The sequence below is a fragment of the Lissotriton vulgaris genome, chromosome 1_1 (assembly GCF_964263255.1).
Source record: "Lissotriton vulgaris chromosome 1_1, aLisVul1.2, whole genome shotgun sequence".
NCBI lineage: Eukaryota > Metazoa > Chordata > Amphibia > Caudata > Salamandridae > Lissotriton > Lissotriton vulgaris.
Genome location: NC_141685.1, coordinates 447894531 through 448471246, shown reverse-complemented (window position 1 = coordinate 448471246; position 576716 = coordinate 447894531). Strand labels below are relative to the sequence as shown.

Below are 576716 nucleotides of genomic sequence, written 5' to 3'. Positions count from 1 at the left end.
GCTTCTGTAAAGTTTAAATATGTTTTACATATTGAAGAATGAGTGGATGTATAAGTGTCTGGATGAAGGATTTAGTAGGTGCGTGACTGACTGTATGAGTGAGTGATTAAATGTGTCTTACTAAATGTATGGGTTAGTGAATAAACTGTCTGAATGTGTCCATCAGTATGTCTGTTGTTGTGTAAGCTGCTGCATGTGTTGATCAGTAGCTATATGAGTGGCTATATGGGTTATTGATTGGTTGCCCAAGTATTTGAATGGGAGATTGAGTGTGTTTGTCGGTGGCTGGGAGGTGTGTGACTCTGTGCATAGATGTGTGAGCAGTTGGTTCACTAGGTGTATGAGTTCAAGAGTGCATGTGGAAACAGCTATATGGGTGGTTGACTGTGTGCATGGGTGTGTTGGTGAGTGAATGGATATCTCAGTGCTACATGTCCAAGTAAGTACATATGTAAAACACAGTGCACGTGAGAGTTGGCATATATAAATGACTATACATGAGAGCCAGTGAATGTGCGAGTGGCTGTTTGGATCATTGTGTACTTGTATCAGTGATTGTATAAGAGAGTAAGTATGTGTTAGTATATGTTTGAATAAGTAAGGTGTTGTGTGTATAACTGTATAGTTGAGGAAATGGAAGTGTGATTGATTCTTTGCATAACTGACTAGGTGTGTGAGTAACTCCATGGTTGAGTGGCAGTGTGTGAGTGTCTGTATAGGTGTATGAGTGCATACGATAGTGTTGTATTGATGAGTGACTGTATGTATGAGTGATTCTATGGGTAAATGAGTGAATGTGTGTGTAGACCTAGGAATCAGTGAGTGCATATGTAGTAACTGGTATTGGTGTGTCAATGGTTTCAAGAATGGTAGTCTGTATTTAACACTGGGTGTATCAAAGGTTATATTAGAGTGTGAGGAGGTGCATCGTATTATCACATGAATGATATCATCAGTGATGGGATCAGTGATGTCAAATGAAATGTCATCAGTGATGTCATCAGTGATGTCATCATTGATGTCATTTGAGATGTCATCAGTGATGTCACTGACCATGTCATGAATGATGTAATATGTGACATCATCAGCAGTGGATTGCGGGTGCGCGAAATATAGTTAGTACAACTAACTATATAGGAGCAATTTCAATGGTTTTTTAAATGCTAATTCCTAACTATATAAGGCCTGAAACCTATGTTTTCTTCAGTGAATTTATATATATTTATATTATATATATATATATATATATATATATATATATATATATATATATATATATATATATATATATATATATATATATATATATTTATATATATATATATATATATATATATATATATATATATATATATATATATATATATATATATATATATGTATATATATATATATTTGTCAAACAAAAGAGACGGCACAACCAGGATACTTTTAAGTCTGTTTATTAGACTTCACCCCACCAACGCGTTTCAGCCACAACTGGCCTTGCTCACGGTCGGTTAGTCCCTCCACAGTGTTGCTTTTTATACTCCCACAGATTACCAATTATGAGGCATTGTGGGATTTGTAGTTTGAACGTGATAAATTAAACATTAAAAACAAAAGAAAGACTTAGTGTGCTTTTTCAATTGTTACACTATAGTGACAAATAGTCCGCTGTGGCTATATAAGACATGTTGTTGGGTATAGTACCCTCGTTCTCTTTTCTCAGTCTTTTTGAGAGTATTGGGTATAGTACCCATATGGGTGAACACATTAATCCAGATGAACATGCAGGTCCTCTCCGAAATTCATCCCTCTTGGATGCTTCGTTCTGAGTCTGACGATCATTTTTGATTCCATTTGGCGGAGTTTCCGGACTGTGTCCCCGCCTCTCTCCGATTTTTCCAGCATTTTTACTCCATAGAACTGCATCTGTCTCCAGTCACCATTTTGACATAGACTCAGGTGTTTAGCCGTGGCATATTGCATGTTTGAATTTTTCACCGCTCGGATATGCTCCAATATCCGTTTTTTTAACATACAGGTTGTGCACCCAACATATTTCATGCCGCATTTGCACTCCACAATGTATATCACATTTTTTGATGAACATGTGATTTGTTGGTCAATTCTCATTGTTTTTCCATCAGGTTCTTGTATTTCTTTCATGCTCTTTCCAATTATATATATATATATATATATTACCTACTGGCGGTCGGCAGTAGGTATATATAGTTAGGATTTTTTCCCTATGGGATTTCTGAAAATTCTATGTCTAATAACTTTGGCGTTTGTGGACGGAATCGGCTGAAATTTTCAGGAAAATGGCACATTTTGTTTCTGAGCAGCTCCTGGAAATTTGGGGGGGGGGTTCGTCAAGGGGGGGCCGAGAAAAAAGGGGGGTCCCAAAACGCGTTTTTCCCATGTTAATTTCCATAGGGCGGTTGGACTCACTTTTAGCCCGAACGGCTGAATGGATTTCCACGAAACTTGGCAAAATTGTAGGGACTGTTAGCCCGATGTGCCTTTGCTAGGTCTCAATATATGTGCTTCAGTGGATTTTGAGAAATTAACGTTTAAATCAAGATATATATCTGTAACAGCGCTCCGGGCAGCGATCCGGTTAGCGAACTTTTCGCGTATCGGAACTTTGCGATGCGAAGCTGATTGGCCCTCCGGTGTCTGTCAACATTCTAAACAGTCCGGAGCGGCCGCCATCTTGTCTCTCGGTAGGATCGAGAGACAAGAGGAGGCCAAAACAAAGGGGGAAATGAAGGAAAGGGGGCAAGGTAGACCCCTTCTGACCCCCTAGGATTGATGAGGGGGATATTATAGAGCCACGCGGGGCCCCAAAAAAAAATCCGATTTTTTCGCCGTAGAGACGCGTCTTGGTAAGCGAACCGGGCAGCTAACCGGGCAGCTAACCGGGAAGCTAACCGGCAGTGTAACGGGAGTCTGAGGAGTAGCTGATTGGCTGTCAACATTGTAAACAGTCCGGAGCGGCCGCCATCTTGTCTCTCGGTAGGATCGAGAGACAAGAGGAGACCAAAACAAAGGGGGAAATGAAGGAAAGAGGGCAAGGTAGACCCCTTCTGACCCCATAGGATTGATAAGGGGGATATTATAAAGCCACGCGGGGCCAAAAAAAAAATCCGATTTTTTCGTCGTAGAGACGCGTCTTGGTACGCGAACCGGGCAGCTAACCGGACAGCTAACCGGGAAGCTAACCGGCAGTGTAACCGGAGTCTGAGGAGTAGCTGATTGGCTGTCAACATTGTAAACAGTCCGGAGCGGCCGCCATCTTGTCTCTCGGTAGGATCGAGAGACAAGAGGTGGAAAAAATAAAAGGTGTAAATGAATGAAAGGGCTAAGGCAGACCCCTCCTGAACCCCTAGGATTGATGAGGGGGCTATTAAAGTTCCCTGCGGGGCAAAAGAAAAAAAAAGATTGCGATTTTTCGTGGTAAAGGTGCTTCCTGGTACGTTAACCGGGCAGCTAACCGGCAGCGTAACGGGAGTCCGACATATTGTGTTTTTTGAACGTTTGTGATATGTGCACGTGTGGATTTTGTCTAATTAAGGTTAAAAAAATATATATATATCTTTAAGCGTGTTCTGGCGCGCTTACGTTTTGGGTTTGGTTTGCGCTGCAGAGACGATACGTCACGGTTATGCGATGCATCATGAGGCGTCTCACGGGCTACGTGATACGTCACTTAATAAAGAATATATTTTACAGCTATAGATATTAGCTTTTAAAAAACCAATGAAATTCACAGAAAAAACCATAGGTTATAGACCATATATAGCTAGGAATTTGCATTTACAAAACCTTGAAAATTCACTGAAAAAACCATAGGTTATAGACCATATATAGTTAGGGATTAGCATTTAAAAAACCTTATTTTATTTGCACAAAACCATTGAAATTCCATATATAGTTAGTTGCACTAACTATATATCGCGGACCCGCAATCCACTGCTAATGATGTCACATATTACATCATTCATGACATGGTCAGTGACATCACTGATGACATCACTGATGACATCTCAAATGACATCACTGATGACATCACTGATGACATCTCAAATGACATCACTGATGACATCACTGACATCTCATTTGACATTACTGATTACACCACTGATGATATCATTTATGTGATAATACATCTTCAGACTCTAATATAACCTTAGATACACTCAGTGTAAACAGGCACTCACAGACTGTCACACATCCATGGAGTTACTCACACACCTAGTCAGTCATGCAAAGAATCAATCACATCTCCATTTCCTCAACTATACAGTTATACACACCTTACTTATTCAAACATATAGTAACACATATTTACTCTCTTATACAATCCTTGATACAAGTTCACAATGATTCATACAGCCACTCACACATTCACTGGCTCTTATGTTCAGTTATATATATATGTCAACTCTCACATGGAGTGTGTTTTACATATGTACTTACTTTGACATGTAGCACTGAGATATCCATTCACTCACCAATATACTCATGCACACAGTCAACTGTCCATACAGCTGTTTCTACATGCACTTTTGAACCCATACACCTAGGGAAGCAACTGCTCACACATCTATGCACAGAGTTATACACCTCCCAGCCACCCACACACATACTCAGTCTCCCATACAAATACTTGGGCAACCATTCAATAACCCATATAGTTACTGATATAGCTACTGATTTAAACATGCAGCAGTTTACAGAACAACATAAATAATGATTGCCAAATTAAGACACTTTAATCACTAACCCATACACTCAGTGAGACACATTTAATCATTCTCTCATACAGTCAGTCATGCACCTACTAAATCCTTCATCCAGACACTTATACATCCACTCATTCTTCAATATGTAAGACATATTTTAACTTTACAGAAACATACAGTCACTGGGTGTTGTCATCAGTGATGTCATCAGTGATGTCATCAGTGATGTCATTTGAGATGTCATCAGTGATGTCATCAGTGATGTCACTGACCATGTCATGAATGATGTAATATGTGACATCATTAGCAGTGGATTGCGGGTCCGCGATATATAGTTAGTGCAACTAACTATATATGGAATTTCAATGGTTTTGTGCAAATAAAATAAGGTTTTTTAAATGCTAATCCCTAAATATATATGGTCTATAACCTATGGTTTTTTCAGTGAATTTTCAAGGTTTTGTAAATGCAAATTCCTAACTATATATGGTCTATAACCTATGGTTTTTTCTGTGAATATATATATATATATATGAAAAGCCACAATACTGAAATGAATCCCACTTCATGGAAAATCAGGTACGGACCACAGCGTATTTTCAAATTCTTCAGTGCTTTATTCCAAAATCCACAGCATGATGCGTTTCGACCAGGTCTCCCCGGTCTTGATGACATGACGTGCCAGGACCTGTGACATGATTTTATAGTAACACCCCGAGACAACACTCCCTCCCTCTCGCACAATAGAGCTCAACAACAGACTGCTTATAAAGCCATCTCATCAAAACATTGTGAAAATAAATTGATTTTCATGATAAAACAGTAAAAATATAAATCTAAATATTCAGCAGCTATTACCATGCAAATTGTAAATACACGATAGTACATGTTGTATATAGGGCAAGTGTCCAAACAATAATAATAACATTTACCGCTATTGGAGCTTAGCACATAGGGAAAAATTGCGATTCTCCTATTAACATGACCAGAGAATCTGGATTTCATTAAAGACACGGAGGCTAACATTATGCATTAATCCTTTAATGCAACTCACAACAGCTGCTTACATCATAAAGGAACAATAATAAGAATTAGATGACATCACAGCATCAATTTAAGCCATGAGCAGGAGAAGAGCTGCCTCTTTTAAATGCGGCTCACAACAGATAAGTTGTCTCTCTACTTTTGTTATTGATATTATTGTATTTTCATGACCTTTTCTATACTATTTAACCGGATTGTTTAGTGACTTAGCCGGATTGTTTAGTGACTTAACCGGATTGTTTATATGCTCTTAATGTGACAGTCTACACGCTGTCTTTCAAACCCTTCTATCAACCCTTCAAAACCCCCCTCGACTTCCAATATATGGTTGTCTCCTTTCCCCACCCTCCGTCCCCCTTCCCTCACCGTTAGGAGTTCCTGGTGGGATTTTCTTATGACGCGACCTTGGTGCCTTCCCGATTCTCTCCTTTCCCGATCTACGCTGTTTTTCAGCTCCCATTAAGATTTATGCCCCTTGAATTCATTTGAGCCTCAAGATTAAAACGTAAAGTCTCTTTCTCTCTCCTTTTGGCATTTTTTCTTCGTTGGGCTCCGATGATTATCATCAGCGCGAGCACGTCTCTTCAGATGGGAGGAATGAACCTCGGCAACGGCGGCACTATGCCCCATGCCCGCTAAGGTCCATTCCTCCCCGTTCATGGATCAGCTGCCTCGAGCGCGTCGGTTGCACTTCGAGGCTTTTACCGCCTGCTCTTCTTTCCTCGATCAGCTGTTCCGGCCTCGTCCGCGCAATTATTAGTCTTTTAAGGCTTTCCTTTCCATAAGACCCTCAAAATGTATAATAAAGAGACAGAAGGTCTGACTATACCTTATTACTTTTAAAAAAATATTTTTAAAAAGATCCTTTATCATAATATTAATATTAAGGGACCTAGTATAATTATCCAATCATAATAATAGTCATAGACTTATTTAATGTTTCCCTATTTTCCTCTATGGACTTTACAACTAATATTTAGAAAAATAAGCCTCTCTATATCTAAACACCTTAATTTAATCAACCTACTTACCTGCTATGTCCAACATGGAATCAGACGACGCAGTCGCTAGCTCGCCTAATCATAATAGCGATGCATTTAAATCCTTCCTACAAAAGGAAATGAGCTCTTGTATGCTGGATACTCTTAGGGAAGTCATGTCCCATAAAAGACCCATATTAAATGATGGGACACTCCTCGAGATCCCGAATGTGCATACAGTAAGCCAAATAAGAAAGCAAAACACTGCAAAAGCACTGCTGGAGGTCGCGATACCTCACATGAGCTGGGAGGTCCAAGCACCTCCCAATCTATGGGAGGCCCTAGCGCCTCAAAAGGAAATGGTGCCCCTCGTGGCACGTTCAGGATGGGTGACCCTTGCGGCACAAATTTGGTGGGTGCCCTCAGCGGCACAATTGGGATTTCAAGAGTCCGTTCAAAGACGCTCTCCCGTCTAGCCAAGATGGTGCATTCTGGGAGCGGCGGCCTTCCGATGCAGGCTGTCACGACGTCTCGCAACAGAACTCAGTTGGGCCTCGTCCAATGGGAGGTGGACTTCCTGTATGAATAGCGGACCGATGCAGACACCTGGCTCCAAGCATATGATTAAGGCTATTATGCTGAAATGCGTCATGCTGATGCTGTCTGTCTTGCAATAAAGCTTTGGTTCTATGGAATCCCCAGCTGTGTCCCCTCCGGTTCTTCGTCTGAAGTAATCCTTTTCTTGCATATTGTGCGTGCTAGCCCCTGGCGTGCAAGGGGGGACCCATCTGTAAATCTGGCCAGAGCATCATGGGCATGAGCTTTCAGCTCTCTCTTTGGTCGGCAAGGCATTGACTTCGCCCCGGCCCCTGCTTTCAAGACCTGCGTGGCTCTGCTTGTGAAAACAGCCCGTGACTACACCGGGAGAGCAGCCAACTGTGGCGGAGGCTCCAGAACCGCAGGACCTCATTAAGCGGTAAGGTGTCTGGGGACCCGAGGAGATAAGGTTTTTAGCAGGCACAGTACCCGGAAAACTTCAATCTGCACACATTCACGCTACTCATCGCCACCAGCACTCACTAAGGGATTTCAAGAGTTTGTTCAAAGACGCTCTCCCGTCTAGCCAAGATGGTGCCCTCTGGGAGTGGCGGTCTTCCGATGCAGGCTATCACGACGTCTCGTAACAGGACTCAGTTGGGCCTCCTCCAATGGGAGGTGGACTTCATGAATGAATAGCGGACCGATGCAGACACCTGGCTCCAAGCATATGATTAAGGCTATTTCGCCGAAACGCGTCATGCTGATGCTGTCTGTCCCCTCCGGTTCTTCGTCTGAAGTAATCCTTTTCTTGTATATATATTTATATATGTTATGTTATGTTATGTTATAGAGCTTTTATATAGCGTGCAGCTACTCACAGGGAGTGTCCCGACGCTTTCCACCCTCAACTCATATTGAAATAACACAACACAGCTATAAACAGGCAACAGAACGGAACAGAAAAGACGATGGGCAGTAAAAACAGACTAAGAGTTAAAAAGCCAGGTCTTCAGGCCCCTCCTAAACTGGAGTAAATTAACAGTACTCCGCAGAGAAAATGGAAGCTGATTCCAAAGCTGGGGGGCTCTGCAGCCAAAAGACCGCCCTCCCGCACGGGCCTTCCTCACCCGTGGAACCACTGCTCTGCAAAGAGCTTCCGAACGGAGGGAACGAGCTGGACGATAAAAAGTCAGTCTCCTCTGCAGATATCCCGCTCCTGAACCATGCAGAGCTTTGTGCATCAGGGTCAAGGATTTAAACTGGATCCTCTTCCTAATGGGGAGCCAATGGAGCGACTGGAGCAACCCAGACGCTCGAGCTCGTCTCCCTAGACCAAAGATCGCCCGGGCAGCAGAGTTCTGCACCACCTGAAGGCGCTGGACCAGATAATCGGGAAGGCCAAGAAAAAGAGCATTGGCATAATCTAGCCTCGAACCGACTAGAGCCTGCACTGTAATCCTCCTATGCTCCTCAGATAACAAAGGCAAAAATTTGCGGAGCATTTTCAATAATCCGTAGCAGGTGCCGGCCAGGCCAAGGATGTGAGTGCGGAGCGACAGCTGATTGTCTAGCTTGACGCCCAGGTTTTTGGCCACCACTGAGGACTGTACAGGAGGACTCATGTCGGACGGCCACCAATGCTGCCACTCAGGATCGGCAACGCAACCAAAAAATAGAATCTCAGACTTTCCCGAGCTGGCCCTCAGACCGTTCCGCTGGAACCAGTCGAAGACCAGCGCAAGGCAGTCCCGGATTCTCTCTCCCACAAACTCTTGATCTTTCCCGCATGTGAAGAGGAGTTGCGTGTCGTCGGCATAAGAGACGATCTGGGCCCCATACGCCTCTACCAAGGCCGCCAGAGGGGACATAAAGATGTTAAATAATGTGGGGCTCAACACAGAACCCTGTGGAACCCCAACTCCCAATGGCGGCATCTCGGCGGAGCTCTGGGAAACCCAGACCGTCTGGCGGCGGCCTTCCAGGAAAGAAGTAAACCACCTCAGCACCGTCCCCCTCAGGCCGATGTCATAAAGCCTGGTTAGAAGCGTCTTGTGGGGGACGGTGTCGAAAGCCGCCGAGAGATCTAACATGACCAACATGGCCCTGCCGCCGGCATCAAGAGTCTCCCTGATGATCTCGGTCACCTCAATCAGAGCTGTTTCCGTACTAAAATTAGGTCGGAAGCCCGATTGAGATGGATGGAGCAGATTATTGGCTTCCAAAAAACTAGAAAGAGCGCCATGAGCATGTTTTTCCATAAGCTTCGCTAGTGCTGGTAACAACGAGATAGGCCTGTAGTTCGCCAGGACTTCGGTGTCAAGGCCCGGTTTTTTTAGGAGGGGGATCACCATCGCTCTTTTCCAAGAGCTAGGGACCCGCCCCTCCCTCAGGGAGGCATTGAGGATAGGGTTGACTAAAGGGTTCACCACTGCCGCCATCCCGGCTAAAAATTTGGCGGGGCAGGGGTCGAGTGGCGAGCCAGATTTGAGGTTGGCCAACAGCATAAGAGAGGCCTCGCTGGTAACAGTGGGGAAGTCGGACAGCACTGCCACCGAAGTCTGCGGCAGTCCAGAGTCCAGCTTCACTCCACTCCCTCCATCCGGTTCCTCCACGAAGGTGGCCTGAATGGCCTTGATCTTATTTGTGAAGAAACCAGCGAGATCGCAGGCCCAAGCATCCGCCAAAGCTGGGGGGGGCGGATGGGAGCTGGGGATCGTAAACTCCTTCACAATATTAAAGATCTCCTTGCAGGAGTTCGCAGATGCCTCTATCCTCCTAGCCAGATAAACCCTCTTGGCACCGAGAATGTCCCGATGGTAAGCCTTCAACACCGCCTTGTAGGCAAGTTTAGCCTCCCCATCGTACGCAAGGCGCCAGGCCCTCTCGGCCACCTTGCACTGCCTACGAGCCACACGGAGCGCCTCCGTAAACCACGGGGCAGAATGCCGGGCCACCGTGGACCGAGGGACAACCTTGGGAGCGAGATCTTCCAGCCGATCGGTCAGCCAACACTGCAAGGTCTCTATGTCACTATCCAGGTCACCCGAGAGAGGACAGGGGTGTTTCAGCAGTGCCTGCTCGAGCAAGTCAGGAGTTACTCTATGAAGCGCTCTCGAGGCCGGTTTAAGCAAGGTAGGCGCTCTGTAATTCGGACGCGCGCATTCCAGCACCACAAAGCTGATCAACCAGTGGTCGGTCCAGAGCATCTGCAGGGTAGCAACCTCCACGAGTGGAACAGATGAAAACACCTGATCCAGGGTATGCCCCTTCTCATGTGTTGGCCCTGATACGTAGGGAATGAGACCAAGCAGAGAAGTAACATCCATCAATTTGGCCGCATCGGGGTCATCGGCCACATCCAGATGGAAATTGAAGTCGCCGGCCACAATGCAGTGCTGAGTGGATAACGCCAACTCGGAAACAACTGTCTGTAGATCCTCAACGAAAGAACCCACAGGGCCTGGAGGTCTATAGATCAACAGCCCCTTCAGGGCCTGACCCGGGGACAATCTGATCATGAAGGCAAGCGACTCGGCATTCCCAATAGGGTTCGAGGGAAGCACTGAGCAGGAGACGCACTTTTTCACCACCACGGCTACTCCCCCTCCCCTCCCCTTCGCTATGTATATATATATATATATATATATATATATATATATATATATATATATATATATATATACACTGAAAAAACCATAGGTTTCACACCAGTTATAGTTAGGAATTAGCATATAAAAAACCTATTAAATTCACTGAAAAAACCATAGGTTTCACACCAGTTATAGTTAGCTGGAAATTTTACTGACATAAAACCACTGAAATCCCACGTTATAGTTAGTTGGACTCACTATAACTTGCGCGCCTGCAATGCACTGCTGATGACGTCACTCATGACATGGTCAGTGACATCACTCATGACATCTGCACTAGCCACACTAGCCAGTCTGACCAACAGCGATTGGTCAGACTGCCTAGTGTGGAACCTTCTCAGGGGTCCCACTGTTACTTGGTCCTTTTAAACAACAAAGAAGACATTGGCACAGAAGCAGAAATATAAAAAGAATGCATGTATTCACCTCAGATGAGGGAGACTACGTCACACAGAAGCCAACAGGGGCCTTATATATGCTTAGGGTTACATAGTCATCATAAGACCAAGGGGCAGTCCTGGCTCATGTAAGCATGCAAAATGCCTAAGATGGGCATGCAAGATCTGCTTGCTCAACAAAGTGGGAGGAGAGTTACTTCTCCATACAGCAACAAAAATAGCCTGACAGTTATTCTAGAGAAGCAGGTGCATTCTACTAGCTAGGCCCTTCTGAGCATGTGAGAAGGTGGAAGATGCTAAATATAGTTTCTTTCTAGGCAGATTACAAGAGCAGTCAACACTGAGGGAGGACAGAGCACATGGTGAGCATGTGGCAGCACATGGCAAACAAAATGACTGCCAGAAATACAAAATGGCTTTCAGCTCATGCTAACAAATCCCTGCAATATTTAACAGATAGTCTTTTTAGCATGAGCTAAAGACATTCCTATGATCCAGTAGGAACACAGAAAATATTTGTACATTAATTTTCATAAATTTATCAATATCCTAGTTCATTGCTAGGTGGGCATTTTCCATTCTAAACATTTCATTAAGCGGGTATATATAAAGTATAAGCAGGAATTCAAAGGGAACGAAGCATTAGGTCATAATTAACATACAGACAGTAGGAGAGAGTAATGACCACTATTACAAACAGAATTATAATTTTTTTAGTCCTAAGCAAAAGCAAATCCTAAAACCATCTAGTAAACATTTTCAGGGCTACTTGTCCATTTTCCTTTTATGAGACCTAGAGCATCAATCATATCTTGGACCAGGAGGACCACACAGGGCCATAAGAATTAGAACGAAGAGCTGCAAAAGGCTGCTCCTCCTCAAAAATGGGACGCATAAAGGGGTACCTTATTAACAAGTAAAAGAAGAAGTCCTTGGGGAAATATAAGCCGCTGTACAACCAAACCAGAAGGGAGTCTTCTCCCTGTGTCCGTTTGAGCCTCACAGGCAGGCTCTTGTTGTTTCCATGGTGGAGCTGCACAACTCGTAACTCAAGAATCCCAGCCCAGTTTCAAGGAAAAAGAGTCTCTTCTTTTAGGATAGGGCAGTCACCCACCAGGCAAATGCTATGAGCGATCCTGTCCAGTGTCTCAGGCAGTGCACCAGTTTTCTTCACTTCAATCTAACAGGCACCAAAGACACAGCACCTGTACCCTGAACTCAAGTCCTTCCCTAACTCCTGCATTGCTCTGCTGGCGCACTGCTCATTTGTTGGGCCCACACGTTGCATCCAGTGTGCTCAGGTATCTCTTGACCAACAAACAAAGGAGCAAACTTGCATTCACTTTAGGACCAGGATTCAGAGGCCTGATGCTAGAATCTATGAAGCAACCCTTGGTTCAAAAGGGGTCACCTCAAGCAAAGCCTCCTCGCCATTCTGGTTGGTCTCTGACTCTCAGCTGGGCATGATCCATGATTTCTTCTTTCTGATTTGTGACCCCCTCTTTTGCCCAAGACAGTAGCAGGGGTAAACAATTCATTTCAGGGCTTCCGCCTTCACTGAGGTCCTAGTTGCCAGCAATGCCTGTGCTGGTTACCTTCACTTTGGCTTCAAGCTGGACTGGTGCTGACGCTGACTCCCCATGCTGAATCTGATGTTCGGGCCCCTCTGGCAATGGTTGTAAAGCGAGCAAATATCTATTGGTGGACAGAACAAAAGGTCTTTAGACAAGGCACAGAAACAGTCTATCAACAGAGAGGATAGTGTCAGAATACTTCCTAGTAGAAGGACTGTCGCTCTGGCCGATCGGCGGTGGGAGCCGACTTGGCCACGCCCACGAGGAACATGGCGGCGGGCTGAGAGCCGGTCGCGGACGCACCTAGGGATCCCTGAAGACTAAATGGAGAGAGAACGAGTTCTGCGCGAGAAGAGATTTTGAAGCCGTATGTCCCCTGCATTGAGGTGAGATGTGATCACTGCAGCGCGAGAGGGCCTCGCATTTTTTCTAAATCGGTCTCGCTTTGCTTTCTCTTTTTCGAGGCGATGGCTGGCTCAGACACGCAAAGAAGAGGTCGGCGCTAGGACCTGCGCCCACCTACGTTATCACTCACGCTGGAAGAACGCCGGCGGTGTCTGTGGAGCAGATTCCGCTCCGTTCTATTTCACATCAAACTAAGAGGTCCGGTGTTTAATGTCTGTAAACAACCTTGCAAGACGGAGACTGGGAAGAAGCTCTACTCACTTGCGGTAAGGTGTGGTGAGAAGGGGGATCAAGCAGCAAATTGCGTGTTTTCTTCTGGGAGGCAGGGTTGTATGGATCAAACGCAGACTGAGGCTCCAGTTGTGAAAAATAACCTTGCACATCTGAACATACTATCAGTGCAGGAGCCGGCTTTATTGAAACCTGTTGAGTCAGCAAAAAAGCCAATAGGAACTGTTTTAAACGCTGCAGTCGAGCCTGCCATTGTAGATATAACCCCGAGTACAGTGAGAAGAAGGAACACCCCTCCAATAAGAAGGAACAGGTATCAGCTGAGATCCAGGGTAGAGCTAAAGAGAGGGGCGCCTTGGAATTTGAAGAGAGGGAAAGACCTATGCCATTAACCCCATGTAAAATAAAAAACAAAAAAACTACCTTAGTAAAAAAATCTAAGGGAGTAACCCTTGAAAACCAGGTGGTGAAGAGCACCCCTTCACTCAAATCCTACTTTAAAGTTTTAGATCAGGCTAGGAGTTCCTCCACGCGAATGGAGGATAGTACTAGCACTATATCTCTAAAAATTAGTTTTGGGCCCTTGGAGAACTTGGGCAACATGGAAAATGCTGGGTCATTGGCCCCCTTGAATGGGGGTGTGATGGGCAACATGGAAAATGCTGGGTCATTGGCCCCCTTGAATGGGGGAGTGATATGCGAGGAGGAGGAGGGTGCTGAGACCTTGAAACCGGCTGGGTTAGAGCAGCAACAGGCTCAGTCGAATCCTCCTGAGTTTAAAAATCCAGGTATACCCCCTGCACCGTCTACTCCTGCTAATTTAAATAAAGCACCTTCTGGTGACAAAACACAAGGAAAGCAGGACACCAGACCTAAGAGTCAGCCGGTAACAGCTAAACCTGTACAAAGTAGCTCTAAGGGGGCTGGTGAGGGCACCAGGAGGGAGGATCTTAATAAGGACAATCAATTAGACTCAGCCCCAGCTCTTACCAGAACGAGGAGAGGCGCCGAAAAATCGTGTGAGCAAGAGAATGATCGCTTGGGGGATCTCTTTCGATCATTGAGAAGTGATATGATGTCAAAATTTGAGATATCAGAGACTAATCAAAAAACAATACATGACAGATTCGACCTTTTGGAATCTAAGTTAGATGATGTTACTCTTCGCACAGGAAATCTGGAAACAGAAGTAGCTGGACTAAACAAAACCGTACATGGAAACTTAAAAGATATAGATACTTTGAAGGCCCAAAATAGAACACTGGCTATGGACGTTGAGAGATTGGAGACCCAGGCACGAAGGAACAACTTAAGGATTCTGAAAATACCAGAGGGGGAAGAGTTGGAGGACATAAAGGGATTTGTTTGTAAACTCCTGAGAGAAGGCGTATTAAAAGATCGGCCAGACATAGACCTGGAAGCTGAAATTCAAAGAGTGCATAGAGACCCTTATAAGAGACGCACAGACAGGAAAGCACCTAGGAAAATATTAGTACATTTTCAAACATTTAGCGTCAAGGAGCTCATTCTGGGGAGATGCCTGTCGAAAATAGATCTTCGTTATCGGTCCAGTCCTTATCTTATCAGGTCTGACATAGGTGCAAGAACTGCACAGAGACAATGGGAGCTGGGCACCAGAATGCCAGACCTGAGGTCATTGGGTGCGCACCTGCAGATGAGGTTTCCTGCCTTGCTCAGGATTATGTGGAAGAATAAGACCTATAGTTTTTCACAGCCAGAAGAGGTCGATAATCTTTTAGGCCGAATGAGAAATGATCAGGAAGATCAATAAAGTGCAGATTTTGTTATTACTCCTAAAAATAATTTAAAAAAAATATATATATATATATATATCTCAGGGATCAAATAAAAGAGTAAATTGAAGCACGGGAACACTAAATAACAGTATAGGGAACACGACTTATTTAATGATTTACTTTTCACTCGCTATAATATACTTGATATAGTCAGGGGATTCACCCAGGTGCCCCGAAAGGCGAAGCCATCGTCTGGTATGTTGGGGGGTTCCTCAGGGGGGAGGGTGTTCACCGGGTGGAGGAAGCAAAGGGAAAATGATAAAAAATAAAAAATCCTCATATATAGATGAACATATCTTGTACATAGCTATGGATGGATACGAGAGGATAGTAGGCTTATGAGTAATCCATATAGGCTTAAAGTCCTGTCATGAAATATTAATGGCCTGGGGGGAAAAAAGAAACAGAATAGGATTTGTGAATTCCTAAAAAACTCAGATGCACATCTTATAATGTTACAAGAAACCCATTTAGAGGCAGATATCTGTAGTTCTCTCTTTAAGAATTTAAGGTGGGTCCAGGATATAATTTGTTCCAGGCAATCTGGCACTACAAGGGGAGTCTCCATCATAATTCGAGCAAATAGAGGGATAAGTCTGAAAAAATACGAGACAGACCAATCAGGAAGATGGTTAGTAGCAGTAGTACATATTCAAAACATCCCGTACACACTGGCTGCATACTATGGTCCGAATGATGATAACCCGGGCCCACTATCTAAGCTAGAGATAGCATTATTTGGGTCAACCGGCCCAGTAATCTTGGGAGGCGACTTCAATCTGGTCTTTGACCAAAAGCTAGATAGAACCTCTAAAGCTAAATATCACGCTCCCTCAAAATCACTCGCTATCCTAGATGCTATAATGAAGGACTTCAGTCTTTTAGATGTATGGAGAAAAAAATACAGAACCTCACTAGGGTTTACTTTCTACAGCAAGAAATATAAGAATTATTCTAGGATTGACCACTTTTTAGTTGATCAGAATTTCCTCACAGACATCAATTACCTTTCCTTTACACCGACAGGGATGTCAGATCATGCAGTACTGGAAATGGTAATTGTATTGAACTTAACTCCTTTAAAAACAAGATGGACCCTGGGGAGATCACTTTTATTAGACAATCAAGTAAAAATAGAAGTTAAAGATAAAACTGCAGAATTTTTCACAATAAACTCAGGTACCTCTACCCCCCAGGTAGCATGGGAGGCATATAAAGTCTTTCTGAGAGGAGTCTTAGGCTCTTTAATGATTTATAAGAGAAAGAGTATGAAAGCAAAAAGAAGGGTAGACCTGGCGGCAATAACAAGAAAGGATCTTGAGTTACAAAACGCAATCTTAACTAACTCCAGGAGAGTTCGCTTGATAGAGAAGGAACTCACTGAATTACAACTTCAGCTTAAAGTCTCGGATGGGAAAATTCTTAAAGAAAAGTGGGAGACCAGTAAATTAAAGAATTTCGAATACGGAGAAAAATGTGGAGCCCTTTTAGCTTGGAAATCTAGAGAAGAGAGAACGAGGAACAGTATTAAAGCCCTATTACGAAGACAGACAGGAGACTTGATAGAGGCAGATGCTGAGATTAGAGAGGAAGCGAGGTCCTTTATGAGAAGCCTCTACACGGAAGATAAAGACCCTAATGGGGATGATATAGAAACTTGGTTGCTATCAAAAAATGTACCTCAAATGTCCGAACTGGATAAGACATACCTGGAAAGTGAGATAACAGAAGGGGAAACACTAAACCAATTGAAGAGAATGAAACGGGGAAAAGCTGCAGGTTCAGATGGGCTGCCCATAGAGATCTATATGGACAATAAAGATCAGTTATTATCTACACTCAGGGCACTTTTTAACCTCTTATTAATTCAAGGCTACTCTGTTCCCCCTTCTTGGGCTGAAGCCACTATAACGCTCATAGTAAAACCTAATAAAGATCCAAAGAGAATAGAGTCGTACAGACCAATTTCACTGTTAAATACAGATATGAAGATCTATTCCGGAATCCTAGCTACCAGATTATCGAAGATTATAAAATCTATAATCCATCCTGATCAAAGAGGTTTTATTCCAGGGAGACAGCTAAATGAATTAACATTCCAAGTGATAGGGTCCATAGATTATGCCAACGATAAAAACCTCCCGTTGGCCTTGGTTGCGATAGATGCGGCTAAGGCCTTTGATCAGGTCAACTGGAAGTATTTATGGGCTACAATGTCGGCATTTGGGTTCCCCTTAATTTTCATTAAGGCGGTCAAATCATTATATCATAACCCAAAGGCAAAAGTTTTAGTTAACGGAATACTATCTGATTGGTTTGACGTATCCCGAGGTACTAGACAGGGTTGCCCTTTATCCCCTCTTTTGTTTGATGTTTACATGGAGCCTTTTGTTTGCGGAATCAGAGACAACAATATAATTCAACCTTTTAAGCTTCGTAATATGTCATTAAAAACTGCTCTGTATGCAGATGACCTCCTCTTGTATACCTCTAATCACTCAGTGGCAATACCCAGGCTATTTTCTCTATCGGAAGAAATCGGAAAATTGTCAGGCTATCAGATTAATAAGGAGAAAACGGAGATAATGGGCTGGAATAACAACATACACATACAGGGCGTAAAACACAAAATGCGATACTTAGGAATTCATTTAACTCAAGCGTTAAAGAACATACCATCATTTAGTTGGCAGACTGTGGTCAAAGACATTAATAAAACTCTAACAAGACGGGTGAACTTGCCTCTAAATATCTATGGCCGTGTTAACCTTATTAAAATGACTATTCTCCCCAAATTGACTTTTCTATATAATTGCATCCCTTTATCATTTTCTTCAAAAGATATCAATATTCTCCAGGGTAAGATTGGATCATTCATATGGGCTTGTAAGTCATCTAGAATAGCATGGAAAAAATTGAGAAGGGGTTTAAAAATTGGAGGTTTAGCCCTTCCAGACCTACTATCATACTGTCATGCGTTTCACTTTAAAAACTTTAGGCTACTTGCGAACACGTTAGACGCATCATCACAGGGCCGCTTGTTTCAGGCATTATTAAACGATTTACCTTATGGCCACGATTACTTTTTATTCAAGTTCGGAGACCAGAATTTTTTTTTTTTAATTCGCCTTAAGATACTTCAGACTGCACTTAAAAACTGGGGGTTTATTCAGAAGGTTTTTAATATTCCTTACTATCATACACACACTCCAATCTGGGATTCCCCGGGTATGCCCTTATGTCTTCAAGATCAGCTTTCACAACCCTTGAAAATTGCTGGACTACTAAAGTGGGGAGATCTATGGGCAGATTCAGGTTTTATGGATTGGAACTCTTTAACACAACTCACAAATGGACACCTGACTAGGTTTAAATATTACCAATTATCTGCTTGGTGGTCAAGTCAGAATCTGCAGCGGGAAAAAGACCCAGCTATTCTTGATGCAGTTTGTAGGGGGGGGGGAATGGATAAAAGAAGTATCGTTTTGGTATAAGTCGATAATCAAGGATGAGGAGAACAAACTATACTCGGAGGTGACAAAATTATGGGAAAATAGTATAGCTGAACTTCCTGAAGAACTTAGCAAAATATGGTCAGATTCCTTTTCCCTTTCCCAGAGGTTAATTAAACCAGCCAATTTAAGACGTAATCATCTATTTACAGTTTACAGAGTATATTGAACCCCGGCCAAATTGCATAAGATAACGCAAAACAACTATTACTGTCCCCGATGTAATCACAATGCAGCTGACGATATCCATATTTTTTGGGACTGTCCAGCAATTCAGGACTATTGGAGAGCGATAGGTGATTTCTTAGGTGAGGTATTGTCAACAACCATTATATGTTCACCTAGACTTGTTTTTTTCGGTTTACTGAAAGACTATAATATTAATAGTTTTGATACTCAGTTTATTTTCTATGTAGTAGTCATTGCTAGGAGACAAATTTGCATGGAGTGGAAGTCAACAGTTCCCCCCAGATTTGCAGTATGTTTAAAATACATAATGGAAGTATGCAAGATGGATATGGTTGGACGTAACGAGAATATTGAGAATGTCTGGTCTAAACTGGTGGTCTGGTTAAACAAGTAAACGGTCCGATGATTATGCCAGAGGTTGTGTCGGCCCTGTCCTCCCCCTGGCTTAAGGCTTTCCAACATTGGCTAGGGTGAGTAGGATAGAGAAAACAACCTACCTCTGGGACATCCCTGTCTGCTATGATACTGTCTCCAGGGCAGACTCGAAAATGTCAGTATAAGAGGCAACAGCGAGACCCACCTAGAGCATACGAATTCTGGTGGCATATATGAGGACAAAAAAAAAAAAAAAAGAATACTTCCTAGTCTTGGGACGCCCCATATATTAGCAAGGCACCCAAGAACCACTTCCATCTATCTATGTGAGAGTAAAAAAAAACAACAGCCTGGACCTATTGGCAAGTATAAAAGGAACTCTTTGTGAACTGACAAAAGTAATACATCACCCAATCCCAAGCAGCCAAGGAACTCTGTATTAATTTACTAAATTGTGTGGAAAAGAGAAAAACAACACAGACATACTCTAAATCTTTACATTGATGTACTCCTGTGTACTAATCTGAAAACCCTCAACAAAAGGAAATGTTCTACACTTTTTCTCATAAACTTTATATTGCTTGTACAGGAATGCAGACACTTCTAAAATGATTCTTCTTAATAAAAGCACCTACATTGTACGCATAGGACCATGCTCTCATGTTATAGGAGCAGCATGAAAATCTAAAACTGCTAATTTAACAGGAGTTTCTTATCTATAAAACAACATTTCCTTCAAAACATTTTTTTGCTAAGGATCACATGGGCATCTTCCCTGTGTTTTACTTTTCATGATCCAAACTATGCAACACAAGCTCTAATAAGGACTGTCAGTTTATTTACATGGACTAGCTAATAAAAAAAACTAGCAATGCCCTTGCAAAACTATGTAGCATGGAATAACATACAATAATGGTGTTATCACCTAAGACTTTTAGAACAAAAACTACCCACATCTAGTTCCCCTTAAAGATCAAAATAAGGGAACAACGATCTAGACTACTGATCCAGTCATAATTTTATCAAACAGGATGGGCAGTAAAATAACATATATTTTTATTCATTTTATTAATGCTAACAATGTTTAAAACAGTATACTGAATAGCCAATTAAGTGCCTCATTGCTATTTCACAGACAATTTAGATAGGTAAAAAATAAAATTGAGAAAAGGAGAGAGCAACATACATTTTACCTAGCCTTAATTTGTAGAGGAGCTAACCTCCTTCCCCCATTTTAACAGTAGGAAACCTGAAACAGGTTTCACTTCTGTCAACACTATCAACCCCTATTTGTAGCAACTAGGCATAAACAAAGTTATAGGAGGTAAATAGTACTTTTGAGGAGGTAAAGAATATGAATACCCAAACCCCAATCATTTTGGCAAATGTACAAGTGAAACATGAGGGCGAATGAATTCAAACTAAATTCTGAGCCCTAGTAAGCACCAAACTAAAAGCATTAGTGCTGTATATATGGCCAAGCTCACATATACAATTGTATTGTGGTATATTCATATGAGTGCATAAAAACTTGCTTTTGCCAACAAAAAATAAGCACAACTCCTCCTTCTTTCCCTGCGCTGCCATCATGTCTTTCAAAAAGTTTCAGAAGTCAAAATGTCAAAGAAGACCTTGCTCTGGTAGCCCTGCCAGGCTTTTAAATATAGAACTGACTTTTAACTCTTCCCAGCTGTCCTATTCTGTGTGCAGATTTTCCATGCAGCTTTCCCTATTCAAAGTCACCCTGAAAACAGAAAGCTGACCCATTCCCCTGTTTGTTAGTTTAATAACTTCTGCTGGTTTTTTATACATATTTTCAATTGTAAGCAGTGTGCAATATACTTGTCTAACAATATAGAAGTCAGCTATTTGTATTATACCTAAAGGTATGCATGTACTGAAGCCTAAGGCACTTTAAAAGCTGCTCAGAATGCAGAATTTTGTTTTCAAATTTGTGAATTTTGCCCAATTTCGACTTTGATATTTGGGGCACTTAAAAATGAATATCCTACCATTTCTTTGCATAATAGTCATCCTCAGAATGTTCTCTACATATCCCAGAGATTTGGGCATCCGAAATATCATTTATACCCTTATAAAAATTAGTTTTTTATGCCAGCGCAGAATGAAATTTCATATGCAAATATCCTCATTATGCGGTATAACACAACTTTAATTTAATTTTAATGCTAGGAGGTCACAGTATGAGTATTAAGCTTTATAAATATTAAAAAATGAATTTAAAAGCACATATTTTTTTAAATAATTTATGACAATTCCACATATGTAAAGCAAGCTGTATTTCTTGCCTATCATATTTAGACACATTCATTCATAAGCCTAAGCACAGAAGCCTAACTTGAAACATGAAACATTGTGCGCCACTTTTTAAAATCAGAACCACGGATATGCTTATGTGAAAAGGTTTTAGAAAATATAATCCTTACATTAAATGTTTTCCTGTTATCCAAAATAATGAACCTGATTTTTGTAACTTTTTAAACCAGCAGTCTGAAATGCAAGGTTTTACACCATTTTCTGTAGTGACAAAATCCTGGCTGAGTCAACATTCCTGTCTCTCCGTGGTCTACAATCAAAACAACAGCTGCTCCTCAGCAGTTAATACACAGCTGTTGTGACAGTCTATTTAAAACTGAGGCATTTTTAGTTCTAAAATGTGTGTAGTTTAGCAACATCTAATTTACTCAGATGATGTGTTTGCCTGTTTATATCTAATACAATGTGTCTAAGGAAAATATATATAATTGTTTATTTATTGCAAAACACACAATTTTGTTTTTTTAGGGCCTATTTTATTCCTATTCAATGTGAATTCTAATTTTATTTTTTGAAGCATTAGCAGTTTGCACATGTGCATAGTTGCTTACTCTTATCGATTTAATAGTAACATGCAGTTATTTAGCATATCATATGGTTCATTTCTAGATTTTTATTTAATTTTTATTTAATATTAATTAAATGACATTTTGCATAACAGACTGATGACAGCAAGAAAACACAAACACACACATTGAGCTCATTCCAGACATATACAGAAGGGGGTAAAACACTCAGGATCACATAATACAGCGTGCTTAAGGCTAGCAATCCTTACACAAAGAGCGCAGTCGCTATTTACGCACAGAAGTTTCACTAATGTGAAACCACAAACCAAATAGACATTTAAACACACATTTTAACCCACAGATCAACACTTAAGACAGAAACAGAGAATAGCCCACAGACTGTACTTAAACCAAACCATTTGTAAATACTAGTTGTAAGTCATATTTACAAGAAGAGCAACAGCTCAACAGACTGTTTTATTTCCAAGAAGCCAAAATACACTCAATTCGCTAGCTTTGTCTGGCAGAACACCAAAGAAATCGCTCTGCATATCTCCATTTATAAACGTGCGCAGAAAAGGATCCTTGTTTGTATTATGTCCATATTTGAATTCCATGGGGATACAGAATCACCAAGGAAGAAATATGTTTTTATACCTAAACCTATTTAAGTATTCCCTCAAGGGAGCCGGCTAATTGACTTCACATCTCACTATGGTACCTCCAAAAAGCAACACATTCTTCGATGTGTGCTTGAAACAGGCATGGCAAACATATTGCAAAATATGCAAATATCATAACAAAAGTAGTGCTTAAGGTACTCTTCGTACGTTGTGCCGTTCAAACAAATTCAAACAGAGAAAAATATCCTCATTTCCTGCCTACATAAATTGCAATTTACATATTACATACATACTAATCAAAAGTTGTCCAATGCAAATCTAAGCCACAGTAAGTGTTACTAAACTACCTTACCAATCCAAACCATCAAAACCAACAGCAAGTGCTGCAGAACGACTCTTACCAATCAAATGGTTGTCCAAATTCTAACTGCCAAGTTCTGAATGACCTAACGGTCATTTTGTAGAATACTCACGCCAGAAAGGTTCTCAGTCAGGAGTGACATCATGTGGAGGATCAAAATCAGGAAGACCAGAAATATACTGGGCTGCAGAGACAGAGAATCCCCAGAATCTCCGTGCACAGATTACCTCCTTAGTAGAGTCCTGTCCTGTCCTCCTCAGTAGATTTCTGTCTCCTGACAAGATCACTCCCTTAGATAGCCACTTCTCTGATGAGGTCCACGTTGGAGCGCCATTTGTAGAAAATAGAAACCTTCTCAGGGGTCCCACTGATACTTGGTCCTTTCAAACCAACAAAGAAGAATTTGGCACACAAGCTGAAATATAAAAAGAATGCATTTATTCACCTCAGATGAGGGAGACTATGTCACAACTGAATGAGGCAGTCTGAGGAGTACAGAAAACAGGGGCCTTATATATCCTTAGGGTTACATAGTCAGCATAAGACCAAGGGGCAGTCCTGGATCATGTAAGCATGCAAAATGCCTAAGATGGGCATGCAAGATCTGCTTGCTCAACAAAGTGGGAGGAGAGTTACTTCTCCATACAGCAGCAAAAATAGCCTGACAGTTATACTAGAGAAGCAGGTGCATTCTACTAGCTAGGCCCTTGTAGCATGTGCGAAGGTGGAAGATGCTAAATACAGTTGGTTTCTAGGCATATTACAAGAGCAGTCAACACTGTGGGAGGACAGAGCACATGGCGAGCATGTGGCAGCGCATGGCAAACAAGATGGCTGCCAGATATAAAAAATGGCTTGCAGCCCATGCTAACAAATCCCTGCAATATTTAACAGTGACTTTATCTATAACTATAGCTATGTAAATATCTGGATGTAATGTGATTTACTTGGTTGTTATATGAGCCCCTTCCTGAGAAATACCTAAGTTTGTGAATTGTACAGGGTTCCATTCACTACCTTATCCTCACTTCATCCAATACACCCTCACCCTTTACCCCCCTGGGGCACTGCTTTGAATATTGTGTTAACAGATGTTACAAAATACAGGTTGCACAGTGTGATTAAATAACACTGTTCATTAAGAACACTACTATTCTGTGTATAACTGTGTATGATTTTCTTGGTTCTTTAAAACACAGTAATTCGTACACTGGAACCATTCTCCGTAAGTACTGTTAAATATTTCAGAGCTTTGAGGTCATGTAAGTACTCAGATCAGATCAAAAATCACTTTATTCGATCTGTTTCATATCAATCATAAAAGTTGAGACATACACAATTAGTTTCATAAAAGAAAAATATTAAATTAAATAACAATCGTTAAAATCTTTAAAATACGTAATAATTGCTTACAAGGGGATGTACATTTTCCTTGTCATAAAAGAAAACATAAAAAGGACGTAACACAATAACATAGTAAATGATCTGTCAACATTCATAAAAAGAACAGCCCCGGGCGGCTTTGTTAAATTTGTATTTACGCATGTTTGTGAGTAGAAATTTTTTACGATGATCAGTATAAAACGTACAAAAGAAGAAAATGTGCAAATCAGATTGGGAAGAGACACCATCACACGGACAACACGGTAAGGCTTGAATGGAGAAGGTATCTGATGGAAAACCCAACATTCAGGGAATAAGGTTTGGATGGTACCTAGTTAAAATAAATCTATAGCTTGGATTTGTCACCATCAACAGGTATGTAGGTTGTCCCTCAAAAGAGACTTAGGCCCATGTATTTACTACTATTATTTTTAAGGCTAATTTCAGCCATGAGGGATAGGAAATGGGTTTTTATTATTTTTTATATACTCATCATTTGCTAGGAGTTACAAAGATAGTTTCCAATCCCAAGGCAATTAGAGTTTTCTTTATGTACATGATACACAGGATCCTCTGTATGTGTTCTAATGTGAGGCAATCCAAAATGAACTGTTGGGTCAAGTTAACAAATTCTCTTCTCCATAAGGAGTGCCATAAAAGAATTGGTGCCAAGTTTATCTGATCCAATATGTAGGGGACATCCAGCTCAAAATGCCAATTACAATTAGAGCAGCTGTTAGGGAGAACCACCAATTGTTTAAAAAAAATGTCTTCTATCGATTGGATTGCCACCAGGTTAATGTGACCCCATACTCCAGCTCCTTAAGAAGCTATTGAAGAGAATTCTGCCAGATATACTTTTTTAACAACATCTAGCTGTTTTTACCCCAGTTTTTTAATAAAAGAGTATATAGCGTTAATGTTTTTTTTCCAGCAATGCTGTTAAATGTCCCCCCAAGTAGGAAAAATTCCTCAGTCTAAGCCATTTTCCAGCCTGCGATATAAAAGGTTGGGGCTTTCTTAGCTTTGTACCCTTTCACTAAGATAAAAGACTTAGCCTCGTTTGTTTGGAGGTCCAGTTTCTTCATAAAATTCACATATGTTTCTAGTAACTTTTGCACAGCCCTTCCCATGCATGCAAGTAAAACTGCATCGTCAGCATAGAGTAATATTGAAATGCAAACATTATTCGAAGAAGGGACATCTAGGGTCGATGCAAGGAGGGGGGCCTCTACTCCATTGGTATATAGTGAGGATATAAAAGGGGCGAGAACACACCCCTGCCGAACCCCCTAGTTGATGGAGAACCATCTGGTGCACTCTCCCTGCTTCCCACAAAGCCTCAGCCCTCGTATATAGCTATCTAATGATGGAGACAATCGCTTCATTGACACGCATCTCCATCATGATCCCCCATAGATGGCAATGGGCAACGCCATCAAAGGCTGTGGATAAATCCATGAAAGCAAGGTACAACTTGCCTTGTTTGGCTTGTGTGTATTTAGCAATGAGCAACCTCAAATTTAGGCACTGGTCCTGGGTGCCTTTGCCCTTCTTGAAACCATTTTGGGTTGGGATCAAGACCCTGTTAGTGGATACCCAATCCTCTAATCTATTCAATAAAACTCTGCCCATAAGTTTCACAGTACTGTCCAAAAACAAAATGGGCCTAGAGTTTTTTTTGGTCCAATTTATCGGCCTGTTTAAAAATAGATATTAGAATAGAGTTCTGCTATGACTCTGGTGGGCCCACAATGGCTCTCACATTAAAAATATTGGTGAGGACAGGGCCCCACAGATCAGGTTGTTCGGAAAATATATTTTTCGGGGTCCCATCCGGGCCCGGTGCCTTGTTGCTAGTGCACTGGGAAAGGGCTTCTCTAATCTCAGAAAGGCTAAAGGTAAGAGCAGAAATGGAGGTTAACATAATGTCTTTCGGGGGAAAAAGAGTTCCTTCACTATTACCTTCAAAGATTTTTGTAAAGTGAGCCACCCATGATTCTTCGTCCACATGATTGTCTAAATTAGGGTCTAGAGATTACTTTAGAAAGGGGGAGTTAATTACTGCCCAAAAGTCCCTAGAAATATTAGAGGTGGAGGTTCAATATAGTTGTTCCCAGGCTTCCTCCTTTAGTATATTTAATCTAGCCTTCATTGCAACTTTATATTATTGACGGGCAAGATTGACCTGGGCCACATCTCTTGGATCCCTCATAAGGTCTAGGAGAAGGTTAGATGACGTTTTGGTACAATAATGATCAAACCATCCCTGGCCCTTTTCATTTTGAGGTGTGCCATTTTTTATTAGATTGTTTTTTACATCCTGCAGAATTAGCACTCAAAGCTTTACAAAGAATGAGAATTTATTTTTAAACTGGTTCATTCACCTTCCATTGGGTATTCCAATTAACCTCTTTCTTTATGGGCTGGGATTGCCTGTTTTTACATACCAGACTAGATGTGGTCCATTTTTCCTTTGGTTTTGAACGTGGGACTTTGACAACATAAAGTTGCACATACTTGCTCCTAGTGCGGTGCTTCAAGAATCGGGAGGCAATAGCTTTACTAGGTTTAAGCAAACCAAAAAAAATCTGACATCAACTACCCATGATAATCTTTGGTCAAAAACCAAACAGATCATGAGCATGTTCACCATGTATGTATTGTTGAGGATAGAAACAAATACCTGTCCTGGTATCGAGCAGTGCATTTATATACCATAGATTCTGGTAATTTACCAAACAACTATACTTAAATAAAGAAGCTTTGAAATTTAAATTTAACCTAGATCAGATCACAACCCTATATTTTGGACAGCTTCACGTCCTTCACTCTGGAGGTAGTCTGTAACCCCTTGAAGACAGCTAAATCCGGCTCCCCTCCGCACATCTGTCCACCCAAAATAATGGCTCTATTGGCCAGCTATCTCGCCCCAACGGTCCTAGAGATTTGTAACTGTTCGATGAAATCCGGCTCCATTCCATCCGAGTGGAAGACAGCATGTGTTCGTCCTATCCTAAAAAAACTCCATGGACCAAAATTCTTTGGCCAATTACCGGCCCATATCCCTGCTACCTCTTCTGGGCAACCTGCTTGCAAACCTAATTAACAAACAACTATTTACCTACCTTGAGACTAATCACATTCTTGAGTCCTCCCAATCTGGTTTTTGACCTATCAATAGCAAGGAAGGAAATGGCGCCCCTGGCTGTGAACGACTCTGCGCCGTGGGCTGGACGCAGGTAACTCAGTTATGCTTGTACTGTTAGATCTCTCAGCAGCCTTTGGCACAGTCTCTCACAAGAAGCTGTTGGATAGGCTGCAAGAGATCGGCTTACAGGGTCTTGTATTAAAATGGCTCCAGCATTTCTTGGAAGAAAGACATCAAACAGTCATCTTGGGCCCATACTCTTCTCATATGACTATCCTGGACAAGGATGTCCCCTAGGGTTCCTGCCTGAGTCCTACTTTGTTTAATATCTGCATAGCTCCCTTGGCCAAGATTGCCGAGTGTTTCAGCTTTGAAATAATCTCATATGCAGATGACACCCAGCTGATGTTCACTTTCGACCAGGACTTGATAGCGGCCAAAATCAGTTTCACCCTAGGCATGTTAGCCATCTCTGATTGGATGAACAGAAATTATCTCCAATTAAACACCGCCAAGACGGAGATTATGCTGTTTGGGAAAACAGCCTCTATTTTGGACAAACGACTGGTGGCCCCACCAACTGGGTATCCCCCCTGTGCCTAAACAAACCGTACAAAATCTGGGCTTGAAATTTGACCAAGCTCTCACAATGAAAGAGCACATCTTGACCACATCTGGAGTATGCCACTACAGCATGCACCTTCTGCGCAGAATATTCCCCTACCTTCCAACCTCCGCCCGCAAGACTCTAGTTCAAGCCTTGGTAATAAGTGGATTGGGTTACGGCGATGGCCTTTTTGTGGATATCAATGAGACCCTAGTGGCCAAACTCCAGGTAGTTCAAAATACCGCGCCCAGGCTTGTTCTTAGCCGCCCGTCAGATACGCCCTCAGCCTCACTGAGAACTTCACCGGCTCCCATTGAAGAAAAGGTCTTGTTTTAAGATCTGTTGCCCGACCTAAAATGCTATAAAAGGGACAGGTCTGCTATATGGTCAACAAAAAATCAAAGCTTACACCCCAGGACGCTGCCTAAGATCCTGCGTCAAAGCCCTATTTTGTGTACCTCGCATACGTCTAACACGTAGTGGAAGAAAGGCTTTCTCCTATCTTGCTCCCCAATACTGGTACAAGCTGCCACTCCAAGTTTGTACATGTTAGAACTACAGCTAGGCATGGGCGGAAAATCCGTTCCGCTCGCGGATTTTGCGGATTTTTGGGAAATCCGCAATCCGCGAGATTTGCGAATTTCCTGCAAAATCCGCAAATCCGCGAGCAGCGGATTTTGCTCGCACTGCTCGCACTGTTCGCGTGAGTTCGCGCCCCGCGAATAAGTGCGAAATTGCAGAAATACGATCTAAGCAAAACTGAAAGTAACTACTTACCAGGTTCAAAAGTTCAGGCACATCATTAGTAGCCATTTCCTGTAGTGCTTCCTGAGGGGCCCCTCCAGAGTTCAGTTGCCAGTTGAAACTATTATGTGACCCTGCTCTGAACCTCAGAATAGTTACACATATGCCACAAAGGTCATGAATTACAGCTAAGGGAGACAAGCAGGAGCCAGGCTGGAAGTTAAAATCCATTAATCAGCCCCTAATTCATTATTGTCAGTTGGGGCAGGGCAGGTGTTGTAACTAATTTTGCAACAATGAAAGCACTTAGCAAGTGCAAAAGATCACTAATCAGGGCGCACTAAGGAAGCAGGTGCCAGCGAAAAAAATATTCTGTGACACATTAATCAGCCCCAAATTAATTCAGGTCACTTGAGGCAGGGAAGGTGTGCTTTGCTTTGCCGAAAATAATGTACACTGGACAACCAGAGGGTGTGGTGATGAAACAGAGGGTGGCATGGGTGGGCCAGAGGGTGGCATGAGTAGTCAGAGAGTGGCAGTGGTGACAGAGAGTGGCAGTGATGAAGAAGAGTGTCCCAAACAGGTTGGACACGTAGAAACAACAAGTTCGCAAAACTTGCGACCCGACAGGTAAGTTCGCAAATTGCGAAATTGTAAAAACCCTCGCGAACTGGCAGAAACACGGGCGAACACAAAAAAAAAAAAAATCCGCAAATTCGCGGGAATTCGCGGATTTTGCGGATTGCGAGTTCGCAAATCCGCAAATTCGTGGATTGCCAATCCGCAAAATCCGCTCATGCCTAACTACAGCACATTCAGGAAACTTCTCCAATCCCACCTATTCAAACTGCTTCCCTTTCACTCCAATCCCTGCTTCCGCACATTATATTAAATATATGTAACATAACATCTTGTTTGGCTAAGACGTAGGGCCTGATTCACATAGATTTTATTCTGAGTAGATGTAACTTACTGTTATAGTACTCCTGACATACTACTGTAAGTAACTCAGGAGTAATTCTAGCTTACTTATGAAATTCTGTGCTAAGACAAGTACTAACAAAATGTGTCACAGCAAAATCTAAGTGCATTGGTTCCATTGTTTTCAAGATTTCATTTTGGCATTCCTACTGTGGTCTCTTTTATTGTAAAATGAAATAACAGCTAGTCTACTTCTATTAGTTGTCCATTTAGTGAGGGATTAACTGAGTGGGAAAATGTCCTACTGATACTATTTTTGGAATTACTACTGCAAATGTTAGTGGTTACTGCCTGATCTTCAATCATGTTCATGCTTCGTGATGCATGCGCATGTGTGTGATTGACAGCATTGACCAAAACAATGGTTTGGTGTTTTAGAGGCAAGACCGTGACCTTAGTTAATGTTTGTTACATTTTACATGCAGACTTACTACATTATTACATGAATTTTGTTTTACGAATTGTAATTGCATTGCGATTTCAAAGGGCATTTCACTCGAAATACAGGTAACGTAATGTTGGACAACTTGAATTTGATACAATGTTAATTGACAAACACATCCCTTAATTTACTAATTCATACTTGTTCAGAAACAATGGCTTCAAAATAACTGAAAACAAAAATGAATTTTATGGGGATTCTTGTGGATGACAAGCTTACCATGGCGGACCATGTTAAATCTATTTGTAGTTTCTACTTTGGCATTTTTCGATTGCTTAGCAAACCTTAATGTGGCTTCCCCTTAACTCAAGGAAATCTTTAGTCCAAGGTCTCATAACCAATTGTTTAGATTACGGCAATGCGCTCCTGGTGGCTTGTAAATGGGGCACTTCTGTCAAGATTACAGGTGGTGCAGAATACAGCAGCACACATGGTATATTATCTACCTTCTGGCTCCGCCTCAGAACACATTTTAAGATCTTTACATTGGCTTCCTATTACAAAATGAGGCCTATTCAAATGTCTTTGCCATGCGTACAGCGCCTTGTATGGAGGTGGCCTGGCCTTTCTCTGCTGAAGATTATCACTTTACCACCCGGGCAGGAGTTTGTGATTATCTAATAAGGCACTAGCAGTATCCTGTTGTAGTCACACGACTGAGAATTGGGGCAGCTCTTTCTCTTATTTGTCCCTATACCATTGGAACAGGCTGCCATTTCAAACCTGTTCCTGCCAAAGTCTTAAAATGTTTAAGAAAATGCTGAAAACCTGATCATTTTAAGGCTTTGTAATCTCCAGCTTTTGCGATTGTCGCATTAGCACTGGGATACTCCTTTCGGAGAGAGTTGCTGCCAATAATGTAACATAGCATAAGAATTACAAATGAGGACCTGTTCTTATAGGCTTAGCTAGGAGGATCTGACCATCCTGATATTTAAAAAACAAAAAACAAAACTGAGAAAATCATTAATGCCCGAGTGGAACAGTTATATATCTTTGAATGTCTTAATTTCAGTAGAAATTCAAAACTTTACAGCTTTGTAGAAAACTGGACCTTGACCTCGGTGATTTTACTAATAGCAAAAACAATTGATGTTAATATATGCTTGATCGGGTATGGCTAAAAATATATGTACTCATTGTTTATGCGAGAGGATCTTTAGATACACTCTTGAGGTACTCCACATCTAAGAGGGCCAAAATAATGATGAGGGTGATTTGTTTGTGAGTCAGAAGTAGGGGTGGGGTCTCACGAAGGCAAAGAAGGTGGAAAATCACAATCTTAGTCAAGTTAATTTGTGCCTTGAAAGATAACTCTCAATGAAAGATAACCCAGCGATTTCTGACCAAACCTGGAGGTCAATGGAGAGTACCCATCGCCTGGTCACAGTTAAAAGGGAGCACCCAAAGATCTCCACATCCGAGGAGGAAGATTTCAGTTGTGTCCTATACAGAACAAAGCCAATTGTGAGCAGTGTGTTGCTGCATGTGGAAGAGGCATTCTAGCAGACGCTTTCCAGATGTGTCAGATTCCTAATGTGGATCTGGGTGTCATCGCCATACATGTGCTGGATCGCTATTGAGGATGGTTGTAGGGGGAGTCGATGGGCGTTCATGAGGACAGGTGAGAGGGAAGAAGTTGTGTTATTTGCTGTGTATAATTTTAGGGAAATGATCTAGAACACCAAAGAGTAATAGCAATCTCACTTCAGTGCTGGAAGTACAGCACCACATCTGAGATGATGAACAAACGCTATGGGTCTCATTATGGCCCGTTAAATAGAGATGCCGGCTCAATGATTGCAGTTTCAAGTGGTGTAATGATTATTGCACCCAACAATTACCAGTGCAATAAATATTGCACCATTTGACCTTTTCTGCAAATTTAACAAGCAGAAAAGTATTTACCAAGACAAGCTGATTTTGGTGCAGTAGGCACCAAAATACCCATGTTATTCCCCCAAACCTTGGCATATGCGATAATTATCTCATCCAATATATTCCGATACCTCACAGTTTGCTTGTTATCTAATGCCATAAATATTGCATCCGACAGGGCCTACTTATAGTCAGAAAAATGTAGCATTTTATTAGGTTGGGGGAGTGAATTTGACAATCAGGCAATGTTTTTGGAAATTTCTCAGCTACAGCAACACAGCACTTTGGATAGGAAGCAACACCTTTTTGCAAAGTTGGTACTTGGAAGCTTTTCACTGATGCCACAATTTGCTTTCAGCTTCTGTTTTAATGTTTTTACTGCTGAAGTGGAAGTCTCCGGGTGGAGTAGTTCAAAGTGAAAGGAAATCCACAATTTAATTTAAAGGGCCCATTTGGTGAACTATTTCTCTCTATGGCTCAAAACCTAAAATGAGATCATCAAACAAAGTAACATTCTAGAATATTTATTGTTGGTGATGCAGAAAGGAGTAAGGAAAGCTGTTCTTTTCTCTTCACTGGCTAGCCCTGTTAAATGAAGGTTATTAAGAATACAAAAGCGGTTTCCTCGATATAAAATCAAAATGTAGAGTATTTTAATACGATTATTGGAAGCACGGAATTAATTTACTTTGGTGCTCGAAGGAGGATGAGTTCACTAATAAAGGATGTAAAGTGTGAAAATAAAAAAGATATAAAACTAAATAGACAGTAAACAAAATAGTGCGTTCAAGTTTATGTCAACGGTTAGGTAAAACACTTTTTTCTTGTTTGTGTGTAGCTTGACATTCAAGCACTTATCTAATGATCTTGTAAGATTGTATCGCCTCTTAACTGGGTGGGATAGATGAGGTTGTAATCCAGAGTACCTGGTTTCTATTCTTTCATATTTTAATAATTTCCACGTCCAAATGGCTCGGTGCCCACGCGCATTTCCATAGGCACGGTGCTCGTGTTCTTTCAATTTATGTGATTGTTTTACATATAATTAAGCCACCCATCTGATGTATAATGACAGCCCTGCTGACACGGGCTGACCCAGTCTGACAGTCTGGACGGGTTTCGCAGGGCAGCCTGCTCACTCTCTGTGACTTTAACAGCATTGCTGAGGGCCTGGAATCAATTCTCTCTGTTTACAGACCATTTCACAGCCCTTTACCTGCAACATCACTTGTGTCAGTCCCATAAATACCTTGGTGTATATAATGCTTGAATTAGCATAATGGTTTCGGCGCTGAGCTCTAAGCACAAAGAAGGAAATGTCAACATGTTCCTTCCACTTAAGCAATTAGGAGCTATTATGCTGCCTCAGTGAAAACACCATCAAGGTTAAAGACAGCCCCAAACACCCCTCTAACCTTTTTTTATTCAAAGCCTAACAAATGAGGCATATAAATTGAAATGTTTGTACACAGTACTACTTGCAGGTTCTCTCTGTATCGAGTTTAATCAAACATTTCTCTCGCCACCCACAATATGTAAACAGGGCCGCTGTGTTTTGGGAACAGGGGGGCATATTATCAAGGGGGTTTATCTCCGCTTTTTTGGCTTTAAAAGCCAAGAAAACGGAGATACAATTATCTCCCTATTACCTAGCTGTCGCTAACACCGGTTAGCGACAGCTAGTAGGAGATAACGACCATCTTGGGCCCCGCTTTACATGTCAGTGAAATTTATCACTAATGACATGCAAAGTGGGCGTGCCAAGATGTTAGCGACTGGAAACAGTCGCTAACATCGCTATCTCCTATTACCAACTTTTGGAGATATTTGCGCTAAGCGCGAATATCTCCAAAAGCTAACAACTGGCCCTGAGCAGTTCTTAGCCATGTTATCCAATGGTAGGTGGATAACATGGCTAAGAGCATTAGCTCGGTAATGCATGAATATCGCTGACTTTCAGCGATATTCATGCATTTCGGCCGATTTTTATCGCTTAGGAGATAAACCTTGATAATAGCAAGATTCCTAAGCGATAAAAATCGCCGCAGCTCGGCGATAAAAATATTGCCGCTAAGCCAACATAGCGATAATTATCGCTAGTTGTTGATAATATGCCCCATGTTCTTTTTGAGGAAGATGGCGTTTCCACCGGTGAACTGTTCCTTGGTGCACGTAGTAACAGGAATGTTCAAGATAGGCACATTTTGAACAAAGATGATGTTCAGACATCATAATAATAGGAAGTGTCTTTCTTGCAGCGGGTTGGCTTCTATTGAAAAGATTCCGATTTTGGGGTGGGGTAGAAAACATTGTTTCAATCATTTTCTAACTCTAGGAAGGCGGTAAGTAAAATCCTTAAACGCATGCGGTGGAAGGGGGTCGCCTCTTTGCTCAAAGGATTTTTAATATTGGGAGGTGGGCACAGCAAATAAAATATTAAAAGCCTTACACCATATTTTGCATGGCTACCCAAATGAATCTTCCCCTACGCCACTATTTATTTATTTATTTATTTATTATGCAACTTATAACGCGCAGACTAAACCCGAAGGTATCAAGGCGCCTATCAAAATCAATAAACAATAAACAGAATATACAAAGCACCACTACGGGTATGCACGTGTAAAAAGGTGAGTCTTAAGCGCGGATCTAAAAGTTTGCAGAGAGGGACTGGATCTTACTTCCAAAGGGAGGGCATTCCACCACTTAGGTGCCAGGAAGGAAAAGGCCTTACCTCCCCATCTTGCTTTTCTGACACGGGGTACAGAGAGGAGAAGTTTGTGACTGGAGCGAAGATTTCTACTGGGGTTATGCCGAGAAAGAATGGATCCCATGCTTGTAGGGCTGGGTTTAGCTAAGGCTTTATACACCAGGCACATGGATTTGAAAAGGATCCGGTATTCAACGGGGAGCCAGTGCAGTTGTTTTCGGGCTTCGGTGGCAGAGGCACGTTTTGGTAGGTCAAGAGCAAATCTCGCTGCCGCGTTCTGGACCACCTGCAAGCGCTGTAGAAGACTCTTGTTCAGCCCTGCATACAGCGCATTGCAGTAATCCAGTCGCGAACCCAAAAGAGCGACAGCAAGTTGCTTTCTTGCCTGGGGTGACAAAAAGTGCCTGATTTTCCTCAGAATGTGGATAATCCCCCAGCAGGTCGAAACAGTCCTGTTGACCTGTTGGCACATACTAAGGTTGGGGTCGATCATAACTCCCAGGTTTTTTGCTGACAAGGTGGGCTCGGGACATACGCCCAGCGAGTTCGGCCACCACTCCGCCGACCAGATCGGTTCCTTTCCTCCAAAGACCATCACCTCCGTCTTCTCCCCATTCAGTTTTAGTGAATTGTGGATCATCCACTGGCCAACTGCCTCCATGCAAGATCTAAAATTGGCGGCAGTTGACGTAGCTGGCTGGGAGAGAGAGACTAAGATCTGGGTGTCGTCCGCGTAGGAAACTACCTCCATCCCAAAAGATCTAATGAGTCTGGCAAGGGGGGTCACATAGATATTAAAAAGGGTAGGACTGAGCGCTGACCCTTGAGGGACCCCACATTGCACAGACAGGGATGGAGATAGAAACGATCCCAGCATTATCCTTTGTTCTCTATGGTCGAGAAAAGAGGAAAGGAGTCCCAGAGCAGGCCCGCGGACCCCAATCTCCCTCAGGCGAGATGTTAACACCACAGGAGACAGGGTATCGAAGGCCGCTGTGAGGTCTAGAAGGATCAGGAGGGAGGTCTGACCCTCATCAACTCTAGTGCGGATGGTATCCAGCACTATGGTGAGGGCAGACTCGGTGCTGTGTTCCCTCCTGAAACCATGCTGGGAGAGATCCAAACAGCCCGAGCTCTCCACAAATGCAGCCAGATGTTTATTTAGATGGGCTTCGAGCATCTTTGCGGGAGCCGGGAGCAGTGAAATGGGGCGAAAGTTCTTTAACACCCCGGGGTCCAGAGAAGGCTTTTTAAGCAAAGGTTTTACTACAGCATTCTTCCACTGCTGGGGAAAAATGCCTTCCTTCATCGCTCTGTTCATGATGTCAACCAGAGGAGGAAGGAGAGATTCTCTGCACTGCTTGAGGATCTTTAGCGGGCAGACATCCAACGGAGAGCCAGATTTGGTTTTATCAAGCAGGATTTCAAGATCCTGACAGGAAAGGGGAGGAAAGGAAATCAAATCCTGATGTTGAGAGGATTCAGCAACACTGGGCTCAGGGAGAGCAGGCAGCAAAGGAACGGCGGTCAGGGATTTTTGGACCTCCAGAGCAGCATAGATGTCGGCGATTTTTGACTGAAAAAAGGCAGCTATCTTGTTGCACAGGTCCTGAGAGGCAACCACAGGATCCGGTGTCTGAAGGGTCGTAAGGGAATCGACAATCCTAAAGAGTTCTCTAGGAGATGACAATGAGGAGGTGAGTGCCGTGAAATATTCCTGCTTGGTCTTAATAACTTCCAGTTTGTAATTTTTAAGCAGGACCCTATGGGCTTCTCTATCCTTAGGGGCCCAACTAGAGTGCCATAAGCGTTCCTGCCTTCTTACTTCCTGTCTCCGAAGCCGGAGCTGTTCGGAGAACCAGGGAGCTGAAGGTCTTTTCCTAGCAGAATAGCAAGACCTTGCAGGAGCAAGCTCCTCTAAGGCCTCAGCAATGGTATTTTCAAATATAGAGACCGCAGTGGAGGTATCTGCCTCCCGAGGAATGGACAGACTGGTTGTCCATGGATGGAAGGAATCTTCCCTGATCTTTTTGAGGTTCCTTCGCACTTCCATGGTGCTCGAGGCCCTTCTAATATAGCCCCGTGAGGGATACATCATATTGAAGGGAACGGCCAGATGGTCCGACCAGGAGAGATGGAAGGGGCTGGCAACTGTCAGCCTAGGGTCGTTAGAGAAGATGCCATCGAGCGTGTGCCCCGCTCGGTGGGTGGGACCGTTCACCAGCTGGGTGAGTCCGCAGGCTGACATTATTTCTACCAGGGAAATAGTGTCGTGAGCCTCCAATAGCTCAAGGTGGAAATTGAAATCACCTAGAATGGTCAGATTTTGTCGGCCAAAATAGGGTTCCAGAACCTGCATCAATTTCAGCCCAAATCCTGCTCTTGGGCCAGGGGGGCGGTAGACCAAGATTCCATTAAATGCTGGATTAGCAGAATCGGAGAGGGAAAAATATAGGACCTGGAATGTGTCCTTGGGGTCAGAAAGGGGTATAGTGTGGCAGTGAAATTTGTCCTGATATAAAATAGCCAGACCACCGCCAACACGGCCTAATCTGTCAAATCGAGTTAGGCAGTAACCCTCAGGGACCGCTTCAACCAGATCAGGACCCGAGGAGTCTTTGGCCCAGGTCTCCGTAATAAAAACCCAAGAAGGTGTTTTATCTAAGACCAGTTCCTTGAATACAATGTTATTTTTAATGAGCGAGCGAGCATTGAGAAGAAGACAGGACTCGCTGGGATTTTTAGGTGTTGATAAAGAGCAAGGCTCCGGAGGAGCAGAGGAAAGAGAGAGCAGAGGCTCATCTGCATCAATCGGAAAGCACGCACAGCTAGGACATGTCAAATAATCCTCAGGTCTGTAGCGATGTGAGCAAGGGGCAGGGGCGGGCTTAAGCCGCAGCATCTCCCTTAAAGAGTATTTCAGGACAGGGGCGCCTGCCTTGTAATGGCCAGTGGTCCAGCCGTCCAGCCCGTCCTCAGCGCGGACGGGCGCAGACGGGCAGGACTCTGGCACGACTCCGGCGCAAGTTCGGCGCGTCCGCTGAACGCGTCCGCTGCGCGGAGGCATTGCCTTCCGTTTATATAGTGGCCAATAGAGAGCGTGGAAACGCTGCCCCAAACCAAGATGGCCGCCAAAGTCGATTCTACCTGGCCGAGGCTCGGCTATCTCAGCATCCAAATCGGCTGAGGGTGATCCGAGTATCAGGGTGAGTGCTAAGTTAAACAAGCGGGGGGCAGGGGGATAATTTCTGCCACTTTTACATCAAGCAGAGTAAATCAGTCACAATTAATAAACAGTGCAGCTAAGCTTCGTTTTTCAAACCAAGTGCAGTGGAGTTAAAAGCTAGAAATACGGCGAGGTTTTAAAAGGTGCAAAACGAAATTATAATCACACAAATAATGCAGCTACCTCCCGGCTTCCGCCTCAGGAGGGGATTAAATGCACAGCGAATAGGAGTGCTTGATAGGGGATGTCCTTTTATAGTGGCCAATAGAGAGTGTGGAAACGCTGCCCCAAACCAAGATGGCCGCCAAAGTCGATTCTACCTGGCCGAGGCTCGGCTATCTCAGCATCCAAATCGGCTGAGGGTGATCCGAGTATCAGGGTGAGTGCTAAGTTAAACAAGCGGGGGGCAGGGGGATAACTTCTGCCACTTTTACATCAAGCAGAGTAAATCAGTCACAATTAATAAACAGTGCAGCTAAGCTTCGTTTTTCAAACCAAGTGCAGTGGAGTTAAAAGCTAGAAATACGGCGAGGTTTTAAAAGGTGCAAAACGAAATTATAATCACACAAATAATGCAGCTACCTCCCGGCTCCCGCCTCAGGAGGGGATTAAATGCACAGCGAAATTCGATAGAAAACGACTTCCTAGGTGAGAAGCAACATAGGGAGGCAAGCGCCGGTAATTTCGTTTTCCCATACAATACAATGAATATATTCCCACTGTTTTAGGTGTGCGTAAATTAAGTGTATACAGGAATGTGAGGAAGGGCTGAATGAATACAGGTAATGAATGCACGCAGGTGACCCAGCCAATGGTTAAGGGCGAGGCTTTCAGTGCATTGTCCGATTTTTAAACAATCGAAGGACAACATTTCTTATGTGTCACAGTGGTCAAAACAGGATAGGTGTATTTTTCTGCATGAGTAAGTGGATTTTATGGCAAGACTGGCGGCTCACAATATTCCTTCACTTTCTTGCTTTGTTCAGTATCAGCCAAGAGAACAAATACAAATGACAGTTCCCATGGTTCCTTGTGACAAGTGCCGGTATGAGCCAAGCTATAGTGACCAATCAGAGGATAATCAATCCAATAAATACTATTGGCTGCGAGCAGCAAGACCTCTTTTCCTACTGCTTACAGTCAAAATTGGTTTATTGCTGTCATTAATTAATAATCAATACTTTCTGCTGATCATGGTACTTGATATTGAGTTTTCAACCTATAATTTTTGCAGGGCACTTGAAGGCAGATTTATCAATCTTTAACGCAGCCCAACTCAGAAGGCCACCTTGCTGTGCTGCACTGTGTGAGAGGGAAGGAATGCACTGTATTTAACATTATACAACACATGCCTGTCCTTCCATAGCGCTGGTACAGTTTTGGCTACCTAGCGCCAACTCAGGCACTCTTGTGTCATGTTGCAACGGTGTCTGCGTTGTAGGCAGGGTTGTTTTTCTGCAGAAAGGGATACCTTCCTGCATAAAAATAAACCGCAGAGGCATTTTCTGTATCTACGTGCGCTGCAAAATGCAGGGAAATGGAGAGGTGTAGCATTTTGACACATTCACAGGTCTATCACTAATGGTAAATCTGGGTATTGCCAAAATCAATGGGTGGATGCGTGGGAATAACCATGCTACAGCCATGCAACGCCTCCCTGGGTCAGAGAAACGCAAGGCTGTGATTTACACTGCCTGGCGTTACATCTAGATGTATCAAGCCATGCTGGGCCCCGCAAGTTGGCTTTGAATGGCTTGATACATCTCACTTCAGTTTTGCGTTGCTGTTGTGCTGCTTTGCATGGCGCAAGGGTGATGCAAAACCTTCATAAATATGGGCTTTATTCTCTTACTCACTCACGCACTTCCTTGAGCACAACCTCATTGCTATGCTCCAGTTCACTGGCCCCGTGTTTAATGAGACGCCATTTCCCATCTCATTGCAGTGGTGATGCCAGTGGCATACCGAAACTTGAGAGGGGTCCCCTGCAAAGTGCATGGAGGGGTCCCCTTAAGCTCTGGACCCAGTCAAGAGCTCTCAGGGCCACCGGTGCACAGTGCTGAAGGGGGCCCTCTGGAGCTCAGGCCCCCCGCACCTCAGGGGCTCAGGGGGCTATTGTAATGCCACTGAGTGGTGCAGAGCAGATTGGTTAGGTTTAACCATTATTTCCCCTTGCAGTTTCTCCCTGTTCTTCCATCTTTGATGTCCAAGGGAAGTTTCCCTTGCCAGCTCAAGAGGTGGCAGTGTGGGCTTTACCCATCCTCGCTGGGCTGTATACTCCTTTGAGGGGTGCTTCTTATCTTTAGAGCCTCTTCCTCTGCCAAATGAACCAGTTTTCATTTTTCTTTTTATCTATTTTGTACTTCTTCTTATACTGTCCAATAGCACAGTCCTTTTTCATGTAATAATATTTGCAATACAAAGTACATGTTTATTAGATAGCAGAGATTGTACGGTTTGAGATTCTCCACAGTCCTTTTCGCAGCTTTATATTTTTCTGTTATCCTTATTTTACAAATATTCAAAATGTCACTTAATGAACCATAGAATGTCTGAGCAGATAAGAGAAACAAAACGATAATGTTATGTCATTCAGTAGTAGAAGAGAAAGATAGGACAGCCCTGTAGTTGGCAATGTTGAATGAAACAAGTGTTGCAAACCATTTTTCCATCTATAACCATTTCATTTGTTTGTATTAATACATGGTTCAGTTATTGTGTCTTACTGTGTTTAACTTGTGCACACTGTGTAGTGATTCCAAACAATACAGTGATAAAAACGGCCACACAGTCGCGGATATCCTGTACGGCTGATGTAGCACTTCTGTAAAGTGCTGAACAAACGAGTATGCATTTATTTACATCTTTCTTTATTGTTCTCAAATTCCACTGTATGTTTTATTAGTAGTGCGATGAGTGATTCGTTTAGCGTGGGCAGCAATAACTACCTGGTAAAATGCACTCATTCTCGAGACTGCAGCTTTCCATTTTTTCTCCATGGGAGTATACGGTGAATATGATAAAGCAATTGTTAAAGTCTTTCAAATATGATATTTTGGGTAATTTGTGCACATTCATGATTTTTATGATGAATATAGTCATAACTGATTAATTAATGGTGTTGCACTTAAAACCAATTTTCCTTAGAGAGCATGTATTGTGGATTAAACTTTCCTTTGTGTTCCTGAAGTATCTTAAGGGCACTTCCACTTGAAGTTATGATGCAGGCTTGATAGCACGTTATTGTATAAGTCTTTTTTTATTTTTATTTTATTTTATTTTCAGTGTTTTATAGAGCGCAAACTTGACCCATTAGGATATCAGAGCGCTTTACAGAGATACATAGGCATGTACAGAATAGGCATAGAATCATCCAGTTACAGATCGAATGAAAGTGGGAGATAGGGCACGTATTTACAGAATAAATATCCAAGTACTCAAGATGAGATAACATATTGATAGATTGCGTTAATCAATGTTTGTGACAAGGCCCCAAGTTTCTGAAGGAGTGAGGGAGATAATCCAAAAGGAGGCAATAGATGGCCGTAGATCAGGGCTGTAGTGGTGGTGGAGGCAAAGTTTAAACGAGAAATTTGCCCATGAGGAATGTTTTGGCAACCATTTTGAAGCGAGATAGAGAGGGGATTCTTCTGATGTCATATTCTTGGAGTAGCCCCAGAGAAAGCTCAGTTGTAAGTTTTTTTTCTTCCAAAAGCGTGTAGGTTGGAGCAGGAGGTCTCTGGCAGATCGAGAGTTTCTGATTCCTCCGGAGAGCACAAGTCTCTGCCTCAGATATGCAGGGGAGTTAGAATACAAGGCTTTGTACATGATGCATGCTACTTTGAGCTCTATTCTTGCCTCCAGGGGAAACCAGTTGAGAGCTTTCAAGTGCGGGGAAATATGGTTGTATTTCCTCGCGCTGGTGAGTAGTCTGGCGGCCGCATTGAGGCAGGCTTTTAGAGGTGCAAAGGAGATCTTGGGTAGACCCGAGAGGGTCTTTGTTCGAAAATGTTTCACATTGCAATGTACATTTCCATAATGCTAAAAGCTTGGAAGATTCTTGCCCACATTTGAAATGGGTTAGTGCTATAAACTTTTAAATGCCAATCTTGCTTCTGATTTGTCCAACATGTACTATCGCTAGTCATGCTATGCCGAATCTGCAGATTTGCTCATTGTTTATGTGTAAAATGTATTTAGACACTCCTGGTTTTGGGTGTGAAGAGAGATTTTTTCATTTTTCTCACATATCTCTGACGGATTGAGCTAAGGCTTTCATTTTCTTCACAAGACTCTGTCTGATTATTTAGAGATTTCCTTTCCCTACTAGAGATGCTGTCAGTGTTCTTTAGGAGCCTGATAGCTGGGACATAGAGACCATTTAAGTGATTTCCGATTTCCGATTTCTGATTTTGTACTTTGTGTCTGAGCCTTGAAGCCATACATTTACTGCATTATTCTGTATTGCCTATTCTAAGATTTTTGTAATAAAACTCTTTAAACTTCTAATTGATCTAGAATTCAGTTATTGAGTGGTCCCAGTCACTATTTGATTTGCTCTGCTAATTTTGTTGGACTTGATGTCATAGAAGGTGGTGTCTCTTGTTGCTATATCAAGAGTGGTGGAGCCAAGCTTCCAGAGATATATTTAGGAAGATTAAAATAATTGGGTTCAGTAAATTATTGAGGTACAGAGGTCCACAAATTTGGTAGCAGAGGAGGGTTGCAGAACAGTACCTCCTTATTAGTACTAACTAATGCCTACTACCCCTCCTGGGGTATAGGCTGTCAACCAGCATTCTCCATCCACCTCTGTCTTTGGCTTTTCCTTCAATCTAACTCAAAGTGTAGCTCATCTCCTTGCAGTCAGCCTTAAGGCCTAGGTGCCAGATGTTTCCCGGCCTTCCTCTTTTCCTTTTCCCTTGAGGGTTCCAGGCCAGGACTTGCCTGGTGGTGTTTGATGTGGGCTTGCAGAGGGTGTGACCAATCCAGCCCCAGCCGCAGCTTTTCATGAATCCTTCATGGTCAAGGAGTTGGGAAGTCTGCTGCCATAGGTTGCAGTTGCTGATTGTGTTTGGCCATGTGTATTTGGAGGATTTTCCTCAGACATGTGTTGATGAGGATTTGGACACTGTTGCCTTCCACCTTTATGTTCCATACAGAAGGACCAATTTTACGTTGGTTTTAAAAAAAACCCTGATCTTGGTTTCTCGCATTACGTCCTTGGTGCTCCAGATCTTCTCTAATTGAATGAAGGTATCCCTTGCTTTGCCGATTCTTGACTTGATGTCATAATCTGTACTGCCCTGCTTGTCTAAGTCACTGCCTAGGTCGGCGAAGGACTCAACCTCTTCTATTGCATCACCTGCAAGAGTGACTGCAATTGTGGTTGCCGTGTTACCCTTCAAGATTTTGGTTTTTCTCCTGTGGATGTTGAGGGCAAGTTGTGCTAATGTGGCTGCCATATTGTCGCTATTCTCTTGCATCTGCTGATGGGTATGTGAGAGTTGGGCCAGGTCATCTGCAAAGTCCAGATCATCAGGCTGCGTCCAAGGTGTCAACTGGATCCCTTATGAGTCGAGGTCCCCAAAAGATATTCCTGTGATTTTTGAGTCGTTAATGACTGGTCTGAGGATTCAAGGAGTTTTTGGAACTCTACCAAAATTTATGGCACTGGACCTTCCCAAGAAGTGACTGAACAATTTGGAGTGTAAGTAGGAATAGGAAAAATTGAATTTGTGGGTGCATATTCAAGAATGAATTTGTGAGATGGCTTTCTGTTTCTGTTGTGAGTTTGAGTATGCAATGGTGATTGAGGGTTCTTTGTTGGATTGATCACAATTGCTCTGATGTATTATTCCTATTTGTAAACACATTTGGGGTTCTTCTAGTTTATTGGTTGGATTGATCAGCGGATATGTCAAAATCCATGATCTCAAGATATATTGATAGTACTTGTCTGTAATTGTGGTGTATACAGCAAGGCGCCACCGACATATTGATAGGAGTTCTGAATTAACTAATTTCATTTTCTAGGTTGTGAGACTATCTTGGGTTATTGACTCTTGCTCCTGTGCACACAACAAGCACACTGAATAGATAGCCCTGGACAGGAGTCTGCTCAGTGTGGATGGAAGTACTTTGTAGATCGGTACTTGATTTGGTTCTTTGTAAGTGATTCTGAATGTATTTTTCGTATCTGTAGTTTCATGGTTTGCGATTGAATAACTTAATTGATTTACTGATTTTTATTTTCTTTCTAGGGTACACAGACAAGGATTTATTTAGTTATTTAAATGTCAAGCGGTTTTGTATTTGTTTTCCTACTCAAGCATAAGTTGCTCAGCCAGGGATCTGCCCTGGGATTGTTGAGACGTTATCACAAAGTAGTGCTCTGATTGCTTGGTTGCTGATGAAACCATTGTGTGATAGGGTGACCTTTGACAGAGCTGAGCTGCAATTTGTGTTGTTCTCTAGCTTGTTTGTTGTGATGTTGAGTTGATTTTTTAGTAGAGTAATGGAAAGTTTGTTGAAAAAACCTAAGGTTACTGCTGTACCTAGGGAGGATCGGAAATTATCAGTGGAAGTAACGCTAGCCTATGAGATAATGAAAGGTATTGGGTACTATACTTGTACCTGGATTTCAAAATGGGATAAAATCTACTGCACATGTTGGAGTTTTACAATATCCTTTAGAGGGTACATTTAATATTAAGAAACTAGATTTCTTGAGGCAAACTATGTATGACATGAAGCCGATGGCAAGACCTACGCAACTTGAGGCGCTCAATAAATGGGATCGTTCGGCTACAGAAAAAGAGAGAAGGTAAGCAGGTGAAGAGTTCATGGATACATGGGATTGAAAGAAAAATGGATCTGCAGGAGAAATGTTGGAGCAGGGACATGATTGAATACATAAAAACATTCCCTGGTATAGTTACTGAGAAGGAGGAACACCATAAAAAGAAAACAAAAAAGAAAAATGCACAGACAAATTAATCTGATGATGATGACAAGTTTATAAGTGAGCCTTTGAATTTGAGACCGCCTCCATATACAGACAGAGTGGCAGATGCTGCTCCTGCTACGGGATACCGCCGATACTATATAAGCAAGACCCTGCCTTCTGGTGTAACATCCTGACACCAGTATTCCACGCAATAAGAGAATTAGCAAACACACCAACATCCTGGAGAGGCTCGATAATAAGCCAGATTTACAAAAAGGGAGCCAGGAACGACCCAAGTAGCTACCACCTTATAGCCTTAATCGACACAGAGGCAAAATACTACGCGGGCCTCATTTTGAAGGAATTAACATCTTGGGCAACAGCAAATAACATCATCCCAGCAACCCAAACCGGATTCCGCAGCGGCCAGGGCACCTCGACAAACATCATGGCGCTAACTCTTTTGTCCGACGCAGCAAAAGCTTCCAAGAGCTCTCTCTGCACGTGCTTCATTGACTACAGCGCTGCGTTCGATCACGTAGATCGGCACAAACTCTGCCAGAAGTTGGACAGATGGGGAATTCCAGGCCCACTTTTACAGCAGCTGGTAATGCTACACACCGACACCTGGGTCAGGATCATACTGGGTTCTGGCTCGCACCTCTCGAGACAAATGAAGGCCAGTAAAGGTCTGAAACAGGGCTGCGTCCTAGCCCCCATGATGTTCAACCTCTTTCTCGCAGACCTCCCCGGCAAACTGGAGACAGCAAAGTCTCATGCCCCAAGACTAGGTAACACTACACTCTCAAACCTCCTCTATGCAGACGACCTAGTCCTCATCAGTCGGTCCTCTGTCGGTCTCCAACATCTCCTTGACAAAACCAACGCATTTTCAAAAAACAATTCATTAGCAATTAACTTAAACAAAACAAAAGTAATGACAATAAACTATCACAAAAAACGGAAACCAGCATGGTTCCTGGACGGACAGAGGCTAGACCAGATAGCCTCTTATAAATACCTAGGCGTCACAATAGACGGCAATGGCTCCTTCAAACAACAACTAGAGGCCATTCGTCGAAAGGGCACGGCATTCTATCTATCGATAAAGCCTCTACAGAAAGCACTCCCTGACCGGTCACTGGGCCCTCTCCTACAGGTACTAAGAGCTCGCTTACAGCCCATGCTTACCTATGGCAGCGAGTCCATGCGAGGCAAAGATGCAACAACCCTAGACAAAACCATTAGTCGAGCATACAGGGCAATTTTCATCTCCCCACCAACTCATCACCCGCACAAATTCGCCTCGAATTCGGCCTGCAGAAACAAACGGTGGAGAGAAGAGGCCATATTTAAAAAGCTGGCCGAAAATCAGAGATGCCGACTACGGATCCTTAAACGCCCACCTCTGGACCGAACTAACCATCAGAGACAACTCACCTGCAAGGACCTACTTAATGGAATCACTGAAGGTCTTAGGATTCGCAGACCTATGGGAGTCGGCAACTGACCCTGGCACCTTCAAAAAAGTGGTGTCGAAAGTCACCAAGATGGTATCATCAATTGAGGACAAAGCCATCCTACCTAAGAGAGCTCACGGTTGGGTCGCGCTGAATGGTTACAGTGCTCTAAAACCACAAGAGTACCTAACGACGGGTCTCACACAGAAGACTAAAAATAAGTTCCTTAATATGCGCATGGGCAGAATTCCCATAGCCCCGCACCTAGCACCATGGCCAAGGGAAAACCCTGCAAATCAATGCCGCCTCTGTCTCTCTGGGAAAGAGGATCTTATACACATTATCTGCATCTGCACAAATCTCCGGGACATAAGGCGCTCTTTGTTTCGGGCTTCATGGATCCAGAAGGGCATAATGAGCTGCAGGCAGGCCGTGATGCTTTGTTTTAACCCCGATGAAACTCAGCTAAACTGCAGAACAACAAAATACTTTGACATAGTGGCCACAAGACTAAATGAAAAATGCAGAGGGATTCCTCAAGCAATAGATAAACAATAACAAAGTAAACACCCCTGGCTACCATGGTTTTCGAAATTTGGAAGCATCAAGGCCACGAAAACCCCACTGATTCTTATGCAACCTAAGCTGAAACTTTTACACTCTTAAACATTTGAGCTATTGCACCTTACTTGTTTTAAAGAAGATACTGACTTTTTAAAAATTTGTACATTTTAAAATTGTGAGTTTTTATTAACTGTACAATAAATAAACCCTTAAACCCTACTCCTGCTACTGCAGGAGTGGACACATGTGCGGGGAGATGTAATGTGGGGGTACAAACTCCTACCGGGGTGGTATCAAGTGCGTCAACGGAATTAATGATGATACCAGTGCCTAGTACAAGTAGGGGTATACTGAAAGTCAGACACACGTTGTTGTACCAGTGGGAACAGTGGTAGTTGAGGAGCCTCCTAAAGAAATGAGCATAGGCATTTAAAAAAATTAGTTTGGTGAGATACTACAAGGCAATGTGGATTTGAATAGGTTGTTGACTTTCAATGCTGACGTAATTAGATATTTGATTAATGAAGCAGCCCAATGAGCAAAAGAGGCACACAATAAGTTGGAGGAGCTAGCTGACAAATTAGAGGTTGATATCAGTAAAAGGAAAAATATGGATGAAATTAAGGAAATTGGCTTAATTACCCTAAAATCTCATATTATACATTTACATGAGAAAACTCGAGATTAGAAAAATATCAGGTGATATGGACAAGAGGGATAGCAAATAAAAAGAGCATGAAAGGGGCTGAAGGCAGAAAGAGAAAAGTTGCAAGTGATTCAGAAGTTGGAGCAGGAACAGTTTTGGAATTTCTTTTGAGAGAGGTTCATGAAGGGAATCTTGTACCTGTACTATGGTCATGAGTTGATTTGTATGCATTTACGCATAATGTTTCAAAGTTGTGAGAGGATCCAGAAAAGAGGAACGATGAAGTACACAAGTTGACACACATTTCTCAGATGTTGTTGATAGATTGAAATTCATTATTTAAGATTGGAGTTCCGGGAGATTTTTGGTTGGAATGTAAGGTTGTGGTTGAATGGGTGACACAAGAAACACCTAGAATTTCTTCTGATAATGCACCGGCTGCAGTGATAGCATACAAATATAAGGCTGTGATTGAGTATTTGGAAAAATAAGTTATTGAGAATTATATAAATTGCCAAAGATGTTGAGAATCTCACAAGACTGAAGAGATTCAGTACAATCTTTTTATAAGAGGCAAATGCATATCTATAAGAAACACAGAGGAGTCAAAAATCTTGGGGTTAGTGGTTTTGTGAAAGGATTAAGGTCAGAAATTAATAACAACTTTCAACAGAGTGAGTTGTGCTGGCAGACAAAGGCCATACATGAGATCTTGATGCTGGTAACAGATAGTAGTGACTATTATGAGCCAAAGTAGATGAAGCTCAAGGAAGCTGATGACTGCATAGATAAAGCAGTTTGAGAAATGGTAGCAACATCAAATGGGTTCAAATATGAATTTTGTGCAATCTGGAATGAATCAGGTGTGGATGCAAAATAGTGAAAGAGGTGATGTATTGAGTGTGAGCATTACATGATAAAAAGAATATGGCTTGCAACATCTGCTGGAAGATTAGCATTGGAAGAGGGGGTGGTGTCAGAATCTTAACAGGAATCAGGGGAATGCAGAACAAGTTTCACAGATGCAGCAAAATAATAGGGTGGTTCCAAATATGCAGAATACTGAGCAGATGTGCAGAGCAAAAAATAATTTTAAATACCAATGCCAACCGCTCCTGTGATACAGCAGAACATGAGGAATTGGATGGCCCATAGTGCACAGTACCATCAGAATCCATTGATTCTATGGGGCCGATTACGATGTAGACCATAAAGGCTCTGACCTGTGATCAGAGCCTTCTGGGCTGCATCGTAATGGGCTATGCAGTTTCCTTTCTGACCACCTCTTTATGATGGAGGCGGTCGGAAAGGAAACCTGCCGGTCATTCTAGCTGGCTTCTGACGTTCTCTGAGAGCTCGTGTGCCAGTTGGAAGCCGGCTAGTAATTGCGATTCTCCTATTACCATGCCTAGAGAATCTGGATTTCATTAAAGACACGGAGGCTGACATTATGCAATGACTTTTAATGCAGTCTCCAAGCAGCTGCATGTGTCATAATACAAGGGTTTCAAAAGAACATTGAAAGAAGCTAAGAGATATGACATGACAACCATCTGCCTCTTTTGAATCAGACAAAGAGAAAATAAGGAAGTTCAAAGGCATTAGCACAAATGAAGAATGTGAAGGCTTCCATCCAAAGGAGATGTGAAGAAGGTAACCAAACAAGGAGATATCCATAAACGTAGGTTAAGAAGAAAGGAGATATCCATAAACAGGGGTTATGAAGAAGGATTATCTGAAAAGAAAGAAAGCAATGAAAAACTTTTGACCAAAAAGGTTCACAATCAGTACAAGATAAATACAAAATTGAATCAAGTATAACATGTCAATGAGAAACAATTGAAGCAACATGTCAATGAGAAACAGAAGAAACAATCAAACTATAAGTGTGAATAAACAAGGAATCACCAATCACCAAAAAAGGGAATGGGATGGGTGGGATAATGTCAGCCTCCGTGTATTTAATGAAATCCAGATTCTCTAGGCATGGTAATAGGAGAATCGCAATTTCATTACAAGAACGGAGGCTACATTATGCATGTTGGTAGCCTTGTAAAACGACATTAGACATTGGTTTACAATAGTGTCTAGTAAAAGTACTAGCGTTAGACCAGTCTGCAGCTTTAAGAATATCATCCAACTTACCTTCAGACCATAGTGATTTACTAGCTATAGCACCCCTAAGTGAATGAGCTTGAAACTTAGCCACATTATTACCTGCTAAATTCATAGCACACTTAACCCATCGAGCAATGGAAGTAGAGGAAATGGCTTTATGAGGTTTAACAAAGGAGATAAGGAGTTGTTTCTCATTAATAGGGCGCAGGCTAGACATTTTTTGATCATACATCTTCATACATTCAACTACACAAAGTTTCGGGCAAGGGTCGAAACGAGGATAAAAGATTGAGTCAGACATGGTTTTGGTTCTTCTGTAAACCTCAAATTTAACTCCAAATAAATTATAGGATCTGTTAGAGATCTCCAGAGCGTTAACGTCAGAAACCCTTCGACAAGAGATAAGGCAAAGAAGAGTAGCGAGTTTAATGGAGAGAAGTTTTCTATTCAAAAGAGAATTGTCGGGCCATGAGATGAAAAGATCTAGATGCAAGTTCACATCCCAGAGGGTATCATATTTTGGTTTCGGGGGTCTTTTCAGACGAATGCTTTTCTTTTTTTTTTTTATAACTCTTTTTATTAACAATAAAAAAAACATGAACATACAAGGCAATAAAAGGCAATACTGCTGGACACATGCTCTAAGGGGGGGAAAAAGCATGTTACAATTCAATACAAATCGTCAATGACAAAAGAGAAAAGGGGGGAGCAGGGGGAAACAGGATCACATTTCCTTAGGACTATACAACACTTGGAATGTCAGGTTAGGGGGAAGGAGTCATATTCGGAGTGTCAATGAGGGGAGGAGTGCACACGTCACCCCGGTACGAGTTCCATTGGCTCCAAATTTTACCCCACTTCCTCGGTCTACCGCGAGCCACATACACCGTTTTCTCCCGAAACATGCACCAATCCATATTCTCCTTCCATGCAGAGATAGTGGGTGTTTTCTAGGACCCCCAAAAGTGTGCTATATCTCTCTTGGCTTCATATTCCCAAGGGTCGCCCACCGAGTCTGCGCAACATCATAATCAGTCGGTTCCCAAACATTCAGCAAACAGCGCCTGGCTTCGGGCAACAGCGGAACTCCTGTAACTTCCTCCATTACTGCATGTACATGACTCCAAAACCCTACCACCTCCGGACATTCCCAAATTATGTGAAGGAAAGTGACCGTTAAGCCGCATCCACGCTTACATAACCCATCCACAGAGAAACCCATACGAATCAGGCGGAGGCCAGTTATGTAAATCCGATGCAGGATCTTGAGTTGAACTAGCCGGAGAAGGGCTGGAATCGCGACCTCCTTGGGAGAGGATATGGCAGCTTGCCAGTCCTCATCATCCAGCTCCAGCCCATCACTGGTCCATGCCTCACGGAAGTGCACCAGCAAATCTGTACGGTCGTTGATCAATTTCTTATATATCAAAGAAATAGTGCTGTCTGGAACATATCCGTCTAGCACCCGATCTTCGAGAGGGAATGATTCCGGGATTACGACACTGGCTGGAAAAACTGAGCTCAGTGCGTGGCGGATCTGCATATAGCGGAAGAACTCCTTGTCACTAAGTTCATATACTAACTTCAACTCCTCAAAGGTCTTAATCCTATCTTTGTTCCAGAGATCTCCAACCTTACAAATACCAATCATATCCCACTTCTCAAAGCCTTTCGTCTTCCACAAGCTACCCAATCTTTCAGTCACATAGAGCGGAGTCGCCCGAGTCAATCGGTCCGACCACCCCATTGCCGCATTCGCACTCTGAAACACTCGCACTGCAATTTTAGTGGGTGCTGTGAGTTTCCCTTTAACAGGCTTGGAGTATAGCGCCCTAGTATAATCTCCACCCCGCAACTGCCACTTATCCATCTCAAACGCATGGTTTGACGTGGGGCCATACATTGCATGATTAATCGCTCCCAGCTGGGAGGCCCAATAGTAGCGCTTGATATCCGGAAGTGCAATACCGCCGTCATACCAGGGAAGTGTCAGTCTGGCAAGGGCGATACGCGGACGTCCGCCCCATATCAACCGCCTCTGCAAACTCTCCACCTCCCGGAAGTAACCCGCCGGAATGATATCAAACGTATTTTGAAGCGCGGATAAAAACCGTGGTAAAGACATCATTTTGAAAAGGGGTGCCCGTCCGAGGGGGGACAACGGCAGACCACACCAGGCCGCAACATCAGACTTCAACCACTGGAGCGGGGGAAGCAAATTACGCTCGTAACGGACCGCGGGGTCCAGTGAAATAAAAAACCCAAATATTTAAAACCTGTCTGTGTTACCTGTATGGGGCAGAGGTGTGGTAAAGGGGGAGTGTCCCCAGAGATTACATAAACACAGGACTTAGCCCAGTTAATCACGAGGCCGGAGTTCTTCCCGAACGAGTTCAGCACATCGAACGGTACTGTCAACGACGTCCGAGGCGACGTGAGATACAGCAGAATATCGTCTGCGTAAAGTGAAATTCGATCCTCAAAATCCGGGGTCCACCGAATACACTTGAGCGATGGTTCCCACCACAGCCAAGCGGCCAGAGGTTCCAATGCGAGGGCGAAAAGCAGTGGGGACAATGGGCACCCCTGTTGCGTGCCCCTCCCCAGAATAAAGGACTTAGAGACCCGACACTTTACAACAATCTGAGCCAGTGGTCCCTCATACAGGAGTTTTACCCAGCCGATGAAACCAGGGCCGAAACCAAACTTTGCGAGAGCAGCCCAAAGATACGGCCACTCCACTGTATCAAAGGCCATTGTGGCGTCCAAGGAAACCAAGATGGCCGGGTCACGCAGCGACGCCGCTTTCGCCAGGACGCCATGTAGACGCCGCAGGTTTAATGCGGTATTACGATGCGGGATAAAACCAGACTGATCCGGATGAATCAGATCACTGATCACCTTTATCAATCGGTTTGCCAACAATTTTGCAAGGATCTTGGGTTCTGCATTCAGGAGCGATATAGGCCTGTAGGATGTGCAACGATCCCGCAGTTTCCCCTCCTTGTGAATCACCACAATGGTCGCAAGTCACTGATCATAGGGAAGGGAACCGATGTCTCGCGCTTCCATGAACATTTGACGAAGATACGGCACCATTTTGTCAGGACGCAGCTTGTAAAGCTCAACAGGGAGACCATTTGGGCCCATAGCTTTTCCCGAGCGGACGGAGCGAATAGCAGTTGCCACCTCATCATCAGAAAACGCTGCGTCCATCAGATCCCTATCAGGATCCGAAAGGCGAGGCAATGCGATGTCTCTTAACAGCAGATGCGAGTCTTCCTCTGGTCAATCAGAGACTGGGGAATATACATTTCGAAAATGGTCAGCGAAAAACTCCACAATCTCAGCCGGGTCGGTAACACGCACACCATTAGCACCCTCAATCACAGTAACCACACAACTCGCCCTCTCCTTTCTATCTAACCAAGCAATCAATTTCCCAGCTTTGTCACCAACATCGTACAGTCGCCCCTGTTGCTATCTACACATGGTTCTAGCAGCGTCCGTTACCAGGGCCCTATAGTCAAGTTGTTTGAGACTGAGGACATGCACTTTATCATGAGTGATACCCAACTCCAATTCCCCTTCCAGCTCAGCTATTTCGGCTTCCAGACTGACCACGGCCTCATTTTTCCTTTTCTTTGCGCCAGCAATTAACGACAGTGCCTGACCACGGATAACCGTCTTGAAAGCCTCCCACAGCGAAACAGAAGAGGACACTGACCCCACATTTTCGGCAAAATAATGATCTAAAGACTTAACTAACTTGGCCCGGGTCTTGGGGTCAGGGAGATGCCAAGCATTGATCGGAGCCACTCGACCCTCAGAACCCATCTTCATGTCCATCAGAAGCCACAGTGGGGAGTGGTCCGATATACCCCTGGCCAAGTGTCTGACTTCCCTTACCGAAGAGGCCTGTGCAGCCGGCATCAAGACATAGTCAAGCCTAGCGAGACTACCGTGAGCACCAGAGTGAAAGGTGTATTGTGATTGTCCCGGATGCAGCAGCCTCCCACAATCCACCAGACCCAGCGTCTCCAAGAAGCCACTCAACCAAGACTGTGATCTTGTGAGGCCCCTGGGGGGGCTGCGTTCCTTCCTACCGGAGACGACAGAATTGAAATCTCCGCCCATGACCAGAATGCCCTCGGAGAGCCCCAACACTACTCTCCCCAAATCAGCAAAGGTCATAGTCTGCAAACCAGGTGGGACATACACAGAAAGCAATGAGATAGTCTTCCCCTCCCACCTACCAGTGATAGCGGCATAGCGTCCCCTGTCGTCAAGAATTGTATCATCTAACTCCAGGAGGAGGGAACTCCTAACTAGGATACCCGCCCCCCTAGATCCAGTGGTAAATCCAGAGTGTGCAATTAGACGATAGCCTCGCCGATGCATGGCATGGCAGGTGTTGCCGATCAAATGCGGTGCACAGACATATCAACTCCAAAATATCTATTGGACGTAATATCTAGTTTTAAATATAGACTGGACAAAATATCGACAGGACAGAATATAGATAACCAAAATATCGTTTTTAAGGTAAGTGATGTAATATCGACTGTAAAAAATATAGAAAGTTAAAATATCGAAGTATATAATATAGATAGTAAAAAATATCGATTTTTTAATAATATCTAATTTTTTATAGTGGATTTTTATGTTGTAATATGTGTGAAAAGTGTGTATTTATGTTACAATTAATTTTAATTAATGAATTTTGTTTTTATAATTATTGCGTAATTTAATTCTGTAGCGGGTTGTGGGTTTATAGGGGAAGAGGATGGGAAGTAATTTAATTATAATTAATTAAATATGTAAATTTATTTATTGATAATAAATTTTAATTAATTGTTAATTAATTTATATTTGTTAATTAATTAAATGTGAATTGGTAATTAATTTAAATTAATTGATTAATTGGTAATTATGTAAATTTTACTAATTTATTTTCTGTAGCGGGTTGTGGGTTTATAGGGGAATTGGGTGGGAAGTAATTCAATTATAATTAATTAAATAAGTAAAATTATTTTTGGTATTTATTTATAATTAATTATTAATTAAGTATTTATGGGTAATTATAAAAAATGTATTAGACACTTAATTAAATGTAATTGATTAATTGTTAATTATGTTAATTTTAATAATTTGTTTTCTGTAGCGGGTTGTGAGTTTATAGGGGAATAGGGTGGGAAGTAATTTAATAATAATTAATTAAATAATTAAATGTATTACAATTTATTTAATTGGAAATAATTGTTAAATATTTTTAATTATTAAATAATTAATTGTTATTTTTTTATTAATTAGTATTTATAGGTGATCAATTGAAATAATTATTGTTAATTAGTAAATTTAATATATTAATTATTATATTATATAAAACATGTTATTATTTATAATTAATTATTAATAGATATTCATTTTAAAATTTTTAAATAATATATGAAGTATTTACTTTCCCTAATGTTGTATTCTCTGGAGTGGGAATAGTAATTTTAACCCTTACGCTATCCAAAGCTTTCCCTACTGTTGCACTCTTTGGAGTGGGAATAGTAATTTTAACCCCTACGCTATCCAACGCTTTCCCTACTGTAGCACCCACTGGAGTGGGAATAGTAATTTTAACCCCTACTCTATCCAACGCTTTCCCTACTGTTGCACCCACTGGAGTGGGAATAGTAATTTTAACCCCTGCGCTATCCAACGCTTTCCCTACTGTTGCACTCTTTGGAGTGGGAATAGTAATTTTTACCCTTACGCTATCCAACGCTTTCCCTACTGTTGCACCCACTGGAGTGGGAATAGTAATTTTTACCCCTACGCTATCCAACGCTTGCCCTACTGTTGCACCGACTGGAGTGGGAATAGTCAATTTTACCTCTACGCTATCCAACGTTTTCCCTACTGTTGCACCCACTGGAGTGGGAATAGTAATTTTAACCCCTACGCTATCCAACGCTTTCCCTACTGTTGCACTCACTGGAGTGGGAATAGTAATTTTAACCCTTACGCTATCCAACGCTTTCCCTACTGTTGCACCCACTGGAGTGGGAATAGTAAATGTAACCTCTACGCTATCCAACATTTTCCCTCTTGCTGCACCCACTGGAGTGGGAATAGTAATTAAAACCCCTACGCTATCCAACCCTTTCCCTACTGTTGCACTCACTGGAGTGGGAATAGTAATTTTAACCCCTACGCTATCCAACGCTTCACCTACTGTTGCACTCTTTGGAGTGGGAATAGTAATTTTTACCCTTTCGCTATCCAATGCTTTCCCTACTGTTGCACTCTTTGGAGTGGGAATAGTAATTTTTACCCTTACACTATCCATTGCTTTCCCTACTGTTGCACCCACTGGAGTGGGAATAGTAATTTTTACCCCTACGCTATCCAACGCTTTACCTACTCTTGCACCCACTGGAGTGGGAATAGTAATTTTAACCCCTTGGCTATCCAACACTTTCCCTACTGTTGCACCCACTGGAGTGGGAATAGTAATTTTTACCCCTACGCTATCCAACGCTTTCCCTACTGTTGCACTCTTTGGAGTGGGAATAGTAATTTTTACCCTTACGCTATCCAACGCTTTCCCTACTGTTGCACCCACTGGAGTGGGAATAGTAATTTTTACCCCTACGCTATCCAACGCTTGCCCTACTGTTGCACCGACTGGAGTGGGAATAGTCAATTTTACCTCTACGCTATCCAACGTTTTCCCTACTGTTGCACCCACTGGAGTGGGAATAGTAATTTTAACCCCTACGCTATCCAACGCTTTCCCTACTGTTGCACTCACTGGAGTGGGAATAGTAATTTTAACCCTTACGCTATCCAACGCTTTCCCTACTGTTGCACCCACTGGAGTGGGAATAGTAAATGTAACCTCTACGCTATCCAACATTTTCCCTCTTGCTGCACCCACTGGAGTGGGAATAGTAATTAAAACCCCTACGCTATCCAACCCTTTCCCTACTGTTGCACTCACTGGAGTGGGAATAGTAATTTTAACCCCTACGCTATCCAACGCTTCACCTACTGTTGCACTCTTTGGAGTGGGAATAGTAATTTTTACCCTTTCGCTATCCAATGCTTTCCCTACTGTTGCACTCTTTGGAGTGGGAATAGTAATTTTTACCCTTACACTATCCATTGCTTTCCCTACTGTTGCACCCACTGGAGTGGGAATAGTAATTTTTACCCCTACGCTATCCAACGCTTTACCTACTCTTGCACCCACTGGAGTGGGAATAGTAATTTTAACCCCTACGCTATCCAACGCTTTCCCTTTGCTTGTACTCTTTGGATTGGGAATAGTATTTTTTACACTTCTGCTATCGTACAGTAATAATATTGGATATTATTTAATTATATAATGTTACTATATATATATATGTTTTTACAAATATGATTGTAAACATTTTGTTTTATTAATTTCATTAATTATTTAATTATGATAAGTTAATTTAAGTATTTTTAAGTATATTTTAGTATATACATTTTACTATTAATTTAATTTAACACTGTTTTTAATAAAGTCGATATTTTTACAAACTATATTTTTGTAAAAGATATTTTATACTCGATATTTTTGTACTTAACTGTTTGTAGATACAAACTCGATATTCTGTCTGTAGATATTTTGTCAACAAAATTTTTGCAATTCGATATTCTGTCCCTCGATATTATTTCAGTGATCCATCAAATGCGTCTCCTGCAGTAAAACTACATCAGGGGAAAGGTGTCTCAGTAGCTGTAATACTACTCCTCGTTTTATCCTATCTCCCAGCCCGTTAACATTCCAACACAATATCTTCAACCCCCTACCCCATCCCAAAAGTAAGGGCAGAATCCACCCCACAGCAAACACAACACCCAGATCAAGATGCAGAATAATGCGTTGCCTTGAGACAAAATGAAACACACCCAAACCGCCCCTCCCACCCCCCAACAAATTCCCGAAACACATCCCCCCACCCTGCACCCCTGCGTTAGACTCAAAAGCCACCCCATCTTGCAGTGTGCCTGTCGCCCTAACATTAAACTAATCTACAAGAAGAGAACACGGAGGAAGGAGAGTCCCATCCCCCTCGCCACCTCTGGGTACTACACCATAAGTATTGCAAGTACAAGAGTCACCAAACCACAGCTGCCAGTTCTGTGCACTGCCCGGGAAACGGTAACCACTCCTCATTCTTGTTCCAACGGGCCACCCTCAGCACCTCCAGAATGTTCCGAGCAATCTCGCTGTGTAGGCAGTGTATCAAGTCAGTCATTCACACTCTCAGTGCGGTCGAAGAGGAACGTCCGATCGTTGTGTTTAACACGTAGCCGAGATGGAAAAAGCATTGCGTATTTCATACCCATGTCTCTCAGTCTCCGCTTCACCCCCTGGAACCCCATCCTTTGTTTCTGAACGGACTGGGTGAAATCAGGGTAGAAGCTCACCGAACCGTTTTCAAACTTAGTAGGGCCACCCACCCGCGATGCCTGCAGGATAGCGTCTCTGTCTCTACAATTAAAAATTCTGGCGATTATAGGCCGTGGAGGGGTACCCGGCTTCGGCTTCCCACCCGGCACTCTGTGCGCACGTTCCACTGCGAAAACGTTGCTCAGGCCTTTGGGGGCGAGGTGATTCAATATGTGTTCTTCCACGAGGAGATCTGTGGTTAACTCGACCGACTCTTTAGGGACCCCAATAATACGCATGTTGTTGCGTCTTGCCCGACTTTCAAAATCCTCCAGCCGGCGAGCAAAGAGATCGTTGGAGGACCGTAAATTGCGAACCTCCGTTTGCAAATCGGAGGCTGGAGGTCTTCAAATCTAGGGATTTGACCTTTTTGTTGGTCTTTGATAAGTCTGCCCTGATCAAGTTGACGTCGATCGCCACCGTGTCGAGCTTTAGGGCCAATGCCTCATACTGTTGGCCAATGGAGGTCTTCATGCTAGCAATGGCCCATGACATCACGCAGGGTCAACTCATCCACTGCAGCAGGCCATCACCCGCCTCTTCCAGAGACCTACTCGCACCACCGGGGGACCCTTTAGGATGGGTGTAGCGATCCATAATGTTCGATTGGATGGTACCCCCTCGGAGAGTGGTTTTGGTCTTCCGCTTCTCGCCGTCGGGTTTGCCCGCCATGTTAGATGTTGCGCCCCGAAGGGACCTTTGAGACCTGGTAAAAATGACTCCTCACGATTCAGCCGCAGGGGAGTCTGCGTATGAGTCTTGGCAGGAGATCATACGACCAGGAACTCTCGGCCGCTGGCACCAGGTGAAGTTGCGGGGTCTGGATCGTGGACAGCCAGAGTTGAGCAGAGATAGGCTGAGGTGGAAAAATCAGGAACGAAACCGAAAGTTGACTCAGGGAGGTTGAGCTGGGACCCGCAGGCCGTTGTTGTTCAACTACCACCTGGGCACCACAATGACTCGAGTCCCAGGCAGTTCCATGGAGCTGGCCACAAAAGTTCAAAGTCTCGTAATTTCGGTTTCTGAAAACTGCTATTATATCAGCTGGGTTGCGTCTTCAATAACCCATCGTCGTAATCAGGATAGGATGCAGGATATATGCCGGAGGTGGCGAGGGTCTCGGGAGCCCTGTGCTCACGTATCCATCTGGGTTGCGCGCGAAGCTCCTCCCCCACAAATGCTTTTATTAACTCTACAAACAATTACGTTTTTACCGACTGTTTTCCTGTTAACAAGAACATGGCCCGTGGAGATAGCAGATCTATAGCAATTAGTAGACCTATAACTTAAACCTTTGTCAAAAAGTTCAGCCAGAAAGTTCACCACATCAAAGATAGGTGCCTGTATGGAATCCAAATCCCTTTCCAGGTACCAATGAAACCATGATTTCCAGATGTTATTGTATATGTAGTGAGTTCCTGGCGCCCATGACTCTCTGAGAGAGTAGCAGCTGATGTCGAAAGTCCTGAGACTTCGTTGGCTCTCCTGACACTGTCCAAGCAAGAAGGTTCAAACTCCCTGACTGGGTTAGGAGGTGAGAATCTCTGTTTACATCTGTAAGGAGATTCTCTAGAGAAGGTATCAGAAAGGGAAGTTTGTATGTTAGCTCTAGAGTTGTGGGGAACCAAGCCTGGGACGGCCAGAAGAGAGTTATTAGGACTAGAGAGCATTGGTCTTGTCTCACTTTCTGTAAAACTCTCTGGATCATTGCAAATGGGGGAAAAGCATATGCATTGATCCCTGACCAGGGTTGAAGGAATGCGTTCACTGCTAGAGCACCGGGATCTGGCATCCAGCTGTAGTAATGCTCCAGTTGAGAAGTGAGACGGCTAGCATAAAGGTCTATCTCGAAAGGACCCCAAATCGAATTCAGGGAGTCGAAAAAACAGCAACGTTGAGCTTCCAGTCGCTGAAGTACGAAAGGAATCTGGAATTCCAATCGGCAGAGACGTTCGATTTCCCTGGGAAGTACTCCTCTTTGAGGGCAATTTTGTGTTCTAATTTTATAAGCTCAGGATCCAGGTTAGGGGTATGGCAAGCTTTTTCGTCAATAGCAGGCCTTCAGCACTCTGCTCTGAGTATATTTCTAGTCTCCCTTTCAAGGGGAAAACGTATCCATTTTTTAATAAACTTTGAAAAATGATCCTGAGGGGACCATTGAGAAGATCGAGGATGTTTTAAGTTTAGGGGAGAAAACATCTCTTCCCCTAATGAGTCTAGACTATTATCTTTTGAGGACGTAGGGAGTTCATCCTCTGTGTCGAAAAGGCCAACATCCTCATTGTCTAGGTCTAGAATGTACTCATCAGGTACGCACGAATTATCATCGTAGAAGTCTCCCATGATATGCTGAGCACTATGAGACAACGTGCCGCTAAGGGCATCCAAATTAGTTGGGCCACGATGGGCACCCATAGATGTTGTGTCGCTAAGGACAACTTTCTGATTCGAGGTGCGAGGACCTCCAATTTGCTTTGAGGTGTCAAGACCTCCCATACCTGAAGAGGTGCCAGGACCTCCAGTGCTCGCAGGGACAGTAAATTCGATATTATAAGATGTTTTACTTTGTTTGCCCCTTAGAGGTAGACTATCATAGGGAGGGATTTCATTAATCTCATCCTCTTAAGAAGGGAGGGGTCTTTTGTAGGGTATGACCTGACCAAGGGTCTCTAACATGCATGACCTCATTTCCCTTTGGAGTAATAGTCTAAAACCCTCCTTATCAAAATTAGGAAGAGTGGTGCTAGCCTGCTCTGAGTCAGAGTCAGACAATTGATCCATCTCTCCTTCCCCTTTTTTTTTTAATGTATAAAACAGATTCAAAGGTAGATAATCTCTACCTTATTCCTTTCTTCTTTCCCCTCTTTTTTTATATATATAAATAAAACGAGCGAATGATAATGGGTAGGCTTGATATAACTGTTTCCCTAACCGAGGCACGACGAAGGAGAAGAAACAGCTGATTGTCAACTGACGATCGCGAGGGGGGTGAGGAAAGGCCCTTAGCAAGCTATGCACAAAACGTGTCTTGCGCTAAGGTCAATTCCTCCAATGTGTCTGAACTAGCATCTAAATCGGTCTCCTCTAAAACAGAGCCGATCCGGCAAGTGAGGGGGGTCTACCGCAATATTCACCTCGCGGTAGACCCGATGTTGTGGGCGCAGGTAGCGCCCATAAGGAGCTCGTACAAGCGAGGGGCGAGAGAAAGACTCCCACCTCGCTCGCGCCTAAGCGAAGGCGAAACTGGCAGCGTGAGCGGGGAAGTGACCCGTCTACCGGCAGCGCGTGGGATATGCCCGCCAGTGCGTAAGGTGTTCCCGGATAGCGGTAGGAAATGAGTACATCGTTTTCTTAGAGATAGGAATTAAATACATCGTAAGAGCTGAAATAAAAATTATTAGTCACTGAGAAATACGTAACAAAACACACAAGGTGAATAAAAAGGGGGATCTCCATAAATTGCAGATCGTGAGGGAGGGGGGAGGGAGGTGAGGGGGAGGGTTAGGCCACCGACAACCATAAACAGTAAAACAACTAAATTTCGAGAGAGAGAGGTTACTTATCTGCTCGGAGCCGCATTTAAAAGAGGCAGATGGTCGTCAGGTCATATCTCTTAGCTTGTTTCAATGTTTTTTTGGAACCCTTGTATTATGAGTAAGGCTCCCGGTTTTCTATTTTTACGGATTTTTACAGATGAATACAGACCGAAAACAATGTGCTTTCTGTCTGCATTTATCTTTAAAAGTGGATAAATGCAGAAAATGGTGCTTCTTTTAAGTGACTCTCCGTGCTTTCTTTTATGAATTATAGGGCATCTGCTGAAAAGATGGAGAGCATGGGAAATTAAAAAACAGGATGAAATGTCTTTAAATAACGAACTATGTTAACATATATTAATGGTATAGTGCTAATATCTACCAGTGAATGTATGTGTAATATTTGGCAGCTTAAATAGCTAAAACATGAAAGACATCAAAGTATGAGAGTGTGTCTGTCAGTTAAATAGATATGGAAATGCACAGTTTTACAACTTCATTTATACGCAAATACAAAATAAATATGGATAAGTACAGATAAAATGGGCAAAAAATAAATATGGATAAATACAGACGGAAATGGCCCAAAAATGTATACCATAAAACTGGGATCCCTAATTATCACTCATGCCGCTGCTTGGAGACTGCATTAAAAGTCATTGCATAATGTCAGCCTCCGTTCTTGTAATGAAATATTAAGGGCAGGCCTTTCTGTCCTTGAGATTATGATGCACGGTTTCCGACATGGTTTCCATGCCAGCCTGTCCAACATGGAAACCCTGGGAGAAACCTTGTTTGGGGGCCCGCAGCAGGGTGGCCTCTGTTGAACAGCCTCTGGTGGGAGGCCGAGCGCCCCCCTGTTGATCCCTTGCGGTGCCTGCCAAGAGTTGCAGGGATCAACTGCAACTCCCTTTCCTCAATGGGAGCTTGTGTTATGGCCGGTTTACAGCCATAACATGAGCTCCCATTGAAGAAAGGGAGCATGCATGCAACCAAACAGTGTTCAGTCACATTGGAATGAGTCGTCAGGACCGCCGACCGGGTGTTGGTCGGTCCCAGAACTAAGTTGGTGTCGGGATGAAGCAATTTCATCTGACATCAAAATAAGCCCTTAAGTGATGTATTGGAAGGAAGTAGAACACAATGAGGGGGACTGAGAGAGGAGGAAGATTGCATGCTTGGAGCAGTCCTAGAGCCAGACCAAAGTGGCTTATATATTGACGATTAGTCAATGGTCATGCCGTTTCATTTTAGATCAATACGGGGGCTACCCATTCTACAGCTGACCCTCATCAAACTACTGTACTCTGAAACCTGGGTCAGGGTGCGGCTCGGTGACGGCCGATCATTATCGAAAAAAATACCGGTGACACGTGGTCTCAAGCAGGGTTGTGTCCTTGCACCATTACTTTTTAACTTATTCATAGCCGACCTCTCTGAATCATTGAATGAAGTTAACTCACATCCACCGAGGCTAGCGGGAAAACAAATGTCGAATTTGCTATATGCAGACGACGTGGTGTTGATGAGCCACACAAAAGTAGGACTGCAAAGACTGATTGATCGATCACTCAAGTATGCAAAGGATAACCAAATGGTAATAAATGAGTCAAAAACAAAAATAATGGTAGTCACAAGAAGCAGAAGACAAAAAAATAAATGGATGCTGGGACAAACCCAATTAGAACAAGTTGATAGCTATCGGTATCTTGGTGTCCTATTTAACGAGAGCGGAAGTTTTCTCCCCCAAAAGAAGGATATCTCTAGGAAAGCAAATAGCTTGGTTGCCGCATTTAGAACCATACAAAAGAAAGTAACAGCCTTGACATATGGTCCTTTATTAAAAATCATATCTGCCAAACTACTACCAACTCTAACATATGGTGCCGAAGTCCTAAATGGGAAGGATGCGGAGCTAATTAACAATGCAGTGGCAAAAACATATAAAATTCTTTTCAACCTACCATGTAACGCTTCACAGGCACAAATAAGGCTGGAGTTTGGGATAAATAATCAGCTTTATGCCCGGCAAGGCCAAATTTTAAAAGTATGGAACCGGGTAAAAAATGACCAGGTTAATCAATTGTCACAAACATTATGGAAAGAAGTAAGAGACAATAGGAAACTTCAAGCCTGGGTATACTTAAACAAAGCAAAAGAAGATTTTGGATTAACATCAATTTGGGAAAATACTATCACCCAGGAAAGTTTTAAAAAAACAATTAATAAGCTGGTCATTCATTTATCACTGCTAAAAGACAAAGAACTACTTGTAAAAAGAAAACACTCCTGGCCAATTGTAAACGATTATAAGAAAAAACAAGTCCAGAAATATCTAGAAACTCCTTGGTCTGTCCAAAGTAAGCGAACATTTATTAGTGTGCGCTTTGGTCTATGGCCAGGTTTGTGTCATCTTCCACCGTGGAAGTTAAATGAAGGAAATATGATCTGTAGGTTGTGTAAAGGAGGACAAGAAGATATGTTGCATCTTTTATGTTTGTGTCCTGCTATAGAAGTAGAAAGGAAAGTAATCCTCAGGCGGTTATTCAATGCTAGAGGTGTAAGAACTTGTAGACAAGCTCTAATGGCGTGCTTAAGCACGAACGATCTACTAATGAACTCCGCTTTTGTAAAATTTTTATCTGTGATTACAAAAGGCCTTAAGGCAAATCTTATTTAGAGTTCAGCTTTTTAGAAGATTAGTAAAATTATCTGTTTATGCTCTTAAACTTTTTATTGTTGAAGCTATTTTTTTTTATTTTTTTTAAAGTGTACTTTTTTGTAAGATTTTAATTAATCAAACAAATAAACTTAAACTTGAAACTCAAACTACAGCTCATTATGTGGAAGTCCCAAACCTATCCATATCAGGAAGAAAAGTCCAAGTTGTAAGGATCAGTAATAACTACATTGTTAGTCAAGATTCAACAGATGATCCTGTTGAAATAGGCCAGAAAGAAAATAAGAACTAGTTTATTTCAAAGATCCAAGTCCTGTGAATTTACTGGGAAGAGATTTATTCCGTAAAATTATTTGTGAGATCTATTGTACACTGGATGGTGTTGCAATAGAGGCCCAAGATGAGGACCCTATGTTCAAAATGAGATCCTCAGAATCATGAGTTCCCAGTGTTAACCAAAGACGACCTACCCTTGAATTTAAAAAATACTATTAAAGATGAGGTGTGGGATTTTTCTGGTAACAAGATTGGATTGATTAAAAGAGCAAAGCCAATCAAAATAAAGGTTAAACTGAATGTGATATTCCCTAGAATTAAATAATACATACTAACTAAAGAGGCAGAGAAAGGAATGAAGCCAGTGACTGAAAAACAGAGTGAGTAGGGAATCCTCCGGGAGGTACTTGATAGATAGTCCTTTTTACTCTGGTTAACTGACAGAGAATATCGACCACCAAAATATGACCATACAAACATATTGTGGTGAAAATATCGATGTAAAAAATATTGTCATCATATATTTATAAAAAATTGATTTAATATATATTTTAACAAGTATAACAAATAAACGTAATCAAGAAAAGTTAAACACACATATATAATCGATATATACTATTATTCAACTAATCATTTTAATTTATATTATATTTTCATAATGTTTAAATAATATAAAAATATAACAACTATATATATATATTACCTACTGGCGGTCGCCAGTAGGTAGTTATAGTTAGGATCTACTTTCCATAGGAAATCCACAACATTCTATTGGGAATAACTTTGGCGCTGGTGGACGAATATTCACGAATTTCTCAAAGTAGGTGGGCCGCTCCTTCCCTGAAAATGTGAGGGGGATTCGTCAAGCGGGGGCCGATATAAAAGGGGGGTCCCAAAACGTGTTTTCTCCATGTTCATTTCCACAGGGCGGTCAAACTCACTTTTAGCCCGAACGGCTGAATGGATTTCCACCAAACTTGGCAAAATTGTAGGGACTGGTAGCCCTATGTGCCTTTGCTATGTCTCAAGATATATGCTCCAGTGGTTTTTACGAAAATTAACTTTGAAAAAATATATATTGGGCTACATTGGGCTATATACATGTTAGTGCCCAAATGTAGCCCAATGTAGCCCAATGTAGCCCAAAGATGGCCACCAGAGACAAAAAAAACAAATGTAGCCCAAATATCATCCAGATGTAGCCCAACTATAGCCCAATGACAGAATGTCCCAGAGTGTTCTAAAGAACAACTAGAGCGCTAACAGTCTTACTTATAAAGTGAGACTTATAGTTAGGAATTAGCATTTAAAAAACCTTTGAAATTCACTGAAAAAAACATAGGTTTCACACCAGTTATAGTTAGGAATTAGCATTTAAAAAACCTAAGAAATTCACTGAAAAAAACATAGGTTTCACACCAGTTATAGTTAGGAATTGGCATTTAAAAAACCTATTAAATTCACTGAAAAAACCATAGGTTTCACACCAGTTATAGTTACCTGGAAATTTTACTGACATAAAACCGTTGAAATTCCCACGCTATAGTTAGTTGGACTCACTATAACTTGCGCGCCTGCAATGCACTGCTGATGACGTCACATATTACATAACTCATGACATGGTCAGTGACTTCACTCATGACATCACTAATGACACCATCCTTGTGAGAAAGTGACAGATATCCTTTCAGTGTAATGTAACCCTTGAAACACATATTCAAAAATAGAAACTAACATTTTCAAAAAATGGAGATACCCATACCAGTTACAACAACCAATTCAGTAATTCCACCATCTATATACACATCCACTCATTCACCAACAGTTCTATATAGTCACTCATACATATACCCACTCATCATATGTAGTGATACACCTATACATCCTGTTACACACCGACAGTCATCCAAAAGTTACTCACACATGCAAATAAACTATTGAACATCCATTTATTTGCATATACAACTATACACACACTACCACCTTACTTCTAAGGAAACGTACACATACTTACTCACTTAAACAATCACTTATAGAAACACATACATATTTAAACAGGAACTCTTACAATCTCTCACTCTCTTATATACTCACTTATATACATCAATACTCACATATACTAGATTAAAACATATCTTGTGATTGATAAAGACACTAGTGAGACAGTCATTCACTCACTAACACACACATATACACACTCATCCACCCATACAGTCCTGCACATATGCTGTCTTCAAAACACATACAAACAGTGAGTCAGTCACCAACCCATGCAGCCACTTATACACAAAGTGAAACACTGATACATATATTACAATATTTAAAAGTTACTCGCTAATATATGTATTCACTAAGATACACTTAATAAGGCAGTTAACCAATCAATTCTTTTTTTAAAAAAATCCATTTACACACTTATTTAGCCATTTATTCTTCCATTGCCCTTTACAAATACATATATAAAACATATTTATTTTTCAGAAAGACACACATTAACTGGATGGTGTCATCGGTGATGTCATGAGTGATGTCACTGACCATGTCATGAGTGATGTAATATGTGACGTCATCAGCAGTGCATTGCAGGCGCGCAAGTTATAGTGAGTCCAACTAACTATAACGTGGGAATTTCAATGGTTTTATGTCAGTAAAATTTCCAGCTAACTATAACTGGTGTGAAACCTATGGTTTTTTCAGTGAATATATATATGTATGATGTCACTGACCATGTCATGAATGATGTAATATGTGACATCATCAGCAGTGGATTGTGGGTGCGCGAAATATAGTTAGTACAACTAACTATATATGAGCAATTTCAATGGTTTTGTATGAGTGAAATGTCCAGCTAACTATAATACCCCTAAAACTTATAGTTTTTTGAGTGAATTTCAAAGTTTTTTTAAAGCTAATTCCTAACTATATAAGGCCCGAAACCTATGGTTTTTTCAGTGAATTTGCAAGGTTTTTTAAATGCAAATTCCTAACTATATAAGGCCTGAAACCTATGTTTTTTTTCAGTGAATATATATATATATATATATATATATATATATATATATATATATATATATATATATATATATATATATATATATATATATACATATATATATATATATATATATATATTGCAAAAAACCCTTCCAGAGGAAAGAATCAGCCACACATCACCAGCGAAGCTTGCATCCCTCATTTATTCAGCAAAACGGCAATCCTTACATGTTTCGTTCTTTACTCGAACTTCCTCAGAGGTGCGCCGTGACTGCTTCCATAATTGTAAGTGAAACCACATGTTTGTTTCCGTAATTGTTAATTTTGTCCTCGGTGGACCGCCCCTAATGGCTCGTAGTGCTTTCTGGTACCTGTGGTTCTTTGATTTAACATTGTTTAAAACCCTCCAATGGGTGTTTGTTGCAAGTCAGTTTTTAATGCTGCAGGATGCAAAGTTCGCTGTGCCCCGAGAAATCCATTTTTAGGGTTTCCTAAGTATATATATACTAGCAGCCCTTCCAGTCGTTGTCCGGGTATGAATTGCTACTGGCCAGTAGTATATTTTTTTGTAGGATTTCGTTTTGATAGCATTTCTTATCTGTGACAGGCCTGTGAAACGCTCCGATTCACAGTGCACTGCTGATGCACTTAAGAGTGCACGTTCAGTAGTGTGTGAACTCGAGTTTCCCTACTTTATTTTTCCTTGTAATATTATATAGCGCGAACTCGACAACATGGCATGAGCACAATTTACATTACAGAAGAACACATTCATTTGTGTTAGGCACGGGGAGACAAAGCGATTTGCTTGGAATCACAGGATGTTGAGCTGATGCCGAGATTCGAACGTAGCTCCACAGCTCTAAAGTTTGCAATTCTAGAACTTGTGGCGGGAGGTGTGTCTAAATGTGTATGTTGGTGCTGGCCATCAATGAGAGAGACCTGTGCATTTTTAAAATTGGTGGTGAAAAAATATGAGTATGTTGCTGGAGATGTGGGCCGCCGTGCCACCAATGTACTTACCGGGGGAGGGTAAACACCCATTATTCCGCAATTTTCTTTCCGCATACGATCACTCCGCATACTTTCATTACGAAAGTACCATGACTCCGCAATGCCATTATAACGCATGGCATTACATTTTATATGCTTTTAGCACGCATATATTTACAACGAAATTCGTTGTAAATACATGAATGGTAAAAGCATGTTTTTTTTTAAATGTTTGGATTAGGTAAGTATGGGTATAGGAGTATATGTTTTGGGGTACTGAGGTATATGTTTCGGGGTGTTTGGGTATTTTAAGGGTTCAGATATAGTTTTGGGTTATGGGGTACAGGGGTAGTTTTAGGGTTTAGGGATAGGTATGGGTTTGGGGTACAGGAGTATTTTTAGGGTTCAGGGCTAGGTTTGGGTTTTGGGGTATAGGGGTATTTTTAGGGTTCAGGGGTAGGTTTGGTTTTGGGGTACAGGGGTATTTTAAGGGTTCAGGGCTACGTTTGGGGTTTGGGTACAGGGGTATTTTAGGGTTCAGGGGTAGGTTTGGGTTTTGGGGTACAGGGTTCCTTTTATGGTTCAGGACTAGGTTTGGGTTTTGGGGTACAGGGGTATTTTTAGGGTTCAGGGGTAGGTTTGGGTTTTGGGGTACAGGGGTATTTTAAGGGTTCAGGGCTAGGTTTGGGTTTTGGAGTACAGGGGTATTTTAGGGTTCAGGGGTAGGTTTGGGTTTTGGGGGACAGGGGTATTTTTAGGGTTCAGGGCTAGGTTTGGGTTTTGGAGTACAGGGGTATTTTTAGGGTTCAGGGGTAGGTTTGGGTTTTGAGGTACAGGGGTATTTATAGGGTTCAGGGCTAGGTTTGGGTTTTGGGGTACAGGGTATATTTATAGGGTTAAGATGGGTTATTGTTTAAGGGTGTTGGGGTATTTTAAGGAGTACGGGTGGGTTATGATTATGGGGTGCAGGGGTATTTAAAGGGAGCAGGGTGGACACCCGGAGCTGGAATGTACAGAACCTGGGAAGAAAAAACAATGAAATATTGGGCACTGCGGTCGCTTTTTTTTCCGTAATCCCACGCCCTGCACACGCCCACGCCCACAGCACACGCCCACAGCACACGATATTAGACATGGCATGAAGGCTGGAACGTACCACACGCCCCCAGCTTGTGGTACGCCCCTAGCACACGCCCACAGCACAACGCAGACTCGCCCACATGGGACTACTTTGCTGGCACAGTTCTTTTACCTTTTAAATGTATATGGTGGGCGTCTGCATAGCCGATGTCCTTCTGCTGCAACTACCCTTTCCAATGTTGTATTGGGTGTTGTGATTGGTGCTGTGGTTCCTGAGATTACCCACCTCAAAGGTTTGGGCTCTCTCTTTATTATATTAGTATGGATATATATCCCACTCCCAGCGTTTCCACATCACCTCCAGTCACGGCAAAATGAGGAAGGCGGACCACAAGGAACTTGGCAGAAAGGTATTTTATTTCAGTATTTCTGCTCTGCTGTGATGCGTTTCGAGCACAGCCGTGCTCTTGATCATATATATATATATATATATATACATATATATATAGATATATATATATATACCAATAAAATGAAACCTTTAAAAATAACCCATTCTAATTAAATTAAAAAAGTAAACAAATTAAAATTCTTAAAATTTAGAAAAAATATTTTGCGCAATCAAAACATCAATAATTCAAAATATTAGAATTTTAAATAAACAAAAACATAATATAAATTATAACAATATAGAAGAAAATATAAAATATAATACATATACTATTTCCTCTACAATTTATACAAAACTACACATACTATTATAGTAAATATATTTGTAAAAAATGTACAACTCCGACTTACGCAATGCAAAAATAATAAAACGTGGTAAAATTTACAAATCTCCCTCCAGTAAATGCAAAAGTAGTAAAAGTGTTTGATTACGGATAAGTAATATTTACTATAACCATTCCAGCCCATACAAAAGTAGGGAAACTGTTGAATTACAGAGGGGTAAAATTTACTACTCCCACTCTAATCTGAACAAGAGTAGGGAAAGTGTTGGATTGCAAAGGAATAAAATGCACTATTCCCACTCCAATCAGTACAACAGTATGGAAAGTGTTGGAAAGCAGAGAGGTAAAATCTACTATTCCTACTCCAGTCAATACAACAGCTGGGAAAGTGTTGGATTGCGGAGGGGCAAAATGTACTATTCCCACTTCAATAAGTGGACAGTCGGGAAAGTGTTTGGTAGCCGAGGGATAAAAGATACTAATCCCGCTCCAATAAGTGCAACAGTAGGGAAAGTGTTGGATAGCAGAGGGGTAACATTTACTATTCCCACTCCAGTCAGTACAACAGTAGGGAAATCCTTCTCCAGTCAATACAACAGTAAGGAAAGGTTTGGATTGAGGTGGGGTAACATTGAATATTCCCACTTCAATCAGTGCAACAATATAAACAATCAATATATATTGAACTAAATAAAATTAACAAAGTAAATAAAATATATATAAATGTGTTTTAAAAAATACAAATATATACGTAATATTAAAAAAAAAACATGTTTACAATGTTAAATACCTATCTCAAATACCTACAAATGCGAATAAACCTATTTAGAATTTTATTTTAACAAACAACTTATTTATAACAAACATTTAATTTAGTTACTTCCCCCCTATAACCCTACAGAACTCTCAACCAGCACGTAAAAGGAGATGGGTTTTGGGACTCCCCCTCGACCGCCACCTACCCAGCCGGACTTTGGGCAGACCTTCCTTTGTCTTTCTGCTGTATCTCCCACCACCCCTTTACCCTTACCCCCTTCCCCTCTACACTCCACTTATCTCGTTCTCTATGCTCTTGTAATTGTTTTTCTAGCAACTGGGTTAAATTGAAACTGATGTAATCTTGTAATTTTGTTTAACCTCGTGTAAAGCGCTCTGATACCTCCGGTTCTAGCCAGCGCAATATAAAACTCTTTAAATAAATTAATAAATAAAAAATAATAAATAAACATTCATTATTAATACATTTTAATTAATGTACTTCCTCACATCCTCAGAATGCGGAGGAAAGTCCTCCCCTACAGCCCATGGTGGCAAAGAGAGTCGTGGTCCAGGCCCTGACTCTTTTGCGCCTGGACTATTGTAACTCATTGTATCTGGGAGCTCCAAAATCTACTATAAGGAAGCTTCAGGTGGCACAGAATTGTGCTGCTCGACTTCTGACTGGCTCTTGTAGAATGCAGTTGGCCAGGCCCAGTGTGAAAAACCTACACAGGTTACCCATTGAGGAGAGGATTTCCTTCAAGGCCTTATGTACTGCTCACAAGACTCTTATGGGCACAGGCCCTCGCATCAACCAGTCTCTGATCACCGCGTACCTTCCTAAGAAGTCACTCTGTTGAGCAAATTTAAATCTAGCCAGGATACCAAAAATTAATAGGAGGCGTAGGGGAAGGCGCTCCTTTTCCTACAACATAGCCAGATTGTGGAATACCCTCCCTCTCAGTCTACATTTTGAAACTTCCCGCCTTACCTTCCGGAAGTGTCTTAAAACCTGGCTATTCCAGAAGAGTAATTGCTAGCCGTCTACTTTCACCTGTTCTGCTGTTAGCGCTGTGATGCCTTAGGGCAGCAATGCACTCAATAAGCGCTAATTAATAATAATAACAATATAAACCCACAAAACACACACCACAATCAAAAAAATTAACAGAAAATGATTTATACAATTAACATAATTAATTAAAAAATAAATTAATATAAGTTACAAAAATAATTATGAACTGCTCACAATTAATTTACGTTCCAGCCCTAAGCCCCTACAAAACACACAACCCACATTGCACAAATAACATAAATAATTATCAGTTACATCGATATTATTTGTTAAAAACTAAATATTAATTCACTAAAATAAATTAACATCCCACCCTTCAAACCTGTAAACCCACAGCCCACAGCTAAAATCAAACATTAAAAGAAATGTATTACACAATCAAAATATTTGTCACTTGAATAATTAATACTATTTAACAAGTAATAATTAATTAGTTTAAAATAATTTACTCCCCACCCTTTACCCCTATAAACCACACAACCCACACCTAAAATAAATGTAAATAAACAATTAGCATAGTGAATTAATGAATTAATATTCATTAGCAACCATTAATTAATTAATTAAAAATGAATACATTCCCACCCTTTACCCCTATAAAACTTACAACTCACACCTAAAAAAATGGAATACACGATTATCATGATCAATTATCAATTAATTAATTAATTAGGATGAATACATAATGAATTATTAATTATTTAAAAATAAATTACTTTGCACCCTTTACCACTATAACCCCACTTTAACCCCACAACCCGCACCTAAAATCAAACATTAAAAATAAATGTATTACACAATCAAAATATTTGTCTATTAGATAATTAATAGTATTTTAACAACCAATTATTAATTTGTTTAAATTAATTTACTCCCCAGCCTTTACCCCTATAAACCCCACAACCCACACCTAAAATAATGTAATTAAACAATTAGCACAATTAGCATAATGAATTATCAATGTAATTAATCAATTTTCATTAGCAACCATTAATTAATTAAAAATAAATACATTCCCACCCTTTACCCCTATAAACCCCACAACCCACACCTAAAAAAATCAATTACAAAATTAACATGATCAATTATCAATTAATTAATTAATTACAATTAATTATTAACTAATTAAATAATTATTTAAAAATAAATTACTTCACACCCTTTACCACTATAACCCCACAACCTACACCTAAAAACAAGTTTACACAATTAACATAGTTAATTGTGAATTAAATAATTCATTGTAATCAACTAATTAATAATTAATTAAAAATAAATGTCTTCCCACCCTTGACCCTTATAAATCCCACAACATGCACATAAAATTGACATGGAAAATTAATAGCACAATAAACATAATTAAATATCAATTAAATAAAGAATATTAAATAACAAATAATCATTAATTTATTATAATTAAATTACTTTCCATCCACTACCCCTATAAACCCACAACACCCACAACCCTCAGCAGCCAATCAATCAAAGGATGTTTTGCAGCTAGTGGCCCACATATCACCATTTTTAGAAATGTCTATGAGATACCATGCTTGGAATCCCAAGTGCCACGAGCCTGAGGTGCATCCTTTACCAGAGTGGGGTTTTTAGCAGTCAATCTGCCTTCCCAGCTGATGTGCTTGCCTGCTGATTTTTAATAATTTTGTGGGGTTCTAGTAATCATGGGCAGTACACATGGAGTTCAGGCACCATATAATATGGAGAAAAGTTTATGGGTTGTAGTATTAGTAGTCTCAGATGAACCACCGCACCCCCTCTTTTGCAAAAGAGCCCGCCGTTCAGCATAATAAGTTGTGATGCCTAATAGTACAGTTGTAGGTTGGGGATCCCCAAACAGCCATTGTCCAAACCAGTGTTGTATGTGGCCTGTGTACACAGGGCAAAGGAAACCTGTTGGCTCCTACCAGCCCATAAGATACATGTGAGAGAGTGCTGAAAGGAGTGGAAGAAGGTTTAAGGAAGCAGATATAGGTAATTATGAATCCTGTGAAGGGTTCACAGAAGGGACACCATTTTAAAAAGTGCACCCTGACCCATAACAGTGAGCAGCAACTTAAAACAGCTGTCAAGGTCTCTCTGGATCCATGCCACCAATGGGCTGATGTTATGGTTCCAGCTCAGGTGTGAATCATTTGTGATCATCATGCTCAAATATTTGAGTAGAGGCCACCAATAGTTTTTATAAGTAAGCATTCTGTGATGGACTGCTCACTAACACAAAATATATTGACGTCCCTCAATTCACCCAGATTCCTGAGGCATCGCCAAAGACTCATTACATGTGGAAAACTCTCAGGATAGTGGTTTATCATCATTGGATATAGAGGACAAGGTCTTCCACGTAAAGGGAGATTCTGTATATCTGAGTCCTTAAGCCATCAAAATCCCTAGAAAATCACATCATTCCTGATCCACTCTTCCAAGGGCTCAATGACCAAGGTGAAAAGAAGAGGGAAGTGGAAACACCCCTGGCATATGCCATGGCAAATCACAAAGGGGGTGACAGAGCATCACTCTCATGAAATGTAGACAACAGAGAGAATTTGAGGCCCCCAACAAATCCAAGGAAACGCCTGCCAAAACCGATCTTTTCTAAAACTGCTAACATAAAAGGCTTGTGTAGTGTATCAAATGCTCTCCAGAAATCAACTGAAAGCAAGGCAGCGTCACCTTGAAATCTGTGAGTCTCCGCTAGAGCCACCTGTAACTTATGATAGAAGTCCCTGGTACTTTGTCCTGGCATGGAGCTGCATTGGTCAGTGCTAACAACAGTGCTGATCTTCTGGATCAGTCGCATAGCAAGGACTTTCACAAGTATTTTGTATCAGTATCAATGAGGGCGCTTGGTCTGTAAGACATACAGAGGTGGGATAGAGCTCCAGGCTCTTGAATAACCATGACAGTTGCCACAATCAGGTTGTATTGTAACTTGCTAGTGCCCCATATCTCTTGATAGCCAACAGTGAGGAGTATTATTTTTTTTAATCAAAGGGGAATACCATTGGGATTTTGGCAGCTCGCTGAACTGGCTGTCCATTGGTATCCAAGGTCATTGCTATGATTCTGCCATCAGTGACTTTTTTTGCCAACCAAAAGAGAGGTTTGCCCACTTCATCTCCCCATTTATATATCCTATGTTGTGAAAGAAGCCAAGAGAATCTGGCCATGTCTAATAGTTGAGAAATAAGGGCCTCCTTAGCTGTAAATATCGACTCCGTTGTAGCTTCTTTGGAGTCCTCGACCCACTGGACCTCTAAACTTCAAAGTTGGTTGTCAAGGTCTGCTGTCTCTTGTCCCCTCTCCTGCTCCTTTAATTCGACAGTGGGACAAGTCTTTGCTCCATTTGACTGTCTCATTCTGAGTCTATGTGAAGCCTTCTTGTTTTGCAAGAAAATCTTGAATTTAGGAGAGGTTATTACTTCACATGTGATACTCAAACCTGTTGTGTATTATGCCTCTAGCGACCAAGAATCTAGTTTCACTAAGAGGAGTAATTTTTAAGCTATGTCCAACGAATCTCTTCTTGAAACCATTGAAAGCAACCATCTATTTTGCTCTCCTCTTGTTCCAGGCACAGCAGCAAAAAGGCTGCATTCTGTAAGTATCATGGAAGCCAATGATTTGGTGACAATTTTCAATAAATAATTAATGTCTTTATGCTTTCCATAAAGTTTGAAAAATTAATTTTTGTGAAACCAGTGTTAATTAAAGCCGGCTTTTGATCCTGCGGTTCTCAGTGACTTAAGACAAATTTTGTTTCCCCCCCCTTATCTTGACTAAACTCCTAGGGAAAATGTATCTTCTCCAATTCAAAAACATGTGAAAGAAAATGGCATTTTAGATCTCTTCCAGACTCTTTCAGACATGCTAGAAGTACAGAAATAGTGGTAGTTTCAGTTTTGGATGATCGCCATAGATTGGTGGACAATGGCCCTGGTTATTTTAGACCTTTCCGTGGTCTTTGACACGATCAACCACAACATATTATTTTCCATACTTGAGCCGGTAGGTATTTCAGATACAATACTACATTGGTTAATTTTCTATCTGACAGGATGCCAGGAAGTAGTCCCATCACCTCCTTAAAAGTCCAAACCCAAAGGTCTAAATTGTGGTGTCTGATCAATATTGTCACTTCTTCTGTTCAAGATTTATTTGCATCCCCTAGAGGATGCCTCACTTAGCCTTAAAGGGGTGGGCAATGTATGTTATGGTGGGTGTTCTGCCGAAACACCCATTGATTTTTATGCTGCCCCCTATTTACAAGGGTGTCGTAAATAGGAGGCACTGCCAAAACGAAGACCAGGGAAAACTTGTTTCTGACCAACTCATTCCCAGTTCCGAACTACCTAGTATGAAGCCTGGAAACCATTAGGGCTGACCGAATTGATTCCGGAATGCATTTGGATGGGACGAGCCTTTCGGATCCGATTTGTGCAGCTCTATGGACTTCGTTTCCGAACGAGTGAGTACGATGAACGATTTGGACAGCCTTTTCGATTCGGTTTGACCGGAACAAATCGGCTGCCCGAATCGGTCTTTAGGGGTCCGTAGCAGGCCTCCATTCACCTGGGGACCTCCGAATCGAGCACCATGGATCCCCTCTTTCAAGCCATGCACAGTGTTGAAGGCTCCATGAGGTGCCTGCCACAGGGTGCACATTTTTCCCCAAATACCCCTTTTTTTAATGGGATCCTGTGTTCGTGTTTGGAACACAGGCTCCATTGAAGTCAATGGGAGCCCGACCGAATAGTATCCAGAAACATCTGGATGCATCATACTTGCTCGGTTGGACTCCTCTGATCCGAGTCATCTGGAAAACATTGCAAAACCCATTCGGTCGCAAAGCTTTCCAAAAGAGATCGGAATCGGGCCCATAGTCTTAACATGGCGAAACAAGGAGAAATGCCTTACTTCTCCTTGTTTTGCTGTTTCTGCATTGCAGCACACATAGGAATTGCAAATCGCCATTCTGGATTATTTATGTGCAGTAGGGGAAACCTTCCTGCCCATAAACAATTATTCCCTCAACGCAGGCACCCTTACACTACGATGCAAGGGTGTCTGTGTTGGCACTAGGCAGCTGAATTGAGCACCAACGCAGAGAGAAAAGCAGAGGTGAGTCTTATTATTGTAAATATGGTGCATCCCTGCGTTTCTAAAGTGATGCAGTGTGGCATTAGCAGTTTTGGAGCTAACCCGCACTCCGTCACGTTCTTGTGAATAAGCCCCAGAATTTGCTTCCCCCTGGGCAGCCGCAAATTGGTCCTGCCCACATGGCAGCGCATTCAGGTGAAAAACAGAGCGGCTTTGAAGCAGACGCTCTGTGTTTCATTGTGCATGTGGCAACCCGCCTGCACTCTTATGTCTCAGGGATCCATAGGACCCCTTCGACCCCTCCAGGGGGCTACGATCAGGGGGTGAACCGACTGTGCGCCACCTTTTAGGTGGCACACTGTCAGTGCATCCCCTGACACCTTCTTTGCCTCTGTGTCTATAATACAGCGCAGGTGCAGAGGCAAAGGGAGTTCCTCATTTGCATGGGGCCACACTCCCATGCAAATGAGGGAACGCCCTCTTGAGAAAGCGCTGGCATTGCTGGCACTTTCAGTATTACAGAAGTGGTCGCACAACTGTCTGCGTCTCCTTCTGTAATACCAAAGTACCTGTGATTATTACCTGCCCAGAGCTACTCCAAAGTCGAAAGTTACGGGCAGGTAATAATCTGCTTTACAGGGAGAGGGCAAATATCCTTTCGCCACTTTTTGCTATCCACACCGATGAAGCCAGCCTTTATGATTGGTGGGGTTGGACAGAGGAACTCCGATTAGGCTGTTCCCACTGGTGCCTTGGCACTTGCATCAACACCTTATTACAGGGAATGTAGGGAGACTGAGTGTCGTTGTCTCAGCCCCTTATTTTTTATCTTTTATTTTCACTCACCTTTTTCACAGTCCTGAAGAAACGCCAAGGGATTCATTCGGGACCAAACAGGTGTGAAACATGTCGACCTAGACCTTAAAAAACAATTTTCACTATCACTATCACTCACTCACTGGCTGACAACAGAAACGGAAGGAAAATAGCCACCTCTCTGGTACAATTTCCCCTAAGCTCCTAGTTGTCTCCATCAACTACCATTTTTATCTAGGCCACTTGGGCTCCTTAATAAAGGTACTACGAAGTACCAACATGGTTATTTTTATCAACACACTTTCCAGCCCACACATCGTACTCACAACTGCGGCGTTACTCCATAATAAGTTCTCCGATAAAGTGCCCACTCACTGGCCCCGTGGGGGACAGCAGCGCCACCCCCACGAGGAGCAACACCCGATGATGAAGCATGACACCTGCGAGGGTGCGTGAGGGCACTTCTAAAAAGAGGAATTCCCCCCCCCCCCCCTGATTTTTCTGTATCTTTTCAAAAAAATTCCTATCTATTCAGAGAGATTTTTTCGGAAAGACATTGTTGAAGGCTCCATGAGGTGCCTGCCACAGGGTGCACATTTTTCCCCAAATACCCCTTTTTTTAATGGGATCCCATGTTCGTGGTTGGAACACAGGCTCCATTGAAGTCAATGGGAGCCCGACCGAATAGTATCCAGAAACATCTGGATGCATCATACTTGCTCAGTTGGACTCCTCTGATCCGAGTCGTCTGGAAAACATTGCAAAACCCATTCGGTCGCAATGCTTTCCGAATGAGATCAGAATCGGGCCCATAATCTTAACATGGCGAAACAAGGAGAAATGCCTTACTTCTCCTTGTTTTGCTGTTTCTGCATTGCAGCACACATAGGAATTGCAAATCGCCATTCTGGATTATTTATGTGCAGTAGGGGAAACCTTCCTGCCCATAAACAATTATTCCCTCAACGCAGGCACCCTTGCACTACGGTGCAAGGGTGTCTGTGTTGGCACTAGGCAGCTGAATTGAGCACCAGCGCAGAGAGAAAAGCAGAGGTGAGTCTTATTATTGTAAATATGGTGCATCCCTGCGTTTCTAAAGTGATGCAGTGTGGCATTAGCAGTTTTGGAGCTAACCCGCACTCCGTCACGTTCTTGTGAATATGCCCCAGAATTTGCTTCCCCCTGGGCAGCCGCAAATTGGTCCTGCCCACATGGCAGCGCATTCAGGTGAAAAACAGAGCGGCTTTGAAGCAGACGCTCTGTGTTTCATTGTGCATGTGGCACCCCGCCTGCACTCTTATGTCTCAGGGGTCCATAGGACCCCTTCGCCCCTCCAGGGGGCTACGATCAGGGGGTGAACCGACTGTGCGCCACCTTTTAGGTGGCACACTGTCAGTGAATCCCCTGACAGCTTCTTTGCCTCTGTGTCTATAATACAGCGCAGGTGCAGAGGCAAAGGGAGTTCCTCATTTGCATGGGGCCACACTCCCATGCAAATGAGGGAACGCCCTCTTGAGAAAGCGCTGGCATTGCATGTGCGCCAGCACTTTCAGTATTACAGAAGTGGTCGCACAACCGTCTGCGTCTCCTTCTGTAATACCAAAGTACCTGTGATTATTACCTGCCCAGAGCTACTCCAAAGTCGGAAGTTACGGGCAGGTAATAATCTGCTTTACAGGGAGAGGACAAATATCCTTTCGCCACTTTTTGTTACCCACACCGATGAAGCCAGCCTTTATGATTGGTGGGGTTCGACAGAGGAACTCCGATTAGGCTGTTCCCACTGGTGCCTTGGCACTTGCATCAACACCTTATTACAGGGAATGTAGGGAGACTGAGTGTCGTTGTCTCAGCCCCTTATTTTTTTATCTTTTATTTTCACTCACCTTTTTCACAGTCCTGAAGAAACGCCAAGGGATTCATTCGGGACCAAACAGGTGTGAAACATGTCGACCTAGACCTTAAAAAACAATTTTCACTATCACTATCACTCACTCACTGGCTGACAACAGAAACGGAAGGAAAATAGCCACCTCTCTGGTACTATTTCCCCTAAGCTCCTAGTTGTCTCCGTCAACTACCATTTTTATCTAGGCCACTTGGGCTCCTTAATAAATGTACTACGAAGTACCAACATGGTTATTTTTATCAACACACTTTCCAGCCCACACATCGTACTCACAACTGCGGCGTTACTCCATATTAAGTTCTCCGATAAAGTGCCCACTCGGTGGCCCCGTGGGGGACAGCAGCGCCACCCCCACGAGGAGCAACACCCGATGATGAAGCATGACACCTGCGAGGGTGCGTGAGGGCACTTCTAAAAAGAGGAATTCCCAACCCCCCTGATTTTTCTGTATCTTTTCAAAAAAATTCCTATCTATTCATAGAGATTTTTTCGGAAAGACCCAGAGAAGCGACTTATTCTAGTCGTAGGAACTGTTACCCCCTAGTGTTTACTGTATTAACTTTGGGAGCACAGTAACTGGACCTCTCTTTTCTTCAAGCTCCCGGTCCCGCCCCTTTTGTGATTTGTGACTGATGTGACATGCTCTTGTTTCTTTCAACTAAAAACACAGCATAACATCCTGCCATTTACTGAAAACAAGATTGAATGTCTCTCATACAAACTTGCTTGCCTGGACGCCGACAATTCCATGTATCTGTCAGCCCTGGGTAAACTGGGTCACCGCTTCAGCTGATCCAAAATGCAGCTACCAGTCTTATTTGTGATGGTCCCAGACACAAGCATGTTTTTACTTTCTTAAAACAACTACACTGGCTACTGGTTTGAAATAGAACAGTGCTTATGTTCGTGCTAATTGTTCAGCGAACTGTTTATAAAACTTTATTGGACTTTATGATTTTCAAGTTCCATTTGCACAAGTTCAAATATGATTTAAGATGAAATGATAATATGTCCTAGAACGCCCTGACCAACAGCAGGGGTATTGGGGGAAGGTCAAAGGAATAGTGCAGACTGACCAGCAGGCAAAGTCCTGTGGTGCTTCTGGCACATCCTCAATCATTGTTTGATGCAGATGCTTCAGATGTGGTATAAGTTTAGTCTGGTTCAGCTGGGGTGCAGAGCCTAGTGGCAGCTGGATGGTTCTCTCTTTAAGTGATCCACCATGCAGGTCTCAGTCAACTACGCTTTGGCTTTATTCACCCTTGAAGGATGGCAGATCATTTCCAAACAGAGCAGCCCAGTCTCTTATCTTTTAAGCAGAAGCAGTAATTTCAACCTTCTCCACTGATCCTTAGTCCTAGTGCTGGCTTTCTTTACTGTAGGCAGGGGGTGGAGCTGGGCCGAGAAAAAGGGTAAAGGGTATATAGGTTAGAAAAGTCTGCTGTTCCTTAGCATATTAGGGATCTCAGCCTGGCTTGCTCTAAAGCAGGTTTCTGAGCAGTTGGGGAGTGTATTAATGAAAATTATATGTTGGAAAAACACCATGGTGTTACTTAGGCATAATCTACTGGACCTGCTCTAGGACATGTAATCTAGATTGCCATTAAAGTTGATGCTAGGACCCTTCAGCTTTCTCTGATTTGTCCCAGAAAAGAGTAGAGACAACTAGGAGCTATCACAGACCTAAATTCGGAACTGAGAGATAAAAGGGAGATACCTATGCCCATCACACACAGGGGTAAAACCAAGTTTTCTCATCATGCCATTACATCAGGGCTTTCTTGGAAGGTGGGTGCAGACACCAATTCACCAAAATGCCAGGGGCACATCATGTGCTCCTTGATTCCCAAATACATCATATGGTTGCCACCGTGGGTACCTTCCAGTAAAAAACTAAAAAATTGTTTCACACTTTGTATGTGTGATTTACAATGGAGCACACATGTAAAGTGGGAAAAATGAGGAGAAATGAAAACATTTCTCATTTCTCCTTGTTGCACCTGTCTCGAGGAGGCACATGATATGATTTTGGCACACATCCCTGTCTACAACTCTATGTTGATAGGAATTTGCAGCCAACCCCATGGGTGGTGTTGTTAGTGGTTGCATGGAAATGCCTATGCACCACCCATGGAATGACAAGCAGTAAACCAGTGCATTGGTCAAGTTTGTGTTACTTTGGGTTACAATCCAACACAAATTGCATTTTTCGTTGGATTGTTAATCTCACACGAACACTTTGGGAGGGGTTTGTGTTAGAAACATTACACAAACCAAACGCAAAGTGTTTGTAAATCTGGGCCATAAAGTTTTGTCTCATGCCTTGGTCTATCTTTTTTACATTGGATTATTATAGGTTTAGTATTTAAACACTCTTTACGTGAATAAAGCATGCATCAGTGAACCACTCAGGTGTGCGTACGCCCAACCTGTGTTAGGAATGTTATATAAATTTGCAACTACATAACCCCAGGCAAACAAATGTTTAATCACCCCTGCTGAAGGAGGCAAGACAAATGACTGCAAAAATTATCCAATTTCAGTAGCTGATTCTGTTGATGTAATTTATTGTATTATGCAGGATGCTGACGCCAGCAAATATATATAGCACAAGGAAGATCGTCCTGGCTGAGTGGTCCAAAAACTTCACTCTGCATAAATCAGCAAACATTGTTTTCTGTTGGAGTCTCTTCTCTGACTTTATTATCTCAGACACAAAAGCCATCAACAATCCTACTAATTTTTGTCTGACATTGGATTTGAAAACTTCACTCCAAATTCGTCGCCAGTTGCTGTTGTCTTATCAATGTTAAAAGATCAGAAGTTAGAATGGGAAGAAGGCCACCACCACATCTTTCTGTGCCAGAAGGAAATGAGAGGAAACAATCAGCTTTCCTCATGGTCAATTCGTGGAGTTGGAGAGCAGAGTTTTATAAGTTCTCATACAATGCCAAGGTGGCGAGCTCGACCTTTAAATTTCCACAGGCATTTCAAACATCCCTTTTTGCCTTTTAAGCACTTAGTTCTCGATTTATGACTCTTGGCTGGAAAATCCAGCACACTGTCTCTTAATGAGCCTTAGGACAAACAAAGTTGTGCCTAAGTTAATGTGTGATCTTCGACCTTTATTTAAGAGCAGCGGAAAGGATCCCTGTGGTGTCAACAATATTTGTAAGGATGTTTGCTCGAAACATTCCTTCAAAGCTCAATTAGGAGAGAATGATTTGGAGCACAGTGGGGCAAGACAACTTTCATTTAAACTATTTGCTATCAGTGGCAACAGATTGATAGAATTTATTAAAAGGAGAAAATGAACACAAAACAAGTTGAGAAGTGAAAAACAATATTCACATCCTCAGAACAAAATCTTATTATTATATAACAAATAAAGAGGTTACAGTAGAAGAATCCTAATTAACTAATTATAGTACTATATAAGCTTATTTTTAGGGTTATATGGATTTTCTAGGGAAGGCAAGGCTGGGAGGGATATAGGAAAGAAAGAAATAGGTAAAATGTGAACAACGATCAAAAAAAGAAAGATCATTATGACTAACGTAAGTATAAACAATTGTTATGAAATAAACATAGAGTAAAAGCAAATATCAGATAAAATGCAATATAAGGGTTGAGAAACAGAGAATCCAATATTGTTCAAGGGGGTTTGAAAGTAAGGAATGATGATGGTTGTTTGGTATTAGTGCAGGCACTAATGATGTCCAGGAGGTAGTAAGGGGTATTTATATTAAATATGTGGTATGTGACAAAAAATAGATTCAGCATACCGTCCATATAACCTGTGATGATGACAAGCTGAATAGCACTAGGCTTTATAAATGAGGAGGGTGAGAGGATTGTGTAAGATATGAACAAAAAGAGGAAGGAGAAATAAGTGATCTCTCTACAGATAACTATAATGGTGAGAAAGCCTTGTGATATTGTTGGAAATCAGGAAAGTTTTCCCTACCATTACATTTGCTTTTTCTTATTTTAAATAAAAATACACAAGATTTATTTTCATTCCATATGAACTTGGATAAAAGTGAGTCATATTTTTGAAAAACTTAGGGCCCCATTACGATGGCAAGCGGACAAAGTATGCCCGCCACCGTAACGGTAAACGGGACCGACCGCCAGAGGTGCGGCGGTCCCGCCAGGCCCATTAGGATGAGACCGCAACCCTGGCGGTTGCATCCCGCATATTTTACATTGCAGCGGGCGGTGCTGTAAGCAGCACCCACCGCAATGTAAAACATGCATGTTGTGCATTGGCATGCACAACGTGACAAGCACCGCGTGGTGTCTGCCAGCTTGTGTATGCCAATGAAGGGGGGTACCAAAGGTACCCCACAAGTGCAGCCCCCATGCTACCACCCTCCTGGGGGCCTGTGATGGGCCCCAAAGCATTTTCCGCAGGCCTATCGATGCCGCCATGGATAGGCCTTTTAAATTCCACATGATAATGTAGATGGCGGTGCCTGCAAGGCACCGCCACCATATTGTCAGCCTTTTCCGCCCGGCCGGCAATCCGACCGGCGGAAAAGCGGCGGACAGTCTTTCCATCCGCTGTGGTGCCCCTCGCCATACTAATATGGCAGGGGTGACACAGGAATATTTGGTGGGTGGATCGCCACAGCCGACCCGGCGGTGGCGATCCGCCCGAGATCCTAATAGCCCCCTAAGTGAAGAATGTTCACTGGGGTCATAGATAGAGCATAAAGAACAATAGTGGTGAACATCATCTTAATAGAGTCTAAACAATCCTACCAAGATAAGTAAAGAGGATTCCATTTGGAAAGAAGAGAGTCAACTTTAAGAAGAGGATCTGCAAGGATATGCGAGACTGTTTAATTACAGAAATGGCTAACCATAACCCTAAATATTTACTCATGGCTGGAGCCCAAGTGAAACCAGACGAGGCAAATCATTGTTTAGTACAATATAAAGTTAATAGCAGAATTTCAGTTTTATAAAAAATACATTTAGTAGCCTGAGACATTTAAAAAAAAAAATCTTGAAAAAGAGCTGGAAAAAAGGTCTCAGGATTCAAGATAAAAAAAGAGAATATCAATTGCTTATGCAGCTAGTTTTTAATGGGAAGAATTATATTGGAAACCAGAAATCCGTGGATTTGTCAAACCATGGTAAGAAATGGTTCTACTGCCAGTATAAATAGTAGCGGAGACAAGGGACAACCCTGCTGAACTCCCCTCTGGAGTTTGAAATGTGAGGAAGTTAATTCATTAACCGTCACAGCAGCTTTTGGAGAATCATATAGTGTGGAGATGAGAAATAGACTTTGACCAAATCCATACCAACAGTAAAACTATTTATGTAAAATACCAATTAAGCTGATCAAAAGCTTTTTCTGCATCAATAGAATTGGCCACCAGAGGATAATCAAGATGATACCCTTGAGATAAAATATTAAAGAATAGTCTAGCATTGTCAGAACCCATGAGACCCTTAATATTACCAGCCTGTTCTGGACAAATTAATTTGGGTAAGATAGATTATATCCGTAAAGGAAGGATTTTAGATACAATTTTATGGTCTATGTTATCTAAATAAAAAGATTGGTAGTTGGTACATAAAGCAGGATTCGTTCCATCTTTGGGGATAAGACCTGATACCTTCGGGTCTAGCCGGCGCTATATAAAACTCTTAAAATAAATAAATAAGGTACCTTTAGGAATGTTAGAAGAAAAAGAAGAGAATATGTTTAACAAGTTGTGGTAGTAGTATGATGGCAAAATGAGAGTAAAATTAATTATACAGTAAAACCACTAGGTCCAGGTGATTTGGTCCTCCTTTAAAAGATGAAGAGCAGAAGATAATTCAGAAGGGGTAATATCCGGTTCGAAACTGTATAAATTAGGCATAGAAGTAGTAGGCTTGTGAAGAGTTTGTAGAAAAGAATCAATAGCAGGTCCTGTATGGTTAAGGTCCAGGGTATAGAGAGTATTATAGTGTTGCATCCCATGGCGGAGGCCAACCTAGAACACTGCCCTGAACCATGGATTGGGGGTTGTGGAACGCAATAGAAAGACTACATTTCCCATGAGCAATGGCCTGAGGCGTTTGTGACATCATCACGCCGCTGTACAAGTTGTTTCCGGAACTCATCGCGGTGCCGTTGATTCTGTGTTGTTGCCGAAGAAGACTGGTAGGGGTGTTTGCACCACCATTTCTTTGTACTAGGAGGGTAGATGTTGCTCGCATCTCCCCATTGTGCTCAAGTACCATTACTCTCTTCCAAACCGTTGAGGGGGCAGTCCCGTTGGCCGAATCTCTCGTAGGTTCATGCGGGGCTGCTGCGGACAATCCTTGCTCCGACTGTTGTTGTGTAGACCCGTTTTGCGGAATCTCCATGGTTCTAGCGGGACTACATTATATGTGAACGTATTCTGGTTGGCAGATCTGGGCGCATACTGCTGATTGCCATCTGAGGTTAAGAAGGTCATTTGAATATTTGGAACTTACCCCGAGTGTGACTTTGCTTAGAGATTACCGGGGTGCTATTTATTGAAAGCTGTTAGGAACTCACATGCCTTTTTTCCCTGACTTCTGATGAACCTCCGAGTGGGAAAAGGCATCATAAGGATTTGTTGTTTTTTGCTCTACGATACAGCTTTGGTTTTGAGCACCACGGAGCTCTATTTAATCTATACTCCTTGGTGACGTGAAACCAGGAGGTCTGAAGTACTGCTGTCTTGTGATGCTATTATAACCTTCCCCAATTATTTTATTTTCACGCAGCAGGGGTTGATTGAGCTACCGCCTGGCAGGCTCCGTTCTACAATTCCCCCTGTTGGAGAGATCCTATCTAAACCTTTTGGTATGTCTGAATCATTTACATGAATTCTGTGTTCGTGAAACACTAGGGGTTGATTCTATTCTAATATACTGTTACTCTCATAGGTTACTATTGACTGCAATCTTCAGGATACCAGGTTGCCAGGCAATGTTACGTTCTTTTCTTTTACAGGTATTGCTAATTCCTACTCTGTAAGATAACATATATATACATATATGTATATCAACGAATGTCTATGCTAGATGTAGTATAAGTTTTTGTCTCATAGTGCCTTGTTCTCGTTACAGGTCTCCCTCCCTGTTGTCCCCTTCCTTTCCTTCCCTCGCCTGACCTCTCCTTCGTGTCTGTTGTTTTACTCAGACCTAGGGGCTGTCGGGAGGTGGAAACCATTTATGCATCGTACGATTCTGAGGACTCCAGGACCACACAGAATCAACGGCCCACGAATTGTAGTCCTCCCGATCGTACGTTGTAATGGCCACCTTAGAGGATGTGATGGCCGCTTTAGCGTTGGTTCAAGCCGAGTTACAAGCTTCTAGAGAGGAAACGGTGTCCCTGCAGGCTCAGGTAGATAGAATGGCACAAAATCCTTTTGATGCGGGTTCATCGCACACTGCCCCCGTAGTAGTTGAGGTTCCCACTCCTATACCGTTAGCTCCCCCTGAAAGATACTATGGGGACAGTAACAAAGTTCAGGTGTTTCTTACTCAAGTCCTGTTACATTTCTCCTGTAAGCCAAAGGTTTTTAATACCAACCATGCTAGAGTAGCGTTTCTCATTTCCTACTTAGCGGGGGATGTAGCTCAGTGGGCAGTACCATTGGTAAAAAGCGATGACCCCTTATTGCGCGACTGGGAGGCATTTCTCCAAGACTTTGAAAAGACATTCAACCGTAGAGCGGCCACCTTGTCAGCTGACAGGGAATTGTTGGACCTAAAACAGGGAAGCAGAGATTTAATTGCATATCTCAACGACTTTCGGAGGCTAGTTGCTGAAACCAATTGGCCTGAGGAGAAACGAATGGCTATCTTGTACAAAGGTTTGAAAGAAGAGTTGAAGGACATACTGGCCCAGATTGACCCTCAGCCCGCCTCTTGTGAAGACCTTATTAGTCTAGTGCTCAGATTAGACCATCGCCTTTGTGATAGGAAAGGAGAACATAAGAGAAAGGAAAGAATACCTCCACGTTACGAGCATTCCCGAGTCCCAGAGAGTAGTCCCAATCTGAAGACTGAACCCATGGAAATAGGGGCGGTAAGATCGCCTCTCACTTCAGAGGAAAGGGATTATAGACGAAAGAAGGGATTGTGTATTTATTGCGGTAAGAAGGGGCATTTCATCAAAGAATTCTCATTGAGACCTATCCCTAGGTTTGAATACAAAAAAGGTGTCTATCGGAGCTTCAGAAGGAGTGTCGGGAAACGAGAGAACTTGAAGACGGATGAAGGGACCCCTTCAAGTTGTGTATTCATCCCTTCCTTGGATGGCGAAGTCATAAAGGAAGGACTTCATTTTTACGTGGCTATCCAACTCTTTGTACAGGAAGAATGGCTGTCGATCTGTGCTATGTTGGACTCTGGAACCACAGGCTGCTTCATGGATAAATCCAAGGCAATCACCTAGGGACTTGTCTTACAAGAAAAGGAAGTGCCAGAGGCTGTGTTTGCAGTAGATGGTAGGAGGCTAGATTCCGGACCAATACGTTTGCAGACGGGAGCCCTTCCGATGTCTATGGGCATAGAACATAAAGAAACCCTAATCTTCAATATCATTCAGGCTCCTCAGTATGGCGTGAAATTGGGTCTTCCCTGGCTAAGAAACACAACCCAATGGTGGATTGGGAAGGACAGACCCTTAAGTTCACTTCTGAATATTGCCTTCGTAATTGCTCCCCTCCCAGAGCCAGTCCAGCTTCAGCATTAGCCTGTGTACATTATATAGCAACAGCCGCTGAACATGATGTCCTTCTACCACGAGAATACCAGGATTTAGCTGAAGTATTCAGCGAAACAAGGGCAGAAGTCTTGCCGCCCCATCGTCCCTATGACTGCCAAATAGACCTGATCCTTGGGGCTAAGATACCAACTGGAAAGGTATACGCACTTACTGAACCTGAAACCTTGTATCTACGGGCATATCTTGATAAACTTTTGGAGTTAGGATTTATACGGGAATCCAAGTCCCCAGCAGCATCGCCTTTGTTTTTTATTACCAAGGCCAATGGGGAACTCCGGCCTTGTGCTGACTATAGAGCCTTGTAAATGTAAATGTATATAGAAATGTGCAGGAATTTATATAGCGCAAATCACCAACCGGTTTCTAAGCGCTTGCTTAGGGAACCCGTCCTGGTATTCCCCTCTGAGATAACCCCGGCAGGGTATCCGCAAGGTGAAAGCCAGGCATCCCGCAGCGAGGGGCCGTTGTGGAGATTAAGCAAGCTATTGCCCAGAGTCGCAGAGTGTGAACCCGTGAATCGAGTAGGACTCCGGAGCGAGAATTGTTGAGTCCATGGACATTTTTTAGGACTCAAGACCCCGCCGAGCCGGGAATTGAACCCTGGTCCTGGGCTGACCTCTGCTTCCAGGTCTGCCTCCTCTAACCAGTGAGCCACACTTCTCCACAGAGCCTTAAATGCCATTACCGTCAAAAATCGGTATCCACTCCCTCTTATCAACGTGTTACTGGAGCAGGTGAAGAAGGCTGTAATTTACACCCGTTTGGATCTGAAGGGGGCCTATCACTTAGTCAGAATGCGACCAGGGGATGAGTGGAAGATGGCATTCAAAATCCCTTTTGGTTTATACGAATATTTAGTGATGCCCTTCGGGTTATGCAATGCGCCTGCCGCTTTCCAGTTATTTTTGGACGACGTGTTGCAGGAATAACTGGAGCAATTTGTCGTAGTTTATATAGACGACATCCTGATATATTCATCCAACACTGAACAACATACAGAACATGTACGGATCATTCTACGAACATTGCTAGAACATCAGCTATATTGCAAATGCAGTAAATGTGAGTTCAATGCCACTTCCGTGGAATTTCTGGGGGTTATGCTCACCCCAAAAGGACAGGAAATGTCTAAACACAAGATATTGGCGGTAAAGAATTGGCCCACGCCTATGAATATTCGGGACATCCAGTGTTTTATTGGATTTGCCAATTTTTACCGTAGATTTATAGAAAATTTCTCAGCATTGGCAACTCTATTAACACGGTTGTTGAGAAAGAAGGTGACCTTTTGTTGGACAGAGGAGGCCCAAAAAGGCTTTGAAGACTTGAAAAGAGCCTTTGTTTCTGTACCGGTGTTGGTGCATGCTGATCCAGAAAAGCCATACATTGTTGAGGCAGATGCTTCAGATTCAGCCGTGGGAGCAGTCCTTTCTTAAAGGACAATTACACCCAGTGGCTTATTTATCGAAAAAACTTAATCCGGCAGAACAAAATTACAACATCTCAGAAAAAGAATTGTTGGCTATCAAAATAGCTTTTTTGGAATGGAGACATCACCTCATGGGAGCTCGACACATAGTAACTGTATATACGGACCATCGCAATCTGCAATTCATGACCGCAGCTAGGCATTTAACACCTCGCCAGATGAGATGGATGATGTTTTTTGCGGAATATAATTTCATGGTAACATACCGACCAGGTAAAAAGAATAAGAAGGTAGATGCGCTTACCAGACAATCCACGCCTACAAGACCTGAAGGAGTACAGGAGACTTCCATCATCAACCCAAAAAACATAATCGGAGTAACATGTACGGAGACATTTCTTCGTAGTGTAGTGATCTATCTAGGACCCCGATCAACATTGTGACCTTATGCCCCTATATGGCTATAATCCATCCATACCCCTATAATGGCATAAACGATCAGAGCCATATTTCACAAACTCGTCTCTGCAGCTCGTTACAGTATATGACACAGCAGAAGCCACTTCCTTAGATTCCTAGATAACACTCCGAGTTCTTTCAACAGATAAAACCCCCAGCAACCTGGGAAAGCCCCGCTTGCTATGTTTTGATTAGTAATAGAACTCTAATGAGCACTGTAAGAACGACCGGTTCTTAGTGACATCTTTATTGACGTCTTATGTCCAAACACGAGAAGCCCACGGACGCTGCCCCTCCTCCTCCTTGACGCGCTGAGAAAGACACTGTCTTTTCTCCTGCCGAGAAAATCCAGCTCCGGCGTTTCCAGCCTACCCTTGCGGGTAACTGGGATATCGAGCCCTGAGAGGAGATACAAGACCTCCAACATTCTATTCCAGAGGTACAGTGTTGACTAAACCCTTAAAGAGAATTCTTGCAGCAAACTCTTGGCAAAACCAACTTAACTTAAACTGCTACTTACTTACTCCCTTCCACGTATTAGGCTTAGGTCAGGTACACTGGGTAGGCGTAGTTAGAAGCACCAGTTGAGTACGTTAGTCAAATGTATATATGAATGTATATATTTTATTCATTTTAACCATTGTATGGCTAAGAAACCATATCAATGCTTTTACAGTATTATTTCGCAATCCTCCCTTTACTGTACGCACTTTTTATAATAACAAGTCTTGCAATTGTGGCAATTCATTTCTCTTGCATGAGAAGAAAGACTGTTCAATAAATAATATCTTTTATTGAAAATGCCCGTCTCTCTATTCTATGCATCCTGGTGAAAGTAATCTGCACAACTGACTGAGTGAAATAGCTGTCTATTGTTTCACACCACTCTAGAGATCGACTCTTATTCTAAGGAGCAAAGTTGTCATGTTTATGCGGTTGTTGGAAAACTGAATCCCTTCTTGTCTGAGCCAGGGGAGCTGATCACTCCCTATTCAGTCAAGAAAGTTTCCAGTGACCTCTGAGCTAGTTGGTACAAACCCAATTAAGTTTAGCATAGTCAGTAGAGACCTGGAAGACCGCACTTCTACGTCTACACTGCTGTTTATGTTATTCCAATGTGCAGGGCCTATAGGGAAAATAGGAACTACACTACATGGCGCCCAACGTTTGGTAAGGCGATAAAACTAACGCAAGACGTTAGAGTAACTCAGTTGTGCTTTTTCACACAGACCCTTTCTACCGTAAATACTCCAATAGACGTCTGGAGTGGGTGAAAGGTTAAAATCCGCCCGAACTTAGTAGGAAGAGATTCCTATGTAAAGCTCTGGTTTATTCAACGTTGAAGGATACAGTGTTCCAAAATATTGTGCACCTAATCTTTGTCTCCTTGGAGACCAGCTCTGAAAAACTTTCATTTATACAATGTCAGTACTAGACAACGGAACCACTGATGCCGCAGTAAATGCGACTCAGCAGGGTCCCGATGAAATTAATGAACCGGGTGCGATAATCATCCCGGTCAACATAAGAAAAACTATAACGTTAAAACTTATAGAAAATGGACTGACCACAGAAGATGGCACAGTCGTCTTCGTGATAGAGGCACACGAATATCGGCAGACAGAGGTATTCTATTCTTGGATAAAATTTCCAGCGGCAAACGCTGCAACACATGAGTTCCACTATTCCAAAATAGAGGATCCACCGGAAGAGTACGCTCCTTTCGAGGAGATTGAAATCCCTTTAAAATACCAAGAGCACCTGCTCTGGTTTAAAGTCCCCTAAAACATAATGATCATATTACCAGGCTCGGTCCACTAGGTAGACCAGGAGCAACGTGGCCGGTTCTAGCCAGCTACACACCACACCCATGCATTGCAAAAATGTCAAAAGAAGAACTTTTAGCACAGCTAAAAACATTAATCAAAATACATAGACAATTAGTCCAATATGTAATGCGGACTGCAACAGTCCAAACAGCTGTTAATGCCCCACAGCTGACCCCTCATCAGGGGAACACAAATAAAATTACACCACAGAACATACAATCATGTCTTGGTAAAACACCCATAAAACGGGAACAAATTCCTTTCTGGTTAGCCCAGAAAATTACTCAAATAGAGGCAGTATTTCCGAATACTACCCCTATTGAGAAACACAGAATTCTGACCATCTGCCTTCCAATGGGGGTCGCACCACATGTGGAGGACTGTGACACTTGGGGTACAGTCTTTGCTTCCATTTACACAAAAACACATGGTGTTCCGTCAATGGCGGTAATACCAGATGTGCTAAAACAGATTCAGAATGAATACGGTCCAGAACCTGCTTTAACTCTTGGTATGAAATTACTGAAAGACTTCAAGCAGGTCTCGGCTATATTACTAGCCAATATAAAAGGAGAAGCAGCATCTATGGCGATCCGCCAGAAGTTGAAGGAAACAGATATAACAGATCAACCAATTGAGCTTGCCAGAATTATAGAAAAATGTTATGAAGAATTAGGTAGAGACAGCTTGGGTGGGAAACCAGTAAAACTCCAACTACTCGAAAATCCTTAAAAATTATTTATTAAAAATAGTTCAAACACCCCTAAAAAGAACTGGGATGGAAATAAACAATCCCCAAGGAAAACGTTTTCCAGTCCAGAGGAAGGCTCCTCGACGGAGGGAAAGAACTCCGACTCGAGAACACCAGTCTCCCCAGAGGGAGCCCTCTGAGAAAAGATATAACCTTAGAAATAGGGATAACTTGAAGAAACCTGATAGATATCAAAGTATTGATACACGTCCCTCTCAATCTTTTTCGCAGAAATCGGAAAGAAGAGGACGGTCAGACCTAAGAGAGCACACCAAGTCCAAAGACAAGGAACCTGCTCAAAGTAAAAAATCACAATTTCCAAAGAAGAAGGTAGCCAGTATTAGAGTAATCGAACATGCAGAGAATATTGAGGACACAGCTGAAAAACGGGGAGTGGGCACAGACAATGCTAGACAGTGCAGCAGAAATCACCATAGCTCGAAAGATCCTGATGAGTCATCTGGAGAGAGTGGAAACGAATGAATCCATTCAAGTAGAAACTGCCGACACCAGAGTTAGCGAACCTCATAAGATATACGAAATAACATTGCGTATAGAGGAAGATAAGACCAGGAAAATAAGGGGTCTATTTTAGGATAACCTCTCAAAAGGCTATGACATCCTGTTAGCTGAAAAAGATTGGCCTCCGGAGTTTGTCAGGGAGTGCCCTCGTGGCGAAGAAATAATTATGCCTGCCTTCTTGAATCACATTCCGATTCACACTAAATATATATATGCGAGGAAATGGGCAGTGGCCCAGGCACCAGCATTATATAAAAACCATGTAGGATGGGATGAGGACTCTCCTCCTCACAAAATCCAGTTAAAAAGTCAACCGACTGCACAAAGGCAGTACCCAGTTAAGCAAGAAGTTAAAAAACAGGTCAGGAAGATTTTAGATCAACTTGAATACCAGGGGGTGATTGAAACATGCACCTCTCAAATGAACAATCCTTTGTTTGCTGTCTCCAAACCGGACGATTCATATTGTCTAGTCTTGGACTACAGACACCTAAACTCATGTTGCAAAACATTTGCAGTACAGAATTCGCATAGTGCTGCACTTATGAATAACATAGTACGGAAAAAATATAAAACGACATTAGACATATCTAATGGTTTCTTTTGTCAAAATATTGCACCAGAAAGCAGGTACTTGACCGCTTTCTCAGTAATGGGGTCACAGAAAATTTCTGTAGGCTCCCACAGGGAGTCAAGAACAGCCCAGGATTATTCTCAGCCAGAGTAACAGAGTTACTACAAATGTATGATGATGAGGCATTATCATATGTCGATGACATCTATCTCACCGACGACGACTTGGAGACTCACTTGAAAAGGGTGAACACCATAATACTTGGGTTCACAGCAGAGGGTTACAAATTCAACTTTAAAAAGTCTCGAATTGCCCATCTGACAGTATTATTTTTAGGATACGAATTATCAAGTGAAGGGAAAAGCCTAGCGGACAATTTCTTAGAGAAGTGCGCTGTACTCCAAGCACCAAAAACGCTGAAGAACTTACAATCGATTCTAGGCTTCCTGAATTTCGGAAGAACTTACATTCTAAATTATGCGGAGAGGTTTAAAAAACACACAGAAATTTTGAGATAATTGCAAACAGACATGTTAGCAAAAACAAAAATTAGATACACGTGACAATACACGCTATCTTGTAATCCAAGTCATCCCAGGAAGATGCGGATTCACATACCTGACCTCTAATGAGGGAGAAAAGGTACCAATAGCTTACAAATCTCACTTGTACACACAAGCAGAAAAAACATTCAGTCTCACAGAAAATACTGTGAAAGCAGTACAAACTGCAATAGCGAATGAACGAGAACTAGCACACGGCAAAAGGATCATTGTCCTCACAGCGGAATCCGCCTTCGAGGCGCTATTCAGCCCAGTAAACCTGCCTACAGTGTCACTGGATCCGAAATGGATACAGTGGGAAAATTCTCTTGCTGCGTAAGACGTGAAATACTATTTCGCCCCGCACATGAAAAAACTGAATGATTTAACTTATGAAAAAGAATATCCTCTGCCAATCGAAATTCTGCCTCTTGAACTGTATTCCTGTATAATCTACACAGACAGATTTGTACAGCACTACAATGTAGAAAATAAATCCTACGATGCAGCCTGTGCGATTGTTAAAGGTCGCTGGCTCTGCGGTAAATTCAGACCGAAAATAACAAAAACTGAATCACTTAGAAAATGTTCAGCTCAGCGAGCTGAAATCAGATCTTTAAAGATGGCGCTTGAAAATGCAGAACGTGAATTCCTGACACTAATCGTGTGCGATTCGCATTTTTGCGTCAACTCTTACAATAATAAGTTGCAGAGCTGGATTCAAAATGATTACAAAGATGACACAGGTGACACAATCAAGCATAAAATGCTTTGGAAACAGGTAGTTCTTTTACAGAAAGAACTACAAAAGACTCACGTGATACACACTCTGAGTCATCAACGTGATGGCGTTCACGTTGCAGGGAATTCATTGGCTAATACAGCCACAGCGGAAGCAACTAAACCGGCTTCCGTAGCCACAAAAAAGCGTTCCGAAAAATATATAGACAGGGAAACTATGCTGGCAGTAAAAACGTCCTTAAAAGGCGACTGTGCAGCACTACCCGTGAACTATCCACTCAATTATGCATACGTAATCGATGCAAACTCCGTTCCTTTTGTTCGAATCCCTGGAGTGGGGGATAGGGTAATTCAAAACACGAAGCGGAGAGTCTTATTAATAGCAGACGCACACATGGGTAAAGGTCCAAGGCACAAATAGATGAAGGAATCTCTGACTGAATTACAATCAGTATACTGGTGGCCGGGGATGAGCGTGCAACATCAAATATATGTAAAGAACTGTCCCGACTGTGACAGAGATCGCAGTAATGAACCGGTCCAGTCTGTTGCCAAGTTACCGTTTATAGACAGGGTAATGCTGTCTATATGCAAACCAGCGTCCTATTAATTGATTAAGACTACATTCACTTGGAAAATGTGGCCTCAGCGCTCGGCTGACGCCAAAACTGTTTTAAAAGATCTGCGAGTCTTTATCGGCACATACGCAATTGCCATGTTCCATTCTGACCAGGGTCCTGCTTTCAGCTCTCGAGCTTATAAGAAGGCCATGGCCAGTATGGGCGTTGGGTTGCAATACTCTTGTCCATCACACCCTGAGGGGAACAGTGTAGTGGAAAGAAAAACCCGAGACATAAAGCAATCTATAACGGCAAAGGTATTAGGTTCGGGTGATGGGTGGGTCAAACATTTAATAAGTGTCCAACTTAGTCTAAATAATTTGCCAAGAAATTCTCTAAAAGGTTTCAGCCCGTACAAACTATTGTTCGGAATTAGAATGCATGTTCAGGACCTCAATAGTCAGGCTTCAGTGGTAAAAGATAAGAATAAAGACTTTGACATCAAAGATCGTTTGGCTGTTTTACAGGACTTGAATGAAACAAGAAAATCCTTAAGCAACATAAAGTTAAAGCAACAGCCAACTACCACTGAAGACACACCACCTGTCCCAGCAAGACCTGTCTGGATTCCAAAGATTGGGGATCTAGTCAGAGAGAAAATAGCGGTGAAGAAGGAATTTGGGCCTTCTTACAGAAAAGCAGTACCTGTCTTGGCAATCAACGGAACAAGATCAGTAGTACTACCGCCCCTTGCTGGTAAAAAGGAGAACAGAGTTGTATCAATCGACCTGGTAAAACCACAATCATGTGGCCTATAATCAACAGTAGGCCAAGTGGACTCCCAAGAAATAACAGAATACCCAAATTTGCAACAATCCAAGAGGTTCAAGCTGAAAGACAGATCACATTTGATAAACCTGCAGTGCACAGAGTGGGGCTATGCAATAATGCCATGGAACTCGTGCCTCTTGAAACACAGATTGAAACAGTTTGTCATGAAACACCAGTCTACAATGATATGGCATCAGAATGTGCTAACGAAAGACAAATTGAGAAAACAATTCCAACAATTGACAGAACTGCCTCTGGCTACTTCATCAACTTCGACACCTTTTCTGAAGATCAAAACGACTCTGAAGTGACGCCAGAAACAAAGACTTTTAAAGAAAAAGCAACAGAACTCTTTCATCAAATCAAAGAAGTATATCTGGATGCACCATTGATTGAGCATTGGATTATATCAGGGGTACTTATACTCCTACTAGGCCTAATATTGGTTTTAATTTTAGGAAAGTTTATTACAATTCAATGGACACAGCAAGTCAGAACATCAACTTAGTTCTGAAACCACACAAATCATCCCACATGAAGAAAAGAGGACTATCATCAGTGAATGTCACAGCCATTCCAATACCCGGCGGGGTAGTATGGGACAAAACTGACTATGAAGTATATGGCCCGGTCGAAATCCTGAAATATCCTCACCAGTTCAAGGTTTCATTAAGTGACTTTGCTAAACCAAGTACATTTTCTGATGATTGGGATTTTGAAAGTATAAATAATATGATGTCTGATTTAGTGTTGTCAGCAAGATTTACAGAACATGATTATTTACAAGGTTTGTCTAATTATGAACAGATGTACTGCTTCTCACATTACGGAGACCATTACTTACATAAATCTGCACAACCTAGAAATGTTTTTAAATATAACCAATGGGAACATTGTGCTACTCCACCTAAAAGCAGTTCGAAAACATTCTATGAAAAATTCCAGTACTTCTCAGGGTTTAACACAAGTAATGCAGAAACTTTTTATTATAAACAGTTAGATAAAACAGGGTTGAAAACTATGCTGACAAATACTAAATTGATATATTCAGAAGCATTTTATGAAAAAATGATGACATTTGGTTTTGATTTCTGGAAAAATAACATTGAAATAAAAACCATCTGGGGTACAAAAGATTGGCAGGTACAAGGCCTAGAAGCATTATTTCGAGCCTGCATGATCCCACAACAAATAATGTTCTTAAATGACACAATTCACCAAACAACCTGTCTTGGTCTAGCTAAGATTAAAGACCTTAACAAACCGTCTATTCCAAAGCCAATACCTGATAATGCAACAACAGAAGTTGAAATAGACGTATCAAAAATTTTACATCTAAACAGAACACATCCTGATTGGAAAAAGTGGTTAATCTGGCCTACTGACACGAATAACTGTCAAGATAGATTCCTGAACAAAACACAGGGGTTAAAAATGACCAGACCACACCCTAGATACCCCCAGAGACAACATCCAGGGACAGTAACAACATACAGTGTAGGGAAGCTGTGCCTTGAATGGCTAGAATCATCCACACTGGCAGAAATTAAGCAACACTTATCTTTACTTAAAGATGGTGCTGATTTGCGCGATTTCATTCTGGGACCACACAAACAGCGTCAAAAACGTTTCATAGCGGCAAGTATATATGCGGCATACAACGATGCTTGGAAAGTAACTCAAATTGAAACAGCTGAAAAAATACGAGAAATTGATGGTATTAATTTGGAAAAATCACTTTCTGTTGTGGACAATGGGTTAATGACTCTGTCTTCCAGAATATATTCACTGGACAGTATTGTATCATCTGCCATCGATATAATAGATAAAGACTTGCTAATGTTACAGCATGGCCAGTCGCAATTGCGTTCTATTGTACAGCTAGGCTGGACGCTGCAAAATCTTCGTTCAGGCTATGTGCCATGGCGTTTAATCAACACAACGTCATTATTTTCCATCTTTAACCTTACTGATAAACAAATCAGCTTGGCACAGAAAGGAGCAGACTATACAATCCTGAGCATCGAAAAACTTGAGAGATTACCACTGACAATGTCCGAAAGACCTGTCATTGAATGGATAATACACGGGATTATCACAATTCCGATAACAACTTTCCAATTTAAAAATTGCCTTGAATATATACCGACTGGCCAGTATGAACGATTGGGTAAAGGGTACATTAAGTCAGCATGGAAATTACCATATACACACACATGCTATAGTGACAGCAACAAAAATGTATTTCTTAGTGGTGAAAATTGCAAACATTCACTAAGCGGTATACTTTTGTGCCAGGGTATTAATTTACACGGGGCCTGTGAAGGAACTTCAAACAACCTTTCATGCCACCAACATGTCACACCTGCGACGCAGATAGAGCCTTTCTTTAAGCAACTCTCTAACGGGAGTTACATTCTAATAACGGATCACAGCTGTTGTGGCTTGATGCCAGGGAAAGCATATCTCGTAGGCGTAACTTCCATGGTCACTTGCTGTATGCAAGCATTGTTTCCAAACGGCCCTGAAGATTCCGAGACGCCGATGTGGCCTCCTTTGAATGTCTCTTCTATACGAATTGATACTTTAAGCAGAATGAAGTCTGTGCTTTTGCAGACAACAGTGCCCATCACGTTATCAAAAGAGACGTATGATCTCCAAGTTGAAAGGACAGCTTCGGAGATACATGACCTTTTATCAACGAATTGCCCCGTGCATTTCACAGAATTGCTTAGCCAAATTCTAAATATGTCAGATGCCGTAGGTATCTCAGGCGTATTTAAGACGATTTTTTCAGGACTGTTAACACCATTCAAAGCAATCCTAGGAATTATTCCTAATTTTGTCCATTCAGTCTTTGGCGGCATACCCCTGATTTTGGGACTTGTAGCAGGCATTTTATTTTTGACCCTCCTGCTCCGATATGGCAAGCCAAAACACAGACATGACTCCGGCAAGGATGGAAGAAACGATCCTAGCAGTACGCTACCGGGACCGCATAACTAGAGTCCTTGGATTGGCCAGGCTGAGAGATTTGAACATGACCTGGTTTGTTTCATTCAGACCTATATGGCAGACCTGCATCTTACTTGTGCTTCGATGTATGCTATGTGGAGAAGAATGCGTGTTAGACACCTGTCTTGAACTACCATCAGCAGTACCAATGGATATCGATACTTTGCTAAGTCCTGTAATGGCTCACTCATCATGTTGTCCCCAGCGGTTACCAATCCTGATGACGGCATTCGTTGAGACTCCTGTGCTACGACTAGGTGGCGGCAGTGAAGCGATACAAGAAAGCAACATCACCCAGGTACGGCCTTCTGTGAGCATTGCTGATCCAAACATCGATGATAGCAATCATTCTCACACCTGCCAAGTAACAGCATTATCGAACTTGGTTGAACTGTCACCTGAATATGTAGACCTATTCTTTAAGAGCCTGTCTGATATGATGTTCTCCCCTGAACAACAACAATGAATTTTGGAAATACATTCCGGCGCACAGCGTTCCCATGAACTCTGAATTCGGCCTTCAGTTTTGATCAACAAAAACTGCTGAAAAGCGTTTGGAACTCTATTCCCCCGTTCACCATGAAAATTTTTTTTTTTTAATTGAACACTTTTTTCAAAATATTTACCTTTTTTCTGGCACGAAAAACCTTTGCTTAAAGTAGAACTATTCATAAAGAACAGAACTTCTATTTTTAGGTAGATCTAGAGACATAATAACTTTACCTCAGCCTCTAGCACATTTTACAGCAGTTGCATTTATATGTGATGAAATAATCTCGCCCTTCTTTTCTGTATAAAGAGATATTTCATGTGTAATTTTTTCGCAAAATCGTTCAACTGATTACATATGCTATAATTTTTTAATGATTTCTATGCTTAAAAACGTACAGTACCAATATTTTCATGTATTTCAAATACGCCATTTCAAATGCAAATATGTATTTTGCGGTGGGAAGTATTACACGCGCATCTTATTGCTTTAGTTTTTAGTAATTTGATGGACATAAATTCATGGAGTGGGTGTAGTGATCTATCTAGGACCCCGATCAATATTGTGACCTTATGCCCCTATACGGGTATAATCCATCCATACCCCTATAATGGCATAAACGATCAGAGCCATATTTCAGAAACTCGTCTCTGCAGCTCATTACAGTATATGACACAGCAGAAGCCACTTCCTTAGATTCCTAGATAACACTCCGAGTTCTTTCAACAGATAAAACCCCCAGCAACCTGGGAAAGCCCCGCTTTCTATGTTTTGATTAGTAATAGAACTCTAATGAGCACTGTAAGAACGACCGGGATCACTGACATAATATAGAATGACAAAATATAGACTTACCAAAATATAGTCACCAAAATATAGAATGCCAAAATATCGAATTCCTATCTACAATCAGGTAAGTACAAAAAAATCGAATCCAAAATATAGTCTGTAAAAAATATAGTCAGTCAAAATATCGAATTTTTTTAAATGTCTTAAAAGTAATTTAAAATTAATGAAATAATAAATATAATTAACTAAAATGTACTTAAAAATACTCAAATAGCCTTAAGATTAAGATATAATTAATTTAAGTTATTAATAAAAAAATGTACAATATTTTACCGTAGGATAGCAGGAGGGTAACATTTAATATTACCACTCCAGTGAGTGCAACAGTAGGGAAAGCGTTGGATAGCGTAGGGGTAAAAAATAGTATTCCCACTCCAGTGAGTGCAACAGTAGGGAAAGCGTTGGATAGCGTAGAGGTAAAAAATACTATTCCCACTCCAGAGTGCAACAGTAGGGAAAGCGTTGGATAGCGTAGGGGTAAAAATTACTATTCCCACTCCAGAGAGTGCAACATTAGGGAAAGTGTTGGATAGCGTAGGGGTAAAAAATACTATTCCCACTCCAGTGAGTGCAACAGTAGGGAAAGCGTTGGATAGCGTAAGGGTAAAAATTACTATTCCCACTCCAGAGAGTGCAACAGTAGGGAAAGCGTTGGATAGCGGGAGGGTAAAATATACTATTACCACTCCAGTGAGTGCAACAGTAGGGAAAGAGTTGGATAGCGTAGGGGTAAAAAATACTATTCCCACTCCAGAGAGTGCAACAGTAGGGAAAGCGTTGGATAGCGTAGGGGTAAAAATTACTATTCCCACTCCAGAGAGTGCAACAGTAGGGAAAGCGTTGGATAGCTTAAGGGTAAAAATTACTATTCCCACTCCAGAGAGTGCAATAGTAGGGAAAGCGTTGGATATTGGAAGGTTAAAAATTACTATTTCCACTCCAGAGAGTACAACAGTAGGGAAAGCATTGGATAGCATAGGGGTAAAAATTACTATTCCCACTCCAGAGAGTGCAACAGTAGGGAAAGCGTTGGATTGCGTTCGGGTAAAAAATACTATTCCCACTCCAGAGAGTGCAACAGTAGGGAAAGCGTTGGATAGCGGGAGTGTGAAAATTACTATTCCCACTCCAGATAGTGCAACAGTAGGGAAAGCTTTGGATAGAGTAGGGGTAAAAATTACTATTTCCACTCCAGAGAGTACAACAGTAGGGAAAGCATTGGATAGCGTAGGGGTAAAAATTACTATTCCCACTCCAGAGAGTGCAACAGTAGGGAAAGCGTTGGATTGCGTTCGGGTAAAAAATACTATTCCCACTCCAGAGAGTGCAACAGTAGGGAAAGCGTTGGATAGCGGGAGTGTGAAAATTACTATTCCCACTCCAGATAGTGCAACAGTAGGGAAAGCTTTGGATAGCGTAGGGGTAAAAATTACTATTCCCACTCCAGAGAGTGCAACAGTAGGGAAAGCGTTGGATAACGTAGGGGTAAAAAATACTATTCCCACTCCAGAGAGTGCAACAGTAGGGAAAGCGTTGGATAGCGGGAGGGTGAAAATTACTATTCCCACTCCAGTGAGTTTAACAGTAGGGAAAGTAATGATTTAATATATTATTAAAAAATTAATTAAATATCAATACCAATAAAACATTAATTGAAAGTAATAACCAATTTAATATTATGTAATAATTAATTAGAAATACAACTACATATTAGTTATTTAACATTAATAACCTATTCATAATTATTTAACTAATTAATTTTCAATAACAAAAACTAATTAATAATAAAAATTAATACCAATTAAAAATTAACAGTAAATTAATTATCAATAGACAAAAAGTATTTTTAATATGTAATTAATTACAATTACATTACTTCCCACCCTATTCCCCTATAAACCCACATCCCACTACAGAAAATACATTAATACAATTATCATATTTATCAAATATTTAATTAATACAAAATAATTACCAATTAATAAAAAATAATTGCCAATTAATAGAAATTAATTACCAATTAAACATTAATTAACAATAAATTTAAAATCAATACCAATAAATGAAAAAAATGATTTACAATTAAATTACTTCCCACCCTATTCCCCTATAAACCCACAACCCGCTACAGAAAATAAATTTTGAAAATTAACATCATTAACAATTAATCAATTAATACAAATTAATTGGCAATTAATAAAAATGAAGTACCAATTAAAAAATAACAATAAATTCAAAATGAATACCAATAAATAAATAAAAATATTTAATTACTTACAATTAAATTACTTCCCACCCTATTCCCCTATAAACCCACAACCCGCTACAGAATTAAATTACGCAAAAATTAAATAACATAAAATTCATTACTTAAAATACATTAAACATACATTACAAAAATTAATATACACTTTTCACACATATGCTAACATACAAAACACTTTAAAAAAATTGATATTATTAAAAAATCGATATATTTAATGCCTATATTGTATACTTCGATATTTTGACTTCTATATTTTGAAAATCGATATTACTTACCTTAAATTCGATATTTTTAACCACTATATTGTGTCCATTCGATATTTTGTCCATTCTATATTTTTACTTCGATATTATGTCCATTCTATATTTTGGAATCGATATTATGACTGTTTACCATAAATAATACCAACGTTGCCTTAAGCAAACACAGCGGTGGTGATAGAGAATACAGGAGCAGAACAGCTGTCCCTCGCAGAGCCCAGCAGATGCGAGAAGCCCACGGACGCTGCCCCGCCTCCTCCTTGACGCGCTGAGAAAGACGCTGTCTTTTCTCCTCCCGAGAAAGTCCAGCTCCGGCGTTTCCAGCCTACCCTTGCGGGTAACTGGGATATCGAGCCCTGAGAGGAGATACAAGACCTTCAACATTCTATTCCAGAGGTACAGTGTTGACTAAACCCTTAAAGAGAATTCTTGCAGCAAACTCTTGGCAAAACCAACTTAACTTAAACTGCTACTTACTTACTCCCTTCCACGTATTAGGCTTAGGTCAGGTACACTGGGGTAGGCGTAGTTAGAAGCACCAGTTGAGTACGTTAGTCAAATGTATATATGAATGTATATATTTTATTCATTTTAACCATTGTATGGCTAAGAAACCATATCAATGCTTTTACAGTATTATTTCGCAATCCTCCTTTTACTGTACGCACTTTTTTATAATAACAAGTCTTGCAATTGTGGCAATTCATTTCTCTTGCATGAGAAGAAAGACTGTTCAATAAATAATATATTTTATTGAAAACGCCCGTCTCTCTATTCTCTGCATCCTGGTGAAAGTAATCTGCACACTGACTGAGTGAAATAGCTGTCTATTGTTTCACACGACTCTAGAGATCGACTCTTATTCTAAGGAGCAAAGTTGTCATGTTTATGCGGTTGTTGGACAACTGAATCCCTTCTTGTCTGAGCCAGGGGAGCTGATCACTCCCTATTCAGTCAAGAACATTTCCAGTGACCTCTGAGGTAGTTGGTACAAACCCAATTAAGTTTAGCATAGTCAGTAGATACCTGGAAGACCGCACTTCTACGTCTACACTGCTGTTTATGTTATTCCAATGCGCAGGGCCTATAGGGAAAATAGGAACTACACTACAGTAGTGTCGCAAGAAACATACTCCAGGACAAATGGAAGGAATGGTTGAACAACAATACAGAATGGAAGATTGTTCAAGGGCTTTTATGCGAAAGAAACAACTCTTACTGCCAATCAATGCCCTTAGGAAACAAGTGTTTCAGTGGTGCCACAATGCTCCCTGTGCCGGACACAATGGAACCAAAAAGACTTTGGAAAGGATACTAAGGCATTTCTGGTGGCCTAACATAACGAACAATGTCGCTACATGGGTAGCTGAGTGTTCGGTTTGCAGTCAGATGAAGAGTCTACATACCAGACAAGTGGGACTACTAAAACCCCTTCCTACTCCTGATTTACCGTGGGAAAACATTTCTATGGACTTTGTGGTGGGCATGCCTGTTGACAAAGGGTACACTGTTATCTTGGTGGTAGTAGATTCTTTGACAAAATTGGCTCACTTCATTGCATACAAACAGGTGCCTTCTGCTAGTCTGTTAGCTCAGCTAATCCTAAAACACATAGTCAGGTTGCATGGATTACCCAGAGTAATCGTCTCAGACAGGGGCAGTCAGTTCACAGCCAAGTTATGGAGAGTCTGGTGTACGGCATTGGGAATAAAAACTAACACCTCCACTAGTTTTCACCCACAGACTGATGGCCAAACAGAGGGTGTCAACCAAACACTTAAACAATATCTAAGATGTTACGTGGAGGTCACGATAGAGGAGTGGGTGGACAGGCTGTGGTTGGCAGAAATAGCCTATAATAGTGCCATGCACAGTGCCACGAAACACGCCCCTTTTTACAGTACATATGGTTTCCATCCCAACTTCACCCCCTTTAATCACCCTGCTTCAGCCATACCTGTTCCCGAAGTTCAAGAAAGAGTAAGCCACATCCAAAAGACCTTGAGGGAGGTGAAAGGCAATCTGAGGGATGCTAAAACGAGATACAAGGCCTATGCTGATAAACACAGGCAACCGGGACCAGTGTATAAAAAGGGGGATTATGTATGGCTCTCGACAAAGAACACCAGGTTTAAGCATTACAGCATATTTAATCCTAAATACATAGGTCCGTACAAAATCATCAAACTGGTCAATCCGGTGGTAGTCAGATTGGCTTTGCTTTCCAATTAACGGATACACCCTGCTTTCCATATATCACTAGTCAAACCCTCCTGATCTAGCATTAAGGGTGGTTCTACACCGGTACTGGTCAACAACGAATTGGAACATGAAGTGAGAGGTATCATTGACTCCAAGATCTATCGTACCAGACTGTGGTACCTGGTGGCATGGAAGGGGTATGGCAATGAGGAGAACTCATGGGAACCTGCCTCTGGTGTTCATGCTCCTAGGTATACCAAACTGTTTCATAAACGTTTTCCTCTCAACCCATGTCTCTGTCAGTGTTCTTCGGGGGGAGGGATGTACTGTTGCATCCCATGGTGGAGGCCAGCCTAGAACACTGCCCTGAGCCATGGATTGCGGGTTGTGGAACGCAATAGAAAGACTACATTTCCCATGAGCAATGGCCTGAGGCGCTTGTGACGTCATCACGCCGCTGTACAAGTTGTTGCCGGAACTCTGCGCGGTGCCGTTGATTCTGTGTTGCTGCTGAAGAAGACTGGTAGGGGTGTTCGCACCACCATTTCTTTGTCCTAGGAGGGTAGATGTTGCTCGCATCTCCCCATTGTACTCAAGTACCGTTACTCTCTTCCAAGCTGTTGAGGGTGCAGTCCCGTTGGCTGAATCTCTCGTAGGTTCATGCCGGGTTGCTGCGGACAATCCTTGCTCCGACTGTTGTTGTGTAGTCCCATTTTGTGGAATCTCCATGGTTCTAGCGGGACTACATTATATGTGAACGTATTCTGGTTGGCAGCTTTGGGCGCATACTGCTGATTGCCTTCTGAGGTTAAGAAGGTCATTTGAATATTTGGAACTTACCCCGAGTGTGACTTTGCTTAGAGATTACCGGGGTGCTATTTATTGAAAGTTGTTAGGAACTTGCATGCCTTTTTTCCCTGACTTCTGATGAACCTCCGAGTGGGAAAAGGCATCATAAGGATTTGTTGTTTGGTCTGAAGTACCGCTGTTGTTTGATGCTATTATAACCTTCCCCAATTATTTTATTTTCACGCAGCAGGGGTTGATTGAGCTACCGCTTGGCAGGCTCCCGTTCTACAATCCCCCATGTTGGAGAGATCCTATCTAAACCTTTTGGTATGTCTGAATCATTTACATGAATTCTGTGTTCGTGAAACACTAAGGGTTGATTCTAATATACTGTTACTCTCATAGGTTACTATTCACTGCAATCTTCAGGATACCAGGTTGCCAGGCAATGTTACGTTCTTTTCTTTTACAGGTATTGCTAATTCCAACTCTGTAAGATAACTTATATATATATACATATATGTATATCAACGAATGTCTATGCTAAATGTAGTATATGTTTTTGTCTCATAGTGCCTTGTTCTTGTTACAGGTCTCCCTCCCTGCTGTCCCCTTCCTTTCCTTCCCTTGCCTGACCTCTCCTTCGTGTCTGTTGTTTTACTCAGACCTAGGAGCTGTCGGGAGGTGGTAACCATTTAAGCATTGTACGATTCTGAGGACTCCAGGACCTGACATATAGAATGGCACAAATTCATGGAGGATATTGCAATGTTTGTAGATGGGGGATTCTGAGTTGGATTATAAAGACTCAACTTTTTCATGATCCTTTCGTATTTGAAGATAATTGACCAGAAGTTTACCCATTTTTATTGCGTCCTCAATAATATCAAGGGCTGCCTCTCAGTAAGTATGAATAGGCATCGTCAGGGGAAATGTTATTAAAGCTGAGTTTTGCTGCAACCAGAGCATGGAGTGCAGTATGCGACTTAGAAGAATCATTTTGATGTTCCAGTTGCTTAATAATAGTTAACAGTTGAGTATGTTGCGTGAGGAAAGATTTATTTTTGTTAGAAACATATCTAATAATAAAGCCGCAAGACGTTGCCTTAAAGGCGTCCCATAATAGCTGTGGAGAGAGATGAGGATCGTTGTGAATACCACAGAAATCAGAGGTGATTGCAACAAAAGAGGAGAAGTGGAAGTTCGATAGTAAAACTTTGTTGAATCGCCATCTATTGGATGCTTTATGGATAGGTAACAAATCAAAATCAGCTATCACAGGACCATGGTCTGAAATCACTATTGGAGCAATTTCAACCATAATCAGGTGTTTAGAAAGGTGCTTACTAGTGAATAAATAGTCTAATTTGGTAAGGGAGTTAAGTGGTGGGGAAAATAATGTGTATTAGCGCGTTGTAGGGTTGCACAACTGCCATGAATCTACTAAGGATCTATGAGAGATGAAAGAACCAAATTGCTTATAGATTTTATTGGAAAGAAATTTAACTGGGGATTGTCAGTCCTAAAAAGAGTCTATAACTTGATTGCAATCTCCAGTTAAAAGACAATATTCCACATCAAACTGAAAACATTTTATGAAATATCAGGGCAAAAGAAAAAGTCATTTTGGGTTGGGTGATAAACAATAAAAATGGAATGTGGGTAACAGTAAGCTTAGTATCAATCCATCTACCTTCATTATCAGTTTCTTGTGAAAGAACAAAAATGCTTATCTTCTTATTACAAAGAATAAAACAACAATTTGTCTCGTATGAAGCAGGTGAAACGAGAACAGTGCCTACTCAGGATTGTTTAAGTGCTTCCAATTCTGTGAGATGCCTTTCTTGAAGAAGCACTATATCAGGAATATTTTTAGCCCAATGAGGGAGAATTCTCTGTCATTTGATAGGATTATTTAAATGATTGACATTTCAAAGTAATGGCTCTGAATTATAGTAAGTTGAAGCAAATAAAAAAAAGACCAATCTAAAACAATTACATGGGTAAGCAAAAGTGGTTGAAAAAAAAGAAACATGAAAATATAAAAAAAGAAGGCAGTACAGGCCACAAACATGGCGACTGAAAGGAGTACCGGTTTGTAATAGAGAGACAAGTGAGAGGGTGGTGACAGTTCATCACAAGGATGACGTACACGAGGGGACATGCATGCCAAATGGCTGTGAATAACAAGATAACAACAAGAGGGCAATACAACCTGTGACGAGAAGAAAGTAACATTATAGGCATGAAAATAAAAGCAGATGAACAACAATACAAACAAGCATTTGCAATGCAATAAGTCTCGCAATTGCGAGATTTTGAGCAATTGGCATTGTAAATGACAATGCCTTTTATGTATGTGTTAAAAAACCAGTAATAATGAAAGGCATTGTCATTTACAATACCAATAGGTCAAAGTTTCTAAAATGCAAGACCTATTGCATTGAAAATGCTGGTTACAAATGTTATTAATTACACTTCTTGGCTTTGCCAGTTCTGAGAAACATAAAAAAGAATTAACGCGTACAGGTGATAAATAAATGACAGCAGGATGATTGGGTGTTCTTTTAAGATGTAAAATAGTCCATTATGCATTCCAAAGTAAGCTTTTTCTGGAAGTAATGACTTAAAAAACTGGGATCTGTGAGGCCTAGCTGTGCAGTCACTCTGGAAGAAAAAGGCCTCCTCGTTCAAAGATACCACACGGCCTAGCAGAAATGAGACATCTACTGCCGAGAGAAAGTCACTGCATCTGCCTCAGGGAGGACGTTTCGGTCAAAAGGAAGCTGAACATGAGCCTGACTGGGTAGGGGACACAATAGTGCCAATATTGGCCCACTCACCAGCCCGCTCGCAGCAACATGTATGTCGCAGAAATAAGCAGACAAGACCACTTTTGTTGGATAAAAGTAGCTGCAGGTTTATTAGCATATACACATGCCAACAAGGTGGGTTATCTTACAGACGATCCAAAGGCAAGCCGCCCCTTGCGACCTACCACCTGATGGGCCAATTGGCAACGTGGCCTTAGCCAATCGTTGCATAGCGGTTGTGGTGAGGAGATAGCCCCTCCCATTTCCGGTGAACCATTGGTCCACCCTCCTGCTCACGCCCCCCCCTACGAGGGGCGAAGCGTTCAAGCGACCCCCGGTTGTACTGGTTTCCAACCGCCCTTAGGATAGCGGGGCGCCGTCGCACCCCCAGGGTCCACCGCACAGACTTCCCAGTGATATTAGGCCTCAGCATCCTATTGTGCTTCTGAAGAGGGTACTCCCGGGTACCTTTCCGCCTCTGGATCGCCCTGTAACTCCGCCTGCAACACAAATGAGAAAAGGTTAGAAGGCATTTCCCCCCCCACCCTGAAAGCGCCGGGTATGCGGAAGGGAGGGAAACGGCATCAGGGTGAGGGGACAGCGGACAAAGAGGCCACTCGGTGGGTGGGGGAGGAATATATACTCTCCCCCGCCCACACCAGGCCGGAAGTGACCCGCGGGACCCTCCGGGGTCTCAAAGCGCTGGGCTGCCCCGTGTGCCATCATTGTGGCTCATTCCCAGGCAGGTACAGAATTTGCAACTCTTTCTTGTGTGTGGCCGGAATTGTCTGGTGCGACCTGTATTAACGCACACCAGGCGTTGTGCCTCATTTCCAAGGAGGTACAGAATTTGAAACTCTTCATTGTGTGTGTGACCAAAATTGACTTCTGCAACCCGTATCAATGTGCACCATTTCCAAGGTGGTACCGAATTTGTAACTCTTTGTTGTGTGGACCCTTAGTGTCTGATGCAACCCGTATCAACACGCACAAGGCATGGAGCTCCATTTCCAGGGAGGTACGGAATTTGCAACTCTTTGTTGTGTGTGACCAGTGCTTTCTAGTGCAACTTGTATCACTGTGTGCCAGATATTGAACCTAATTTTCAGGGAGGTACGGAATTTGCAATTTTTTGTTGTGTGTAACTGGAACTGTCTGGTGCGACTTGTATCAATGCACACCAAACTTTTTGCCTATTTTCCAGGGAGGTGCGGAGGAGCGGACTCGTGTTACATTGTGCCCAGATTGCCTGGGTGCTGTTTTGATCAACGTGTGTCTAACGGGGTTCGTCCAAAAGGCTACCTTGATTCATCCCCCATTCATTGATTGTTCCTTTTGTGCCCTTAGTGCAGGGGATCAACTGCCCTCTCTTCACCCGGCCCGAAATCTTCATGTTGCCAGATAGTATTGTCTGGATTGGGCCTGGGTGGTGAGAGTAATTGACTGGGCTGAGGAACACTTCCGAGAGCGATCGAAAACGGGTCAAGAGAATGCGTGACCTCCGTGCTTCATAGAACTGGGGTGGTGCTGGAAGGCTCATTGTGGAACCCTTTGATTGAATGCCTATCGCCCTCAGTCTGCTTCTGCTTCACATACGGTAGAAGAACTTACTTTGTGGTGGTAAAACCCTCATTTGTTGACTGGCATCTAATTAGCCCTGCTACCTACCCCCGCCTCCTTCCCTGGTACCCTGACAATGTGTGACTCCTGCCGCAATCAGCCTAGTATCAGAGAGGAAGGTTTTTTTTGCCCGAACCTGTGAGCATAGGGTAGTCAGGGTTAGCAGAAAGGTGAAGAGGGCTTGGGCCACGGGGTCCGCATGTAAATTATCAACTGACTTGTACGATATCAGTTACACTGCATTACGGTGGTGTGTTTGTGTGTTTGAAAGTGCGCTCAATACAGGCCTGCCTGATATCCATTGCACCTCTCAGTGGTGCTGAGTGAGTGTGCGGGAGAGACTGCATGAGGACCCCCTGTTATTAATTACCCTGCACAGCAGTGTAGCTTTACACGAAGATTCCTTGCTGAAAGGATATTACATTTCACATTATTTTTTACCTGTGCCGCCTTGGCCTACAGTGCTATTTAAAAGTGTTGTAATTATGTGTGTGTACACATTTCTGATACTGTTGTGATCTGGGGTGCACCCTATAACTTTGTGGTATTGAATAGTAATAGGTGCCAGGGTGGGCCCAGTTCTGACTACGTTTCGCACTGCATACAGGTGCGGGGGTAAAGTAGGATCCATCCCAAGTGTGGGGCATAGTACTGCTAGTGATATTTCCAAATGTGATTTATGCCCAGAAATACATGATGTTGTGTTCATTAATGTGTATGTTGAGTACAAACTTTACTTACGTACATTGTCTCTTTTGTGACAGTGTGCTTATTGTGTGAGAGTGCTGTGCCAATGCTTTACACATTGCCTCTGCTCAGAGGCAACTTACCCAAGGGTAAGCGCAGGTTATACAGTGGGTGTAATCACACACCCCTGACAGGAGTGGTAGATTCTGCCTGGCTAGGGCATCACCTTAGTGCCAGTTCCAACAACCACTTTGCATCTAAGGTTTGTATTCTGATGTTATTTTCCTCCATAAACGGGTGAAGAGCTCGAATTTCTTCTAAAAGGAGTTCCATGGATATTAAGGAAGACAATTTACCAGGTGAGGGAGGATCTTATTTGAGAGATTTAATTGATCCTGCCTGTTGAGGTTTGAGAACAGGTTGAAATTTAGGAGTAGGCATGGTGTCCTGTGACAAAGAAGTGGCCATTGATTTAATGCTATGGAGCACAGGACAGTCAGACTGGTGCTCAACATGTGGTGTGTGTAAGTTTAAGCTTCCTCAGTCTCCCCATACAGGAAGTAATAATATTAAACAGAGAGTATAAAATACCCTGCCACAGTTATTGAAAGTCGGAAAGCTAAGGAATCAAGGCATACATATATCCATGAGAGACCAAATCAAATTTATATTTGTGCGACTAATGAAGTTTGAAGTATTAGTCTGACATATCAGTTGGCCAATGTGAAGCGGCATCATGAAAAACCACACTTCTGTAGTAAAATGGTGAAAACATGCTGAGGAAGAGACGAAGGAGAGAATACTTCTGGAAAATGAAGAGAACCCTTATCATAGGGCCGGCAGGAGGATATGACGGCATCATTAAAGAAGAGAAAAAAGAAAATGGCGGCCGTTATGCTGAGGTGGGTTGCTGGTGGCATGCCACTGGAGCGCAGTAAAAATGGGCTCTCAGTCAGCACATGAAGATCCAGTCTACATTCCCAAGGACTCAAGAACAGTCTTCCTGCAAGTAACGGGCCTTGAAGGGACGATAGAGAAACGCCCGAGGCAAAGCAGCCGTGGCATGGTGCGGAGCCTCCTCAACCCGTGACCATCTTCCTCATCATTAAAGCCACTCCCCTAGATTGATAGAATTTCTGAGAGTAACTCTCTCCTAATGATAGCACTGTCCACTCAATCTAGAGAGGTCCAAAAGAAAAATTAATGAAGGGCTGGAAGACCTAAACAAATAAATGATGTTAATTAGGGCTTTCTGTTTTATGGTAACAATTTGACATTTTTGTCTATATTTATCCTTATTTATTTTTTGCTCTTTTTTCTGTGTTCATCCATATTTATAGTGCATTTTTGAAAAAAATAACTTGCACCTGGGATGGTTCTGCATTTAGTAAACTAATAAATATACAGTCATGTTTGGATGCCTGATGAGTTTTGTCCATAAAGAAGATATGAACAAACTCATATGAAAATATGAGCAATATGTGCATCTACAGCCATTTCAACTTCATTAGGAAACTATAGAGTAGATGTACAAAGAGTTTTCGCATCCACAAATCGTTCAATTTGGTCAATCAGAGGGTTTGTGATCCCTAAAACCCATTTTCAAATGTACGAAAGCATAAAAGGGAAGGTGCACACAATCAAAGTCCAAAGGAAGTATAGTGTATTTTGTATCTTCTTCTTTATTTAACAGTTTTCAAAAACAGGCACAGCCAACGCGTTTCGTTCCATTAGCCTTGTGGAACTTCGTCAGGGTAGGGTACAGGCGTAAATTGAGGCCGTGGAGGTCCGTAGAACGCGGTGGTCGTAGACGCCGGGACGCCGCCACGAGACTACATACTAAATCCAAGCACCCGACCACAGGTGCTCGGTGGTCATTACTACGACCACCGCGTTCTACGGACCTCCACGGCCTCAATTTACGCCTGTACCGGAGTTGGACATTGAGAAATAGAATAAAGGAACTTTCCTTGCGAAAATTAGACTCCCTGACAGACGCCCACACCACCTTGAACAATCGCCATACTTGAGCTTCCAAATTTCTGAACTCTGCTCGATTCAGCATTTGAATACCCACTGGGCCTTCCCACTCGTTTCCAGTTCAAATAACATCGCTGCATATAAGAAGGTTACATGCCTTGAAATCCCAGTGCTAGTTGCTGCCTGATCCACAGTGGTTGTTTAAACAGATTGACAAAAACTCGAAAATTAAATTATTCTGCCCTGACGAAGTTCCACAAGGCTAATGGAACGAAACGCGTTGGCTGTGCCTGTTTTTGAAAACTGTTAAATAAAGAAGAAGATACAAAATACACTATACTTCCTTTGGACTTTGATTGTGTGCACCTTCCCTTTTATGCTTTCGTATCCTTGACCTGAACACCTATTGGCAGCAGGTGTAGGAAGAAGTTTGCACCACCCAAAATTTAGGAACATAGAACCAGTAGTGCTTGACCTAGGTCTGCTGCCGTGACCCTTTTGCAATTCTGCCATTTTCAAATGTACTAAACCCATTTAGCGAGGTCGAAAAGCTTGCCCTAATCGCTAAATGGATTTATAAATGGATATCGAATCCCAATTTGGAAGAAGCGTTGTTAGGATGTCCTTTCAAAATTGCAATTCAGTACCATAGGGTTCAATGGTTTGCAACTGTAATTCCAGTTGCAAACTATTGAAAAGTTACTGACCCCCAAGTTGGGGTGAAAAGTAATTTGCAAAAGGGAACAAATCCCCTCTGGGCCTCTTCCCCTTTGTGAATTGTGCACTACTTTTCTTTTTTTAAACACAATCACAGATATAGCAGTCTGATAACCCTTGTAGGTCAACCTGCAAATCCCTGAATCTAGGGATCAAGAACCTAGCCCTTGGATGACTGGTATTCACAACACTCGATGGAGTTGGAACAGTTAAGTGTCAGAAAGAAAATGTTTTCTTACTTGAGTCCCCTCACTCATTAGGGTTTCCCCACGTGAAATGCTTCCCATCCCAGTCCTCTACGGACAGAGGCATGCTATGACTTGCGGAATTACGTAGGAGCACTGAAGTGATGGACTATGTGTAGTGCAGTCAGTGTAGGGATGTGGAGTGGGTTTAGAAGTGAGTTAAAACTACCTATCTAGCGGGCGACGATGATTTATACTTGCTCCTAGAAGGTATGATTAAAAATGGGGTAGAACACTAGGGGTCCTAATTACAATGAGTTAAGTGTACCTAGTAATTCGAGTCAACATGTTTTGAGCGTTCCCCAAGCCCTTCGTCAGGACTACACGGGAACCAGCCCTGTGTTCGCCACTCCTAGTTGTGCTCAAGTGAGGTAAAATTCTAATAATTAAATGCTGCAACAGTAAAGCATGCGTTAGTACATACGTATATTGATAGTGACGTAGTATCTGTAGGGTAGAAAACACACACAATATGGTTAAGGGGTACCAAAGGCCCCTTTGCATTTACATTGTAATTTCTGCAATCTTAACCTCTGCACACGAAAGACACAGAATGTGAGGTTTTTTAAAACATTCCCTGTGCCTTAGTCCATAATAAAGGAAACCGATTGGCGTGTTTTAGGAAAAAAGTGTCTTTGGTTAAGAACCGTGAAACTGGCACTCCGTGACACAACACACCAAAACTAAGTTCATGTGCTTAAATCAGCGGAACACCTACAGGGGCTCAATAAATTTTAATGGTATCCCCCTAGAACAAGTTGAGGCATTCACATACCTAGGAATAAACCTCTAATGTAACCTGAGCTGGAAAAACCATATTGATATGGCTGTCCTAAAGTTTCACCAACTGTCAGGAGTAGTGGCTCTCAAATATAAAGCCTCACAGACTAAGCTCATTATTATTATTATGTTTCTTATATAGCGCCTGAATTGACCCCCGAAGGGGTATCTCCGCGCTTGCCTTGGGAACCCGTCCTGGCTTTTCCCTGTGAGATAGCCCCTACAGGGCATCCCCAAGGTGAAAGCCAGGGATCCCACCGCGGGGGGGCCGTTGTGGAGATTAAGCAAGCTTAATGCCCAGAGTTGCAGAGTGTGAACCCATGATTAAGTCAGGCACCGAAGCAAGAATTATCGAGTCCATGGACATTTGAGCTCAAGACCCTGCCGCGTCGGGAATTGAACCCTGGTCCCGGGTCTGACCTCTGCTTCAGGGTCTGCCTGCTCTAACCAGTGAGCCACACTTCTCCACTGCCCTTGAAATATACAACATGAAAGTGATCAGTGCCTCTCTATATGGTTCAGAACTTTGGGGTTTCTCCAATCTAAATCAATTAACATTGGCAGAAAATAGTTTCTTTCGAAGGCTGATTGGGGTACCCCAAAGTACCCCTACCGTGGCATTGGCGTATGATTTAGGTAGGAAACATATCAAGGACCTGGCACGACTACGTCCGATACTTTACTGGAGACGTCTTATGACCACCCCTGAACTTGTGCACTTTGCAACTGCCCTAAAGGATAATATTAGGGCAGATCGTTTTCACTCGATTGTGTGGCTAAAAGAAATAAAAGGGCTGCTTAGTAAGCTGGAACTAGATCATTTGTGGAATTCATCCAATGTTGAAAGTTTCCCTTCAAAGGTCACATTAAAGAACATGTACTGGGAAATGGTATGGACGTCCACCCAATGTAAAGGCTCTAACACAAACTTAACAGGACGCTATTTAAACATTAAATCTTTACCATCCTGTGAGCCCTATTGGGATATTATCGAAAAACCACTCGATAGAAAACTGTATTTTCAGTTTAGAATCGGGACGCTACCTACAAAGGCGTTCACTCAAAATTGGTCGATAAACCAGGATGATAAATGTCCCCACTGTAAAGATCTGTTAGAGACCACGGCCCATATACTGTTTGTCTGTCCCTTGTACGTTAATCCTCGACATAAATGGATAAAACCAGCTTGCCAAAATTTAGGAACACGCAGGAGTATAGAGGCGTTAAGAATATTAGAATCTGATTGTACCCCCTTTCTGGCGATTGCTGTGGCAAAATTCCTAGGTTGGTCATGGACCCTACGCACCCGCACTTTACAACAGCTAGCTATTGTTCAATGAAATTATTGATATGGCTGATTGTATGATTCTATGTAGTCAATCTTTTAAATGACAGCATTATGTTTAATGAGGTTTTTTTTTAAAAGTGAAATGTTCTTAATTCTTCTGTAGTATTTATTGTATAGGGAATATTGTAAGATTGCTTTTATGACTGCTGTCGAATAAAGTTTTGAAATTGTAATTGACACAACACACACAATGCAAAAAACAGACATTTACATACATTAATGGAGACCTAGCTTTGCCTCATGGTCGCAGAGAGTTGTTGGCATCTCTTGAATCTAGTTGTGAGGGAGAAAATGCGGGGTAAATTATTGCTGTTAGTGGCTATTTAGGTAGAAACTCAAATCAGATTTTTGCCGGTTCTGCCTGCAATCCGCTGTCTCTCGGCACATGTGGGAGTGAAAACGGGCACTTACTTGCTCATAAGATAGGCTGGCTTAGTCACCTACACTGCAACCTCCGGACCGCATAGTGGTGAGTGCGGGTCCGTTTCCTGCTTATAAGCTATCATTTCCGCATTGTCATTGCGGAAGGCATAGTCTGCTTGGGAGGTTAAAAAATGGCCGTCAGCCTATGGCAATGGCGGTGGCCATATTGGAAGTATGTCACACACTGTTCTGGGCTATAAGTGTGCAAATACTGCTCGGTTTTTCATAAAATTAATTTATGGGAGGTGTCGTGAATGAAACCCTCCTAAAAAGTTAATTTAGAAACCCTTGTAGGTCACCATGCCTGTGATGGTATCCAATTGGAGTCAGTAGCAATTTTCAACCTACCCAATGAATATTAATTAGGTACGAAGGACTGCAACCCACTCCGAATCTGAATTTTGCAAACCGACCTATTAGTGCGTAGGTCAGTTTGCAAAATTCAACACTGGTTGCAAGAATACTGTTAGAGACCAGTTTTTACAATCTGTAAGATGATATACCAGCCACTATGTCCCATTTTGAACTCCCTCCCTTGCGTGTCAGGTATTGGACTCATAGTCATGGGCGTCCGCAGGGGGGGGCAAGGAGGGGCGCTTGCCCCCCCTGGAGCACCCCTCCTTGCCCCCCCTGCGGACGCCCATGAAAACCGTGACTTCAAGACGGGGTTCTCACTCTATTTCCTCATTTATTTGCATCCCTGTGAAATGGATCCAAAAAAGAAACGCTTCTGCTGGAAATGTCGCATTTTTCTGACATTTTAATTCCAAAGTGCAGCATTGGGAATAAAAGGCTAAAAATATGAAAAATAGATAAATAACTAAATAAAGTAAGACAGAGTGGTAGCAAACTGCCCAAACGTATTTTAATCCCACCGAAACACATTAGCGCCACTTTTACAGAGTTTGCCAGTGAAGCGCTATTTTTATTTTCTTGTCTTTGTTTTCCCTGGACTTGGAACTAGTGCACCAATCCCTGAGGTACTGCAATGTGTGGATTGGAAAACAAAATGTGTGCTGCATCTCTGTGTCCAGGGGTGTTTTTTTTTTACCATACTGCTTATGTTTTGTAAGGATATAAGCAATGGCCATTGAAATGGGTCCATTCAAGGCCCTGTAGTCGTTTCCTTAACTTTTCAGGCAAAAGCACTCACTGATTTCTGAATAGTGAGTGTAAAAGCATTAAGGTAACCATGTTGTTCCTGCTTACATTTCCCATGGTTTGCTAAATGTTGCATTCCCTATAAGTGTTTGCTTTTTCCAGGATGTTGTTACTTTTTTTTTGTAGGCCGCATATTGCTCTTGTCTAGTGCGTAATCTAAATTGAGCCACATCCAGGTGTTTATAGCGGGCAACAATTGGTTTGTAGTTGAAGACTGTGGGAGTTTTTCTCAGTGGGGCAGTATGGTGTTCAGTGGGGGAGAAGATGTGGCACTATGGTCAGAGCTGCTGAATTTGGAACTGGGAACCAGTTTCAGCCTTAATAACCAGTCCACCAGACCACTCTCCTGCAAGAGCACAATCACATGCTAGACCTTAGAAGGCTTCGCAACACCTTAGAAGCCCTGGTGTCTTCGCACCAGCAGGTGGACCCTAGCATGACAAATGTAGGTTAACCTTCAAGGCTTGTCCACCACTTTCCATATTGAAGCTCACCTCCAGTCTTGCGAGCAGAACTTTGAAGCAGCACGCCCTAGAACAATAATGACTCTGTCACTGATGTCACAGAACCCTTGAGAAGGGCCAGCTCTAGGGCGGTGCAACCAGTGTGACCGCGCCGGGTGCTGACTTTAGGTGGTGGCATCATGTTTGCAACTAAAATGTCACAATGACTCTGGTGATTAATGTTCTTCCTAGAGAGAGATCAGAATGTTGTCTAGTGGAAGTTTTGACTCATGGGAAGGTAGCTCAGAGGGTTAATGTACCGGCTGCAAAGAACATGTGCCATGCAGATCACAAAGTGCACATAATGTAAATAGGTCAGTGGGTACTGCTTTTGTTAGAGTGATCCTTTTGTTACTTGCAGTTTATAAGTTAAAATCCTAACTTAGAACAGTGAGCTATTAACTGTCATCCAAGAGATGCATACAAACTGCAAGGTATAAATGAGAGCGTAAGGCCCTCCCCCCAGTCTTTGATTATCTTAATGTCCCAAAAAGTGTTCTTTTGGACAGAAATTATTAAGGAGAACCCCCAACCATGGTATTATGTTTTAAATTCCGGGTATTGTGTTTCTCCAGACCAATCACTATAAAACTATACGGGCTACTAGTATGGTTGTCATGTGACTCCTACACCTTGTAGTCCTTAGTCTTATGTAACATTTTCTATACAGTGATTTACACACATATTGATTGTCTCTGTGTAATGTGTGTGATGTAAAGTGCTCTGACACCCTACAATGATATGAGTGGCGCTGTAAATCAAATTAAATGCATCTGAGAGAGAGTGGTTATGGAGACTTGGGGGGCACAGTTAAAGGGTGGTAGTGAGGGAATCTATGGCAGAGGTGGTCATTGGGGGGGCACTAACAAACATTAATGCACAGGAAACCGCCAGTGCTATGGCAGGCCCTGCCCTTGAGGCCAGTCTGCCTCACCCATAGGTACCTCCTTTGGCCTTGTTTCAGCAGTAGTAGCTGCAACTCACCAGGGATTGACAATGCAGGATTTGCACCCACACCAAACTCAGTTCACAAACTTCACAGTCTCCCTGCTTCATTTACAATCACTTTTAACATGGGCTGCCTGCTGTGGGGCCACTGGAATTAATTATGCAGCAAAGGATGACAAAATGATGCCGTAGTGTTGACTAAATTATGCATTAAAAATAAGGCTGCAGCGTAATTAAGTATATTTTCCGAAATTTTATTATTTTGACGTGTGTACACATGCTAACAGTCTCTGGAAGATTTTGCCTTATTAGTACCAGTGTAACATACAAACGCAGCAGTGAGAAAGGTGACCAGTCAACCTTTGCAATAGGCCATCCACTCCGCAGCAACACAAGTCACTTTTTTTATTAACTTTTTATATGTTTGAGCTACAAACAATTTATTAGTTTAAATGGTCAGATCATGCAGCAGATCTTGCATTATGAGACAACTATGGCAGAGACATAATTTTAGAGAAAACATTTGTAAACTAGGATATTTTGCCATTCATGTTTGAACTCTGTTGTGGAAAAAGGGAGAAGTGCTGATGACTGAAACTCCATGGCTCAGAGACAAATGGCTTGTGTTTCCACATTTTATCGTATTTGGTACATTCTGTGATTAGAAGCATATCCCACTTTGTGAATATATTTTAATGTCAATAACTCATTATAACCTTAAATAGTCCTGTGTATCCATTGGTTGATTAAACTGGGCAGTGAAATGCCAAACAAATACTAAAAATTGGGATGTCTGCGCATTCTGGCCACACCTCTGGCTCCACCCACAGATCCAATCCTTGGGTTATTCCTGCCCTCTGATTCTCCGCCCACTGTTCTCCTACTTTTTTCCCCACTTCGACCACTGTGTAAGACTCAGCATCCCTGGACCTGTGATGTGCCGCCGCTGCGGGCACCGCATGTGCCACACATTTATGGTGCTGGGCTTCTGCATAAGGGAGCTGGCCATTATTGTATCCCTAAACATGTGCACGTTGTCAGTTTAACATTGACTACACGTAGAGGGACTCTAGGTTTCTTAAAAAAAATATAGCTAACATTTGGACCTATACATTTTATTTTGTATAAATTAATTGAATGTGTGTAAAATTTTGCAATGCCCGGGCAATTCTAGTAAAGGGAGCACCCCTTGGCGAATCACTAGTGTGGGTGAATGCTGTATTATTTATTACTGACTTTGACGTTGTGCTTTAACTTTGGATAACATTTATCATGAATTCTAGCGCCAAGAAGCCAATATTGGTAAATATGTGCGCTACAAATAATCCCTAAATCTGGTGCTTTAATCATAGGCTGTTTTAAAGTATTCGGTGATGAAGACAGCCTTGATTGGTGTTGGATCGAGGACCCGGAAATCTGCAGACCTAGCAGACCGAGATAAAGCAGCTTGTCAGAAAGTTTAGCATTTTCCCTACAGGCAGTGTTTGTTGGCCTGTGGCAGGGTCAGTCACATGTCCTGGATTCCTGTCATTTAATTGAGTCTATCCCAGTTGTACGCCCCCAATGTTTCCTGTGAACCACCTGGCACACATCATGTCGGAGGATGGTGATGACGTTAACATTTTGCCCTCCCCCCCCCCTGGAAAAAAGTCTGCGGACGCCCATGCTCATAGTCATGAATGGCAGTACTGAAAAACACTCAAAAAATACTTATTTTCAATTTTGTTTCCCAAATATAAAAATGTATGTAGACATTGGACTAGATATTTTCTGTTTGTATTTACCTGTAAAAATTAGTTAAAATGCAAATGTGAGTGCCCTGCTATTAATACAAACGCCCCATTCAGATCTGAAGCGTCTTTGAAAATGACTTCTTTCATTCGTGGAATGGGCCTGCTGAAGAGCAAGGTCATCTGACGTGCAACCTCTTGGAATCCCGTTCTCACCTGTATTGACCCATGGAAAAGGGTCATCACAAACAGGGAGGTGAATTGGCTAACTAGGCTGTCATTCATGTGCTCATCCAACGGCCTAACGCTGTTTTTGTGTCAAATGGGCGTTTGTCTGTGGTAAAGACGCTTTTGTGACAGGGACATAGAGACAGGACAATTCAAGCTTCTATGCATAAACACACTTCGAATAATGACAATTTTTTAAATGACGTAAGGTTATATTTGAAAAAAATCACAGACTGTGGTAATGTTTCATCTGTGTTTACTTGCACTCTGAAACATAGAAATGAGCACGGGCTGAACCGCTTATACGCCATTTTTAACATCATGTTGGATATGTTAGCCTCACTGTTCCAATGAATCACTGTCCAATTTATTTGTGACCTTTTATTTCTAAGATCCTTAAAGAACTAAAAGCAGTTTACCTTCACCATTATCACACTCTGCGCTTCTATTCTCTTTTCTCCCCCAGCCAATTCAGGGCTGAGCTGGCCATTACCAGAAAAGCATTTTACTTTCAGCCAGTAAAACCCTCTGTCAAGTGCGTCACTCCAACCTATCATTCATCTTAATTCTTCTTGGCTTATCCCCCTCTTCTAACACCACAGGTCACCTCACACTTTTAGACACGTGTCTCTCTTCCTGCATCTCAGGCCCTGCGGTCTGGTCACATTTGACTTCTTCCATCACAAGACAGAGGGGCCTAGTCATAATTTGTGCAAAAATGTATACTGGCAAAACATGCGTGTTTTAGGATGTGCAAGCAAAGGATGTATGACGTTACAACGCATGCTTTAACCACGCATGCCTTTACAACGCGGTTTTTACAACGCATGCCTTTGCAACGCATAGTGCTTTTGGGCGCTGGATAGTGAATGGTTTAATTTACTATTCCAACTCCAGTCCCCGTGGATAGTAGGGAAGGTGTTGGATAACACATTAAACCTATTCCCTATCCTAGAGCGCCCCCCAGCGCAATGCGTTGTAATGGTTTGCGTTGTAAAAGTTGCGTCATAAAGGCACTGCGTGGTAAAAGTTGCGTTGTAAAGGATGTTCCCCGCAAGCAAATAATAGTACAATTTCTGTGTGCAATCGTGAAAAAGTGTGTGTGCATGTGTGTTTCCAATGTGGCAAAGATAACAGTACTTGACTTACAAAATCCAAAAAACAGACATATTCATGAGAATGCCAAGCAGTGGTCAAGATTACAATTCAGATGATATTTTATATGCTGGAAGCAGTGAATTCATAAGCAAGTTTTGACGTTTCGCAAAAACAAACGCACTAACGGGCACATGCATCATTGTCTATTTCATTCGCAAACGGTGCGAATCGCAATTTTCGGCCGTTTGCGAATGCAATTGACAAAATTCAGATGCATCATGTTTTTCGCAATCTTAGAAATCGCAATCACGTTGCGATTTCTAAAATTGCGGTTGCATTTAAGAAATCGCAATTTGAGATTTTTTAAATGCAATGCATGAACATTTTAAATTTGCAAATTCGCAAATAGGGAGAGGTAAATTACCATAAAGTTAACCTTCATGGTAATTTGCGAAAACTTTGAAAAATGCACAAAAATGCATTTTTGAAAGTTTCATATTTCAGGGGTGCAGAAGGGGTCCTTTGGACCCCCCCCCTGCACCCTTGAAATTGCATTTTCAATTTGCGATTCGCAAATTGCAAATCGCAAATTGAAAATGACTTCCCATTCATTCCTATGGGCCTCTAGGTCCATAGGAATCAATGGGAAGGGATTCCTTAATTGCGATTCGCAAATTGTGAATCGCAATTAAGGAAATTTAAGAAATCGCAAAAAAAATGTGATTTCTTGGTGCATATCCGTTTGCGATTTCTTAATTGCGATTCCTTAATTTTCGCAATTAAGAAATCGCAAACGGCAACAATGATGCATGTGGCTGTAAGCGTATTGCTCTTCTTCCTGGCGGTAAAGTATTTCTATTTGAATCTGTCCTTTTTCAGGAACTTTAACCTGGCATATTGAGGAAATATTTGTGTTTATATTGTTTTTGGTAAAAAAAAAACTTTAAAAAAACACATCTGCCATTGTTTAGAGCACGTACCTAAAAATATATGGGTGAATTAGCTAATAGATGACTAATAGATACTGAGTAAATTATGAATGGGTGTAATTGTAAATTGTGCATATAGTAAGATACTCAGTAGCATTTTGCGCAACCATAATCTCAAAGCCTGCAGTTCCTGATTCGTGATCAGGGCCCGTACATTGGAGGGGTGTCGGCAGCAAAGGCAGCTGCTGCAGTGACACTTTCAGCCCTTCTCTCCATGGATAATACACCTCTCATAGCTCCATGAATTGAGTCCAAAGCTCCACATGGGGATGGTAATGAGCTGCGTGTGGGCACAGGCACGCTCATATGAACAGGCTTCCGCCCCCCAGATCCAGATCACCCATGAGAGAAGCTTGGAGGTGTATGGGCCTTAAATATAGCCAGGTTCAGATTTACACATCTCCAAATTATGGGTGGAAACATAAATGAGTACTGCATTTGACGCTCATGTATTTCATGCCAGGCGGGCAACTGAGTCTGCAATACAGACCCCACACATTCAGGCACGGCCCGTGCTGGGCGTTATACTGGGGCGGTGACGTCAGGCAGAGGAGGTTCAGGGTGGGGGTTGTAAATACCTATACCCAGAGGCGCAACTAGAGTCAAATTTCGGGGGGGCTAAGAAAAAATTTCGGGGGGGCTAAATCTTTAGGCAATCGGTAGAGTTGAGCTGCAGGGGCTCTTAGAAGGGGTGAAACAACAACAAAGCCCCATTAACATGCACAAGATCTTTTAAAGACCTGTGAAGTGCTCAGGTGCGGCTTTGAGCGGGCCCGGGAAGTGTCTCATCCCGGGCTGCCACACCCGACGGATGGGGGGGGAGGGGGGAGTTTGAAGCTCTTTGAGGCCAATGGGTGTTGCACGCCTGCCTATACCCACCTGCATTTCACTTTTACCTGCAGCATCTTTGCCCTTGAGAAGAGCTTCATTCTCCTGGGTTTGCATAAACAAAAGTGCCCTGTCACGCAAAGAGTGTAATCACCCACCTTGTGTACCCCTGGGGCACTTTGCTGATACAGAAGAGGTTGCAGAACCTTGTGCAGTCCCTTCTGTATTACAGATCACAGGGTGCATGGGCAGCGCCAGTGTGATTTCAAGGGGGCAATCCCTCATTTGCATAGGTGCATGGGCCCATGCACATAAGGAAACAGGTTTGTTTCTACTGCATATTGTACGTGTGAGCCCAAAAGGCAAAATGGCAGTCAGGAGGCGCATTGAATGTGCGCCACATAGAAGCGGTACACAGTCACTGCACCCTCCGATGGAACCCCATTCAAGAGGGAAAAATTGGGTCATATGGACCACCATACATCGCCGTGTAGGCAGGTGTAGTCACTGATTGCATCCGCTTGCAGGGAGATTTCTGCCCCTTTTCCAATTCAGGCTTGAATCCCACTTGCACAGTGAAATGTGGACTTGCAGTAGAATGTGAAACAGCCAGTCTGCATTTCAAAAATGGCCACTCCCCAGGCAAGGCACGTGTTTTCGGCTACATTGGGAACAACATACTCATTTTACCAGCGCATATTGATGCGGCTTGCAACTGGCACACAGTTAAAGTGGCAGGTGTGTCACAGACCAGGTCTATCTGTAATATGGTCCCAGGTGGGTAAAGGGAAATGCACCATGAGCAGAATCCATGACATCTTTCTGTCTAAATGGATATTGTGAAATCAATTCATGACACTCTCCAGGCGTACCCCCTTTTCAACATGCATGAATTTGCACCTGTGCAAAATGCACCTTTTCTCCTGATACTGGGTAGTAGCTTTTGACATGATGCTTCTCTGTTCTTGTGTTTTTAAAGAAGCAAGTGCATCACGAAGACAACTATAGTTAGAGTTTCAAAGGTGTTGAAATAGATTTTGCAGCTTTCTGTATACACCGTGTTTCCCTCTAGAGATGGAAAACACAGGGAAACATTAAGTGTTACTTTAGCCAGAGTTAATCTATCTTCTTTAAACATTGAACTTCTTTCAATGGTATGTTGCAGTTTTACGATATTTCTTCTTCCTAATCCTTCTATTTTTGGAAAGAAGGGATGTAGGTCTGGGAAATATTGTACAGAGGTTACAGATAGAATTCGTTTTACAGGTCTAGAAACCATAAAATCAATCTTGAGCATGCTTCCTGGGTGAATACAATTTAATTGATTTTGCCAATTTGAAGCTTGAAAGGGGGAAACAGCAATTTGTTTATTATTGATATTTTGAACCTGAGTCACGCCTTTTTAATCGACAGGACTGTCAGTTTTGATTTTTATTCTGAAGGCATAACATGGACTATTTAAAATTCCCGTTTGTGTTTTCCACACAGCTCTGCATCCTCTATTTCCCCTCTTCTGCCGATAGACTTCCAGAGAGTGCAAAGAAGGACTTCACCGCCCTCACTGGGGCTTCTGACCACCTTCGAATTGTCGGAGTACTGCTCAGCTGACACACATCCATTTGAGGGTAACCAAAGCACCCCCTGACTCCCTTAAGGGGGCGCCATGGGTGACTGTTGCTCTCTCACACAACCCTAGGCTCCAGTAGCCCATCCTGACCTCCCCTTACTCACTCACCAGGGGCACAACCTTGAGAACTCCCTCAGAGTGGTCTCACAAGTGAGTTGCCTGTGAGATGTGCACCATTAGCATTTCCTAGTTTTTAATAACATAAGGTGTACTTGTATAGCTCATTGTTCTTCCAGAAGGGCCTCTTGGCGCTAAATAACAGATGTTTATTGTTACCCCACTCAATGGTACACATTTTATCGACCTCAGAAAGATGAAAGGCTGAGTGGGCCTGCCAGGATTTGAACCTGTGACCAAGAGCTCAAACACAGGCCCCATATAGTGGGTGCCTTAATCCACTAAGCCACCAGGCCCGGCTATCAATGCCGACTGTACTACTGACTGTGTTGTTGGTCAGTGGCAGAATTTCACTTAGACATGGCTTTACCCAATGCAAAGCGGAAGGCCCTCATGCAGCTGTACATCAGCACATTTGTCTTTTCTGGTAGGGAGAGGTGGGATTCTCCAACCATAACCTATTATATAAAGAATTAATGCGCTCAAATCGTTCAGTTTCCTTCTTCAAGGTCCTTACTTAATAGACTGTTAAGAGAAAGAGTTGCTGGAAGCAAGAGAGGTGAGAGAAAATAGTCTTTTTTAGGAGCAGCATGCTTAGACACAGTTAAGCTACACCCTGATAGCTGACAAAAACACTTTAAAGGTTCCATCCGGTGAATGCTGTCACAGAAGGCCTCAAAAAATAAGTGGATGTCATCAAATAAAGCAACGTTCTAGCATGCTTCTTAATGGTGATTATTAATGATATGAACTAGGTAAGGAGACCTGTTTTTTCTCTATACTTGATGGCCCTTACATCTTTTTTCTGCATCTATCAGAGGATTCTGCTGTGCCAAAGCATTAATCCTTCATCCGCTTACCGATTCTTTTTTGACGCTGCCTCAGATTTACACCTCCTTATAAATCATGGGGCCGCATCAAAAAGCACTGGGTTTTGCAGTGGAACACCCATTGCAACACCCATTGCACGCTCTTTTCACCCAGATACCTGTGTGAAAGGGTAGCATATTTACAAAGCTAAGTTAATCCACAAAAAGTGGCTTGAGGCCACTTTGTAAATACAGTGCAGGGCAAACTGCCACCAGAGCGTCAAAAAAAGTGATGTTCTGGTGGTGCTTGGAGTTTGTACATATGCTTCACTGTTTTCTTTTGGGGACACAGCCTCCAACAAGGCAAGCAGCACTACAGGCTAAAAGCACATTCATTTATATAGTGGTTGAGAGGTGTGGAGCCTGGTGCGCAGCGCGATGGTCGAAGGACAATTTTAGTTCTTGCTCCTGATGCTGCTCAAGTGTTCTCACCTCTGTCTTTTCTTTGTGACTTCTTGCAGGGACTTAAGGTATTCTGGCCAAGAATATGTGACAATCAAAAGATATACACAGACTTGGCATTCTAGAATCAGGGACCACTTTCTGTCCCTTTTGTTTTTAGTCAGGATTGTTTGCTGCATTTTCTTTTCACTTTTTCATTGCCGACTAAAATGGTTCAGTAGCCTTAGGGACCTTTTCTGCAGACCATTTTGTTATATCTCGGGCAACATGGTTCCATTATCTGTGGCCTTCGGCTTTCAATTCTTCTTAAACCAGAGGATCCACCCCCCCAATACAATGACATGTGACTCTTTCAGGTGAGTAGTTGCACTTTACAAGAAACCTGATTTATTAATTGATTCATTTTACACTTTTCTCAAATCAAACCCTCTTTCAATGGTCTGTTTTCCCACTGAAAGGCTCTACCATTTGGACATATTTTGATTGAAAGCTTACTAGAGTACAGTATTTCTGAGATTTGTGACAGAAGAGTTACCCACCAAGTCAATGTTCTAGGAAACGTTGTTGTTTTATAAGCAACAATGTTAAAGGCCATGACCAAATACAAGCAGACGACAGTCCTCTCCCTCCCGTGATTGTAGGTTTGAGTCTCAATCAATCAATCAATCAATCAATCAATCAATCAATCAATCAATCAATCAGTACATTTGTAAAGCACACTACTCACCCATGAGGGTCTCAAGGCACTGGGGGGGAGGGTGCTGCTACTGCTCGAATAGCCAGGTCTTGAGAAGCCTCCTGAAGGTTAGTAGGTCCTGGGTCTGCCGTAGGAGGATGGGGAGGGTGTTCCAGGTCTTAGAGGCGAGGTGGGAGAACGAACTGCCGCTGGTGGGACGGTGGCGAGGGTGAGGTCAGCGGAGCAGAGCTGTCGATTCGGGGTGTAGAAGGTGAGGCGTCTGATGAGGTATGCTGGTCTGGTGTTGTGGAGTGCCTTGTGTGCGTGGGTGAGGAGCTTGAAGGTGATATTCTTGTTGTCAGGAAGCCAAGGCAGGTCTCTCAGGTGCGGTGTGATGGGGCTGTGGCGTGGGATGTTGAGGATCAGGTGAGTAGAGGCATTCTGTATGCGTTGTAGACGTTTCAGGAGTTTGGCCGAGGCTCCTGCATAGTGGGCGTTTCCGTAGTCTAGCCTGCTGCTGACAAGGGTCTGGGTGACCGTTCTTCTTGTTTCAGTGGGGATCCACCTGTAGATCTTGCGGCGCATGCAGAGGGTGTTGAAGCAGGAAGACAAAATGGCATTGACTTGCTTGGTCATGGAGAGTGTTGAGTTGAGGATAAACCCCAGGTTGCGTGCGTGGTCGGTGGGTGTCGGTGCTGCTCCCAGAGTGGATGGCCACCAGGAGTCGTCCCTTGCTGAGGGGGTGGAGCCGAGGATGAAGACCTCTGTCTTGTCTGAGTTCAGCTTCAGACGGCTGTTCTTCATCCACTCAGCGACGGCTTTCATTCCTTCCTGGAGGTTGGTTTTGGCAGTGAGGGGGTCCTTGGTGAGGGAGAGGATCAGCTGGGTGTCGTTTTGCATAGGAGATGATGTTGAGGTCGTGCAGTTGGGCGATGTGGGCAAGTGGTGCCAAGTAGATGTTGAACAGTGTCGGGCTGAGGGATGATCCTTGGGGTACACCACAGATGATTTTGGAGGCTTCGGGGCGGACAGGCGGGAGGCGGATGCACTGGGTTCTGCCGGAGAGGGAGGTGGTGGTCCATTCCAGAGCCTTGTCTCGGATCCCTGCGTTGTGGAGGCGTGTGCGTAGGGTGCGGTGGCAGACAGTGTTGAAGGCAGCTGATAGGTCCAGGAGTATGAGGGCCGTGGTCCCGCCCTTGTCCAGCAGTGTCCTGAGGTCATAGGTGGCGGCGATGAGGGCAGTTTCGGTGCTGTGGTTGCTGCGGAACCCAGACAGGGACGGGTCTAGGATGTTGTTCTCCTTGAGGTAGCGGGTCAGCTGTCTGTTGACGGTCTTCTAGATGACCTTTGCCGGAAACGGGAGCAGGGAGATGGGCCAGAAATTCTTGAGGTCCCTCGGATCCGCCTTGGGTTTCTTCAGTAGGGCGTTGATCTCGGCGGGCCTCCAGCTCTCCAGGAAGGTCGCGGTCTCGAAGGAGATGTTGTTGGCCTTGCGGAGATGGGGTGCGATAGTGGCGCTACCTTTGTTGAAGATGTGGTTTGGGCATGGGTCTGCCAGAGAGCCAGAGGGGATGATGTTCATGATTTTGATGGTGTCGTCATTGTTTATGCTGGTACAGGTGAGTAGGGGATCGGTGTGGGTAGAGAACATGGGGTCTGAGGTGTCGGTGGTTGTTGGGGTGGTCAGGTTTTTGATGCTGTTGTGGATGTCTGCGATCTTGCGATGGAAGAAGGTGGCGAGGGAGTCGCACAGGTCTTGTGATGGTGGGATATTGTTGGTGTTGGAGCTGGGGTGGAGAGTTCCTTCATGCTCACAATTACCAACATCAAACTAAAGCGTTCCATAGCCAATCTCCCTTATGAAAATATGCGTTTTGGTATGAACTCTCCCTGGAGAAAGTATGCTGCCAGGGGTATGCAGACTTTATGCCGCATCATTCTTCCCGTTGTACAAACGTGGACACCCAATCAACCCTTGTAGGCTTGGGCAATTTGTGATCAAGATATAGGGTGACTACAAGAGATGTTATTTTTAATCTGACTCAATTATTCTGTCTATTCGATGGTTCATTCACTAGAACCCCATGTATCCTCAGGATTACTTATCAGATAAGTCAAACAAATCTTTTTAAACAGATGATTCAATCAATTTTTTACAGAATAGGAAGCACACAGCAGACGAAGGTATATGTTTTTTAAAAAAGTATTGTTTATATTGATATAAATCACAAGAATAAATCAATGGGGATAAAAAGTAAGCAAAGCTATACAAAAACAGTCATGAATGGCAACATAAACATATTTTGATTGACAATTCATAACAGCAGAATCAGCTCCATTACATAAATGAGGAAACCAGAGTCAACAATGTATCGTAGTATCCTGGAGTATAAATAGCTGAGGAGATGATGCTTATGTCAACGTTTCGGTCTCTTAAGTTTTCATCAACAAGACCATCATCAGGACTAGATTTTTCAAACTGTAACCCCTTGGATCGATCCAGGTTCTAAAGTGGATCTTCAAAATTAATTCAGTAAGTTCAACCTCAATTTCAAGACGTAATCTCAGTTCAAAATAATGTGTGGCTGAAGTTAGTGTCTTCAAAATAAATCCGTGACCCGATTGTCCTGATGATGGTCTTGTTGATGAAAACTTAAGAGACCGAAACATCGACATAAGCATCATCTCCTCAGCTATTTATACTCCAGGATACTACGATACATTGTTGACTCTGGTTTCCTCATTTATGTAATGGAGCTGATTCTGCTGTTATGAATTGTCAATCAAAATATGTTTATGATGCCATTCATGACTGTTTTTGTATAGCTTTGCTTACTTTTTATCCCCATTGATTTATTCTTGTGATTTATATCAATATAAACAATACTTTTTAAAAAACATATACCTTTGTCTGCTGTGTGCTTCCTATTCTGTAAACAATTGATTGAATCATCTGTTTAAAAAGATTTGTTTGACTTATCTGATAAGTAATCCTGAGGATACATGGGGTTCTAGTGAATGAACCATCGAATAGACAGAATAATTGAGTCAGATTAAAAATAAAATCCCTTGTAGTCACCCTATATCTTGATCGCATCATTCTTCCCAGCACACATTTCACTGCCTGCACTGCAGCACCTAATTAAACAGTGCTGCAGTTGTAGGTGGCACAATGCTTGTGGGCAAGGTGGAAGGGGAGTTAGGGTATGGGTGGGTCACCCCTGTAAAAAAAATAAAAAGCGCCAATTACTTCCAGACAAACACCATCGGTGTGAAATTACCATAAATCGCTGCCAGGGATCCTTGCTTCTGAGATTAGGGACTAGCTGTCAGCCTCCCCCACTCTTCCATATTTGAAGATTGGGCCTGCACCTTCTCTTGCTCCACTTCCTAGCACCACAGCATTTACCAAAAAGATATTGAAACAGGAGTATCTGGAGCATTTCAGACACTTTGCAGCTCAAATTCACTGCCACCGCTTTTCCCCTTCGAAAGTAAAAATCTAAATGACAACCACATTCCTAACAAAGTGCTCAATCCTATTCTCCTATTATGTTTTATGTTACACTTTATTGATCTTATTGGTTGTCAAATCTGTTGCAATCTGAGTTTTAAACGTATCACGTTTTCAGCATTGGTCAACCTTCCCCACCATTTGTTTTGCTCTTTTATAAAGTCTCTTAAACCCTTCCCTTGCTACGGGTAGTTGGCTTTACTACAAACAAACCATATAAATTGTTCAAGGTCTCAAAAATATGGCTCGGGTGTGCCCCCTCCCCCCAGATTCACTAAATTATGCAGAGATTCAGTCCCTCAGTGTGTAATTTAGGCATTAATACCAAGTGTAGGCAGCAGTGCCAGCCTGTGTGGGCCTTTGTCATTACAATGTAACTGGATTATAGGTGATCCTAAATGAGAGCCACCACAAAATTGTGTTCCATGTTTGGCACATGAGGAAAGAGCATTATGGTGGCACAAGTACATCCCAACTACTCTATGGTTTTTGAGCCTGAGCAGGAGTGGTCATGCAATGGTGCACTTTGGGGTGTCGATTCAGGGCATGTATACTCCTGTTGGCTATCTGAAGATATTGCATTTCTGGCTCCATCCCAGGAAAGGGATAGAACCAAAAAACAGTTTGATGACCATGGCGACAGTCTCTGACTGTTTGTGTATATTTTTGCAAGATTGATTATTTCTTTAAATACAGTTTGCTCTTTGGAAATGTGGACATGTATAGGTACCTGGTGAATAGTTGCTTTTAATTATTATGGTAAGTTTGGAGAATTACATGCCTCTGCTGTGCCAGTGGGGAAGAACAAGATTTCCGTTTGTGCTTGATGTTTTAGAATTTTTAAAGCATAAAAATAATGATAAGTATGCATTTTTACCCATATCTTCATTCAAAGACACATCTATGCTGGTTGTGAATGAGTGCAATCAATCTTACTTGCTCAAAAGGCTTATAAATGCATTAGGAAGTTCCTATCGAAACAGATGCAACAAATGTTATTGCGAGAATCAAATAGCTTCCTGCGGTTGAGGCTATTCCTGACAAAAGGAAGTCGAAGAAAGCGGCACGGTTTTTTTCAGCAAGGTACTCACATATTTAGTATACAGTGAAATTAGTACTGGAATCTTGTCATGACAAGCTTCAGTTCACAAAATAAGTCAAGGTGTGGTTATTTTATTGACGAATAAAGCAATTCACCTCCTGGTTGGCTGTCTCTTTAACGGGAGTCTGTTTGTCATTTTTGTAAACCCTCACTCTCTCTAGGAATATACAGATGGCATGTAGTAAACTATAAGGTCGAGCTGGAGAAGAATAAAAGGTCTGTAAGCATAAATATTCATTTTAAGTTTAGTGTATGAGGATGGCAGAGCAAAGGACATTACACAGCACTGTTCATTTCCAAAGTGACCAAACATGGCCGCCACATTACTTTCGTTGAAGACAGAAAAAGTACACCTTTTCATGATAAGATAGGAAGTATAACAATTTTCACTAAAAATAGCCAAAGTTCGGCTGAAAGTTACACTTCACGTTAACCAGGGTCTAACTACCTCTTCCTCTACATGTAGACTAAAACCTCTTATACAGATATGCAGACAAGGGCCAATAAATTTAAGATAGCTTATGCAAGTTAGGCACTAATGAATGTCATCTTCTGTTTTGTCATGAAAAAAGATCTCTCCGCTGCTAAAGGAGACTGATTTAGATTATGAATAGCTGAAGTGATTTGCAAAAATGGCTCCAGAGAGATAGAAGGAGACTCCATATACTCATGGCACTTGAGGTTTCTGCCCTTTTTGTTGAAAATTAATTTGTCCTGTGGGTTATCGGATTCCTGCTCAGCCAATGTACATTGCTCAGTCATCACAAATTTACTTAAAATTTAGTGTAGCTAAAGTTCATCCAGCAAGACAAAAGTCTAAAGTTAAAAGCCTCTAAAAATCTATTTCTTTTAAACAGGCTTGCGTGATAATTGGAAAAAAATGGAATCCATGTAGATTGAGGAACATTTTTTCCTTTCTTTGCAGTGTAGGACGCCCAGCAGTGTGTGCACTCAATGAATTTCTTTCAGTGTTCTGGGGTGGAAAAACAGATTAAATTCGGAATATATTTCCCAGTATGCCAATTTAGAAGAATGTACCCTTTTTGTGAACTAGAGTTATACTTCATGCAGCATTTGAGCGTCTCACAATTATAATCTTTGTACATGACTAAAGATGTTGAGTTCTGTATCAGTGTAATGATATATATTGCTATGCACAAGAAGTTAGCATCATTTAGTGAGCGCGCGGGGCTGCATTGTTCTGAGGGGTCGGTGCAACGCTATTTCTAGAGAAGAACTGGAAAAGGAAGGAAAGTGCAAACCACGACCTCACAGAATTCTTTAATAAACTCTAGAAGGGCATTATTTGGTTTCCCTATGCTGCACTATTTATTTCTGGCGCACGAGCTCGTTTGGAACACAGATGATAAAAGTTTAAGCGATGAAGTGATCAGGCCCCTGTTGAAGAGCCAGGCATGTGCAACTGGAAAGAAATGAGATGCCGCGTGGCAAGCAAATCGTGACACAGTGGACTGGAAATTTGAGATTAATAAATCCCTTTCTGTGGCGAACTAAATAACTTTTACAGTTTTATCCGGGGCTATTTGTTTCTTTGAAGATTTATGACCTGCGCACGCGATATGCATCTTATCTTTCAGCCTTTAGATTAAAATAAGACGGTTTTAAACTGTGCTCCGTCTGACTGACATAATCCGGAATTGCAGATGATCCATGCTTTACAAAAAAAAAAAAATGCTAAAAGTGAACTTGCAAGCCAAATGAGAATGCAAGTGCGCATGTCAGGTGAGCGGGCAAACAATGCCTGCAATATGGCGGCCAGGCTCTAATCGCTTGTTTATCAACCGCTGATGGGCCCGCGCGGCTCTTTATCAGCCAGCTGCAATCTCCGCACATGCTTAGCGGGGAATTAGACCTCTCCTTGCTGCTTTATTTAATACATCGCTGCTCAAAGTTTGGAAAATAAAACCAAGCCCGCCGTCCACAAAGCTGCTTTTAAACGCCACCCGCTCCCCGCCTTTGAAAGCCGCGGCCTCAATCGAAAGTGGCAGGCCACATTTTTTAGGCTTCAAGCAGCTCTGTCATTCCCGCGAAGAATGTGTCTGCCACTTCAGCGGCTAGCTGGAGCTGAAAGACACATGTACTTTGAATCCGCGAATCAATAGAACACTTAATGGACAATTAGGGAACAGCTGTAGGCCTGTCAGAGGCCCATCTGTACGCAGCTCCGGCAGCCTCGGCCTGGACAGGGCGCAGAAAACAAAGTACATCGCCGCAGGGCACCGGCTCCCATTACAGAACCACCCCTATCATGCCACATTTCATGTTAATACTGCATTCTTTTTCATTACAAATTTTAACATGTGTAGGACATTATGGAAATGGCGCGGGCCATTTGTCAGCCTAGATCATGCGAATTGATCAATAAATTTCGGCACTTTGTTGTTAATGTAGATAAATTTTGGCATTTAATTAGGCGGCGGGGAAAATGTGACTGCCTTTAAGTGGACCAGATGCTACCTTTTCAGTCTCGGTAAGGAAGGGCAAGGAAAACACCGTGCAGCCTTTTATACTGTCTCTAAATAAACCCCGGGTAATTGCTGTTCTGAAAATGACACCATTGCTATGAGATGTGTTATTAAAATGGACACGCCTGTGGGAAAAAAAACAGGCTTCTTATAGTCACCATAGCCAACAGAATTAGTTCTCGTGTGCAGCATTAAAGTAGGGTCTTGTTAAAAAAAATACTGCTTCCGAAGAAAACTATGGTATAAGAAGACATATTTTACGCAGATAGGTTAATAAAATGGACGTCTCTCGGTTAGACACACAAAATGTTTCAACATCTGCTGATTAGGGAAGAACTGCTTTACTTCATCATGTGATCATAATACAAAGAAGACATAAGAAATGTCCTATACATGATATTTTTTTAAAAAAGCGGTCTATTTTATTGCATTATCTCATCTGCAGTGCCACACACTTGAAAGCTTTTCACCTACCCATATGCTTATATGAAAATGTTTTTTTCTAAGTCTTTTTGTTCGGGCAGTGGGAAGTAATAATTAATGCACCCTGGAAAAGCCTGCAGGGGACCTGAGATGCAATCCTGGTCCAACAGCCAGAGGCCCCAAACAAAGCCCTCTGAAGGGTACTTTGACATGATAAACTGCTGTATCTCATTTGAGTGGGATGTAGAATACCTCATGGTGATGCGGCGTGTGCCCCCAGGACCAAAAACTGTTAAACTCACATTGTGACTAACTGCTGTCTCTCCACTGAACCAGAACCGACCCCCACTTCGATGAATCTTGGCAAAGCAGCTCCCAGTGTAGTGTCAGCAATGGCGCTGCTCCTTTATCAGCACCAAACCCTCAAAGTACATTTTACGACTTTCCATAGGTGTATTAGAGATGCTTTAAACAACGTAAACTTATTATTTAGGTTATAGCCACAAAAACTACATATAACACACACAGTCAGGAAATAGCAAAATAATCTAGGGTATTTAATGACAAGTTACAAGTTCCTTCACCTGTTTTAATTGATTACTTTGAAGGAGAATTCTGTCAACTCATTTATTTATTTATAAAGTTTTATATAGCGCGAATTTGACCCAAGAGGGTATCAGAGCGCTTTACATTTAGGATTGTTGCGTTACAAGTTACATCAGATACAAGAGCATATTAAGGTACAGTACACATAAACAATGTTTCAATAATTCGTAGGAGGGAGGGGAGGAAGGAGTAAAAGCGGGGAGGCAAGGAGGAACAATGCCCAATGTCCGGCTGGGTAGGTGATGGTCAAGGGGGAAAACCAGGGCCAGACTCCTCTTTAGCTGTCAAGCAGCTCCACCGGTCATTGGCCCTGTTATTCAGGTCTCAGCGTTCAAGAAAAAACTGTTTTTAGTTTATTTTAATTTGTGAGGGTTATATAGCGCTATCTAGACCCGGAGGTATCAGAGCGCATAACCAGGGGAACATTGCATTAGAAGGTACATCAAAAGGATTATAAAGCGCTGGCTAGACCCGTAGGTATCAGAGCGCTATAGCAGAGGAACATTGCATTACAAATTACATCAGTTACAATAGCGTAGTAAGGTAGAGTAAACAAACAACACGGTTGAGAGAATTGATAGGAAAGGAGGGGAGAAAGGAGCCATAGCAGGGAGACGAGGAAGAACTGTGTCCAATGTCCAGAGAGACAAATAGAGAGGGAGAGGGGAGAGGTGGAGTGAGAAGGGAGAGGACGAGGGGTAAGACGGAAAAGAGATAAAGGGAAAGTCAGCCCAAAGACCGAGTGGGTAGATGACAGCCAGGGAGATAATTCAAGGCCAGTCTCCTCTATAGCTCTCTTGGAAGCTCCAATGAGCATCGGTCAGAAAAATGTAAAGAAAGGAGAAAAGAAAAAGACAGAACAGCAGAAATACGCGGGGGCGAGACAGGGAGAAGGGGGGAAACAGTGTCCAGTGTCCGGCTGGGCAGGTGATGGTCAGGGGAAAAACTAAGGACGATCTCCTCAATTAACTGCACAGAGCAGTTTCACCGGGCGTCGGACAGAATGCTCGATATAGCCCTGGCTAGACCCGAAGGTATCAGAGCGCTTTACATAAGGTTCCACAAAATTAAACAGTACATTAGAACCAGGTTACATCAGTTGCTAGAAAAACATTTCAAGAGCATAGAAGCGAAGAAGGGTAAGGGGGTAGGGAAGGTGAGGAAGGGGAATATAGGACAGGGAGATGAAAGGAAGTCTGCCCGAGTCCGGCTGAGTAGGTGACGGCGAAGGGGGAAGTCCAAAGCCCATCTCCTCTTTAGCTATCAGGTAGCTCCACCGGACCAGGGCCAAACAGCAAGTTCTCGGTTAAGAAGCAAAGCATTTGAAAGACTATTGGAAGACAAGAAAAGTGGAGAGTAGAGGGGGTGGGGGAAAGGAAAAGGGAAAAGGAAAAGGGTAGGGTGAGAAAAACGACAGAGAAACAAAGGAATGTCTGCCCAACGTCGGGCTGGGTAGGTAATGGTCGTGGGGGAAATCCACATCCCAACTCCTCTTAACCCCTTCCACACTCATGACGAGCCCAGCTCGTCATGGAGCAGGGCGCTCGCACGCTGATGCCGAGCTGGGCTCGTCATGAATAAAGGAAAATAGCGATTCCCAGCACAGCAGGGGAAAACGCCTAGCAGCCATGGTGTTAAGCTAGCAGATAACTCCACCGGGCATCGGTCAGATAGACAGGTCTCAAAGGTCGGAGGAAGGTCCTAAAGTCAATGTCAAGGTGGGTGAGCCTGGGTGGGAGGTTGGAGGGGGTGCACCTCCAGTCTCGGTAGAGTAACCTCAAAATGCCAGTTCAGGGAGTCCAGTGTGGGTGGAGAGGGTTCCATGGTGAGGAATGGCAGAATAGAAGGTGGGAGCCTAGGCGTTTAGACCATTTGTGTGGAGGCCAAAACGAGATCAGGGACCCAGGTAGTTTGCGATCCCTCAATTGCTTTATCCTGATGATCGTGACTCCCACGGCTTCTCTATTGGAGTCATGCATCACCTTGAGTGAAAGGACTCTTCTGCTTGTTGTTGTTGCTTGTTGTTTGAGCAGAGCAGAGTGGCAGTACAAGAGTTTAAATTCTTCAGTGAGCTGCGTTCATATCGCCGGGAAAAGAAAAAATACTGCTTATTGACTTTACGGATCCGCCATCTTAGGGTCACTCATCGTTCTTAATTAATTAGACAAATAAGTGGAGACAGTCCCTCTGACTAGAGGTGCACTTAAGCCACTCGCAGTGCTACAGTAGCGGTATTCACATCCCGCTGTAAACAGATCAAATTATAGATTCACGACCGCCATTTTAAGGTTAGACCTCGTCACCAAAGGAGCACCGTAAAGTCCATGAATAAAATGAAAATGGTGAAAAAAAAAAACCTTACCGGATGGTGTATCCGGGCAAATGCCTGCGATTTAGTCCGTTGAACAAACACTCAAGGTCTTAGATGCCGCCCAAAGAACCCCAAAGTCACCACTCGTGATCCGCCATTCTAAAGTTGTGCTACACCAACAACTCTCTAACATACAAACTAAGGTAGATGGCACTGCAGTGTATCCTAAACTGGTGTACATGCATCTGAAACCGTATATGCAGGTCATAGTGTAAGACATTATTCTAGTGCACACAGTGGAGTAAATGTCCCATAGGTGACCTCGATGGACCACCAGACAAGAGCAAAACAAAGAAGGTAACCAACAATTATGCTTAACCAAAATGTTGTCAAGTATGTTTTTCTTTTTAGATCTAAGTTGTATTATCAAATAAAACCAGCATTGGCAAAGCCAATAGGTCTGGCGTTGACTTCCAGCCTTTTGGCTTTATTAATGCATCCTTAGTTTTGTCATGATATTTGTAAAATGTTATTGTTTTTGAGGCTTCGGGCCCATGCCAATATAAAAAAACATCATCTGAAATGTAAAACAAGGTTTTGGTCTTAAAAGCCCATATTGCCATACTATTCCCCGGCACTAAAGAGAACAATTTTGTGTGTGGATGTGCTGCTTGTGAAAGGAAAGAATACTATCACTCACAGTGAAGTTAGCCAATGGTTAAAATGGGCCACAAGAAGTATGATGCAGTGGTTACAAATCACATAAAACAGCACGAAAAAGCTGCATTAATTTACCATTACTTGAAATATGTATCAGACGAAAACACTAACATTATGCAAAAAAAGCGTGTACTAAAACAACAAACAATACATTTCTAATGTGCTGGTTGCTACAATCCTTTACTTGTAATACATTGTTAAGTTTGTGAAAACCACCATGCTGGCTACAAAAGTGAAGTTGGTTCAAGCAAATACAAGATGTCACTTATGCCATTGTTATTGCAGGCTTCTTAGCATGGTCTCCTAAATCTATTGAGTGGGTCGTGTAGGAATTACGCACATTAAGACTAAGAGAATGCCAGAGCAGGAACGGCGCAGTCTCCGACTGACAACACTGCACCCAATAGGTTAGGCATGAGCAAAAGACACCCACAGTGGCATAACAAAACCCCCTCTCTGAGCTCCAGGGGCCCCCTCAGCAAAAAAGTGCCAGTTGGTGGGCCAGGGAGGGCAGCCCTCTCTACGTACTTTGCAGTGGGGGCCCCACAGATTTCGTTATGACACTGGACACCAACACCATACCATGAGAGGCCACGTAGACATGATATGCACCCACATAAGCATGGCTCATAGTGGTGAACAATGTACTCTTGTACATGCAGTCATGTACTCCGGTGTTATCATAGAAAGCCCACCAACGATGTAGCTTGCTTCTAGTGCACACGGTCATGAAGTGAAGCACTTCATTTAATGTGCATATACGCAATGAATTGATTACCACCCTATATCTATTCTCTCACTAACCTAAAATCATTATGTACTTAACCTTCCACACTACAGAGTCATGCCCTGTAACCCGAGCTTGTTCATGGGATAAGAAAACATTAATAATGGATTCCTCGAAATTGTCTTGCAGATTTATCTGCACCATCATCTAACCAGTGTCTCACCAAGTTGTATAGAGAAAAAAATGCTGCTTAGCAAAGTCCATCATGAGGTTGAAAGCAGCAATTTCTGGATCACACCATGTTAGAATCATCCCTCAACCCCAGACTGGAAATCTACATTAGTTCACAGGGATAGCACAGTGAACCAGGCCACAATAGATGCCAAGATTGGCAACTGGTCATATAGCAGCAAATGTAGCAGCTCTTGTTTACTGGTTTACAGTTTACCACTGTTAGAAATGGGGGTCTGTAGTTGGCAAGGGCTTGCACATTTGTCCAAATAGGGACCCTCCTTCCTAGTCAGGATAAGGGAGTTACACTCCTAAAATAACACTGATCACCCCCTTGGTAGCTTGGCACGAGCAGTCAGGCTTATCTTAGAGGCAGTTTGTAAAGCATTGCACATAACAAACAGTAATACAGGGTAAGCACTACGAAAGGACACCACACCAGTTTAGAAAAATATCCAATATTTATAAACAAGACCAAGACAATAAAAATCCACAATACTGTACTTAAAACTCTACAGTTATCAAAATACGCTTAAAAAACAATTCCTTGATGTCGATAGCTCGATGAGCAAACAAATCCAAACAGTTCTGGCTGACCGCTGCGTCACGGGCCAGCTACGGTGTCGGGAAGACCCGCAAACAGTACCTTTTAGAAATGCAGGGTGCCGGCGACCTCTTGTGGAGTTTCTAAAAACACGGCGTCCGCAGGCGTCAGTTCCAGAGGTCGGTGCAGGAGTCATCGGGGCCCCCGAAGTCGCACGCGTTGCAGGTCGATCTTCTCTCTGTTGAAGTCAAGAGCGCTGGCGTTGGCAGGCGTCAGTTACTACGGTGTCCTCAGGTCGCGGTGCGAGCAGCGGCTCGGTGACGGTGTCAGATGGTGTCATCGGTGAGACCAGGGTCGCGGTGAGAGATGAAGGCGGTGCTCATCACAGTGCTAGCAGGTCACGGTGCAAGCAGCGGCGGCGTAGTTGCTGAAGCGCTGTCATCGGCTGACAAACTAGAGTCGATGGCGCCGGCATCGGTAGGCCAAGGCTGAGGTGCGGGATGAGGGCTGTGCATCGAGTAACCTTACGAGCGGTGCCCTCGAACCACGGTGCAAGCAGCAACATCAATTTCGGTATGGAGCGGCGGCATCAGGGATACCAAGGTGTCGTTGTGAACTAAGGCGGTGCGGAGTGCAATGCCCACAGGTCGCGGTGCGAGCAACGGCCCGGTGGCGGCGTCAGCAGGCGTCATCGGTGAGACCAGGGTCACTCTGTGGCGTGTGGCAGTGCCCTCTACGGTGCCAAGGCATCGTCATGAAACGAGGCGGGTCCCACAGCTCTACCTCAAGCCCTTGGAGAAACTCACAAAGCAGATTGCAGAAATTTCAGTCCAGTCCTTTCAATGCCCTAGACAGAAGCAGCCACTGCAGGCCAACACAGCAAAGCACACAGCAAAGTGGTAGGTCCTCATCACAGCTTTTCCAGCTCTTCTTCATGTCAGTCTTCTTGATCCAAAAGAGTTCTAAAGTTCAGCGGTCTGGGTCCCAATATTTATATCCCAAAATCCTTTGATCTCTTAGGCAGAGAGTGTCTGTGCCCTGCCAGAACCAGCTCTGCCTTCTCTGGTGTGAATTTGTGGCACAAGGTGGAGACGGCATTGTCAGAGGCAGACAAGGCCCTTTGAGGTGCAAGGAAATCTCCTCCCCCTTTCCCCATTGCAGTCCAGGTCTATTCAGCCCTTTCCTGACCCTACCTAGACTATCTGTAGCCCTCCTGCTCCCCAGCCTTCTGTCATTCAAAACCAAGACAGGCAATCCACATTCAGCAGAGGCACACAGGATGACTGAGCAACAAATAGCTACTTTCTAAAAGTGGTATTTTGAAACACAGAATGTAAAAATCACCTTCACTAAAAAATGCATTTTTAGATTCTGAATTAAGGCTTACTAAACTTTATTTTTCCACCTAATTCCCAGTGCCAGTTATGTTTATAAGAGCTTATAAACAAACTTCCCATTCTCTCCTATGTGGAACAGGTTGCCTTGTAATAGTGAAAAACGAAATGGGCTGGAACTGGGGTGGTGGAGTGAGCTAAAGAATGATGATGGATTAAACCCAGATCAGTTGACTGGGGGTGGGTGTTTGATTTGCTCAAGCGCTCCGTCCATCATCCCCTTTGGTATTGTAATTCACTATCAGGACATGCCACCCACACCAGGGCATGTCCTACCTTTAACAAACACTGCACCCTGCCCACAGGGGTACCTTGGGCCTACCTTAGGGTTGGCTAACATGTAGAAAAGAGAAGATCTAGGGCCTGGCAAGTGGATGCACTTGCCAAGTCGGCATGGCAGTTGCAAACTGCGCGCAGACTCTGCAATGGCAGGTCTGAGTTACCTTTTTAAGGATACTCAATCAGTGCTGCAGACCCACTAGCAGCAGTTGATTTACAGGCCATGGCACAATCAGTGCACTTTACTGGAACTAACAGGTAAATCAAATACCCAATCATGGAAACACAAATCCATAACACAATTTACCACAGGAGTACTTGTACTTTGCTACTGATCACCAGTGAGAAAAGTGCTCAGAAACACTATGCCAGCAAAAACAGAGTCAAAACCCGGAGTGCAGAAAGCAAAAACTCAGGGGAAACACGCCAAAAGATGCCAAGTCTAACAACCACTAACGGAGACAAGCAAGCACTTCATAATACCTGTAAGCCATTCCTGTCCATGAAAACGGACAATAGGACATGCACAATTCACCTGATGCAGGTCTGAATCAATGGCACCAAAATAATGGCAGCATCATCTCAGTTAGAAGAGAACAAAGCCTGGAATGCCACCAATGAGGCCATAATGAGTCGGCAAGCTGATTTTGAGGTCTTGCTGAGGGATGTGGTGGTCATTCAGCTGAAGCAACTAAATCTTCTGCCATCTTCAGAACACTCTTAATCAGAAGTGGTTTGCGGAGTTCTCCATGTGCCTGTGACATTGGTTGGCTAATTCATTTGTGTGCAAGGCAAGCAGCAGATCATCAGTCCTGAAATAGGAGATAAGGACTTCTTCTTCACACGTAGTAAGGGTTTTGAGTGGTGGAAGATCATTGCATAGCATAACATAGCCCTGAGGAAATTCCAAGGGGTCTTCTTCTGTGTAGTCACTGGACACCACTGAATCATAAAATACAATGGTTACAATATAAATAAGAGCATTTCAAACAATGCATTTGGCAAGCTTTATCCAAAGAGCATAGCAGAATTTAGCCAAAGCAAAAACAATTGGCCTGCATGCATCAGTGGACAAAATTCTTAGCACCTCCAAGTAGTGGCCGGGACCAACCAGTCTGCACAGAGGAATAATCCACTTCGCCCTCAGATTTTGATAGTGAGGACAAAAAAAGTGCAAGTGGACTAAAGATGCAGCACTTGATTTGCAGGCTGGGCAGAGATTATCCAGAGTAACATTATGGCTCCATATACTGCAAAACAGTTTATAACGAAATTGTAAAAATAGTTTGCAGACCAGAGGAGGCACAATATAATCAATTGTTTTTCATACCTTGCAATTGGCTTAAAATCTAAAAAAAAACCCTGGTCAAGGAGCCCACCAGATTAGGAATTCCTTCTCCATTACTTTTTCCCAGTAGATCACTTTAACCCTTTCCTTAGATATTATCGATATTCTTTCCGGATTTAGCCAATAAGACTCCAGCCATAGACACCGGAGTAGGCCCCTCAAATAATTGAACCAGGAAATCAAGTTTATCTGCGAATAGTGCAAAAGGCCAGTCAAAGCTACTCTGTATGAAACTAACTCATCAACAGACCACGGGTGATGCCAAAACATAAGTAGTTTATAATCAAGCTTTCGGGTCAGTTTTCTGTGGCAAAATCCAGGTATAAAGGAGTCAAAGGGGTGCTGGGTGGCAAGTTTAGAAGAGATCTTAAAAAGCAGTTTTCTACGGCAATAAGACCGTTTGTATTTTCACTACCCCATAGTTCCGCCCCATAAAGAGCCCCTTGCAGAGTTTTGATGTTGTAAATATCCAGTGCAGGAGCCCCTTTTCTTGACACCATTTCTTTCTGTATTTTAGAATTGTGGACAGTCTGTTGTATTACCATTAGCTTGGCCTTATCAATGTGGGGAGCCCAATTTAGGCTAGATATGCGGCGAATACCCAGGTAATCAAAAGCGGATACCTGCTCCAAGGGGGGCTTCTTACAAGCAGACTTTTGTTGCAAAGTTTTGCGTTTCACTTAGTAAAAAACATATATTTCGTTTTGGCCTCATTTGAAGCCAGACCCCGCTCAATGCAAAATCTTAAACAATTATTTAGCAATAGTTGGAGGCCTTGATGAGATTTGGAAAGTAATAGATTATTGTTTGCAAAGAGGAGTGCTGGGTCTCTTTTCGCCGCTATTTTGGGGGCATTATACCCGTCCCTATCTAGAAAATCAACTACCCCATTTATTAAAAGTAAGAAGTGCGTGTGCACCAGTACGCACCCCAGCCTCACCCTGCATACAATTCTAAATATCTTTGTTAGTTGGTTATTCGTGCCCCATCTCACTTGGGCTGCATTTGATGAGTACAATCTGATTAGGATGTCTAGTAGGTTGTAAGGTAAGCCCATTTATTTCAGCACTCTCCAGAGGGTGGCTCGGGGAACTAAGTCGAATGCGGGTCGTAGGGCGACAAAGGCCACATATAGTTTCCCACCTTTGATGGACATTCTTTCCAATGTAGACAGAGGAAGCGGAAAGCCTGATCCACCGTGCTAATATTTGCACGGAACCCAACTTGATAGTCACTTAAAGTGCCAAACTCTATGATCCAATCCTGGATTTTGGCTAGGACCTGCTTGCAAAAGATCTTCCGTAGAGAGTCAATGAGACCTACATGTCTATAGCTAGCAGGGTCCGCTCGATCATCCTTCTTGTAAATAGGCACTACTTGAGCTAATTTCCACAATAGTGGAATCTCCATGCCCCATGTAATGGCATTCATCAGCATGTTAATGTACAGACTCCAGACTGTTGGGTACTCCCTGTGCAGATCATTTGGGATTATCAGAGAGGTGACTACATGCTAATTGACAAGATCCATTGTTTCGTGATTTTTGGTGTTGGTTATGCAGACTAACTTTGTGGTTCATTTGTGGGTCACTAGATGTATGGAGTTTCTTCGTTGGCCACCATCAGGAGCATATCACATGGGTAGAGGTGTATGCATTTAGGTGTATGCACCTAGTATTTTGGCCATCTCTGGGTTAGTCTTATTTACCACCACTGTAACAACCTTCACCAGTTCCATAATTATTACCTCAGTGTATGTTAAAATGTTCCAATAGTAGGCAGAACAAGGGCGTAATGGAACAACATGCAAGAAATATATAGTTAGTGTGAGGGCTTTGTTGTGATAAAGTGTGCTGTGGTGTGTATATCTGTACTTAGTCATCCTGGGACTGGTTCTGGAAATGGTGGTACTTTACTGACCATGGTAAATGAGAATCGTCAACCATTTAAAAGAGCACAAATCATTATATCAAATATGACTGTTTACCTGCTGATGGTAAAATTCGAGCTGATGGCAAGTCCATTACCTCTAACATTCTCATTATAGGGAATAAAAAAGTCTAAAATTGCAGTATAGAAACATACTGTTCTTAAATTGTGTCAATAACCACTTCCTGGTTCATAATCTAAATAGGTGTATATCCTTTACCACGCAACTTTTACAACGCAGTACCTTTACCCTGCAGGTATTACAACGCAATTCATTACAACGACTTGCGCTGGGGGGCGCTGTAGGATAGGGAATAGTTTAATTTACTATCCAAAATCTCCCCTACTATCCACGGGGACTGGAGTTGGAATAGTAAATTAAACTATTCCACTATCCAGCGCCCCCCAACGCAAGTCGTTGTAACGACTTGCGTTGTAAAACAGACGTGGTAAAGGCATTTGTGGTAAAAGCATGCGTTGTAATGACATACATCCATCTAAATATGGTCATTGCACATTAACAAGTGGGTTTCTTTGCCACATGATGCCTGTCACTGCTCCTTCAATTCACACTTTTCTTTCTATATAGTGCTATTATTTACCACCACATTAAACTATTTAACACCACAGTAAATTTCAGGGTTTTTTGGTTTTGTGTTCGCTGAACAGTAACTATATACATTTTCTCCTAGTTCGGCATAGCTAGCATTGGGCTAATAATATACCTAAAATTGTGTTAAAAAAGCAAACACTTGAGATGGCAGATTTAGAGTTTTTAGTGGTGTTGTAGATGAGCCCCATATGCAGGAGCACCTCTTCCCCAAAAGACTGGAAACTACCCAGAGTTTGCTACTGCTGATTTGCACATATGTATAGTCACTGAAAAATACAATGGTTAAACTGACATTATAGTTAGGTGAAAAAGTCAGTTTAAATGTAACATTTTAAACTAAAAAACACAGAAATTTACCAGTTATAATTAACTGAATAAACTATAAGTAAGTCACACCCTGAAATGCACAGTGTTGCCATCAATGATGTCATTTCAGATGTCAACAGTGATGTTATCAATGATGTCATAAAACATTTCATGAGTGATGCATGTCATTGAACATTTCATGAGTGATATAATACATAAGGTCGTAAGCAGTTCATCGAAAGGGCGTGAGTTATAGTTTTTTCATTTAACTATAACTAGTGAATTTCAGTGTTTTTTCAGTTTAAAAAGTTATGTTTTAGCTGACATTTTCACCTAACGATAACATCACTTTAACCTTGCTTTTGTTCAGTTATGGTTTAGCCCGGAGCTCAAGACTCTTAAATTGGAGCTTAGACGCTCAGAGCGCCTTTGGCGCCGTAGCTACTGCCCTGACCACAAGGCCAAATATAAATTTCTTCTTAAGGAGTACAAGAAGGCCATCTTGGCCACTAAGACCAAGTATTTTTCTGAACAAGTGGCGCTCTCGGCTAACAAAGCTAAAGAAATCTTCTCTTTGGTCAACAACTTGGCCACCTCTGATCGTGCTTGCCCTCACTTCACTCCCTCCCAGGCCCTCTGCTCTTCTCTTAACAACTTCTTTATCGAGAAGATTGTTAAAATTAAATCTAACATCTTGGTCACTCCTTTTACTCCTCTTCACTCTGTTCCCTCTGCGCCTAAATCTTCCTATTCTTCTTTTCCCCCCCTCTCCTTGGACTCTTTTCTAGCTCTGCTCACTAAAATCAAGTCTGGTTCCCCCACTGACTGTGCCCCTGCCCGCATTCTTAAAACCCTTTTTTCTTCCTGTCCTGATACCCCTCTCTCCTTTCTTAATGCCTCTCTTTCCACTGGATTGGTCCCTTCTTCATTTAAATCTGCTATTGTTTCTCCCATTCTTAAAAAACCTGGTCTCGATTCTTCTCTTCCCTCTAACTTTAGACCTATCTCTCTTCTTCCTTATCTTGCTAAAATTCTCGAATCTTACGTTACTTCCTGTCTCTCTGCTTATGTTGAACAGAACCAGCTCCTGGCTTCTCACCAAGCCGGTTTCCGTTCGGGTCATTCGACCGAAACCGTGGTGTTAGCCGTCCTTGACGAGCTTAAAGCCAAGGCCGATGTCAACTCTCCCCAAGCTTTGATCCTCCTCGACTTGTCCGCTGCGTTTGACACGGTCGACCATAACATTCTTTTGGACCATGTCAGCGCAGCGGGCATACGAGGCTCTGTCCTCTCCTGGATCACCTCCTTTTTGACAGGCCGTTCTCAAGCCGTTCACCTTCCCGGCTTTTCTGCTTCCCCCCTCCCGGTGCCCTGTGGGGTCCCCCAAGGTTCCTCTCTTTCTCCCCTTCTTTTCAATCTCTATATTCACCCTCTTATCTCTTCCCTTCTTGAGCTGGGGGTCTCTGTGTACAACTACGCTGACGACCTCCAGCTCGTCTTTGATCTTTCCTCTTCTTCTCACTCTCTATCCTTTTTTCACTCCACCATGGTCTTTATTTCTGGGTGGATGAGCGCCAACCACCTCAAGCTCAATCCAGATAAGACTGAGCTTGTCCTGATTGGCGGCTCATCCAGCCCCTGGTCCCCTGCTTTCTGGCCTCCCATTCTTGGTCCTCCTCCCACCCCCGTTCCCTCCGTTAAAACTTTGGGCATCAAGGTCAGACAGGACCTGTCCATGCACGGCCAGGTCAGTGCCGCGGTGTCCTCCTGTTTTCTCTCCCTCCGGATGATCCGGAAAATCTCTCGTTTCTTTTCTCTTGACTCCCTTAAAATCATTATTTCTGCCCTTATCACTTCCCGCCTTGATTATGGCAATAGCTTGTTCGCTGGCATTCCTGCCTATGAAACCCGCCGCTTACAAGCTATCCAGAATCAGGCTGCCCGTCTTATCTTTCACTTGCCCAAAACCTATCACATCACTCCCGTCCTCAAATCCCTTCACTGGTTGCCCATTTTGCAGAGATCCCTGTTCAAACTAGGGTGCCTTGTTTATCGGGCCCTTGATCACTCTGCACCGGCTTTCATCAATTCTTTGATTTCCCTTCACACCCCTGCCGGCACTCTCCGTTCATCATCTTCTGCCCTCCTCACTGTTCCCCGCTTTCACAAATCTCGCACTGGTGGAACCCGTTTTTCTGTTCTTGCTCCCCGGTTCTGGAACTCCCTTCCTCTTTCTATGCGCTCGATCCCTATCTTTTCACACTTCCGTGAAGCGCTAAAAACTTTTCTGTTTGCCCTGGCCTACCCCCGCTAAACCTCCTGGCTCTGTCTGTTCGGTTCTTTAGAGCTCCCAGCGCCAGGAAGCCGTTTTGGCCATCGTGCGCTCTACAAATAATTTCATTCATTCATTCATTCATTCAATTTCATTCATTATTTGTTTTCTTTTAAATGTAAAGTAAGATATTGTCGACCACACTTACACTAAGGGTTGAATAAGGATTGATCAGATAACCCATCACTCCTTAATACCCCTTAATTCCTTTTTAACAAAGCAGTGAGCCACACTATTAAAATTGTCTAATGGACTCTACTGACTTTTTTTAGATCACACTCACGCTCACAATTGCACCTTGTTTAGGCCCCTCACATTCACACACCCGTTGGCAAGGAATAAAAGATCTCCACCAAAGTGCAGCCCTCCGGGCTGCCCGACGGGCATTGCACCGCCAGCCTGCCGTAGGAGCAGGATACCAATGATGACGCTGGACGGTCATCGGATGGGATGACAGTAGTCGTCCAACCGGTAACTTGTGTGAGGTATCCTAAATTTCCGATAAGGGTTCACACCATGCACTTTCCCTGTCTTGACCAGTGAGAGAAAGGTTAGTTTGAGCCACTCTTTTGTCTCCCTCTGGGAACTCTGCACAATCATTTTGTTTACTACTTCTTAGGACGAGTGCATTGGACCCCATTAAAATCGTCCACCTTTTATTCCCCTCTTTTGATAAAAATCCCAGCGTGCTTTCCGCACGGGAATCTTTTTCTCTGAGGTTACCAGTGGTGAAGATTTTTCACCAGTCTTTGGACCAAACCGCTCCAGCAATTTCTGTGATAGAACAACTCCTTTTGACACTCTGTTCTGGCTCGCTTAGTCCTTGGTACCACATCCCCATCAGTTTTACAACATGGAGGATGTCCCGGGTCTAAGCTTCAATGAAGACACCATAGCTGAGGCACTAAGAAACACGCCATCACTACTGAACATTCCCCCAGCCTCTACATCTGGCGCATCTTCTGATGAATGGACCACATTAACAGAAATGAAGAAAGAACTAATAAGAATAACTATCCATGAGATCATGATGACAGAGTACTTGAGAAGCAACATAGCACCACAAGGCTTAATTGTTAACATCATTCCCAGACTGTTTCTGGATGATAAACGCTTCAAAGTAGACTGGTGCCAGGTCTCCTGGAAATGCACCAAGGACCTGCTATTTTTGATCAGCCAGACTGCGAAACGCCTCTCTGAAGCACTGCAGGAGAAAATCTCTGCCCTTGAAGCAACCATGAAATCGCAATCTCAAAGAACAATAAAACAGCCTTCACGACTAAATTATCTGAGATCAACGAGGAAATGGCTGACCACCACGAATTCTTACTTAAACAGAAAACAACTAAATTGGAGAAGGATATTAACAAATTCGAAAAAGAAAAAGTATACCCCTATCTTAAAGATGACTTCAAAGGGAAGAAGAGCAATTATTCGTCGGATGAAAATTCAAGCGGTGACAACAGACGTGGTTCCACAAGTAGTGACTCCAGTGGCGGCTACACTGCAAGGAATACACGACCAACGCGTCCCTGGCAACATGGTTACCATCAAGGACCGGTGTTCCATGGTCCACCCAATATGACGCCACCATGGCAATACCCTTTCTATCCACAAGGCCCCCCGCAATTCTACCCCCTCAATCCGCCACCTTTTCAAGGCAGAGGTTGGGGCAGAGGAAGAGGGCGAAAGCGAGGCGGGCAAAAGGGAGTCCAATGGCAGGACCAGACGTCAGCACCGACTGCAATGGAGACCAGGAGCTCAACATCCAGAGGGAGACGAGTCTGATCGTCAATCTATCAAAAAGAACCCTTTCCCCAATGGAGAAGAACGTCTTGGAAAAAGGCCTTGGCTTCGTCCCAACTCCAACCCCTGACACCTTCCAGGAAATGATTAAGCTCAAGCAGTTCTTCAGGAAGATACGCCTCCGAGCATTCTTTGACAATCACCCTGAACTCCCCAGTGAAGACACAGGTCTTAGGAAACCTTCTACCTTCACTCCCTCTGATGGGATGATACCACCTGAAGTTCTGACCTTTGAGAGAGCGGTCCTTAGGAACTTGCAGAATAAACCAACCATCAAACCTTTCAATAATCTTTCTAATGCGGAAAGACTGGCAGCCAGCACTTTGGGTAAGGATACCTCTATTGTCATTAAACAGGCAGATAAAGGGGGAGCAACGGTCATACAAAACTATGACGACTATGACCGAGAATGTAGACGCCAATTGGCCAATACAACACATTACAGACCTCTGATGGAGGACCCTACCAAACGACTGATCACCACTATTATGGCTCTTGTCATTGAAGCTGAAACAAATGAGGGGATCAGCAAGAAGGAAGCAGAATTTCTGGTGACAACAGACCCGGTCACACCATACTTTTACACCCTCCCAAAAATACACAAGGGCACCACCCCGGTCCCTGGGAGACCAATTGTGTCGGGTATTGGTTCGGTGTTGGAGCCCCTGTCCCAATTCTGTGACGCTTTCTTTCAACCCTTGGTCAAACTCATCCCTTCTTATCTACAAGACACCAGAGATGTGCTTCGTGTTATCGCTGACATGGATGGGAGAGAAGACATCGACCTCCTCCTGACACTTGACGTGGAAGCGTTGTACACAAATATCCCTCAACAAGCAACGCTAGAGGCGGTCGACTCATTGATGCGACCAGAGGAATGGGTGTCCCCTACCCCGATAGCCTTCATTATGGAGCTGGCACACATTGCACTCACTGAGATCTTTTTCAGATATGAGTCCAGTCTATATCATCAAGTCCGTGGAACTTCGATGGGCTCGACCTTTGCACCGAGCCTAGCGTGTATCTATATGGCATCATTTGAGAAGAACTGTATCTACCCCCCCCCCCGAACTGAATCCATTTCGTGAAAATCTAACTTGTTGGCGTCGATATATCGATGATATTCTGGTATTCTGGAAGGGGGACCGGCCTACCTGCAAGGCCTTCTGTGTCTGGATTAATCAACAAGACCCATTCTTAAAATTTACGGGCACCATTTCCGAAACGTCTATACCATTCTTGGACCTTACCATCTCCCTGGATCCAACAACGATCAGCACCACCCTGTTTAAAAAGGATACTGATAGGAACAGTTTACTACCTTACAACAGCCACCACACGAGGGCCCTGAGGGACAACTTACCCTTCAGGCAATTCCTTCGTCTACGGCGAAATTGCAGTTTCATCGAAAACTTCAAACAAGAAGCAAAGACTCTACAACACAAGCTAAGGGACAGGGGTTACCCTTCACGACTATTAAAAACATCAACCAAAAGAGCACTAAACAACAATAGAGAATCTCTACTTGAAGTCTATCCTAAAGAACAAGATGACACGATCACTTGCGTGACCTCTTTCACCAAGCATTCTACATTCATAAAAAAGACTATCAATTCACACTGGGGTATTCTCAATTCTGCGGGGATGGAGCTTCCGCGCCCACGCTTTGCATTTAAAAGGACAGCAAACTTAAAGGATACTCTGATCCATACTCGCCCCAAGAAAACTAGCACCCAACCAGTAAATACCCTCTGGGACCTTCCACCAGTCACCGGGCACTACCGCTGTGGCTCCTGCGTGGTGTGCCCTCAGACCATCCAAGGAAAAACCATCGTACTTCAAAGAGACTTCACTTGGACATTTAATAGACACACCAATTGTAATAGCTCCAGGTGTATCTATGTTCTTATATGCCCGTGTAGGATGCTCTACATTGGGATGACGATGCGCCCTGTTAAACAGCGCATAATGGAGCACAACAGTAATATTCGTTGCCTGAAGACACACACTAAACTCTATGAACACTGCAAAGAGCAAAACCACTCCATAGAGAGTATTCAATGGACTGTCCTTGAGAGTCTACCAGCAGTCAACCAACAAACCCTCTTTAGACTTGAACAAAGATGGATACATCGTCTACACACAGATGAAATGGGTCTCAACGATGCGGTGCCATGGACGACGTTAGCCAGATAGCATTTAATTCGGACTATATTGTCCTGCCCCCATTAATGACCATTGCGCCTCAAATGTTCATGATCCCCTTTCTAAGATGGCGCCCATGTTTACCTAACTAACTTAGCATAAGCATCTTCGCTTTCTACCTTCGTTTTTGGTAGCCTAGTCACCCAGCAATAACCATTGCACTTCTAATTTCCAGAACTCCCACTCTAAGATGGCGCCCATGGCTACCTCACTAGCGCAGCAAAAGCATCTTCGCTTTCTACCCTTGCGTGAGGTTGCCTAGCCACCCGACAGACACGCCCCCCTGGGCACGCGCGCATCTCACGCTTATCTGCCTTGCCGGGACCTCCATGTACACACCGGCTGTCCTGCAATCGGCATTGACGTGGGAGGGGTAGGTGCCTAGAGGCCCACTGCTAGTAACTCTTGAGGTAAGGCAAAAAAAAACCCCATCGCTCTTTCTCTCCCTCTCCGCCCTGTTTGTTGACCTCGGCGAGCGCTAAGCTGTGCTCTCGGCGGCTGGTCTCCCAAACAGCACTTCAGCCTACGGTAAGCGGCGCCGCCCAAATAATCACTTTGCCTCGCGCTACATCTGATTTGTTTGCAGGTTCTCCTCACTTGTTGCTGGCCCCACCAGGTCAGCCTAGGGGATCTAGAAACGGGAATAGCGGGTAAGTGTATTGTCTGTACCGACTCCCACCAGGCGAGCATGAGTTTTTGACGCTAATTATGTAACCCATACCGGTATCAGTCATCACCGCGTATTTCACAGAGTGTCAAACGGTCCCTGCTTTTGCGGTTTTCTAGCCAATTACTAAATGTGTCTTCCTTGACAAATGCCCTTCACTTCACTTGATTGCTGGAGGGTTCGAAACACTCATCATTAATAGTGTAACTGGCACACCACACTTGGTTTGTCGATCATACGTGATATATGTAATCACCATGAGGCATGCCACAATTTGAGCATGCTTGCCACTCACAGGACGCAGGATTTCCTCGTTCTGTCTCAATAACATCACTTTCTCTCTCTCACGGACACACCATACACTGACGGGGCCTGTCTATCTTTCACATCCCGTCACCACTCAATGTCACCTCTCTGTTGGTACCATATGATGTAACCAGGCCACAGAGACAGCAATGTTAGTAACCACCTGTTTGTTTCCTTCCTAGTTCCCGGGAGGTCCATAAAGAAAACAATAATTCTGCGACACTATTCAGGTCGTATCGTCGATTCCTCTGACCCCAGAGGGACCGTAAGCAATTATATGAGCACCAAAGGTCCTGATGAATTGCCTTTCAGGCAAGAAACATGTCGACCACACTTACACTAAGGGTTGAATAAGGATTGATCAGATAACCCATCACTCCTTAATACCCCTTAATTCCTTTTTAACAAAGCAGTGAGCCACACTATTAAAATTGTCTAATGGACTCTACTGACTTTTTTTAGATCACACTCACGCTCACAATTGCACCTTGTTTAGGACCCTCACATTCACACACCCGTTGGCAAGGAATAAAAGATCTCCACCAAAGTGCAGCCCTCCGGGCTGCCCGACGGGCATTGCACCGCCAGCCTGCCGTAGGAGCAGGATACCAATGATGACGCTGGACGGTCATCGGATGGGATGACAGTAGTCGTCCAACCACCGGTAACTTGTGTGAGGTATCCTAAATTTCCGATAAGGGTTCACACCATGCACTTTCCCTGTCTTGACCAGTGAGAGAAAGGTTAGTTTGAGCCACTCTTTTGTCTCCCTCTGGGAACTCTGCACAATCATTTTGTTTACTACTAAGTAAGATATTATTACCATACCTAACTATAATGTCATTTTGTGAGGATTCATTAAACTGCACCAAAGTCATTAGCAAAACAAGTTGCTGCCTGTCAATCAAATCACCTGGTCATGCCCAGATATCTATAACTTTTGAATCGTAATTTTTTTTGTGTTCAAATTATTTTATTAAAATTTATAATAAAGCAAAGATAATTTTAAAAAAAGCACTGAACGAGGTGCTCATAGAAGTATTTTTAACATGAGCAGTAATATATGAGCAGTACCTATACAAAAACAATTTTAATATGGAATGTAACAGAAAATTAATTAAAAAGGAAGGGGAAAAACACATATTATCATCAATGAAAATAGCAAATTCAGAGCTACTTATAAACCTTAAAATCAAGGTATAAATATCATATTAGAAATAGGTTTTCTTAAATATGAAGTTATATAATTGAATCTTAATTTCTAAAAAACTACTGAACAGATTTACACTAAATCACAAAAAGCCCACTTTCTGAGTAAAGAAAATTTGGTGTAATTGCGTTCAGCTGTTTTTCCGTATCACTGTTCAATTTTCCTATAAAAGCATTTGGGGACCGCCCTTTTTTTCAGGCTCTAATTGACAGATCACTCCAAAACTTTCCAGGAAGGAGCTGAGGTGAATTAGACTTAAATAAAAAATAGTTTTGTGAAGATTCTTCCAATGGTGCAAAAGTTATTAGAAAACTAAACAAGCATTTACAATGCAACAGTCTCGCCTTGGTAAAAGTTAGAGCTATTGGCATTGTAAATGACAAACTTTTTATTTATGTGTTAGTTTTGAAAACAGATAAATAAATGGCATTGTCATTTACAATCCCAATAGCTTAATCTCTCGCAAATACGAGACGTATTGCATTTGCACCCACACCCACAGAGCCACACACACACACAGACAGAGCCACACACACACACACAGAGCCACACACACATACAGACAGAGCCACACACACACACGCACAGACAGAGCCACACACACACACAGACAGAGCCACACACACACACAGACAGAGCCACACACACACACAGACAGAGCCACACACACACAGACAGAGCTCCACACACACTAGCCAGCACGCGGCATACCAAGCACAATTCTATAGGAACAGTTGTGAAGTCCTTCACTAAATTAAGCAACACAAAAACACAACGTGACACACTCTTTCTCTCTATAACTTAAAGCCAGAGAACAATTCTTGACAGAACATTCTGAATCTTATTCAATACTAGCAGCCCGTCCCGACGTTGTCCGGGTAGGCTTTGCGACACAACTCATCGCGCACCCCAGACACGGGCCCTCCGCGCCGCAAACTTTATGTGAAAGGTACTCACCAGCATTGCGCACCCCGGACACGGGCACTCCGCGCTGCCTAAGGTCCGGTAACTATCCGTTGTGCGTCTGGCGTTTGTTGGGCATGTCGGACTTCGCAGGGTGTCGGTTCCGCGCTCCTGGACGTTTGTTGGGCATGTCGGATTCCGCAGGGTGTCGGTTCTGCGCTCCTGGCCGCCCAAGCGCACATTACGCTCCTGACCGGTGTACTTTACCAAAATGGCCGACCCGTGATGTCAGCACGCCTACTGCATTCAACGTCGTTAACGCACAGGCCCACCTCAGAGATGGCGCTACTTCCAAGGGAATACTTTGGCAAAGAACGTACTTTGCCCTTCTAACGTATATTTTTTGCTGCTATATAGCCTATGTCCATTTGCTTACCCTGACATTTCCAATGCTGTATTGGGTGTTTTGATTGGCGCTGTGGTTCCTGAGTCAACCAAACCAAACTGAGTGTTGAACTCACTAGGGTGGGGGTCAGTGAGTGGAAATTTGCACACCCATCTCTTCATGAGGTCAGAGGTGTATCAGATTACTGAGCTATTTCTTTGGACTTTAAAATGCGTAATCTGCAAGCTACTCAGATCTCAGCAGCAGATGCATGAACCCATGAACCTCAAAGGTTCCCAGTTCTCTCTTTATAATAGTAGTATAGATAAATTCAACACGTCATTAAGGCACGCCCACCTCAGCAACCGCTGTGGAGGCAAGTGACTCACAAACACAAACAACTCATTAGGCACAACACCACACACATCTATCTCAAAGACACAGAACCACAGACACGTGTAACACACCTCATCCACCGCACGCAGACACCGGCAGTGCACCCAGAGTACCGCCACCTGCCCGGGACAGACATCTCACCGGTGTGGGGTGTGTCTACACAACCAGCAAAGCCCAGGGTCACACCCTCCCAACACCAACATCACACACTGCAGCTCCGTGAACAAGCCAGCGGTGGGAAACCGAGAGCCACACCAGAAGACCACGCCAAACACCAGCCAGGCCTAGTGCAAGGGAACATTAACCAGACGGATGCACAGCACAAAACCTGCCAGGGTAAAGCACCTGGAGCCCCTACTCTCAAACTGCTTGCCATAGGAATGCCAAAAACGTATCACAACATAGCAACACGTAGCACCTTTTAGTGCAGATTTAAAAAAATACTAATCTGGGTTTTATACAACCCTCCCCCTCATCCCCCACCCAAAGGTGAAACCTGTCAGAGCGGCCTTTCCAGGCAAAAGGGTTTGCCATTGGGGAGCCCCATTGCGGAGCTAAATTCTCAAAAGATTAACTTCAGGCACGAGCTCGCTGAATGTTCTTTTGATCCGTAAGTAGAATTAGAATAGCCAGGGGGGGTGAGAGCTTGCGCAGATATCTAACTGCAATGTGCAGGCCATAGGTTCTCATATCAGCAAGACAGCTAAGAAGTGTATTGGGATCACTGCTGAAATGTGTGAAACCTGCAATTTGACCCTGGGCATAACATCATTACAACATGTGATTAAGATGGCTGTGTGGAAACCGCTGCACACACGTTTTAATTTCACTAAAATAAATTTGTAGTTTGAGAACCAACTGCAAAGGCCAGTGTGCACTCCGCACGACATATATTCTGAGTTGGATAGATAATTGGGTTCATGCATCTGCTGCTGAGATCTGAGTAGCTTGCAGATTACGCATTTTAAAGTCCAAAGAAATAGCTCAGTAATCTGATACACCACTGACCTCATGAAGAGATGGGTGTGCAAATTTCTACTCACTGACCCCCACCCTAGTGAGTTCAACACTCAGTTTGGTTTGGTTGACCAGTCGCTATTCCTCATCGGTCGCAAGAACTAGCTATTGACAAAACAGCCATTTCTAATCCAACATTCAGTCGAGGAAGGGAGTTTATTTATTTATTTAATGCAATTTTATATAGCACGAACATTACCCGAAGGTGTCAGAGCGAGGGTGGAGGTGCGCAACTCACCGGGACCGCTACTGCAACTCCAGGGCGACGTTTCCCACCAGCTGCTCCGGGCTCCAGCAGGAGACGGGTCCCGCCAACTGCTGTCTGCATAAGGGCACAGTGGCGGCCAGCGGCTTTGCACTTCCTCAGGCAGACGGCGGTGAGCAGCAAGCGGCGGAAGAGCAGCAGCTCCCGGTGCCAGCCCTCCAGGGCACCCTCCTCGGTCTCGGGGGTGCCCGCCGTCCCCTGAAGGCCGCACTCCCGGCCACACTCCCAGCACCGGGCCCTGAATGGGGGTAGAGGGGGCCTGGGGACAAAGAGCCCCACCTGCCCCACCTAGTGGCAGACCTGTGTGGAAAGGCAGTAGAGGGAACATGTTTGTGAGCTGCTCAGACTCCTTTCAAGGTAGGGTGACCCGCCTGGTGTCGCACAGCCTATTACCTGGTTTCCCCAAACAAACTGCTGCTAGGTGAGAATGGAAGTCCTGCCCCTCCCCGGGCATGGTTTGAAGGGGAGGAGAGCGACGAGACCGAGCTGTCCCTGCCCAACCGGCTCCTGGCTCCAGGGGGTTTACAACTTTCTCTGCGCCTTCTGCAGCGTCCCGGTGCACCTGGCAGTCTAGCCGGGCACGAGACTTTTCTCTCAGGGTTCACCAGGAATCTCAGCACACAACGTACCTGGGTAAGACTTTCCATGGATCCCAGCTGCCTCGGGATCCTTGCAGAATTAAACCGTGCGCGTGTGGGTGCTAGCTGACTGCCCGGCCGCATCTGCAGGCCGATGGATGGTGCCTCCGTAAAGAGAGAGGTCCCCGTCTGACTTTGGCACGGTCATGTTTTTTTTTTTTTAGACGCTGGGCTTGGCTGGTCCAATAACTGCCCAGGCTGACGCTCCTCACCTTCGGCCGCTATATCATAATATTTTTAGAGAACCTGTCTCCCCTCGCGGGCCACCGCACGCTCCCACTCCACATGATGCGTGGCCTAAACATTTCCTTCCTGACTCACGGGTCACAGGCTGTCCCCGCTTAGTTGTAAACACGGCCTCGCGAGCAATGGGAGTGGGCATTCTGAGGCCTCCTAAGTATGAGTAATCAACGAGAGGCTGGCTCTCAAACGACCCTACAGTCACATATCACCGACACTGCACGGGGTGAAGACACATTAAAATAACAAGCCGCTCTGACAGACCGAACGCTCTGCAACGTACCAGTAGATGCGAGAAGTCGACGGGCCCCAGCGCCATCTTCGGAGGAATGAAACAAAGCAAACCTTGGCAAAAAACAAAAGAACCCGTCCACCGCCGCATGACGTGGGCAAAAGCCTAAAATTCTCGGGAACGCCCACGAATCTGCTCCGGCATTGACGGACAGATCTCTGTTCCAATGGCTAGCCTCCATTTATGGGGCTAGCTAATGGAACAGAGGGGCGGGACAACACACACATACTGTAGACAAAAGATTTCGCCTGTGCGCAAAGCTGCGCAGTGCGCAGCTTTCGACAGGCGAAACCTAAAAACGTTTTCCTATTGAAACATGGTCTTAACTACAACTAGTCAGTGAGAATCGTCACAGGAGAATGTGCATAGAAGTGAAATTGTGATTAGCTTTGGATATTACACCTTAAAGTATGTTTAAAAAACAATGAAACTCACTGAAAGAACAGTTAAAGTACAGTTATGGTTACAAATTAAAACACAAAAACACTGAAATGTGCTGGTTATGGTTAGGTCTGCTATCCATAAGACATACAACAGCCATGTAAACCATAATTCTCACTCCAAAGTCAATACTCATGACCTCACCTTTGATGTAAAGTTGCAATTACAACAAAAAAACAATGTTAAAAGTCTGATTACTTATTAGCACACTAGAATTATCAGTACCCATGAGAAAACAATGAATATAATATAATGTATGCTTGTGTATGTATCTCCATCTATAGATGCTGAGCTTTTATCTGTTGTTACTTGTTGGTTTTATTTTTGTGAAGTCATAAGCATTGTATATGGTCAGTAAGTCATTATTAACATAGCTGTTGAGCGATCACCATTTAAATTTTTTTTTAATATTATTATTCGTTTTCTACTTCATTTTTATAAAGGTTTGCATATTCTGTACTGCATCCCAAAACCCAAATGGAATTCAAACAAGAGTGCAAGAGCCTTTACCAAGGGTTCGAAGACCCGGAGACTCAAAGAGTTTAGAGCCATACTGAGGTCTGCATACGCCATTTTAGGTTCCCTGGACCCCACTGCAAAAAATACTTTTTTTAACTCTGCTCTCTTTTACCCACCCCAGTGACCCACGGGCTCAGGGGATGCACCCCCCTTTCCCCACGTCTCCTTTACCCATGTCCTGTAATGGTGGTCACAACAAATTTTTCTCTATTGCACCAGCCAAAAGCTTCAGGACCATGAGCCCAGATGTGGGTTTGCTGACCCAAAATGGATGATGGGACTAAAGTTCCCTCATGAAATCGAATTTGATTCTCTTTTAAATGTAGTTCCACAAATGTCAAAAAGTGACATTTACCATTTTAAATCGCATTGGACTCTGCTCACCATCTCAGAACTCACAGCTGAACAAACTACACCAAACTGGGAATGAAAGTAGAACCATACTCAAGGAAATTGTTTGGTTTGGTGTAAATTCATTCAGTATTTGTGACACAATTATTTATCAGTCATTTCCAAATGAAAACAATACAAGTACCAACAATTAGTACAATATATCATCCCCCAAAATTAGGATACACTTAGATTGAAGCTGTGTGTAGAAAGAAGCATCAACCTGGCTAAGTCAGTATTCAAGTAATGTAGAAAGGGGGAGAAGGAAATGGGGGCTGTAGGGAGAAAAAGGGATGGATGATGATTACCCGTTGTAGAAGTGGGTAGGGGTCAAGAGACACAACTCAGCAAATTGTGTGTGAGCGACAGACATTTTTCCTAGGAAATTATTTGTTATATAAGAGAAAAGTGGATAGGGACAGTGCCACTGTTGGCTATGGAGAAAAGAACATGGTAGCCTACCATAGAATTGTGCACAAGGCCTGGTCCTGTTACAGGTTGGCTTCAAAAAATGTCCCCATGTAGAATTTAAAAGGGCCACCTGGTCATTAAATTAGTAAATGATGCTTTCATAACTGGTCATATTCATCATTTGGCAGGGATTTCCATAATAGCACTGTGCATAATTTTGCAACAGACAGTGCCATTGCAAACCAGTCCCATAGGCGAGTTGAATATTCAGGAATATCTATTATATAATGTAAAATAGCCAGGGAGGCTGGCTTTAGCCTACAGGCCCTGTGCATGGTTGCCCAAACCAGGGACCAATAGTGTCTAGGATGGGGGAAAGACCATAGGTTATGAGGAATGTCACTGTCAGGTTGATTTTATCCCTATGAGTTTTAACACAGGTTCAGTCGGAATGTGTGTAGTTTCATGGATGACCAGTACCATTCATGGTGTACTTTACATTAAAAGGACTGAGAGAGACTGGGCTTAAATTCAGCTATTGTAGTGTCAGAATGTCAGCTCAAATGTCATCATCAAATTGGGACCCCAAACATGCCTTCCTACTAGACCAAGAGGGCATCCGCTGTTGGTGAAGAAAAATCAACTTCAATAATGGTACTATATATAGACTGGAGATCACTTGTCGGAACCTACCCCCAAACTTTAAAGTACATCTGGATGGGTGAAGTGGGAAGGAGTATGGAGCAGCATCTATCCTGGAACTCAGGTAGTGAAAAAATTGGTTATATATCCACACCTCCAAGAGGTAGACCCAAATTCCTCCTGAAGAGATGCAAAAGGTTTCAGTCGATCCTTGGTCACAAACCCCTCAAATAAGTGGGCAGCAATATCTGCCCACAACCACCAGTGACAAGATATAGGCCTGACGTGCCTCAAAGAGGTGGAGTCAAGTGTATATGAGAGTCAATTTTGAGGAATTTGTGAACATCACGGCATGCATGGTAGGTGGCGTGCACAACAGGGGTAGCTTTCTCTGGGGTCACTGACAGAATGTTGGAAACACAAATATCGTGTGGACAGAATATCGTGTCAAAAATATCAAGGACCAAAGTATCGAGTAGATATAAATGCATGTAGACTAGTATATATTTATTGTTCTTAAAGCCACATCTACTTACCTAAAAGATCTATATATCATAGTAGTACATATATTTGGAGTTATATATAGTTAAACTTTACTTACCTATAGACACTTCCTTTTACGATTTGTCCTGGATATTGTTGACGATATTTGCGTTTCTGATATTCTGTCTAAATAGCCTTTTTCTGTGAAACACGTCAGGTTATTGTACACCAAGTCTAAGTCTCCTGGGGTGGATAATAAATGCCCCTTATTTTATATCAACAGAGGTGTGCTACAGCATGTCAGCAGTAAACCGGAAATGAATGGCAGCTGGTGAGCTCCATGATACGACCTCATGTGAGGCAAGCATAGCCCCCCTTACACTGTGCTCACATATAGCTTGTGTGGTTTAGGCCTTGGAATGACATGGACACAGAGAAATAGTTGATGATGAAGTTAATTTTCATGATAGTGTAATTCGTGATTTGTGATGATACCATCATGAAGACAAAATTGACATTCGTCTATAAGGGACACAATGCTATGTATAGTAGATACCTTTGGATCTGAGAGTGTCAACAAGATAGGACCATTGTAAAGAACGATAGTCCTCTGACTGGCCAGATACACTTCACTCCAATAGACTGGTGAATTGTAGCAGCCAATGGTTCAAAGGCCAGCATAAAGAAAGCCGAAAATACCGAACCACCCCTTTGAGTCTCCCTCCGCACAGGAAATGTGTCCGAGATAAAACCATTACACGTAACTTGAGCTGAGGGTTTGGTGTATAGCCAGCACATCCTATTATTTTAATCACTCCCCAAACCTGCTCTCTCTCGAGTCCTAAACAAGTAAGGGATACTTTATCACCCACTTGAGCTGGGCACACAAGAGATGGAATAAGTGCGCCCAGTCTAATCGAGACCCTGAACCTCTATGTCTGTATTTAATAATGAAATAGGCCTACAACTGGCACACCAAGGAGGGTCTTTGCCAGAGTTTGGGTTCAAGGAAATGATTCCCCTGTTAAGTTCAGGGTGCAGTTGGCCCTGGCATTCAGCTTCTTTAAACACCCTGCAAAAAAGCTGTGCTGTCTTCACCTTGTTGCATTTATAATAATCAGTCAGGAATCAGTTTACCACAGGCACTTTACCAGTACTCATGCCCTCCACTGTCTTTCGCATTTCTCCCTGCGATTTGCTGCCTCCCAGTTCTGCCCCTTGCTCGTCCTTGTGGGGCAAGTGAATAGGAATCCGTCTTCCAAGATTGTAGTAGGGTCATTCGGTGAGTCATAAAGATTGAAGATGGATTTTGAAAGTTTTCCAAGTATATTTACAATTCGTGCCAAGACCACTCCGTTGTCAGTAGAGATGGCTGGCATGATTGGCAATTTATCTCTGTGCCTCCATAAGATCACTAACAGTCTGTCCACCCTGCCCTCGTGTTTGGAGTGTTTCCTTTGTAAACACTGTAAACTTGGGTCGTTAGTGAGGAACTGAGGATATGGTGTTCTTGTTAGAGACTGTAGGAGATGGGTGGTCGGAGTATTGCTGTAACATCTGATTAGGTCCCTGGCTGTGGTTACCAATGTCCCCTGTTCTTCCATACACTTCCTCTTCTGGAGTGCTGACTCTCTAGATCAGGGTTCTTCAATCTGTGGGGCGCGCTCCCCTGGGGGGGCGCGACGCCATACCAGGGGGGGCGTGAGCTCCACTTCGATCTTCCCTTTGTGCCCGTTTCTTTGTCTGGGTGATTCTCCCAGGAGGGGGCCAACTCACGGAGTAGGCAGGGGTCTCCTCTGCTAAAAACGAAAGCAAACAAACAGACACGCTTTCAGTTTTAGCAGAGGAGACCCCTTGCCTCCCACTGCAGCTGAAGCTGTCAACTCCGTGAATTAACCCCCTCCTGGGAGAGTTAGCTCTTCCCAGAAGGGAGAGAAGGTTTCACAGAGGTTTTGAGGCACGGGCAGGGTGGGCTCTGGTCCAGGGCCCCAGCCTTTCAAGGGGGGTGGGAGTGAGGGGGAGTTGGGGGGGGGCGGGAGTCCTTCAGTTATTTTGGGAAGGGAGGGAGAGGTTGCAATCCGGGTTTGGCCATGAATCGGGACAGTGGGCTCTGGTCTGCGGTCCTCAACTCATGAGGATCTTTGTGTGGACACCCGGTGTTCAGGGATGTTGGTCTGCAGATTCGAATTTGAATCATAAAAGGTGTGAGGGTGGAGTGGTGGATGTATGGGTGGGGGGTGGATGGATGAGTGAGGGGATGGATGGTGAGTGAAGGGGTGGATGGATAGTGGGAGAGAGGATGGATGCATGAGTGGGGGGATGGATGGGAGTGTATGGATGTGTGTATGGTTGGAAGGGTAGAAGGATGGGTGGAGGGGTCAGTGAAATGGTGGATGGATCGATGGGGGGGTGGATGGTGGACGAGTCGGTGGGTGGATAGATGAGAGAGGTGATGGATGGATTGATGTATTGATGGGTGAAGGGATGAATGAATTTATGGATGGATGAGTGAAGGGGTGGATGTGGGGATGGATGGGTGATTGAGGAGGGTGGATGGACGGGGGGATGGATGGAGGAGTGAAGGGGTGGATGAGTGGTCAATGGATGGATTCATGAGTGGATGAGTGGATGGATGAGTGGGTGGATGGGTGAAGGGTGGATGGAGGGATGGGTGGCTGGGTGAGGGGGGAATGGAGATAGAGGGGGAGGATGGATGGATGGATGAGTGATGACATGGATGAATGATTGGCAGAGTGGATGGGCAGGTGTGTGCATGGATGGGTGAGGAGAGGAGCATGGAGCTGGATGGGTCAGAGAGTGCATGCATGAGTGGGGGGGAAGTGGAGAGCGGGATGGATGGGTGGATGGATGAGTGGGGAGTTGAGTGGGTGGACGGATGTGAGGAAATAGAAATTTTACGTGGCCAGTGTGCCCCCTACATGCACCCTATGTCTGTATATATACCCCATGTATGTCCATGTCATCACGCATTTCCCTTCTCCTGCCTGAAATAATAATGCCTCTGCATTTCCGTCCAATGTTAGCATGTCAGTTACCAGACCCTCCATGAATGAAACGTTAATTCTGCACTGAGGCCTATGTTGCCAATGCATTTACATGGTACACGTTTTTAATGTCGAGACGAAAACGTTTTGTGGCTTAGCCGAGCCAGGATCCGAATCCAGGCTCCAAGCCTCTTGATACTCTGAAAGCTGCAGTTTTAGTTATGTATCCCTGACCTCTCACTTACTTCCTGCTCAGCCGAGAGGTGCCCAGCCTGGCCTGCCAAGACAGTATTTTGCCTACAGTTATCTGCTCTGCTCCATAGAAACACATTCCTGCCTAATGAAAAGGGTAAACATATTCCGCCTGCAGAAGATAGGGCCTAGCCTTTCTGTCTCCATTCCAGTAATTTACAGAACCCGAATCCATAGAAGGCCCATGGCCCCATGCAATGCACAAAGAAATATATGCACACACTAGCATTTAGTGATGAGCAGCCTTTGCTCGAGCGACCTTTACTTCAGACAATACATCCTCCAAACACAAGATATCAGATATGCCAAGGGTGCAGGTCGTTCTGACATCCCAGACTCTTCTACTAGCACTAAAGTCAGCTCCCCCCAGCTCTCCCCAGTTACACGTCAATTCCAGATCATGACCAGTTTTGCGCGCACAAGTAGGGTAAAGGTTCCTGCTGACCATACAGACTCCCTCCATGTATCCACCCACCTGTGACACACCTATGACTCATCAAGTACACACCCATGTGTACGCCTCCTTGCACACCTCTTTCACGCCCATGTGTTCTTATCTCTCTCTTTCACTTGCTCCACCTTCTCTATCCAATTCAATGTATGTTTTAACTATATATAATGTATTCTGTGAATAAAGACTCAGATGACGATCCTTCCTGATCCCTAGTGGAGATGGAACCCGATTCTCCTTTAGCTCGAGCTACTGAATAAAGCCCTTCTGAATCGGACACCACGGACTCTGCCTCTCATTATATGCATGATCCTTATTTAATGTATAGAAATTATGACAGGGTAATTAATTATTTACCACATCAATCCGGGAGAGTTAGCTCTTCCCAGAAGGGAGAGAAGGTTTCACAGAGGTTTTGAGGCACGGGCAGGGTGGGCTCTGGTCCAGGGCCCCAGCCTTTCAAGGGGGGTGGGAGTGAGGGGGAGTTGGGGGGGCGGGAGTCCTTCAGTTATTTTGGGAAGGGAGGGAGAGGTTGCAATCCGGGTTTGGCCATGAATCGGGACAGTTGGCTCTGGTCTGCGGTCCTCAACTCATGAGGATCTTTGTGTGGGCACCCGGTGTTCAGGGATGTTGGTCTGCAGATTCAAATTTGAATCATAAAAGGTGTGAGGGTGGAGTGGTGGATGTATGGGTGGGGGGTGGATGGATGAGTGAGGGGATGGATGGTGAGTGAAGGGGTGGATGGATGGTGGGAGAGAGGATGGATGCATGAGTGGAGGGATGGATGGGAGTGGATGGATGTGTGTATGGTTGGAAGGGTAGAAGGATGGGTGGAGGGGTGGATGGATCAGTGAAATGGTGGATGGATCGATGGGGGGGTGGATGGTGGACGAGTCGGTGGGTGGATGGATGAGAGAGGTGATGGATGTATTGATGTATTGATGGGTGAAGGGATGAATGAATTTATGGATGGATGATTGAAGGGGTGGATGTGGGGATGGATGGGTGATTGAGGAGGGTGGATGGACGGGGGATGGATGGAGGAGTGAAGGGGTGGATGAGTGGTCAATGGATGGATTCATGAGTGGATGAGTGGATGGATGAGTGGGTGGATGGGTGAAGGGTGGATGGAGGGATGGGTGGCTGGGTGAGGGGGGAATGGAGATAGAGGGGGAGGATGGATGGATGGATGAGTGATGACATGGATGAATGATTGGCAGAGTGGATGGGCAGGTGTGTGCATGGAAGGGTGAGGAGAGGAGCATGGAGCTGGATGGGTCAGAGAGTGCATGCATGAGTGGGGGGAAGTGGAGAGCGGGAAGGATGGGTGGATGGATGAGTGGGGAGTTGAGTGGGTGGACAGATGAGTGACTGGGTGGATGGATGAGTGGGTGGGGGGATGGCTGGATGGGTGAGAGGGTGGGTGGTTGGATGGATGAGTGGATGGATGGATGGGTGGAGGAGTGGATGGATGGATGGGTGGAGGAGTGGATGGATGGGTGGAAGAGTGGATGGATGAGTGGAGGAGTGGATGGATGAGTGGAGGAGTGGATGGATGAGTGGAGGAGTGGATGGATGAGTGGAGGAGTGGATGGATGAGTGGGAGGATAGCTTGGGTGAATGGTTGGATGGATGAGTGGGTGGATGGATGGGTGGAAGAGTGGATGGATTGGTGAGGGGATAGATTGGGTGAAGGGATGGATGGATGGATGAATGATGGATGGATGGGTGAGGTGGTGGATGGAGGGATGGTTGGGTGAGATGTAGGATGGAGGGATGGAAGGTGGATGGGTTTGCAAGTGGTTGAAGGGATTTGGATGTGGATGGGGCTCAGATGGAGGGACGGAATGAATGGTGGGGGAGTTGGTGGATGACAAGGTGTACATGATGGATGGGGAGGGTTGTGATGACTTCCTTTGCTTTCTTGGTGCCATGAGAGCTGTGGTTCAGAGTGGAAGGTATTTGAATTGTTTGGCTGCTCCCTTGCCTATGTGTTACTGTTCTGTATTCTATGTGTGCTCATGTGTGGGATCTATGCATCATGCGTGTGACATTTTGCGTGATGTCCAGCTGCTACTTGAATGCGGGGCCCCCATGGGCAAGGTCGGGTTCCATGTTTTGGGTTCCGCTTGGTGAAGCACCCATGGTATGTTTCCTATAGTGGGTTCATCACGGCGGTCCTCCCTTTGGTTCACTTGTGCATGGTGCTTTACATCCTACAATGTATTTGTTTATTTGTTGGTGAGTTTGTGAGATTGGGTTATCAGCACTTGCGGTGTTGAAGACTAGGTACCGTTTAGAACTGGATGTGGAGCACAGCCTGAGGATGGCAGTGGCAGGGATTCACCCACAGATTGAGAGTCTAGGTGTGGCTGTGCACCGGCACACCCGTCACATTCATGTTGGTGGTGTTGTTGTTGATCTGTGTCCTGTGTAAGGCAGGGCATCCTAGTGGGGAGAATCTGCGCACATTTTGTCTTGGAGGATTGTGTTTTGAGCTGTCTGGTACGCCTCTGTCGTTTCGTCACACCCACTCACAGGCCTGCAGTTTGCTAGGCACTCTTGTTGTGTTGAGCATTGTTTGCCGGATATGGCCCGTGGTGTGCGCGTGGCAGTCAATCATGTGGTGTGCCGGATTCCCGAGGTTTCTGTCGGGTGGTGGGGGGGCCCAACATCTGGGGGAATTCAGCTGGGGGGGCTCAACCTGGAAAAGTTTGAAGACCTCTGCTCTAGATACATGTCTTCCTGGATGCCCATAGTGTCTGGTCAGAGGCCACTGAACTCGCATTGTCCAAAAGATATTTCATGAGATGGGAGGAGCAAATTTTATCTCTGGACTATTAGTATGTCTAAGTATTCATGTGCAAGTGGCACAGAGGGGGCTACATTCCATCAGCAGTTGGATTGGGTTGTTGTCTGGAATGTCATCCTCTGGAACAGAGCTTAAAGATTGAATGGACAAAGCTGAAGTCAAGGGGAGAAAGAAGCCAATGCAGTAAAGCAAGCCATGTACACGTGTCACAAATATATAGTCCTATCCCAGGGGGTGTAAGAGCCATCCCAAGTCATGAAGTGAGTGATTCTCCATCAGGTCTAACAGTAAGCCACAGTCTTCATGTTCAACTTGCCTGCTACGACCAGCTTATCCCTGCTCAGCTGTCAGAATGTACTGGATAATCGAGAGAAGATAGATGGTTTAGGGTCATTTGGGGCATAGACAGAACACAGTTCTCTGGACAATGATTTTGAGATATTACAGTGACCCACTCCATCCCTCCACACCCTCTGGACAGTCACAGGTAGTGGCTTCCAGAATAGTATCACAACCACGCCCTTCGTGTAAGAGGCAGGGGTCGAAAGGTCCAGCTTGGACATTACTTCAATGGAAGAATGGAAGTCTGAGCCACTTGGCATACCTGGTTCCTTTTTAGCTTAGCAGCTTCAGTAGGAGAGAGATGTATTTACTACAGTAGCACAATGCTAGGTGATATGGTGGACAAGTATGACCATACTTGTAATGCTTATGTAGTGAGTAAGCCCGTTTACATTGCAGGATATGATTTAAAGGTCCCTTTAATGAGTTCAGTCCATGTGCATGCTCAAGACTATGGGGTATTGTAGGGCAGCACAAGCAGTAAGATGTTTTGCTGAAGTTGTGTAAAAGCAATGGGTTACTGCAGTCAGACAAATAGCTAGTCATGCAGCGTCACCACTGTACCCTGACCAAGAGCCGCCGAAAAAAAGACAACTATTCGCAACATTGTTCTATACAGACCAGAGGGGACTGTTCCAGTACGTGGTGCATTAGAGAAGAGATTGGGCACTTTGCTCAGTCTTAAGACAAGTTACGGGAAGAAAAAAAGATGAAGAAGAAATAGATATGGGATCTAGGATCGATTTATATGGATACAAATGTTGATTCAGATAGATGTGTGTTATGTCAAGGAGTAGACAATAGCAATCGAAATATCCTAGAGGCGCTGCCTCCAACATCTACTTTAGTCAGGCAAGCTAAACATCCAACCATGATCACCATCTCACTTCCCACCCATAAATGTAACAGTTAAAAAAATATTAGGCTCTCAAACGATGCAGGAGGGGAAGGCGACCAAGACATGAAAATAACAATGTCTGAAGCAGGTATAATACTGGATTTTAGGCATCATTGAGTGCCAAAGGTTGTCTAAAATAGTTGGGGGGCTGTTAAGGTGCACAAAGGAAGACAAGATAGGTTGAACAAGGAGACCCCTGTCCCCTGTTGAAAGAGTTGGCAGGCAAGGACCGATAACAAGAAACTGTCCATAGGCAGGGAAATTGTGAATGGTTTGTACAGGTATAGGACACTCATACAGGAGAAGCGGTGTGTAGAAAGGGGGGTTGAGATATATTATTCAGTATTGCAACTCTCTGTTACACTTTTACCTGTGCACGCCTAAGGCAAGCCCGTCTGCGCCAGAATGCTGCCAGATGACATGAAATCCGGCCTTTTCGTTTATAACATCATGTTGTCTTTGGTCTACTCGAGAGAGGAACTCCTCAAGGTAAAGACCTCTATGCATAGTTTGCGCTGCGAAGACAGGACATCTTTAGTGATTGAAGATTTGCCTGTCTGCTGCCCCTTTTGTAAATGGAGAACAGACCAAACACATAAAAGCTCAGATCCAAATATTAATCCGTTGACTTACCCGCAATCAGCGCAGGAGCCTAAACCACCTAAAGCCCAAACCAAAATAACCAGTTACACTACCAATGTTACCTGTTTATACATTAATGTGAGGTCCATCTTTAAGCATGCCTCCGAAATTTGGGATCTGTTAGATGTTCAGAAACCCGACATCAGTCTGTTCACTGAAACTTGGCTTCAGTCACATTCTGCTCCTTCTCTAACAATTGCATTTCCCCCAGAATATACGGTGGTAAGGCTGGACAGGGTGGGGAAGAGAGGAGGAGGATTAGCAATAGCCACTCGCTTCACTCTAAAGGCAAAGATTCTTGACACTATCTCCTCACCTAATTTGGAGCTGTTGATCTTCGCTCTGGAAGCTGCAGGTGGCCACAAGGTCATGGGGGCTGTAGTATATCACCCGCCTGGTGAAAACAAACAGACATTTTGTACCACACTCTTGGAAACTCTAGCGCCCTATGTCCTATACGCAGACAACTTTTTCATTGCGGGGGATTTCAACTTCCATTTTGATATCAATTCAAATCGTGACACTGGAGAACTCCTGGCTTCCATGGACATACTTGATCTATCACCTAAGATCAATGAACCTTCTCATAGAGCAGGCCATGTCTTAGACAACATCTTCACTAATATGTCAAATGTAACAACGGCCCCTCCTTTGCCAGTAACTTGGTCTGATCATATGATGTTAAGCTTTTCTTTTCATATCCATGGAAGGCAAGTGCAGGTCCAAGGACTTAAAGTCACCCGTAGACAATGGAGGAAAATAACACCTTCCACATTTAGACCAATTTTCTCCCCTCCATCTTTTGATGGGGATAAGGATGAAAGTGAAGCCATTACCGTGTTTAAAACAGAAATGAACAGAGCTTTTGACATTATTACCCCTATGAAAACTACAAATATATACATTAGACCTTCCCCGGCACCGTGGTGCTCTGACAGCCTGAAATCAGAGAAAGCGGCATGTAGAGTCAAGGAACGCAAGTGGAGGAGGACTAAATCCAAGGAGGACAGATTGATCTATAGCACTTCACAGAGGGCCTATCTGAAGAACTGTAACACAGCTAGGCGTTCACATCTAGCCGCCCATGTTGATGGACCCAAAGGCTCCTCCAAAGAACTTTTTAAAGTTCTAAAAGTATTTACCTCCCCCAACGTCAGTATCTCCACATGTCCCTCCTCGCAAGACTTTTGTGAGGAATTTGCCTTGTATTTCACCAGCAAAATAGACAAAATCTATAACTCTTTCACTTCTAATGTGGAACATATGATAGGAAATTCCGGCCCAAGACAATTCGATACATCCGAAATTTGAGTACTTCTCGCCTATAACGAGGGAGCAAGTGCTCTCATCCTTAAAATATAGTAAGTCTGGTTCGCCAGCTGACGTTGCTCCTCCCCATATTATGTCTGCCCTAGGTTTAGAACTGGCAAATCCAATTATGGAAATTTGTAATCTTTCCTTATCTTCTGCCTCTTTCCCGTTGAAATGGAAAAAGGCATTCATCAAGCCACTGCAAAAAAAAACCTCGGCTGGTCATGGAGACCTTCAAAATTATAGGCCAATATCCCTTCTTCCTTTATGCTCAAAAATCATGGAGTCTACGGTTAATTATCAACTCTCAGAGTATCTGGAACAGCACAACCTTCTTGATCCATCACAATCGGGTTTCCGTGCTGGGTTCAGCACGGAGTCTGCACTAACTGAGGTGTCAGACACAATCAGGTTGTTGTTGGATGAAGGGACCCCCACTATGCTAGTCCTTTTAGATCTATCGGCGGCCTTTGACAACATCTCCCATAGGATCCTATTGGGGAAACTGTGGGAGATCGGTGTCACGGGGAAGGCGCTGGACTGGATGCAGTGTTTCCTTACCGAGAGATCTCAATGTGTACAACTTGATACTTTTGTGTCTGGGACAAACATTGTGGACAAGGGAGTCCCTCAGGGCTCTGTATAGAGCCCTACATTGTTCAACATTTACGTGTCGTCTCTGGCTTCCGTGATTAAATCCTGCGTGTTTCAGACCATCTCTTATGCCGACGACATGCAGATTATTGTCCCGATAGAGAAGGACTCAGGTGGGACGAGGGACAGGTTCAAGTTATGCATGACAAAAATTGCAGCATGGATGAAATCAAATTTTCTACAATTGAACTCAAATAAACTGAGATCATACTGTTCGGGAAAGCCGAACAGATATGGACCAATGAGTGGGGGCCAGAGGAACTGAGAGAAGCTCCGAGACCAAAAAACTGGGTAAAAAATCTAGGTGTGCTAATTGATTCCAAATTATCCATGGACGAGCATGTGAAAAATCTCAGCTGGTAAATGTTTTGGATTAATTCGCATGCAGACTGAGCGAGAGGAGCGGGAGGAGACTGGCTTTCTCGGCTTGTTGCGGCCGCGGTTCTTCTGATTGCCATAGACTGCTGCGGCTGGTTTTCTCGGCTGGTTTGTGGCTTCGGCTTGTTGTTCCAATTGTTCCCGTTAACAGCAGGATTCATCGCCGTCAAAACTGCAAGTGTGTGGTTCAGTGATTCCGAGAGAGTGCAGGCAGGCGGCAGCCGCAGTGGCAACAGCGCCGCAAGGTCTGCCGAGTGGGTGAGCGAGGTGAGCCTGCGAATGAAGCAGAAGCTGAGAGGTGGGAGGTGGAGGGGTGAAGAGACAGAGAGAGGCTGCCGGGTGGGCGCTAGCAGGGAAACTTGCAGAACTTGCCGCCCCCACCCCCTCCCCGCGGCTTGGCTCTGCCCCACGCTGCCAAGTTCTTGCCACCAAGATCCCACCTAACTCAGCTAAACCTTGCAGAACCAAAACTACAACCACCTTAGAGGGAAGGACTTTGCTGGAAAAGTCTGCTACAGAGGGTGCTGACAGTCCTCGCAGTGCTTATTGGTGATAAACACGGCTGCCCTTTAGTGGGGGGTGGGCAGCCGCAGCAGGTGTACCTTTGGAGTCCTGGAGTCTTGTGGAGGCAGCGGAGGCAGCCTGCGACACAGCCTTGTGAGCACCGTTTAAGCCCTCAATCCTGCTCTAACCCCCCACAGACTTATTATATTACAAACACTATTATAAACACTATTATAATCCCTGCTATTTATTATGACCGATTTACCCAGCTGTATCCCCATACTGCCACTGACATGGACCCACTTCAGTTCTGTCTTTGTTGTCCTACTGCCCACAGTCTATGATCGTCAGCACAATTTTTTTCCCAAGCTTCTGGTGCTGGTGCTGCTCGAGCTTGTGTGTCTGTAAGCGGAACTGTACGTTGGAGCATGGAAGCTCGGTGTTGCATGAGCGGCGCATTGGCGCATTGGCGCATCGTAGCTGCACCCCTCTGGTAGTGCTGGCCGGCTGGCTAAGGGTTTCTCTGCATGGGGACTTGCTTAAGGACTTGGTCATTGCGCTCTGGGGATTGTTATAAACAAATTTAAGTCCCTTAAGGAGCAATTCACTTCAATTAAACATCTTCAAAAGTTTTAATATCATTCCTTCCTTTTTTCTGTCAGAACACTTGAGGGGGCATTTCACTGAACTTACCTGTTCCTCACCTTGCCTCTGCACCCCCTGGTCTCCCCCTGGTCTCCCTCCCACCGCAGCCTTTCAGCTTGCGGTCGCAGTGTGGAGGGGGACTACAACCCCCAGGCTCCTTTGTGCTACCACCATTTCTGCGCCCGGAGGTGCTTTAAAACTGAGGTCAGCCCCGAGTCACGGGATCGCGCATGGGTCGCGAAGCCTGGGCCAAGGGCAGGCTCGTTTCAGCCCGTTGTAGCCCGGGAGAGACCGGACCGGGCCACCCCTCTTTCATCTGGGCTAATATGGGCTAATCTATATTCCAACATACAGGAATATCTGTAAATACCTGCAAGTACCTACTGGGGTAAAGTGTTGTACTATGGCAGTGCGCGAAAGCAGGAGTAAGGCAGCATCATCACGCGGGAATCTAACAGGGACACTGGATAACTTTATATTTAGAGCCAACTCTGTTATTGATCTGGGGATAATTCTAATGAAGCGACGAGTTTCTCAAGACCTAGCTCTCGCCAAAAGATCCTCCCTGGGCCACCTAGCAACCGCTCGTACACCAGACCCCGCTATGCAAGCAAATGCAATGGTGACATCCGCGAATGTACATAGTCCACCATTGTCCCAGGATCAGGGTTGTACCCCCCCAGTTGAGCAGCTTTAACTGATAGAAGTCACAAACACCACCATTGCGTCAACCACGGCCAGTTACCCCGAAAGACTCAATACCCGACAACTGCGGGAGAAACGCGAGGGGGCGATGCCCAAGAGGAACAGGGGGACTGGCACTGGCACTGGAGGCAGGAAGCCAACATTTGCTAAAGGAGCTGGTAGTACTGACATAACTTGCAAGCAAAAGGGGCCAGATGCTGCTAACTGCATCGACACATGCGCCACCCTCCTCAGGTTGATTTTGGCCCGAAGACCCCATCCTCCAGCGCATGGCTGAGAATTAATAGGGGAGGGGGGATGTGTGGTTCCCCTACTCTGACCCCTCCCCAGCGCCCGGCCACTTGATGCTGTGTGCCCTGGCCCCACCCAGGGCAACCAGTGTTCACTGTTGGGCACCACGGGATGAGCCCCATTGCCCCTCAGTTCCTGCCAGCTCCTCACCTCCATCAGAAGCCGGCATTGCTCCCGAATGTAGGGAGCAGCAAAAAATGCTGCTCCCTGCGTGTGGGAGCAATTTTTTCATCTATTTTCCTGCCCGAAAATAGATGGAAAGTCTGCTCTCAGCGGGTGGGAGCAGTTTTGCTGCTCCTGCCCACTGGAAGCAGACTTACTGTTTGCTCTTGCTTGGCAGATGGTGTCAAAGCTCCCACCAAGCGTCAGCAAACAACTATGCCCCGAGGGTGGGCACCTCAGGACATAGGGAGCCAGCCCTGGGGGTGGTAGTCCTAGGGGCCATTAATGGGTCCAGCAGGGGGGCTGCGCGTCCCCCTCTTTGTTATAATAGGGCTTGCCCAGGGAGGTGGTGGTCCCTTGGCCGGAAACGGGACCAATGGTGTACTGACATTGGCCCCAGGGAGGTGGTGGTCACCAGGGCCATAATGGGTACAAGAGGGGGGTCTCCAAGGCCCCCTCCTCTACATTAAGCAAGCCCCAGTGAGATGGGGGTTAACAGTGCCATAACTGGCCCTGAAAGGGCATGGTTCTCCTCCCTCTCAATTTTAATTGGCCTGCCTCGGGAGGTGGCAGTTCCCGAGGGCGAGATTGGCCATTGGGAGGGGGGCTGCATTCATCCACCCTCCCCAAAATAAATAGTCTTTACCCCGGAACCTTGCCCACCTGGATGGGGGGGGGGGGGGGGGATTAAACAAGCACGGAATACTGCTCTTGTTTTTTGTTTTTTTTTCAACTTTTCTGCAAATTCACAGTAAACTTTAAAAAACCTTTTGGGACTCCTAGGGGGTCAGGGTATTCCTACCCTGACTCCTTCTGTTTTTATCAAACTCTGTTGGATCTGCGGAGGATCCGTTTCCCTAGACATACAAATTTATTTTTCCTTTAATAATTTGAAAACTACGGAACAGATTTACACCAAATCACAAAAAGAGCTCTTTCTGGACCAAGAGCTACCTCTCTACCAAATTTGGTGCTCGGTCCAGCAATTCGGGTTGTAGTTGTGTTCAGAATCCCTATTTGAAATGCACATTTTTTAACTGCCCCATTTTCCTCTGCCCCCGATTGATGAATCACCTCAAAACTTTCCATGCAGAACTAGACAGAGTGGGCCACTTTTTTGGGAAAATGTTGTGAGGATTTGTCAAACAACGCCAAAGTCAGAACTAACACATCATTAAAAACTGCTTTTCCTATGGAAACTAGGTCCTAACTAGGCGACCACCAGCAGGTAATATATTATCTACTGGCAACCACCAGTAGGTAATATATATAAATATATGTATATTCGATCGAAGCTCCTTACAAACTTTTTAATCAAAGACACCGACCCTCCAGGGTGCTTGTGTGCCAGTTCTGAGAGTGTTGACAATGCATTTACACAACATGCCCTTCGCTAAGGCCCTTGCTCGGGTAGGACCCTTAGCGAAAGAAAGTTGGCACCCTTACTGCAGTTAGTGAATAAAAGGAAGTAGCATGCAGGGGTCCATTTTGTGATCACAGGTTAGTCACACATCAAAGCAGTGACTGGACTCTGAGCACACACTTCCCAGCACCTCCCTCAGATATTCTGCTTCACTCACAGTGTACCTCAATCACTCTAGTGCCAAGTTACTGGTGGTGTGAATGACGGTGTTGGTGTATATCAGCAGAAGGGAGATAGGAGGGGAAAGGAGGGGAAAGAAGGGGGTTAATAGGGTGCAAAACTGTAGTCTGAACTAATGGAGTCAACTAAGAGGGGCACTGCTGTCTACAGGACTTGAATATAGACAGCTCTGTGCAACCATCTGAAAATTGGCACCCTTGGCACAGCTTGCCCATGCCAAAAGCCAACACGTGTTGAAGGCGTAAGTTGAAACGCATTGGCGTCCTGGTGCTCGGAGTTGTATCACACATAAATGAGTCAAAAGCATCCCACTGTTCCTGTGTTGCTCCTGGGGGACTCCATTATGCTGATGCGGGTGGCTCTTCGACCAGAGAGTGTAGTGAGGTGAAGACATATACATATGTATATAAAAAAACACGACCCTGGCCATTTTAAACCCGTCTCCTTTTCTTTTTCTTTTATGCTGATCCAACATGAATCATTAAAATGACATGCAAAACAAATTCCCATAGTGCTGCAATAATATGTATTCCTTGGGGTAAATAATTCATACATGTGGGGGTAGTAAAAATACATCCCCTAAAAAAACTCAAGAAAATCAAGAGCCCCCCGTTACCCCCCACCCCCCCTCCCCCCCATCCCTGTCTTTCTCACCTCAGACTATAGGAGATGGCGGTGTTTTCTGGCTGTGTCACTGAAAGCAGCCTTTCAATAGATCTGACATCACTAGAAAAGATGTAGGAAGGGCTGACAAACTGAGTGCAGCCACTCCAGGTACATTTTCACCAGTGACTTTTCTGTCTGAGATCTGCATGCAAACAATGGCGCTCGCAGACAGAAAAGCATTTAGGCGTTTTGCGCCAGATTCCGATTGTGCTGGAATTTCCAGAATGTTATCAACCAGAAAATGTTGTCAGGGTTTGCATGCCAACATTCATCAGGGGGTGGAGGTAGGGTAATAATCGTAAATGTTAGAATTCAGATCCTTGCACAAACAGGAGTTTGCAAGGGATAGAATATACCGACCCCCTTGAAAACCGTGTCTCAGTGATTCACAATGGGAAGCGGAAAAGGCAGAAAAAACATGTTAATTGAGTTATACTTATAAATTGCCAGAGCAATGCCTCAAAGCCTCAAATGTAAATTCCATTCTAATGCAGGTATAAAACAGGAAACCCACTAATAAAATAAGCATAAAGTTGCATGTGTTCACGTACTAACACATCATTAAAAATATAACACTTATTCTGATCCTTCATAAAACACGGTATACCTTTAACTTTTTTCCTGGGACTTTCAGTCCTTAAAATGTAAAACCTGGGCAGCATCTTCAGGTGCATGTGAAACCAACAGGTTTTTTGATCTATTATAAAGGTCCACTTTTCTCCTTCACATCATATAATTTAAAAGAAAACCCCATTTCTTCAATAGAAAGGCGGGTTTAAAACTTAATGGACAATGATATACTAACTAAGATACAGTAATGACATCAAAATCTTTGATGAATAGAGATTTGACAATATATCTATACTATTATCGACTTTTGATTGATAAAAGGGTTTAAAATGACAGGTATGAACTTCCGTGTCTCTGTAAAGGTCAGAAATATAAATCTTAATTGAATTTTCTTCCTCGACTCACCGGTGCCCACCCACCTCTGTCTCACAGGAGCTAGGCTGTGCTATTGGTTATCAGGCTCTAAACATTTCCATACTGAAAAATGAATGCATATGCTTTTTCGATCACATTTTTATTTTAATTATTTTTTTTCACACATTCATGGTGTTGAATTGGGAAATAGAGAGATTAACATAGACATTGTGAAGGAGGGAAAAATGTGCAATGCACCCCGTGCCTAGTTTACCAGTTTTTTAAGACATGGTGGAAAGAGCAGTTTTCTGCTCATAATTTTGATTCTGTAATTATTCATTTATTTTTCTTGGTTTGTACCACTTGGCATTCCTTTTCAGGCTTTGAATAGAAGCGCTGTAATACACTTTTAAATCAATATCTTAAGGAATCCCCCCTGAACAAATGGTATAGACATACAGGCAATGTGAATTAAAAAGCTCGAAAAGACATAGGAGGGGCAGAAAGCCGTGGAAAAAAGCAGGAGTAAAGCTAGAGGCCATGTAGGGTGTGCATGGTAAGAGGAAGCAGAAAACTGGCAGACTGGATCAATCTTGTAGACAGGTTCTGTTCAACTAAACACCACAAAAATTGACAGTTAGAAATGGGGTTTCTAGTTACCAGAGGTATGCACCCGGTCCTAGAATATACCCACACTCTAGTCAGGGTAAGTGTAGTACAAACTAAATGTTTACCTGTGCCACCCTCTGGTAGCTTGGCACAGAGCAGTCAGGCCAAACTAAAGAGGCAATGTGTAAAGCATTTGTGCGCACACACACACACACACACACACACAGTAACACAGTGAAAACACCACAAAAGTATTCCACACCAGTTTAGAGAAATTTATCTGAGTAAAACAAGACCAAAACGACAAACATCCCACATACACAAGTCAAGATATGAATTTTTAAAGATTAAATCAAAATGCAGTGTTTTGAAGTCTACAGCTCCAGCTGGGGCTATCTGGTTGTGCTTGTCCAGGACAAATCCAAAGTTTCAGTATGAACGCGATGGAGCGCGGGCCAGATACAGGAATCATGCAGACCCCCTTACCCCTTAGAGTGCCTTAGATATGTCGGAAATCAAAGATGATGCGCGGCACAGAGGAGGTGAGATGTTGCGGATGCAGGTGAAGCATTGGTTTCTTAAGACGGTGCAGGGTTGTTAAGACTTCAATGTTCAGGCATGATGCGACGAGCAGAGGAGGTGATAAGTTGGTTGCTGGTGCAAGACCTCAGTTCCATGAAGGCGATGCGGTGATGCATCAATGTCGAGAGCTCGGGGCATTGATTCTTTGGCGTTGATGTTGAACCGCTGGTCTGAAGGCGTTGCATCACTCAAGAGGCATGCAGGGCTGGGACTGTATCAGAATCGGAGGGGTGCGTCACAGACTTCGGGGAGGCAGTGTTCAAGACTCACGCAGCAGCGGTACTACGGAGGCGCTGTGCAAATTTCGGGGCTGCGTTGAAAGTTGAGGTTGTTGCATCGCGCACTCGGCGAGTAGTGTCCACAGCTTCGGTGCAGGCAACAGCGATGCATTGGTTTCGCAGGGATGCACTGATTCCGAACTGACGCTTTGGAGTTGATACACCAGTTTCTTGGTTGCAGCACCAAACTCACCTCCAAGCACCCAGGACTGGATTCGGCACCACTTGGCAGATCAGGACTAAGAGCAGAGGAGGCCAGGTGCTGGTAGCAAGAAACAGGTGAAGTATTTGATGTCCCTGAGACTTCCGCAACAGAAGGCAAGTTCAGTCAAGCGGTTGGAGAACCTTGGAAAGCAGGAGGCAAAGAGTAAAATCCAGTCCTCTTGCTCCAAGGCAAGAAGCAGCAGGCCAACACAGCAAAGCAAGCTGTAAAGTGCCAGTCCCTCCTGGGTGCACAACAGTTCTTCCTGGCAGAATGTCCTCAGTCCAGAAATGTTCTGAGTATATGGTGTCAGAGGCCCAGTACTTATACCCATGTTGGCTTTCGAAGTAGGGAGACTTCATACAAAGGTCTTGGTAGTACACAAGACCCTGCCCTTCCTGGCCTTGGCTCCAGAGACACTACAGAGGGTATGCAGCTCTTTGTGTGGGGACAGGCACAGGCCTATTTAGGTGCAAGTATCAGCTCCTCCCACCACTCTAGCTCAGGAAGGCTCATCCGTCTGGTGATGGGCCATCAGGATTTGCAGGGCACACCTCAGCTCTCTCTGTGTGTGACTGTCTAGAGTGAAGCCCAACTGTCATCCAATCCAGACATGTATGGTAGGAACAGGCATAGCCAAAGAATGGTTAAGTAAGAAAATGCACACTTTTAAAAGTGGCATTTTCAGACCTGGAATTTAAAAACCAACTTCACTAAAATATGTTGTTTTGAATTGTGAGTGCAAAGACACCAACCACCAATTTTGTGTCCGCTCCGAGTTAGAAGATACACTTGTAAGATGTTACAAGCCAGCTCCAATGCTGCCGAATGAGAGAGATAGGGCTAATGGGAGAGATAGGCCTTGCTGTAATGAAAAATGAATGTAGCAGTTTTTCACTACTGGGACATGTAAAACTCACCAGTGCATGGCCCACCTTTTAAGTACACTGCACCGTGCCCATAGGGCTTCCTATGGCCTACCTTAGGGCTGCCTTACATGCAATAAAAGGCAAGGTTAGGGCCTGGCAAGTAAATGAACTTGCCAGGTCAAAATGGCAGTTTCCAACTGCACACACAGGCCCTGCCGAGGCAGGCCTGAGACAAGTTTGAAGTGCTACTCATGTGGATAGCACAACCAGTGCTGCAGTCCCACCAGTAGCATTTGATTTACAGGCCTTAGGCACACACACTGCACTGTACTAGGGTCTTATTAGGAAATCAAATATGCCAGTCATGGAGAAACCAAATGCCATTACATTTTAGACACACACCACATGCACTTTAGCACTGTTCAGCAATCAGAGTCCTTAAACCAGCAAAAATGATGTTCGCCACCCAGTCAAAAGATGGAGGTCAGAAGCAAAAAAAAGACAGGGAATACCATGCCAAAAGATGTTAGGTCGAACATTGACTTTTTGATCTCACCACCTTATTGCTCAAAAACGAACAATTGTGATTAAATGTGCTCAACATCCGAGATTGATGACCATCCATCATTAATTGCACCAAATCATTCAGTTTTATACAGGACAAAAATCTCAACCCCCAGACCAACATAAACTCAAACGCAGCACAATTTCAAATCAGACTGCTGCATGAAACCAAACTTTTCCTACCACACAAAAAATTTAAACAAGTGGTCACATGTCTGGTCCTATTAACCCCTTCCACACTCATGACGAGCTGGGCTCGTCATGGTGTAGCCTCCTCATACACTGATGACGAGCCCAGCTCGTCATAAAACAATACAAATAACAAATTCCCAGCACAGGAGGGGAATTGCCTTAGCAGCCATGGAGTTAAGCTAAGACAATGAGATGTTGCCTACTTCCTTGAAAGCAGTGTTCCATGCTCCTGCAGGATGTCTCTTTGGTACTAGAAAGTATGATCATATCATGTCAATCAAGAGCTCCCTAATTTGTCTGCCAATCAAAGACAGAATCTCTCTTCGATTCACCTGTATTATACATAGAAATCACAACCACACTTTAAATCATCTACCAAATAAACTGGCTCCGATGGGTTAAGCAAGCTATGCAGCTTAAACATCCTTTCACTTGAACTCCTGATCTTCAGAAAGAAGAGGACCCTCAAACAAAGCTTGTCTGGAAGGGACCCGAAGATGGGGAACTTCATCCTGCCTGCTATCAGAATCTGTCACGAAGAGTTGAAAAACATAATGAAAACTTTTCTATTAAAGCAACAATTCATGCTCTGATTTACTATCTTTGGCTGTTGTATGAACCTGGATGGTGTCAACTTTATGCCTTCCCCTTGATCGTTAAGTACCATTTCACACAAATACCTTTACGTGCTCTAGGAAGTGCCTTATATTTTGCTTTTCTTATAAATGCAGTGTAATTCACACGTGTAGAGCAATTGTTCCTCTGTTTTTGTCGATTTAGTGTTTCCAACTTGTGTAAAGATCTCTACCATTCTTTAAGTCCTATCTGCGCTAGTCAAGGCAACAAATGAATGAATACAATAAATGCATCTTCCTTATGAATTGCCTCGTTTCGCTAATAATCAGTGTGGTGGCACAAAACTCAAAGTGGTACTTCAAGAATTTCAGATCAACAGGTTGTGTGTTGAGCATTTTTCAAAGAAGAGAGAGCAGAGTCTTGATACCTATGGCGATGGACAGTCCACAATACCAAGGAAGAAGAATGTGAGAATGGATCTAAACAAAGAGCGCGTGCATTAAGAGTCCTCATGGTATCTTTAACCTGGTGTTGGTATAGACTTTTGGACTGGATTTCACCTTTTGGGTATGGGCCTTAACTGATTCCCATTTGGTTGTTCCCTTTTTGTAATGGTGCATTCTACACAGAAACAAATACTTGTTTTCCTTTTTATTCTTAGCGTTGGCAGATGCCAATGGGACAGGCTTTTAATGCGATGAAGAGCATTTATCCTTGCAACACGTGCAAACAGTACTTTTGGATACTTGTCTTTAGTTGTATTGGCCCTACTGGTTTTGTCAATGCTTGTTTTTAATTCATGTTTCAATTTCTTTAACTTAGGAAATGTTAGTTGATAGCCCATGTTATTATTGATTGTCTTGCTTACACAATCAGTGAGCATTTTTGTAAAATTCATTCAATGGTCATATAGAAACCACACAATCGTATTATTTCACATGCACATATGACTAATAGTTACCTATAAGTATATACTACAACACATAACCACATTTACGATGTAGCTCGTCTCTCAAGTGTTCATAGTTTAAGAATTGTTTATGGTAAATAGCTCTCCGTAGCATCACGAAATTACTAGCTACCAATCAAATAAATGCAAAGTATACCAAATAAAAACTAAACTAAAATGATGTTTTAAAATGGCATGCTCCGCCAGCAGAGTGAAACTGATTAAAGCATGCTCCGCAGTAATTAATACTCAACATGGTCCTTTTACGCCACATAAACCCACAATCAAAGGAGACGAGAATCAATGGAAGTGCAGAAGCGGCGCGGCTGCGGGTCACGTGGCACCGCTGTTTTTCACTGAAAAAAAATCTTTACAAATCAAGAGCCTGTAAATTGAGCTTTCAACAGCTCAAAAGAGATAACTGCATAATGTCTCTCTCAGATCCCGTTTTAAACCGAGGAATTCACTCCACTGAATATATTAGATTTCGGAAAGGCTACAATGTCAATGACACTATTGGCAGCTGTGTTAACAGTGAAGGGGCTGGCTTTGTGCTGCAGTACAGTTATTGCATTTCTCCAGGGACCATGACTCAGTAATCAAATATTCATATATCTCTGTAAATACACACTGAACAGAGAAGACCATCAGACAAGAGCACAAGTGGTCTTTCATGGAGCACTGACAAAAACCCTGAGAACATGCGCTCATGTTTTGCATCTCCAATGCTTTATGTACTCTTTGGTGCCGCGCGCCCCTAAAAACAGAGCACAAATGATCTTACAGATTGCAAGTGCCACATACTTACAATTAAAATTATTCCACAGTTGCTTCATAGCTTCCTTTTTGAGTGGAGACAGTGAATCAATTCTTCTGTTCTTTGTTTACCATCAAACCAGTACATTTTTCCCATACGGATGAAGAAACCCAAGGCCGTGCTCCTATTAATACAAGAATTTGGATTATCACGAAAACAGCAGCCCATTGCTTCAGCTGCGAAGGCCAAAGAAGTGTAGCCAGGGCGGCTTCAGAAGATGGAATGTGGCTGGTTAAGAGCTGGAAATGTTGACTATCAAAGAGCTGGTGTCCACAGGCTATGTCAAAGGCATTGGGTAGCTAGCTGGTTGTATGACACTGTATCCAGGCCAATAATATATCATCCAGTATATTGTCTACACTACATCACCATGGAAAGTATATGGGTATTATTCTTACCCCACATCTACTTACCTCAGCCTACCCTTCATTGTACTGGTTAGGTCGATTTAGAGGATAGTACTGTTAAGCAATATAACATATGCATTATAGTGGGGTATGCCAGCTAGCTCAAATGCTTAAATAAATAAGATTACTTCCCTAGACAGAATAAGGAGCATGAGGAGTGGGCTATAGCAATATTGAAAGAGTTCATCATGTGCTACCTGATATGTTTCACTGAGCCCACCACACTACAAAGAAATTAATTCAAGTCAATCAATTATTTAAGACATCATCTCTTTGTTAACAGCAACCTTATACACATGTATCTGACCATATACATACTGCTTCTCACAGTGTACCACCTTCATTTTGCACCTCATTAACCTATTTTCAGAATGTTATGATACAGCATAGATCATGCAGTTCGATTGATTGCAGCTGTGACTAAGGCGCGCTCAGCCATTAGCCATTTGAAAATGAATGTTTATGCGGAGTGTCGTGTCCTCCGTAGCACTGGAGCACATAACTGGCCTCGCCACAAATGGTGCTCTGTAAAACACGTCTTTATTCTTTAGCATGCATCCGTTAACTGTTAGTGAATGCACTATGCCATAAACTTTATTGACCATACCCAGATACATCCCAACTGATTACGCAACTTGGCAAGGAGTCCGCTGAGGACCACAAGGATCCTACTGCACATGATCACACAACCCTACATCTCCCACTTTGTTAATTAAAAAGAACAGACAACATATGTACATTAGAGTTCTTCAGTAAGTCGCTGAGGTGCTCGCACCAATCTTCCACAGAGTCATACGAGGTGAAGGAGTTGCATTGTCATATGGTATCGTAGACGTAGACTCAATTGCTTGACTTGGTCACTCAGGGGGACTTGTCTCGCTCATGATGTTTGGAGTCGATGAACATCAAGGCAGATGCTTGAAATGTGACACGTCTCTCCAGGTTGTTGAGCAGTCACCATATGTACTTTACTTGTCACGACTCTCAATGGATCAGCATCATAGAGCCTCAGTCTTGCGCTTCCATTTTTGTTTGACTAGGATCAGGTTTCCTTTTCTGAAAACAGTGTCCTGAGCGTATCTGTGCTTACCCACGTATGTTTTCATCTTGCTTCTGCGAGAAGTGTCTGTAACACGAATGTCATTTGTGTCTATTACTTGGCCTGTGGTCCATTGTGGTAGCTTGGTCACAATGGCTCTCCCAAATAGGAAGGTGGCAGGGCTTTCACCTGTTGTAGAATGGGGAGTTTACAGATAGGCATGAAAGGCTGGACATAAGGCTGACCTGAGATCTATTTCTTCAAGCACAGAGTGCTGAACTACTTTCCTTAGGGTGCCCATACATTTTCAACAATGCCATTTGCCTGTGGCCAGAGAGGTGTGCTTTTCTGATGCTTGACATTCCAGTGACTAAGAAAGTCCTTAAAGTCTCTCTTATTGAAGGGTGGACCGTTGTCAGATCTAAGAATGGAAAGAACACCCCACTCTGTGAAAATATCATCCAGCCTCTCGATGACTTAGGTGGGTGTTTGATGATAAATCTTCCACTAAGGGAAAATGTGAGGATTCATCAATAACTACCATGAAATGATGTCCATTGTTTAGGAGTCCAAAGAAATCAACTGCAATTTCTACCACTCCTGTTTAGGAAAGTCAGACATATTTAGTGAATGTTGTGTTGTCTTGGGAGATAAGCAGTGACACAGGTGACATGGTTTTAGTTCCTTCTAGATCTGTATATCAAGTTGAGGAAACCACACTCGCTCTCTGAGGGCTCTCTTGGCTACAATGGCAAGATGTTCGTTGTGTGCCAGTTCAATGACTTGTTACCTCAAGCTCTCAGGTATGACAATTCTCTAACCTCTTCATACAATACCTTCTTGAGTAATGGAAAGTCCGTCTTGCACATTTTTTAATTTTTGATATTCTATGTTATCTGTAAGAGGTCCAGTATGTTTTCTCCATGATTGCTTTCCAACAATATCCTTGAGTGTGAGCATGTCTCTGTCGGTGTTGGTAGCAGAAATGGCCTTCTCAATGAATAGAGCTGAGGGGTGCTAGACTTCACTATAAAATTGATATACTCTTTAGCTGCTTAGACATTGTACTGTGATGCTGTTATGGCACTCATGAGAAGTAATCTGCAGGGTTTTGATCCTTCCCCGAGTTATACACAACAGTGTAATCATACTCTTGCAAATGCAACCCCCACCTCGATGTGAGTGGGCAACTTGGCTTTCAGATTTCCGAAAATGGTGAGCAACGCCTGGCGGTCAGTGACAAGGATGAAATGCTTTGCGTACAGAAACACGTGAAGATGTTCACAAGCCTATACTACAGCCAGGCTCTATTTTCCTGGCTGAGATCCTGGCTGAGAATAAGAAAGTTCAGTCTGAGATAGACTTCTGCTAGTATAGGCCACAATGTGTCTCTGTGCATTTGGATGTCCATGGTGTTGAGCAAGGATCACACCCACTACCAAACGACATGAGTCTACTGTGATCTTAGTATGTAAATGTAAATGTAAATGTACAGGGATTTATATAGCGCAAATCACCAACCGATTTCTAAGCGCTTGCTTAGGGAACCCGTCCTGGTATTCCCCTGTAAGATAACCCCGGCAGGGTAGCCGCAAGGTGAAAGCCAGGCATCCCGCCGCGAGGGGCCGTTGTGGAGATTAAGCAAGCTATTGCCCAGAGTCGCAGAGTGTGAACCCCTGAATCAAGTAGGCACCGGAGCTAGAATTGTTAAGTCCATGGACATTTTAGGACTCAAGACCCCGCCGAGCCGGGAACTTGAACCCTGCTCCCGGGCTGACCTCTGCTTCCAGGTCTGCCTCCTCTAACCAGTGAGCCACACTTCTCCACTGTAGTATGTAACTTTGGATCAAAGTAAGCCATTTCAGTTGCATTTTCAATTGCATGATGGATTTTCTTGAAACTTCTGTCACATTCAGAGGGCCATCAGAAGGAAATATTATTTTTTGTCAAACCTCTTAATGGGGCACTCACTGTAGCAAAGTCACAAATGTATTGATAGCAATACCTAAGAAGAATCGCAGCAAGGTTACATCTTGCGGGGGATAAGTGGATGACAATGCTTGTGCTTTTTCAGGGTCAGGAGTCATTCCCTCTTCCGAGAAAATATTCCCAAAGAATTTGAGCTTAGTATTGTGAAACTCAATCTATTCTGCATCAGAGCGCGTACTGAAATTGAAATGAAAAGCAATCTGACAGTGTCGCTGAGCAACAGGACGTATATCCTCATTAATGTGAAGTTGAATCTTCATTGTCTTGAGTTTCCCTAGTCCATGAAACAACAATGGGAATTGACTTACTATTTCCGAATGTGCATTTAGGTTGCAGTTGATGGATATCAGTCCCTTGTCAGCAGCAGTGCTGAAACTGAGTAGACATGCACTCCACAAAGTACCTTGGAGGACATGAATTGATGCTGCTACTGTTGTTTTCTTATTTCTCATGATGTCTATGAATGACCCTTGACTTTACAATGGCATAGAAGCAGCTTATGTGTACACCTTTGTTTTCGATGGCATTAGACGTGGTATTAAAGACAGTTTATTGTATTGTATTGTATTGGCATGATATTGATTGATGCAGCACTGTCTACAATAAAAGTTGTAGGGCATCCATTAACCCTTAGCATGATTTTGGAGCACTGTTCAAATGAGCTTGGTCGCTTCACATGGTGATCTCTTGTTGACTTTTGTTTTCTTCGCAAACAGCCAAACCTACATGTGCATGTCCATCTGCGGTCGGCATCACCATTGCACATTCATCTTCTTCACTGTCGCTCGATGGTTATGTTGAAAAGCCTTTGAAAGATGAATTTGATGATGATTGACTTCATTTATTCTCTACTTGCCTCAATTGATATCGCCATTTGGCTTTGTGAGCATGGCTAGAATGCTTCTGGAACTTTCTGGCATCCATTTTCTCTTCTCGTCGTGACACACTTAGTTTCTCTTTTGCTTTGCAGACCGTTATGAAATAGTTTTCTTTCCCACAGCGTTTGCATATCTGTCCAATGGCAGGACATTTACCTTTGTGTGGAAATAAGAATCCACATCGGAAACACATTTCTTTTTCTTCTGAGACATCGTATTATGGGCCTCCACTCTGTGTTTCTGCTTACTTTTCATGATCTATGCTGATTCATTCTGGGCTGTTCCAGCTTCCATATCAGCAGCCTGCCGATCTGCATGTTCCTCAGCTCTTGCAACCATGAGTACCTTTTCTAGACTGAGTGTCTCGCTCTCGGAGCATGCGTCGTCTGAACGAAATGGAAAGGCAACCATAGATGACTCTGAGACACATGGCTCCTTTGTCATTGAATTCCCTGAACTTTCAGTGCTTGATGAGGGTATAAAGTCTTTCAACAAACTCATCCATCATTTGCTGGGTGAAAATGTACCTTTCATAGTCAACATTCAGCATTGGATTGAACTTGGCTTCCAACATCTCGTTGATTTGACGTTACGATACTGCATCAGCTTGTGACATTTTCTTCAAGTATTTAATGATCTTTTTGTCATCTACCTCTTCCAGAACATCTATGAAGACATTGAACGTTTCAATTCATACAGTATATCTAGCACCAATATTCTGCTTTTCGGCTGTATAGAGAGGTAGTGGTTTTAGGAACCCAGCTGTGTCTAATTTGGCACTCAGTTCCGCAGCCATTAAAAATGTCACTATTCCGACTGGCATTTCATCAGATTGAATGCCATCAGCTAATATGGACACACTGGCCTCCAACCAGGCCCACTTCGAAGTCGGCTGACACTTTCTTCGCTCACGGTGGTAAGTGCACTTGTACTCTCTGTATCTGGTTGTCACTGCCTTTATAGTTTCTTTGCTCCTGGTTGACTCAGCCTTTAGCTCTTTCTTGCAACCGCTGTCACTGCCGTTAGTGCTTATTCATACCTGGTTGTCGCTGCTTTGGATCAATGATGGCTCTGTGTTTTATGCTGTGGTGCATATCTCTTCTTTCGGCCTTATTAGTAGGCTTCTGGCGGGCTTTCTTACTGTGCCCCTCCGGGGGTCTTCACCTTCTTCAAGAGCCTTGTAAGAGGTAGAGCAGAGCTTTGACTCCATATGAAATATCCAGGGCATGGCATGGCAGACTATCTTTTCTCATGTCAGCAGGTGATCCAGAATGCGGCTGCCAAGCTGGTGTGCACCAAGAGCAGGTACAGCTCAGCCTCAGAATGGTTGAGGGAGCTCCATAGGTTGGCTGTTCGACAAAGGTCAAAATTCAAGCTCCTGGGAAATGCACACAAGGCCCTATACCTTCATGGCACTAGAGTCCTACAATATTGAATCGAATTCTATATTCCAACATGGAATTTAAGGTCGTGCAATCAGGCGCGGGCAAATACAGACGCAGGGATGCGGAATTTAGTAAAATATCTACTTGTCCATGGGGCAGGTTGCTTCATAAATCTACTTGTCCTGTAACAAAATCCACTTGCCCCTTTGGGTGCCATGTAGTGCAGCAGCAAATTATGGCAGCAATATCATTATATAAGAGTTATGATATAGCCTGTCTGATTATGTCAGGGTTCATACCATAGTAGTGTTGGAATACTTGCAATCCCCTTATGTTGCCACGTTTCCGCAGATCTACATACTGGGGCTGAAGGTTGTGGTAAGCAATAGTCCAAGGGTTACAATGCCCTTTTGAGTCTGTGCAAATCTACTAACTTGCTTGTTTTAATGTTTTTCAACAACTCTTCTATAATCTTTTCACATACTGGTAAATGTTGAAAATTTACTCCTGACAAATTGCAGATGTAAACCTTCTTCCAGAGTTGGGAAAAAGGGGTTGGAGGGAATATGAACTTGAAAACACTCAGATATTTGCATGAGCAAATCGACACATGCGTATTTCCTCATGCTAAAATGCAGTTCACACATGTTTTCTAGGAGTACTATTTATTGTCTTACTTCTGTAAATTCTTGGGAATTCACGAAAGATGCATAGCTGCTCTTAATTGAAGGACGTATACCATGGGTGCAGTTTTGAGACTTTCTTTAATAATTGGGACCCTAATTTGGCTGGCGTTGACAGTAACCTTCTGTGTTTATTAAAATTCTGCCTCTCTCTCTGTATCGGCTGGCTTCACTGTGAGTGACAGCATTCTGCTCTTTCACAAGGAGAATACTTGTTCAAAAAGTAGTGTTGTACAGTGCCATTAACTATGTGGCAGTGTGTGTTTTTTGAGACCCAAACACAATTCTTTGCTTTTGCCAATGTTGAGGGCCCGGCAGCTCCCACACCAATAAGGTCAAAAACAAGTCATATTGACCAAACTAAAAAGCTGACCACAAATTTCAAGCCTTATCTTATTGAAACTGGTTACACGGATTTTCCATTATGAATATTTTTGGGAAATACCAGCATGCATCAACACATTACTAAATGATGCTGCAAAAAAATGGTACCTGAAATTTTACAGTACTTTAGCAAAAAAAATCCTGCTTTTTATGAACATTATATTTTGAAAGCAAAGGATCATCATCTTGCTGTCAAGCTTCTGCAAATATTTACATAAAATCATAGTGTTGTATAGCATTTTAGGACCATAGTGTAATTTCCCAATTCATGCCCTTATATAGGTATAAATCACAATATCCTTACATAGGCATAGAAATCATAACCATATTTAGATATAGCTCATGCAGTCCAAATACAGCATGGCTACTTCCACTCGTTCCGAAACTCCACAACGATTTCTTGGAAAACTCGGCTTCAGCAGTTAGGGACTTCCCCTAGATTGAATATTGATTTGTCCAAGAACTCATGGAGATTTCAAAGAACTGAGACTCTTTGATTACGTTATTATGTCCACCTTTACGTCAAACTCGGCACCTTCAAGGTATAAATATGCCCACACTTGCCCTAGCAAACACACAGTGGTTTAGAGCAGTTCGACTATCTACTTGCCCGACGCATCTCTCTACAGCAAGTGCCGAAGGAAGTCGACCCTCCAGCAGACGCACTGAGAGAGACGCTGTCTTTTCTCTTGCCGAGAAACGCAGCTCCAGTGTTTCCAAGCTCTCCTTGCAGGGTGTTGGGAAATCGAGTCCTGAGACAGAGAGATACCAGACCTCCTTCATTCTAAACCAAGGTACGGAGCTGATTAGACCCTAAGAGAATTCTTGGATCGATTCTTGGCAAAAAGAATACTAAACTTATGCTACACCACACTTACTTCTTCCCTCGTATTAGACTTAGGTTAGGTACATCGGGCTAGGAGTATTTTAGAAGAACCAGTTGAGTACTTTTAGTCTTTATTTATTTATGTATGTATTTTATGGCTTAGAAACCATACCATGCTTTTACAGTATTATTTTATAATACTCTTCTTGCTGTACGCATTATACTTTACAGCCAGTATTACGGTTGTAGCAGTTCATTTCTTCTGCATGAGAAAGAAGACTGTTCAATAAATACCTTTTATTGAAAACGCCTGTCTCTCTATTTCTCTGCACCTCTGGTGAAACGAAGCATACACGATTGACTGAGTAAAATATCTATCTATTGTTTCCACAACTCTGAAGATATGTTTTATCTTGGGGAAACAAAGTTGTCATGTTTATGCGGTTGTCAGAAACTAATCCCTTCTTGTTCATTCGAGAAAGTTTTAGTGACCTCTGAGCTAGCTGGCACTCACAATTAAGTCTAATATATTCGATAGAGACCTAGTAGGCATAAGTCCTACGTCAAATCTATAGGATATATTATTCCAATGAGCAGAGCCTATTGGGAATATAGGAATTACACTACAGTAGAGCATTCTGGGAGCATTAAACATAGCCTCATATTGCTAAACTTTGAAAATGTGTGTAAACATTTTTATACTGGAACCACTGTCTGTAGTGCAGTCTGAGCGTACTACATTTACTTGGAGTGCTCACCTTAATAATAAAGGCCTTCAATCATAGAACCATAAATACAAGTTTAAACAGCATTACCATATGGGCAAAAATATTACCTTAACTGCGGACAGTGCCCTTCACTGATCCATTATTGTGGTACTGCAAACTGGCAGCCAAAGGGGTTGGACCTACTTGTCCCAAGGGCAAAATACACATGAAAACTTGTTTCCCTTGACCCCAAAATATATGTCCTGGGCTGTCGAGTTATAGGAATTCCACATCCCTGAAAACGCATTAAGAGGGCCAGAGCAGGGGGACGCTCTTTCTCTCATCTGGCAGCAACTCACTGGAATTAACTTCTGCTGGAAATTCGTCTTACTGATGACTATATCTCATTCAGAAAAAAAACTAAAAACCCATTTGTTCCCTAGGGTTTAATTAAACAACTAGAGTTCTTGAACGTCACCTTACTCTCATTTTAGGTCTTTGCTCTCCTTGCGCCGTGATATCCACTCGGATGAATGTTGCACTAACAAATAAATAAATAAATGTGCCAACTGTAGACTGCTTCTTGGGGCACACGTGGCATGCACAAGCAGTTTGCTGGACCTCAGCAAACTCTCAGGGAGAGCAGTCTTGTTCCTTTGGGACATGTATTCCCTACTTGTCTCCATATGTCGTGTCCTCCCTAGCTCTGGAGCACACAGATGACCACGCTACACATGGAGCTCTGCAACACACGTTTTTATTTTTCAGCATACAACTGTTAACTGAACACACTATGACAAACTTCATTGACCACACCCAAAAACCTCCCAACTGATTGCATAACTTTCTAAGGAGTCCACCATGGACCACAAGGTTCCTACTGTACGAGATCACACAACACCACACTGACCAGAACCATATAGATTTGCTCTCTCTTTGTTGGAAAGTGCGGTTTTGGTAGGGGTAAGAATGCACCTGCCACTATTAATAAGTCCACTAACACTTTACAGGGTCCCTCGGTAGCTGTAACGGAGCAGTCAGGCCTAACTTAGGAGACTTGAGTGCCAAGCATTTAAAAACACCAAAACATCAAATAAGCAAGACACAACACACAATGAAAATCCCACAACAATTTCTAAAAATTGTAAATATTTTTATGAACACAGACACCAAAATGACAGAAATCCAATTTATAGAACCAGAGATATTAATTTTTAAAGATTAACCACTTTATGGTGCTTAAAACCAATAGTGCCACACTGAGACATCTGATTGCGCTTGACCAGGACAAAGTCAAAGATTGAGGCCAACCGCAAACTGTTTGTATACAGTAAGCGGGAGGCCCGGTCAAAATTTTACCTTTACACTTGGAAACTTTTCTGGAGCTTTTTCTTCCAAAGGCACTCACTGCTTTTCACCAGGATGTCAGGGTGCACCAGCTAGATTTTCAGGGAACTTGTGGTTAAATCCTGAAAGTTGGAGCTCTGGAGCTTTTCAGCAGGACAAACCTGAAATCCTGGCCGGGTTGCGGTTGAAGGTGGCTGGCTTGACTCTCTCAGTCGGGCAGTTACCTTATGGAGCTTTTCCCCCAAATGTCTCCAAAGTTCTGCAAACTTCAGGAGATGGTTCCTGAAGTCCTCCTTGTAGGTTCAAGGTTTCCAAAACACAAATCCAAAGGTCTGTAATCTCCTGGATGGTCTCAGGAAGGTCTGGACCACAATTCCCACAATACACTTGGTCAAATCCAGAAAAGCCCAATGAACGCACTTCAGGATGGGAACTCTTGGTGGAGTTGATGCAGGTGGGCCCTTTTAACCTATAGCTGCGGGGAGTCCACTCCTGAATCTTCTTGAAGCAAGGCACGGTTCCCAGAGCTGTCGTACCTAATGTGCAGCAGGCACAGTCATTCAGATTGCAGGCCTTTGGGTGCAAATTCAGATTCCATCAGGGCAGTCCTTTTACCTTGTAATTTCAGGCAGCAGAACTGAGAGGCTATGCACCACTCATATATTTATTCTACTTTCAAGAGGTGGCACCCATTACCAATGGGATGCAGGGTGCCACCAAGGCGTATGACCACGTCCTCCAAAGTGTGGCATCTTATTGTCCCAGAAAGCACGATTTCTCCGAAATCCATCATGGCTGAAATCTTATCAAAGCAGTAAGAGCTAACTAACCTACTCACAGTGTAGCTCATCTCCATAACCTCCCCAGTCCTCACCTCTACCCAACCACACCTAACCTACTTAACTGTCTCCCTTTCCTTGTCACTTTGAGCGCATTTTGTAAATATTCAACATGTATCATAAACTTAAGAATTGTTTCCACAAGAACATTGCCCTATAAGAAAATAACTGAGACTTATGTCCTGATATCCTCACTTGATCCAATGAAGTAATTGGTATCATTTCTTTCTTTATTGCTTGTGGTCTCCATTTCATCAGTGCGAATCATTATGTCACAGAGATGTTGAAATAAATGCTTTTGTATACTACATATTGCAAATTCTCTTTAAACAATTCTTTTGAAACTTTATTCATGATTAACTCTGGACTAGAATCTATAGAACCTGACCATCTTATACGTTCCTATAGGCATTCCCATGAAGCTGCAGACCTCCTTCCACCAGATAATCTCTGCTCAGCCAAGTCACATATCACCTACTCAAGGCACCCTGGCTAATTCTGTTATAGCTGACCAATCAGGGAAGACTGAAGAAAGGCAGGATTTTGGCTTACAGAAAAGAAAGTCTTATAATTTCTTGTCTGTGCTAGTTGGAATAAATTTCACAATGGTAATCTGTTGGATTTTTCAATATCATTCTTTTAAGTCTTTGAAAGATATTTATTCCCTTTCTAGCAGCTCGAAGCCAACAAATCCCTCGACCCCTCACAATCTGGCTTCCGAGCAAAACACAGCTCTGAGACTGCCCTCATCGCAGCAACAGACGACATTCGAACTCTACTGGACAATGGAGACACAGTCGCCCTCATCCTCCTCGACCTCTCTGCAGCATTCGATACAGTCTGCCACAGCACCCTTCTACAACGCCTCAATAACATCGGAATTCAAGGAAAAGCACTTGAATGGATCACCTCGTTCCTCACCGGAAGAACCCAGAGAGTCCGCCTTCCTCCATTCAAGTCCGAGGCCTCTGAAGTCATCTGCGGCGTACCTCAAGGATCCTCACTCAGTCCCACCCTATTCAACGTATACATGAGCCCCCTCGCGGCCATCGCACGCCAACACAACCTCAACATCATCTCTTACGCGGACGACACTCAACTGATCCTTTCTCTCACCAATGACCCCAGCATCGCCAAAACTAACCTACACGAAGGAATGAAAGAAGTTGCCGAATGGATGAAACAAAGCCGTCTGAAACTGAACTCAGACAAAACAGAAGTCCTCATCTTAGGTACATCCCCCTCTGCTTGGGACGACTCCTGGTGGCCGGAAGCCCTCGGAAAAGCACCCATCCCGACAGACCACGCACGGAACCTTGGCGTCATCCTGGATTCTTCACTCTCAATGAACAGACAAGTCAGCGCCGTATCCTCTTCCTGCTTCAACATTCTTCGCATGCTCAGAAAAACATTTCGCTGGATCCCCACCGAAACAAGGAAAACAGTCACCCACGCTCTGGTCACGAGCCGACTGGACTACCGAAACACCCTCTACGCAGGTACCACCGCTAAACTCCAAAAGAAACTCCAACGAATCCAAAACGCCTCAGCCAGGCTCATATTAGACATCCCACGCAACGAACACATCTCTGGTCACCTTAAAGACCTCCACTGGCTACCCGTCAATAAGAGAATCACTTTCCAACTGCTTACCCACGCACACAAATCACTCTACGACATCGGACCAGATTGCCTCAACTCTCGACTGTCCTTCTACACCCCCTCCCGCCAACTACGTTCTTCCAGCCAAGCCCTCGCCACTGTACCTCGCATCAACAAGACCACCATGGGAGGCAGATCCTTTTCATACCTGGCTGCTAAAACATGGAACTCACTCCCCGCTTACCTTCGCCTCACCCAGAACCACCTAGCGTTCAGAAAGCAGCTTAAAACGTGGATATTTGACAAATAATCCTCCTCCCCTTCCTTAGCGCCTTGAAACCCTCTGGGTATGTAGTGCGCTATACAAATTTTTTTGACTTTGACTTTGACTTTGACAGGCACATGCATCCACCTTTTTTGCGTACGCAAACGGTTCGATTCGCAAAAATGGGCCGTTTGTGCCCGCAAAAAGGGCCTCTGCGATGCATGAAACTGAAAGGCTCTCACAATTTAAGAAATCGCAATTGATTGAGATTTTTTAAATTGCGATTACATTTAAGGAATCGAAATTATGATTCCTTAAATGCAATGCATGATGAAATCGCAAATAGAGATTTTGCTAATAAGTGGCGCAAAATACCATCAATTTGAACTTGATGGTAATTTTCAAAAACTTTGAAACAAATGCACTAAAGGGTATTTTTCAAACTTGTAGGTTACACATACCAATGCCCATTGGCAGGTGTGTGCAACATATGTGCACAGTTCAATTTCAGGTGTGCAACAGGGTGTCCTTTTGACACCCTTGCACCCTTGAAATTGCATGGGCAATTTGCGAGTACCTATCGGTATTCGCAAATTGCGCATGCAATCTCCCCTTCATTCCTGTGGGCCTGGAGGCCCATAGGAATGTAGGCCCATAGGAATGAATGGGAAGGCATTCCTGAATTGCAACTCGCAATTTGCGATTCGCAATTAAGGAATGTTTGGAAATCACTAATTTTATAGCAATTCCTACATGCATAGGCTTTTGCAATTCCTTAATAATCGCAATTATGGAATCGCAAAATCCTTCCTTGATGCATGTGCCCCTTAGTGTCTACAATGGGGGGGGAATAAATTGAGCAGATTTCCCTCACCAAGGGTTTATAAAACATCTTTTATAAGGACCCTGCTTATATTTGCGACCCCCTCCTGGTAGATCGCTCCCCCTCCACGCAGCTCCAACTGTGTGCTCCTGCTGCCGCTGCCACTGCCGCTGGTAAGTGCCCTCCATCCCTTTTCCTTCTGTGCCACTGTCTCCCCCTCTTGTGCCTCGTTTTCTGCTCTATGCCACTGTCTCCCCCTATTGTGCCTCGTTTTTTGCCCTCTGTTCCATCAGCTTTTCCTTCATTTTTTGTGCCTTTCTGCCCTCTGTTCCACCCGTTTTTCCCTAGTTTTTTGTGCCTTTCTGCTCTCTGTTTAATCCGTTTTCCCTCGTTTTTTGTGCCTTTCTGCCCACTGTCCCACTCGTTTTTTGTGCCTGTCTGCCCTCTGTGCCACTCGTTTTTATCTCATTTTTTGTGCCCTTCTGCCCTCTGTTCCACTCGTTTTTTTGTTCCCCTCTTGTCTTCTGTTGCACTCGTTTCCCCCTCCACTGTGCCCCCTACAGCCCTGCCCCCCTGACTGCCCACTGCCCAATCGCTTCTCCCAACTCCCAGCTGCTCCTCCCTCCCACCTTCCCATATATTTCTGACGCTGCGCGGTGAGGTGAGCGACCCCTGACCCTCCTCGTAGGTCGCTCTCCCTCCACGCAGCTCCGACTGTGTGCTCCTGCTGCCACTGCCACTGCCACTGGTAAGTGTCCTCTATCCTTTTTGCTTCTGTGCCACTGTCTCCCCCTCTTGTGCCTCTTTTTCTGCTCGGTGCCACTCGTTTCCCCACCCTTGTGCCCCATTTTGCCTTCTGTACCACTATTTCCCCCTCTTTGTGCCTCGATTTCTGCTCTGTGACACTCGTTTCCCCCCTTGTGCCTCATTTTGCTTTCTGTACCACTGTTTCCCCCTCTTCGTGCCTCGTTTTCTGCTCTGTGCCACTCGTTTCCTCCCTTGTGCCCCAGTTTGCTTTCTGTACCACTGTTTCCCTGCGGCTGTGCCCCCTGCGGCCCGCCCCCTGCTCACTCACTGCTCCCGCCTCCCAGCTGCTCCTCCCTCCCACCTTCCCATATATGCCAGACGCTGCACAGCCGCGCAGCAGACGAGCGCAGCAGGCGTGCGCAGCAGGCATGCCACTGGCACGCCGAAGGCGCGCCTAAGGCAAGCCCATCTGTGCCCGTCCGTGCCTGGACCGCGCCCAGCACCAGAACCCCTGGACCCCACGAATGCCACGATACCAGACTCCACTACGACACCGGCATCCTCCATGCACTCAACGCCGGCCGAAACCACACCTGCTTCCAGGCCGCCCCAAAACGGACCCACGGACTCTTCTCCTGCCGCACCTGCAGTTTTACTTGTGACAGAGCCACCAAACCTCCAAGGACTGGACCCAACCACCTCCGCTGAATACTCCTCAACACCCGCTCCACACGCAAACACAACGCCGAGCTCTGGGATCTGCTCAACAATTCTGCCCCAGACGTGGCCTTCCTGACTGAGACCTGGTGGAACGATTCCTCGGCGCCCGACATCGCCATAGCCATAGCCATCCCGGACGGCTACAAGATCACCCGCAGGGATCACGCCAACAGAATCGGAGGAGGAATAGCCATCGTTCACAAGTCCACCCTCAAGGTCGCCACCCACACAGATGACACCCTGAACACCGCCGAACACTTCCACTTCCGGATCCACACCGACCCCAACACCACCCTCAGAGGAACACTCATCTCCAGACCCCCCGGACCCTGGGCTCAGTTCAGCAACTCTATCGCCGACCTCGCCAGCACCCACGCACTCGCCTCCACGGACTACATCCTCCTCGGGGACCTGAACTTCCAACTCGAGAACAACAACGATGCCAACTCCGCCACCCTGATCGACAACCTCGCCAACCTTGGCCTCAGACAACTTATCACCGCACCCACCCACGCTGCCGGCCACACGCTGGACCCCGTCTTCTCCACAGGCACCGACGTCGCCTTCGACCACACCACCGAACTCCACTGGACCGACCACCGCTGCATCCATTTCACTTTCAAAAAACCAACCACGCACCACCGCACCGAACAGCTGCCTCACCGCTGCTGGAGCAAAGTCACCGAAGACCAGCTGATCACCACCCTCACCCAGAACCCACCCGCCGACCCCACCAACCCAGACGCCGCAGCCTGCAACCTCAGACAGTGGATCGACGACTGCGCCAACCGCCTCTCCCCGCTCAAGAAACCCTGCAACAGCCACACCAGCAAGAGAGCCACCTGGTTCACCAACGAGCTCCAGACCTCCAAACGCGCATGCCAGAAACTGGAGAAGATATGAGCACACACCGGACAACCACGCAGCCCACAAGGACGCCACCCGCAGACATCACCACCTCATCAGATTAGCCAAGAAATCCTCTTTCAAAGACTGCTTGGATAACAATGCACACAACAGCAAGGAGCTCTTCAGCATTGTAAAGGAACTCTCCGACCCCAGCGCCAATGCCAACGACATCCTGCCCTCACAAGAACTGTGCGACTCACTAGCCATCTTCTTCCACCGCAAGATCGCTGACATCCACGACAGCTTCAACATCACGACCACCCCGACAACGCCAGACTCCACCACTCCTGTAAACACTACCAGCGCCAACCGCCTGATCTCCTGGTCCAAAATCAACAACGACGAGACACGCAAGGTCATAAACTCCATCCACTCAGGATCTCTGTTAGACCAGTCTCCACACCACGTATTCAGCAAAGCAGACGCAGCATTCGCACCCCAACTACGGAAGGTCATCAACATCTCCTTTGAAACAGTGACATTCCCGGAATGCTGGAAGCACGCCGAAATCAACACCCTCCTCAAGAAGCCCAAGGCGAACCCCAAGGACCTCAAGAACTTCCGGCCCATCTCCCTGCTCCCGTTCCCGGCAAAGGTCATCGAGAAAATCATCAACATGCAATTGCAATTGGCCCGCCACCTGGAAGGCAACAACATCTTGGACCCATCCCAGTCCGGATTCAGACGAAACCACTGCACCGAGACAGCCTCATCGCCACTACAGACGGCATCAGGCGCCAACTAGACAACGGCGAAACATCAGCCCTCATCCTCCTGGGCCTGTCAGCCGCCTTCGACACGGTCTGCCATCGCACTCTAAAGACACGCCTCCTAGAAGCCGGAATCCAAGAGAAGGCCCTTGACTGGACCACGTCCTTCCTCTCCAGCAGAACCCAGAGCGTCCACCTCCGACCCTTCCGATCCGAAGCCACCGACATCATCTGCGGCATCCCCTAGGGCTCATCTCTCAGCCCGACGCTGTTCAACGTCTACATGGCCCCCCTCGCACAAGTGGCCCGCCATCACAACCTCAACATCATCTTCTACGCCAACGACACCCAGCTCATCCTCTCTCTCACCAAGGACCCACACACCACCAAAACCAACCTCCACGAGGGAATGAAGGCCGTCGCCGAATGGATGAGGAGCAGCGGTCTGAAGCTGAACTCGAACAAGACGGAGGTCCTCATCCTCGGTCCCACCCCCTCAGCCTGGGATGACTCCTGGTGGCCGACCACACTGGGAAAAGAACCAACACCCACTGACCATGCACGCAACCTAGGATTCATCCTCGACTCCTTCCTCTCCATGTCTACAGCAGGTCAACGCCGTCTCCTTCTCCTGCTACAACACCCCCCGCATGCTCTGCAGGATCTACAAGTGGATCCCGACCGAAACAAGAAGAACAGTGATACTCGTCAGCACAAGACTGGACTACGACAATGCACTCTATGCCGGAATCCCAGCCAAACACCTACAATGACTACAACACATCCAAAACGCCTCCGCCCGACTGATCGCAAACGTCCCCCGCCGCAGCCACATCACCTCCCTATCTGAGAGACCTACACTGGCTCCCCGTCGAAAAGAGGATCACATTCAAGCTCCTCACCCACGCACACAAAGCACTCCACAACGCTGGACCAGCCTACCTGAACAGCAGACTCAGCTTCTACACCCCCACCCACCAGCTCCGCTCCGCCAGCCTCGCCTTCGCCGCTGTCCCCCACATCCAATGAATGACCTTCGGCGTTAGATCCTTCTCCTACCTCGCCGCCAAGACCTGGAACACCCTTCCTACCCACATACGGCAGACCCAAGACCTACTCGCCTTCAGAAGACTCCTCAAGACCTGGCTCTTCGAGCAGTAGCAGCCCCCCATCCCCATAGCGCCTTGAGACCCTCACGGGTAAGTAGCGCGTTTTACAAGGACTCTGATTGATTTATCCACTAGGGACATATAGGGTAAGTCATTCCAATTGTAAGAATTTACTTTTAGAGGCAGTCTGCAAGGCAAGGCTGCTTTTAAAATGACAGACAGCTATTCAGCAGTGCACATGTGCAAAGTGCATAAAATCTGCTGGGCTTTTAAATCTACATGCCCTATTTTCTACTCGGTGCTTATAGGGAGATTAATCCCCCAGCCCTATTACCTACTAGAGACTTATAGGGTCTGTCAGGCCAATTATAAAGGTATCATAATACATAGTGTACCCTACAAATGTGTGTTGTTTTAAACATAGCACTGGCCTGGAATTGCCAGCAGAGCCCAGGGCACAGTCAAAGTCAGTTACACCAGTATCATTCAGCAAATAATGGGGGCGAATAGGGCAAAAAGAGGACTTTCTAACGCTCTTTATCAACAAACCTTGCCAGACTCATCCTGGACCTCCCCAAATGAACCCACATTGCATGCCCCTCCCCCCGCCCCACCTGAGAGACCTCCACTGGCTATCCATCCAAAACAGATGTTAGTTCAAGATCCTCATGCATGACTACAAAGCCCTATAAATCAAAGGAGGGAAGGAAGCGCTCAATGTCTTACCAAAGTCCTACACCTATGCTCCTTCCAAAGATAAACTCAATATTTATCAAGGTCGGGTTAGTTCCTCATAGGACAGGTGGTCACAAGGGATCGAACCAGGTTGCTGATACTCCTGTCACAGGGAGACCTGAAGATCTCTCTAGGATCCTGTGCAACCCCACTACCTCTTTTCAGTTATGCCCCTTGACAAATCTAAAAAGTATTGCTCAAGTTTATTTAATTTCTAACAGAGTTCACTCCTCCAATATGGTCGCTGTGTCAGCAGTCAATGTACATTGGATCGCACACACCTCGTTAGTGACACGATCATGTGACTGGCACTACTAGATGGACGACGCCTCGCTGTCTTGGCTTTCCAGGCTGTATGGAGGCAGGTAGGTCGTACAGCAGTGTCCCGTGCGCCTAACAAGTAAGTCAATGGAAGCGGGGACTTCGCTTTTCAATATGTAAGAGCTCCAATCTTTAAAAGGGTATTGACCATTAAGGAGACATACGTTTTTTCCCTACATTATCCTTTTCTGATCACTCCTCCGCATTATTAAGTGCTGTCGCAGGGCAGCACTACCATCACAGTTCTATGAATTCATGGCTGCGTAGTATGGCTGACGGTTGTATGTTGGAACGAGTGCAATATGAATCAATGTGTTTCAACTCCATTACTATTCAGAGAACACAAAGCATTTCGGGTATTTCTTACTATTATGATGAAATGGAGCATGCATAATTTATTACGCTTAGTAACACGGTGTGTACCTTTTACATGGACCTTAATACCGTGCATAGAAGTGTCTATTTCTCAGCTAAAGTGGGCACATGGCACATTGTTTTTATACCAACGAAGCACTGTCACTCCCTAGCTAAAAGCTAAAACCATTGCCTAGATTTCCCCATCTATAACCACACACTTCTAGTAGATGAGCTGTGCACACCCATATCCCTATTACACTTATCCACATGAAGGATCCTGTCACAGAATTCCAGATGTTTGCTTGTGGGAATCCTCTGCATATCCTTGTTTTAAAGGATGAACTTGGTGGCTCCTTTTTCTTCCTAACCAAGGTGTCCTGAGACCCTCCTACTTGCCTAAGGAGCATTACTCTGCTCATCTTGGAGTAAGTCGCGACTCCGCCGGAACAAACGTCATGTTACATCACATGTATATGCCTGTTGGTGACCGCACCACATGATTTGGTCTGAGGCATGAATTCTCACTATTGTCTATATGGTGCCTCTATGTGTTGCGAAATGTCTTAATAATATTTTAATCATCTTTTTGAGTGCCTGTTGAGCTTTTGTTGTGAGAAAGTCTCAACTCACTATCTAGCTAAGTAGGCTCACACCACTAATTTCGAGTGTGTCAGTGAATGCACTATTTTACTAATACCGTGGATACAGATCCGTATTTGTAACAACCTGTCGCATGTGCTTTTCCAACTTTTGTCTCCCTCTCCTCTAGGTGGAACTGCTGGCCTGTAACCATTCAGGTGCAAGTTCTTGAACTTTGAAGGGTCATCCTTCATTGGAAGGGAGGATCAAGCCCCTGATAGGGGCACCAAGTCACTATTTTCTGGTCTGACGAAGTGCTGCCTTGACCCTTGGGCTTGCCAGGCATGAAACATGTTGACCACACCTTGTTAATAGCCATTCTGGTACTTAAAGACCACACAATGGCACCACTGTTTTTACTTAGTCATTGTACCCTTCTCCTATAAATAATTGTCTTTAGGATACCAGACCCTATTTTAGATACCACTCACTTTTTTCACTTGTTAGACTCTCTTAAAGCCCTCTCACATGCATTCACCCAACAGGGTCTTCAGACCAAAAGATCTCTGACAAAGAGCCCCCAGGTCCGTCAGGCATTGCAGCACTGGCAAGACGAGGAGCGCCCATTGATAAAGCATGACATCCTAACAGGTGTGTGAGGGTGTTAAGATCTGATATTCAGATCTCCCTGCGACAGGAGTATCAGCCATGTGGTTCAATCCCTTGTGACCAACTGGCCTATGAGGAACTACCCCAACCTTGATAATTATGGGCTACAACGCCTTCACGACCTAGGACCTGCCAACCTCAACCATTGATTCAACTTCCACCAATGCTCTACACACCTGGACTCCCTTTCACTCACCCTCACAACCCCGCATTCATTGCAGCCGCAGCAGTGGCCGCCCATGCTCCTACATCTTTGCCAAGATCTAGAATGACTTTCCCGAACAGCTCAGCACAGCCCCTCACTGGCAGACTTCAGAAAGAGACCCAAGACCTAGCACTTCAACAGAGACACAGCGCCCAGATACCCCTAGGGATGAAAGTAGTGTGCTCTAAAAATGCTGTTTGATTGATTGATTGAATTTGGATGAGTGGTGGAAAAGTTGAGAGAGGAGAAGTGAAAGATGAAGATGTTTTTCTGAAAAGAAAATGGTATGTTTTGTAGCAAGAGTGGAGAGTAGTCATTTGAATCTTGAAGATGATTATGTGTGATTCTTTGCTCTACGGTTCCTATGAGCTACCACAATAAGCCAGACAACTATTTAAAGTGAATAACATTCCCGACACAGCCATAAATATTCAGATACCCAAATATCTGGTTTTAGTCAGCCTATTAGGGACCAATAGCAACCTCATTAGTGTCAAAAATTATACCCTGCAGGTGAAAACATTGAAGTCCAGTTAAGCCACTTCTCAAACTTTGACCAGTGTTGCTCAGATGATCTGGAATCTCCATCCAAGTCAAAAACAGAACTTCAGAAACCCTAGTGGTCTTTAGGAAAAGTATATATCAAGGGGGGAGTGAACCTCACCAGATGATTAAAAACGTAGTGATGTTAGTAAAACACTTAATAAGTCCAAAACGTCGCCATGTCTCTCCCCTCCCGGGACAGGAGAGATGCGGAGAGTGAAGGCCCAGTGAGGAAAGTAACCAATGGGTTACTGACGGAACCCCCAACTCTACCTGAACTTCATGGGCCAACCATACCCCTACTTCAGCTATAGGCAAGAGCCATTTATTAATTTTATTTATTTATTTTGAAAGTTTTATAGAGTGCGAACAAGACCCAAGAGGGTATCAGAGCGCTGTACAGCGCTGTTGTCAGCAATTATACAGAACATAAAGAAGGTAATACAACAGTATCATTGTTGCGATTTAGCGCTCGGAGTAAAAAAAAAACATCTTACAATCAACAGTTGATGCAGCTAAAGGGGCTATCTAGGATTAGAACAAAAAGAAGGGAAAAATATGCCATAGAACATCAGTGAGAAATATTTCAAGATTTTGGTTATTAACAGAACACACTAACATGATCAGCTCACCAACGTTCGTTCATTAGAAGTCTTTTAACCAGTTTTTTAAAGGAAGTAGTGGAAGGATTTGATCTGATCTCTGTTGGCTAGGAGTTACAAATTCTTAGAGCAAGACGGAGAACGCGTGGTTGTATGATCATTTCTTTTTTAATCTTGGCGGTGTCAGGAGAATGGTGGACGTACTTCTGAGGTTCCAGTTGGAGCCCGATAGTTCAAGTTTATTACCTACATAGTATGGGGTATTGTAGTTAAGCATGGGCAAATTTTGCGAATCTGGCGTTCGCGAATTTAGCGAATTTGCGAACTCGCAATCTGCAAAATCCGCGAATTCCCGCGAATTTGTGGATTTTTTTTTTTGTGTGTTCGCAAGTGTTTCTGCCAGTTCGCGAGGATTTGGTACTAGTTCGCAATTGCGAACTTACTTGTCGGCTCGCAACGGTTGCGACTATGTTGTTTCTACGTTTGGTTCATCATCACAGCCTCCCAGCACCCTCTGTTTCACCACTGCCACCCTCTCTTTGACCCATGCCACCCTCTGTTACATCATCACTGTAGAAGATGGGGGGGGGAAAGCAGGCACACCTGCCCTGCTTCAACTGACATGAATTAATTTGGGGTTAGTTTATTAACAACACCTGCCCTGCCCCAACTGACAATAATGAATTAGGGGCTAATTAATGTGTCACTGAATTTGAAGTTCCAGCCTGGCACCTGCTTGTCTGCTCCCTTAGCTGTAAATCAGGACCTTTGTGGCATACAGTTAAGGTCAGAGCAGGGTCACACAACAATAGTTGTAAGCAGGCAACCGAATTCTGGAGGGCCCCCTCAGGAAGCACAACAGGGAATCGTTACAAATCATGAGATTGACCTTTTGCACCTGCTCATTTGTTTTGCTTTTGCAAAAATCGTTTTTCTGTAATTTCGCGCTATTTGCGAGGCTCGGCGTCGTGCGAAACCGACCGCGGAAGCCGCCAATTCGTGCGAATGAGCTTTATATTTTTTTGCAGCGTGTTATTTCGCGAGTTTTTTTGCAGTATTCGCGAGCCGCTTGCAGCGCAACACGCGAATTTACCCCAAGGTCGAGTATGGGCGCGGCCATTTTGTTTGAGTGACGTATTTCCGTTTCCGGCCGCTATCTATAATCTCGCGAAGTAAGCGCATTGCGAGTACAAGTTCGCACGAGATCGCGAGGAAAATCGCGTGCGAACTTACTTTCGCGCTCGTGAACGGGCGGCCATCTTGTTTTTCATTCATTTCCTGTGTCTGGGCATGGTGTTTATCCTCTTGCTATCTTTGCCATACTTTCAGTTTTTTTTCTAACGATTTTGCTTCTGATCTATCCCTCTCTTTTCCTAGCTGTATATTTTTGTCTTTTCTGCTATTTTTGTTTACTTTTAAACTACTTTTTTAAACTCTTTTCTTTTCTTCTTCCCTATCCTATTCTTTCTTAATTTTCTACTTCCTACCTTACCTGCCCAGACCATGGTGAAGCCAGGCGCCGTGAAGCTGCCCAGGCACTTGAGGGCCGCAGCGGAGGCGGGGAGGAGGAGTCCTGGACCCCGTGCCAGGACAGCATGCGGGCGATTGAGGGGGGAGCAGGTGACGCGACGGGAGATCTTCAGCCCGGAGGAAGTGGGCGCGCAGGTCTACTTCGTCCAGCGCCGCCTGCCCAGGACCATCGCGGGAGGCGGCAGGATCGCGGCCGGCGGCTACAACATCCGGGAGCGCCGGAAGCGGTGGCAGAAGGTGTGCTGGGCCATGTCCCAACTCTCCGGGGTCCAGCGCACCTACAACCAGGTCACCCACCGCTGGACGGACCTCCTGGACCGGGAGCGCGACCTGCTGGACCAGCTCGGCTTGGAGATCCTCGGGCTTGGTGAGTAGTAGTAGCTATTTCATCACTCACTACTATGTTTTCTCCTGCTCTGTGTTGTTGTATTGCAAATATTTGTTTTTTACATGGAGCAAGCCAATAATGCTGCTGACGATTACATTGTAGTTAAATTATATTTCAAAATCTTCTGTGCATTTCAGGTGCACTGCTCTCCTTCTCAGTGGCGTTGCTACTATGCTTATTTGTTTTCTATTTTGTGGTCTTATTGGCCTGAGTAACTATTATGTATGAGTGTACTTTACAGAACTGCGTAACGCTAGACACTAGGGGGCAGATTACATTTACAAGCCCCTTGCGCCACGTTTACGTTGCCTTGCGTGACGCAACAGCGGCGTAAACGTGGCGCATCCCTGCGAGTCATTTACAGCGTGACGCATCTAGGCAGATGCGTCACGTTATAAAGCCATGGGCCTGCGCCACAATGGGTGCGTTCCTAGTAGGCAGGGTGGGCGGTCCGGCGGCTGTGCGCCTCGCAAAAGTGCCTGCGTGAAATCTACAAGATTTAACGCAGGCACTTCTGCGACGCTGCTACGTCAATTCAATTCCTTATGCCTGCTTGAAGCAGGCGTAAGGACTGACACAGCATGTTAAGTATTGGGTGGCCCTGAGCATTACTGGAGTTGCATTGTGTTGGTGACGTGACTCCAGCGATGCGCCGCTCTTACGTGATGAGATGCGTCACGCAAGTGCCTACCCTTGCGCCAGGGCGCGCCGCATTGTAAATGAGGCGCATCTGCCGTGTCGCAAGGGTAGTTTTGCGTGCCGCATTTCATCTGGCGCATCTCTGGAGATGCGCCAGAATGCGTAAGTATGCCCCTAAGGGGCAGAATTGCAATTACCGTCGCATCCCTGCAAAGTAGCAGGGATGCACCAGTAATTGTGCGGCCCGCTACCACCACCAAACATGGTGCGCCGTATTTGCAATGCGGCGCACCATGGGCCCAAAACGTCACCGAAGCTTTACTGCTGGAGTTGCGTCGCAACGATGGTGCAGCTCCAGCAATGCTCTGGGGTACCCTATCTCCCCAATGCTGGGTCAAGCCGTACGTCTGCTTCAAGCAGGTGCAGAGTTTGTGTGACGCATCATTGTCCTAAAGGTGACTGATTGAAATTTTGTAGATTTCCCTCAGCCACTTTTAGGATGTGTTCCAGCGCAGGAATGCCCTCCCTTGCGCCGGAACGCCCCCTGATGGCGCAGGGCTTTATAACGGGATGCATCTCCCAAATGCGTCACGTTGTTATAATATTATACGCCGCACCATGGCGCCTCTTTTGTTTAGCTGCTGCGTCACAAAAGTCACGCAAGAACGGAGCAAAAGAGCCGCAAGGGGCTTAAATCTGCCCCTTCCTTTGTACCCCTGACAATAAGAAAAATAGTGGCAGTGGATTGATAGTTTGACTATTTAAATGACTGGTTATGTAGCAGGCAACTGTTAGTGTTGTCACTGATCTGACAGAAATCACAATGGAGTTTGTCTGTCACTTTGTGTCTTGCCTGCGGACTGCTGCCTGCCAGTCCTAGGTGAACCTTTCAGTACTTTGTTTAGTGAGTTACGTGACTTTCGAAGTCGCAGGTCCGCAAATCAATGAAAACTAACCCTAATCAATATAATTTCGCAGAAATATTTTGTTATTGTTGTTTTGAAATGTTTGATTTGGTTGACATTGACAAGCAACAATCATCCATGTTTTCTGTTCTTTCTTTGATGTTGTACGTCAGCTCCCCCCAGGGGCCAGGGGACACAGGAGCAGCAGGCGGCGGATGCTGTTGAACAGATCCAGGATCGGGCAGGCGAGGGCTCCTTGGCTGGCCCCAGTAAGTTTTCATTTTAGACTAGTACCTATTTTTCCGAGCGTTCCTCATTTTATTTTTTCAAAATCGTCTTTGATCTTCTTGTAGACTGTATCTAAATTCTTATCCTGCCTCTACTATGACTCCCTGTGGTATTACTAGATTATTCTTATTAGTCTGTCTGTGTAGCTAACTAAGATTGCACGGTTGGCGAAACTCCCATTCTAGTCAGCAATAGCTCTATCAACTTAGTGCAGTGCAGTCCTCTGGGATTGTCCATAATGTCTTTTGAAGTGTTCTATCTGCTTTGAAAATTCCCAACTATAAAATGTGAATGACCACCAAGAAAGAATAAGATACTACCTTTTGGTTTGGATAGGAGGACAATCCATACCACTACTGTTGCGGGGACAATTCTTCTGCAGAAACAGAACTATGGACAATAAATAGTGCATTGCTTATCAATTATAATAGGCGCTGTTAGAGTTTCCACATACCTCTGTGATAACAGACTTTGAACCCCCAATGTCCTTACTGACTGACTACATAGTGTGGCACAGTCATTTACCTCTCGAATTCATCGATGATTGATCCCCAATCATGATTATCCAACGTAGCTCAAGAGTACGGACTCGGAGTCAGAGTCAAGAAATGTCAGAGGCACGGACTCATGCTTGCAAAAATTGCAAAACCTTTCGCTCAGTCACTCTAGTCTGGACCAAAAAACACAGAGTCTATTTAAGTTTAAAAGCTTTATTAAAAGTAAACACATTTATTAAAATGAAGTCATAATAAAAAAAAAAACGTTTAACTGAGAATGGAAAAGTGGTTAGTGCTGACGATTAATTGGAGACATTTCTTGTGGTCGGGCCGAGCTCTCACCTGGTTTCAACTTGATCTTGTTGTTAGAAGTCCATCTTCTGTCTGTGTGGAGAAAAATGGTGCGTGTTAAAAAGCCAGCCTTCATCAGTTGTGCCAAAAAGTGCAGCAAGACAACACCCTTCCCTGGAAAAAGGGACATTTTTTTTTACTTTCGAGTAGACAGTCACAAATTACATTGTTTTCACATGTCTTCATTCCTAGACCAAATACTAGTGAGTGGTTTATTCTAACATTCTTAAATGTACTTTGTAGGTGGAACATCTGGTGGCGGGGCCAGCGTGGAGGTGGTGGTGCTCGACACGGAGGCGGAGGGCAATTCTTCAGGGGAGGAGGCGGCGGCTCCAGTGCCGGCTGTGAGAGTTGAGACGGTGGTGGTGGCGGGCAGAGGTAAGCTCTTATATATTCCTTACTTATTGAGATTGATGACGTGGCTGGGAAGGAAAGAATATGAGATGCATGGCTGGGTGAATGATGAAGCAATGATTGGTGGAAGGACAACAGCCTGGGTGGGTGACACAGAAACTGTATGTGTCCATAATATACCTGGATCATGCTACTATCTGATTTTTAGATAGCATATGTGTATCTAGAGCAGGGGTACTCATAGTACGGCCCGCGGGCCGGTGGCGGCCCGGCAAGCCTTCCTTGGCGGTGCGCAGACCATGCAGACAATCACTGCTCCCCCGGCCCCCACAGAGCAGAGGCTTTGTTGTATTTCACCTGTTAGCGCCCCTGCATCTCCACTCTGACAATCACTGCTCCCCCGGCCCCCACAGAGCAGAGTGGAGATGCAGGGCCACAAAGAGGTGAAATAGAACAAAGCCTCTGCTCTGTGGGGCCGGGCAAGCAGTGATTGTCAGGGTGGAGATGCAGGGGCGCTACAACAAACAAAGCCTCAATAATATGTTAATGGTCTTTTAAAGACCTGTTAAGTACTTTGGTGTGGCTGTCTGTGTGTGCGCGTTGAGGAAGCTGTCTCAGCCCGGGCTGAAGGCTGACACAGACAGACACACACACAGTGAGATGACAGAGGGGGAGGGAGAGGGAGGGCAGGAGGGAGAGAGAGATGGAGAGGGAGGGCAGGAGGGAGAGCAGGAGGGAGAGAGATGTATGTAAATGCTGGGTCTGGTGGCTCAGTGGATGAAGGCATCTGCTGCAGGGACCTGTGTGCAACCTCATGGTCACAAGTTTTCTTTTTGCTTTAACCCCGCCCCCTCTGACTCCGCCCCCACCAGTGCGGCCCTCGGCCACAAACTATACTGTAAATTTAGCCCCTGAGAGAAAGTTTGTGAGTACCCATGATCTAGAAAGAGTAGACGGTCAGAAGATGAACTAAGTGTAACTTTGAAGAGCATGTAACACTGCACCCGCACGTCCGTTCCAGTGTAAGAAAGGCAAGGAAAAGAAGTTGTAATTTTGTCCAAATACAACCATCAATAGTAGCAGTAGTTTGTATTGCAAGCACAGCATAGATCCGGTTATTACGGTGGCCACTCCCTACCTCTCTTAATAAGTTTAGTAGTACTCAGTCATTCATGTGTGGATGTATCACTGGTCACTCAATAAAAAAAAAAGCACCTAAAGTCATCCCATATGTAAGCAAAAACATCCCATGTGAAGTGATAGATAATCAGATTATTTATCTTTTTCATTTTTCCATTTCTAGTACTCATTTGCACTGTAGGGTGAAAGTTAAATTAATTAAGCAGTAGCCTTTGTAACAGAGTATTCTCAGTGCCACCCGTAATAGAAAAGTAAGAGCATCACCACCTGCATGTACTGGACCGGTACAGTAACGCAAGTCTAGGTCACTCATCATGGCGTGCGTCTCTTTTTCTCGGGTGCAAGTTCACTGCGCTGGCATTATGCCGGCTTGCAGAAGATAACGTACCAATTTTCCTAAACAAGAGACAAGAAGAAGAATAAGACTGGTGTACTTTCATAGTCGACTCCAATGGAAGTCCATAGTGCTCGTAGAATTTGTTCCTTAAACTCCCACTAATGTTAGAGCAAGGATGAAGAAGTGGGAGGTTAGATAGATACTGGCCTCAATAGTTATGTAATGCGCTTGCAAGTTGCTAGTTGTACTGCAACACAAATTTCTGCTGAATGATTGAGTTAATCTTAAAGAGCATTGGTTACAGACTAGGTCTTTCTTTCTTCATATAGATGCTCCTTCCAAACAAACAAGGAGGAAGGAGCTGGCTAGAGCGGCCCGGCAACGGAGGATCGATGCCACTGTTGCAGAATATCGGCGGCTGGTGGCCCAGGAGGACGACGAAAGGGTGCAGTCGACCAAACCAACAACGTCGTCTGCATCGGCCTCCGTGCCCCCACGGGCTACCAACCAGCACAGTGCTCCAGCCAGACTGAGCCGGGCTGCCAAAGCCAAACGCCGATGCCGAGCAGCAAGGACAACAGCTGCCTCTCACAGCCATTGCAACTGCAAGGCACGCCTGCGTCGCAGTACCCTGAGGGTGTCCCGCCTTCAGCAGGAGCTCCACCACTTTACAAACGTGTTGGAGGGGCTCCGCGTAGAGCACGCCTTGCTCCGCCAGGAGTATGATGCCCTGGCCCAAAAAGTAAACAGAATCCACCCATAGTGTCCCTTGCCCCTTTTTTAGAGACTTTTGGGGGGTGGGAATCGGGAGTTGGGTTTGGGACTTTTAAAGGACAACTGTTGGGGTTAGGGAGGGTCTTGCGGGAGATTATTTTGTTAGGGATATAAATATACTTTTTCAAACTTTATCTGAGCATACCTGTTTTTTACTGCTTGCCTGGTGGGTGGGGGTTTAACAGTAACTTTGTTTTCCTGAAAGTTTAGTTCCGTTTTCTTCCTTTAAGTGTAAATGCCCAAATGTTTTCAACACTAAGTGCCTCTCACAGAGTAAGTGAAGTGAATTCAAGAGTCCTAGGACTTTAGTAGTACTACCGTCAGTCTCTCGTCTCTCCAAATACTCCATTATACTCCCTCCCACCAAACGCTTATCTTATCTGTAATTTGTGTTTGAAAGTAGGGCTAGACCCAGGGCTGGCCCAACGGGAAACAGCGAATAAGGTTGGCAATCCTGGGCGGATAAAATTTCCTCATAGCGGTGGTACTAGTGGTGTGACACAGTGGCAGTTGCATGCCCATGAAAAAAAAGAAAATGAAATCTGGTTTGTCCTCCTGAGTAATACAACGGTCCAATGGAGAATATAGCAGGTGACAGTACACTAGAACAGTGCCAGATTGTAGCCTAACAAATGGTCAAGTTTAACTACTAATTCGGTTGAAGTTCTTTGACATTAGCCATGGGTCTTTGTCAAGCAGAGTAAAAATATATCCTCGGATTTCTTCACCAGCCTGTTGCTATCACCTTATCCTCCCCAGCAAGTGTGTGGATTTATTGCTGTAATTTAGTCACACATCAATCAAAACCACACAGCCCGGGGGAAGAGGGTTAGGGTTTGAAAAATGGATGGGTACGGGGGTTTTTGGGAAAGGTTTTGGGAGACAAGAAAAAATAGCACAGCATGGACAAACAATTGTGAACATAAACAAATCTTTAGGTACAAACCTATCCATCAATCTTTGAAAGTGCATGCACTACTGCATGCATGTCAGTGAAAAGTAAGTAGTACTTTCGACAACTGTGGAAAAAAGAATGCGACAGTACAGGGCGTGTGTGGAAATATTGATAACTATATTCAACATAAGGTCTCTGTTGCCAGATACCTCAGAGCCTTGCTGGTCACTATAAATCCATTCACAATTCTCAATGGGGTTGGTCTGGAAGGTATAGTAGATAGAAAAGGAGAAATTGTTCTTTTTCTAGGTGTCCCCTCACTCACCAGGGTTGCCCCTTGGTGACATGCTTCATCATTGGGGCCATCCCAGTCCTCTACGGGCTGGGGCGTGCTGCGACTTGCGAATTACGTAGGAGCACTTACAAATGACTATGTGTGGTGCAGATGTGATAGTGGAGTGGACTAAGTGATGTGTTAAGGGATCAATTTAGAAGCAGAGAGAGATCCAAGAAATGCAGTCACAGTCATAGAAAGAAACAATGGATACTGTATCTGTATGTTGTTGTAGTTGTCCTGTTGAAATTGGTAAGTAAGTTGCATGCAGAAAAAAATTCCTCTTATTAGCGGCACTCCTCCAATGCAGCTGACGCTTCGTCCATCAATGTTGGTCACCAGAAGACACCCTGTAAAAAAAGCACAGCATGGACAAACAATTGAGCATAAACAAATCTTTGGGTACAAACCTATCCATCAATCTTTGAAAATGCATGCACTACTGCATGCATGTCAGTGAAAAGTAAGTAGTACTTTCGACAACTGTGGAAGAAAGAATGCGACAGTACAGGGCGTGTGTGGAAATATTGATAACTATATTCAACATAAGGTCTCTGTTGCCAGATACCTGAGAGCCTTGCTGGTCACTATAAATCCATTCACAACACTCAATGAGGTTGGTCTGGAAGGTATAGTAGATAGAAAAGGAGAAATTGCTCTTTTTCTAGGTGTCCCCTCACTCACCAGGGTTGCCCCTTGGTGACATGCTTCATCATTGGGGCCATCCCAGTCCTCTACGGGCTGGGGCGTGCTGTGACTTGCGAATTACGTAGGAGCACTTACAAATGACTATGTGTGGTGCAGATGTGATAGTGGAGTGGACTAAGTGATGTGTTAAGGGATCAATTTAGAAGCAGAGAGAGAGATCCAAGAAATGCAGTCACAGTCATAGAAAGAAACAATGGATACTGTATCTGTATGTTGTTGTAGTTGTCCTGTTGAAATTGGTAAGTAAGTTGCATGCAGAAAAAAATTCCTCTTATTAGCGGCACTCCTCCATTCCATCTGACGCTTTGTCCATCAATGTTGGTGACCAGAAGACACCCTGTCCAGTGCCTGCCTGGCGGATGCTGAATTGCGGCTCGCTAATGTGAAGCCTGACTCCATCCTTTTTTCCCCATTGCACAGACTGAAACCCGGCCTGTAATTATTCAACGAAAAACAGGAAGTGATATAATATTACAACACCACTGATAAATAAATATAAGGTATGTAGGCTGTGGAGTGCAAAAAGTCCCACTTTGATTTTCCTAGTAGACAGTACAATATTTTTGAAAGTGCGTACTCTGTCTGAGTCACCTTTTGAAGGATAAATAAGTATGGGCAAATTAATGTAGCGGATCTTTCCCCTCAAGCTAGGTGTACTGTAAACTGTGTTTTAGAACAAAATTAGATCTTCCCAGCAGTGCTCCCACCCAGACCCTTACTAAAGCCAGTCGCAAAAATGTAGAAGGCCCCCAATCAAATCTCAAAAAACGAGGCCTAGCAGAAAACTGGTGACAAAATGTACTTTGAAAGTAAAAGTAGGCCCAAATACCCCCTTACCCATCGTGGATTGTATTCAAACCACTTGCAAGCAACCAAGCAAAAGTATCCATAGCCAGCATCGCTCCAAGACTCGAAAACCCCCCCACCCAAACACATGCAATAGAAATACTGCTAACCCTAACGAAGCCTAAGTTAAGAATAGTGGCAAAGGCTTTCTTTAACTATGCCAAATCCCCCCTTTCCCACCATGGATTTTCTTCAAATGACTTGCAACCAAAATTACACATTCTCACGAGTGCTCTAAGACCCCAGAACTCAGTTGCAAAAATCTAGAACACCCCGAAACACATGCAATCCTGCTGCTAGGGCTAACCCTAACAAACCCTGAGTTACAAAAAGTGCCAAAAGGCTTTTCCGCGTGGATTTTGTCCCAACCACTTCTACCCGGTATTAGACCTTCCCAGGAATGCCCCAAGACCCGCCAACCCACCCGCCAAAAAGCATAACATCCCCCAAACAGGCCAAAAGCAAAATCTCCTACTTACAATATTTCTCGGCCTTCGGTCCAAACGCGCTGTGTAGCTAGGCCATAAGTCCGGTTTACCACCACGGATTTCCTGAAAAGCAAATTCAATCAAGATTAGAGTGTCCCAGCAGTGCTCCCAGACCCCGAAACTCACCCACAAACACCAGGAAGCCCCACAAACATGCCCCCGAAAACGCTACATTGAGCAAAATGTCAGAAATAGCACAAAAAAAATCGCCGTGGATTTTGTCCCAACCACTTCTACCCGGTATTAGACCTTCCCAGGAATGCCCTAAGACCCGCCAACCCATCCGCCAAAAAGCATAACACCCCCAAACAGGCCAAAAGCAAAATCTCCTACTTACAATATTTCTCGGCCTTCGGTCCAAACGCACTGTGTAGCTAGGCCATAAGTCCGGTTTACCACCACGGATTTCCTGAAAAGCAAATGCAATCAAGATTAGAGTGTCCCAGCAGTGCTCCCAGACTCCGAACCTCACCCACAAACACCAGGAAGCCCCCCAAACAGGCCCCCGAAAACGCTACATTGAGCAAAATGTCAGAAATAGCAAAAAATAATTGGCGTGGATTTTGTCCCAACCACTTCTACCCGGTATTAGACCTTCCCAGGAATGCCCTAAGATCCGCCAACCCACCCGCTAAAAAGCATAACACCCCCAAACAGGCCAAAAGCAAAATCTCCTACTTACAATATTTCTCGGCCTTCGGTCCAAACGCGCTGTGTAGCTAGGCCATAAGTCCGGTTTACCACCACGGATTTCCTGAAAAGCAAATGCAATCAAGATTAGAGTGTCCCAGCAGTACTCCCAGACCCCGAAACTCACCCACAAACACCAGGAAGCCCCCCAAACAGGCCCCCGAAAATGCTACATTGAGCAAAATGTCAGAAATAGCAACAAAAAAAGTAGGCGTGGATTTTGTCCCAACCACTTCTACCCGGTATTAGACCTTCCCAGGAATGCCCTAAGACCCGCCAACCCACCGCCAAAAAGCATAACACCCCCAAACAGGCCAAAAGCAAAATCTCCTACTTACAATATTTCTCGGCCTTCGGTCCAAACGCGCTGTGTAGCTAGGCCATAAGTCCGGTTTACCACCACGGATTTCCTGAAAAGCAAATGCAATCAAGATTAGAGTGTCCCAGCAGTGCTCCCAGACCCCGAAACTCACCCACAAACAGCCGGAACCCCCCCAAAGAGCACCTCAAAGGCAAGCAAGTCAGCCAAAACACCAAAATATTTCCGCCTCGGATTTGGTCCAAACCACTTTTATCCTGTATTAGAGCTTCCCAGCAATGGCCCCAGAGCCGTCAACTCACCCGCAAAACAAGTGAAGACAGTTCTGCTGATGGGCTTGTTTTTGTGATTAGGTGATTAAAGTTTGAATTATATTAACTGTGCACAACAAAGAAAGACAGACACACAGGAATAAAAGTGAATAAGGACGAAAAAGAAAGTTATTGATTCATCGTCTCATTTTCAGGGCTCGGTATCACGGTCCATGAATAAGAATAAGGCTTCGTCATCATACTCTGCGAATTCAGGCAGGGTAAGCTCAGTGTCACCCAACAGAGAAGAAATTCCCTCATCTATGTTGCTGTCCACCTCGTCTTCATCCGGCGCGCTTTCTCGTACTCTGTAATCTGGTGGTATGAGGTGCTGATTCATCTTGATCATTGTTAACCTCTCCACATTTTTGGGCGAGAGGCGGCTCCGTTTGGAAGTTACAATGCCACCAGCAGCACTGAAAACACGTTCAGAAGACACGCTTGCGAGTGGGCAAGACAAGTAGTTTAAAGCCAGGTTGGAGAGCTGTGGCCACAATTCTTTTTTCCCATGCCAATACGCCAATGGGTCAGCATTAACATAGACCTCTGTTGAGTCATTCAGATAGTCCTTCACCATCGACTCAAGGTTCTCCTCCAAGGTTCCTCCACTTTGCTTAGCTGTTGCTGTGACCTTTTGAGAACCAAACCCAAGCCGAGCTAGACAATCCTCTTCAGCCTCCAATGTTACTGTTGTGTCTGGTGGTGCAGATGATCTGGTTGCCGGTCTCTTTAACGGCTGAGAGGTCACTTGTGCCGCAGCCACAGGTGCAGAAGTGGATTGTTGTGACTGGGGATGGCCTGCTGATGCTGATGTGCTGCCTTTTCCTTCAATTTGCTGCCGTTCTCTTTCAAACCTCTTGGCTGAGGAGGCTAGCCACTGTTTGTACTTTGTAACATCTTCATCAGCAAAAGGAAAGAATGCTTGGCCTGCCAGCGCCTTTTTGTAGCGTGGATCCAGAATAGTAGCACAAATGTAATGCTGGTTTGAGTGGATCATTTTAAGACGTTCATCACCTTGTAGGTGCTCTAATAATTTCTCCGCCAGAACAAAAGGGTCTTGGTTTTCTTCATCTTTTTCAAACAGAGAACACACCTCCTTCAGTTGGTGCTCTAGCATGTACAACAATGGGATAGCGTTTCCCAAATTACAGTCCTCCTTGCTGACTGCACGCGTGAAGAACTCAAAAGGACGAAGCATGCATATCAGGCTTTTAACTATGTCCCATTGCGCCGCACCCATCCTCAGATCCTACCATAGTTGGTACCAAACTTACCACGACTAACTCGATGCTTACAAATGCTACAAATGGCTACGTTTTCCTTTTTTGGGCAAACACTAAAGAAGTCCCAAACTGCAGACTTGAAATGTCTTTGGGGGCCGGAGGAGGCGGCGATACTGGTGGTGGTGGTCCTGCTGCTAATGCCAGATGAAGTGGAGGATGTGGATTGCCGAACTTCAGTACGTTTTGCACTTTCACCACCACTAATTGAGGTCAAGGTGGCTGGAGGTCCCTTCTTGCGAGGAAGAAATATGGAAGCGGTAGGTGTTGGTGTACTAGTTAACTCCAAATCCAATGATTGTTGTGTTTCCATTGCCTCCTCGTCGAAATCATCATCACGCTCAGCAGCTTCTCGGATAGGGTCAAAATGTCTCTTTGCTGCATGCCCGCTGGGGCTGCAGTGACCTTTATGATGACTGGCTCGTCGTCGTGAGAGGCTTCATCAGCAGCAGTATCCGTCACTTCTTGTTGAGCCTCATCACACTCCATAGCTATGAGTTTTTAGACGACCTTCCTTTTACGCTTAGGTATCTTTGTCAGATCATGGTGTGCCTCACTCTCAGACTGCCGTGATGATGGTTCCCAATCTTCATCCAGATTAAGATCATCAGAAGGAGGTGGGCTTGAAGAAGATGTAGACACCCCCCTTGATCTTTTCCTTGCTAGGGATGTAGAAGACAAATGAATGATCATCAGGAGGAGTGGCTTCCTCAGATGATACCTCGGTTTGATTGTCAATTTCCTGATGTGCCCCTACTTCGGGAGGAACAACTATTGTGGGCACTTGTGACCCTCCATGCACCTCTGCTTGCGCATCTCCTTGCGCTGCCTCTCCTTCCACATGTACTTGGGCTTGTACTTGCACATGGTGTTGTTGTTGCGACTGTGGTTGTTCAACACTTGTCAGATGAGTTACAACAACCTGTGTTGATTCAGGGACATTGCTGCTACTTTCTTGCGATGAGCCAACATCACTGGTCGATGGTGATTGAAGAAGTACACTGACTGCCTCTGAAGCACTCAAGGGCTTTGACTTGAGTTGGCGTGGTGGTGGAGGCACTGAACCCAATGGAGCGGGGGTGCTGCTCCCAGCTTGGTCCCCAGCAGATCCCGCTGCTGCTGCAGGCGTACTTTTTTTTTTTGCTCCCAAAAAACGCGGCGGCCGGTACACCAGCCTCCTTGGTAACTTGCTTCTTCTGCTCCTTACTAGCAACTTTCTTGCTAGAGGAGCTACGGAGACCTTTTTTTGGGGCCATCTTCTTCAGAGCAGGTCAGACAGCAGGCCGCAGTTGCACGAATTGCAGAGTTGTCTGAGGCCAGACGTGACGTCGCGTGACGTTATGCTGCACACACACACCTCTGCAGGACTTTTTCCTGGCACTGGTGGTTCTCTTGAGTCTTGTGCACCTAAAAGCAATGGAGGACAGAGGAACATCAGTTCAGTTATACACCCAAAAAAAAAAATCGAGAAAAAAAAACAGAAAAATCAGCACAATCCCATGCCCTCCATGATGCTTAAATTCAAGACACCCCACAGAAAGACTAGGCACATGCAACACTCACTAGTCACTACCCCTGGTGAAAAGGCCACAACAACAGGCCAAAAAAACGAAGATCACAGAAAAATCAGCACAATCCCAAGCCATCCAGCCCCTCCATGATGTTTAAATTCAAGACAACCCACAGAAAGACTAGGCACATGCGCCACTCACTACGTCTGGGCAGAATGGATGAAAGCTAGGCAAAATGGGTGCAGGCCTGAGAACACTGCCTGCATTCAAAATGGCCCCCTCCATCACAGCACATGGCCAGGGCCTGTAGCAGCACTCAAAATGGCCCCCAACCACATGGCTTGTCCACAACTGGCCAAAAAAACGAAAATCGCAGAAAAATCAGCACAATCCCAAGCCATCCAGCCCCTCCATGATGTTTAAAATTCAAGACAACCCACAGAAAGACTAGGCACATGCACCACTCACTACCCCTGGGCTTAATGGATGAAAGCTAGGCAAAATGGGTGTAGGCCTGAGAACACTGCCTGCCTTCAAAATGGCCCCCTCCATCACAGCACATGGCCAGGGCCTGTAGCAGCACTCAAAATGGCCCCCAACCACATGGCCTGTCCACAACAGGCCAAAAAAACGAAAATCACAGAAAAATCAGCACAATCCCAAGCCATCCAGCCCCTCCATGATGTTTAAATTCAAGACAACCCACAGAAAGACTAGGCCCATGCACCACTCACTACCCCGGGTGAAAAGGCCACAACAGGCCAAAAAAACGAAAATCACAGAAAAACCAGCACAATCCCAAGCCATCCAGCCCCTCCATGATGTTTAAATTCAAAACACCCCACAGAAAGACTCAGTGCACCCACCACTGAGTACCCCTGGGCAAAAGGCCCCAAAACAGCCCAAAAATCGAAAATTCCAAAATTGTAGTTGCAGCAACTGTAATGCCCCAAACAAACTTACTTGTGAAATTTCTAATCCAAAAGTGATCCAAAGAAAGTCAAAAAGGCCTCAAATCCAAATATCCAGCAGCATCCACAAAAAGTAATCCTTCCAGCTCCAGATCCAAATGAAAAGTGACCAGGGGATGGACAAAGCACTGGGAGGAGCCTGCTGGACAGGAACAGGAAGTTGAAGACTGTGGGGCACTTCCTTCCTCCCACCCCCCCTCCCCAAAATGGACTCCTCGCAATAAAAGTGCATGAAAATGTCAACCTGAGGAGTTATTCAGATAAAAATCATCATTTCCAGAAGGTTTATGCTGCTTGCTGGTGGATTTCTTGTGCAGAATTGCAAATTTTATATTTTCGCAAGTGCGAGATTGTTGCTGCTCGCCGCATCTCAAAGCTCGCAATTGCAAAGTACCGCGATACGTGATCACGGCGTACACGCGTTGACAAACTCTCGCTGTAAAAGTTGGCAAACCGCGATTACGTAATCGCGCTTGCCAAATTCCCGCGGGATCCCGCAGCAAGATCCAAAATGGCGCAGCACTCGCAAAATATCAAGAAAAATAACTTGGCAAACGATGAATGACGGGAAGTAAACGCCGCGCACTGCAAAATTGTATCACCAAGAAAAAAAAAATCCGCTGCGTACGAATGTGCGGATTTTGCGGGAAATCCGTGAATCTCGCGGATTGCGAATTTACCGAAGATCCGCAAAATCAGCGAGCGGAACAGATTTTACGCCCATGCTTAATTGTAGTGTATGGCTTTATGAGTCAGACAGGCTATCTTGAGTCGGATCCTTGCTTCAATAGATAGCCAGTTTAGCTGCAAAAGGTCGGGTGAAATGTGATCAAATTTCCTAGAACCCGTTAAAAGCCTGGCCAATACATTCAATGTAGCTCGGAGAGGGGCCAGGTTAGCTTTGGGAAGTCCTGCGCGGTTCACCAGCCTGTATTCCAATTTCAGTGTGTTGAGTTGGAAATTGGCTCCCCTAGTATACGCACTGATGTGTGCCTGCATGTTTAGGTGTTTATCCAAGGTGATACCTAAAGAGCTGGCAATGTCTACAACGTGAGGAGTGCAGTTCAGAGCAGTTAGGTGTTTAATCCAGTCTAGGGTAGGAGCTGAGTGATTAGGTGGGCTGATCAACATAAATTCAGTTTTGAGAGTGTTTAGTAGGAGATGGTTTTGAGCTAGCCATTGTTGACTTTGGGCAAGTCCAGTGTTTAACATTTTTATGTCCTCTTGCGAGGAGATCTTCAGGTACAATTGCGTGTCATCCACATACATGTGGTATTGAATGTTGGCTCTGTTCAAAATTACCGCAAGAGGTTCCATAAATAGGTTGAATAGAGTGGGCGAGAGCGTGGAACCTTGAGGGACTCCAATAAGAACAGGGGTATTGGAAGCAAGGGCATGATTAACTTTGACCCTTTGCGTGCAGTTGTGAAGGAAGGAGGAAAACCAGTTTAGGACCGGGCCCGACAATCCCATCCTATGTTGTAGGAGATCAATCAAGTTTTTGTGTTTGATGGTATCGGAGGCTGAGGACAAGTCTAAAAGGATCAGGAGGTAAGGTCTTGGTCAAGGGCTCTCACGTCATCATCAACAATGTGAGTTAGAGCCATTTCGATACCGTGCCCTGCTCTGAATCCTGACTGATGGGAATCCAGGAGTGGATATTTCTCAATATGTTTGCATAGCTGCGAGTGAACAACTTTTTCAAGCAATTTTGTTAGAGTCATGCTGCTGGTGATAGGTCAGAAGTTGTTTGGATCTGTTAAGTCCATATTGGGCTTCTTGGGAATGGTAGTAACTTGCCCAACTTTTAGGCAGCCTGGAATCTTTTCCTATAAGAGGGATTCATGAATGATCCTGGACCAAAGAAGGAGAACGGCCGAAATTAAATCATTATAGAGCTTGGAGGGGAGAGGATCACCAAAATGGTTTGAGGGTTTGATGGATGCCATGTTGCAAAGCAACTCAGTGTTGTCTGGTAGGAGAAAACTGCTCCAAGAGGCGTTGTTTTTGAGGTTCAAAGGTGAGTGTATTGCCATGGGTTCTTCCACCTCTCCTGATCCTGCCGGCGGTATCTTACAGTAACCATGCCTCAAACAGAGAACTATCATAGGTCAGAATGAGGCCTGTGAGAAAAGAACAATACATTATTATACTTTATCAGGATTTGCAACTCAAAATAAAAATTCAAATTGGAAATAACAATGAAAACTGGGATCTACCACACACAGTCCTAATGAAGGCCATGGACCCTTAGAGGCCTCCCAAGGCCGAAACATGTCAACCAGTTTTCTAGATCTTTAGGGTGCATTAACCATCCTACAAACATGGTTGCCTTTTTAGTCTTACCCCTACCCTCTTTTACAGAAATAGGAGGTTTACTTCAGTCAACCAGATACCACCATTGTGTAGACACCCAGACTATTTCCTTCCTGGTAGAGGTTTTGATTCACTTGGAGAACCAAGCACTCAAGTGAAGAGAACCAATGTTGACACTTTCTATATCACCCCAATGGAGCAAACATACACAGTTGGTGGTGACGTGGTTGAGGGTCTACGAGGCTATAGACTGGTGAAGTTCACTTCTCCCTTGATATATACTGGAGTAAAATAGAAAGCTGAGTGAACCTCTTCTTGCTTCTACCGCACTGAAGGACTGGGTTCTTTAAGACCCAGCGGTGCCAGGGGACAACACCTGAAACCTTCGTGGGTAACCTGCTCCGGCGTACAAATGACAGAGACACGGGACACTTCCTTCGGCGTCAAAGATTCGAGGTTTATTTACTGCAGGGAACACAGAAGTCACAGGAAGTACAACGAGTGTAAGTTCGAGGAGACTGCTTCAAATTGCGACTGAGGATCGCTCCTTTTATACAAATTTCTCTCATATGGTTGCATGGTACACAAAGGTTTACAACTCGGTTCCCATAAGTATCCCCGAGAGGGGTCACTTTGGTCACTTTGATACATCCAAGGTCCGGGGCATAAGTGCGGAAGCATTTGGCGGTTCCCAACTGTAAAAACCCATCTTCCCACCATTAGTACATTCCAATCAGCAGTAAAACAGATCGAAGAAGGAACAAGGACAGGTGCAGAGGAAGATGGAAACAGTGGGGAGATCGAAAAGGGTGTAGAAGGGGAGGTATCAGGAAACACGAGCTACAGGCATCAAAGGGACGTGCCTAATGCGATGCACGGCTGAGACAATAGACCGGTACGGCAAGATGAGCCTCGAGCGGGGCCATCTGCCTTACAGTATCATCCCCCTCATCATAAAGACACTTTCAAAGAACATGTGTCTTCCGCGGATTTCTTGGGAATCCCAGGGTCGCGAAACGGACAACGTCCGTTCGCTGGCTACTTGAGGGCAAGAGACAAAATGGATGCCGTATCTAAGATGGAACCCGTGGGTACAGATGAATAACCCACATAACAAACGAACAGTTTAAATTAGCACAGCGAAACTGCGCACACTCACTAAACTCGTCATTTGCGGTTCATAGATACCAGACTCGACCATATTCGTACGAGTCGAAAACACCACTTATAATTATCACGGAACCTCAGACGCTCCTTTTGCCCTCATGTAGGCAAGCACTAGTCGGAGTCATACTCGATATTCATCAGACCATCTAGATGTTGCTGTAACATAGCTCTGTCCAACCGAGTCCCCTTGGTAACAGGTGGCTGTCTTATACACGTTGTAGCACAGAGGCCACATAAGGCAGGACCACACTGCACGCAAAGGCAGCACGTGAACAGGAACGCCACAACAACTCCGATAATCATCAGAATCTTCCAACCCCAAGTCGACATCAGGCCCCAAAACCACCCAAGTAGCGTCCAATCCCCTACATCCACGTGTATGGATTCGGAGATCTTATGCAACTTTGAGATGGCTTGATAGACGGTCGGAGCGTTATCTGGAATGAAAATACAGCAGCTCGAATGGATCACCTTACATACCCCGCCTCGATCTGCTAAGATCACGTCTAAAACCATACGGTTTTGTAACGTCATAAGTCTATCCGCCTGAAGTTCTGTGGTGATATTACCAAGGGCACTGGCAGTAATATTAGCTGTCGATTCCACCACTCGAGTCAACTGTCTCAGGTTCCTACTATTAACCATAGGCCCCCAAAACGGGAGGAAACCCTTGAAAAAGTCTCCTGCCTCTTGACCGGCAGTGTCCTCTTCGCTAATTACGCCTCTCACAACTCTAGTTTTGTGATAGTCTGCGTCTACAGTGAACGTCGGAGGCAACAGATTTGCGATAAAACATGAGCCCACAAAGTCGGAGGGCAACCATGCATACGCACGATCATGGCAAACAAAGTATGTACCCTTGGCAGCCAGAAACACAGGGGACGAGACCATCGGCAGAATGTAATTCTCGGTGCAAGTACTCTCTCCAAGTCGGGCTTTCGATCTTCGGCCACGACCCATTAGACAAAAATTACCAATGTGGGGTACGACCCATATCGGAGGTGAGCTTTTAAGCTGTTTTTCACTCGTGAGCGCACTATACTCGACCTTACTCAGGACCCTATAGGCTTGTACCTCTTCCTCTGGGATGAGCGACGGCTCATAGATATCTCTATCTAAATCTTCTATCGCTATGGACAAAGGCTTATGATACGAGCCAGGGCCAAAGTAGGGAGAACGTGGCTCTCGACTGGGATAAGAATCGAGTGCGCTTAGAAACATTGTTTGGAATGCTCGAGCTGAACCCTGGGAACTATACGGTAAGACCAAATATGGAATTCCCTTATCCGTGGTATGTGGCATCAGTCCACACACCCAACAATTAGTAGTATTAACCACTAACTGGTGCTGATGAAGGATCTGAATAAAGGAATTATTTCGGAATTCTGCACGTCTAGCCTGCTCGTGTTCAGGTAGGATATGGAAAGAATGAGGGGATGCAGTGGAGGTAAGTTTAGGGTCAGAAGTAGGAGTAGGTATGGCAGAAGGTAAGAAGTACGACATCATGTAATACACCCCACCCGCCAATAGTGCAGAAACAGTCAAAAGCAATACAAACATTTGAAGCATAAAACATTTGGTACGGATAAGTTGTTGTAGCTTGAACCTTTGCGCCTGAGCTTCTTCCAAGTCCATCAGCTTTGAAAACGCCATCCCCTATGACCGTCCGCAACGTTTCTTGACGCACTTCGTTCTGTGTAGCAGTAGTCAATCCCTAGGAGTTCCCAGGAACCGACGGTCTTTAACCTAGCGTCAAGACCTACTAACCAGAAGGAAGTACACGCGCGGCCCTACGGCCTTTATTCACAATGTATATGCAAAATGTCTCTCAGCTGTGGAAGCAAAAATACATGTGGACAAAACTCAATATATACAAAAATAATTACAATGATACGGGTGTTCAGACTGATCGTGGAAAACGGGATAATGCAATTGTCAAGGGACAGAACAACATCTTTTTATTTGTCCTTAGTGCTAGAACGCAAAAAGTATCGAGTTTTCCCAGGACGTGTATGTTCATCAAACAAAGGATCCGATGAGGGAACAGAGTCCTGTTGATCAGTCGAATGTTCTGGTCTTGAATCTTTTGATGACAAATGTTCAACAGTGTCTTTCTGCTGCACTGAGGATTCTCCGACAGGTTGTGCGTTGCTAAAAGGTACAAACGCTGGCAATCCTTCGGATTCAGCTGAAGCAATGCCCCTCCTCACCCACGAGTCTGCCGGTAAAGGAATAGGAACTTTCTTCGTATGGGTGGCATGCACCCAATTTTTTCGGCCCTCTAAACGGACGGCAGTTCTCGTGGCAAGGAGGACCTGGTAGGGTCCAGTGAAGCGGGGTTCCAAATTCTTCTTACGGGCAAAATTTCTGGTTCCCACCCAGTCTCCGGGCTGGAGCTGGTGGCCTGGACCCTCCGTCTGCGTCGGCAATGCTTCGTAAACCTGTTGGTGAATTAACCTCAGTTTAGCAGTCAGATCATGAAGATAGTCAATCAACATTGGATATTCAAGACTGGAGAACACACCCGGTCTAGGGACCCCCCAGACATTTGCAGGACGACCGAACACTATTTCATAGGGACTAAGCCCTACTCGGGAGTGTACGGTTGCCCTAGTTGACAATAAAGCTAAGGGTAAAGCATCAGGCCACGAAAGACCAGTCGTAGCCTGAATCTTCGCTAGCTTCAGCTTAAGGGTGCCGTTATACCCTTCAACCAAACCAGCTGACTGGGTATGATTGGCGCTATGGAATTTTTGATTAATTCCAAGGCCCTTACACACACTCTTCATCACACTCCCCACAAACTCACTTCCGTTATCCGACCATACAATCCGAGGCATTCCATACCGAGGAAAGTATTCCTTCAGTAGGATTTTCGCAGTCGACAGGGCAGTATTGTCTTTAAGAGGGTAGGCTTCAATCCATCGGGAGAACGTGCAAACCACAACTAAAACGTATTTCAGGTTGTTGCATCGCTCCATATGGATGAAGTCTAATTGGATCACCTCAAAGGGACATGAAGGGGGAGCAAAGTGGCCAGGAGGAGTTGGGGTTCCCTTACCAGGATTGTACAACATGCATACCATACAATTCTTAACCAACCGTTCAGCACATTTTGTGATACCATCATTCTTCCACACAGGGGACAGCAACTTACAAATACCTTTCACACTAATATGTGCTAACCCATGTGCCATTGTCACAACAGCTAGCACATATGCATCTGGCAACATCCATCTCTTGTGTTCCGACAAATCAACCCAACAACCATTCGCATCCAATTTTCCCGTACTTTCTTTCCACTTCGTCTTTTCAGTCTCGGTGGCCTCATTTTGAATCGCTTTTACACTCTCGATAGTGTCCTCACACATACTAGTCTCTGTAGGCCACCTAACCGAACTCGTCACATACATTCTAGTGCTAAGGTTCCGGGCAGTCTCCTTAGCAATTTCATCCGCAAATGCATTACCACGACCAACATCATCCGTCACTTTACGATGTGCACTACATTTAACAATCGCTACCTGCTTAGGCAACGTAAGTGCATCCAAAAGATCATTCACAAGTTGTCCATGCTGAATCTTCGTACCATGCGACGTCATAAAACCTCTCTCTCTCCACAACCGTCCAAAGCTATGCGCGACGCCAAATGCATATTGGCTGTCGGTAAACACATTCACACGTTTCCCTTTCGCTAACACACACGCTCTAGTGAGAGCAATCAGTTCTGCAGCCTGGGCAGAGTTCTGATTCAATCTTGCAGTTTCCACGACAGTATTCAAAGTCAGAACAGCATACGCAGTAGTCACATCACCATTCGGCAATTTAAAACATGAACCATCCACATACAAAGTTCCATCTGGATTTTCCAAAGGAGTGTTTTTAAGGTCCACTCGACCTTTTGTTTCCTCTTCAGTCCTCAAATAGCAGTCATGGGCTGCTATTTCATCTGACTCTGTGCTAATTGGTAACAAAGTCGCCGGGTTCAGAACATTGCAACGTTTTATCTGAATGTGACTTGCCAACAGCGTCAGCTCGTACCCAGACAACCTCGCACTCGTCAAGTGCTGAGTTTTCGTACGATTCAAAAGGGTATCGACCGCATGCGGAACCATCACCGTAAGCATATTATCCATGACCAATCCTGCTGATTGTCGGATGGACACCGCAGCTGCCGCTGTTGCTCTCAAGCAACTCGGCAATGCTCTAGCTACCGGGTCCAAGGTCGAGGAAAAATATGCACATGGACGTTGCTTACCACCAAAAGGTTGCGTTAAGACACTCAAAGCACAACCTTCCCTCTCGTGAACATATAATGTAAACGGCTTACTGTAGTCAGGGGTACCTAACACAGGAGCCGAACACAATGAGTCACGCAATTCAGAAAAACTCTTCTGACATTCTTCCGTCCATGGTAAAGGAATTGAAACATCCTTGCACGTAAGAGCCACCAATGGTTTCGCTAGCAATGAAAAATTTGGAATCCATTGCCTGCAATACGACGTGATACCTAGAAAGGCACGCACATCTCTTTGGGTTGTTGGCACAGTCATTCGTGCAATTTCTGCAATTCTCTCTGGGGTCAACCGTCTTCCCTCCTTTGACAATAAGTGACCTAGATAGGTTACTTCTTGACAACAATATTGGAGTTTAGAAGGTGACACCTTGTGATGTAAGTCACAGAGATGTTGCAGCAACGACACCGTAGCAATTTTGCAAATGTCCTGAGTATCTGCAGCCACCAATAAGTCATCGACCTATTGGATTAAGGCCGCACCAGCCGGCAACGAAAACGCATCCAGTTGACCCTTCAAGGCTTGACTGTAAATCGATGGACTCTCACAGTAGCCCTGAGGAGCGTGTTTAAACCGGAAGCTGCGACCACCAAGAGAGAAACCGAAAAGGTCTCTGCTTTCCTCGGCAATCGGAATGCTAAAGAAAGCATTCTTCAAATCGATCACCGAAAACCAAGATGCAGAAGCTGGAATCAGAGTCAATAGCGCCGTGATGTCAGGCACAACAGGGAACTGAGGAATCACAATTTTATTCACCTCCCGTAAATCGATAACAAAACGATAAACAGGCGGTTTTGAAGGGTCAGTACGTTTTAGAATGGGTAATACAGGGCTGTTGCACACGTTTCCCCGCGTTTCTTCAATAACATCTTTCTCGATCAGATCATAAATGATCGCTAACAGTGCTCGTTCACCATCAAGAGAGATTCGATACTGGGGAATACGTGGCAACCGTACATTTGATTTCAGCTGAACAACATAAGGGGAGATGTCAAGCAGGCCCACATCATTGGGACCTGTTGCCCACAAAGATGCAGGAAGAGAACTCAATTCCGGTGGAAGCTTATCGAGAGACAAGTACATAGGAGAGACAACCCTTTCTCCTAACGTAAGCTTTACACCCGCAGGAGAACAATACAAAGTTGCATACAAACGTTTTAGCAAATCCAGGCCCAAAAGATTTTCACCACAACCAGTAGTTAAAATCAACGGAGCTTGAAGCTCACGAGGCCCAATTGTAAGGGGCAAAGGGCGTGAAACTGGATTGCTAACGGGGGCGCCAGAGAATCCAACGGAAACATTGGTGAAGCCAGACAAAGGTGCGCCAGGGAGTTTCGAATGCATTATGGAACTTTTCGCTGCACCAGTGTCCAACAGAAAAGGCTCAATGACGCCCGATTGGGCATCTGCGACGTAAGGCCCTCTCTGATCAACCGGAACTGATACCACTCCCTCTCCTTGTCTATGGCTATCCTAGTAATTACTGTCGTCAGTTCCCTGATCGACGTAATAATCATCTACATTGAACTGCGCAGATCGTCCTTGCGATGATCTACGTTGGTCAAAACAATTATCGGAATTTGATGAGTTATCTGAACGATCATTTTGAACACCACGACCCCTACCACGTGATGACTGCTGAGAACCACCACGACCTCCTCTAGATGAGTTACCACTATTTCGATCGTTTAGAACGGGACAGTTGAATTTTAAATGACCCTCCTGTCTACAATAGGCACACTGATTGTACCCTAATGAAGATCTGTGGGAAGAGGAGTCATTTCGAGGTTGTGACCTATTCGATTGCGACTGTGATCTATTTTGCTGAGGAGCATTCTGATTCGAACGCGGAGGATAGGCCTGCTGCAACAATACTTTTGTTTTAAGTTCTTTCGTCTTTTTATCAGCGCGGTCGTTCTCTTCTTTCTCTCTATTTTCGTAATACTGTGCCGTAGCCAATATTTGAGCCGAGGTAGAAACGGCCCACGCACTCTCAGAGTTTTTTAATTTATTGCTCAAGTCGGGCAATAAGTTAGAGACAAATTTGTCCACGAACAACCGTTGACCACCCTTAGTGCCCATATCCTGACCACTATGATCGATGAATGCCTCCTCAAGTCTCGTAAAGAAATCAGAGACACTCTCGTCTTTCTTCTGTTTACAGGCTGACAATTTGTCCCAGTTCACCCTCATGGCTGGCATAAGTGTTTTCATTAATGTAATTATTCTTTGAGGGAGAGCAGTAATGAGCTGTTCAGGCTTAGCCCCGCCAACTTGTCGCGTATCGGCCGCAGTAAGAGTAGCCCAATCGCCACCCAATTCATTTGCGTGATCTTCGTGCCGAATCTTAGCCCATACCGGGCAACGACATTGCCGAACAGCATGTCGATATCGGCAAGATTCATTATCGTAGCGTCTACAAGCTGCGACAATTCTTTATAATACCCTGCAGGATTTTTGCGAGGGTCAGGCAAAGATTGCTTCATCTGTAAAACTTCTGATCGTTTCCATGGGAGATGTATCCAGACTCGCTGGAAATGTGGCAGGATCTGTGGATTTTGAGCAGCATCACCTGGCATCCACACTGGTGGAACTTCACGCATGGGAAACTGACCGGACGCATCTAACTGACTCTCAACATCCTCAACGAACAAGGCTTGGGGTATAGGAGTGGGACGGAAAGATAACAACCGCTCAACAGCACGTCGAACGTTAGTATCCACTATCAGTCCATTCGAGAACTGAAGCTGTAGATCAGACAAAGCGGTCAACACATCATCAGGTGCATCGGCCGATATCTGATCACGCAGAACCTTGCACATTTCCTCGAACACGTACCTTTGTGTTGGTACATTGAATTGACAGAACGTATTAAGTACAGCACGTGGTGGATTTCTAAGAGGGTGCGCCATCCAACCCATCGCCATGTTATATAGCGCAGCACGTTCCCTATTACCGGGAAGCTGACTACGTCTCTGAGGACCGTCCGAACCAGCGGACCCAAGAACAGGTCCAAGGGAATCAAAGAAGCTAGCCGCAACCGGAGGGGTACGACTTCGAGTAGATGGAGAAGTATAGCACAAAGGACTAACAAGAGAAGGGGTAGAAACAGAAGAAGCAACAGGAGTAAGTAGAGCAGGAGCAGTAGCGGGAGCAGGAGTATGTGGAAGCGGAGGAGCAGTAGGAATAGCAGTAGGCAAAGGAGCAGGAACAGTCGGAAGAACGGGTGCAGGTTGAGGAACAGGTTGAGGGACAGGTACAGGGGGGACCACAGGAGCTGCGGTACCCTGTACATACGGAGGTGGTGACTTCATAAGATAGGACATTAAAGGATCCTCAACTGATTCTTCCTTCTTATCCGACTCCATAGGTAAAGCAGGATAGCACTTATCTATGGACATACGCTGTAGCCTATCAAACACTTCCTTTTCCTTATCCTCCTTATCACGCTGAAACTGCTCTGCTTTCTTTACAATGGTAGCAACACCATCTCTCTGATTACGTTTAGTCTGTCTGATCTCTTTCTGTCGGGCTTCTTTACGCCACAACCGAAAGGCATCAAACATGGCCGGCCTTGACTTTTTCTCAAACAATTTAGCCTCAAGATTATCTAAGATCGTGGTCTCAAAACTACCATGAGGTGGCCAACTAAGGGCACCATCTTTTTTGGTATAACAAATCCAGTATTCATTAAAAGTAATCGGGCCTAGCCCGTGCTTACTGTAGAGCTCATAAGTGGGAGTTCCAACCGGAGGTATCGGACAAGAGTCCTCCAGTCGGGAATCCATACCACAACGTCTAAAACAACTAAACAAAGTACTGCGACCAGGCATCGTGCACACTAGTCGAGTTTCACAAACGTCAAGGGTTACGGGATTTACCAAGTCCCTGCAAAGAGCAACAACCCTCGGTCTTTGGCAGCTGCAGTCGTCAAATATCACAACAAAGTACCAAGAACCACAAATGCAATGGAACCATGCAACAACTAAGCAACCACAACCAGGAACTCTGGGAGCGACCCACAAATACTTAACTCAAAGATCGATGGCGTCACCAGGAAGGCCCGTCGATCGTCTCGCTATACCAAGGTCTACGCCAGGCGCCAAAACAGGTCTACAGTCAGGGCAGCAGTCCGTCGCAGCCGTCAGGAGGCGGGAATCTTCGCGGGAAAAGTCTTCGGGCCACTTGTTTCGACAACAGGATCGATGAAGCGGAGTGCACCTTCCCTCAGAGATTTCACACGAAGTTCCTCACGATCGTCGGGCTTGGACCGATACCACTGATGCAGCCCCAGTTGGGCGCCAACTGAAGGACTGGGTTCTTTAAGACCCAGCGGTGCCAGGGGACAACACCTGAAACCTTCGTGGGTAACCTGCTCCGGCGTACAAATGACAGAGACACGGGACACTTCCTTCGGCGTCAAAGATTCGAGGTTTATTTACTGCAGGGAACACAGAAGTCACAGGAAGTACAACGAGTGTAAGTTCGAGGAGACTGCTTCAAATTGCGACTGAGGATCGCTCCTTTTATACAAATTTCTCTCATATGGTTGCATGGTACACAAAGGTTTACAACTCGGTTCCCATAATTATCCCCGAGAGGGGTCACTTTGGTCACTTTGATACATCCAAGGTCCGGGGCATAAGTGCGGAAGCATTTGGCGGTTCCCAACTGTAAAAACCCATCTTCCCACCATTAGTACATTCCAATCAGCAGTAAAACAGATCGAAGAAGGAACAAGGACAGGTGCAGAGGAAGATGGAAACAGTGGGGAGATCGAAAAGGGTGTAGAAGGGGAGGTATCAGGAAACACGAGCTACAGGCATCAAAGGGACGTGCCTAATGAGATGCACGGCTGAGACAATAGACCGGTACGGCAAGATGAGCCTCGAGCGGGGCCATCTGCCTTACAGTATCATCCCCCTCATCATAAAGACACTTTCAAAGAACATGTGTCTTCCGCGGATGTCTTGGGAATCCCAGGGTCGCGAAACGGACAACGTCCGTTCGCTGGCTACTTGAGGGCAAGAGACAAAATGGATGCCGTATCTAAGATGGAACCCGTGGGTACAGATGAATAACCCACGTAACAAACGAACGGTTTAAGTTAGCACAGCGAAACTGCGCACACTCACTAAACTCGTCATTTGCGGTTCATAGATACCAGACTCGACCATATTCGTACGAGTCGAAAACACCACTTATAATTATCACGGAACCTCAGCCCCCTCTAGATTAAAAATTCTTCAGAAAAATACTTAAAATTCACCTATTCAATTTACATCTATAGTAGACTTTTGGTCCCAACAATCTCATCAGTCTTTCCCCCTTCTGACCTCTGTTCCACGTCTCCCGATCTCTCATCAAAGGTGCCACTTTTTCCTTCCATCTACATTACACTTAAGTGTTCCTCCAGTTGCCATGTCTGATCAGTCCTCTTCAACATCTCATCCAGGTCTTTGAGTACAAGGTATCACTAGAATCCATCTCCTTAAATTTCTCCTTGTACTTAGTTCGAAAAAAACATGCAGTCTTTTTGTTCCTGCTGTTAATTTGTAGTTAATACTGGTTAATTTGCATCATTCTGTGAGCCTTCTATGGACAAAGCCCATCATTTCTCTTTACAAGAATTCTAGCACTCACTTTATTCCTACTTCTGGTTCTATTGCCAATAAGTACTGCCTCTGAAAATTCAGAAAGAAAGTGCTGGGGGCAGTGATTTTTAGTCTGCCTGAACTGTATCGACTTTGATCTGTTGCAATGTACTCGCCCTTTAGAGAATAATTGAATATGTTCCATTTTCTATCGAAGGCAATTCAGAGGTGTTGTGTTTAAGTCTGTGTTCTCAGTATTAAAGTAGGGAAACACTTTACAAATTCCGCAACAGATGGAGGCTTGGCCCAAAGAAACATAAGGACATTTTTAGCTGCACCATTAATATGTTTCCTGACAAGACAAAAAATTAGTTTATTCTAGATTGTGAGTTGTGGGGACAGAACGCCATGAAAACTCTTTGCCTGCTGGGTGGCAAAGGCACCAAATAACTTATGGTGCTGTGCAGTCAATATTTGCTGCACATTTTGCTTTGACATGTGCTTAATTAACACAGTGTAGATCCTTCCACTTTGATACTGTTTCTTTGGCAAATTAAGTGTCCCCTTTGTATATTTTGACATTTATCTAAAAGTGTACATTGCTTATTGCAATGAAACTGGAAGAGAAAATAGACACAGGACAGTGAGAAAGGCCCAGCCTCCTTTAATGCACTTCAACCAACAATGGTCAGTTCCAAATGCCCTCATATTTCAGTATAAACATTCCACTCCTGAAGGTACTATACCCAGATCTCTAGAGCACCTACTTATATTTGGGGTTTTATAGTTTCCAAATCATACCCTGTGGTCAGACTGCTTCATTTCCTGTACTGCTCAACTCCAAGAGCTTGTGTTAGATCTCACTGTGCCTACCAAGTGTGTTAGTCCTTCACCTACTCCACCTTCTCCTGTCTTCCCACAAGAAATGCTTAGTGTTTGTTTTGTTTTGCTAGTGTGCTTATTTGTTCTTATTTACTTTTCTGAGGCACTCTGGATTCTTGCATGTGACACATGTGTTGGTCTTCACTTCTTCAGAAATGCCTATCTGCAACATTTTGTAAGTCATTATTTTATTGTTTCTGGTACAAAGACATTAGATCACATTGTCTGTTAAGCATACATTATTATGAGTGAACCATATCAACTGTATGATTTGGAGACCAGTGAAGAGGTGTTCATGGAAATTTAAAGCGTTTTATTAATTCCTATGTCTCAGGTGTAGTAAATGCCTCTATGGGTTAGATTAGTCATGATATTGGTAAAACTATTAAAGATATTATTCAGATCTAGCCTGTAGATAAGCATTTCTAATAACCAACATGAGGAATGGGATTCTGGTTCACAGGAAGCACAATTTACATCATTGCAAAGTCAAAAACTGGGCACCAAAATTGGCAAATGCTCCTTCCTGATAGATTTCCAAACATTCTTTTTCGATAGACCGGTCAACTATCACCCATGGTGAGGAGTATATTTGGGCAAGAATAAGTTCTTAACTTGAAAACCTGTAATAAAAAAGTCAGAATGCCCTATACCTTTTGTCGCTGACCAAAATAAATCCACTCCAATAAAATATCCGACTTTACTCCCTTTCTTTACCATTTTCAGAAAGGATCCCAAAAAGGAGATCGATTTGCCAGGAGGACAGATTACGACACTATATGTCCCATTACAAAAATAGTTGAGATGACAGACCATGTTAAAGAAGTATTGCTCACTATTGATCCTTACAAACTCTCTAGCTGGATTCACTGTGTAATATGGTTTATTGGCAATGCTAACACTGCTATTTCACTGGAACACCTTAATGGCTTTTGATAAAGCTAGATCTAAAACTAGCATAATTAGCCTCCTCAGAAACAGTTCCCACAGCTCTGGGTCTCCCTTTTGGAAATAGTTTGCTCAAGGAGTTATCTAACAACATTAAAATATTTAATTTGATTGACAAGGTTTGGTGCTCCTAACTCAAAGTATTTGGACAGTGTGTTTTCTGGAAGACAAACAGAACAGGGGACTGTTCGGACAGTCATTTATAGTCTGACATTCGGTCCCAGTTTGCACACAACATTGATCAATATGTATTCCAATTGAATAGACCAGCCTTCTTCCATCAAACGCGTCGAGGATTTAAATACAACTTCTACAGAGATCAAACAATGCCACCCTCAATACCAGGCAGTGTTCAACCAGTTCTTTAAATCTTAGAGTCATATTGCAATATTTCTCAACAACTAGGAACATCAGACCTATGGGTTCGACTAACTGTCTCAGGATTTTGAATAATTCTTTCCGGAAAAACAATCCAAACTATTTGGCCACCATCTGTTTATATTACTTCAACACACAAGACTCTGATGAATCAAAATTTTGTTCTAAAGGAGTGATAACATTTAGTTCTAAATGAGTGATAAAATTGTTTTCGCTTTATCCATCAGGATTCCTGAGCAGCCTGGTTTTAGTCAAAAAGAAGAAAAGAGTATGTACACTCATCAAACTCAAACAATGCAGCTAATTTGTCTTATATCACCACTTCAAGATGGAGATCATTCTTCATCTAAAACATTATCACCAACCTGAAGCCTGTATTATTTGTTTAGACACTTATTTGTCCCTTCCTACTTTTCCTCCTTATCGGACATTTCTCCAGTTTTAGTGGGAAGATAAAATATATTTGATCACCCATTCAATCTCTCTTCAGCAAATGGTGTTTCACCAAGTTGCTCAAACCAGAAGTCTCCGCTGAGATCCCGAGGAAGTTTGTTGTTAGTACATCTGCACAATATTCTGATAAAGGCCCAAGATATATCTGTCCTTTTTTCTCATCTACCATTTCCATTTGCTTAATGGTTCCCAAATCTCCAGGAAATGTCATCCCCATCTCAATCTACACTTCGGGGTCCAACAGGTCAACTGCATGAATTAATCCAATTAGACAAGCTTCAGCTGATGACATGAAAGTTATGAGGCCTTCATTGTCTGTCCCAGGACTTACGCGTGAAACTTGCAGACTCATTGAAAATGCTTGGCTCCCCAGCACTGCAACAATTTACAAATCTGCATGGTCAGCTTGGTATTGCTGGTGTTTGGAATCCACTTCCAATCCCTTTTCATCAGAAATCTCATCTATAGCAAACTTGCTGGGTCATCTAGAATCTTCAGGTAAGTCCTATATACTATGCAGAACTATCAATATTCTCAGGGTGGTGATTACTTTAAATCATCATTACATCACTGTGAAACGTGTTGAAGAACTTCCACCGATTTGCAGATTAATTAGGAACGTTAGAATATGTGTTACTCCTTCTACTAACTATTCTTCATTATAGGAAGCAAATTTGGTATTGAACCTATTTTCTTCATGGCTTGATAAGTCTTACTTAACCTTGAAAATATTATCAGCTGAGCTAAATATGTTGTTATGTCTGGTGTCTTTTAAGAGAGTTTCAGATGTCGGAGCTTTGGATTTTTCAGATAGGCAGTTTAATCATTCTGGATTCTGTTTCACTGTCTGCAGAAAAATTAAGACCTTTTAGTCATCTGAGGAATATCTTAATATTTGCATTGGGAGTGTTTTAAGGAATATGATCAAATATCTCCTATTGCAGAACATCTTCAACCCAGCTTATATTTTCTTTGATTAAACCTCTCTCTTCTGTAGCTCGTTGCACTTTAGCTAGATGCGTTAAGCGGGTTATGTGCCAAGTCAGTACTGGCATTTCCATTTTTGGCAACCATTCCTCCAGAGGAGCTATGCATTCCAAAGGTTTCTGGGCAGGAGGTTGTTTGAAAAAACATTTTACGAGCACCTGATTAGTCGCCTGTATCAACTTTTAAAACTTTTTTATTGCAAACCTATAACATGCATTGTTTTCTGATGATACTTTTTAAACAAGCATAATAAGATCTTCTGATCTTGCCATAAAATTCAAATTTTCCAAATACTCTCTTTAGGAGAGATCCAATTTTTGGAGTTAGGTAGTATGCCTCTTATAATGTACTGAGTCTTATCTATTCCAAAATTCATCTAATTACTCTCCCTTTAGAATAGTCTTCACACACTTTTGTTGTTTTTTTGTAGCTCTACAGAGCCTCAGTCTATCTAGGTATTCACCAGACAATGCTGCGCCTTGACAGCACATTGGTTGCTGAGGAAAGGCGGTTGACTAACCGGGTGTAGCGGCGGTCTAGGCGCTGCATCTTCCTGTGCCTAGCAGCACGATCCGCCTTTAGTTTCGTACAGAGTGCCTCCAGGGCACCCGTCATGCCCATGAAGCCAACCTTGATTTGCCTCTGTAATGATTTGATTTTTTTTGCCTACATGCGCTGTACTTCCAACATGTGCCCCTCCAGCCCGACGAAGACTGTGTCCTCTCGTGGGACTGCTGCACTGGTGGATGCACTTGCCCTGTGCCTGGATGGAATTGGCGGGATCGGATCTGCACGTGCTCGAGCACGGTGTTGTGGCTCTGGCTGTCCCGGGACTGGTTGGACATCGCCATTGGTGTCCTGGCTTTCATCCTCCAGTGGGGGCAGCGGTGGCACTACATTCCGCCTGCTGCGTTTTGGAGGGATTACTGGGCTGCCCTCCTCCTCCGTTTCCTCCTCTTGCCCTGTTGCCTCTGGTTAGGGAATTCATCCTCTCCTCCACTGACTGTTTCCTGCATCTCTGATGGTGCTGTGGATGTAAATGTACACATTCATTTTCTGTCCTGACTTGCACTTGTCATGCATTAAATTTCACTGTTTGGGGTTACATGTATCCGGTCTGTCTGTATTTTGCTTTTCCTGATGCGCACATACTGTTAGGGACTGGCTGGGCGTAATTGCACCACTATAATATGCATGTGACTACATCACCCATAATGCATTGCTGGGTGTGCTTGTGTACCTGCACTGGACTTTTATTTTTGTTCTGCCCCTGGGTCTCTCCTGGGTGTGTGGGGGTAGTAGGGAGGTATCAGGGGTATGATGGCATGCTTCTTACCTTGTCTTGGTACTGGGGGGTCGGAGCTGTCCAGGTCTGCCACACCCATTACACTCTCTGAAAGCAGGGTCCCCTCAAGCATTTCCTCTAGTGGTGAGGAGTCAGTCGCATGAGAGGTCCCACCACCAGTCTTCCTGGCCTGCTCCAACCTGGCAGACACCTTCTCCTTGGAGCGCTGGCGCATATCGTACCAGCACTTCCTGAGAAATCCACGCTTCGTTTGGTGACGCCAACTGCGTTTACTTTGCGCTGGATATCAGCCCAAATCCTCCTCTTGCGTGTCTCAGGCACCCACAGGGACTTCTTTCCGAAGAGGTGCTCATGGCTTACAACCATTTCCTGGATCAGGACCTTCAGCTCATTTCAGAAAACGTTTGTTTTCTTTTTCTCTGTGTTTGCCCCGCTGATGTTTGTCCTGGCTGGCCATGTCTCCAGTGTCTGCCATTGTTTTTTGCACTGCATAGTTCCCTCACCTCCACTCCTACTCTCTCACTGTGCTTCAGAAACTCAGGTGAAGCATGGGTAGTCACACTTCCTGGTTGTGATGTCATCAAGCTGCACCGGAGTTTCTGATTCTCAAATTTGCGAATTTCGCAAAATTGTGATTTTTTGGAATAAGGAATCGCTATTTGAACAGTCGCAATGAAAATATCGATTTTTTACTGAATCGCTACTTTTTTGCGATTTTTTATTTACATACCGTTTTGAGATTCTCAATTTGCGATTCACAAAAAATTGCTAATTGGGAATCGCAAAAGGGGGGTTTGATACATATGGCCCTTAGTCTTTTCCTGAATTGAAGAAGCTCCTGAGTTACTAAGAATTTCTGGTGCATTATTAAGCTATGGCTCTTCTTCCCGCTTTTTTACATACAAACCTTGGGGAATGAGTAGCTGTATACTTGCTGATCGAAGAGAATGTGCGGACCAGCATTGGATAAAAAGTTGCTTTATGTACCTAGGTGCACCCAAAACAGAGGTTTGTGAATGAGAGGCATGGCCTTAAAGCTACCACGGAAGGTAACAAGGAGTCACTCTAATTTCCTTAACAATAGTGTAGCATATGCAGGCTCTGGCATAGCATGCCGTTGAGTTCCATAATACCTGCACATTTCGGATGTTAATTTTAGAATTCCCTGCCTAATGCAAGGTTCCATAGTGTAGTTCAGCATCTAGAACAGCCCTTACGGTCCAATCTTGTTTTTCTAGTACAGGATGCATTTTCTACAAGAGCATCAAATGTCCTGGCAGTTCATAGACATGGTTTTTATTAAACCAGACTTACAACAGCTTGACCTTGTCTTTTATTTCAATAAGGTCATTTCCTACAAAAAAAGATCGGCTACCTGTTTTCGGATTCTTCTGCCAGTGATTGATACCAACAATTCAAAATTCCGTTAGCTTCTGCTTGTTCCTGGGTAACAGTGCCCTGGGAAACTCTATTCTTACAGAAGGACTCAAATAAACTAAGTGATTGGTCGGAGGTAATGCTTTCTTTTGCAGCCTTTCTAAGTGGAGGTTATGGTCTAGCGTATCAAATGCTGCAGACAAGATGAGAGCTTTTGCAGTGCAGGATCTCCTGCATCAAAGAAATTCAAGATTATAGACTGAATGCCAGTAGAGCAGTCTCTCAGACTCTGTTGGGACGGCCGTCTGATTAAAACTCAGCAAGGTGATCAGGTGTCACCACTAGGTCTTGCAATTGTAGAACTGTTTTTTTTTTTCTATCAGCTAAAAAGGCTAAGGAATATTGAAGATGGGTAAATAGATTTTACGATCTGTAGTGTCCAACCTAGGTTCCTAAAGGAGTAATTTCACAAAAATGTGCTTTAATATATGGGGATCAACACACCAATATTTGATACCCTGCCTGGACAATTTTTTCTGGGTGTCAGTCTCCCTGTAAAAACAATAGCTTATACATGTTCATGATGGTAATTGCCACCTCAAGGAAATTCTTGGGGAAAGTAAAAAGTTGGATGGTCAGTCTATTTCTCCAAAAACTGAAGATCAGTAATCTGTTGACATCTCAAACTGGAAACGAATCTTGGATGGAATCAACTTTGTCTTAAAAAAAATCTGTACTTGAATGCACCAGTTTCTTCAAAGTGAGCTTCAAAGGCACACTGTCCTATTGAAGTTTGTTATTGAAGGAACTAAATCTATTTTGAAGAAATTATAGTCTCCAAGTTCCATGATGTGTACCAATGCATCGAGAAGGGAGGATCAATAAAAAAGAGAAGTATACTGTGGAGCATCTTGTTTGCTCATTCAAGCTCATGCACCAAAAGAGTTGCTAGAAAAAATGCATTCTATATCTAGAAGCTTCTTTTAAATTGATGCACTTCAAAATTGAATTTTTTAAGAATATCTAAAACTTCTAAAGTACCTTAATGTGCCAAATTTCACCTTTACACTGACTGAGAGAAATGCACTTTTATTTGAGGGCGATCTTTCCAGATTTCATTGATTCTGAATACCAACACTATACAAGGTCAAAGTATTTTAATGTAAATCAAAAGGTTACTGCCTGATTTAAGGACACGTCCAAATTTTAACAAGAGGAGACCTTAGAATTTGATGCGAGTGTCACCCTTAATATTACACCAGAATAATAAAATAATATTTCAGTGTGATCTTGCTTAACCTTGCTGCAGAGTTTGATTACGAGTTAGATAAGAGTGGGAGCATCCATCTGGTCTATTCATGACTCCCACATTCATCCCTAATCTCAAAATGGATGTCAATAATAGCGAACTGTTCCAACTTGCTCAAGCTGTTGAATTGTGAAACAAGTGTGATGATAGCATGGTTACCAGTACTGGTATCTGAAATCTTTCCTGGTTAGTATCTTGACATCCAATAATTGTTACAGAAGAGCCCAACAGCCCTAGCTTAGGATCTGACCTACTTCCCAGATTTCCCTGGACAGACCCAGTTTTCAGAGGAGCAGAATTGACCCATATGCTCTTGTTTCCACAGGCGCATACAAAGTGTGAAATGATTTAAGTAATTTAGCATTTTCTTTCAGGCATTTTAGGAGGTTATCTACAAGCTCCAAGCAGAGTGGGGAGGGCAGGGGACACAGGGTGGATGTCTTGCCATAGCTAATCTTTTATAAATGCAGGCTTGTAAATTAAGAATTCAAAGGAACAAGTATTAAAACGGGTTTCAGTGTCTGACAGTCACTGCCACACACTGTGAGTGCCTACATATACTTAGTGTGTGGCAGGGACCATATATATATATATATATATATATATATATATATATATATTATGTTATGTTATCCGGATTTATAGAGCGCACAGATGCCCCAGCAAAGGGGCGTCCTGGCGCTGGTACAGAACAGAAAAGCCGGACAAGGGGGAGAGACACAACACAACAGAACTAAGGAGCAGGGGGGAAGAGAAAGGTTTTGACAGCCTTCCTGAAATCAAGGAGCCCATCGATGGCACGAATGTGGACGGGCAGGGAATTCCACAGTTTGGCGGCAAGAACTCGGAAGGAGCGTCCGCCTATCCTGGATTTCTTAAAGCGAGGGACCATGGCTAGGTGGAGGGCGGAGGACCTCAGAGAGCGTGCTGGAACATAGGGGAGAATGAGAGGCTCCAGAATCTGAGGAGATGAAAGTTTGAGAATTTTAAGAGTCAGAGATTTAAACATAATTCTCTGAGCCACCGGAAGCCAGTGGAGATTGTAGATGGTTTTCCTAGCTGAGCAGAATTTGGGTAAGCCAACCAGAGCCCTGGCGGCAGGGTTTTGGACGCGTTGGAGACGGGCTAGTTCAGCCTGATTGACTCCGAGAAAAAGAGAGCTAGCATAATCAAGTTTTGACAAGATCATGGCTTGCACAATGAGCTGTCGGGTGGGAGCGTCGAAGTATTTAAAGGTGGACCGAAGCGGACGCAGAATCCCAAAACAAGATGCAGCAATCTTTTTAGTATGGGTGGAAAAGCTCAGTTGGGAGTCAAACCAGACCCTTCTATGTCTGACCTGTCCTCGATTCTGCTTCTCAAAATATGATCACCCTACACTAATTTCCTTCACTATGCCAACTCAAAAGCATGGTATCAGCACCGGAGTAACTAACAAGAGGTGGGGTGAAGCCAAGACGTAAGACAGCATTTCAAAGGTGCGGCCAACCTAAATAATAGGATTAATAATTGTTTCCTGAGGAAAGTATACAATTTGCAAAAAACAAAAAGAAAAGAAGTGTAGCATAGATTGTTCAGATCGAGAATCACAAGAACATACCTCAAGGCCCGCTTCACTATGTGCGCATTTTGGATAGGAGACCAGGAAGTGGGCTAGATTAAATTAGAACCTAAGCAAGAATCTCGGATGACGATTTGATATAAAATATAGATAGGGCTCCATACGATCAGTGGGGACTAAAATTTAGTGAACAGCCATTTTCTTCTTGCTAAGTTTTTCCTTCTCCTCTCCAACAAGGTGAAGAAATCAGTCTAGAAACATTCTTTAGCTGGAGCGTTAATATCAAGAACTTTTCAGGCCTCCCCCATCAAATTAAATTGGTCTTTTACAAATTTCAGCCACAAATTTTGCAGGCATGATCCTACCGAGATAGTCAGTGATTATAACCTGGTTTACAAAGGTTTCACCTTTTGACCAAATGGAGAGCCATAGCATGAGTGGTGCTAACATAGTACAATCTTCCAAAAACAATAGGCCTATCTCTGTATGGCAGGCATGGGTGTGCACACAAGTAGAAACAGATAGCACTCTCCTCACAAACGCATTCTGCCTAACCTGCAAGTGCGATGTGTCACAATGCTCCCATATTCCTGTACCAAACATCATGACAGAAATACATTGAACCATATATATGTTGACCATCTTATCTATGGGTTTAGAGCCTAGCTTACCAGAGAACCAAAAAATGTCCTCTGTGGTTTGATCAAATTGCGTTATACTTACTTTCATTTAATGTGCCCAGTTACACTTGTTATCAAAAGGTAGCCTCAGTTACGTAAAAGTTGGAACACAAAGTGATTCAGTCCTGTTAATATAATGAGATTTCAAGTTGCTAGAGACATGCCCAAAGATCATGGTATGTGTCTTAGCTATATTTGTTGCTAGACCTAGATCGCTCACAGAAAGGACAAATCTGTCCAATAATCTCTGAAGACCCACTACAGTTCTTGACAGTAAAACACAATCATCTGCATACAGCAATGCAGAGACTCCGAGCTTCCACCCTGGGAACATCCATCTCTTTGTGATAAAAATAAAGCTCATTATATTATAGGCAGGAAAGAAAAGGGGCCAATACAAACCCTTGTCTCTCACCATGCTTGATCTTAATCAGAGCTCTGCATCCACCATAGGCCGATACGTGATGCACCCAGTGACCTCCGTGTGGAGATGGCCTATGCACAATTGGAGCATCCACTTCCCTTTATAGCATTTTTCCCCATAACCTCCCTCGATTAACATAATCGAATGCGGCACTGTGGTCCATAAATGCTAAATGTAGGTACCCGCTCTTCGCCATAGTATTCTTGCTGATGATTAGTGGAGGTTCAGGCATTGATTTACAGTGCGTACATACTTTCTGAATCCATACTGAACAGTGGTGAGGATACCTTTTACTGATACCCAGTCCTCTAATCGAGCCAATGCAATTCTTCCAAGTACCTTCCCTGTAGAATCAATTAAAGAAATAAGTTGACAGCAGCAAAGGTCGGCTCGATCACCCTTCTTATAAATGGGGACAATGATGGAATTCAACCATGATTTAGGAGGACCTATGGTGATAGCGTTCCTTAACCCTTTCGATACTCATGACGAGCTCAGCTTGTCATGATGCACAGTTGAGCTGTGCTGATGACGAGCTGAGCTCGTCATGAATGATGTAGTAAAGCATTTTCCAGCACAGGGGGGGAAAACGCCTAGCAGCCAGGGTGTTAATACATTAACAATTAAGGGAGCCCATAAATCTCTCATCTTTAAGTAAATCGAGTAGTACCTGGTGTCTTGTTCCTTAGTCATTACTACAGCTGAAACTCTCCTTACCATGTATGCATCTTTGGAGGCAAAGGTGTGGACTCTCACTGAAAAGGACAAGTGGGTTGATTTTGCGTCAATCAATCAATCAATCAATCAATCATGGCATTTGTAAAGCGCACTACTCACCCGGGAGGGTCTCAAGGCGCTGGGGGGGGGGGGGGGGGTGTATCACTGCTCGAACAGCCAGGTCTTGAGCTGCTTCCTGAATGAGAGATGGTCTTGGATTCGCCGAATGTGGGTGGGGAGGGAGTTCCAGGTCTTGGCTGCCAGGTAGGAGAAGGATCTTCCTCCGGCAGTGGCCCTGCGGATGCGTGGTATGGTGGCAAGGGCGTGGCTGGTCGATCGTAGCTGGCGGGTGGGCGTGTAGAAGGTCATGCGGTCGTTGAGGTACTTGGGGCCCTGGTCATGGAGAGCCTTGTGTGCGTGGGTGAGGAGTCTGAACGTGATTCTCTTGCTGATGGGGAGCAAGTGCAGGTTTCTCAGGTGTCCGGTGACGTGGCTGTGTCGGGGGATGTCCAGGATGAGGTGTGCAGAGGCGTTCTGGATGCATTGGAGTCTTTTTTGAAGTTTGGCGGTGGTTCCGGCGTAGAGGGTGTTCCCGTAGTCTAGTCGGCTGGTGACGAGTGCCTGGGTAACGTTCTTCCTGGTTTCAGTGGGAATCCATCTGAAGATCTTGCAGAGCATGCGCAGGGTGTTGAAGCACGAAGATGAGACGGTGTTGACTTGTCTGGTCATCGACAGGGAGGAGTCCAGGATGAAGCCAGGATGAAGCCCAGGTTGCGTGCGTGGTCTGTTGGCTTGGGGCGGTGCCCAGGGCCGGGGGCCACCAGGAGTCGTCCCAGGCGGAGGGTAATGATCCCAGGATGAGGACTTCTGTCTTGTCTGAGTTCAGTTTAAGGCGGCTGTTCTTCATCCAGTCGGCGACGTCTTTCATCCCTTCGTATAGGCTGGCTCTGGCGGTGGTGGGGTCGTTGGTGAGGGAGAGGATCAGCTGGGTGTCGTCGGCGTAGGAGATGATGTTGAGGTTGTGTTGGCGTGCGATGGCTGCGAGGGGGCTCATGTAGAGGTTGAAGAGGGTTGGGCTGAGTGAGGATCCTTGTGGTACGCCGCAGATGACTTCCGTGGCCTTGGATCTGAACGGGGGGAGGCAGACTCTCTGGGTTCTTCCGGCGAGGAACGAGATGATCCACTCCAGAGCTTTCTCTCAGATTCAGATGTTGCTGAGGCGCTTCACTAGGGTGCGGTGGCAGACAGTGTCGAACGCCGCAGAGAGGTCCAGGAGGAAGAGGGCCGCTGTTTCCCCGTTGTCGATCAGGGTTCTGATGTCATCGGTGGCTGCGATGAGGGCGGTCTCTGTACTGTGGTTGGACCGAAAACCGGACTGCGAGGGGTCGAGGGATCCGTTCGTCTTGAGGAAGGCGGCTAGCTGTCTGTTGACGGTCTTCTCGATGACTTTGGCCAGAAAAGGGAGGAGCGAGATGGGACGGTAGTTCTTGAGGTCGGTGGGGTCCGCCGTTGGTTTCTTCAGGAGGGCGGTAAGCTCGGCGTGCTTCCAGCTCTCCGGGAAGGTGGCGGTGTGGAAGGAGGAGTTGATGATGTCCCGGAGATGGGGTGCGATGATGGCGTCGGCTTTGTTGAAGACGTGGTGTGGGCAGGGATCGGTTGGAGATCCGGAGTGGATAGAGTTCATCGTGCAGGTGGTGTCTTCGGTGCTGATCGGGGTCCAGTTGCAGAGGGTGGTGGTGGCGGGCATTGGTTCGGTGGTGGGTGCGTGGTCTGTGCGTCGAAGCTGTTGTGTATGTCGGCGATCTTGCGGTGGAAGAACGAGGCGAGTGAGTTGCAGAGGTCTTGCGAGGGAGTGATGTCGTTGTTTCCGGCGCTGGGGTTGGAGAACTCTTTGACGATGTTGAAGAGTTCCTTGCTGACGTGGGCGTTGGTGTCCAGTCATTCTTTGAGTACCGATTTCTTGGTAGCGCGGATCAGCTGGTGGTGTTTGCAGGTGGCGTGCTTGAGGGCAGTCCTGTTGTCTGGTCGAGCCGCCAGGCTTTCTCGCGGTGCGGCAGTACTTCTTGGATTCCTTGAGTTCATCGGTGAACCAGGGGGTTTTCTTGCTGCCGGGTCTGCTGGGAGGGTTCTTTAGTGGTGCGAGGTCGTTGGCGCAGGCGGTCAGCCACTTGGTGAGGTTGCTGGCTGCTTCGTTGGGGTCCGTTGTGCTGGTTGAGTGTTCTGGCTGAGGGAGGCGTTGAGTTGCTCGGCGGTGATCTTGCTCCAGCTCCGAGGGGGAACCTGTTGCGGATGGTGGTGGGTCGTAGTTCTTCTGATGCTGAAGTGAACGCAGCTGTGGTCGGTCCAGTGGAGTCCGGTGGAGTGGCTGAAGGAGATGTATTTGCTGGATGATAAGACGGGGTCAAGCGTGTGGCCGGCGTAGTGGGTGGGGGTGTTCACCAGTTGCTTGAGTCCGAGGTTGGCGAGGTTGCCCAGCAGGGCGTTGGTGTTTCTGTCATTGTTGTTCTCCAGGTGGAAGTTGAGGTCTCCTAGGAGGATGTAGTCGGCGGAGGGAAGGGCCTGCGGGCTGATGAAGTCTGCGATGTCTTCGCTGAATTGTGTGCGTGGTCCCGGGGGTCTGTAGATGAGGGTGCCTCGGAGGGTGGTCTTGGGGTCGGTGTGTATCTGGAAGTGCAGGTGTTCGGCGGCGGTGAAGGTTTTGTCGGAGTCAGTCGAGATGCGGATGGTGTTCTTGTGTACGATGGCGATGCCTCCTCCTGTTTGGTTGATGCGATCCTTCCGGGTGATCTTGTATCCTTTCGGGATGGCAATGGCGATGTCGGGCGCTGAGGAGGCATTCATCCAGGTTTCGGAGAGGAAGGCGACGTCCGGTGCTGTCGCGTCGAGCAGGTCCCAGAGTTCCAGTGCCTGTGGACGGAGCGGGTGTTGAGCAGGATGCACTTCAGGTGGTTGCTGCTGGTGCTCGAATTGGGGAGGGTGGTGCATGTCCGGAGGCAGGTGAATCGGCAGGTTTGGCAGGCAAAGGGTCCGTGGGTGCGTCACGCATAAAGGTAGCTATATCATCTCAATGAGTGATCCCATGCAACTACCTACATAGACTACTTCACAAGACAGTGTCTCTGGCAAATGTAGAGCGATTCTTCCCGAACTTGCCTTTGGTGGCAACTGTTAGAGGGGCTGGTTTGAAACTATCCAAACAATCAAACATTTTGAATGGGTGTCACTAGGGCCTTGTCAGAGATGCGGGGTTGGCCTGTATCACTCTTCCCCCAAGGTGGCACTCGTTCACATTTTTTAAGACATGGATGTTGATCAATACACAAAATGTCTTTTTATCAAGTGGATGACTGGTTAGCAGTTTCATGGATGCTCAAACAAATCAGATATTAAGTCTCTGGCTGTCATAATTTGGACCAGATAGCAAGTTTTTATAGTACGGCTAGTGGATCTAAACTGTCTCTGTAGTTGAAGGGACTGAGCTATATCTTCTGTTATAATACCTCAAGTGTTCTATTTCAAAATGCCTTTCCGGACAAGGTGCTGTATGCCAAGATTGTTTTGCTGTATGCCATTAACTTTGCTCTTCTGTTCTATACTGATTAATGGAAAACACTGTTTGCTTGTCCAGCAGCTTTGTCTGAAAAACTATACATAAGTTCTATTGCAACAGGAAAATAAGAGTTCCCTCAAAAGAGACCAAGAAGGACAAAACTGTGGGTTCACGAGCCTGTAACTTGTACACCTCATCAGCATCAGGTTTTGTCAGTGATTGTTTTCATAGACAGCGAGCTTAGAAACTAGCCCTTTGTAACTGCCAGTCAACAATAGCTTTCAATCAGACTTTGTGGGAGGTAAACATTTTTTTCCACTCAGATAGGTAAGACCACTCAGATCTTTGTAGCGTGCTGTAGTGCCCTCCCTTGATACCTTGAAGCAAGCGGAAGTCGCCATCTCTTGCTCTGGTCTGTCCCTCAGCCACCAGATCTCAACCTTTGTGAACAGAAGCTTGAAAGTTTAAGCTCATTCTCCAAGGTATTGTGCAATAAAAAGTGTAGTAATTGAAGACTACTCTGTTAACGTTTTACTTCAGTGTTGCAGAAGAAATGAAAAAACATTGGTCAAAGGCTTTATGGACATCGGCTGATAACTCTACTTGATATATTTCAAGTGCTGGGATTATTAACTCATTCACTCACTAGACGGAACCAAAGTAAAATTTGCCATTTTGATAGGATTCCTAAAAGACAATTGGTTCTTCATCTACTCCAATTATACTTAAAATAAATACAACATATGTTGCTTGCAAATAGGCATTTTCAATAATACCAGAGCAAAACAATCATATTTCCCGCAGTGGATATTTAGTCTGAAAGCTTTAAATAACTTTAGTATTCACTTCGAACGTATTTCAGGTATGTCAAATTGCATACATTTAATAATTTGGTTACACATAAGCGGACTTGAAACTTAGCCCTGGTGTTTCATTCAATTGAACAGGAACACACATACCCAATTTTCGAGATATTTGGCTCTTAGAAAAATAGATTAAGCAAACAAAATGCTCGTATAATCACCTAAAACCAGGATACATGTGACCAATGATAATAGATTATGTAATCAGCAGAGAATGTGCAGGGGTTTGCCCTTGTTTGGTATTTGGTTCAACAATGGAACCTTTAGCTGTGCCACTTAGAAGTTATTGTGAGATTCAGCCAATTAGTTGGCAGGGCAGAAGACATAAGATTTAATTATTTGTGGATTATGGTTTGCTTTTTGTAAGGCATATTGTCAAAGCAACACATTTTGCTATTTAGGTATTTTCTAAAATGTCCATATAGTGTATATTCAAAAAACACATTTTAGTTTTTGCGGACCAATTAAGACTAATAACAGTATTTGATATAGCACAAGTCAAAAATATAATTAGGAATCCAAATTGGGACCAATTTGAATTCACTGCAGAGTTTAAATTGCATATGCTAAAAAAACGTCAGCCTAGAAAGTGTTGCAGTCGCGGATTATTGGTTTCATATACAAATCTTGTGACAAATAGACAATCTGAAATCTTAAAACTGTATTAAGACATGTGAAGGCATCAGTTCAAAGACAAAACGTTTTGCATTCCAACTCTATCAATTGCACAACAATGCACATTTAAGACTAAAAGTATATGAACTCACTCTTCAACTAATAAGTTAGCTTACATCTGATTCGAGTTTGCTAGATGGGCTACAAAATTCACAGACAGCCTACATTATATGAAACCATGACCTGCATCTCAGTGAATTGAAATAGTGAGACAGGCCACGCAGTGGGGTGCAATTCTCTGGTCACTCAAGAAAAGGTGTTATTAGTTTAATAGGCCAAAGCGGACATTGTTCAAATTCTAACTTAAATGGTAAAATATAATTTTGCTTCCAAACAAAATCTATAGTATGTTCCCATGGTCTACAAGACTCTGGTGTTTTTTCACAGATATTTTAATGCAGTTTAAAATATTGCATAAATACAAATTACATACTACAACCAGAAATTAACCAGTGTAACTTCAACCATGAAAAATATTTTATTACAGATTTCAGATGGAGAACCTAAACCTGAAAATCAGTTAACTATCCATCCATCAAGTCTACATTAGTACTTAGAAGATTATTCTGTGGCATTGGCTATATTCCTAACACCACCATCTGAAAGAATTGGCAACGCCCCTGGGCAAATGTGCCAATTGGGGCTGGAATACAATTAGGGTGAGATTCTTGGTGATAAAGGAGAAATATTTTTGCCAGCAGACAAACTATAGGTCACTGATCAAATCCATATGCTCAGACATACTGCAAATATGAGAATTATAGGTTTGTTAGTTTATGAAAATGAATTTCTTTTTCTCTATTTGTTAGTTTACTTCAACTTTTTTCTTCTGGTTTCTCTTTGTATTATTTTGAGGTAAATGGTGTAATTTGCTCCAAGAGATGTTTAGAACATACTGTATTAATGTCGGAATTTCTAGTCTCCTTTGATGGTTTAATTTTAAATTCTTTATTGGCCTAGATTTTATAAACTGAAAAATTGAATTATTAGCATTTATTGCTAGTTTACTTTCCTAAATTGCATGAACATTGAGGTGTGCAATGACAGTAGAAGGATCAAGTGATGCAACTATAATGGCGTGGACAGTGAAGGAAGGCAAGTACTGTTTGTTTGATTGCATCCCTCTCTACCTGTTTTGCCTGAATTCTCATAGAACACATCAGGTATCATTACTGGTTTAAAAAAAGAAGATCACAACTGTAACCCTCTGAGGAGAAATCTTCTCTGCTAAGCTATCAGTAATTGTGTTTCTTCAATCTTACTGGCACTTTAAATATATTTTTCTTGAAACAGACCTTAAAACAAATCTTCAACTTTTAAAATGTGTCCTTTTGATTTTGAAGGAAAAAAGAGTGACTGATATGGGAATTCTTAAAATTATTTGCAATTAATTGTCCTGTGCACAAGCCTTGATTTAATCGTACTTACCATTCATGCACCATTTTATGAAACTTCGAAAAGCCAAACTTCTCTGTTCCCCTTAAAACTGTGACCTGCCAATTCCGCGCCCCGGAGAAATCCTCTGTGACTGCGATTATACAAGTCCTTGCTTTATTGTCAACACACAACATTATTATATGTGGCAAATTTAGAGTAGGGACCTGGACATATGTATTATTTGCATAAATGTATGAGCCTCTCATTGCCATGAGGGAATTTTAGAATTTTGTCATGTCCTACCCAAACCTTCCATCTACAAATTCAAGTGTTGGCTGCTTTGCTGTTTATTATACTCCTTACAATTCTAGATAACTATGTTGGCCTGGGCTATTCCAGTTAAGCATATGGTTTAGTGCCACTTTACTTTCTGGAATAGTAATTGGAAAGTATCAAATGAAGTATTAAACATCTATCACCTTATGTCAATTCTCTAATTCCAGGTGATAAAACAAAACAAGTAGTGACTTTGGGGCATTACTAGAAACAAAAATAAACCATGGCAAAAATGTTCATCCCAGCCCCACACAGAAAGTACCCAGGACTAGAATAAGGAATGGCACATCTATGGTTGCATCATGGCAGTCCATCCAATTCCAAAACCAGCTCCCTAGCTTCCATCCCATGGGCCAAGAATGCGCCACTTTACAAATTTCAACCTGACCACCAATCAGTTTTTAGACATCAACAATGCAATTTAAACTTCTAGAGATTAGAGGTATGTAAGGCTGTAATTTCAACAAAACTGCAGATCTTTTTGGCCTCAGCCTCGTGCTTGTTATCACTGACTAAATGTTACTGAATTAAAGTCTAGGGGAGGGGCAGGAGTCACAATATTGCGTTAACCTGGACGAAAACCTTCCTCGTTGATGGGGAGGAAAGACTGAAAAGGGTTATTTTTTTTTATAATGACTAACCCAAATTGCAGGAAGCCTCTGAACTCATCACTTACTTACATTCTACGCTACATCTCCATGCTGCCACTAGTAAAGAACTTTGTCTCCAGGTGTAAGCTAATAACTCTTCCATTACGGTTGCCTTGTACAGGACATCTCTATAGAACCCTAGAAGTCTCATTTCTTACTGTGCTTTCAGCAAAAAAGACATTTGTACGGCTCTCCACCCTTTAAATGAGCGCTGAAATTATGATAGCAGTTTTAAGGTTTTATGTCACTTGTACTGTTTGGTTCTAACTGTAAAAACATCCAATCTCACATAACAGACCTGCAATAAGAGCACATTTCATCATCTCCCAAACTACTTAATTGCTTCTCGTGGCTCAGTTTGGTCCACTTTAACAGTCCTAGTATTATTTACCCATTTAATGGGGCAATGTATAAATTAACTGCAATACCACCTTTTTGGACACCAGGGTAAAATTTCCTTAACCATTGGCCACCTTTTTTCAGAACATTCTTCCTTGATTGATTAGCTGCTCTTCTCGTTCTTGACTACCAGTTTAAATGCTGCGGCCAGATGATTACTTTATCAGACAGGAAATTTTGCTACAATTCCCAGCAAAATCGGTCAGTTAAATTTCTACTAAAAAAAAACAAACATCTAATAAAAAAAATCCAATTGACTAAATATGAATAAGGTGCCCCAGACGACACCATAAATTGTTTTTGTTGTCCCTTCTCAAACAAAAAGTTTAAACCACATGTAGATAGAAACAGAACTGAGATTTGTGGTCAGTTGCAGTGTCATTATAAGCAATCACCTCTTCCCACAACTAATCATTATACATTTAAACCCTCTGCTTGATTTGTTGGAAGATGAACCAAATGTTATGTATTTATGGCTATTAACTGTTGGACGGTTCCAAGACTCATGTAAGGCAAACCTTCAATTGGGGTGATTATAACTGTATTGTTTAATTACATGCAGTTTATTAACGGTGAGAAGTTATACACAAAGGTATTTAATCAGAACACAAGTCCTTGCAGCAGGGTAAAATATCCATAATTCATCCTTGTGAGGAGCATGACATTTGGCATGTGCAGTGTGGTAATAAATGTAGGAACATGGGGTTTTTGTCCAATTGTTCCCAATAATGTTTTATTGTGATCCATCTATGTTGTTAAAAGGTGGTTTGCATACACAAAAGTAAACTAGGAGCATGAGGTACAGTAGATTAGCATAGAAAGGAGATTAGGAATCTGAAAGGTACATTTGGAATAGATTAGATGAGTCTTCAGTACCCGGCAGATGGACCGGAGAAAAACGTTACATACATATTCATTTGAGTAGTTAGTTCGAGATTGTTCGTTCAATAACATGCATCAGCAACCCAATGGAATTTATGAATCTATTTTTATTTCAATACATTTTTGTTCCATTTGGAAGATTTACTATCCATGTTCTAAAACCTTCATATTTCAGGAGCTATCCTGTTCTCAGCAGTATGCTGAACAACAATTAAAAATTCGACCAAAATATAAAAACAAAAAACAACATATTTTCTTTAACTTAGAAGAAATATTTTTGCATCATGTTATGGTGTGCCCACTTCCCCTGAGGTAAGAGAGGTGTGTTTTACTGTATACACTTTATGTTGGAAAGAAAACTGGAGTTCAAAGTCCATTTTTGGATTAGAGAAAAATCACATTTTTAGAAAGAAAAAAGATCAAAATGCTTAACATATTACAGATTATTGGTGCCTGATTAAGACAGAGTCACTTAGTTCCTTCTCACAAAACAGCTTGAGTTTCTAGGGGCCTCCTTATCGATACGGTCCATCGTGAATCAAATGACCAGCATAGTCTGAAATCCCTACCTTAGAGACAAAACATCCATATTAAATCTCCTCTTTCCTCGAGTGGACAAAACGATGTTATGCAATGTGGGCCCCTAGTCTATTTGAAGGGCCAGGCCACAATCAACTGTCAGAACTTCTATTGGGCATGATGGGTCAAAGGGAAACAGTGAACACTGCCTATCAACAATCATTAATTATACTCGTATTTTTTTTTTTTCACTTTCAGGAGGGTCCAGTAGCAGCTTTCTGAATAATCCAGGAGGTATGGGCTGTGTGGCTTTAAACACAGGAGTTGTGTTATCATACCATTCAGAAGCAAACCGATGCAACCAGGACTCCTCTCTACGCAGGGCATAAAGTTGCAGTAACAGATCAACTCCATGCGTTAATTACAGAGGTCAATTCAGCCTCCACTGAGTGGCTAAAGGACAACACAATTATTACTGTGTCTCGTTTATGTGCATGCTTCCTCTAGAAGTGGCACAAACAGGTGTGTGCGTGTAGAGTTCAATCTTTGCAAACTCTGATGACATGGCTTCCTCCATGGCCTACTTCCGGAGAACCCGAAACAAGTGGATTGTAAATGCTAATACCCCAAAAAACCAAATAACCAAATTCAAGCGATTCCCCGCTAGCCCTTCAACCCATCTCCAAATTAGGATTCCTTCTCAAGTGCTATACTTGCCCAAGATTTCCCACTCAGACATGCATCACAATGTGTAAGCCTGAAGATCTGCATATCTTTATCAAGAGGCATCCATCTCCAGCACGTCAAGTCACCCCTCCCATTTCCTCAAATCTGCAGCACCTTGACATTGCCGGTAATGCATGAAATGCATTTCTATAACCCATACAGGCATTCTGGGGGACTTGTCAAAAATGCACAGATCTGATCAAACAGAATTCAGCAACCAATAGAGTTGCTTCAGGGCATTAACATTCACAAATTGCAAGGGTTTTTCTTAATGAGAATACAGTTCATAGGTGCACTTCAAAATGCATTTGAAATACTCGAAGAAAAATAAGTCTTTGTTTACATTTTTTACTGAAATCTAAACCAGATGTTACATATAGCCCTGAAATATAAAAGAAAATATTTAAAAAATCAGTCTCTGAAGGGAAACGACCAATGCTGTATGGAGGCGGCTGAAGCCTATTTACAGGCATTCCTTTCCTTCTAGCTCCTTTCATCCCAATTTATTTTATAGTGTCATTTCAAAACTGAAAAAGTCGGAGTTACATTCTCATAAAACTCAAATGTTGAGATAGGAAACAAACACTGCTCCCATCTACCGGGTAATAATTGGTTTTGCCCAGTTACATTGGTTAACATTAAAGCGTTACAGCGCTAAAATAGTGTAAAAAATGCAATATTTTATATTCTAAGATCCAACACTAATGTTAACGAGCAGCCATTATAAAATCATATTACACGTCTTATGTAGTGTCCTAACTCACAATTTGGCTGGGATAATTGCATCAATCAGTATTACTGCTAACAATTACTGTCTGAAATAAAAAAGAACTCATCTTGGATAGTGAAACACAAAAAATGAAATTTAAACTCCATCTCCTAAAATTATATTGCCATTAACACAATTACAGTTGTGAGCTTTGCAAATGCAATCACAGTCCAGCTTATCATTCTTAAAAATATTAAAATCTTTAAAAGAAAAAAAACATTTTAGTGTTCCTTGTGTTTTTCTGCGGGTGAATGTCCTCCTGGAAAAGCGCCCAGATTCAGTAATAAAGCGTCTCTAAAGCAAGACAAACTCCTCGGTGTTAAATCTTTGTAATCGCGCGCTTTCATCCTGGCACAAACCGTGGTTCTGTTCATGGGCTGGAGTGCAGTCAAAATCATAGTCTCTTGAATGACCTTTTACGAAGGTAAATAAAGGATATTTCTCTTTGGATGAAGAATGCAGCACCTAGAATGGAACAACCAACACATGAATGCAATGCAGATATGAATATGAAAGCAGTGGAGTACCAAATGTTATCTGTGCCAGCCCACATCACAATTGGATTACAAACGTATACAACTCCATACTGGATTATCCCAAAGAAGCATTTCTTGACAAGAGACATCAGGCTGATGGCCAATTTCCTATAAAAAGAAATTCTGACGAAATAAGCGCAGGTGCTGTAAGTAAAGGGTTTATCAATAGCATAAGAAATAAAGCGTGCCATGCTGGACTGGTCTAGTCTTTCCGCCGTGGAAATATCAGGGCTTAAGAATACGATTTTGAACATTTGTTCTTGAGTCTGGCTTAAGGGAGAGCTTCAGCTCTGTCACACAAATGGTGAATCACCAATACACGATGACAGTGGACTTTCAGGGTATTTGCAGGGGTACTTCTTTCATAGGCTAAGTTCGAATAGAACTTTAACTTATCTGGCTCTATTTCGCAATCACTTGAGTTACACTGACTGTTGTTACATTTCCCTAGTGGTTGTGCCTGACTTTTTAAATTAAATTACAAGAGGATATTCTCTTCTGTGATTGTGCGAGGCTCATCACCCTGCCTAAGACATTGGGGCTCATCAGAGGCCTTGTGATAAGCCTCATTAGTGGTTACTTTTCTTCCTCTTTACTTCAGTAGGTTTTGTGTTGGTTGCCTCAATAGGTTTAGTGCTGTTCTGGTCTTTGAAAGGTCTACAAACTTGAAAATTGCTGCAACACTTTCCATGGGCATCTTGAGGCAGTATGATGCCACAGCTGTGCGAGTTCTTACTTGTCACCAGGTCCACCAAGTTCGCCTGCGCTTTTTCTTCCAGTAGCATCCTCTTCAGCCTCGCTCTTCTGTCTGAAATCTACTGCCACTGAGTTGCAGCCCTGAATACAGGCAGCACAATAAGTGGGCTTCCATAAGCTGATGCAGATCTCTGTTGATGGTGTCCCCTGTAAGACTTCAAAAGCCCCCAGCACTACTCCGAGAGGCCCTGCGAACCCCAGCCTTTGTAGCATTACAAATATGAAATTTCCTACATCACTTCTCTGTGGAATGCTACTCTACAGTGCAGGTTTTATATATGTCCCAGCAGCACTGTACCCACTGTTCCCCAGGGCTCAAAAAACACCTCCATATAGCCCTGCTTGGCAACCGTTCATTCACTCACTTATACGTTCACTCATCCGTTAATTCATTTATCCATCAACCATCTACTGACTCATTCATAAATCAATCATCACATCCATCCACCCAACACCCATTAATCCATCCACTCAATTGGCTACTTACCCAACATATCAACCCACTTCTCATGAATCCACGTACCCATCTATTCTCTGTCCCACCTATTCAGTAATCTTCTTACCCATCAATTCACCCACCACTCACAAATGTACCTATCCACCCACTCTCTTATTCACCAACCCATCCATTCACAAGAATACACAGACTCTCCCATTCATATAGTCATCAACCCTAGCAATCACACACAAACACACATTAACCTAAACACACCCTCTCACCAATGATCAAGTCAGATCCAATATCAATTTTCGTGCTCGTCTTGCTTGCACTCATTATGGGAATGTTGTACCAGGACAGATTAACTTTTTGATTGAGAAGTTGGCTTCCAAAGATATTGTTCAAAGACTGAGAAGGAGCTTCACTGGCAACACCATGAATTCAGTGGAAACGTGGCTATTTTGTCTCAACAGCAGAAAATGCCAACCTATTGCATGGACCGGTCTTGCTCTGAAAATAGTAGTAGAGGAATATCTGAAAGAAACTCCGACACATGGAAACAAATTTAACATGGAGATGAAGGAATTGATTTTTACTATTGTGGCCAAGTGGGATCTGTGTTCAGTTGCATGTACATCGTTATGTTACAAGACATCAGTTACATCACTCATGGAGTGACTGCAGAAATAGTGTTAAACAAGGAATTCTTATATACAGCAGCAGAGGAAATTAACTGAAAACTTGCAGTAACTGGGAGGAAGAGAGGGATGGACTTTATACTTCTCCGTTAAGTGCAGATATACAAATGGACTAGATCCTTGAAGACCAGAAGCCTCATCTGATGCTTGCTGGTGACATACCCCAACCAACACGATTGCTTAAGCCTCAAGGAAAAGGAACAATAGGAACAAGGTTCTTCCAGAAGACACTCTACAGATGTTCTGGCACTTTGCCAATTGCTGTTGTATTCCAAAGATATTACTTTGGAATGTTCTATTTATGAGGATTTTCGACTGAACTTATATGGACTGACACCTCTGGTATCTAATTTATGAACCTTTGACATATAATCAGATGAGGAGGAAATAGTTTAACATACGTCTCCAAAAACGAATCAAGACTAGAATCTGTGTCAATATCAAGAGTTTAGAAATATAGGAGTGTGCAGTTCCTTTAACACAAAGTGCTGTTAGTGTGTCAGGTCAGTGGAATGCGCCCCAATAGGAGCAAGTGCCCTCACACACCCCGAAAGGTGTCATGCTTCATCATCTGGGCATGCTCCTCGTTGCGCTGGCGCTGCAAATCCCGACAGGCACCCATGAAGGGGCTCTTTGCCAGAGATCTTTTGATCTAGCCGTTTGATGATGTATGGGTATTTGGGGTGTGACGTGTGTGTAGTGTTGTGAAAGTGACTTAAAATAGGTATGGTGGTGCTTAGTTTGGGTAAATGTTTACTAGTGAAGCTCACTACCCTAATTAAAAATGTTGGTGCTCGTTTGGGATACAATGGTTCTAGGAGCAGTAGTGATTAATGTATAAAATGTGAGGTCAACATATTTCTTGCCTAATGTAGCCCAGATGGGTCTGTCGGCAATTCATGGGGACCAGAGAAAAGTAACCTACACTACTGCGTGACGAGTTCAAACTGTATTGTGGTAACCCTAGTAATCAGTCACAACATACTACACAAAGGATGATTCTACCTTGTTCATCGCACTGACCTGAAAGACAAAATTGACAAACAATATATGTCATTTATACAAACTTATTTCGGTTGTGGCCAAAAAAGAGCTTGATTCAGAGTGGCATAATGCATTTTATACTTGACCACAAGGATCATTCTGAGCCCCATTATGTGGCTTGTGGTGACCATTAGTCAGGCAGGAGGGGGAGGGGAGGGGAGCGCACATCACTCGTGTCTCAGCATTCGTTCTTCATGGGACTGCAGTTGTGGACTCCGTGATATTAAAGATCATCATAATCGTATAGTCTTGGTACTGTATCGCGTGGATGCATGTGAGCTAACTGGTTTCAAGACTAATTGCCTGTGTTCATAAATTGATGATCGTCAACGGTGGTTACATGTCTTGGGGAGAGGAGTTGGCGTAATGGCTAGGGCGTTCGACCTCAAATCTGGGGCACCGGGTTCAAGTCTCAGCAATGACGCTGAACATCCTGTGATTCTGGTCAAATCACTTAATCTCCCCGTGCCTAACAAAAAAATGAATGTGTCCTTATGCAATGCAACTGGTGCTATGTAAAGCGCTCTGATACCCGATTCGGGTCACGTTCGCGCTATATAAAACTCCGTAAAAATAAAAAATAAAAATAAAATGTCGTTGTTAGACAGTGCCACACCTGTGCGCACACAACCATGCCACTTGAAAATTCACACACCTGTTTTCAGTTAGTGTCGGTCTGACGGAGGATAACCAGAGCGAACCGCTCATTTGCGGTCCGCTCTGGTTATGCACAGCACAGATTAACAGAGTTGCTGCGTCTTACCTCCAGTCTTGCATGCTGTCCTGCTCCCGCTCAATACTCACTCAATGGCAGAGTTCTGTGACCATCTGCACCTACCCTGACTCTAGGCGCTGTGCGTTCTGGGCGGTTATATAAAGTTTGTTTTACTTCCGGTTAGTAGTTTTCAAAGACTAGTGTGTGAACCGTGGCGACAGGCGAGCCCATGGGTTAATCTTGGTCATCTCATGTCGGGTTAGGTGCTGCTTAGTATTGGTAATTATAAAACTGGTGCATGTTCAGGTATGGCCATCTTAGGGAGAGCGGGCTGGCATATCGATTATTTTAGACTATTTCATGTTGGATTTGGTTCGGCCTCGTATAAACATCATATTTAACCACCCCACCGCAATATGGTCATCTTTTTATTATTTACTAGAATTACACCGGAATCCAACAATATGTTGTGTACTTTGGTCAAACTTGTAATAATATACAGTGTGACAACAGATTGGAAGCAGACCAGACCCTACTCATCTTTCCTCCTCTTTTGGGTTTCTAAGAGGGTTGTGACTCATACATTTGGAGGGGATTAGTGACGTGTATGGGTGTGTGAGGGCACTTGCTCCTATTGGATCGCATTCCACTGACCGGACACACTTAACAACACTTTGTTTGAGTCAAAGGAACTGCACTCTTCTATATTTCTAAGTTACCATGATAAGGAGTGTGTGTGCTGGACCTACCAATAAGTTCCTTGTTCCTCTTTTTTAAATTTCAGTATCAAGAATCACAGGCCCAGGCAATTTACCATGAGTCTGGTTATAAAATGAACCAGACTGGGGGACCTCGCAATAATTCCCACAACTGCAATGATTCCAGATAGTTCGAATGGAGCTACTATTAAGCCAGTATATTATAAAAATGAGAAAAATACAATCCTGCAAAATATAATTTAACTTGTTTTTTAAATCGGCTGGGCATATTGTGGGTAGAAATTATCCTGGCTAGGTACGGCTTTATACAACAAACTAAAACCATATTGCATCGCTGTTTGCAAACCAGTCAGTGTGCCAACTGCATGTTCCTGGTTTAGGAAAGGGGAATACTACATTGAGCCCTATACCCTTTTCTGCAAAAACAGGAAACGTCAACATTCTGTGTCTGCTTTATGGAGTTGGTTTGGCATTTTTAGACTATTCATCCGTGGGCTTTTAGAGAAGTTAGATGTTCCCCAAATCTATTGTGAGCAGAATAATCTCAATGCTTACATAGAAAACGAACAAGTGAGTATCTTTGGTGGTAAAAAATTAAATCGTTCTGATTATTATACGGCCAAAATGGTAAATGGTAAATCATAAAGGTACATTTGAATGACTCAAATCAAAGCTAAATTTGACTGACCAGATAAATATTACTGAAGAAAGGGCATTTTCAGTAATGCGTGGGCGACTTGAATTTAATCAAAGGTGCAGTGGACCATCAAGGTTTGCTTTCTTGCAGGTTTTTAAGGAAAACACATCCTTAAGGCCTTCACAGGCAGAATTGGTCATTACAGCTGACAGAATTGACTGGGCAAAGGTTAGAGCAGCAATAGTGATATGTTTGGTGGGTCTTACACTGAATGCAATCCTGTGAGCAGGAGACTAGATTGAACTTAACTATTCTTTAAACAGTAGCTCATACCCATCCGGCTAGGTATGCTCAAGGAATATATGATTTTACCACGAATACAAGTTCCACGCATGGCATTACCACGCGAATTTTAGTTCGCAAGTCTCTTTACCACGCAGCATTTGAGCACGCACGATTGTACACCGCCATATTTACGTTACGATACTTCTAACGTTTCCAGCGTCAAAACACGTCTTTCAAAATAGAGATAGGACTTCTATTTTGACGTACATGCCACGTCGTTGTTGAGGCACTTTCCTTTCTCTCCTTTGGCACTGAATAGCGTTTTTTTTTTTAAGTTTTCTTCTTTTTTTTTAAATTCCGCTTTTTTTTTGGGGGGGGGGGGGGGAGACCCCCCCAGCCCTCTTTTTTTATTGTCCCTTTCTCCTAATGATATACACGCAGGACGAAGGAACGACGACTGGAAGGAATGAAGCTTGCGTTGTGTGGTAAAGACGTTCGTGGATTGCACCCGCGATGAAAAGACGTTTTCGTGGTAAGTGACCCGTTGTAAACGTAATTCGTGGTAATGGATTCGGAGTAAATGATGTTTCCCATGCTCAAGGGTCCAAACTATTGGGAAATCTTTCCAAGTTCGTTAGCATGCATTGATTAAGGGGGAAACAAAGATTGGAAAGGATCTGTGCAGCATACAACCAAAGTAATTTCTCGTTTTGAAAATATATTTCCCATGAACGGTTATGTGACTAAAGCGTTTTGGGATAACATTTGATCAATTGGGTTAATGCTGGCTAGGACCAAGGATGAAAGGTATGTTTTGGGTAAAGATTCAATTAGGCTGCTGAAGATCTTTTTTTCCTGATGTTTTAGTGTTTGCATATCTAAGCAGCGTTTCAGCCGGCAACGTTACGGTGAACTATTCCAGTTGCGAGTCCAGATAAACCGTATTTGAACATTTTGGGTCTGTGACTTATACTGCTAAGACAAGTGGAAGCTGTTGTGCGATGGCAATGTAAAGCCAAATATTGTACACATTCTCTTTGACCGTGTTTTAAGTACAACTATGAAGGTTTTTGCAACCTATAGTCATAAAATATGGGCTCCAATCACACTTGAATGCATTAACCCCTTCCATGCTAGTGAAAAACCCCAGCTGTCACGCTCCGCGGTGCTCGTGTGCTGATGACGGCTGGGGTTCGTCACGGCCCGCCCTGTTCGTTTGTTTACCGCACAGCGGCGGAAACGGGCAAGCAGCAAAGGAGTTAAAGCTGATTGGGTGTATGAAATCTTACAACCTTACTATTGCACTTGGGGAAATATTTAAAAATGTTTTTCAAAATGTTGAAATATGAATAATGGTATTTTTTAAATAAAAAGTGTCAAAAAAATCACTTAAAATTTAAATTGTACTTTGAATATACACCTTACTACAAGAAAAGTTGCAGGATTCAACCTAAATGTTTTAATTCGAGTACTCTGAGGGAAGTGAATGATCTGCCACAAACCATGGAGGTGATTAGCATCAAAACTGAGTGTACAGATACACAACCAAAAGTGATGGCATCCAATAGTGAGTTCGCACGAAAGCAACTGGCATTAGCGTTCTTTTGTGAAATCCCACCTCACGCAAGCTCAGCTCAAAATCAATATTTAAGATGATCAACCAGGGCTAATTTTCACTACCATTAATATGGAGTCATTGACTGATGTCGCCTTAAAAGACAATCTACTACGAAACAGGATTCAATTATGCATGAAAAATCACCTAAAAGAGACATACGTGAAGGTCAACTATAGGGTAGATTCCCAAAAACTGAAAAGAAGGTAGTAATATACACATCGCAGATTAATTCACAGGATTTTAGTATATTGCGTTTTTTGAGGGATTCACAACAATCACAGGGAGAATTCACTGGAATTTATACAAGTTGTAGACTACAAAGAGAACTCGTCCCCTCACTGAAATTTCCCCTGTGGGTTGGGTGGGCCATCTGCAGGAATGTGTGTTTTCCTTTTTTCTCAAGCAGCAAAATAGTCCTGGTGAAGAAATATCTTCCAGTACATACACAAGCAATATATCTTGCACCTCATAAGCGTACTTACTGCAAAGTTTATGGAAGTAAAGTCTGTGGGCAAGAAAGGAGAAAAACACGGCTAAGATAATGTCAATACTAAGAAAGGTCGGCTATTGTAAATTTACTTTAACTTTTTAAGTGGCAAGCATCCTGTTCTTCTCCTGGGAACATCTGTATTCCCAACCCACCACTAATCCACTGGGCTTGCCAGCTCAAACTTAATGAGGTTTAAACTAGTAAATACCTTCCAATTTCACTTTGTTATTTCAGTAAACCCTTACTTCTGCAAGTCTTAAATTAATGCAGGCAAGCGAGTGAGTAAGTTATTTGTTAAATTCTTGAAACTACCAGTAAACGTATTGATTTTAAAATCTCTTCTTTATTTAAATTATTGAATAAAAAATAACGTATTACGTTTTTGTGAAGCCAGTGGGCTTCAATGAGATCTTGCGGTAAGAAAGCAAGTGCTGACTAAAACTACTAAAGTCTCAGACTGAATGATCCAGCGAACAGAAGAGCCACCCAAGATTGGTGATAAAATTTGAATATTTTACAGAACATATTCACCAGGAAGTCCTGATGATGGTTGTATCAGTTGATGGATCACTCAACGTCGGAGTGTTGTCATCCGCTCACTCAGTGGGATTCCTTTTGGGTTCCAATCTTTGAATCTGGGACCAAAAAAGAATGACGGCTGGACAGCACAATATCATCACTCAATAATAAAACACAACGTATTGGTCTTACCCTGCCCACTCTTTGACATCTATGGTCAATAGCTGGCACTGTCTCAAACTGAGGCAGGGTTAGTAGGGGCAATGTGTGCTTTAAGGCCTCTAAAGTCAGCCTTTAATTCCACTGCATGTTTGTAAGGGAAGTCAAGATTCTAACCTCTGCTTCTCCTGCTTCAAGTACCTTTCATTGGCTGACTTTTGAGGAGAATAAGATTTGGGGGTTATAATGAAGCAGACAGATGATCGTCATACCGCGTGGCACAATTCGTGTTGGCCTGTCGAGACTCGAAATAGTAGCTCCAGGTGGCTGGCCACTCCCAGAATCAAAAATGTGAATAAAAGCAGACTTAGTGACAGGCGTTTTTGTCACTCCCTGGTCCTGGAACTTTTTGCAAAAACATGGAACTGAAAACAATCCTTTTTCCGAGTGAAAGGTTCTTTTTAATTTTGGGTTACTTCTCTGTGATTATTTCTTGAATCTTGAGGCATGAAGTGAAGGTTTTTAGGTCTGGCCTAAAGAAAGTTTGGCTATTTTGCCTCCCTTAAGTAATACAATTAAATAATCCATGAAAAAGATACATAAATAATTGCCCGCCATCTTCGCTCATTGTTCTGTTCAGCAGTCATTCACATTTTGCTGCTGATCCTGACAGCATACAGCATGTGCATTGGGTCAGCCCACTTCATCCATTTGCTGTCTTGCAGTGTGATTGGAGGCATTTTGGTTTGATCACGTGCACATCCCCATAAAAAGCATACTTTTGGTGGGCCAATACTTTCATTCTGAAAATTCTTTCCTTTATATTACCTATTCTTATTTGAGTCGCTCTTTTGTGTGTAAGGTGAGTCTTCGGGTTACTGTCATTCAAAGCCAATACTACCTTTTCACTGCATCAATAAAAATCACATTTTCCCGTTTAGTCAAGTAAGACGGTCAATGGTTAACTTTCTACATCTGTAGTAAGTACACCTGCAATGCAAGAAGTGCCTATGCTGTTCTATTAAAATGATATGCAATGTAATTTTTTGTTAAATATTTTTGTTGTTGTACTTATTTGCCCATCCCCCTGGGCAATGGCAAGTTTTCTTTGTTTCTTTTTGCCAAACACTCTTACAATAAAAAATAAAAAAATAAAAAAAAATAAAAAGAATTTAACAATTTGACGAGTTTTCCACGACCAGGCCTATTGGCTTGGTCATTGCCTGTTTTACAAGTTTTCAATAATTGTACGATTGTTGTGCTCGGCGATGATTTTACATTTTGGGCCTACTGAAATCTTACTCTGAAATTTATTGTAAAGGGAAATGAATGCATTTTATCCACCCTTTTTTAAATCGGGTAATACCACCTTTTAACTTTAAACGGTTTGGTAAATGTTGTACAACGGCCCATCTGCCGTTTGGCCCTATTATATCAAAATACTGCTAATAAAATACATAGGAATAGACCTCTAACCCCAGCGTGCTTGTGAGCGCTCACAGAGTGAAGACGCGCGCTTCAGTCACCATGCTGAAGCAAAGTAATTGTATTCTTTGATTAAACACATTAAAAAGACAGAACCATTTTTAAGACGTTAGTATTTTTTTATTTGTATTTAAAACGCGCCATTTGAAATAAATAACGGCGCGGTCACCTTTGGATGCTCACCTGTTAGACTATTTTGCGGCCTTATCAAAACCGACGTCCATTTTAAATAATCATTTCCATGTACAACCTCCAGCCAGCTGAGAAATGAAAGGAAATCTAAGCTTAGGGAAAATCTTTTTTTAACTTCAAATATATTTGCATGTGCTAATACTATCTCTATTATAAATTAATTTCTTTTGTTCAAGTGAAATGAGAAGGGCTCCTGTCCGCGGAGATTCGCCTATCTCGCATTGCCCCATCACTCCTACTTGCCTCCATTTAGGTTTGTGCAACAATCTTTACAATTTGCTTTATTTCGACATAGAATTGATAGCCTCTTTCAAAGTACTTTTAATGAGAAGGGTTTCTTGCACTCGGCCAATGTTTCGCTCATTTCTATCACAACAGCGCCACCGGCTGGCCACACACAGATGTCCAGCCATGGACATTTATTATTTATGATGATTCTAGTTTTTAGAGAACTGGGCATTTCACAGAACAAGGGTGACAAAGTAGACGGCACTGCAGTGAAAATCAAAATTTTAATGTAAAAATCGGATATTATCTAAAATGACTCACAAACGCTGTTATTTCAAAGCGCCTATAACAAATAGCGGACGAGAAGACGCGGATCATTTGAAATCGTCGCACAGTCAATGAAATCAACGCGTTTACAATTTCCACTAGCAGAGAGAAACATTTCAATGCACCACGTTTGCAGGGATTTAATTAATTCTGGCTAAGTGGTCCATTTCCTGATTTCCGTAAAGTGTTTAATGGCCGTGAAGACATCTATCCCGTATTGCGATTCGCTTTGCTTTGCTTTAATTAGTTCTTGCAGAATTGTGGACTGCTCAAGAAAGCACAATTCTCCCAACTTCAATGGAGCAAAAGTAGCAAAAACAAAGAGTTTACAGACAGGCAAAACGTAGAAACCCTACAATGCCCGAAGCGAACGAGTCGCGGTCACGGTGCTGCTTAGTTCATACATTCAGAGCTTTCATGGCGATTCAAGAAAGAAAAATACAGAGAGGTCTCGTGATTTGGATTTCATAATGTTTGCTGTGGCAGTCTGTTATGTGCACTTATGAAATCATATCTACGACTTTACGTTTTGGAGCAAAAAGGACAACGTACATATAATAAACACAATGTAACGAACAAATGATGAAAATATTAAAACCAAAGGATATCGTTTAGTCGTCCAGGGCAACTTCATTAAGTCGATGATGAAACAGCTGATGAAATTGTGTACGAGTATCTATAATTGCTATATTAAAAATAAAATAACATTCTGACCATCACACAGCCCGGCCAACAAGGTGACATTTAGCACCGTGTTTCTGTAGTGCTGCTGCCTAGAAATGCTCGTTTAAACGAGCTCGGCGCTATTTAAGGGCGTCCCTCTACGTCTTCCAATCAAATCTGAAAAACACGTTTGACGTATTCACAGTTTATAAGGATTCTGCAACTACAGAACAGTTTAGCAAGACCATCGTTGGCTATTTACGGGAACCGGTCATGCTCCATTGAACCACCAGGCAGAAATGAACCAGCAGAGGGCGCCCATTGCGCCGTTTCACTGACCGCCCAATCAGAGGCAGATTTCTATAAATAATACCTCTACACTTGGAAATTAGCACCAAAAATGAATAATACCACCCACTTTTGGCCCGTGACAACTGTGATGCCATGGACGGTGTCCCTCGTGTTTTTAGAGATGGTCGTATGGTTCAAATATTTAGTAAGCTTTCAACTATATAAAAAAAAAAGTACTGATTATTTGAACCTTTTTATGATTAACAAACATAATACGACCATTGTGCAGGCAACGCCAGTGTAAAAACGAGAGGATATATATATATATATATATATATATATATATATATATATATATATATATATATATATATATATATATATATATATATATATATATATATATATATATATATATATATATATATATATGTCACTGGCGTGTAAATCAGTGCCGTAGTAAATATATATATATATATGTCACTGGCGTGTAAATCAGTGCCGGAGTAAACAAATTATACAAAAGCAGAAAAGCATCAAGGCACATAATACCTTTTCCCAGCACTCACCTTACTTACTTCTTCAGCAACCTTCTCAAAGTCCTGCACATTCCTGCAGTAAAACCCGATGGTGCAGCTGGGATCCATCTTTTTGAATGGCATCTTTTTGGGGGCTGAACAGTGGAATGACTGCAAGTAAAAAACATTTTAGAACAAATATTGTAATAACTTGAGAAACCAATCCACCAGCGGTCTGATCACGTTTATGGCTTACTCAACATCTAAAAGAACAGGTTTTGGGCAAAATGTGACTTTAAATACATAACAGGGCCTCAATTTGCTGCACAGTCACTGAATAATCACTATTTATGGTTGCCTTGTTAAATTTTGGAATTTGAGAACTTGCCTTTTTTCCGTAATTTCACCATTATTGTTTAAACAGGCGTTGGTACAGCCAACAGGTCTGACTTGCATTTTGAGTCATAATGAATTTTTTTTTTTTTTTTTTAAAGGAAAACTGTTGTGGTAAAAACTATTTTTCCTGTATGTAAGGTATCTGTTTCATAAATAATTTAATGTGTAATGATTCGGTGAGATTCGGTGAGATTTGCGATTGCATTCCAAACAGTGGAATTACTACAAGTAAAAAGCATTTAAGAACTAATATTGTATTAAAATAGTTCCTCATGCATTTCATAAAAGAACTTCAAAGGGTGCGGTATGATACATCAAACAACAAATAGAACGATGTGGGAGAGTCAAACTCCTGTGGGGCGGAGACAAAGTCCTCGCTATGTCGGTATATAACTGGTAACACAGGTCTTGAATATAGCTGCGCTGTCAACCCACACCTAAAGCACTTTTAAATAATTTGGACAGGCAGGAAGAGAATCAACCATGCTTACCAGACATGCCTAATACTGAATGTAGGACATTTTATTTGAAATTTAGATTGGCTATGTTCCCTACTCCTATTTGCCAAGTTATGTGAAATAATTTGCCAGATGGAAAAAGGTTTACTTTACTATCCCTGGAGATGAAGTCTTAGGGATGTTAAATAAAATTTTGCTGTATTGTAAGATATTTGCAAGCAAGAGGGAAACGTTGCTTACTAAGCTATTAAATTCACCAAGTGTCCCTGAACACAGGTGCCATGGTGATTCAATTATGTCTTTATTTTATTTATTTTATATAGCGCTGAATCTACCCCTGAAGGGGTATCTCTGCGCTTCGGATAGCTGCAAAAAAATAAAACAAATGAAACGGGGTCAAAGTCAGAAACAAAATAGGATGGTCTTGAGGTGCTTTCTGAATTGGAGATGGTCAGGGCATTGTTTCAAGTGAAAAGGGAGCTGATTCCAGTAGAGAGGGCCAAGGTGGGAGAATGCCTTCCCACCCAGCCTGGCTTTCCTGACTCAGGGGACCACAAGAAGGGATTTGGTTCCTGACCAGAGGACCCTGGAGGGAGCATATGGCGTGAATTTCTCAGCAAGATAAGTGGGGCAGAGGTTGTATAAGGCTTTATGAACGGTACAGCAGACTTTAAAATTAATCCGCTCGCGTACTGGGAGGAAATGGAGCTGACGGAGAAGGCGGGAGGCGGTCTTGAGGGGAGTGTTCAGGACCAGTTGCTCAGCAGTATTCTGGACCACCTGCAATCTTCAGAGCGAGGACTCATTGGCGGAGACCAAGAGGACATTGCAGTAGTCCAGACGACTCAATATGAGGGCCTGTGTCAAGGTTTTCCGAGTTGAATCAGGAAGCAGAGGAAAAACTCGGCGTAATAGGCCCAGCCTATGAAAACAGGAGCCCGCTGTCTGAGCAGCATGCTCCTTCACGGTGAGAGTCTGGTCCAGGCAGATGCCTAAGTTATTAACAAGGGACTTGGGGGCGGGGGAAGCACCAAGGTCCACCGGCCACCACTGCGAAGTACACAGCATGGGGGCCTCTCTGAAATGCATGATCTGTCTCCCGACATTAAATTGCAGAAAATTACATCTCATACGATTGGAAATAGCCCTCATACCAGAGGAGAAGGACGCCTGAAAAAATGAGGTGAATTTGCTAAAAGGAAATAGTAGCTGCATATCGTCGGCGTATGAAATGGGAATGAACCCATAGGTCCTGAGAAGATTGGCCAAGGGAGAAACGTAGATAATAAACAGGGTCCCTGAGGTACTCCCTTGGTCAGTTTCATAGGCACCAAGCGTATGGGCCGAGATTGATGGTCGGGGAACGGGAGGATAGAAAGCTTGTCATCCACTGAAGGGCTGTGTCTCCGAGTCCAATCTCCTCCAGTCTCCTGAGCAGCTCCTGATGAGAGACCGTGTCGAACGTGGCAGAAAGGTTCAACAGCACCAGAATCTTAGATTGACCCCTGTCTAAGGTCATCCTAATGTTATCCGTGACTGCAAGCAGGGCCGATTCTGTGCTGTATTTGGGCATAAAACCTGACTTGGAAGTATCTAGGGTGCTAGTAAGTTCGACATGGTCAGACAGATGTTTGTTGATATGCTTTTCTAGTAACTTGCTCCGGAGAGGGAGTAGCGAGATGGGACGGTGATTGGAGAGATCAGCCAGGAGAACTTTGGTGTTCTTTGGGACAGGCATAACCTGTACTACCTTCCATTCTAAAGGAAGAAGACCCTCCCTCATGGAGAGATTGAGAAGAAACTCAATAGATGAAGACAGTTGACAGGACAAGGAGGCTGCAATTTTGGCTGGGATAATACCAAAAAAACTTAATTTTGGCATGCTATACATTTTATGGAACAAATCTGTTTATTGTATGCTATACATTTTAAAACAGTTATGTTGGATGGAATGCAAAAATTAGTTTTGCAATGAATATGTTGTTGGGTAGGCAACGTACTTGGTGTAATGTAAAGTTTGGGAAACTACATGAAAATGATGAAATAACAAAAACATATATGAGTAAGCACATGGCCTAACTGTATATTAAGATATCTCAATGTTAAACATAACATGCTGCCTGGTTATGGCACACTGATGATTTCATTTCAAAATAGTAACACCCTTTCACAAATGTACAATATATGGATCTGTCTTACAAATGTGGAATTGCATTATTAAATGTAAAAAGATGCTACTTGATGGCAGAATTACTTTTTGGGAAGTGTAATCTGTGTTCCCCTTATTCTTTAAAACAACCCAGCCATAGGCGGAGATCCATGTTACCTTTTATATGTGGTCATTGCATTGTGTGGTGTCACTTATTTTCCTGGTATCACACTGGCACCATGAATTCCGACCGGACGGGACAACACCACATACATAAATTGATCTGTCTAACTTCAACTTTACAACTTTCACAATATTTAGCCTGATGTATTTAAGTGTTTTACCAATTGTGTATCTATGAGGGCCAACATTCAGTCACATATTTACTTGTCTTTGAAAAATGTATCAGCAATACCCAACATATTTGGCTGAAGAGCATCACACAAGCAAAAAGATGCATAGCTACCTGAAAACATGCTGAGCCAGTGATCTTTTAAACAAAGCTTCAACCCTGGCATCTGAATAAACACAATGATACATAAATGTATGGCGAGAAGATTAAGCGGCTGTCTTGCATGTCTCCTGTAAAGACACTCCTTTCAAAAGGCGGCAGTTGGTTCTCTACCCTAGATAGGGGGCGTGATTGTTCTTTCAGGTCAAGTCCAGTTAGTAGCCTCACCGCATTCCCTAATGAAGGATGATCTATTTAAAACTGTTGTGTTATAACAGCTAGGCATTTAGGTGCATTCCCCTAGGTGTCAAACATCTGTCTGTCCATTCTGCATTATCTAGTTAGTCTGGGAGTAATGGCAGGACCATTTTGGATCAAATCTCTTCAGTGTCTCCTTCATTTTGGATCTTGTAGCAGAAACATGGTTGTCATCTAAACAGAGTAGTTTAAGTGAAAATCTTTAATCACCTTACAAAAGACAGACCACTTCACTGAGTTATTTTTTCTGTGGTAAATTTGCATACAAGGGCTTTAACTTGTCCGTCCTTCTTGCTAGTTACTGCAATTAGGAAAACCTTCAACATGCACAAGTTACTTACCTTCGGTAACAATATATCTGTAAGAAACATTAGTGTTAGATTCCTTACCTTAGAATATCCCCAGGTGTCAGAATGGATCCGGAAAGGTTTTGTCAGCAGTACCCCTGCGCGTCGGTAGGTGTTGTCTGCGGCTCCGCGTCCAGCGCTGTGATCGCCGGGAAGAAGTCGCTGGAGTACTTATACGCTGCCCTTGCGCGCTGACGTCAGTTCTGTACATAGCTTTCCGCGCCAGGAAAGCAGAGCCATGCAAGAAACCGACACTGGTGCCATGAAACTGGGGCCCTGAAAGGGATGTCCTTAACCCTAGATATCGGTTCGCAGAACGGGGAGGATGGGTGGGGCAGTAAGGAATCGAACACTAACTAATATTTCTTACAGATATATTGTTAACGAAGGTAAGTAACTTGTGCATCTGAAAGAAACACGTTAGTGTTAGATTCCTTACCTTAGAATATATACCCCAACAATACCAACCCCGTTGGTAGGTCTGCAAACCAAAATCACACCGGAAAGTCCTGGAGAACAGAACGGCCAAAGAAGCCGTCTTTCCGGACTTGCCTGTCCAGGCAGTCCAGGCAGTAATGCTTGGTAAACGTGTGCAGTGAGGCCCATGTAGCTGCCTGACAAATGTCCTGCAAAGGGACTCCCCGTCCCTGGGCAGTAGTAGCGGACGTGGCCCGAGTGCAATGGGCGTGCAGCCCCTCAGGAGGATCCTTTTTAGCCAAGGAACAACAGATCTTGATGCAAAAAACGACCCACCGAGAGATGGTCTGTTTGTGCACCACTCGTCCCTTCTTAGCGCCCACATAGCCAACAAAAAGTTTGTCATCCACCCGGAACTGTTGTGTGCGGTTTAGGTAAAAGGAAAACGCACATTTTGGGTCCAGATGGTGGAGCAGCTCTTCCTCTTTTGAAGGATGCGGAGGCGGAAAGAAAGTGTCTGGCCAATGTGAAAGGCAGTGACCACCTTGGGTAGAAAAGAAGGACGAGTCCTCAGGACAACTTTGTCCGGATGGACAGAGAGGAAAGGAGGCTTAGAAGAAAGAGCCTAGAGCTCACTCACTCTTCTGGCAGAGGTGATGCAACCCGGAAAGCAGTCTTGAGAGTCAGAAGACGAAGAGGACAGTTTTGAAGTGGCTCAAAGGGAGCACACATCTGATAGGTCAACGCCAGATTCCCACTGAGGCATTACAAAGGGAACAGGAAGAAACATGTGAGTAATGCCCTTCAAGAATCTATTTACAACAGGGGACTTGAAAAGAGAAGGCTGATCAGGAAGCCTCAAGAAGGCTGAAACAGCTGAAAGATATCCCTTGATGGTTCCCAGAGCAGAGCCCTGCTGGGCCAGGGAAATAAGAGAGGAGAACCTCAGAAAGAGGGGCGGAAAGGGGATCCACAGCCTTTGCTGTGCACCATGCCACACATTTGTTCCACCTGCAGGCATATACCATCTTTGTGGAGGGACGCCTGGCTGCCAGAATGATATCACTGACTTCAGGAGGCAAGTCAAATGGCATCAACTGTCGCCGCTCAATCTACACGCATGTAGGTGGAGGCTGGACAGGTTCGGGTGGAGGACTGTCCTCGGTTGCTGCGACAGAAGATCCTCCTGAACAGGCAGGCAAATTGGGAAATCGATTGACAGACTGCGTAGCTCGGGATACCAGTACCTTCGTGCCCAATCCGGAGCCACAAGGATAACTTGAGCCCGGTCGCACCTGATGTTCTTCAGCACTCTGGGCAGAAGTGGTATAGGCGGAAAGGCGTATAACAGACCGCAACTCCACTCGCGATGAAAAGCGTCTCCGAGCGAGTGCCGCCTTGGAAATTCCAACACGCAGAACTGATGAAATTGCGCGTTCTCTTCGGTGACAAATAAATCTAACCAAGGCTCTCCCCACTGCTGAAAGAGACCTTGCGCCACGGCCGAGTTAGACGCCACTTGTGATCCATTATGCACCGACGGCTGAGTTCGTCCGCCCTGGCGTTCAGAGAACCTGCCAGGTGTTGAACCACCAGGGTGATGCCCTGATGTTCCAGCCATGTGCAGAGGTGCAGAGACAAAGGGTCCACGACCCCACCCCGCCCTGTTTGTTGCAGTACCACATGGTGGTGGTGTTGTCTGTGAACACCTGCACTACACTTCCCCTGAAAGAGGGAAGGAATGCCTTCAGTGCAAGTCGGATCGCCCGAAGCTCCAGAAGGTTGATATGGAGCCGGGACTCCGCCCGAGACCAGAGGCCTCTGATCTCCGCCTCTCCCATGTGGCCCCCTCATCCCAGGAGGGACGCATCCGTCACCACCGTGTGCTCCGGTTGGGGTAGGGAGCAGTATCTGCCACTGACCCAATTGCGGTCCGTGAGCTACGACTGCAACTGTCTTGCAGTGCCCACCAAGATCAGGACGTGGTCGGACAGGCTGCCCTGATGTTGTGCCCACTCGTACTTCAGGTCCCACTGCAGAGCTCGCATCCGCCACCTGGCGTGATGTACCAGCAGGATGCAGGAGGCCATCAGACCCAGCAGCCGTAGGGCCATCCTGACCGAAACTCGGATAAAGGCTTAAATATCGGAATCAGAGCCTGAATATCCTGAACCGCTCCCATGAAGAGGAGCTTCTGAGCGGGACTCAGATGTAACTTCGGCATGTTGATGGAGAACCCCAGCGAACGCAGGAGGTCGGCCGTAGTCTGGAGGCGGGACACAACTGTTTGGGGCGAACCCGCCTTCAACAACCAGTCGTCGAGATAGGGGAAGACTGGAACCCCTAATCTGTGCAAATGAGCTGCGACCACTGCCGAGGGGCACTGGTGAGGCCGAAGGGGAGCACAGTAAATTGAAAGTGCGCGTGGCCTACCGTGAACCGCAGGTAACGCCGGTGGGCCGGCAGGACGGGAATGTGGAAATAAGCGTCCTGCAAGTCCAACGCTACCATCCAGTCTCCAGGGTCTAAGGCAGCCAGAACCTGAGCTAACGTCAGCATCTTGAACTTCTCCTTCCGGAGAAAGCAGTTGACGCTCCTGAGGTCCAAGATAGGGCCCAGGCCCCCTTTGCCCTTCTTGGGAACCAGAAAGTAGTGAGAGTAACAACCCCGCCGTACTTCTAGGCCAGGAACGCGCTCGCTGGCCCCCTTGGCCAAGAGGGCCGTAACTTCCTCCTGCAGAAGTTGCAAGTGATCCCCCGACATGCAGTGGCACTGCAGTGGCATGGCTGGAGGGGTCACCATGAAGGGGAGGGAGTAGCCCCTTTGGACGATTTGCAGCACCCACCTGTAGGAAGTTATGGTGCGCCAGTGGAGCAGGTGATGGTGAACCCTGCCTCCCACTGGCGTGGAATGGGTCTGAAAGCTCGAACTAGGAAGGCTTTGAGGCAGATGTTGCGGGAGCGGATGTGGACTGACCGTCTCTCTGTCCCCCTGCACCGCCACGGCGGAATGCACGTCCACGACCGCGTTGAGGCTGGTTCTGCGGCCTCTGGCTGGACAAGCGTGTGGGGTGCCCCTTCCTTGGCCACGAAAGGGGCGAAAAGCAGAAGGTTGCTGGTGCTGAGCCAACAGACCCAAGGCCTTGGCCGTAGCCCTGGAATCCTTGACGCGCTCCTGCGCGCTATCTGCCTTGTCACCAAAGAGGCGACAGCCTTTTAAAGCATGTCCATGAGAGTGCTCTGGACATTGCCTGAAAGGTTTGTGGACCTCAGCAAGGAATGAAGACGAATTTCAACCGTCGTTGCAATTGCTCTGCCCAGTGAGTCCGTAGTATCAAGTCCACATCGAATGGAATACCGTGCTGCAGCCCGCCCCTCAGCAAGAGCCTGGGTGAGCCGTGTCCTGGCCTCCTCCAGACACTGGGGCAGCACGTCCGCCACCGTATCCCACAGAGAGTGGGTAGAACGGTCCAAAAGGCATGCAGTATTAATGGACCACAACCCTAGACTGAGGGAGGAAAACAGTTTCTTGCCAAACTGTTACGTCCTTTTGGATTCCCGGTCCGCAGGTGCGGTTGAGAAGGCAGTTTGGGACGTGGAGGCCTGGATAACCAGACTCTCAGGGGTGGGGTGGGTGGACAGAAAGCAGGGGTCGCCCGGAGCTGGGCGGTGGCACCGGGCCACGTTCCGATCCACAGGAGAGACACTGGTAGGCTAGGACCAATTGCCCATCAGAATGTCAGTGAGGGCCTCATTAAACTGCAGCAGAGGCTCTGAAGAGCTTACTGGCGGTTAAAGCACCTCGGTGAGGAGGTTAGTCCTCACGGCCGCTGCAGGGAGCTCAAGGCCCAAGGCTGTGGCCGCCTTGCGCAACACCACAGTATAAGTAGCTCCCTCCTCTGTAGCCACGGAAGGAGGAGAGATAAAACCAGTGTCAGACGAAGTGTCTAGACCACTGGACACCCCTAGCTCATCTGCTCAGTCCTGACTTAACTGGCACTGCTGTGCCAGAGGGTCCTCAGACCCCTCCCAGTCTTCCCCATCATCCGTGTCCTGATAAACAGGCAGAAATGACTGAGCCGGGGCGTAGGTGAACAACTCACCAGTCGGAATCGTCCAACGCCGCGCCCGGGCTGAAACAGGGGTGGGCGTCGCCCGAAGTCAGCGCCGGTGGTGGCTCTGAGGGGGTCGGTGCCGGCTGAGGAGTCGTACGGTCAACTGGCGTCAACTGGGATCCAGGCCTGGATCCCACGGGGTCTTGAGACGCCGGGACCGAAGTCGCCAGCAGCGCCAGGGCCGAAACCGCCAGCAACACAGGGCTAGGACCCCCAGGCACGCCGGCGGGTTTTGACGGCAGAAAGAGAGTCCTCATGGCCACGAGGAAGTCTTGAATCTGCTCTGGAGTCGCATTGAGCCCAGGTTCCGGAGGGTGTGGGGCTGGATGTGACTGCTCTGGCTCCACCGGGGCTGCGAGGACGGCGCCACCTGAACCCTTAGCCGAGTCGCGCGACAGGCGAGGGGAGGTCGAAGAACGATGTCGTCTCTTCGACTTCTTTTTGCCATGCCTCGACTTACTAGAGTGCGAGGACTTGGATCCTGACGATGGGTGATGACTCCGCGACCGGTCCCTGGACCTCCACCTCGACCAGGACCTCAAGCGGCGCGGATACGACTGCTGGAGCTCGAGTAGCTTACGGGAACACTGCCGCCTAGCCTTGGACGTCAAGGCCCAGCAGTCGGGGCACGACTTGTCATCATGGTCGGCCCCTAAACAGTAGAGACACCGGCGGTGGGGGTCGGTAACCGACATCAGGCAGTGACAGGCGTCCAACGGCTTGAACCCGGGCATCCCTACTGGCACCAGCAGTCGAGTCGACTCGAAAAAGATAGACAAAAATGTCCAAAAAGTTAGTAAAAAAAATTACTGGGGTATGCTCTTCCCGAATCTGCTCTTACTGGTGCGGAAAAAAGAAGAACTGATGTCAGCACGCGAGGGCGGCGTCTAAGTACTCCAGCGATGTCATCCCGGCGATCACAACGCTGATGTTGGATGCGGAGCCCCAAACAATGCCTACTGACGCACAGGGGTACTGCTGACAAAAACTTTCCGGATCCAGTCTGACGCCTGGGGATATTCTAAGGTAAGGAATCTAACACTAGCGTGTTTCTTTCAGATACGTAGCATCACAACTGTGTAGAAGTTAAAAGGATGTAACCTTTAAATGAGGTGACACCAAAGCGAGGTCGCACTGAGCACGCAAGCAAAGAACAGAGAGAAGCTTAGCCATAAATCCCTTTAAAACGTCTAAAATCAGAGGCCTTTCAACTTAAGAATGATCACGAGGGGTCTTTATAAAGATGAATGCTGCCACAAAACATACCCTAATAGTTGTTCCCTGTAAACCTTTGCTTTCAGGTTCCATAGCAAAGGAAAACACACCAGTCAGTATGTATTTCAGATCACATAATTTACACAACTTGAAGAACCTAGACTTATAAATGACATTTGATGTTTACTCATGTGGCATGTACTGTCAAACATGTCATCAGAGAGGCTACATCTAAACTTCTTCCATTCCGGAGACGTGAAATTTCAAGAGGTTTAAATCTGGGTGCAACAAACTGGCCCAGTCTGCGACAAAAAGATTAGCATCATGCCAGACCTCCCCTGGCTTATAATCGGAAGATCTGTCTACCGGTGTCTCCAGGAGCAATACAAAGCCACCAGCCTCTGTGCCATTTGATGCTCCCAGAATCTGCTTAAGACCATCTGAATGGTCAGAAAAGGTGGAAAGAAATCATCGAAACATTACTTTCAGGGGGACCAGAACAACTTATCCCAACACCCTTATTCAAATATTTCTGGGATCAAAAGTATCAGGGCTCTCCTTTCTCATGCGTTTCAGAGAGCTCCATTCTAGTCAACCCAGTAGAAGACTCATTTATGTGACTAAAACTGGCGCTTGCTGAAACGGTCTCCTTGTTCTCCGATTTCCCCTGACCGATGAGTCGTCAGAGTTTGAACAGCACTGAGGCTAGATTAATGCCGGAGCATCAGGGCTTCCCTACGTAAGTTCCAAGGAGCCCACACCATACACTCAACATATCACATGGCTTTGGTCTTGTACATTAACTCCAGAATATGGCTGATGCACACCAGGCGTAGAGAAGCTGTCAAACCCAAGCCCCTGAACTCAAATTGGTGTTCTTTCGGTTCCAGATCAAACAGTGCTCACATTTGCTTCCTCCAGATGTGCACACACTAACAGGGAGGATAACAAAGGCCGATTTACTTATCACTGGCTCCTGTCTCATGTGATGGTGGACAAAAAAAATGCACTGGGAGGCAACCCTAAGTAACTACCAGTAGTAGAGACTACTTCAAGTATTCCACCCATCACTTCTTTATTTTTTCTTTCTTCATTGCAATGCCGTACGTCAGATGGGTATGCCCAGAAGTGGGCCCCATGCAGACTGTCCCATAGGTCTCAAGCTACAGCCTACAGCAGAGGGCACAATCAGTCTGGTGTTGCTGTGTTGCCGTTCAATGAGAATGGAGTCTGACACTCAGGCTGGACAGTTAATTCTGGAGCAAGGCCAGGGCTGCTTTGCATATGACGTGTTCCTGTCTATGATGTGCAAAAAAGAGACAATTATTTCTTAACACCTTGGCTGCTAGCAGTTTTCCCTTCCTATGCTGGAAATTGCTAAAGTCCATAAATCATGACGAGCTCAGCTCGTCATCAGCACACGACACCCGTGGGTGATGACGAGCTGAGCTCGTCATCAGCATCGAAAGGGTTAAACAATTGAACCAGTCATTGGTTTACTCATAGGAAACAGTTAGTCATAAGCACCACGTCACCTTGTCACAGATTATATTTCACTGTGTGCCTTGACATCCTTATAAACGTAAATCGGGTATTTATAAATGATGTAATTTATAAAATTCTTCAATACCCCGTATGGTCTTTGTGTGTGTTGCTTATTATGACTAACTGTTTCCTATGAGTAAACCAATGATTGGTTCAATTGTTTAGGAAATAATTTTCACCCGGCAGAACTACTTTTATATACGATTGCCCAGGTTCTGAGGGATACTGGGTTACCCCATTGTAACTACACTTGGGCAAAAAAGAGAGACAATCGTTTTTCCGTCACACTCCTGCCCACAAATCTAATCTGCCAACTCGCACCATGGTTTGATTTTTCCCAGGCTGGGAGCGGGCACAAAACCCAGTCTTTGTGAAATTCCGTGATCTGGCTGTCAGTATGGGGGCGGTTAGAGAAATGGACTAATACGTTGTTGTGCTCTTTCCTGGAGTTTGGTCTTTCGCCATGCTCTGTACGTACATTCTCTGTGAGTTCTCCTCACAATGTACTCGTTTTTTTTCTTTCCCCTCTGAAGGTCCCCGGCCTTGTCCAAAAAAAGATGTTTTATTAAGGAAATGTAGAAAACGTGGTGCTGGTTGGTGCCCAAATGAACCCTCCCAGTAAAATAAGGTTGAGGTGGTGGAGGTTGGGAGGTAAGGGTGGCGGAGTGGGAGGGGGTTGGACTGTTCCTGAGTAGGATGCTGGTAGTGTACAATACCACACAAATGACCAATTACAGCAGTAAAATAGGACACCTTGAAAAATATATTAGCTGGGTGATTGTAGAAGTAAGGAATCGCTGGTTTCCCACCAAGATGACCGGGATACTCTTGGAGAAAGAACAGATCTAAAAATTAAAGGCTGACCAGTCAAGGCTCAATGATGACATCCCATGGACATACCTTAAAACCACTCAGTATGGACAGTAGATGATTTATGTAACAGGTATTAGTTAAATGACTGCGAAACGGCAGGAGTATGATGGAAAATGATCTTCTCTCACGCGCCCTGTAATACATTTCTTGCCCTATACATGTTCTCAGATTTTTTTGAGGAAATTACACAGCAAGTTCAAGGAATAACAGCCGCGATGGCCCTCACATACCTTACAGATACAAATGCATTATCGAACAATATAACTTTATTTCAGTGCACTTAATGACACAGCCCCGTTTGCTTTGACAGTTTGGACATTTCACATTCCCGTGTATTGGGACACCACACAGTAAACCATATATATGGCAAAATGATAAGAACAAGCTGGGTATGTTCAATCAAGTGGACATGTCTCTGCACAATGACTGAATGTTCTGCATTATGCAAGATGTGAGTCAGCAGGGTACGCCCAACATAACACATCACACGCCCACCACGCAGAGACATGGCGGGGAGCTGCCAGATAACAGGGCTAGGCAGCAGCTTTTAAATACATCACGCCATTTCATACTCACCAATATCCAAAGAGATGGGGGCTATTTTCCGTCCACTTCCTTTTATGGAGTAACTACAATGTCCATCAGAGAGAGGGTATGTTTCCTTCACTTTCTTCCTTTAGACTAATGGTGGCTACTCTTCTTTATGATGCAGTGTTTGACTGTAAGGACAGACCTCTTTTTTGTCCCTTATGGGGCTAAAGAAAATCCATTCCAGAAGTGAGTCATTGGATTGATGTCCCATGAAGCCATATCCGTCTTTTATGTTCAGTACTAGTCTTTGTGCATCTGTCACTTAAAGAGCACTAAATATGGTTTGGTGTGAAAAAACTGTGTGTGGTCTGGGTTTAAAACACAGAGTACTTGTTTTCATCATCAGCTGCATGATATGAATGGAAAGTTGCTCATATACAATGATATCTCTCTTAAATACCTATTATGTTTTATCCCTCCATCAGGGATCTTGTGTCCTGAAGAAGTCCTCCTAACCCTTAGGGCAACTAAGCTCAGCTGCAACATGCAGGCCTTTTAGGTGCAGGAGACATGCAGACCTTTTACAAACCGGAGTAAATATCACCTACTTGTATCGCCCGTCCGCATTTTAACTTTACCCAGGGGACCCCCCTTATAAACATATTAAATGAGGTTACTCACTAGATGATTTTAACTACATATTCAAAGAAGATTCCTTTGATCTACGTCAAGAGTGCGCCCCATCACAGGCTCAGCTTATTCAGATGCATTGTCATTCTGGAAGAATGACGCCATGATCAAGAATTCCACGTACATTATGTGGGTGACAGTCCTTTCCAGCCCCCTCATGGATCCTAGTAGGCCTGTCATAAAGTAGAGTACACCGTGAGGAGATAATGGCCTTTGTCTCATAAGCAGGGTATACTTTTGATGTGATTAAAACGTATTTCAGTTGGAAGATAATAAAGCAGACTGTAATTCTCTGCCTCCTCCTATTACGCAGGGTCTTATGAGGTTGCCATCCTGTGTCTACCATTTTAGTTTCTGGAAAACAATGAGACAATCCTTGATGTAACCCGCCGCACTGCATTGCCACTGCAGCCACTTAACCTTCATCCAAGGGACCAACAGAACGAAGAATTCCATTAAACTTATAAACCTCAGAAATTGAACTCCTTGGACAGTCATGCCCAGACTGGATGAAGAAATAATCTCTCCTATATCTGCTGGAAACTCTCTAGTGAACTGAACAGAACAGAGAACTGTCCAGCAACACGCCAATAAGGTAAAGAATGGCGTCAGTCTGGCATAATTTTTGATTTTGGAAGGTTTATGGAAAACTCCAATACGAACACGAATGTCCTATATGCAGTGCAAACAGCACAACTTAATGGGAGACATCCCATCCCAAATACAAGCTAAACTCCATCAACCAGTTTCCTACCCCGAACACCGCTACAATGGGATCATTAAAGCAGCTTATGGTAGGAGACGACCATCTTAGTAAGACAGTGCATAATCTGTAGTCATCTGTAGTGGAACTAGCACATTGACCCCACTGTCAGGAAAAGTGTCTAAGCCATTCTCATCTTGAAAGTACAGTATCCAAATAGTGTTAATTTCATCTCTCGCCCAGCTCACCCAGAGAGGTGCACTGGCAATCCAAAGGGCACCTCCAATCATACGTCATGTTGGTGCTATAAGTGGACCATGGACAATAGGGTAATCTCAGGATCTTGCCTCAGATTGAGGCCAAAGATGAGTACAAGTGTGTCTGAAGTGAAGGAACCAACAGATTGCACCATAAAACAATGCAGCCAACACACAATCCCCTAGTCTAGTACCTTGCTGCAGCCGCCTCAGCTACCACCTTGGCTCCAGACTCCAACTACAGCATCTTAAGATTCTCCATATTTTAATAAATAGCAAGCCTATGCAGGGTCGAAGAGCTCTGACGTACAGAGGAGCCAAGGATCTGTGCTGTGAAAAAAAAGCATGTTGTGGCCGTAAACGGCAATTTCTCTCTCAGTTGGACAACATCTCACCCATGAATGATACATACTGGACATCAAAAAGCCCTGCCAGTACCAGAGCCTGTGCCTTCTCCTCAGTGGATGTCAGGCTCAAAGCCCTCTCCAGCAGCCATTTCCCAAATGACTATGGAATTGGCTCGGATTCTATCTCGGCCTGAGCACAGTCCTTCCACTGCTCTTTTCCCAAACGAATTCCTGTATCTTGAAAACCGGGAAGATTTCCTCGGACCTGGAGTAGACTACTTCTTCCTGTGCTTTTTCTATGCCTGTTCTACCAACGCACTCTGGTGCAAGTCAAGACAGCAGGAGCGCGTAAAGCAAATCTGTTCCCTCCCTGCTCACAGGATCCTCACAGCTCTCAGGGGTGAGAGGGCTAGATTTCTAAAGCCACTAATATTTGAGTACTGGGCTGCACAGCTCAATAGAAGACAAACAAACATCACACTTTCAGCAGTCATGTTCAATACCCAAGCATCACATACAGAGATCTTTGTTACCCAGCTTTGACAAAACCTTAGCACATTTACTGCAACGCTTAATACCAGAAATTCTTTCGTTCATGGTGAAAAAAAGTGAAGCAAAACAAACTCTCCCACAGTGTTCTAAAATGATAGGGCTTGGGTGAGTAAAAAAAAACATAAAAGGAGGTTCTAGACCACTTATGTACACAATTCTATTACATCTCGTGTGCATTATGTAACAATACAGCACTTGTGGCATAAACTGCAACACCAGCACAAATTTAGAATGTAAAACAAATTCCCAAAGAGAAACTATCTGCCAAAGGAAAATTGTTGTTTCTTCTACCTTTTCTGTCTTCCTGTCTTTTCATCCAGGCAAATCTTCAGAAATAAGGCCAAAAGGGTCTGTTGCACACCTAATACCTTTGGATCCTTCTCACTATGCTCTCTTTAACTGCAGTAGAAATTTATCCGGGTTAGCTTTTTCTGTCCCAACAAAATGTAGGTCTATCATTAACCCTTGCTCTCTCCAAGATTCCAGAAGTGATGTTATATGGATTAGCGAATTATCCAAGTATGTATAAACATATATTCCTCTCAATCTCAGACAAGCTAAAACTGGCAATGAAAAAAGTCAAGTGCCATGCTATGGCGAAGGTAATGTTATAATGGTGGCAGTCTCCCATGCACACAAAGCAAAGATACACTTGCAAATTCCATCCAAGGATATGGAAATAGGATTCCGGCTGCTCTATGACAAAGAGCCACTCAATGGTGAATAGTGAGTCCGACAACTAAATGTACAATGGAAAATATCCAGGGATCTCTAGAAAGCCTCTCTCAAAAATGAAAGTCAATAGACTCTTCCATCTTCTTCCATCCCTTATGGTGTGATGTTCCATAATGGCCTTCAGTAGGATCAAGAAGGATATGCTGTTCAGCTCTTTTTCCTAAAGTCTGAAGGAGCAATGGTGGTATAAAAAGATTACATGTATGAAGTCTTCAAGCACTTGTTGAACACAAAATGACTGGTTATATGAAATCCCATTCTGTATGCCCACAGAAAATTATGTACCATCCAGGTCAGTCATGAGAAAAGCAGAAGAGTGTGCATAAAGGAGTGTGAGTCTTAGGCAAAGACCTGGTGCAGATTACCATCAGGCACATTTTTGCACCAGTCCCGGTGTTACACAAGGCAAACACCTTGCCAATCTTGCACCTCGGGTAAGCACTACAGACTAATTATAACATAGACATCCCTGTGCCATGTATACATTCCCACATGATCACAAAAGCTGTGACGTACTTACAGGGAGAGATCATGATCTTCTTGAATGTAATAGGAAAGCCATTATTTTTGGTAGGCTTCGGACTCCATAGGCTCTGCATTCAGCATTACCATAGTTCAATCAACAAGGTATTAGTATTATTGCACCTTGATAAATACTTTCTTTGCCTCATTCATATACTTATTCATTTGAAGATTAAGAGGCGGGATGGACTTGCTCCGACCGTCAACTGAAATTTGTTAAGGGCCCGCATATCTTCTCACTTTTCGCTAGGTATCATCTGAGAAGCCCATGCCTGCAAAAAGGTACTTAGGAGGATCTGACTCTTTAGGCTTAGACGATGCATGGGTGAAGCCAGGTTGGAAATTAAATGGGCCTGAACAGCACCATGGGCATCTGATCTATCAATGCTGAACCAGATACTGTGGAGCGGGGCCCATAAAGAAGGGACCAATTCAGAACGGCAAGAAATCGGACACATACGCTTCACACATAAAATGAGCAATGACCACCAGGGACCACAAGAGTTCCAAGTCCCAGAGGGGTGTCCTGCTCTGATGTGCACAAGTGTGCAGTTTAAGCATGTCAGAAATGAGCTGAAGTCATAATAAAAGCATAAGTAAAATACACTCATGCAATAAGATATGGCACAAAAAGTATCAAATAAGCACATTTATAGGAAATGAAGAAGTCGGTCATGTAAATGGCCTTAATTGCAAATACTTTTTTTATCGTAGTGTGAAGCACAGGCAATGTAAATAACAGTAACACTCACTCACAATGCCACAACACTGGTTGCATTACTGGTTGGCAAATGATTTGCTCAAATGTATGTCCATCATAACCGGTGCAAATCCCAAACAGAAGGAATGTACATGAACACAGAATTCTTGCAAGCAGTGGCTGGGAAATGTCTGCTACACCAGACATGGTTTTGATGGGCAGATCAGGCAAAGGAAGATGAGGAAAAAACTATACAAAGCATGAGTTATCCTGCATGACAGGCCCAATGGGGAGGTAAGAGCCAGGTAACCTCTCCCACAACACATCACAGAGGAATTGAACAGTGAGCGGGAGGAAGAACCAATGGGCACTTACAAGCTAATACAGCACAGATCAAATGACGAGCAATCTTGCCTTTTCTAACAACCAGCTCATTCCAAAGGATAACAAGAGCCACATTCAGATGTCCAAGCCCAACTAGTTCCAAGAGTTACACATGCACACATCACCAAGTCACACCTAATACATGCAATGCAAACCATAACACATTCTGACTGAACATTATGTGCAAGGTCAAACAACAATGTCCCTTGTTATTTTGTTCTGGCCAGACCTTAGCCTTTAGACAAAACATACTGATGCAGCTGTTTGGAGAACATACTTTGCTTCTTAGTGGGGTACACGAATTAGGTAGCAGACACTTGGAGAGGGACCTTTCCAGGGAGAAGAGTGAGACAGTGATGTACATCTATATTTTATAGGCTGATGTATGGGTCTGCTAACAAAGCACGGAGATCTTCTGATATATATAATAATACTGCTTTTAAGGGGAGGGAGGTTAGGTTCCACTGTATTTTGTACGAGGACATCTCCCTTCATGATTTATGAACTAGCTGCAATGCGGACTATATTTGTACTATGCATTTTCCTGCTTGTTGTGGCATGTGTACTGCATGTTAGGGTAAGTTAGTTAAAATAAATATTTTAAACTATTTTGGGACTATGTCAGATCTTATTTGGGACGAGTACAAGAGTGCAAGCGAAATGGGTGTGTCTTGTTACCACGATTCCTGAGAGATCTGGGAGTGTTGTGTTCTGGGATGTCTAATCATTTGCTACTCGGTGAGTGAGTAGGAGAGCAAGTGAGACACTATAGCTAGTCGGTCCTGGGCTCATGGGCACTAAGGTGGTGGGATAACTCAGTTCCCATACACCAAGGTCCTATACTCCTGCACAAAGTTCTGTTTTGTGCAGAATCCCTGCAACAACGGGAATTACATTTTCCAGGTTCCACCCAGAGCAATGACATGAACAGACATGCAGAGTTTGCTGCCTAAGTTGAAATAGGTCATTCAGAAATATATATGTGTGCATGGGAAAGATGACTCGAATTTGGGCAGGAGGATGGTTAAGGTCACATGATATCTAATGGCAAATGTCCTGCAATGGTGGTGGAGATCTAAAAGTCCTAATTTAAACGTCAGATCAACACAGATTGCAAGCTTCACAATAAAATATGTTCCCAAATATTTCTTAAAATCATTGAGGCCTCTTGAGTACTGCACACTATAGCCATGATTGAGGGACAGCATACTGACAATTATAGCTGTAGCTAGAGGGCCACAATCCAAAGCTCTACATCAGCAGCACAGGGTCAAAATACATGACACATAAGAACAGAGACTGTACCCAGGTAGTTCACAAGAGCGTAACGGTCTACCAGACTGTGCATGCCGGTCACATTAACTTAATGTGTGGGGGGGTCAATGGGCAAATATAGCAATGACCCAAGTGCAGCAGTCATTAAACATGCTGCCAGAGACTGCATGTACATACATGAACACCTCTGAGACTGAACTTCACATGTGGAGCACACTACATGTGCAGATCACAACAGGTAGTCAATTAAAACAACCATAATCGTCAGACCCAGCTAGGGACAACATCACCTCCGACTGGATTCAGGAAGTGAAATAAGTCATTCATTTATAGCGAGTGATGGAACACACAGATGTGAACAATGTAAAGAATAATTTTACAATTCTGAAATGAACACGTGTAAAAAGGCTCATGCCGCTTTGTAGTGACTCCTCCGGTCGTCTGGGGTTGTTGACACATAGGACAGAATCAAAACAAGTGGAGATGAATCCCAAGGATATAAGAAGTGTATAAAAGGATATGGACAGGCAGCTGGCACCAGCAGCTAGACCTTAGTGTCGCTGGTCCCTGAGAAGCCCTGAGCCTATGCTGATTCTCTATGGTGTTATGAGGAGTGTTGTAGATAGTGCGCTCTATTTATCCACTGTACAAATAGCCAAAAGCGTTGAAGTTCACAAGTATCTAGCAGCAATACTCTCACAGGCACCCTTGGTGTCATAATGTTGGTGCATAACAGTTGCCTCCTGCTTCTTGTGCATCACTGCCACCATACAGATGTACCGTCTCAGTTTACTGCCCAAGCTTCTAATGAAGTTGGTGGATCTGAAGGAAGGTATCTACAAGACTCAATATTTGATTGATGTCTCATGGCCTTTTATGCGAACAATTGATAGACGTTTGTAAAGTTGAAGACCAGAGGGGCGAAATGACAAAGGCAACTTTGGCAGCAATAAAACAAAAACATGCTGGCAAAAAGTCTGTAGACTACTGGGTCCATTCTGTTTTGACGATGGGCCAAAAGACTATGAAAGCTGAGAATGGGAAGGACCTGGAACACAGACGACAGAGTTGGGCACAGATCTCAAATGCACCCATAGAGCAGCTGAGTGACTGGGTACTTCTCCCTTTCAGGGTTTCTCTGTCTTTTCCTAAATCTTCCTTTACTGATGGGTGTCTGCAGGGGCAAACAAACTCAGAACCAGACAGGCAGGGACCTGCAATACACAGAGGGTGCAAAGGGACACATCTGGCAAAGATCTGGGAAGGATAGACCTTTGAATGAAAGCCTGGGACATTCTGGCTAGGTGAAATGGTCATCATGATTGGCTTCACATGGTTCCCAAGAGATTACTGACTAAGGCACTAGTGACCCATTGTGTGTACTTCTCTGCTGCTTGCCAGAAATAAAGCATCCTGTATCCTGATAACAATATCCATGCATCATTCTGCGCACTGCTAGGCCATGCTCTTGCCAATGCAGTCCGATATGAGCTGGCCCATACCGCTGCAGGTCAGTGATTATGCCTCAGAATAGCATTAAGTAGACAGGCATATGGCATACAGCAGCATAAAACTTGCCTGGTCAGTAAACTCTGATCTGGCTGATGTTGATCCCCAAAGTTGCCTCATTGCATCACTAGAGTTTTCTAACATGGGCGGCTGCGCTGAGTTAACTCCGCTCTCTCCATTCAACTTGCAAGCAGAAAGGTGAATGACCATCTCATCAAAAGGCTCTCTCAATTGTGACGACTTCAGTGTCTCTGTATTATCCACTTCCGACTTCTGTATGGTGCCTCTAGATAATGATGCCTTTTTCATATGACTCATTTAGAGCACTATGCAAAAATGTTCAACAAATACTCGGGGTGAACTAGGGCAATACTGCATATGTTAGCAACTGACCAAGGAACATCTAGCATACATGCAGGAAAATCACCTAATTTAGTATGAGATCCCTGGGAGTGATCCACTACGAGATAAACTACTAACTATGAGGTTCAAGATCATCTACGCCTTATCCTCTCCTATAGTCAAGACTTGATTGAGGCTCTGAACCATACATGCATGTTATCTGCTCATCACCACCTTCTTCGAGTATCTAAACAGTGTTTCTCAATCACTCTTCTATCCATACTATCTATTCAGCCCTCATCAGTGGGGTGTGCTTCCTCGGTCTCAAAGGTTCAACTCCTTCCTAAAAGGATTCAAACTCACAATGAAGAGCCAGCTTATTGAGTTGGTGATTGCAAAGCAAATGAGAACCCAACTCGATCTCTCTCACTTGTATTATAACTATCACCTTGAATTTACCATCTCGAGACGCTGTTTAATGTATTGTCCGTTCATACCGTCACCCTCATTTGTTTTAAATCAGGACTCATTTCAAACTGACAAAAGTTCCTTACTGCAGATCTTTGTGAAAGAGCATTTCTGTATGAAAATGTCATAATCTGTTACGGGACAAAATAAATAATATTGCAATTTAGGGGTACAAATTAACCTACACAAAATTAGATAGTATCTGGCAGATACGTTTTTGTGAAGTGATATACCCTCATCTATATACTTGAAAGACAACATTGAATATACACGCTAGTAAACTTAAAGGAAGGGGATATGAAGAGACAGAGGTCTCTGACATAAGGTGCCCGCACCAGAAAATATCTCTGCACCTATGATGGCAAATATTGGAAAAATCTTGTGTGAAAACATTTAAACACCATTAGAGAAAGCTTAAGGGGAAACTTTGCATTGACTAGAAGTCATGATCCATTTTCCTCTACTAGGTGACCAGCTGAACTGCAGTGCCAGCTTCGGTGTAAGGATGACATCCCACAGACATTCAGTTAAAAGGGCATTACAATAATAAATGTTGGATTTATCAAAAAAACAAGAGCCAGAGTTCTACTTTTTCAAGCTTAGGAGGTGCTCATAGACTTTAATTTGGCCACTAAAAGATCATTTTTAACCAGGGCTGTCTTAATGTCAGAATCACAATAGCAGCCACATGTTCAACCTCTCTACACAAACCAGCCATGGTTGAAGGACTCATGGTTCATAAGATACTCTAAAGAACAATGTTCATATCATGCACATAAGACTGACACAAATCTGTGATTTTCTAAAGGAATTTTCAGGCAAATCCCTAATGAAGATTAAACAGTTTAGGGGAAGAGGTGATTCCCAGGGGTCTGCATACTCAATGTTCAGAGTATGGCAAAGAAATTCATTTAAATATGCTCATTAGCGGAGTCAAAAGCAAACTCTAGGCTTTTACCTCTCAAGTGTTGGGTGGAAGGCTTTCTTTGGGATGGGGGTGGATTTACAGAGAAGGGGAAACGTTTATAAAGAAAATCATAACCTCAATGGAAAAAGAGTATAATCTAGCAGAGACAGGGGGCCACTGTACCTCATCAGCCTGAGGCTGAAATAAAGAGCTTGCTACCTGATCACAGTAAGCAAGTGAACCAGGTATGGTGGCAACAGGCAATACGATTTCTTACAGGTGTTTATTTGTGAACAGGCTTTAGAGTGATTATGCTATGGCACTGACATAGTGGCAGAATACCTGCATGGATACTTCATACCAAAGCGGCATTTCCTTCCACATAATGTCTCTACAGTAAACTATCTTGGCAACAGCTGCTGTGGCTATGAGGGACATATACAACAAGTAAAGGATCCATTCTTCAGCCTTCATGCCGTTCACTCCAACTTTCAACAATCAAAACTGTCCTGCTCTGTCTTGAAATGACCCTCAAGGCCTGTCACTGCATAAGAACGAATTATCCACATGCGTGCAGCCAAAAAATATAGGATTACTATGGTTCACCAGTTTTATGGAAATCTGGAATAAAAAGCATCACAGGCGGGATTTGAACCAGGGTGTGACTATTTGCCGACACTCCTGAGCTGACATTTTTCATCCTGGTGAGCGGTCTAGTGGCTCACTGGAGGGTTCAAGAAGGGACGCTGCGCCAGCGCGCTGGACCTTTGACGAGAGCAGACGCTGCTTTCTCTGCTCCTGGCTCTTAGCATCTTTTTCTGCACATAACTTTTAAAATTGAATCCGTTTTACTGTGTTTGTAAAATTATGTAGAGAAGTGCGCTACCTCTATTTTTGTGGGGAATTGAATTGAGACATTGCACATGGGGGCAGGCGGGATTCGAACCGGGGAGTGACTATTTGCCGACACTCCTGAGCCGCCATTTTTCCTCCTGTTGAGCGGTCTAGTGGCTCACTGGAGGGTTTAAAAAGGGACGATGCGCTAGCGTGCAGCCGGCGCGCCACTGCCGTGCCAAAGGCAAGCCCGTCTATGCCCGTCAGCGTCCCGCTCTTCCGCCCCGCCCCCTTAGCACTGCGGCGGAATAGCCACCGCAGTGAAGGCGTTAAGCCTGTCGGAAGCAGTCGGTCGGTTGGTCCCTGGGGCAATGCAGTCCAACTGACTGCATCATATTGCGCCAGTTTAACCGCGGTTGCAGATAGTGGTGAGAACAACATCGTAACCTCACCCACACTAAAATAATCAAGGACAATTTTCCATCTTTTTGGGCACTTTGCTTGACCTGATCAATGCCTCATTAGACAAAGGCAAAAGACACACAGATGCAAGGCCTCACTGGAAAGCCGCCACATCACCTCAAATCAAAAACTATACCCTTGATCCTACCAGACCATCAAACGACTACCTATAATCAAAATTACCAGTGCAAGGAAGGCCACAGAAATAACAGTGCTAACCAATTGAAGAATGTAATTCAAAGGAGTGCTGGCTAGCAGTCCAGCATCAGAGCTGGGGGCAGCATCAAATCACAAGCCATGAAAACAAGCTGTTATCATACACCATATTCTGAACAGAGGCAATGCTTGCTTATCATGTTGCTAGGTCTGCCAGCCGCCTCGGACATGACTGACCACAACAGGCTTCTCCTACACTAGAAAATACACACATTTCTGAAGCAAAATGTAATGTTGGTTATCATAATTTCTTGCAAATAGACTACAAATTGTAAAGATTAGTGACTACACATCAACCACAGCCTACGAGTTAAGTGGTTGCTCTCAAGGTTCAAGCTTAGCTCCCAGTTTACTCAATTTCTACATGGAGCCACTGGTTAAGACTCTAAAAAACACTGATATCACCAATCACCCATATGCAGACGACACTGAATTGTACCTGAAACCACAACAAACTAAGATATCACAATTTTGAGAAACTGCAACTCCCAACTACAAACTTGAATGTTGGAGTAACTTCTTCTAAATTATGACAAAAATGAATTCCTACTTCTCTCAAACGCAGGCTTGAGTTCGCTATCTTGCAGTCCTTAAACTTAGATGGATTCTCCCCCAAACACACACAAACACCTTTGTTAAAGCCTTAGGGTTCACACTGGACTCCGTCTCACAATAGTCCCACCCAACAACGAGGTCATCACGGCAGCAGACTTCCATCTACACACTCTGAAGAACATCTGACACCTAGCCCCACTCGTCTATCTCACAACTCACTTGTGATTGCCAGACTGGACGTTGGTAATGACAGTCTTGCAAGTGCGCTCCAGGCATTCACTTCTCTTAAAGCCGTACTCCACTTGCGGCAAGATTTATGCACCTGCAGGGAATTTTCATCACATCACCTCCACACTCTGCAATCTACACTGGCTCCACATTATGGCCAGGATACAATTCAAAATACGCTTCCTAGTTGAAGATAAGCCCCCACTGTGCTTCGCAGATGTTCTCACTATCTTAGGTGGTTCAAAAGGACTATGATGTCAGGACACGCTTTGGCTTGAAGAACCTAAATTCAAAACCTCCAAGAGCACTGCACAGAAGCAATCCTTCTCTAGAGCTGCAATCTCAGCCTGGAACTCTTGCAACTTAACTCAGAAAACTGACTCTGCTCATCAAGTTTAGGAATGCCCATATCGTCAGACAGTTGCTATACTAAAATTGACTTAATCTGTGAGTCTTCTCCAAATCCATCTCAACGTTAAATCTTGAACAGTTTGTTCAACTAGGTTTAACCCACTTTACCATCTTGCTGTAACCTTGCTTTTTTCATACTGCTCTCTGTAGAGCGCTGTAATCCCTGCTAGAGAGTGGCAGCTTATCCGCTAAGGTGAAGGAGTGTCGCCCCACAGGAAAAATAAAATAATAATACCAGCATGTCCTCATTTTATTTTTCAGTACTGGCTCTGTTGTGTTTCATTTAGGTGGGGGCTGGGCTGCTCACAGAGCAGGAGGAGAAGTGGTGGGCACTTGAGTGCACATGACTGTTTGGCCGGCCGTCTTGGGCCGGCAAACTGACATGGCGCACTTAGCATGTTCTACACCCGGTGTTTTGCACAGCCGGGTGGAGAACATGCACATGCTCCCAATACCTGTCGGAGCACCTAACCAGGACGCTCATAAAAATCACAACACTGCTATCATGCTGATGACAGCAGCGTCGTGATTGGCTAAGGGGAGTCTGGGAGCCTGTGTGCTTCCTGAGTTGACCGAAGAGGACAAAGAAGAGGCAGCAGCCATCAGGTAAGTAAAATGTTCTTTTTTTCATTAATGATTTCCTTTTTTTTTTAAAACCCCTGCCCCCACTCCGAGCCTCACAGCTATTGCCTTGTAGCAGGCGCTACTGCTGCTAGATCCAGCCATGCTAGAGTAAGTGGCCTAAATAAACCCAAATAAATTGATATTTAAATAGAATGTTAATAATTTTGAAAGGCAAAGTTGTCCTTCTGGATTCCAACCCATGACTTGCACGTTCTGCATGCTCTTATTGCAGACATTTGGTAGATGGTCAGCTACAGCACTGTTGCTTTGATTTGGTTTAGAATTAATAAAGATCATATTCATTAATGTCAAAGTGAATAATTGTGGAGTCTTCTGAACAATTTGAAATCGACACCAAGAAGGGGAAAATATGGGAGGAAGAAACAGAGACAACGAAAAGAAAGAATTAGAGAAAGAAAAAAGAACAAGCATTAGCAATGCAATAGGTCTCGCATTTGTAATGCAATATGGGTTGAATTTACGTGACTTACATGTATTGATATTACAAATAACAATGGCTTTTAATTTTTTTTCAATAATTAATACTTAAATAAAAGTTATTGTAATTTATAATGGCAATAGCTTAAAGCTTTGTAAATAACTTTTGTGAAGATTATGTTCAGTGTATTTTATTGTGGCGATAATCCAACAACAGAAGTGAAATATTAACATCTTTTTGTTACATTTGTAATAAAGCTTGAAACATTGAGCGAACATATTTGAACCAGGTGTTGTTGAATGGTTGCACAGATTGATGCTGGGGTGGCGCTGAGCGATGTTGTTATGGCGAACGAGTGATGCTGTGGCGTTCAGTGATGCTGTGGTAGCGCATAGTGATGTTGGGGTGGTGCGGAGTGATGCTGTATGCTATGCTAGGTTTTGATTTGCTATCCTATGTTTTGTTTGTTATGCTATGCTATGTTTTGCTATCCTATGCTTTGATTTGTTATGCTATGCTATGCTGTGTTTTGTTATGCTATGCTATGTTTTGTTATGCTATGCTATATTTTGCAATGCTATGCGTTGTTATGCTGCTTTATGCTATGCTTTGTTTTGCTATGCTGTTTTGTTATGCTATGCTATGCTTTGTTGTGTTTGATATGCTTTGTTGTGTTTGATATGCTATGTTTTGATATGCTATTGTATGTTTTGTTAAGCTATGCTATGTTTTGTTGTGTTGTGTTTTGCTATGTTTTGTTATGTATGCTATGTGTTGTTGTGTTTTGTTATGCTATGTTTTGTTATGCTATGTTTTGTTTTGCTATGCTATGTTTTGTTTTGCTATCCTATGCTTTGTTTTGTTATGCTATTCTATGTTTAGTTTTGCTATACTATGCTTTGTTTTTTATGCTATGTTTTGTTGTGTTTTGTTATGCTATGCTATGTTTTGTTGTGTTTTGCTATGCAATGCTTTGTTATGCTATGTTTTGTTATGCTACGCTATGTTTTGTTGTGTTTTATTATGCTATGCTTTGCTTTGTTTTATGTTATGTTATGTTAGGTTTTGTTACACTATGCTATGTTTTGTTTTACTATGCTATGTTTTGTTTTTATTTGTGTATAACGTGACTTTCCTTAAACTTCTAAACTTGTCTGCTCGCATGATTACTATCGCCTGCAGATCTCCTGAGGCCTTTTAAGCCAGGAGCACCGATACCTGCACTTTCTGGAAGCGTTTCCATTATTTTTGGGCACTTGTCTACATTTACCAGCCAAATCTTTGCATTTGCCGGCAACTTCACTGCTACTGCCCTGCCTCGCTGATCGTTTCCCCTTCCAGCCGATTAGGTTGCTGTCGTGGGGACGGGCCAGGCTGGACGCCATCTTGTGGGTACTCTGGGGTTGCCGGTGCAGTTTCTCGGCCACTCCCTACTCTGGCGAGTACTTCTGGCGTGCTGTTTGCGTCGCTCGCATGATTGAACATTACTTGCAGACCTCCTGAGGCGATTAAAGCCGGGAGCTCCGTTACTTGCATTTTAAAAAAAGCAAATATGTTTTCATTTGTGTATTGTGTATAACGTGACTTTCCTTCAACTTCTACACTTGTCTGCTCGCATGATTACTATCGCCTGCAGATCTCCTGAGGCATTTTAAGCCGGGAGCACAGATACCTGCACTTTCTGGAAGCGTTTCCATTATTTTTGGGCACTTGTCTAAATTTGCCTGCCAAATCTTTGCACTTGCCGGCACCTTCACTGCTACTGCCCTGCCTCGCTGATCGTCTCCCCTTCCAGCCGATTAGGTTGCTGTGGTGGGGACGGGCCAGGTTGGACGCCATCTTGTGGGTACCCTGGGGTTGCCGGTGCAGTTTCTCGGCCACTCCCCCCTCTGGCCAGCATATAATGATGACATCATCCCGGCCGCGAAGCGGACGCGCGCAGTGGGCGCGCCGGCGGCACGCCGAAGGCACGCCAAAGGCAAGCCCGTCTGCGCCCGTCCGCGACCGGTGGGGACCCGGGGCCACAGATTCTGCCTCTTTTATAACTTACACTTCCTCACAGCTCCTTGCCTTTCAAGGTAAGAGGGCCATCAGTTCCTCTACCCTTAAACATATTATTGCCCTTGGAATCCCTGCTCCCTTTTCTCCCCCTCCTGCGGCTCCCTTGCCCATACCCCAGTCTGCCGCCCCTCCTGCCTCTCCCCTCCCTCACCCCCCCGCCCGCCTGCTAGGGCTTCGGCCTTTCTTCTTAACACCCGCTCGGCGGGCAGGCATCAGCTGGAACTCTATAACCTATTGGATACAGAGGCTCCTGTTTTTTTTGTTCCTCACGGAAACATGGTTTTCCACAGACTCCTCGCCTGATGTCCTAACTGCGCTCCCCGATTCTTACTATGCCCTTCGGGCTGATCGCCCCGATGGGAAAATTGGTGGGGGCGTGGCCATAATATTCCGATCCTGCCTTCAGTTCCAACTGCTTCCTCACCCTCCCATTCCCAACGTAGACTTTATAGTGGCTCGGTCGATGAACCTTGTGGACCCCCTCACTGTAGTTCTTATTTATCGCCCCTACCAGACCATGTCTCATTTTGTGCCTGCCCTACAGGAGCTGCTGGCCACTCTTGTGGTCAACAACTCCTCGGTTCTTTTACTAGGAGACCTTAATTATTGGCCTGGTGACCCTAGGGAAGACAGGGCTTCCAAAGACTTCACTGACACCATGTGTGGCCTTAATTTTACTTCCCATATTCACTCCCCTACTCACTCACATGGTCATATCCTTGACCAGCTATGGTCGGCCAGTCGGGTTATTTCTCACATCATTATTCTCCCCTGCACCTGGTCGGATCATTCGCTCATCTCTTTTATTATTGACCTTGGAGTCACCGACAAGCCCTCCCTGCCTAAAAACATCTTAGCACGGAACTGGAATCAGGTGGATTTTAACACTCTCTGCTCGTCTTTGGCGACCCGCCCTCCTGACTTATCTGATCTTTCTTTCGACCATCAAGTTGACGCCATTAATGGTTGGCTGTCCACCTCATGTGATCCAGTGGCCCCCCTTAGGAGGGTCAAGGCGTGTCGCCTCCACGAAGCAAACAAGTGGTTTACTGATGACCTCAAGGCCCTGAAATTGGCTCTCAGACAGTCAGAACGCCAGTGGAAGCGCAACTATTGCCCCTCCCTGAGAGATCGCTACAAGTCTCTCCTTAACAACTATAAGAGAGCTATTCTCTCAGCTAAATTAGACTATTTCTCTGGCAAGATTCTGTCAGCGGCAAATAAACCTAAGGAGATTTTTTCTATTGTTCACTCCTTGGCCGCATCTGATAGAGTCAACCCTTACCCAGTCCCATCCCAAGCCCTCTGCCTTTCCTTGAATGATTTATTTCTTGAGAAGATTGCCAATATCAAACGGAACATTCCTCCGTCCTCTTCTCTCCTTCCCTTCCCTTTCCTCCCCTCTTTGTCTTCCTCTCTCAACCAATTTCCACCTATCTCTAAGGAATCCTTCCTTATTCTGCTCAGAAAAATCAAGTCATTTTCTCCTACCGCCTATGGACCGGCTCGAATCTTAAGGGAGTTGTTCTCCGGCTGCCCCGATCCCCCTCTCTCTCTTCTCAATGCCTCCATCTCCCAGGGTACAGTTCCAGCTCTCTTTAAATCAGCCACAGTGATCCCCATTCTGAAGAAACCTGGCTCTGATCCCACTCTCCCTACTAATTTCAGACCTATTTCTCTGCTCCCTTACTTAGGCAAGATCTTGGAGAGCCACATTACTTCATGCCTCTCGGCCTACATCGAGGACAATCACCTATTGGCCTCCCATCAAGCTGGCTTTCGCCCAGTCCACTCGACTGAATCCTTGGTCCTTGCTGTTCTGGACGAGTTGAAGAACAAGGCTGATTCCAACTTTCCTCAGGCCTTGGTGCTTCTTGATCTGTTCGCTGCTTTTGACACGGTTGACCACTCCATTCTTCTCGACTGTGTCATGGCAGCGGGCATTCGGGGCTCTGCCTTTTCATGGCTCGCCTCATTTCTCCAAGGTCGGACTCAGGCGTTCGTCTCTCCAGTTTCTCTGCCCCCCGTGTCCGGTGTCCTGTGGGGTTCCCCAAGGTTCTTCCCTCTCCCCGCTTCTTTTCAACCTTTATATCTACCAGCTTATTGTTTCTCTGTTAAACATGGAGGTCTCCGTATATAATTACGCTGACGATCTTCAGCTGGTTTTTGACCTCTCTCATGACTCTGATTCCATCTCTAAATTTCAAACTACACTCATTTTCATTGCTGACTGGATGAATCAAAATCACTTAAAGCTTAATCCGGACAAGACGGAGTTAGTCCTGACTGGTGGCTGTTCAAACCCCTGGACCTCTGCCTTCTGGCCTTCCACCTTTGGTCCTCCCCCGGTTCCTCTGCCTCAGTCAGAACCCTGGGAATTAAAATCAGTCAGGACCTCTCCCTTCGTCCCCAGATCAGCTCTGTCGTCTCATCCTTTTTGTCCCTCAGGATTATTAGAAAGATTTCTTGTTATTCTCTTTTGATGCCCTGAAAATTATTGTTTTGGCTAGGATTCTCTCACGGTTGGACTATGGAAACTGCCTTTATGTGGGCATCCCCGCCTACGAGTTGCGGCGTCTTCAGTCCATCCAGAATCAGGCCGCCCGCCTCACTTATAAGCTTCCTAGATTCCACCACATCACTCCCCTGCTCAGATCCCTCCACTGGCTTCCCATCCTGCAGAGGACCCTCTTCAAGATGGGCTGCATGGTCTTTAAAGCCCGCGCCCGCACGGCCCCTATCTTTATCAATTCCATGATCACCCACTATCTCCCTTCTCGTAACCTTCGCTCCTCCAACCAGGCACTCTTAACCGTCCCTCGCTTCCGTAAGTCCAGAGTAGGCGGCACTAGATTTTCCATCCTTGCCCCCCGCTTCTGGAACAGCCTCCCCTTGACTATCAGATCCATATCCGTCTATCTGCACTTCCGCAAGGCTCTTTAAACCTATTTGTTTTCCCAAGCTTTCCAGTTATGTTATGTTATGTTATGTTATTTATACTTATACCGCGCACAGCTGCCCCAGCGAAGGGGCGTCCTGGCGCTTTGACAAGGTACACACAACACAACACCTGAAAAAAAGACCGGGAGGGCCACAGAAAACAGTTTGGAGAGCTAAACAAATAGAATGGTCTTGATGGCGCGTCAAAACTGAAGAAGGTCATCGAGGGCCCAGATATGAAGAGGAAGAGAATTCCACCACTTCGCCGCTAACACTCGAAAAGAGCGCCAACCAGCTCTACTCAGCCTGAAGCGCGGAACCACTGCCAGATTCTGACCCAGCGAACTGAGGGTTCGCGGGGGTGAATACTGTGTCAACAGGTTCTCCAGAATTTGGGGAGACGTGCCCTTGAGGAATTTAAACGCAAGGCAAAGTACCTTGAATTTAATCCTCTGATGTACCAAGAGCCAATGGAGAGACTGCAACGATTTGAAGACCGAGCACCTCCTTGGCAGGCCTATCACCACTCTGGCTGCAGCATTTTGAACTTGCTGCAGCCGGGTGAGTTCTGACTGATTAATCCCCGCCAAAAGCGAGCTGGCATAATCGAGCCGGGACAGCACTGATGCTTGAACCACCAGTTGCCTGGTGGGTGCATCAAAGAATTTAAGGATAGGTCTTAAACCTCTGATGATGCCATAACAGGTAGCCGCCACCTTCTTGGTGTGACACATGAAGCTGAGGGTTGGATCAAGCCAAACACCTAGATTTTTTATCTCCGATGCTGGAGAGGGGGTCACTCCCAGTTCAGAGGGACACCACTTGTCGTCCCACAACTCCGCCTGCTTGCCGACCACCATAACCTCGGTCTTCTTGGTATTTAACTGGAGACAGTTGGAATTCATCCAGTTGGCCACTGCCCGTAATCCGTCACGGAACCTGGGAGCCTCCATGTCTAAGTTCCCACTCAGCGTGACCGCCAGCTGCGTATCATCTGCGTATGATACCATCGTCAAGCCCCATTGCTTGACGACCACAGCCAGCGGCCTCACGTAAAGATTAAATAGGGTGGGACTTAACGATGACCCCTGTGGGACCCCCCAGGTCCAACGGATAGGATTTAGACTTGCCGGGCGTGATCACAACCTGAAAAGACCTTTCAGCAAGAAAAGAGCGGAACCAGCATAGGGCGGAACCCGTGACACCTACTTCTTCTAGTCGCTGGAGCAGGATCCTGTGCGAGACCGTGTCGAACGCAGCACTGAGATCTAATAGCAGTAGTGCCACCGTCCGACCCGCATCAAGCACAGAACGCAGATGTTAGACCATAGAAAGTAGGGCCGTCTCCGTGCTGTGGCCCGCATGGAACCCATTCTGGGTAGGGTCAAGGATGTTGGCCCTGGTGAGATGGTCTGCAAGAATTCCGTTCACATGGGCCTCAGCAACTTTCGTAGCCCAAGGAAGTAAGGAGATAGGGCGGTAGTTCTCGGGTTTGAGGGGGTCAAGGGTAGCCTTCTTCAAAATAGGTGTAACTACAGCCTGCTTCCACCGAATGGGAACTACACCTGAAGAAAATGACAGTCTTAATCACCTCCTGGTGTCCCGTCTTCTGGTAATTGTTTTAATTTTTTATCGCCAGGAAGCCGCTTGGCCACAGAGCGCTCTACAAATACTTTAAACTTCAAACTTTTGTTTTGCTATGCTTTGTTATATTATGCTATGCTCTGTTATGCTATGTTTTGTTATGCTATGTTTTGTTGTGTTTTGTTATGCTATGCTTTGTTGTTTTTTGCTATGCTATGTTTTGTTATGCTATGTGAAATATTAACATATTTTTGTTACATTTGTAATAAAGCTTGAACATTGAGAGAACATATTTGAACCAGGTGTTGTTGAATGGTTGCACAGATTGATGCTGTGGTGGCGCTGAGTGATGTTGTGATGGCGAGTGTTGCTGTGGCGTTCAGTGATGCTGTGGTAGCGCATAGTGATGTTGTGGTGGTGCGGAGTGATGCTGTATGCTATGCTAGGTTTTGTTTTGCTATCCTATGTTTTGTTTTGTTTTGTTATGCTCTGCTATGTTTTGCTATCCTATGCTTTGATTTATTATGCTATGCTATGTTTTGTTATGCTATGCTATGTTTTGCTATGCTATGCGTTGTTATGCTATGCTATGCTGTGTTTTGTTATGCTATGCTATGTTTTGTTATGCTATGCGAAGTTTTGCTATGCTATGCTTTGTTATGCTTTGTTTTGCTATGCTGTTTTGTTATGCTATGCTATGCCATGTTCGGTTTGATATGCTATGTTTTGATATGCTATTATATGTTTTATTTTGCTATGCTATGTTTTGTTAAGCTATGCTATGTGTTGTTGTGTTTTGTTATGCTATGTTTTGTTATGCTATGCTATGTTTTGTTTTGCTATCCTATGCTTTGTTTTGTTATGCTATTCTATGTTTAGTTTTGCTATCCTATGCTTTGTTTTTATGCTATGCTATGTTTTGTTGTGTTTTGTTATGCTATGTTTTGGTGGGTTTTGATATGCTATACTTTGTTATGCTATGTTTTGTTATGCTATGCTATGTTTTGTTGTGTTTTGTTATGCTATGTTTTGGTGGGTTTTGCTATGCTATACTTTGTTATGCTATGCTTTGTTTTGCTATGCTATGTTTTGTTATGATGTTTTGTTATGTTATGCTTTGTTATGCTATGATAAGCTTTGTTTTGTTATGCTATGCTATGTTGTGTTTTGTTATGCTATGCTATGTTGTGTTTTGTTATGCTATGCTATGTTTTGTTGTGTTTTGTTATGCTATGCTATGTTTTGTTGTGTTTTGCTATGTTTTATGTTATGCTATGTTTTGTTATGTTATGCTATGTTTTGTTCTGCTATGTGTTGTATTTTGTTATGCTATGTTTTGTTATGCTATGCTATGTTTTGTTTTGCTATCCTATGCTTTGTTTTTTTATGTTATGCTATGTTTAGTTTTGCTATCCTATGCTTTGTTCTGTTATGCTATGCTATGTTTTGTTGTATTTTGTTATGCTATGTTTGGTTGTATTGCTATGCTTTGTTATGCCATGGTATGTTTTGTTATGCTATGCTATGCTATGTTTTGCTATGCTATGCGTTGTTATGCTATGCTATGCTGTGTTTTGTTATGCTATGCTATGTTTTGTTATGCTATGCGAAGTTTTGCTATGCTATGCTTTGTTATGCTTTGTTTTGCTATGCTGTTTTGTTATGCTATGCTATGCCATGTTCGGTTTGATATGCTATGTTTTGATATGCTAATATATGTTTTATTTTGCTATGCTATGTTTTGTTAAGCTATGCTATGTGTTGTGTTTTGTTTTGCTATGTTTTGTTATGCTATGCTATGTTTTGTTTTGCTATCCTATGATTTGTTTTGTTATGCTATTCTATGTTTAGTTTTGCTATCCTATGCTTTGTTTTTATGCTATGCTATGTTTTGTTGTGTTTTGTTATGCTATGTTTTGGTGGGTTTTGATATGCTATACTTTGGTATGCTATGTTTTGTTATGCTATGCTATGTTTTGTTGTGTTTTGTTATGGTATGTTTTGGTGGGTTTTGCTATGCTATACTTTGTTATGCTATGCTTTGTTTTGCTATGCTATGTTTTGTTATGATGTTTTGTTATGTTATGCTTTGTTATGCTATGATAAGCTTTGTTTTGTTATGCTATGCTATGTTGTGTTTTGTTATGCTATGCTATGTCGTGTTTTGTTATGCTATGCTATGTTTTGTTGTGTTTTGTTATGCTATGCTATGTTTTGTTGTGTTTTGCTATGTTTTATGTTATGCTATGTTTTGTTATGTTATGCTATGTTTTGTTCTGCTATGTGTTGTATTTTGTTATGCTATGTTTTGTTATGCTATGCTATGTTTTGTTTTGCTTCCCTATGCTTTGTTTTGTTATGTTATGCTATGTTTAGTTTTGCTATCCTATGCTTTGTTCTGTTATGCTATGCTATGTTTTGTTGTATTTTGTTATGCTATGTTTGGTTGTATTGCTATGCTTTGTTATGCCATGGTATGTTTTGTTGTGTTTTATTATGCTATGCTTTGTTTTGCTATGCTACGTTTTGTTATGCTATGCTTTGTTATGCTATGTTTTTTATGCTAAGCTTTGTTTTGTTATGCTATGCTGTGTTTTGTTATGGTATGCTATGTTTTCTTGTGCTGTGCTTTGTTATGTATGCTATGTGTTGTTGTGTTTTGTCATGCTATGCTATGTTTTGTTGTGTTTTGCTATGTTTTGTTATGCTATGTTTTGTTATGCTATGCTTTGTTTTATGTTATGCTATGTTTTGTTATTTTATGCTATGTTTTGTTCTGCTATGTTTTGTTGTGTTATGTTATGCTATGCTATGTTTTACTATGCGATGTTTTGTTTTGCTATGCTTTGTTATGTTATGCTATGCTTTGTTTTAGGTTATGTTATGCTATGTTTTGTTTTATGTTATGTTATGCTATGTTTTGTTCTGCTATGTGTTGTGTTTTGTTATGCTATGTTTTGTTACGTTATACTATGTTTTGTTATGCTATGCTGTTTTGTTGTGTTTTGTTATGCTATGCTAGGTTTTGTTTTGCTATCCTATGCTTTGATTTGTTATGCTATGCTATGCTATCCTATGCTATGCTGTGTTTTGTTAATCTATGCTATGTTTTGTTATGCTATGCTGCTGAGGGTGTGTGAGTGTGTGTGTGTGAGGGTGAGGGGGAGTGAGGGGGTGTGAGGGTGATGTGTGAGGGTGAGGGGGAGTGAAGGTGAGGGGGTGTGAGGGCGAGGGGGTGTGAGGGTGAGGGGTGTGTGAGGTTGAGGGTGTGTCAGGGTGAGAGGGGGTGTGAGGGTGTGTGAGGGGGGTGAGGGTGTGTGAGAGTGAGGGGGTATGAGAGTGAGGGGGTGCGAGGGTGAGTGAGGGTGAGAGGGTGAGGGGGTGAGGGTGAGTAAGGGTGTGTGAGGGTGAGTGAGGGTGTGTGAGGGTGATGGGGTGTGAGGAGGTGTGAGGGTGTGGGGGTGTGAGGGGGTGTGATGGTGAGGGTGTGTGAGGGTGAGGGGGTGTGAGGGTGAGGGTGGTGAGGGTCGGTGAGGGGGTAGTGAGGGTGAGGGGTGTGAGGGTGAGGGGTGTGAGGGTGAGGGGTAAGAGGGTGAGGGGTGAGGGGTGTGAGGGTGAGGGGGTGTGAGGGTGAGGGGGTGAGAGGGTGAGTGAGGGTGAGGGGGTGTTAGGGTGTGTGAGGGTGAGAGGGTGAGTGAGGGTGTGTGAGAGCGAGGGGGTGTGAGGGTGAGGAGGTGTGTGAGGGTGAGGGGGTATGAGGGGGTGAGGGTGAGTGAGGGGGTCAGTGAGGGTGTGTGAGGGTGGGTGAGGGTGAGTGAGGGTGTGAGGTGGGGCTGTGAGGGGGAGGGGGATTAGGGTGGGTGTGAGGGTGAGGGGTTGTGGGGGTGAGGGGGGTGGGGTGTGAGGAGGTGAGAGGGTTGTGAGGGGGTGAGGGCGAGTGAGGGTGAGTGAGGGTGAGTGAGGGTGAGTGAGGGAGGGTGGGTGAGGGTGAGTGAGGGTGAGTGAGGGTGAGTGAGGGTGGGTGAGGGTGGGTGAGGGTGAGGGTGGGTGAGGATGGGTGAGGGTGGGTGAGGTTGTGAGGGTGGGTGATGGTGGGTGAGGGTGGGTGAGGGTGGGTGAGGGTGGGTGAGGTGGGTGAGGGTGGGTGAGGTGGGTGAGGGTGGGTGAGAGGGTGAGGGGTGTGAGGGTGAGGGGGTGTGAGGTTGAGGGGGTGGGGTGTGAGGGGGTGAGTGAGGGTGAGAGGGTTGTGGGGTGAGAGGGTTTTGAGGGTGATACGGTTGTGATGGTGAGGGGGTGAGGGTGAGTGAGGGTGTGTGAGGGTGAGTGAGGGTGAGTGAGGGTGTGAGGGTGAGTAAGGGTCTGTGAGGGGGTGTGAGGGTGAGGGGTGAGAGGGTGTGAGGAGGCGAGGGTGAGTGAGGGTGAGGGGGTGAGAGGGATGAGGGAGGGTGAGGGGGTGAGAGGGATGAGGGTGGGTGAGGGTGTGAGGGTGAGGGTGTGTGATGGTGAGTGAGGGTTAGTGAGGGTGAGTGAGGGTGAGTGAGGGTGAGTGAGGGCGAGGGTCCGAAGTAAATGGTGGCAGGGTAGACATCATAAGACAGAGAGAAGAGACCGTGGTGACTGCTTGGTCAGTTTCAGAATTAGGAGGGGCAGAGTCAGCACAGTCTGCGAGGGATCAACGTGTCTAGAGGCAAAGCATAGCGGATGTAGCATTGCAGCTAGCAAGTTGAGTGTTTCCAAGCTGACTGTCCCTAGAGAGATGGCAACACAGAAACAGCATTTGAGCAGCAAGGCTACTGTAAACAAGCACGGTAGGCTTTCACTTTCGTACTGCTTACTAGAATCTCGCCGTAATGCTAACGCATTGCTTCAGCGAGACCTAAAAAGGTGAGTGAGTGAGTGTGTGTGTGACTGTAATTGACCGCGTGTGTGGTGTGAGTGTGAGAAACGGTCTGCGTGTGTGACTGTGTTTGAGTGTGAGAAACGGTATGCGCGTGTGACTATGGCTGAGTGTGAGAAGAGGGGCTTGGGGGGGGGGCAGCCGACCGTAGGGAGGTCCCCACCCCCGGGCTGATTGGGAGGGGTCAGTGGGGGGGGTTGCGCCAGAGCGCCAGCCTTGGGCTGGTTTTGGGCTCCCTCGGTTCCTACTGAGGGAGCCCAGCTATATAAACCCCTGGCCCCGCCTCCCGGCCACCATTTTAGGTTGAATGACCTGGTGGCCGGGAGTTCATAGTTTAATTGAAAATTTTAGTGTTGTGTGGTATTACCAATTCGTCATGTCTGGTGAGGATTATCGCGTTTTAGAAGCGATCCGCCTCTTGAGCGAAGCGGGTCGCCTGGACCTGGTTTTGGGAGACGTGGCTGGGCCGTCGCGTCCTCGGCGACAGGCCTCGGCGCGTGTTGCGGCGGTGGTGGCGGCGTGTGCTTCGCCGAAAAGGGCGCGCAAGGAAGCGGTAAGTGAAAGGGGCCGCCCGCGCTCTAGGAGAGCGGCCCCTGGTAATGCGTCGCATGCGGGGGAGGAAGCGGTTGTGTTGTGCGAGGAGGGTTTGGGGGATGGTGAGGCGTCGACTTCATTGGTTTCTGTGGTGCCGTTGCAGCGCTCGCTTTCGGTCCCCGCTGCCAGGGGCAGGCGGGCCGTCAAGCGGGGAGGTAGAAAGCGTTCTGCTTCTACCTCCGCATGTCAGGCTGAGGACGAGGCGGCCGCGGCACCGGCAGTTGGCGCGCATGCGCATTTCAAATCTTCTGCGCCTTGCGTTTCAGTAGAATGTGGTTTACCGGCGGCAGTGCCGGCCGGCGTCTCTGGTGCACCCTCGGTTTTGGGGGCAATTGGTGTGCGTCAAGGGGCGGATTTGTTGGATGATGATGTGAGGCCGATAGTCACCCGAGTTTCTACGCCGGCTTACGCTCATGGGCCACAATCGTTTGATGACGTTCAGATTCAGCCTACTGTGCAGCCTGCACTATCAAGGGTTGGGGAGGTTTTTGTGCCTTTTAGCCCCTTGTTGTTTTCCCCCCCTGTCTCTACCGGGGGAGAGGTAATGTCAGTTCACAGTGGGTCTGTGGGTGAAGGGGAGTGGGCACAGGTGGAAAGAGGGTCAGGGGCAGGTTTGCTGGGTCAGCAGTCTGGTCGTGTTGTGTTGGGTGGTCCGCCGGATGTTTCTGGGTCTAACAGGGATTTCATTGAGCATACTGGGAGTGGTGTTGCGGATTTTACTCTGCAGGAGACTGGTGATAGGCAGGTGGGTGTTAGGTCTTGGGAGGGTTTAGATGTTTTTCCTTCTTGGTCAGAGGGGGTTCGTGATGCGGGCAGGTCTACACCCATTCAGGGCACTGATATGCTGAGTGGTTTTGGGGGCACTTTGAGTTTTCCGGGTTTGCCTGTTAGGGGCAGGTCGCTTGGGAGGGTGGAGCAGCCCCGCGCTGATGTCCAGAAGAAAGGGCAGGGTGGGCTGGCATCGGGCCCTGCTTCTAGGATTGTTCAGGAGTTGCTGGACTGGAGTAGTGGGGATGAGGAGGTGGAGCCTTCCCCCCCTCGGAGGGGGTTATCGGTTCGATCTAAGGGGTCTGTTTCTAGGGAGATTGGTCGAGTGCAGTTTCAGGATTCTGGTTTTTGTATGGCTAGTGGTGTTGGTAGTTTTGGCCGTTCTGGTAGTAAGGGCCCCGGCACATCAGTTCAGCCTTTTTCCTTACAGGTCGGAGAGCGTCGTGGAGAGGCAGACTTGGTAGGGTGGAGTGCGGCCCCGTTGCACCGAGGAGAAGGGAGGGTGGAGCCTGGCGCGGCATACCCCGTACCGGCGAGGGACCCCGGCGCGGTCAACGTAAGCAGGTCGGGCGCGGCCTCGTTGACCCCAACGTCTTCCTTTCAGGATCTCGACGTGGTCAGCAGAAGCAGGTCGGGCGCGGCCTCGCTGGCCCCAACTTCTCTTGCTACAGGTATTAGTGGGGTTGGCAGAAGCGGACCAGGAGCGTCCTCGCTGGCCCCATTGTCAGGTTCTTTGGATATCGGCGGGGTTGGCAGAAGCAGGACCGGCGCGTCCTCGCTGGCCCCACATGTTTCTTCTCTTCAACACAGGGATTCATCGTTGGTTAATGTGCATAAAACTGGTCAACGTTCGGGGGAGTACAGACGGGTCCAGTCGGCTCCCCCGCCTCAGGTGTCTGTACGGGCTGGTAAGGCCCAGGTTGGGTTCAGAAGTCCGCCACAGGTGTTGGCCCCTCCTAGGTTGGAGGAATCGTTGGTTTTAGATTATGATGAGGAGAGCCCTGAGGAGGGCGAGATACGTGCTGAGGGTGCAAGGGGGGGGCTTTTTCACGCTTCTGATGATGTTTTACAGGCACCGGTGGTGGTGCGTCCGAGAACTACAGTCTCCAGATCACTCCGGGAGAGCGGCCCCGCGGTGAGGGTTCATCGGTCAGGCGACGGTGTTGAACAGATGGCATGGAGAGCGAGGCCGGCCCAACCGCCTTTATTGACTCCAGGTGAGCTTGCTGGTCCACGGGACAAGCCATTGATGGTTTCAGTTGGAACGGGGGGGTTCCTCCTGCAGAGGGTGTGGATCTTAAGCTCCATAAAGGACGTTATGTTAAGGATCAGGGAGTGGGCACGGGTGACGGGGTTGTGGGTTCTAAGGTGGATTCCGGGACTGTTACAGAGCCCATGGAGGTAGGTAAGGATCCCCCACACAGCAAGGAGCTTAAAATAAAGAAATTGCCTTACATGGGTGTCACAAAACCGTTGGGCGCTCATTTAATGCTGTCCACTAAGGAAAGGATTTGGAAAGGGGAGTACGTGGAATTATTGAAGCTCTTACATAGGGAAGTTAGGTCGAAGGAGGGGTCTAAGGAGGAGGAGTACGAGTTGGCCAAGCGCCCCAAGGTTCCCCTGACCATCGAAAATTGGACTGCGGCATTTCTTATATATGCTAGCGTGTACTGTGAGAAATTCCCTGAGCGCTGTGTGGCCCTGTGTAAGTATATGGATGTGATCAGAAAGGCGCAGATTACTGGCAGTGGTTATGCCTGGTCACAGTATGATGAGGAATTCCGGGCCCGGATGGCTTGGGATCCTGAGGCGAAATGGGGGGAGTTGGATAATGACCTGTGGCAACACACTATGGGAGCATCAGCGGGTGGTAAGGCGATTTTCACAGCTAGTGGGTATCCATTACCTTCACGGCCCTTTCAGGGTAAGCCCACTCGGGGAGGGGTGGGTGCAGCTGCGTCAGTTCAACCTGCCGATGGGACCTGTTGGGATTTTAACAGAGGATACTGCCCGAGAGAGTATTGCAAATTTAGACACGAATGCTCCCAATGTGGTAGAACGCACCCACTGTCCAGGTGTTGGGGGCCGCGGGTTACAAGGGGCAGGCAGTGGTCACAGCAGTCAGCCAACGCCCCTGCTCCTGCACAGCAGCCTCAACCTAACAGGGGAGGGAAGAACACTTCTGGAACTGGGCCCAAAGGCTCATACGCCAGTTAATCCTTTTCACTTGGCTGTGGCTCTGAAGGGTTATGGGAATGTTGAAGCTGCTAAGTTATTGTTGGGTGGTTTTCAGGAGGGTTTTCGTCTTGGTTACACTGGGCCGCGGTTGCGGCGGTGGTCTAAGAATCTTTTGTCAGCCAGTGAGCATCCAGAGGTAGTACAAGACAAATTGGATAAGGAAGTGCGTGAGGGGAGGATGGCGGGTCCTTTTGGTGATTGGCCTTTGGAAAATCTTATTGTCTCCCCAATTGGTGTGGTACCTAAAAAAGAGCCTGGGCAATTTCGTTTGATTCAACATTTGTCATGGCCGGAGGGCTCATCAGTTAACGATTTCATTGATGGTGAGGCCGCTTCCGTGTCTTATTCTTCAGTGGACGTGGCCATGGCCCTGGTTGTATCTGCGGGCACTGGTGCGGCAATGGCAAAGTGTGACATCAAATCTGCATTTCGTTTATTGCCTGTACATCCTGAGGATTGGGATCTTTTGGGGATTCAATTTCAAGGAAAGTGGTATGTTGATAAGGCTCTTCCAATGGGTTGTTCCATATCCTGTGCGCTATTTGAGACCTTTAGCACATTTCTCCAATGGTTTTTCACGGACACGTCAGGACACCAGCTTGTGACCCACTACCTAGATGATTTCTTTTTTGTAGGCGCTCCCAATTCCTCAGCATGCCAGAATGCTTTGCGTACATTTCAAACTCTGATGGAATTTTTAGGTGTGCCCTTGGCACCCGAAAAGACAATGGGCCCCTGCGCGACCATGTCTTTTTTGGGGATTGAAATTGATTCTACTGTTATGGAGGCACGCTTACCAGTGGATAAAAAAGCAAAAATGTTGGACCTCTTACATGTGATGTTGGACAAGGCAAAGGTGACAGTGAAGGAAATTCAGGTGCTGCTGGGCCATCTTAATTTTGCTTGTAGGGTGGTCAGGGCAGGTCGAACTTTTTGCAGGCGTTTGGGTAGAGCTCTGTCTGGTCAGTTTTTACCTCACCATCACGTCCGCTTGTCAGCAGGTGTTAAGGAAGATCTGCGGATGTGGGTAGCCTTTTTACACTCTTTCAATGGCATTCCTCTGTACAGAGAAGAGAATTGGATTTGGGACGTCCACATTTTTTCAGATGCTGCAGGCAGTGATGGTTTCGGTCTTTACTGGCAGGGCAGATGGTGTGCTGAACAGTGGCCTGCTGCGTGGAGGAACGGAGGCAGGAGTATTGCCTTCCTTGAGCATTTCCCTGTGGTGGTGGCGTTGACTCTGTGGGGTCAGGAGCTTGCTCACAAAAAAGTGCTGTTTCGAATTGATAATAAGGCTGTAGTGGACATTATCAATCGGCAGTCGGCCAGGGATGCTCACATCTTGAAGCTCTTGCGAGTCTTTGTGTTGGGGTGCTTGACGTATGACATCAGTTTTAAGGCCTTACACATTCCTGGCGTGGACAATGACATTGCGGATGCTTTGTCTCGTTCACAGTGGGAGAGATTCCATGGGCTAGCCTCGGAGGCGGACAGGACGCCGACCCGCATGCCAGAACATCTGTGGACTGTAGGCGAGACAGGGTTTTGCAGTTGGTGGTAGGTTCGCTTGCAGTTTCCACTAGGACAGCGTATGATTTGGCCTGGAAGGAGTTTTTAGAATCTGGGGCCGTCTGGCGCGCTCCGGGCTGGAGACGATCTGAAGATGTGGTACAGTTCATTCTTCACTTGATAGACAGGGGGCTGACACGTGTGACGATTGCTGGAAAATTGGCTGGTATTGCGTTCATGGGCAAATTACTGTGGGGCTATTCTCCTTCGGCAGGGGAGGTGGGTAAGCGCATGCTGGAAGGTTGGTCTATGGAGAGGAGTAGGGATCATATGGTTCGCCGACCTTTGTCTTTGCAGACGTTAGCCCGAGTTTTGCAGGTTTTGCCCTCAGTTTGTTTGAATGAGTTTGAGGTTTGTCTGTTTTCTACTCTTATGGTTTGGATGTTTTTTGGTGCTTTCAGAGTTTCTGAGTTACTGGGGTCGAAAGTTACTCTTGGGGTGGAGTGGGAGAATGTTCGATTTTTGGAAACGGGGTTGCACGTCTGGTTGGCTCGGGCGAAAACTGATCAACGCAGCAAAGGGAGGGGCATTTGGCTGGAAGCTTCTTCCCCTATTGAGACGTGTCCTTTGAGGTGGGCCAGGCGTTTGCGGGACTGTTCGGGGGCCGCCTTTGAAGGCCCTGTTTTCCGACATGTGGATGGTTCCAGGGTGACTGAGTACCAACTGCGCATGGTTTTGCGTAAAGCGCTGCGATTCATGGGCTTGGATGAGACACAGTATGGTACGCATTCCTTCAGGATTGGGGCGGCAACAGAAGCTCACAACAGGGGTTGGTCGCAGCAAGACATTATGTCTTTGGGGCGTTGGTCATCCAACTGTTTTAGGCGCTATGTGCGTACTGATCCTGTTGTGGCGCCTGCGGATGATAATTTTTCTTGAGTTTGATACTGCTTTTCTTTTTCAGGTTCAGTGGCCGGCCCCCGTTCTACTGTCATGACGATCTGGATAGTAGGACATTCCTTCATTAGGCGCGCGGAAGATCAAGCTATACGAAGCTATTTTGGTTCCACCCTTGGTTTTAATTCTCGTCTTTTTAATGTTGTATGGAAGGGGAAGGGAGGTATGATCTGGAGGGAGCTTATCCCGGCCTTGAATTCTTGGTTGGTGGGGGGTGTTTGTCCTGACGTGTTGCTCTTGCACCTTGGGGAGAATGACCTTTGTGGGGTGAAAGGAGTGGTTTTATTGAGAGCAATGAAGAGGGATCTTTCTCTTATTCGTCAACAATGGGCGGGTTGCCATGTTTTGTGGACAGAATTGGTCCCTAGAAGAACCTGGAGGGGTGCGATCAAGCCTAGGGCGGTTGATAAGGCGCGACGGAAGTTGAATCTGGAGGGTTCCCGTTTTTGTAGAGATCTGGGTTTTGGGCGGGTGTCCCATAAGGACATCCGGTATGACAATGTGGAATTCTTTCGCGGCGATGGTGTTCACTTATCTCGTATAGGGATGGATTTATATCTCTTGGAATTGCGAGAGGTGCTCTCCAGGTGTTTGAAGATTCAAAATTTCTTGGGTTGAGGTTCTGGTTCATTGGTTGGTCGGTTTTGGGGGGCAGAAAGAGAGGAGGGTAATTCCTTTCCCCCTCTTTTCTGGGTGGCGGAATTTGGGCGTTCTTGGTCAGCTGGGACATGAAGGTTGTTGGGTTTTTGATAAAGTTGGGCTATGGCTGAAAAGTTTAAATAGTTGTTTCGTGGGGTGGTTACAAGGTTTTGGGCAATGTACGTTGTTGGTGGGTAAATTTTGCAATGTGATGTTTGGCGGTGGGTTGGGATGATATGTAAATGATTATCAGGTTGTGGTATTGTTTGAATTGTAATTATTATTTAGTGAGGACTAGTTTTGTGAGGCGGTTGCCAGGTTTGTATTGTTGTAAATATGCACCTGTTTCAATAAAAGCGGCCTTTTGCACACTTTCAATTTGGTCTGGTGTCTGCTCACCCCCCCTCACCCCTCCCTCCCAAGGGGGGGTTGGGGGGGGGGCAGCCGACCGTAGGGAGGTCCCCACCCCCGGGCTGATTGGGAGGGGTCAGTGGGGGGGGGGTTGCGCCAGAGCGCCAGCCTTGGGCTGGTTTTGGGCTCCCTCGGTTCCTACTGAGGGAGCCCAGCTATATAAACCCTTGGCCCCGCCTCCCAGCCACCATTTTAGGTTGAATGACCTGGTGGCCGGGAGTTCATAGTTTAATTGAAAATTTTCCCTCCCTCCCCCCCCCCCTCTTTTCTCGGTTAGCTCTGTCTATTTCTTTTCGGGGTTTTATTTATTTATTTATTTTCGTTATTTATTTATTTATCTCCATAATTTTAGGGTCTTTTGTCGGAACAGGTGGATATGGGGTAACTCACAATGTTGTTCATTGTCGCTTGGAACAGGTGCCGTGCGGAATTTGGGCGTTCTTGGTCAGCTGGGACATGAAGGTTGTTGGGTTTTTGATAAAGTTGGGCTATGGCTGAAAAGTTTAAATAGTTGTTTCGTGGGGTGGTTACAAGGTTTTGGGCAATGTACGTTGTTGGTGGGTAAATTTTGCAATGTGATGTTTGGCGGTGGGTTGGGATGATATGTAAATGATTATCAGGTTGTGGTATTGTTTGAATTGTAATTATGTTGTGCTGGGTGGGGGCGGGGTTTGTGACGTGTTAGGGGCGGGCCTGACGTTTGGGGTTGTAAGGTAACATCTTATTTAGTGAGGACTAGTTTAGTAAGGCGGTTGCCAGGTTTGTATTGTTGTAAATATGCACCTGTTTCAATAAAAGCGGCCTTTTGCACACTTTCAATTTGGTCTGGTGTCTGCTCACCCCCCCTCACCCCTCCATCCCAAATAGTCTGCATGTGTGACTGTGTTTGAATGTGAGAAACGGTCTACGTGTGTGACTGTGTGAGTGTGAGAAACGGTCTGCGTGTGTCTGTGTGTTTGACTGCGTGCAGCAGACGCAGCTGCACAGCATGTAAATATATTAAAGTGAAATATTTTAGATATTGTGGGCGTTGGCTCCGCTTTTCCACTTTATTGCACAGTCACAATCCCACAATGAAACAACACCGGTAGGTGTCCCTGCCTTACCTTAGAAGACAAGGCTTTTAAAAGGTATGTGTGTTTCTCAGGAGCAGAGCCCAGCCCACCCCCACACCCTCCCCCTTACATATTATGGATGCGCCACAACGTGGCCTAGCCGAGTTGACTTTAATGGGCGAGCGCTTGAAAGCGAGATCATTTATTTTGCCGCTTTGCAATGTTTAACAAGATGGCGACAGAGATAAACGAGGTGGGAGCCACACCATAAATTAAATCCTGGTACAAACTACTTAACCTTCTGGCATCGAGGGCGATTATAGTTTTGTAAGAAAAACAGAATTTCCACATATACCTTACAACTGCCTAATACAGAGAAGGCAGGCAGGGAACACTTCACAAAGTAATTAGTGTTTGATTGGTATGGGAAGGAAAGAGTGTCAAATCTTTCCCCATAGTACCTCGAGAGGGAAGTCCTTTGTGCTGACATCTACGAACGACTGGCAGTAATGAGGATCCATGTAAATCAAACTGTCATCTGCAAGGGCAAAACAGAAGACAAGTAATTCCAAAAACACCTTATTATTACACTGCTTACAATCCAATTTCTATGCAGAGCAGCATAGAAAAAAAGGCGCGAAACGGCTCACCACACTGATATTCACTGACTGACGCAGAGCTTTTGCAGGACAGATTAACTTTTGCATAATCAAATGTGCTTGTATAAGCAGAAATTTTTATAAAGCGATGAGACTGTCATTAGATTTTTTGGTGATAAAATTACTTTTACAAACAATTATGTTTCACGTTCTGAAACTGAAAAATGGATGGCGGCCCCCGAGCTGACAGGAAGGACATGTTACTTGTCAGTTTAACAACAACTAGGGCGGCTTAACTGGTAAAAAGCAAATATGTAAATATACAGTGTCTAACAGTAACAGATACTGCAGAGGGATTCCGCTTAAATAGGGGGTAAAGCATGTCTTGTTTATGGAGCAAATGACATTATTATACAGCATCTTAACAGAAAGCAATTACAGAGTGAACTATGAGACAAATGGCCGGACTTTGGAGGGCCTGGTAAATTAATTGGGCTGTATCCTCATTTCGGTATCCTAATCAGTCTACAACTGGGCGGCTGTACATTACGGGGCGTGCTTAGCAAAGGCAATATTGAAACTTCACGTCTCATCACTGAACCAACCTTGGAATCCGACAAAATAATACGACTGCTTGGGCTTGCCGCCGATAATTCCCACACAACACTCCAGGCTTAAAATACCCTGTGAAAAAACAACAAAAAACACACATATCACAAACCTGTACAAAAATGCAATGCATGGACATTGGACAATCATTTTGTAAATTCAAATGTTAACCACCAATTACGCAAAGTGGTATGGATTTATAACCACATGTGGGAATGAGTAATAGTTGCGGCCTAAGCTAAAGTACATGTGTAGAAAGCGCGGTCCAGTGGAAGTTTTATTTATTTTCATGTTGGGAGTTACTGTTACTTTCTTCACCTTAATGAACCAGCCAGGCAAGGGTTCTTTGCCAAACATGAGAAACGAACAGGGAAATGCAATGCTGCTGTCAAAGTCAAAGTCAAAAAGTTTTTATTTGTATAGGTACTCAACAGAGGACCACAAATTTACATTTTATAAAATTTTTAAGAAGTAGTTACACATTTTAATCAATACAGTGTTAAAAAAGATTTAAGAAATTTATAAAAGTTATAACAGACAAATTCATTTGGAGGCTGTTTACATAAATCTATTAGTTCGCTCACTCGGGTGATTCTGCAAGATCGATAAATAATGCTGCTGTCTAAACGGTTTAATAAAAATAATGCAGTTTTATGGACTGATTTAGATCCTAATTCAGCGCACAAAGTGTACAAAAAACAAGCATTTGCAATGCAATAGGTCTCGCATTAGGAAAGTTTGAGCTATTGGTATTGTAAATGACACATTTTTTATTTGTGTTGGTTTTGAAAATAGCGAAATTAATAGCTTTGTCATTTACAATGCCAATAGTTTTAACTTTCGCGAAGGTGAAACCTATAGCATTTGTAATGCAATATGTGTTGTATTTACGTGACTTAGATGTATTGATATTACAAATAACAAAGGCTTTTAATTTTTTTAATAATTAATACTTAAATAAAAGTTATTGTAATTTATAATGGCAATAGCTTAAACTTTTGTAAATAACTTTTGTGAAGATTATATTCAGTGTATTTTATTGTGATGAAAATCCAAGAACAGAAGTGAAATATTAACATCTTTTTGTGACATTTGTAATAAAGCTTGAAACATTGAGAGAACATATTTGAACCAGTTGTTGAATGGTTGCACAGATTGATGCTGTGGTGGCGCTGAGTGATATTGTGGTGGCGACAAGTGATGCTGTGGCATTCAGTGATGCTGTGGTAGCACATAGTGATGTTGTGGTGCCCCCGAGTGATGCTGTGGTGGTGCTGAGTGATGCTGTGGTGATGCAATAGATTATAGTGAGGGCGATAGATAGATAGATAGATAGATAGATAGATAGATAGAGATAGATAGAGTGAGGGCGATAGATAGATAGATAGAGATAGATAGAGTGAGGGCGATAGATGGATAGAGTGAGGGTGATAGATGGATAGAGTGAGGGCGATAGATAGATAGATAGATAGATAGATAGATAGATAGATAGATAGATAGATAGATAGATAGATAGATAGATAGATAGATAGAGTGAGGGCAATAGATGGATAGAGTGAGGGCGATAGATGGAAAGAGTGAGGGCTATAGATGGATAGAGTGAGGGCTATAGATGGATAGAGTGAGGGCGATAGATGGATAGAGTGAGGGCGATAGATGGATAGAGTGAGGGCGATAGATGGATAGAGTGAGGGCGATAGATAGATAGACAGAGTGAGGGCGATAGATAGAGAAAGGGCGATAGAGAAAGGGCGATAGAGTGAGGGCGATAGATAGCTAGGTAGATAGATGGTTTTGTGTGTGGGGGGTTGTGTGTGTAGGTGGTTGTGTGTGTGGTGGGGGGTTTGTGTGTGTGTGGGGGGGGGTTGTGTGTGTGGGGTTTGTGTTTGGGGGGGTTTGTGTGTGTGGGGGTGGTTTATGTGTGTGGGGGTTTGTGTGTGGGGTGGGTGTAGGGTTGTGTGTGTGGGGTTTGTGTGTGTGGGGTTTGTGTGTGGTTCGGGTTCTGTGTGGGGTTTGGGGGGTGTTTGTGTGGGGTGTGTGTGGGGGGGTTGTGTGTGTGGGGGTTGTGTGTGTGGGGGTTGTGTGGGGGGGTTGTGTGTGGGGGGTTGTGTGTGGGGGGTTGTGTGTGTGGGATTCTGTGTGGGATTGTGTGTGGGGTTGTGTGTGTGTGGTGGGTTGTGTGTGGTGGGTTGTGTGTGGTAGGTTGTGTGTGTGGTGGGTTGTGTGTGTGGTGGGTTGTGTGTGGGGGGGTTTGTGTGTGTGGGGGTGGTTTATGTGTGTGGGGGTTTGTGTGTGGGGTGGGTGTAGGGTTGTGTGTGTGTGGTGGGTTGTGTGTGGTGGGTTGTGTGTGTGGTAGGTTGTGTGTGTGGTGGGTTGTGTGTGGTGGGTTGTGTGTGGTAGGTTGTGTGTGTGGTGGGTTGTGTGTGTGGTGGGTTGTGTGTGTGTGGTGGGTTGTGTGTGTGTGTGGTGGGTTGTGTGTGTGTGGTGGGTTGTGTGTGGGGGGGGGGGGTTGGGTGTGTGTGTGCGGTTGTGTAGGTGAGTGTGGTTGTGTATGTGCTTGTGTGTGTGTATGGTTGTGTCTGGTTGTGTGTGTGGTTGTGTGTGTGTATGTGGTTGTGTGTGTGTGTGTGTTTGTGTGTGTGGTTGTGTGTGTATGTGGAGGTGTGGTTGTGTGTGTGGTGTTGTTATAAAGCTTGCAATGCTCGTGATGCTGATTTTACCAATCAGTCATCTAGTTTCATCCGCTCAAACATTAAAGAAAGGAGAAAAATGTTTTTTGAGATCAAAACAGGACCTTATGTATGAGAAATGGGAGGGAGTCACATAGATTATTTTAGGTAATATCAGTGAGCTGCTGCTGTGTTACAATGTTGAACTAATCGTGGATATTAGATGTACACAAAGTTTGAATTTGGACCAGTGTGCCTGTGGACTGTCAATGAATGACCTAGCTTAAGAGAGAACAACAAATCTGAAATTGGATCACAAATTCAAAGCTGCTCTGAACAGGAGCCCCCAAAATATGTTTGGCCCAGGGCCCCCAAAATCCATACGACTTCGCCTGCACAATGGTTCTTTAAATGGAAAAACTAAACGGAGCCTGCTGGCTGATTTCCTGGCGTCATCCCTGCCCCGCCCCCATTGCATTTTAATTAAACTGTGCCTATTGAGATGTAATTTGTAATTGGACAATATGTGGAAGGTCCACGTGGTACACAGTGCTCCAGCATTCCCTAACTTCTCATAGCACATATCCACTAAACATTCGCTCCTCCATAAATGAACTGCTGTTCTTTAGAAGGTGAGGTTTGATCTGCGTTGTTTTATCTTTTGGTATACTGTGTGTGTACAGGCGTAAGGATGGGAGAGGGCTGGCACCCCCCTGAAGGGTAAAGAGGTCACGGGCTCCGTGAGCCTCTCGCGGCAGCACATTTCACAGTTTTCTTATGCTGAGGGGTGGGAGTGTCTCTCTGCAGCACTTGTTAACTCATTATGGGGCTTATGGGGGAAGAGGAGCAGAGCAGAAAGCTTCTCCCCGGGATGGGTTAGCACAGCAGATCGGCCTTCTTGCAGGCTCGTTTTCTTTTTGATGCTCGCCATTGCACAAAAGAGATGCAAACTGATGCCCCGGGAGCCCTGTCCCCTCCGCCCGCCCATCTTGAAGAGGAGTAGCCCAGGTCCAGCACATTTTGAAAAGAAATGCCAGATAGGACAGCAGAGAATGGTGAACTGTAAAAAGAGAGTAGTGTGGTGGATGAAAAGGGCATGTTCACATACTGCTCCACCAAAGCAGGTGCATGTGTAAAAGGCTGTCTTCTGTGCATGCCCCCTCACCGCACCAAAAACAAGACAGAGACATGCTGGGTGGGAGGAGAAAGGGAGCGAGTGAAAGCACGACAATTGTTGTGCATTTGCCCAGGATCTCTCAGTGTGATCAGACAGGTCACGACTAGAATTTGATTCATGCAATACCAGATACTGTGTATGCCCTAAATTTGTTGTTCGTGCTGGAGTGCGCCTGCTTACACCAAGTTTTTTGAATTCAGGTCTGTACTTTCTGGAGCTGGTAGCAACATACTGGCTGGCTGGAGTGTTTACTGCTGTGAGTGAATGTGTTACTGCTTGCAAACAAGCATTGCTTGCTATATTCTTGGGATGCGCCCCATATAGAAGCAAATACATAGAGGCAGTTGCAACGTAGCAAAATGGGAATAATATTTGGCACATGAAAAAATACAATGACGATACTGCACTGGAGCATGAGCGTAAGTTTTTTTGTAAAGTGCCTCTGTGCTGTAAAAATGGGCATTAAAATATATGTCTGAAAAGCCCACAATTGAAAGGGGCATCAGAACAACAGCAAGAGATATTACAGCCAAGGTACACAACTGATTGTCATTGATGCAGGCTTGCTGAAGCACAGATTCAAAACTTTTATAAAACGATGAAAGGAGCCTACTTTTTAAACCAGCGGTGACGGTAGGGAACAGTGTGGGGCAGGGCAGCAGGACAGAGACATGCTGGGTGGGAGGAGAAAGGGAGCCAGTGAAAGCACAACAATTGTTTTGCATTCGAAGCTCTCTGCATTGCTGTGGTGGGGGCAGGGGAGCGCATTCCTTTAAAGTCAAATGGGGGGGGGGCGGGAGAGCGGATTCCTTTGAAGTCTGATGCCGAGGCTGGCTGGCGATGTGCACGTGCCCAGCTCACATGAACTGTACCTAATCCGCAGTTTGGGGAGACTTTTCGAAAGCCTTACTATAATCTCGCCCACCATCCCTACGGGGTGGCTTAGACGAGATCTAAAAACATGACAAGAACAGCAGTGTGGAGGGCATTTTTTTATAGACCTACTCAGTGGAGATGCTGACAGCCTCAACACTCATTGTCTCCTAACACGCGGCATCGTTAGATGAATAGATTATGACTATTTGTAAGGAGCTAACCTGACTGATTCTTGAGAGGTACATCACCATTGTGGGCACCTTCACCACTAAAAATATCAGAGTCACCACACTGTTGAATACTCATTGTATAATAGCACTATCAATCAAATGTAGAAGTGCAGAAGTGACTTGTCCTTGTGAGCTGCACTATACCTGGTCTGCGTCTCGCACGGATTGTGCTGATGGATGCACAGGCATAGCCTGCATCAAACTAGGAACCTGTAGTAATTCTGGAAATTTCTTTGTAGTGTCTTCCACCAAGCTGCACGATTCCAGCACTCATAAAACCACTTCAACCTTTAGCAACATATTGGCTACATCACTAATTTAGGGGTGAAGGAACAAGGACAGTTCCTTCTCAAGTGCTTTCAACTGCGCTTGAAAGAAACAGCCACACTACTCTATAGGGATACAGGAATAAAGGACAGGAAGACAGGAACCTTGCGGAACCTGCCATAAACAACACTATAATGGGACTGTAAAGAAGAGATAATAGCAAACATGAAGGGCACAACAGCCGGTGATGGAGGACCAAATGTGAAGCGAAGTGCCAAATGCAAAAATGCCACTTGGCACCTCATCTGTGTGCTTGTCTTGTCTACCTCCTGTGACCCAGAAATGGTATCCTGCCACCATTACTTGGAAGTGTCTTTATATTACTTTAGGAGAAGTGGGAACCCTTCGAACAAGTAATTTGTCAAGGTGAGAGTGTTTTCTGTGTTTGTGGCGCTGAATGGTGGTATGGCCAAGGATTGAATCCATCTGTCAAAAACGACTGGAACCAAGACAAAGCAACGACTATGACACCTTTCTTATAGATTTCCGTCAAGTGTACCACCATCCTCTGTCTCCAAGGCTGCAGACTGGTCCAAAAGGACAAGAGCCGCACCAGACACAGATAACTAACGGCATTTGTTTAAGTGATTTTGAAGTCTGTGGAGTTAGGTGGGCTGAAACTTAAATTTCTAATCCCATACACAACCAAACAGAGGAGAGCAACATCAGAAAAATCGTCCTCCTTCATGAGTTGTTGGGCACTTCATCTAGCCATGCAAACCAAATAGCTTTGTCCTATTCTACAGACATAGCTGCCAGAGTGGAAATTGGCATGTTTGCCACACCACGCTGAGTAGGAGTACATTTTTCATATTGGCATTTCCTTCATGGGGTCCTTCTATCATGCCCAAACAAATGCTTCTATCAAAAATATGAAATATTGCAAACAGCGCCACCTGAGATACATTTACTAAATGGTTCATAGAAAATAGTTTATGGAGCAGTGACAATCTGGCCATTGTTGTACTTCAAGCCAATTTATGGGTTAAATTATATTGTGGGGGTGGAGTTTACTCTGTTAGGGCGAAGGGGTAAATGACTTTGTCGCACTTACAAAGTAACCGGCTGCCAAATTTATAAATGACTGCCAGGCGGTGGTCATTTCTGAAGCATTGAAAGGAACAGCTGTCACAGCAGCTCCTGCTAATGCTTTTTTAACTTTGATGCGTGGCTCGATCAACATGACAAAGCAGTTAGTCAAACCTATTCTTTGCTTTTATTTCCAAAAAGAAAATCTCAAAGCAGGATTTCCTTTTTGGAAAAAAAAATGACCCCCTTGCTAGGGGACGTATCTCTTGTGGAGAGTGGGATATCAGACAGTTTTTACTGCCCCCTCATCACCAGGGTTTTCCTGGCAGAGAAAACTGGCTTCTATGTCCGCCTATCTAAATTAGATGGGCGGACGTATAGCTCAATCTCCGGCAACACTTACTCTGGATGACAGTTAGACAGGTGTAACCATTGATTGTCAAGACAAAGTAGTCTCCAACATGGTTACGCCAAAAGTCTGCTCACATCTAGATTCGGCGGACAGACCATTATATTGGTGGTTGAGACGGAGTATGCTACCGCAAAGATATAAACCAGGCCCACTTAGTCTACTGTGGAGTGGTGTGGCTCACTGGTTAGAGGCGGCAGACCCGGAAGCAGAGGACGGCCCGGGACCAGGGTTCAATTCCCGACGAGGCAGGGTCGTGAACCAGGGTCAGCGGACTCGATAATTCTCGCCTCGGTGCCTACTCTAACCAGGGATTACACTCGGCAACTCTGGGCATTAGCTTGCCTCATCTCCACAAAGGCCCCCCACAAACGCTGGGGATGCCTGGTTTCACCTTGGAGATACCCAGGGGGGGGGGGGGGAACATCTCACAGGGATAGCCAGGACGGGTTCCCCAGCGGTCTACAGCACCACGACGCCTCAGGGCAGCAGTGCGCTTTACAAGACACACACATTTACATTTACATTACTGTGGGAAAGTTATCGCTACTAGAGGGTCAACAGGCTATCAATGCACAAATATGCATGCATAGAGATGATTTCTCTTAGATTAATATCTCATACTGCATATTAAGGGATATGGAATTTCCTCCAACACAGAAATTACAGACAGCTTCATGATACAATCATATTCTGATCGACTCATCCAGTTGGACCCCAGCTTTGTGTCTTCCAATCACAGCCCGAGTGGCACATGCAAATATCTGAATAGGTGCTGCTCCTTTATGAGGGTGTTCTGCTGTGATAGTAACCTTCCTCAAATTAAATGATACGAATTGTACTCTTTGGCTGTCATCTATTAAGTAATTAATTGGTTCCTTCCTAGGTTCACACTATCCAAGTACCGCTGCAAACATGCATACATACAGAATTCCATTCATAAAAAGGGAGTTGTTGCTGTCCCTGGGAATTACAAGCCTATATCTCTGCATGAAATATTGGCTAAAGTACTCTGCAATCTGGTCCTTTCCCGTATGATGACCTACATAGATGCCGAAAATATTTATAGGGGCACCAATGCACCTATTGGTACCAGTGACAGAAGTTTTGTCTTTTTAAGAACATGATATATATATGTATTTGGTGAGAGATTCTTGCTGTTGGCTTGTCTCAATTTAAGTGCTGGATGTTATTGATGGGAACAAGCTCATATAACTGAGTGCTGCAGGGCTCTACCTGGACCTAGTGGAAATGATCTGACTTACAAACCAGTATCCCGTAACCTGTGCAATACAGCAAGAGCCTTATTGAACCTGCAATCTTACATACAGGAGTTTATTCACCAGGGTTGTAAGTTGGAATCGATTCTTTTCAACTTGTCTATAAATTCATTAGTTGATGATCTGAAAGTAACTGTGGCACAACAACTGATATGGAGAAATGATCAATGGATGAGATTAAATCAAGCATTCCACCCGTTAACTTTTAGGTAGAGCCTAGCGCAGCGTGCAAGCGCTGCTTAGGAGATGACCTCTTGGAATAGGTCTGTACATTTTAGAAAACTCGTACATGTACTGCACTGTTTCCAATGAGCACTTGTGCATGTACGGCATCCACCTGGTGAGAGCGAGCAGAGACGCCATCCGATTCCAATTATCACGCCACGCTTGTTTATATTTGCCTGTCTCACGGTTGCATTAATTGGAAACAGATGGCGGTTGCGTTCACTTTTGCGGCCGCGCATTGACTGATAATTCACATTGTCTTGCCTGTCTTGCGGTCCTTTCACTTTCGTGCCGTGTTGATTTGTGCATAGGTTACTAAAACTGATCGCATTTTCAAGACGTAAAAAGTTAACAGGGAAAGACCTTGAATATAAAACGCGCCACATATTCCAACATCGGGCCTTTGCAACATGTAGTATACACAACAGTGTTACTGCCACTGGGTGGAAAATTACAGGAGAAATTAAAAACAAATTACAGTGGGCCTCCGCTCAATGGAAGTTATACGCTCCAGAAGACCAGTGCATCACTGCATATTCAAACTGCCAGCGAGGGAGAAATTCAAAACGCATTTCCGGTAGTTTTGCAACACGGATTACATAGTGCAGCGTATTCAATGTCCCATGTGCAGTTTAGACGTACTGCATGCGAAAGCCCAATATGCAGTAAGAGAGGCCATGTTGCCACTAATAGACTGAGCGACAAGCACGCTTCGCCCCCAGAATCTTAAAATCGTTTAAGCTAGAGATGGAGCAATGCAACCAGCTGCAAAACGAAAAGTTATTTAAAAGTGTTGGAAAAACATTTTACGGCTACACCAACCAACAGACACCTCCAAGTAAAAAATAAGCAACTTACACACTCAGCAAAACCTCGCACATGCAACTCCCTGCTAAACTACCAGAAACGAGAAGTAAGAATACATTTCACATGACAGACAGAGCTATCCCAGCCTATCCCAGAGCTATCCCAGCCCACAAAATGACATGGATGGGCTACATGAACGTTGTTGTTTTATTTACTGTTGCATGAAATAGCCGGAGAACCTCAAAAGCGAAGCAAAAAAATAGTTTAACTCAAAAAGAGAACATTAAAGAAGTGTTTAATCGGGGCCGTGGCTTCCGCCCAACGGAGATGGCGGCTTCCTTGTAGCTCTCCCGGGCAGTGCGGATGAGGAGTGACCCAGCGCGACCCCAGTGAAGGAGCTGTGCCGTTGACCTGACCGAGAGGTTTGCAGATGATGAGGGGTGCTACCTGGAATCCTTTTTGAGGCTGCTCATGTCCGCATGAAGGAATTTTCACCACAAGTGAGTGCGGCGCTCTCGTAAGGGTTGCGACCGCCATTTTGTCGCACCGCTGACAGACCTCGGCTCCTAGCGGTCCCGACTTTCTAAGGGACGGCTGGTTCCTCGAGGGTTCCGCTTTCTTGCAGCCCTGTGCCGTATTGAACTGCGGCACTTATGCCCTCAAGCGCTATTTCTGACTGTTTTAATGCCTATATAGCCTTTGACCCTGCGTTCATGCGGCTTTAGCATTTCCACACACGTCAGCGTTTTGTGTCTTCCACTTATTTCAATGCCAGCTGTATTTTGCATTTTGCTTCCTTGTTGGCCCTGCTCTTCATCTAGCTTTGCGCTTCAGTTACATTCCTGCCTTTGATCACCAGCGTCAATCTTCATGACTAAACGCTTCCACACGCGCATTGGCCTCACGAAGCTGCGTTTGTGTTTTCCTCAAAGTCCTCACAGCTTTCGTTCTCCTGTGGATATGGAAATGAAATGTTTTCACTACTAGTGATTTATGGACCGCACTCCCTTTAAGGTCAACACTGCTTAGCTGCTTAAGACTTTACAAATGCCTTAAATTCTCTTATTCCATTTGACTTTCTGTCATGGAGTTATTTCTGCGCTTCTGAGACTTTACAGATTTTTCCTTTTTGCTTTGGTCATAAACTCCTTTTAATTTCTCAATTGGGCATTTTATTGTAACTACTCCTTTCATCATTTCTACCACACTTTACCTCATAAATGCTTCATTATTTCTTTGGTGTACTTTTTCTTTTCAGCATACAACAGTTAGAGGCATTTGGTATTGTTATTGTACTTTGCAGTGATTTTTTTGTGCATGTTCTTTGAGTCTCTACCAATTTTATTACTGCAGTTTTATTCTTTCAGGTATATGTTTAACGAATTTTACTGATTACTATTTACTACTGTATTTTTGTATGAAATATGTTGTAGTCTTGTTCAGCGGGATTTGCTGAGCTTTGTTTTCCGACATATTTTCAATGCTCCCCTAAGGTCTGCATGTAATTTGCATAGCTGTTAAATGTATTCTATTTGTCATTAATTTCTGCTCTCTGCCCTGTGCATTTTATTATATGGGGAGACTACAAAAGGAGTTACGCAAACCCTCCACCACAGCTGCAAAGCTTATTACTTATACAGGGTCCCGTTATCAGTGTCTTGCAATGGAAGACTTATCTGATGCCACGCCTGCTATGGGGTAATTGTCTTCTGTTCAATCCCAACACCGACACCTCATCCTCCGGGAGCGATACCTCTAACCGCCCACCAAGAAGAATTCAAACAGGAGCACCGACCCCCACTGCTTCGTCCAGCGAAACACCCTCAACACACAACATAGATCCAACTACCAGCGAGCCTTTTTTAGAGGTAGGCCCAGACAGAACCGATGACCCAGACGGAGCAAAAGGGCAGGCAAAAGAAAACGAAGGTACCCAACAACCTCTGAAGAACAAACAAAAGACCAGGAAGCATCGCTAGTAATCAACATCTCGGATACTAATCTTACAAACCACGAGACCAAGATTCTCCAAAAGGGCATGTCATTCGTCCCCACTAGCAATACCAACCTTCTTGAGCTTGAAGTTAGCACTTTTAAACTCACAAGAAAATTACGGTTAAAACATTTCTTTGAGAAAGTTCTAGAAACCCCCAAGGACACCAAACCAGATTTACTCATGGGTCTACGACCTTCCAGTACCTTTATGCCACCAAGCAGCCATAAAAGCATCGACACCTTCGAGACTCTGGTCAGACAGGACATCTCCAAAATCAATTGCAGAAAAAAAATCTGTAAAAACCTTACCAACAAGGACATGGATGCGTTAAAGAACATCGCTAATAACCATTCCATCAAATGCGTGAAAGCCGGTAAGGGGGGCGCCCTAGTCATTCTCAACACAGAATTGTACAATCGACGGATAACGGAACACGTCATGGATTCTAACATTTATCTGCCACTAGATGGGAACCCCACCAGTGAATATAAAACCGAACTATCCCAAATCATTGAGAAAGCAACAGTGGATGGCACCATTGACGACAGAACCAAAAAGTATCTGATAGCAGAACACCCTAGGAGCCCCTCCATTACCATGTTGCCGAAAATACACAAGAACCTTACGGACCTTCCTTTCCGCCCGATCGTCTCCACCAGAGGCTCAATACACGAACCAACTGGCAAACTCATTGACCGGTATCTACAACCCATTGTTTCAAAACTGGATAGCTACATCAAAGACACTACAGAGTTTCTGAACAAACTTGCATCTTTACAAATCAATGAAAATGAGAAATTGATTTTATGCACAGCCGACGTAAAAAGCTTGTACACCTCCATACCCCACGAAGGAGGGATTTATGCTGTAGAACAAGCCCTACTCCAATCTGACATCAGTGACCCTTTAAAATCTTTCATCCTGGAACTTATGATATTTACCTTGTATCATAGTTATTTTACATTCGAACAGAAATGGTACTTACAAATGTCCGGAATGGCTATGGGCAATTGTGTGGCTCCTACTTACGCTAATCTCTACATGGGCAACTTCGAATTCAATCACATTTACTCTAACAAAAACTGGATGGAGAATTTGAAACTCTATGTACGTTACATCGACGATTTGTTCTTCATTTGGAAGGACTCTCAAGAGAACCTTGAACTTGCATTGACAGACTTGAATACTAAAGACGATCGAATCGAATTCACGTGGAATATCAACCACCAGGAGATAGCATTTCTAGACGTCTTCATCAAAATCACCTCTCAGGGCATTCAGACAGACCTTTTCCGTAAACCTACGGACCGCAATAACGCCTTACTATTCAGCAGCTTCCACCAAAACTCTCTGAAAAGACACCTGCCATATAGCCAGATGCTAAGAGTAACTCGCATAGTTTCAGATCCAGCCAGCAGAAATGCACAAATCAAATCTATGGCAACACGATTCCACAACAGAGGATACCCCGACAAAATACTTAATGAGGCCATCAACAGAACCTCTGCAATCTCCCGTTCTGAAGCTCTCCAGCGCAGCATTAAAACAGACAACCAAAGGATGGTTCTGGTCTCAAGATACTCTACTGTCAGCAAATCCTACAAGAACATCATTTTGAAACATTGGCGCATCCTCTCATCTGAAGCAGACTTTGGGGATCTTTTCAAGGATTCTCCAATCTTTGCATACACCCGTCCCATGAACATTAAGGAAATCCTAACAAAAACTATCACTACTCAGGTGGAACACACTGGCACACGCCCATGTCATCATTGCAACAATTGCAATAACATCATAAAAGGCAATCACATCAGCCACCCGATGAGAGGTTTCAATATCAAACTAAGCGTCGATGCTACATGCGACTCTTCAAACTTGATTTACCTCCTCAAATGCCCTTGTGGGAAAATCTACGTGGGCAAGACCAGCAGGAAGATTAAGATTCGCGTAAACGAACACAAGTCAAACATACGAACAAAAAACACTAAATTCAATGTGGCCATTCACTTCAATGAATCCAACCACACCGTGGCCCAATTGAAATACATGGTCCTTGAAGTTGTTCCAAAGACTGAAGGGAGAGACAATAACAAAACCCTCCTACAAAGAGAAACAGCTTGGATATACAGACTCCAATCACAGAAGCCTTTTGGTCTCAATGTCCGGACTGAATTAAGTTGCTACCTGTAAAGCCTATGGGCACTCTTTGATACATTGTATCCGCATTCTGTTGATTGTTTTCAATGTTACTTGCATCCACATTCCCTACCATGTTATCCTTTCCCCACTCCAACATGTCCTCCCCATTCTTCTCCCTATTTAAGCAGTCCTTCACCTGTTTCTATCACCCTGCCTATTTCTTCACGGAACTCCGCGAAGTTACCGCACTCTGAACCCGATCATTACAGACACGTCTTCGACGTTACTCCAGTAAGTTTTACCGCGACCCTTTCTCCCGTGTTTAGTTTACGTATTTTTGTATTTCAATGTACAATAATTGATTTGGGTCATTTTATGCTCTTTGTTGCAGCGCTCCTTGAGAAAGGACTTCTTAGTCCGAAAGTCATTGGAGCATCAATCTCATGTCGTTTGATGATGTTTATCAAGAACTTTGATGATTTGTAAAAAAAAGCGTTGAATACACTACAACGATAACCTTTCAATAAACTCTACAACTTTACTCATTTGGAACTTTGTTTGAACTTTATGGAATCTATCGTATTGTCCAACACCAAGAACCATACAAGTGTGCCCAACAACAGGGATGCGCCTACACCCCAGTAGCGCACTCAACCTATCAGTCATTGTCTTCTGTCACATCATTGCCTGCCTAAAAAAGGTACTGTCAAAAGATTAAAAAAAGATCCTCCTTCGTCTCCTCCACAGACGCCTTCTTCTACCACCATGGATTTACTTTTGGACGAGATAAGGGCATTACCCCCCTTTATTGAGGAGACCAAATCCACATTAAAACAACTTTCTGATAAAAGGCTCTCAGTAGATGAAAGGATTATCGCTCTTGAACAGAACGTTCCCTCAATGGAGTCCTCTATATCCAAGGTTGATCCAGTTTGTACACAAGTTTCGATCCTGCATATGCAGATTGAAAATTTGGAGAACAGGAGCAGGCGCAATAATCTACGTCTGTATGGCCTTGAAGAAGGTTTGGAAGGGTCTGACCCCATTGCCTATTTCAAATCCTTTTTGCCTAAGCTTCTCCATCTTCCAGAGGATACCGACCTCAATATTCAAAGGGCACACCGACTGGGCTCAATTAGAGGCCTCTCATCTCCTGCTGCTACTTCGAAGAGACCTAGGGGTGCGATTATGTACTTCCTTGAGTACACTGATTTACTTACTGTTTTATCTGCAGCGAGAGCAATGAATCGAATTACATGGTCTGGACATCCTTTATTCTTTTCACAGGACTACGCTAAATCAACAGCTGACCGTCGTAAGAGTGCTCGTCTCTTCGTCCCCAGTTGCGTTCTCTGGGTGCTCAATATGGCTTGTATCACCCCTGCCTTTTCAAGGTGACGATTAACAATAAGACTACCATGTATCGGGGAGGAGCCTAGCCTGCAACCATGATGGCCGCCTAAACCCTCGGCTCCGCCGACCCTCTCGCTTTCCTCCCGTATTGCCACTCATCCTGCAAGCCATCCTGCTCTTCTACAGATTTATCGGATCCGGGAGGTGACTCTGATTTCAACGCTGTGCTTCCCGGTGCGCTCCCAGCGGTGGAAGCGAAGCGGCGTCCTTGCTTCCTCCTTTGCGCTCAATGGCGGCGACCGGGTCTTTCTTCCTCGGAGACGGCCGGCCCTGATTACAACACCAGCGGCCATTGCAAATGGGTCGGAGCCGGCCGGCGGATAGTAGCTGCTGCACTGTGCTTTCCGCTGCAGTGATCCCGTCTGCTCTGCAAATCTTCACGCTTAGAGGACAACGCGGCTGTGAGTGATACAATGTATCCTTTCCCCAGCTCGTAGACGATTTTACCAGCTTTCTCGATCCCCAGCGCTGTGGTGGGTGCCATTTTGTATCGAACACTCGGCATTTGAAACTGACGACCCCGGGCTGCTCCCGAGAGTACGAGTGATCACCGTCACTACACTGGACTCGTGTGGGTGTTGGAATGGAGTGTGCTGCCCCTGTGCCCCCAGCCCGGCTCTACTGTGCGGAGCGGCGATGAGATGATCGGCTGTCCACAGGGGATGTCGGCGGCCAGCCTCGAGAACTGCTCCATGTCTGTGTGCCTGATGTGCAGGGAGCTGCTGCATCCCCTTTTCCTGAGGCACCATTGCGGATTGGCGATGTTCTGGGCGCTCTAGGTGCATTGAGAGCTGTCTTACGTGATAATGCCCAAGAGCTGGGGGGCCGACTGGACGCCCTTTCATCTGATATGCCCTCGACTGGCCAAGTTTGCTTTCGAGTGCGGGGCACTGTGCCACACCCTGTAACCGACTGCTGTGGATTGCCTACCCAGATGTACACGGAGGCATTGAAGGTACAGGATCCTGATTCGGCCGCGGTATTGACTGTATTGGTTGGGGAGAGCCCTGGTGTTCGTGGACTTATGCGGTGGCTGGGGAATCGTCTCCGGACATCATGTCCGGCAGCTCCTTTGTGGTCTATTGGCGGGACTCACTATCTTCAACTGGAACTGATACTACTGCTTTGGCCGGCCGATCTCGGAGGATTGTTGTTATGCGTTGTTTCTTTTTGTATTAACGTAGCACGCATGGCTTCGAATTGGACAGACTTTGGTGGACGGCGTCCTATTCTGCTGTGGTCATCCCGTCTGCTCACTCCGTCCATGATGGCCACTGTACAGCTGGACCTTGTTGACACATCGGACCGTAAGGGGCAAGGTTGAAGATGTTTTCTCTTTTTTGATTGCTGACGCTGGCACTGCTGGGACTATGATGGACAAACGGGGTAGTTGAACGTTGATTCTATATCGGTTTGGGGGTCCGGGGATGGCGGCCGTGACTGCACATGTTGATTGTTTTGAGTATATACGTTTGGCCCTCCTCCGGTTCAATAGGATTCCTTTTCTCTTCTTCCTTTTATTTCTGCTTCTATATTTCGGGTACTCTTTTTTGGGCGACAGACACACTGCTAGGGGGGGTAGGCCATAGCCTCTGCATGCGTGTAGGGTGGGAGGAGGGGGGGGGGTTTATTTTGTCCATTTTCGTTTCTATGGGCCTTATTTTTCTCTTTGTTCTTAACCTTTTTCTTTTCTTGCTTCTTCCTGGGTCAGTGGGATAGGTCGGTGTTAGGTGGGCAGCGACCGGCATGCAACATATTTTGTGACTGTTTATCCTTTTGTTCTGTCCCTATGCCGCCATTTTGATTATGTTTCTCTGCTTGTTGGAGTTCATCTGGTAGACGTTGCCCATTCATGTCTTCGGTGGATTGTATGTACTCTGATCCTTCTCAGTTCATATACTTTCCTATATATTTTAACTACAAAAAACTTTTAAAAATGAACCTTAAATTCTCCTGTTTCTCGGTAGTACTTAGAAATCCAGTGTAACTCAGGTTGATTGTTCTTTTGTACTGATGTGCTACTGAGTTGAAGTATAGCTTACTTCAATGCTCATAAGTATGTCGAGGCCGGCCGGATGGTTGTAGGCCCGTATTTGTCTTACGATACTGCGCAATAAAGGTTTTCAAATTTTTTTTTAAAAAAGACTACCACGTATGGCGACCCGTTGAAGCTGAAACGTTTTTTGTATTCACACTCTAGCGAAAAGATGGATGTTGCTTCTTCATCGAGCTCTAAGTAATCTTATATTCTTGCAGTGTTGTTAACTTATTGTCTTGTTTTTACAGTTGTAGAGATGTACTGGTTTTCACATTATTCATTGTATGATATACTGTGAGTTATTATGTTTAACCTCATAATTCTTTTCTATTACACAGATTCTTGCCCGGCTCCTTTGGCTATCTTTCCTATGTTTGTAAGGTCCGTCGGGTTCTCTCCCTTCCCTCATCCTCCCCTTTGAGCCATGGTCGTCCCATCGTTCTCGTGGCCTCCACCCTCCCATCCTGTGTTTGGTTATGTTCCAGATGTTATGTAAGTTTTTTCTCTTTCCCTTTTTCCTAGTGTTTTTTGCCATTTTGTCGAGGTTTATTTCTTGGTTTCCTATTCCGGATCCTCTTCTTCCCTCCTCTTTTTGTTCTTCAGATTTTTATGCATTTTTGGTTGTCCATTATTCCATTCTACTGTTAGCTTTATACCTCTTCTGCTTTTTTCTCTTTGACCATGCGTTTTATGCATCTACTGACGTTCCGCCTTTTCTCCTTTGTATTCTGATGTTGCTTTCTTATCTCTCCTTCTTTGACCTTCCTATACGTCTTTTCCTGTTTTTTTTCTTTTGGTTCTTGCACTTTTATACTTTTTTCTCTTCTATTAGATGTAACTTATATTCTTTTTTTCGTTTCATTTTCTTTCTTTTTTCAGTCTCCTTTTCATTTCTGTCTTCATTCTAGATTTCTCTGGTATTTCTCAGATTTTGACTGTTATCTCTTTTTGATATCTATGTTATGGTTTCTTTTATCTTATCATTTGCGATACCCATGTATGATTGTTTTCTGTTATGCTCATAAACACCATGATTGGTTTTTCATGTTTCATTTTTACCTTGTTATGGTATGCCGCTGACAATTGTTTCCTGGAATGTTAGAGGCCTTCATTCACCAATTAAACGACAAAGAGTATTATCCCATATTGCCAAACTTAATGCTGATATTGCTTGTTTACAAGAATTTCACCTCTCGGCTGAAGAATCTGCTAAATTGAAAAGAGGTTGGGTGGGAGAGGTTCACTTTTCCCCAGGGGATGGTAAACGAAATGGAGTAATGATTTTATTTCATAAGTCGCTTACTGTTAAAGATGTTTCAAGCTGCTCTGACGACTTAGTTAGATGGGTCCTTGTTAACTTGTTTAATCATCAAGGGTATATATATAATATGTGAATATTTCTACGGACGGCTCCTATTTTTTTCAGGCTCTGAAGGTTTTTGCACCTCGGGTACTTTCTCAGCCAGTCTTGCCAGCTTCAACAGAAATATTGTCCCGTAGCGTATTTTTTGTTTTCAAAGGCTCGCAACCGGCAATGTGGTCTCTTAGTTTTCACAAAGTACGGAGTGTTGATACCTTTGTCAAGCAGCTTGTGTTCATTATAGCCACAATCGCCGTAGTTATGCAGCTTTTCCACGCCAATTTTACAAAATTGGAGTACAGAATTATGTGGCCAAATTGACTAAATTGCACGGCTAAGAAAGACCAATTATGTGGCTTATAATTCCGTTACAGTAACTCTTAAGAACCACATGGTATTTTTACATTCTTTTTAAGTTTGAATGCCGTTCTGTGAATCTGCATGTATGCTAATAGTGAACAAATTACAAAGAATGTCTAAACTCAGTGAGCAACATTTTTTAACTTGCCATTTTCTAAAATATTTTTACAATTTATGCATCATTTAATACATTATATCGTGCGTGCTGGACATTAAGCACACAGGACCACTGATGCACAATGGTGCTTTTCCAGTAGCGTGCGAGTATGGTGTTCCATTTCGGTAGCCCTTCCCTCAGCAAAGGAGTCTGTGATGTAATTTCTTACTGCCTCTCGCCATCGATGTTTCCTCATTTAACTTAATAGAGGTTGTTTGACCTCCCTCAATGACATCCATGCACAATAGTACAACCTCTACCACATGTCCAGTTACCACTTGAGAATGTAGGGCACATGATCACCTTTATCTCAGCTACAAGGGCACAAAGAAGCAAGGTTAACACACCATAATGCTCTAGTGTAGTGTCTGGTCTGTGGCTCCTGGGGCTCCCACAGCGGTTTGCTGGCAGGAGTCTCCTTGGGTGGCAGCTGAATTCTTCATGGGTCAGGTTATTATTTCCCGCCGTGCTTTCGCTTGTCTACATTTGCCGGTCTCTGCACATTTCCCTGCCACAATACCTTCATTGCAGCTGCCTTTTTTCTACACCCGCTGTGCCCCTCTAAATCTGCTTCGAGACCAATATAACAAAATGTTATAATTGCTCCACAATATGGTGCTTTATGTGAAAAAAAACTGTTCTCTTTTATATATTACTTTTGTTTCAACAAATTATGCTCAGAGCATTCGCATAGTCAATAGGTCTCGCTTTTGGGACCTTATAAGTATTTAGTTATGCAGCACAATATCGTTGGTGCAACAACATCAACTGTTGCATGACTAAACATTTATAGGGTCCCAAAGGCAAGACCTATTGGCTATGCCAATGCTTGTTTAGATCGTGTCAGTGTGACATCCTAAGTGTGACAGGTATGTCCAGACGTGGGTTCTGTGCTCACTGCTACATTTTAACTAAGCTGACACCCAACCGAAAAGGCCAAATAGACCAGGTCCGGCCTAGGTTGCTTGCAGTTAAATTCAGAGGGATCCTGGCTTGGCAGTTCAGGCTCGACTGTTCCTACAGGAGCAGGACCAAGACGAAATTGAATAGGGCTTATTCCTGTCTGGCTGGGATGGCACAGTGGGCAAAGTAAATGCTGGATTGGGATGCAGCCAGAGGTAAATACCAGTGACGAAGATTAACACAAGCATTCAATCCAACACTTTTTTTGCATTTAACCCTATCTACTCTGGCGGGTGGTGATATTTCTCTGGATCTATATAGGAGACACTACTCTATGTACATGCAGTGAAAACAGCCTTATCAAATTATTAGCCTACTTTGAATGCTAATATAAGGTGAATCATCTGAAGATCAATGTCCCAAAATTTAAGGTGCTGGTGGTCGACGGGCAGCAACATATCTGAAATAAACTAAGGTTAAATGGGGTGCCATAAGAACAGGTTGTTTACTTGTGTGCCCACCTCTTGAATACAGAAAGACCCGTTGTCCAAATGGCAGGAACAACTATTGGTTGGCTGTCTGCTTTTATTAGAACATGTGGGACTGCACTGTATCTGCTGCATTTACAGGGTATGCGGCCGGTTTAGTTTTAAGTGCACTTTACGATGCAGAGAGTGGCAGCTTAAGGGTTGATTGAAATAGTTTTCTAAAAATCACTGCTATAGCTACCTCAAGCAACCCCAGCTTCCCCCTCCCCAATAAGAACTGTTTTAATGGAACATTATGTTACAGGATACTCTGCATCCACTCATATACCGGATTTTGGGTGTGTTTCAACCTCAAGAGTGCTTTAGATCTTGGTGTGCCAAGGATTTTTTTGTGTTTTAAATGTTATGTCTTTCTCACACCAGATGTTTCATCTTTTCATTGGTCTTCAGGCTATTTTAATGTTTTAACGTTCAGATTATACTCCATGATCAAACGTCTCTTTTTTAAGTCTTGCTTTTTATTCACTTTCATTGGTAAATCGCTCCTCTTCACGTCTTTGGCTCTTAATTCCACTTGGTGTAAAGTGTTCTCTTGATAGCCTCTTACTGCAGTCTGGATAGGGAAGAATTCACCATAACACTGCTCTACCTTCCTAACCAGGGACAAGATGAATTCCTTCATAGCCGCCACCTATGACCGGACAACCTTTGAAAAATGCATCTCTCTACAATAGCAAGCAAGCAAGTAAAAATCCTCCTACAGGAAAACAGTCCCACGGGATGGACTTCATCACAAAAAGGAATTCTTTGCTAGGACTACAGAGGGCAAGGCTTATTTATGGAGGAAATGCCATCTATCATAATGGTCTGGTACTTAATACCAGACAATTTTTTACATATGTACTCAAACCATTATCGCAGCTGCTGGAGAGGATGTGTAGGGGTTGGCAACAGAATATGTACTTGCACATTTGGTGAGATTATCCCTCTTTCAAGCATTTCTAGACAGACATTCTCAGTGCTATAATAAAAATGGGGGGATTCCGGGGAAGTGGTCACACTCCAGGAAAAATAGTGCTTCACCTCATACCTTTAGAACCAGGGCCAGTTGTTTTAGGCCTTAAACCAGATGGGTGTGATTATCTTTGCATACTTGAGTGACACCTTGTATTTCAGCTGCTGGATACGGTTAGACGTAAAGACACAAACTGGTAAAAGGTAGATGCTCAACTGCATCCACTGTCAAAATAATTCCAAAGATACTGGGTCAGGATGGCTATGCACTCATGTCACATTCTTGTAAGTAGCGTACTCAGTAGTTCTTGAGGTGGTGGGGTCTTCAGATTGTCCGACAATCACACTGAAATATCATGTTAATCATTATATGGGAGCAGTGCATGTGGAGGCTTAAGGGCCAGTAGAAAGGGAAATGAGTGCGGATTCTGAGAGTACCTAAAACACAGTTTTTTGTAAAATAACCATGTTTTAAGACCTTCAAAACAGAGACGAGAATGTGTGTGTACGGGTTTTTAAAAATTACTGGTGGAATCAAAAAGACATCTTACTATACCCTACTGAAAGCTCCTGTACCCGACTATTTATTAAATAGTACATTTATTAGGGGATGGGGGTGTAACACCCTGAGGCTACGCCCCTGGTCAAATTGGCGAGTGAAGGGGAAGGACAATTTCCCTTCAGCGTGGCCTCCTGTTCTACAATACATGGAGGGAGACTGGAGAGAAGTCATCTGTCCACCCAACGAGGGACCAACATCTGTTTGATTACTAATGTATGCTCAGCACACTATACCCTAAAAAACAGTTTTAAAAATATCTTGATTTCTCATTTTGCTTCTAACATGGTGCTGAATTTGAGGGTTTGGGGGTGGTAGGGGTGGCATAGCTTAAGTGGTGATGGAGCAGGGGAGTGACACATTTTTGTGTGTACCCAATGCGAAATTAAGCTCCCATAACCATAACATGTATTAATCGTGTGAAGTGTTTGAACTAACCAACAAAAAAGAAAAGCACACACAGAAAAAGTACACGTGGGAAACTAACTTGCTAATGTTGCAAACCTTAACGTATTAATCATGTGAAAATGTCATACTAATATTGTGCAGTAATGCTTTTAGTTAAATAGAGCTATGAATTTTGCTTATTGTGAGTATTTTCGTGGCAAAATGAACACATTTGGTAAGCAAACATTTGTTGTAAATGCATGAATGGTAAAAGCATGTTTTTTTTTTAATGTTTGGTTAAGGTAAGTATGGGTATAGGGCACAGCTTTCCAAACTTTTCATGTTGGTGACACACCTTTTTGTGAAAAAATGTTCAGGGACACAGTAACGCGAGAGGGTGCAGCGAGCTATCCCGAACCACCCGCAACCCCACACACACAACCCAACACACACAAACCCCACACACACAAACCCCAAACACACACAACGCCCCTACACACACAACACCCACACACACACAACCCCCACACACACACAGCCACCCACACACACACACAACCCCCCACACACACAACCCCACACACACACAACCTCCCCACACACACAACCCCCCCACACACACAACCCCCCCCCACACACAACCCCCCCCACACACACAACCCCACACACACACAACCCCACACACACACAAACCCACACACACGCCCTCACAACCCTCTCACCCCTCACGCACCCTCACCCTCACACACCCACCCTCACACACCTCACCTTCACACACCCTATCTCATCTTCCCTCACCCTCACACACCCACCCTCACAACCCCTCACCCTCACCCCCACCCTCACCCACCTCACCCTCACACACCCACCCTCACCCTCACACCCACACACCCCCATCCCCCTATCCCACACCCTCACCCACCCTCACACCCACACCAAAAGGCACTTCTTCCTTACTTCACTGTGCCTTACTATCCATCTCTGTCTCTCTCCCTTTCTCCTCTCTCTCCACCTTTCTATCTCTCTCTCCATCTTCAGTCTCTCTCCCTCTTTCCGCTCTCTATCCCTCCTCTCTTTCTTTCTCGGTCTCTCTCTCCATCCTTCAGTCTCTATCTTTTCCTCTCTCTCTTCCTCTCTCTGGCTCTCTCCCTCAGTATCTCTCTGACCCTCTCTCTCCATCCTTCAGTATCTCCCTCTCTCCTTCTCTCTTCCTCTCTCTCTCTTCCTATCTCCCTCTGTCTACATCCTTCAGTCTCTCTCCCTCTCTCCCCCTCTCTATCCCTCCTCCTCCTCTCTCTCGCTCTATCTCTCGCTCCGTCCTGCAACCTCTCTCTCTCTCTGTGTTTCTCGCCCTGTTTATCTCTCTCCCCCCTCTCTCCATCCTTCAGTATCTCCCTCTCATTCTCTCTCTCTCTCTCTCTCTCTCTTACTCTCTGTCTTTCCCATCTCTCTCGCTCACTCTCTCCCTCTATATCTCTCACCCCCCCCCCCCAATATCTCTGTGGCACCCTTTCGTCGTTACTCTTCTCTCAGGAACTTTTTGTGAGAGCCGCCCCTGGAAAAGCACTGCCTCTGCTGTTTGTTCTTTAGAAGGAGCCGTTGGTTATGATATAATTGTTAAGTGCAAGTACTGAGAAATAAATTCAACAAAATTGACAGAAATACAATTATATGCAACGTTTTGTAAATAAATACGGAGGTCATAAGATAAAAAGCCCATGGACCTGAGGCTGGACAGAGGTCCCGAGTTTTTTAAGTAATAAGATGCAGCGCCTTGAAACAGTGCGCCAAGCAGAGACTCCTTCGGAAACTGCTCGGAAGCTGTCACTGCCAGGTGTCTGACAAGAAGCAGGATCCCTGTTCGCAGCAGCCGGTACCCCCGGCCGGACGAGGCTGGCGCTTGGCATGCGAGACTGGTGCCTGCAGGGCCCAGGGTGGAGGGATGCGCTACAGAGCATTTTAATAGCAGCAGACACCCCCAACCTGCGTCCTACAACTCAAACTCCCAGAATGCATATAATATTGGAATCATACAAGAACGATTGCCTGGTGCCTAAACAGAGTTTTAAAAGTTCGACAATTTAACTGGGGAGCAGAGGCGTCTCCGTGGTCACTGCACGCTTCTCTTTCCTCCGCTGATGCTATGATGCGTCACTGAATGCAAGAGCATTCGCCCTAATCTGGCCTCAGACGTCATGGACGCGTGACACACTCTCAGGTGGGAGACGACAGTACAGTGGCGCGACACACACTTTGGAAAGCTCTGGTATAGGGGTATATGTTTTGGGGTCCTGAGGTATAGGTTTTGGGGTGTTTGGGTACTTTAAGGAATCAGATATAGTTTTGGGTTATGGGGTACAGTGGTAGTTTTAGGGTTTAAGGATAGGTATGGGTTTTGGGGTACAGGGGTATTTTTAGGGTTCAGGGCTAGGTTTGGGTTTTGGGGTATAGGGGTATTTTTAGGGTTCAGGGGAAGGTTTGGGTTTTTGGGTACAGGGGTATTTTAAGGGTTCAGGGGTAGGTTTGGGTTTTGGGTAAAGGGGTATTTTTAGGGTATATTAAGGGTTCAGGGCTAAGTTTGGGTTTTGGGGTACAGGGGTATTTATAGGGTTCAGGGCTAGGTTTGGGTTTTGTGGTACAGGGTATATTTATAGGGTTAAGATGGGTTAGTGTTTAAGGGTGTTGGGGTATTTTAAGGAGTATGATTATGGGGTGCAAAGGTATTTAAAGGGAGCAGGGTGGACACCGGAGCAGGAATGTACAGAACCTGGGAAGAAAAAACAATGAAATATTGGGCACAACCCTCGCTTTTTTTCGTAATCCCGCACACGCCCACGCCCCCAGCACACGCCCACAGCACACGATATGAGACATGGCATGTAGGGCGGAACGTACCACACGCCCCCAGCGTTTGTCACGCCCTCAGCACACGCCCAAAACGAACACATTTGGTAAGCAAACATTTGTTGTAAATGCATGAATGGTAAAAGCATGTTTTTTTTAAATGTTTGGATAAGGTAAGTATGGGTATAGGGGTATATGTTTTGGGGTCCTGAGGTATAGGTTTTGGGGTGTTTGGGTACTTTGAGGGTTCAGATATAGTTTTGGGTTATGGGGTACAGGGGTAGTTTTAGGGTTTAAGGATAGGTATGGGTTTTGGGGTACAGGGGTATTTTTAGGGTTCAGGGCTGGTTTTGGGGTATAGGGGTATTTTTAGGGTTCAGGGGAAGGTTTGGGTTTTTGGGTACAGGGGTATTTTAAGGGTTATGGGGTAGGTTTGGGTTTTGGGTAAAGGGGTATTTTTAGGGTTCAGTGCTAGGTTAGGGTTTTGGGGTACAGGGGTATTTCAGGGTTCAGGGGTAGGTTTGGGTTTTGGGGTACAGGGTTATTTTTATGGTTCAAGGCTAGGTTTGGGTTTTGGGGTACAGGGGTATTTTTAGGGTTCAGGGGTATGGTTGGGTTTTGGGGTACAGGGGTATATTAAGGGTTCAGGGCTAGGTTTGGGTTTTGGGGTACAGGGGTATTTATAGGGTTCAGGGCTAGGTTTGGGTTTTGTGGTACAGGGTATATTCATAGGGTTAAGATGGGTTAGTGTTTAAGGGTGTTGGGGTATTTTAAGGAGTATGATTATGAGGGGCAAAGGTATTTAAAGGGAGCAGGGTGGACACCGGAGCTGGAATGTACAGAACCTGGGAAGAAAAAACAATGAAATATTGGGCACAACCCTCGCTTTTTTTCGTAATCCCACACACGCCCACGCCCCCAGCACACGCCCACAGCACACGATATGAGACATGGCATGAAGGGCGGAACGTACCACACGCCCCCAGCGTTTGTCACGCCCTCAGCACACACCCACAGCACAACGCAAGCACGCCCACATGGGACTACTTTGCTGGCATGCTTCTTTTACCTTTTAAATGTATATGATGGGCGTCTGCATAGCCTATGTCCTTCTGCTGCAACTACCCTTTCCAACACAGTATTGGGTGTTGTTATTGGTGCTGTGGTTCCTGAGATTACCCACCTCAAAGGTTTGGGCTCTCGCTTTATTATATTAGTATAGAAGATATGGATGAATCTAAAGACAGCAGAGACACCCATATATGCATATGTACATAAAGTATAGAATTTAAAATATTAGATTGATAAGGTACTCCGCTGTCCGGCAGCTCACCTCTAGTCTCACTGATCTTGGGAGCAGTGTGATTTGTGTGTGAGTGACTCGCAGTGATATGGGTCCCACCGACGAGTGAAGTGTGATAGCTCCTGAGTATTTATTGATGGTTTGGAGCATTGTTTGAGAGCAGCGCTGGATCAGTGGGTACAAAAACTATGGATCTTTAACTATTTCTAAATTTAGGTATTATAGCAAACCACTATCATTGATATTTTATGTCGGCTAAACCACTGCTTGATGCCTGTATTTCTATACAATAATAATAAAGAGGTATAAAAAAAATTAACTCAGCATGGAAACACACTTAACTCATTTTAGAGCCAGTCTTCCAAACTGTGGACTATAATGAACTGATAAATTACAAGTAGTGACCCACACTCGATAGGAAAAAAGTGAGAAAGGGCCTCTCAGCAGGTACCTCTCCTTACTAGACCTATTTCTGTGTAGACCTGGGCTCCCAGCTTTTAGTAGTGTAAGAACCTTGCCAAAAAGACTCTTGAAGAAAGGAGGGCTCTTTGTTTTGAACGTGCTTTCACTTGGCGTTCTCTCACTTGGTCTTTGCATATGTAATCTGGCTAACAAATATTTTGAAATCTGATCGCATTCACCATTTTAAGTTGTGCTGCACTGTTAGTCTACCTACTGTAAGATATATTTTACCTTGAAGTCTCTAGAATTACATGGCATTTTGTACACCTTCTTGCAATAAGGTGCTGAAGCATTTCTTCAAGCTGCATAGAAAATAAATAAGGACACAGATAGCACATACGTAAATTGACCATTGCCAGGAGTATTAGATGTGACTCCTGATTGGGTTACTGCTAGCTCTGTGTGATTGCTTGTGACACTTGGCTGATAAACCACTTGTATTTCGCATGTCATGGCTGTGAGTCAGCAATGCAGAAGCAGAACGAATTCCTCCAGACCTGTCTCCAGCAATAGGATCCCCAACTTGCTTTGCAGTACTGATGCGTTTTTGCAGGTTTGCAGGTGGTGGAGGGAGGTTCGCTAAGTACACTAGAGAAAGATCCCCCTTTAGTTCACCAGCACCTACGTCTGCGTTCAGTGAGGGATGGACTACATTGCTGGCCTTTAGAGCAAGGAAAGCAAGAAAAGTGCCCATCAGCCTCTGACTGGATCAGTGACAACTGCAGCTTTAGCTGCAAGACACGAGGCAGGGCCGTTGAACAGACCTCATTGTGCCTGCGATACTCAGGCAGACCCTACTGTGGAGAATGTCTCTTGAAGCCCCTGCACAAGAAGAGCAGGTTGCTAGAGGAAGCTTGGACGATAAATATGAAAAAGTCAACATGGCAGGCAACCACAGTTTGCCATATAAAGCAAATTCTGTATCTCTTGGCATCTCCCAGTCTGTACAGAAAGGGGACCTGGTGTTTGCAACAACACGTCATCAGAACACCGTAATTTTAAGCGGGCCTCTTTTTAACGGGACGTTCCAATGTGAATTTTTTTCTGAACGATTGACTACTCAGTTGAAAACATGCACAATTTACAGGCCAGATACACGATAGAGTGAATACCTTTTCACAGCGACACTGCATTGTGCATTTCCATTAAGTATGATGGTCTGCTTTTGATGCATTGCTTTGCGGTTTTAAACTCTAAAGATATGATATGTTACTCAGTATTAAGTGTGCACAATGAAATTCCCAAAGCACATGAAGTACTGTAAGGCATGTTCTCAGGACATTTTATGCATTCTCTTTAAATAGTCAGTTTGATGTGAATTTGAGGTACAGCACAGTTCAGAATTTGCTGGTAAATGTGTATAGTTTTCAAGTTTGTCACAGCTGTAATATGGGCTGAAACTGAAATGTTAATCTGAACTGAACTTACCTTCGAAATGCATTGGGCTTTCTGAATATATTATGGGTCACAACAAAGAACTAGTAACATTTCAACCTAAACAGGGGGTAATACTAAGTGAATTATAAGGGAGTTTGAGAGTTCTCGAAAATGTCACCTGAGAACTATGAATATGCTCAATCTCATAGGCGACAAAAGTATTCCTAATGGTAGCAAAAGGTGCATGGGTGCTATGCAGATCTTTGATGGTAGGAGAAACAGAAATCAGGATAAAGAACAGGGTAAAAGCAAATGCAAACTCACGATCAATAATGCAAACAATATAATGTCCACCTCTAGCGACAATAAGAAGTTATTAAGGAGGTCCACTTATCTCTAGAACGTAAAATCTAGAGCCAAGTTAGCTAAAAAATCATTGGAGCTAAGTTAGGTTACAGAAACCAATTATGGGTTACGGGAACTCATTATGGGTAGGCACCTCTAGATTTGATCTGAACTACAAGTTTCCCAGAAACAACTAGCAGGAAGGGGGGGGGGGGGGGGACAATACTTAAAAAAACTATTCTACTAACATGATTATCTAGACTAGACACAGGAGACAGATTTGCCACAGAAAGAGTGGGCTCTTATTTAAATTTTATGAAGGAATAGATCGAAGTTATAATTTAAAGCATACTGTCCTGCTGCATAAAGGATTGCTTGAACTGTATCAAATATGGAGTTTAGAACAAACAGACTGATGCTTGGCATTTGGTTTTGCATATTCTGACAATACCTTTACAAATTCAAAATATTCCAAGTTGGTTCTCTCTCCCCCAAGTCTCACTGGAACTAAAATGATAACAGCCTTCTCGGATCCAGAAGAACACTGCTTGTCAAAGACATCCCCACTGTAAACTAAAAATGAGACAATGAAAACACACACATTACCAATGTAAACATACCAATAACACCTTATTTATGTATCAGTACAAATACAGGGGGACAGTAGAGTCTAAGAAGCTCTTGTGGGCTGTAGAAGGATGGAGATGATAACGTGCTCTACAGGTTTGTCGGCTGAACTGACTTGCTTTCTGGGGATTGAGGGGATCAGTAGAATGTCAATACTAACTGGGACCAGTATGTATATTCAGTCTTTCAAATGTTAGGAATGCTGAGTCAGCACTTCAGGTAAAGGTAATTTTGCAAAGAAACAATTCAGCACTGTTGTTCAGTGAAAAACTAGCCAGAGCAAAAACACTGATATTTGAGGATGAATGGCGTTGGATTGGTGCCTTTCCTGTGACCCTTCCTCAAGTGCAACATATGAACCAAGATTAAATTATAATAAACAGTTACGTAAATTCATTAAAAGTGAATCATATTCCATTAAAATATACATTTCTTGAAAACCTCAATATGACGTATTAAATAAAGGAATAAACAGATGACCACCACCCCTTGCTCTCCACTTTCCGAACCCAAATCGCTTAACATTTTGGATAAAAATGAATTACATACTTTGTGACGAAAAGAAAATCCATACAAAGTCATTGCAGATACAAATTTGTTGCTCGAAAGATCAAATCTCAGAACCCTAAAGTTGTTCTCCCTCATGCCTTTCTATCAAATGGCGTTTCATGCATCCTTCCTTAAATTTAAATCAGGTTGCCCTATGGCCCCCTGTTGAATAGTGTTGGAACTGGCCCTTCTTGCAGGGTCATCCCTAAACTTTTTGCTTCTTCTTCCCTCATTTTTCCTGACCCGTGGCTGTTGGCAATAGGACTCTGCGCACTTTACCACTGCTGATCAGTGCTAAAGTGCCTATGCTCTCTGTGTAAATTGTTATCATGATTGGATATACATGTTTGGCATATTTGTATCACCATTATGTCCCTAGTAAAGTGCACATGGGTGTGCCAGGGCTGGTGATGACAGATGCTATTAGTGGGCCTGCAGCACTGATTGTGCCACCCACATGAGTAGCCCTAAAATGGTGTCTCAGGCTTGCCACTGCAGTGTCTGTCTGCAGTTTAGAAACTGCCATGTCCTCCTGGTCAGTGTCCCCACTGACCAGGCCTAACCCTTCCCTTTTTGTGCACATCAGTCACCCATATGAAAGGCCCAAGGTACCCCCCTGGGCAGGGTGCAGTGTATGTAAAAGGTAGAGCATGTACTAGTGCAGGTGACATGCTCTGGTAGTGAATTACAGCCATTTTCGTTTTTCACTATTGTAAGGCTATCTTGCTCCATAGATTGCCATGGGGGATGCTGGCTACAGTGGCTTCCAGCATTTCTTCCCATAGGAACAAGATAGGACATAAGTATCTAGTATCCCTGAACTCAGAATTTGATAACACATCTTTTAGGAAAGGTTGTTTTTAAATCCTGTGTTTGAGAACAGCACTTTTAGAAAGTTGCTGTTCTCTCATCTGACCCTTCTCTGTGACTTGGCCTGTTTGCGTATTGACTGTCTGGTTTGAGAGTGACAGGAGCTGGGGATTCCCCAGAAGGCTGGCTGAGTCAGCCCTAGGCTGAATGACTGCATTTGCAACCTGAGTGGTGGTGGGAGGAGTTAGCACCTGGGCCTGAATAGGGCTGTGCTTGCCTGCCACAATGCTGGCTCCACCTCCTGCTGGGCGGCGGACGACCCTGCCACTCACTCTGAAAGGAAAGGAGCAGCCAGGAAAACAAAGTACTCAGGAGACACCCAGAACTGGTTCAGACCGGGCTCAGGGCCCACTTGCACAAAGAGAACAAAGACTTTTAGGAGTATAAGAACAGGACCCCTGACAACAGAAAATTAGATCATCCTGGAATCAAGAAGGAACCTCTGCCAAGGAGAAAGCTGATTCTGAAGAAGGAAGACTGTCCTGCTGTTGCTCTGCTGGACTGACCTGCTGTTGCTTTGCTGCCAAGGAGAGGGGAAGGACTTTGCTGTGTGCTGTGTCCCCTGTCTTGAAGGAATCTTCAAGGGCCTGAGAAGAGCTGGCTCCCTGTTCTGAAGTCCCAGGAACAAAAGGACTTCACCCCCAGCTTCCCTGAACTCTGCTGAGAGAGTTCTGTCCTTCCTAGAGTGCTTGATCCAGTTGTGGGGCCTCTGGAAGTTGTACCTGTGCTGGGAAACTTGAAACTAAGCTTGGAGACTTTTGCATTTGAAAAGTGTTGCATCGCTCGCTTGCGGAGCCCATCCCCGACAGTGCGAGAAGTTTCCCGCCACTATGAAGGTAGAGATCGTCACAGCGCCCGACGCCGCTGCCAGAGCCGTCGCATCCTTTGTTTGCGGGACGCACCCAATGCGGGAAGCCGAACATCGGTGTGAGTGTCGTGGCAGAGCCTGTCGTCGCTGGGTGAGATCGCCGCACTGCTTGCTTGCGGACCGCATCGCGTCGCTGCGAGCATCGTCGCAGAACCATCGCATCGAGGAGCTGCAAGAGAGAGGATCCCCGCTGGACCGCGCATCGTCGCAGCACCTACGAGATCATCGCATCGTGCCCTTGCGAGAACAAACTTCCTACGGAACCTACGCACCGGAATCCATACAAGTGGCCTTCCTCCCCATACAGACCGGATTCGTCGCAACACACCCGCTGCTGCAGCGGGGCTGTCTCATCGCCTCCCCAGGGTCTCAGGAGCAACGCATCGCTTGTTTTCCACCGCACCAGCTTCTGCTTGTGGAACTTTGTCACAACTAAAAGGTACTGTGAGTAAAGGTGACGCAACTGTGAACTTTTCACGCATCTGTGGATTATTTTATCGCAACCTAAAGAACTTGCATTACAACCTTAAGAACTCTTTTGAAACCATATTCTTGAGCTGTGTATGTTTGGATAATTGTCGTTTTGGTCTTGTGTAGTTTAGATTAAATACCTTTATTTTTTTAAACTGTTGTGGAGTCAGTTTGTGGTGTTTTCACTGTGTTACTGTGAGTGTTGGTACAAATACTTTACGCATTGCCTCTGGTTAGCCTAGACTGCTCGTGCCAAGCTACCTAGAGGGTGAGCAGGGGTTATCTCAGAGGGTTATCTCCTTGCCCTGTCTAGAAGCAAGGGTCCCTATTTGGACAGTGGTACCTACCTCTGCCAACTAGAGACCCCCAGTTCTAACAAATAGACATTTGTAAAGTCAGAGACATTGATTTACTAGAGCTTTCAAAATTAATTCTTAACTAGCCTATTGTGTTGGAGGTAGTACTAGAGCAAATTAAGTAGTGGTAGTTCTCATACATATGTCTCAATTTGCTCAGCCCAGCTTAAAAAATGTAGATGTTATTCCTTTGCTAAATGAGGAAGGATAATGGCTTGTGGTTGCAGCATTTACTGGATCCTGCTTATATTATAGCAATGCCACCTACCTAGGCCTTCCAGAATATGTATTAAGGTATATTCAGACCCTTCAGAACCAAGAAACAAGGCTTGTGAGAAAAGTCAAACCTTTCTCTCAACTTGATCATCTTATGATGGTCTCCTATTGGCTCCCTGTGAAGGAGCTGTGTCATGTTCAATGTAATTTGTACCATGCATTGCTCTTTCTATATTCTCCTTTTTCAAGCCTGCCATCTTGTTAGAACACTTTGTTCTTCTTCGTTAATCATTTCTATGTCTAAGCCAACAACAGCTGGTTGGGAGGGTGCAGTGTGTTTGCACAAATTGTACCTTCATGAAACAACATGTTGATTCATCTGTGTCAATTCCTTCCTTGAATCCTTTCATAAAAGCATTAAAAACATGGGATTTTCTTTTTTAATAGTCTTTAAAAGTTGTACCTGCTTGATTCTCATTCCAGTGCCATGAAACCGGCAGGGGAGTACACTCAAGAAAAATGAGTAATAGATGTGAGAAGTGGACCCTACAGCAACTGCACGCTGGCTCTCCCAACAATGCCACAAAGACTTCCCATTTAATGTGGGAGACAGACACTAGATTTGCAAGCCTCAGCACCATCCTATGTGTTGGTTACAGCCACAATAGATCAAGGTCTCTGAGAAGATAGAAGATATCCTGAGCATCTGCATAGGCCTGCTTACTGGTATCAGGGAAAACAAGCTCCTTTTCATCTGGTGGAGAATGATAATCCCACCACAAAAAATACTGTTTTGTCAGCTGATGGTATACTGAATTACCTTTTGATATGCCCGTAACTGGACCAGTTGAGCTCCCTGTTGAAAGGAGATTGCGAGGGAGAATCAGGCCATACCATGAGAGAAGATACAGGGACAAAACAGTGTTGGGAATATCGATATACATGACAGTGTCCAGTTGCATTTTTTTATTATTATTATGGGATTTGGTAAAGCGCACGGCTACCCCCACCGGGGGTGTCCGGGCGCTGAGGACAGGAACAGCAGAGATTTAGACGACTAGCAGCGTGAGAACAGGAATGTTTTTAGTTTGGATCTGAAAAGGGTTTCTGATTCGGTGAATCTGAGGCCAAGCGGTAGGGAGTTTCATAGCTTGGCGGTAACCACAGCAAAGGCTCTGCCACCTCTTCTCGAGCGGGGAGGTAGCAAGAGACGGAGGTGGTTGGATCTCAGGGAGCGGACCGATTGGACCTGCTTCAATCTGGCTCTAAGATAGCCTGGCCCGTGGCCATTGAGCGCTCTGAAGGCCAGGACCAGGGCTTTGAACTGTATTTAATGAGAGATTTGGAGCCAGTGTAACTTATTCAGATACGGGGAGATGGAGTGCCGATAGGGGACATGACAGATCAGTCTTGCCACCGCGTTTTGGACAATTTGCAGTCGATGGCATAAGTATGCAGGCACCCCTACATACAGACTGTTGGAATAGTCCAGGTGTGACGTGATGAGGGCGTGCAATACCGTCCTCATTGAGTCACCTGACAGATAGGGGGAGATTTTTTTTATCATTTTTAATTTGCCAAAACAGGCAGAAGTGACCTTTTGGATTTGAGTTTTGCATGACAGTTCATTATCAAAATGGAATCCAAGGTTCCGGGCAGAGTGAGCGGGAATGGGGGTGGGTTGAGCTCAGTTGGCCACCATATGGAAGGCAGCAAGGGGGTTTTTAAGATTAAAAAATAGCACCTCAGTTTTATCTGTATTTATTAGGTCTCGCGCCTGCGATGCATATGGCGAAGCCATATGCCATCGCGCAGGCGCGATACTAATGCTGTCGGGTCTGCTTCCCAGGAGACAGGAGATGTCACGCGCACGTTCTGGAAAGCGATCGGCGCCGGCCGCGCGCGTGCGTTTCCCAATCTCCTGTCTCTCTGGGAAGCACACAAGCATGCCCAGCATGCCCCGCCAAGGTAACTTTGAAATAATCTTTATTTCTTGTTTTCTATTCTAACTGGTCAGCATGTTCTTTCACAACCGTATCCTTCTCTGCATATTTCTGTCCGTGGGGCTACAGAATGCCAAACATCGGAGGTTTATAGCCTTTCCTAGTTTCTCTTAACTTCTTCCCACACACTTCAGCCTTTCGTCCTGCCTAAGCCGCTCACACTTTTACCCTGCCTCCCCCTCCGCCCATCACAACATTCTTGCAGGTCTCCCCCTTTCACCACTGTCAGCCATGCCCTACGGCTCCACTCGGGCTCCCTCTACTCAACCACACATCCTTCGACCATTGGACCGTTCCACTCCTCCCCCCACCCCTTAACACTTTCCAACCGCTCATTCCTCCCCAAGTAGTCACTCCTCCGCTTTTCATCCCTCAATTTGTGCACTCACCCATCAGCCCTCCGCTCCCTCCTGCAGTCCCCCATCCACTTATCGCTCTCACCTCTGCACCCACCTCTCTCACTTTTCTTAACTGCTTCTCCTAATCATCTCGCCTCCTCTCTCTCCATTCTACCCGTCAATCACCCGACCAGGACTCTCGCCGGTCTATCCGTCAGTCCCTCACCTATCCACCGATCCCTCACCCATCTACCCTTACGGTGTCTATTACTACCCCAAACATCTCTTCCCCACCCGCTTGTTTCTTTCTCAACTCATCCACCTCTACCTCCGCACTGTCCCAATCCGAACTCCTCGGCCACTGTTCTTTATTTCTCTCACTCATCCGTCCGGTTCCTTTCCCTCTCCTGGTACCTCACACTATTGTTACTTTCTTAACTCTGCGCACTGTACCCCATCCCCAGCCTCCGCACCCCGCTCCTATATGTCACATCCACCTCACCATTGTGTTCCTCTCATCTTTGCACCCTCTTCTCATCACTCACCCTCCACCCATCTCTCACTTTCACCCTCTCCCGTTTCTCATCACCTCCAACCTCTTCTCACCCCTCCGCCCTGTTCCCACCTCACACCCTCCACTTTGTTTCGATCACTCACCCCTGCCCCCTCCCCCTGTTCCTATCTCTCACCCACCATGATTATGCTTGTTTTTCTTTCTGCTGCATGGTGGTGGGCACGCCAAAGGGGTTACGTAAAAAAAGACCATGCCCTTCCAGAACCCTCACCATTGGAGCTGTCTTATAAGTAACAGCGACAGGGTTTCACGTTTTATCTGAAATGTCTCCTTAGAAAAAAAAACACATCTGTAGTGGACCAGAGGCGTGATACGCCCACTGCGGAGATCTTTGTGGTCACACCTACAGGCTCCAACCCTTTAAAACACATGTGTGGGGGACTTTCAGCCACAGGTTCCAACGCAGGTAAAACATCTGAGCGGGTAGCCCCATCTACAGTGTGCAAGTAGCATGTTACAATGCGAGTCACTGCTCAAAGTTTCATCTTACCTCAGTTGATAAAATAAGCACTACTGCGTTGATTGGTAAAACCGGTGGCTATACACAATTTACGAAGGTTAGGTAGGAAACTGCAAAATCGGCGGCAGTGGCTCGCGCAGAATCAGTTTTTTAGGTGTATCTATATTACTTTGATATATTATGTTGTCAAAAAATCGAAAATAAACACGTTTTCCTATAAATGCATTTCTCTACCTACCAGCAATCAAGCAGTTGTTTTCCAGTCTCTGTCACCGTGTTCATATAGGGCAGTCGTAACCTATGTAAACCCATGGATTTTATTTTTGTTTAAATGTAAATCATTCCATGTCAAGCCGTGTGCTTCCAGCCTGCAGGCGGCTGCACCGCTCTGCGACCAGACGTTTGAAGCCCATGTTTTGGGCCAAGCAGAACCCCGTCACATTTAAACACAGCCACGTGTATTGGAAATAAATAAAACAGAATGAGTCTTGTGACCCTAGAACTGGATGTACAGACGATTCAAGGGCTTCCAAGGGGTTTATAATCCTGCAGTGCCGGTCTAAATCTAGCTGCTATGAAGTGCAAATGCGTCATTCATGCTGAAGTAACCAGGGCCTTCCACACATTGGACACTGCGCTGCCTCACACACACACACTACGCTGCCTCACACACACACACACACACTGCGCTGCCTCACACACACTGCGCTGCCTCACACACACTGCGCTGCCTCACACACACTGCGCTGCCTCACACACACTGCGCTGCCTCACACACACTGCGCTGCCTCACACACACTGCGCTGCCTCATACACACACACTGCGCTGCCTCACACACACACACTGCGCTGCCTCACACACACACACTGCGCTGCCTCACACACACACACTGCGCTGCCTCACACACACACTGCCCTGCCTCACACACACACTGCCCTGCCTCACACACACACTGCCCTGCCTCACACACACGCTGCCCTGCCTCACACACACACTGCGCTGCCTCACACACACACTGCGCTGCCTCACACACACACTGCGCTGCCTCACACACACACTGCGCTGCCTCACACACACACTGCGCTGCCTCACACACACTGCGCTGCCTCACACACACTGCGCTGCCTCACACACACACTGCGCTGCCTCACACACACACTGCGCTGCCTCACACACACACTGCGCTGCCTCACACACACACTGCGCTGCCTCACACACACATTGCGCTGCCTCACACACACACTGTGCTGCCTCACACACACACTGTGCTGCCTCACACACATACTGCGCTGCCCTCCCTCACACACACTGCGCTGCCCTCCCTCACACACACTGCGCTGCCTCTCACACACCGCGCTGCCTCTCATACACACACACTGCGCTGCCTCACACACACACACACTGCACTGCCTCACACACACACACACACACTGCGCTGCCTCACACACACTGCGCTGCCTCACACACACTGCGCTGCCTCACACACACTGCGCTGCCTCACACACACACACTGCGCTGCCTCACACACACACACTGCGCTGCCTCACACACACACACACACTGCACTGCCTCACACACACACACTGCACTGCCTCTCACACACACACACTGCACTGCCTCTCACACACACACTGCGCTGCCTCTCACACACACTGCGCTGCCTCACACACACTGCGCTGCCTCACACACACACACTGCGCTGCCTCACACACACACACACACTGCACTGCCTCACACACACACACTGCACTGCCTCTCACACACACACACTGCGCTGCCTCTCACACACACACACTGCGCTGCCTCACGCACACACTGCGCTGCCTCACACACACACACTGCGCTGCCTCACACACACACACTGCGCTGCCTCACACACACACTGCGCTGCCTCACACACAGTCACACTGCGCTGCCTCACAAACACAGTATGGAGCCACACACTGCTGTGTGTCACTCACACTGTCCTATCACACACACTGCGCTGTTACACACACACACTGCCCTATGACACACATACTACACTGCCTCACACACACACTGCGCTGCATCACGCACACACTGCCCTGCTACACATTGCACTGCCTCACACACACTGCGCTGCCTCACACACACTGCGCTGCCTCACACACACTGCGCTGCCTCACACACACTGCGCTGCCTCACACACACTGCGCTGCCTCACACACACTGCGCTGCCTCACACACACTGCGCTGCCTCACACACACTGCACTGCCTCACACACACTGCGCTGCCTCAACACACTGCGCTGCATTACGCACACACTGCCCTGCTACACATTGCACTGCCTCACACACACTGCGCTGCCGCACACACACACTGCCCTGCCTCACACACACACTGCCCTGCCTCACACACACGCTGCGCTGCCTCACACACACTGCGCTGCCTCACACACACACTGCGCTGCCTCACACATACACTGCGCTGCCTCACACACACTGCGCTGCCTCACACACACTGCGCTGCCTCACACACACACTGCGCTGCCTCACACACACACTGCGCTGCCTCACACACACTGCGCTGCCTCACACACACTGCGCTGCCTCACACACATACTGCGCTGCCCTCCCTCACACACACTGCGCTGCCCTCCCTCACACACACTGCGCTGCCCTCCCTCACACACACTGCGCTGCCCTCCCTCACACACACTGCGCTGCCTCTCACACACCGCGCTGCCTCTCACACACCGCGCTGCCTCTCATACACACACACTGTGCTGCCTCACACACACACACACACACTGCGCTGCCTCACACACACACACACACACTGCACTGCCTCACACACACTGCGCTGCCTCACACACACTGCGCTGCCTCACACACACTGCGCTGCCTCACACACACTGCGCTGCCTCACGCACACTGCGCTGCCTCACGCACACTGCGCTGCCTCACACACACTGCGCTGCCTCACACACACTGCGCTGCCTCACACACACACACTGCGCTGCCTCACACACACACACACACACTGCGCTGCCTCACACACACACACTGCACTGCCTCACACACACACACTGCACTGCCTCTCACACACACACACACTGCGCTGCCTCTCTCACACACACACTGCGCTGCCTCACACACACACACTGCGCTGCCTCACACACACACACTGCGCTGCCTCACACACACACTGCGCTGCCTCACACACAGTCACACTGCGCTGCCTCACAAACACAGTATGGAGCCACACACTGCTGTGTGTCACTCACACTGTCCTATCACACACACTGCGCTGTTACACACACACACTGCCCTATGACACACATACTACACTGCCTCACACACACACTGCGCTGCATCACGCACACACTGCCCTGCTACACATTGCACTGCCTCACACACACTGCGCTGCCTCACACACACTGCGCTGCCTCACACACACTGCGCTGCCTCACACACACTGCGCTGCCTCACACACACTGCGCTGCCTCACACACACTGCGCTGCCTCACACACACACACTGCGCTGCCTCACACACACACACTGCGCTGCCTCACACACACACACACACTGCACTGCCTCACACACACACACTGCACTGCCTCTCACACACAAACACTGCGCTGCCTCTCACACACACACACTGCGCTGCCTCACGCACACACTGCGCTGCCTCACACACACTGCGCTGCCTCACACACACACACTGCGCTGCCTCACACACACACACACACTGCACTGCCTCACACACACACACTGCACTGCCTCTCACACACACACACTGCGCTGCCTCTCACACACACACACTGCGCTGCCTCACGCACACACTGCGCTGCCTCACACACACACACTGTGCTGCCTCACACACACACACTGCGCTGCCTCACACACACACTGCGCTGCCTCACACACAGTCACACTGCGCTGCCTCAGAAACACAGTATGGAGCCACACACTGCTGTGTGTCACTCACACTGTCCTATCACACACACTGCGCTGTTACACACACACACTGCCCTATGACACACATACTACACTGCCTCACACACACACTGCGCTGCATCACGCACACACTGCCCTGCTACACATTGCACTGCCTCACACACACTGCGCTGCCTCACACACACTGCGCTGCCTCACACACACTGCGCTGCCTCACACACACTGCGCTGCCTCACACACACTGCGCTGCCTCACACACACTGCGCTGCCTCACACACACTGCGCTGCCTCAACACACTGCGCTGCCTCAACACACTGCGCTGCATTACGCACACACTGCCCTGCTACACATTGCACTGCCTCACACACACTGCGCTGCCTCACACACACACTGCCCTGCCTCACACACACACTGCCCTGCCTCACACACACGCTGCGCTGCCTCACACACACACTGCGCTGCCTCACACACACACTGCGCTGCCTCACACACACACTGCGCTGCCTCACACACATACTGCGCTGCCCTCCCTCACACACACTGCGCTGCCCTCCCTCACACACACTGCGCTGCCCTCCCTCACACACACTGCGCTGCCCTCCCTCACACACACCGCGCTGCCTCTCATACACACACACTGTGCTGCCTCTCATACACACACACTGTGCTGCCTCTCATACACACACACTGCGCTGCCTCACACACACACACACACACTGCGCTGCCTCACACACACTGCGCTGCCTCACACACACTGCGCTGCCTCACACACACTGCGCTGCCTCACACACACTGTGCTGCCTCACACACACTGTGCTGCCTCACGCACACTGCGCTGCCTCACGCACACTGCGCTGCCTCACGCACACTGCGCTGCCTCACACACACTGCGCTGCCTCACACACACACACTGCGCTGCCTCACGCACACACTGCGCTGCCTCACACACACTGCGCTGCCTCACACACACACACTGCGCTGCCTCACACACACACACACACTGCACTGCCTCACACACACACACTGCACTGCCTCTCACACACACACACTGCGCTGCCTCTCACACACACACTGCACTGCCTCACACACACACACTGCGCTGCCTCACACACACACACTGCACTGCCTCACACACACACACTGCGCTGCCTCTCTCACACACACACTGCGCTGCCTCACACACACACACTGCGCTGCCTCACACACACACACTGCGCTGCCTCACACACACACTGCGCTGCCTCACACACACACTGCGCTGCCTCAGACACAGTCACACTGCGCTGCCTCACAAACACAGTATGGAGCCACACACTGCTGTGTGTCACTCACACTGTCCTATCACACACACTGCGCTGTTACACACACACACTGCCCTATGACACACATACTACACTGCCTCACACACACACTGCGCTGCATCACGCACACACTGCCCTGCTACACATTGCACTGCCTCACACACACTGCGCTGCCTCACACACACTGCGCTGCCTCACACACACTGCGCTGCCTCACACACACTGCGCTGCCTCACACACACTGCGCTGCCTCACACACACTGCGCTGCCTCACACACACTGCGCTGCCTCACACATACTGCGCTGCCTCAACACACTGCGCTGCCTCAACACACTGCGCTGCTTCAACACACTGCGCTGCCTCACACACACTGCGCTGCCTCACACACACTGCGCTGCCTCACACACACTGCGCTGCCTCACACACACTGCGCTGCCTCACACACACTGCGCTGCCTCACACACACTGCGCTGCCTCACACACACTGGGCTGCCTCACACACACTGGGCTGCCTCACGCACACACACACTGCGCAGCCTCACACACACTGCACTACCTCACACACTGCACTGCCTCACACACACTGCACTACCTCAAACACTGGGCTGCCTCACACACACTGCACTGCCTCGCACACACACTGCGCTGCCACACACACACACACACACTGCGCTGCCTCACACACACACACACACATTGCACTTCCTCAAACACACACACGCTGCCTCACACACACACACTGCGCTGCCTCACACACACGCTGCCTCACACACAAACACTGCCTCACACACACACACAATGCGCTGCCTCACACACACACACTGCACTGCCACACACACACACTGCGCTGCCTCACACACACACACACACACTGCGTTGCCTCACACACTGCGCTGCCACATAATTACCCAGCTCTCAATGCAACATACACTCCAAATACCACTCAGTGCCACATAATTATATGCTACATAGTTACACTGCACTCAATGCCATATACACTCCAAACAATACGACTCAGTGCCACAAAATTACATATTACATATTTACACTGCACTCCATGCAACATACACTCCAAATACTACTGAGTGCCACATAATTACACACCACATAATTACACTGCACTCAATGCAACATTCACTCCAAATCCCACTAAGTGCCACATAAGTACACTCTACTGAATGCAACATACACTCCCCATATTACCACTCAGTGCCACGTAATTACACCCCATATAATTACTCTTCTCAATGCAACGTAAATACACTTCACATAATACCACTCAGTGCCGTATAATATGCTACATAATTACACTGCACTCAATGCAACATACACTCCAAATACCACTCAGTGCCACATAATTACTCTACTGAATACAACATACACTCCCCATATTACCACTCAGTGCCACGTAATTACACCCCATATAATTACTCTTCTCAATGCAACGTAAATACACTTCACATAATACCACTCAGTGCCGTATAATTACACACCTCATACTTACACTACTCAATGCAACATAAATACACTCTATCTATCGCACTTACTCTATCTATCGCCATCACTCTATCTATCTATCACCATCACTCTATCTATCTATCGCCTTCACTCTATCTATCACTTCGCCACACCATCACTCAGCACCACCACAGCATCACTCATGGGAAATACAACATCACTAGGCGCTACCACAGCATCAATGAACGCCACAGCATCACTCGTTGCCACCACAATATCACTCAGCGCCACCACAGCATCAATCTGTGCAACCATTCAATAACTGGTTCAAATATGTTCTCTCAATGTTTCAAGCTTTATTACAAATGTTATAAAAAGATGTTAATATTTCACTTCGGTTCTTGGATTTTCGTCAAAATAAAATACAATGAACATAATCTTCACAATTTTTTTTACAAAAGTTTAAGCTATTGCTATTATAAATTACAATAACTTTTATTTAAGTATTAATTATTAAAAAATGTAAAAGCCATTGTTATTTGAAATATCAATACATCTAAGTCACGTAAATACAACACATATTGCATTACAAATGCTATAGGTGTCACATTTGCAAACGTTAGAACTATTGGCATTGTAAATGACAAAGCTATTAAATTTGCTATTTTCAAAACCAACACATAAATAAAAAATGTGTCATTTACAATACCAATAGCTCAAACTTTCCTAATGCGAGACCTATTGCATTGCAAATGCTTGGTTTTAATGTGTTTGATGTCATGCAATGAACTATTTTGGTGAGGCAGGATTTAAAATTGTCAAAACCTTTGTCAGAGTGGTCTCTAAAAGAAAGGATAAGCTAAGTATCATCAGCGTAAGAGACCGCTCTGACACCGCAGTCCTCAACCACTTTTGCCAATGGTGACATGTAGACATTAAAAAACAGCGGCCGGTTTTGCACGTGATCACTTGTAGAGACAGTGTTTGGTCATACACTGGTCTGCTATTATGCTTACATTCTGCTTTCACACATGGTGACAGGCTCAAGATTTGTAGGAGCGGTGCTACTCAACAGCAGGCAGACAATTTGCAGAATCACTAAGCTGCAACTAAGGAAAGCTAGTTGTGAAGGGTTCATCCATTAACCAGTCATCCATACCAAGGGTGGCAGATGAAACAAGAAGTCAGGATGAGTAAAGGACAGAACTAAGCACACAGGCAAATATAAGGACAAGGAGACAGAGGCAGCAAAAAGGTCCCAGAGGCAGAGGGGGTAGGGCAGTGAAAACATGAATTTATGGAGACAGAGAGATAAGGATACATAGTGATGTAGATACAGTCTGACCTATGTAACTGGAAGAGGGTTCATAACCACAGGAAATGGAGGACTGGGGTTCAAGAGGGCAGGGGTATATGAGGACTCTGTGACTGGAGTATATGGTGAAAAGTGGATAGGAGCTATATTGCCTCAAACTCACCCTGTGTTAAGCCTGGTGGCCTGCCACTCACCCGGAGAAACCACAGGCCATTATGCCCGTCCCCACAAAAACATGAACTCCTTTCTCCGCATTAACCACACCCTAAATATTTAAACAAGTGCCTGGGCCTTAATATCAAAAGTACACCAGTTTGTTGCAGCTCCAGGGTACACGGGTTTTACAACAGGCGACGCAGACGCAGGCCCTTCTGTAATACTGATCACATGGGCGCACATGTATTGCCCTTGCAATCTCAAGGGAGATTTTTCTCATTTGCATGGGGACATGGCCGCATGCAAATCAGGAAACATTCTTCTTCTGTGATGTAGTATAGACGCAGGAGCAGGGGCAAAAGAGCTGTCGGGAAGAGCATTGACTGTGTGCCACAAAGAGGTAACGGAACAGCGTGAAGGGCGACCTACTCAGACAAGGTCCTGTACAAGCCAATTACCACCTGCATAGTGAAAGGCAGAAAAGCTGCTTCAAACAGCCAAGCTGCCTTTCAATAATATGATTCCCCTAAGGAAGGTGTGAGTTTGCGGCTGCGTTGAAAGAATCATTTCATTGTGACATGGCACAATGACCCGCTCTGCACCTGGCACACCCACTTAAAAAGTGTACTGCAGCACTAACAGAGAGGCCTATTCCTGATATGGGACCAGATTCTACCACCCACCCTCACCGCCCCCTCTCTCCCTAAATTTGAACACAAAGTGTCCTATCACCCAACCTATAATCCTGTCTCCAATCCATCCCTCCCTCCCTCACCCAAGTACAAAAAAAAATACCCTGATCCCCTGCCACCCATCCTCGCCACTCTATGGGCTTTCTTTGATCTTTCCGCATGAAGCTCTGTTCTATGCTCTCCACAAGCCAGTGTCACACTGACAGGGTCTCTGAGAGAACTGTTAGAGTAGTCTGGGATTCCTTTATGATGCAGTAGCACTCTTACCATGTTACAGCAGTGGATAACCAGATTTAGAATCTGACATTGACGGATGGATCAAAGATACATCAGATTGCCCACAGCTGAGGAGTCTCTAATGCAGCTAACTAGACAGGATGACAACTAGCCATCAACATTATAAGTTGGCAGAGGTGATCAGATTATTGAATGATCATCTGGACGCCAGGTTGGCGTGAACATCAACATTTGCAGATTAGGCACAAGGATTCTTCGTAAAGAGGTAAACAAACTGTACGGAGGTATTAATATACTAATTAGTGGGAGACGAGACATTATATAAGGTCCTTGCAAATAAAACAGTTGATGGACAGAATGTAGAACAATGTCATACATTCACCCCAGTACAAGGATCTGGGCCTGAATCCATCGTTTTTTTGCACTCCACAACACCCTGGGTTAGACACTGGCTATATGCAAATCAGCTCTGACCCTGTGCCTCATGGGAACAGTCCATCCGAACTACCAAGCCATGTCTTTCCCAGACCGGAATCTAGCATCCAAGGACCGGTTTTTGGCTATCAGCATTCATCACCCTGGATAGCTTGACTCCAGTGGTGTGGAGAGCCTGGGACTCACGTCTGAGTATACCCAGCACACTCGGGGTGAAAATTGCAAAAAACACAGTTGATGGACAGAATGTAGAACAATGTCATACATTCACCCCAGTACAAGGATCCGGGCCTAAATCCATCGTTTTTTTGCACTCTACACCACCCTGGGTTAGACACTGGCTATATGCAAATCAGCTCTGACCCTGTGCCTCATGGGAACAGTCCAGTCCGAACTACCAAGCCATGTCTTTCCTAGACCGGAATCAAGCATCCAAGGACCGGTTTCTGGCTATCAGCCTTCATCAGCCTGGATAGCTTGAATCCAGTGGTGTGGAGAGGCTGGGACTCACGTCTGAGCATACCCAGCACACTCGGGGTGAAAATTGCAAAAAACACAGTTGATGGACAGAATGTAGAACAATGTCATACATTCACCCAAGTTCAAGGATCTGGGCCTACATACATCATTTTTTGGCACTCCACACCACCCTGGGTTAGACACTGGCTATATGCAAATCAGCTCTGACCCTGTGCCTCTTGGGAACAATCCAGTACGATCTACCAAGCCATGTCTTTCCCAGACCGGAATCAAGCATCCAAGGACCGGTTTCTGGCTATCAGCCTTCTTCAGCCTGGATAGCTTGACTCCAGTGGTGTGGAGAGCCTGGGACTCACGTCTGAGTATACCCAGCACACTCGGGGTGAAAATTGCAAAAAACACAGTTGATGGACAGAATGTAGAACAATGTCATACATTCACCCCAGTTCAAGGATCTGGGCCTACATACATCATTGTTTTGCACTCCACACCACCCTGGGTTAGACACTGGCTGTATGCAAATCAGCTCTGACCCTGTGCCTTATGGGAACAGTCCAGTCCGAACTACCAAGCCATGTCTTTCCCAGACCGGAATCAAGCATCCAAGGACCGGTTTCTGGCTATCAGCCTTCATCAGCCTGGATAGCTTGACTCCAGTGGTGTGGAGAGCCTGGAACTCACGTCTGAGTATACCCAGCACACTCGGGGTGAAAATTGCAAAAAACACAGTTGATGGTCTGGGAAAGACATGGCTTGGTAGTTCGGAATGGACTGTTCCCATGAGGCACAGGGTCAGAGCTGATTTGCATATAGCCAGTGTCTAACCCAGGGTGGTGTGGAGTGCAAAAAAAACGATGGATTTAGGCCCAGATCCTTGTACTGGGGTGAATGTATGACATTGTTCTACATTCTGTCCATCAACTGTGTTTTTTGCAATTTTCACCCCGAGTGTGCTGGGTATACTCAGACGTGAGTCCCAGGCTCTCCACACCACTGGAGTCAAGCTATCCAGGCTGAAGAAGGCGGATAGCCAGAAACCAGTCCTTGGATGTTTGATTCCGGTCTGGGAAAGACATGGCTTGGTAGTTCGGACTGGACTGTTCCCATGAGGCACAGGGTCAGAGTTGATTTGTATATAGCCAGTGTCTAACCCAGGGTGGTGTGGAGTGCAAAAAAACGATGGATTTAGGCCCAGATCCTTGTACTGGGGTGAATGTATGACATTGTTCTACATTCTGTCCATCAACTGTGTTTTTTGCAATTTTCACCCAGAGTGTGCTGGGTATACTCAGACGTGAGTCCCAGGCTCTCCACACCACTGGAGTCAAGCTATTCAGGCTGATGAAGGCTGATAGCCAGAAACCGGTCCTTGGATGCTTGATTCCGGTCTGGGAAAGACATGGCTTGGTAGTTCGGACTGGACTGTTCCCATGAGGCACAGGGTCAGAGCTGATTTGCCTATAGCCCGTGTCTAACCCAGGGTGGTGTGGAGTGCACAAAAACGATGGATTTAGGCCCAGATCCTTGTACTGGGGTGAATGTATGACATTGTTCTACATTCTGTCCATCAACTGTGTTTTTTGCTATTATATAAGGTCCTGGCTGATTACTGCAGTTGGCGACTGGCATGCAACACTACAAGAGATGGGAGAGAAATTGTAACACTGGTATTTGATTTGAGACAAGTTAAAATATGGTTTGTGAGATGGCCAAGAATGGTTCAATAGGTCAAGGGGTGCAATGGTTCTCTATTGTTCTTGTTCATATCATTTCAATGGTGTGTGTTATATAATTATATTGTGGATGACCATCAATAGAATGGCTGATTAAGTGCTATAATTCTGTGTAACCTTGATCTACTTGGATCAGTGCGAACAAAATACTATAAAGATGACACCGGAGGCAGGAAGTAAGTTGAAAGCTTTATTGCAAATATGCCACTGACACCTAGGGTACGTCTTTCTCCTCCGCTGCCCCTCACAGCAACTGCCATCAAACCATCACCCATGCCCAAGATTCCAACATGGAATGTAGGCACGTCACAGAGCACATGGGCATGGGCTCGCGTCGGTGGCAGCAGCGCGAGGACAGGAACTACAATAGAACATGTACAGGTTAACGGGAAACATAGAAGAGTAAACATAACACATCTGCTTCTCAATAATAAAACCAAAGAGAAAAGGAAAGGAACCAGAGTGAGACAGCATGAGAAGGAAAGCAGAACCAAAAACCTAATCACACTGAAAGTCGGGTAACTTAGTTGGTGGTTTGACAACCCTACCGTATCTGCTCACTGTAGGTTCATTCCTGACAGTGCTATTAGGGGAAGATACATCACCAACATCTGGACTATCCTGTTCATGGTTTGCACGGCTTGTACAAAGATTAGATTGGTTGCCGACAGTGCTATTAGAGGGAAATACATCATCAACATCTATACAATCCTGATCTTGTTTAGCACTGCTAGTACTAAGATTAGATTGGTTTACTTTTGATAATTCCCCACTCAAGCTACTGAAACTGTACTCTCGAATGGGAATACCCCCAGGAGTACTTTCACCGTCAGGAGACACAGTATCCGTCCTCTGTGGGTACGAACCCCTATAAGCATCACTGGGGAACAGGAAGGACCTTGGTTGTCAGAAATGCAATGAGAGGGGGAAGCAATGGCACCACCCCTACACAAAGACAATGAAGAAAAATGCCAGGCTTTACCATCACTTAAGAGGGCAGAGTTACAGAAAACCTTCTTAACTTCCATAGGTTGTGAGAAATTACTTTGCCCTTTTCTTGTAAAATCTGATTTCCTTACCCTGACTTTGTCACCCACTTGAAAGTCAACTTTTTTGCATGCATGCATGTTTAGAGTCATAATATTTTTTGATATTCATTTGTGTTGCAACCTCTTTTTCATCTTATCAGGAGACCAACAAACTCTTTTCGGGGTGGCCAACCCACATTATTTTTAGTGATGAGGGTTCTACCTCTTAGTAGTACAAAAGGACTGGTACCCGTAGACTCACACAGAGTCACACGAAAAGCCCAAAGGTTGTAGGTAAGTTGTTTCAACCATGAGAGGTCATTTTGGTTGGCTAGTTGGACTACGCTCTTTATCACACGGTTAAACCTTTTGACTGCCCCATTCCCTGCTGGGTGGTACAAGGAAGTGGTTTAGTGAGAGATACCATTCTCTCCCAGGAATGTTTTGAATGTGGATGAGACAAATTGTGGGCCATTGTCTGATACAATACAATTTGGTAGACCTCTAAGAAATAATCTCTGTAAGAAACTGACAGTGGTTTCAGCATCAGCATTCTGTACCACCTCCACTTCCCGCCACTTTGAAAAATGGTCCTCAAGCATAATAAAATACAATTGCTCTCCATGTTCCCAAATAGGAGCAAAAACATCAATGCATACTCTAACCCACGGCATTGAGGGACTGGCAAGTGGCTGAAGGGGTGGCCTAAGCATGTGTTGAGATTTGTCAGAATTCTCACTCGCTATGCAGTTCCTGACTGTCCTTTAGATATCGAAGCCAGGCCACCAATAAGAGTTTCTAACACAGCTTATGGTTTTCCCTATACCAAGGTGACCTTCATGACAAATGTTTAGGAGTTTAGCATGTAAAATGGTGGGAGCGATGACTTTTCCGTTCCTAAGTATTAAGTCTCCTTCACTAGATAATTCATCCTTGAGTTCCCAGAAGGTGTGTAAATGTTTGGGAATACATTTTTTTCCAGGTCAACCAATTTTTATATACTTTTTCACCTCAAGAAGAGTAGAATATCCTTCCATGGCTGTTGACCATTCAGAATGGGATATGCAGGGTACCTCCTCGATGATGTTGGCGATACAGAACGTTTCAATATCTGAGGTCTGACAACCGGTGTTTGGTAAAGGCAACCGACTCAAACAGTCTGCCACCCGATTCCTAATACCAGGAAGGTACTCCACATTGTAATTAAAATCCATCATCCTGACGGAAACACGTGCCAGACGGGGAGAAGCACACTGTAGGGCTTTGGTAGTAAGCACCTTGACCAAGGCTTTATGGTCACTTCTAAGAGTGACCTGGTATCTCCATATATATTGCCTAAAGTGCTCTAAACCCCAGGCGCATGCAAGACCTTCACGCTCGATCACCGAGTATCCTTCATCAGTCGGAGTGATCGGGCATGAGGCAAATGCCACAGTTACTTCGTTACCTTCCTCAGTGATTTGGTTAAGGACAGCTCCTAATCTGTTACCACTGGCATCAGTGGTAACCACAATGTGGAGGGAAGGATTAAATCCTTGAAGAGGTGGGGGATTACAAATGTTTTCTTTAATCTTTATGAATGCTTTCTCACAAGTAGAGTTCCATTCAAATTTGTTATTTTGTTTAATAAGTTCTCTCAATGGGAATGTTTTTGAAGAAAAATGTTGTACAAACTTAGCATAGAATTCAGAAAGGCCAAGGAAGGCTCTTAATTCCTCCTTGTTTTTAGGTAAAGGGGCTTCTCTAATGGCAGATAATAGTTCTTCTTTAGGTTTTATGCCACCCCCATTGATCTCATGCCCCAAGTATGTGACCTCATTAGTGGCTAATTTACATTTATGGACATCAGCAGCAGTGAGAATGCTCAAAACTCTCTTTAATTTGTCATCATGTTCTCTCCTGTTGGTGCCCGTTACCATAATACATCCTGAAAAAGGAGGAGATTATTTTCCTCCCTAAAAAGTGTACGCATCAATCTCTGGAACATGGCTGCAGCCGTGGCCAGCCCGAAAGGTACTCTCTTAAATCTAAAACATCCCAAAGGCGTTACAAAAGTTGTGAGGCTTCTACATTTGGGATGTAATGCCACTTGGTGGTAGGCCGAGCTTAGATCAATTGTGGAGAACCACTTAGTCCCATTAGTGTAAGACAGCATCCCACAAATTTTTGGAAAAGGGAATTGGTCGACCAAAATTCTTTTGTTTAGGTCACGATCACCAAAGGCAAAACCCACTCGGGTGACTCAACAGGTTCGATGATGCCGGACTCTTGTAATCTCATAAGTTCTCTTTCCACCTCTCCAATGATGGAAAAAGGGATTTTTCTGGATTTGTGTATGCAAGGGGTTGCATTATCTTTCAGCTTAATCTCATGGACAAATCCTCTAAGTTTCCCAATGTTTTCAGAAAATACCTTAGGATACCTTTTGATTATCAAGTTCTTGTAATCCTCTTCAGTTTGCACTGAAAGCACGGGATCAGGGCTGTTTCGGTCCAAAATTATTCCTAAATTCCCTTGATCGATCAATCCTAAAACAGAAGGACCGACCTTAGAAACGTATAGCTTTCCCAACATCTGAAGTGTCTTAAATTGGAACTGCAATTCCCTGAAACCCAGCATTTCAATGGGTTCCCTAGTGAATGTTGTAGGGGAAATATCCGGATTGAGCAAATGTCTGCCAATGACCGGAACAAATCTTTCCACCCACACATTCTCATTTACTATTGTATAAGGAGATCCAGAATCTGCAACTATTGAAATTCTCTACACCTCCAATATTGAAATGACAATTTTTTTTACTTTGCTTAACATGTTATCATCAATTTTCAACACAAATAAATTCATATCATCATCATTGGACGAAAATGCTACGTCATGTTCTTCAGGTACCACCACTTTTACATTTCTACCACCTCTGTGTTTCCTTTGACACATTGCCTGAAAATGCCCAACTAAACCACATCTTGTACATTTCTGCTTTAATGCAGGACACATTTGATCATTTGCTAAATGGTACCTGCTACCACATCTAAAACACTTCCTGTCGTCTGACAGTTTTGTCTTAGTGCCCCTATCTTTCCTTTATAGAGAGTTCGAACGCAGTTGGTTATGAGGATTCTTAGAAGAAGTGACTTTGGCAATAGTAGACTTATCCTCCGTGGTAGCCTTCTCTTCCAACAAAACTGCCTTTGCATATCTACCTGTTAATTCTGTGCATTTGACAATTTTAATAACTTCCTCAAGGGGCAATTCTCCCTTAGCCCACAGTTTATCCTGGATACTCTTACTGGCTGATCGCATGACTATTTGGTCACGAATAAATTCGTCATGCAATGCACCAAACCTGCAAGTTAGTGCTAAATTCTCTAAATTAGCCACTAAGTCTTCCACCGATTCGTCAGGACCCTGTTTACGTTGGAAGAATTTATATCTGTAAACAGAAATTGAAATTGTTGGTTTTAAAGTACAAGGATAAATCTTCTAACACAATGATGTATACATCCCCTTCTCTGGGTTTTTTGTTGATACGATTGTATATTTTCATAGCTTTAGCACCTAAACAGTGGAGAAGGATTTTTTCTTCCTGTCCAGAGTAAGTTCTTCCTCATCCTCAAATGTAGAAATATAGTTTTAAAAATATTCACGCCACTCATCCCATTTAAGTGAGTCATCACCTGTCTAAGGAATAAACGGCTGTGGAGGAAAAAGTTTCCATATGTTACCTGAAGCCAAAATAATATCCAGATGGTAGTAAAGAACTAAATTAGATAACTAAGATTTTGCAACAAATAAGTATGGAGAAAGCATGTGGAGAATATGTAGCGAAGCGCAGACAATAACCATGTAGCAGTTCTAGACGAGGGACAGAGTGTGCGTGTCACAGATGGTGGATGCGAACAAAGTAATAATGGTTAAAAATGTATGAATGAAGGTCCATACATGTTTGAAAACAATAAAAAAAAAATTTAAAAAGCAGATTTTGAATTTGAGATTAACAGTACTGACTTTCAGCGTGAGCAATACACAGCATTATTAATTCGGCTCCTGAATTTAAAAAAAGTTTTCTTGCAGTCCAACTGGCTCACCTTTCCAAAGCGGGGCACCGAAGGTCATATGCTACTTACAATCTCATCTTGACAATGCATATCAGCATGGCCTGCTTCAACATTAGGATCCAAGAAGGTATGCAGCACATTCGCAGGCTTTAAATGCAATGGAACCCTCTTTCTAAGATAAATGAAGCGTACCATACCATGCGTTGTTGAAATGGGAGTCAGTGAACAGCCCCGAAGTAGGGAGATGCAAACTGATGTCTTGAAATGCAGAAAGCAATTTGTAAATGGCCGTGTATTAGACCCAAGAATTGTACCATGTTAAATGAACTAAAAAAAGAAACCTTTCGTAGTTAAAAATGACAAGATTGTCGACATAAAATTAGTTTCCCATATACCAGCCCTAGTGCAAGAGTCAGGGTTAACGGGACACTATCCGGGGCCTTTCCGATACAACGGGGCACCAGGCAGGGATGCCCCCTATCTCCCCTGTTGTTTGCCCTCTCCATCGAGATAATGGCTTGCGCGGTTAGACAGAACATAGGGATTACTGGGTTCCGGATAGGGCTAGTAGATGGAACCGACGAAAAACTGTCCCTATACGCGGACGATGTCCTGCTCTACATTACGTAAAACCAGAAACTACTATACCGGCACTGTTTGCTGAATTAGACCGCTACGTAACCAAGTCAGGGTACCAGATCAATTAGCACAAGTCGACGCTATACGATCCGCAGGGAGGGGAGGAATGGCCCACGCTGCCTCAGAGACTACAGACAACTAGAGAGGGATTTATGTACCTGGGGATATTTGTCATGACAGACTGTCATCTTTCATATGAACGTAACATCAGCCGCGTCATACATAATTTTACAGAAGACGCGAGCAGATGGCAATCGCTGCCCTTGACGATTCTTGGGCGGGCAGCTATGTTCAAAATGATTTCACTCCCAAGATTTTTTTATGCATTCCAGAATGAATACTTCCCTATGAAGTCTAAGGTCTTTCACAACATCCATAGGGAATTGAGGTCCTATTTATGGCTGCGTAAGCAACCTAGGGTAGCATTAACGACCCTACAGAGACACCAATATGATGGTGGGATTTCATTGCCTGACTTGGAGGCCTACTATTGGGCGGAACACCTGGTGCCTATTAATGGATGGATACATGCACCCGCCGCACACCCCACCTATGCACTGGAAAGGCGCACTATGCGCCCCCACACGTATACTCACTACATATATGGAGGAAGGGGACAAGCCAGACTACTACCTGCTACTAAAATCACGTTGGGAGCATGGAAAAGGGCGACAAAAGCGATTCAATGGGAACACAAACCAACGAAGCAAACCCAGCTATGGAATTGCACATGGCTGAAGGAACTGAACAAGTTAAGAGGATTTCAGGGATGGGACGCCATAGGCATCTCAACTCTAGGAGACGTGACAAAAAAGGGGGCACTGCAATCCTTCCCATCGCTGCAAAAGGAATATGGGCTCCACCGCTCCCAATTTTTTAAATATATGCAATTGAGGCATGCTTGGAGGGTCGAAGGGGCATTGACGGAGGCACTCCCCGAATACGCTCAGTTGGAAGGCCGTCTTCTACAGGAAAAGATCCCCAGGAAGGCAGTATCCCCGACATATAAAACTATCATGAATAATAGACCAAAGAAATTAGAGGGCCTTAGGGCCACATGGGAACGGGAAGTGGGGGACATGGATGACGTGGACTGGGGAGTGGTACTGATGCACCATAGGGAGGTAGCGATTAAATCACGCCTCCACCCGATTCAGTTTAAGATCCTCCATAGGTCCTATTTCAATAGAGTGAGGCTACACAAACTGGGAGAATACCCGACCCATGCTGTCTGCGCTGCGGCCATGATAGAGGGGACTTCTGGCACACCATCTGGTCATGCCCACGCATTCAAAAGTACTGGGGGGGGGTTCTAGCCGAACTGGGAGAGGTACTAGAGATGAACATTCCATCAGACCCAAAGCTAATACTCCTGGGGATGACTAATGACGTAGACTTGACGCCACAAATAGAGGAATAGAGGAGGGGTATGGACCTTTAAATGACAGCCGAAAGAGTCACGTACAAAGCGAGAGGCTGACCAAAGAAATTCCACAGAGTATGGGGCAAATGGCGACACTATCATGGGCTGGATGGAGGACTATGAGAGGTCGCAAATGCTTGAATGTATGATTGCCAGGGGAGGGATGGGCTTCCGGGACTGGGAGATATTACTGCAGTGGACTTGGAAGACTGTAATGGCAGTACACTTGGATGTTGATCTTTGGGTCCTGACTCATGAGGGGCGTGGGGGAGGGGGTACGGAAAGGTGGATGTGGGAGTTTCGCTCACTACTGACATGCTTGTTGTTTGTTCTCTTTGTTGCAAAAACAATAAAAATGGATTTACATTTTTTTTTTTTAAATGACAAGATTGTCGACTACCAATGTCAAAAGCTACAAACACATGTAAACTGAGGCTTTGAGAAGTTCATCTTGAAGGGATGTTAATATCTATTCACCGAGGAAACCTACTTGGGTGTTGCTGGTTGCTGCTTAAACGCCAATTCCTTTTCCATCCAGCCTCCCCATATCCCTGGAGGGATTGACCGCCCTGCCGCTTGCTAACACATTGCAGCACCCGCTTCGCGGGTGCCGCTGCGCGGCGTGTAGCGAGGGGTCGAGGCTGCTGGAGTGTTTGTCAGTCGGAGGAAGGAGGAGGGAGCACCGCGAGTCTATCAAGGGAGCGCGCCGCAGGGACTCTCAAAACCAGGAGTCCCTGCGCTGCACAGGTGTGCACGGCCGCGCCCCCAGCAAGACACGCCCCCCCGGCTGCCCAGGACACAAAAGCGGGAAGCCTTCTAACTTGCAGCAGGACCCTTTTCACCAAAGAAACCTACTTGGGTGTTGCTGGTTGCTGCTTAAACGCCAATTCCTTTTCCATCCAGCCTCCCCATATCCCTGGAGGGATTGACCGCCCTGCCGCTTGCTAACACATTGCAGCACCCGCTTCGCGGGTGCCGCTGCGCAGCGTGTGGCGAGGGGTCGAGGCTGCTGGAGTGTTTGTCAGTCGGAGGAAGGAGGAGGGAGCACCGCGAGTCTATCGAGGGAGCGCGCCGCAGGGACTCTCAAAACCAGGAATCCCTGCGCTGCACAGGTGTGCACGGCCGCGCCCCCAGCAAGACACGCCCCCCCGGCTGTCCAGGACACAAAAGCGGGAAGCCTTCTAACTTGCAGCAGGACCCTTTTCACCAAAGAAACCTACTTGGGTGTTGCGGGTTGCTGCTTAAACGCCAATTCCTTTTCCATCCAGCCTCCCCATATCCCTGGAGGGATTGACCGCCCTGCCGCTTGCTAACACATTGCAGCACCCGCTTCGCGGGTGAATCTGCGCGGCGTGTGGCGAGGGGTCGAGGCTGCTGGAGTGTTTGTCAGTCGGAGGAATGAGGAGGGAGCACCGCGAGTCTATCGAGGGAGCGTGCCGCAGGGACTCTCAAGACCAGGAGTCCCTGCGCTGCACAGGTGTGCACGGCCGCGCCCCCAGCAAGACACGCAACGCCCCCTTATAAACAACGGACTACCGCTCAGCGGGACGCGAGCGGGACGCCGAGCGGGACGCCGAGCGAAGCCCGAGCAAAGGGCGGGCAGTCTGTGGCAGTCAGGGGCTGACAGAGGCTGGGCCGGGCCACCCCTCTTAAATCCATCGCTTTTGGTTCAAGGGCTCGGATACTATCTGCGGGTCTCGAGGCAAATAGGTCAACCCGCTCTGGTAAAGCTTTGAGGGGTGGGGGAGAAAGTGCCACGGGGAGCACAATAATTGGCACAATGGACAAATTCATCACTAGGGTAGCTGCGGTTATTGAAAAGGAGATTGTGATGACGGAACGTCGCCTTTCACAAGACTCCTTTCCCTCCAAACGCTCCTCCTTGAGAGCCGTTGCACATGCCCTGTCCCCAATCTCCACCTACCCTATCTCCCCTTTGCCAGAGATTCTGTCCGTAGAGCCACGGATTGTAGCTATAGAGGCAGGCATTGACAGGATAGAAAGCCTAATTACTAATCCCCTCCCCTCCAGCCCTAGCCCAGTTGCTGCGGATCTTTGCCCTGCACTACCCACAGCTACCCCTTCTGGTCACAACTCCCAATCTTCTACTCAGGCTCCCACACTAGGCTAAGCATGGGCGGAAAATCCGTTTCGCTCGCGGATTTTGCGGATTTCCGGTAAATTCGCAATCCGCGAGATTCGCGAATCTCCCGCAAAATCCGCAAATCCGCGAGCAGCGGATTTTGCTCGCACTGTTCGCGTGAGTTCGCGGCTTCCCAGTACAACTTCGCGCCCCGCGAATAAGTGCAAAATTGCAGAAATACGATCTTAGCAAAACTGAAACTACTTACCAGGTTCAAAAGTTCAGGCTCATCATTAGTAGCCATTTCCTGTAGTGCTTCCTGAGGGGCCCCTCCAGAGTTCAGTTGCCAGTTGCAACTATTATGTGACCCTGCTCTGAACCTCAGAATAGTTACACATATGCCACAAAGGTCCTGAATTACAGCTAAGGGAGACAAGCAGGAGCCAGGCTGGAAGTTCAAATCCATTAATCAGCCCCTAATTCATTATTGTCAGTTGGGGTAGGGCAGGTGTTGTAACTAATTTTGCAACAATGAAAGCACTTAGCAAGTGCAAAAGATCACTAATCAGGAAGCACTAAGGAAGCAGGTGCCAGCTAAAAAAATATTCTGTGACACATTAATCAGCCCCAAATTAATTCAGGTCACTTGAGGCAGGGAAGGTGTGCTTGCGTTGCCACAATAATGTACACTGACTGGACAACCAGAGGGTGCTGTGATGAAACAGAGGGTGGCATGGGTGGGCCAGAGGGTGGCATGAGTAGTCAGAGAGTGGCAGTGGTGACAGAGAGTGGCAGTGATGAAGAAGAGTGTCCCAAACAGGCTGGACACGTAGAAACAACAGGTAAGTTCGCAATTTGCGAAATTGTACAAAACCCTCGCGAACTGGCAGAAACCCGCGCAAACACAAAAAAAATCCGCAAATTTGCGAGAATTCGCGGATTTTGCGGATTGCGAGTTCGCAAATCCGCAAAATTCGCGAACGCGAGATTCGCAAAATTCGCCCATGCTTACACTAGGCCATAAACCGTTGCCCCAGGCTCGAGTTTGTCGGGCCCATAAGAAAGGAAAAAAGGGTTATTAGCACTCGGAAGGGAAGCTATTCCTCGCTCTACAAGCGTCCTAGGATACAGTCCCATAAAGGACCTACGCACCCAGAAGCTGGAGGGCCAGACCATCTGGGAATATTACCCCACCAGGGCCAGTAGCAGAAATATCATTGCCCCACCACTCGGTCCCGGCATTACCTACACCTTTAAATGAGGGGTCCTCCCTGGAGCCCTTTGAGAAACTGGTTAAGTCTCTGCTGGTACCGCTTATTGACCAAGTCAAGAGTTTGGGGGATAGGTTAGACAGATTCGAACAGACCACCCGGGACAACTTTTTCTCCTTGAAATCCCTTTTTAAATTACAGTCAAGGCTCAGGGAGGATATTGCAGCTGGGAATGAAGGGAAAGGGGATCCAGTGGGCCCAACACAGGGACACCTACCGGCATTGTCCGCCCTTGCACAAGCCACCGGGATGGCTTCAACACCAGCACCACTGGCTAGTGCAAAACCGGCCAAGCCGACTACTACTACTACCCATGTTGTCCAGGTCCATGCTAGTACCCCCCCAGCAGTGAGAGCAGCTAAGCCTAACCCTGCTCAAAAGAAGCGGCAAGAAGGAGGGGCTGGCTCCAATTCTAAACCATCGGCCGCTCCACCCACTGTAGCCAGGGGAGTAGCCTCGGCTCCAAAGGCAAAAATAACTACATGCCCACATACAAACTCGAGTCCAGTGGCTATACCACAAAAGGTGGTACGCAAGTGTCCCCCAGTCAATCACCCCCCTGAGTGCCAACCATACGTTGTTGTCCTCATCAAGGTCCCCGCCCTGAAGGATAACCAGCTGGAAACCCACCAGGCACTAAAAAAACAAGGTCATCCACTGGTTGCAAGCCAACAGACCCCTTCCCTTGGGTGTGGATGGCCTGATTCTCGGTGTGCGCAGGATGGGTTGGATTGGCCAGGGGAAAAAATCGTTTGAGGGGGATTGTGTGGTGGTCAATTTCCAAGACATAAGAGCTGCCCACTCAATGTGTAGCCTAGGACAGGCCACGGCCGGTCCCGGAGTTGAAGCAGTTGACCTAACATTCTTCTACCCGCGGCCGGTCATGAACCCTTTAAACAGTTATCCCGTGTTACTAACCCAAAACAGTGCTTACGGCCAATGGCACCCAGCAACAACTGTTGTGCAGTCGCATGCAGTCTTGCCAATGCCGATTTGGGGCACTAGGGGCTACTGACTTCTAGATTCCCCTGAGGAGGCTCGGATGACCTGGTCTTCAGACGCCCAGTCCTCTTTAACTGTTAAACCTAAAGATCCCTTGACCACCTCAGATGAGCAGGTTGCCTTAGCAGACACAGGGGGATTAAGGGTGGGGAGGACTTTACTTGAACCTGCCACTGTATGCCCTACCGTGGGAGAGGTAGACCTATTTGGCCCTGTCGAGCCCTGCAACATAGCGGCTGTGGCGAACCCATCTATTAGGGTTCTCAGCTGGAATGTGGCTGGTCTGGAAGGGAAGCTGGCCCTGCCCGACAGGAACGCACTTGTGGAGCAATACTCCATATGTCTGTTCCAGGAAACCTGGAGTAAGGAGCCCCTACATAAGGCAGGATATTCTACTCACCACTTACCAGCTGTCAATTCAGTGACTGGCAGGGGTCGCCCTTCGGGTGGCCTCCTTGTCTGGGTAGCTTCCGCACTTAACTGTAGGGTGGAGGAGCATGACACCCATTGCCCGGACCTCCTTAACATCACCCTGAAAAACCCCAAGGGTCATGTTATTGTAAACATCTTTAATATCTATGCCCGAGGTATGAAGGGGGGTAGAGAATCCCCCACCATAGCCTGTCTGGAGGCTCTGCTTCGATCCTCTCCACATAAGCACCGCACTCTGGTTGCGGGTGACTTTAATTGCACCTTTGAGCCGCTTGGCCCTGAAGTCTCACAGGACCAAGAGGAAGATGACAATAGGTAAATTGTAAATTGTTGTAAATTGTAAATTGTTGTGTCTTGTAAAGCGCACTGCTACCCGGAGGCCTCGTAGCGCTATAGACCGCTGGGGAACCCGTCCTGGCTTTCCCTGTGAGATAGTCCCTCCTGGGGGTCTCCAAGGTGAAACCAGGCATCCCCGGCGTTTGTGTGGGGCCGTTGTGGAGATGAGGCAAGCTAATGCCCAGAGTTGCCGAGTGTGCTCCCTGGTCGGAGTAGGCACCGATGCGAGAATTATCAGTCCGCTGATCCTGGTCCAAGACCCTGCCGCGTCGGGAATCGAACCCTGGTCCCGGGCCGTTCTCTGCACTCGGGTCTGCCGCCTCTAACCAGTGAGCCACACCTCTCCACAATGGGGGATACCAGCTCTAGAACTCAGACCAATTAAAAAATGGACGGAAGTGGTGCTCCAGGTCAATTCCCTAACAATGGAGTTTGACCTGAAGGCTCTTAATGGCAGGACTAGTTCCGACAAAGAGGGAGCCCATACATACAATAGGCCCGAGCATACGTCAAGAATCGATTATTTAGTCCTTGACGTCCATCTATGGAGCTTGGTAAAGGATATGGTGATCATACCCTCTGTCAAGAGTGACCACAATCTCCTCTCGCTTACCCTGACCCATAGGTGGTTAGACGGTATAGGGAGCAGAATCGCTTGCCCCCCCCCCACCCCGGATATGTCATCGGTCTCTAACTGCGGTCGACGGCTAAAGTGGACTAAGCTATCGCTTTCAGTGGAGAAAATATCTTCCATAACGCAGCACTTAGCTGCAGCCCTAGAAAACCTTGACTCTCCTGAGGGCGGGTTGGTGGATGTGCCTGCAAGGTTCTGCAACCTAACCCAGGCCCTTAGTGATCTTTTCATTGTCCCAGGTAGCGCCAATAGAAAGAAACCATGTCCCCGGGCCAGACAAGGCTGGTTTAATCGCAAGTGTAGGGAGGCGAAGAAACTGCTTGTTGAAGCAGTCAAATCCAAATCACAAATCAGGACCAGGGAGGCCAGAAGGTTATACTCTCACTGCCAAAAAAACGCTAAGAAGGAATGGGAGGAAAATTTCTGGCAGGACCTCTTGGCTGCTAGTCGAGGGAGAGATGCTAAAGGGTTTTGGGACCTGGTGGGCAGTAGGAACCGTCCTGATGACACCTTGAGGACCTGCACTATCACTGCCCAGGCGTGGTTTAACCATTTTATGGCTCTCTATTCCGCCGTAGAAGGCAAGCTTAATGACCCTTTTATCCTTCCCCCCTACACCATGGACAGAGATATGGACCTCTTCTCCGCACGGGAGGTCACGAACCTGATTAAAACTCTCACACCACTAAAAGCAGCTGGCCCGGATGGGTTACCAGGGGACCTTCTTCGAGCCTATCCAGGTGATTGGGGGTGTTGATCTCTGCACTTCTGAATGCTATTATTGAGGGAGGATCAGTGCCTGAGTCCTGGAAAGGGGCAGAGGTAGTCCCAATTTTTAAAAAGGGTAGTCGGGACCTACCAGGGAACTATAGGCCAATAAGCGTTATAGACTCAACCCAGAAGGTGGCGGGAAAAGCTATTCTGGGGAGGATTCTTCAATGGGTGGATGATAACCATATACTGTCTGAGATGCAAGCTGGGTTTCGCTCAGGCACAGGAACCATCGAACAAGTCTTTAGACTCCTGTTACTTTACTGGAAGGTGGTGGAACTGGGCAAGGGCAGTCTTTATCTGGCCTTTATAGACCTGAAGACTGCCTTTGACCTGGTTCCTAGGGAGGAACTCTGGAGGGTGTTGTACGGTCTTGGGATGCCCCCTTACATCTTAAACCTCCTCATCAAATTGCATAACACCAACTATGCTCAGGTTAGATGGGGTTTGAACGGGGAAAAGACCGATAAGATCTGGGTTGTGAGGGGAGTCCGGCAGGGCTGTGTTTTAGCCCCCACCCTATTCCCCCTCTATGTGAATGGGGTGGTAGAGCACCTGCTTGAAGAACCAGCAGACACCCCCACATTGGGTGGCGTAAAGATCCCAACTCTGTTGTTTGCCGACTACACCCTCCTCATTTCAAAAACCCCCCAAGGCCTACAGAAGCTCCTGAACCGCTTCCAGGATTTCTGCGCAAAAAGAGGACTTGTCATTAATGTGGACAAAACGAAGTACTTAATCATGCACCCCCCCCGCGCAAACTTGGCCGCCCACCCATCGTGAACTCTATCCCCCTTGAAAGAGTGTCAGAATTTGACTATTTGGGAATCCGTTTGAGTGATGCTATGAGCTGGACTCCTCACATCAACAAAATGACTGTGGGCCACAAAAGGGTGGGGGGAGCCCTGTTAAAGGAGTACAACAACTCATCAAAACACTGTGTAGCTCCGATAATAGACATTTACAAAGCCCGAGCTGTATCCGCTTCACTCTACGGAGCTGAGTTATGGGGTCTAGGCAATATGGAGTCTCTGTCTAAGGCAGAGAGTAAATTCATCAAGGACCTCCTGGCCATCCCGATGAGTACCCCGACAGTTCCGGTGCTCCTGGACGCAGGTTGCAAATCAATCAAGGACCAGGCCCTCCTCCGGCCTCTTCTGCTGTGGGCTCGCCTGTGGAGGGTCCCGGCACTAAAATCCTATGCAGACGGGCTGGCAGAGGTGATGCACTCAGATGGCTGGCAGAAGATTAAATGGCTCAGGGACATTAAACACCTGCTTGTGGACCTGGGATTGGGCTCTTGTTGGTCTACCCACTCAGCTCCCCCAAAGGAGACCCTAAAAAAACTCTATTGGGAATGGGTTTCTGCCAAGCTCATCAGCAACCAGCGCCACTGCAACTCCACCGCAGCCTTCCTGAAAATAAAAGACGTTGTTGCCTTTGAGCCCTTTCTGGACATTATTACCATCCCCATGGATCGGGCTCTCTATATCAAATTCAGACTAGGGACTCTACCCCTAGCCGACCTCCTCTCCAGATGGAATACGCCCAAGCAGGTTTCACGCCACTGCGCCCTATGTACTGACAGAGCCGAAACAGTGGCACACTTCCTTTTTGAATGCCCGGATTACGTGCGCCCTAGATCCCATTGGCTCAAACCACTTTGTAGAGAAATGGGCACTCGTCAGTATTTGGTGGCTCTACGGATTTTATTAACTGATACAGCCCCTCCTATTGTTTGTGCTGTATCCAAATTTTTAAAATGGGCCTGGTTGATCCGCTTAAAAAGACTGTCCATATCAATTTAATTCCTTTTTTAAACTAATTTATTCTGATTTATTGCTACTTTTACTTGTTGATTTTAATGTACAGTCTCCTTTTTACGATGTGCTGTTTTATATATTTTTCGTGTAATGCTTTTAAGATATATGCATATCGAAATAAAGCAATCAACCAACCAATATCTATTCTGAGCCTCTACCTATTCTGAAGCACCTTGGCCTCACACAGGGCATGCAGTGGTATTCATAAGAAATGTGGTGGGTGTCATTGCTGCATGTTTAATCTGCAGGCGAACTGATTTGCACCACAAAGATCCTCTCCTACTAACCCCCAAACTTGTAGCCAGAAGCTTGATCAGTCTTAGAGTACCACAAATCTACACTAATCTGGTAGGGACCAGGCTCCACCTATTCCTATTGTAGTTGCAGGCCCGGGAAACTACTTCCCCAGCTCAGTGACAGTATCAGGACTTCGATGAAAAGGCTCAATACGTTTTTTTACTAGCATGGACTAGATCTAATGTTTTAACCCTCACTTGACTTATGTATAAAATAGCACTCTTGACAGGAGATTAAAAGTAAAGACCAATTGTAAATAGACAAATTAACACACTAGATATAACCTCCAGCAATTACCTGTACAGTCCTGAGCAACATAAACAGTTAATCCATGTAACTCTGGGTCTGGAGCTCCAGCGACAGATTTTCTACATGAAGTGGGAAATAAAGATGAATCAGTTGCCTATTTCTGTGCACTTTTAACTGTAGAGCCAGTAAACAATGTACAACTTACAAATGAAAAATCAAGGAAACCTGCAATAAAATCAATTGTTCTAATTCTAATATAATGAGAAATATGGAGTTTAATGTTCACATGGATATTACTTCAGAAACAATAACTCAATCCATTAAGCCTCCCAAGCAAGAAGATGTACTGTAATTCTGTGAACCACAAAAAAACATGTTTGAACATTTCTAGCCATCCGCTCAGCTGTGAGAATTCTACTGGTGTGTTTTTCTTGACTACTTTTACATCAGAGATAGGAAACGAGATGGGTACAAGAGATGAGACAAGAATTCAATAACATGTATTACCAACAGACACAGCTCAATGAACTATAACTAGGCATGGAGCATAATACCAAAGTCAATACTCTTTCCTGCATTGTGTGTGCGCAACATGGAGCACACAATTAATGATAATATAAAAAGCAAATATTTTCAGATTGTTGTTTACTTACTAGCTGATAACTATTATTTGTAGTGATTGCACAGAACCCAAATATAAAACATGGTCTAAGATTTGGACTACGCAAAACCAGTGAGCAAGGGACCCACGTCTGGACATACCCTGCCAACTTAGGGCGAACAAAGCAAAATCAAAGGGGATGATGGACGGAGTGTTGAACATTGTAAGCACTCACCCCCAGTCAACTGATCTTGGCAGTTCAGGCTGGACTGTACCCATGAGGCACAGAGTCAGACTCATTTGCATATGGCCATGTCTGAACTGGGTGGTGGAGTGAGCTAAAGAGGTGCAGAGAAATAGATAGAAGGCCGTTTTCAATAAAAGGATTTATTGAACAGTCTTCTTTCTCAAGCAAGTAAACTGCTACAATCGTAATAATGGTTGCAAAGTATAATGCGCACAGCAAGAATAGTATTATAAAATAATACTGTAAAAGTATTGTATGGTTCCTAAACCATAGATAAATACATACATAAATAACAAGGGCTAAAAAGTACTCGACTGGTGCTTCTAAAATACGCCTACTCCAATGTACCTAGCCTCAGTCTAGTACGCGGGAAGAAGTAAGTGAGGTGTAGCATAGATTTAGTTTTTCTTTGCCAATAATTTAACCAAGATTTCTCTTTGGGTCTATTCAGCTCAGTACCTTGGTTTTAGAATGAAGGGTCTGGTATCTCTGTCTCGGGACTCAATTTCCCAACACCCCGCGAGGGGAGCTTGGAAACACTGGAGCTGGATTCTCAGCAAGAGAAAGGCAGACTCTCTGTCAGTGCGTCAGCTGGACGGTCGGATTTCTTCGGCACTTGCAGTAGCGAGCTGCATCAGGCAAGTAGATAGTCTAGCTGCTCCGAACCACTGTGTCTTTGCTAGGGCAAGTGTAGGCATATTTATACCTTAAAGGTGCCTAGTTTGACGTAAAGTCAGACATAATAACATCATCAAAGAACCCCAAGGGAATGGCAGTTCTTTGAAAGCTCCATGATTTCGAGGACAAATCAATATTCGAGCAAGGGCATGTCCCAGACTGCTGAAGCCGAATTTTCCAAGAAATCCTTGTGGCTTTTTGGAACTAGTGGAAGTAGCCATGCCTGTATTTGGACTGGATGGGTTATGTCTAAATATGGGTATGATTTCTATGTCTATATAAGGGCAATGTGAATCATACCTATATAAAAAGGTATGAATCGGTAAATTACGCTTGGATTCTAAAATGCTACACAACACCCACTCCACTTTATTATTTTCAATATTACTAAATTCTAAGCATTTTTAAACATATCTAAAGCATGATGTGTAAAAATCCCTCCCAAAATACATAAAATGCGTTTGAAATGGTTGTACATGAAAGATGAGCATTTGTGCTCTACGCATTTAAAAAAGCAATATTTTCATTCAAAGCATGTAGTGTGACTTTCAGAAATGCTCATCAGAATGACTCATGAGACAACATTTATGAAATGGCTCTTAAATAAGAGAAGAAAGGTCGAGACCATTCCATGACAGAATATATAAACTGTTTCGGTTGTGGACAAGGTCAAATATGGTCTATTGTAAGTATCTCAAAGAATTCTTGTTCTCTAAGAATAGTTCTACTTTAAGCAGATTAATTTGTACCAAAAAAAGGTTTCATTTTGGAAAAGTCAAATCGCAAACAAATAGGAGTTCTAAAGTTGGAAGTTTTGTTTTGAAAAGTGAAGGTCGAATACAGAGTCCCATAGAACGCTGTGTGCTAACTTCAAAAGTCATTTTCGTTGTTTGGAGAAAACATCAAATCTTCGAAGCTGGCAAAGAAATTGTCTACCACAGTAGGTGAAAGTTGGACCACTTAATAAGTAAACCGGTTGCACAAAAATGTGAAGCATCGCTGTTAGCGTTGGCCGCATTAGCAACGTTCGTCGGAGATGGAGATGGTGCCTGTGTGCCTGTCGATCCACGTATCTCACCGTCAGCAGATTGCGTCTGTGAGATCTCAATGAATGCAGTCATCAGTATTGGTAGCCCCTAGGGAAAACACGATGCATGGGCCGTTACCTCACCAAGAAAGGTATCAACATCCGTTGGCAGTGCCGATGGAAGGGTTAGACAGATGTCCAACACGCATTCTTCAGTTTTAAAAGTAAAGGAGGACCCCGCACAGACTAATAGGGGACTGGGGGGATAGTAAATCTTCAAAATGAGAGACAGGGGCGTCCCCACGAGAAGACAGTCTAGGACTGTGTTTCACACCTAGTACATGGACGCTAGGGTGAATGTTCCATTTTCAAAGAAACAAATTTATAAAGCATGCCAATAATACGGCGGGAAAGGTAAAGTTACAGTGATTTATACTCTATTACTATCCGTGTATGTTTAGAAGAACTATGTATATTTACTGTTATATTTTATTATATCCCTGAAGATGCCAAGTCTTATAGGAGAAAGACTGTTGCCTCACCGTATAATCAATTCATACACCCACATTAAGAACAACAGTTTTTTTGTGATTCACACAATGGACACAAGACTTAGTTTTTAAAAAGGATATACAAAAAACATTGTTTAAAAAAGAAAGTTTACCACACCATGAGTTACTCTGTTGCACATTTATTATACATACAAATTTTAAAATTTCATCATTACAAAGTATACAATTATTTAAGAAAACAACGTTAGTACATTTGCATAAAAAACATTTAAAAACAAAGAATCACAGGTCGACGCGGCGTTTCGGTTTCTTGTATGTCTACCTTCTTCAGGACAGATTCTACATCAATTTAAAAAAAGATTTAAAAAACACAGAGTTACTCTAAGTTGCATTGGTGCAGACAATTAAATATTTCCCAGGGCCATTGAAGAAACCCATAACGGAAAATACGGTGGCTCCTCCTGGTAGTCCAAGACCAAGCGTACAAAGTGTGAATACAAGGTATATAATAATATTTACATACTGTCTCTGGAGGTATGGATTGACTTCTACCTCCTGCCTAGTCTTTAAGAGCGTCCATTGCGACATATATATATACATCATGAAGATATAAAATTATTAATGTCCTATCCCTACATTTATTTTATCCAGAGGTAATATACCAAACAGAAACCGAAAATAAGCCCAAAAACCAGATGGCAACAAGGTTCTGAACAGAAAGTACTGTCTGGTGGGGGAATTCACTCCACTTGTTTTAAGGTATGCAATAAATTTATAACTATCCCAATTGCATTGATAGGAGTTCTCCAATTGGTTTCTATAAGCATTGGACTATATAGTCCAAGCGAGAGGTAAACACCACTAGTTTTGTTCTAAGTGTATGAATAGAGAGAAAATGGTCAATATATTTCCTAAATTAATGTTTTCAAAATAAGCATGTGCTTTTGAAATCTAACTGTGTGAAAATATTACCAGCAATATGTAACTGAAAAGTCTGTGCTAAAAAATGATGCCTTTTGTACTAGAGATGCCTAAAAATGAAGTTTTAGTTACCACATTTGTGACTATTCATAACTGTGAATAATTAATGGTCTGCACCAATGCAACTTAGAGTAACTCTGTGTTTTTTAAATCTTTTTTTAAATTGATGTAGAATCTGTCCTGAAGAAGGTAGACATACAAGAAACCGAAACGCCGCGTCGACCTGTGATTCTTTGTTTTTAAATGTTTTTTATGCAAATGTACTAACGTTGTTTTCTTAAATAATTGTATACTTTGTAATGATGAAATTTTAAAATTTGTATGTATAATAAATGTGCAACAGAATAACTCATGGTGTGGTAAACTTTCTTTTTTAAACAATGTTTTTTGTATATCCTTTTTAAAAACTAAGTCTTGTGTCCATTGTGTGAATCACAAAAAAACTGTCGTTCTTAATGTGGGTGTATGAATTGATTATACGGTGAGGCAACAGTCTTTCTCCTATAAGACTTGGCATCTTCAGGGATATAATAAAATATAACAGTAAATATACATAGTTCTTCTAAACATACACGGATAGTAATAGAGTATAAATCACTGTAACTTTACCTTTCCCGCCGTATTATTGGCATGCTTTATAAATTTGTTTCTTTGAAAATGGAACATTCACCCTAGCGTCCATGTACTAGGTGTGAAACACAGTCCTAGACTGTCTTCTCGTGGGGACGCCCCTGTCTCTCATTTTGAAGATCAACACGCATTCTTCTCCACATAGCAGGCATCGTAGAACAGGTAAGATGCAATCTTGCCAGATTGGTCGGAATGATAGGAACCACGTGGTATTCAGGTCGCTTCACCGAGCCAGGCCTAGGATCTGTATCATGCGCTCACGACCCTTCATTGCCAGGAGAGTGTTCTCTCTGGTAATCTGGGTGTCACTACTGACCGGACTTGCCATATCGGAGCAGAAGGAACAAGAATAGTATTCCTGCTAAGAGTCCCAAAATGAGAGGCAGGCAGCCGAACACAGAGCGCACGAAGTTTGGAAAAATGCTGAGGACTACTTCAAATGGTGCTAACAGTCCAGAAAAAAACTGTCTTAAATGCATGTACAATACCACTGGTATCAGACATGTTTAAGATACGACCTAACATTTCTACGAAATGTACGGGGCAGTTTGCGGATAAAAGGGCATGTATCTCTGCAGAGGACCTTGCAACTTGTAGTTCATACGTCTCTTTGGACGAGGTCAGTGGCACCATTTTTTGTAAAAGAATGGCTTTCATTCTGCTTAAAGTATCAATTTGAATAGAAGAGATATTCAGTGAAGGACATAACTGCGACTTCCCGTCTGTCTTAGCTTTAGGAAACAATACTTGCATACAACAAGTGACCCTGGCTGACACAGTTACGAGATAGGCTATTCCTGGCATCATTCCACAACAGCTGTGATCATTCAACATTATATAGCTACTGTTTGAAAGCTGCCTAAAAATTGGATCTATCATTGCTGCTGGAGAACCTTGCAGGTGACAGAATAAGTTGTTCGAAGAACCTTCACAGACTACATGTAAATTAATACCCTGACATAAAAGTGTACCGCCTAGTGCGCTTTTACGTTGTGTACCACTAAGAAATACTTCTTTTCCCCCACTCCAACATCTGTGTGTGTATGGTAATTCAAAGGTTGACTTTATGTATTCCTTACCCAACCTTTCATACACAGCAACTGGTAAATGTTTCGAACAGTATTGAAAGTTGAAAATTGTCACAGGCAGAGTGATTATCCCGTGTATTAGCCATTCTGTTGCAGGTTTTTCTGAAACAGTTAATGGTATTTTTTTGGGGGAGTTTTATATAGCGCTAGCCTGACCCAAGGGTATCGGAGCGCTTTACCACAGTGTTTCAGTGGAGATATATAATAAAGCAGTCTTAAACAAAAGTTTGGAAGTCCATGGGTGCTGCAAATTCTTGAGGTAGTAGTAGTGACCTTGTTGCATGCACTGTTGAGGTAGTTCAGGAGAACTGGGGAAGCCATGGTTTTGGCTGTGGCGAGTCAGATGGAGTGGAGCCAGCACGGGGGTAGGGTTAAGCGTTGGTTATCCCTTCGGGTTGGAGCAGTTGAGGAGGTGAGCTTTAAGGCGCATTTTGAACTTCATGAAGGACGGGATTGTTCTGATGTCTGCTGGGATGGAGTTCAAAATTTTGGGCGCATTTCCCGCGAATTACCTAGCAGCTGTTGATTGCTTGCGTGCTCTCATGGGGATGTCTCCTGAGGTTCCTTGTCTGACCTGCCCTTTTGAGCTTGGCTGTTAGGTAGTCCGGCTTCCCTGAGTGTAGTGCTTTGTGCGCGAGGCAGGTTGTTCAGAAGTACGCCTGCTGATCAATAGGGAGCCATTTTAGATCTCTTAGAGGAGGCAAAATGTGGTCGTATTTCCTGACTCAAGTGACCATTCTGGCTGCTGTGTTGAGAGTTGTTTTGAGGAGATCTAGGTGATTTTATGCAGTGCCAGTTAGGGTTGAGTTACCATAGTCAAGTCTAGATAACACCAGTGCTTGGGTGGCTTGTTTGAGGTCTTTGTTGGAAAAGAATGGTTTAATCTTGTAGAGAAGTTTCAGGTTGAGGAAGGCGGTCTTTGCAGAATTTTTGACGTGGAGGTCATGTCCAGTTTGGGATCAAGGGTGATTCCTAGTGATTTTACGGAGTTAGCTAGGGTGAGGTTGGCGTTTAGAGTATCCAGAGCTTTAAGCCATTCTGCAATGTGTGGGTTCTCTTCTTTGTTGGAGATGAGGAGGATCTCTGTTTTGTCCTGATTAAGTTTAACCCTTTCACTGCGTCGGCTATTCCGCCGCAGTGATAAGGGGCGGGGGGCCGCGCGGTGCTCCCACGCTGGTGACGGAACCGCTCCGTCATGCCCCTCGGGTGAGCTGTGCTTGTGACGGAATGATTCCGTCACAGCCCCGCCCGGTCAATAGAACGCGCCGCGCAGGCGCGGCGAGCGGGCCGTGACTGAACCATTCCGTCACCAGCACAGCCCACCCGAGAGGCGTGAAGGAACGGTTCCGTCACCAGCGTGGGAGGGGTTAAGGTGATTTAGAGATAGCCAGTGATGAATTTCTTATAGGGTGTTGTTTAGTCTGAGGATGTCATCAGGGGAGGAAGTTTCTAGATAGATCTGGGTGTCGTCAGCATATAGATGGAAGGGGATATTGGCATTTTTAAGTATGGAGGTGAGGGGTTCCATGTAAATGTTGAACAGTTGCGGTGGGAACACTGAACCTTGTGGCACACCCCTGTTGATGAGGTGGAGGTCAGAGGTGAAGTTTTTGATTTTTATCCTTTGCGATCGGTTGTGGAGGAAGGAGGTGAACCAGCGGAGGAACATCTCGTCGGCACCCACGCTTTCTTGTAGGGCCTTGATGAGGAGATGGTGGTCTACCGTGTAAAAGGCTGCCGATAGGTCAAGGAGAATGAGTACGCAGCAGTGATTGTTATCGAGTGACTTGCTAATATCATCGGTGATGTTTAGGACTGCCGTCTCCGTCCTGTAGCCTTTTCTGAAGCCTGATTGGTGGGGATCAAGAAGGTTGATGTTGTCCATGTGCTGAGTCAGTTGTGAAAGGATGCATTTTTCGAGAATTTTGGAAAGGAGGGGGAGATTGGAGAAGGGTCTGAAGTTTTTCAGGTCTGTGGAGTCCAGGCCTGTTTTTTTTAGTAAAGGCATCGTTTGGCCTTCTTTGAGGCAATCCAGAATGATGTCATTTCTCAGGGAGCTGTGAATGATTCTGCAACCAGAACGGGGCTATTGTGAGTTTGAGTTTCTTGGTCAATTGAGAAGGTATGGGTTCAAGGACGTGCAAGGCGGGTTTGGAGGTGGAGATTAGATTGATAACCTCGGCTTCCGAGATTGAATTGAAGGATTTCCAAGTGTTAGTGAGGTACCTATATTTGCTTTCAGTTGGGAGTGGGGGCAGGCTTACGCAAGCATGGTTGGTGGTGATGTTAATTGAGAACTCAATCTTGGAGATTTTTTCTTCAAAGAAGCTGGCAAAGTTTTCGCAGCTATATCGAGGCCTGGGTAGAGGCTACGGGGGTTTGGTGGTTCGCTGTTTGATCATTTTGAACAGTTCGCTGGGCCTGTTTTTTGCATGGTCAAGGGCAGAGCAGAAAAAGATCGACTTTTCCTTACGTATGTGTTTTTTGTAGTTTCTTCGAGCTGCTTGGAGTTGTTTGAGTAGGCTGGCAGAGGGGTTGCTTCTCCACAGTCTTTCTGTGGCTCAGAGTTGCCGCCTTTTGTTGTTTATGTCTGTATTGAACCAGGATCTTGAAGGGATGTTCCTAGCTTTTTTTTGTTTCAGAGGGGCTATCTGGTCAAGAATGGATGTCAGGGACGTGTTGTAATGGTCAGTGAGTTCTGTCGTGGATAGCTCCCCCGTGGAGGTGTAGAGGAGGGATTTGACTTTTTATTCCAGGTCGGTCATGTTGATCTGGGTAAGGTTTCTGGTCCATTTGGATTCTTCTTGGATGGGGGTTGTAGAGTGGCTGGCTGAGTGAGGTGGAAGAGGATTAGGTGGTGGTCAGACCAGTCTATGGGCAGGGTGTGGATTATCTTCATGTTTGGCGATAATGGCATCAAGGATTGCTCCCTTGTTGTGATTTTCTTCTGTGCAATGTTGCGAGAGGTTGTTATGTAGTAACTCGCTCAGGTTTTGAATTAGCAGGTTGCTATCTTCATTCCAGTGTAGGTTGAGGTCTCCCAGAATTAGGTTATTCGCCTCTCGTAGTGAGAAGTGGGCGATCAGGTCAGACAGGTGCTCGGTGAAAGTGGTGGGGTTGCCTGGGGGGTGGTAAATAAGGTTGCAGTTTAGTGTTTTGTTGTTGCTTGTGTTGATGTTGACTGTAAGGCACTCAAAGGTGTTGTAGTTGAGGGAGTCTGTTTCCGAGATGGAAATATTGTCTCTGTGGATGATTGCTATGCCTCCTCCTCATTGGTCTTTTCTGTCTTTGTTGGTGATAGGGAAGCCTGGGGGAACGAGAGTGTCTAGGAGAGGTGCGGAGGAGTCGTTGAGCCAGGTTTTAGTGATGAATGCTATGTCTAGGTCGTGAGTGAGGATGGATTCAGATAGTTCCGAGGCGTGATCTGCAGTTTATGAGCATGCAGTTAGTGAGGGATGTCTCTACTTTAGTTTCTTCGTTAGTGGGGCTGTTGGGATGCTAGTGCGGGTGGCCAGCGGTCTGGGTGAGTTAGGAGGGGCTTGGACTCTCACCAGCCCAGTGATGACCTGGATTTTGGAGTCAGCTAACGGATTGTCGTATGAGGAGGCGAGGTCCGCAGCATCACTCTCAGACATGGCATCTCTGGTTCTTTTGGGTCTCTGAGCCCGAGGGGGTGATGGGGTTGGCTACCCATCCCCTTGGGGGGACTACGGACGGTCTTTGTTGTGTGTGGAAGGTGGAGGGGTGGGTATGCTGGAGCTGCTGGGGCTCCGTGAGGTTGGCTAGGATATCGGAAAAGCCCCGGATAATAGTTACCATTTGGCTTTCTAGCTTGGAGAGATGCTCAGTTTTAATGTCATTGCGATAACGGGGCTGGACCTAGGTGGGACTGTTGGGTCTGGGGGAAGGAGATCCGGGGTACTGAGAGGCCTAGTGATGATTGAGTTGTTGGTTCTAGGTCCGGGGGGAGAGAGTCTTGGGGGGTTGGATCGCCTTGTTTTGTGTGTGTTGTCCGTGTGGGGTCTGGGCGGGACCGTGAGGGCAAGGTTGCGGGGGTTTTTGTAGGAGCGTGGGTTCAATGTTGCCTGGAGGTTTGGGGAGGTGGGCAATCAGGTAGTTCGGGGTTAAGTGGAGGATTGGTGGGGGTGGGGGCAGGCAGGTGGCGGGGGGGGTAGGGAGCCGGCAGGTGGAGAGTGGGGATGGGTGCTGAGGATAGGGGAGAGTGGGTCTTGTTCTTGATGGGAGTGGGCGGGATGTCAAGTGGCGAGGGGTCTTGCTGGAGAGTGGGATCCGGGGGAGGTGGAAGGGTCCTATTCTCCCAGGGGGTGGCAGGGTGCATCGTGCTTAGAGAAGGGCGTGTGTGGTTGCTGGGGATTACCGGAGCGGAGATGAGTTCGGTTGGCACATCTGGTTCTTCTGGAGGAGGAGACGGGGAGTGTGGGGGTAGGGTTCGTGAGGGGGGTATTTTGGAGCTAGGGAAAAAGGGAAAAAGGGAATTGAAGGACTCTAGATTGTCGTTGCTGGCTTGTATCAGGGTTGTGCCATTGGTGTAGATGGTTACCGTGGTGTTTCCAGTGCGCCTTGAGCGGTACGGGAGTGAGAGTGAGAATTTGCAGCTATGTGGAGTGTTGGTGGTTTTTGAGATGTTGAGCTGCGCTCTGAGGATGGATTTCCATACTTCTTGTCTCTCGGTGTGAAAGATAAGGTCCATTTTTACCTTTCCTTTGGAGGAGCAGTGGTAAATGTCGGCGAAGAGTGATTCTGGGTGCTGTCTGATCAGTTTTTGTTTAAAATTCTTTTTCGCTTTAGGTGAGAGGTTAGGCGGGAAACTGATCGTGAGGGAGTTCAGGCCGTGCAGCGCTGTAAGGTTCGAGAAGGGAGGAACAGTGTAGGTTGCCGTGGCGGAGGGCATTGTGAGTGCGTGGCACCGGAGAGCTTTACTCCTCAGGAGAGGTGAGGGTAGTGACAGGTTGTGGCAAGTGATGGTCACGCTGCTTAGCGGGTAACAACAGTTGTCCACGCTCTACGACTGAGGGATCCGGAGGGGTTGAGTCAGGACTTGATGTTAGCGAGCAGTGGGTGTCTTAGGATCCAATCTGGGACCCCGAAGGTATTCTAAGGTGAGGTGCCAGCAGATTAAATTGGGTGTACTTTCAGAGTGATCTAGTCTGGCACCCCGCCAGCAGATTAGTTGGGGGGCGATAGCAGATTAAATAGAGTTTTCTTCAGAGCGAGGTCGGCAACTCGTTGGGATCCAGTCTTGTGTTTCGTGAGAGTAGAGGATGGGGCAGATGTTGAGGCTCTTGTAGGCCTTTTCCCAGCCGTCCTCGCTATTCCACCGTCTTGGCTGTTCCCTGTGGCTACCTTTTCAAGTGCAGATTTGAGATTGGAAGCTCAGTCACCACCAGGGCTCGACTTGTACGAGTAATTTTGCTTAAGGCACTTTTTAGTTAAGTGTTGGAAGGGTGGGAGGATGTATTTCTTATCCTCATATGGCCATGGTGCAGTTAGGATGGTATTTCGTGGTTGCATGGTTTAGTTGTTTTGCCGATTTGGGGGGGCATAGCGGCCATCTTAAGGTCAGGCACCAGCATTTGGTTGAGGATAACAGTTTTCAGTGCTCAGCACTGTATAGTCTGCTCCTCTCTGTGCCAAAGTAATTTGTTTATCTGTAAGGTTAAATATAAAAAACAATGACGTTGTGTTGATTAGACGCCATGGCATATCCAGAACGAAGATTTTGCAACGTCCAGGCTAAAAGCATTATAGAACGTAATTGCGACTGTCCATGCTGTAGCATGAGCAGGTCCTGTTCCATTATGTCTATGGCAGAGGATACTATGCTGTCCAAAGAATAAATTCTGGATGACCGGGCCGTTAACCCATTATCAACTACAGAGAGTGCTTTCTCTAAATTAATACGATCAATTTCTCGTATTCTTTCTGCCGTCTCTGCCTGTGTCGCTTTCCAAGCTTCATTATAAATGGCATATATACCTGCGTATATGAAACGTTTATGACGTTGTTTTGCCGGACTTTGTAAGAAGTCCCTTAAATCAATGCCATCTTTAAGTAAAGATAAGTGTTGTTTAACCTCTGTAAGTGTAGGTAAGTGTAGATTTTTGTAGCCACTTTTGGCACAGTTTTCCTACACTGTATGTTGTTACTATCCCTAGATGTTCTCTCTGGACAACTCTTGGATCTGGCCTAGTTACTGTAAACCTTTGTGTCTTGTTCAGGAATCTATCTTGACCGTTATTTGTGTCTGTAGGCCAGATTAACAATTTTTTCCAATCAGGATCAGTTCTGTTTTTTTGAAAAATAAATTTTACGTCGACCCCTCCCTCTGAAGTGTTTTTACTATCAGGTATAGGTGTAGGTATGGACGGTTTGTTCAAATCTTTATCTTGGCTAGGCCAAGGCAGGATGTCTGTTGCACAGTGTCGTTCAAAAAAATTATTGGTTCAGGGATAATGACGGCTCGAAATAAAGCTTTTATTCCCTGTACCTGCCAGTCTTGAGACCCCAGACAGTTGTCCGTTTCTATGTGGTCACTCCACAAGTCGAAACCCAATGAGGACAGCTGGGCATAAAAGGCTGCGGAATAAATTTGCTTTGTATTGGTTAACATACTTTTCATTCCTGTCTTATTAACATTTTTAAAGTAAAACGTTTCCGGATTTGAGACATTAAAACAAGAGAAGTATGGGCATTTTTCATAGAATGTTTTTGAGCAAACTTTTGATGGTGTTGGACAGTGTTCCCATTGATTGAAAGTATAAACATTTCTAGGGTTTGCAGATATAAGCAAGTAATGATGACCTTAGTGATTATAACTGTACATTTGTGCATATTCTGATGAACTTTCTAAGTATTCATGCTTTGTGAATTTAGCAGACCTCTCTAAATCTGACATCATATTATTAACAGTCTCAAAATCCCAATCATCAGAAAAAGTGGTGGGTGAAACAAAGTCACTCAAGGAAACCTTGAATTGATGTGGAATCTTCAACAGCTCTGCAGGACCATAGATGTCATAATCAGTTCTGTCTCATGATATACCCCCAGGTATAGGAATGGCTATGATGTTCACTGATGTCGAGTCTCTTTGTTCACGATTATATGATTTGTGTGGCTTTAGGAGCAAGTTGATGTTCTTACTTGCTGTGTCCATTTTACTATATCTTCCATTTAACAGCATTCCCAAAGTTAATACAAGAATTACCCAAAGTAGGAGAAAAAGTATGCCTAGCATAATCCAAAATTCAACCCATGGTGAAACCAGATAAGTTTTTTCAAGTTGTCGAAAAAGTTCTGTTACTTGTTCTTTAAATGTTTTATTTACTGGCGTTGTTTCAGGCTCACTGGGATCCTCGGAAAACGTATCAAAGTTAATGAAATAGCCAGAGGCAGTTTTTGGAATTGCATCAGGATTTTTTGAAATCACTGGGGCTACCGGATCCTTTGTCATATTAGTATAGTCAGATGCTACATCTTTGTCGACAGGAGTGTCTTGACGAATTGTAATTTGGGTCTCAAAAGGCACAATTTCCATAGCTTTATTGCTTATTCCTTTGTCTTGTGCTGTACAGTCTTCAAATGTTATCAGTCTCTCAGTCTGAATCGCTTGGATAGTAGCTTGATTTGGTCTTCTGCTACATCTTTGGAGTCCACTGGGCCTACAACTTATTATCGCCACATGATGTGGTCGATCAGAGACGATACTGGACCTTTCAGCAGAATTGCCTTTGAGGAGGGGAAAGAAGTAACTTCCTTCGGACGTCTCCCCCCAGACATGCAAGTACTGTTAATGGGGAATGGGTTTAAGAACTCTGCTATGTTGGGGTGGGGGCCAGTTGTGAGTCCGTCTGGCAGGGAGGCAGGGTGGGGGCATGGAGGGAATGGAAGCGTTGCTTTGTTCATGTTTGTTTGTTCTTATGATTTCAAGTACAGTACTCAGATGTGCGTTGTTCCAACACTGTATAAGGCATGGAGATAGCCCCAGTACTCCGGCAAGGCATCACATACACTCCACCAGACATAACACAACACGACCTCCCTAGCTAAGCGGGCTACAAGCTTGCTGACCCAGCTGGCTCCTCTTTCCCTGCTCACATGAAATGTGCGTGGTATGGGGGATAAAATTAAGAGGTGTTTGGTCCTACAGTGTATCAAACGCAGTTGACCAGCAGTGGTGTTACTGCAGGAGACGCACCTTACTGGTGCCGCCTGTAAAGCACTGGACAGATGAGGGTACAAAATGATGGTGCACTCAGAATTCTCCTCTGGATCCCGGGGGTAGGTATTTTGGTGCGAAAGCAATCTCCACTGATAGTCCATAACACAAAAACAGATTATCAAGGTCTTTTTGCAGCCCTGATCGGACAGTGGGAGGGACGCTCTATTAGCATAATCTCAGTTTACGTCCCACCGGCTTTGCACACGATTACACTCCCGACTCTCAGTAAGTTTCTACTTGATTTTCCGGTGGGGGAGTTGCTGCTTGGGGGAAGACTTCAACGCTACTATAGGCGGGACAATTGACCAATACCCTGTGAGGGCCGGTGGCTCCGGAGTATCTCGCCTTGAGGGTTTTCTAGAGGCACTCGGACTCACGGATGTATGGAGACGGCACCACCCGACCACACGGCTATACACATTCCACTCCGGGGTACATAATAGTTTGACAAAAATGTATTCTTTTTTGGCTTCAGTGGACTGCCTTAACAATATTGAAAGTGTTGATACCAGACCCAGGGGTATCTCAGATCATTCTCCAATACTCCTGAAATACACGTACCATCACAAAATGCGACTGCGTATTTACCCAATATACCCTGGCTACCTGCAGGTCCCCAAAATCAAATAGGCCATTACTAAGGTGAGAGATGATTACTTCCGAGAAAACGTTGACTCGGTTGACTCCCCACCACCCTATGGGAAGCATATAAAACAGTACTGAGAGGGCAGGCCATCGTAACTATCACAGGGCATAAACGGGAGAAACAGCAAGAGCTCCTGGATCTCGAATTGGACTTGCATAGTGCAGAGACACAACATACTGTTAATCCAACACTCGCCATGTCCCAAGCCCTGCATCTTCAACAACACAGAGAACATCTCCGGGTTTTGGCCATGCAGCGGTTAACGGCCGTGACACATAAGGTGTACGAAATAGACGACATTCAGGAAAACTCCTTGCTTGGCTTGACAAAAGGGAAAGGGGTACTAGGTGAGTAGCGCAGATTTCTACTGAAGGAGGTGGGATTACTGCAGACCCACGGATGGTAGTGCACACACTAGCACAACACTTTCAAAAAGTATACACGTCCACCTCTAAGATTACGCAAGAGGAGGCTTTGAGTTATGTGAAGGACATTAATATTCCCAAATTCACCCCATAGGCGGCACAAGCTTGAAGCAGATCTCTCGGCGGAGAAGTGCAGGGGCCCAATAGGATGGGATACCTATAGAACTCTACAAAAGAACTGCGGGAACCGTCGCCCCACATTTACTGCACATGTTCTCTGACAGCCTACGACTGGGCGAGCTCCCACCAGACCAATGCAGGGCTACGATAGTGGCTATACCGAAACCTGGCAAACCTGCTGAAGACACCTCCTCGTATCGCCCAATATTGATGATTAATGCAGAGGCCAAAATCCTTGCTAAGCTCTCGGCGATTAGGCTCACACAACACTTAACGACCCTGATACACCTGGACCAGTCCGGGGTTATGCCCGGCAGGAGTACGGACCTCAACCTACGGCACCTACATGGGGTAATGGCCCGCGCTCCATATGTACAAGAGCCGGCGGTCATATTGTCTCTGGATGTCCGCATGGCCTTTGATATGGTTGAATGGCCCTTCCTATTCGCCGTACTCCACCATTTGGGCTTTGGGCCTAATTTTTGTGCCTGGGTCCGTCTTCTCTACACTAGACTGACGGCCCATGTTGTGGCTAATGGACACATTTCAGAAGACTTCCCCCTGACGCATGGCCCGCGTCAGGGGTGCCCCTTGTCGCCATTGCTCTTTGCCCTGGTGCTGAAACCACTGGCGGCCTGGACTAGGAGGGACCCAATGATAAGGGGACTTAAATGGACTGCAGGGTGGGAAGACCACTTATATGCGGATGATGTCCTGTTCTATTTAACCTCCCCTAAACGTTCCATACTGGTTATTCTAAACATTTGAGAAATCTTTGGAAGGGCTTCTGATTACACTATAAACTGGTCCAAGTCGGTCCTTTATGTCCTAAGTGGCCCCCCACCACAGCTCCCCTTGGACTGCCCACTTCAAATCTCTGAAAATGCGTTTAAGTATTTAGGGGTTCAAATAACAGCCTCCCCTGGCGAATTCTTTAAGCGAATTCTCCAACCCCCGTTAGACCGCCTTAAACGGGATGAAGCACACTGGCGAACCTTACAGTTAACATTGTTAGGTAAGGCAGCACTCTTCAAAATGATGGCCCTCCCCTGATTTTTATACATGCTTGAAAAAACACTGTTCCCAGTCCCACCGAGCTATTTTAGGGCGGTAGCAGCCAGGTTTCCAGTTTACTGTGGGGGAATAAACTGGCGCGTTTAGCGCAGTTTATGTTAGTCCGGGGATGGTACGATGGTGGGATAGCGTTCACTAACGTACAGCTATATTATTGGGCCTCGCAATTGAAAATTATTAACCAATAGATCCATGCCCCACAGGATGACCCAGTATTTAAGGCGGATAGATCTGCCCTGGGAACAAATGGTACGCTGTCTGCCCTCTATGACCGGAGGCTGCCCAAAACGTTGGTGGGACCCGGAAAACACACAGACACCATATGACACAGGGCTCAGGCAAAACTCGGATGGCACGGGTTATAACTCAGCTGACACCTCTCTGGGATACAAAACGACTGGGTAAGCTCAGGAATAGTAAGGGTTTCGATAAGTGGGACGACATAGGTATATCTACAGTTGGGGATATGTGGAGCAAGGGGGGGGAAGTAGTCATGTTTGTGCAGCTTAAGTGACAATATGAACTGGCCACCTCCGAAATTTTTCAGTACATGCAAATAAAGCACGCACTGACAGCAGCATTACCGCCTGGCACCGATGTCCCGGAGGCAACCCATCTGGAGGACAGGTTACTGACAGACTGCATGTTTAAGAAGGCAACATCATTTACATACCAGAAGTTGGTCAATAACCTGCCGGACCCCACCAGACCCCTTAGGGACAAATGGATACAAGACGTGGTAGACCTTGACGTGACTGAATGGCAGGAGACACTAACTTCCCCACTGGTGGTGGGTATACCATCGCAACTCAGACTGGTGCAGCTGAAAATCATACTCCGCTCTTACTACACCAGACACACCTTACACAGGATCGGTAAAACACCACACCCATATTGCTTACGTCATTATGGAGACGAAGGCACCTTTTTTCACACCATATGGTATGCCCCAAAATTATGGATTTCTGGGTAAAAGTGATGAGAACGATTTCCCAAACGGAGGACGTCTCACTAGTACCGGAGCCCAGACGTTGTTTGTTGAACGTTTGGGAGCCAAACGACCTCACTCACCAGGCACAAGGCTGGGCCACATTAGGGATTATGATAGCTAAGCGTAATATCGCACAAAAATGGGGCTCAGCGGAACTACCAATATTGGCCGCATGCTGCAGGAACATGGACGCGGCCATGGTTGCTGAAAAATGGTATTCATCAATCAAGGGTGTCCTCGGAAGTGGAATAAAGTCTGGGGGGCATGGAACAAATTCACGGGAGATATATGTGAACCACCAAGTGACCATGATGAGGAGAGTGTGGAGGAAGAATAACGTGGAAAGAAATGTTAAAACCACGAAGGGAATGTGGGCTACGAAAGAAAAAAGTATTTTGTAGATGAGTTGCATGTAACAATGAGGTTCGAATGTATAATGAAGTTCGATACTGTACATCTGAAAATTTTCAGATTGCTGTACTGCGATTTCCTTGTTGAAAATTCAATAAACATAAATTTTAAATATATATATATATATATATATATATATATATATATATATATATATATATATATATATATATATATATACACACATATATATATATATATATTTACAAAGCGCAAAAAACCCAGACTTTTGGGTTAAGGAAATGAGAGCACTCGAAGCCAATACGGCGTAGGTTCGCCAAGTCTTTTATTATTCAAAGACCTCCTCGGTAGTCAGTTTACAAACGCGTTTCGGCGTTGCCGCCTTCGTCAGTGTAAACTGACATTATTTTCACATTACATTTAAATCAAACACTGTGATCGTCCTCAATCACGTGGTCTACCTTCATGGAAGTAAACATAAAAAACGGTACATAAAGCAATTCATTCATTGTTATTGCGGCGGCCATCTTTGAACGGATAATTTACTATCTTACATATATACAAAGAAGTGAGAAAAATTAAATTAACCAATTCATTGTCAGTAAAATTGAAACATGAAATGACATTTACTCCAATATTTGTTCTCACTTATTGACCATAAGTCTAGATGGTAATTATGCCGCAAGTACCCAAGTATGTGAGTTTCACTTATAATTTTTAGTGAAAATCACACCAGTTCACATGATTATAGGTTACCAAGATGGTGTTGCAGTTGAATTATTGACAATTTAGCCCTGAATGGGCATTGGCATTGTCGACAGTCTAGCCCTGGATGGGCTTTCTATTCATAAGAGACTGAACATGTTTTACCCAATTCTTAACTGCATTCTACATTTACCAAAATAATCAAATAATACAAAAAACATTCATAGTAACTGGTCACACTACTCTGTATAAGGAAAAACTATGTACATGGCTATATTCCTGATTCTGTAGAAAAGAGGCAAGGAAAAGTAAGAGGAATGCTCAGATGTGAGTCCACATCTCTTCTTCATTATTCATCCCTCCCGGGGTCTTGGTCTGCAACTGGATAATGAATCTTGATTCTAATGTTCTCAGTTTCTTTATCCAGTTGCCCCCTCTTTCTGTTCTGACCAATTGATCCAAGATGAAGTAGGTCAATAAATTGCTGTTGCTATCATGTTTCTGCTCAAAATGGCGGGCTACTGGGTAGTTTGGATCCTTTGACGAGATGGCCCTCATATGTTCTAGGACCCTGAGTTTGGTTTGTTTCACCGTACTCCCTATATACCTCTTCCCACAGGGACATGTTAGACAATAGACTGTGTAGTCAGAATTACAGTTCACCAGTTTAGTTATTCTGCCTTTCCTCTTTCTACCAGGAATATAGTATTCCTTGACTTTCTGAGAATTCTTACAGGCCTTGCACTTCATACAAGTAAAGAAGCCTGAAACAGTTGATTTTCTCTTTTTTCTTTTTTCATAGTGGCTATTTACAAGATGGTCTTTGAAAGATTTCCCCTTTCTGTAAGTAATCAGAGGATAGTCAGACAATGACTTCCCGATTGCAGAATCTGATTTTAGAATCTTCCAGTTCTTGCGCATTATGTTGAAGATCTCTGGAGATTTTTCAGAGAAGTCAGTAATTAGTCTGATCTTGTTATCTAGGGGCCTGATTCTATCAGTCAATAGGTCCTTTCTTTCTACCAAATTGCTTCTCACTTCTGCTTGTTTGAGAATCCCTTTTCCATAGCCTCTTTGAGAGAATCTGGTTTTAGACTGTTCCCTGGAGCTCACAAATTCCTTAGTGGTCGAGCAGTTGCGTTTCATTCGCAAAAACTCTCCCAAAGGGATGTTATTGATGACGCTACGGGGATGGTAACTTCGTGAGTGTAATATAGTGTTACCCGCAGTAGGTTTTCTGTAGACAGCGGTTTGTATTTTATTGTCTTCCACAAAGACCCGTAGATCTAAGTAGAAAACCTCACTCTGACTCATATTGCTGGTAAAGCTGAGATTTAAGTTGTTCCTGTTCAGATCTGAGATATATTTCTCAGCCTCGTTCTGTGAGCCCCGCCACACCAAAAACAAGTCATCGATGTAGCGGGTCCACAGGACAATGTTGTCCATCCACCGTTCGTTGTCCCCCGCCCAGGCCACGTGCTTCTCCCACCAGCCCACGAATAGATTTGCATAGCTGGGGGCGAAGCACGTGCCCATCGCGGTCCCTTGCAGTTGTAAATACAGTTTGCCTGCAAATAGAAAAATGTTATTTCGAAGACAGAAATCTGTGAGTTCCAATAACATCTTGTTATGGCTTCGATACTTGATAGGTCTTAATTCAAGGAAGCTTTTCATTGCCATGAGGCCATCTTCGTGTTTGATGGATGTGTATAAGCTGGCAATGTCCAAAGTTATAAGGATCATGTCCTCTTCCCAAACCACATCCTGTATAATTCTCAAGAAGTCCTTCGTATCTTTGAGATACGAGCTGAGATCCTTCACGAAAGGGGCAATGAAGCTGTCGATATAGCTCGATGTTTTTTCAAGTAAGCTGTCTTTAGCGGACACAATAGGTCTGCCTGGAGGCCAAATTTTACTCTTGTGCACCTTTGGCAGGTGATAGAATGTCGCTATTTGTGGGTAATCGCACTTTAGGTTTTTCCAGTCTTTGAAATCAAGGATACCTTTATCCTTCCAATTGTCAATTAGGTCATTGAATGCTTTGATACTTTCAGTGTATTTTGTTCGTTTTATCTCCACGTAGTGTTCCTTTTTATTTAGTTGGGATAGGGCCTCGTCCTCATATTGTCCTCGTTTCAAAATGACAATATTTCCCCCTTTATCACTGGGTTTGATGATTATGTTGTCATCATCTTTAAGATTCTGAATCACTGCCCATTCCTCCTTACTCAAATTTTTCTTGTTGGAGTTGAAACCTTCCATTTGGAGATGCTTTAATTCCTCAATGACAATTTCCTGGAAAGTGTCTATTCCGTCATGTGGTGTTCTCGGATTTGTCTTTGATTTAATAGTCATTCCGCTTTTGCAACCTTGTTGAATAATACCACAGTCCTCCAAAGCCTGTGTAGGTTGAATCTCCCAATCTTGGGAATGACTTGTTCCAACAAGTGTTTGTGCTACCGCAATGGCCTCAAGATCTTTACCTGTTATTATTGTTAAGGGATCTTCCCCTTCAATATTAGTTCCATCAGCTGTTTTCGGGTTAAGAGTATGTAATTTATGAAGTTTTAGTTTTCTGATAAATCTAAAGAGATCTATCCTTGTCTGCGTGTAATTGAATGCAGGAGTTGGACAGAAGGTAAGTCCAAGTTTCAACAGCTCTTCCTCTTTTGGGGTCAGTATCCGGTCCGAAAGATTATTTATTGTATTTTCTGTCGGATTCATTATGGTCCTTTCCAGGTCTTCCCTCGGGTGCTCCTTGTTACCACCGGAGTTGATCTTCCTTGGGCGGCCCCGCCTCCCCCTCCTCGTTTTCCTTTTGGTGTTTTTGGAGGGTGTGTAGTTGCTGCGGGTCGCTCTCTGAGTCCTCTGATGACCTCGTACTCTTCGAAAAAAGGATCGTCTTCAGTTAGGTCTTCTCTTGCTTCACCGCCCTCTGCGCCTCTAGATTCCACGGTGCTCCTCGCCCTGACTGACTCGTCTTCTGAGATTTCAGACTCTTCAGTACTGGCTGGGGTTCTATTCTTGAGTTTATCTTGTTGTAACTTCCTTCTGGGGGCGTCGTATTTTCGTGCAAATGTCAGTATTCTCCCATTTGCATAATCCTTTTCATCGCGAATGAACTTGGATTGCTTCCTCAATTTTATGGTATTTTCATAATCAATCAGCCTTTTCTTCATTTGATCTCGTAACTCCTCGCATTTTTTTGTATCTTTTTCTTCGCCAATCTTAGCTTCAATTGCCTTGATTTCTTCCTGCAACTTATTTCTGTCACTCCATGCGTGTTTCACTAGCAGTTTGAGCATCCCTTGCATGACATCATTCATAAATTCAGACCACTCTTTTAAAAGTTCAATGTTGGGTTTCTCATAAGAGGGGACCAATAGGATTCTCAATCCCCTAGGAACCCTCCCAACTTCCAAGTATTTTTGAAGACTGGTGGCCTCCCACCACTTGCGGATTTCTCGCTCGTATGTTTTCTCAAGGGTGGCAAACAATTAGGTCGGCGTGTCAGATGTGCTCGCTGCCTGCAATGGAGTGGTTTTCTTCCGTGCCCCTGTTTGGGGAATAAACAGAGTCTGCCGCTTGCTCCCTCTCACTGTCTGTGAACATATCTCTTGCCGAGGGGTTTATTGTTTCTACGCGTGGCTCTACCTCTCGCTCAGGCTGTGCGTGTTCTTGCCGGATATTTAAAGATGATGACAGCGTCGCTCACTCACCCGTTCCAGAATCTCCCGGCCGCCGAGTTCCCTCACGGTCGGTTGTTCTTTTCCGGGTTGTGTTGCGGAATCTCGCTTTTCTCCCAAAGTCGTGCTCCTCGCACGTTTCTCCGGCGGGGCCAAACGGCATTTCAATTTTTCGGCACTCAGGGTCCACCAGCCTCCGCTCCACTCGAACACGGGTGCCTCTCTCGCACGGTGGAGTGCGAAATGTATTTACAAAACGCAAAAACCCCAGACTTTTGGGTTAAGGAAATGAGAGCCTCGAAGCCAATACGGCGTAGGTTCGCCAAGTCTTTTATTATTCAAAGACCTCCTCGGTAGTCAGTTTACAAACGCGTTTCGGCGTTGCCGCCTTCGTCAGTGTAAACTGACATTATTTTCACATTACATTTAAATCAAACACTGTGATCGTCATCAATCACGTGGTCTACCGTCATGGAAGTAAACATAAAAAACGGTACATAAAGCAATTCATTCATTGTTATTGCGGCGGCCATCTTTGAACGGATAATTTACTATCTTACATATATACAAAGAAGTGAGAAAAATTAAATTAACCAATTCATTGTCAGTAAAATTGAAACATGAAATGACATTTACTCCAATATTTGTTCTCACTTATTGACCATAAGTCTAGATGGTAATTATGCCGCAAGTACCCAAGTATGTGAGTTTCACTTATAATTTTTAGTGAAAATCACACCAGTTCATATGATTATAGGTTACCAAGATGGTGTTGCAGTTGAATTATTGACAATTTAGCCCTGAATGGGCATTGGCATTGTCGACAGTCTAGCCCTGGATGGGCTTTCTATTCATAAGAGACTGAACATGTTTTACCCAATTCTTAACTGCATTCTACATTTACCAAAATAATCAAATAATACAAAAAACATTCATAGTAACTGGTCACACTACTCTGTATAAGGAAAAACTATGTACATGGCTATATTCCTGATTCTGTAGAAAAGAGGCAAGGAAAAGTTAGAGGAATGCTCAGATGTGAGTCCACATCTCTTCTTCATTATTCATCCCTCCCGGGGTCTTGGTCTGCAACTGGATAATGAATCTTGATTCTAATGTTCTCAGTTTCTTTATCCAGTTGCCCCCTCTTTCTGTTCTGACCAATTGATCCAAGATGAAGTAGGTCAATAAATTGCTGTTGCTATCATGTTTCTGCTCAAAATGGCGGGCTACTGGGTAGTTTGGATCCTTTGACGAGATGGCCCTCATATGTTCTAGGACCCTGAGTTTGGTTTGTTTCACCGTACTCCCTATATACCTCTTTCCACAGGGACATGTTAGACAATAGACTGTGTAGTCAGAATTACAGTTCACCAGTTTAGTTATTCTGCCTTTCCTCTTTCTACCAGGAATATAGTATTCCTTGACTTTCTGAGAATTCTTACAGGCCTTGCACTTCATACAAGGAAAGAAGCCTGAAACAGTTGATTTTCTCTTTTTTCTTTTTTCATAGTGGCTATTTACAAGATGGTCTTTGAAAGATTTCCCCTTTCTGTAAGTAATCAGAGGATAGTCAGACAATGACTTCCCGATTGCAGAATCTGATTTTAGAATCTTCCAGTTCTTGCGCATTATGTTGAAGATCTCTGGAGATTTTTCAGAGAAGTCAGTAATTAGTCTGATCTTGTTATCTAGGGGCCTGATTCTATCAGTCAATAGGTCCTTTCTTTCTACCAAATTGCTTCTCACTTCTGCTTGTTTGAGAATCCCTTTTCCATAGCCTCTTTGAGAGAATCTGGTTTTAGACTGTTCCCTGGAGCTCACAAATTCCTCAGTGGTCGAGCAGTTGCGTTTCATTCGCAAAAACTCTCCCAAAGGGATGTTATTGATGACGCTACGGGGATGGAAACTTCGTGAGTGTAATATAGTGTTACCCGCCGTAGGTTTTCTGTAGACAGCGGTTTGTATTTTATTGTCTTCCACAAAGACCCGTAGATCTAAGTAGAAAACCTCACTCTGACTCATATTGCTGGTAAAGCTGAGATTTAAGTTGTTCCTGTTCAGATCTGAGATATATTTCTCAGCCTCGTTTTGTGAGCCCCGCCACACCAAAAACAAGTCATGGATGTAGCGGGTCCACAGGACAATGTTGTCCATCCACCGTTCGTTGTCCCCCGCCCAGGCCACGTGCTTCTCCCACCAGCCCACGAATAGATTCGCGTAGCTGGGGGCGAAGCACGTGCCCATCGCGGTCCCTTGCAGTTGTAAATACAGTTTGCCTGCAAATAGAAAAATGTTATTTCGAAGACAGAAATCTGTGAGTTCCAATAACATCTTGTTATGGCTTCGATACTTGATAGGTCTTAATTCAAGGAAGCTTTTCATTGCCATGAGGCCATCTTCGTGTTTGATGGATGTGTATAAGCTGGCAATGTCCAAAGTTATAAGGATCATGTCCTCTTCCCAAACCACATCCTGTATAATTCTCAAGAAGTCCTTCGTATCTTTGAGATACGAGCTGAGATCCTTCACGAAAGGGGCAATGAAGCTGTCGATATAGCTCGATGTTTTTTCAAGTAAGCTGTCTTTAGCGGACACGATAGGTCTGCCTGGAGGCAGACCTAAAAAAAAAATATATATATATATATATATATATGGTTCAATAGCTGTTTGAAATGATGCCCAAGGAATAGAAGAATGAAAAAAAACGCCCCATTATTTAATCTAGCGCTGCAGATTAGATCGTAATTTGAAAAGCCAAGTCCATTGGTTGCTGTAAGGACAGTGGTATAGGAATTTCAGGTTAGCTCCTCACTATTAAAGGTCATGAAATATAATGAAAAACGTGTACAGTCATTTCTGGTCAACCAAATTCTAAGACCAGATGTTTGAAACCAGTGACATAAATAAGCCTGCCAAGGCATTGCTCTGCGGCAGGGTTCTTCAAAGTCGGCCCTGGAGGGACAGATCCTGCCTTATTTTTAAAATAATAACATTTATCTAAATGGGGATATGCTAAAAATCTGGCATGCATCCGCCCCTCCAGGACCAACTCTGCGGTATGGAATTAATATGGCCTATAGAAACAAGCCAGTTTGACAATAAGAAATAGCATCTACTATGGGTGCAGTATAGGCCAGAGCGTACGTAATTCTGTCACCAAATTAGTGTTGTGAGAAGTAAACAAAATGGAAAAAGTGTTAATAAACTCTTTCAAATGTTTGAGCCACAAAACTTCCTTAGTTCCTCTAAGATCGGCTAAATGATTATCAAGTATTAAGCTGCAAATGTACCACAACATACTTACACATCAGTTAAACTTTGGACTTGTAGGGTGAAGGCCTAAACACCAATCTGGAGGCTACTGTAGCTGAGCCATCTGTACATCAGAATCAGTAAGTCGGCATAGCAACTTGAAAATAACTGGCTTTATCTCTGTTGATAACTTAACCCTTAATTTCTTGTAAGATTAAAAGGGTAATCTTCCTACAAGGTCAATCTACATTCCTTGATAACCTAACAGGTCACTGGGTAACAAAGAACAATTACCTACACTCAACGATGAGACGTAAAAAGTCCCATATCAGAGGAAATCTACACAAGTGAAGTCCAGGCATCATATAGAGGAAAAGTTAAAATTATCACATAGAACACCTACGTAGAGCATCAACCAAGAACACAAAATAGAAATGGAACAGGAAAGGAAAAAACAATATATAAAAAGAAGCAATGACGGATTGTAGAGCAAAATTTGAATAAAACATGAGCAATTAAGAAAACAAAAGATGAAAATGTTTAAATCACTGAGTCACATATGGAAAATAATTAACTTGAGGAGTTATTGCACGCTATCTTCGATTAGAAATAAGGAACCTGAAAGTGAGAAGGGAAGTTAGCATCTGGCAAAAGGAAAGCAAACCATACAACATCTGACAAAGGACATATACAATTGAAGACCCCTTTTTTCTCTGCCCCGACAACCGAAACTCCCCCAAACATATGCATGGATATACACACTCAGGCTGGCTTCAGAGCCACTGGCTAAAGGAGAGCACTGCACAACAGACACAAAGCTGGAACAAAAGTATACAATCACCCTGGACATGAGTTAAACCCAAAGAAAAACCCATATGCACCAACGTACCAAATGCAAGAGAAGGAAGCTACAGGTGCTACATCATGGAGAGGGGCACCAATGAGAGAGGCACAAGACTGATGGAGACTGGATTCTATGTTAGTTGAACTTCAGGCACTTAGCTGAAGTAGCAGACCGTGGGCATATTCTGATTAAGCTAAAGTGTATTCTTATCACAGTTCTAACTTGTACTTGACCCCCTCTACTTGTCTCTATCCAATTCTGATCATCCTTTATTCTGTCCTTCCCCTGCAGTCTCTTCCAACCCCTTATACTCCTTCTTCCACCTGTCTCACCATCCGTGTTGTTCCTGCATCTATCTCCTATTTTCTTCTTGCTTTAACATCCTCCAGTTCCTTCTCTTTCCAGCCTCTCTTCTTCATCCTGCAACTACTCCCATCCTGATCCCATCTAGGTCCAGCTCAGCCTCCCACCAGTGAAAGTGCCACAGGCTCACCTTCAGAGTTGTGGTCAGGACGAGGGTTCAGGTGAGTAAGAATAACAGAGCCTCTAGTGCATGCGTTTGTGCGCAAGCTTCATTCATGACTCTGAAGTGAACCTCATTTCAAGTTCACTTTTGTTATAGCCACATTTTAAATAGAATAAATAATACTTCATTGCTAAATATTCATCCTTCTAGGTGGCTGAATTATGAATTGGACCAGTATGTCATTGTCAAGAAATTGAGATTGAGAGCTAATGTTCCCACTTAGATTGGCCCTACCTATAATTCCTAAACAGGCTAAATGAAACAAACCGTTAACATAACACATTTTCACTATATAAACATAATACCATGTCAATGCATTTCTGAATGAGCGCTACCTACACTGTGCATTGTCATCATTTCACATGGAAAGGAAGTACATTAATCAAATATTTAGTAACAACATAGCTTGCTACATAAGTGTGAGTGAATTCTAGACAAGCACTTTCTATATTTGGGCTCAACTTTACCAATGTTTCAGTTCGTTTACAACAGTTACTAGGAAAAAACTGCAACATGCTCCTATCAAGATAATAACAAGAATGTGCTTTACCTTAAGAGATGTGCAACAACTGCTGGACCATACCAGTCGCCTGCCATCTTGCCTGAATTTCTGCCATATTTAGTTAGTTTGTGCAATCCAAAGATGGCCCCAGGGCTATCGGCAAACCAGGAAATTATTTTTCTATGGAAATATACACCATCTGTATCGTGGTCCTCAAACAAGTTCCTCGGTCTTTCCATACTAGACTTTGGTATGGGCTGTTCTTCTTTGGACAATTGTGCTTCAAATGATGCAGTCATCTTCTTTGCAGTAAGTGTTGTCCATGATTCGGATTCTGAATTTTCAAGGTACATTGCTTCTGGCCACGTCCATGCTACGGAACAACAACAAAAATAGCTCACTAAATCACTGTAAATTAAATTTATATAGGAAAATTAAGAGAAAGAACATCTGAGATAGTGCCAGCCCAGAGCATTATTAAGAATGTACCAAAATTGCCATATTCAAGAAATCCAAAAGGAAGTTGATAGAACATGACAGACATGCTATGGAAAGCCTTATTCTCCTTCTTAATACCCTACCAAATCCATTTTCACTTTTCATAATGCATTGGGGTAATCAATCAGGTGGTTAAAAAAGTTACTGGAGGTCCCAAAATGAGGGGGTGACCATAGGGTATATTTTTGCTCATAGAGAAGAAAAAAGCCTGAACAAAATAGTGCCATATTTAACCAGCAAACCGATTGGTTTTCCAGATTCTGATCCGTAGTTTGCTGTAATTTTACTAAAGATACATTGTTTAGATCTACGGAGTTGAACAGAAATGATTTTTTGACATCTGACTAATTTGTTATGGACCAGAAGGTGACTGCCCTTTGAAAACTGAAGAATAACTCAATCTGGTGTTTTCCAAATCCTTAGAAATTGTTAAATTGTTTGCACACTTGCACCACAAAAATGCAGGAAATAGATTATGGAGGTGTACACCAGGCACATAAACATCAGAGAGAACATGATAGCTTATCCTACAGTGGAGGAAAATGGATTCATCTGCCAAAAAAGCATTTGATTTATGTACTATTTCAGGATTTTGAAAGAAAGCCCTCAAACATGTGGAGGACTTGCACATGTTCCACAATGACATACTTAAGAGGCTAAAGAAAAACAAAAATAACCCCTTTTTTGCTACAGGCATTGACCCTTTAGTATATTGATACAAAACTAAAGTATTTCATAGTATATAATTATTTCATGAAGTTACCTTAGTTCGAACAATAAAAGACATTTGAAACGGGTCAGTTACGGTTTCCTTTGACACCATAATGCAATTACAGTTCACTTAAACAAAAAAAACAGACTTGGGGCATTGGGATCCCTGTAGGGCCTGTGGGCATAACCACCAAACTTCAGCAAGTGTTTACTACTTATATGACATACGATCAATTAAAAGATGTTTTCTCACTGCTCATATATGCCGCTCTGTAGTCATGGGTACATCACTCTCTCCAAAGGAAATACATTTCAGAATTTTTAATAGCTTTAATGATGTCACCTGAAACTGGACACATTTATTTCTACTGTTTGATCCATCCACTATTAACTCGACCCTGAAGTTAAATGAGTCCCTGTTTAGAAGGGCAAATGTGGTGGTGACAAATGTGCTAAATGACAACCAAACATGACGTAACTGGGCCTTGCCTACATTGATGAGATGGCATCATTGATGCTATCAGCCAATTCACTTCTCACAGATAAAAATATAAGACAAAGTCTAGCTCATTCACAAAATTGGGACAAACTCAGGGAAATGAAAAGAAATCAAATGAAGGCCCTTCTCCAGGTGGCAATAATGGCGGAGCACCTGAGCGCTAACGCAGCTCCAACAGGCCTCCTAGTGACCGATGAACACAGTATCTATCAGGAAGACCCACTATTCAGAAAAGAGTGGCCTTTCATCGCCTGGGGATGCTCGAGGAACTGGCTCAACTTGATCATAAGTACTGCAAAACCGCTATCAGACGCTATGCTGACAATGATCAAGGTTCACAAAGACTTCCTTAGTGCACAGGTCAAAATAACGGCCTATAACAAAAAAAGGCTGGCGGAAGTCAACAAAGATCGTGGAACATAAGGATATGCAAAGCAACAAATAAACTGTACAAGTTTATAAAGAATTACTAACATGAAAAGGTGTACCCGTACACCAAATCACCTATAACAAAAATACAACTGATGAAGAATCGTCAGGAAGGAGTGATTCAGGATCCTCTAAATCGGATGCCGAAGAATGGTCAAGCACCAACTCCAATCAGAACTGGAGAAGCAGATGGAGACAGCAGAAAAGAGGCGGTTATTATAACCCCACTTATCCACCCAAACAAATGTCTTTCTGTCAGGTCCCTATGGACCCCAACCTTTCCAAGGCTCCCCGCAACTTCTACATGTACCTTTTTTCTACCAAATCGGTGTTTTTTTAGGAAGAGACAGTAGGAGAGGTAGGAAAGAGAATCCAGTGGGAAAACAAAGAACCAGAAGGAAAGAACATGCGGGCCAGAGATGGGACCAACAACTGGGCCTGAGAGGCCTGTGGATATGGTGGTCAACTTAACCACCGAAGACCTGTCCACGGATGAATTTTCTGTGCTCAACAAGGGACTGGGTTTTGTACCCACGGTACAGATTGGCAAGTCTAAAATGCGATGGGTACTAGCAGAGTTCTTGGGTACAAGCAGAGTTCTTCCGGAGAATATGAGTGAAAGTTTTTCCCAGAACACTCCAATCACTGACAGACAATGGATACACGACTTTAAGATTCAATTTGTCCCCTTCTAAAATGCCTCTGGATGTGTGGGCCTTTGAGGAGGCTGTGACCAAAGAAGTAGAAGAACTGAATTACAGAAGAGACAGCTACCAGAATCTCACTAGAAGAGAGAGAATTGCCTTAGAATCCCTCAGTAAGAAGAATCATCTGGTCATCAAACCTGCAGACAAAGGGGGGAGCCATTGTCATCCAAGGAAAAGGGGAGTACAGGGAGGCATGCCTCATCGTCCTACGAGATGGTAGAAACTATTCAATTCTTCAGGCAGATCCCACCATCCGCTACTAGAAACCATTAAGACTTTGCTGGAGGAAGCTGCAGACAAAAAACGGATCACGAAGAAAGAACAGGTATTCCTAACGACTAACGAACCGCAGAGGCCTCAATTCTACCCTATCCCGAAGATTGTCAAAGGAAGAACCCCCCTTTCCCAGGAAGACCCAAAAGATTTTTCTTTACGGCCTATGGTCACTAAAACCAGGTCCTGCATTAAAGATACTAAGCACCAACTAAACCTGATGAAGGATTTGGAACATGACCCTCCCACAGAAAAGATGGTGTGCCTCGATGTGTAGGCCCTTTATACCAGTTTCCTATATAAAAAGAGCTTGCGGGTCCTCACCGATCTATTGGTATCCCAAGAGTGGGAGTGGGTAGCCCCTGTCCAGTGATCATGGCTAAACTAGCACTAACAGATACTTTTTTCCTCTTTAGAAGACCAGATATACCTACAGTGCCATGGGACGTCCATGTGGAGTACCTTTGCTCCAAGCATAGTTTTTTCCATGTGGGCTGGTTTGGGGAGGAACATATTTGGGCCAATAACCCATTTAACAACGGCTTCTGCCGTCGGCAGTGATGACTGACAACAGCTTGGCCATTTGGCGTAGAGATGAAACAACCATTGAACCATCACTTGGCTCAACAGAAGGAATCCCTACTTAAGATTCCACATGATGGCGGACAAACATACAGTATCTTTTCTCGACATTACTATCACAGTCAAGAGTGGCAGACTTACCACTCCATGTCCACAAAGCCCACAGAAGGAGTAGTTTCTTACCTGTAACTCCAGTTCTGTAGTAGGGGTATATCTGTTATACTCCTAATCTGTGAATAGTCCCACCCATGTGCGGGGACCCCGGAGCAATCAAAATAGTCTTCTAAGTCGTCTTCTTCTGCAGTCCTGCATAGACACTTAAGAGAAAATAAAGGACAAATAATGCAGCCTGACATTAACAAGACTACATTGGCCAGCACATCATCCTGAAGTGAAAAGGATAGCCAAATAATATGATTAAGTTTTACACATTTTACAGAGTTTCACCACACATACAGAAAATCCCTTTCACAAAAATCCTTTGCATGATAGAGAGGAAGGGTTGGACAGACAAGCCTCATAGGCTGCCATTATGTGTCTGGAAAAGGGATACCGTGCCTTTAAGGAACCCTCCAGAGACCCTCAGTATCCCATGATGCACAGCCAAAGGCAAGTTTATTTCCAGGCCTGTAGCATCCAGGAAAAAAAGGTTTACTTCCACCGGGGAGGAGGGTGGGTCGCTTAGGACTATAACAGAGATACCCCTACTACAGAACTGGAGTTACAGGTAAGAAACTACTCCTTCTGTAGTAGGGTATCTCTGTGTATAGTCATATACTGTGAATAGAATGGCAAGCCCATCCCAAAACCAAATCCAGCGGTGGAAGAAAACGAAAGAAAAAATCCTTACTGAGCAAATAAATTCCTCAGCAAAGCCTGCCCAACTTGCGCATCTGTCGTGGCATCACAATCCAGGCAGTAGAGCTTCGCAAATGTGTGGACAGACTTCCACGTAGCCGCCCTACAGATGTCTGCAATGGGAACGTTACGTAGCAAAGCCTATGAAGCAGCTTTGCCTCTAGTTGCATGAGCCTTAGGCTTACCCCCTAGAGTCTTGTTAGCCTTCTGGTACCATAGTTGTATACTGGACACAATCTACCTAGATATGGACTGTTTGGAGGTGGCAAGGCCAGTCCTGACTGAACCGTAATTCACAAACAACTGATCTGACCTACGAATGTCCTTGGTCTTATCTAAGTAAAATTTCAACACCCGTCTCACATCCAGTGAATGAAGGGACCTCTCAGCTGGAGAGGGATTTTGAAAAAACTTCGGTAATGCGATTGTCCTCACGACAACCTTGGAAGCAAGAAATACTGTATAAGGCTCTTGACAACACAAAGCCTGAATCTGACTCACCCTGGGCGCTGATGTTATGGCCACAAGGAAAGCCGCCTTCCAGGACAAATGCTGTGGAGAAGCCTTATGAATAGGCTCAAAAGGCTCCTTCATCAACCTAGAGAGCACCACATTCAGCTCCCATGACAGCGAAGGACGCCTAATGGGGGGAAACACCTTCTTCAAACCCTCCCAAAAATATTTAATTACAGGTATCTGGAAAAAGGATGTTTGTGAAGGGCCTTTTCTGTACGCAGTTAATGTAGCGAGGGGAACCTTAATAGAATGGAAATTAAGGCCAGATTGAGCTACATACAAGAGGTATGGAAGAATGCCATCTTCCTTGCAGGAGGTGGGATCATCGTTCTTGGATGTGCACCAAATGCAAAATCTCGTCCACTTGTAGATAGGAAGTCCTTGTGGATGGCCTATTAGCCTCCTTAAGTATTTCCATACAGTTATCAGGCAAGTTCAAGTGTCCATATTGTACTATCTCAGAAGCCATGCCACCAAACTCAACGATGAGAGGTTGGGGTGCACCATCTGCCCCCCGAACTTCGTTAGAAGGTCCGGCCGACATGGAAGCCGCAGATGGGGTTGGAGAGACCGGAGGAGCACGTCCATGAACCACCACTGTCGAAGCCACTCCGCGATCTGGATTGAGACAGCTTGATGAGCACTTCCGGAATCAGGGGAATGGGTGGAAAAGCGTACAGAAAGCTATTCGACCAGCTGATCCATAGCGCATTCCCCAGAGTCCCCGGTTGGTAAAACCTGGAGGTGAAGTCTCGGCATTTGCTGTTTTCAGCGGCGGCGAACAGATCTACGTCTGGAGTGCCCCATCTTTCGAAGATGTTTCCTAGCACTTCATCGTTTAGAACCCACTAGTGGTTCTCCTGAACGAGCCTGCGGAGTACGTCCGCCTGAGCATTCTGCACACCTGGTAGATGAGTAGCCATTATCGTCTGGGGCTGGCGACCCCCAGCCTAAGGTCACATTGCCACCTAGAACTAGAGGGGTCCAAACGTCGACAACCATTCTGTTTTTCCAACAACCAACCATATTGTTGAATTGACCCAAATGGTTATCTTTGATGGCATGTGATGTAATTTCTTGAACATTAATGTGAAAAGTGTGGTTGAATTTACAAGCCAACACGTTTTGTAATTATTTTATGAATCAGGTCATGCTGACCAGCACTCTCTTCCTATTTTTCCAGTAACCTACACACCCTCCTTGCACTTAAACCCCTCCCTCTCCTCCCTGGGTCACTGTTGTTGTTTTGTCGTTTGTGAATTAACAAACTCTCTGTGCGATTTCATTAAAATGTGAACCATATTTTGGGTATTGAGTCATTGTGAGTACATGACATTGAATCTATATTGCCTTTATTTTTCCTTTAAAGTTTCTACTGGGTCTTCCTTTTTCCTAAACGGCTCCACACTGGGACCCTCTACGTTTGAACTAGAATCCATGTGACGCTCTCCTTGTCCAGAGGGACCGTTGACGAAGGATAAGTAGAGTTTTGCTTCTTTGCCGCTGTAACAATAACCGAATCCGGAGCAGGATCCGTTCTCAGGAACGCCGGATCGAATACGGGGGCCTGTACTTCTTCTGAAGCCGGGATGAGGCAGACTTAACCGAGGACGGTGTCAGGAACAGCTCCATGGCCGGTTTCTCCAACTCTGGCACAAAGGCAGCAAAGGGCGAGACAGGTGCTTACGCTGGAGCGTTTCAAAGATGACCGAGGTGGAAGGGGTGGGCACCATCAGTGCTATCCCCAACTTCGCAGCTCCCCTTAACAGCACTCCTGAAACATCCCGATGTCATCCACAGGCGACACCCTTGTTGGAGGAGAGTCAGACAAAGTAGGCAAATACCTCCTGTCACTGGAAGAGTCTGTGTATCTGGTATGCCTGGACCGCAACCTCTCCCTACGACGCCGATGTCGTGACCTGATGGAAGATCTACGTTCCCTGCGAAAGCGATGCCTCCCCCTTGATCGGGACCTCGGTTTCCTGGGTCTCACCGGACCCACCGGCACCGCTGTTGTGTAAGAAGAGGCGGCTGAGCCGGAATCAAAGGCCTCAATTGTAGAGGCAGAGGAGGAGAATGAGGAGGTGGGGGAGGATGAGGAGGTGGAGGTGGAGGAGGAGGAGGAGGAGGAGGAGGAGGTGGAGGAGGCGGAGAAGGAAGTTGTTGTGGTGGAGTAGGTGTCTTAGGCCTTGAGGGAGAGTAAGGTCCTCGAGTAATCAGAGTCCGGAGATCTAAGTACTCTCCTCTTCTTAAGAGGAGGTCTCGGAGAGGATGCTCTGGAGGTAGACTCTTCTGAGGAGGAACGCCGGCGGCGCCGCGACTGGGAACTCTCTGATAAAGAGACGCTCACCACACTAGAACCCGTCCAGGGAGTAGACTTTCTCTTCGACGTCGACTTTTCCTTCCTCGACGTCGATCTCCTCGATGTCGATATTCTTGACGTCGATCGTTTAGACGTCGATCGTTTTGACGTCGATCGTCTTGACGTCGATCGTCTTGACGTCTATCGTCTTGACGTCTATCGTCTTGACGTCGATCTTCGTCTCCTCAACGTCGATCTTCGCGTCAAAGTTGAAGGCAAACGTAGGTGTCATCTCGACAGCGAGCGCCTGCCTCTTCGGGACTCAGCACGACGACGATGGTGTGTCGATGCCGGCGAAGTCCTCGACGTCGACCTTGTCCGAGGTCTCGACGTCCTACCCCTCAAAGTCGAACGTCGACGTCGCTTCGACCCAGAGTCCTGGGTCGACGGGGAACAGATATTAGTCATACCTCTCGACGTCGAAGCCCTCGACGTTGAGCGGGACCGGTGCCATTTCAGGGTCGGTTCTTGACTGGGGAGCCCCCAGAGCCCGATGCATGGGCAGAGGATGAAGATGGAGTCCCCTCCATGTCCAGAGGTTCCACCTGCTTCCTGATGTCTCCTCTGCTCCAGGCCTGGAGCCGGATCTTCTCCCAGTCACGCAGGATTCCTCCTGGAGAAATAATGGCAAATAACACAGGAGTCAGGTACATGAGAAAAAGGCAGACATTTCCGGGCTGGTTCTTGACTCAGGAGCCCCAGAGGCCGATGCATGGGCAGAGGATGAAGATGGAGTCCCCTCCATGTCCAGAGGTTCCACCTGCTTCCTGATGTCTCCTCTGCTCCAGGCCTGGAGACAGATCTTCTCCCAGTCACGCAGGGTCCTCCTGGAGAAATAATGGCAAATATCACAGGAGTCAGGTACATGAGAAGAAGGCAGACAGAGTATGCACACTCTGTGGGGGTCTGACTTGGCCTTCTTCCTACCACACTCAGGTCACTTGTCGAATAAAGCTGGCATTTTGACAAGATAGAGGTGGTAAAACTGGTCAAAAAAGACAGCAACTGGAAGAGGAAGAACCCATACTTTGGGTAAAACACAATTCTCACTGAAAAATAGCCAACAATGGAAAATATATCCAAAAAAGTGGAGCTCAATGCTCCAGGGTCCTGCTAGCAGGAGCCGGAAAAAAGAACTGAAAGTAACTTGCCTTTAGCTGTGCATCATGGGATACCGAGGGTCTAAGGAGGGTTCCTAAAAGGCATGGTATCCCTTTTCGAGACACATAATGGCAGCCTATGAGGTTTGTCTGTCCAACCCTTCCTCTCTATCATGCAAAGGATTTTTGTGAAGGGGGGTTTCTGTATGTGTGGTGAAACTCTGTAAAATGTGTAAAATGTAATGATATTATTTGGCTATCCTTTTCACTTCAGGTTGAAGTGCTGGCCAATGTAGCTTTGTTAATGTGAGGCTGCATTATGCTGCCTTTTATTTTCTCTTAAGTGTCTATGAAGAACTGCAGAAGAAGACGACTTAAGAGACTATTTTGATTGCTTCGGGGTCCCCGCACATGGGCGGGACTATTCACAGATTATGACTATACACAGAGATCCCCTACTACAGAATGAAAAAGCCTCCTGCATTTTAATAGTTCTCAGCTCCGGGCACTCATAGAAAACCGTCTGGTAGGGCAGTTTGTACAACTTAGGAGAAATTGTTCTGATGTAGGTGACAAGAAAGAAGCTGTGACTCTAACCAAAAAAACTTGAAGGCAAAGAATACCCAGGGAAAATTATTGCAAGAGCACAGAAACGGGAGCATAACATCCCTAGAAAGGCACTGCTCGGAACCAACACCAAACAGGATAATGGCTCCTTGACCTTCGTCAGCACCGATCGCTCCTCATCCAATACTATTAAGAAGATTGTGAAAAAACACTGGCGGATACTCACATCAAACCAGTTGTCCTTCAGAAAACTACAATTTTCGTTCAAAAGAACAAAAGTATCAGAGACATACTGGTTCATAGCGACATATGGCAAAGAACACTGGAACGTTAAACTGCACTTAAGACCTGCATCCAGTGACAGGGCACTACCCCTGCAGAAACTGTTCTGTATTTCTGCTTAACAAACAGTCAAAAATACTTGACCTGGGGCTCCCACGATATGTGGGAAAAGAGAATACACACTAAATGAAACAATAGCAATGTCGCATACATCATCAAATGCACATGTGGCCTCCAATATATCGGAATGACCATAAGAATCAGATTCAATGAACACAACAGCACGATACGGTGTAGGAAAGTGTCTACCAAACTGACACACATTTCTTGGAGAAAAACCACAGCAACAAAGACATAAGATGATCAGTTATTGAGAAACTCACTCCACATGCAGGAATTAACAACAAACTCCTAGAAAAAGAAAAGAGGTGGCTTTCTAAACTGCAGACTAATAAAGGAGGGCTTAATGACGACATACCATAGAATCATTTGAACATCTGTTAGAACCTGGATGAATACTCAGATTTATCACAAGGTAGGAGTCCTGGAAATTGGGATACATTGTTTACCCAATGTGAAATCAGTATGCAAGCTGTGGTTCAATATCAGTCAATTTTAGGAGTTCAACCCACAAAAATTAGAACAGCAGTACCATGTCTAGACACCCACCTCATTCCTGGTGAGAGCATGCCCCTAGTTACAACATGGCATGCTCGTTAAACAGGATATTGCTAACACATTACATATTATTGTAGACGGTAAGCCGTCCGGACCTATTTTTAATACAAATATGAATTATAGCTCTCACCATATACCTTCTGAAATTTGAGTGCTCGCGAGCACCTCTAGTCACAGTAGGAGTACGGTGTACCAGTTAAAAGAAATATATATGTTAATAAAGAGCAGACTTTATCGTCCCAAGGTCAATTGCCTTTGGGGGTGAGCTTCCCTGTCAGCACTATCTAATGGGAAAGACACATGGTCAGTGGAGAACAACAAACCCATGATTCTCGTGCCAGGCCAGCTTCTATATAGGACCTCTGATTTGTCTGAAATGACACCTGAAGACCAAGCATGCGAAGAAGAAACAACATAGCCTTAACATTTTGAAATGTACTTTTAATCCCTCAAGCCTGGATTAGTCTGTTTACTAGATATGGGTAAATTAAATCCTTTTCTTCTTTCAAGGTACTATCACCACTGTTATTTACTTGGAAAATGTTACAGGAGGGGATTTCGGGGTGAACAGAAGGACTATGTATAGATACTGTGAGTGCCCTACAACAACCCAAAGAAATTTCACATAATACTGAAGTGCAGAGATATGCATTTTGCAACTCCACTGAACACATCCAATCACTGGCGTATGAAAGTAGAGGTCATTGACAGTTGTGCTGCTACTTCCTGTCAGAATCTTTTTGATGAGAACCCCAGCCTCTACAGGACCATCACTGACAGTACTGCTTTTCTGAGGAGACTGTTACTCCAGATGCTTCTAATGCTGCATCTGCCAAAGAGGAGTTTAAAACAACTCAAGCAGATACAGCTGGTAAGGCCTCTCTATTGTAGTCTGACCAGATATGTGAAATATCTATTTCTCTTTTCTAGGCCAACCACTTTCAACGTTGCTGCTTCCACGTTCATTCTTCGCATCTCTTCTTCTGGGCCACAGAAAATGGAGATCCAAAATATTTTGTTCTAAATCATTCTTTGGAGTGGTAGGCAAAATTCTAATAATGCCAGATCTGCAGAATCAAACAATAGACTTATAACTTGGTTAAATACTTTAATTTAACAGACTGTTATTCAGTATGTTTATGAAGTCTTTTCGATTATCCTTTGATAAGTTATCAGCAAACATCCTCACAGTGTCCCACAATGTACTATTCTAACATTTCAGTAGCCACCACCAGTTCTGCACAGATTTCTCCCCAAAGCATATTTACTTTTGCGCTCTGTGACATACAGTGGAGTGGTGTAAAGTGGAGTGGCGTAGAGTGGAACAGCGTAGAGTTAAGTGGCATACAGTAGAGTAGCAAACAGTGGAGTAAAGATGAGTGGAATAACGTTGAGTTTAGTGGTGTTCAGTCCAGAGACGTACAGTGGAGTGCCATAAAGTGGAGTAGTGTAGAGTACAGTATTATACAGAGGAATAGTGTAGACTTAAGAATCGTAGAGTGTAGTGATGTACAGTGGAGTGGAGGGGCATGTAGTGGTGTGGAGTACAATGTAGTGTTGTACATTGTAATAGCATACACTGGATTGTGGTAAAGGGGAGTGGCTTGCACTGCATTTGAGTGCAGTGGAGTGGCGCAGAGTGCCGTGACATACATTTAAAGTGGCGCTAAGTAGAATGATATAGAGTAGAATAGCATAGAGTTGTGTACACTGGAGGGGCGTACAGTGGATACTCATAGCATAGAGTGGTGTTCAGTATATAGAATAGAGCAGATTGCGAAGTGATGTACAGTGGATTAGCCTAGAGTATTGGCAATTCGTGGAGTGATGAAAAGGAGAGTGGTGCACAGTGGAATAGCCTAGACTGGAATAGAGAGGAGTGGCATGGAGGGGAGTGGAGTAGATTGGAGTGTGTTAATTGAAACAAATGTAGCGTGAGTGTGTGTGTGAAGGGATGTATATGTTATAAGGCAGGAACATACATTTTGAGGTCTGACTTTTAATTTGTGGTAGTATGTGTAAATGGTGTTAATGTGTCAAAAAACATAGGTATATATTGTGTTGTGGTTTACCGAGGTAAATTGGCAGTATACCATTGTTAGACCGGTCAGCCTTGGGGTGGTCTTCCCCTATATTTTAGCCATTTTGCCTCCCATTGTTACCTTACATTTTGTTGGACTTAGGACTCTGGGCGCCTCACCACTGCTAAACAGTGCTGAGGTGCAGGTGCTCTCCCCTAAAACCTTGTGACGCTGGCATATCTGCCACAAGCCCCTACTACTGCAGTAAGGCTTAACTCTCCATAGGCTAGCATTGGGAACCCCCCTTATGGGATCATTTCTGACAGAGACCTAATAAGTCTGTCATGTTTGGTCTTGTTGGACTCGGAAGGGAACCCTTTCCAATAATATATGGGGTTTGGGCACTACTACGCTAGGGATCCCACTTTTAGAAAGTGGACCTTTTCCTGCCTACACTTAGATTGAGCACTGTAGACTCCCCCGTCCCCTCTGCATACTGATAGCTGCCTGAGTTGGGAGGTGGGAGTGGTGATTGACACCTTCTTCCGTTGGATGGGCTGTGATGGGCTGCCCACTGTAGCCTTAACGTCCCTGTCTCTCGTCAATGTGACAGCTAGGTCAGGGAAGGCAGGGAACATACCAGAACTCCCTGGACTCTTCCAGAAGCCCCTGCCCCCAGACCCTTCCTGAGACTTCTACCACTTTCTATCCCCTAGACTGTGGGATATATAAGGGAGGGTCCTGGCCTCACGTCTTTGTTACACTGCTGGACTAGGAGAGATCCCTGCTGGAGTGAGGACTACTGCTTTAGGAAGGATTGCCACCTGGAAGGAGGCTGACTGCTCTAAGGAACTGCTGCCCCAACCTGTTGTGCTGCCCTACTGCCGGCTGATCCTACCCTGCTGGGGGAAACCCTGAAGAAACACCTCCAGAGTGTCTCCACAACAAGATTGCCTTTTTGCCCGGACTCTAAGCAACTGCTGCCTACTCCCCTACCTAGTGGGGGAATTCATCACGATCACCACGTGTTACCTCCTGTGCAACCTGCCCTGCAAACCCTGTGGAGGGGAAGCGCTGGTTAACCAAAATCACCCAGGACCTGAAGGTGCTGCATAGCGCTGCGGAGCAGCGCTGTTCCAACCGCAACCACCGCCGCCGCCCGGGACCCCAAGTGTGCTGTGAAGCGCTGCGGAAGAAAGATCGATGCATGCCTGTAATTACCGCTGCTGGCACGGGTGGCCCGCTCCCCAGGTGATCAAGGAGTCAGCGCCACTGGGGGTGCACAGGAGACACCCTTTCACTGCTGCGACCACGGACTGTGACCGGACTGCACTGTGGAGCGATGTGGCCGGAGAGCGCCGTGACCGGAAAGCGCCGATTTCCCCCAAGATCACCCCTGCCGGCCCGGGCATTCCTACCCCTTCATTAACAGTAACTTTGCTGGCCCAGAAATCACCGTTGCTGGCCCGGGGAAACGTGGCTGACACCGAAGGGAAGGAGTAGTTTCCTACCTGTAACTCTAGTTCTGTAGTAGGGGTATCTCTGTTATAGTCACAATCTAGTGAATAGTCCCGCACATGTGCGTGGACCCCGGAGCAATCAAAAATAATCTCCTAAACTGTCTTCATTGCAGTCCTGCATAGACACTTAAGAGAAATTTAAAGACAATAATGCATCCTGTACCTACAAGGCTACACTGTCCAGTACTTCAACTAGAAATGCCAAGGATATTCCTAACACATTTAACACAATCTGTCAAGTTTCCCCTCTTTAGAGAAACTTTCCTCCCCTCACCAATCCTTGAAATGATAGAGAGGAAGGAATGGACAGACAAGCCTCCATAGGCTGCCATTATGTGTCTGGAAAAGGGATACCGTGCCTTTAAGGAACTCTCTAGAGACCCTCGGTATCCCAGCATGCACAGCCCACTCCTTTTACTTTCAATTCTTTTTGAAGGAGCATAAAGCAAGGCCTGTAGCATACATCACAGTACAATTTTCTCCACCGGGGAGGAAGGCGGGCGCTTAGGACTATAACAGAGATACCCCTACTACAGAACTGGAGTTACGGGTAAGAAACTACTCCTTCTGTAGTAGGGGATCTCTGTGTATAGTCATAATCTAGTGAATAGAATGGCAAGCCCATCCAAAAAACAACCCGGCGGTGGAGAAAAATAGACAACACCACTATTGTGCGAACAGATTCTGCAACGAAGCCTGCCCAACCGAGCATCTGCTCTGGCATCACAATCCAAACAGTAATGCTTAGCAAAGGTGTGGACCGACTTCCAAGTGGCCGCCCTGCACATCTCTGCAATGGGAACATTTCGAAGCAAAGCTGTTGCAGCTGCTTTGCCCCTGGTAGAATGAGCCTTAGGCTTACCCCCTAAGGTCTTATTCGCTTTCTGATAACAGAGCTAGATACACAACACCATCCACCTAGAGATGGACTGTTTTTGAAGTAGCCAGACAAGTCCTGACTGACCCATAGTTGACAAACAATTGGTCGGACCTACGAATACCCTTGGTCTTATCCAGATAGAAGTTCAACACCCTTCTGACATCCAGGGAATGAAGAGACCGTTCCGCTGGAGTGGAAGGATTCTGGAAAAATGTTGGTAAAGTTATAGTCTGATTCACATGAAAATCAGAAATCACCTTGGGAAGGAACTTAGGGTGAGTACGCATAACAACCTTAGCAGCATGAAATACAGTATAAGGTTCCTGGCAACACAATGCCTGAATTTCACTCACCCTGCGGGCCGATGTAATGGCCACGAGGAACGCCGCCTTCCAAGACAGGTGCTGCAGTGAAGCCTTATGAATAGGCTCGAAAGGTTCCTTCATCAGCCTGCACAGCACCACATTCAGTTCCCATTAAAGCGAAGGAAGCCGAACCGGAGGGAACACCTTCTTCAACCCTTCCAAAAAATCCTTAATCACAGGAATCTGGAAGAAGGATGCCTGCGAAGGGCACTTCCTGTAAGCAGTCAATGCAGCCAGGTGAACCTTAATGGAATGGAAATTAAGTCCAGACTGAGCTAGATGCAGAAGGTATGGAAGGATAACAGCCTCCTTGCAAGTCGTCGGATCATAGTTCTTAGAAATGCACCAGATGCAGAATCTCTTCCACTTGTAAGCATAAGAGATCCTAGTAGATGGCCTCTTAGCCTCCTTCAATATGTCCATGCAATCCTCAGGAAGATTCAGGTGGCCATATTGCACTATCTCAGGAGCCATGCCGCCAAACTCAACGATGAGAGGTTGGGGTGCACCAACTGCCCCCCGAACTTCGTGAGAAGGTCTGGCTGACACGGCAGCCGTCGATGAGGCAGGATCGACGGGTAAAGCAGGTCCGTGAACCACCACTGCCTGGGCCATTCCGGAGCAATGAGGATCATACGCGCCCGGGACCTGGCCAGCTTGATGAGCACCGCCGGAATCAGGGGAATGGGTGGAAAAGGGTACAGAAAGCTGCTCGACCAGCTGATCCCTAACGCGTTCCCCAGAGTCCCCGGCTGGTAATACCTCGAGGCGAAGTCGCGGCATTTTCTGTTTTCGGCGGTGGCGAACAGATCCACTTCTGGAGTGCCCCACATGGCGAAGATGTCGTCGAGCACCTCAGCGTTTATGACCCACACATGGTTTTCGTGAAGCAACCTGCTGAGGGTGTCCGCCTGAACATTCTGCACACCTGGCAGATGAGTCGCCGTAATCGTCAGTCCTCTGGCTAACAGCCACTGCCAGATCGCCTGCGCTTCCTGTGACATTGCGCGCGATCTCGAACCCCCCTGCTTGTTGAGGTAATACATTATGGTCGTATTGTCCATCTGCACAAGCAAGGAGTTGGCCTGGAAGGACGGATGAAAGGCTTTCAGTGCCAAGTGAACAGCTCTGAGTTCCAGGAAATTGATGTGATAAGTGGACTCTGCCGGAGACCACGTTCCCTGGATTTGTAGATGGTCTGAATGCGCTCCCCAGCCCAGGAGAGACGCATCCGTCACGATAGTCTGAGTCGGGATGTCCTTGTGAAAAGGAACCCCTCTGAGAAGATTCTCTGACGAGCACCACCATCTCAGGTACTGTTGGGCGTGAAGAGACAACTGGATCAAATCGTGCCAACACCCTTTCCTCTGGTCCCACTGGTCCTCCAAACATTCCTGTAGCGGCCTCATGTGTAGGCGCGCGTGCGGAGTGAGGAAGATACAAGAGGCCATCGATCCCAGTAGAGAAGACACCGTCCTCACTGTTGTAGATGGAGCAGCTATGAGAGCCTGAGCATTCTGAAGGATGGATAAGCGTCTCTCCTCCGAAGGAGGCACGCTTACCGACAGCGTTTTGATGGAGGCTCCCACGTACTGCAGGCACTGTACAGGAATCGGGACAGACCTGGACAGATTTATGTGCAACCCCAGTCGGTTCAGCAAGACGGCCGTCCTGTTGAAGTGCAATTGCGCTTCCTGGAAGGTGGAGGCTTTGATCAACCAATCGTTCAGGTACGGGTAGACAAACACCTTGTTCTTTCTCAGGTGCGCTGCCACCACCGCCATGCATTTCAAAAAAGTCCTGGGTGCAGACTTCAGTCCAAACGGTAGTACGGTGTACTGATAGTGATTGGTGCAGATGAGGAAACGCAGGAACTTCTGATGTTTCTGTGGAATGGGCACATGGAAGTATGCATCTCGCAGATCTAGCGCGCACAGCCAGTCTCCTCTCTGCAACGGAGGATAAATCTGGTGCAAAGACAGCATACAAAACTTTTCCCTGCGAATCCACTTGTTTGCCTGTCACAAATCCAGAATGGGTCTGAACTCGTTCTTGTCCTTCTTCTGTACTAGGAAGAAGCGTGAATAAAGACCCTTTCCCTTTGAGACAGAGGGACGTCTTCTATCGTCCTTTTTCTTAACAGGGTATCGGCCTCCGCCTTGAGCTCGCGTAGATGGAACTGCAAGCCAACCGGTGGAATCGGTGGGGGTGGGCTGGTGTAACGAAGACTGTATCCATTGCAAACAATATTCAGCACCCACTTGTCCTGAGTAATGTTTCTCCACTCTGCCAGGTAATGTTGAATGCTTTCCCCCCCCCCCCCGGAGCAGGTAACGGATGAAGGGGAAGTAGCACCTCAGTGTCTAGACCCTGCCGGGCCTTTGGTCGTGGCGGAAGACTGTTGACCACCTCGGCCCCTCTGGCGCTTTTGGAACGGTTTCTGCTGGAACTGCTGCTGTTGTTGTTGTTGCTGTCCAGCCTGCCGACCTTGCCCTCTGCCTTGCGCCTCATACCGCCTCTGGAACAGGCGGAAGGTCTTTTTCTGTTCCTTAGGCTTTTCTAACCCGACAGCCGTCAGGGTTTCCGCCTCTGCCTTCATGCGGGCTATCTTGTCGTCCTCATGTTTCCCGAAGAGGGTCTCGCCCCAAGAGGGTAGGTTGACAACTCTCTGCTGCGCCTCGTGCTTCAAGGATGTAAGACGTAACCAGGCGCGGCGCCTCAGGTTGACCCCATGGCAGTACCCGTGGGCTGCCAAGAGGGAGAAATCCGCAGCCAAGCTTATCACCTGATTGGAGACCAGCAGTTCTTCAGCAAGGATCTCTTGGAAATTTCCCTCTTTTCCCGGGGAAGGTGTTCCACGAACTGTTGGAGGGACTCCCACAGAGCCCGATCGTAGCGTTCCAACAGTGCTGAGGCACTCACAGCCTTCATGGAGGTGGAGGCCGTCCCACAAACCTTCCTGCCTGCCGAATCCATCCAGCGGCTCTCCTTGTCAGGAGGCATGGTCGATGACGGAGTGGTGGCGTGCTGTTTTCTTGCTGCCGTCACAATTACCGAGTCAGGCGCGGGATCCAAAGAAAGAAAAGCTGGGTCCGAGTCAGGAGCCTTATATTTCTTCTGTAGCCTTGAAGGCGCCGATCTCGTAGCCGCAGGGGTGAGGAACAGCCCCATGTCAGGTTCTACCAGCCCAGGCACCAAGGGCAGCAACGGGCGAGATAACTGCTTCTTGTGCAGAGTCTCGAAGATGACGCAAGTCAATGGCGCGGGCACAGTGAGCGTGATGCCCAGCTTAGTCGCCCCTCGCAGCAACACGTCCTGGAAGGAGACTATGTCGTCTACTGGAGACACCCTCGTCCGAGGGGAATTTGACAGGGTAGGTGAATAGTACCTGGCACTGACCTCAACTGGTCCCTCCTGTGGCGCCGTCTGGACCTCGTAAAAGAGCGACAGCGACTCCTGGATCTATCCCTCCGTCTAGAGTGATATCTCGACCTCTGCGGCCTCGGACGGTCCACGGGCCGTAGCGGAGAGTTGTGGAGGCCGAAGCGTGAGCCTAGGTTGTGGCTGCCCCGTAGGCAGCGTCGGGAGATGTGGTAATGAGACAGACCTTGGCGGAGGTGGTGGTGTAGGAGGAGGAGGACGATGTGGAGGAACAGGTGGTGGAGGAGGCATCGGGTTACGTGGAGGAGGGTCCTTGGGTAACGGAGGAGGTGTAGGTGACCTCGGCTTGGAGGGCGAAAAGACTTGCGAGTACTCCGAGCCCGGAGACTCTTCCCCTCTCCTTTTCTTCGCCGGACCTGAAGGTGGGGACCTCGAGGCCATACCCCTGGTAGCCGAGCGACATCGCCGCTGCGACCGTGTCCTCGTGAAAACCGATGACTCTGTCCTGGCTCTGGAACGCCTCCTGGAGGACGATGCTTTCCTCCTCGACGCCGAGCGCCTTTTTGACATCGATGAAAGTCATCTCGACGTCGACTATCATCGTCTCGACGTCGATGAGCACCTTCTCGACGTCGATGAGCGCCTTCGACGTCGATGAGCGCCTTCTCGACTTGATGAGCGCCTTCTCGACTTGATGAGCGCCTTTGACGTCGATGAACGCCTTTGACGTCGAAGAACGCCTTCTCGACGTTGATGACCGCCTTCTCAACGTCGATGACCGCCTTCTCAACGTCGATGACCGCCTTCTCAACGTCGATGACCGCCTTCTCAACGTCGATGATCGCCTTCTCAACGTCGATGATCGCCTTCTCAACGTCTATGACCGCCTTCTCAACGTCTATTATCGCCTTCTCAACGTCGATGATCGCCTTCTCAACGTCGATGATCGCCTTCTCAACGTCGATGATCGCCTTCTCAACGTCGATGATCGCCTTCTCAGTGCCGAACGACGAGTCGACGTCGATGGTGAACGGCGGTGACGCCTCGACGGCGAGCGCCTGCTTGAACCCTCTCGACGTCGATGATGGCTCGACGACGAAGCAGTCCTTGACGTCGACCTCGTCAGAGGCCTCGACGTCAATCCCCTCGACTTCGCTTTGACCCAGAACCCTGGGGAGACGGGGAGCAGACCGTGGTCATTCCTTTCAATGGCGACGTCGAGGCTATCAACGCCGACGGAGACCAGTGGCGTTTTCTGGCCTTTTCCTTACTGGGGAGCCCCCCAGAGGCCGAAGCACGGGCAGAGGAAGAGGTTCCGTCCTGCCCAGACCCACCTGGGCCCTGCTGCTTTATTTGCTCCAGTCCTTGGAGCCTGATTTTCTGTCTGTCTTGCAGGGTCCTGCTGGAGAATTGCTGGCAGTCCTCACAAGTCCCAGGGATATGGGAAGGAGGGAGAAACAGGATACACACCCTGTGTGGATCTGATTTTGCCTTCTTCCTGGCACATTCTGGGCATTTATCAAAATAAGGCACGCATATTTGACAAAAAAAGGGCAAAAAGCACCAGAAAACTCCAGCAAAGTGAAGCAGAAGCAAAAATACGTCGAGTGAACACACTCTAACGCTTTAAAAGTGCCAAAAATTACACAAAATACCCAAAAAGGGAGAGCTCAATGCTCCAGGGTCCTGCTAGCAGGAGCCGGAAAAAAGAACTGAAAGTAAAAAGAGTGGGCTGTGCATACTGGGATATCGAGGGTCTCTAGAGAGTTCCTTAAAGGCATTTTCCAGACACATAATAGCAGCCTATGGAGGCTTGTCTGTCCATTCCTTCCTCTCTATCATTTCAAGGATTGGTGAGGGGAGGAAAGTTTCTCTGAAGGGGGTAACTTGACAGATTGTGTTAAATGTGTTAGGAAAATCCTTGGCATTTCTAGTTGAAGTACTGGACAGTTTAGCCTTGAAGGTACAGGCTGCATTATTGTCTTTAATTTTCTCTTAAGTGTCTATGCAGGACTGCAATGAAGACAGTTTAAGAGATTATTTTTGATTGCTCCGGGGTTCACGCACTGGGGTGGGATTATTCACTAGATTAGGACTATACACAGAGATCCCCTACTACAGAACCCCCAGTGACGTCAGGAGAACGACACGCTGGGGTTGGTGCTGGCAGGGGGCGTTGCCTAGCAACCGGGACGTGTCATCCCAGCCGAAGGAGCGAAGGGCTGCGCGCGTTCCCGGGAGGGCGTGCCTGAAACACAGAGAAGCCTTGGGCGGCTGCCGGCCTCGCATTCGCTCCCCCAGGTAAAGAAAAAAAACTGTGCGATGCTGCTGCAAGGAGGGCTGCCTCGGGACGGGCTGAGGGGCCGATTGGAGGACAGCCAAGAAGTTGTGTGCGCTCATCGCGGGCCTGGTGGGGACAACTGTAACTGAACTAACGGAAACTGTGGAATCGGCATCTAGGGAGCAGGGGTGTGTGCCCTGAAGAGCCGGACTCCCTTTTCTAGCCGCATTTGTGAGCGGGACGGCCTTAATTTAATAGTAGGCCTGCCGGGAACTGCCTGAATACAATAGAGGGACGACCTCAATGGCATAACAGGCCTGCCGGATACTAACGCAGGCATTGACTGCATTTTTGTACTGCATGCGGAGCTCATTAGCGCTGGCGGCCTCAATCACCATGGGAATAATCTAACCAGGACCAACAGAGTGAGAGGCCCTGCGCACAGGAGACAGGGCCAACACCAAAGGATTACATTCTGGGGAGCCCACCACTCGCTACCACAGGACTTTTAACCCCTAAAAATAATAGAGACTGAACCAGTGCCCACAGAGCGGGCTTAAGGGACTGAACTGGTCATTTCCATATAGGGAAAGTGTCCTTTCCCAAAGACTCACCCAGGCCTGCGCCACTATGGTCATCCTGTACAAGGGAAGTCCTTAGCCTATGTGAAATTCTTTAGTACTGGACTCGCCTGGGAACTGGATTTGTTTCTATTAATTATGGATTATTCATTTTATTATTGATCAGGCCTGGAACCTGGAGATATCTAAGTCATTGGTGTAGTGTCTTCTTGTGCGTATTTTACTGTGTTATTGTTGTGTGTTGCACAAATACTTTACACATTGCCTCGGAAGTTACACCGTTGCGCTCTGCGCCAAGCTACCAGGTCGAAGCGGTGGTCCCTACTTGGACTAGGGTGCATACCCCTGCCAACTAGCGACCCCAGTTCTAACAACCACACTACACGGGGATGAGAAGTCTGTATGCAATTGGCTAATGGCTGTGTTTACCGAAGGTAAAAAGCAGCCATATAGTTTTTATCATAGTTTTGCTGTGGTCTGCGTTTGTCTGCATTCTGGGTTAGGTTCTTAAATAAAAATAAGCATTAGGTTTTATTGTTGTTCACTACCTATTACCACTTTACTTAAGTGGTAATAGGTAGAGAATTCTATTCATAATTTTCTATATATTTTTATAGAAGTCTAAGGAAAACGGCGCGTCTAAGTGTTGTGGTAATTTTGAGCTATAAACGCACTATTCCATAGACTTTTTGTGCATATTTAAATATGGTAAAAATAGAAAATAGACTTTAGTACACTATATTTGTAAAATATAGTGTACGGTGTATTTCTAAGTTTTTTAAACTTTTTTTTGGTTTTTGTTACCGAGGTAGTAGCTTTAGAGGTAGTACCGCAGTATCCTGTATTATTTTTTTTTAAGTATACAGAAATTCATAAATGTTTTTCCTAACCTATTACCAATTTACTAAAGTGGTAATAGACAGGGGAAAAACACCAAACCTGGTAATTACCTAGATTTGAAGGCGTAACACAGAGCACAGGCAAACTGTACCAGAAAACAACATGGTTGTCTAACTTTTTTAAAGACAGTCATTAGCCAATCACCTGATGACTTGTCACCAGTATGGTACTATGGTACTTCTGCGAAATACCACAAAATTTGACAAAAATACTGTAGTTTGAAATGCCATGGAGCTATTAAAAAAATAAAACATGCCCTATATCCCTCTAGCACCCAAAAGAATCATCTGTTCACCATAATGTCTAATCCCGCCAAATTTCATGAAAATCCGTTCAGCCATTTTTGCGCTACATGAAATACAAAAGTCTATGTTAAATACATTGGAGTGAAAGTGCGTTTTGGGACCCCCTTTTTTCTTTGCACACCCTTGACCAAACTCCGCAAAACTTTCAATCCAACAATGTAATGGGTGAAACATGTCTGCAAAGTTTAACAGAGATTCGTCAAATGGGTGCAAAGTTATTAAGGGACAAAAAGCTGAGATATGGCTATCTCTGGTAACCCTAACTCTAACTACAGTGTGGCGACCGCCACTATGCTAGGTATTTTTATTATAAATTTCGGGAAAATAGGAGGAGGCTTGTGAGACAGCTAAAGTTGTCTCTGGGTCACGCCTGATATTACATTGCCTATACATATTGGATAGGCAATGTCAATTAAGCGGAGGGAAGCCTCTTTATACATGAATCTGGATAGTTAAACATGGTGCAGGGAGAAATCTAGATTATGGTCCTCTATTAAGTCATTCCCAATTCAACTGTGCCACATTAAGAGCAGCTACTGTATGGTGCTACCACAAATGGCACCAAGAGAAAGACAGGCAGACAAACAAAAAATTACAAATGTAATTGTTTCGGGCTTCCAAAACCCTTGTGATGGCCCAATTTAGGGTAAATCCTTGCTTCAGTTTAGGCACTTTTCCTGTCCTTTACTTCTGGTGCTCCTACCCTCTAACCAACTTAGCTGCCCGAGACCGTCATCCCTCCAAGTGTCACTCACTCTGCCCTGCCTTTTTGTCTTACACTTTTGAACTCTCTGCCCTACTTCTGTCCTACCTTTTTGCACTGTGTGCTTTCATCACTTTTTCTGCCACTCAAACACCACTTCATTGGCACTGCAACTTGCTCCCTACATCCAGAATACTGTCACTTGCTGCATTATACTGATCCAGCGTCAATCCCATTGTTGGTAAGAGATATGGGGAGACTGGCAATTTCGGGTAAGTTGTTGATCCTCCTGGATCTTAGCTGGAGAAACACCACAAGGAGTTCAAGATGCAGCTACTAGGCTCCTTGCTTAATAATTCTCAATGTAGTTGTTGTTAGAATGTGGCTTATCAGGTATGTCTGGAGCTGCTAGACTTCATAGGCAAAGTGGATTGGTTAAGGGAGACCTATCCTGTAGGTTGTCTGGAATACTGGTGAATAGGTTTTGCATATGATACACAGGATTTTGAATGCAACACGGACAGTCAAGAGATTTGAGAGTGGAATTAACCGGTTTAGATTTTTTTGGGTTTGGATTGAAAAAGCGAGTACTTTCCTAAGCATCAATGTATTTGTATTTGTGTTCTTGACGGCCTCACTGATTTCACTCACCTAAGGGCTAAAGGTCTAGCAATGCACCCATGTTTAATTAAACAAAATGAATACATCGGTCATGTAGAGGATCTAAAATATTAAGCAAACAAACACTGTCTAAGCTTTGCAAAACAAAATGAATCATGATACTTACAGCACAGAAAAGAACACACACCTACCTCTGCCAAGAAAATGAAGCACTAGACCCTGAGCCAGCAACATCTGACCAGTTCGAAGTGTGCATCCCCAACCACAGTCTGTAGTTAAAACTGAGCTTGACCCCTGCAGTGGAGGAAATTCCTCTCTGTAGGTCAACCATATTCTAGAAATAAAATCTTTCCGGAATTCTTCCACATTTCCAGAAATGTCGCCGTTGGCTACTGGAAGCGGTTCCGGCACTTCTTGGCATGGTTCACTTAGTTCTACAAACAATAAATCAAAAAAGGTGTAAGAAAATATGCAACATAAGCAGAATTAATGTTTCCAGGAAAGGGAAATTTAGTATAACATATTTTCTTTAAATATATATAAACCAAAGGCATAAACGTCTTAGTTAGGGTTTGTGGCTCCAAGCACGTTTCACAAAAAAGTAAACATCATGCAATTATACATGCTAAATAAGGACAAAATTGTGAGACTGATCAGATAACCTAGACTTGTCTGCAGCCATTGATCACACCAAAAATAATAACCATATAATAAACAACTCAGTATGAAATTGAGAGTCCACTCAAATAGAAATGATTTGGCATACAGGTTGTACAAATTAAATGTCAGAATTAAACTATGGTTTGGGGAGCCTTCGGTCACTGATTGTGATCAGGGATGAATAGAGGGATGTTATACGTACATCTGGAAGCCACATGTACAGAGCAACCCCAAAAGTTGCAGATGCACGTGCTGCAAACTATTGTCCCTTTCTCTTCCAAATGAGGTTTAAGACATTATCTTGGTGGCCGGGAAACTAGAACTAGAAAATCTTTCTACACCGATCACTAGAAAAAAATGTGATCAAAGGTGCGAGTCGAAAGGCATTGATACTGTCAAATCGTTCTTTTCCAATGGCCTTTGATTTGCGTTTTTTCTTGCACAACAGGGTATGAACATCAACCGCAGGCAGAGTTGTAGCTGAAGTTGAATGGCGCTACCTGGCAGTACTGGAGAGTTACTGCTGGGGAAACTTTGCCGACCAGCTGCCGAAGAGGAACTGGTAATACGGAAATACATTTCACTATGAAGACTATTTAAGAGAGCACTAAAACTGTTTTTCTTAACAGCAAAATTGTTCAAGGTATTTTCCAACTAAAACAGGTGCCACATTGGTCTATGTGCAAAAGCCTGTCCAAGTAGGCATTATGTTGGCCTGAGTGACTACGTGGTTGTATTGGTCTGTCATAATCAGTGTATGGAGATTCTGAAACTGTTATTAGCCTTGGCATAAACTTTATTAAAATCCCCATAACCTGCCCATTTAGGAGAAGTAACAAGCTAGGTCACTCTTACGGTCATCTAGTCAGGTGGGGTAATTGGCTCAATGTAGTCCTTGTTAATTTGGAGTAATATTAATACCCATTAATAACCCACCTGCGTTACCCTTTCCATCTCGCCATGTCCTAACGTTAAAGGCCACATCCCTGAATTTATCATAACTGATCCCCAAAATCCAAGACCGAGAGGAACCGATCTAATATCTCTATCACATCTGGTTAATACTCAGGCAATGATGTGCATCTTGTGCTTCTCCACCAGGACTACAGCTCCCTGGATGCCCTCATTAATCACAATCCTTTTGCCAAGAGGCTCCATGGCCAGGGAAACTGAAAAAAGGGCAAGAGCAATCCATGCCCAGCGCCCAACGTGAATATGTGAACCTGTTTACCAAGATATAAATGGTACGGTAGGCATAAACCAGCCATATGAATCTCAACATGGTGTACCCTATCCTAGTCTTATTGAGAACTTCCTCGTTTTCCCTCCTGAATGCTTTTTTCGGAATGAGATACAAGACCAGAGCTGGGATTCGTGGCATACTCATTTTCTCCACCAAATGGGACAATCTATAAATATTATGAAATTACAGATTTTTTCATACTATACCTAGATTGATCTAGATGAAACCAAAACAGCATCAAAGGGCTCAATCTAGAAGACAGATTTTTGGTCGAGGGTTCATGTTAAGTAATTCATCTATAGGATGTGCGCAGATTCACTGAATTACTGACGTTGGGAAATAAAGTATTATCTGCTTCTTCCATGTATCTGTTTGACTTCAAGAGCCAATAAAAGAGTTATGTAATGTTACTAATGGCAAATACCTTTAAACCTTACACATTCCATACATTTATGTGAGGGATGGACAAACTCACCCTTTCTTACCAACAGTCACCTGCCAGTCAGCAACATGCCCCTTGAGACTAAAGAAATCCTGGGTTTCACCTGAAATATTTTTTTATTTTTTTTTAATTATTATTTCAGGTTGGTCTCAGATATTTTCGATATCCGTGAAACGCTGCACGCACCTCAAGGCTGAGTTTGCACCTGCAGTTCCCCTCCCCGGCCAGGAGGGAGTGGAATCGCATGAACATCTAACTCTCAGGTTGCATTTAATGCTCACACGCTATCCCTCTGATCTGCCTTTCTTACATCCTGACCCGAGTCCCTACAAGTCTGTTCTAAATGTAACAAGCATTTGCAATGCAATAGGTCTCGCATTATTTAAGTTTGAGCTATTAGCATTGTAAATGGCAATTGTTTTTTGCTTTGTGCTATAGTTATTTTTTTACATAAAAAGCTGCATATAAAATATGTTTTATTAAAGTTATTTATGCAGTATCTAAATTTTGTTTGCATAAAAGAGTATAATAATATCTTAGTAAAAAAGTCAAATATTTTAATGGAAATTCACCAAATGTTCATTTATGTGTTGGTTTTGAAAATAGCTAAATTAATAGCTTTGTCATTTACAATGCCAATAGTTATAACTTTCGCAAATGTGACACCTATAGCATTTGTAATGCAACATTTGTATTTACGTGGCTTAGATGTATTGATATTACAAATAATAATGGCTTTTAATTTTTTTTAATACTTAATAAAAGTGATTGTAATTTATAATGGCAATAGCTTAAACTTTTGTAAATAACTTTTGTGAAGATTATGTTCAGTGTATTTTATTGTAACGAAATCCAAGAACAGAAGTGAAATATGAACATCTTTTTGTGACATTTGTAATAAAGCTTGAAACATTGAGAGAACATATTTGTGCTGTGGTGGTGCTGAGTGATGCTGTATGGGGCTGTGGTGAAGCTGAGTGATGCTGTGGTGGTGCTGAGTGGTGCTATGGTGGTGCTGTGGTGGTGCTGTGGTGGTGCTGAGTGATGCTGTGGTGGTGCTGTGGTGGTGCTGTGGTGGTGCTGTGGTGGTTCTGAGTGATAATGTGGTGGTTCTGAGTGATAATGTGGTGGTGCTGAGTGACTGCACTCACTGTCACTCTGCACTCACTGTCACTCTGCACTCACTGTCACTCTGCACGCACTCTGCACTCACTGTCACTCTGCACTCACTGTCACTCTGCACGCACTCTGCACTCACTGTCACTCTGCACTCACTCTGCACTCACTGTCACTTTGCACTCACTGTCACTGCACTCACTCTGCACTCACTGTCACTCTGCACTCACTGTCACTCTGCACTCACCCTGCACTCACTGTCACTCTGCACTCACTGTTTCTGCACGCACTCTGCACTCACTGTCACTCTGCACGCACTCTGCACTCACTGTTTCTGCACGCACTCTGCACTCACTGTCACTCTGCACTCACTGTCACTCTGCACTCACTGTCACTCTGCACTCACTCTGCACTCACTGTCACTCTGCACTCACTCTGCACGCACTCTGCACGCACTCTGCACGCACTGTCACTCTGCACGCACTCTGCACTCACTGTCACTCTGCACGCACTGTCACTTTGCACTCACTGTCACTGCACTCACTCTGCACTCACTGTCACTCTGCACTCACTGTCACTCTGCACTCACCCTGCACTCACTGTCACTCTGCACGCACTCTGCACTCACTGTCACTCTGCACGCACTCTGCACTCACTGTCACTCTGCACGCACTCTGCACTCACTGTCACTCTGCACGCACTCTGCACTCACTGTTTCTGCACGCACTCTGCACTCACTGTCACTCTGCACTCACTGTCACTCTGCACTCACTGTCACTCTGCACTCACTGTCACTCTGCACTCACTCTGCACTCACTGTCACTCTGCACTCACTGTCACTCTGCACGCACTCTGCACGCACTGTCACTCTGCACTCACTGTCACTCTGCACTCACTGTCACTCTGCACTCACTGTCACTCTGCACTCACTGTCACTCTGCACTCACTGTCACTCTGCACTCACTGTCACTCTGCACGCACTGTCACTCTGCACGCACTCTGCACTCACTGTTTCTGCACGCACTCTGCACTCACTGTCACTCTGCACTCACTGTCACTCTGCACTCACTGTCACTGCACTCACTCTGCACTCACTGTCACTCTGCACTCACTCTGCACTCACTGTCACTCTGCACTCACTCTGACTCTGCACGCACTCTGCACTCACTGTTTCTGCACGCACTCTGCACTCACTGTCACTCTGCACGCACTCTGCACTCACTGTCACTCTGCACGCACTCTGCACTCACTGTCACTCTGCACGCACTCTGCACTCACTGTCACTCTGCACGCACTGTCACTCTGCACGCACTGTCACTCACTGTCACTCTGCACTCACTGTCACTCTGCACTCACTGTCACTCTGCACTCACTGTCACTCTGCACTCACTGTCACTCCGCACTCACTGTCACTCTGCACTCACTGTCACTCTGCACTCACTCTGCACTCACTGTCACTCTGCACTCACTCTGCACTCACTGTCACTCTGCACTCACTCTGCACGCACTCTGCACGCACTCTGCACGCACTGTCACTCTGCACGCACTCTGCACTCACTGTCACTCTGCACTCACTGTCACTGCACTCACTCTGCACTCACTGTCACTCTGCACTCACTGTCACTCTGCACTCACTGTCACTCTGCACTCACTGTCACTCTGCACTCACTGTCACTCCGCACTCACTGTCACTCACTGTCACTCCGCACTCACTGTCACTCCGCACTCACTGTCACTCTGCACTCACTGTCACTCCGCACTCACTGTCACTCCGCACTCACTCTGCACGCACTCTGCACTCACTGTCACTCTGCACTCACTGTCACTCTGCACTCACTGTCACTCTGCACTCACTGTCACTCTGCACTCACTGTCACTCTGCACTCACTGTCACTCTGCACTCACTGTCACTCTGCACTCACTGTCACTGCACTCACTCTGCACTCACTGTCACTCTGCACTCACTGTCACTTTGCACGCACTCTGCACTCACTGTTTCTGCACGCACTCTGCACTCACTGTCACTCTGCACTCACTGTCACTCTGCACTCACTGTCACTCTGCACTCACTGTCACTCTGCACTCACTGTCACTCTGCACTCACTGTCACTGCACTCACTCTGCACTCACTGTCACTCTGCACTCACTGTCACTTTGCACGCACTCTGCACTCACTGTTTCTGCACGCACTCTGCACTCACTGTCACTCTGCACTCACTGTCACTCTGCACTCACTGTCACTCTGCACTCACTGTCACTCTGCACTCACTGTCACTCTGCACTCACTGTCACTGCACTCACTCTGCACTCACTGTCACTCTGCACTCACTGTCACTTTGCACGCACTCTGCACTCACTGTTTCTGCACGCACTCTGCACTCACTGTCACTCTGCACTCACTGTCACTCTGCACTCACTGTCACTCTGCACTCACTGTCACTCTGCACTCACTGTCACTCTGCACTCACTGTCACTCTGCACTCACTGTCACTCCGCACTCACTGTCACTCCGCACTCACTGTCACTCCGCACTCACTGTCACTCCGCACTTACTGTCACTCACTCTGCACTTACTGTCACTCTGCAGTCACTCTGCACTCACTGTCACTCTGCACTCACTGTCACTCTGCACTCACTGTCACTCCGCACTCACTGTCACTCCGCACTCACTGTCACTCCGCACTCACTGTCACTCCGCACTCACTGTCACTCCGCACTCACTGTCACTCCGCACTCACTGTCACTCTGCACTCACTCTGCACTCTGCACGCACTCTGCACTCACTGTCAGGACTTCGATGTGGAACGAGACCTTGATCGTGTGCGGGATCTTGACTTGGATCGGCTGTAGCGGCTCCTGCTGCGGGATCTGGAGCGACTCCGACTGCGGGACCTCGACCGACGACGCCTCCTGGGACTGAGACTCCTGCGTCCATAACTTCCTCCACTGCCTCCATATCTTCGGGGTGGTGGTCCCCTGCGGCTATGGTGTGAGTCTGGTGGCCTTCCATAATGAGCCATCTGCACCCGAAGTTCGCGCCCATCCAGTACGGCTCCGTCCATGGCGTCCATCGCATCCTCGGCATCACGTTTGTCATGGAATCTTACAAAGGCAAAACCGCGGCTCTCCTTCGTGTATCGGTCGCGGGGGATATAGACGTCGCCTACTCGTCCATACTTCTCGAAAACTCTTCGAAGTGTTTCGGGCGACGTCCTGTAGGTAAGATTGTCCACCTTCAAGGACGTCATGCCTCCTACGTCAGGCGGCGGCCTGCCGTAACTCATCTCCAGGGAACCCGTGAGAGGCGTCGGGCGGAACCTTAACTATTCAGAAGGTGAAAGTCAGCAGGCGTGGGCGCCTACACTGCCAAGAGCTTTGGCCAAAGTTAGTTAAAATAAAAAAATAACCTGAATAAAGTAATTGAGAAGTCAGGCAGGCCGGGGGCGGTACTGCGGGACACCTCTGTGACGTCATTCCCGGGCCGCGCTCTGATTTGCTGCTGGCCCGGGACCTGACGTGCAACCAGGAAGAGGAGCCGGCAGCAGGAAGTGGCGTGAGCATTGCGGCCCCGGGGCTCCCGTGACCAGGAAGGAGCCCTGGATACTGTTTCCCTTTAAGTCCCGGTCCCGAGATGGGGGACCGGGTGAAGACCCGCGGGGCGAAGCGGGCGCACTGAGGAGGCGGGGCTCCCATGTGGAGAGAGAGCCCCGCTGAGCGCTACCACCGCCCGGCCACAGAGAAGCCTTCTGTCTAACAGCGGGCCCCCGTGATGTGGGGAGAGCCTGCAGCTGCGGAGGAAGGGAAGGTGCCTGGAGACCCGGGGAGCGCCCGCCAGACACCGGTGAGTGGAGCCGGGAGGAGAGGGGCTGGTGTGTGTGGAGGGGTCTCTGTGTATGCGTGTAGGTGCGGCGACGGGGGGTGTGCCTGTGTATGCGTGTGTATGCGTGTGTATGTGCGCATGCGTGAGTGCTGTGTATGCGTGTGGCTGTGATGTGCGCATGTGTGAATGTTGAGAGCCTGCAGCTGCGGAGGAAGGGAAGGAGCCTGGAGACCCGGGGAGCGCCCGCCAGACACCGGTGAGTGGAGCCGGGAGGAGAGGGGCTGGTGTGTGTGGAGGGGTCTCTGTGTATGCGTGTAGGTGCGGCAGCGGCGACGGGGGTGTGCCTGTGTATGCGTGTGTATGTGCGCATGCGTGAGTGCTGTGTATGCGTGTGGCTGTGATGTGCGCATGCGTGAATGTTGGTGCGCGTGCAAGCAGCTGAATCCAGCCGGGGAGAAGCGCGTGACAGTTTCTTGTCCGTTATTCCCTCGTGTCAGCTCGCTATAAGTCTCCAGCCTGGACGCATCCTTCGGATGCGATTTCCAGGCGAGACCTAAAAAGGGGGCTTACATAAGACACTGTCTATGCACTGTAACCAACTACCTTATGATAACAAGGAGCTATAACAGCGGATAAAATAATGGAGCTAAATATTTTTTACATATTCTCAATTCATATTGATAAACAATTTCAAATGATGATGTAGAACAAATAATACATAGTAACATATGTATTATATTCTTCTGAGTTTACAAGGAATTGGAAATTGAGGGTATTTCAATGTCCCTCTCTTCTTATGACGCCTACTAAATCTTTCTCATCTTGCACACTCATTTTACATTCCTTAAGGATATCTCACCCGTTTGGGGAAACCATTTCTCATGTCTTGTTTTTATTATTCTGTATTGTGCTCCCTTTCAAATCATGTGAAAGACCCCTCTCTTATCGACTGTCATTAAACCTTAATCTAGGTTTAATTTATTAGCCAGTCATTTTGATGGTACTCCACTGTAACAAAAAATACTGTAATTATTCATTTGTGACCCGCTCTTTTATTGAAATGTTATTCTAATTTCTTTACAGATTAGAAGTCATAGTCTTTACGTGCAATCACTGGCTCTGCAGTGAGAGCTTCAAGATTCGGTGTGCTGGGAGTCAGGTCTGCTCCTTCCTACGAGTTCCTAGAGCAGATATACCGCACCGCACCACTCTTATGTGTCTCTTACGCCTAGCAGGCTTGTGAATTGCTCATATAAGGAAAACATTACTTCTCTTTCTACACAAGTGTGGATCCACGGTTGGCATGCACTTTGGGAAGACTTCCCACGATCACAGCCCAGTATGATAATAAAGCCCAGTGGTCACAAATATAGCATAGGCTTTTTAAAATTTTGGGGATTTTAAATCCTGTTTTAGTGGAATAGCATGCTACTGGACCATGACCACGAGGACTGGGTCTAGTTATATTATGTGGTAGCTCCCCAGCACCACAGAACTTGGGGCAGTGGGGAGCTAAACCATTTTAATAATATCAGATCATTCAATCAATCAAACAATTTATAGAGTGCTCTACCTACCCGCGAGTGTCCCAAGGCGCTGAGGGGGGGGGGCTGCAACCAGTGGTCGAAGAGCCAGGTCTTAAGTAGTCTCCTGAAAGTCTGAGGGTCTTCTGTCTGCCGTAGGTGGAGAGGGAGGGAGTTCCATGTATTGGCGGCGCGGTAGAAGAAGAACCTGCCTCCGGAGGTGGTTCTGTGGATGCGTGGAACGGCGGCCAGGGAGAGGTCGGCGGAGCGGAGTCTCCTGTTGGGTGTGTAGAATGAAAGTCGGTTGTTGAGGTATGCCAGGCCGGTGTTGTGGAGTGCCTTGTGTGCGTGGGTAAGGAGCTTGAAGGTGATTCTTCTGTTGATGGGGAGCCAGTGCAGGTTTCTCAGGTGGGGGGTGATGTGGTCTCGGCGGGGGACGTCGAGGATCAATCAGGCGTGCAGAGGCGTTCTGGATTCGTTGAAGTCTGCTGAGGAGTTTGGCTGGGGCTCTGGCGTAGAGGGCGTTGCTGTAGTCGAGCCTGCTGCTGATGAGGACGTGTGTGATGGTCTTTCGTGTGTCGGTAGGGATCCATCTGTAGATCTTGCGGAGCATGCGGAGGGTGTAGAAGCAGGTTGAGGAGACTGCGTTAATCTGGTTGGTCATGGTGAGTTTCGAGTCGAGGATGACTCCCAGGTTGCGTGCGTGGTTGGTTGGTGTAGGGGCGGTGCCCAGGAAAGTGTGTCACCAGGAGTCGTCCCAAGCTGAGGGGTTGGGTCCGAGGATGAGGATCCCTATCCGCGTTAAGTTTGAGCCGGCTTTCTTCCATCCAGTCGGCGACCGCCTTCATGCCACGGTGGAGGTTGGCTTTGGCGGTACAGGGTTCGTTGGTGAGGGAGAGGATCAGCTGGGTGTCGTCGGCGTAGGAGATAATGTTGAGGTCGTGGAGTCTGGCGATGCGTGCGAGTGGGGCCATGTAGATGTTGAAGAGCGTCGGGCTGAGGGATGATCCCTGGGGGACATCGCAGATCGTCTTGGTGATTCCGGAGTGAAACGGGGGGAGGCAGACTCTTTGGGTTCTGTCGGAGAGGAAGGAGATGATCCAGTCCAGGGCCTTGTCGCGGATCCCTGCGTCGTAGAGGCGTGTGTGTAGTGTGTGATGGCAGACGGTGTCGAAGGCAGCTGAGATGTCCACGAGGATGAGGGCCGCTGTCTCATCGTTGTCTAGCAGGAGTCTGATGTCGTCTGTGGCAGCGATGAGGGCGGTCTCGGTGCTGTGGTTTTTGCGGAAGCCCGACTGGGAGGAGTCGGGGATGTTGTTGTCTTCTAGGTAGCGTGTGAGCTGGGTGTTGACGATCTTTTTAATGACCTTAGCGGGGAACGGAAGAAGGGAGATGGGCCGGAAGGTCTTAAGGTCGCTCGGGTCCAACTTGGGTTTCTTCAGTAGGGGGTTAATCTCGGCGTGTTTCCAGCTCACATGGAAGGTCGCGGCCTTGAATGAGAGGTTGATGATGTTGCACAGTTGGGGAGCGATGGCGCATTCGGCCTTGTTGATGATGTGGTGGGGAAGAGGGTCGGACGGGGCGCCTGAGTGGATGGAGCTCATTGTTTTGCTCGTGTCTTCGGTGGTTACGCTGGTCCAAGCGGTGAGGTGGTCGTGGTCGGTGGGGCCGGGGTGGTGAGGTTGGCGGGGTCTGTCTGAGGATTGAAGCTGTCGTGGATGTCGGTAATCTTGCGGTGGAAGAAGGCATCGAGGGCGTCGCAAAGGGCTTGTGACGGGGGGATGTGTTTGGTGCAGGAGTTGGGGTTGGAGAGTTCCTTCACAATGTTGAAGAGTTCCTTGCTGTTGTGTGCGTTGTTGTCGAGGCGGTTCTTGAAGGCGGCTTTCATGGTGGTCCTGATGAGGTGGTGGTGGTTGCAGATGGAGTTTTTGAGATCTGCGTGGCTGTCGGGTGTTTTCTCCTTGTGCCAGGTGTTTTCCAGTCTCCGACAGGTGCGCTTGGAGGCTAGGAGCTCCGGGGTGAACCAGCTGGCTCTCTGACTGGTATCTCTGTGGGCGTGTTGTCTTGTCGGGGCTAAGGTGTTGGCGCAGTCCTCCATCCAGAGTCTGAGGGTGCGGGCCCCCTCCTCGAGGTCGGTGGGGTTGGTCGGGGGTTGAGTGCGAGGCGTGTTTGCAAAAGTTCCTTGGTGATTTTGCTCTAGTGGCGCCAGGGGTCTGTAGGGTGCGGTGGTGGGAGACGGGTTTCTGGAAGGTAAAGTGGACGCAGCGGGGGTCAGTCCACGTGAGTTTGGTGGCCTGGCTGAAGGAGACGTGGGGACTGGAGGAGAAGATCGCATCGAGCGTGTGGCCGGCGATGTGAGTAGGTGTCGTGACGATCTGTGTCAGTCCAAGGGAGGTGAGGTTGTCGATCAGGGTGGAGTAGTTGCTGTCGTTGTTGTTTTCCAGGTGGTAGTTCAGGTCGCCGAGGAGGATGTAGTCGGTGGAGGTCAGAGCGTGCGTGCTGATGAAGTCGACGATGGGAGTTGCAGAATTGGGGGCGGAGTCCTGGTGGTCTATAGATGAGGGTGCCTCTCAGGGTGTTCTTGGGGTCCGTGTGGATCTGGAAGTGCATGTGTTTGGCGGTGTTGAGGGTGTCGGTGGTGTTGGTAGAGATCCTGATGGTGTCCTTGTGGATGATGGGGATTCCTCCGCCGACGCTGTTGGTACGGTCTCTGCGGGTGATCTTGTATCAGTCGGGGATGGCCACTGCGATGTCTGGGGCGGAGGCTTCGTTCGTCCAGGTCTCGGTCAGGAAGGCGATGTGGAGTCAAGCAGGTCCCAGAGCTCGACGTCGTGTTTGTGTGCGGAGCGGGTGTTGAGCAGGATGCAATGGAGCTGGTTGGGTTCCTTTGCGGCGGGTGTCTCGGTGTCTACGATGCAGGAGAAGCTGCAGTTCCGGCAGGTGAAGGGGCTGTGGGTGCGCTTGGGGGCGGCCTTGTGGCAGCTGGAGGGTCGTCCGAGGTGGAGTGCGGCGATGATGTTGGCATCATATCGGATGCGGGCAGCCTGGATAGTGCGTGGTCCGGTGGTCGTGGCGCTGAACGCGGTCCAGGCGCTCCTCACACCTCATTTTGTTTTGAATTCCCATCTCTTCCCATCTATTCCTTTTTCCTCTCCTGTGGCATCTATTTTTTCCACATTCTTAACCTTCCTGGAATGTTATGCTTTTTTTTTTTAGTATCACATCTCCTTCAATAATGTAATGGTTGTAAAATCATTAGATTATCATGCCGCTTTACATCTGTGTGTCTGGAGTTGAAGGCGGACTGGTAAAAAAAAAGAAATTAAGATAAAAACAAACATTCATGCACATTCTAATAGATTGCTCAATTCAGAAAAGTAATGAGAATCAAGATTATGCACGGGTGGCGTTTTTCATATAAAAAGTAAAGCAATTGATGCTTTTGAGACAAAAGAAAATCATCGGCAATATTGCAAAGAATATAGGTTACAATTTTTAGCCAGAGAACAGAGGATGTGTCTCTCCTTTTTTTTTAAATTTGCTTCAACAATGCAGGCCTGTGAGGGATGATAATTCTCCCCGCAAATGATTTTCCTATTAACACCAAGGGGCTGCTGCATTCAAAGGGCTGTCTTATTTCATATCTGAAGTGGCTCGTCTTTGTATCTACAAAGTAATGAGGCATTCTGCATAAACAAGTCTGACATAAAAACACGCTGCTGTTCTGCATAAGGTAGTATTTCATTGCGATTGTAAAGTTATCTTTTTATTTAGTATCAATATGTTGCGTCTACGCAAGGATTATTTGACAACCAGTTGTTAAATCCTTTATGGTATTTGTGCAAGACTAATAAAACTCGGATGTTCACACAATTCACAGATGCACTGTTGTCAACTCTCAGAACTCCCACGCATAATTACCAATACTTAAACTTACCTTCGTTTTTGAAATGGTAACATTTTCCGAGCAAGAAGACAGGAGAATTTCTACTAAAATATGTCTTTGTTTTTAGCACCCAACCTAAAAGAAATAAAATTAATGAAGCTAGATTTAGGAACAAAATGCGAGAAAGTAGTATGTATTACGAATATTCATTGCTTCATGTATCATGCACTACATCGAAAACTGTGTCGCAAAAGAAAGTATTTGCCGAAATTGGTTTTGAAACACTTACAAAGTCAATTCATGTTTACGACTGTGCACGGCAACTTACATCTGTAGGGTGAACTGATATAATGAACAGTCATGGAAAATAAATGACAACAAATGTGAATTGTCTACACCCTACATATTACACATTCAAGGCTTTAAAAAGTGTGAAAACATAACATTAATTCAGAACAATGTCAGTTTCATGCCTCGACCTGTATCCCCTATCTCAGGCAGTAAGAAGGCTGTTACTTCCCACTTTATTTTTCACAAGCCTGTTCCTGTGCACTTTCACCAATATGCATAAAGCACACGTTTTAACCACACAAACTTTTTTCAACATTCGTTTGTTCCGTTCCTCTGTTGTCAACTTCCCCGGCATGTCTTATAATTAAAGGTAATCCTTTTCCCACTTGCAATTGTACTTCCTTTTAATGTATGCTACCCTGTGTGCCTGTACACATGCAGCAAACATAATGGCCTTGTTCTCAGCACAGCCAAGAAACACAATCTTCCTTCTGGCACTGTTGAACAAGAGCTTGATTTACATAAACCTCTTGTATTCACAGTCAATGCAATTTGGCCTACTCCCTAGGTTTGTATTCCAAACAGATACATGATTAGGACACCCATATCTATATCTAACAAAGCAGGTGGTGTGGTGATGTGTGTTCACCATTGCCAGAAGGAGCAGAGAGAAGTCCAAAGCAAGGCATTACAAGAGTCCTTGAAGCCAGCTGTACACGGTTGTATCCAGAAGGCTTGAGTTGACCGGATTCTGATGTGTTGTCCACAATAATAGGCCCACTTTATGGCAGTATCTGAAATTACCATCTACTTTCCCAGCCGTACAAGCAGAATGAAATGGTTTATAATGTCATAGGCTGCAGAGGGATGTCTCTAGCTCTTCTTCCAGGGGACCTACGAGTCGTTGAAGCTACGCCTCTCATAATCGGTAGCCCGACAACACACAAATGCATCTAGATGGTAGAGCAGGTCCAGTACACCTGCAAGGACACGGGGCGCACATTTGACCACCATGAGCTGCAGGGATGGATCAGGACACTAACCGGGAGCGTCTACTCCCCTAAGGATGAGGACCGTTGCCCCATTACTCTCAGAGTAGCGGAAAAGGGAAAAATGTAATGATAATTTTGTTGCTGCAGGGCTGGGTTAGGGTGAGGTCGGGCTGGTTGTACAGGGAGGAGGAGCGTTTAATGAACTTTAGTGCGCATGACGGTTTGGCCGGCACAGCCTGGTGAGGAAAATGCACAGGCTCCTTGTCCCCGTCTGAGCATTGCAGCATTGTGATTGGCTTTGGGGAGCCTATGTGCTTCCTGCTTCTTCGGGACTCTGAGTGAGGACGAGAAGAAATGCGGAGATGACGAGGAGAGGTGGCGGAAAAGGCAAGTGTTTTTTAAAGATAATTTTTCAAACTCCCCCCGCCCCCTCCCGTTCCCTCCAATCCGCCACTGACACTAACACACATTTTAAGTGAGTTCTTGTTTTGTTATCCCATGCTGTAAACTGCGCATCGTAGTATAACCATTCTAATAAGCATATGGTCTTTCTGCAGCACATCTAAGTGAGGATCTTAGAAAGTACTAAGGTCAGCTCTTGCTGGCGATACATGTATCAGTTTTGCCAAGGTCTTCTCACATTCTTCCCAAGAGAAGAGACCGGCACCGGCTCATCAGTGCCAATCTGTAAATGTCAATTGTATCAGTCCTTTCACTTCCATTTACTGCCACTGATAAAACCTGTAGAAATGAAGCACCAAAATTAATTAATTTTAGAGTGTCTTGCTCCAACTGATAGAGAGGGAAGCTGAATAGGCAATAGCCTTGCTTACTGCGAATACTCACTGGATATTTCTACATTAAATGCATTAGATCTCCATTTACTATCCAGAGTGTTTTTGTTTACAAATGTTTGAGTTTTCAGTTTCTGTCACTAATGAAAAGTATTACACAATTGGGGTGCTTCACCTTAAAATACCAGCTCCCTCTACATCTTGCATGTTTTTACCAGACAGGAACCTGGGTTGTGCGGACAGTTTTACTCACTGAGAGGATGACTGTTGTTCACAAATGTACCCTGCTCATTGATGGCTCCCCCAGATTTCATGTCTATCACCAATCTAGCTGCTTGCATTCCTGTTATTCTATATTCTTCTTTACTACTTCTTCCTGGTATATCATGCTGAAGGGAGGGGAGTGGCCACACGGTCAAGGATGGAACGAGAATCACTTTCACCCACAAAGTCGTGACCACTGCCTAGAAGTAGAAAATAATCTCACAAATTGTCAAGAGGAGGTTACAAGGGCAGCATGTGTGAGATGAGGCAATGAAAGGTGCATCTCAGAAAAGTGTATCACACTAAATAGATGTTGCGGACATCTTGTACAGCGAGCATCGCCAGCAGCAAAGCCTGAAGGTACCACCATGAACACAGTGCTGATACCAGGGAATATAGTCAAGGACAAGAAACCTAGCAACTAGGAGCAAACAGAGAAGGTGCTGGGCCCAAACCACATAGCTGACCTGCACAGTTTGCCAAAAACATCAGCTAGAGCTTACTACAGGAGGGCAATATAAACTATTTTGTAAGGGAGCTCAAGGCAGAGAAAGCGGTTAGAGTGAACAAGTATTGACAATAGGTCTCACCTTTTGACCTACAGACTTTGACAGTGCAAACAAAAAAAAGGAAATAAGAAAAGGAAAAAGATGCAATGACATAAACGTGCATACAATTCATGAATTTGCGGTGGGCCTGCATTCCACATGCGCACGCATGTGACTACCGAATGGCACAGGAGCTATTTTTATTTACTGTTCGAAGATGTATGGGGCCACTTGATATGGCAAATTAAAAAAAAACTTTTACTATGAAAAAAATAGTAGCTGCCGGGCCCTCCATAAAAATGGGAAAAGAAAACACATTTTAAGGGCCGCAAAGGGTGGGGTCCATTGGAAGAAAAGGTGGGGAGCTAGTGGGAACAAGCAAAAGGAAGTCGGTGGGAGGTGCAACAGATGTACATGAGTGCAAAGAGGGAGACTTTAAAAAAAAAAGCTGAGGTGAGGGGGAAGCAATGGACCGGTTGGGGGAGGAGTGAGATGCACAGAGGGCATTGGGGTAATTGGTAGGGAGCAGAATAGGGGGGGAGACTAGGAAACACATGAACTCTCAGAGTGCTGATTTTCTTTTTTTTTTTTTTTAAAGTGAACCTCTGAAAGTAAGCATTGGAAGGACATCCAATTATAAGGGGAGGGAAAAAAACACAAAGAGGAAGGAAAGCCATTAAATAAGATCCAAACAAATGAGAATGATAATAGAGCCAAACAGTAAGAAGCAATGGGCTGGCTCGAATCACACTGTCTATAAGTGAGACCTAAAAAGGAGCAAATAAGGCGATACCCATAGAGACAGGCAAGTCCCATCTACTACCACTCATGAAATTGCAAAAGTAAAGATCAAAGATGTGGGAGAAATAGGAAAACTGAGTACCCAAACATGTTCTGATCTTTGTTACGATCCAGAAAGGGCAAGCCCTAAAACAAGGCTGCAAATTAATGGGTGAAGTGAAACAGAAGCTGATGCCGAACCAGCCAAAAGAAAAGGATTGCCCTCCAAGACCCGAAACCGGACACAGATCTTGTCAGAGACTCGGTTATGCTAACCGAATAAATATGATAGACAAGCAGAGGATACACACTAAAACAAGCATTAGAAATGCAATCGGGCTCGGATTTATTTGAGTTTGAGCTAATGGCATTGTAAATGGCAATGTATTGTTGCTATGTGTTATGGAGTGTGTTCATGTGGTGTGTACTGCCAGTGATTTCATTGGGAGTGTGAGAATATTGCACCGTTACTGCCTGTGTTGTCCTTCTTGTGAGTGGGAGAAGCTGGCACCTCTACTGCCTGTGGTCTCCTTGTGAGTGTAACAAGCTTGCACTGCTGCTGCCTGTGATGTCGTTCTTGTGAGTGTGAGAAGCTTGTTGCATTGAGCATCTCTGTGCTGTGCCTGTTCTTTATAAGGAACTCTTGCTCTGTTGCTGCTACTGCCTTGGCACAGTACCTGCTGTGAGTGTGTGAGGGAATTTTGCACCGCTGCTGCTTGTGATGTCCTTCTTGTGAGTGGGAGAAGCTTGCACCTCAGCTGCCTGTGGTATCCTTGTGAGTGTAACAAGCGTGCACAGCACTCAACAGCACTCTGCCCTCAACAGCAATCTGCCCTCAACAGCACACAGCACTCTGCCCTCAACAGCACTCTGCCCTCAACAGCACTCTGCCCTCAACAGCACTCTGCCCTCAACAGCACTCTGCCCTCAACAGCACTCTGCACTCAACAGCATTCTGCACTCAACAGCACTCTGCACTCAACAGCACTCTGCACTCAACAGCATTCTGCACTCAACAGCATTCTGCACTCTGCACACAACAGCATTCTGCACTCTGCACACAACAGCATTCTGCACTCTGCACACAACAGCATTCTGCACTCTGCACACAACAGCATTCTGCACTCTGCACACAACAGCATTCTACACTCTGCACTCAACAGCACTCTGCACTCAACAGCACTCTGCACTCAACAGCACTCTGCACTCAACAGCACTCTGCACTCAACAGCACTCTGCACTCAACAGCACTCTGCACTCAACAGCATTCTGCACTCAACAGCATTCTGCACTCAACAGCATTCTGCACTCAACAGCACTCTGCACTCAACAGCACTCTGCACTCAACAGCACTCTGCACTCAACAGCACTCTGCACTCAACAGCACTCTGCACTCAACAGCATTCTGCACTCAACAGCATTCTGCACTCAACAGCATTCTGCACTCAACAGCATTCTGCACTCAACAGCATTCTGCACTCAACAGCATTCTGCACTCAACAGCATTCTGCACTCAACAGCATTCTGCACTCTGCACTCAACAGCATTCTGCACTCTGCACTCAACAGCATTCTGCACTCAACAGCATTCTGCACTCTGCACTCAACAGCATTCTGCACTCAACAGCATTCTGCACTCAACAGCATTCTGCACTCAACAGCATTCTGCACTCAACAGCATTCTGCACTCAACAGCATTCTGCACTCAACAGCATTCTGCACTCTGCACTCAACAGCATTCTGCACTCAACAGCATTCTGCACTCTGCACTCAACAGCATTCTGCACTCAACAGCATTCTGCACTCTGCACTCAACAGCATTCTGCACTCAACAGCATTCTGCACTCAACAGCATTCTGCACTCAACAGCATTCTGCACTCAACAGCATTCTGCACTCAACAGCATTCTGCACTCTGCACTCAACAGCACTCTGCACTCAACAGCACTCTGCCCTCAACAGCATTCTGCACTCTGCACTCAACAGCATTCTGCACTCAACAGCATTCTGCACTCTGCACTCAACAGCACTCTGCACTCAACAGCACTCTGCCCTCAACAGCATTCTGCACTCTGCACTCAACAGCATTCTGCACTCAACAGCATTCTGCACTCAACAGCACTCTGCACTCAACAGCATTCTGCACTCAACAGCATTCTGCACTCAACAGCATTCTGCACTCAACAGCATTCTGCACTCAACAGCATTCTGCACTCAACAGCATTCTGCACTCAACAGCATTCTGCACTCTGCACTCAACAGCACTCTGCACTCAACAGCACTCTGCACTCAACAGCACTCTGCACTCAACAGCACTCTGCACTCAACAGCACTCTGCACTCAACAGCACTCTGCACTCAACAGCACTCTGCACTCAACAGCACTCTGCACTCAACAGCACTCTGCACTCAACAGCATTCTGCACTCAACAGCATTCTGCACTCAACAGCATTCTGCACTCAACAGCATTCTGCACTCAACAGCATTCTGCACTCTGCACTCAACAGCATTCTGCACTCTGCACACAACAGCATTCTACACTCTGCACTCAACAGCATTCTGCACTCAACAGCATTCTGCACTCAACAGCATTCTGCACTCAACAGCATTCTGCACTCAACAGCATTCTGCACTCAACAGCATTCTGCACTCTGCACTCAACAGCACTCTGCACTCAACAGCACTCTGCACTCAACAGCACTCTGCACTCAACAGCACTCTGCACTCAACAGCACTCTGCACTCAACAGCACTCTGCACTCAACAGCACTCTGCACTCAACAGCACTCTGCACTCAACAGCATTCTGCACTCAACAGCATTCTGCACTCTGCACTCAACAGCATTCTGCACTCTGCACTCAACAGCATTCTGCACTCTGCACACAACAGCATTCTACACTCTGCACTCAACAGCACTCTGCACTCAACAGCACTCTGCACTCAACAGCATTCTGCACTCAACAGCATTCTGCACTCAACAGCATTCTACACTCAACAGCATTCTGCACTCAACAGCATTCTGCACTCAACAGCATTCTGCACTCAACAGCATTCTGCACTCAACAGCATTCTGCACTCTGCACTCAACAGCACTCTGCACTCAACAGCACTCTGCACTCAACAGCACTCTGCACTCAACAGCACTCTGCACTCAACAGCACTCTGCACTCAACAGCACTCTGCACTCAACAGCACTCTGCACTCAACAGCACTCTGCACTCAACAGCACTCTGCACTCAACAGCACTCTGCACTCAACAGCACTCTGCACTCAACAGCACTCTGCACTCAACAGCACTCTGCACTCAACAGCACTCTGCACTCAACAGCACTCTGCCCTCAACAACATTCTGCCCTCAACAGCATTCTGCCCTCAACAGCATTCTGCCCTCAACAGCATTCTGCACTCTGCACTCAACAGCACTCTGCCCTCAACAGCATTCTGCACTCAACAGCACTCTGCACTCAACAGCACTCTGCACTCAACAGCACTCTGCACTCAACAGCACTCTGCACTCAACAGCATTCTGCACTCTGCACACAACAGCATTCTACACTCTGCACTCAACAGCACTCTGCACTCAACAGCACTCTGCACTCAACAGCATTCTGCACTCAACAGCATTCTGCACTCAACAGCATTCTGCACTCAACAGCATTCTACACTCAACAGCATTCTGCACTCAACAGCATTCTGCACTCAACAGCATTCTGCACTCAACAGCATTCTGCACTCAACAGCATTCTGCACTCTGCACTCAACAGCACTCTGCACTCAACAGCACTCTGCACTCAACAGCACTCTGCACTCAACAGCACTCTGCACTCAACAGCACTCTGCACTCAACAGCACTCTGCACTCAACAGCACTCTGCACTCAACAGCACTCTGCACTCAACAGCACTCTGCCCTCAACAACATTCTGCCCTCAACAGCATTCTGCCCTCAACAGCATTCTGCACTCTGCACTCAACAGCACTCTGCCCTCAACAGCATTCTGCACTCAACAGCACTCTGCACTCAACAGCACTCTGCACTCAACAGCACTCTGCACTCAACAGCACTCTGCACTCAACAGCACTCTGCACTCAACAGCACTCTGCACTCAACAGCACTCTGCACACAACAGCACTCTGCACACAACAGCATTCTGCACTCTGCACTCAACAGCACTCTGCCCTCAACAGCATTCTGCACTCAACAACACTCTGCACTCAACAGCATTCTGCACTCAACAGCATTCTGCACTCAACAGCATTCTGCACTCAACAGCATTCTGCACTCTGCACACAACAGCATTCTGCACTCTGCACACAACAGCATTCTGCACTCTGCACTCAACAGCACTCTGCACTCAACAGCACTCTGCAATCGACAGCATTCTGCGCTCAACAGCATTCTGCGCTCAACAGCATTCTGCGCTCAACAGCATTCTGCGCTCAACAGCATTCTGCACTCTGCACTCAACAGCACACAGCACTCTGCCCCCAACAGCACTCTGCCCCCAACAGCACTCTGCCCCCAACAGCACACGGCACTCACCAGCACACCACACTCACCAGCACACCACACTCACCAGCACTCACCAGCACACAGCACTCACCAGCACACCGCACACAGCACTCAGCACTCAACAGCAGTGTTTCATGCGTTTTTGCCTGTCTACAATGGAGGCGGCAGTCCCAACTGCAGGTTTGTTATCCTGGAGGGGCCTGTTGCTGGTGAATGCACAGGCTGCTGAGGTGTTGAATCATCAAGAATCAAAAATTCAAAGCAGTCGCTGGGGAATCACCGGGCCGTATGTGGCCAGGAAACCTCCCTTCCGATCCTGGCTGCTCTCTTGAATAAACAGTTTGATCCTGTGCACACCCTCATTCTTTGTTGAACACACCGGCACAGCCTCACTCAGCGGCTCACCCCCTGGAGCTTGCCTCACCCCTGTCCGGAACCGGTTGCTCTGGAGCACTCTCGCCAAGGAGACTGAAAACCGCTTTATTTACATAAGAGACTTTAACAATATGTATATAGAGATACATAGAGTGACTTTACAACTTGTACATTTGCATTTTTTTATATTTGTATCTCTTCCCTGTGTGACTTTACAACTTGTTTTCATGTGTAAACACAGCATTCACGAAGGAAAGTCCAACAAATTAAACTCGCGGACAAGATACTCAAAAAAGTTCCTGCTTTCACGCAAAAGCGCCACTCGCATAACATTTAGGGAGTTTCTAATATTATTCATAGTTTTTGCAAGAAAATGCAAATTGCATCAGAATAAAACCGCGTGACTTGAAACACCCTTCTTTCTTACTGAAGCCAGTGTGCGCACAATCCTCATAATATCAAGGCATAGATAGATGGTGTAAAGATGACTTCTGGAGAAGATGCGGTCTAGGCCATACCTTTTATCCTGGATTGAATTATTGTACCGTGCTCCCACTGGCCAGCACAAGGTTTAGACGAACCCAGTCCGGACATTTCGATAAATTCGGGACCAGACATGGTTGGCCGCTTTCCATGTCCTGTGGGAAAGTGCTTTTGGGAATGCGTTTTGGAATGCGTTAAGTATCTTGCCGAGGTGTTCGGAGCAGGCGCCTCGCCCGCTCAGCTGCCTTCCACCTCCGCTCAGGGATGACTGGCACGCGTCACTGGCGGGGTGAAATTAGCAGCTGGAGCCGTAATTCACATCCCTGTGTGAGCCAAGTACCTGGAATCCTAAATCCTTATGTAGCGCAACTGGTTCTTTTGTAAAGCGCTCTAACACCTTCGGGTAATATTCGCGCTATAGAAAATCGCATTAAATATATAAATAAATAAATAAATGAATAAAGAATTGTAAATCGCATTCCAACTTTAGCATTGCAGTGCTGCAGGAAACGGGCCACTGGGCGGCCTCAGGCCTCGAAGGCACGTCCTTGCAGGCATGGCCTGCCGAGGACGGACAGACAGCGCCTTGAGGTGGCCAACTGCAGGCATGTTGCAATAACGGGCAGCTGTCAGGCTCGTCCCAGCGCCCGGCCCGGACAAGAACCGGCAGCGCTAGCACGGCTCGCCTGGTAGGCTTCGAAGCACTTCATTATCTGTATTTTATTTAACTTTTCGTTGTGATTTATGAGTTGCGAACACGGCCTTTATTAAGAGCGCTTTACTTTTCAAACAAAGTTACAGAAGTGAGTGGCAAAAGTACAAATGTAAAGGTATTTTAAAATAAAATCAGCACAAACGTACCGGAAAACTAGGGAGAACACAACAGGAAGCTGTTACTGGCGGAGAGGAGGGCCTTTCATATAATTTTAAAGCCGGTCTAAATGGCAATGCATTAAGGCAGAACATAAACGACTACGAAATAAACAAGAACTACAGTGTGGACGAGCATGTATGAGTCATCGTCTGTGAGCCTCGCCTGCTGCCTCTCGTCATTTAACATTGAACGCGCTCACCGCTGTGAACGAGTTCGCATCATCTGGCTTGCATTACACGGGCACTCTGACAGCTCGTAATTAAGATTAATCACTCTGCCATGCTCGTTCTCGCACACAAAATGCCACATCGGGCACGCGTACATTACTTACAGCCTATCACTTCAAGGCTACTACATACACAGCACAGGGAAGACGAATCACTGACCAGATGCCAGAAAACGCTAAGGAATGTGTGGAATTCCTCTCACCAAGGCCCTAGGAGATACTTCTTTTTTTCTCCTTTAACATTAGTTCTCGAAACTCCTCCCAGTTTCACTGGGAAGGAGTCCGAGCCCTAAAAAGGAGCTAGAAATGGAAGAGAAGCACAGATCATCACATTTAAGGCCAATACACCATGTCTTTCTGATTTTATTAACTAAATCTGCATGCCAGTGAAAAGGGAATCATTGCAAGCTATCCCACAGCGTGCAGTAACACTTGACCGGTCATGCAAGATGTACACCCGTTTCTCCATCACGTCAGACTTGGCATTCAATTTTGCTTCCCTGTTCCAAGTGCAGCTCATTGAATTGGTCCAACAGCAAATTTCAGTTTTACAGTCTCCCTTGCTACAGACTGGAACGGACCCACCAAATGTGAGTCACCCAATGTGAGTTACCAAATGTGAGGGTTCAAGCTCTCCAGCCATCCAATATTCTATCAAAAGCAAATTCAGTGTCCAGAATCTTAAATTTCAATATCTGTAAGGACTCATTGAATGTGAGGGCTGTAGTATTTTGCCAAAGACAACCCAGTGACCTAAGTACATCTTAAAGTTTAAAAAAAAAGCCAGCAGTGGCAGTTCAGACCTTGAGGGCCATCATGCAAGATAAGAGAAATATTTTGATTTTGAATTATATACAGGCTCTGGCCTTGAATGAAGGGAGGCCCCCCAAAAGAATGTACTTTCTATGATAACCGATAAGGCTGGCAGCTGCATAGTGAAGTGACATGACCTGATAATCTTGGAAAAAATCCATACAGAAAAATACCGCATGATAAATGAGAGAGAGAGAAAAGTTTTAGACACACACTGAAATGTTAGTAACATGTCTGCTTCCTATCTAGGCTGACATTTTTATTGTTTTTTATGGCACTACCATAACATCAATAGATGTAGAATCAGACATGTTTTTATTGTTTAATTATAGAAGATTATTATCTATATGTAAATAGATAGGACAAACGTATTGCCATATTTGTTTAGCTTTGTGGATGCCTCAGTGTCTGCAAGTACTGTTTTATTTGTATAAATATGAGATAAAATCAGCAATCAGATAGTATAAAAACCCAGGTATCTGAACATTATTTGAAGGGGCTTTATACCAGAACTATTCAGCCAGAGGTCACGTCAGTTTACAACCATTACCAGCCTCAGTTCTGGACTACTCTTGGAGAGGTGCAGAAAAGTGGCCTTCAGCCTTGCGATGTTTATCATTTCCGGCCAACAGCTGTGATAGAGAAAACCTAATCCGCTATTTTTACTAAAAGAAGGTATGCTGTGGGATCCAGACTATTTAGAGACTTGTCATTTTCTACGTATGCCAAGATTTCACATAGCGCTTACAAGTAGCCATCGGGTACGAGGATGCTAGGAACTTGCAAACCATATAAAGAATGCTCACATTTTTTTGATGGCCAGGTGATGCACTACTACGCTTATTTTCTAATTCTGTGTGGTTAGCATTCATATTTTAGCGAGAACAGTCCCGGGCACACGTGGTGGGGGTATAACAATGGTATGAGAGTCTCGTTTGGATCACAATTGCAATGGTCGACACCAGTGTAATGTTGAAGAGTTATTTTAGTGAAGCAACGACTGAATTGAAACAAACAACCAGCCGACACATGTTTCGTCACTAGGAGTGGTCTTGTGACTCTTCAACATTACACTAGTGTCAACCGTTGCAATTGTGTTCCAAACTAGACTCTCATACCATTGTTATACCCACACCACGTGTGCCCGGGACTGTGCTAATTTTTCCAGTGTGGGTCCTTCGACTCACACACTTCCGGGGGTTATTGGGTAATTCCTCGGACCTGGCAGCATGTACTTAATCTGATCATAGAAGACAATACGCGAACTGGTCTTAGCGCCATTCTTCCGAACTTCACAAAAAACCCTACCCCTAGCTTTCAGCATTCATATTTTATTTCTGGGGTTTAGAAATAAACAATTTAAGTTCTTCCCTCGTTTCTGTTTTGAGTGTCTTATCGATTTACCAAAGTGTGTGGAGTTCCCAAAACAATATTCCTCTGCGGTCTAGTGGAGTGCTTGGGGGTACCATGCGCAGTGCAATCATTAAACAGGGACCCACTAGGGAGAAGCAGCGCTGGACTTTTTCCACTTTCCAGGGCTGCCTGTCCAGTATTGATCAGTGCTGAGTGGAGGAGGGGAGGGGGAGGGAGTTATGTCCCAGGTCCAAAAACAAGTGAAACAGACTTCTCCATTAACAATGTATGCTTTCACTTTGTTTTCTATGACGTCAGTGCACGCTGCAGATCACACACACTCAAATAAACCTGGGGCGTGTGAAGGATGCTTTACACTCATGTGAATTTAATTTTAGAAAATAAAATGTTTCTTGTACAAATAATCAGTAAGGGGCCGGACCATGAAACACTAAGTGTGGGGTCAGCATGAAAGCAGGAAGAGGCAGGGGCCAGAAGGAGCAAATCTTGGTAGCCCGCACACACATGCTTCCCCTATTTCTGCCAGCTTCCTCCTACCAGACCCATCACTTGCACAAACCCACAGAACATGCCGTAAATGATTCTGTGCTCATCGCGGATGTAAAATCAAGACCTCTGCACTGGTGTTCTCAGTGGTACGGGCACATTTAGAAAAATAAAAACAACATTAAAAAAACAGTCCATTGAAGTATCTGTTTGCCAACAGGTGTGAGCTTCAAAAGTTCAATGTCTTGAGTTATGCTGATGCCTCCATGTCAACACACTGCTATCTCTGTGCTTATTTTGTAAAACAATAGAGCCCTGACGCAACTCCAACAACAATACCCAAGGGTAGGTTGCTCACTGGGTGCAATAAATTGCACCTATTCAAGTTTTGGGTGAATAATATGCAGATTTTGGTTCTTAATGGACCAAAATTCAAAGTATACAGTAAATAACGTGTACTTTTCTCCTGTTAAATGTCAACAGGCTAGATCTGTTGTCAAAATTTAACAAGGGGTGAGGTATTTAACACTCCGTGATGGGTGCGTTAAATAACACTAGAGTGATGGTAGGCCCCACCTAAAACCACTGGCTCAAATTATGCCCTGTCTATCCGACATTACAACATATGTAAGGGAAGATTACTTGAAACCACTCTTCCGTTTAACACTTACCGTCAAATTACGAATAACTGAATCAGATGATACGGAATAATACGGTACCATTTCTTTTCAAAAGAAGACATACGCATTCATTATTTAAAGCCACGCACGGCGTTTTTAGTGTACACCTTTACTCTTGATTCCAGTATATAATTCACTTTTTTTCACTTGAGAATTGGGTCAGTCACACATAACCGTAAATAGCAACTGGTAAGAATCCCAAAAGATACTGGGCTCTTTCGATGTTTTTATTTTCACAGGGGCATGAGTCTTCAATGTGTTTGGCTTTTGCTGTCGGTTATATTTTCAATAAACAGAACTAACACACACAAAAAAAGAATCCCAAACGCGATGATTAATTACTAAGCTATGAAATTAGATAGAATAAGATAGCGAGAAAAGTGGTACAGAAAACAGGTGGAAGAAAATGCAATAATTAAAGAGAAAAACTTAAAACATGGCTTTACATCACTAGCGGAAATTAACAACAAAACGGGGAAAAAAGAAGAGTCTGTCAGATAATTATATTGTTACAATGTTAATAGCCAGTCTTGTGATCAATCTTCTGGAATTTAATAAAAAGTTTGAAAGAGCTGTTCATGCTTTCATACCGAGGAGAAACCTATCATTAAGAAGCCGTTCTGAAAGGGCTGCTACTTAAAGAGTCGGTTAATGCTACACTAGGAACTCCTCAGCTATTATTGTAGTGTCATGAGAGGAGCATTCTTTGCGAGTTCACAAACCCTGCACAGGCGAAAGACTTACTTAAGGAGCACAAGGCCATGGATGTGTTTTCAAAATATTAGTCAGTACCCCACTATTTCATTAATTTATTCTAACAGTAGCAGCAATTTTGACATCCACTCTCCTTTTTACCCCAAAAAAGGGCATGTCTGTGTGTATTTGAATTCGGTGTTAAAACTATAAATGGAACGTATGTATTTGCATTTAGTACTTCGGTTTTGGCCAATTTAAATACAGATCCATAAGTAACACAATGTATGAGTTTGTTTAATAAAGGACAGCCGCTCAGAATGTCTACAATTGCTGCTGTTATAAATGGCTGCCAGGCCCCAACCGAGGCGAGACTAGACAAGGTTGCTGAGGAGGTCAGCAATGCCTCCAAGTTTCATCCCCATTTGAAGCCGCCTTCTACCGAGCTGGCTCCGGGCGCTTCTACATGGTCAGGTCCTAAGTTGGTTTCCACTGCCCCGGATTGCCCTCTGTTGAGTAGACAAGTAGTGAATCCACCTGTACATCCTTCTGGCTGCAGCTCCTCTCAGCATGTCACTGGGGCCATGGGTATGACGAGTGCGGACCCTCCCCGCGTTCCTTTGGATAGCTCCACGACTATCAAGAGAGAGGTCTTTATTGACTTGCCTCTGGTGGCTACACTTTATGTTGTGGTGCTGGGGAATGTTCCTCCCTCCCCCCGTTGTCACGGGGGCTGGGTGGAGGCGAATCTTTTGCTCAACTTAACCTCATGCGCGCTAGCGGAATTCCGCTCCTGCGTTGAGATTTTTAAAAACGCACTTTACGTGACGAGCTGGGCTCGTCATCAGCGTGCGAGGAGGCTACGCCATGACGAGCCCAGCTCGTCATCAGCGTGGAAGGGGTTAAAAAACAAGTTGGGTCATTGGTTCGGCCTTCACTCGAATTTTGGCTCCCACATTTACAAACGGATCAACATGGTGAGAAGAGTTAGTTGGCTGGGGAGGGATGCTAAAGTTTAGGAGGGTGATTCGTGGTGGAAAACATTAATCGACCTCAAGTTGCACACCACATCAGTACTGCGCAAGTTTTGGCAGCAATCAGCTCATGGAGATGCATCATTTTGTCCTCTATTCAAGCCCTTCCATTTTTTACATACCAGACGTTGTCGGTTTGGACTCACGGATCCCACCAAAACATTAGGGCTTCGGTCCACCCACAGATCTCTCTGTAGCTTCATCAACCGTTTTGCCTCTGTTTGAACCGTTTTGCCTCTGTGAGTTCCCTGGACTCCTCCGTTTGACTAGCTCCTCAAGATCATCTAGCAAACACAGTCTGTTCCTCTGGTAGCAGCCCCCGTCCCCTCTGCAGTGGGTCTTGCTGGATGTCAACGTAATAACCTGAACTTAGTTAGCTGGAACATTGCCGGACTTGCTTCAAATTTCAGTGACCCAAAATGCTTTTATTAGGGAGTGTATTTGCCTTCAGAAATCTGGGAGACTTCAACTCGTATTTTTCTTGTGGGGGGTTATAAAACGTATTTTCTTCCAGCAATTTCCTCAGCCTCTGATAGAGCTAAAGGGGGTTTTGTCATGTACATTGAATTGGTGGTTGAGGCTCGTTTTAATGTTTCACCTTCGGATCCTCGTACTTCAGGCATTAAGATTGTCAATCCTGGGTTCTACTGCGTTTCATCTTTTGCACTTGTGTAACTCTATTTCTGGTCCTCATAATTAATCCAATATATCCCTTCTAGGTACCTTCATTGAATATCTAACTGAGAATGGGGGTGGTTCTCCAAGCCTTATTATCACAGGGAAATGTAATAATCACCTGTGTGAGTGTACCCTTAATTGACACCAAACAAAGCCTTTGTGTGGGCTCCAGGAGGGGCTACACATGGTGCACACGAGGTAAGGTTCTGAGCTAAACACAATCTTAACTGGAAATAACCTGTTTATTATGCTGGATAGGAATAGCAATAATGGGGCGACCCAGTGTCCCTCAGAACCTGGGTATACGTTTTAAACAAAAACAATTGGTTCTGTTTGGGTTTACAAATCGCTTTAAAATGCTGAACCTGCACAAGTTTTACTTCTAGCAAATACCAATGATTTTTTCCTTAAATCATTGGTATTTGCTAGAAGTAAAACCGGTGCTGCTTCAATATTTCAAAGCGATTTGTAAACCCCAACAGAACCAATTATTATGCTGGATAAGCAGATTTATGCTTCAAATCTGCATATTCTCCCCACGTTTACTGACAGGACTGCTCTTCTATTATAGAATTTATATTTGTCTCAATCTCTCTTTTTCTGTTGATGTCGCGTTTTAACATCACTCATAGTGTTTTTAGTAACCATAACCCGGTTTCTATTACCATGAGTTAGCGGCAGCCTATTCTATCTCGCAAACACAACAGGTGATGGACCGAATGTGGATCAATGTCACACACTCACCCCAGTCCAAAGATCTGGGCCCAAATCCATCGTTTTTTTGCACTCCACACCACCCTGGGTTAGACAATGGCGATATGCAAATCAGCTCTGACCCTGTGCCCCATGGGAACAGTCAATCAATCAAATAATCAAAGACATTTATAGAGCGCACTACTTACCCGTAGGGTCTCAAGGCGCTGGGGGGAAGGGGGGTGCCGCTACTGCTCGAACAGCCAGGTCTTCAGCTTCTTCCTGAAGGAAAAGTGGTCTTGGGTCAGGCGCAGGTCGGTCGGGAGGGAGTTCCAGGTCTTGGCGGCCAGGTAGGAGAAGGACCTTCCTCCTGTAGTCGCTCTTCGGATGCGGGGGACGGCGGCGAGGGCGTGGTTGGCTGATCGGAGGTGGCGTTTGGGAGCGTAGAAGTTGATTCGGTTGTTGAGGTAGCTCGGGCCTTGGTCGTGTAGGGCTTTGTGTGCGTGGGTGAGGAGGCGGCGGAAGGTGATTCTTTTGTTGACGGGGAGCCAATGCAGGTCTCTCAGATGTTCGGAGATGTGGCTGATTCGTGGGATGTCGAGGATGAGTCTGGCTGAGGCATTCTGGATCCGCTGGAGTCTCTTCTGGAGCTTGGCGGTGGTACCGGCGTAGAGGGCGTTGCCGTAGTCCAGTCGACTGGTGACGAGGGCCTGGGTGACGGTCTTCCTGGTCTCGGTGGGGATCCACCAGAAGATCTTCCGTAGCATGTGTAGGATGTTGAAGCACGCCGAGGAGACGTTGTTGACTTGCCTGGTCATGGAGAGGGAGGAGTCCAGGATGAAGCCCAGGTTGCGTGCGTGGTCTGTCGGTTTGGGTGCGGTGCCCAGGGCGGGAGGCCACCAGGAGTCGTCCCAGGCGGAGGGTGAAGAGCCCAGGATGAGGACCTCCGTCTTGTCTGAGTTCAGTTTCAGGCGGCTGGTCGTCATCCACTCGGCTACCTCTTTCATCCCTTCGTGCAGGTTGGCTCTGGCGGCGGCGGGGTCGTTGGTCAGGGAGAGGATCAGCTGGGTGTCGTCGGCGTAGGAGATTATGCTGAGGTTGTGTTGGCGTGCGATGGCCGCGAGGGGGCTCATGTAGACGTTGAAGAGGGTGGGGCTCAGCGAGGATCCTTGAGGGACGCCGCAGATGACTTCGGTGGCCTCTGACTTGTACGGTGGTAGGCGGACTCTCTGTGTTCTTCCGTCGAGGAAGGAGATGATCCATTCCAGAGCCTTCTCCTGGATTCCGACGTTGCTGAGGCGCTGTACTAGGGTGCGGTGGCAGACAGTGTTGAATGCCGCGGAGAGGTCTAGGAGGATGAGGGCCGCTGTTTCTCCGTTGTCCATCAGGGCTCGGATGTCATCGGTGGCGGCGATGAGGGCGGTCTCGGTGCTGTGGTTGGCTCGGAAGCCAGACTGTGAGGGGTCGAGGGATCCATTCGTCTCCAGGAAGGCGGCCAGCTGCTTGTTGACGGTCTTCTCGATGACTTTGGCTGGAAACGGGAGGAGCGAGATGGGGCGGTAATTCTTGAGTTCGGTGGGGTCCGCTGTGGGTTTCTTGAGTAGAGCGCTGAGTTCGGCGTGCTTCCAGCTCTCAGGGAAGGTGGCGGTGTCGAAGGATGTGTTGATGATGTCTCGCAGGTGGGGTGCGATGACAGCGTCGGCCTTGTTGAAGACGTGGTGAGGGCAGGGGTCGGTCGGAGATCCGGAGTGGATGGAGTTCATCGTGCGGATGGTGTCTTCGGTGCTGATCGGAGTCCAGGCGTGGAGGGTGGTGGTGGGGGGTGGTTGTTCGGTCGTGGTGTGCGTTGGTTGGTTGTTGAAGCTGTTGTGTATGTCCGCGATCTTGTTGTGGAAGTTTGAGGCGAGGGAGTTGCAGAGGTCTTGCGATGGGGTGATGTCGTTGTTTCCTGCGCTGGGGTTGGATAGCTCTTTCACGATGTTGAAGAGTTCCTTGCAGTTGTGTGCGTTGTTGTCCAGCCGGTCCTTGAATGCAGTTTTCTTGGCGGCGCCAGTCCAGTCCAGTCCGAACTACAAAAGCCATGTCCTTCCCAGAACGGAATCAAGCATCCGAGGACCGGACCGGTTTCGAGGTAACACCTCTCATCAGCCCGGCTAGCTTGACTCCAGTGGTGTGGAGTGCCTGGGACCCACGTCTGGGCATCCCCAGCACACTTGGGGCGGAATATGCAAACACAACAGGTGATGGACCGAATGTGGATCAATGTCACACACTCACCCCAGTCCAAAGATCTGGGCCCAAATCCATCGTTTTTTTGCACTCCACACCACCCTGGGTTAGACAATGGCGATATGCAAATCAGCTCTGACCCTGTGCCCCATGGGAACAGTCCAGTCCGAACTACAAAAGCCATGTCCTTCCCAGAACGGAATCAAGCATCCGAGGACCGGACCGGTTTCGAGGTAACACCTCATCAGCCCGGCTAGTTTGACTCCAGTGGTGTGGAGTGCCTGGGACCCACGTCTGGGCATCCCCAGCGCACTTAGGGCGGAATATGCAAACACAACAGGTGATGGACCGAATGTGGATCAATGTCACACACTCACCCCAGTCCAAAGATCTGGGCCCAAATCCATCGTTTTTTTGCACTCCACACCACCCTGGGTTAGACAATGGCGATATGCAAATCAGCTCTGACCCTGTGCCCCATGGGAACAGACCAGTCCGAACTACAAAAGCCATGTCCTTCCCAGAACGGAATCAAGCATCCGAGGACCGGAACGGTTTCGAGGTAACACCTCTCATCAGCCCGGCTAGCTTGACTCCAGTGGTGTGGAGTGCCTGGGACCCACGTCTGGGCATCCCCAGCATACTTAGGGCGGAATATGCAAACACAACAGGTGATGGACCGAATGTGGATCAATGTCACACACTCACCCCAGTCCAAAGATCTGGGCCCAAATCCATCTATCTCGCATGCAGGTGACTCTCCCTTTCTGGTCAAGGTAGGCGAATCAGGTGGGCAATGGTTGAGCCTGATAAGATTTAAGCGCGCTCAGTTTCATAGCCTTCCTCAGAATTTTGACACCTGTCTAGATCCCACTGCCTCATCAATTCGAGAGGTTTTTGGGCATCTCTCTAAAAAAACAGTTGCACTTTTATTGAGCCTGGTTACTAACCCTGCTCCTCCTGGCCATAGATTGTTTGATTCAGGCTGCTCTAAGATTCGGAGGACTTTATAATCCGCACTAAAAGCTATGACTAGAACCAGGGATCCGATTTCCACTTTTCGTAAAAATTATCAGCTAGCGTTAAGGAGACATAAAGAAGAACTGAGAGTCCACGCTTGGGAGGACTTAGCTCAAGCAAGCACTTGGAATAACAGTTCAACCATTTGGGGCATAGTGAACCAACTGTGTTCCGCTCAGGGAAATGATGTTGTGATGTGCCGTCAACATAGCTGATGACAAATGGGTAACTTATTATAATTACCAAGTGTCCTCTGTAAAGGCAGTCATCCCCAGAAGGCATACCTCCGGATCGGTTTCTTAGTCAGGTGGCGGGTTGGGGCCCAACTTTAACCCAGATTATAAATGCCTCTGTTAGAGAGGAACTCCCAGTTTTCTGGTCCTCTTCTGAAATCGACCCAGTTTTTAGAAAGAGGGATAAAGATAACCAACAATTTTATCGCCAAATTTTCCTCCTTGATTCCATTGTGAAAGTACTGGGGAGGAGAATAACATGTCTGTAATACAGTATGGTTCCAGGCAAGAGAAGTCTACTATTGAACCCATACCTAGTGGTTAATAAATACACCGGGAACCACCCTAAAGCCCTCCATCTGGTTTTTATGGACCTCACGTCACCCTTCAACAGGTTCAATCGCGATAAACTCTGGGGTATCCTTGGGGGATGATCCTAATATCTTATATTATTGCAGGACCTCTACTCGCTTATGACTGCATCCGTTAGGTCCACAAGTCTAACAGTCCATATTGACAGCTTTAAAACAGAAAGAGGGGTTAGGCAAGGGTGCATTTTGGCCGCATTTCTATTTAATGTTTGTATCAACAGCATCGAGAAGGCCCTGCTGGAGGCTAAGGCTGACTGTCCCCAGGTAGGGAATCGACTGCTTCCTGTTTTGCTATATGCGGACGATGTGGTCTTGATGGCATGGACCGCAAGGTGTTTGCAAATTCTCCTGAAGTCCTTTGTCAACCTAATGGAAAAGCTAGACCTGGCGGTTGGCTTCTCATAATCCTAGGTGATGGTCGTTGGCCCTAGTTCGGCAAGGTCAAGGCTTTCTCGTACATAGGAGTTTTTTTTTTTACTCTAACATTTAGTGGAAACCTTTGCTAGGTGCTAAGAAGGAGTAGCTTTCTAGATCTATTGCTGCAGTTCTCCCGTTTGCATCAAGTTTAGGCAGTAAACCTCTTAAGTCTTTGACAAGGATATATCTGGCAAAATGTACTAAGACTGTATACGCCAGCGAGATATGGGTGTATATGGCTCTTGACCGCTTTCAAATGTCTGAAAACAAACTATTGCAGTGGTTACTCGGTGTCCCGCAGAGCACCCCCTCTATGTGTGTGCATGAAGCGCTGGGGTGGGCTCTCTTACTGATATTTTAGCTATGCGTCCTCTGTTGGACTGGATCAGGTTATGGTCTAATGATGCCCTCTGGCTGAATCGGCTGATAGCGAAGGACTGCCTGTTGCTTGATGGGGCTTTAAAATCCCCTTGGTTTAAATACATCAAGGAATCCTCTATGCAATTAAGTAGGGAGGATCGTTTTCTTTTTTAACCCCGAGGGGAGCTGTAAGTCGCATTGGTCCTGGACTAAAACTATCTTTTTAGAAAGAAGAGCTGTAGAGAGAGAGGAGTTAGCCCTCTGGAAAACTTTGGTTTTGAGTTATGTGTTGCAGACAATGACACCGATGAGGGAGCCCTATCTTGTGTGTGCTAAAAATTAACAGAGACCATTACCTGCTCACTAGGTTTAGATTTAACCTGTTGCATTGTTTGTTGGACTCCCCCAGAGGGTTTTTATAACTTGACGTCTATGGGGACCTGTGGCTGCGACAACATGTCTCCCCTGGACACCCTTCACTTTTTTATGTTTTGTAAATATTTTACTGCCCCTAGAAATTATTCCACCTTTGAAGGGCAAGGGTTTTCCTCAAATTCGCCCCACCCTTGTATTTTTACAGATGTTAAGCAATGAATATGTGACTTTTAAGGTTATCTGTTTTTAAAGATCCAACATTTACCTGAGGAATTTGCAGAAACGGTGTCTGTTTTTTACTCTGTCATTTTATAAGTCGATAGTGGTTTTGTGATGGAATATTTTGTTATGCTTTTTATTATGTATGTAATTTTATGGTTCTTATGAATCCAAATAAAGTACATTTAAATTTGACAGTCTATATATAAAGAATAAATATAAGAATAAAATGTGTACATCCACCACACATTTCAGGAAGTCAATCACCATTACAGCAATGCTGACGTCCTTCAGTTTGCTTTTAATCCTCTGGTTACTGTTATAATTTTATTGACAAATAATAAAACAAATGTACCATTGCCTCCTCTGCAGCGAATCACAAACTACTGTGTCATCTTCATTCAACGTGATAAATATAAGGAACAGCACTCCGGTATTTCAGGTCATTCTCATCAAACAACACCCACCAAGTTAAATGGGAATACTTTAAAACAAACTATGAACTACTGATGTGGTGTGCAACAGAAGACAGCACTATTGATGTGGTGTGCAAGAGAAGACGGCACTACAGATGTGCTGAGCAAGACAGGTCAGCATTACTGATGTGGTGTGCAAGACAGGTCAGCACTACTGATGTGGTGTGCAAATCAAACACACCCTCAGTCCATTGGTCTGGGTTTAATCCATCATCATTCTTTAGCTCATTCCACCCCCCCAGTTCAGACATGGCCATATGCAAATCAGTCTGACCCTGTGGCTCATGGGAAGAGTCCAGCCCGAACTGCCAAGCCATGCCTTCCCTGGACCAGAAACAAGCATCCTGGGACCGGTTTCTGGTCAGCATTACTGATGTGGTGTGCAAGACAGGCCAGCACTACTGATGTGGTGTTGAAGACAGGTCAGCACTTCTGATGTTGTGTGTACGATAAGTCAGCACTACTGATGTGGTGTGCAAGACAGGTCAGCACTACTGATGTGGTGTGCAAGACAGGTCAGCACTACTGATGTGGTGTGCAAGACAGGTCAGAACTACTGATGTGGTGTGCAAGAGAGGTCAGCATTACTGATGTGGTGTGCAAGACGGGTCAGCACTACTGATGTGGTGTGCAAGACGGGTCAGCATTTCTAATGTGGTGTGCACGAGAAGTCAGCACTACTGATGTTGTGTGCAAGAAAGGTTCGCATTACTGATGTGGTGTGCAAGACAGGTCAGCATTACTGATGTGTTGTGCAAGACAGGTCAGCACTACTGATGTGGTGTTGAAGACAGGTCAGCACTACTGATGTGGTGTTGAAGACAGGTCAGCACTACTGATGTGGTGTTGAAGACAGGTCAGCACTACTGATGTGGTGTTGAAGACAGGTCAGCACTACTGATGTGGTGTTGAAGACAGGTCCGCAATACTGATGTGATGTGTACGAGAAGTCAGCACTACTGATGTGTTGTGCAAGACAGGTCAGCACTACTGATGTGGTGTGCAACGGGAAGTCAGCACTACTGATGTGGTGTGCAAGACGGGTCAGCATTACTTATGTGGTGTGCAAGACAGGTCAGCACTACTTATGTGGTGTGCAAGACTGGTCAGCACTACTGATGTGGTGTGCAAGACTGGTCAGCACTACTGATGTGGTGTGCAAGACAGGTCAGCACTACTGATGTGGTGTGCACAAGAAGTCAGCACTACTGATGCATTGTGCAAGACAGGTCAGCACTACTGATGTGGTGTGCAAGACAGGTCAGCACTACTGATGTGGTGTGCAAGACCGGTCAGCACTACTGATGTGGTGTGCAAGACAGGTCAGCACTACTGATGTGGTGTGCAAGACAGGGCAGCATTACTGATGTGGTGTGCAAGACAGGTCAGCACTACTTATGTGGTGTGCAAGACTGGTCAGCACTACTGATGTGGTGTGCAAGACAGGTCAGCACTACTGATGTGGTGTGCACAAGAAGTCAGCACTACTGATGCATTGTGCAAGACAGGTCAGCACTACTGATGTGGTGTGCAAGACAGGTCAGCACTACTGATGTGGTGTGCAAGACAGGTCAGCACTACTGATGTGGTGTGCAAGACTGGTCAGCACTACTGATGTGGTGTGCAAGACTGGTCAGCACTACTGATGTGGCGTGCAAGACTGGTCAGCACTACTGATGTGGTGTGCAAGACAGGTCAGCACTACTGATGTGGTGTGCACAAGAAGTCAGCACTACTGATGTATTGTGCAAGACAGGTCAGCACTACTGATGTGGTGTGCAAGACAGGTCAGCACTACTGATGTGGTGCGCAAGACAGGTCAGCACTACTGATGTGGTGTGCAAGACAGGTCAGCACTACTGATGTGGTGTGCAAGACAGGTCAGCACTACTGATGTGGTGTGCAAGACTGGTCAGCACTACTGATGTGGTGTGCAAGACTGGTCAGCACTACTGATGTGGTGTGCAAGACTGGTCAGCACTACTGATGTGGTGTGCAAGACAGGTCAGCATTACTGATGTGGTGTGCAAGACAGGTCAGCATTACTGATGTGGTGTGCAAGACAGGTCAGCATTACTGATGTGGTGTGCAAGACAGGTCAGCACTACTGATGTGGTGTGCAAGACTGGTCAGCACTACTGATGTGGTGTGCAAGACTGGTCAGCACTGCTGATGTGGTGTGCAAGACTGGTCAGCACTACTGATGTGGTGTGCAAGACAGGTCAGCATTACTGATGTGGTGTGCAAGACAGGTCAGCATTACTGATGTGGTGTGCAAGACAGGTCAGCATTACTGATGTGGTGTGCACGAGAAGTCAGCACTACTGATGTGGTGGGCAAGAGAGGTCAGCATTACTGATGTGGTGTGCAGGACAGGTCAGCACTACTGATGTGGTGTACAAGACGGGTCAGCATTACTGATGTGGTGTGCACGAGAAGTCAGCACTACTGATGTGGTGTGCAAGACAGTTCAGAATTACTGATTCGGTGTGCACGAGAAGTCAGCACTACTGATGTGGTGTGCACGAGAAGTCAGCACTACTGATGTGGTGTTGACGACAGGTCAGCACTACTGATGTGGTGTGCACAAGAAGTCAGCACTACCGATGTGGTGTGCACAAGAAGTCAGCACTACTGATGTGTTGTGCAAGACAGGTCAGCACTACTGATGTGGTGTTGAAGACAGGTCAGCACTACTGATGTGGTGTTGAAGACAGGTCAGCACTACTGATGTGGTGTTGAAGACAGGTCAGCACTACTGACGTGGTGTTGAAGACAGGTCAGCACTACTGATGTGGTGTTGAAGACAGGTCAGCACTACTGATGTGGTGTTGAAGACAGGTCAGCACTACTGATGTGATGTGTACGAGAAGTCAGCACTACTGATGTGGTGTGCAAGACAGGTCAGCACTACTGATGTGGTGTGCAAGACAGGTCAGCACTACTGATGTGGTGTGCAAGACAGGTCAGCACTACTGATGTGGTGTGCAAGACAGGTCAGCACTACTGATGTGGTGTGCAAGACAGGTCAGCACTACTGATGTGGTGTGCAAGACAGGTCAGCACTACTGATGTGGTGTGCAAGACAGTTCAGCACTACTGATGTGGTGTGCAAGACAGGTCAGCACTACTGATGTGGTGTGCAAAACAGGTCAGCACTACTGATGCGGTGTGCACGAGAAGTCAGCACTACTGATGTGGTGTGCAAGACAGGTCAGCACTACTGATGTGGTGTGCAAGACAGGCCAGCCTGGTGCTCTTTCTGTGCCTCCTTTGCCATCATGGAAACAATCCTTAATGTTAACCATTATACGTAGGATGGAACTCAGGTGCAACATTAGTCATCACACATGTCAAACAGGTACGACTAAACAAATCTAAAACACAGTTTGCAGTGCTGGGATATGTGGACCACACATTACTTATTTGACTGGCCAGCGCCTCCCTGGGCACTTCCCTATAGCTGGTAGCATGCTTTGAAACCTGAATGCCACCTTCAACCCCAAGCAATTTATCATGTTACGGTGACCTAGAAACCATGCACTTCTGCCTTCAATTTTGTTTCTCAGTCCAAACTATTAGCAAGTTCCAAATGCCACAAAAATTGGAGGATCAACTTGCCTTCACACTAAGAGAGTCAATAAAACGTCCATATCACCCGACCAAATGCTTTCCCAAAATACTCTTAAGCAAAAAATACACGATTTGGTAGAAAATGCTGGATCCACAGGTTTATACCTCTAATTATTCAGCTACTTTGCCTAGAGAAAAAACTTCAGAAAATTATGAAAACCCCCTAGTCTTTATATGTCCACTAAGAACATATACTAGACCTTTCCCAATCATACTTGAGTGCTGTTGGGACAGAAAAGTCCTCTGCATGGCAATGGGTGTGCACCCTCGACCAGAGTGCCCAACTGTACTGTTGTCTGGATCCCTAATGCAGATTTTTGCTGTCATAGGAAAACATAGATCATGGGTGTGCACCTTGACATAGCCATAAGCTAGTCTTACGGATTGTGGTTTTCTTGGACCAGGAGGGGTGCCCCCAATGCATTACCCTCCTAGTGGTGAAAGGTTACTGCCTTCACCCTGAGTTAAGTAGCATGAGTGTGGTGGTGGGACCATACTGTGAAGTGATCAGTAAGAGTTAACAAGTACTTTTAAACCGGTCTTTGAAGTGAGGCCTACAGGCTCACTCACTTTTTAATCTTCTACTGCTGTGTGCTTAACTCACCATTGGCATACATCAGATTGTTGTGAAGTGCTGTGTAGCGCAGAAGGTGACTCAGCGCTGAATGCATGTGTACCTGGGAAGGATGCCACAGAGGGAATATGCAATAGTGAGCGCATGGTGTATGTATGTGATGGAGGTGCATGTGCCAGAAAGTGGTACAGTACCCGAAGGATGTAGTGCTGTGCAGTGGGTGCAGGAAAAGTACATGTGCAGGGTGTATGTGTACGTGTACTTGTCACTGATACAGTCCATGATAGGTGCATGTGCTGGGTGTAGGTGTGCCTATGAATGGTTCAATACATAAAGGATACAGCATGCATATGCTGAACGCTAGTGCTGAATGTACGTGTGCCTCTGAATGGTACAGTACATGGAGGATACAGGACTGTACAGTGCGTGAATACTCTATGCATGCACCGGGTGTATGTGTGTCTGTGGATGGTACAATACATGAAGGTCGTTGGGTTTTATTTTGAGAGCCCCAAGTCTGCATGGTGAAACATGGAGTGGAGGTAGTGAGATGCCCTCCCACCCCCAACAGATTTGTGGATTGCTGCATTCCTGTAAGCTAGGTGGGGTAAAGACTGGGTATGGGAGGGCCAGTCCTCCCCTGTACACTTCAATTAGTGCTCTATGAATCAGTAAGAAGTTGCATGGGAGGGGTATGGGTACATCTCAGGAAGGAGATGGAGCTGAAAAGAGAATCATAACGAGTAGGGCTGGGAGTCCTGTGCAAACCTTTTGATGCAGGTATCAACGTGGCTGACAACTAGGTGTAAACTCTAATCACTCCCATGTCCTGTGCTGTGGGAATATCAACTTCAGATACATCCCCTGCTCCTGTGCCCTACTGCTGCCTGTGACACCCGATCTCCAGCGACGCCTGCTCCCGGCGCCCCAGCCGCCGCAGGGCCGCCAGAGAAGCCCGCACCCGGTTTTCCCGCCGCCGCTGCCTGCCTGCAGACCCGCCCCCCCGCCAGCCGATTGGCTAAGACGCTCCCGCCCCCAGCTGACCCTCCCTCACGGCTCCCTTCTTAAGGGGACCCTCTACTCCCGCTCAGGAGCTACCACTGCGCCCTTACCGGCCTGGTCGCCCCACGATCCCTGCTCCTGTGCCCTCCTGCTGCCTGTGACGCCCGATCTCCAGCGACGCCTGCTCCCGGTGCCCCAGCCGCCGCAGGGCCGCCAGAGAAGCCCGCACCCGGTTTTCCCGCCGCCGCTGCCTGCAGACCCACCCCCCACCAGCCGATTGGCTAAGACGCTCCCGCCCCCAGCTGACCCTCCCTCACGGCTCCCTTCTTAAGGGGACCCTCTACTCCTGCTCAGGAGCTACCACTGCGCCCTTACCGGCCTGGTCGCCCCACGATCCCTGCTCCAGTGCCCTCCTGCTGCCTGTGACGCCCGATCTCCAGCGACGCCTGCTCCCGTCGCCCCAGCCGCCGCAGGGCCACCAGAGAAGCCCGCACCCGGTTTTCCCGCCGCCGCTGCCTGCCTGCAGACCCGCCCCCCCGCCAGCCGATTGGCTAAGACGCTCCCGCCCCCAGCTGACCCTCCCTCACGGCTCCCTTCTTATGACGCCCCCTGAGCGACCGCGCAGCGGACGCGCGCAGCGGGAGCACCGATTGAGCGCCGAAGGCGCGCCAAAGGTAAACCCGTCTGTGCCCGTCTGCTCCTGGACCGCGCCCAGTGCCAGGACCCCTTGCCCCCGCAGACACCAGCCCACCCGCCGGACCTACGACGCCGCCACCCTCAACGCACTCAACACCGGCCGAATCCCGGGATGCTACCGAGCCACCCCAAGACGAACCCACGGACCCTTCAGCTGCCACTCCTGCAAGTTCACCTGCATCCGGACCTGTCCCGCACCAACACCCGCCAAGCCGAACACCAGCAGAAACCACCTGAAGTGCATCCTCCTCAACACCCGCTCCGTCCACAGACACGCCATCGAACTCTGGAACCTCCTCGACACCACAGCCCCTGACGTCGCCTTCCTCACGGAAACCTGGATGAACGACTCCTCATCGCCCGACATCGCCATCACCCGAAGGGACCGCATCAACAACACAGGAGGAGGCATCGCCATCATCTACAGGGACACCATCCGCATCACGACCAATACCGACGACACCCTGACAACCGCCGAACACCTGCACTTCCAGATCCACACGGACCCCAAAACCACCCTCAGAGGCACCCTGATCTACCAACCCCCGGGACCACGCACTCAATTCAGCGAGGACATCGCCGACTTCATCAGCCCGCATGCCCTCCCCTCCGCTGACTACATCCTCCTGGGAGACATCAACTTCCACCTGGAGAACAACAACGACCGCAACACCATCACCCTGCTCGACAACCTCGCCAACCTCGGTCTCAAGCAGCTGGTGTCCACCCCCACCCACCTCGCCGGACACACACTCAATGCCGTCTTCTCATCCAGCAAAGACATCGCCTTCAGCCACGCCACCGGACTCCACTGGACGGACCACAGCTGCGTCCACTTCACCTTCAAAAGAACGACGATCCACCACCACCAACAACAGGTTGCTCGAAGAAGCTGGAACAAGATCACAGCCGACCAGCTCGCCGCTTCCCTGAGCCAGCACTCTCCCGCCAGCTCAGCGAACCCCATCCAGGCCGCCGACAACCTCACGAAGTGGATCAGAAACTGCGCGGACGAACTCGCCCCACTGAGGACCCCGCCCAGCAGACCCGGCAGCAAGAAGGCCCCATGGTTCACCGACGAACTCAAGAGCTCCAAGAAGAACTGCCGAGCCCTCGAGAAAGCTTAGAGAAGGGAACCAACACCGGACAACATGACCACCCTCAAGCTTGCCACCCGGAAGCACCACCAACTGATCCGCGCCACCAAGAAAACTGCATTCAAGGACCGGCTGGACAACAACGCACACAACTGCAAGGAACTCTTCAACATCGTGAAAGAGCTCTCCAACCCCAACGCCGGAAACAACGACATCACCCCATCGCAAGACCTCTGCAACTCCCTCGCCTCCTACTTCCACAACAAGATCGCGGACATACACAACAGCTTCAGCACTCAACCGACGCACGCCACGACCGAACCACCGCCCCCCACCACCATCCTCCGCGCCTGGACTCCGATCAGCACCGAAGACACCGTCCGCATGATGAACTCCATCCACTCCGGATCTCCAACCGACCCCTGCCCTCACCACGTCTTCAACAAAGCCGACGCTGTCATCGCACCCTACCTGCGGGACATCATCAACACATCCTTCGACACCGCCACCTTCCCGGAGAGCTGGAAACACGCCGAACTCAGCGCCCTACTCAAGAAACCTACAGCGGACCCCACCGAACTCAAGAATTACCGCCCCATCTCGCTCCTCCCGTTTCCAGCCAAAGTCATCGAGAAGACCGTCAACAAACAGATGGCCGCCTTCCTCGAGACAAATGGATCCCTCGACCCCTCACAGTCTGGCTTCCGAGCCAACCACAGCACCGAGACCGCCCTCATCGCTGCCACCGATGACATCCGAGCCCTGATGGACAACGGAGAAACAACGGCCCTCATCCTCCTAGACCTCTCCGCGGCATTCGACACTGTCTGCCACCGCACCCTAGTGCAGCGCCTCAGCAACGTCGGAATCCAGGAGAAGGCACTGGAATGGATCATCTCCTTCCTCGACGGAAGAACACAGAGAGTCCGTCTACCACCGTACAAGTCAGAGGCCACCGAAGTCATCTGCGGCATCCCTCAAGGATCCTCGCTGAGCCCCACCCTCTTCAACGTCTACATGAGCCCCCTCGCGGCCATCGCACGCCAACACAACCTCGTTTTTGGCAACTATAGGTGTGGCAGGGTATACTCAGACATGAGTCCCTCTCTCACTGCACCATCAGGATTCAAGCAAGCCGGGCCGAAGACGGCTGAAATGCCAGAAACCGGTCCCCGGTAGCTTGTCTCCTTTCTGGTGAAGAATTGGCTTGGTAGTTTAGTCTGCCCTGTTCCCATGATGCACTGGGCCAGGGACAGACTGATTTGCATATAGCCAGGTTCTGAGCTGGGATGGTGCAGTGAGATAAATAACGGTGATGGATCAAGCCCTGATCTTTGGACTGGGTAAGAGTGGTCTGCTTAATTCAGACACTCTGTTCATCACCACTCCCTTTTCTGAATCGTTTTTGGCCACTATAGGTGTGGCAGGGTATACTCAGACATGAGTCCCTCTCTCACTGCACCATCAGGATTCAAGCAAGCCGGGCCGAAGACGGCTGAAATGCCAGAAACCGGTCCCCGGTAGCTTGTCTCCTTTCTGGTGAAGAATTGGCTTGGTAGTTTAGTCTGCCCTGTTCCCATGATGCACTGGGCCAGGGACAGACTGATTTGCATATAGCCAGGTTTTGAGCTGGGATGGTGCAGTGAGATAAATAACGGTGATGGATCAAGCCCTGATCTTTGGACTGGGTAAGAGTTGTCTGCTTAATTCAGACACTCTGTTCATTACCACTCCCTTTTCTGAACACAACCTCAACATCATCTCCTACGCTGACGACACCCAGCTGATCCTCTCCCTGACCAACGACCCCGCCGCCGCCACAGCCAACCTTCACGAAGGGATGAAAGACGTAGCCGAGTGGATGACGACCAGCCGCCTGAAACTGAACTCAGACAAGACGGAAGTCCTCATCCTGGGCTCCTCGCCCTCCGCCTGGGACGACTCCTGGTGGCCCCCCGCCCTGGGCACCGCACCCAAACCGACAGACCACGCACGCAACCTGGGCTTCATCCTGGACTCCTCCCTCTCCATGACCAGACAAGTCAACGCCGTCTCCGCGTCCTGTTTTAACATCCTGTGCATGCTACGGAAGATCTTCCGGTGGATCCCCACCGAGACCAGGAAGACGGTCACCCAGGCCCTCGTCACCAGCCGTCTGGACTACGGCAACGCCCTCTACGCCGGAACCACCGTCAAGCTCCAGAAGAGACTCCAGCGGATCCAGAACGCCTCAGCCAGACTCATCCTCGACATCCCCCGACGCAGCCACATCTCCGGACATCTGAGAGACCTGCACTGGCTCCCCGTCAACAAGAGAATCACCTTCCGTCTCCTCACCCACGCACACAAAGCCCTACACGACCAAGGCCCGAGCTACCTCAACAACCGCCTCAACTTCTACGCTCCCAAACGCCACCTCCGATCGACCAACCACGCCCTCGCCGCCGTCCCCCGCATCCGAAGAGCGACAACAGGAGGAAGGTCCTTCTCCTACCTGGCCGCCAAGACCTGGAACTCCCTCCCGACCGACCTGCGCCTGACCCAAGACCACCTCTCCTTCAGGAAGAAGCTCAAGACCTGGCTGTTCGAGCAGTAGCAGCACCCCCCCCCCACCCCCAAGCGCCTTGAGACCCTCTGGGTAAGTAGTGCGCTCTACAAATGTCGTTGATTGATTGATCCCTGCTGTGACCGACTGCTTTTGAAGATGAAGAGGGAGTCTGCCTGCTTGCCAAGACCAGTGTGCTCTCTAAGGAAGAGGAGAGAGTTTGAGGAAGCCTGGTCGTGTGGATAGCCCTGTTGAGTGGACTCTCAGTGCCAGGTGTAAGGAAGCCGCTGCTGCACCGATCGGGTTGTTGCTCGTGTGCAGGACATAGTCAATGACTCCCACAGAACGGGAGAGGGCTGCAGTGAAGATCCTTGCGGTAAAGACTGCTGTGCGGTAAGGGTCAAAGCATGGCATGTTAGTGATGCGGCAGCACTGTATGCCAGGAGGGACCGCTGTGTGAAAGACTGCCAAGCCTTGTGCCAAACCTTGTGCAACAGTGGTGTGGTCCCTGCAGGACTCCGAATGCTTCACTTCTGCCACAGTGAGATACACTTGGTTCGGGCCGGACATCCCCAGAGGAACTTGCTACTAAATCAAGCCTATGTGCACTGGAATACTAGGGACTTTAAATCAGAACAGTAGTATACTCTAGAGACTCTGACTACTGGTGGAGCATACCCTGAATGTTACCAGTAGAAAATGGGGATTAACCACGATTGCTACATGAAAAGCGGGAAAGGGAATTGTCATAGAGACTGTGTAAATTGTTTGTGAATGTCGTATTCTTCCTTCATATGGGTAGAAATAAAAATAGAATGCTTATTTTCGGTTATAAAAGTCGGAATTTGGTTAAGCAGTTATTTTTTGCTGCTGCTGAGTGCATTTTAAGTTGTGAGCCATGTTCACTTATCTGTATCCACACCTAGCCCTTTCCACCCAGGGCCGGACAGGCCATAGCAAGCACTGTGCGTTTCCTCGGTAGGCCGCTAGGGTGGGGGCAGTTTTTGTTACCGGGGTCGGCAGTTTCGGCCCCCTGTAACGAAACCGGCCCTTGCAAATTGCTCAGCTGCACTCCCCCCACCCCAGGGGGGGCCAGCTGAGCAGTTTGCCAGGGTTGGTTTCTGTTCCCAGTCCGGCCCTGTCTCCACCCCACCGAGGAAGCCTTTGACTGCTCAGACCACGAATACTCCGAGAGTCAAGTGCAGAAAGTTACTTGGCCCAGTTGTTCACTGGGCCAAGTGCACTGGAAAATCAGGACTAAAATACCTCAAACCCCATGGTTGGGCCCAGTAGCCTCTGCATAACCCATGGCCCTCTGAAATGGGTTCTGATTAGTGTTATCCTTTTGTTAACAGGCCATTGCTTTAAATCCACTCGTATGCATTCCCTGTGGAGAGAGAAGTAGTCACACACAGTGCACAATAACAGTAGGCAAAATTAATAAAATACTTTGGCCATAGAAGAAACCTGTGAATTAGTTATTCCTGTCCACCAAATCATCAAATAAAGCACATGTCCACCCAAAGGCATCTTGGAGCTTGAAGAATTAGAGGTAGTGGAAGGGAAAATGAAGGAAGAGAAGGTAATGTAAGATCTTGAGGCTCCTCCACAAAGGGACAATGAGCAATTGAGCAAAATTCCAGCGGGAGCGCCTTCCAAAGGTTAGGTTCCAAAACTCAAAACGCCTACACCTGCAGCAGACACACTTGAAGCATGGAGCCAGTAAAAGGAACAACCCACCAGATGTCAGCGTCCTCGCTGCAGTACAAGGCACAAACAGGTCAGTCACTAAAACAATGCAAATCCCCTAAAAGGTTTGGTCTCCCACTCACAAACCACGAAGACATGGAGCATTTACATAAACCAAATACCAATAGGATGTCCAGGTTTTAAAGACACTGCAGCTATGCTCTCAAGGAAGCAGGAGGTCCAAGGAAGACAGTGTTACCATAATCAAACCGTGAGAAAAATAAAATCTTCCATCACTGGATTGCTAGTGGCTTTTGATCTGTTGCTGCATAAGCTTTATTTCGACTACTCGTGCCATAAAAGCTATATAAAACGCCAATTATGATAAACAACTCATTACAGTTAAAAAGTAACACATTATTCATCATGATTCAGGCCTATGACAAAAGAGCAATATAAAATTCAACAGGTCAGTAATAAAAACAACTGGCACAGGGTTGCACAAATAACACATACTTATAAAGGTATGGAAAAGGATGGAGGAGCATCACAATGCTTTCACATTCAGGACCTTTTCATTTGGACCTAGTTCACAGTACCCAGCAGACCTTTTAATGGCTTTTCCAACCCTCTCGGGACAAAATGGCAGACTAATTAATAACAATAAAGTGCACGTGCATAGAATTGTGATTGAACCTCACCCTACTTGATACTGTATGTATGTATAGGCATTTATATAGCGCACTACTTACCCGTAGGGTCCCAAGGCGCTTCGACCGCTGCGAAACCCTTCCTGGCTTCCCTGAGAGATGGTCCCTTAATGGGTATCTCCAGGGTGAGACCAGGCATCCGCGGCGGTCTGGTGGGGCCGTTAGTGAAGATGAGGCAAGCTAATGCCCAGAGTTGCCGAGTGTGATCGCTGATCAGAGTGGGCACCGAGGCGAGAGAATTATCGAGTCCGCTGACCCTGGTCCAGACACCTGCCGCGCCGGGAATCGAACCCTGGTCCCGGGCCGTCCTCTGCTCTCGGGTCTGCCGCCTCTAACCAGTGAGCCACACTACTTCACTACTGTGACGGTCCTATCTGGGCCTTCCTTCTTATAAGCCATGCAGGACTTTAAAACTTGGCCACTCCACAAGCAAAAAGTGGCCTAGAATCTGATCTTAAAATGCGCAAGGCATCCCGATGTTTCCGTGTGGCCAATTGCCAGCAGATCGGTTTTGGCTGGAAAATAAACATATGTGGGCAACAGATTCCACTGGGTCCTTGCAGCATGGGCAATATTTAGATGTTAGGTTTCATAGATGCCAGTTAGCGGTTACCTCACAGAGTGTGCCAAACCTAAAATGGATGTAGAACATCCTGTCTCGGGGACCAGAATTATGTCTAGGTAGGGCCCCAGATTTGATTTGTACAAACCTGACAACCATCCACCCTTCCTTTGACGAAGTGCTAATTACCATAGACTAAGAAAAAACAACTTACTTTGCAGGGGTGGAGAGGCCATGTCTGAATTTCTCCACGTGAACATTAAGATTATCTGCGACGTAGGCTCTTGCTCCCTTTGTACCTATTATTAGCAACAAAGTAAAAACTAGACCTTTCTAGAACCTATACTTTTGGTAGAGGATTCCAATTTTGTGGAAGAATACAGCCCTAAAGAATCCTAAACTCAAACATTTGAAAGGTCTCTCAATAAGACAGATTTGGTGGTGATGCAGAGATTCTCATCGCAATAAGGCTAGTCCTACTATAGATTGAAACAATCGTTGTATTACCTTTAAAGTCTAAGCCAAATGCAAGTACTCTTTGGTCTGATCATCCAGTTCATTTTTGTTTTTAACTTTTTTCTTGACACTGGAGTACTTGGTAGAATACCCAAACCTTTAACTATCTTTCAATTTGTTGTATGTATTGATGGCAGATCCATTTAATAACAGTCTGGTCCTCCTCCGATTTCAATATGATCTGACACTAAGCATGAGGGGATAGGAGATTTCCCACCTCCTACACATAGTCTTATAAGCAGGAATGCAGGTGCATATAGACATTTGAAAGAGTGGAACACTAGGGTGCTTTATTCATGATAAAAATGAACGCCCGAGTTGTGTGCTCTATGCATATGACAAATGTATTTTTTGATTTACTTTGTTCTCTTATTAAAGTAAGCTAAGCAAAGCTGAAGTAGCTGAAGCATAAGAACGTACCAAAACATGGATGGGAACGAAAGGATATTTGATTTTATATATACTGTTATCTTCTATTTGTCAACATGAAAAGTAGTGAGTAAAAATGGTGAAAACGTATGTTTGAAATGCAAAAACGATTGTCTGTACAATATTTTGGAATAATGGGTAGGAATATGGGAAATAATGCACGCAGCATGAATAATTGTGATTACGTGGTTGTAAATTGGCAATGCAATCGGTATGAGTATAATGGGAAGAGGATTTATTGTGGCATTTGCTTCTGATTAGCTAGATCCAGGAAAAAGCAGTCACTAGGTAAGGGTGCAAAAAACTTTTATTTGAGACCACCTAGGTTTGAAGGAAGTAGGTAGAGCCTGAACCAATTCTCTCTGAGAACGGCTGACACAATTCTATTCTAGGTTGAGAGAAATATGTACAGTTCCTGCAGGAGTTGGAAGGTGGTATTCAGCAGCTCCAGCTCTCAGTAGCGCAGGCAACAGCTCCTAAGACAAATTCACTTTACAAATTATACACTGAGAATACCTAGGAATCTCTGGTGGGTTTAATTCATGACAGCTGGAAACCATAACCCTGGGCTTAAGGGGTGATAAACAAAGAGGAGGGAAATATGAATTAGGAGTGCCAGAGAGTAAATGAGGAGTTTGGAAAAAGTGGCTGAGAGAGATGGAGACAAAGAGAAAGAAAGAGAGAAATATTCTGGACGAAGACAAGAGATAGGTGTGTTGCACAGAAAGAGGAGACTAAGTGGACCAGCAAACTAGCAGGAAATATTACCACAGAGAGAAGCGTTAACTTCACACTTAGGAAAAGGATGAACAGACATAAAGCAGGTAGTTTTAAAGACTGAGATGTGGGTTATAAACTAATCTTACATGTTTGGGTCAAAACAGAAGCATTGATGTTTGGTTGGAATCACTCTCTGTCTAAGACTGGGGAGAAAGATTCCCTTAGTAAAAAATACTAACTATGATAGGTACCCTTCATATTAAAAGCATGCCTAGTGTTTTTAGGGTTTTACGGTGAAAGTGCATATTATGGCCTGTAAATGTGGTACAGTGGAACGGCATTCTAGTATGAATAAGTGTTGAGAACTATTTTTAAGTACAACAAGTTATCTTAGCTTTGTTGTGCGAGACTCATGACTTGACCACTGTGTACAAAGTAATTTACAGAGTAACTTAAAAAGGAGGAAGACATTTACTATCCTTGCGATATACACCACAGCAGTAAATTTGTGTACCTGCGATTTGGACAGGGACACATGGTCTGTTCTAATGCATGATCTGGGCTTAGAATGAATATAACCTACGAATGATTACAAATGGCGCAATGTACTTGGTTATATCCACTACTATATATACAGCATACAGGACACTGCCTGACTACAGATTACATGCCAATAGTTCAAGTTAAGTAGATATTTTAAGAGGCAACACTGAAAAAGTATGCTTACCCATGGAGTATTGTTCTTACTGACATCTACCAGAGAGAAATGAAATAACTTTCGTTTTTTATTAACCTGAAGACTATTAATTGAAGGGTTTGTTGAGGGGGAGAGAGTCTGAGAGAGACTACAATTGTCAAAGACTACAGCATAGTTTCTGAAGTCAAGGGCAAACAACCCTGCTTACTGCTTGTTCATCAGAACTGGAAGAGTTCTCCTCACATGAACAGTAAACATTTTGTGAATAGTCGTTACATGCTTTGACCATGACCTTCAATATGAATTTCATCAAGGTCTGGTACCCCTTCGAGTAGGTGAGAAAGAATGAAACAGAGCAAGCTTTTACAGGACATCACAAAACATTTTCTAAAAACCTATGGAGAAAACATCAAGGCCTAGCACTTTGTACTGATTTGATGGCTTCATTTCCCCCACCCAAAATCATGTTTTGCTTTCGAATTGAGTGAGATCTCCAATTTGTACAACTACTTTTTCGTTTTATGGGATGATGCTGGCAGGATGTTTGATTTAAAAATATGTAAACTGGGCCTTCAGCTTCTGTTTCCTTGATTATATTCTTCTCTACAAAGAACTAATGAACTTGACAATTTTTCCTCCCAACACAATCTTAGTGGTATCCAAAAACTTTTCTCATGAGGCATCACTTATGTGAGAAGTAGATTCTGCTGGTCTTGTTGACTGCGAATCAAGAAGTGCATTCTTGAGATACGTTATTTGATTTGATTTGATTTTGGATTTGTAAAGCGCGTAGCTACCCAAGGGCGTCCCAGCGCTGTCGTGTCAGCTTGAAATGCTCCTGGGGGGGAATTATTGGGGGAAGAGCCAGGTCTTCAGTAGCCTGCGGAATGGCAGCAGGTTGGTTTCTTTACGGATGCTGAGGGGGAGGCTATTCCAGAGCTTTGGGGCGTTGTATGCGAAGCGGCACCCACCCGTGCGCGCTCTTTTTAGTCTGGGGATGCTGGCAAGGAAAAGGGAATCTGACCTAAGCTGCCTGGTGGATTTGTGGGGTTTGATGAGTGGTTTTAGTATGGAGGGGCTTTACCCTGAAGGATTTTGTGAGAGATGCACAGGGTTTTAAAGGCGATGCGCTCCTGAATGGGGAGCCAGTGGAGAGCTTTGAGGGAGGGTTTAGCAGAGCATCTGGATTTCGTCCCCGTGAGGAGTCTTGCTGCGGAATTCTGAACGTGCTGGAGTTTTTAGATGACAGCTACTGGGGCGCCCAGGTACATGGCGTTCCCGTAATCCAAGACAAGAGGGAGGATCTTCCGGGCAGTTCGCATGAGACCAAAGCATGTGCCGGCTGTCTTTCTCGCTTGGGCTCTGAAGCCAAGGTCCTGGTCAAGCCAGATGCCTAGGCTCTTGATTTCATTTTTTGGTATGGGGGGGGGGGAGCCCATGCTGGGTGGCCAGGCGAGAGACTTAAAGAGTTTGTGCGGGTCACCTAAGAGCTTAATCTCCAACTTCTCACCATTGAGTTTGAGGCGGGAGTCGCCCATCCATTTAGATATGCTCTGCAGGTAGGAGACCAGATTCTCCATGGACTGGTCGGACTGATTGATGGAGACGACTAGTTGGGTGTCATCGGCGTACATGACCACCTTTATGCCGAATGGTGAGACTATGTCGTCTAAAGGGGCCATGTAAACGTTAAAAAGCGTGGGGCTCAGGGCCGAGCCAGGCCAGGGCGGTCACAGTGACTCCAGTTTTGTGAAGACGGTGGAGGAGGATGGTATGGTCCACCGTGTCAAAGGCAGCGCTCAGGTCCAGGGGGATCACTGCCACTGATCCCCCGGCGTCCAAGATGGATCTAGTCTCCTCTGTCACGGCCAGGAGGGCAGTGTCGGTCCCCTGTCCTGGTCTGAACCCTGTCTGGGAGTGGCGAAGGAGGTTGTGGGTCTCTAAAAAGGTGGATAGCTGTTCATTCACGATTTTTTCTGCCGCTTTGCTGATGCCTGGGAGGAGGGAAATAGATCACCGTCAACTGGATGACGTCAAACTTTTTAAAGATTAACCCTGATAAGACGGAGGTGCTTGCAATTACGACATCATCTAGCCCTTGGAGTGACCTCTTATAGCCCACGGAATTAGGAAACCCCCCAGTACCGGCAGTAACAGTGAAAAGCCTTGGCATAGTTATCGACACCAACCTCACTATGCCAGCCCAGGTTTCAGCGGTGGTGGGCACTTGTGTAGGCCTATTGAGACAACTATGCAAACTGTCTCCCATCCTGAAGGAGGACACTCTCAGGAGAGCAGTGTCAGCATTAATCCTGGCACGGCTGGACTACGGCAACGTCATGTATTTCGGCATCCCGAAAGAATTAATGAACAGACTTCAGATCGTCATGAATGACGCGGCCAGACTCATCTTTAATAAACCAAGAAGGACCCCTGCTACCCCCCTTCTTCGTGAACTTCATTGGTTGCCAGTGAATCAACGGGCCAAGTTCAAAGGCTTATGCATCACGCAGGAAGCCTTATATGGGCAAGCCCCTAGATATATTAAAAAACGCCTTGTCCCGTATGCCCCTAGCAGGAACTTACGTTCAGCAGAGGCTGCACTATTGATCTGCCCAAGGTTTAAACTGTCTTCCCTAGGAGGACGTACGTTCTCCCACACAATTCCAAAAGCATGGAATCAACTGCCTGAGAACCTGCGCAAAGAAAAAAAGCTCCTGCCCTTCAGGAAAAAGTTAAAAACCGTGCTCTTCCAAGAGGCATGGGGTACCATCTAGCCTGTCTTCCCTCTACAACTTTGTGTCCACTCGCCGCTAAGCGCTTAGAGACCCCTGGGTGATAAGGCGCTCTACAAATCAAAAATACAAATACAAATACAAATCTAAAGTTGGAGGGGTCCGTAGGGTCGTGGTGGGGTTTCTTGAGGGCGCGTACTATTGCACTTTTCCAGTTGGTGGGAACTATCCCTTGGGAGAGGGAGGCATTAATCAGCCTGGTTAGGAGGGGGGATATTGTAGGGGCGACTAATTTCAGTTTGCTCATGGGCGCTGGATCAGCCGGGGAGCCGCTCTTAACTTGGTTGAGGGTGGCCACCATCGTCTCAGTGGATATGAGGGAGAAGGCGTCCAGGAAGGGGGCGTCTCGGTCGGTGGGCCGAGCTGGTGGGTCTGGCAGGGGGTGGAGATGGGGAAAGGTCTTTAGGATTTTAGAGGTAAAAAACTCGGCAAGTTGGGTGCATCTAGCGCCGGTAGGGTCGGCGACGGGCTGAGGTTCGGGGACTTTCATAAGTGACCGTACAATGCGGTAGGTCTCCTTGGAAGAGTTAGCTGCAGCTAGAATTTTTCCTTCAAAACAGGCAGCTTGCGTATCTTTTATACAGGTGTTATACTGTTTCATGGATGATTTATATTTTTCTCTGCTGTTTGAGGCCCAGTCTTTCCTCCAGAGGCGTTCTAGTTTTTTGCATTTTTTCCGCAATTCTGGGGTGAACCAAGGTGATTTGAATGATCCCCTCTTACTGGGGAGGTGTTTATAGGGGAGGACGGAGTCTAGGGATGTTTCTATCCAGGTTCGAATTTGGATGTCCGCTAGCGAGGGGTCCGGATCCAGAGTGGGAGTGGAGGCTGTCAGCTGGCTGATCCATGCACCCGTGTCAAGTTTGTGCCACGGGCGGGAAGGTGCCTGGGGGTGGGGGGCTGTGAGTAGCTTCGGTGGTGATCGGGTGATTTAGAAGAATCAGGTGGTGATCTGACCAGGGGATAGGGAGGGGTATTGATGTGGTGAGTTCCGGAATATTTGAGAAGATTGGGTCCAAGAGATGGCCCTTGATGTGGGTGGGGTGGAGATTTTTCAAGGAGAGGCTGAGTGCGGCTAGATCTTCTTTGAGGTCTACAGCTATTTTGTTCCCTGGGTCGTCGAAATGAAGATTGAGATCTCCTAACACTGTGAAGTTGGAGGAGAGACAGGCTAGTGAGGTAGCTGTATCCACTAGTGAAGTTAGGAAACTGTCCAAGTGGGCCCGGGGGGTCGATAGACCAACAGTCCCGACAGAGTTTTCTCCGGGGAGAGGTGTATGGAGAAGTGGATGTTTTCACAGTCAAGGATTGGGCTGTCCTTGAGCTGGCAGGAGAGGTGGGCTTTGGTGATAATTGCTATGCCACCTCCTGGCCCTAATGGTCTGTCAAGGTGTTTAATTAGGTAACCCGGGGGTAGAGATTGGACTATGTCTGGGTCTGAGTCGGAGTTGATCCAGGTTTCCGTAAGGAACAGCACCTCAATATCGTTGTTCAGTATGAGAAGGTTGATCTCGGTACTGTGTTTGGGGAGGGATCTGTAGTTAAGCAGGGCCATTTTGAGTGTGCGGGTTATGGGGGAGGAGTGAGGAGTGAGTCTGTATGAGCAATGGCTGCATTTATTTTGACGCTCCTCGAGTGAGATTGTATGGAGACAGAGGTCAGGGGTACTATTCCTGAGTTGCAGAAGTGTGCCTGCAGAGTAACTGATGGGTGTCGAGCTGGGGGGTGCAGGGGGACTGGGACCATGGCCCGTCCTGGCGCGGACGGGCGCAGACGGGCTTACCTTAGGCGCACCTTCGGCACGCTGGCAGCTCGCCCGCAGCGCGCGTCCGCTGCGCGTCCGGGAGAGGCACATTGTTTTAAAAGGGGGGGGAGGGGCGTGGCCTCAGGGCAGTGGGCGTGGCCTGGCTTCCCGTGTAATGCAGCAAATTTGTTCTCTGACCCGCAGCAGCGTTTAGATCGGCTGCGCAGGGAGAACTGAGCAAGTTGAGGAGGGGGAGTGCCATGGGGAAGGTGATACACACAGGTAAAAACAATTCAATCAGATTTCAATTTTTTTTTTAAACGAGCGTTCCTCCCGGCTTCCGCCTCAGGAGCTAGGTTTCAAACTTCATTTTCTATGGCCCATACTGGTTTTCGGGACAATGAAGCCTTGCACAAGACATAATAAAATGTGTTTGGCCAGCTAAAGTCTTGTCTCAATCGCAGTCAATTGTATTCTATCCATTAACAATTACTAAAAGAAAGCAAGTAACCTTCAATAGTCCTTCTTGGAGCTTCAGTTCAGGGTAAGATTTCTCTTTACACTGTACTAGTATCATCTAAGATCAGCTTTGGAATACACCAGGACCGAAAAATGTGTATTTTGCTTGTGTATTCAGGTTCAACCTGCCATTGAGGGGCTTAGTTATGCAATCTGGAGTCACAAACGAGCAGCTCATCTTTTGCAAAGCCCACAATTGCAAATAAATAGTGTGCATAAAAACGGATACTAACCTTCATTGAACGCATAGATATAATGCATGGCCTTCGCCTAGTCAAGACACCTCCTAATTCAGATTACGGATACAGCTTTTTATATTCATAGAGTGAAAGCACTAAATTGCCCTTGGAGTTAATCAAAATTGATGCTTACATTGATTGGGCAAAGAAGTGGTGGACTATTTGAATTTAACCAGTTGAACATTGCCCTTTAGCCACGGAGTCTCAGGCAGAAGAGTTATCTTAAATTTAAGAAAGCCTGAATAATGAATTGTGATTTGAAACACTGAACATTTAAAGTCATAACGCTTGGATGGTTGTTAGCAGAGTCAGTGTGAGCCACTCAAGGAGTACCACTTCAACTACTAGACCCGTGATAGTCTCAAAATAATCTTTGGAAGTTCAAACCTGCTTCAACAATTCAGCTGTGGAGAAGAATTTGCTTTCCACTCTCTGTTACCATGAGGACTCTTTGCTGAATGGACCTCCAGACAGACAACTCTCTCCTCTCAAATTTTGGAGTTGGGCTGCATGGCTTTAACTCAACGTGTACCAATTAGCAAGATATAAAGTACGCATTAGCACCAACTTTCATTCTCCTTAATGTCCCCCCTCACCGTTCACAAAGGAGGCACTCTTTTGCCAAGTTGCTTAAAGAGTAAGTTCAAACAGACCTTACTTACCCCAAGAGCTTTACCTCATCTCCCCCCCTCCCACAACTGGAACTGCAGTAAACACAATATACTGATAACAACCTACATTGGTCAATACTGGTCTTACAATATTCACTATGTAAGATGGAATATATTCACTAAGGGAAAATTGTAACAGACAATCTTATGATGTAGCTAGACGACAATGCTATCAATCTCAAATAATCACTTACATAAAACATTCTGTTTAATTGCATCATATCCGTGAATCTGAGCAATGGTTTGGTCATTTTATAAGTGCTGCTACTGGAAGTAAAAGTGGTGACACTTGTTAGACAACTTGATCATAAGATTTGAAAGAGCATTGCATATGGAATCTGTGCACATAACTTAAAGGAGCAAAGTCAAAAGGGTGACCTAACAATTCAAGTGAAATTAGCGTGCCTGAAAAAGGTATTGGGAATGAAACACGTTGGCTGTTTTTATCATCTGATTAAATATGAAACAAAAAGATTTGCTGAAACTATTGACAATGAACATGTTTAGCTGAAAAATAACAGATAGGAGCACACTGTAAGAAATGGGGGTATAGGCTGAGGTAGGCAAGTGCCCACCTCAAATAATAGCCACAATCCATCTCAAGTTGAACCTTCACAGACACTAAAATAACCTGAGCTCAACACCCTGGTAGCTATGGCACAGAGCAGACAGGCCTACTTTAGTAGCAATGTGTAATGTTTACACAGTACCTAAACAGTAATAAAGTCAACAACCAAGAAAAATCCCAAACCAATTTTGAAAAATAGAGCAAATTCTAATAAATAAAATGTTGCAAAACAACAAAAATACAATAAAGTGAACCAGAGATAAGAATTTTTAAATTTTAAGGTTAAAAATAAAAGCCAAAAAGTGTTAACCCGCCAACTGCAGTCATCTTGTTGTTCTTGCCCACTACGTAGGTACAAGTTGTGTCTGACAGCAATGGAGCACAGGTTTGATACAGAAACCTGGTTCGACCCAGTAAGAAGTTTTACCTTCAGATTTAGTCTCTGAAATGGACGACAAAAATCCTCGGCAAGGCAGCAGGCTGTGGTAATAGATGGCTCCACATCATTAAATAACCGCTACACGAGGTCTCGGTGAAGCTGTTGACTTTTGCTAGGAAATCTTCAAGCGAAAGAAATGTGAATTTCACACAGAGGTAAGGTCCCTTGCCGGCTGGATACTTTTCGTACATTTACCCAGTCAAGGTTTCTACCTTCTGGCTTAGTTACTCTACAGGAGCTTAGGTTCTTCCAGAGGGGCGAGGCTGAGAGCTATAGACGAGGAGGGCTCCACGATGTGGGATATCTTCTCTAGAAGATCCTGCAGACTCAGATTTGCTGCTGCAAAGAAGACAGCATTGTGAGCTGCAGGGAGCCTTGTCCCAGCAGAATCCACCTTCATCAAACTGGTTTGGCAAGTTGGCTCTGGTCCCCCACCAGTTCTCAGGGCAAAAAGCTTCAGGATTTGTAAGGAGTACACTTTGACAACAGCCAAGGGTCCAGGATCTTAAGGCCTCACCTGAAGGGTCAAGACTCACTCCAGCAGAGGCTAGCAGCATGGTCTAGGGCGGGCCCAGTTGGAACTGGCCAGCTCAAGAGCAGGAAAAGGACTTCTTGACACTAGTTGTATTCCTGTAGCCCAAACAGAAAGTCAGCCGTATGACTCTTGGAGTCCACTATTTTTTCCCGGGTACAAGAGGGAAAGCATGTCCAGTCTTCAGGCTCTTCTCAAGTCCCAATTTGCAGTTACAGTTCTCTTCTGTTCTTCCACAGGTTCAGAAAGCTTTCAGGGGGCACTGCGAGTGCACGTCCTGTGTGCCCTACTGCAAACAATCGCAGAGTGCCCCTAGCCACCAAAACCAACATGGTAGGGCTTTTCTTCCCTTGTACAGAGTTCTTGTGCCCACCCTAGAGGTGTGGGCAGGGAAATGAGCAACCCCGCCCCTGTGGTCACTTTAAACCAGTTCTGGGAGCAGCTCATATCCCACCAGATCTCTTGCATGACTAGGTATAAGGGGACAACGGAAGTGAGAAGGCTCAGGTGTTACCTATATCTATCTGTGCTGGGGTAGGCCTCTTTGGAGTTAATTAAGCTCCTGGGTACAGCCCAAATGATCCACTGTCAGAGAAACCGAACACCTTCCCACACCCAAGGTCTTTGTCTCAGCTCTGGGAGCAAGTTCACACTTCATCAAAGGTGCTATTCAGCTTCTGGGTAACAGTTGCTGCTCATGCAAATGGATCTCTAGAAGCTTTGAGGCAGGTTAGCAGGTAAGTTTCTAAAAGTACCCGTACTAAAATATTTACTACAAATCCAACATTCCCAAAAAATTGCCTTGTATAAAACTATTTAAAAATTCAAAGAATGAACTTTGTAGCTGTGTCCTAGGCTGGGATAAGGATATTTAATGTTAAAGTTGTATCACAATGATTTCCTATAGAACATCCAAATGTGTTGTATTAAAATAGTCCTAAAACCTATTTTCACTGTAAGGACGTTTAACATTAAATTTTCACATGTACTCCTTTTAAATACCATGCAATCTACTTATGAGCACTAAGGCCTACTTCGAGGTGAACTATTAATATTTAAAAGTACGTTTTAGGCCTGTCAAAAGAGGTTATTTTCACAGGTCAAATTTGAAGTTTAGACTTGCATAGGGGTGTTACACCAGGCAGGCCTGCAGTAATGTTTGCATGGTCACTGAAGTGGGTGGCACAATGGGCAATGCAGCCCACTAGTGACATTTAACTTACAGGCCTGAGTACACTTTGAGCACCATATACTAGGACTTATAGGTAAGTGAAATATGCCAATTAGGTATTATTCCAACTTGAGTACATTGAATTGGAGAGTGCAAGCCCTTTACTGCTGGTTACCAGGGGTATGGTGCAGAGAGTTCCACAGCCAGGAAAAAGAGTTCAGGCAAAAATCTGGGGGTACACCAGGTAAAAGATGGTAAAACATACCACATGATAACAGTTTGGCTGAGTATTTAAGTGGCTCATTTTACATCATTTGACAAAGTCTCTCCCGTTGAACACACTTGATATGTTTGGATTGATTCTGTTAAGAAATATTCCAGAAATCTAATATCCTAGTTGATTCTTCATTATGTAACAGATACATGGTCACTTCTTTCAACTTAAACATCAACACAAAGAGAACCCCATTGATACTTTATCTGAGTCCACTACAGATGGTCAATTGTGATACCTCATACACAGGATAAAACCTCTGGAAGGATCTCTGAATGCCCCCATCTCCCTCCTTTTTATATTCTCATAATCCTCTGAGCGTAATTTATTAGTGGACCTTAAGTTTTTCCTTCTTAATACTAAAATATACAAATGTAATACTCAGTGAGAAAAGTATCTATTACAAATAACCCAGCTCATCAAGTTACTTTCCCAAAACTTTACATGTTTTGCTCCCAACAATAATAAATGCAGTATCTCTTGTGGCATTATTCTTTACTGACCTTACCTATGGAGGATGGCTTTGTTTCTTCAGGGTCAGTGGGAAGGTAAGATGCGATTCAAAGAAGTGTTTAAAGAGCATGGGCTTTAAGCCATTGTCTTGTTGCAGGCCTTTATGCTTTAATGTTGTCTTTGCACATATATTTGCAACAATAGGTAGGAATGTGGTCATCTCCACAGTACTTGTGGAACATTAATTTTGCACATGATAGTACCAATACTAGTGGCATCAGTACTTTTGGGCTATAGAATTACCGTAGGATTTGAAATTAATCCCTAGAAGTCCGTAGGAAATGGAGAAAACAGGAGGACGAAAGTGCTTCTCTGCCAATTTTTACACATTAACCCACAATTCTGGAACTTTCTCTGGAGACTAACTCCTCCACATTTGAGCTGGGAAATTTGTCCACTGAACACAATAAGGGAGTAATCACATGTGGTAATAGCACAAGACTTATAATACCCATTTAGGTGGGAAGTTCTGCTCCTACCCAAGTCGGTATTAAGTCCATGCTTGCAATTTGTGCCAGTGGAGGGGCTCCTTCATGCTCAGACATTCAAATGTATATCAAAAGCACAGATATACTGGCAATGCCTTAAAATCTATAAATGCACAGAAGAGGCACAACCTTGCTAAAATGACTCACTCGCTGATCTGTGGTTGACTTCTGCGCACAGTTTGAGTGAGGCTGCTTTTGGGGGCTGGAACGGCTCCAAGGAAGAAGGAAGGAATTGCCTGCAGCTGTAACCGCAACTCCTTCGCGGGAGATGCTGCGGTCATTTTACACCCAGGCTGCTTGTGGCATTGGTGAATATTGCCACAAGGACCACAAGACCCAGGAGGCATTGGGTCCAACGTCTCGCTGAAGCCCCTCCCACCACTGACTGCGGAGCGGGAGACGCTGCGCCAGTTTGAGTGAGGCTGCTTTTGGGGGCTGGAACGGCTCAAAGGAAGAAGGAAGGAATTGCCTGCAGCTGTAACCACAACTCCTTCGCGGGAGACGCTGCGGTCATTTTACACCAAGGCTGCTTGTGGCATTGGTGAATATCGCCAAAAGGACCACAAGACCCAGGAGTCATTGGGTCCAACGTCGTGCTGAAGCCCCTCCCACCACCTAGTACTTATTGGAGCTCCTTCACCCGTGTCTCGGGACGCACGCGGGACAAGCCGGGCGAAGCCCGGGCAAAGGGCGGGCCATCTGTGGCCATCCAGGGCCAGAGGAGGCCGGGCTGGGCTAGTCGATCAAATATTGCGTACAGGCAAGAGTTTTGTCTTCCCTTGGCCAATCATTTTGAGTCACTCTACGGATTAGAGGGAGTGGATTGACGTGGAAGTAGGGGAAACGGTGTGATTCTAGACCCTTCAAGAGTTATTGGAAATATAAAACAGGATAAGGGAACCAATGGAGGTGGTGACAGCAGGGGGGATCTAGGATTAGGCGTAGAGGTCAATAATAAAGATTGTGTCAGTACTACTGTTGACAACAGTAATAATCGGACTATTGAAGCTGTAGTTAATCCAGATACCCCTAAACCCATTACCACGGAGGAAGATATAACTACAGTGAGATCTTGGGAAATTATGTTCTGGAACATTGCGGGCCTTAAATCGAAAATTTTAAATCCATTATGGTTAGATGCAATTAAAGACTATGATATTGTAAGTCTCCAGGAGACTTGGGAGTTAGAAGCCTCACACTTGTGCGGCTTTAAGACCTTCCATTCACCCGCAATCCCCTCAGCTCATGGTAGGGCCAAAGGAGGTCAGTGTACCTACGTGTCCAATCTGCTAATATGTCGTAAGATTGAGATGGTTGTTAATAATCAGTATTACCATATCATTAGAATTATCATTGACCGAGACATACATCTGGTTGTTGTAAATTTTTACAACAATGTCTTGGCGGTAGCCATGGAACAAACATTTGTAAGATTAGGCCAGGATATTAAAACCCAGATAGAAGGGAGAGTGAAATCAGTCTGTATAATCTGGGGTGGAGATTTTAATTGTTCCCTGTGTAGATATGGGGAAAAGGGTACATGCGGCTTAATGTTAGATAAGTTGACTAGTTTAAGCCATTTTGAGCACACTGCCTGTGAGAATCACTTAAATGAGATTATTTTTTCTTGTGACTTGGGTTTCGCAAATAGAATCGGCAGGTGCGAGATCCCTTTTCAACCAACATTTAATGGCAGGGGTACAAGTTCTACCATAGATTTTGCATTGATATCAGCCAGATATGGCGAGGAGGTGTTAGCTTTTAAGACTCTGGACAATGCTATGAGTGACCATTTCTCTTTAAGCCTGAAGATCGCTCAACTGGGTAACTACCCCCCTAAAATAGGAGCCCCAACTAAGGAGTCTCAGGATATAACTCTGAATCGGCAGAATGGTTACACACTTAAATGGAGTAAAATAGTACCCGAAGACATCCTGAATAAGGTGATCCAAAAATGTAATTTTAACATTGCAAAATGTCTTGAAGACAATGTGGCTGATTCGGTTATCGTGTCCAATTTTAAAACCATAGCAGGAAACATTAAAAATGCCCTATGGGTAGAGACAAAAAACCCAAAAGTACACCGGCCAAGATGGTTTGATACACTCTGTACCAAGACTTGTACTAAGTTGAAGCATGCACTGAATGCCCCTATAAGAGACAAGAATCTTGTAAGACAGTTAAGAAAAGAGTATAAAGGAAACCTCAAGCTGAGGAAAGACACTATTAAAAAGGAGGCTTGGGATGCACTGTGTGAGGCATCGCAGAACAAGGATTCTGCTGCCTTTTGGAAAGTGGTAAATGATCCTCTATTTTCTTATAACTCAAAGGCCAGGGTCGAGAATGCGATTTCTGAAACCGAATGGGTTAAACATTATGAAGAACTTTATAGTGCTAAGACCAACTATGACCATGTACCTAATGAAGAGAGGCTGGAGGGAGCACAGAGTAGGATGACGTTGGAACTGGGGATTACCCTGTGTGAAGTAAACAAGAGTATAAGAGATAGTGCTGGAGGCAAAGCTCCTGGCCCTGATGGCGTTCCAGTTGACTTTTATAAAAGCAACATGGATCTTTGGGGCCCGTTGCTTACACAACTTTTTAATGCTTCCTGTTCCTATGGGCTACTACCCTCATGGTGTGAATCCATAATAGTTCCTATTTTTAAAAAAGGTGACAGAGCGAGTTGTCACTGCTATCGCCCTATCTCGCTCCTGGACTCTACCATTAAAATATTGGGCAGGGTTATTTTAAACAGATTGCAATTATGGGCAGACGAACAATCGGTATTAAGCGACCTTCAATACGGTTTTAGGAAGGGCCTATGCACCACTGACCAATGTCTTAACTTGCACTTATTGCTAAAAAAGTATACAAAAGCGAAGGGTGGCCGTATGTTTTTAACATTCGTGGACTTGACGTCTGCTTTTGATTGTGTCACCCATACTAAGCTTTGGTTGGTCCTTCGGAACCTGGAAGTAGATAAGGATATAATTAATTTCCTTAGGGAACTTTACATGGGGGACACTGCTCGGGTTAGGTACGGTAAGAGTGGAGAATGCACAGATCCATTCACCGTGTCAAGAGGAGTACGGCAAGGTTGCGTCCTCGCCCCGTTTTTATTTACTATTTATATTAATGGACTGGAAAAAACTCTGTTAGAGGAGGGCAGGGACATGCCACTTGTTGGTAGAAGATCTATCTCTGCTCTCCTATATGCGGACTATGCAGTTTTAATGGCCAGGACACCACTGGCAATGCAAGCGGTGGTCAATTCATTTACAGGTTTTATGACTAAACTTGACCTAAAAATTAACTGCACTAAGACCTTTAGTATGATATGCGGCCAGGGACAGCACAAAAAGGGTAAAACAATATTTATTGGTCCTAAGCCTCTCGAACAGACTCCCAAATTTCCATATCTTGGAGTATTGTTTGATGAAGCAGGCCGATGGGGTAACACAATACAATCGAGGAGATTACTGTTCTGCAAATCTATCACAGCCTTGAAAACCTTTAGTAGAATGATGGGCAAAAAACCTATCAGGGAGCTTCTAACTGTGTACAGTGCTACCTGTGTGGCAGTTGCTACATATGGAGCAGGGGTTTGGGGTTATGTAAACACGAAAACTCTACTAGTAGAGAATAACTTCTTAAAATCCTTGCTCAGGGTACCTCATAGTGTCTCAACCTATGTCAGTCATGTTGAGCTAGGGGTAACATATTGAAGATATCATTAAGGTGGCCCCGGTACTTCTATGGCACAGGATTTGGTCAAATGAGGAATGTTTATTTAACCGCTCTATTTTAATGGATGTTATGAGTCTAGAGAATGTCGGGAGGGTGACCTGGTTAACTTATGTATGAACGTTCCTTATTAAAATAGGGCATAAGGAATATTATGACGACCCCACAAGAATGTGTGACATATCTAGGAAATCACTAAAAAATGTTTGCATGAGGCATTTGTGCGACCTTAGGACTAACACAGAACTGGCAAAGGAAACTGTGGTCGCACACCAAATGATTTTGACCTCTTCTCACATGCAACCGTATATTAAGTTAAAAATGAGCGACTTTGAAAGGTTTTTATTGACACGCTTCAGGCTAAACCTGTTACAGCGATCTATTAGCTTCCCTGTTGTGAATATTTGGACTAAGCAACTAATCAAATGCCCTTGTGACAATTTTTCAGAACAGTCAGATATTCATATCCTCTTTTTTCTGTAGATTTTACACTATTCCTAGGAAAACATTGATTGTTCCCCTCCTGAAAATTATGGAATGTAGACAGTGTCGCCCTGCATTTTTAGAACTTCAGAAATTGGACAATATTTTAACTGTTGCATATTTGTCTGCTTATTTTAAGTCTGTTTTTAGATCTCGAAAGACAATTTTTTAAATTAAATAAGGAAAATGGATTTATCTTATTTTTTTATCTTTTTTTTGATTATGTGTTCGAATATTTTGTATTATGACGAATTTTAGATTAGTGCACAAATATTTTGTATTATGATTAAATTTTTATACGTGTACTTTTATGGTTGTTTTATCTGATAACCGAATAAAGTTAAACTTGACTTGACTTGACTTCCAACACCAAAATACAGTCTGTGCTTGCGAGATAAAATCATTAGATGCAGATGTCACCTGACCGTATCTTTCTAAGAACTGGGAAGGCATCAAGTCATTCGATTGATGACACAGATACAACCATCAATGTGACATTTCTCTGGGGCAAATGTCCACTTTCCACCATATTAATGTCAATTAAGAACACATACAGACAGTCTGAATTGATGTCCTTTTACCTTATATGTTCATAAGGAAACGTGTAAGACGCATACCTTGATGCACATAATCTATGTCAGACATTATTAAACTTGTGTTAAAAAAATTCCAATTTCTGAAAAGCTTGAATATATAAGGACGAACACTTTACCTCCTGTCAGGAGAGGTCCTTCACCCACATTATCAGTCTCACCTACTGCCAGCACACTTCACAGATAATACATTTAACTTTAAGCCTGATACCGATAAAGTAAAATCCTGGAGGAAGACCACAGCGTACGTCTGCCCTTCGTGGGGAACACGGTCTTCACACCTCTACTGATAAAGACAGCCTTTGCTGTCAACAGGGTATGCAGTGCATCTCTTCTCTAGACTGCAAGTTGTTCTACCTTCCGTGCTCTCTTAGTTTAGCGCATAGAAGTAGGCAATGGGGTGTTACGTTTTAGATGATATTTTAAAACTTGCTTTTAATTTTACTGCCGTTACTTATAACGTGCCTTCTAGCTGTTTTTAGAATATTCTGTGCGGTTGTTTTAGATGTACTGAGAAACAGATAAGTAGTAAATACGTTTAACTTAAAAGTGTTCATTCTTCTTTGTAGAGTGAATGTGATACTGTGAATAATGAAATAAGGTTTGCTACTGTTTCCACTGTGCTCCTCATCCCTTTTACGGGTTTCTTAGTAACCCAAAAGCAACACTTCTATCTCAATTAAATACTTAATAGTGTTTTACAGGGCTACAATAACCTGTCTTTCACTTTCATCGCTGGCACGTTGAACCAAGTTCACCCGTCATCCGTGGGTGAGAAAGCACACCATGCAGACTAATGCCAAAGTCATAACTTAAGCAACAGTGGACTTAATGTATTCCAAAAGCAAGGCACTGGCACTGTGATCTATCTGATGTCATGTCTCTATGATGGTTAAGTCTGGTTTGGGCAAACAACCTCACCGACCTGGATCTCTGAAGGCAGACAGAGATGTATAATAGGGTCAATTAGTTTATTTATCTGCTGCAACTTTAATGCGAGTGTGCCAACATAATGGTGAGTCACCGTTATTCATTTGCCTTGCAATGTAAATACAAAGTAAGGTACTATCTCTCATGCTTATAAAGTGCTTCTGAGCCCTGCCTGGTGAAGCTCCACATGCGGTCTTCAAAACATATATATCTTTGCTGAAGTCTTCATTACATAGCATTATACAGCATCACACAAGAAGGCTCCCAGAAATTATGACCTTATCCCAAGGATATCTTGTTTAAACTTTTGGTGCAAAAATTCCTCCATCTTGGGATACTATCGGATATATATAATCTGGACGCGTTTGAAAGATCTTGAGGCACAATTTTGATTCTGAACATGAAAGGTATCCCTTAAAGTTACTAATATGGTGTGGGCAAACCATACAGGGCATGTTACAGGTTTGAAAATGTTACTGTAAATCATGTTGTGCCTTTAGAGTTACATTGTGGTTATAGTTGTTGACATTTTAGTAACTGACATTTTGAAATAAATAATGCCAATTCACATTTAAGGGAACAGTTCTCGAACAACATTGTGGCCGGTAACAATAGCACTGTTTTTACCTAGATCTATAGCATTATAATTTCAATTGAAGCGAGGTCTTGGGCACAAACTGGGGAGCCTAACGTGGGTGTCCATGTCAAAAAGGTGTACAGTAAAACAAAAACACTGGTGTACAGGAGGACTGACTGATACTTACTATATTTCATGTTGTGCCATGCAGATATAAATTTTGTTTTCAATTTTTCCACTTCATCTGTCCCAGCAGTCTCCATGTTCACATTCAAAGAGAATAGCCATCACTTATCTTGCTTGGTGTTGTAACTCAAAGTTCGTTCACTAAAAAAGATAGGATATTAGTCAGAGTAGTATTGCTGAGTAAAACACAGTTAAATCGTTATAAAATGATCCGAGACCAATGATTTGTATACCTGCAACACGTTTCTGCCTTTCGTCTCATCTTACAACGATGAACTTAACTAAAACATTACTCGTAACAATGCATTTAAAATTTGCCCATTTACTAACAAAAAATGGTCTAGTATTTAAGCACTTAATTTACTGAAAAAATGTATAAATACGAATAGATACAACACTGGGCTAATGAAATATCACAATTCAAGAATACCATTAACTTAGTCATTTTCAAGTTAATAAGTATGATCTACCATTAAATTAAAAATAACCTAAAATTACAATCACACAAGATTTTGTTTTATTAATTGAAGATAATGAAAGAGAGAGTGTGAAAATAAAAAAAATATTGTGTGCCATGGAGAGGAGGGTCAGCTGTCAGCTACTTCTTAGCCCTATGTCAAATTAGGGACAGGTACATCATAGGCATCGTCAGTTTCACCTTCTCTTAGTGCAGAAATAAATATGGATTACAGCTACAAAGATGACGCCTTCATTGCATTAATTGATGCTTGCAAACTACTTTTCAGAAGAATAAAATTCTACCCTATTTGAATTTACAAAGCTTGCTGGTTTAGGAATACGCACTTGAAATATGTCAGGCATGATGTTCACCTTAGTCTGAGTGAGGCTGGCAAGCTTTTGTTACTAGATTTAATAAATTTATAACAATTATGAGGATATCTACTGAAAATATTTAATGACTCCTGTATTGATTAACGGACAATTTTGAGGAAACCAGGTTCAATGATAATAGCATTTCTTTGAATAGAACAGGCGAGCCACACAGAATGCATGTTGTCTTGCTTGTTTACACTCTGTGTGAGGAAACGTAATTATGTAAGCAAACATTACCTATTTCTTGGTTTCATTTTCTGTATTTATATTTATTATCTTCGTATCCCCCTTGTCACTGTCCTTTGGAGAAAGGCGAGTCAATTTGAAACCATATTTAGACTCGCCCTACACCGCCTTCTCTTCCCCCTTTTCTTTGCTTGATATTCTGTGTTTGTAAATGGTATAGAATGGCATGTGTTTGAATTCTACCTTTGAATAAATCAAATGCACGGATTTAAATGTGTATGAGGAATGCACATTTCTTATTATTCTCATATTTATAGGACATTGTTATTCTCATATTTATAGGACATTTTGCAAACTCCTTAGATGTGCCCACACTTTTCAACATTAACATGACTCCTCTAGCTAACATCATCAGTTCTCACAGAGTCAACATCATCTCCCATGCTGACGACACCCAGCTCATTTTCTTCCTCTCAGATGACAGCATCACCACCAAGACAAACTTCAAACTATGCATGACCAGCATGGCCAATTGGATGAAAGCCAACTGCCTCAAGCTCAACACTGACAAAACTGAAATGCTGACCTTCAGATATAAGAGTTCACCTTGGTAATCCACCTGGACAGACGCCCATTCCAACCAACCAAACTAGGAACCTAAGCCTCATCCTGGACACCAACCTCACCATGAAGACGCAGGTCAATGCCGTCACCTCCTCATGCATGTTACATACAATCTTCAAGTGGCTCCAAATAGACACCAGATGTACCATCACGCAGGTCCTAATCACAAGCAGATTGGACTACCACAATACAATAAACGCAGACATCCCAACCCATCTTCTTCACAGACTTTAAACCATCCAAAACGCCGCCGCCAGACTTGTTACCGACCTTTCACACCAAACCCAGACCACCCTTCCGAGAGCTCTACTGGCTCCCCATCCAGAAGCACTTCCAGTTCAAACTTCTTACACATGCATTCGAGTCGTACACAACACAGGACCACTTACCTCAATCACTGACTTCACTTCCACCAACCCACCAAACAACTTCACTCAACATCACTCACACACCCACATCCACAAACATCCTGAATCCGCAGAAGCAGAATTCTCCTACCAAGCTGGCAAACCCTGGAACGACCTCCCCCGACACATCAGGGCCTCCATCTCACTTCTTGAATTCCGCAAGAAACTGAAGTCCTGGCTTTTCAATTAGTCTTCTTGCGGGACCATAAAGACTGTCTATACACCAGTTCAACCTCGCCACACACCCACATTCACCTACTCAGTGCATGAATACACTCATGGGGGACAAGCACAGCTCTAAAAATTCACCTTATATTACACCGATATATCCCATTAAGCCACTTTTTAGGCAGAAGCCAACCAGACAGCAGAGCTGTCTGGGTTGCTAAAGACATCTTAGGGACATTTGGAAAGCTTCCCTGGGAATGCATTCCACCTATTGCTTACTATTGGCTTTGCTGTTAGTAACTCACATTTGCTAGCTTTCTTTTTGCAGGCTTTATTTGTTTTAGGCTGGCCAGATTCAGTTTGTCCCTTCTGTGGAGCAGAGTCTGTTTACAAGGGCCCCTTGTAGTCTTCCACCAGAGCTCCTGTCTGTAAAAAAGGCCTTAAAATCTTATTTTTATCTTGTCAAATCTGCTGTGAATTCAGAGACAAAGTTCAAATCTCAGGCGTGTTCTTCTGAGGGAGGTTGGTGTTTACTTTTTTTTCCTCGGACTTCAAAGTGGCAGGTTTTATGTGACAAACATGCTGGGTACTGAGGGTGTGCTGGAGGAAGGCCGTAGGATGTTATTTATTTATAGCATACAACAAAATGTAAATGTCTGTAAATCAACTGTGCAGATATTTCAGAATATATTTGAATTAGAAAGCCAATAAGCATGTTTTTTTTTGTAATTATGAAGTGCGGTGGAAACAAATATTTTAATATGATCAAAACAAATCAATACAATAGGTGAAGGCATGTCCACACTTTAAAGTTTGTGTGCTGTATAGTTTCATTAGTAAAACTGTATGTCTGTGCAAATGTAAAGGTCATTTTAATTGGAAATTTGTGGTCTGTAATGGTAGTACGCAACAACACCATGAATACCCCACTCAACTCTGCACCACTCCATACCACTGCACTCTTCACCACTATACTCTGTGTTACTATACTCTACACCACTCCAGACTAAGTCTACTCTGCACCACTGCACTCTTTGCCATTGCACACTCTAAACTACTACACTCTACACCAGTCCACTCTACACCACTCCACTTTGCAACACTGCACTCTATGCCACTGCATTCTACTCTATACCACTCCACGGAAATGCACTCTATGTTAATTGACTCTACACCACTGTAATCTACTCTGCCCACTGCACTCTATGCCACTGCACTCTACCCTGCACCACTCCAAACCACTTCACTGTACTCTGAAACTATTTACTCTATGCCACTACACTCTACTTCTCCTCACTCTATGGCACTGCAATCTAAGGTACACGTTTACCACCACTGCACTCTACTCTAACCACTGTGCTCTATGCCTCTGCACTCTAGGCCAATGCACTCTACGCCACTTTTCTCAAAATCAATGCACCCTACGCCACTGCACACCAAGCTAATCCACTCTGTACTACTGCACTCTACATCACTGTACTCTACTCTATGCCATTGCACTTTAGGCCGCTCTAATCCACCATTCTTCCCCCACTCTATGGCTCTTTACTCTAGGCCACTCTATTCTACCCCACTCCACTATATGCCACTCTATTCCACTTTAAGTCACTCTACGCAACTCCATGCCACTCTAGGACATTCAATGCCACCCTACAACACTCCACTCTATGACACTCTACTCCGACAGTCTAGGTCACTCCACAACTCTCTACTCCACTCTATGCCATTCCACTCCATGCCACTCCATGACAATATATTACACTCTATGACACTCTACTTCATGCAACTCCCTCTATGCCGCTCCACGTTACTTAACTCCACTCAATGCCACTCTGTGACACTCTACAAAACTCTATTCCACTCAATGCCACTCTACAAAACTCTACTCCACTCTATGACACTCCAATTTACTCCGCACCACTCCACTGTACTTTAAGCCACTCTCCTTTATGCCACTAACTTTTAGTCATGCTGAGCGTTATCCCCACTGGTGTATAACATTTCTAAAGCACATTGGCAAAGGCAATAACTCTTGCATATGTGAGACATTGCTTTTGCCAATGCCTGTTGCTATTCTGTACATTGTATATAAATCGTCAAATAAATATTAAACTATTTCCACATCTTAAGATGCAAGAATTAATAATGTTGTTGATTCAATCGATGGGTATTGATTGTCATGAAACAACCGGAGTGTAAAATTCCTTGAACCTTAAACAATAATAATTATGGGCTATGTACTTTGCCTGATTACTTTTGCTTAAGGGCCATGAACGTGTATTTAAAATGTTAACTGCTATTCTACAGTTTGTGTGATTTGTCTCAAAGTAGAAGAATACGATTTTATCCAGAAAATCAAGACCGGTGAGTGTTTTTTTTGGCTCTTTATTATTAACTCAGCAGAAAGTCCTCCAAGCCATAAACTGATCAATATAACTTTGGACAAGGAGCACTCTGCCACAATATATTTACCCTTAAAACGTACAACAATGGGTACACACATACAATTTGCTGTCCCTGTAAAACGGGTCATGGGGAAAGGCATAATCAGATTCTTTTCTGGCAAGGGATGATGTGATCAAGCGGTAGAGTAATTGTACATCGCACACTGTTGACAGATCCATCTCTAAATATTGTGATAAACGAGGAGGGCTGCACTCAGACGGATACAGTCCAGCAATGCAACGACTACTGTCAGCTGGTCTTGAGCTTGTTGAGGCACCACATAGTACCCTTTCCAAAAGCTCCAGGAACCGCGGTTGTGGCCAGCCTCCCGTTAGAACGTTAGGTGAAGGAAATAGGGACTGATATGGTGCTCGGTGGCATCATAGCCTGGAGGTGGGGGATACACACACGTGAAAGGTCCATAGGCTCCCCTTGGCCTTAAAAAAAGTTTCAACCCTGTTAACAGCCGAGTGTTTGGGCTGTTCAGAGAATTATTTCCTCCAAATGTTGTGATGCCTATGATCCTACACATGTTCCCTTCGCTTTTCATTGTTACCAGAACACTAAATATATCTATTTATTTATCTACATGCCACACTACATGTCTGAGGAAGGTCATCATGCTGGTGACACACAGTCCCAAGTAAGCAACTCAGCAGATTTCCCTATATTCAATCCTATAACAGCTAGATCTACGGATTATCCTACATTCAGTCTCATAACATTCCAGTCATTTTCCTATCTACAATACTGTACAATCAATAGACCCTAATCCCATAACCTGATTCAAACCAAAATCTGCCTATCAAACCCTCTAGCATTCAATGTCACTACACTAAATCCAACACATGCTCTATAAGTCAGATAGACTACAGTCACCACAACACACATGCACACCCAATCATACCATACTTAACCCATTTACATTCAAACACATAATACCCTACCTAACAAATTTGCATGCTACCAGCTGCACCATTTCATAAGCCCAATCCAACTCAAACTCTGTACAACACCCACTTACCATTTCAAGCTTTTTCATCACAGTCGACCTTTCCTCACATGTTTAATATTCCTCAACTACAAAAAAACACGCACACACAATGCTCACTGATGCCCTTCAAGCCACTGCACAAGAGATTTATTAGTGAATGGCTCAACAAGCCCCTCCAATCTTAACACTCAACACCCCAAAACCACCTTGAATTAATAAGGCACAAAAACATAATCCCCACCATCGTACACAGTCTAAACACAACCAAATACAAAGCACAACTCAAATTCTAGGCCCTAATATGAACAACCAAATCACAGAAACACAGATTACAAAGTCCCACACTTACACTTATTGAAACTCACCACCTCACCCACAAGTACTCCAAATATGCACATCTTATGCATCTTACCACACAAAACGCAACCTCAGACTCTACTGTACGTCAGGATCAAAAGTACATCTTCGAACACCCAGCTCCACTCACTCAAACAGCTAACATTACACCACACAACAAGACCCTTTAAAGTCTTTGGCAGCATGAACGCAAAATTACTGCCACCTACAGCAAAACGCCATCATCAGATGGTAAGTGATTCAATTTGACAATTCTATTACCAGAAGATAACATCAAGCTGCACTACACTCATCAACATCTTCAATGTCACGCATTCGTCTGTTGTGGTTACATCACAATCCAAAATGCCTGCCTCTATACCTCCTACAAACTCATAACATGCCTAACATTCAAAGAGGCTATGGCAAAAATCACACTCTTACATTTACGGTAGCATCCATGCAAACTTCCACCTCACCAGCCACACCCTGACCAAAACACGCCAGCACTCAAATCTAACACAACCATAACAACTAATACTCAACTGTAGAAAAAACACGCCATTCCACTCAACATCAAAAATAAAAAACTGCCATCAATCAATCAATCAATCAAAACATTTATATAGCGCGCTACTCACCCGGAGGGTCTCAAGGCGGTTAGGGAGGGGGGGTCCGCTACTGCTCGAACAGCCAGGTCTTGAGCTGCTTCCTGAAGGCGAGGTGGTCTTGGGTCAGGCGGAGGTGGATCGGGAGGGAGTTCCAAGTCTTGGCGGCCAGGTAGGAGAAGGACCTTCCTCCTGCTGTGGCTCTTCGGATGCGGGGGACGGCGGCGAGGGCGTGGCTGGCCTATCGAAGCTGGCGGGTAGGAGTGTTGAAGTTGAGGCGGCTGTTGAGGTATCTTGGGCCTTGGTTGTGTAGGGCTTTGTGTGCGTGGGTGAGGAGACGGAAGGTGATTCTCTTGTTGACCGGGAGCCAGTGCAGGTCTCTCAGGTGTCCGGAGATGCGGCTGTGTCGGGGGATGTCGAGGATGAGTCTTGCTGAGGCGTTCTGGATCCGCTGAAGTCTCTTCTGGAGCTTGGCGGTGGTTCCGGCGTAGAGGGCGTTGACGTAGTCCAGTCGGCTGGTGACGAGGGCCTGGGTGACCGTCTTCCTGGTCTCGGTGGGGATCCACCAGAAGATCTTACGTAGCATGCGCAGGATATTGAAGCAGGACGAGGAGACGGCGTTGACTTGTCTGGTCATGGAGAGGGAGGAGTCCAGGATGAAGCCCATGTTGCATGCGTGGTCTGTCGGTTTGGGTGTGCTGCCCAGGGCGGGGGGCCATCAGGAGTCGTCCCCGGCGGAGGGCGAGGAGCCCAGGATGAGAACTTCCGTCTTGTCTGAGTTCAGTTTCAGGCGACTGGTCATCATCCACTCGGCTACGTCTGTCATCCCTTCGTGTAGGTTGGCTCTGGCGGTGGCTGGGTCGTTGGTGAGGGAGAGGATCAGCTGAGTGTCGTCGGCGTAGGAGATGATGTTGAGGTTGTGTTGGCGTGCGATGGCTGCGAGGGGGCTCATGTAGACGTTGAAGAGGGTGGGGCTGAGCGGTGATCCCTGTGGCACGCTGCAGATGACTTAGGTGGCTTCTGATCTGAACGGTGGAAGGCGGACTCTCCGAATCCTTCCGGCGAGGAAGGAGATGATCCACTCCAGTGCCTTCTCCTGGATTCCGACGTTGCTGAGGCGCTGCACTAGGGTGCGATGGCAGACAGTGTCGAATGCCGCGGAGAGGTCCAGGAGGATGAGGGCCGCAGTCTCCTCGTTGTCGAGCAGGGCTCGGATGTCATCGGTGGCTGCGATGAGGGCGGTCTCGGTGCTGTGGTTGGCCCGGAAGCCAGACTGCGAGAGGTCGAGGGATCCATTCGTCTCGAGGAAGGCGGCCAGCTGCTTGTTGACGGTCTTCTCGATGACTTTGGCCGGAAACGGGAGGAGCGAGATGGGGCGGTAGTTTTTGAGTTCGGTGGGGTCCGCTGATGGTTTCTTCAGTAGAGTGCTGACTTCGGCGTGCTTCCAGCTCTCCGGGAAGGTGGCGGTGTCGAAGGAGGTGTTGATGATGTCCCGCAGATGGGGAGCGATGACAGCGTCGGCCTTGTTGAAGACATGGTGAGACGATACATGGTGATTTAAGGGGCGGAGACAGAGAACAGAAATTGAGACAATGTGAAGCAAGGTGGATTCTTAAGCTTCGTGCGGTAGAATGCGGAATAAATGTGGACCAAGAACTACATTATTTCCTGTAATATATGGGCACTCATTTCTGTATTTTCATATGGGAACTGTCTGAGATCTATTATTTCATCAGAAGAATTATCTACTGTCTATATGTATAAACTAATATGTGTGTCAGAATGCAATTTATGCTGATTAACTGTGAATTATAATTCCTTACATCCTTAGAATTGTATATAAATGAAAATCACAATCGTAGTTATGGTACTATGGAAGTATGTATTACTGTTAGAGAATTGAATTATAAATTGTTTATTGGATGGGTTGAATAGAATGGTGTGGATTGAGGATTCAATCCACCTGAACAAATAGTCTATCTTTGCATTTATCTTCATATGCAAACCCATCTTCCTGTGTGTTTCTCTCTCCTACCTTCTTTCTTCTTTTTTTCCCGGTATTACCTAAAAAAACTTATGAATGGGTTTTTTTGTTTGACCTTCTCTTCTCTAATTTGGGCACATTGGTCTTATTATTCGTTTATGGGTCATGCTGTTGTTTTAGCTGAACTTGCAAATATAATAATGTTGACTATTTACTCCTTCCTCTGGATCTGAGGAATTTTAAAAAACCAAATAAGTGTTTTTATAAAATGAGTTGTTATGGTCTAAACGTTTTTCTGTGAATATGGGTAAGGTACCTACTTATAGTGGCATTCACGCAATATCTGGATTCCTTTCACGACCATCGATTGCCACTACGTTAAGATGGCGACTGTTTAGGGTAATATTACTCACAGTAACTCACTATGTCTCTTTTGGAACTGTATTGATGTTTTTTTGCCGGAGCTGGGCACTGAAACAGCGCTCAAGAAAATGTAGAAACATAGATTTCCTTCTTTAAAGTATTGTCGTTTTATAATATTTCGAACTTTGAAAACTACTGCAAGTGTAACGTTGGATATTGCGTTCGCCACTTTACCACTCTAAGATGGCGACCATATATCTCGGATAGAACATTAGAATTGTCTTATGACTATGTTTATGCCCAAAGTGAATGCACAGGCGGGCTCGTGTATTTAAGCTGCCGCGTAGGTATGGCTCGGTTGTAATTTTAACGGAACCCCCTTGAAAACGTGAGGAGTACTCTCCCTGGTAAGTTCAGAGGCGCATGTATGGGTTCGTGTGGTCGACTAAATATGCCGATTGAGTGACGGTTTCCCGGTTGGGACTCCGCTCGATTAGGTAGTGTTTTTAATGTTGATACTGCTCGGTATGTAGATTACCGGTTTGGTTCCTCTTTCCGCTGTTGCTTTTGTACTATGAGTGTCTATACTGTGTTACCCAAGACTAGATTACGGGTCACAGTATACTTTTGGGTTACTACAGCAGGCATGTTATTGAGTGTGACTCACCTTTATTTTTATTTTTAGCAGCATCTATAGGCTTACACCTTGAGGTATTTTCCTAGTGACAGCCTAATATGTGTTAGTCGGGTTTTCTAAATACGATTTTTCTCTATATATATATGAACCAATTACCTATTTTGCGTATGAAAAAATTGAACATATTTAGAAACACAGATTTTAATGTGATGGTCCAAAATTGTAAATATATATGGGTTTGTTTCCCTCAGATCTGAACTATACATTACCATATATGAAGAACTCAGATACACATAATGGAATGAGGTAAAATGACCTGAATCTTTTATTGAAGATAAGCTTTTATTAAAATTTCTCTAGTTCAAAGATATGTAATATTTATATTACATGAACAGGATGAACCTGTGTTATTATCTAGGCGAAACGTGTACCGATACTGCAGTGCGGAGGCTAATACTGAATATGTAGAAGAGTATGGACTCTAATTGGCTATCTTTCTTTCTTTCAGTTCCACTTTATAATTGAGGAACAAATAGCCCTCTGGAATTGGTCTTTAGTATTGGTTGTTTTGGATTGATCCTTTAGGTGAGTTAACCTTTACCTTCGGTAAAATTATGTCTCTGAGGAAAGGCTGTCCTGTGCTAAATTAGTCAGGACATCTTAAGATTTAAAGACTGACAATTTGCCCCTATAAACTTAAGGTTTTTTTTGCGACGTGTCCAACTGTATCCACAATTCTTATGACCTTATTTACTATTCTGGATAATAAGGCTCTTTCTATATATAACAATGCAGAGGTCATTAGTGAACCTGTAGAAAAATATGGACCCTAATTTTACATCTTCTTCCTTTCTAGTTCCACTTTATAATTGAGGAACAATTGCCTTCTTGAATTGACCTTTACTACTAGTCGTTCGGACTGATTTTTGGTGAGTTTACTGTTACTTTTAGTAAAACTATTCCTCTGAGGAGAGGTTATCCCGGTTTAACTGGACAGGGCAGTTAAAGATCTAAAGAATGATACTCTGCCCTTACAAAAATAGGTTGTGTAACATGTTCACTTGCCTTTTCACTTCTCATGATCTTATCCACAATTTTGGGTATTAAGGTTTTCTCTATATATGTTTGTATATATACTGTTCACGCTGTGGTAACTCATCATTCTTGGATCCTCTTTCTTTTCTATCTGTAAATCTGGTACCTATACGTTAAACATGTTCACTCAATTTTTAGTATTATACTTGATAGGTGTGCTGTAGATCCTCGTGTGACTTCTTTCAGTATCTGTACAGATCTCCACTTTTTGTAAATCTTTATAGTTTTAACTCTTGTATCCTTTGGTAGACATAGTCACTGGTGAAGGACCATTTGTGTACATAAAGAGAATTGTATATATTATGGATTTGTTTATTTTGTTGTAGCCCTGAAGAAGTCATTTGGGTGACTGTACCCTCTGACGAAACACGTGTTGGCTACCTCTGTTTGAACTAGATGAAGACCATGAAGAGATTTGATGTTTTGAAGAGAAAAGAAATGGAAATTAAAGGAATTTAATCTGATGAACTGTGAAAGGATATTCATTTGACTGTGGTTATCTTTTCTCTTAGAATAACATAAGAATTGACATATATGTGCTCGGGGACAACTTACCTTTTATTACTGAATCCTCTGGTTGCAGAGGACTTCTTTGGGGACGCAAGTGGCCGCTTTCCCCTGTTCCCTTGAGCCTTCATATAAGGAGAATACAAATCCAGTTATAGTTGCGCAAAAGTTACCCAGCCACTATCTGTTCTGTTTTGAAGACATGGTGAGGGCAGGGGTCGGTTGGAGATCCAGAGTGGATGGAGTTCATTGCACGGATGGTGTCTTCGGTCGTGATCGGGGTCCAGGCGCGGATGGAGGTGGTGGGGGGCGTTGGTGTGGTCGTGGGGAGCGTTGGTTGCGTGCTGAAGCTATTGTGTAGGTCTGCGATCTTGTTGTGGAAGTAGGAGGTGAGGGAGTTGCAGAGGTCTTGCGATGGGGTGATGTCGTTGTTTCCGGCGTTGGGGTTGGAGAGCTCTTTAACGATGAAGAGTTCCTTGCTGTTGTGTGCGTTGTTGTCCAGTCGTTCCTTGAATGTAGTTTTTTTGGTGGCGTGGATCAGTTGATGGTGTTTTCGAGTGGCGAGCTTGAGGGTGGTCATGTTGTCTGGTGTTGGGTCTCTGCGCCAGGCTCTTTCGAGGGCTCGGCAGTTCTTCTTGGAGCTCTTGAGTTAGTCGGTGAACCATGGTGCTTTCTTACTGCCGGGTCTGCTAGGCAGGGTCCTCAGTGGGGCGAGGTCGTCTGCGCAGGTGCTGATCCACTTCGTGAGGTTGTCGGCGGCCTGGCTGGGGTTCGCTGAGCTGGTGGGAGGGTGCTGGCTCAGAGATGCGACGAGCTGGTCGGCAGTGATCTTGTTCCAGCTCCTGCGTGCAACCTGTTGCTGGTGATGGTGGATCGTGGTTCTTCTGAAGCTGAAGTGGATGCAGCTGTGGTCCGTCCAGTGGAGTCCGGTGGCGTGGCTGAAGACGATGTCCTTGCTGGATGAGAAGACGGGGTCGCGTGTGTGTCCGGCGTAGTGGGTGGGAGTGGTCACCAGCTGCTTGAGACCGAGGTTGGCGAGGTTGTCCAGCAGGGTGGTGGTGTTGCGGTTGTTGTTGTTCTCCAGGTGGAAGTTGAGGTCCCCGAGGAGGATGTAGTCAGCGGAGGGGAGGGCGTGCGGGCAGATGAAGTCGGCGATGTCTTCGCTGAATTGTGTGCGTGGTCCCGGGGGTCTGTAGATGAGGGTGCCTCTGAGGGTGGTCTTGGGGTCGGTGTGGATCTGGAAGTGCAGGTATTCGGCGGTTGTGAGGGTGTCGTCGGTGTTGGTCGTGATGCGGATGGTGTTCCTGTGGACGATGGCGATGCCTCCTCCGGTCTGATTGCCGCGGCCCCTCCGGGTGATCTTGTATCCGTCCGGGATGGCGATGGTGATGCTGTGCGCTGAGGAGGCGTTCATCCAGGTTTCCGTGAGGAAGGCGACGTCTGGAGATGTGGTGTCGAGGAGGTTCCAGAGTTCGATGGCGTGTCTGTGGACGGAGCGAGTGTTGAGCAGGATGCACTTCAGGTGGTTGCTGCTGGTGCTCGGCCTGGTGGGTGATCGTGTAGTGCAGGTCCGGATGCAGGTGAACTTGCAGTGCAGGAGTGGCAGCTGAAGGGTCCGTGGGTGCGTCTCGGGGTGGCTCGGAAGCATCCCGGGATCAGACCGGTGTTGAGTGTGTTGAGTTCGGAGGAGTCGTAGGTCCGGGGGGTGGGCTGGCGTCTGCGGGGGCCAGGGTTCCGGGCGCTGGGTGCGGTCCAGGTGCGGACGGGCGCAGACAGGCTTACCTTTGGCGCACCTTCGGCGCACAATCGGCGCACCCGCTGCGCGTGCGCACGGTCGCCATTTATGGCGAAGTGCGAGGGAGGGAGGAGCAGCTGGGAGGCGGGAGCAGGGAGGGCACAGAAGGCAAAGGGGGCGTGTCTTTAGTCACGGCAGCGGGAAGCGGGGAGCGGGGCGGGAGGGCACAGGGGGCAGCTACGGGGAAAAACAGCACAAGGGGGCACACAAAATCCGAGAAAAAGGGGGCAAAAGCCTAAAATAGGCTACAAGGCAGCACAATTAACTTAACAAACACAGTAGCGCAGGAGACCTCCCCGAGCGATGGCAGGGGGCTTGGTCAGCAGGCAGGCAGGCTCAGCGAGGCTGAAAGGCAGCGGCAGGCGGGGGAGCACACGCTACAGCTGGTGGCCGTGCAGCGCGGGGGTGTCCTACGAGTAGATTTTAATGATTTCCATCAACGCCCAGATCTCTCAACTCACCAAAAGCCTGACATTAGATATGGTCACCTCAACTCGCCTTCTTACATCATCGTAGCACCTACCTTAAAGACAATAAGTCACCACACAGCTAATGAGCGACCACAATCCACCACGGATTAAAAAAGCAAATAAATATTATGAGCTGTAAATAAAATGAAGAAAAAGCAAATCATATCAGGGTATCCGGAGTTACCCAAAGGTTAATGCCCACTCAGTCAATAAACACTAAGAAGACTAAGACAAATACCTCTCACCTAAATCCCTGATCTTTCCATCCATAATCAAAACTGTTGTTTGCAGATGATCATAAACCAACTGTCCACAATCAATCCTGTTGAGATACAGACTAACAGGTAAAACAAATAGATACAAGGTACAGACCTGCAGGTCCAGAAATGCTACTGCTGTACTGCATGATCTTCAGCAAAATAGACAACACCACCCTCATGTAATTCCTGCTTTGGCCAGCAGAAAAACTCTGCATTTTTAGACCTACAACTACTAGTAACAGAGCATACCCTCTTTACTGACAACCACTGAGCGACCATCTTCTCCCTTTATAGTCCCTGGCCAGTCACCGTTTGAGGTGACTAACAGGTCATTTAATTCAGCATACTGGAACCCCACAAATTAATGCTAACTGAACCAACCTACCCTAACAATTATATTTACACTTGAAAATTCATTAAAACTACAGACTTGGGCCTAATCTTAGAATCATCAGCCACCAAGGCTCTCAACTACACAGCCTTCTCACATATATTAATTTCCTCATGTGGTGGCTCACCAAAGAGCCCAGTGTTCCAGAGTCTTGACTAACCACCCAGCAAACAACAAAATGGAAAATATGGTTCAATAGTAATAACCTTAGCAGATTTAGCTACTTTCCTCAAGTGAAAATGGTATACATTATATAGCAATAAAAAACAAAGTAAAGTACATCAATCGCCTAACATTGCCAAGTAGTGAAATGCAGAGCCAGAAAATATCACAAATGTCACAGAATAGACTACACACTACTTACAAAAAAGGTGGTGAAAATCAAAGGTGAAAAGGACACGAAAATCATAGATTCCTTTACAAAAGGTCACAAAAGAGATTGTGGACACTGGCCAAGTGGCAACTGTGGCACACCGGAGGAAGGGATTAGGCACTTACCAACTCAGCATGAGCAGACATGTACTTCTGGGTAAACATAAACAGAGTCAGAAGAAGTCACATGTCCTCGAAGCACATCGTTGTAAGGCTCCCACTTTCACTAGTTGGCATTCAACCTTGGCATCCTGCACGTCTATTTTGCTTTATCCTTCTCGGTTCCCCCTTGTTTAGGGTTCTTATTTTGGTTTCTCTATTTGTCCCACAGTCGAATTTGTTGCTTTAACTCGCGTTTACTCCCCAGTAGGCTGAAACCAATTCTCCCTGCGTCAGAGTATTTCCCAGTCGATCAACTGCTTGTCAATGGCTCTGCTCCAGACCAGCAGATAAGCACCAGGATATATATTGTATCATATTAACATTCCCCCTTGAGAGTTCATACAACTTACCAGGTTTGCCTGTTTCATCAAAGTCTCATCGTCTGCTGGTTCCCAATTCTCCTGTGGGCTGAGCCCTTGCCTGTGAGACTTGATAGTGCACCCTCAATCTTACCAAGCTGCTGTGTTTTATTTATCCCCCCATAATCTCTTTGTTCCCCAAGCTGTATAGTTCCAGAAGCACATAGCACTGTGCTCTTCAGTTATACCAGTAAGGAGTATTGGGAAGCGCATCTGAATCTCCCGGGTACTCACTTCTATTGTGACAAGCATGTCTTACTAGGACAGTAACTGCAGCACAAGAGGCAACAGTGGGACGGTATAAATATGACCATCTACGTTTAATAGAATAGTCTTAAATTCTTCCAGCAGGAAGCATCGCATTGACGGATTGAGCCTCTTGTTCATTCTATTCTAATTAAAAAGAATAGGTTTACTTCACCATTATTGCTGAGAGGCACTGAAAACTCTGCCAGTTCACGGTCCAGCCATTTCAAACTTTCGTTGATTGTACTACTACAACAGTGTGAATTAACTTAATTTTTAAGAATGTATTTTGCAATGTAGGTGACTAAAAACGTAGAGTATTCTTTGCAATCTGTGAGTGGAAGAATGAGGTTCTTGGATTGGTTGGATGGCTGTGATGCAATTTTCAAATGAACAGGTGTCCAAGAGAGTGCGAGTAGTACAACGCTGGTAGCCATGGAACTTTGTATAAGGTGAAGTCACCTCTGGGTGTTTTCCCCTGAGGGGGCCTCCAAAGCCAACAACAGAAAGTTGGAGTTCTCCGTCCTACAACTAAGAATTGGGGTGAATGTGATTGGAATCTTGATTTATCCCCTTGACATGAAGGAGGTCCTAACCAGTGCTGGTGTAAGCTACTGACACCTACTCTGGTCAGACCCATTGGCTTGAGGACTTAAGAAGCCCAATCCTGAGATCACTCTCAGACAAGGGCTACGCAGGTCCAACAGTATCAGAGCAACTGCCCCTCCTTGGTCAGTGCGTAATCTGACACTGTCCGACACACTGAACTGAACTGTTGTTTGCTCTGAATCCTGTCTGAGATGGATCAAGAAGATGATTTGTTTCCAAATACTTGGACAACTGTCCATTTACCAATTTCTCCAAGACCTTAGAAAGGTAGGGGAGCTGGGAGATAGGACGATAGTTTTCGCGATTGAGGACATCCGTTCCTGCTTTCTTTAGGAGGGGGATCACTGAGGCATGTTTCCATACATCAGGAAAAATGGCAGTTTTTAAGGAGTTGTTGAAAAGCTGGGTAATCAGTGGGCAAAGCGTTGGGGCGATCTGTGCAAAAATGACGTGGGGCAAGGGTCTAACGGGGATCCAGATTTCACTATGTTCATTGCCTTCAGGACCTCACTGTCTGTGAGGGGTGTAAAATTGCCCATAACTGTGTGGCTTCCGGATGGGGAGTTAGGAGAGCCTTATTTATTGTATTAATTTTACTATGGGAACTGAAAGTGGTGTAAATCTTTCTTATTTTTTCTGTGAAGAATGCGCTAATTCTGTTGCAGGCCTCTACTGAGGGAGTTAAGCTTTGGGGCATGATAGGCGGCTTGCTGAGTTCTTTAACAATTCTAAAAAGTTCTTTAGCTGAATTGCAGCTCTTGCTGATGCGCAGGGAGTAGTATGTTTTTTTTTGGTTTTTATAGCGAGATAATAAGATCTAAGCACAGACTTTTATCTTAGTTTGTTTGCTTCATTTTTAGATAGCCTCCATTGGTGTTCAAGTTTCTGACATTCCCTCTTAAGACTTTTAAGTTGTGGGGTATACCATTTTTCCGTCTGGGGCCGTTTCCGAGATTTCCGAGTGAGTGCCAGTTTATCCAAAGTTCAGTAAATCTCAGTTTCAAGATTGACTGCTTCTAAACATACTGTGGTGTCAACTGAAATCCCTGTACTAGCGCCTGAGAAGTGTGCTGCAAATGTGGATTCAGTGACTAACCTCCAGACTCGATTTGATGTATGATAGATTTCCCTGGGCTTAGTTGGTTTAGCAAGTAGACCCAGCGTGAAAACTATGAGCGAATGATCTGTCCAGAGTAGTGGCTTGATCTCTTGAATGTCTGTAGCTTTAATTTTGGAAAAGAGTAGGTCAAGCGTATGACCAGCTATATGGGTAGGTCCTTCTATCCACTGTTTAAGATTGAGAATCTGCATGTCGCTCTTCAATTGAGAGGCAGCTAGATTGTCTTTTTTCTCATAGTGTATATTAAAATCTCCAATTATCAAGTAATTTTTATATTTTAAGCAGTTTGGAAGAAGTTGAGTAAACAACTTAGTACTAAGGTCGACTTGGTGACCTGGGGGTTATAAATTACTGCTCCTGCTAAGATAATGAGGTCATCATGGAGTAATTGGAAGGGAAGAATTTGGTGTTCATTATGAGAGGTTGCTTGCACCGGAAGACAGGTCAAATAGTCTTTAAATATGATAGCAACTCCCCCTCCTCTGCTTCCGACTCTATCTTGTTTAATAATTTTGTAATTGCTGGGAAGTGCAGTGGCTAGATCTGGAGAATTTGTATCATTCAGCCAAGTTTGGATTATAAAAGCAAAGTCGGGTTTCTTTTCATTCAGGAGGTCCCAGATATCGATGGCATGCTTAGAGAGGGATCTAGCGTTAAAATATAAGCATAAAAGTTTCAGGTAGTCACAGATATCACCGCTGCCTAACTGATATTGTCCCATGCTTGACCATTTGCAAGCGCGACAGGAAATTGGGCCATGTGAGAGTCCTGGGCAGGCTAAAACACACTGTGCATAGTTGTTACGTGGATTAGGTGCATAGGCTAGCAGCTCATTACGTGAATACCTAATGGCGGCATATGGGGCTGGAATACCACCGACATGGGTTCTAGCCCCTGGCCCCGGCCGGGCGCGGGCGCGCCAGCGGCACGCCCGCTGCGCGCGTCCGCTGGCACATTGATTTAAGAAGCGAAAAGCGCGGGCTCCTGGCTTCGCCCTCCCGGTCACCGGAGATGCACAGTGATTGGTCTGCCTTCTTCCTGTTTGCTCTACACTCAATCGGCACTCAGCCGTGGTGGACCGGAGCTCGGAAGTCGGCAGCCAGGGAAACACGGTAGGAAGAAGCAGCCTAATTCGTTGCCTTCCTTTTTACCATTAAAACACAGATACTGACTTTTAAAAAAGGAGATGCAGATATAGCAGCAGCAGGGACCGATGTGCAAGTGAGCAATGTTAAAATTCATCAGAGAATATTGTGCAAATAGGCGAGTCTAAAAATATGGCAATTAACGTTATGTCTCAGCGTTCAGCAGCAGAAGCCTTACCATGTGTGTGTATATATGTGTGTGTATATGTATATGTGTGTATATATGTCTGTTGATGTTCATACTGTGTTGATGGCAATGGCGTCATGAAGGCTGCGGCGCCCGCCGGCCTTTAGCACCACTAACAGTGTTCTCAACTTCTCGGCCCGGTGGGCGGGTCAGACTTGGAACACTGAACTGATTGGGCTGCCTGGGTTTTAGTTCTGCGGGGTTGGGGCCGTGCGGCAGGAGGCAGGCAACATGCGCAGATTTCAGTGCGCATTGCCACACCCCAGCATACGTGCACGGCCGACCCCATCAACACTCAAGCCATCGTCGTCGACTCGTGGTGGTTCAATGAACGGAATGAAGTACTGTGTAGCCAGACTGTACCGGCCGGCGGTCAAAACACACTGCACCGCCCGTGACCCAGGTGAGGCACGCGCGCTGCATGCACCGCAGGAAAGTTGGTACCTGGTAGTGGTAGACCTCGCAGCCCGCAGACAAGATGGCATGGTACCTGGTAGGCCTCGCCGCCCGCCAGCCAATCTGTTAATGAAAAAAACAAGCGACAGCGCAGCCGCTTAAAAGGCAGGACTGTGGACACAGACTGACTGCCTGCTGCACTGCCCTGCAGTCAGACGTGTGTCCCGGGCCCGGCGGGACACTACTTTAACTTCTTTAATTAGTACTATAGCGTTAGCGTAGTAGTGTTGTATGTGTAATCGTAGATTCGCAGTGAGTCGCAATCGCCACATGCGGCCGCGGCCTGCCCCATTCCAGGATCATAAAATCATGATGAAGCCAGGCTGCCAAGAAGAGAATGGAGATTCGTGATGCTGAATGAATCTCATCTGAGAGTACTCGGTTCTAACTTCTAGTTTCTTTTCCTCAATTTGAATGTTATGGTGGGATCTATGATATATCTATGTTGATGGCGTGTTGCCGTCCTGGTGAGCGGGCCGGGAGAGAGTGCCGGGAGAATGATTTGAGCTGGTCACAGGCACTGAAAGTAGGGTGTAGGGGGCTACAGCATCCCATCAATTTTCCCTCACATTTTTAGGAGACAAAATCACTCCCATATCACAAAGCCAAGCAACAGCAATGCAGCCTTTGGCCAGTTACAGAACAATATCACGGTGGCTGATGCAGACATTGGACATTGTTTTATATTCGAAGGTGCTAATGACTTTAGGACTCTGAAAAGGAGAGTCACAGAGTAATCACTCATCTTCCAGTGAATAAGCGACAGGAAGTGACGCGCAATCAGAGCACCATTGCAGCTGCTACAAAGAGGAGAAGGTCTCCTGCAGCTCAGTGTTTGAAGAGCCTAGAGAGGGCGAGGCAAAGGCACCGAGGGACAGACTGATTCTCCTGTGAGGTTCTGGTCATCTGATCTGCAAAGACAGAATAGAAAGGCTATTGCACACTGTACTGCTACGCAAGCCTGGCAAGACGCTCTGGAACTGAATGAAACAAGATCACGAGGCATGTAAAATATAAGATGTTTGGGACCACACTGCATGTTCATCTTCGGTTCCTCAGTGTGTGCAAACTAGCCTGCGGGCTGCGACTACCTTGGCATTGGGATCTATACGTCTTACTCTGCAATTATGAATATTCAGTAAACCCGTATACATGAATCTATAAGCATATATAAAATGAGTTAGGCGCACCTAAGTACGGAAATCGGCAATTTAGAATGATGTGCGCACTATAATCATTACGGCAATGTCACGAACCCGTAATGCAGCGGAACCTGTCTCTTTACCTAAGCGCCCCGCATTGCTTTATATAAAAATTGCCATCGACGTGTAAACTTAAGTCTGTTTTCACCTTTAACAACAGTGGACTGTATACGGTACCTTGACAACAAAGCGGCATTCCGCTAAGCCTGTTGTCTATTTCGATTCAGTGCACGAGATAAAGCTAAAAACTACTAAAATGGCGCGACTTCTGAGTAACGCTTAATTAGCCACAGGCAATTCCAATTAACCTATTGACTGTAATTGTTCTACGTATAAATATACCTTCCGCGCCCCGGCCTCCATACCGACTCTGGAGACCGGGGAGACCAGGCTGGATCGCGTGAAAGGAACTTAATCGAGGTAAGATACTGCTCGCAAACACGGTGATGCTCTACCCGTGCTCAAACAAATAACGTTCTGCATGCCTAGCGTTAGCGGACCGTTAGTCAATTTCACCAATTACAATACCCACGCTGTAAATATCCGATTAAATAAACTGTTTTGGCATTAAAAACCAAACTTGACTAGGACTGATTGCCTTGCTAGTACAATTTAAATAAGAACCCCAGCAACACTGTATATCAACATACGCTTGAGGCTCAGAGTAATTTTGCACTTGACATGACAAAATCATGTGCTTCTTATAGTAAATTTGTATTTGCACGTGTTACCATTCACATGATTGGGCACACATGGGGTGGCCATCTTTTGATGTGCATTTTAATTTAACCATCCTAGGCACTACAGCTGTCTTGCGGTATAATAACATCATTCTGAGGTCACAAGGAAAGGAGAGTAAGGCTCTCTTCAGAGCAATTACATACAGTGACTTTAGTTGTGTGACTACAAGCACAAAAAATAGATTAGAAATGAGATACGGCAACTGATTCCACTCATTGCATTCTGCCAACAGGTGAAAAGTTTGCCCAAACTAACCAAAAATTGGAATCAACTTATAAGAAGGTTCCAGAATACTTCGAGGCGACCTATATAAAAAGAAGGCGCGCGGAGAAGTCTCCACCTAATATTTTAAATTCTGCACATCATTATCAAGTAAGCATTGGTGCATGCAATGAAATAACACATGTATCTAAGCAAGAACTGTGTGTAAAACTAAGTACCACTGTTATTTTAGATCCTCCAGATGGTCAAGCAGAGGTGAACATATAAACTAAAGGAATATTTCACTCCAGGATCAAGACTGGTATAGCAAATTGAAAATGCTTTAAGAGTAAGATTCTTTGACCACTATTAGTTATGACCCTGTTTTCAGTGAGACAAAAGTGTTTTTGAAAAAATCCTCAAGTACCTTGTATTAATTCTATGCCACATATGTTTCTTTTAGATTTATGAAGTTTTTAACCATAAGTCCTGAAGAAGGTGTTCGATCCGAATAAGCACCGAAACGCGTCGACAACTGTGTTTTTTTATATAATTTTATACTGTAACATTAGGAAGAATAAGTATATGTATGTATTTTGTTGTTTACATGAAACTGTCTGAATCTTTGAATACCAATGCTTGTTTCTTCTTTTTAATAAATGTGACAATTTTTGATACAACTTTTGGTCTAAAGGTATATGTGTTTTTGAGGATACTGCAAAATTTGTCCCGCAACAGTGGTCTTACTCTATTGGTCTGATTTATTGTACAATTATTATAAAATAACCACAGAAAGGAAACCCCCCTCTTTTGGTGTCACTATTTCCCAGTCCTTTCTGGGTTGATTCGGGAAAACTCTCTCCTGTTTTTCGCTTTACTCTGCAATTAGACCACACGGGACGTACTGTATCGCGATTTTGTATTTTTGAAGTTTTTAATCTAAGCTTGTATGACTTTTATGGTTTTATTTGAAAAACCGTATAAAGTTTGATGATAATGATAGAACTAAGATCTCACATTGTGCACCCTTCTATTACACTGCATTGGTCGATTTTGGTTTCCTTATTGGTAATTATTAGAATGTTGCGATAACACCGTCTGTTCGATGGCGCAGACTTGTGGAACCCCTCGTGGATCCTAATTTCCTATGTCTATCATAAATAAATCTTGCTAAAAAAAGTGGAGGGTGATAGAACCACAACACACTGTTTTTTTGCAGGTTTACATAGCACAAACTTGACTCAGGGCGGGCACTGGTGCGCTTTAAGAGCATCTACATCAGGGGTACTCATAGTACGGCCCGCGGGCCGTTGGCGGCCCGGCAAGCCTTCCCTGGCGGCCCGCGGACCTTGCAGATATTGTACCTGAGTTTTAAAAAAAATGTTTTAAAGATGTGTGCAGCCAGAGCGCGACTCTGCTGCTCTGGGGGGGCTGGGTGATTCCGGCCATCATCAGAGTGGGGCTACAGGGGCGCTGAGAGGTGAACAAAGCCTCATTAACATACGAATGGTCTTTTAAAGACCTGTGAAGAGCTTGAGTGCGGCAGTGTGTGTGCGCCTGGAAGCTGTCACAGTCCGAGCACACACAGGCAGGGTGAGGAGGGAGAGAGAGCGAGGGAGGGAGAGCAAGCGAGGGAGAGGGAGGGAGGGAGCATGAGGGAGGGAGAAGGAGGGAGGGAGAGCAAGCGAGAGTGAGCGAGGGAGAGAGAGGGAGGGAGGGAGAGTGAGGGAGGGAGGGAGGGAGAGCAAGCGAGGGAGAGTGAGGGAGAGCAAGCGAGGGAGAGGGAGGGAGAGCAAGCGAGGGAGGGAGCGTGAGGGAGGGAGCGTGAGGGAGGGAGAGCGAGGGAGGGAGTGCAAGCGAGGGAGGGAGAGCAAGCGAGGGAGGGAGAGCAAGCAAGGGAGAGCAAGGGAGGGAGAGGGAGCGCGAGGCAGGGAGAGCGAGGGAGGGAGAGTGAGGGAGGGAGGGAGAGGGAGTGAGGGAGAGGGAGGGAGGGAGAGGGAGGGAGAGCGTGGGAGGGAGCATGAGGGAGGGAGAGCAAGCGAGGGAGGGAGGGAGAGCAAGGGAGAGCAAGCGAGGGAGAGCGAGGGAGCAAGGGAGGGAGAGCGAGGGAGGGAGAGCAAGAGAGGGAGCGGGGGAGAGCAAGGGAGCGAGCGTGAGGGAGGGAGAGCGAGGGAGAGTGAGAGAGAGCAAGTGAGGGAGAGCGAGGGAAGGAGAGGGAGGGGGAAGGAGAGGGAGATCTCAGAGAGAGGGAGACTTCAGAGAAAGGGAGACTTCAGAGTGAGGGGGAGGGAACGAGAGAGAGGAAGATCTCAGAGTTAGGGAGAGGGAAGGAGAGGGATGGAGACCTCAGAGAGAGGGAGAGCTCAGAGTGAGGGGGAGGCAAGGAGAGAGAGGAGAACTTAGAGTGAGGGAGACCTCAGGAGAGAGAGGGAGACCTCAGAGTGAGGGAGACCTCAAAGTGAGGGAAAGGGAAGGAGAGAGAGGGAGGCAGAGGGAATGAGGGAGAGGGAAGGTAAAAGAGGGAGACAGATGGAAGGAGGGAGAGGGAAGGAGAGAGAGGGAAATACAAGTGAGGGAGAGGGAAATAGAGTGAGGGAGAGGGAAATAGAGTGAGGAAGAGGGAAATAGAGTGAGGGAGAGGGAAATAAAGTGAGGGAAAGCGACATAGAGTGACGGAGAAGGAAACAGAGAGAGAGAGGGAGACAGAGGGAATGAGGGAGAGGGAAGGAGAGAGAGGGCGACAGAAGGAAGGAGGGAGAGGGAAGGAGAGAGAGGGAAATAGAGTGAGGGAGAGGGAAATAGAGGGAGGGAGAAGAAAACAGAGAGAGAGGGAGACAGAGAGAGAGAGAGAGTGAGACAGTCAGGGTGAGAGAGAGGAAGAGAGGGAGTGAGACAGTCAGAGTGAATGAGACAGAGGGAGAGATAGAGAGAGGGAGTGAGAGAGTCAGAGTGATTGAGACAGAGGGAGACAGAGAGTCAGAGAGAGAGAGAGGGAGAGAGAGGGAGGGAGAGGGAGAAAGAGAGGGAGGGAGAGAGAGAGAGAGAGATGTGTGTATGCCAGGTCTGGTGGCTCAGTGGACGAAGGCGTCCGCTGCAGGGACCTGTGATCAACCTCATGGTCACAGGTTTTTTTTGCTCTAGCCCCGCTCCCTTCCCCACTGACCCCTCTCCACCCCCCACCGGTGCGGCCCTCGGACACAAACCACACTGTAAATTTGGCCCCCGAGAGAAAGTTTGTGAGTACCCATGATCTACATCCTTATGCAAGGTCAATTCTTTGGTTTTTTTAAGGCACGGAGAGAACGCGTGATTCGCCCTGAATCAATGGATGTTGAGCTGGTGACAGATTCGAGCCCGGTTCAAAGTTCCAAAACCGTAATCTCTGGTATTACCGCTACATCATCATTGTACCTCCAGTATGGTCTCGCCTCAGTGAATACGTGAATGACAGCTACCCTTTAGCAAAGTAATGTGAATGAAAAGAAATTCTGTTTACAGTGACAGTTCTTGCTTTTGATTATCTGATTCGTCTACTTTCGATATGAGACAGTACCCGTCCTTACACTGTAAAAAGACAGTGTGCTGTGTAGCCTGGGAGTACGAAACTAATTGTGGATGATTGCTCAAAACAATGTGCAAAAATAAGTTTACTGTAGTCATTTGTTCTCTATGGTAGGCAGGCGCGCAACACCCATTGGGCTCACCGGGCTTCAGCCCCCCCCCCCGTCGCCTCATCTGCCCGGGCTAAGATTACACGCACTGAAATGGTGCAAGAAGGCTGCGCATCCGACCTGAGAATGTGATTTTTTAAATGCTTTCTGAGAGGCCCAGCAGCCCGAGCCAGCCAGCCAGCCTCTGAACAGTTTCAGTGTGTGAACCCCCCTGCCCTGGCCTCTTGTTTTCCTTTAGAGTGGTGCAGAGGTGAAATCCTTGCCTGAAGGCAGGGATTTCACCTAAGCACTTGATGGGTTGTGAGCATGGGGTGTGAAGATGTGCACAGCAGGGGGAAGGCATGGCCAGTTAAGGTGATGCTTTTCCTTTGTAAAGGAATTTCTGCTGGCATCTTAGCCCAGGGTGTGCTGTCTGTGCACTTGTATAGATGTGTATTCCATACAAGTGCACAGACAGCAAACCCTATGAACACAGCAGGAATTAATTTACAAAGGAAAAGCTTCACCTGCACTGGCCATCCCTTTCCCCCTGCTGTCTGTGCATTTGACCCACATTGATCTACACAGTGAGACCTTCGGGAGGGGCTGGATGCCAGGACGCAGTGCTGCTGATCAGCCAGACTCCACAGTATAGTATCAGAAGAGCAGGCAGAAGTTTTTTGTGTAAGTTCCAGTAACTTTAATGCATTTTTCAGCACAGCATTACCTACTGCCTGCATATCTAGGTTACTGTGAATGTTGTTCTTGACGTACATACATAGAAACGTCAAAGAGGACAGTCCCCTCCAAATATGCAAATATAGTGTAAGTTTGTAGTGTTCATTTTTTTTTTGGGTGCTAGTGGGTAATTTTAGAGTTCAGGGTTGGGTGTGGGTTTTAGGGTGCCAGTGAGTAATTTTATGGTTCAGGGTGGGTTACGGATTGGGGTGCCAGGGGGTAATTTTAGGGTTCTGAGCGGGTATGGGTTTTGGGGTTCCAGGGGGCAATTTTAGGGTTCAGGGTAGGTATGGGTTTTGGGGTGCCAGGGGACATTTTAGGGTTCAGCGTGGGTATGTGTTTTGGTGTGCCAGGGGTAATTTTAGGGTTCAGGGCAGGTGTGGGTTTTGGGGTGTCAGGGGGCAATTTTAGGGTTCAGGTGGGTATGGGTTATGGGGTGCCAGGGGGGAATTTATGGTTCAGGGTGGGTATGGGTTATGGGGTGCCGGGGGGAGTTTATGGTTCAGCATGGGTATGGGTTTTGGGGTGCCAGGGGTAATTTTAAGGTACAGGGTGGGTGTGAGTTTTGGGGTGCCATGGGATTAATTTTAGGGTTCAGCGTGGGTATGTGTTTTATAGTGCCAGGGGGAATTTTAGGGTTCAGGGCAGGTGTGGGTTTTGGGGTGTCAGGGGGCAATTTTAGGGTTCAGGGTGGGTATGGGTTATGGGGTGCCAGTGGGGAATTTAAGGTTCAGGGAGGGTGTGGGTTATGGGTTGCCGGGGGGCATTTAAGGTTCAGCATGGGTATGGGGTTTGGGGTGCCAGGGGTAATTTTAAGGTTCAGGGTGGGTGTGGGTTTTGAGGTGCAATGGGATTAATTTTAGGGTTCAGCGTGGGTATGTGTTTTATAGTGCCAGGGGTAATTTTAGGGTTCAGGGCAGGTGTGGGTTTTGGGGCGTCAGGGGGCAATTTTAGGGTTCAGGGTGGGTATGGGTTATGGGGTGCCAGCGGGGAATTTATGGTTCAGGGTGTGTATGGATTATGGGGTGCCAGATGGGAATTTATGGTTCAGCACAGGTATGGGTTTTGGGGTAATTTTAAGGTTCAGGGTGGGTTTGGATTTTGGGGGGCAAGGGGGAATTTATGGTTCAGCATGGGTATGGTTTCTGGGGTGCCAGGAGTAATTTAAGGTTCAGGGCGGGTATGGGTTTTGGGGCTCCAGGGGGGTGATTTTAGGGTTCAGGGTGGTATTGGGTTTTGGGGTGCCAGGGGGTAATTTTAGGGGGTGGGGTGGGTATGGGTTTTGGGGTGCCGGGGAGGGATAATTTTAGGGATAGGATGGGTATGGGTTTTGGGGTGCCAGGGTAATTATAGATTTCAGGGCGGGTATGGGTTTTAGGGTGTGAGGGGGTTAATTTTAGGGTTCAGCGTGGGTATGTGTTTTGGTGTGCCAGAAGTAATTTTAAGATTCAGGGTGAGTATGGGTTTTGGGGAGCAATGCATCAAACTAACAAAAATGTGTGCTTTAATTGTTGTCCAGTTTCAAATGCAGAATTCACCACATTTTTTTCTCAGCTTGACCTGAGCATTAACCGATCCTGATTATCTGCCATTTTAGCTCCGCCCCATTGATTTACATTAGCCACGCCCCTTCATCTGCCATGTTAGCCCCCCCCCCCCGAAATTAAGACCTAGTTGCGCCCCTGATGGTAGGTATGTAAGTCTGGGGAACAGACAGTATGTCCTTCCACCTAAAGGGGCAATAAAGAGGTACGCATAGGCCCGCACTAGTTAGCTGAATGGAACGCGCAAGGTTCGGGGGAGGAGTTGTGATGGGTGAGGTTTCAGGCGCGTGAGCTCTCCGGATTCCTGCCACTGGTTAGTTACTGGATCTCCAGCTCGTCACCTGCTTCTTCCCAGCAGACATAACTCACCCCGTGTCTCGCCCCTCCTCCTCCCCCGACACAGAAATATACAGAAAATAAACGGGCACGGGCCACCAGAAAGAGAAGTAGCCGTAAAAAGTGCTCTCGTTTTCAGTTTCCATGCGTAAGCATCTAGTCTAGTACGAGTGTATTCTTTTATGTAATAATCATAACTACAAAACCCAGAATGCAAATGGAAACCAGGATTGACTGACGTAACCACGCGCAGACCTGGAGATTTCCAGCCTATGTAATAATACTTAGAGTTCTCACGTTCAGGTAATGCCACCCGTGACTGACAGGCTCTGTTAATATTTATTACACTCACAGAGTAAACTTTAGGCTTTGTTTAGTCTGGAGGCGCTGATAACATGAACTGATTATTACCCAACAAGGTGTGCTTTTTAGAAGGTATTATCACAAAGATGCTAAGACTGAGTGCCCCGTCTGCAAACTGGCGCCGTGACCTTCGGGTAACACAACACAACAATGGTTGCAGACAGTACTTGACTGAGCTGTATTACTTGGCTGAGCCCACGCCTCCACTCACAAGTGTCACAACTCACAAGTGCAAACATGCAGTGATTCACAGCCGGAAAACACTGTGGACCCAACGGGGCTCAGGGAAATTAACCTCTTTTCCGTCCACCCGGTCAAGGGCACATGCAGTGACAAAGTGGCCTTGTGCCCTTTGCAACTCGATATATGCACAAATGTTGTGCAAGAGTGAAGCGGTGGTTCTCCTTCCCCGCTTTGTGTAAACAGTTCAGGAAGTCCCGGAGCCACATTACATTAAAATGTCTGCACAAGCAAACCAGGAACTGTGAACATCTCACTCCAGGCCTTTGCAGACACTGTCTACAGTCCTCAACTTTTCACCTGCGCATCAATGATTTCAGGTGTGTTACTTAAATTGCTTCAATGGAATAAGACTACAACATCCAGAATGCATTAGAGCAGCACACAGACTAGATATAGTGTCCCTAGTGACTTGGAGAGAAGTGGTCGCCCTAGCTGCCTCCATTACAGGTGTGATCCCACAAATGCACAGCATTAATAGTAGGAGCAGTGGTTTGAAACCCCCAGTTAATTTTTAAATGCAAGGGTATGGTCTGCTTGTATTCCTTGCACGGGAGGAAGGTGCGGCGGGTAATTGCACTGACCTGCAGGAGAACCCCAAGGATTACAGGAACATCTAAGCCCCCCTCCAAAAGCGTCTGTTGGGGGTCCACAGTCCACTGACAATGAGCCACTTTTATGGAGTGCAAAATCAGGGCGCATCAGGATTCCAAGTTTGCCCATCTGTCAACATCTGTAGTAGGCAGAGGTGCGGAGGTTAAGGTCCTCACTCGTTTATATGGGGCCACACCTTTGAAAACGCAAAAACCCTTAGCATCATGCAGGCTACATAAATATGTATGCTCCCTTTTGTACTACCAAAGTGCGCTGGGTAGCACATAAAACATGAGCAAACGAAAGTTGAGCTACCAGAGCACTTTATGCAACATGGACCCTGCTGAAGGTATGAACCTAAACATACCACCCTAGATGCACAGAAAGTGAGGTCATGTGTAAACTTTAACCTAGAGTACAACTCAAACGAATTGCTTGCGTGCACTGGTCTATTTGCACTGGATATCTGTTGCACATTATGTACAAAGGCACAATAATGCTTATTGTACAATTATTTAAAATCATTATATTTAAAAACAATGTTAATGTAACTCAAAAGCTTCAATAAAATGATCTTGTTTTACATCTATAAAATGACCAAACACATATATCTATATTATTACCATTGCAATATACTTAAAAATCATGCTATTAATTAATTAACTGTAGGTCAGATCCAGTTAAACTGGTTGCGAATGCCTCTTTGTAGGTTTGTACCGTTAGGTATATAATAAATGGCCGTAGCAAGTACCTTTTTAATAGGGTTAGTTTTTCGCATGTGCATAATATATGGGTTCAGGATCTCCTTGGCCACACTGAACAGACCCATTACATGTAATGGGGTAACCCTGTAACCCTCAGAACCTGGGTGGGTAATAGACAAAATAATAATGGTTCTGTCGGACAAAAATACACACTGCTTTAGTATTTCAATGTTTCCTTTTGCAGGTCTCGTTCCTAACCAGGATATCAAGACAGGTGTACTAATACATTCACAAACGAACACACTGACCACAAAGAAAAATGAAAGCAAATTTTTACTCAAATACTTTCACATGTGAAGACAAATTACTTCAATCACTGTCCCAAAACGAATATTTAAAACATATATGGCACAAAACCTTTGTGCTAAAGCATAATACACACCAAAAACAACAAGTAAAATGTGTTACTTTATATAGTTGTTGATTCCAAAACGTATATGTATACAATAATCCTGTAGGTACATCAATTCAATCTTGGATCCTACAGGGTTTTGAATAGTTTGTTCACGCCAAAAGCGGGGATTGCGTCGACGTTTCGACCCTGGGGGGCGATGCAGTGTTTTCACGCATCAGGGGCGGGTCTTCATCAGGACTGTATATATATGTGGGACAGCCTCTTGCAGACCTAGCTCTGTATGGAGTCCTGGTCTCTTTCTGAATCCTATTGTCGGTCCGTCTTAGTCAGGCCGGCTAGATGTTGAATGAACCTCTGTAATGATTTAGTCTATACAGATGGTTGAAAGGTTGACACAAACGGAAGGTGAAGGACGCGATCCAGGAGAGTTAGAAATGCAAAGGAGCAACCTTTCAACCATCTGTATAGACTAAATCATTACAGAGGTTCATTCAACATCTAGGCGGCCTGACTAAGACGGACCGACAATAGGATTCAGAAAGAGACCAGGACTCCATGCAGAGCTAGGTCTGCAAGAGGCTGTCCCACATATATATACAGTCCTGATGAAGACCCGCCCCTGATGCGTGAAAACACTGCATCGCCCCCCAGGGTCGAAACGTCGACGCAATCCCCGCTTTTGGCGTGAACAAACTATTCAAAACCCTGTAGGATCCAAGATTGAATTGATGTACCTACAGGATTATTGTATATATATAGTTGTTGATTCCAAAACGTATATGAAGTAACACATTTTACTTGTTGTTTTTAGTGTGTATTATGCTTTAGCACAAAGGTTTTGTGCTATATATGTTTTAAATATTCGTTTTGGGACAGTGATTGAAGTAATTTGTCTTCACATGTGAAAGTATTTGAGTAAAAATTTGCTTTCATTTTTCTTTGTGATCAGTGTGTTCTGTTCGTTTGTGAATGTATTAGTACACCTGTCTTGATATCCTGGTTAGGAACGAGACCTGCAAAAGGAAACACACTGAACAGACGGCAAGTAGGAGCTGTATCGCCATTTAACCTGCCATAACACTGACCCCTCAAGCAAAACAAGCAAAGCCCTGCTCTTACTAAGTCTCTCTTTTCATACATATTTTTGTTTTAGCTTTGCATCATACAAACTAACGACCATGAAGGTTATTTTTCCCATGTCAACTTTACCTTTACAGAAAGATATACGTTTTGTAATGTAATGGCCCAATTATAGAGCGCAACTGTCACTCCAAGGAGCATCATGGCCCTAAACGGAATCCAGAAATGGGGGAGCAAAACTGGTTAACTGCCATCGATACAGACAAGGGATCAGGGTTTTGCAGAGAATGTCTGATGCAGTAAAGATCCAAGTTTTTAGGACCTTCCTAAAAGGGGTCTCACTTGTGATCTGTCGAAGCTGAGGGGGAAGTTTGTTCCATGCCTTTGAGTCTATTGATATAAATCGACTTTCCACCCTTTGATGCCAATCTAAAAGCTGGCATTTTCAGCAGATTTGCATTTGATGATCTTAAATTACGGGCGGGAGTGTAGCGCATAAACCTTGTTTGGAGATAATGAGGGCCCGAAGAATGAAAAGCCCTAAATGTAGTGTTTTGCTTTTTTCCTTGTTAATTTAGCGGTTAGTGGGGATGGAAGGAACGTATTCCAAATTTCCTCAAAGTGCAAATATTTTAACGTTTTTGCCAGATAGGTGCCCCATTGGTACTTCACCTTCATGGTTGCTTGTCATACTAAAGATTTCTGCATGTCCGTGAGGGCATTTCTTAACAGCTCGCTTTCCCTTTACCATTGGAGCATTTCTACAATCAGGGTACAATGTCATGCATGGGTCAGAGTCAGAAGAATGCCAGAGCACCCTTTCTTGAGATGTAATGAGGATTCCAGCTCTAGTTCAGGGATACGGTTGCAAAATTAATTCACAGCAATTTCAGATTTGGAATCTTGTGACTGACTAACCCAACCAGCCCCCTTATTAATAGGGAAGGTAATTATACCGGCTCCTCCAGTGCTCAGTTCACAGGTGATCTCATTAACCCCACTATCTGTAGAGAGGGCTTTTATAGCAGGAGCCCTTGTCCCCAGTATCCAGGAGACTGGCCTGAGTATTATACCTCCCCCAACTGTCATAGAAGAAATTAGGACTACTCTGGCATCCTGGAATGTGTCAGGAATAGCCTCCAAGATAGGAAACCCCCATTGGCAAAATCTTTGGCAATCACTGAACATTATATTCTTCCATGAGACATGGGCTAAAGATCCAGGGCTAGATGTAGGTAACTCTAATTTACCGACTCATAAATACAGAATTTTACCGATTCGGTATTTATCCCCTTAAGTGCTGCGTCGGTGCGTTGGCCGACGGCAGCACTACCTCCCCAGTGCTGCGCACGACCATTGGACGTCCATTCAGCACTGGTTCCAATGGACAGCGCAGCACTGGGGAGGGATGTTTACTAGCATCTATGAGGTTAAGAATGGGTAAATTAGAAGGAGGGCGATGTAGCTAATTTTTAATTTTTAATTACCGAATCGTTAACATTCGGTATTTACCGATTCGGTAAATACCGAATCGGTATTGCCCATTGATTCCTATGGGCCTTGAAGCCCATAGGAATCAATGGGCAATAACGATTCTGTATTTACCGAATCAGTCAATACCGAATCCTGCAAGGGTGCAGGGGGTGTCACTTTGACACCCTCTAGCACCCCAAATACAGGCTTGTGTTACATGTGGCACACATACATGCCCTAAGGGCATGTCTGTGTGTCACATTGCACAGGTGTGCATGCACAGATGTGCATGCACACCTGAATTCGGTATTTTACCACCCAATAGGATTGGGTGGTAAAATACCGACTCTTAAGGGCCTGTGGCACTCTTAGGAGTGTCACCTACATATGGATTTACTGATTCGGTATTTTACCGATTCTGTAAATTTACTGAATCGGTAAATTTACAGAATCGGTAAAATATAGGCCCCCTACATCAGAAAACGCTAATACCGGTCGGTAACGGACGAATTCGGCCGTTACCGACCGGTATTAGGGCTCCTACATCTGGCCCCCAGTTTTTTTTCCTGGGTTTCGTACCTTTCGCACCCCTGCAATTCAATCACTCTCTGGTAGGGCGGGGCTAATAACCCTAATTTCTAACACCATACCCTTTCAAGTCAGGCAGGTTGGCTCTTTAAATACCCATTTCAAGCTCCTTCAACTTGATTATTGGAAAGAAGAAACCTGGTTATTTATTTTATTTATTTTAATTTCTTCTATAGCGCAGGAATCAATCCCGTAAGGGTATCTCCGCGCTTTGCCAGCTATAGAACGACAGGTAGTGTATTATAGAAGTTAACTAGACAGGAAGGCTTCTTGATACAGAATGGTCTTTAGTGTCTTTCTAAAAGACAGGTGGTTGGTAGTCATTCTTACATCAGTTGGAAGTTTGTTCCATAAAGCAGGTCCAACTGCGGAGAAAGCACGATCTCCTTGTCTGTATTTCTTAGTTGCAGGGGGCTTTAGAAGGGCTTGGTTGCTAGAGCGGAGAGACCTGCTGGGCTGATACAGCTCAAGGGATTGAGACAGATATTTAGGGCTTGCTCCGTAGAGACATTTGTGAACCGTGCAGCATATCTTAAAATTGATACGCTGCCGTATGGGAAGCCAGTGCAGTTCCTTCAGCAGTGGTTTAGAGGGAGTCCTGGCTGGTGCACTCATGACCAGTCTTGCTGCTGTGTTCTGGACTACCTGCAAACGACCTACAGCATCTGCGTTTGCTAATGTCAGCAGGCCGTTACAGTAGTCCAGACGACTGGTCACCAGGGCCTGTACAAGTGTCTTCCTATAGATGGCAGGGAGATACGGGAAGACACGTCTAAGTAGGCCGATGGTGTGGAAACACAACCCTGCAATGTAGTTGGTGTGTTCCTTCATGGTCAGCTTTTGGTCTAACTTTACCCCTAGATTTTTTACGTGGGGTTTGGATGTAGGTACTGGGCCCAGATCTATTGGCCACCAGTCTGGGGACCAAAGAAGACTCGCCTTGCCAAAGAGCATGACCTCTGTTTTGGTCACGTTACATTGGAGGCAGTTCACAGCCATCCAATGTGACACTGCCCTCATATCCTCAGCAAAGTTCTCCTTGACTTTGGGGCCAAGGGAGTTAAAAGGGTAGAGGAGCTGGGTGTCATCTGCGTAGGAAACCGGTATGAACCCATATTTCCGCACAATCTCAGCAAGGGGGGCCACATACACATTGAACAGTGTTGGACTGAGGCATGAGCCCTGTGGCACCCCCTTTGTGAGCGCCCTTGAGATGGAACGAAAGGGACCCAGGCTGATAGATTGTGATCTCCCGGAAAGAAAACTCTCCAACCATGATAGTGCAGAGCCTTGAATTCCTACTCCCTGCAAGCGGCTGAGAAGGATATCATGGGACACGGTATCAAAGGCTGCGGACAGGTCTAACAGCACTAGAATCATAGAGCCACCTCTGTCCTGTGACAGTTTGATCTTATCTGTCACAGAGAGGAGGGCTGATTCAGTGCTGTGGTTGGGCCTGAACCCAGATTGAGATTGGTCCAGGCCCCCTGTCGCCTCAATAAAGCTGGAGAGGATGGTATTAACGTGTTTCTCTGCCAGTTTGCTGATGAAAGGAAGGAGAGAAATCGGGCGGAGGTTGGAGAGTTCTGGCCAGGGCAAGGTGGAGTTTTTGCGTATGGGGTTCACTACCGCTTCCTTCCATGATTGTGGAAGTTGTCCCTCAGCAAAGGAGAGATTGAGCAGTTTCTGAATAGGGAGTCCTAATATTTCGCTCAAAGGGGAGATAAGTTTGGCAGGTATCAGATCAGTGGGAGAGCCAGTCTTTATTTGATTGACAAGTGCAGTTAGGTCTTTAATGGTTATTTCTGGGATTGCATGAAGGATTTTCCCAGGGGTCACTATTGGGAGAGTATCAAGGGCCTCAATTTCCAAGGGACCTGAGACTGCGGTAATTTTCTTATATATCCCTTCTATTTTGTCCTCAAAGAATTGGGATATTTCATCGCATAGGACTTGAGTGAAGGTGTCTGGACTCTCACACATTACAGGATTGGTGAAGGTCTGAATAATTTTAAATAGCTCTCTTGTGGAATTGCCTGCCTCAGCAATTTGAGTGGTGAGGCTTATTTTCCTAGCTTTCTTTATATTTTTGTAATAGGAGGTCATAGCCGCCAAATAGCGGTTCTTGTCTTCCCCATTGCCTGTGCGTCTCCAAAGTTTCTCCAGTTTTCTACATCCCTGCTTTTCTATTTTGAGGGCCTCAGTATACCATGCTTCCCTTTTAGCTATGGTGGGTTTTTTCACATTTTTCTCAGGAGCCAGGGTGTCAATTGCTGTCATCAGAGAGGAGTTCAATTTTGAGAGAGCAGTATGGATGTTGTCGGAATTGGAGAGTAAGGGCTGTTTCCATGTTTGTGTAAGCCTGGCTGGAGTGACTTTATGCCATGGTCTACGTTTAGTGGGCTGGGTGGCAGGACGATTTATGGAATTAGGTAAGTATGGTAAAGAGAAGCCTATCATTTTGTGGTCAGACCAAAAAATGTGCTTAGGGGGGTGGCAGTGGACATTGGGATGGGTAGTAAAAATCAAATCCAAAGTGTGACCACCCGAATGAGTGGGTCCACTATTTCGAGGATGTAGACCTAGAAGAGCTAGATCTGCAAGGAATACCTTTGTATCAGGGTGATCATCAATATCGGTATGAAAGTTAAAATCTCCAAGTAAAATAAAATTCCTGTTAGCTTTCATGTGGGGGGCTAACAGTTCAGTGAGGGCGAGGGAGAACCCAGCATTGGGTCCAGGCGGGCGGTAGACTAGAGCTCCTTCCCAGTGTACCTTGGGACTGACTTTTAAATGGAAAATTAATACTTCCATAGTCGGTAGCATCACTTGTTCTAGGACTCTGATGGTCAATGTGTCTCTATATATGATAGCGGTCCCGCCCCCTACCTTCTCAGGGCGGTCTTGACGAAGAATTTTATACCCCATAGGTATCCCTAAGGTGATAGCAGGGATAGTATGGGGTTTTAACCATGTTTCTGTCAAGAAACATATCTCAGGCTGAATGCTGTGAATAGTGTCCCATAGTTGTGTATGGTGTTTAGGGAGTGATCTGACATTTAACAGAAAGCTTTTCCAGCCTCCCAAAGAATCTATACTGTCTATGGGCCGTCCAGCAATGATGCAGGAGTGAGTAGCTTGGAAACCACATTTGATGCAGGAAAAGGGATCCTCGGGACATCTTAGAGTGTTATTGGTGCACCTATGTTTGCCCTTGGGTTGCAGCGCCATGAGAGCATGTGATGAATACCTGATAGGAGGGGTGATCGGTGGACAGTCCATAGTAGCCAGACAAAGAGGGTAGCCCCTGGCCCCGTCCTGTCGCGGACGGGCGCAGACGGGCAGCTCTTTGGCGGGTCTTCGGCGGGGCTGCGCGCGATCGCTGCGCGCTCAGGGAGGTGCGAGGGCTAAGTAGCCCTGCGTAGAACCACTAGAGCGCTAACCGCTCCTAGTGGAACCGGAAGTGGTGTCAAAGCCTACTTCCCCCTTGCCAGAACGGGAGGTGGTGGGCGGATACCAGCGCCTGATTTGTGCCGAGGAAGGTATCCTAAAACTAGTGCTTAATTATCAACTATTATAATAACGAATTTGGGAGAAATATGAAGGTAGTGGCAGACGCTCTAGCAAATGAGATAGAGAAATTCACCACAAAGATAAACAGGATCCGTGTTAATCTCACATGCGTGGGCGACTTTAATATCCACCTTTGCAAATTTAGTGGGACTATGGTGAGTGGATTAGAAGACCCCCATGGTAACCCTCTTCAACATTTCATGCATAAACAGGATCCGTGTTAATCTCACATGCGTGGGCGACTTTAATATCCACCTTTGCAAATTTAGTGGGACTATGGTGTGTGGATTAGAAGACCCCCATGGTAACCCTCTTCAACATTTCATGCATAACGATTACGGTGAAGCTTTAAATAGATAACTATATAAGTGGAATCTGGGAATAATAAATTATATAAAAGTGGGTGAGATGAGGAGAATATTTAAAAGGGGAAGCCAAGAGTCCACAATCAACTTTATATTAGCATCTGCCTCGCAAGATGGGAAATTGGTCCACACAGGCACCCTATTTACCTTTTTTTTTTGATAATCAAATTTTATTAAAGTTTTAGGTACATAGAAAATCATTGGCAGTAAATCACACATCATATAAACACACCTCAATCCCTCCAGCAGTATCACAACACTCAATAGACATTTCTGAATAAGAACCAGCTCTTCTGCAACTGACCAACAAGGAGGACTTGGGCCTATCACGACGGAAGCAGGCCAAATCATTTGCCCCACACTTTGTTGAACATTTCCGGGCAACCCGAGCCTCAACGAGGGACTCCTCCTGTACCCCCCACCAGTCCGCACTCCTCCGCCAATTCTGTAGTGTTGGAGCCTCGGCCTGGGCCCATCTAGCCGCTATGTCCCGTTTTGCTACTGCCAGTGCTGTACCCAGGAAGCGTTTATCGGCCGGGGAGCCATCCAGGCCGTCGAACACACCCAACAGCAAGTGTCTCGGATCATGGGGAACCACCCATCCTAAGGCCTGCGTGAGCTCCTGCTCCACCCCCCGAAAAAGCGGTCCAGCGCCGGGCAGAGCCAAACCATATGGTAGAAGTCGGCAGGGGCACCAGAGCAGCGCTCACAGTCCTGGGAAGCCCGTATGCCTGCCCAAAAAAGACGCGCCGGGGTAAGGTAGGCCGCATGAAGGTAATATAGCTGTACCAGACGTAGCTTGGAAGATGTGGTCAGGGTTTTGGGTGCCATAAGGGCATCCCGCCAGTCGGCCTCGTCCAAGGGGCCCACTCACCCCTCCCACCTCTCCCTAAGCCGGTCCAGGGATGCGGGACAGTTGTTCACCAGGGCACAGTAAATACGGACACCCCCCTCTCCCCAGGTTACCCATCATTACTTGTGCTTCAAGGGGGCTGAATTCCGGGCGCAGGGAGGTGTATGTGAAAGGCGTGGCTGAGTTGTAAGTATTTATAGAACTAGGAGTGTAGGAGAGTATGCCTGTATTGTAGGTCAGAAAAGGAGCACATGTGGTTCCCCCACCCATACATCATCGAGCTGCGTTATCCCCACCAAGTCCCAGCAACGGAATCCCTCCAGGGAGGAGACCTCATTCAGCCAGGTGCCATGCCAGAGGGGTGTCTGTCTAGTCAGCTTCCGGTCCCAGGACACCAACCGGAGGGCAGCGCGCCAGGCTGTAAAAACCATTCTGGTGAATGGAGGCAGGGTGCGTGGTACCGGGTAGCCATAAAGGAAGCTTTGAATCTGCGAAAAGTCCAGGGCGGCGAGCTCCACCCGGTAGGCTGGGTCCGACCAACCGCCCGCAAACCAGTCATGGATCACTATGAGCTTGGTGGCTAGATAGTAGAAATGGAGATTGGTGACTCCCATACCGCCGAAGGGGGGGGGGGGGGGGGGGGGATTCGGCAATGGGACAGGGACAATCGCGAACTTCCACCACACCATAAAAACCGGATGAGTGCGCTGTCCAGTTCTTGAAACCAGCCACCGGAGAGGGGGAAATCGAGGTGTACTGCAAAATATAAAGAAAACGAGGGAGGATCATCATTTTAAAAAGGGCACTTCTGCCCAGAGGATTAAGGGGGAGAGATTGCCAGTTCCTACGGTCATGTTTCATCTGAGCGACCAGGGGAGTAATGTTAAGGGCCCATTCCAATTCAGGCAGGAGGGTCACCCATACTCCCAGGTATTTAAATGATTGCCTCAGGAGGGGAATCATTTCCTGCCAATCGAAGCAATCCCGGGAGGGATGAAGGGGAATTAGGGTGGACTTCGACGGGTTGAGACGAAGGCCAGAGACCTGTTCAAACTCAAGAAGGGCAGCTAGAGTCCTTGGGCCAGAGTGTTCCGGGTCAGCCAGGTAGAGCAGAACATCGACGGCATACAAGGCGATTTTATCTACCTGGCTCGGATGCCACATCCACCCCCGGATAAGGAAGTCCTGCCGGACGAGCGCCACCAGAGGCTCCATGGCCAAGGCGAATAGGAGTGGGGAGAGGGGGCAGCCTTGCCTAGTGCCTCGCCGGATCGGGAATGGTTCGGAAAGAGCACCGTTAACAAGGACACGGGCTCTAGGGCGATTAGAAAGGACCCGATCAGGTGGCGGAAGGGGAGGCCGAAACCCATACGCTCCAAAACATCTCCTAAATATCCCCAGTCCACCGTGTCGAAGGCCTTTTCAAAGTCTACAAGGAGAAGCGCCAGGTACGTGGAAAGCTGGTGCCGATGGGCCAGTGCCAGCTGGAGGCGACGGATGCAGTGGCGGGTGCCTCTGGCCGGCATGAACCCACACTGGTCAGGGTGGACCAGGTCGTGCAGAAGAGGCCGAAGTCGCTGGGCTATGGCTGTAGCGAAGATCTTAATTTCGGTGTTCAGCAGTGAGATCGGACAGTAGTCAGAGCAGTCTAGGGAAGGCGGGCGCGTCTTGGGGATGACCACGATGGTCGCCACATCAGATTCGGGTGGGAAGGACCCGTCCTCTACCACCTGGTGGAAGAGGTCCGTTAAATGGGGGACGAGATTGTCGCGGAACGTGGAATAGTATTGTTGGGGGAATCCATCAGGTCCGGGTGTCTTGCTGGATTGCAGTAGGGTGATAGCTCCATGGATTTCCTCCGGGGTGAGGGGGGTCGTCCAAGGAATCCGCAACTCCACGGGAAAGGCAGGGGAGACAAGTCCCAGACCTCTCCATCAAGTCAGCGAGGGAGGTTCCGGGAGGGCGCGATGCGTACAGGGCCACATAGAAGTGAGCAAGGGTCTGCGCGATAGCTGCCAAAGTCACCCGGCGGGTCCCGTCGGCCGTTCGGATGTCTGGAATGATGCAGTGGTCCCTAGGGTAGGATATCAGGTTGTGGAGTACTTTGCCATTCTTGTCACCCCAGCCATAAATGCGGGCAACGGAGGAGCGCCACAGCATTTTGGCCGACTCTAGGGAGTGCCGCCGGATCTCTTCCTGGACCAATGCCAACTGCCTGGAGGAGTCAGAGCCGTCCCCAGTGAGTTGAGCCTGCTCTAAAAGAACAGCTCGGGACTCCAGCTGTAGCAGATGGGCGGCCTGAGCCGCACGTCTGGCATGCACTAGCCCCTGGCCACCCCACATACCACCGCCTTACCCGCCTCCCAGAGTGTACCCTGTGAAGGGACCGATCCCGTGTTAGCGGATAAGTAGTGGCGAAGCTCCTGGCCGAGGGACTCCACCAGCGCGGGATCCTGTAGGAACCAGGCGTTCAAGCGCCAGGTAGACCTAGGGCCATTAGGGGGAGACCCGAGATGGAGTGAAAGGGGGGAGTGGTCGGAGATCGCCCTAGGGAGGATCTCGACCCCGGACACCAACTGGCAGTCTTTGGCAGGCATCAGAATGAGGTCTATGCAGGAATGAGTATGATGGGAGGCCGATGTGTGTGTGTAGTGGTCTATTTACCTGTTATAGTGATCATGCCATCTTATTTAGCCATCTTAGCATAATGTCCAAGTCAAAAGATCATCAACAGGTAATGGACGGTGTGACTAACTAGGAAAAACAGTTCCCAACAGAAGTGGACACAGGCTCAGAAGTTAAACTTGGTCCCTGAAATATTAGCTCAAGCCAAGAAAGAAATCATATATTGCTTGGAGGAGGTTTCTTCTCCTTCACTCTTAGTCACACAGTTTAGAGCCCTTTTGATGAAATTAAAAGAAGCACTTACTCGTTCAAAAGCAACAAATACTATCTCTACCACCCATTGGTTTGATTCACTATGCTCCACTGGCCAAAAAGCCCTTATTAACGCCCTAAAAATTCACCATAGAGATCCATTAAGATACGAGCTCTAACAATGATTACAAACAAGCGAGAAGATAAAGAGAGATGGATTTTAGGGAGCAGACCTGGGAAGATCTTGAACAAGCGGCTATTTCGGGTACGAGTAGGGATTTTTGTAAAATTGTAAATACACCCTATTTTAAAGATTCCAAATATCCTTCCTTAAATACACATGTAGACGAAGAAGCATGGGTGGGACATTTTGAAAATATTTTTGGTTCCACCACCCCCTTAACATTGCTACCCCCGACTTGGACCCCGCATACCAAGGCATGCTAACCTTTTCATTATCAGAGGTTAGAAAGGGGCCGGAGGCTTGTGCCCCCGGAAAGGCTCCAGGACCTGATGGGAGTCCCAATTGATCTCTTCCAGGAGAATTACGATATGTGGGTCCCCTACTAACAAATGTTTTCAACACCATTATGATGGAGGGTCCCCCACCATCCTGGAATCCTTAACATTGCTACCCCCGACTTGGACCCCGCATACCAAGGCATGCTAACCTTTTCATTATCAGAGGTTAGAAAGGGGCCAGAGGCTTGTGCCCCCGGAAAGGCTCCAGGACCTGATGGGAGTCCCAATTGATCTCTTCCAGGAGAATTACGATATGTGGGTCCCCTACTAACAAATGTTTTCAACACCATTATGATGGAGGGTCCCCCACCATCCTGGAATCCGAGTTTAATAGTGCCTATATACAAAAAAGGTGATGGGGTCCTGTAAAGGTAGCGGTAGGAATGGGCAAGAGACGTGTCATCGTTTTAGGTGGTTTTATTCGAGACAACAGATAATCAGTGCAGGCTTTACGGGTAGACACCCTTCTCGGGGAACGGCTTCTTTCCGTCTGCCTTCTCCTCCTTGAGGGGAAAACTGGGAAAGGCTTGGGTCCTGTCACCGTCCGGCCTGGACCACTACTATGAAATAAACAAAAACAATAGCCGGGCAGCTTGAGTCTATGCAGTAGTGCGCAGCCTAGTATAATGAATTGCTAGGTTGGACAACCATTTGTGTTGGATAACTTTTTTGTTTTATAAAATATTTGTAAGAATTTTTTTGGCATCAAAAAATACAACACGACATTTACAGAGATACAGAAATACATTCAAAAAAATTAAAAGAACATATCAAACAAAATGCTCAAACAAGAAAATTGTGACAAATAATTAACATGGACAACTGTAATATGCCTCAGGTCAATCAATCGTTGAGGCACCAATCCTGGATATAGACTGAACAAGTGGACTAACAGATTGAAATAGTAGCCTACTTGTTACCACCTACACAAGATACACAATAGATTTGTCACGAAGTGCTATGACTAGGAATACCACGGGAACAGATCAGCGATTTACAAGTGTGTTAAGTTGATTCCTAGCAAGCCCTAATTATTTGGTATCTTGGAGGTAAGAACGTCGACGCGTTTCGAACCCAACCACATTTAACGGGTTCTCCTCAGGACATGGACTGGGGGGTCGTTGTCACTGTGAAATAATTTTAAAAACGGTGTCAGTGAAGGGGCTAACTTACACAAACTCCTCGCTCAGACTCAAAAACTCTGAAAATAAAGGTACCTTATTGGTGAGAGGTTCGGATCACTCCCTGTAAACAAATAGCGTAAAGATCTCAGTTAGAAACGATGCTCCACTGTCTCTATTGTGCTGCACTTGTGCACTAATCAGACCGAAACATACCTCAAGGGTGCGCAAAGATTGCGGCTAAAAAGGAGGGGTGCCGGCAGCGTCAGTTGTTCATTGTGCAGATCTATGTAATCTGGAGAAAGCAAAGGGACCTCTTAGTATTGCCCGTTATACCTCTGCAATGCTAGGACGTTCGGAAAAGTTGTAAAAGTCCTACCTTCGTTTTGGGGCAAATTTGTCCTAAATGCACGCGTGTGGAGGCGGCAGCCGCCGCACGGGCTTGTAAGCTGTTGATACAAAGAGCGAGCGTTTAGGGAGACATGATTTTCCACTCACCCGATATAGAATATTTCCCTGCGGGGTGACTTACTTCTCTACAGAGTTTTAGAGACGCAGCGGTCCGGCACCCGACTAGTTCTGGAAGACAGCTTGTTAGCACAGAGGGCGTGTCTACCTGTATTTGAATCGACTGCGGTCCTGATGTATCATGGGAAACGTAGTTTTAACTACCATATCTTGAAAATTAAGGTACAACTGTGATGTGCAGCATGAGACTCGTGTTCAAATGTGCAGGCATCTGTAGATCTAATAGAGCGTGGTCTGATGGATAATCTTTTCGCTGTGATTATCTCAAAGTTGGTACACTACGATCACATGAGCTGCAGCAAGCAGTAGCAGGTTCGCGTTGCAGACATACAAATCATTATAGATTGCTGAATTCATTCAGATCATTCAGTCCCGACATAGCAGTATTGAATTTTAAAATGAGGTAAGCCTCTTTTTGAGCCAGTCGTACATCCGGGTCCCCGCCGGCACCCGCAATGTTTTTGATACTTGCCAAAATCGTCCATTTAAGATCATTGACCGAATGTTCTTTTTTCAAAAAGTGGGACACAAGAGGTGCTGTCAGTACTTTGTTATTTATCCGTGATCTATGTTGGATTATGCGTTGGCGCACTTCTTGTGTTGTTTTGCCTATATATATATATATATATATATATATATATATATATATATATATATATATATATATATATAGGCAATCTTATATATGATCTTAAATGGACGATTTTGGCAAGTATCAAAATTATGCAGGCTCAATATGGTTTCCGGAGGGGAATTGGGACGGTGGATCAATGCCTAAATCTCTTATTATCCATAGACAAAAACACCAAGGTAAAAGGCGGGATGATCTGCACGGCCTTTATGTATTTGACCAAAGCTTTTGATTGGTGTTTCTCATCAGAAGCTGTGGTCTATGATGGAGGGGATGGACATTGATTCGCCGATAATTTGTTTTATTCATCAGCTGTACGCCAATGTCACTGCCTGTGTGCTTTATTGCAGGAATGGGGAATGCACACATTTTTTAAGATTGAGAAGGGAGTAAGGCAGGGCTGTGTCCTCACCCAGTTTCTTTTTTCGATCTATACAAATAGGGTGGAGGCAGACCTGTCTACCTCACCTTTTGATGTGCCTACATTTGATCATACTCCTCTTCCAATATTGGCGTACGCTGACGACGCAGCACTAATCGCAAGAACTGGGGTAGCCTTACAATCCCTAATAACATCATACACCACATTCATGATCTCCTTGGATCTAAAAGTAAACTAATCCAAATATTTCATAATTTAGGTAGAGGAGAGAAACACCCCTATTTCCATTTGGAAGAAAAGAAAATTGAACTGATAGACTGTTTTTCATACTTAGGAGTCCTCTTTGATAAAAATCACTCCGGGTCTAACTTGGTGGAAGCAAGAGCACAATGTGTGGGAAGGAGCCTTCAAGCTATCAAGAGTTTCGCAAAGAAGTTGGGTGCTAGTCCCCTGGACACGATTAAAACCATCAACTGTGCAAAAACCAAGGCTTCAACAACACATGGGGCAGGAGTCTGGGGGATGTTATGTTAACAGGGGTTTTATAAAGCACACGGCTACTCTGCTGGAAGATAGCTTTTATAAAAAATTGAGTATCACTACCACACTCAGTTTCAAACTATATTTTACATTTAGAATTAGGGCTACCCTATCTGAGTGACTTTATAAGATTAGCACCAATTCTATTGTGGCTCTCAATTTGGCAGAGGTCCACTGTAGACTTAACGCAATCCATCATGAAGGATTGCTGAAAACTGGATCACTATAAAAGAGGATTAGTTGGCTTAATTATGTAAAGGCAGAATTGTCTGCACTAGGGCTGGGTGAATTCATCCAGGATCCTGAATCCTGTAGGAGGGTTCAGAAGAAAAAGATAACAGAATTATTTATGCAGAGAGCAAACTACGCCCGAAGGGGAAAAACCACCTTCAAAAATCTTCCCTTGCATATGAACTCATTCCACCAAGAACAGAGGAAAGTTTTTATCATCTCTCTCGTATTACTAACGCACAGAATAGATTTACTCTATTATGTTTTCAATTGAACCTGAACAAACTAATGTTAGGGTACCCAGAAAGGAGATATAAACTCTCAGATTTGTCACCTTGCCCATGTAATAATCATTCTGCCCAGTCAGACCTCCATTTAACATTCTGCAAGTACTAAATCGATGAAACAAAAGCATTTTTTCTCCCAATTCTGAGGTACCATAAATTTACACAATACAGGGTGGCTCTGTATTTTTAAAACGCTCTCCCGGATCCATTTGTGTGTTTTTCCCTAGCTTCATTTTTGTGGGTTTGTATGAGCAAGAGGAAAATGCGGGGGTCATTGCCTTAATTAGTAGCAACTAGGATAGAACTGGACTCATTTATGCAACATGAGCCTAATTGTTATTAAGAGATTTTTAGGATTTTAATAGTTTTTATGAAAATCGCTTTACTATGTACATGGCTAACTTGATATACAGGTCTTTGAACTTTTGTATATATTGTTATAGAACCGGTTTTGTAATATTTTGGATTAATTTGTGCTTTTATGATCGGTTTGAAAAAGATCGAATAAAGTTGTGTGATGATGTGATGAACCGCTCACAATAACCCATAAATGCAGCTTGTAACATGACAGATTGTTTTGTCAAATTACATTCTAAGAGCACTTGAGTTTACACAGTAGTAACAGGTAGATACAATCGCCTATATATTCAGCATTGTGCAATACCTATCACTCTATCTATCTAGTTTTCAATTAAAAATTACCATTCCAGAAGTATGGGTAGGAATTAACATGCTTGCAGCCTCTCAACTTAGTGAGCAAACAAGTAAAAGAGTTGCTCATAGCTAATGCTGCGGACTTTAAAGCTACTAGCAGTTTTGATGGACCTCCTTGTTCTTACAGCCATACTCCAAGATATTTATTACTAGAGGAGGGCTTTACCTTCATTTCTCCCAACTGCTCGTGAGACAAAAATTATTATTATCTAATTTTTTGTCCTTGTTAATCCTTAAATTGTTTTCCAAACAATAACTAATTGGTACATTTAGCCACTGAAGGTCTTACCCCAAACCACTGTATTGTCTGCATATTGCAAAATGCTTAATTGTTTTCTCACTCAGTTTAAGAGGCAAAGAGTTTGAAGTCCAGAGCAATTCTCCTAGGTCAGGCTGACACAAATTAAACACTAGAGGTGCTAAGAGGCATCCCTGCTTCAGCCCTTTGTGAATACGTTCTCAGATGTAATGTAATTGCATTTATATAGCGCTTACTACCCCTGACGAGGCGTCAACGCGCTTTTTCGGCGAGTAGCACGCTACTCCGGGACCCATAGAGGATTAGTGTTGAATTAGTATAGTGAAACATGCAAGTACATTTTAAGTGGTGGATAGGTTAGTCAGTTATTTGGTTTTGGAATGTTAGCAGAAGGATAGAGGAGGAAAAAGGTTTCTATTTATATAGCGCTTGTTGACGCACGCTATTCAGGAAGCCTATAAAGGATTAGTGGTAAATTAATATGGTGAAATAAGAACTAATTTCAGTGGTGGACGTTAGTTACTTGGAGTGAGAAGAATAGTAGAGGGATAAAAGGGGAAGAAAGATTTGCATTCATATAGCACTTGTCCCCCAGATGGGTGTTGAAGCGCTTTTCTGGCAAGTAGCACGCTACTCCGGAACCCATAAAGGATTAGTGTTGAAATTTAGTATAGTATAAATATGAAGTAATCTGAGTAGTAGATATGTTATTCAGTAATTTGGTAGTATATTAGTATAGTTGAATATGGAATTTGAGAAGTGAACATGTTAGTCTGTTAATTTTGATTCAAGTTTGCCCAGAAAAGGTCCATTTGTAATGGATCTGTAGTTATCAGGGTTCAGCAGGTCCAAGATTGTTTTCTTCAGTAAAGGGCGTATGTATGACTTTTTGAGTTCTTCTGTAAATATTCCGGTAGTTAAGGAATCGTTGACGATTCTTCTTACTGGAGTGGAAGCAGAGGTTGTTAAAAGAATTGTCTTGAAAGTTTGTGGCGGACAGGGGTCAGAAGGGCTGCCGGCAGGCCTGCTTGCTTTGACCAGGTCCATAAATTCATCGTGTGAGATGTGTTGGAAGGAACGGAGAGGCTTGATTAGAACATTCTTGGATTGTTGTTTTGTACAAGGGTTAGTGCTGGTGCTTTGTTTCTGTTTTAAGTACGAGTCCAACGTGTCTGCTTTATCCATGTAATGATTTGCCAGTTTTTCTGTGAAATCTTGAGTAACAGGATGAGTTCTTTCTAGGCAATTTGGTTTGCGAAATTCATGGAGTATTTTATAGAATTCTTTATTTGCACATTTAGCGTTTTGAATTCTGTCTGAATTGTACCTTTCCTTAGATTTTTTGATAGCTGACTTGTATAATCTGTTAATTTTCTGTAGGTGAAGTTTGTCTTGTTTTGCGTTTGTTTTGAGCCAGGTAAGTTGCAGCTTTCTAATTTGTTGTTTTATGTCTTTTATTTCTGTTTCTCCAAGGCGCTTTTTTTCTTTTGTTCTGTTGTGTGGTTTTGAGTGGTACCAGGATGTCAAAAGCTTCCTGTAGCCACTCATATAGATTATGAACAGAATGTATGGTTTCCAGATTTGTACTGGATGTTAGTTGTGTTTCCGAGTGTTCCAAATTGAGTTTGTTCCATGGCCGATAGGTGGATGGATGTAAGGTAGTTTTAGGTGAATCGCTTAGCGTTGTTTTATGTTGGAAAGCAAGCAAGTGGTGGTCTGACCATGTGACTGGAGTTATAGTTTGAAAGGTAACTAGTTCAGTATTAGCAAAAATGACATCAGCGGTGTGTGTTGGATTGAGGAGGTTCCCTGTTGCTGTTACTGATGTGTGTAGCATGAGCAAAAGAGATAAAACATATCCAATATGTTGCAGACCCTCTGATAGTACTTGCTGGTGGCCTTTCTACCAATTTTTTTATAAAAGGTTTGGCAAAACATTGAGAAAATCAGTGCGATGGTTAAGGTTCCGATGTCCCCATTGCCCGAGATTGCATTTTTGGGATACGTTACTCAATTCCCGCAAGCTACACGCAGATTTGTTGCTTTTAGACTGCTTCTGGCCAAGCGGGAAGTGGAGATTCACTGGGGCGGCAGAAAGACTCCATCGGTGGGGGCGGGGGGGCTGGGGGAATAAAGAGTATGGCTTCTTGCTCTACAAATACCGACAATTATGCTACAACGCTCCCCCTAACCTCCAGACCCAAAGACATATGGGGCCCCTTTAAGGAGTATTTGCAGGCTCGGCAACTGACCCCCCTCTACACAGGCTGATCACGGAATAGTGCCCGCCGGAGTGGGCTAGGTTCGCAATTTGGGATTGATGCACTCCAGCCAGAGGCCAACTCTTAGTTATGTCTCTACTGCTATGACGTGTTTGTCATGGAGCTAGTTTTTACCCTTCAGTTAAAGGTGTGATCATATTGGATTATGTGTTTGGGGGCTGGAGTCCGAGGTGCTCTCTCTGGGGCAACTTCTATTAGCATCTGCATTGTTGATAGTATCATGGGGAATGTAAATTTATGCCTACGCTTTACTGTCACACTGCTTGTTTCTTGTCTGCACCTTTGATCCCCGTGCACTAATGTAACTGTAATAAAAATTAAAAATAAATTTAAAAAAATAAAAGGCTTGGCAAAACATTTACTCTCTACATCAAGCAATTCAATCAATAATTTTTCAGGGAGGAGTACTTTCTCTTCTGTATTAGGATCAATAATGAACCTCACCAACTATCAGGGAGCAATTTGTTGTCAAAACAATTCCTCTTTAATTGAAATAAAATCTGTGTCCATAAAGCGATACAGGAACCGCAGATGGTATTCCAGTTGGTCCTCTAGCTCCACCAGTACCGATGGACTTCAATGATGTGTGTACCACTGCTGATGTTTCAATATTCTCTCGTCAGGGATGTTCATTTCACATGCATACTCGTACACTGATGGAGTATCGGTCACATATAATGATTTCATATCATTAGAAAATTCCTAGGGGGAACTCTGTTCAACCTGACTTTCATCTCTTCTGATAAAGTTGTATTTACTTGTCTTCAAAACTTACAGGTAGCTCTACATTTTGTTCTTCCTACAATCTAACTCAGGATTGTTCCTCCCTCATACGCCCTGCTTCAGAGCTTTTTCCTATATATTGCCCTAATTAAAGTGATTTTTTAAATAGCAATTTTTATTCAATCTATATTTCCTCATTGCCTTTCTGAGTTTGTGCTTCTCTGGTATCTTTTGCATGTGTTACCTTCTATCTAGTCCCCTTTACTGTCTTTCCAAGGAAGCTAGTCTTTCAATTCTAAAGGAGGGTCATGATGTACACATACATTCACATGATGCAGCAATCCTATACACTGCACAGTGTAGACCCTATAGATTTACCTTTCAACATGTTGACTGTCCAAGGACCAGAGGCACCTGATCTCACCCTCGTTGTTTTGGAATACCATCCCATTGAAATCAATGAAGTTGAAAATATTTTAGGCTAGCAAAGATGAATTTCAAGGCAGGTGTTTACATTCATAACTATGTAATCCACTTTGCTTGTTTGGAGACGAAGGTGTGTCTATGTACAGCAACACCATCCAAATGAGGGTGAACGGATAGGTATGTAGACGTTTGTTCATTTATACCTTTGCTCCTTAATAAAAACAAGTTAAGAAGTTGTTGTTTTTTATGTGTGACCCCTGCAGCCAGTCCCAGCGTTTAGGCCAAAAAGCATTTTGTATGCTGTTGAAATGAAAGTCAGGGTCAAGGTGAAGTATGAAGTTGAAGTTTATTAAATCAGCCCCACACCTTAAGGCGGTGCGTAGGTCAGTTAGTCAGAATAATAATGGCAGTAGGTGGCAAGGGAACGGAACCTGGACAGGATGGAATGTTGGGGAACCAATGGGAAGGGTAGGGGACAATGGATGCTCTCGCGCAGGAGAGCTGGCACACACCACTTGTCATAGGGTCCCGGGGGGAAACCAGAACTAGGTTACAACACATCTTCCTCTCTTGAGGGTTTTGACAGGTAAGCCCAACGTGTGGAAGGAAGAACTTTGGGGATAAGTGAACTGGTAAACATTGGTCACAAAACAGTTTTTAAAACATTAGGGATCAGGAAGGCTCTCCCTGATGTTCCATTTGCCACGGGAGCATGAGGAACGCACTGTGTGTCAGTCCGGGATTCCGTGTAGGTTCTGCCAACCCAACGCTGAAGCAGTGACCGCCAAGCTGGCTTCAGAGACAGAGTGGGAGTTGCCGTACAGCTCCGTTTGGTGAACGGAGTGCGTGGAATGGCCCCCAGGGACTGGTCTGAGTGATTGACAGTCAGCTGAGTCAGTGGCAGGTGGGAGATGGTGTGAACTGTGTTTATGGGTGTGGGACAGTGTCCAGCTTGGTTGTCATCCTCAACTCACATATCATAGCATGGAACCTTCAGGGTGGAAACATTGTAGGTGTTTGGGTGTGACCAATTCCACATCATCAGACTTTGCATCGTTCATCGTGGCAGGGCCTCACACAGTACAGTTACATTCCTAACGTGGATGGTGAGCTTCCGTAAGGGCTCGCTGGGTCTTGTGGTCCACAGGTATTATGCTGGCCCGCAGGACCTGTATGCATCTAGTCCGTACCTATGTTTACCACAAGGTGTGGGCATGGTACTGGTCTGAGTGCCCTCTTGTTCCCTTTCTCTGATTCCTCATCGTTCTCTCCACCATGGCACTCCCTTATAGTATAGTGCTCCTGTCTGCTGTTACTAGAACTGACTTCTCCACCCTGGTGAGTGACCACGGCTTTGGAATCCTTTTTCTTGGGATATTTCCAGGACCATAATGTACCGCGTCTGCGCCTACACTTACTCATACCACAGGTATCCCTCACGTTGTCACTCTCAGGGATGGGTCTGACATCACATCTCTTGTAGTACTCTGTACCAGTGTCACTTGTACTTTCTTTTCCAACAACTCTCATGCCTTCAATACTTGCACCCGCAAGGACCTGTTCTTCATCTAATTTCATCACGTGAGTTCCACTAGAGGATGTGGTTGTGTCATCTGTGTCTCTTAACTTACATTCACCCCAGCGTTCCACAAGCCTCTTGTTAATCCTTATCTGTACTTTGGGGTGAGGATCTAGTACGTGTTTGTGTGCGTTTTTACTTTCATTCTCTGGCTCTACATTATATAACCAGTCATAGTACTCTCCTTGCATGTTACATTTCGACTCTACCAGACACTGACCATCATTTTCTTCTAGGTGACCGTCGTCAGCGTCATTCCTTCTTGTGACGGGTGTTGACTTGATCCTTGCAGTAGAGTGCCACACTTCCACATCTTGGTGGCAGGTAGATTTACAATAGTACTCCACTGGCACCGTGGACAGAGATACCATACACCTTCCTCCATAGGTCGGTTCGCTTTTATCTTCCAGGACTTCTTCACTTATATTGTCCTTTACCTCATAACTCGTGGATGCATTTTGTTTAGTTTTGAATTTGTCAGTGACTGCTTCATTTTCCCTTTTCTTACTCCATGCAGCCTTTGTCCATCCACTTTTGGTCGTGGAAGATGGCTTCTCCTCACTTAACGTCTTGGAGCTTGTACTGAGTTTGTTGTTGATTTGTGCCAGCCTATTCAAAGGTTCAATACGGTTGGAATCTATCATTATGTTACATTTCTTCTGTTCTTCCCACCCCAGTACCGAGGGTCCTTCTTCTGAAATATAAACCGTACTCCATGTGCTTCTCTTCATATAGCTCAATTTTGTTACACTACCCCCTGTTAGGTTGATGTTTTCTCCTGTGTATGTTATCGGGGACATTTCAGTTTCCATCAATTCATTCCCTTGTGTCACAGCCAATTTACTTTTCCATATACTCATGTTTATCAATGTGCAGTTCGAACCTGAATCAGCGATAACGTCAATCCCAACTCCATTTATGTCTATGGTACTCTCAGGTTTGGTTTCACTCATGTTACATTCATTTTTGCAAACACCATTTTCCCGGTGAATTGTGACATTTTGTGTGTTGGCCAATAGTTTTTGTTTGAAATGTTCACTTAAGTAATCCTTCACCTCCTCAAATACATTACTGTTCGCTTCCTTCTTGGTTTCTTTTCCTGGTGGGGGTAAGATGCACATTAGGTTTTTATCCATGTTGCTGTTGCAAACCAATTAGACTTGTATAATTTCTCTTTTGTGTGTTTTATCACGGAAAGTTTCACAAAACTGAGCGTGTGCCAACGCGGGATTAGAACTCCCGACACCGATTCTAAACTCAGCGCTGATCTCCCCGTATGGCGCCTTACGCTGCGTTCCAGTGACGTGGCACGCCTTGGCGCATGCGCAGACGGGTTTGCAGGAGGGGCGTTTATGGCGCGAACATCCCCTGACAGGATTTTCTTCAATCAGACTTGTACAGGAAGGCCAGAAGGGGCTGACGCATACTGGTGCAGATAGGTCTCTTCACAATGTGCTGCCGAACTGTTAAACAATCATGGGTTTACGCCGTTGCACTTCATATCACTTAAGACACGGCTAATCAGTTATGAGTGGCACTAATCTTTGACGCTGTGGAGAACTCTATGCATTGAGATCCTTTAAGTGCTTATGTGCTCGTTTGGTCATCAAGATGATTGTGTGCATAAGCAGTTGTGGCCTTGACAATCAGGTGGCGCTGCTGCGTGAAGTGCGTAGTTCTCACCTTCGCGCCAACATGCTGTGGAGGACTCTAAAATAGCCGCCACAACTTCCCTCAAGCTCCCAAACGTGCAGTTCCAAGGTAAGCTAATCACTCCATAGAATATACTGATGACACTCGCCGATGCTGAATAACATTTAACATTAAAATGAGCCTCTTCGCCTCGCGCTGAGGAAGGTCGCCCTTCTTCTTTCGGATTGTTGGACAATCAAGGGTTTGTGCCGCTCACATGCACCACACTTTCACTCAGGACACAGCTTGTCATGCGCTGCACTTAACTTAAACAATGTGAGAGACTTGACACGCCACACCCTTTCAATGTCTATGTTCTTTTAGTAGGTGATTCTTTTCTTCCTCAGAGCGTCAACTCGTGCAGCCCTGGGTTACGCTGAATGTGGGGAGGTTAATAATTATCTCGCTTAAACATCACTAAATGCGGCTGCAGACGTTATTTTAGTGTGGGTCCTTGCTCTGCTCACTTCACCTCCACCCATCTACCCAGGCTCACCTCATGGACACGCTCAGAATCCAGTGGTCCTGCGTTTTTCTTTTCTGTCACCGTCACCGTACTCGCCGAGATTCACGGAGGTTGCTCAGGTCCCTCACTGTACTTCACGGCTTATCATATTGATTTGCGAAGAATCTTGTTATTCTTAACTCAAGTTTTATTTCGTCAGTTTCACAAGTTCATTTCGCATTCGACCCACTCATAAGTCGATGGCTCCTTTCACGCTCGACTTGCTCAAAAGCCGGCTACCGAAATCACAGAGCTGTTCATGTTAATCTCAAACCAGTTGTTCCTTTTACTGGCTTCGACTCACTCACAGGTCGATGGCTCCTTTCACGCTCGACTTGCTCAAAAGCCGGCTTGCCGAAATCACAGAGCTGTTCCTTGCTCCTTTCACGCTCGACTTGCTCAAAAGCCGATTTGCCTAAATCTTGGAGTTGTTCTTAATCCTTGACCTTTCACATTCGACTTACTCACAAGTCGAAGGCTATTTCACACCCGTGCCTTTAGAAGAGGTTGCTTCCGCATTCAAATTGGAAGGCAGTGGGTTCGTGGTGAGGGGCTGAGGTCCTCGTCGCCACTGTTGAAATGAAAGTCAGGGTCAAGGTGAAGTATGAAGTTGAAGTTTATTAAATCAGCCCCACACCTTAAGGCGGTGCGTAGGTCAGTTAGTCAGAATAATAATGGCAGTAGGTGGCAAGGGAACGGAACCTGGACAGGATGGAATGTTGGGGAACCAATGGGAAGGGTAGGGGACAATGGATGCTCTCGCGCAGGAGAGCTGGCACACACCACTTGTCATAGGGTCCCGGGGGGAAACCAGAACTAGGTTACAACACATGTTTCCATATTTATATTACCATTATTAAAAACCAAACTACAAGTCCAGCAATTCCATCTGTAGAGGCCAAAACGTCAGGCCTTGCTGAATGAGTCACAATGGCTATTGAACTACTTGCCATACTTTCCAAAGCTGAACGTACAAAAAACGGACTGTCACTGTTCGATATACAAGCATTAACGACCGGTCTACTTTTGTGGACCGTTAGTGTGTTAATTTCTCACATAGGAATGGAACTGACATTGTATCATGGCCATTTGTTAATGTAAAGTTTTAAAATTACTTTACTATTTAAGATACCTCTATATCTGTGCTAAAAGCTTAAGTTTGAATCCATTTATGAATGGCTGTTAAAAGTTCAAGTTGGCGAAAAAATGATCCACGCATTTGCAGGCACGAAGGGCCTCATCTCTAGAACCTCCAATACTATCCAAGAATCTAAGCTATCTACCAAACACCCATATCAAACTCTCTCGGAGATGGACATAGGGGTAACTAACCCAGATAAACAATGGGAAGACATTTGGCAATATATTCCTATTATACATAAAAGCATTCCCACAGAGAATCAGACTATAATATGATGTACCAATGGTGCATAACGCCTGAAGGACTGGGAAGAATGAACACCTTAATGTCCATGTTGCGCTGGCACAGCAAACAGGAGTCAGGTGCTTTCTTACACATATGGTGGCCCTGGGTAGATATGAAAACCTTTTGAAAAGAGATCCTGCCTCATATAAAAGGTTATCCTATCCTGCAGACCCTAACTTTCTGATCCTGCGATTACGGTCGCCTGATATGGAGAGCATGGTGGGTGCAGACTGGGTGATAATTTGCCTTATGTCCAGACCAGCCAAACAACTTATCACTCTCTGTTGGAAAAAGAAAGCGTCCTTACCTAGTTCAATGTGGTTCGATAGAGTGTGACAATATCTAGCAATGGAAGAGATATCTTACAAGATCACTCAGTCTGAAAATAAATTTAAGTCTTGTTGGCGACGCTTCGACAACGTGTCTAGATTAGAGTTTCTGTGTTTTACTGCTACAAGACTGAGAGCTTGTTGTAGGATTAGCTCCACCTCCCCCTGCTCATCAGATACTAAGGTGTGCAGATCCACCCATGGTATTACGCACTTATGTGACAAGAAGCCTTGGGTAACACAAGACACCACATTGAATGCATGTTTGCATTACATTCCGTCACTGTTTTTGTGTTTTTATTACCTAAAGTTATTTTACCATGGTGACATGTTCAGCCCCAAGATTGATCTTAATATTGTACATAAACCTAAGAGCATGGTGGATCTGTACACGCCCTCAAAAAGTTTCAAACCGAACTAAACGCATTGGCTGCAAGTATTTCTGCAACCTATTACAAGCAAAATTGAAAGAGAAACAAATGTTTTCTGTAATAACCAATAAAGAAGATATTTTGAAATAATGGGACTGTAGACTCTTGCACACATGTTGTCTTAGTGAATTTGAACTATCAGCTTGCCTTGTGCGCTTTGGCACATATGAGAGACCTACAGATGATATACTATTGCTGAGGGAGTGTGGAGGACTGGTGACTGAAATTCGAGAGAATAGCTGTCATCCGTTGCCGGGGGCTTTGGCGATTGGCTCCCTCCACTGCTTCGTGCATCCCAACTGGATCACTAGTATTAATATTTCTTCTGAGGTTCCTATAATTTCTGTGGTGATTTGCAATTGCCCCCAAACGCTTTCTGTAAAACATCCATAATTACTGTCTGGGGGACCCTCAAATCCCCGGGCCCCAGTGCAACTGCCCAGGCTACACCAATGATACTTACACCGCCGTTACCAGGGGCGTAACAGAGGCCCCCCCTATACGGGAGAGGGCCCAGGAGTGTTCCTTGTTTTGGAGGGGAGCCCTCAATCCTGGTGCTGTAGAGTGGGCGATACACAGCCTGAATGCGGTGGTGGCTCTCGAGGCGTCATTAAAAATGTGCCGTACGATAATCCAGAGATGCAGTGTTTGCTTTGTTTAATAAATGCAAGTGACCTGAATGCACCTTTAAATTAAAGAGGGCGGTTGTGAAAGAAGATATGATGCACTCGATTTTTATTTATTAGGTGCAACTAAGCTGCATTATTTGCACGTGCAAACGGGTTACAGTGGCAGCAAGAATCTCTAAATATGTGCAATCGGTGTCTAATGTTGAGTGCAAGTGCTACATAAAAATAATCCAAGTCACTAACTTCCCAGGGCTTTGCTTGGACTGCATCACTGTATCAAACGGTGGGGGTAAGCGGGTGATTAAGGAAAAGAAAGCATATAACAAAGTTGCAGCTCGGTCGGTACTCACTCTTCCTCTTCTCACCTTATGCATTGCTGTGTCACAGACGAAACTCTCTGAGTCATCACAGGGGTCCCTTGATCTCCGTCCTCCCCTCTCTGTGCGATGGAATCTTCTACTCCTCGAGCAGCTGACAGGACTCCGCAGGGAACACGATTCAAATTGTTAGAGGAATAACCGTAAGCACCGTCCATTTCATCAACACGTGACAATCAGAGGACACGCCCACTTCTGTGCAGTCGGTCGCAGCAGGTCACGCGTATATTTAAGGGCGGCGACCACTTCAAGCGGGCATTTTAGAAAGGTTCTTCGAGAGCGAGAGTTGGAGCTATACTTGATTTAACCTCTTGGCTGCATGGCACCAGTGGTCGAAGTGGGGAAAAAAAAGTAGGGGAACTGTGGGTTGAGAATCAGGGGGCGGGAACAACCGAAGATTGAATCAGTGGGCGGAGTCAGGGGTGTGGCTAGAAATAGCAAAACATACCAATTTTTAGTACGTTTAGCATTTCACTGACCAGTTACAGCTTATAACGTTATTTAATTAAAAGAATGGATATGTTTCTTTGAGGTTTAATTCAGGAAAAAGCAAACACTCATAGGGAATACAGGTTTATGTAAAGCATGTGAAATATAAGCAGGAACAACATGTTACCTTAATGCTTTTACTCTCATTGTTCAGAAATCCATGATTATTTTTTGTCTCAAACATTGAGGTCATGAATGCAGGGCTCCTCCTATACACATGTGTTAAGCAGGGCTCAGAAGAGAAAGGGACTCTTCAGGAGAATCTAGACTCACAGAAACCCACAAAGGCTCCTTCATATTCATGTCAGCCAGCTAGCTGCTCAATCATAATATAGCCAAAAGAACAACTGGTGGGCAGAATGCAGAGCAATATCATACATTCACACCAGTGCAGAGAGCTGGGCCTAAATCCATTGTTTATTTGCTCACATGCGATTTCAGTTTGGACCCAGCCATATGCAAATCAGTCTTGATCCTGTGCCCAATGAGAACAGTGTAGCCTGAACTGCCAGGCCAGGTCCTCCCTGGACTGCAAACAAGCATCCTAGGACCGGTTTCGGCCTTTCAGCCCTCATCAGCCAGGATAGCTTGATTCCATTGGCATGGAGAGCACAGGACTCATGTCTGAGCATACCTGTCCCACTCGGGGTGACAAATGCAAAAAGAACAATTGATGGACAGAATGCAGAACAAGGTCATACATTCACCCCAGTTCAGAGATCGGGGCTTAAATCCATCGTTTTTTGCTCACCATGCCATTCCAGTTTGGACCCAGCCATATGCAAATCAGTCTTGATCCTGCGCCCAATGTGAACAGTCCAGCCCGAACTGCCAGGACATATGTATTCAAGTGTCCTTTCATTCGGGAAGTGAACACAAAGCAGTACCCACTGAACTATACACATAACATATTGCTCTTTGATATGCATGGTACATGTTCTTTGCAGCAGGCATATTACCCCTCTGCACTACCTTAGATGAGTAAAATAGCCACTAGACAAAACATGCTCCCATCTCCCTCCAGCAGGTACATTGATCACCAAAGTTATCTTGGCACTTGTATTGTTGACCGAAACCTGCTGAATATACAAATAACTTTACAGTGTTTTTAAAACTCCTACACTTGTACAAAACCGGTCCCCCCAAACTAAACTGGCCCCCTACCCTTCCAGTCGCCCTGGGAAACGCCTACTCCTGCCCTTTCACTGCTCCTGTCCAGTCAGTACTCCTGCTCATGCTCGATCAACACTCTGCTTCGTCAATTCCCCCGACCCCTCCCTTCTCCTGGCCCGTCACTTCTACTGGCCCGTCACTTCTCCTGCCCGTCACTGCTCCTGCCCTGTTCACAGCTCCTGCCCTGTTCACCGCTCCTGCCCTGTTAACCGCTCCTGCCCCGCTCACCGCTCCTGCCCTGTTCACTGCCCCGCTCACCGCTCCTGCCCCGTCACCTCTCCTGCCCCGTCACCTCTCCTGCCCCGTCACCTCTCCTGCCCATCACCTCACCTGCCCGTCACATCCCCTGCCTGTCATGTCACCTGCCTGTCACTTCTTGTGCCCGGTCACCTCTCCTGCCCTGTTGCCTCTCCTTCCACGTCTCCTCTCCTGCCCTGTCGCCTCTCCTGCCCCATCACTGCTCCTGCCCTGTTCACTGCTCCTGCCCCGTTCACTGCTCCTGCCCCGTTCACTGCTCCTGCCCAGTTCACCGCTCCTGTCCTTTCACCGCTCCTGTCCTTTCACCGCTCCTGTCCTTTCACCGCTCACATCCGGTTACTGCTCTAGCTCATGGTTCGTCACCTCTCCTGCCTCGTCACCTCTCCTGCCTCATCACCTCTCCTGCCCCGTCACCTCTCCTGCCCGTCACCTCTCCTGCCCCGTCACCTCTCCTGCCCCGTCACCTCTCCTGCCCCGTCACCTCACCTGCCCATCACCTCTCCTGCCCATCATGTCACCTGCCTGTCATGTCACCTGCCTGTCATGTCACCTGCCCAGTCACCTCTCCTGCCCTGTTGCCTCTCCTTCCACGTCTCCTCTCCTGCCCTGTCGCCTCTCCTGCCCCATCACTGCTCCTGCTCCGACACTGCTCCTGCCCCCTTCACTGCTCCTGCCCCGTTTGCTGCTCCTGCCCCGTTCGCACCTCCTGCCTCGTTCACTGCTCCTGTCCTTTCATTGCTCCTGTCCTTTCTCCGCTCCTGTCTTTTCACCGCTCACACCCGGTTACTGCTCTAGCTCATGCCCCGTCACCTCTTCTGCCCCGTCACCTCTCCTGCCCCGTCACCTCTCCTGCCCCGTCACCTCTCCTGCCCGTCACCTCTCTGCCCCATCACCTCTTCTGCCCCGTCACCTCTCCTGCCCATCACCTCACCTGCCCATCCCATCACCTGCCTGTCATGTCACCTGCCCGTCACTTCTTGTGCCCGGTCACCTCTCCTGCCCTGTTGCCTCTCCTTCCACGTCTCCTCTCCTGCCCTGTCACTTCTCCTGCCCTGTCGCTGCTCCTGCCCTATCACTGCTCCTGCCCCGTTCACTGCTCCTGCCCCGTTTACTGCTCCTGCCCCGTTCACTGCTCCTGCCCCGTTCATTTCTGCTGCCCCGTTCATTTCTGCTACCCCGTTCACTGCTCCTGCCCCGTTCACTGCTCCTGCCCCGTTCACTTCTCCTGTCCTTTCACCGCTGCTGTCCTTTCACCGCTCACACCCGGTTACTGCTCTAGCTCATGCCCTGTCACCTCTCCTGCCCTGTTCACCGCTCCTGCCCCGCTCACCGCTCCTGCCCTGTTCACCGCTCCTGCCCCGCTCCTGCCCCGTTCACTGCTCCTGCCCCGTTCACTGTTCCTGTCCTGTTCACTGCTCCTGTCCTGTTCACTGCTCCTGCCCCGTCACCTCTCCTGCCCATCACCTCTCCTGCCCCGTCACCTCTCCTGCCTCGTCACCTCTCCTGCCCCGTCACCTCTCCTGCCCCGTCACCTCTCCTGCCCATCACCTCACCTGCCCGTCACATCACCTGCCCGTCACATCACCTGCCTGTCAGGTCACCTGCCCGTCACTTCTTGTGCCCGGTCACCTCTCCTGCCCTGTTGCCTCTCCTTCCATGTCTCCTCTCCTGCCCTGTTGCTTCTCCTGCCCTGTCGCTGCTCCTGCCCTATCACTGCTCCTGCCCCGTTCACTGCTCCTGCCCCGTTTACTGCTCCTGCCCCGTTCATTTCTGCTGCCCCGTTCATTTCTGCTGCCCCGTTCACTGCTCCTGCCCCGTTCACTGCTCCTGCCCCCTTCACTTCTCCTGTCCTTTCACCGCTGCTGTCCTTTCACCGCTCACACCCGATTACTGCTCTAGCTCAAGCCCCGTCACCTCTCCTGCCCCGTCACCTCTCCTGCCCCGTCACCTCTCCTGCCCATCACCTCACCTGCCCGTCACATCACCTGCCTGTCATGTCACCTGCCCGTCACTTCTTGTGCCCGGTCACCTCTCCTGCCCTATTGCCTCTCCTTCCACGTCTCCTCTCCTGCCCTGTCACCTCTCCTGCCCCATCACTGCTCCTGCCCCATCACTGCTCCTGCCCTTCATCATCCCCATAAGGTCACCAATCATAGACTTCAGAACATTGGAATATTTTCTTAAATCACTAACAGACTCCTAAATACTGGGGTCAAACACCGGGGCTGTCATTGCTTGAGTTGGAAAAGATTTGTCTGCACAGATGGCGTCATTATCAATGGGGCTTTGCAGGGGGGTGAATCTGTTAGTACATGCAATTATTAAATCTGCCAAATCATGTGCACATGGGTAAGGAGGTGGTGTAAATACTGCTTCCAAATATGAGCTTACTCGTTTGGTTATGGGTGCAAAACCACTCTTGCTCTTGGGTTTCTCAAACATCTTTGGAATGGTGTGTGTTACACCGGGGCCTGTATGGGGAGGACAACTGTCAACAGAACTAGAAGTGGCGTGAAAACGGCCCCGGTGCACCTCCGGGCCGAGATTTCCGGGAAACAGTCTGGTAGGCATTGATGAACGTTGCTTCAGCAGCAGGTAAACACTGTGAATATCACTGCCACAAAACCCAACTAATAGCAGCTTTAAATTGGCATGTAAACTTGCTGGCAGCGTCCTCACAAATGAGGTGTGATCACGGGCTCACAGCAGCCGCAGGGCCATCAGAGTAGCCGTTTTCGCACTATGCTACACTGATGGCCCTTTCAGTCTCACTTTGCAGGCCCATTAGACCCAGCGGGGAAGGGGAGGAGGCCGGGCGCAGTGCAGAGGCCTTCTGAATATTCACGTTGCACCACTCATGCGTGAAAAAGAAAAAAAGGTGTACTTTAAAGTATGGCAATTTTACAGTCCCCGGTACGCTCTTTCAAAACTAAGAAGTAGGGGAACGGACTAACATAATTTTAAGAAGTAAGGGCACGCCGTGCCCTTCCGTCCCCGCCCACTTCTAACGCTGCATGGCACACTGCGGTACCTGCACGGCTCCCAAGTAGGTTCACTTTTGAAGGGTTGTCACCTTCCTTAGTAAAAAATACCAGTCATTCGTTTAGGTTTTTCTATTGTGGCTCAGCCAAGACCTGGTAGATGATTAAAAATTGTGTGTATCTGTAACGTGTAAGTATGTAATTTTCTTCATGTAACTTACTCGGTTCTATTGTGAAGCTCTCCGACACCTTTGGGTAGAGTCCGCGCTATATAAAATTGCATTAAATAAATACAAGTAGACCACAAATAGAAATTTTTGCGCAGCGCACAGAACAAACATCAGCTACTCAGAAATCCCTAGAAAATCCCCTAACTTATCAAATCAGGGTTCTTGCTACACTTTAAGAAATAGGCATTTTGCTGCCGAAAGTGTCGAAAAAGCAGGTCTAAGTTCATCAGGTGAACACCGAGCAAGCACACCACCTATAACAAAAAAAAAGTAGTAGGAAGCCGGGGGACGGACAGAAGGATCAGAACAAACAAGGGGAGGAAGCACAGCGGTTATTTCAACCAAAGCTACAAAAGCTAACCAAGTTAGACAAGGGGTAAAAATAAAAGGTACCCCCTCCCTACCATCCCTTTTCAGAGTGCAGGGGAAACTCCCCCGTAACACATCAAATTTTGAGGAAGATATTAGCATTTTAGTGGAGACAAAAATGCAATCTTTAGGATCCACAGGTGGGGGAAAAGAGATACAAAACCGGTTTCATGTACTAATGACTGAAAATTCTAAAGAGGTGGGGGAGACCCCCAAGAAGCCCTCCAGGGAGGCTCAAAGGCAGATGGCCAAGCAGTCCAAAGTATACCTCTAGGTGATCAGGCGAAACATTTAGAGCAGCGTTGGCAAGTTGGCACAGATAGCTTACTAGAGACTTTAATTGCAGAAATGAGAACGAACTTTACAAGATCAGAGAAAAATCAAGAAAAAATCCAGGCCACATGTGAGTGTTGGTAATGGAAAGCACAGTGAAACAAACTGGGGTAGAGGGTAAGGAGTGTCAGGAGGAAATCCATAAATTAAGAATAAATGAAAAAGAACTCAGAGAAAAATTGAAATAATGGAAAACAACTCAAGGCGAAATAACCTGCGAATATTGAACATTCCGGAAAGTTGAGAAGGACAAGACATAAAAAATGTTGTGGTGAAATTATTGACTGAATACTTTCCTGGATTAGACAAGAAAACGCTGGAGGAACAGTTCAAATGCAGTTCCCAGCCTCACTAAGGGTCATGTGGAACAATCAGACATTTAACTTCAAGGAAGCAAAAGAAGTGGACAAATTATTAGAACTAATCAAGTCACAAAAATAGGGAGTAAAATACAAAGTAAATTGTGACCTCGCGACAACGGAGCTCGAATTAGGACAATTAGTATTGTCCAATGACAGTAGGGAGGGTTCTCCGTGGGAGGGAGGGGTATGTAACATTATGGTTTAAGAGCACAGTTTTTTCTTCTTTGGTGGGGAGCATTAGGTAAAAAATACAAAAGAATATTGTTCGATATGCAAGACATAAGGTTAGTCACGATTCTGGTAGAATGAGCAAGATTTCTAAGGGGGACAAGGGAGAGGCAATAGGACATGCTGACTGAAGCTCTGACTAGTAGTATATTAGAGATCATATCTTGGAATGTAAACGGTCTTAGAGTGAGGAGAAGACGCCAATTTTTTTTAGAATTTCTGAAAATAGTAAAAAGCGATGTTATAATTTTACAGGAAACACATGTTTTAAAATCCGAGTGGATTGAAATGATAAAACATAAAAAAAATGGGTTGATAGTTACGTCTACATAAATCAAGCTTGTTGTATTAAGGGAGTAGCTATAATCATTAAAAAACGATTACAAATACATTTTTAGATGAATATGTAGATTTGAAGGGAAGATGGGCAGTGGTCAAAATCAAACTAGAGAGTAAACCATACATTATTGCTGGGTATTAAGGTCCAAACACAGATGACCCAGCTCCCCTGCAGTTGTTATATGCCCAACTAATTAACACCTCTGCCCCAATTATTTTGGGAGGAGACTTTAATTTTATTTTGGACCCTAAAAACGACAGATATCCCCCAGGAAAAGCTTTGAACCTCCTTAAAATGAGTGAGTGGCTGAATAGATTTAAGGAGGATTTAGGCCTGGTGGACGTTTGAAAGAGTAAAGGTAACCAAAGTAAAAAATTTACTTATAAAAATCATAAATAGGGTCTGGCGCCAATAATCAACTTTTGTTGATAGATACATTTCGAAGTAAAAACGTAATAAAAATAGAACATGTGGGGGGTGTGGCCAAATAAGATGGCGGAGCAGTCGTGAACTTGCTCAGCTACACACACTACCGATCGATTTATGGCTTTACCTGCTGTCTCGGGACGAAGCTTCTGGCTTCCTAGATGTCTGCTGCCTCCTGGGTGCTGTCTGACCGGCGGGGGATGTTAGTGGTGCCGGGAGACAGGTGTGGCGGGTGACTGAGTGGCGATCCGGAGGAGATCGCGGGCTCCAGGCGCCATTTTGTGGATGCCTGTGCTGGGAGTCCCGCACTAGAATCAGAGCGCCGGACCAGCTCGAGGGGCCCCGGGCTGACATCGAGGGGGGCCCCTCCCTGGGGCGCTGAGGAGGCGAGCGGCTGCTGATTGGTTTGGCGTCGCCGATACAGAACGACGCAGGCGGTGAGACTGACCCGGTAATGGCGCTGCATCTACAGTGAGGCGCTGCAGTGGCTCTGGCGGGGTGAGGCAGCAGTGGGGGGCGTCGCATTGGCCTGTGGGACAGTGCGGTTGTGGCCCCTCGCTCTCCCCTCATTTCTCGGGCGGCGCAGCGTGGTGCCCTTCCCCGCACGCTAGAGATGTCTATCTCCCTTGCCTTATCTCAAGATGGCGGCAGTTGTGGTCCCGGTTTTGGCGGCGGCAGCGTGGGGAGTGTGGCACAGATGAAGCAGCACCTGCAGTAGAGTGTTAAGGAGCCAAGACAACGAACATTGCCAGGGGGTTTGCACTTTGGTCTGAAGGAGGTCTAAGGCTTCAGAGGAGGTTCCAGCAAGGCACGCCTCCTTCGTGGGGGTGCCCATCATGATACTTGCTTTGGAGTTCCCTTCTGAGGCTTCCGGGGAGGCTTGCCTTTCCTTGGATATAGAGAGCACCCCTCGAGGGACGGTCTTAGAGTCTTCTTGTACTTTGTCAGGATTGGGCACTCACTGGGCAGCGCACAGGTCTGAGGAGGAGACCCTAAGCCTCCTAAGAAGCATTCCAACTTAGTCTCTCAATACTTCAAAGCCTCTGAGAAGACACCTTTCTTGGGGGACGACACACACTCGCCCGAAATGGCACTCACGTGTGAAGACCTGATGGCTACCCTCCGAGACTTTAAAGTGGAGCTCTGTCGAGAATTCAAACAGGACCTGCGAAACTCTGTAGACCAACTGAAGGCGGATCTCACTGAAAAGCTTACTACTCTACGACAGGATGTGGATGCAGTGGGATCCCGAATCCTGAGGTGGAGGGGCAAACGCAGAGTCTGGTGGCGACTCAGGCCACAATGCAGGATAAACAACAGACCCTTCAAGCCCAGCTCCAGCAAGTTATGCTTAAGGTGGAGGATTTGGAGAACAGGACCCATAGGGAAAATATTAGAATCCGGAATTTGGAGGAGGGGCGGAGGGGTCGGACCTGGAAGCCTTTGCATCTGGTCTCTTTGCTGAGATTCTCGCGCCTCAACAGCTCAAAATCAAAATAGACAGAGGTCATCGCGTGGGAGCGCTACAGGAGGGGAATCGCAAGCGCCCTCAAGATGTCCTGGTCAAGCTACATTCCTTCGGGGTGAAAGAAGCCATCCTCTCGGCCTCCAGGAAAAAGAAGGACGTGTCCTTTCAGGGCCATGGGTGCTCTCTATTTCAGGACCTGGCATCTGCGACCCTGGCCCGCCGGCAGGTGTTGCGTCCCATCACCGCTAAACTGCAAGAGGATAAGATTTGCTACAGGTGGTCCTTCCCCTTTGGGCTCATCTTTGAATATAGCAACAAAACTCACCACATCTCCGATCTTGCGTCGGGGCTGCGGGTTCTGGGGCTTCCCCTTCCAGAAGAGTCCTCTGTCGCGGGGTCTTCAGCGGCAGCGGTAACATCACGGGGTGACCCCAGCCCTTGGCACACCGTCACAAGAAATTGTTGAAGTTTCTTTGCCTATAGGGGAGCTTCTGGTCTCATGGATGTCTGCTGTGTGATCAATGAGCCTGATGTCGACAGATTCTTGGTTGGTTGGTTCGTCAGAAGGGGCCCCGGAGATATCCGGAGACAATGGTCTTGCTCATCATGGCCTTTGAGACTTTCTTTCTGTCTCTGAGATTGCCTTGGCCACTGGGAACTCCTGCTTAGCTCTCGTCAACAGAGACTCCGGAAGCCTCCCAGCTTTTGGTGCACGTCCTCGAGGCCGCCCTGTAGCCTTTCATCCTCCTTGGGGCCTTATCTTCTCCTGTCTGCTCATCATGTGGCTCTGAGGCTTTTCGCGGCGCAGTGGATGATGGCGGCGCTATGGCTGGGCCCAGCGGCAGGTGAGGCCACTGGAGAGCTGATGATCACCCGTACTGGCATACTGAGGACACTGGGGGGTTTATTTGCTTGGCTAATTGACATTTTACTGTTCCGTAGTTTTCTTATCTTTACGATCGGGAGGTGCAGGCCTTGCCCGTGGCACCCATTAGTCCTCCCTTTGAGTTTGGGGGGGTATGAGCCGTGGGCCTTCGGGTCCTACGGCTGGGAGTTTTTGGGGCTGTTGGGGGGGGCGTTTAGGGGGAGGGAACTCGTGGTGACTGTTGGGGGTGGATTTTTGCATCTTGTTTTTTCTTTTTTGTCAGACAGACTTACAACCTTCTAGTGGTGGGAGGGGTGAGCGGAGGGCTGGGGTGGTGGACTTTGCCAGGTACTCTTTGTAAAGGGGTTTGTTCAGAGGGGTGGGCGTCACTGCCGCAGTCCGGGGAGGGGGTACTCTTTTCTGATGGTTAACATTGCTTCTTGGAATGTTAAGGGACGGAACTCCCCACAGAAATGCCAAAATGTTTTGAAGTCTTTGAATGATCACAAATTTGAAGTGGTAGCATTGCAAGAGAGGGGCTACCCGATGATTTATACCTCCTCTGCTGCTACAAAACACAATGGGGTGGCCTTGCTTTTCCAAGTCTCAGCGAATTTTCAACTCGAGTCTGTCAAATCTGACAGGGAGGGGAGGCTGTTATTAGTCAAGGGCCACTTGAGGGGCAAGCTCTGCACCTTTGTCTCATTATATGCACCAAACTCCGGGCAATCTGCCTTCCTTTCACATGCTCCTGACCAAATAGGGAGTTTTGCCAAAGGGCCCATTGTGCTTTTGGGAGATTTTAATCTCACATGGCCGGGGTCTCTGGATAGTTCAAGCTCCAATAGGGCTGCCACTAGTACTTACTCAAGTAGAGAACAAGAGAAAATCACTGATCTGGGGTTACTTGAAGCCTGGCGCTCCCTCCATCCCACTATCAAAGATTATACACATTTCTCCCATGTCCATAGGACGTATTCCAGAATTGATTATATCTATTGCTGACTTTTTTATACATAATGATTCACAGGACACAACCCCCCAGAACACCTGGGATGCCTTTAAGGCGGTGATTCGGGGGAAATGTATCCAACTTAATTCGAACTTAAATAAACAAAGGACGAGGGAAAGGGAGGCTCTGGAGAAAAAATTGGAGATCGCAGAGCAAACTCACAAAGCCAACCCAACCCTAGTTCTTCAGAGACAACTCACCGCTCTCAGGGGCAAATTAAGATCTATATATTCTAATCGGGCGGAATTCACCCTGCTAAAAATGTGTCAGTCTTCCTTCACACAGGGCAATAAGGTGGGCTCGCACTTAGCACGCCAGCTTAGGGTACAAAGGGAAAGGGACTTCATTGTGGGGATTTTAGACCGTCAGGGACACCTCACACATTCCGACACCGCTAAAGCAAACATATTCGGTGAGTTCTATAGTAAGCTTTATCAGAGCAGCACTCCGGACACGGCTCGACCACAACAATTTTTAGATAACCTTGCCCTTCCGCAGTTATCAAGGGCATCGACTGCAGAGTTGGATTCACCCATCACACAGGAGGAGGTTGGGGAGGCTATCTCGAGACCCAAATTGCATAAAGCCCTGGGACCTGATGGCCTTACGGCTCATTTTTACAGATGTTTTTCGACAGAGCTCATTCCTCACCTTACTGCTTTATTTCAGGCCATTGCCTCCAATGAGCAGGTCTCTAGATCTATGGCGGAAGCGGGGATTACGGTGATCCCCAAACCTGGTAAGGATCCACAACTCTGTGGCTCCTATAGACCCATCGCACTTCTCAATCTGGACCCTAAGCTTTATTCTGCGAATTTGCAGCGCGTTTGGAAACTCTGATGCCAGAGTTAATCCATCCCGACCAGTCGGGTTTTATAAAAGGCAGGCAAACACATGATAACATCAGGCGTACAGTCCATCTGATCGAGAAGACTACAAGGTTTTGGTTCCCCGCAGTGTTAGTGGGCCTCGATGGTGAAAAGGCCTTCGATCGGGTGGACTGGGCCTTCCTTTTTTTAACCCTGCGGAAATTAATTTTCGGGTTCACTTTTATTAACATGGTGAAGGCCAACTATCACCATCCCACCTCTCGCGTGACGGTTAATGACTGTTCCTCCTCCCCCTTTGCTCTGAGCAGAGGCACCCGTCAGGGGTGTCCCCTCTCACCCCTTTTGTTTGCCCTAAGTTTCGAGCCCCTGGCGTTTAGGTTTCGAGCCAACAATGAGATCCGGGGCATCCCTTTTGGCAGGGTTGAACATAAAGCCTCTTTGTTCACCGATGACATCCTCCTTTCGCTGGTGGATCCAGCTCAATCGTTGTAGGCGGTACAAAGAGAACTACACAGCTTTGAGCAAGTAGCTGGCTTTCAGATAAACTACGCTACATCCTTTATATTTAATCTTACCCTCTCCCCTGCTGAGGTACTTCGCTTGAAGCACCTGACGCCTTTTCAATTGCCTAGTGAAAGAACAACAGGAGTAAAACCCATAAACCACGTCGGGATGGGTGTAGGATATGTATAAAAAACAATTCCCAACAGGAATCAATTTAAGGCAGTTCAATGATGTATGCAGTCAGCATTACATAAAAAAGAAACAAGGAGACTCATACGGTTTAAGAGCTTGTTATTCACCAATTCAAGAAAGGGCGTTTCACATGGAGATACAGTTAATGCGCCCACTCACATCTTCACTGGAGACCCAGTTGACCCGCCTTCAACACGCTCACCATCCGGGCCGTTGTCAGTTCACGCTGACACCCTCAGGTGCACGCCGGTCCTCTTGGCATCTCTTCCTCCAGTTTCACACCCACACTCCCACGGTACCGACCCAAGGCCACCTTATCACCTTCTCGCATGCATACTACAATCTGACCACTCATTCCCTCTTTGCAGCCCCACCGCTGCCATAGCGCCCCATTCTCCTCCCCCCCCATCCTTTACCCTCCCTGACCCTACCTTTCTCCCCGCAGCACTGCCTGAACTCGACAACCCTGTCCTGAAGACGATCCTGACTCACGAGGATCGAAACGCCGTCGACATCACAGCGCAACTCTATGGCGCATCTAACGTCTTTGGCTCTTGAAAAATGTTTGACACCATGACTTAAGTGACTAAAACCAAGTCCTGCGGAGCCACCTCTGTATATTTCTTTGTCACCTTGCGCCGTTCACACTGTTCACGTTCAGCACTTGCATCATCACTTTTCACCAATTGTATATATCACCACTCACCAAGTGCCTTTGGGTTGTCACATGATTTCCTCTGTACAGTGCTGCTTAACTGTATCTCCATGTGAAACGCCCTTTCTTGAATTGGTGAATAACAAGCTCTTAAACCGTATGAGTCTCCTTGTTTCTTTTTTATGAAATGCTGACTGCATACATCATTGAACTGCCTTAAATTGATACCTGTTGGGAATCACGTGTATGTTATATGACCTTTTGGGAGCAAGTCTTGGGTAGGGACATTACAGATGGGGAATGGGCTCATATGTGAAGGGATATCGCCAAGCATAATAGGTCAATGGTTCTTCGAGAATCCCACTATAAACCCTTATCTGATTGGTACCTATACCCTACTAAGCTTTGACGCATCTTTCCAGACACCTCAGATCTTTGTTGGCGGAGATGTGAGCTATAGGGGGACTTTAGGCATATATGGTGGGTCTGCCCTAAGATTCGCCCTTTTTGGGACGAGATTCTATCTCATCTCAAAGACATATTGGGCTACCCGATTCCGACTTCCATTGACTTTGCTCTCCTTGGCCTTGAAGATCCCATCCTGATCAGGCAAACTCAGGCTGACAAAGCAATTATGTGGATATGTCTGCTGGGGGCAGCCAAACTTACTCTAGCAGCTGTATGGAAGAAGACAGAGGCTCCGAAAATTTCATTGTGGCATGCCCGACTATGGAGGATACTATCCATGGAGGGCCCGGCGGACATTTTCTAGAATGACTACGAAGACTTTGTGCTCTGCTGGGGCCCTCTGGTGACCTTTTTGTCTCGGGGTCTGCCCTCCGCGGTCTGTCCACCGACGGTGCGGGCCATGCACCTATTCCAACTATAGGTTCTCTCTGCTTGATCCGTTAACCTCAGGGGGGCCCCATAGCTATATTATGGATCGGCCTGAATCTCACCACTAGTTAATGTGCCAATGTCCAATTCCACTCAACTGTATTCTTTTCATATTGTTTTAATTATCATTTAGTCACCACTGGGTTGGGGAAGGACTCTGTCTGTTCTGGGGGAGGGGTGTTGTATGTTCTTTAAACTCTCATCATTCACTTTGTACAGGGATGTAGCAGGCATGGGGATTATGTGAAGCTGTACCCATCATAGCTATTTGTATTGCAACCCCGGAAACTGCACGCCCCTGGTACCCTTGAGGTTGCTATCCTCTGTGTTATGCCTTGTTTGATGCTTAATAAAAAGACAAATTTGAAAGAAAAAAAATTAGAACATGTACCCGCCCACCTATCTGACCACTCAATAGTACACATAGAAATAAGCCAGAGACCTTCCCAAGGTTAAACAAGATGGACTTTAGACCGTACACTTCTCTTAGATGAACACGTCATTGATAGACAACAATTTATGACGGAGGACTATTTTCAGAACAATGCTAACAGAGGAACACCCACACAGGTAGTATGGGACTCTTATACAGCAGTTATTAAGGGTACTTTGATTGGTCTAGCAGCTACAAAAAATAAGGAGATTAGACACACAATAAATCAATTAGAGTCAGATATTTTAGAACTAAATAGAACTTTTGAAGTAGCAACTTCCAGCGCAGAACAAGATAGAGTAAAGGAAGAAATGACCAAGAAGAAATGTGACTTGTCAAACCTATTGGAGGACAGGGTAAGAAAAAGGTGGGAAGCCAGCAGTCTATCGAATTATGAGTATGGGGAAGGAAGTGAGATACTTCTTGCATGGAAAATATCCCACTCATGGTTTTAACCTTTGACGCTGCAAAGGCATTTGATCGAGTGAATTTGGGGGTTTCTGCATAGAGTAATAACTCATTATGGCCGAGGCGATAATTATTTACAAGCTATAACAAATATATATGCTGCCCCAGTGGCAAAAATACTTATAAATGACAATCTAACGAAAGAGATCCAAATGGAAAGAGGTACAAGACAAGGCTACTCCCTTTCTCCTCATTTATTTAATTTATATATTGAGCCGCTAGCAAACACAATAAGAAGATCTCAAGAAATTATCCCTTTTGAATTTAATGGATGGGTTAAAAAAGTGGTTTATACACTGACGATCTGAGGGTGTTTACAAGTGACTTAGACAGATCCCTCCCCAAACTTCTTGCATGGAAAATTTAGACTGACTCTAACAGAAACATAATTACGGTTTTACAAAGAAATTCCACCAGTGGACAGATAGTAGACGGCCAAGGGATAGGGAACTGACTTCTTTCAATCCCTATACAACGAGGATTTAATGGTCACCAGTAATGTAGCTGACTCTTATCTCAGGGATTCTGAGATTCCAAAGCTAGCGGTTGAGTTATGTGAAAAATTAAATGCAGAAATCATGATCGAAGAAGTTTTAGGTGCTATAAAAAGATTGAAAAGAGGGAAGGCAGCGGGCCGAGACGCACTCCCAAATGAGCTGTATATGGTATTAAGAGAAACATTGGCCCCCAGATTAGTGGATATCTTTTAACTATCTTCGGTGACGGTCTAGCGCTCCCAACATCTTGGAATTATGCCACTATTAGTTTGATTTTAAAACCAGGTAAAGACGCCATGAAATGTGAGTTGTATACACTAATATTTCTTTTAAACAATGATTACAAAATTGATACGCAGATTCTGGCAACAAGACTAGGAAGTACAACGGATAAACTAATACACAAAGACCAAAAAGGTAAGGGGAGACAAATCAATGGCCTCACACACCAACTAATTGGAGCTATTGACATGACTACTCAAGAAAATATTCCACTCACGGTTTTAACCTTTGACGCCGCAAAGACATTTGATCGAGTGGATTTGGGGGTTTCTGCATCGAGTAATAACTCATGGCAGAGGGGATAATTATTTAAGAGCTATAACAAATATATATGCTGCCCCAGTGGCAAAAATACTTATAAATGGCAATCTAATGAAAGAGATCCAAATGAAAAGAGGTACAAGACGAGGCTGCCCCCTTTCTCCTCATTTATTTAATTTATATATTGATCCGCTAGCAAACATAATAAGAAGATCTCAAGAAATTATGTCTTTTGAATTTAATGGATGGGTTAAAAAAGTAGCTTTATACACTGATGATCTGATGATGTATACAAGTGACTTAGACAGATCCCTCCCCATCAAAACAAAGTTGTTAAATGATTTTCGAGAGTTCTCCGGTTATCAGGTTAACCATCAGAAAACAGAAGCAATGCAGTGGAGCTCCAATTCATCAACGGTGGTAACAAAAAATAGACTTAAATACTTGGGGATAGAGATCCTAAAAAATATTGACAAGATTGCCCAAGTAAATTTTCACCTAAAAGTGAAGGAAACGAGAAAGCTACTAAGATCTTGGAGCGGTCTATCCCTTTCATTTTTGGGGAGATCTAATATTATTAAAATGTCCATCCTGCCTAAATTCTCATTAATTTTTAATGCTATACCATTGGAGTACAAGACAAAGTGGATTAAAAATATTCAAGGTGAAATCAACGGGTTTATATGGGCTTCAAAAGGTGTGAGGATAGCGTGGAAAAAGCTACGCAGAGGGAAGAATCAATTTGGCATTGCAACCCCCATATTGTCTTATGCTACAGAGATTTTCACTTCAAGAACATCAGAATTCTTTTCAGAGCCCATTCCTTTTATACTTCCTATTGGAAAGCTGTTACAAATGAGGACCATTGCCTATATAATTTGGACACCCAAAATACTTTAAAGAAAATTAAGTTAAAACTGCTGGCCGCAGCTTGTAACCTGTGGTATGAAGTAAGAAAAATGTGGAAGATTTCATACTATAGTCGCCTAGTACCCTCTTGTAAGTCACTTGAAACTCCTGAATGCTTAAAAGACTCTCTAGCAGGTACATTGAAGGAGGCAGGAATCACAAAGTGGGGACAACAGTTTCAAGCAGTAATTTTGCGAATTTGGGACTCTTTACTAGCAGGAACAGACGGAAAGTTGTCCAGGTTCAAATATTATCAGCTGTCAAGTTGGGCAAAGAATCAGGAGAGAATTCTGGAAACTACTGTGGAGCTGGAAAATGAAATACAAAGTGACCCAGCAAGAAAAGAAATATTGAAGTGGTATTGGCATCTGATACAAGCTGGAGATGACGAATTTACCCTTCCAGATGACTTATGGAGAAAATCTTTCCCAGCACAAGACTTGCAACATCAATGGCACTTCATTATGGCAAATTATAGTATCTGAACCTCTTAGGAAAAAACATCTTTTTACCTTACACAGGTCATACTGGTCTCCAGAAAAGTTAACCAAAATGAACAAACAGGTGGTGAAAAACTGCCCAAAATGTGGGGAATCAAAAGTGAATGATGTCCACATGTTCCATTGATGTCCTCTTCTTGATAAATTTTGGGAAGAAGTGGGTAAGATTATCAACAACGTTTTTGAACTAAACATTGAGGTAAGCACATTTACTATTACGTTTGGTGTGATAGACAGTACCGGTTCCTCTATTGAGTTAAATATTAATCAAAAACAGTTATTATTTATGTTAATTCTTCTGGCTGGAAGAGAGATATGCGTAAAGTGGATACTTGCAATTCTCCCAAGCCTATGTAAATGGCGTTTCTCTGTAGAAAAATGTAGAAAACTAGATAAGTCTAGAGGGAAAAGCAAAAAGACTAGATTCTGGGAATTATGGGATAAGAACATAAGGTAGGGAGGGACGTCCAATGATAACAGCTTATTCGACAAATACAATTTCAGGAGGATCATCATGGTGGCTCCATGAGTGATTACTTCAAATAATTTGAAGGTTCTAAGACATACGCTCAACACAGTAAAAGAGGGTAGTCCCCTCAGGCCAAAGTGTGAGAAAAATCCCTAACCAGAGGCTTCCCAGAAGACGGGGATCTTGTCTAAGTTTCAATACTTCAACAATTGCATAAATGAGGACAAATAAATAAATAAATAAATAAAAATTGTGTACTGTTACTGCGATTCTTTTGTGAGATCAGTTTTTCTGAATTTGCTCTAATACTCATTATCAAACGTTTTAGACAGCGTTTTGAATCTTTTTGGTAGATTCTTTGTGGTTACTGTTTTAGATTGATGTGGAATAGATATAGGATTCAATTATTTTCCGCACTATTTTTATCAGCCTGGACTTGAAATTATAGTCTAGCAAAAAAAATGAAACCAGGATTGTGTGAAAAAGGTAACTTTATTGAAACAGGTGCACATCACAAACAACCTAAGCGTTTATTTCGCAAAACTAAAACCTCACTATACAATGATCTCACTTATATTAAGCTACCACCTCCCCTAAAATTCTCCCTCCCACAACACCTTAATACAGTTATATTATACCCGCTCCGAATCTGTTTACCTGTAACTGTGTCTTTTAAACTCCCCAACCCTTTACTACAATTATTAACCCCTACTCAAGCAGCCTTCCTACATAACCTTGAACTTCCTGTGACATCCAGGAATTAACTAACCTAGCCATTCCCTTTGACCCTGAATTGACGCTGTCCAGAAGAATAAACTTTGTTAAACAAGGGACACTTCTCTGCCAACCGCCACCCAGAAAACAGGTGGGGGAATTGCCCCCACCTTTTGCTGACCCCCCGCCCCTACCCCCCCGGTACTGTCTAGCGTATGTTCAAAACCTTTACTAACTCCAATTTCAACTGCACAATATACAATTCCTTGGCCATAAAGGTGAACTCAGTAGTCTCTGAAAAATTCTGTATCCTCAAAGCGTAAATCCGAATGCACCACCCTGCTGATGCCTGCTTCTCTACAAAACATGTGATCAAAACAATACGATAAACATAGATCAGAATCAATTCTATATTTTGAATGTCCAGCTGGACAGACAATTTAATAGAGTAAACAAACCAAAGGTTTGGATAAATTGCAACATTTAAATGGGATACAGTCCTGCATCCTACAGAGAACATTACATTAACAATTATATAAAAACGCACAAGAACATTTCAGGCAGGGCAGTCATAGCTTGTGCGATGCAAATCAAGTCAAGCTTTGAGTGAACAGACAAGGCACTTTTTTTACATAGTGCTCCCTGAGGCACACTGCGGCATATCTATGTATTGTCACACCGCTTGAGCACGTTATCCCATCAACTGAATGGTCATTCAGGTCCGGCTTTACTCTCTTACATGTTTCCACTGAGAACATGCAATCCTGCTCTTGAAGTATACTTAACTCGAGTTTCTGGGCACGTCTCTTGCTGGTACACCGCACAGATTGATGTGTGCTGCCAGTAATTCCCGCCCTTTTCATTGAATCACAAGGCCAACGTTGTATTCTAACGGTCCTCACAGATGTGCGGTCCATTGAAATTTTGTGCTCGTTAATTCTTCTGAGTAACCTTACTCATAAACTACGAGGCAATTTCCTATAGCAGGCATGCACTATTCATTGTCCTGATGATGATCCTCATATTGTTGTATAGGATCGAAACGTCGTCAACCCCCATGTAACAGCTGGCACGTTAATCCACTGTGCTAAAAAAGTACCTTGTCTGTTCACTCAAAGCTTGACTTGATTTGCATCTCACAAGCTATAACTGCCCTGCCTGAAATGTCCTTGTGTGTTGTATATAATTGTTAATGTTATGTTCTCTGTAGGATGCAGGACTGTGCCCCACTTAAATGTTGCAATTTATTCAAACCTTTGGTTTGTTTACTCTATTAAATTGTCTGTCCGGCTGGACATTCAAAATATAGTATTAATTCTGATCTATATTTATCGTATTGTTTTGATCACATCTTTAAGGACCACTGTGTATGTACATAACTGTTACCCAAGGTCCTTAATTAACTTGAGGGTTCCCTTGTGTTTTTGTAACATGCTTCTGTACAAAAGGCACACATCTCCTTATTGATCTTCTTCCTCGCTTTATTTATCGCTGCTGGGCGGTGGGCCCCTCTGCAAATCCTCCATGAGCTCTGTCCAAGCACATGATACCTTGACCAGCGCCTGACCACCTCCTTCAAATCCTCTTTCATAACTTTCACTAAAGCCAGCCTTTCCTTACCACCAAGTTATTTTCTCTTGAATGAATTACCAATATATCAGGGCATTTTCCACCCATTAACAACCTGTTTAAAAAGTCAACAACTCGCACCAACGCATTCCCCCTTTTACCATGTCAAGAGATTATATACATGCCATCTTTAAACCCCAAATTTACCCCTTGCACACAGGCTTGGCCTGCCGCTCTGCCCATTTTATGACAGAATATTCCACAATCCATATATTCAAATCGATCTCCAATGGCCCAGGAACAGAACCTGAACAACTAAAAGACAACATGACAACCTGTACACCACATGTCAACACTCTTCTGCAGCTTACACATAATGTTGGAAACAGTTGGATGACCCCCCGCCCCAAAACCATGATTCTGTCTCTGCCCTCTTCCGTAGCTAACCAGATCCTAAAGGAGTTGGTTCCAAATTCCAGGGCGCCAACCCCACTCAAGCTAACATTTTGCGCAAGATCACCAACAGCTAAAAAGCAGAGACTGACTTCCCATCCCGATGCAGAAACACTAACCTGCCCCAAGGGTCGGCCCGTTGCTTCAGCGACAGATACAAGCGCACAGGCAGAATTTCACCCCAGGATAAGCAAGTAATAGAACGCTATTGCCTGGCCTCTCTGAGTCATCTTGAACCTATTCAGCCACACCTGTAGCCCTACTCCACCTTCAGAAACCTTCCCAAAGTAACCCTGGGCTCCTCCATACCCTAAAAGCTCAGAGACATGAAATGTGCCAAAAAACATCCACGACATTAGAGTGGAAAACAGTACTGTCTCATCAACTGAGCTGCAAATGCCCAGCAACTCTGCCAGGACTTTGACCAAGATATCCAGCGTCAGAGGTTTCCTCTGCTCCCCGACTGACCCTGCTCCCTGGACCATCCCTCAAGGATCCTACTCCCCATCTCACCAGTACTCCCCGCTATAGCTTGCCCATAAATGCAATGGCCGCTAACTTACCCGAAATCGTCGTCCTAGATTGACCTTTTTCTGTCAATCTCAATATGAATTGTACTATGTCCTCTACCCTTACCCACTCCTCTGATCTTCACTGCGTTCCTCCTACCAAGAACTCTGCCCACACCTGTGAATATTGCGCTCTTGTAGACACATCTAGCAACCCTGCTACCAATTGAAGCATCCTGTTTCTCCTACAGATCATAAGTGCAGCGGCATTCTGGTCCTGATACTGTCCACATCCATGGCCAGTCAATGGAATCTCCCCCACTGTGAACAAGACAAAGCGTCCACAATGTCATTGTCCACACCAGGTACATGTCTTGCTCTAAATATCATATCAAGCTGTAAGTACTTCAGCACAAATACCCTCAACAACATCAACACCTGCAGGTCCCTTGCAGACTGCCTGTTAATGACCTGCCACCCTGAACAGCACTTTCTTATGCTGAAATTGGTCGCCCCAGAGTGCCAATGCCACTAGCAGTGGGAATAGTTCTAAAAAGGCAATACTGCGGCCGCCCTGTTTTGAGGCATGCAACCTTTCCTCAGTTCACCAAGGTCCTTGCCAATAAAGGCCAAACCCAATTCCCCCCGAAGCGTCAGAGAAAATGTGTGCATCCTATTCGAAGTCTGTCAAAGATGCCACGGGATCCCATTAAAAGAGTGCAGAAAAAATCTCCACATCCTCAGGTCTTCTTTCACCCCTGTCACCAGGCGTACATGTTGATGCAGCTGTGGGAGCCCCGATAGGGCCTGGGCCAACCTCCTACAAAAAGTCCTCCTTGGTCTTACCACCCTGCCCGTGAAATTCAAGTGACCCAACAAAAACTGTACTTTCTTAACTTTCACTTTCTTTTTCCTCAGCATCATGCCCAGCAGTTGCTGCATGGCTCGTTTATTATCCTCGGGCAACCTGGCTTCCATCCCACAGAGTCAATTTCTATCCCCAGGATTAAGATCATTGTTGTGGGCCCCACCGTTTTCTCAGGTGCCAATGGCACACCCAGGTCCCCCATCAGCTCCTGGAACCTTGTTGACGCCCACTGACAGGTCACACTCACGGGGCTCCCAACAAAAAAGAAGTAATCAAGGTAATGAGTCACATTGACATTGCCTGTAGTTTTGGTAAACAGCCATTGCAAGAAGGTGCTGAAGAATTCAAACAGGGCGCACGGTATAGAGCAGTCCATAGTGCTTTATCCACATACCTCTTTCCTTCAAACTGTATGCTCAACAATGGAAAGTCGTCACAGTGTACCGGCAACAGACGGAAGGCCGACTTAATGTTGCTCTTCGCCATCTGTGCCCCCTTCCCACTTTCGCCACCAAGGCTAAGGCCACGTCTACTGATGAGCACATGACTGACACTTGTCCTGAGGAATAAAATCATTAACTAACTGGTCCTCCGGCCAAGGCAGATTCTGTATTAGTCGAAATTGCCCTGGCTCCTTTTTAGGACACACCCCAATAGGGGACACGATCGAGGCTTTCATCGGCCAGTCATCAAAGTGGCCTGCCATCCTACCCTCCTGGATATCTTTCTCCACCTTGTTCCTCACTACCTGCCATGGTCATGTACTGATTTCAAATTTTCCACCCACCGTTTCATCCTTGGAACCAGGTACCCCAGTCTAAAACCCCAAGTGAACCCCCGTAGCAAGACCAATCGTCATCATGTCTGTCGTAAGTCGAAAGCCAAAACCCCAGCCTGTCTAGTTTAATGGGTATACCAAGCTTTTCCCTGCAGGTCCCTGACCCCCTTTTTCTGCCCTATACCTCCTGCCTTCCCTTGCTGTCCCCCGCTGTTACCCTGCTGTTGAACCTGCCAGGTTGAATCCTGCCCTCCCCCTGTCCCAGCACAATTGACCAAAGCGTGCTTGCCCGCACATTTGGAGCATTCATGCCGGAATTTTCACTATCCCTCATGCAGCTCCCTTTATTTAAATCCCAGCATGTGCCAAAGGCATTGGCCTGGTCTCTCTCTGCTCCCACCACCCGTCACCAGGTTGGGCTCGCTTGAAAGGTTTGCTGTGAAAAAGGTTTGCCAAATTTGGCAGGGCCCAATGTGTGCTACCATAAATCCATGTCTAATTTGCCCCATTCTGCCTCTGTATCAAATACCATGCAGGCCCTCTTCATCATTCTGGACCCATGTATAGCCACCATAATTGAGGTGGCCTTTCCTAATTACATCCATGTATTTGAACATTGCGACTGACCTGTCCAAGTACTTTTCGCAGTACACACTAACATATATAAGGGAAGCTGCAGTCGAGTTCTTAATAGTGACTGGGATCTTGGGCTGCTTGGATAATTCCACACCATCCTCTTTGGACTCCTCTTTTGACATTAGCTCTCTGTGCAGCAACTTCATCATTTCAACATTTTTTCTTTACTGGACGCCATAAGATGCACCCCTAAAGATTTAGAGGTCCCCCTATATGGGAGTTTTTTTTAGGTCTCACTTCCTTGCTCTCCAGCTTATCTGTTTTAGTCTCCCCATCTGGCATGCCCTCTTGCACAGCCTCTCTCCCTACCACTACATCTTTATCAGTCCCCTTTCCGGAAGGCCCTGCCTTAACTTTGCCTACTCCACTGACTCTGTCCTTCCAGAACTCCCTTGGCAGTGCACCCCTGCTCCTACAGAGTCCCATGATTGGTTGTGTGTCCCCACACCTGCATCCGTTACGTAGCGACCTTTGCACAAGCGGGCCTCCCCGCCACCCGGCTGCGCCCTAGCCTCCACCCCCACTGACACCATCACGGGGGTTAACATAGCGTGGGGTGTCTTACCTAGCACCAAAGTCGGTGCCCGTAGGAGACTTCTCTTCTCCTTGGGGTCACTGAGCCATACGAAGCACACCTGAGTCTGCTCCACCCGGTTCCGAGGTAACCTGCGAGCGATAATGTACAGCTGGCGTGCTGGCACATTCCATAACACATTCCATAACAGACCCCCTTATCCCTCCTTCAGGCTCGGCCCCCTTCTGGACTCATCCCCCTATTTGCACACCTCCCTGCCAGAGACTGCTTCACCTGCCTCACTGCCCAGCCCAGCCCACTTGCAGCCTGCTTTGCTATAAACCCTCAACAGGGGCCAAGCTCCATCTCCACCCTTCGCCCAATGTGTGCGAGGGTCCAAAATCTTTTTCGTAGCATACGCTGGGTCCTCCCCCTCATCTTCACTCCAACTTAATTCTGTTGCTGCCATTGCAGACAGCACTCCTTTTTGAGGGGCCCTCTCTCCCTTATCTGCATCGCCAAGCCCCCCTCTAGCAGCTACCACCCCCCATCGCTTGTGCCATGCCCTCCCCCGCCCCTTGCC

At 45.1% G+C, this 576716-nt stretch overlaps 1 protein-coding gene and 1 pseudogene across 2 annotated transcripts; both read right to left on the bottom strand.

Annotated features, from left to right (window-relative positions):
• Positions 1–255363: 255363 nt before the first annotated feature.
• Positions 255364–552839, bottom strand: ATG4C (autophagy related 4C cysteine peptidase). Of its 2 annotated transcripts, none has more exons than XM_086953509.1 (11): positions 552650–552839; positions 496752–496891; positions 443176–443259; positions 430626–430868; positions 406863–407187; positions 379714–379784; positions 345010–345131; positions 316381–316459; positions 315638–315714; positions 269661–269780; positions 255364–257755 (listed from the first exon to the last, which is right to left on the bottom strand). In XM_086953509.1, the coding sequence occupies exons 2-11, from the start codon at positions 496825–496827 to the stop codon at positions 257585–257587; spliced, it is 1368 nt and encodes a 455-aa protein (XP_086809635.1). In that variant the 5' UTR covers positions 496828–496891; positions 552650–552839; the 3' UTR covers positions 255364–257584. The 2 variants fall into 2 exon arrangements, with proteins under 2 accessions (XP_086809635.1, XP_086809641.1); XM_086953515.1 differs by having other exon boundaries at positions 269670–269780; positions 552650–552789.
• LOC147747330 (serine/arginine-rich splicing factor 2 pseudogene) lies at positions 436682–437234 on the bottom strand (annotated as a pseudogene).
• Positions 552840–576716: the final 23877 nt, after the last annotated feature.

Bases quoted from the DNA above. Each gene is read 5' to 3' on its own strand.
- ATG4C (XM_086953509.1), bottom strand. From the start codon at position 496,827: ATGGAGACTGCTGGGACAGATGAAGTGGAAAAATTGAAAACAAAATTT. The intron at 345,132-379,713 runs GTAATTGCTGGA...TCTCATTTTTAG, and splicing joins TGTTGCTCAGGACTGTACAG to TTTACAGTGGGGATGTCTTT. The intron at 316,460-345,009 runs GTATTGTCAGAA...GTTTTTTCACAG, and splicing joins AATATTTTGAATTTGTAAAG to GGTATTTTAAGCCTGGAGTG.